Source organism: Equus caballus, chromosome 3 (genome assembly GCF_041296265.1).
Source record: "Equus caballus isolate H_3958 breed thoroughbred chromosome 3, TB-T2T, whole genome shotgun sequence".
NCBI classification, from domain to species: Eukaryota; Metazoa; Chordata; class Mammalia; order Perissodactyla; family Equidae; genus Equus; species Equus caballus.
The window spans coordinates 94356670-94860932 of NC_091686.1; the positions used below are offsets into that span (position 1 = coordinate 94356670).

General features: G+C 41.7%; 3 protein-coding genes and 2 long non-coding RNA genes across 22 annotated transcripts; 2 read left to right on the forward strand and 3 right to left on the reverse strand.

Annotated features, from left to right (window-relative positions):
• The first annotated feature begins 10446 nt into the window (after positions 1-10446).
• Positions 10447-20410, forward strand: TLR10 (toll like receptor 10). Of its 5 annotated transcripts, XM_005608830.4 has the most exons (4): positions 10447-10582; positions 15634-15713; positions 15857-15956; positions 17348-20410. In XM_005608830.4, exon 4 carries the CDS (start codon positions 17410-17412, stop codon positions 19843-19845), a length of 2436 nt encoding a protein of 811 aa, XP_005608887.2. In that variant the 5' UTR covers positions 10447-10582; positions 15634-15713; positions 15857-15956; positions 17348-17409; the 3' UTR covers positions 19846-20410. The 5 variants fall into 5 exon arrangements, with proteins under 5 accessions (XP_005608887.2, XP_014594184.2, XP_014594183.2 ...); XM_014738698.3 differs by lacking the exon at positions 15857-15956; XM_014738697.3 differs by lacking the exon at positions 15634-15713 and having other exon boundaries at positions 10466-10582.
• A 46889-nt stretch (positions 20411-67299) lies between these two features.
• On the reverse strand, positions 67300-102720 carry KLF3 (KLF transcription factor 3). 11 transcript variants are annotated; one of them, XM_070263997.1, is made up of 8 exons: positions 93131-93361; positions 90838-90893; positions 87787-87882; positions 81518-81744; positions 79431-79917; positions 78617-78767; positions 73431-73591; positions 67300-71280 (listed from the first exon to the last, which is right to left on the reverse strand). In XM_070263997.1, the coding sequence occupies exons 5-8, from the start codon at positions 79897-79899 to the stop codon at positions 71099-71101; spliced, it is 963 nt and encodes a 320-aa protein (XP_070120098.1). In that variant the 5' UTR covers positions 79900-79917; positions 81518-81744; positions 87787-87882; positions 90838-90893; positions 93131-93361; the 3' UTR covers positions 67300-71098. The 11 variants fall into 11 exon arrangements, with proteins under 11 accessions (XP_070120098.1, XP_070120097.1, XP_023494001.1 ...); XM_070263996.1 differs by having other exon boundaries at positions 93177-93324; XM_023638233.2 differs by lacking the exons at positions 90838-90893; positions 93131-93361 and adding an exon at positions 102581-102720.
• Positions 102662-356257, forward strand: LOC111772926 (uncharacterized). 3 transcript variants are annotated; one of them, XM_070263999.1, is made up of 12 exons: positions 102662-102902; positions 194905-195158; positions 304689-304957; positions 306853-307833; positions 308691-308770; positions 309107-309285; positions 310824-310903; positions 330264-330706; positions 349451-349589; positions 353409-353587; positions 355270-355375; positions 356195-356257. In XM_070263999.1, exons 1-3 carry the CDS (start codon positions 102662-102664, stop codon positions 304719-304721), a joined length of 528 nt encoding a protein of 175 aa, XP_070120100.1. In that variant the 3' UTR covers positions 304722-304957; positions 306853-307833; positions 308691-308770; positions 309107-309285; positions 310824-310903; positions 330264-330706; positions 349451-349589; positions 353409-353587; positions 355270-355375; positions 356195-356257. The 3 variants fall into 3 exon arrangements, with proteins under 3 accessions (XP_070120100.1, XP_070120099.1, XP_070120101.1); XM_070263998.1 differs by lacking the exons at positions 308691-308770; positions 353409-353587; positions 355270-355375; positions 356195-356257 and adding exons at positions 304264-304361; positions 351185-351756; XM_070264000.1 differs by lacking the exons at positions 308691-308770; positions 349451-349589; positions 353409-353587; positions 355270-355375; positions 356195-356257 and having other exon boundaries at positions 330264-330537.
• Positions 331785-395899, reverse strand: LOC111772927 (uncharacterized). 2 transcript variants are annotated; one of them, XR_002807082.2, is made up of 7 exons: positions 395768-395899; positions 392919-393032; positions 392028-392209; positions 384441-384568; positions 380712-380799; positions 379417-379558; positions 331785-331936 (listed from the first exon to the last, which is right to left on the reverse strand). It is a non-coding gene; the product is annotated as an uncharacterized lncRNA (long non-coding RNA). The 2 variants fall into 2 exon arrangements; XR_011437632.1 differs by lacking the exons at positions 331785-331936; positions 392919-393032; positions 395768-395899 and adding exons at positions 363817-363991; positions 393560-393804.
• An 82213-nt stretch (positions 395900-478112) lies between these two features.
• LOC138923664 (uncharacterized) lies at positions 478113-489990 on the reverse strand. The gene is made up of 3 exons (XR_011437633.1): positions 488522-489990; positions 480657-483627; positions 478113-480572 (listed from the first exon to the last, which is right to left on the reverse strand). It is a non-coding gene; the product is annotated as an uncharacterized lncRNA (long non-coding RNA).
• Between the last annotated feature and the right edge of the window lie 14273 nt (positions 489991-504263).

The window sequence follows — 504263 nt, forward strand, 5'->3', positions numbered from 1 at the left end:
GTTACATCTCAGGCCAAATGGAAATTCTGAATCTGGTTTTCTGTGACTGGAGATCTTGCTGAAATTCTAGTTGTCTGAACTGGCGTGCACAAGAACCTTTGCTCTTTTGATCAGAAGGAGGAATATAGTTGATGTGTACTGCCTCTATGAATAGCATCCCTGTCTCTGGGGAACTATTAAAATAGGGCATGAGCAGATTGGAGCAGTGCAAGGGATATGCTGTAGTAGATATTTGTTCCCCAGCTTTATTATAGCAGATATTTTTCATACTCATCAAACATTTTCTCTGTCTACCCTTTTACTCTGGCAGCCAGCTCTGGGCAGGTGTAGCCTAACAGCACCTTGTTATAACTGCACCATGTATCTCTCACTTTATGTCCCATAGCTTCACTAATGCCACTGCACAAGATGTTTGTAGACGCCTGTTCAACCATTCTGGGATATGCACAAAACTAGAAGAGGAGATCCTTGACCACTTAGGAGATGGGAGATATTAGATAAATATTCCTCTCTTTTATTCTTGGGTAAAAAAATGAAGCATAGTCTAGTGATGGATGTTAACTAGACTTATTGTGGTGATCATTTCACAGTATACACAAATATCGAATCACTATGTTGTACCTCTAAAACTAACATAATTTTATATGTCAGTTATATGTCAATTAAAAAGAAAAGTCTACAGACACAAAAAAGAGGCATAGTCTACACCATTTCTCAGAATCTCCAATGGGATTAAGCCTCGCTTACCCACAGGAGGAACCAGCTCAATAACGCACTCTTGGATTGACTTTCCCTTCTTCCTTGTTTCCTTCTTCTCAGTCCTCTCACTCTTGAGCCCTGAGATTATTTCTTCATACAAATGACCTGAACACAAAGTTCTTGTCTCAGTCTCCAGTTTTGGGAGGAGCAACCCTTTATACCCATTAGTTCATAAACTAGTGGTTTCTTGCCCTAAGGAATTTATAGTCAATCAGGGGACATTACATGTATCCAGCTAGCTAAAATAAAAATCAATGAAACAAAAATATACAATGGAAGTTCAGAGAACATTTAGATTGAGTGAAAAGAATCTTCACAGAAGTGATGTTTTTTCCATTGGGCTTTGAAGGAAGACTTTGACTTGGGATTTTGCAATTTGTGATGATGAATAATGAAAAGGCCATTCTAAATAGATGAAGAAAACAAGGACAGAAATACCCAGTCCTATTCTGGGACTGGTGTCCCAGTTTGATAGGACCCCATGAGTTTTATGAAAAACGACAGTGAAGTACAAGCATGGAAAGTTAGATTAAGATCATATTGTCAAGGGTCTTGAAAGTCCAGCTATGGAGTTAAAACTTAGGGATATAGGAAAGTTATCATTTAAATTTCTATGAAGCATAATAGTGGGAAGTAAATTCAAACCATGAATATTTACTAAGAGTGTATGAAAGCTCTTGTTCTGCAATAGAAGTTGCAACAGTTGTTAGAACTGGATTTTCCTGTTTTCTCTGTGATGATTAAACTTCCTGTAATGAACTTCAAGATTTCATAACAAGTTTCAGTTGCTCAGCACTGTTGTGTGTTAGCTTACTAGGGCTGATGTAACAAAGTACTGCAATCTGTGTGGCCTAAACAATGGAAGCTCTTGGCCCGCAGTCCAATATCAAGGTGTTGGTAGAGTTGGGTTCTATTGAGGGGTAGGAAGAAAGGATCTGTTCAAGGCCTCTCTCCTTGGCTTGTAGATGGCTATCTTCTCCCTGTGTCTCTTCAAATTGTCTTCCCTCTATGCCTATCTGTATCCATATTTCCCTTTTTTATAAGAACACCAATAGTATTGGATTAGGGGCCATCCTAATGACCTCATCTTAACTAACAACATCTACAATGACTCTATTTCCAAATAAGGTCACATTCTGAGGCATTGGGGTTTAGGACTTCAACAAATAAATCTTGGGGGGGGGTCACAATTCAATCTATTACATCTAGCAAGTCTAAAACAAAAATCCCTAAAGGGAGGCATAAAGTCAGTTAAAGTTTATCTAACAAACTCTAGGTTTCGAGAAGAGAAGTTAGATGAATCCTGTATATAAATATCTGCTCTCATAAGTGGTTTTAAGGAGGCTGCTAGGAGGCTGAAATTGCATTGGTGGAGTTTCCTGCCGAAGAATTCCCAGTGGGGAGATGAAGAATTCAGGTCAAAATATGGACAAATAAGAAGTGACGTAATGAAAATAAGAAAGATTTCATAGGTAAATGAGAAGAAATATTGTATAATGGGTAAATATACAAGCTCAGTTTGAAACGTCTGGGTTTCAACTCTAGTTCCATCACTTATTTGTGAATGACCTTGGACAATTTACTTCAACTTTCTAAGCCTAAATTTCATTATTTATAAAATGTACCCTTAGAGTAGCTAGCCAAGACCTTCAGATCTCCAGGTATGAATTAAAGACTAGTTGCAATATGTCCCCCAAAGTACAGAGTTCACGTGGCAAGCTTTCCAAGTGGTTCTGTAGAGGCCCATTCTCCTGAATTGAGGTATAAGGGGGCACACCCCATCCATCCTTCTTCAGGGTAAACGGAACTCATAACACACCAAAAGCTCTCTTCAAAGTCGTCTTCCAATCTTTAACTCCTCTCAGACTCTCCGACCCATTTTATTGGCTAGAAGTCAGCAAAGGCTTGCAAAGCCAGTTATCTGATATCATACCACACTCCAGGGGCCTCAGCCAAATTGATATTAAAATAGTTCCATTTTTATCAGCCTGTTATACTAACAAGACTGCAGTGGAATGGGCATTTTATATAGTGATATCAGGAGGGTAAAGTAATTTGGTAATCTATATGAAGAGCTTTAAAATATTCATGTTCTTTGGTCTAGTAATTCCACTTCTCAAAATCTATCCTAAGGAAATATGTTGAAATCTGGACAAATATTTCTTCACAAGTATGTTAACTGCAGGGTCGTTGTTAACAGAGAAAAATTTGGAACACTCCACACTTCCAACAATGGAGAAATGTGCTGTGCTCATTTAGTGACATATTTTACAACCATTAAAAGACAGTGTTTAGGGTTAAGATGGTAAATTTCATGTTATGTTTTTTACCACAATTTAAAATATAATGTATAGGAAGTCTTTTAACATAAGAGAATGCTTATGTTACAATATAAATGAAACACATAGGATACAAAATTATATGCACGGTATAGTTTCAATATGTCAAAAATATGCACAGAAAAAAGTCTGGATGAAAATAAACAAAAACATTTATCACTGCTTGCCTGCGGTTGGTGCTTGCTTTTGCTTTTATACTTTTCTGTGCTTGAAAAATTTGCAACCAATAAAAAAAAAGGAAATGGGGTTTAGGGGATCAAACTAGGTCACTGTCGGAACTGGAAGTAGCAGAGAATAAAGATTATAAAGCTGGGTTCTGCCCACAAGCATTCTGGAATTAAATCCTGGTTCAATTTCTCTGCAGCTCTATGCCCTTGGATGAATTCCTTAACCTCTTCCAGCCTCCTTTTTTTCGTCTGTAAAATGGGCATAGTAATGGTGCCTCTCTCATATGGTTGTTATAAGAAATCAGTGGTATAATGTGTGGATATCCAGGGTCTGGCTTTTCACTCCAGAGCTGGCAGTGCACAGTGGGCAGGAGGAGCATTCCAGAGACAGACCACCCCAGCCTGAATTCTGCCTCTTCCACCTCCTTCTAGTGACTCTGAGTGGTTCTGTAATTCCTCTCTGTTTTATTTACACTGGATATAAAATGAGAAGAATAATAACACCTATCTCATACTGTTGTTAGGAGCATTAAATGAGTTCATATATGCAATGCGCATAGAACAGTGTCTGGCCCCAAATGAAAGTTCAATAAATGTTAGCTATTAAGATGATGTCATTATGATTGTTATTATTATTATTTCCATTATCTTAAGCCACCAGACGTGGAACTGGAGCTGAGCTGCTGATCATGTTCAGCCTGGATTGTCCTGGGCTTCCTAAGATTAAGTAAAATGAGAAAAGAGACAGAATTTGACAACATAAAAACTGGAAACAAACAAGCAAATGAATAGTCAAAGCAATAAAAACAACTAAAAATGACAAATGGGGAAACAAGAAATTGGGAAGTAATCTGGTAGCAAATATCACAAAGTTCTCTTTTCCTTTTTTATATAAATAACTAATAGAGTAAATAGAAAAGCACTAGGATCCCAATCGATATATTGGCAATGAGCATGGACAGCTCAAAACAGGATCCAGTTAGAAAACAAACACATGAAAAGCTTCGACTTCACTAATGCAACCTGAGTGTCACCAGAGTTTCTAGGTTTGGGGTTATCGCTTCCTTTTATTTTCAAGTAAAACAATTCAAGTCTCCAACTCGCCTGGTTCTGGGAAAGCAGTCCCTTCTGAGGATTTCAGAGGCGTGCTGAATTTCCTAGCTGCTTCTCAGGGTCTCTCTTTCTGAACTATTTCTTCCTATGGCTCCCCAACACTTTGAACCAGCTAGTCACTGCCTTCCTTGGCTGTTCCAGACCTCTCCGATGGACTTCACCCTCATACTAGGACACAGTCACTTATTCACTGCAAGTTAACACCCACACAAGTAGATGACAACCCTTAATAAAAATCCGTTATCAAAGTTAATCAACAATGTCCCAGGCACCATGCCTTTGAGAGTCGGGGGACAGGAGTGCTGCATGTTGATGATCCAGTCACAAGCAGGCCTACGAGGATGTTTCGCTCTCTTCCAAGACAACTGGAAGATAGAGGTACTTCTTAGAACTTAAATATGACAGCTTCTTCCCCCAAAGAAATTGAAGCATTGGAAAATATCCTAAGGGAATTTCTAAAGAATTAGAACAAAAAGATTAATTGCCAAAGCAAGAGAAAAAATAAGAAATAGCCTAAGTTTGGGAAGTCCACATCCATCTTATAGGTGTTCCAGAAACAAAAAAGGAGGGGAAGACATTATCAAAGAAATAAAACAAAGTAATTCCACTGAAGTACACGAATCTCTTAACTGCCCAGAAAAATGAATGGTACAAGGCACCTTCTCTTGAAATTTTAGAATACCAAGGACAATGTTCCTAAAAGCTTCCAGAAAGAAAGAGAGAAAAGCAGATACAAGGAGCCAGAGATCAAAATGGCACGCACTTCTCAATACAATGCTAGAAATACAATTCTAGAAAATAATAGAGCAATATCTTCAATCAATCAAATATGAGACAGGACATTTAAACTCCCACTCCAAATTAACCATGAAAGCACTCTTTCTTAGGAAACTACTGGAGGACGTGTTCCACTGCAACAGGTGCAAACCAAGAAAGAAAATGCTATGCATTCCAGGAAACAGGCGAGCTATAATCCAGGAAAGAGGAGCAAGGACTTTCCAGGATGGCAGCAACTCAAAGGCAGAGGATGTCAACTCTGCAGCAGTCCTGCAGAGCGTTCATTCCATACTGGGACAGGATGACTGGTCATTAGGAGGAGGCGACAGTTTATTTGATAGACCAGACCATTTAAAAAATTTGACTTGACAGAGATTTGAGAATGTGGGGAAAATTGTCACAGATACATAGAAAACTAACAAAATGAAATGCAAGGCAAGTATTAACTAGAAGAAAACAGAAGTGTAATCATGGAGTGTAATCATAATATATAATGTAGTTTTTAGTGGTGCCCCAACATTTACAAAGGCCACAATAATGTAAACACTGAACAATGATTTAACCAAAATTAAGAGATAACTCTTTGAAAAAGTAAGTCATTGAATTAGAGAAATGATTTCATTCTTTAAAAATAGATATAAATGACACCAGATGTAGTGGTGTGCTGGTAAAGGTTTAACAATAGACTCTCCGAAAAAAAAAGTTCTATGACAAATAATGAACATTTTCTCCATTACTTTCATAAGTCTAGAAAATTGTCAAAACAGTAAAGTCTTGATTTATAGTGATTGCCAATTGCATGGTGTAAATATTCCCACCATCGTCAATTTCAAGGTACCAATGCCACCACGTCACTAAAGGTGGAGCTGGAAGGAGATCCACCAGTAGTGTACATTGTATAGTATTTCCACCATACAGATGCATTAGACATAAATAACCTCAAGCAGGTAATGGTAGTAACTATATAGTAAAATATTTAGGAAGTGATGAGGTTCGAGCATCTCTTATTTTGTTTTTAACATAATTTATTTAGTCAAAAGTATATATACTTTAATTTTTAATAATTAATAATAATTAACTACTAATAATTAATCAATAATTTAATTTTTAACAACTGGCTCACAAAATTCTTGAAATTAAAAGTTGACTCTCACGAGCTGGTATAAAGTGGCTCCGGCAGACCACTGGATGTATTGGAGGATATTTTAGTAGGCAGGATTCAATGTATAACTTTTTCATACTCTTTGAAGACAATGGCGTGTGGTTTGCATGCAAACAAGGAAATCCAGGGGATTTCCGCATGCTGATGTGTCTCACAGGATGTTTATTACATGATTGAGTTTCTCTATAACTGTGTCTAGGATAAATGTTAAAGTCATTAATAAAGTTGTAGTAATAACTGGCACCTGATGAGAAATTCAGATACTCCCCATTTCCTTCTCATTTCCTTTTTCCACTCCTTTGTTTAGCCCATAAATTTTATTTTCTCTCCTTTTTGCCTCCATTCCTTTCCCATCCCTCGCGTTCCATCTTGTTTTTCCCCATTTTGTCATTCCCATTGTTTCCCCCATCTTTTTGCTTTCTCCTTTTAACCTACCATCCTTTCTGCTTTCCAAAACCTTCCAGTTTCTCTCTTTTCCTCTTTAATCTTTCTTTAGTCTTTGTTTACCCTCCCTCTTCTCTTCCCCATTCCACCTCTAATATATCTATTTTTTCTTTCTTGTGTGGGTCCTGATAGATGTCTCAACAACAGGATTATTCACAAGAGTGATCAGGGTCAGTAGAGAGAGGGAGCAGAAGCTGGAATCAGGAGAGGTTGGGACATGAGAAATAGCAATATTTGGCACCACTAGGGAAAATTTTGTGGGTGAATTAAGAGTTCCAGTTCTTTGGCTAATTACAGGAGGGTCATTTATTGACTTGAGGCCCTAGCTCTATTTGTCCAATATGGTAGCCACTAGCCATGCGTGGCTATCGAGTCTTTGAAATGTGGCAAGTCTGAATTGAGATGTGCTTTCAGATTTCTAAGACAACATGTGAAAAAAGAATGTAAAGTATCTCGTTAGTAGTTTTTTTAATATTGCATGCATGTGAATATTTTGATATGTGGATTAAATAAAATATATTATTAAAATTAATTTCACCTGTTTCTTTTTGTTTTTTTAAACACGGTTACGAGATAATTTAAAGTTACTTATGTGGCTTCCATTATTTCTTTATTCTATTGGACAGTGCTGCTCCAGTCCTTGATGATAAAGTATTATCAAATTTCTGCAGTCTTTAATTAGGTTCCTACTATTTATCAGGACCATTTTAATTTATTTAGTTGAACTAAAAATTTCTCCCCTCCTTATACTCATCAAGTGTAGTAAATGCATGATAAACTATTTGAATTTCCTAACCACGTGAGAATTTTATTTGTTTTTCAGAAATATAATTCAGGAAAAATAACCTCTGTCACTATTTCCTCTTACTGATACTTATAATTAAGTTAGAGAAGCTTTTCTCAATTAACACTTGCTTCATACTAGACTATGAGCTAGCCCACAGCAGCTGTAGGGTGAAAGCAGCCCCAGCCCTTCCTTCTACCCAGTGGGCAGCCTTGGGTCATGTGACTTTCCTACCTGCCTGGATCAGGGCCACAGTCCCTATCAAAGCCAAGACATGACATAGGCCAGCAGACTATCAGGTGGTCCATGGGTCCTCTGCCCAATGCAGATGCTCCATTTTGGATGGTGAGATAGGATCCAATCAGATTTCTTATTTTGGGAGAAGTGCCCTCAGGATGAGCCTCTGCCCTGCCTATAAGCCATGCTACTGGGGCTGTAGGAAGAAATAGAAGCAAAGGAAGCAATAAAGAGAAGTTGGGAGTAGAAAGAGAAGCAGATTGAGAAAGAGGAAGAGTCAAAGAGACACCGAGTCATAACAGAGTAGAGAAGAGCCCTTACCCACTTTGAAGGATTTAACAAGATGGCCTGACCACCAGGGCTGCCTCTGGAAGTCCTGAGAAGGCTTCGTTCCAGGTCTCTGAGTCCTGGCTGTGTGCTACTGTGCTTCCTTACTTCCTGTAGTATCTTTATGTAGTTATTTTTCTGTAGTGTCTTTAAAATAAACCTCCATCCGTTTGAAGTAACCCAAAGCTCTCTGTTCATTGCAACCTGTATATGAAGGCAGAAATAGGGCAGGCAGAAGTCTGAAATCACCGGAGGGTATAAGGGGAGAAACGTATGCGCGTGTGAGCGCGTGACTGTGTGAGTGTGTGTGTATGTGAGAGAGAGAGAGAGAGGGAATGGCAGGTATCTTTGAATACCAGCATGAGAAAAGAGGAGAAAGAAATGGGGGGAGAAAAAGGGGAAAGATTTTTGAAGGGAATAAAAAATGTTACATCTCAAAGTTATCAGCACATACTGTTCTGAGCATATTATTCTTAGTGTTCATTGCAAATAAAGATTTAAAGATTTTAGAAATTCCAGGTGAAGGCAGAGGGAGTGGTACACAAACTCTTGGGCACCTAGAGTAGTAAAAATATTGTAGGCTTTGGAGCCAGACAGACTCAGTTTTGAACCTTGACTCCATCTCTTACTGGATGATGACCTTGGGCAAGTTTCTTGTTCTCTCTGAGTCAGTTTCCTCACCTCTCAAGTGGGAGTCACCTATATGTTCTATGTAGTTTGCGGTGTGGATTAGGCAGTATCTTGCACTTAGGAAGTAAATGCAAACAACAGTGATGGTGATGATGATGATGATGACACAAAGTACTACTTTCTAACTTGGCATGATTTACTAATTAAATTAAAAATAAGGAAAGAAAACTCCCTTCGCTGACGGTGTAAAGTATTTAAACACAGTGGGCTCTGGGAAAGGGAAGAATATGTATTTGGATACCAAAAACCCCAAGTGGTTATTTTTCCTTGAGAGGGCAATAGAGATCGTGAATGTGCTGATCAGAGTTATTTGAGAATTTCTGAGATGGAAGAGATTTTAGAGCTTGGTTCATCCAACAAGCTGGGAGTACCCTCTCCAACATTCCTGAAGGGTGTGCACCCAGCACCTGTTTTCGTGTATATGTAGACATGTTTCTATGTTTAAGGTGGGCAGTAGAACAGACTGTTTTTGTTTTTCTTTATACAGTATTCATTTTATGACTTTTCCCCTAAAATATATGTAGAAATACATGCATTACATTTTAACGAAAAAACACCAATATCATTGTAAAAAAAATTCTTGTTTTAAGAACACACTCCCTCCTCAATTTCACATTTATGTAAAACTATTATAATCATTCCTTTTAAATTGTCATTCCTCCTGTGGACAAATCCATGTGGAAATTTTCATCTTCACTAGTGATCTCCAGCAGTGTCACCTGAATCTTAAGTATGATAAAAACCTTGAAAAGTGTTGCTTTAAAAAAATTGGTCTGTACTCTGCAATCTGCATAAATAACACCATGCTTGTTTTCCCACTTCCTTTCAAGACAAGGCCTCTAGCTTGTGTGCTCTAGCTTCCTGTGCTTGTCCAGTCAGATTGCTCAAATTATGGGGCCACCATTCCTATTCCTTCTCGGCACCGCTTGGCCTCCCATCCAATTTGATGAGCAAGATAACTACCCGAAGCTTGAAGTAAGGCACCATCAAAGTGGTCTAAGATGCTGTGGTAAACAGCATGGCAGTTCTGCAAAAAATTAAACCTAGAATTGCTGTATGACCCAGCAATTCCAGTTCTGGGTTCTGGGTATACACCCGAAAGAATTGAGAGCAAGGACTTGGGCAGATATTTGTACATCCACATTCATAGCAGCATTATTTACAATAGCCAAAAGGTGAAAACACCCCAAATGTCCGTTGATGGATCAATAGATAAACAAAATGTGGTGTATATATATATACACAACGGAATATTATTCAGTCTTAAAATGTAAGGAAATTGATACATACTACAAAATGGAAGAATCTTGAAAATACCACGCTACATGAAATAATCCAGTTACCAAAGGACAATTACTGTATGATTCCACTTACATGAGGTACCTAGAGTACTCAAATTTATAGAGACAGAGTCGAACAGTGGTTACCACGAGCTGAGGGGAGGGGGGAATGAAATGAATGAGATGATGAAAAAGTTCTGGAGATGGAGAGTGGTGATGGTTGCACAGCAATGTGAATGTACTTAATGCCACTGAACGGTACACTTAAAAAATTGTTAAAGTGGAAAATTTTGTGTTTTGTGTATTTTACTGCAATTTTTTGAAAAGTCCTGTAAGACTACAATGAATCTATGCAACATGTAATGCCGGCAGCATGCAGTAGAGGGCAAAGGAGCTTAAGCTTCACAGAAACGCTTGATTCAAACTCTCCTGCAGCCAGTTCTGGCCGTGCCAACCAGTCATCCACACCTGCAGCTCTGCCGGAGCCGGTGCGATCTCGGCGGGTAAGAACTGTTATCTTTGTTTTTGTGACCTCGTGAAGAAGAAATAAGGGTTCCCTGGGTCTTTTCTAAAGAAGAGATGGAACTCATGTGGATGGGAGGAAAGCGGCCTTATTCAGTTTTAGAATTTATAATTTTGCCTATATTAATCTAAAGATTAATGATTAGTGAGTGGCCTTGAGGCTATTGATCCGAGGAGCGGTGTTGCAGGCGCTGGACGGTTTGCGTTTCCTTTCGCTGGTTATCGATTAAACCTGGTCAGTCCTTCTACCCAGGGTGGATGGTCCTAGGCATTGTGGTGAGTTTTCTCTAGCTTTTGTTTTCCAAAATGCATGTTAACAACATCTGATGGATGAGCTCTTTGGCTACTTAAAACAAACGTTGCTCCTTTACCAGTTTTTAAAGTTCTGCATTTGTGTGGTCTGTCTAAAAGTTGGGGCACATCTGATCTTAATTTTGTATAATGTAGTCCTTTCTCAGCTTCCTTTAAAAGTCAAAAGTGGCCAAAGATGGTCACGTGTCTGCTGTAGAGCAGAGAATGATTAGCATTTGATTTCTAGAAGAGCTTTCTCACAGACTGCATAAACTGAGCTATCAATTAGAATTGTGTCCACTTTCTGAGTTTTATTTCAATTCTCACGAACTTATAACTCTCTTAAGAATGCATGTAGGCAAAGCCTCTCATACTTTGTGACATCTATCAGAGTGTCCCACAGCAGCTGCTTACCACTTTGGAGAAAGGCACATGGGTGAGAAGGGAAGAGGAGGCCACCATGGCAGCTAGTCCTGCCAATGGAATCAACCTTGGAAATCACATCCTAAGCTACTTCATTCAGGGTTTGAAACACCTTCAATCTGGGTTCTGGAAAGGACCGGATAGGTCTGGGTTCAAATTCATACTCTATCACTTATTCACTGGGTCACGTTAGGCAAGTCACTTAACTCCTGGGCTTTAACCCCTCCATTTGTAAAATAGGGATAAAAATATCCACCATTTCACTGAGTTGTTGAGAGAATTGAACAAGATAATGTATGGAAAGCACGTAGCTCCATACTAAGCAGATAGGAAACACTCAAAAAAGGTCAGTCATTCTTACTCTTATGTTGCAAAGATCATTCAACATTCAATAGATTTTTAAGTCCTTTCTGTTTTTTTTCACCATTGGAAGAGTTGGATGATTAAGCATTCTTTGGCCAGTTACCAATAGTCATTCATGGTGTTTTTTGACTTGGATTTTTAAATCACAAGCTATTAAGGAAAGTCATTCTCTGCTTTTTGTCTGCTCTCAGCATAGTAGTAATAGTACTGGGAATGTGATAATAATATATAACATTTATTAAATGCATCTTCCATCAAAAGTTCAAGTCCTCCTTTTGAAAATGTTTTAATGAAATGTCACAATGCAGATACATTGCCTGAGAGATAATGTCTTTTTGCTTTATTATATTAAGAGAAGTTCAAGAAGAGTTAGGGCCTCTCCCGTCGTTAGCATAAGTTCCAGATGAGGTTGTGGTATTAGGCAGTGAGAAAAGGTGGGTAAATATAGAAGCTAGACATCTCAACTCAGTTGATTCCAGATAAAGCAAATGGGATAGATTCTGCTGCATTTTTCAGATCTAGGAGCTTAAAGTAAGTTTCTAAGAATTGAGGTACTCTGTGAGAAAATGTTAAGAACAACTTTGTCAGCTTAAGGACTATAACTGCCAGTGTCCTGCCAAGCCATATTGGAGCCTGAGACAAAAGGAAAAATCAGTGATACTCATCCTGTTTTTATGACAAATTTTGATATTTCATTCATCTTGGATTTTGCATTAATTTTAACTTTTAAAAATATTTCATTAAAACATTATTTATCTTGATTACTGAGTTTCTTGACACCCCTTATAATTTGTGCCTGAAATCACCCTAGTCTTGGCCCTGACAACTGCTACCATTTGTGATATGCTAGGCATAATGACAAGTGATTTATATACATTATCTCTTTTATTCCTCTGCACAAAACCCATTTTACAGATGAGAAAATGGAACCTTTCAGCAGTTAAATAAATGACCTAAGTTAATACAGCCAGTGAGTGGCTAAGATTAGACTTGAAACAGATTTATTAATCCCTACACTAAACTCATTCTCTAACCATCATGCACGGCACCATATCAGGAATTCACAAGATGAATTCATTTGTTCAAAACATATTTTTGAGAGCATGTTAGTTACCACCTTGTGCTAAGGAATAAAATTGAAATCATTCATTCATTCATATACATTAAAAAAGTATTTACTGAGCATGTGCTATGTGACAGGCACTATTTTATGTGCTGGGGATAAAAAACTGAACAAGATCATCAGCTCCCTTCTCTCATGGGCATGAGAAGTGGAGGAGATAGTCAATAAATAAATGAACAAAACATTAGGATAGTGGTAAGTGCTCTGTTTTGTAGAGAAATAAAATAAGGTGATATGAACTAGTAGCAAGCTGGCCACTTTAGATTAGGTGGTCAAGTCAGGTCTCTTAGAGGAGATAAACTTTTAAGTCAAGATCTAAATGACGGAAGATCCAGATGAGGAAGGATTGGGAGAGGAGCATTCCAAGCAGAGGAAAAAGCTAGTGCAATGTCCCTAAGGTCAGAGCAAGTGTGGTGTGGTCAAGGAAAAAGAAGGGCAGTATGAATGAAGTGTGGAGGGCCAGAAGAAGAGGAATGTGAAGTGAGATCCCAGAAGGAAGCAAGAGCAGCTTGTGGAGGTGTTGTCATCCAGTATGAGAAGTTTGGGTTTTATCGTAAGTGTAATAATACATTAGTTGGGACATAAGCTGGCTTATATAACAAGTGACCCCTAAATACAGTGGCTTAAAGAAGATAACGCTCAATGTAATGGCTCAATCCATGCCAGAGCTTGTAAGTAATGATATAAAACCTAAATTGAGTGGTATTGCATTTGCATTTGGGTGGCATTACAGTTTCCTGGACTGTGTATTAGGAAACTTTGAAGAATCAATATGACTCAGTGAGATATAATTTCATTGTGATTAATGTATTGTAACATATTTTGAAAATAGATTTACCTTGACTCATCATAGAGAGACAAGATAGCATAGTGGCTGGGAGCCCAGGCTGCGGACTCACCATGTATTAATTTTGTGACTGTGAGGCAGTTACTTGACCTCCTTAACCACAACTTTTCATATCTGTAAAGGGTGAATAATGATAGCACTTACCTTACAAAGTGGTTGTTGTAAGGATCACTCCATGTCAAGTTAGTATTACTTAGCCCAATGAATGGTAGTTGTTGTTACCCAAAAAGGCAGCAAGTGGCCACTGCCTTATTTGTGTGATAGAGTCAGTATGGAGGGGAGATGCCATCCGACATGCTGAGTTGATATAAACATGTAAATTCATCAAACAGAACAAATGACTCAGGTCATCTTAAATGTGGGTAATGGATTAGAATCATGGTACTGGTAACAAATTAATTTTGCTGGATTCCAGAAATCTGGAAAATTACCATGGACGTAAAGCTGCATCAAAGAGGCTCTCTTTTTGTTTGATTTGTTCTTATTTTGATATTGGATGCTGTATCCAATGTTATATAAAAAGGATGTGACCAAGAAAGTACTACCTGGGGTGGATTGGAGGGAATATCTTGGTGGAAAGTGAACGCCCTAGGCCAGGTCCAGGCTACTATCTCCTCAATCCCATCCCACAGAATGCCTTTCCTGACCCTCTTCCACTGAGTGTGAAATGGACAAGGAACACCAAAATCAGTTTTCTCTCCACAGTTGTGTCACAGATGGTTGAGCATTTCTGTGTCCATTTTCCTGTTTTCTATGAAACAGTTTTATAAAGTATTTTCATTTTTAAGTTATTTTGGGAAATAGCCACGTTTTCTAGAATTTCTTCATTTCAATAACAACAACAACAAAAACCCAAACTTGGTCAGATTCTACAGAAAGAAAAATCCAGATGAGAGTGAGGACTTATTCCAGGTGTCTTTTTGTCTTAGTTCTGCTAGTTTGTCCCCTCACCATGCCTGCATGGGTGCATGGGTGCACGTGTGCATGCGCACACACACACAGCTTCTCAGATCAACAGGAAGCATGAACAGTACCAAGAAGTCTCGCTATACCATGTTTTCCCTGCAGAGTATGCCTTTTGTTCCTCCTGCTTGTCTACGGGAGTGACCAGTCTGTGGGACATTGAGGTCAATGTGTATTGGACACATGCCGGTAGAAGCAGGAAAGCCCTCATCACTGCTGATCACCTTTCCTTGGTGTTTTCAGAGTGCCTGGTGTGGGAGGACATGAAGTTGCTGAGTTTATTAATTCAATATTAGAATCTAGCCACTTCTCGCCACCTCCCCCACTACCTTCTTTCTTGCATGAGTTGCCCTATAGTGTCCCAGGGAGTCTTCCTTGCCAGCCTTGCACTCTTCCAGTTATTTCCACCCAACAAGCAGAGGAGTCTTTAGATGTACGTCAGAATCTGCCAGTCCTTTATTCTAAATCCTCCACTGGTTTCTTATTTCAACCAGAGGAAATTCCTGAGTCCTCATAACATCTGATGTCTTCAGTCCACTTCCCCAACTTCTCTCGAGTCATTGCTTACATTTTCCGAGCATGCTCCCACATCAGGTCTTTGAACGTGTACCCGCTGTTCTCTCTCTGCAGAATACTCTTTCTCCAGACAAGATGACTTGCTCCCTCCCTCCCTTTAGATCTCTGCATGAAGGTCACTGTGTCAGAGAGGCCTTTGGGACCACCCTATGCAAAAGATCACTCCCCAGTTCCTCTGTCCCGCTTATCTTAGCTATTCTTCTTTCTAGCCCTCATCACCACCTAACATATAAATTTATTATTTTCTTTATTGTCTCTCTTTTCTTACGCTTTACTAGAATGTAAGCTGTGTAGGAACAGCTTAGGAACAGAAATTCCGTCTGTTCTACTCACCGCTATATCCCCTGTGCCTAGAAAAGTTCCTGGCAGAGTCGGTACTTAATAAATATCTTGAATAATGAATATTGTGATAATCTTAGTTCTCCAACCATCTCTTCTGTGTCTAGTCAAACAACTTGGAGCCTGGCTCTTCTCTCAAAGTCCTCAGAATTCTGCACCCATGAGTTTCCTCATCTGTAAAATGCAGGTAATAGTACTTCCCTCACAGAGTTTTGGGAGAAATAAATGAGATGATATATATGAAGGGGTAATATATATCTTGGCACCCAGAAAGCCTCCAAGGAAACTCCAGTGGAAACTGGTTTTGTCATTATTACTATTATTTGGCAGTGATCCAGATTGCTTTTGCCACCAACCTGAAGACCTATGGAGGCATAAGGACAGGAACCATCATGTTTGTTTCTATGTTTTGGACCTTCCACACGTATGGGTAAGTGTTGTTGAAAGTGAGATATTAGCTCAAGGGACTCTCTATGTCCACAAATACAAAAGTTGAGGAACAACTCCATGACATTAATTCAGAGGTCCACAGGGTCGGTGTTAAATTATTCCTTTCTTTGAGAACTTATGTCTACACAAAAGCCTGCACGCAGATGTTTATAGCAGCTTGACTCATAGTTGCCAAAACTTTGAAGTGACCAAGATATCCTTTAATAGGTGAATGGATAAATAAACCGTGGTACATCTAGACAATGGAATATTATTCAGTGCTAAAAAGAAATGAGCTGTCAAGCCATGAAAAGACATAGAGGAACTTTAAATGCATATTACTAAGTGAAAGAAGCCAATCTGAAAAAGCTACATTCTGTATGATTCCAACTATATGACATTCTGGAAAAGACAAAACCATGGAGACAATAAAAAGATCAGTGGTTGACAGCGGTTGTTGGGGATGAGGAGGAGGATGAGTAGGTGTAGCACAGAGGGTTTTTAGGGCAATGAAAATACTCTGTATGATACCGTAGTGATGGACACACATCATTGTACATTTGTCCAAACCCATAGAATGTACAACATCAAGAGTGAACTGTAATGTAAACAACGGCTTTGGGTGATTATGATGTGTCAATGTAGGTCCATCAATTGTAACAAATGTACCACTCAGGTGGAGGATGTTGATAACAGAATCTGTGAATGTGGGCAGATACAGCAGATATGGAAAATCTCTGTAACTTCCCTTAATTTTGCTGTGAACCTTAAACTGCTCTAAAAAAAAGAAAAAATAATAATTAATCTAAAAAATTCAGAAAGTTAAGCACACTCTGCTTTGGCAGCCTGGGTTTAGTTCCCAGGTGTAGAACCACACCACTTCTCTGTCAGTAGCCACACTGTGGTGGCAGCTCACATAGAAGAACTTGCAACTAAAATATACAACTATGTACTGAGTCTTTGGGGAGAAAAAGAAAAGAGGAAGATTGGAAACAGATGTTAGCTCAGTGCAAATCTTTGCCAGCAAAAGAAAAAAAAAATTACTTTCAAATTTCCTAAAGCTTTCAGGCTACCCAAAGGAGATGTGAAGGAGGGTGTTGAGTATGACCTGGCAGTGAAGTTCCTAAGTTGAACTGAGGCACTTCTGCCAACTATTATATTTCTCCCTTCTGGGAATCCTGACTTGCCTCAGAGAGGGGAATATGGCACAGTTACTGATTTGGAAATTTATTACCCAATCTCTGAGATCAAGTCAAAGACTCAGTACGTAGTTTGAGACCCTATTCCAAACTCTTGGTGAATAGAGTCAGATGTTGGAATTTTTAAAAAATAAAAACCCTACAGGATTTAACAAATCACATAACCACTTGACATTACATGCTGTCTTTCTAGGATTTTGAACTCCCCTTCATCATTCACATGAGGAAACCAGCAATAAAATCCTTGGAATTACAATGAGACACATCAGAAGCATTTATGTATTTTGTTGTATTGTTATGTCAGCATGTGGCTGGGCTTCAAAGCTGCCAGAAGAAAGAGAATTGACAACCAACTGCTCCAATATGTCTCTAAGAAAGGTTCCTGTGGACTTGACGCCAACCACCACCACCCTGGATTTATCCTACAACCTCCTTTCTCAACTCCAGAGTTCAGATTTTCATTCTGTCTCTGAACTGAAAGTTTTGATTCTATGCCATAACAGAATCCAAGAACTGGATATCAAGACCTTTGAATTCAACAAGGAGTTAAGATATTTAGATTTGTCTTACAACAGACTGAAGATTGTAACTTGGTATTCACTGGCAGGTCTCAGACATTTAGATCTTTCTTTCAATGACTTTGACACCATGCCTATCTCTGAGGAGACTGGCAACATGTCACACCTGGAAATCCTAGGTTTGAGTGGGGCAAAAATTCAAAAATCAGATTTCCAGAAAATTGCCCATTTACATCTAAATACTGTCTTCTTAGGATTGAGAACTCTTTCTCATTATGAAGAAGGTAGCTTGCCCATCTTAAACACAACAAAACTTCACATCGTTTTACCAATGAACACAAATTTTTGGGTTCTTTTGCGTGATGGAATCAAGACTTCAAAAATATTAGAAATGACAAATGTAGATGGCAAAAGCCAATTTGCAAGCTATGAAACTCAACAAAATCTTATTTTAGAGAATGCCAAGACATCTATTCTGTTACTTAATAAGGTTGATTTACTCTGGGATGACCTCCTCCTTATCTTCCAATTTGTTTGGCATACATCAGTGGAATACTTCCACATCCAAAATGTGACTTTTGGAGGTAAGGTTTATCTTGACCACAATTCATTTAACTACTCAAATACTGTAATGAGAGCTATAAAATTGGAGCATGTACATTACAGAGTTTTTTACATTCCACAAGAGAGAGTCTACTTGCTTTTTACCAAAATGGGTATAGAAAACCTGACAATATCAGATGCACAAATGCCACATATGGTGTTCCCGACTTGTCCTTCAAAATTCCAATATTTAAATTTTGCTAATAATATCTTAACAGATGACCTGTTTAAAAGATCTATCCACTTGCCTCATTTGAAAACTCTCATTTTGAAAGGCAATAAATTGGAGACACTTTCCTTAGTGAGTTGCTTTGCTAACAACACATCCTTGAAGCACTTAGATCTGAGCCAAAATCTGTTACAACATGAAAATGATGAAAATTGCTGGTGGCCAGAAACCTTGATCACTATGAACCTGTCATCCAATAAATTTGCTGATTCTGTTTTCAGGTGCTTGCCCCAAAGTATTCAAATACTTGACCTGAATAATAACAAAATTCAAACTGTCCCTAAAGAGATGATTCATCTGAAGTCTTTGCGAGAGCTAAATCTTGCATTTAATTTTCTAACTGATCTTCCTGGGTGCAGTCATTTCAGAAGACTCTCAATTCTGAACATTGAAATGAACTTAATTCTCAGCCCATCTCTGGATTTTTTTCAGAGCTGCCAGGAAGTTAAGACTCTAAATGCAGGAAGAAATCCATTTCGGTGTACTTGTGAATTAAGAGATTTCATTCAGCTTGAAAAATATTCAGAGGGCATGATGGTTGGATGGTCAGATTCATACATCTGTGAGTACCCTTTAAGTCTAAAGGGGACTCAGTTAAAGGATGTTCACCTTCCTGAACTATCTTGCAACACAGCTCTATTGATTGTCACCATTGTGGTTGTCATGCTCATTTTGGGGATGGCTGCAACTTTCTGCTGCCTCCACTTTGACTTGCCCTGGTATCTTAGGATGCTACATCAATGGACACAGACATGGCACAGGGTTAGGAAGGCAACCCAAGGACAACTCAAGAGAAATGTCCAATTCCATGTGTTTATTTCATATAGTGAACGTGATTCCGCCTGGGTGAAGCATGAATTGATCCCCAATCTAGAGAAAGAAGATGGTTCTGTGTTAATTTGCCTTCATGAGGGAAACTTTGACCCTGGCAACAGCATTACTGAAAATATCATAAACCACACTGAGAAAAGCTATAAAATCATCTTAGTTTTGTCTCCAGACTTTGTTCAGAGTGAGTGGTACCGTTATGAACTCGACTTTACCCATCACAGTCTCTGTCATGAAAATTCTAATTACATAATTCTTATTTTACTAGAACCCATTCCACTCTACTGCATTCCTACCAGGTATCCTAAGCTGAAAGCTCTCATGGAAAAGAAAGCATACTTGGAATGGCCCAAGGATAGGCGTAAATGTAGACTTTTTTGGGCAAATCTTCGAGCTGCTATTCATGTTAATTTAGTAGAAACCAGAGAGACGTCTGAACTACAGACATTCATAGAGCTGAATGAAGAGTCTCAAGGGTCTGCAATTTCTCTGATAAGAACAGACTGCCTGTAAAACCCTCCCCTCCTCTAGGGAAATTGAGGTCTACATACACTGTTACGATATAAATTAATACAATCTTTATGGTGGCAATTTAGCAATATCTATTAAAACAAAAAACAATTGTTCCTTTATGTCAGTTCCTTGAAGGATTTCTAAGAATGTATCCTATAGAAACACAAGTTTGCAAAGGTTTGTGTAAAAAGGTGTTCATCCCAGCATTGTTTATAATCATGAAAAATAAACAGCTCAAGTATCCACAAAATAAGGATTGATTCAATAAATTATAGTACCTTAATGCAATAGAATATTACACAGCCACTAAAAAGAATGAGGTAGTTATATATTTACTGGTATGAAGAGAATTATATTAATATATTGGTTTATACACTAAAATAAAAGTCTAAAGGAATCCATACCAGTACATTGGCATAGTAACAGTGGCTTGGGTCTGGGAGGTAAGATTATAGGGAGCATTTGGTTTCTATGTTGTACATTTCTATGATGTTGGACGTGCCTAGAATGAATCTGTATTTCTTTTGCAAGTAGATAAAACAATAAAGATAATTGTTAAAGCCTATGTATCCTACTCATTTTGCTTGATTCTTCCCCTCTAGTCTCACAGATCGTAGAAAGAGAACACTCTCTCCTGAATTTTGGAAAATTACATTTCAAAAACAAACATCATGTTACTTCCCTGATTAGAAAAATTTCTGTGGCTCACCCACATGACAAAGGAAGAAAATTTCATGCTTGTTTAAGATCTGACACCAATCTTCTGTGACCTCCTCTCATCCTATCATTGAGCCCTATCAAGTTATTGTCCATTTCCCGAACATTCAATCTTCTTTCATGCCCCCAGACCCTAGAATTTGGCATTGTGCCTGCCTGTAATATCTTTCCTGCCTTGGTTTGTTCAGGAAATCTTTCAGATCCTTCAAGGCATAATCCAAATGTCAATTCTTCTTTGAAACCTTCCTCACTTCTTCCCCTAAGCATGTTGCTCCTTGATTCTCCCTAACACTGTGGACATATCTCTATTACAAAATTGATTAAATATGTTTTTAAAGTTTCCCTTTCCCACTAGACTATGAACGCCTCAAAGGCTAGGATAGACTTCCCTCTGCCTTTGTATGAGTAGCAATTTGCTCAGTCCCTGGTTCAGAGAAGGTGTTCAATGAGTGGATGTTGTGTTTGCTAGAGGAACTTCGCTAGTAGGGACTCAACTGGCTTCAGGAAAGGTAATGGAATTTGGAGGCAAAATTCTGAGAAGCTGGAGAGGAAGAGCAGAAGTAGGTTAAAGTCAAGTGAGAAGAAAGAGAATCTAGAATTGAAGGATTCCTGAGTACACCTTGCATCATGTGAAAGTGCCAATATTTGATTGCTCTTGACCTACAAAAACATCTATTTCATCTCATTTAATCTAATAAAACTGATAACCTAAGCAGGGTATGATTGGGTTCAGCATCTATTTTATTTCCATATAGTTTTGTTCTTATGAATTCCTCATACTAGTGGTCATTTGAAAAATCGTACTCAAGATGGTCAATCTGAGAGTATACGGAGAGGGTTGGGTGTCTATTTAGAAGTGAGGTTGTGCTACCATTTGGTCGGTGACCAGTCTACTCGGAGGAGTTAGAGTTCAGCAACTTTGAGGCTGAGTGTCTCTCTTCCTCCTCCCTGGTGAGCCCACAGCCTGTTTTGGTAGAAGGGGGAAACCACAGTAGAGTGAGGGCAGAGAACGGTGAGAACACCTTTCCTCCCAGGCTCTCAGTAGCTGGGCTGCTGATCTTAGTGTGACTCATGGCTTCTGGAGGAGTCAGACAGAAACTGTACAAGGATTTTGGAAATCTTGAGGAAATCTTGAGTCTCTCAGTGCAAGACTCTTACTTCTAAAGATTACTAATTGGGAACTTACAAAGAAAGTAACATTAGCCCTAAAGTCACCAGGATTTAGTTACTCCATGGTAAAATTCTCAGTTTAGGAATACAGTTTTAAAAATAGATATAATTTATTACAACTTAGTAAATAACACATTAGGCCTAGCTCTCAGCAACTGTTGTTTCAGCAGCTGGACAACCTTTAAATCTAATCTATCAGACCACTGCATTGTTCCTGTCTCAGCAACTTCCATACCATCCAAAATTTCCTAATATGCTTGGTTTGACTGTTTCGGCTCCTGGTAAGAGAAAAGTAATTTTACATGAGTTTAACATTGGGGCTTGAGATACAAGTAGGACCTAGCCTAATGCAACCCTGATGATATACTTCTACCTAAGAAATTTCAGATTTCAGCAAATGACCCACTTTCCTGCATCGTGATGTTGATGGGAAAGAGAGCACACACACAGGCTGTGTGCTTTAAGAGATGCCAGTGTAAGAACTCTGCTTGTGTTTTGAAAACAACTCTAGGTGAACTTGCAAGTTTCTTTTTATTTCTCCGCCATTTGCCAACCTGGAGCTTCTTCCCTTTTTTTTTCCTAAGGAGACTGAGCTCTGTATCGATGTGGTTGGAGTCTGTCTGTGGACTCCTTAAGCGGCCTTCACAATCTCCATGCATCTCTGCAGATAAGTGGCAATGTTTTCTGGATGTCAACAGTCTGGTGTTGACAATGGTCCACATTTTCTAAACGTGGCAAAGAGGGCTGTACTGAAATGGGGTCATAATCCTCAAATTCAAGTAGTTTGGGAGGAGAAGTGACGAGGTTTAAATCTAACTCATGGCAAACGTTCCCTAAGGTCCAACTCTTTCATCTATTTTAGTGAACCGCTCAAGAAAAGCACAGACTAGGAATATCTAAACTGAATGAGAATTTAGAGTTTCTCAAGCATAACTCTCACTTTCAAACAGGGAAATTGAGGCTTTAGAATTTTAAATAACTCACCCAAGCTGGAGATCAAACATTAGTCTTTTAACTCCGAGATAATGTTCTTCCTTCCAATCCACAACAAGGTGGCTTTTATGTTTTGCATTTGATTTTATTATCTGGACCCTTTCATTTCTGTTCTCAAGATCAGAGCTCTGGATTAGGCCCTTTGCATATCCTGCCTATACTCCCATAATCATTTCAGATCTAGACCCTGTCTGTAGTCTCTCCCTACTGCCAAAGCATCCTGTATTTGCCCCCTGATTCACATCCCTGAAACAACATTCTTGTTCTATCCGTAACTCACTACGGAGGCTGCTCCTCAGATTAGCCACCTTTTGTCCCCAACGCAGAACGTGTTCTCTATGTAACGGATGAAGAATGATTGAGAGCATGGTTTCCCCTGGAGGTTTTGAGGACAACTTCATCACTGGTACCCTGCAGGGGATGCTTCCCACAATCCCTGAGCTCAGTTTTCACCTGATGTGTTGTGACACATGGTGTGCTCTTGGTATTGATCTCAGCCCTTTACAGGGCTCCTTGAACGATCACTTGAGGAAAGGGGTCTGATAGCGCGTTTTGAAGTCCCCGAAGGTGGCAAGCACAGTGAACAACCCCTGACTGTGGAGTAGGAGGTGGTCTACAGCTAGACATCTATTTTAACAGCCAGCTGTGATACATTGCTCCCCTTCACACACAAGGGGCCATGCAGATGCTGGCATATGTTGTGTTCCAGTTGTCCAAGGACAAAGATGCAGCCATGGGTGGGGTTATTCAGGGTGAGGGTTAGGGAGGTTGGGTGGGACCTCCTGGCCAGCACAACTCCAAATACCAACTACAAATCTCTCCCTTCACAATGAGAGGTACTTGTCTTTAGAATGTGTCTTGTTAGTGGTGTCCAAGCTGACTCAGTGATAAATACTAACGATGCATGCATATTCTAAAAATTACTTTGAAATATTTGAATGAAAATCCAGTGGAGTGGATTCTAAATCCATTCACATTTTTCCAAAACATGTCAATATTACCCTTTCCCTGCAAATCTTTGCTCCAATCACATTTCCAGTGAAGACTTCCTGAACGACCTCGTTGAAAATGGCAGCACTCATTATCCACCTTCCCTGCTTTTTATTTTTCCATAGCATTTGCCACCTTCTAAACTACCATCTCATTTTTCTATTTATGTAGCTTATTCTCTGTCTTCCCGTACTAGATTGCAAACTCCTTTAGAGCAGACATTTTGTCTGTTTTGCTCACAGATGTTGTCTCCACCTTGGCCTGGAACAGTGCCTGGCACATAGCTACTCTCCAAATTTTCCTGAAGGAAACATAGTTTGTGGACCTGCTATTGATTGGCCTCTTCTGTTCTTCTGATGCTGCCCATGTCAGTGTCAGTGCTTATTGTTGTAAATCAGAGGTATAGATTTTACTCATCAGGAAGCATTCTTTACCTTCAATAGTGTATTTTTGCTTACATTTTCTGGGACCTGCCATCACTGGGTTGTCTCCCCTCACACTCCACCTTTGGCTCTTCTCTTTACTTCTTCTTATTGGGATCTTCTTGATCTCAGGGGTTTGCCGTGGGCAGCCCTTGCACTATTTCAGAGTCTGCAGATTCTATAAATCACCACAAAAGGGGTTTATGGGTTTCCCCCACTGCTGCCCCTATTCTTGTTGCTGTATTAGCCTTTCAAGAGGAGAAGGGGAAGTTCTGGCCCAATAAGGCCTCTGCCACTTGCCTTTGCCTCAGTCTTCTTTCCCCTCCCCTATCCTCAGCTCTATGGATAGTCTTCCTTGAATTTTCTAAGTTCATCTTAGGGCCTGGTACTGCCAAGACTGGCAGTATTCTCTAAGTGGGATGTTCCTGGCCCAGACCCAGACCCACATGGACCCTGGTCTTCATTTGTCCTCTTTGAGATGCTTTCTGACCCTCCTCCTTGCACATACAGTCAAACCATATATCCCGAGGAGCTCTGGAACTCGCACCTATGGGGTCCTCTCAGAGACCAGCGGTTTGGCCCCCATTTGAGGTAGAGAGCCTGGCAAGCAGATCACTCCTGCTGGCTGAAGCAGTGTGGGGTCACCCAAGACTGGAGCACCAGCATGGTGCTGACACTGATTTAGGGCGACTCTCACAATGAACACAGGACAACTTCAGGGGTCTGGGCTACCAAGTTTTTACCACCAACCCTTGGGTTTGAGCTACCAGTGTGGGGAGAGCCTGTGTCCATCTGTGTTTTCAGTGTGGTGCCACCTCCTGTCTACAGCACCTGAGGATGGCAGGCATGGTGGCAGATGATCTTTACCCTGTGCTCCCCCTCATCCCCCAGCCTCTAGCACCCAGGATGAGAATCGCCATTGCTGGAGGCTCTGAGCCATGTGTTAGGTAGTCCTTCGAGAATGATTCTCAAGACTGAACACCAATGGGCTTTCAGTCAATGTCCTCTCTTGCCTCCCATTGATGTGGTGACATAATGCTCTCTCTGTCTTAAGCCACACTGAGGAGGGAAGGACATATCTTGTGGGAGTGGAAATGTGCCTCTCTCTTCATGCATGAACCCCTCACCTGCCCTCCCCACTGTGGTTGTGTGTGGAAGGGAAGAGTTCAGTCAACATCGAAACAGCTCCCATTCTAGGAATGCAGTGATTACCACCTCAAGAGTCCAAGAGATGACACGGCTAGAAGATGCCTAGTTCTATGTATACACCATAAAATTCTGAATGGTAAACTTAGAACCAGAAAACAATTATTGGGTCCCATCTTCCTGCATACTTTGGGGAAGACTTGCATCAATGAAACACAGTACTAACCTTTAAGAGAGTCACTGGATGGAAGTGTGGATGGATGACGAAGCATCATGAGCAGCAACATAACCAACATTACTGACATGCTGTTAGGGAGCTGAGGAGGCAAGAAGATCTATACTGTTTAATGTCAACAGGTGCTGAAGAGCCATCTCCTTACAATTAACTACAGCACTGCTAACATTTGCTGCTGGTGGATGATATAAAATTAACCAGGAACAGTGCATTGGGCAATAAAATGCCCGAAGAGATGGTCCCTGGATTTGAACAGCAAGAGATGGTGGTTGGACCCTACAAAGAATCTTCCATTCACCAACTGGACAGTAAACAAGACATAAGTAACTCTTCTCTACCCACCTCCATTAATAGGTCACTATACCTAACATGGGTGCATACATTGTGAAACATTTTAAAATCAGATTATTTATATAGACAGAAGCCCTGCACTGCAAGCAATCTTTTCTCTGCACACCCTGGAGGTATCTCTGAGAAAGACAGTATCCTGCTTTATGCGGCCAGGAGGTATATTGTTTATTTCTTGGCGGCACAACGACTTGTTTTCGTTTCAGAGTAAGTAAGTCACCGGCAGCAGAACAGTGTTTGCTTCGAGTGCTAATGGATGATGTGGTGAAATCCAGTGGTGAGACTTACGGGTCCAACAGAATGGAACAGGCAAACGCTAGAACCACATTAAGGTTTTTGGAAGTTCCTCTTATGGTTTTATAAAAAACTGAAAGGGGAAGAGGCATTTCTTATTTTATGTCATGATGTGTTAAAGCACCACATTATTAAGTTCTGTTCCCCCACTAGAGGAAGTTAGATCCTTTGTTGTGCTCTGGAACTTTCTAAACCTAAGGACCTGCAGTGTTTAACTTCCTGGCAGCAGTACGTTTGTGACCCTGGGAAAAAAATAGGCCAGAGAAAGATGCTGGAGGAAGCTATACCAGGTTATCTTTAATGGTCCATTGAGACTAATATCTTCTTTTGGTTCCTGGACTCACTAGCCCTGGGGAGATCCAGAGACTCATCAGCCCTCAACCTCCTCCTCGTTCTTTTATTTCTGGAAAAGAGTTGAATCAGTCTCCATGATGCTATCTATAATATTCTAGCCTTGTGTGTGACAATACAAATTGCTAACTCTTCTTGAGGTTTACGGGTGACGGCCTCTGTTCTAAGGATGTCATAAGTTATATTTGTTAATTCTTATAGACCTAAGAATTAAAACTTATCCTTATTCTCATTTAACAGATAAAGTATTGAAGGTACCACAAAGTTAAGGTTTCATGGCTAGTAAATGACAGAAATCCAAGACATTCTAATTAAAAAGCCTGCTTTCATATCTACTCTGCTTTCCTAACTTCCCAGAGCTTAGTCACTAACTCTTGGCTTCTTTCATATTTATAGTCACCCTGGAAATACTTGTTCCTGCTAGACCCTAGTGTTGGATGGAGGTATCTTGTTGCTTAACAGCAATTCTCATCATTTAGTGTGTAACCCAAATGCTACCAGTACTCACCTTTGTAGCCTGTGGCTACAAAGAAGGGACATCAAAATGAACCACCTCAAATTCTTATCCTTGTTCCCATCTGCTTAAGCAGGTCTCTGGCCCTCCTGCAAAGGTCCCTGTGAGTATTTCTATGAGTCCCAAGAAGCCTAGCTTGTGTTCACACACCACACCATCAGCTACACTCACTATCTGGTGCCATCATCATCTACTGTGCCCTAGCCAACTCAGGTGGCTAGACCTGGGGTCTCTCAAAGTCCTTGAAAGAGCCCTTCACTATGGACATTGCTGAATGAAGATTCCTTCTAGACAACGCTAATGTCCTTGCTAAGGATGCTTTCTCCTGATAATCCCAAAGCCATTTATTCTTGAGGTGAGGAGCTATGCAGAATTCCTTGTGGTGGTACCTTCAGGATCTCTCTCCTCAAAACTGGCTGTCAACGTCTCGGCATTCCAAAGCTGCCGTGTTGGGATCCAGAGGCTCAGAGAGTCCCTGGTGAAATCCCCTTGTTCAGCACTCACTCCCACACTTCACGGGAGCTCCAAACCAGTCCAGGGGGGCATGGAGCATGAAACAGCACCCCATCCTTCCCCTGTCTTTATTCCTCCCCACCTTTCCTTTTCAACCCCCAAAATACTCTTCCCTCCTCCTACCTATGCATATCGCTTGGTGCGTATACATGGAGAGTGAACCTCACCCAACTGCCAAATGTCTGTTCCCAGTTGGGGTTCAGCTAAGACTCTGCTACATATTCTATGCAAGTTGGACGAGGAGGTTTGCCCCATAAGGAGGCCCAGGAGAGGACGGAGAGGGAGAAATTAACTCCATTGTCAGAATCTTAGAAAAACCTTAAAGCAAACATCTTAGCTTTCACAGGCAGGAAGCTGGACTAATAGAAAAATAATAGAACTAATAGAAACAAACAATGATTTTGTTTTTAATTTCTAAATCCCTCTGTCTTAAAACTCAGCTTCAGGCCCAAGAATAAAAAAGACAAAATGATATAGGACCATCATTAAAAAGGAAAAACCAAACCAAGTAAAAAAAGAAAAAGAAAAAGACCAAGAGAAAAAGAAACAGCAGGAGCCGCCGTAAGGCAACTTCTCATTTTGCGGTGTGCATCTACGCTTACAGCAAGGGCCCCGGAGAAGCCGAACGCCCAGAGCTGGGGTTAAACGCAGTTTCACTTCGTCGGTTGGTCCCTCATTGGCCCTTCCGGCTTCGGAAAGCAGAAGTTCATGACATGAAAATAGATCCCATTGTGCATGCAAGAGCAACGCCATCAGCAAAGCATCTCTTCCTATTAGACCACTTCTTCAATTCTCAGGTTGCCTCTTTGCAACCCATTTATACGGACTTTATTAGAAACCCTGATTAGGCTTTTGCGGGAAGCTATGGAGTGTTTGCTGAAGCATTTGGCCACTTAGTGTTTTGTAAATTCTGCAATAAATTGCTTAATGAGCCCTCGTGTCAGGGAAAGAATGTACCGTGAGAACCATTCTGACCTCCGCAGCTCACCTTGACCGGGGGCACCTGCCACATCACATTCTTCAGACGGCGGAACTGCAAGCGACTCGTGTGTGGGATTGGAATGTTACAAGAAAGCTGCCCTGGTTTTCTTTTGTTGTTCCCCACTATTCTTCTTCCCCTTCACTACCTCCGAAAGGCGTAGAATGGGGACGCTTTTCGGATTTACTTAATTCTTACTCCTGCCCCAAATCAGACACAACTGAAAACACACTTGGAAACCATGGAAAATTACTGAAAGCTAGAGGACCTTGCTGCGTCACCTGAAAGCCTGTTAGAAATGGAGAATTTCAGGCTCCATCCCAGATCGACTGAATCAGAATCTGCATTTTCACTACATTCCCGGATGCTTCCTCTGCACAGCAAGGTTTGAGAAGCACTGGGAAAGAAAGCGTTAATAATGAGCTGCGGTCTCGCCCCCAGGGGCGGGGCCCTTGTGTGAAATTTGGGGTTACAGCGACACCTTGTGGTTGTGATAGTAGTTGCTGTTGAGCTTTCCGGCGGGCAAGCTACGTGTGACACAACAGCTGTTAGTGTATTTGTCAGTCCCTGGAGGAAACAGAGGCCCTGACAGTTGTCCTAGTGCCCACAGGTCTCCGAGTTCGGCCTTTCTCCTCCACGCTGCCAGTTGAGGAGATATGGGCCCTCTTCCAATGACGCCTTCTGCTTGAGCTTAGAACGGCTTATAGGCTTAGTCATTTTGTGCCTTAGAAACAGCAGGATTAACAGAGCTCAAGGAATTTCTTGCCTCTTCACAAGATTTTTCATAAAATTCATAAAGTCATTAAAATACAAGAGGCGCAAAAGACCCTTTTGGCAACCCTCTAGAGGAGTGGTCCCCACCTTTTAAGTATGAAGATCACCTTATGATAATGGTTGATATTTATTGAACATTTACTTTGTTTCAAGCACTGTTCTAAGCGCCTGGATGCCTTTAGTCACTTCAACCTCGAAACAGTTCAGTGAAGAAGGTACTACATTATCTCTGTTTTGTAGATCTCAGGCTGACAGTAATTTTGTTTGTAGTATTTGTTGGCTGAGAAAAATCTATACTAACAAGAAACCATGTAGTAGTAACTCTTGAAATGTAGTAACTCTTGAAAATGAATTTGCATTGAATTAAACCCAATAGCTTCTATACGATTTGTAGAAGCATGTATATATATCTTGGGAAGAGTAGTACAGGTGTCTGTGATGCGATATCTACCCATCCCTCAGGGTGTTTGAGGCATATATCGACTTGGGGCCTCTGGCCATAGCTCCAAGGATCTCCAAAGGGTTCATAGCCCACAGTCTGGGAGCCCCCATGGGGAAGCACACGCCAAATGCTTTAATGATGCTCTACCATACATTCCTGAACACGCCTGATTTCATCTGGTCTCTGATGACCAGAGGATCAGGCTGGCCTTGGCCTTGGACGGCAGACTTTGGTGGAGTAGCAAATGAGGAAACTGACTTCAGAGAAGTTGCCCATGATTGTACTTCTAGCTTGAAAACCTGTGCATAGAAACAAACAGAGCCCACAGCCTGTTTCCAACCCTCTGTTCTCCAACCTATACACCCCAGGAAGAATGATTTTCCTAAAACATGGTTCTGTTTGGGTTATTCCCCAACTCAAAATTACCTCCACCCAGCTGGTTATGTGAGGTAATGCTCGTTCTGATCACCTTGGTTTTCAAAGCAAAATCTTACACCAGCCAACCTGCTTGTTGCCACTCCCTTCCTGCCCTCTGTGCTCCATCTAGACCATTCCTCTTGTCCTCTGTGTTGCCATTGGAGAATGAGGGCCTCAGAGGAGACCCCTAGAGGCTAAGGTGACCCTCCCTGGGAAGTATTGCCGTGGTTAAGTCACTTAGAATGCAGGGTTAGGTCCTACTCAGACACAGAAAAACAACTGTGGCAAGTAACAGAGTTAGACAGGCTGCTCTCAAGACCAAGCATGAGTTGCTTTGAAAAGTATAGTTACCAAGTTGACCAGGTAAGTTCACATGCTGGTGGGTATTCTGTTTTACAAGCCCTCACGGGAAGAAATAGTCCTGAGTATGGGTAAGGCAGGGATCCAATTTTGAGTTTTTGCCAATGGCTGACCAATTACCTTAGCATTGTTTTTTGAATAATTTGTCCCATTCGAACTGATCTGTAAAGCCACTTCTGCCATATATCAAATTTCCATAAATGCAGGAGTGTCGTTCTGGACTCTATTGTTTCATTATTCTGTTCATCAACCTCTGTGCTGACACTGCACTTCTCCATTATTTGCTCTTTAATGTTCATTTAGAATCAGTTTGTCAAGTTCCATGTACACACACTAAAAGTACCGACCAATATTTTGTTTGGAATTTCTTTGAATTAAAGATTAATATGGGGAGAAAAAACGTCTTCAAGATAATGAATTTTCCTCTCATGAATATGAACTCTCCTCTTCTTTGGGTCATCTTTAATTATATTCCACAAAATTTTACAATTTTCTTTTTCGAGCATCCACATCATTTGTGAGATTTCTTCCTAGATAATCTTATTTTTATGCTATTATAAATAACATAAATGTGATCTTTAAAAAAATTATATCTTTTAACTATTTTTGGCAGTGTATAGAACATAATTAATTTTTGTATCTTGATCTCAAAGCCAGCAATCTGTATCATACTAGCTAACATTTATAGAATCCTCGCCATGTCCCGGGCACTGTTCTAAGTATTTTGTGTGTATGGAATTCATTCGATCTCACAATGACTCTGTGAAAGAGCTAGCATTATTATAACTGTTTATAGATGAGGGAACTGAAGTGCAGGGAGGTTATGTAAATTGTCCAACATGCAGGGCTATAACCACAACACCGTATTCGCCTCTTAACCTTGTTAAGCTCTTGCATTAATTCTAATAATTTGCATGTCAATTCTCTTAGGTTTTCCACGTAAACAACAAAAACAGTAAAGTAAGTACTTTAAAAGGCAACTAGCAAGCACTTGGTTATGCCCTATTAAAGCAGTGCACGGGGTGTGTGTGTGTTGGGAGGAGGAACTTTATGAAGAGCAGCATTCTCAAAGTGAACGGAATTCGCCAGACCCTTGGGACTGCTGGTATACTTCCCGAGGAGCAAGGAATTCCAGGCATTGCAGCACTAGCCAAGTCAGGACATCCTCCCAGAGGCCCGCAGGCTCCAGGGAGGCCTGAATAGGGAAAGAGGCCCAGGGCCAAGCCCAACAGAGGGTGTCAAATGACAGGCCTGCCCCTTACCACTCTCCACCTCCAGATTTGGGCTGAATCAAAGGGCCATTCAGACCCCTCCTTTTCACAGACGGAGGCCACTGGGTCCATCCCCCGAGGCTGAATCACAGCAATCCCACGGGCTTCTGCTCCAAACAGGCTTGCGTTGGAAACCACAATATGCTTGGCTCTGGTTTTACACACAGTGCTTTCCTGGTGCTGCAAAAAGAAGGAATTAGAAGAATGAAAGTGAGAGGTCTTGAGGGACAGGGAATTCTTTTTCCAGTCTAGTGAGTGAGGTTAATAAGTAGAAAAATAAAACTACTCTCCATGAAGGGTCTTTGGAAGGGTTACCAGGCCATGATAATTAAAAGCAAATTAAAAGGCTCTATCATTCATTCGGCCGCAGTCGCCTCTCACAGCCCTGAGGGAACTGAGTGTACAGCAGGGCATCCAGGAGCGGGAGAGAGGAGGAGGAGGGGGAGGGGGGAGCATGAAGGGCTGTGTTTTCTCAGACGTGGGGTGGTAATGTTAAGAAGTAGGATACCCGCCTGTGTTTCAATCTGTGGCATCCCAAAGGCTAATTCATGAATTAGGGAATTGACTGAATGATCATCTTCCAAAACCCTGCTGCAAATTGGACGTTTGTTCACGCATTTCGAAGGAATATTTTCTAGTGCTTGGCGAAGTGTGGAGAAAAACAAGCCACCCTCGGGTTTGGGTCACGTCGAGTGAGTCACTTGAATCTCTCTGGTCTCCGTTTCCTCTCTGTCAAATGAAGGTGCAACTAGATCAGTTCTTTCCAAACAGTGGCCTCCTGAGTCCTCGCTGAAGCGTGGAATAGGTAGAGGAAGGGAAATGGAGATATTTGAGCCATTTAGCCCATGTCTGTTTCTGTCATCTTTGACCTCAGACCATTTTCAACACAACGTGGTGGAGCACTTCATTCTCACGAGCCTGTTTCTGTGACGTGCTAACTCTGTCAGCAATTCCAGGTGACCCCAGAGGTCAGAGCCACTGCCTCTGTGCTGGTTTGGCCACGTTGTAGGGGGTGTGGAAGGTTCCTGCCAGCATCATGTCTTTCTCAAGGAGACTGAGGAAGATTTGTGGTGACACATATGGGTGGTGAGTACCCACAGGTTCTGTGCTGCTGGCTTCGGGAGGTAGCCCTGTGGCCTGTGTTGCAGTGGGATCCCGCAGATCTACATCTGTATTTTCACAAATGCAGGTGAGATTTTGCGTAAGATTCTGCGACAGTTTCCCTGTGAAACCTTTCTTGAGCTCCAAAGTTGGGTTATGATGCTTTTCCTATGTTTTCCAAAGCGCTCCGGTTATTCACTACCCTAGAACTTGAAATTGATAGCATTGTGGCCTGTCCACCCACTCTTCAAGTATCCTTTCTCTGGTCTTGAGGTCAGAAATCTTGGCTTTTCCTGAGGAATCCCCAGGACCTAGCGAAGTCCCTGCCGTACAAAGGTGATTGTATTTTTCAAAAATGCCAACAGCAGTATTTCCAGTTTCATGTGATCTTTCACAAACTGTCTGCTCCCCATCATGAGGCAGAATCTCTCTCCCCTCACCTGAGACCTGGGAGGCAGGCAGGGTGAACTCTGTGATGACCTGAATTAATAGAATGCTGCCCAGTGCGTGACTTCCAAGGCTAGATTATAAAAAGCAGTGAGTTTTCTGCCTGATACTCTCTCCCTTGGGACATTCATCCCTGAAACCAGCCACTAGGTTGTGAGGAAGCCTAAACTAAACCATGTGGAGACCAAATGACGTCCCCAGTCAACAGCCAGCTTCAACTGCCAGACAGATAAGCAAAGGAACCTTCAGATGCAAAGGAATCCTCCAGCCTTCAAGTCTTCTTGCTGAGACCTCAGACACTGTGGGGCAGAGACAAGACACCCCTGGTGTGCTGTGTCCAAATTCCTGACCCACAGAATCTGTGAGCAGAATAAACATTTCTACTGCATCACTAAATGTTGGAGTTTTTGTTATGAAGCCATAGTCATTGGAACAGTGGTCAACGACAAACACTAAACATATTAGTGAATGGTTGACTGTGAGTTCTATCAGACCCCTGGGCTCACCTAGAAGGTGGAAAAGAAGAGCTATTCTAGGAAATGAGTGGAACTGTATTTTGTTTCTCTAAAGTTTTAAGGCATAAATATCTATAAATATCTACTATATTATAGTAGAAAAGATTCATTTAAAAAATCAATGTCCTAGCAAGCCATGAAAAGAGATGAAGGAAACTCAAGTGCACATTTCTAAGTAAAAGAAGCCCTCAGAAAAAGCTATGGATTCTATGATTCCAACTATGTGACATTATGAAAACGGTGAACTATGGAGACAGTGAAAACTAGCAGTGGTTGCCAGGAGTTGGGGGGGAAGGGATGAATAGCAAGAGCACAGAGGACATGATAATGGTCGATACACATTATCATACATTTGTCCAAACCCATAGAATGCACAACACTAAGAGTGAACACTAATGTAAACTATGGGCTTTGGGTGATAACGATGTATCAGTGTTGGTTCATCAAATGTAACAAATGTTGATGGTGGGGGAGCCTGTGTTTGTGTGGGGACTGGGGTTTACATGGGAAATCTTTGCACTTTTGTTCAATTCTTTTTTCTTTCCACTCGATTTTGCTGTAAACCTAAAACTGCTCTAAAAAAATAAAGGCTGTTTTTTAAAAAAATAGTCATTTAAATATGGTTGTATTTGTCTAAGTGCCCAGGAGCTCTTCCTTTCCTCTCCCCAGCCTTCTCGCAAATAAACAAATTGTGCAATCATTGGTGGAATTTTTAGTGTTTGCATCACTGCTCTGGAGCCTGAGGGTAAAGTTGGACCATGTCCATCAGGGGTTCATTTACCTCGGGACTCCTTTCCTTCCTTCGTTCTTTGGTGGAGCGTGTTCTCTGGGAGCTGATGTGTTTCTAACATAATTTAAGGAGTCTTCTGTTTTCGCCTTGAGTGGCAGTGAAAAAACTTCAGCCTTAAAAGGCACAGAACTAAATGAATGCCTTAGGAGGAGATTAAAACAAGCACTCCAGGGCAGTTTGAATAATGAATTAAGCATTCATGATACTTCGTTTCTTTCTCTAGTATTTATAAATTAGCAACTGTTTTCCATAAAAATATCGGCGGGATCATCATCCTTAAAACTGACCAAAATAAAGGTGATGTTTAATTTTGTGTTTTAATTAAAACTAGATGTTATAATTGGGTTTTATTGTTACATCTATTTGTTTAATAGATTTCTCCTCAGAAAATAAAGCAAATGACCACATAGTTCCCAGAGTGATTATTTGGATGGAAGGTGATTGCACAGGGTTTTCCCAGCTTTAAAAACATTTGTAATGATGATTATTGATGTTTTTGGTTTAAGCTGTCTTTAATCTGATTTATGTGCATGTGTGTAGGTGCACACAGTTACTAAACATCTTGGAAGAAGAGTGGCCGTCAATCTATGCCACTGAGCTGCCCAGCTTCCATGAAGGGGGGAATTGATGGCAGTTTCTTTGGGCTGGGGATCTGCAGACAGGAAAATGTGTCGCCAGAAGCTGAGGCAGACAAGAGGAAAGTCTGAGAGCTGCTTTCTGTGAATTTTTCACATAGAAATGATTATAACAAGTAGATCCTTTTGCTAATTAAAAATAATTTATTATGAGTATGTGTTTATTAATTGTTTTTTTAACCTTATCAAAGTTTGACATGTACAAAGTTTAACAAGTCAGATGGTTTTCTAAGGCTTCTATTGAAAACCAGCAGTCCTTTTCCATCCCTGAGTTCATCTGCACAGGGGCGATTTGTTCTTTTTCTTAAAGCCGTTTCTTCTAGAGTTGTTCTATATTTCTAAATTATATGATTATACTGCTGTTTATAAGGTTGGTGTGTGAGCATCAAAAGGAATTAATTCAGAAAAAGCACTTGTAACAGTGCCTGGCACTGTTGTTATTATATTACCTTTTCAGTTTTAGTTATTATCTATTATCTTTCTGCTACATAAACATTATGTTTAGCTCTGTTACAATACTCTATTTACACATACCCCCCGCCACACACACACACACACATTTTTCCCCTTCCTACCATCTGGCCAATATTTTTCCATCATACATTTTTAAGATCAATGTTTAGTGTCTACATTATTAGGGCTTTGTAAATATCTATCGCTGAGCCACATAGAGTCTTAGGATTGTATTTTCTTTCTTGTTCAACTATTTGTTTTCACTGGAGTTTATAATTATTGTGGGTTTTTTTCTTGTTTATTTGTTTGCTTAGTTTTCTACATACCTCTACTTGAGTCATTCCCAAACCTTCCACCAGAAATGGAAATCTCCTCTCAATACGTTCTAATAGTGTAAATTTGCGGGTAAAGATATCCTTTCCGGAGCTCTCTCTCCTCCTGCTGCAGTGTGCACTGGCCGCTCTGTATGTCTGCTGCATAGCCGTCACCCTGGGATTTCCTTTTGTTATCAACCTCAACATTCCTTTCAGTTCTCCTCTGTGTTGGATCCTCTTTTTTTCTCTCCCACAGAATCCTCTTTCTTGCTTTACACTTTCATTTTAAATGAGCACGGCTTCTAGCAGCTGCCAGATCATGAATGTCTAAAAAATTATTTCACCTTCATACATGATCAATACTTGGGCTAGGTATAGAATTCCAAGTTGAAAATATTTTTCCCTTAGAAATTTGAAGGCATTGCTCTTCTAACTTCCAGTGCAGCCATGGGGACGTCTGATATTTTATCTTTAGAATGAGGCTTGTTAGTTCCTCTCTGGATGTGTTTAGAATCTTCTCTATCCTTGGAATTCCAAAATTTTTTGATGGTATGTCTTGGTGTGTGACTTTATATGCCCATTATGCAGGGGACTCAGTGAGGCCTCTCAATATGAAAACTCATATCCTTCAGTTCTCAAAAATTTTCTTGAATTATTTTTTGAGTAATTTTAATCCCTTCATTTTCTCTGTTCTCTTTCTGGAACTCCTATTTTATTTGAATCTCGTAATTTTGGTCTGGTCTACAAATTTTTAAATTTTCTCCTCTTATATTTTTCATCTCTGATGTTTCTTCTGCTTTCTGGAGTATTTCCCAAACTTTGTCTTCCAATCTTTCTATTGTATTTTGCGTGTCTGCTGTCATAGTTTTAATTTCCGAGAGCTCAGTTTTTGGTCTTTCCATGAGATTTTATATAGCCTCCTAATTTCTTTCTCTTTGTTTCTCCCTGAGCATATTAGATATAACTTTTTGAAGTTTTCTTCTGCTCCTCACATTATTTCTGTTTCTACCAAGCTCTTTAACAAAGCATTATTTGTTTTGATCTTAGTTTTCCTATCAGAAAGTTTTCTCAAATGTTTGGTCATTCTTAGCTCCCATCTCATATTTAAGAGTAAGTCTCTAAAGAACTGATTAGAAGCTGTGTGAGGGGTGTGAGTGTGTGTGTGCATGTACACACATGTGGTGTTGAGGGCTATAAGGAGTTGCCAATGGAAGGACTTTTCTGTAAGGTGATTTTCTGAGCTCTTTCACTGGGAGACTCCCATTTGTTAGTTTCTTTGGGTCTTTCCTCCTAGTCTAGTCAGTTTCCCCAGAGAGGAATCCTCCAGTCTCTTATTTGAGATATAAACCTGGCTGCCAGCATTCTGAGACTAGACTGGAAGAAAGGGAATAGGGGTCCACAGTTATAGATGTAGAACTCCACTTGACCCCCAGTCCTCTCTATGGTGCCCTGCCCTGATGTCACTGAATCTCAGAGTCTCTCTGGCCTACCTTCTTTAGAGAGTCAGGCTCTGAACTTAGCATATTGAGGGTAGAGGTCGGCAGACCTTGGGGAGAGGGTGTATCTGTGTGCTTCTCACACAGACTTGTAACCAGTCTTCTGCTCTCACCTTCTTTTTCACCCTGAAGGCACCAACTCCCGAGTCTCTCCGAGGTTTTGTGACCCAAATCACTGCCTCCAGGCTGCCCAAGGGCTAACATTGGTTTCAGCATCCTTCAGACAGCTAAGTCAGTAATCACTTGTCCATATGCTTTCCAGCTCCCAGAAATATTTATTTTCTTTTCCACTTTATGTTCCCTTTGTCATTGTGGATTTACATCTTTTTTTAACCATTCACTGTCATTTTGGTGGGACTGGTGGAGGTAGGGGCAAAACTGTAAACGATGTTTTCAACTTGCCACATTTAACAAGATTTTTGAGTGATAGAATTCAAACAATGTAATGGTAAAATCTATACTGAGCTGCATTAATTTAATTCCTATTGGACACAATCTTGACCTTTAAAATTTCCTAGGGGTGCTAAATTTGGTTGTTAGTATAGGATTTTATATTTCTATAGGTGTCCAATTTGTGTTAAATGTTTATATCAGAAAAGCTGAAAATCAATAAACTGTCTCAAGCAATTAGAAAAAGAACAGCAAATTATATCCCAAGAAAGCAGAAGGAAGGAAATTATGAAGATAAAATGAAAATCAACTAGAAAACAATGTACTATAGAGAAATTCAGCAAAGTCCCAAGCAAAACTCTGGTGAGACTCATCATGAACAAAATAGAGAAGAATTTTGCCGATATCAGAAATGGAAAAGGAGACCTCACCTTAGATGCTACATAGATCATAAGATGATATTCTAAACAATAATAAATTCAAAAATTTTAGATGAATTGGACAAATTCTTAGAAAAATAACATGCCAAAATGGACATGAGAAATCTGAAGAGTCCTATAAATATTTTTAAAAATTGAATCTGTAATTTGATTCTTCCCACAAAGAAAACTCTAGACTGAAATGGCTTCACCAGAGAATTTGACCAAACCTTTAAGTAAGAAACAAGACCAATTTTACACAAACTCTTCCAGAGAATAGAGAAGGATGGAGCCATTCCCAAGTTGTTTTAAGAGGCTAGCCTACTCTTGGTACCAAAATCTGACAAGGACATTATAAGAAAGGAAAATTATAGGCCAATCCCACATAAAGATGAAAATATCCAGAATAAAATATTAGTAAGCTGAATCCAGCCATGTATGAAAAGTATAAAACATCATGACCAAGTTATTTCATTAAAAGAGTTTATTCTGGAAATTCAAGGTTGATTTCCCTTTCAAAAATCAGTGTAATTCATCACCTCAGCAGAAGGAAGGCAGCATCTGTGTCAAGATGACTATTTGAGATGCTCTGTGGAAAGGAGTTTTGGGTAACTTGGTAGTTTTCTCTATAATGCACTAATGAAACCAGAAGTGAAGAAATTCTGTCTAAAATCTAGTCAAGGCCCAGTACATTGGGGTGGAGGTGGAGAACTGGGCAAGCTGGAAAGTACAGAGACCTGAACATGGAGGAAGCTGAGCACTGGGATGTAGGCCACAGCACCTGGGAAGTAAGGCCCTCAATAGGTAACAAATCTCCCCCACCCCTTCCAATAAACACAAAGGCTTCCTAAACAGAATATGTGTTCTGGTTTTCAAAATATGTCAGTATTCCCAAAGAAGTATTCAACATTTAATGATAAGTACCTGGTCCAACTTCCTTTTGAGAGCATCTCAACTGGGTTGAGCCTAGTTCCATCCGTTCCAGAGTTAAAGGTGATGGTCATCTCTGACACATTGACCCAAAGAGGTGAGTGTGGTAGGGGCTTGTAGGAGAGCACCAACTGCTGACCAGTCTTTTCTCCCCTCAACCATGCCAGTCGTTTCTGAGAGAGATCAACATCTTGGGATATGGTCCTATTTGAAGTCGGCTATACATTATTTCTCAGAATCTCAAGATTCCTCCCTTATTTTACCTACGAGTTTTTTTTTTTTAACCATCAGAGTTCTTACTCTAGCCTAGTGGTTAAGATTACTGCTTCTGGAGACAGACAGCTGTGGGTTCAACACCAGTGTTGAAACTAACCGGAGTCAATTTAGTCAGACACAACCCTCGGTCTCTTCTATAGTCACTGCAGAGATTTGAGGTTAAGTGAGGATTAGTAACTCCCTTCCTCACAGCCTTGCTACCAGGTTATAATTCTGCCACACAGATAGATATTTATTAAGCAAAAGTTTATTAGCAAGCAAGAATGGAACCATTTCTGGAACCTGTTCTCTAGGCTGAAGGAAGCCCCAGCTCTCTGTCCCTTTAGGTGCTTCATCCACCCCTTGCTTGATAAAGTCACTCAGAGCAGACTCTCTGAACGTCTGGACACAAGGTTGTCTTTCCTTCACAGCTGGTGTTGGATGGAGGCTGAGCCGGGGTCCTCCGCATCCGTGGCCGCACCTGGAACCAGAGAGGGCTTTAGCCTGGAGCTTTATCCTTGAGGGTGAAAGGCACAGGAGTCCAGGGGCCACGTATTTCATTTGTGCAATTGGGGGGAGTATCTCAAATATTTTAGGCAAGCCACCTATTTTAAATAAATTGCTCTAATCAGAGCCCATTTCTAAAATCCATCATGTTAGTTAACAAACCACTAGAGTCACAAATGGAGACGCATTTCCGGCGTTCGCTATGCTGACTGGTAACATATTCGATGTTGATCGAGATACAAATAACTGAAGCATGGGCGGTAGCTGCCTCTGGGGCCCAGGCTTCCTGACCAAATGTTCACTGACCACTCCCAGCCTGTGGATTCTTCACTAGGATGGACCACCTGAGTTGGTGCTTAACCAAAGTAACCATATATCACACTGTACATACAGAAGTACTTAAAAGTAGATTATAGACATTGAAACAATCATCTCTGCCACATCCTAACTAATGACCTGGACTAATTACTCAATATTTCATGCCTTAGTTTCCTCTTTTGTCTACACACATGGATTGTTGGGTCAACAAAATGAAATAATGTATCTAAAGTACTTAGAATTGTGCCTGACACACAAAAAAGAGCTAATAAATGGAAGCTACTATTGTAAACCGTATACTCTATGCCACTGTACATCTTCCATTTGCCTGTCAGAAAGCCGTGGCTCTCTGTCCATGCTGTGGAAAAAATGGAAAAATGGAACGGAGGTCCACTGGGGTATGCCAGATGCTATTGCATACCCGAGACCAGATGGCCACAGTAAAATGACAGGCCCTCAGCTTACAAACTGGGAAACTGATTTTCTTCAGGATATCCAGAGGCAACTCATGATAATCAAGCTCATTAGAGACTGATGTACAAATCAAACTTTCAATTTATAAATCATAGTGAGAAATACAGCTACCAAGTACATTGGATATTTGATTCCTGGGAGCAAGTGATGATATCTTTAGCATGGGTTTATTTTATGCAATAAATGCGTTCCTGAAGACTTTGCATTATTCAAAACTCCTGTAATTCAAAGCAAATTTTCCCACATTAATAAATTTAAAGTATGGTGGAATATGTTCCCAGAGCACATAAATCTATACCCATTGGCCTGGAACTTCCTTTTAATGGTGCTTTTCATTTCTTCAGCATGATCCCTGATATTTTGCAGAAATGAATCTGCTAAATTGCAAGCATATCATATCATAGTGGCTGTTAGGTCTTCTTCAGAGCCCTTTAATGACATCCAAAGTCTGGAATAAACACATGGCTTTTGGTTTTTCTGCATCACCACATTATGAAAACTCAGATGACGTGGTCACAGGAATTTTTAAAAGTATTTTAAAATATAGTAACTGCACAATTGTCACCAAAATCACTTGATGAAAATTCTGAGCCATGTGAAGAGCAGCATAGATGCTGTTGAGATGCTGACAAAAAGATGAGAGGATTTTGTTTTAGAACCAAAGTGGTACAGTTTGAAATTTACTTGTCTGAGCAGCTTCAAACTTGAGCAATTCTTGATTTCTTTTTTAATTTTGGGGATTTGCATGATTTCTCATTTAGAACACAAAATGAGACCTTGTGAATATTTTGTATGACGCAACTTCAAATACATGTAACTCAAATTCACTTAAACTGTAGTTGTAGTACTGAGCAATTATTGCTTTTTGGGCCATTTTCTTTTCAAGGAGGGTATAGTTGAAAGACCTTGGCTTTGAAGCCACCAGACAGATCTAGATCTAATTCAGTTTTTTGCCGCTTATTAGTTGTATGGGATTTAGTTTTCTTATCTATAAAACAGGAATTATAAATGCCTGTCGTATAAGGTGATTCTGAAGATGAATATTAATATTTACCATTTATTAGAGGGCTTACTATAGGCCAACCAACTTAGACATTTTATTGTATTAATCTTACAAAAATTCCACAAAATAGAAATTATTATTCAATTGAGAAAAAAGGCCCGTGGAGGTTAATCAACATGGCCAAGGTCAAATACCTCATAAGGAGCAGAACTGGATTCAAGCTCAGGTTGAACTGACTTCACATCGAGAGACACTTCTGTCTCTTTCCAGAGCTGAATGAGATGATGTCTTTAAAATGGCCCAAGAACAGTATCTGACACAAAGTAGGCGATTAATAAATGGTAATTATTGTTACCATCGTTATGGCAACCTCCTCCCTCAAGTCCAAAACACACACACACACACACACGCGCGCGCATGCACACACAATAGCAAAGATCTGTGTACTTCATTGCCTTAACCTTCTTCTTTATTCATTTGCTCAATCACTGTATATAAATATATAACATGAAAGGAGAAATGGAATTCCTCAAGGCCTTTCCGGAGAGCTTATGACAACAAAGAAAAATACCCATTGCTTTTCTTCCTGGGATAGATAACTCTGGTCAAGTCTCAGGTTATCTGCCAATAAACTAAGTGTGTGTATTAGTTTCCTAGGGCTGCTGTAACAAAGAGACACACACTAGGGGCTTGAACAATAGACATTTATTGTGTCCCCGTTCTGGAGGCCTACAAGTCTGAGATCAAGGTATCTGCACGGTTCCTTCTGCAGGCGGCGAGGGAGAAGCTGTTCCCTGCCTCGCTCCTAGCTTCTGGCCTTTGCTCTCAGTCTCCGGCGTTCCTTGGCCTGCAGAAGCATCACCCTGATCTCTGCTTTCTGCTTCATGTGGCGTCTTCCCTGTGTTTCTGTCTCTTCACATGGTCTTCCCTCTGTGCATGTCTGTCTCTGTGCCCAAATTTCTTCTTTTTAGAAGGACACCAGTCATATTGGATTAGAGCCCACCCTGATGACCTCATTTTAACTGGATTACATGTGTTAAAGACCCTGTTTCCAAATAAGGTCACATTCTGAGGAACCGGGGGTTAAGACTTCAACACATCTTTTTGGGGCGATACAATTCAACCAATAACAGTGTATAGAAGACTTTGTGTGTGTGTGTGTGTGTGTGTGTGTGTGTGTGTGTGTGTGTGTAAGAGAAAATGTGAGCAGGGGTAGCCTTGGACAAAAAAGTTCGGGGAGGTAAGATTTCTCGTTGGAGCCCACCTACCTGCTGAATGTCTCTTGGCTTCTGGCACGTTGGATGTGTTAAGTGTGACTCTTTTGATTGCAAGCTACAGAGACTCAACTTGAACTAGATTAAGTAAAGTGAGAAAGTATTGGGTTATATAATCAAAATACAGAAATGAGAGGGAAGGAACGGCCTTAAGGATCCAGGGACTCTTAAACTGTTAAATCTCTTTCTCTTGCTCAGGTCCTTTCTGCATGCTGCCTTCATTCTTCCAGCTGTCTCCATGAGGCTGCAGGCATGATGCTAGACCCCTCCACTCTTCATCCTTACAGCCTCGTAGCCAGAGAAGTAAGAGCCTTCTTAGGTGGTTAGGAAAGGATGCCAATAGGCTTTCCTTGGATCACATGACTTTCCTGAAACCAGCCCTTGATTCTAAGGGGAAGAGGAATTATGACTGGGCCCACCCGGGGCATGTGCCCATCTCTCGCCGGGGCCTGGGGTTACTGGGACTGGCAAGGTTGAAACTGGAGACGAGTAGCTCCCCAAAGAAGAGGGCAGAACAATCAAGACTCACCACAGAAAGGCTTTGGGTACATTTGCAGCTTGAGGTGCAGCAGAAAGTTTAGCTTCCTGTGAGCTTACCTGGGGGCTAATGTCCCCAGTGGAGGTCCGCCCTGTGCTTTCACTCTGTCCTGCAATCTCCTGTTCCTAGTTGTCAGATATGGGTTGTGGCAGAGACTGCCCAGATCCACCAGATTCATTTCCCTTTTTTCCTGGGCACGAGCTGCACCGCATTCTGCAGCCTCCCTCGCTGTTTCACTGTTGCTAAGTATTGATGCGGTAACTGAGTTCCAGTCAAAGGTATGTGATTGGAAGTGATATGTGCTGTTTCTCAGCCTAACCCATAAAACCTCCCATCCTCCATGCTCTTCCCCTTACTGCCAGCCTGATGCCAATGGGCATGGTGGCTTGAAGTCACATATTGAAATTGTGGAATGACAAGATGGAAGGAGCGTAGTGGATTCCTGCTCGGAGGCGAGCCATCTGCTCATCAGGAGCCCCACGTTAGACTTCACATGAGAGAGAAACGTAATTCTAGTGTTAGAGCCATTAAAAATTTCAGAGTTTGTTGTAGCAGCGAGTGTTCCCCAACCAGCAGAGAGACTTTCCTCACTGTTTCGGCATTGGCTTCATCATTCCTGTTTCCCCAACAGCTTCAGGGGAGATACTGGATCCAAGAGCTTGATTTGAATCCTGGCTCTGCTACTTCCCAGCAGTATGACTTCAGGCAGGTCACCCAACTTCTTTGAGGTGTAGTTTTCTGATCTGTAGAATAATCATGCCAACTTCACAGGGCTGACGTGAAATTTGAACTATAATGGGTATAGAAAAATACTCTAATCACAGATTCTAGATGTTGATAGAATTGTGGGGTTTTTTAACTGCCACAGGGTAGCTTCATCCAAAATGACTTCCCACCTAGCTCTGGCTGCCTTGGAGAGCATCTTGTCAGCTAGGAGATTCCCCGGTCTCAGAAAAAAGGCTTCCTGGCTCAGAATACTAAATTGTGTCCTTGGGCTGTGGTACACTGCTGTTGCCATGGATCCTTCTTTCTACCAGGAGGCAGCCTCCAGCAGACATTGAATCCGAGGTGCTCTCTGCCTCTTTGGAAGGCTTCAGGTGGGAATAATTCTCATTCCAGGCTCTTGGCCCTCTGCTTCTCTTATTCATTTAACTCCTCTTTCATTCGTTTGTCCATTCATGCATGTGTCCATCTGTCTGCTTATCCACTCATCCACACAACAAACATGTATTGCACGCTGACTCTGTGCTCGAGATGCAGAAGTGAAAGGAAAGGCACATCCTTGTTCCCACGAAGCTCCCGTTTGAAGGAGGAGTCAGAGAGGAGGATGTCAATGCTACAGCCAGTACAGGGTGCTGTGGAGGCTCGGAGAAGGCACTTGGTTCAGGAGCTGGGGCCGGGAAAGGCATTCCACAAGTAATGATGCCAGGCACAAGTTTTTCCAGGTGAAAGGATGGCAAAGCTCTTTCTACTACAGCTACCAGCTACCCCTGAAATCAGGCTACTGGGGTCTTCCACTTGCCAGCTGCATCATTTAGATGCACTAGATCACCACCGCCAACATCATCATCATTACCTCCCTTTCTAAGCCATGCCTGCCCAGCTTCCAAACTTCTTAAGGATACAGTGCCCTGTGGAGCCTGATAGCTATCAAAACCTCATTCGTGCCTAGCTGCTTCCCCACGACCACCAATGTGACAGTCAAAAGGGCATGAACATCCTTAAGGCATTCTGTGTGTATGTATGTATGTATGTATGTATAGTCAACAATATTCACTATATATGTATATATGAAAATGCTGTAAATGTAATATATAGATATACATGTTTGCATACACACACAACAATGCATGTACATATATGTGGATATACATACGTATAATCTCTAAGTTTCCAAGAAAACTAATTGTTTAATTGGGGTTCCTGTTGCTGCCTCAGACACCAAACTTTATTAAATTTCCCCAGAAACAAAAATAAAAGGCAGTCTACAGCTTATCTGGCTATCAAAGAGAAGGCCAACGACCCAACCAACTTTGAAAGTGCCTGACTGATACAAAAGTTGTTCTACCCTTTTCCTTTGAGAAAGCTTTATTATTGGAATTGTGTTCATGATTTCTCCCCTTCCTTTGGTGTCTAGAAGAATGTTTCCTGTGATACAGGCCAAGGTGTGAATGACTGACAGCTCACAGTAATTTGAATGTTTGCTGAGGGGTGGGACGGGGGCTGTATTTTATGTACATCATTATCTACACGCTACTCCCTCCCTGCCTGTTAATGACTCCCAAATTGATAGAAGTGTTTTTTCTTTTTTTTTAGGGAAGATTAGCCCTGAGCTAACTGCTGCCAATCCTCCTCTTTTTGCTGAGGAAGACTGGCCCTGAGCTAACATCCATGCCCATCTTCCTCTGCTTTATATGTGGGACGCCTGCCACAGCATGGCTTGACAAGCGGTGCATAGGTACATACACAGAATCCAAACCAGCGAACTCTAGGCTGTGGAAGCATAACATGTGAACTTAACCGCTGAGCCACCAGGCCAGCCCCTAAAATTGATAGAATTTTTTTTTTTAAGATTTTATTTTTTTCCTTTTTCTCCCCAAAGCCCCCTGGTACATAGTTGTATATTCTTCGTTGTGGGTCCTTCTAGTTGTGGCATGTGGGATGCTGCCTCAGCGTGGTTTGATGAGCGGTGCCATGTCCACGCCCAGGATTCGAACCAACGAAACACTGGGCGGCCTGCAGCGGAGCGCGCGTACTTAACCACTCGGCCACGGGGCCAGCCTCTAAAATTGATAGAATTTTTGATGGCCCTGAGAGAGACCTTTAGGGCTGAGAGAGAGGAGGGAAATTTTCTCTTAGATTTTATTAATAGTAAAGATGAGAATAATGATAATAGCATTAATAATAGCAGTAACCAACCATATATAATTATATAGTGTATAATTAACATTTATAATACTTGTTTACACATATTACCTCATATACGTCTCAGTGGTTGACATATTATTTCATTTGTATCTCAAAACTGCTCTGTGAGGTAAGTTCTAACATTATCATCCCAATTTCACAGATGAGAAAGGTGAGGCACAGAGATGTTTAGTGACCTGCCCAAAGTCACACAGCAGTGGGAGAGACAGGATTTGAACTCAGGCAGTCTCACCCTAGAGTCCACCCTCTTTACCGCTAAGTCAGGTTGCTTTTCGCTACTTTTATACAATCCAGTCGTGGAAGAGCCATCTGAGGGGAGCAGGAAATGCTCCAAGAACTCTCAGACCTGGCGGCTCTGAACTCAGGCCCCCAGTTTCTGGGTCCCCCTCTCCAGCAGGGGGCGCCCACAGTCCACATTTCCTTCATTCCCTTTTAACCACAGATGACTTGGCTCTTGAGAACCAGAACTCCTGACCCTTGTCACGAAAAGTCCTGAGCTTAAAACTGTGTCTATCATTCTTGAAGTATTTACAGTGTGTTAATCAAAGAAGCGCTCCAATAAATGAAGACAATTGAATGATCCAGCACATTTCTTGGAGGACCTGCAATGGGCATGGATCACCACAAGCCCAATAAACCTGCATAAGCCCCAGCTCAGAGCAGCACTTCCTGACTCCAGGGAAACCACAAAGACATTGGAGGCAGGGATTTTCTTCACCGCACTCAGGAGGCATGCTATTCAAACCAGCCCAGCTCTCGGGGTGGCCTCGAACCCGGGTCCTTCCACCTGGTTTGTAAGGCCAGGGGCCCATGCTGTACTTGCTACACTGCCCCTTTGGAACGTGGGCTGAGCTGTTTTCTCTCGAGTGACCTTTGTCACATCCTTTACAGGAAATTAGTTCACAGGAGGAACCCCAGAGGGCCAAACTTCAAATTGCACCACAAACAGAAATGCCAGGAGACCAGGGTTGGCAAAATGTGTCCCTTTCACAATGTTGGGAGGAGAGCGGCTCCGTGGGGGGTCTGTCCCGGTCCCAGACACTCCCTCCACCTTGTAACACTCTGCAATAATGATGGGTGAGGGGCCTAACCTTTAATGGGGGTCTCTCAGACTAGGAGCAGCAACAGAGTTGATTGCCTGGGAATACAAGTTTCTCCAACATCCTGTCCATTCCCCAGCTGCCCTGAGGAGTCCCAGGGGGCTTCGGGAGACCCTCATCCGCCCCTTCAAGTGATCTTTTTTCTGTATATACTTTGGTATAAGAAATCTGGTTGAAAATTAAATGAGAGGGGAAACAGAGAGAGAAATACCCCAATGCCAGCCTCCAGGGAGCGGCTATCAGAGATTACCCGGGTTCAGATTCTAGTTCTGCCTCTTCTGGGCTGAGCAGCCCTGGGCAGGTTGTTCACCCTCTCTGTACCATGGTTTTCTCATGTGTAAAATGAAGACAGTAAAATCCACCTCAGAGGGTCTTTGAGCACATGCAATAAATGAAAACACGTGAGGACTTCAGCACAGTGCTTGGCACGCAGGAAGCCCTCAGTAAATTTTAGCTGTTGTGTTTAAACCTACTCAAGCAGCCCAGCCCTCCGTGGAAAAGGAATCTTGTGCCCGCTCACTACTGCGATCTCTATTGGTGCCAGGACAGTTTTTTCTGCCCTGAGTGGCACTGGCAAACTTCCTGTCTTCCCCTGGAGAACATGACTTCCCCCTTCACTTCACCTCTTCCAGACGTAAGCTCCCTGCTTCAAGGTAGTTGACCAAATGCCGTATGGAAGTTTTCTCTCCCGGAATCAGCTCTCTGGGCATGTATCCTCGTGACTAACTGGCTGGGAGTTGAGGTCAGCTGAAGTTCAAAAGGGCCTCAATTCTGACTTGTACTGTTTATTGATTTGTGGCATTTATAAGCCAAAGCGCTCCACCTCCAGGGCCAAGACCACAGGCGCAACAATGCAGCCCTTCTCCGTGGCCCTGTTTGCCTTCCGGGAGCAGGCAGGGTGTGGCCAGAACTTCTGGGGTGGCAAGAGCACAAGGGTGTGGTGAGAACGCTGGGTGTGGCTGCCCAGGACAGGCCTTGGAGAGAACAGCCGAGAAACAAGCCAGGGTGGCCCAGGTCTGAATGCTGAGGCCAGCTGTGGTTCCTGCTCTGTTGTGCAGGAGCTGCGGGAACTCAGGTTCTGAGCTCCCCAAACACAACAACAACAACAACAACAACAACAACAACAGCAATAATAATAGCATACCTTTACCGAGTACTTACTTGCCACGCGTGGCACTCCATAGCTCTCCCTTAATTGTGAAGACCATGGGCTGCTCGTGAGTCCCCACATCGCCACTCACTAACTGCATGACCTTGGGGACTTTTCTTAACACCTCTATTTCTCAACATCCTCTAAGAAGTAGAGTGGTTAAAAGCTCTTTCCTCGAGGGCAGGGCTGGAGGTGCCCACTTGACCCCACAGCCAAGGCGGTGGCGCCTGGTGACCCCAGGAAGGAGAAGGTAGATTTACATCATGTGATGTCCACGTAGGGGGATTTATCTCGGCGACTTTAGGTTGCTGGTTCCACGCAAGTGTGAGTGTGTAGAGCTAAGAGTCCAGGAAAGAACTGCCAGAGAAGGAACTAAAAATAAGATTCTGTATGGAAGTACCCACCTTGATCCTGAAACAGAATAAACCGACTGGCGACAGCAGTAACTGAGCAGAGTCTTGAGCACAGAAAACCAAAGTATGACTCACTGAAGTTAATGTGAACAAAGCTGAGATCAACTACACAAAACACGTTATGGACCATGAGAAGCCTTTCCATCAAGGAAAAAAAGTGTGTGTAAGTTGTTAGAAAAAGAAAAAAAGCAGCACCTTGCTCTTTGGGTTGTACGAGGACTGAGGCTAAGTGAGAAAGCTCTAGAATGGCTTCTGTCTCAAGTAATGTGGGGAAAGTATTAGCAGTAGCTAATGTAGATTTCACACGCGTGATTTCACGCCATTCTCATAATCCTGTGAAATAGGGGACAGGCTCTGTGCGCACTCAAGGAAGCAGGCAAAGCTGGGATTTGAGCCCAGGATTATCTAAGTCTGAATCTCAAACTCTGGGTCCAAAGTCACTGTGCCTGACTGCCTTTCATTTACCAACTTCCCTCGAAGAAACACTGACAGAGAGCCTGACCATGAGCCATGGTGGTGTTGACCTTATTTAATTTGTTGGAAGTTCCAATTTAGCTCAATTCACAAGCATTTCTAGAGCTCTTCTGACTGGGCGCTGGGCTGGGTCCGGGATCCATCTCCACGAGGAGGACATTGGTGTTGCCCCCAAGGAGCTCACAGGCCCACAGGCCAATTTGGGAACAATGAAAAGCCCCTGTGTTGGGACTGAGCACCCTTACGTGTCTAGCGATTCTCTCTGCCTGCAACTCCATTTGTATAATTTCTTAAACTTCTTTACTTGTTTTTAGGGCCTTAACTAAAAACATCTACCCCATTTTTCTTGAAATTCCCATTTCTTGGTCAAGGTTTAAAGTAGATTGTTAAATAAAAAGAAAGAAATAAACTGGGAGAGACATTGATCATCCATTTATCAGTTATCAGTTTATCCTTGAAAGACTAGAAAGATTTGATAAGGGTTTGAGAAAAGGGAAGACCCTAGTAGGGTACACAGCCCTCTGAGCAAGGGCCTCCTCTGTGTAGTGGGCTTTGGAAAGTTGCTTCCAGATTCTGGCAAAGAGGTCAGAAAATGTCACTCACTGAGAAACTAGGGAGAAAGTAGTTGATGAGCTGGGCTATCTGCAGGTCTAACCCACCCCCAAGATGAGCTGCAGATCGCTGCCAGGGACACTCAAAACACTCAAAATCAAATCCATGCATTTATGAAACAGACATTTATGGAATACAGTTGGTCCTCTGTGTCCTTGGGTTCCACATCCTCAGATTCAATGAGCTGCGGATGGAAAGGCCTGTGATGGTTGCATCCGTATTGAACATGTACAGACTTTTTCCTTGTCATTATTCTCTAAACAATACAGTATAACAACTATTTACACAGCATTTACATTGTATTAGGTATTGTAAGAATTCTAGAGATGATTTAAAGTGTGTATATGGGAAGATGTGAGTAGGTTATGCGCAAATACTAGCCATTATATAAAAAGGACTTGAGCATCCTTGGATATGAGTACTTGCGGCGGTGGGGAGGGGGTCCTGGAGCCAATCCTCCTCGGATACTGAGGGAGGACTATACTCTGTAGGCACTATGTGAAACAGTGGGGATTTAAAGGTGAAACAAACCCCAGCCCTGGCCCTCAGGTGCCTCAGAGCACAATCTGGGACTAAACGTAAACACAGAAAGGTGTAACCTAGTCAACTGAATTAATCTGAGTGTTTAAAGCTCAATATGACAATAAAAGTGTGTGGCCAATATGGATCCTTGAAAGGAGGTATTTGAGGCCACTCCATTGGTGTGTATCCAGTGCCACGGGGCCCAGGTTCTGATCAGGAGACGTGTGAGCTGCCTAAGCCGGAGAAAGCTTTTTCAAACTCTCCATACCTGGGTGAGTTTGTCGCATTAGTATTTAAAGAGGTTTCCTCTGTGCCCAGGGCTGTTCTAAGCACTTGACATCTGATGGTCTATTTCATCCTCACAACGAATCTATGGAGTAGATGTACTGTCTCCTCGACAACTACGAAATTTGGGGCTTTGAGAAGTTAAGTAATTTATTCAAGGTGAATGTCTCATACAGCTAGTCAGGTAGCAGAGAGGGGCGACCTGGCACCAGGACCTCTGTTCTCACCCACAGCACCAGGGGTTCTTCTACAGGCACCAAAAGAGCCTCTCATGAGCGGTTTGGATTCCTTGGTCACTTGATCCTGGGGGGGGGGTAGGACTCAATTTAGGCATACTTCTCATTGCAATTAATTATGTGGCATCAGATTTATATGCAAGTTTCCTGTAAGTGTGGGCCGTGTTTTGGTTTCCCTGAGCCTCGTAGCCTCAGGGTGCTCAAAGAAAATAAAATTCCCTGCTGGGAACATCAAAGGACCAAACTCGAAAGCGAGTAAGTCAGAGTGCCATCAGAAAACAAGGGTCCAACATCACACAGTAGCAGAGCTAGGACTAGAACCCAGTTTCCTTGGTTTTAGTCACGGTTCTTCATACTAAAGAAAGGGAAAGGAGGACCTGAAATGCACAGGAATAAAGTTTGGAGAATGTCAAGTCACACTTACAAACATACTTTTAAAGTAACTCGAAATTGAGGGCTTAAATAGGTCCCACGTAGTTTTTTTCCTATCAGCGTCTTCACTCATGGAGCTTGGGCTCCCTCGGGTTGGGGACTTTGTGGAACCCCTAGTGGGGGTGGAAGCCCTGGCCCAGTGGGAATGAGGGAGATGGGGCCTAGAGGCGAGGCAGTGGGACTGAAGGTGGACAAGCCTGGTTTTGGAATCTTGAGGTAGGTGTTTGAGAGCAAGTGGATTTCAGGAACCTACAGAGCTTTGGAGAGATCATGAAATAGGTTGAGTTAAACATAAACTGGATGTCTGATAGGGTCTCATGGTAGAAGTTCTTAGATTTTTTCTGTTAGAGCCTCAGGACTTTCTGTGGTTAGGGAGAGAGGGGCCTGGGGCCCTAAGGGTGTTGGTTTGGGTGTGACCTGGGAGTTTAGAGGGTTGATAGTAAGGCTCCCAACCCCACCCACTTCCAATCCCTAGAGATATTAGAGCAAGATACAGAGGATTCAGTTCTAGACAGAAAGGAGCTTGAATTTGACCCTATTGACAAAGTCTAATGGGAAGAGGGCCTCCAGAGGGAAGAGGTGCTTCTGGAATCCAGGAAATCTGAAAGGGCCAGAAAGCATTCACTGTTTTCAATTCAATTTAATTCAATTCAACTCAACTCAAATCAACAAATTCAACTAAATATTTACTGTGTACCAGGCACTGTGCTGGAAGTTAGGAATACAACAGTAAACAAGATAGATAAACTCTTTTCCTGACTGCAAGAAATTTATAGTTTAAAGGTAAAGACAGATAAAAACTCAATTAAATCAACATTTAATTACAAATCGCAGTGCATGCTACCAGACAGTTGTAATGGAGGATAAAGTTAGGGTCCTTCGAGGAAGTGGCTGTTGCTCTGCAGCTTGCAGGATGAGGAGCCCCCAGGGGAAACGTGGCTGCCAATTAGCAGCTCAGCTCCCTGCAGTTCTCCCTTGTCCAGACTCAGGTCCCTTCTAATCCTTATTGCTTCATCCAGCTCTCTGACGCTTTTAAAAGATTTTTTTTTATGGTGTCTAGATTTTCCAGTTTTTCCTGGCAGAAGATTTGGTGAACTATAGACCACTCCTTCCTGTATGGAAGTGGAAGTCATGCGACGTTTACTTTCATGCATTTTTTTTCTTTCTTTTTTATCTACACAAGTCGTGCACAAATATCTTCATAAAAATCAATTTAAAACAATAGGATTAGACTATACATATATGTAAGAGACTTGAGCTCAAGAACTCTGATAGTTCTTTTTATCCCCTTTTCACGACACTCTGCCAACAGGTAAGGGTGAACTCCTCTTAAGCTCCTTGATGTCTCTCCTCTCTGTGAAGAGTGGCCTCCTGGACTCTCTTCCTCTCACGTTCTGCAGTGGCTAGGAGAGGAAGGAGATGGCTTAACCTACTTGGTGAATTGGGGAACAATACTGGGCGTGCTCAGCTCAGGTTTTCCTTTCTTCCTCCTGGGAGCGAGCTGCCTGCAAGAAACACAAATTCTCCTCTGCCCTAAGTATTCCCCCCCTCCTCCCCTCCCCCGATGTGGGAAGGCCACACCAGTCCTGTTTCCCTGACGGGGGGGGGGGGGGGGGGGGGGGGGGGGAGGAGAGTCTGCACGATCCTGGACTTTAAGTAGCAGCCCGTCTGGCCCTCATACTAAGCAAGCCCTCCAACTTAGCCTTTATCAGTAAAAAAGAGGATATTTTGAACCTTATCTGACATGTCTTTAGTGGAATCTAATTCTCATCCCAAATCTCAACTGCAAGAGAGTGTAGGAAATGTAATTTTTAGTTTTCCAGGCTCTTTAGTATGCAAAAGCATGTTAGAAAAAGGTAGCATGGGGGTGGGCCTGGTGGCGCATTGGTTAAGTTTGCACATTCCGCTTCAGTGGCCCGGGGTTTGCCGGTTCGGATCCCGGGTGCAGACATGGCACTGCGTGGCAAGCCATGCTGTGGCAGGCGTCCCACATACAAAGTGAAGGAAGATGGGCATGGATGTGAGCTCAGGGCCAGTCTTCCTCAGCAAAAAGAGGAGGATTGACAGCAGATGTTAGATCAGGGCTAATCTTCCTCAAAAAAAAAAAAAAAATCAAAAAACAGAAAAAGGTAGCATGGAACACAGAGGACCAGCATTCCACTGTATCTATCATGACCATTAGTAGTGTGTGCGATACCTTATCTTTCATCTACACCCCATGGGTGGTTAGTATGCGAAGTACCCCAATCAGAAGCCCACCGCTGAGGTATGCATTAACGTATCATCTACCTCTATTCACCACAGTCAATTGAATTTTACCAAGAGAACCTGACCACTGTTGTCTAGTCAAATTAGATCAGTTTGCAACAGATTAGAAATTAGATATGTAGATACTAAATTTTGATAAACACTATCAAAATACTTTCTAAAAGATCTTTATCAATCCTTCTATTAACAGTGGTGGATGGGGCAGACCCTGTGGTGTAGCAGTTAAGTTGGCACTGTGCTTGGCAGCCCTCAGTTTGCTGCTTTCGATCCTGGATGAGGACCTACACACTGCTCATCAAGCCATGCTGTGATGGCATCACACATAGAACTAGAATGACTTACAACTAGGACACACAGCTACGTACTGGGGCTCTGGGGAGAAGAAGACAAAGGAAGATTGGCAACAGATGTTAGCTCAGGGCCAGTCTTCCTCACCAAAATCACAGTGGTGAAGAATGTGTTTTCCTGTGACCTCCACAACTCTGGGGTCTCTTTCTTCTTTTCATTTCCCTGTCCTCCTTACTCATTTTGAAAGCACAAATGGTAATTTAGTGAAAAGAAAAACTATAATTTATTCAGTAAAGTACTACATTGAACTAAGCGCTCTACAAACACAATTTCATTTAATCTAACTGACAACCCTATCAGAGAGATATGAACTACCCCTGTTTTATAGACCAGGCAGCTGAAGTTCAGAGAGGTTAAGAAGCTTGCCAGAGGTTCAGAATGGTCAGGGACAAAGCAGGAACATGGACAAAGGCAATCTGTGCGCTTAGGGGCAGAGCTGTCAAAAAAAGAGGCAGATTTAATGGCAAGGGTTGGTATTGTTTTAAAAAATAATATTTGGTTGGATTTGATTGTTCGAATGGTGCCTCAAGGTCATAGTTATAAATATCGAGTCTCTTGTCCTCCAGCAGTGCAGAAATAAAGGCTTATTTTTGGGAAGGAAAATCATCCTTAGGATTTAAGGAGCTTCCTGAGAACTCTGGGTGGATCACATTGGTTCAGTCACTCACCTGAGCTGTCCATGTGAGAGATGAGTGGAAGGATATTTGCCTCACAGGGTGAAGACTTCCAGTTTCCAAGCAGCCAGTCCAAGATTCCAATTGCTAGACTCATCTCCTGAATTAATGCTTGCCCTTGTGGTGGTAACTTAGAGGAAGATAAGCGAAGATGCAAGGGCTACGTGCGTGTGTCTTATTTAAAAAGCGTCGGAATGGAAGTGCAAAGGGAGATGCAGGATTGTGTGTGTCTGTGGCTGAAGGGCAGTGATAGCAATTTGGAGAAGCGGGCCCCAGCCATCATTTCTTGCAACACCAGGAGACTTTAAAAGATGACGAGCAGTTCACAAGTTGCCAGGACCAGCCGTGGAGATAATGATTTCTTCATTTATTTAAGTTAAGATAATGAGGACTCAGTAGGTTCCCTCTGTTCTCTCCTCCCTCCCACCTCCACATCCACCTTACCCCATCCCACTTAGCTACAAGAGCACGACTTCCCTTTCCACTATTGAGTCAGAATCTCCCGAGCTGAGACCTTAGAGTCTGTATTCTCTAACGGGGTCTGCAGATGAGTTGGATTATCAACCAGGTTTGCAGCCCAGTAGCATCAGATGTAGATTTTCTGTGAAGCTAATGAAGCTGCTTCAAGGATCTCACTTGCCCGGGCCCTTCCAACTTCTGGGAGGGCACCAGTGTCGTGCTTCCTTGACGTTTGTTTTTGTGAAATTTGCAGAAGTATTATATTTTAATTGCAGTTGGTCAAGACTGCTGTCTCCTTCCTTTCTGACTTCCGCTTGGGTTAATGAAACTAGAGCAGCTTCGGACACTTTTGAGGTTCACCTCAAGGACTATTAACCGGGGGATTTCATTTTGTGTGGGCTTAGTAGGATATATTCATGTTTTCACATTACTTCCACGCTGAGTTATTGTCCGCTCATCCCAGAGTGGGAATAACATCCAGAAATACTTTTATCACCCACTGGGCTGGCTCGACCTGCGTGGAAATGTGAAGCTGCAGGGCCAGAGGTTGTACTGTGATAAAAGTGTGTCCTGTGGCATCTGCCTCAGATGCGCCAGTGGAAGAGACATGAGGCTTGGAATATATAAGGTCAGACACTAATCCACAGGAAATTCTTCCAGTCATCAGGCATGTCAAATCAGTAGCAGGGGACTCAGTTCTCACCAACAACTGGTCCACACAGAAGCTCTTTCCTGTTGAGAATCTACTCAATAATGCAACAAATGTAACTCTAAATGAAGCATATATGTCTTTCCTCTTTGATAGAATCACATGAAATATATTTTTTTCAGAATTTCTATATTTATAGGGCACAAACCTGTGGCAGTCCTAACAAAAGCGAATACATCTCGAGTCCTAAAAGTGAGTACAATGTGTGGTCACGTGTTTTATGCATCAAATCATCAATAATAAAAAACAAATTTTATTCAGTCATACTAGAGGAAAGACTGACTTGTCCTTCTATTCTCTCTATAAAAAAATTGTAGAATTTTTGTTATAGAAAGAAGCGATCAAAGACTATGCAGCCAAAAAATGTAGAAAACAAGTATTGTAGAGACGGTCAGGCAGTTCATTAAGAGGCATTATGGTACTTTTATAGATTCTGTAATGTTTGACATATCTGTCAGCTTTTAAATTTTATCTATTTTTTGGTATTTTCTTTCTCATTTGAATTAAATATTCACGATCATGGTTAATTTTGTGTTCATGTTTTTATATTCTTATTCTTTTCTATTCTCTACCCCCTACCAAATGAGTAAGCTTCAGGTCCCATAAAATGAATATCTACTCCCAACTAATTACATTGCATTTCTGAAATTCATTTCATGTATGGCTGCCAGCCCGTCCCTGCGGCCCACCCCTCTTTTCTCTTGCCTCCTCAATAAGTTTGTATTTCTCCTTGATGTTTTTGTTGTTCTCACTTAACGAGATAATCTCCTATTCAATCCCAGCCAAACTGTCTTCCCCTGTATTAAATTCTTGTAGAATCAGCAGCAGAGACTTTTGCAATACCTGGCAGGCAAAATACTTGTAGGCATATTAAATTTGGTCTAATTAAAAGCTCAAATGCAACCCATTGTTTCACTCCATTCTTCATTAGGGAAGAGAAGCCTTTAAAAGAAATCAGCCAGATGACTCTTCCCATTTCACATCTTCAGGTTTTTACTCAGCATTTTATTTTTAATAAAAAGAAAGTTCTGATTAGTATGGTTGAAAGCTTCTGGTTATTGAAAAAAGAATACAACAAACCTAGGTTGGGTTGCACATTCTTACGTGAGTTTTAGTAGTGGGGGGGAGGGCAGCTGACAACTCTACAGCTAGTATGTGAGTTACTAGACTAGACTAGACCTTTTACAAATATTTTCTAGTCTCATTTTTTTCCTGCATAGAATTGAGTTACTCATGTATAGACTAAGGATGACCTTATGCTCTGAGCTGAGATATAATTTTTTTCTTCTTTTTCATTTTTTTCCTTCTTCCTTGCTCTTTACTCTTTCTCTCCCTCCGTTGATACAGACTTTAAGTTGTGGCTTTAACTATGCCTGCATTCTTAGAAAACACCCAGTTTTGTTTTGTGTGTATATGTGTATCTAATTTACATGAATGTTGCGTGGTATTAATATTGCTTCCTACTTTTCTCAACACTGTTTTTGAGATCTGTCGATGTGGATTGACTTGTGCTCTTTGTGCAGTCTGTATGGATATTGGAAATACCTTCTCCCATTCTGTTCACTATTGCTAACTTCATCTGCTGAAGGAAATGAATTTCGGTGCAGTCAAATCCATCAAAATTTTTCCACATGGTTTATACGTTTTTGGCCTTGTTGAAAAAAATTTCTCCCTACCCAGCGCTCACAATGATGGTCTCCTACATTTTTTTCAGTTAGCTTTTAGTTTTTTTCTTCTATATCCCACACCTGACTTTGTATAGAATATAAGGCAGAGAAAGCCAGCTTTATTTTTCCCCAAAATAGTGATCTAGTTCTTCTCGCATCATTTTCTCAATAGCTTGTCTTTTTACCTGCTAATGTGGCGAGCTACCCTTTGTATGTGTCAAGAGCCCATATATGTATTTCTGACTTGTCTATTCAGTTCCATTGCTCTACCTGTCCCTTCCTACTCTAGGTATACAACTAAAACAAAATCCCAGATGTCTGGAAACTGAAGAAAACGCTACTAAGTTACTCTTGGGTTAAAAACTAAAACTCATATGAGCTTCCATCACGTGGAGGTGTGGGGGTGCAATACTGAACTCTAACGGGCACCAAAAGCAACCTTCATTACCAGATGGCTCAGGAGTCCTTCAGCAACATTAGGTTTGCATTTTCCTCTCTTCGAAGGAGACTTTCCATTTCCATTTTCTGGAAAATATAAGACAGAACCGTAAGCACAGACCACCCAATTCTTTGTGTTATACCTACTAGTACCCAGGAGCACTTCCATATTTTCTACATTTTTTAAAAGAAAGATACAATCAGCAGTAACTCTTCTTATACTTTTAAAAATTAAAATCCCTAAGTGGTGGAAAATAGAAAAAAAGTGACTTTGGAATTAGTGTGGGAAGAGAGAGAGAGAAAGAAAGGATTTAAGGTTTTAGGGACTATATTTATATTCCTATATGTTTCATTCTTCCTTAATTCATTCATACAATAATGACTCCTTGAGCTGCTCCCAAAAACCTTACTAGTGGACTCGAACTAATTCTCTCTGAAGCATTTTTGAGATCCTGCACTTTTTGCGTAAATAATTTAAAATCTCTGCCTTTTTCGACTCTTTCCATAAATAGTTTATTAATGAATAAAAAAGCAATATTCAGGAAAAAATAAAAATCAGAAGACAAATAACAAAATACTTCAGGCTGAGCAAGAGCCCCACCTTGGGACTCCCACCACCCTATATGGCATCTCTGTTTGAATCAGAAAGAGGCGTTTACTTGCTCTTGGTGATCCCAACCCTGAGGGCCTGTGAGGAGTGAGCTCAGGCCCCCTTGCACAAAGAAACGGCGGCGGCGGGCTTCCTTTCTTTCTGCAGAGGGGCCTCCTCTCAGCTCTCATCCTGGCCTGATGGTGCCCTGAGCAGAATGTGGCTGCTCTGCCTGTGCACCAAAACGTATGGGACCCAATCAAAGTAAAACTTAGAAAGAAATTCGTAACTTAAAACACACTGTAAAAAAACAAAACAACCAAGTGAGATTGAAAACAAATGCATTAGGCAATTACCTCAAGAGGTTAAAAAATAGCGACAATGCAAATCCAACAAGAAGGAAGGAAATAATAAAGATAAAGGAATTAACGGAATAAGAAAACTAACACAAAGCACTCGAGAAGATTAGTTAACAAAACATATTTGGCTGTTTGAAAAAATCGGAAGGATAGACTTCTGGTAAGATTGATCAAGAAAAGAAAAAAGAAGACAGAAATACACAAAATATATAATAAGGAGGAAAATAGCTATAGACATGGAGATTAAAAGAATTGTGAAATGCTATTATTGACTGTTTTCTAATAAATATAACTTAAATGAACCAGGTATACTTCTAGAAAAATATGAAAGGCAAAAACTGGTGGAAGAAGAAATAGAAAATTTAAATAAAATGATGATTATTTAAAAATCTGATTATTCAACAATTTTTAAATACAAAGACCTCCACTGTCTAGGATTTGGCCCAGGCAGTTTTTCAGAGGAATTTTACCAAACTTTTAAGAATCTTTATCTTTTGTAAGTTGTTCCAGAAAATTGAAAAAGAGGGAAAGTTGCCCAAATCAACGGAGAGACTGAATATACAAACAGATAATGACCAAAACATATATAAAAATAAAACTCTGACACACAACATGTAGTAATCAGACCAGGACAATAACTCATTATCTGCTGTAACCAGCCCGGGAAGCAAACTTCCTATCTGCGAGTGGGACTTGTAGGAGTAAGACTGTTTCTAGCAAACAGTCCAGGAAGCCAAATAATGACTCTTGTAACCATCAGCCCCAAATAGCCAGGACTTGATTATAACCGACAGCTTCCCTAATTTTTTTCCCCACTTCCAACTCAGCACCAACTAGTCCTAAGGTCCAACTTAGGACCAGCATATGTCCAACTTAGGGCCAAGCCAAAGGTTCAAACCTAACCAATCACACAGGATGCCCTGCTTCTAGTTAGCCTGCCTACAGCCTCCCCATATCAACAGCCTCCAATCAGGGCATACTTTCCTTTTTTTACACTATAAAGCTTTCCCACTCCTCTACCTGCCTTTGAGTATCTGGCAAAACACAAGGGATGGTGGCTGACTCCCTTACTATAGCAAGCTCTGAATAACAGCCTTTGCCTGTTGTCGTTTGGTTGGTTTTCTTCTATTTCCACATAGTTTGGGAAGCTAGTGAAAACTTGATGGGGCAATTGTAACCTCATTTCACTTATTGTCATAGATACAAAATCCTAAATAAAATATCAGCTAACCAGACTTTACATTATATTAAAATATACATATTTATATGTCCTATGCACAAGCAGGCTTTACATAAGAAAAGGATGGTCTGATGCAAAGATTTAAAAAACCTATCACTATAATCTACCATATTAATGATCTAAGTGAGAAAAACCACGAGTATCTAAATAGATGAAGAAGGAACATTTTTTAAGTTTTGACGTCTATTTACAGTAAAAATGCTCAGAAAACTAGAAGAAGAAAGGAACCTCTTTACCCAGATAAAGGCTAGTATAGCAAAACTCCTATAACAGAAATCATGCTTGTTGGAGAAATTTGGATACATTTCCATGAAGATTGTAATGAGACAATGATGTCACTAATGCTTAACATGATATTGCAGAATTTAGCCAACACCGTAAGACAGGAGAAAAGCATAAGAGATATGAAGGTTGAAGAAGAAAATTAAATAGTTATTATTTCAGGAATTATAATTATCCTCATTTAAAAAAACAAGCAACTCAACAGTATCATCAGGCTAAGTAATAGAACTAATAAGAACGTTCAGCCTATTTGTCAAATACAAGATCATCTTACAAAACCAATAGTGTTTCTCTATCACAGAAACTAAAAAATGTAACAGAAATAAAGAATGACAAGCAGGCCCACTCCAAACATTTGTGGCCCTTGGGGCAAGAATACGAATGAAGACCACAGCATATATTTAAATATTTACAATAAAAAATCAATACCATTTAAATTAAGCTATAAATGGGAGTACATTTAACAATAACTATCAGCAAGCTCACCATTTGCTTGTCTCACCACATCACCATCTGAAACCAGAGACAGAGGGTCCAATGTTTCTTTCTGCCACTATGTCAATTGGCACATGTCTAGGTCAAGGTCCCTGGAGATACACTCTGAGACAGATTTACATGCAGGTGGATTAATGGGGAACAACACCTGTCATACTGAATGAGCCTTGAATGAGCGTGAGGGAAACAGGATTGGGCAAATGCAGAAGCTGACAAGTTTCATTTAATTTTTGGAAAAATTCATGAAATATTGTTAAATGTTTTTGTAAAAATAAAACCATTTACGATTGTAGTATTTAATATCCATCTGGTTGCCAATGTAAAAATTCAGTTTCATGCTTCATGCATGTTATTTCTAAATCCTCCATTTTTTTCTTTGTCTTTTGTCTTCAGCAGTTTGATTATGATGTGTCTGGGTGGGGATTTTCGGGGGTTTATCATTTTTGGGATTCAATTAGCTAGTTGAATCTCTAGGGGGTTTTTTGGTCTTTCAACAAATCTGGGGAGTTTTCAGACATTTTTTCTTCAAATACTTCCTCAGCTCAGCGCTTTCTTCTCTCTTTTGGAACTCCAGTGAGGTGAACGTTAGATCTTTTGTTATCCTCTCGCAGGTCCTCAAGCATGTGTTCATTGTTTTCAATCTTTTTTCCCTATGTTATTCAGATTGAATAATTTGTATTGATCTGTCTGGAAGGTTAGTGACTCTTTCCTCTGTGATCTCTGTAACTGAGCTCATCCAGAGAGCATTGTTATTTTGGATATTGTATTTTTCACTTCTAAATTTCCATTTGATTCTTTTTGTTTATATATCTTCAATTTCTTTCCTGAGATTTTTCTAGTTTTCCATTGGTTTCAAGGGTTTTCATAATTGGTTTTAGGAGAATTTTTATGATAGTTCCTTCAAAATCTTTGTCAGATAACTCTGACACTTACGTCTTTGGGTGTTAATATCTGTTGATCTCTTTTCTCACATATGATGAGATTTTCCTGGTTCCTGCTATGCCAAGTAATTTTGGATTGTATCTTAGAAATTCTGTGTATTATGTTATGAGACTGTGGTTCCTCTTTAAATCTTCTATTTTAGCAGGCACTCAACCCATTTAGATTTAGAACACACATCCTGGCCCACTTTTGTGGGCTGTGGTTTGAATGTTAATTTAACTTTTGAACCTTTGCAGACCTATTCTGGTCTGCCCCACTCTGCAGTACTGAGAAGCCAGCTGAAACCTGGGTGGTATTCCACACTGTCGTTCAATTCTCAAAGCTTTTGCTCTGTTGATTCTGGTCAGTTTAATGCTTGGGCCACTCAGAGATGAGCCTGGGACTTCAGACCTAGATTTAAAAGGTCTCCTTCTGCTCCCTCCTCTCCATCATCTCCGGACTCTCTGGTTGGAAGGCGGAGAGGACGCCGCCTCTTTGCTGCTTAGTATTGGGTGGGCATTGTCAACAGGGCTCCACCCCACAGTCTCTCCTCCCTGGGCTTGGTGACAAGGAGGAGGAGAAGCATGGCCTCTGCATGTGTTTATTTAGTGCAGGATGGCCTACAGGACTCTTCCCCGTGGTCTCTGCTGCCACTGCAGCGGTGGAAAGGGAAAGGGGAGCTACTTCTTCACTGACCTTCACTTAGTGCGGAGTGGGATGGTGACTGGGCTCCATCCCACAGGCTCTGCAGCGTGCTGGGCAATGAAGGCTGTTGCATCTTTGATGGTATTTGCCTGGACTAGGACAGTTATGGTCAAAAAGTTTCCATCCTGTAGAGCCATCCTCTTCCTGGTCCTTTGTTGAGAGACAGCAGGTTTTTGTTGGATCTTTGTTTTTTTTGTTTTTTTAAAAAAGATAGAAGTGGTTCCAGGCTGTGGGCTGCTCTAGCTCCCAGACCACGATAAATGGCAGGAAAACAAACAAATAACTACCCCAAGGAACTTACTGCTGGGTTGTCCATCATGTCCTAAGTTCTCTAGCCAGCCTACCATCTTCTCTTCACCTTTTAGAGTCTACTGATAGAGGCTGTATATGTTTTACTCCAGAGTTTTCCATTACAATTAGCAGAAGGAACAGAGTGGAATGCACTTATTCACATCTTGGCTGGAACCAGAGACCCTTTTCTTAGGGCATTGGTTAATTCTATTATGTCTCTAAATGTACTTGTTTTAGAGTTTCTTTCTGACGATTCCACTGTGTAAACTTTCTGTGTTGTGCCATCTGCAGAGATGCTGACTCTTGCTTGTGGTGTGTGCTTTCTGACATGTTTACTTAGTTTGGCTTGTGAACTCAAATCAAAGCAGGGCTTTCTCTGTGTCATGAGTTAAGAGTGTGTTCTTCTGGAAGTGTTCCGTGTTTGCTCATGTCTGGGGATTAATGTAAAAGGTCTTGGTTTCAGCTACTGTAATCAAAATGGTGTGGTATTGGTGAAAAGATGGACACATAGATTAACGAAACACAAAGTCCAGAAATTGACCCATACATATATGGTTAGTTGATTCTTTTGACAAAGGTGAAAAGGCAATTTAATGGAGAAAGAATAGTCTTTTCAAAAATGGTGGTGGAACAATTGGACATATATATTTAAAAATGGACACTGACTCATGTATTATATACAACAATTAACCCCAAATAGGTCATAGACCTAAATGTAAAACCTAAAACTATAAAACCTCCAGAAGAAAAAAATAGGAGAAAATCTTTGTGATCTTGGGTTAGGCAAAGATTTCTTAGAGCACAAAAATTATGATTCATAAAAGGAAAAATTTAATAAATTAAACTTCATCAAAATTAAAAAGATCTGTTGTTCAAAAGATACCATTAAGAGAATGAAAAGACGAGCCATAGACTGGAGGAAAATATTAGCAAAACAGGACTTACATCTAGAATATACAGACTTCTCAAAATTCAACCACAAGAAGACAAACAACCCAATAAAAATGGTCAAAAGACTTGAACAAACACCCCACCAAAGAAGATATATAGATGACAAATAAGCACATGAAAAGATACTCGTCATAAGTCATGAGGGAAATACAAATTAAAAGCACAATGAGGGGCTGGCCCCGTGGCCGAGTGGTTAAGTTAGCGCGCTCCGCTGCAGGCGGCCCAGTGTTTCATCGGTTCGAATCCTGGGCGCGGACATGGCACTGCTCATCAGACCACGCTGAGGCAGCATCCCACATGCCACAACTAGAAGGACCCACAATGAAGAGTATACAACTATGTACTGGGGGGCTTTGGGGAGAAAAAGAAAAAAAATAAAATCTTAAAAAAAAAAAAGCACAATGAGATACTGCACCCGTATTAGGATGGATAAAACGGAACAAAATACTTGATGCTACCAAGTGCTGGTGAGGTTGTGGAGTACCCTGGAACTCTCATACATTGCTCCTGGAAATGCAAAATGGTACAGTGACTCTGGAAAACAGCTTGGCAGTTTGTTGTAGAACTAAACGTTCACTTACCACACAATCTAGCAATCCCACTCTTAAACATTTGCTGAAGAGAAAGAAAATTTATGCTCACACAAAAATCTGTATGTGAATATTTATAGGGGCTTTATTCATAGTTGCCTCAAATGGAAACAATCCAAATATCCTTCAACTGGTGAATGTATAAGCTTATTGTTATTGTGGTACATCCCTATTAATTAATTAAAATGAGAACAAACTACTGATACATGTCACAACACGGATGAATCTCAAATACGTAATGCCTAGAGATAGAAGCCAGACTCAAAAGGCTACATCCATTCTGAGGAAGGCAAAAGGTCAGGAAAATAAAATAAAACCTCGAGATGGGGGTTGACTAAAAGAGGCACTGCAAATGGCAGTGTAACTGACAGGGAAGCTGTTGAACTTTGCAGCAGCAGATGAGATCTGGAGCAGATTGGCAAGCTGTGAAGGTCCTCAAAGAACTCTGGTCCTCTCCCAGAGTTCTTTAGAAGCCAAGTCTTTAGGCTGATGGAGTTCCTGAATGTGATGGTTAATTTTATGTCAACTTGACTGGGCTACAGAGTGCCCAGATTAAACATTATTTCCGGGTATGTCTGTGAGGGTGTTTCTGGATGAGATTAGAATCTGAATCTGTGGACCCAGTAAAGCAGATTGCCTCCCCAATGTGGGTGGGCATCATTCAATCCATTGAGCACCTGAATAGAACAAAAAGGTAGAGGAAGGAGGAATTCGCCCCTTTTGCTTCTTGCTTGTCTGCTTGAGCTGGGACATTGGTCTTCTCCTGCCCTTGGATGAGTATTTACACCATCAGCTCCCCTGGTTCTCTGGCCTTTGGACTGAATTATGTCATTGTTTTTCCTGGGTTTCCAGCTTGCAAATGGCACATCATGGGACTACTCAGACTCCATAACTATGTGAGTCAATTCCTCATCATAAATCTCTTCTTATATATTTATATGTACTACAGGTTCTGTTTCTCTAGAGAACTCTAATACACCAAGTCTTGAGAGAAGGAAGAAACATTGAATGTGTTCAATGTGAAAGAGAGATGATCTGGGAACCTGAAGATCCAGCTTCTGTTTTTCATCCTTAACCCAGACCACTCAGGATGCTCAGAAGGAATGCAAAACCAGCAGCATAATGAGCAGAAACACTCAAAAGTAATAAACACATGTAGATTTGGTGAGAACCGCCAAAGTAATAAGTTTAAAAATTCTAATTTACAGCACGTATCGTTCTAATTTGGGGATCACTCTTTCTATATACACCACCATTACCAACCACCATGACTATAATCGGCTCAGATAATAGGAAATGGTAACAAGTTCAGTTTACATATCATAAAATGAATGTACCCTTGAAGGGCAATTCACTGTTGTTTTGTGCATACACACAGGCCACTCTGGTCTCGAATAGTTTAACTTATACATCTATATATATGTTTTTACTACCATCTCAACCCATCCTTCCCTAAACAGAGCCACTTCTTTCCTTTGAGGCACACTAGAATTGATGACTTTCCCCCAGCAAGGCTCCTAATCCTTTCAACTGGACAGCATTTAAAATATTGAGCAATGATTATGCATTTTGTGTGTGCATGTGCTGAACATCATTTTGTTCAACCATTCCTTAAAGAATTTAGTTTCTCATAAAATCTACATTTGTCACCATTCTGATCACTCACCCAGGCAGAATCCAGCTTTAACATAGCATCTCGTTACAAGGATGGGTCTCATTTTGCACTCAGCAAGTGTCATCTCACCCATATATGAAATAAAGTGGAAGGATTACAATCATCTGGACTAATCCAAGCCAATATTCCATTAGGATGTAACAGTTACATATAATATCTTTTGAGCTCGCAGTCAACTATCTCAGTATAAAAGCAGAGAAGTTTCCTAGAGAAAGCTGATGGAGAGTGCTTCCAAGGCTGAATTCAACCTTCTCCCCAACCTCCTTCCACTCTCCAACCTGTCAAGGCAAGTCATGTGATGGGCCAGCCAGACATTATTTCATGTTATGCTAAGGTTAGGTGCAGGCTCAAGGAAGCTGCTGAGACCTAACAAGCCAGTATCTTAGTGTCAATTACATTTACAGGGATGGAGAGGGTAGAGGGGTTATTGTGTTTTGCCTTAAACAAAAATTTTAAATTCCCATCAGAAACTACTTGTTCCTATGATGCTGAGGACAGTGTTCATGGACATGGTTTACTGAAGGTTTGTTTATCCAGATTTATATATGTCTTTTAACACAAGGCACTGAAAACTCTTTCTGGAAGCAGGTGGGGGTCATAAAATATTCCAAGAATGCACTGGGTGAGTAAATTTATTCTAGGTTGCCTACAAGTTTATGGTTTGTGCTTAGAAAACTTCCTATTACTGTTGTCGGGAAACCAGGGACATAGCTTTCAGGGCTAAGTTAATTGGTTTAGTGCCTAATAGTGATTTACTTTGAAATTTCTAAGTAGGGTCTCTTATATGTTACATGCTAAGTTTTGTTCCTAGTGATCACTGCATACATAGTAATCACATAATCACACTTAATATTCTGATGGTTTTATTAACAAGTATATAATACATATATTGCATACTGTATATAGTATATGAGGACTGTACAGTACAAATTTATGTTCACAGTTTGACATGACAAAATGTCATTACTGAATTCCCATTGGACTACAGAGTAGAAACAGAGAAGGTACATTAAACATTCACATCTTTAGTAAGAAAGATTACCAAAATGTTTCAGTATTTGCAAGTATACTAATGCATGCTAAAAACCTTTAACCCATTCAGTCTTATTAGCTTATAAAATATATTACACTTTATTAAAAATTTCTGCATAGTTTATACAAGTATTAAAGTACTGTAAATGTAATAATCCTGCTATACTTGCAGGTATAGTTTAAGAGATGCTAAGCAGAAAGATTATTTTGACTCTCTAACACTAAGTACATAACAGCAAAAAAAAAAAAAAAAAAAAAAACCCAAAAAACAACCAAACAAAAAGTGCTAGTATTTGTAAAACATTATATTGTTATAGCCCTCGTTTAATGCATGTAAAATGGCTTTGTAAATGTATTATTTCTTAAGTGAATTTGCAATCATTTAGAAATTGTTAACCTTGACGAAGAAGAGAATAAAGACAACTCTGAGCAACTTCATGTGTGACAGCAATTCCTTCAAGATGACTGTATATTTTCAAACCAAAGTATTTTAAAACCTTACATCTTTGAGATTGTCTTTAAAACAATCTAATTAAGAGTGATGTGCAGATATACAGTATCAGCAATATCTTTTAAATTCCACATTAGTGCAACAGATAGTGCAGATGGGTGTTTAATGAAATATACATGTACATATATAGTTTCCCTGTAAATCTGGTCCAAGGCTCTTGAAACGTCTGTGTACTTAGCATTTCTTTAGTTGAACACAGCTCTACTGCTAACACATTCTCCAAACCAAGCAATTTAGAATGTTAATGCCCACTGATGATGTAGGTTCACATTTTAGAACTCTAAAATACGATGGATTCAGATTTAATTTTTCTGACTTCTTCCTCAAGATGACACTTGGATGATAATCAAAGAAATTCTATAACAAACAGAATTTATACAAGACTAACTTGATGTTTACAGATCATTCTCATCAATTTAACATACTGCAATTAAAATCACCATTGATAGTAACATGGCACATCATTCAAACCACATGTTTAAGGGCATGTCACCTTGTATTTGAGGTCTTCCACAATAACAGCTAAGAATGACTAAGAGACTAAATTTCTGAACTATCATAGTAAAATACAAATATATATAAAAAAGGAAAATTTGGTAAGAGCCAATTGGTAAGTGAAGTATACAGACCAGCATGGGAACAGAGAATGGCCTCTCGGGGTTGCTTTTCTTTCAGAGTTAAAGTGGATTTTTGTTCATGAACTGTTAACATAATCTAAGCAAGCTGAATAGTAATGTAAGAGTCTTTGCAGGGTCGTCCTTGTTCTTTTGAACAAAATTTAAATATGCCGTAGCAAACATCAAATTTCATGAAACCCATGAAGCCTTCTATTAACTGGACTCAGACTCAAAGTGGATTATTCAAAGATTAATTCTACCCTTTCTCGCCCCTTTTCCCACCTTCTATATGGGTTGGAACACATAAACTGGTTATCGCCATCAAACCAAAAAGTTCCTTGCATTCCAACTTAATTAATTCTTCAGTGTGTTGCGGAAGAACCATTTCAAGAAATAAAAACTTTGGCATGAATGTGATTGACCATTTACAATATAGACAATATCTACTTTTCCAAGAGCCATTTTTATCCCTCAATTCGTGTCATAGTTGCAAAAAAAGAAAAAAAAAAGAAACCAATTAGAATGTTTTAATATTCTAAAGAAATTTTGCAGTGCTTAAAAAAGAAAAGAAAAGGAAAACCAAGTGCCAAGATAACAAATCACTTTGCATTTCTCAACTACATTTCCTTCCAGTAGGTTCAGAGGGCTGATGGCTGGGATCTCCTAGATGCACAGGCCCTACAAACTAACTTTTATTAACATGGCGCCATCAAAGTAAGCTCCCCACACAATTCGAAGGCCTCCAGAATCACTCATTCACTGATGTTTTAAGAACAATTAACAGTGTATTCCTCCCAGTGAAGGTTGTGTTGGATCCTGAGTTGTGGCTGGGATGGATCTTCAGGATTCCATTCTTCTCTCTTCTCCATCTTTTATCGAGGGATGAAGGCGCATTGGGTTATATGCACCCACATATGACCATCGTTGCCCACTGTCTTCCAATTTAGGATCAATGACATTTCTACGCACGAATTATTTTTATTGGCATTTAGACTATGGTGCTCAAAAGCCTGCTTTTGAAAAACTTCCCCCAAACAATGTTATTTATCTTCAATATAAACACGAGTCATTTTCAGTTTGTTCTTCTGACAGGATACTTGATAGTGACAGGAGATTGCCAGCTCCAAGAGTAAACTTCTGGGAATTTCTGAGCTACATATATGAATCCCTGAACTGTAGTTTTCTATATTTTTCTGAAATCTGTCCCCTAAATAAAGGTATGTGTGCTTCACAACTATTTATATTTACAAATAGTGTCGCTCAGGTCTTAAATCGAATGAATCTACTAAAGCATTAGCAGATGCTTATTTATGACATATATGTGTTGTGAACACAAATGACAGCCAATTTGGCACCTTACAGCTCACACAGAAGAGTTTCTGTATGAAAGGTATGATTAATTTGCTATGGGAATACAATTACCACTCAACATTTCCCTATTTGCAAAAAAAGTAGGTTGGGTAAAAGAAAGGCCATCCATATTCTTACCTAGAAGATTTTTTTACCATTACTAAGCAAATATTTTTGTGGCATCCCTACTATCAACGCTTGATGACTGACATTAAGGACATTGTAGGAATGGAGATAGGTGCGTGGATAACCCATCAGTATTTGGCTCTGCAGTCTGGTTCTACACAGCTGAATGTGCATACAGACTGAAGCTCTGGGAATGCACTGCACAACTAACCAAATGAGGAAACCTCACTGACAACCCCTGGCCCAGGAGAAATGGCCAGCTTCCTCCTTTGTCCCCTGCTCAATGTCCCTTTGCTCTGACTCCATGCTACGCAGGTATAGCTTCCATCCCTTGAACTGACAGACATCACCCACCTAAATGAGCAGCTCTGCCTCCTCTCCCAATGGTGGCAAAGACCTCCTTATTAGCTTCAGGCACAAAGGTGGAGAAAGGACTTAATTTAGATGAAGTGATAAATCCAAGCTGACAAGCAAGATTTACAAAGGACAATGGAAGAGCTGGCTGTTCTGGCCTGAAATCTTATTGCACTTCTAGCTAACCTTGAAAGGGTCCACCCTTCTTTCCGCTGTTGAGCACAAAATGCGATCAAGGGCACAGAGGTATGAATGTCTCCGGCAAGGACTAGCAGGCTGGATACTGTATTTCTAATACATTTACTTTGACATTCTTTTGAGGAATACATGGAGAAACCGACAATTGGTGCCATTAGTTTACATGTTCCCTTGTTCTCATTACATTAAACGTATCTGTAAGAAGGGTTTGCTTAGCATCCCCGGAAAAAAAAAAAAAGTGTTCACATTCTTTAGGTCTGACCCGTGGTAAGAGAGGGAGGATTAGAGAGTATCTACTACTGACCATACGGAAATTCTGAATGATATAAATCCAGAGATTCAGACCAGCTGAATCAAAATTAAAATGTACATGTAAAAAATGAGTTAGATAATGGAGGGAGGACAGAGAGAGAGGCGGGAGAGTGGAGAGCCACGTGGAGGCGGGAGACGGAGGCGTTCAAACTAGCATGTGGCGTTTCCTATGTAGGGCAAGGTGGTCAGAGCGGGAAAAGCTGCGGTCACAGTCTGGACACTGGAAAGGTTTAATTCCAGTATGTTTTCGGAAATGTCTTGTTAGTTCATCAGACCGAGCGAACTTCCATGTGCATCCTTCCCATGTACATTTGTAGGGCTTTTCTCCTGCAAAAAGGAAAAGAGCTTATTTTTTGTAAAAGCAAAAGGACATTAATTAATAAACACTGCAAAGTTAAGATTTTTGAGCTAAACTTCTTGACGAATATTATTTCCAAGATATATTCATCCATTTGTCCCTGAATATAAATGCCTTATGAAACACTACAAGACAAGTAAGAAAAAAATGAATGACTCCTCTTAACATTTAACTGGTTCTCTGCCAAAAAAGGGGAGGGTGGATTTTAAGAGTTCTTAAATAATAAAGGCAGTGAAATCCATTCTGAGGGGCTAAGTAATTTTGGTTTTGTCTCCAACAGCAAGGAGGAATAACTTAAGAAACACATGAGGTGATCTGTATTCGTATATCTCCAAGTCTTAAACCTACTTAAGAGCTTAGTTACATCCATTTAACGAGAAGTCCAAATTGAAAGTTTGTGGGATTTTCTTATTCTTTTCAATAGTTTTCTAAAAATCTGAAGTCTCCATCAACTGAACTGTCAGGGATTTCAACATCTTTTGTTTAGTCAATAACAACTATGCCTAAGTATATAGCTTTGATTCAGAAGTATTAAGAATATAGTCATTCCTCTCCACCCTGTCAGAAGCCAGGTTTCTCCGACTCCTTCCCATGGGATAATGGTAATTTGCAGGTGAGGAAGAGAAGACTTGTGGGAAAGTCATAGGGAAAGCAGTGTAAAAGCCCTTACAAATAAAAAGGCTGTTAATGGCAATCTTAGATGTTTAAATTAGTAATAATGGGCATCACAAATTAATTCCTATTTACTATCCCTTGTTCTCTAGAAATCTTACAGGATTGCAATTCCTTGGCATTTCATCGAGATATACAGAATTTGTATTATCTGCTTTGCTGCACAGACAATAAATGCTAAGAGGTATTTTTCCTACATCTGAATTATCCAAATATTCAATGTCTTTTTAATCTTAGGCTGGACTTTGGTAACTTCCACCTCTTGGATCCCATGAATTCCCCAGCGATGCTTTTATGCATCTGTTTGGCCTTGCTAACTGGGTGCTCCTCTAAACACAAGGCCATCGCCCTCAGCTCTCTCCGTGCTAACATTATGGCAAAGCCAAAGAAGACCTGTACGTAGGCTGACTTTCCCTCAGCTTCTCTCCCCAGGATTCACTGAAAAACTTCCCCTCCACTCCAGCAGACACTTTCCTTCCTTTTCGTCTCCAAATCCCAGATTCTTCTCTTTTTAAATATTCTAATAAGAATGACTCATAAGACAAAAAAAAAAAAAAAAAAAAAAAACCCCAAAAACTACATTCTGAGTTAAGGACAACGTACACAGAGGTAAATTGCTGTTATACTAGAATTTCCCATCGAAGATTTTGAGGTTAGGTCAGATGAGGCCTCCTGTAAACACTAGTCACCAATACTGATTCATCGCTAACACCAATTAATCAGGTTGCTTAAAACACTTTTATACATATTCCTTAAGATGTTTTGCTACAAAATGTTCAACAAGAGCCCACAGAACAATCTGATGTTTTCTTCACCTATACAACAATTTTCATAAGATCTGGCTGCACATTCTATATTCAATAGTGGGCAGAATGGAAAATACCCTAGAACAAAGATGGCAGGCAACTGCATAGAAATTCTCTCATTTTTAGAAGAGAGTAATTACCCAAATTTCTTCACTGTTCTTTCCTTCAATGACAGTCTCCCATTTGAATTCCATTTCTACAAACTGCTGCCTTTATTTGTTTGGCATAAAGAACTGGTTTTTCTGCTATTGTTAATTTGATAATGTACAACATTTATTAAATGAGAGTCCATATGAAGACCACATGGGCCTTGATGAAACAGGCCCACACTTAAGAGCGCTTTCTCCTCTGTTGCAGTGGAGGTTTCCTCTTTCTCTCTCCTTATTAAAGAGAGCACAGAGCTGCACATGATTGTGAGGGACCTTGTTAGAGAGAACCTTGAATCTATTCTAAATTATTACAAAAGTAAACCATTATCAAAAACTTCATTTTTCATGACAGAGACATCTGTAGACGACTATGGTCACTTTCAAGATGTCTGAAAAAATTTTATCATCATAACTGAAAGCTTGAACTTTTGTCTTAACTTTCCATTGTAACACTTAAGAAGAAAGACGGAGTGAGTCTTGCATTTCTGATACCTGTATGTGTTCTTCTGTGGGCTTTCAAGTGAGAGCTTTTAGTGTACACTTTGTTGCATCCGTCATAATCGCATCTGTGTATTCTCCGCTTCCTTTGGGTGTCTGGAGATTCCACAGGTAACGGTCTCTTCCCGGGCTGCACTATGACTGAAGGGTGATTCCTATGGAAGCCAACGTTAAATGCAAAATGTTGAGTGAAAGGCTCCTCCTTTCCTTCAGTCCACCAAAAGAATTAACAACACTGGGCAAGAACAAACAAACCAAAAAAACCCAACAAAAGAAATAAAAAGAAATTAGCTGATCAACCCAAGAAGCACTGCTATATTCATTCAACAAACATGGAGTGAGCACCTACCATGAGCCAGGCACTGTGCTTGGCACCGGGACACAAAGATGAATAAAAACAGGGTTCCTGCCCTCGAGGAGCTCACACTCTAGGGGGAGACAGACATGGAGATAAGTAATGACAGCAAGAAGGGTTAGGCGCTATGCTAGAGGGAGGCGCGAAGTGCTAGGAGAGGCTCTTTCCCTTAGTAAAGATTTGCCTATTGACAGAATTTTGTGGTACTAGGCAATGCTGAACACTGTACTACGTTTTCTACAGGCTGCCCTGATTTTCATTTATTGTTCTTCAGGGAAAAATGTGAAAGGTCAAATTCCTGAGTCTCAGGCAACCACAGTGCAGGATGGATCTCTACATTTCACCCTTCACATAATTGGCATTTAGGCTGAGTCTCTTAAAGATCACCAATTCACCTTTGATTTTCAAATGCTGGCTCTTCCAAAATATATATACTTCCAAAAAATATATACATATATGTTGGCACTGCTACCTTCACAAACTCAAACCTTTACTGTTACTATTACTGCTGTTAGAGGGAAAATTTCAGGGCAGAGCTGGCGGTCAGGTGAGGAAGGTCCTCACCCCTGACCTGGGCTCCAGAGTGCAGCGCCAGCTCCCTCATGGGGCGCCTGACACTCTCCCACCTTCCCCATTACTCTCAGCAGACGCCCATGCCCGCGTCTGCCCACCTTCCTAGGTGGATGTGAGATCACCTCACGGTAATCATCATTACTCTGAACTTTCTCATTTTCAGAAAGGAAGCTGGTGGAGAGAAAAGGCAGATGGGGAAGAGTTGGGGAAAGTCTGTCGTTTTTCTCAGGCTTCCTCTGCTGATTAATGTAAGTAATTAAAAAGTTCTAATCCGTTCATTCGCTTTCCTAATGACTAATTACTTGATACATTACAAGCTTATGTAGTTGGCCTCTAACTGTAACGAAAGACTTCTTTTTCTATTAAATTTGAATCTAAAGTTCTTAAAATGTTCCAAGCAACATGTGAATGTTTTGTACAAGTGTGTAGAGGGAGAAAAAAGATTGGTGAAAAGGGAAAAAAAGAATTTGATGAAGGTAGACACTCAAACTTGTGAGACAAAAAAGGCTAATAAAATTCAGGCATAAAAAAATCAAAAGGGAGTCCCTGAGATGAAACTTGTATTTTTAACTTAATAAAAATTTAAATACACATCCCTTATCAATAAATTTTTCAGGCATGCTAAGAAGTGACTAGGAAGAAAATAAAAGGTGCATTTATTTTAAGCGGCCTTACTTATTTCTCACTTTTATTATTGGTAAAGAAAGCTGTCAGTTTTGAGTATCACTTCACCTTCCTACCCTGGTGCTCAGAGGGGCGATACAGAAGAATAAAATAGCCAAGTTTAGATACATGGAAAAGTAAACACGAACTAGAACGGGGGAAGAAAAGAACAAGGATTTCAATTATATATATGTACAAACAAATAGAGAAAATACAGAACAGAGAGGTTTATAGACAGATATAGTTTTTATAAAGCTGAATTATTAAAATCCTTCAATAAAAAAATTTAGTTTATTTTTAACTTTCAACTTTGATGCCATCGATTGAAATGTTTCCTCTTCATTAAAAGACTTCTAGGAAATAAAATGTTGGGGGAAAAAACAGAATGGTTAAGTATATCCCACATCCCTCTGGGATAATGGGAGAGTATCCCAGATGACTTTAGAAGTCTCTCCCAATTATTCGATTTTATGGGCTGGGAATCTAAGTTTCTGTGCAGTAGTCACATTGCTTTTTCCAGTTCCTTATTTTGTACACGAAGGTATGCTAAAAGGCTGTGTGCACCAACTTGAAATCCCAGCTCTCTCACTGATAGTCCCTGTGACCCTGGGCAAAGTATTTATCTTCTCTGTGCCTCAGTTTCCTCTCTGTAAAATGGGGAGGATGATAATAATGTGATCTCAGGAAGCTGCTGCAATGTACACAAAGAATAGCATCTGTTCCAGATGTAAATCTGCTAAATGTTGGCTGTAAATATTTAGAGGTTCAGATACCCATTTGCAAACTTTGCCCATATAGTTGTTAAGTTTCATGATAAGTTTTTTGGGATGTCCCAACACCAGATCAGGACATCTCTATTTCAGCTGATGTCTACCTTGAAAGGTAGCATCATTCTAGCAGTGGTGAGCAGCCCCATCTCTAAAGAGCCAGACGTTAGTACAGGCTGAGGCTACCTATCTGCAAGGGTCTTTGGATCTCACCCTTTTTAGAGTCATCACTCCTTATTTTTAAAGTGGTTATTCGGGGTCATTACAACCAAGAAGTCAGAATGGCTATTAAATATCACAGACCTGGTCACTGTTTCCTGTAAAGCTGACCCCTCCTAAGTTTGCTACAATTCACATACACAACTAAAAGGGGGAAATCTGATCCTCAAGCTTTTTGTTCAAAATACATTTTCACATATATAAATATATAACAAAAGGAATTTGATATAGTTTGAGTGCTTTCAAAAATAATTCTAAAGCTGTAACTCTATGATCAAGCAAATGGATTTCAAAGCTGTATTTTCATGTCTGCCTCTGTAAAGGAAAGGTTTCCTAAGGCAAATATCACTGGGGCCGCCTCATCGCAACGGTACTAGGCGCTTGGTTTCAAATGACTCTTTCCTGACTAGCTGGTTTCCTCTGTGGGCTGCCACTGGGCACACTCCAAGACATTACTTAATCACATCTGTGAGATAGTTACTTGAAGAGTACATGTCCCAGTTGTGGCTAATCTGTTGAATTTTTTGAGAGGCAAAATGCATTCTTAGGTCAGTATTAAAATAAGCATATTACTCATTAATCATTAAAAGCCATCAAGCTTGAGATCATCAAAAAACCATTACTTAAAATAAGAAAGAAAAGAGAAAAAGTGTTTTCTTTTCAGCAGCACTCACAGCACTGGATATTGCCTTCAATTCTTCTTCTGTAATGTCTTACATTGTAATTCATAATAACCTAGATTTTGGAATAACCCCCTTTTAGTCAATGGATTCCTCCCTATCTGGACAGTTGGCTTTATAGCATCTTTTCCATCACCTGTGCAGGAACAATTACAAGTCATGTTGCCTGTTATTTTGCCAGAAACACCATAAAAAGAGGTAATTCAGCCTACAAGATGTGTCCATTTGGTTAGTCTTTCTGTTTTTCACTCCAGTGCACAAGCAGATGCAATTGGCTAGATATGGGCTAAAAATGGTAGAAAGAGCACTCATCTGGAAGCAGACCAGGCCCAGGCCCCTTCTGCTGTTAACAGTGTGATTACCGGTGAGTCATCTGATATCTTGGCTCATCAGTTCTCTGTTCTGATTCCCACACGCTTATTATGAGAGAAATAAATAACTTCTACGAAAGCACTTGGAAAAATTTCTATTTTGAGGGGAATGGGCACTATACAATTGTGAAGGGCAATAACGTACAGGTTCATCACATATTCTCTCCCTCTGATGTGGCTGGGTAAGAAGATTCATTCTCTTCTTTATCCATTAGGGAGAATATGACAAACACAACCCCCACCTCCAAAATTGACTATGATTTGGTGCAATGGGCAATTAATAAATGAGCTACTATGAAGGTACCTTCTTGGGTTGAATGTGGATACAACCAGAATATATTTGAAGTTCCAGAAAATAGCTGTTCTAAAACCAGAAAATTCACATTCTGTTGCAGAATTGATCGTGTAAGGGAGAGGGGTGGAGAGGATAACATAGAGAAGTGGGCAGAACATTTGTTCAAGTTAGAGAAAAGGTGACATGGAAGGAAGATGATGAAAGGGACCCTGAGGAGACAATAACTGTTGCCTTTGTACTAGGAAGCTGGCCACTAAATCCAATGTTGACACCATAACACATGACAGTTACAGCAAGAAAAATAATTACAACCAATAATGAAAATAAAGAGGAAACAGAGGCAGCAAGATCCAGGGAGTAGCCCAAGGTCACACATATGGTGGAGAGCAGAGCTGGGATCCAAGATGTTAGATCCAAACATCAGTTTCTTAACTGCTAGAAACACAGCCTCCAGTGTATTCACTGGTAGATGTTAAGGATGTCTATCATGGTAAATCCCATTAATGACATTACTTAACCTTTGTGTGGCACCATCACATTACAGCAAGTTAGACCTAAAACAAACCACCATTCAGGTGCTTGGATGCTGACCAATACAGCATAAATTTCCAACCAGATGGCAGTTCTAAAGCTGACTGAACATTCTAGGGGCAGGCACAATTAAAAACACCAGAGAATAAAGAATTCTTTCAATGCTGATCTTCTCTGAGCTACATGGTCAACTTTCTGTTGCCACCACTATCTATAGGACTTGTTTTGGAATGTCTTTCTTGGGCTTGTGGTTGGCCTGAAAATTCTATTTAAAGACATGCCCCATCATAGAAACAGTATAATTTATTAGAAGCGACAACTGGAAGGATGATGTGTTGTCCATACAAAAAGCATTCATGACCCAACCTTAAGTGGAATACCTAGAACACCAAATTCAATCCATGTTGGGATTAAGATTATGGGAAAACTATGTATACACGTAGTCTGGAAGGATAAAAAAAACAAGATGAAAATGATTTATGTGGTATGGCGGCAAATCATGGGTGACCAATTCACTAAAAACTTGACGTAATTGTCCTAGTGCTGCCCGTGTAACAGAGGACGTTGTTTTTGGAGCGATTCTCCCATCTTGCCCAGTGGCTGCCAGACACTACCAAGTGTTCCTGGCAATCCACACCACATCACGTGTTGGAAGCTTGTGCTCCCATTCCAGGTCCCAAGATGCACACTGCCATGCAAATGCCAGGTAGACCTAAATATACTTACTCTTGCAACAATGCTTGCGGGGGGGACACTGAGTTCATTAAAGGGGGTGACATTTCTTCAGGATAATAATCTGTCCTCTGTGGTTCGATCCCAGGTTCTATTTTAATTTTTTTCTGTAATATAGGCTTCTCATATGATTCAATTACAGGTACTAAAAAATAAAAATAGAAAAGTCACTCTGTGTACAATTTACCAATTTCAGCTTTTAAAAGCTTACTGCACAGCTTCTATCTACAAGACTGATGTATGACTATTTATTTGCCTTTGGCAAAATCAGGGAAAAGGAATCTGTGGGGGATTCTTGTTTCTTCTGACCATTATTTTGCCAGCAAGCAGCATACATAGGAAGCTGGACTTTTAAGACATCAGCCCCAGAATGATTCTTGCTTATGATTTTTAACCCCAGTCTTCTGCGTATGACCAGTCAATAAACAAGGTGGCTTTTAATAGCCATTAGTTATCACCATTGACCTAAAAGTATTTATGAAATGCCTTTTTGCACCTAGAACCATGTCAGCATTCAATAAAGCAAACTATAAAGTCAAGATTTTTACTACTCCAAAGTTGACGATTATATAGTGAAAGTAATCATTTCATGGCATTAAACAGACAGCCTGATTTTGGGGAGCTCTTCCAGTATCAACACTTAAAAAAAAAAAAGAAATGCCTTACGCAGACTCTACATCAAATGTTTCCTTTGAAGAGCTCCACAGCTCTTGGCTCTTTGCATCTTTGCCCTCTCACTCAGTCTGCGTGGGGAAGACCCAGTATGTACTAAGTGGGAGCAGCAGTGTGGATTAGTGGCAGAATTTACCTTGCATGCTACTATTTGAATTCTCCATCTCCTCTGACAAGGAAACCATGAGCGGCTGCTGGAGGTGACTGGTGTACATAAAGGGGACGGGCTGCACCACGACCGGCTGGATGACCGGTAGTATCCCTGGGCTCCGAATTCCGTGCCGGGAGAGGGCTGCGGCCATCACCGGCGGCATGGACAGCGGCATGCTGAAGGGCTGCACTCCCGGGGGAGGAGGCGAGTACTTTTTCATTGGCGGGCTGGAAGAGGGCATGCTCAACCCAGGCGAGGCTCTCCGGTGTGAAGACTGGAACTTCAGTGAGGAAGGAGAATTTCCAGCAGAGGGTGGTGAACTCCGCTTGTTCACGGTGAGGTCCACGGGCTCCATCTGCATCCCGTGCGACAGGCCTTCTGGGGTCTGAAAGAACTTATCAGGTAATGGTGTGGAGTAGATGACTCCGTACTTGTTGGGCTTCATGGACTCCATGTAATTAGACGGGTATGACTATCGGAAAGGACAAATAGAAATGTGTAAACAGCCAAGTAAGTGCATAAGCTTGAAACATGAATTAAGATGAAAACATACAACAAGGCACTTTCAATTACATGGGCTCTAATTAATTGTTTGGATTTAGATGTATGCTTGACCCTAAAAAAATGCTATGAGAGAGCTGATATTTATAATAAATGTAAAAACTAAGGTTAATGTGGTTACTGCATCACACGAAAAATCTCAAATTTAATTTTAAGATAATTCCTAGGTCAGATGTCAAGTTTGAGGTTGATATCTGGCAAAACTCTAAAACAGATTTTAAAACAGAAGGCTCATGGGCCTTTATTATTAGGAGTCAGTGTTGGGGTTCACCAAGAACCAGCCAAGTCAACTAACCTCGTTGCTTTTCTGATGGGGTTTCATAACTGGCAGGAAATGCTCTCTAGCTTTAATGTCTTTCATCTGAGCAGCAGGACATTGAACATTTGTCATGATATACTTGTGTATAATATGGAGACCGCAGCTGATGGCAGCACCTCTGAATGGGCTTTAGCTGCTGACCAATCCATGTCTAAGGTGACCAACAGTCCTGGTTTGCCCAGGACTGTCCTGGTTTTAGCACTAAAAGTTCTATATCCCAGGAAACGCCTCAGTCTCAGGCAATCCAGGATGGTCAGTCACCCTACACACCCATATACTGAAGGCCATCCAAACCAGGGTAATTATGTCCTTGGCCCCAACTTGTTCAATGGTCTTATTCATGGTTTGAATGAAGGTGTAGAAAATGACAATTTCCAAATCTGTGGATGACACAGAACAGTTAAGAAACAGCTAATATAATATGACTCAAATAAGGACAAGTGATGCTCCAAGTGACTTGCACACAAGCCGAGGCCCAGTGTTTTCTCCTCTACACCTTGCTACCGTCTCATCAAAAGAGGCTGGAGGACAACCCAGTAAGATAATGGAGGAGAGACAAAATGGTTTGTTTTCTCGCAAACCTAAGATCTGTTCCACAATTGACCAAATTTATCTTCAAATACCTTTCTCTCTTATAATATCAGGATAACCTAACTCTTATCTACCAGCTTTAAATATAAATCCACCATAACAACCGCACACTATGTACTGTCCTTGGCCATGGGGTTCACTAAAATTACTTTTATTCTTTAATTAAAATAGAAAAATCTTTGCTGTAGAATGCTTTTTAAAAAAGTAAACTCAACATAAGCCATTTTCTTTACTTGTAGGCATTTTAGGGAAACTGAAATTTTTAGTGATAACATATCAAGTGTGCCTGCAGAAAACTTGTTTGTATTTGAATGTTTTACAGTGGAAGTAATAAGCAACATAGTGTGCCTCTCTTCCAGCTCTAAAATCCTACCCGCTTATGATTCTGAGGCAATACTAGCTCATGATGCATCCAAGAAAACTCACCAACGGGGCCTTATAATTAAACAGCTTAAATGCACTGTTAATTTCTGAGCATCCCAAGCCCCTCCAGTGAGTTATAAATAATTGTGAGGGAGCAGTGCTTCTCACTGGAATTACTAGTGAGATCTCACCCTTTTCTCGCTGGATGACTCTACACCTGGCGATGCATCAGAATTACCTGGGCTGTTTTCAAAACTCAGATGGCCTGGTCTCTACTCTAAGCCTACTGATCATCAGAGTATCAGGAGGAGGGCACCAGGCAGTATTTATCTTTATCTGGTTCCGATGTCAGTTTCTCATTAAGATTGTGTGTTTCGTTCTTCTGTCCTTTCTTTCTTTATCCATATCATCGTAAGCTGCATAATCTCCTAGAACAGTGATCGCTGTAGTCTGGTGCACATCTCTCTGGGGGTACCGAAGATAGTAACAGATGGTACAGGATGAACATACAGTGCTTTAAAATAGTTATGTTTATTTAAATTCATATGAAAATAATGCGCTGTTTTACAGCAGTGATACAGAGTTCTCCTTTAAAAGAAATTTATTATGTTAAAAAAGCAATTCTATAAAAGAGGGTAAGAAAAATTACTAACTAAATATTAGAACTGCAGGTACTAAGAGGATATGGCAAAACTTGTTAGGGTGGTACCGAATACTCACCTTCTACGAGGTCATGAGGTTAAAATTAAAATTGGATTCAGTGAGATAACCTATGTAATGAGCTTAACACAGGAGTCCCTTCTCTTCCTTTCTTATACAGGAGATATACACTATATGGGCTTTGATCCTCCCAATCAGGGCTTTTCAAACTTTACTGTACACAGGAATTCACCTGGGGATCTTGTTAAAATGCAGATTCTGAATTACTGGGGAGTGGCCCAATGTGTGTAGACCACCCTTTGAATAGCATGGCTCTCAATGACAGAGAGAGAGAATAAAAATATGAATTTTTAGTATTAAAATTTGATAAATCATTTAAATACAATTTAAGGAGGGAAAAGAATTTCCACTAATAATACTGCTTAAAAACAAGGACACAAAGGATATAAATTCAGGAAATACAAAACATATAATATATAACATAAATAAAAATATTTCGTTGTGTTTAAAAACAGCTTTGAGTTATATACCAAGGATCAAACAAGGAAAAGACTATTCCCATCTTTCCTTAGAAGGAGCACACACAGGTACACCACAAAGTGAGAGGCCCCAAAACACTGTGATATTAATATTAAATATATTTCAATTTAAGTATTAAAATAGGTAGCATTAAAACAGGCACAAAGTTCACTAACAAAAAACTATTATAAATTATGTACAAGGAGGGTTTAAGGAAGTAATCAAATACAGGGGAAAAAAAGATTTCTCCTAATTCTAAAGTTTAACCTGCTTTATGTAATTCTCTAAAGGGCAAAAGTTCTACTACTAGGAAAAAAAAAAACTTCAGGAAATGGGAGGCAGCATTAATTGTTTCTACTCACCAAAATGTAGCTTTTCCCTTATTTTCTGTTCTATTCTTCAAAGACCTCCCTATGACCTAGATTTTAATGCCAAGTTATTGGCAGCTAAGTAGGAAGTTAAACGAGGACACACTTTTAGTGCTGTCATTGCTGGATTTTTCTATCTGTGGGGTGAGTTTAAGGAAAGTAGGAATTTAGAACTTGGGAGATTTGAAATTTAATAATATTCTCAGGTTTCTCAAGCCATAAAGAAAGAGAAAGCCACACATAAAGCCAAGTTTTCTAAACATCATGCACACTTTCCCTGAAAGTCTGCTCTCCAGGGAATGCCCCTTGTCCCCTATATGGATGTGCGGTTTCTGTAAGGCCACAGGGCTAAAACTAGTGAGACGGGTATGGACACACAACTGAGTACACAGTTAACTATTTCCAGTCTGACTGCCTCAAAAAAGGGTGAAGAAATGTGGTTCCTCAAACTGTCTCACTAGCAAATTTCATAGCAATGTTTACCAGAACCTTCTATAAGACAAGCTTGCTTTAATTATTTGGGTGGAGCACACCAGCTACTGCAATCAGCTTGCAACAATCTGGTTCTCCACAGTGTGGGGACTGATACAGGGCTGACTTGAGGTGTGTGACTTGGGTGGGTACACCCTGGTAATAGTTGCTTCCTCTCTGCTCCAGACCATTCCTATCTTCTAACAAAGCAACGCAAATAAGCATGGCCCCAAATCCAAATCAGAGGCATGCATTGATAAAGCAGAAAAAATGCCTGTGGCCACTGATGGACATCCAGTACCCCCTGTGCATCCTGCTTCCCTGAGGAGGCCCTGTGTGCTGGAACAGACGAGCCTGAAGACAAGAGTCCAGCAAGGGTCTCCCTACCACCCCATCCCCACCAGGGCTGGTCATGGGTTTACTTTTTAAAAACATCTGTTACTGGGGCTGGCCTGGTGGCACAGTGGTTAAGTTTGCGTGCTCCACTTCGGCGGCCTGGGGTTTGCGGGTTTGGATCCTGGGTGTGGACCTATGCATCACTCATCAAGCCATGCTGTGGCAGCATCCCACATACAAAATAGAGGAAGACTGGCACAGACGTTAGCTCAGGGACAGTCTTCCTCAAGCAAAAAGAGGAAGATTGGCAACATATGTTAACTCAAGGCATTAAAAAAAAAGATCTGCTATTAAGAGAAAAGTTCTTTCCTTCTGTTGTAACATGCATTCAGGTGTTCATACCTCCACACCATGTGTATTTATTTGCTGACTGCTTTCTCTCACTAGTATGGGAGACAAGAGCATGGCACAGGTGCTCAATAAATACTTGATGAATGAATAAAGTGAACTAACGCTCTCTGAGCAAGGTTTCACAACTGACAAGGCTAAGGATAATATCAATTCTTTTGATTCTTGAAAAAATGATTTTAATTGTTATGGGGCAAAAGGCACAGGGTTTGAATAATTTTCCAAAGCTGTCACTTTATACTAAAGTGAGAATTTCAATAGTTTCTTATTTTACTGGGAGTAGTTTGGCTGAGTTTTCCATTACAAGTCAGTTTAAGTAGATGGAATGACTGTACAAAACATGGATGAAGTCTCCATTTCACTATTCATTAATATGAAAAAAAAGTGAACATTCGTGACAGGGCAATGGCAAGTCAAAGGAATCTTCATAGCCTGGGTGGGGTTCCAAGTGCAGGAAGGCGTGGTGCATTTATAAACACACACTCTGGAAACAGCAAATGTCATGCCCCTCTACGCAAACAAAAGTAGAAAGCTCTCTTTCTACCAGGCTTGGAAAAGTCATGAAAAATTTCTCTTAGAACACAGTAGAGGAACTACTGACTTTTTAAGTACTTCTCAATCTGTAAGGAGGCTGTTAGAAGACAATTTTCATTTTAAAAAAGAAAGAAAAAAAAGGAATATATTTCCTTCAAAAGTAATTTTCCTATAGGAATAGAATATGTTTTAAAGATTTGTTTACTTTCTCACTTCCCAAATTAAATTCTTTAATGTTCAACCTTCTTTGGAAATGTATTGGTAAAAACAATTCCTGTGCATTTTATATACACATGCTGTCTCATATTTTACAAATTAAAAAAAAAGTGGAGGCCCAGGGAGCTGCTGGTGGTTCTGCCAACATCACACTGATACTGAGTAGCAGAGATCCACAGCACAGAGGGAGGCAGGGTCTACTACGCTCCCCATTCTCTAAAATTTTAGCAGGACAACCCAAAGCCTTACCATTTGCCTCAGAGCGCAAGGTTCAGCAGAGGATGGGACGAAGGCTTACATTTTGGTAAGAAAGAAACGACATTTCCCCACTTTCTCTAAACTACTACAGAAAACACCAAACAGGCAGATTTTTCTGTTGTGCTCTCCTTTTAAGAAAAGGGGGAGAGGGGCCAGTCCAGTGGCATAGCAGTTAAGTTCACATGCTCTGCTTCAGCGGCCTGGGGTTCGCAGGTTTGGATCCTGGACACGGACCTACGCACTGCTTATCAAGCCAAGCTGTGGAAGGCATCTCATGTATAAAATAGAGGAAGATGGGCACAGATTTTAGCTCAGGGCCACTCTTCCTCAGCCAAAAGAGGATTGGCAGTGGATGTTAGCTCAGGGCTAATCTTCCTTCAAAAAAATACAATAAAAATAAATAATAAAATTTAAAAAAAGAAAAAGGGGAGTGGCAGGGGAAGATAAGTCACTCTAAAATATTTTTATTCATATGTGGAATTAAAAAAAATCTTACAAATGTCCTATATTGCCTTAATGTTTAGAATATTGACCTGAAAAACCAAAAAGGTCAACCTTTAGGTCAAAGATAGAATTAAAAATGAATAAAGGAATAATAAATTAGGTTTAATATACTCCACCTGTGCAGGCAGGAAGGATGAAATCTGAAGATTTAAGAGTGGCAGCAAAAGCTTTTTATTTAGTTTTGTTAAGTAAAATAATCACAACACTCTACTCCCCAAATGTTTCAGTTAACAGAGGTTTCACTGAATTAAGAAAAAGAAACTTCGTGGTAAGGAATGACACTAACTTTTGGTGAAACGATTTAATTAAATTAGAGTCCTTTGAAGCAGAAAACTAGAGCATCAAGGAGAAAAAGACCATTAATTGCAAAAATACCTCTACGTATTTTAACTTTGCGTATTAATATAAGTTACAGCATTACAGGTATAACTGTTACTTCAAATTCATTTTATTTCCATTTTTTTCAGTTAAGTGCATTTCCTTGCACTTAATTATATCATATCAACTTAGCAATGTGGATCTTCATTTTAGCTTTAAATTAGGCTCTTGAGCCATATTTTCATGCTTGATTAAAGGCATTGGTAGTATACTGAAGAGTAAAATGCATCCTTGATGGTTTTGCATCATTTATAAAATTAATCGTATTCTTCAGTATGAAAGACCTTTTCAAATTAAGGATATAATTAATGGGGAAATTTTATCCCTTAATTTCTCTCCAACAGGATCATGCAATACTTGGGGGGAAGGGGTTGATAAAAACGATGATGGCACAGAATAACATTAGCAGTCAATTTAGTTTTTTGATTAATAAAGTTCTTACTGCTCAGTTATTACCATATTCAGACACTCAGTTATCCAGTTATCACCCTGGAATGTAAATGTTATTTCCTTAAAGCCACTCTGACTTTTCATTGAACACAGTGGTAAACACTTCACTGGCTTAGTAATATCCATGGCAACTCAGTTCCAAGGGCCTCAGAGTGACCTCTGTGTCTTGTATAAACATTTTTGGCAGGAACCTCCACAGCCAATGCATAAGGATGATCTAATTTTTGCAAGCGTGTCATTACCAACCTTCAGATACACAACCCAGGCCAAGCTTTCCCCCTTGTGAATATTTTCCAAGCTCATGGAAGAAAAGAGCAAGACAGAGTGGGAACGTTGCCTTGTTACTTCATATTCTCTAACCCAGATCCCCTCAAGTCTAAACCACTCCCTGCTTTCAAGTCAGACACCTTTCTGTCGTCACCCATGCCCCCACGGCGTTAGTGTTGAACCTATATAAACACCTGGAGTATTACTAGCCTCCTGGTGGCTGAAATGCATCTAGCAGGGCCTGACTTATGAGAGGGGTGTTAGCGCTAAGGTGTTGAAAAAGACAATGAACATAATTCCCTCTCAGCCTGAGACTCTTCCAAGCGAAATGAAATTCCATCCTCGCCGCCAAGTTCATTCTTTCGCTAGCTTCTCCTCAGTCAACTCTCAAACAGTCACGGCTCCATATGGTTGTTGTCATCGATTTTTAAGCAAATCATTTTATTCTTAATATATTTTTACACGCAAAAGGACTGTGGGGGGTTTTTTTTTTCAAGGTTTCATCTTTTTAATCAGCTCCGTGAACGACATCCTAAACATTATATGAGACCCAATCAAATAATGTTTTTCTTCCAGAATTAAAAAAAAAAGGACATTCACAAACATTTTTAAGAAACTCCTCTATATCAGATCTTAAGTAAAAAACATCTCTAAGTAATCATGTTCTTGATGCAGATTTCTTGTAGGTACATTTGGAAATTGCTTCCTAACCATGGTAAACATTGCATACAGGTTTTTAAAATGTCCCTAGATGCACGTTAATTTTTTAAAATCAACCTGGCCAAACTTTTTTTTCCAAAACCAATAATCCTGAGAGCCCAAATGAAAAAAACTGGTAACTGAGGAGTTTTTGTAAGCCTACTTCTGTCATGACCAGATTTGCCTGTGGCCCAAGTTTTGCGCTGATCATGTCTCGAGGAATGTGGGGCATAGGTCTTAAGGAAACACGGATTCCTTTTACTAAAGGATGCACAGTTGATAGGAGAGTATTTACGTCACTTACTACCAGGGTCTTTGAGAAGTTCGCCTATCAAATGCCTGTCAAGAAATGAGTAGCTTCAAGGAATAACACAAGACACAATAATCTTATTACCACTTGGAATAAATAAGAAGAGGTGTTTAATTTTGGAAAACTTACCACCGAGACAGGGTCCATGGCCTCTTGCTTGACAGGGACTGGGTCAAACATGAGCATTCTTTTAGTTAAGCTTTCTAGGGTGCTCTGATGTTTGGCCTAGAAGACAAAACAAGGTGTCCATCTAAATGTTGAGGTTACTTTAAATATAAACTGGTAAAAATAAAATATAATATTCCTCACTCCCCTTCTCTGTTCCTTTTTCTCCCTCGCCCCCGGAATGGCTGGAATTTGTTTCCCTTACCTATGAAAGATGCTATTTTATATAATTAAAACCAGACTCCATGGTCATAACCAGATGAGAGCCAACTGGCATTTCTAACTCAAATACATAAACCCTGACATTTCTGGAACAATATGTACAGCCCCTTCTGAGCTGCAAAGCTTGCTTAAGATTGCTGTGCAACTGAACAGAAGTTCACATTACATATGAATGTTAAATATCGTTTCTTTTTTCCTTATGTTGATTAGAGAAAAATCAGGGCAAAACAAGACAAGCAAAAAGAAAACCTAGAACCAACTATCATTAATAATATCTTTATTTTTATTCTTCTAGACTCTTTAACTGGATTAAAGTATGCACGCTGTTTCATACCCATAATTTCACTTGACAATTTATTGTGAAAATGTTTCTTTTTCAGTAAGTATGGTTCCAAACCATCAAACTCAGTGTGCCACTGCATGAACAGATCACTTTATTTAAATTATCCCTTTTTATTGGGCACTTAAGTTGCTTCTAAATTTTCACCATTATAGACAGCAATGAGCATCTTTATACTTATATCCTCCTGTATGCTCTTAATTAATTTTTAGTATTAATTTTACAATGGGGAATTCTTGAGTGAGAAGCACATTTTCCAAAATATCTGATGTATCATCCAGCAAAGATGCTCTATTATTTTCATCAATAAAATAGAACCTGTTTCCCAACATTTCTACCAGCAATGTATACTATCACCTAAAATAATAAAAACTTTGCCAATTTGTTAGTACCAAAAGGCAAACTATTTTTATTCTAAATTGATTTAATTATTGATGTTGATTCTTTTTCATCTTTATTTACCATTTACACTTCTTCTTTTGAGAAATACCTATATTCAGGTCTTGAGCTCTCCCCTCCACCTTATTGTTTCCTAAGCACTTTTTATATATGAAGACTACCAGCTTGTTTTCCCTCCAATTTCTCCTCATGAGGAATTAAGCCAATCTTTAGCCTATTGTAAAGAAAATGTCCATCTTGATCCTGTTTGGTCTTTCTCTTCTCTTCCTATATGTTATGCTCATATTATCCCTCCATTTCCTTATGTATTCTATACTAGTCCACTAATCCACCTCAAGTCAACTGCTTCCTCACAAGACAAAATATTCAGTCTGCTCAATATTCACCTGCCTTTTATAGGTTATGGGATCACTGCCCAGCTACTCCCCAGAATTTCAACAACCTGCTTCAGGCACCTGCTATCCAAATTTGGTTTAAATGTTCAGTGCTTTGGTTAAAGGTGAGGTCTTTATAGATCACTTTGGTTTGGGTGGGAAAGTGAAGAAGCTCCAGATTGAGTTCTACCTGAAAAAGCTGTAGAAGTCCCTAGTTCTAGATTAGTTCCTCTGTTTCAGTATTCAAACTCCCCACCTCCACTTCTACCTCCATGACAGCAATCCTGTAGTTTGTTGTGTCCATGCTTTTTGGGTTATACTAAGATATCTTCATACACAATTATGAAAGTAACACTGTGTAGTTCTTGTGCTTCATTGCTTTGTTGAAGAAAGCCTGTTCTTGGTCTCATGACAACACGTGAATATCATCATTAACTCAACATAAGTCCCTGACTTCAAAATTTTATTTTCCTACATCACAGGACGTATTATAATCTGAGAACACAACTTGATACCAGGCTGCTCAAATCAATGGTGCTACCACCCTCTTATGTATCCCAGCAAGAACAAACCCCAACAGCCAGTGAAAAATGGATGATTTCATAACGAAGGATGAAAACCCCTTTTGTGTCTTGGGATCTATTATTAACCAGTTCCCAGCCTAGCAGCTGTACAGATGGATATGGTTCTAAGAATTGCTGTCCAGTGTCCCATAGCAGACCGTAAACAAAAGATGTGAGATCGCCTGCTTGTGTCAATGAGGTCACATAATTCAGCAGCCCTGACCCATGGCTGACCACCCCTCCCCCAGGCCTTTTAAATTTAATTTACAGATTCATCCACTCCACAGGACAGTATTTTGATGCAAATCCTTTAAATAAAAGCACTCATATTCTCAGGTATATAAGGAAAGAGCCCTGGTCCTGAGACTCAAGCAGGAGCTGGGCATCCTGGTCCTGCCAAAGGGTAATTCTTTTTCACAAGCAGGAAGATCAAACGAGATTTAAAACAAAACTCCTTTGCCTTCTAAATTATTTATATCAATAAATATGGACACAATTTCTGTATGTACATACTGTACACACCACTAAATTTGCTGGGTCCAACTTCTGGAGCAGCGTCCGTTGCTAACATACCTAGACTTGGAGCTCAATCCTCTCCACTCTTAAAAAAAAACTCAGACTAAATTCAGTTCAAAAGTTAATAGTGCCTACATCCTGTGTGAGATCTTATACAGGGCCTTGCCACCTCACAGCCGCTCCGCCACAACAGCTTCCTAGCACCTCCACACCTCAGGCCGCCCTGCCCCCTTTACCACCAGTAAGAGCAGCACGGTGGGTTTAAGACCATGGGCTCGGAGTGCATTCTGGTTCAAATTCTAATGCTACCATTTAGCTCATAAAGCCACCAATGACTTTTTCTAATGCCCACAGCAACGACTACAGAATCCATTTAGAAATGAGTTACACATTCACCTGCTGTATCTTTTACCATTTTAAGACATGATTTAAAATACTTTTGTTCTTTGATTTTTATGTTTTATCTAAATTTAAGGACATTAGTGCTTTGTAAGACTTGTAAGAAAAAAAAGTCTAATACAAAGCATCTATTCTAACAAAAGCCAACTCCTTTTTATTAAAAAAGAATTGTAAAGGTATGTTTATTTGTTCAGAACTGTACCTCAAGAGTAACTCAATCGCTGATGAAGGGATATTTCTCTCATAGAAGTACTTCAGCTAAGAAATGAAGAAGAAACGATAGAATTAGAATACCTCGTTTTGAAACTCCTCACTAAATAATGCATCACTGGACAATATAGAAAAAAAGAGGCTGCAAAATTCAAACCACTCCAAACAGAATCCAACTCCCTATCCATTCACAGGTCCAGCACATTTGTTCCCAATTTGGGAGCTTCTAAAATGACTGGTCATACTTCTACTGAGAGTCACAGGACACAGAACGAAAGAAGGACTGCAGAGAAAACAATCCACCCTAAACTGTTCACGAGAGCTTCTCAGGAGGCGTGGGGGGGCAGCTTCAGACACATCTGAGAGCCAATTTTTAAATTTATAATTCTACAACTAAACCCTCTAGTTAAAACAAGAGAGGAAAGCTAAGCTAAAAAGGAACCAAATTTAGGAAGGGAATCAAACACATTAACACAAATGAGGCATTTGTTTATTTATCTGCAGAAAACTTCTATACTCCCTACCTACTCTGCCTATCTCTGAATAGACCACTTCGCCACTAGTTTTGACTTTGTCTTGGGGTTCTGGTCTAGCATCAGACAACAGTGATTACAATGTCTCCAAAGTACCCTCCATGTAACTGAGAAGTAACTTATAGAACAATCAGGTCCCGAAACACAGTGGCTTTTGCTACACAGGGCAGCTCAGTGCTCTGGGACTATTACCATCATTTTAAAAGAATGCTAAATAAACTGCAAATGCTGAAGAAAATCTATTACACAACACTGACGGCAATCTTAAGTAGTACCAGCAGGTGGCGCAATAAAACAGGTATTAGAGACTAGGACGCCGGCACTAAATAGAGTTTGCCAACGTCAGGGTCTTTAAACCTAGTGGGTTTTAACCAGGCTCTCAGGAATTCTGTTAACCATTTTTTGTGGGTATCACAGAGATGGGGAGGCCCCAAATGCGGTTCTGTGTTTCCTTACAACTATTTTCCAATCATAAACACATTTACATCTTAGTTGTATTTAACTAGCTTAGAAGAAATACATTCTAAACTAAGCAAACCCAGGATAACAAAACCGCATTTAAAAGAGAAAAAAGGGCAAAACTGGTTTTAAAGAAACTTCTAAGTTATCGAGGTGCTTAAAAGCAAAAATATAGGAACATCATCATTGCCAAAATAATTTCCTGTAACTGGAGTAAATGTCACCTTCCCCAACTATGCTACTTTGCTGAGAAGGGTCAACAGAACTGAATTTTCCTCCAGAAGAAAGAAACAGATTTCCCTTCACACTCTTTCCACTTAGACTTCTGCCTTTTCAGATGTTAAAATAAGGGTCACATTTTTGCCAAAATGGAAAACTGCATGATTACGTATTAAGAAGCTTTGGTGAATCATTTACATGAAGTTTCAGAAGGAATCCAGTTCCCTCTCGCAGTCCCAGTGGCCCAGGAAGCCTCCTCGACAACTGGTTTATGAGGCACAAATGAGCCACGGGGCTTAGGGACACACACAGCCGTTAATGTCAGAGGAGGTTATGATTTAACCAAACCCCTTTGAAAGTAGCTTGTCTTGAAGCCAGAGCATGTTTTATTACAGAAACCACCTTATAAATGACTGCCCCTTCCTTAGAAGCACGGGAGAGAGAGAGAGAGACAGAGAGAGAGAGAGAGAGAAAGAAAATGAATATGTGTCTGAAGCAAAGTTCTGGGTGAAATAGCAGGATTTGCCTTTGACATTCTCCCATCTCATCTCTTTTATGCCGTTTCCGTATCTTTCTTTCCTCAGACCCTCAAAGGGTCCCTGCATTATCCTTCCTAACCCAGCCTGACCCTAAAGCTCCAAATTGCCACAGCCTCCCTCAAAGCAAATCTTTGTTTCCTAGCTGACCTCAGCCAGGTGTAAGGAGAAAAACAGCATGATCAAACCAACACACCATCTGTAAGCGCCTTTTTTCAGCTCTACCAACAGTTTGGATATTAAAGGAGGAAGCATGTTACATGTTACCTTCCCCCACCCTTTACGCCCCAAAGGAACTTCGGGGAAAAAAGAAAAAAAAATCGTGTGTGTGTGTGCAACATCCCTGTAGCTAAACTTCCTTTCCAAAGAAACTTTTTTCTTTCTTCACCCCATACCTAAACTCCTCAAGAGCTCCTAGTGAGTGGAATATTTAATGGCAGTTGCTCTGGCCAGAAATACAAGGGGACGGGCAACAGATGTGAAGCAGGCATTTCCAAGCTGCAGGTTCCTTCTAGAGCAGCCAAATGCTGGCACCTACCTGGCAACGCGTCCCGTTCTCCTATCACTGGATGATTTTCACTCACCTCAGTCTTCTAGGGTTGGTTTGAAAGGAAAAAATTCCACGGAGTATTTCTAAATCTTTGCCCCTCATAAATTAGATTCGTTATTTTGCATCAAAATGTTTTGTAAATGGGAAAGAAGTTAATTATTTCGTTTCAGATCAAATATAATGATCCAGAGAGCAAACAATCCGCCCTCTCCTCTGTCTGCTAACAAGCCACCCAATTTTACTTTCCTGCCTCCACCCAGCTACTCCACCCTATGGAGAGTTGCCAAGGCGAGTCCAACTTGTCCAAACAGGACATGGCTTCAGATAAGATTCTGCCCACACCCTGTACTTCGGAAAGACCAAGTGAAGCAATTGATTTTGCATGTAAATAAGGACAGGTGCAAAGGTAAGAAGCAAGCAGAATCCCTACACAATTTCCAGATTGAGGCCCAGTAAAGAAGGGTTGGGGGTGGGGAAACCCAAACCCATATCCATACCCTTTAAGTAAACTCTCAAGTTCAATGCCATCTGATTAGTAGTGTCCCACACCTTTCTTAAAGGAATTTTAGCAAATGCTAATCATTTTCCCTACTAAGGTTACATACTTGTTTTCCTTCTTTATGCTGATAATTTTGTATTTTAGTTTTAAAGGGCAAGCAACCCAAGATTAACTGAAAAATACCTATAATGTGTAATCCTGCTATGTGCACGTCTTGCAAGGCCTGCCTAAGCCCTCACAATTCTCTTCTGTGAAGGGTTATATAATCAAACCCAGAAGGGCTGCGGGAGGCCATGCTGCCTCTCTGCTCGGTGTCCTATCACTCAGGACCCACCCAACTCCACCCTAAGAGTACTCCACCCATGGGGCCCCACCCTGGAGGGAGGGGGAGGCTGGGAGGGACCAACTGGCTCAGGTCAGCAGCCAGTTCCTGGTAATTCCAGCCTGAGCAGGGATGGTTGGAACCTTAAAAATAACCAGAGAGAATCGTCAGGGTGGTGGTCATTCCCTTGGCTCCTGAAGATTCTCCATGAAAAGTTTATCTCATAGAGCCCAGAACCTTTGGATATGAAGCCACGAGCTAATACTGCCCTCTCCCTTCAAAAGCAAACAAAAAGGAACAGAAAAGCATTTTGAACCACTGCTATGTAATACAATTGATTCAACACATCCCAAATCCAAATCCCCCTCCTCCTTGCTCCTGCCTTGAAAGGGCTGCCCACCACCCCTCATCTCCCATTTGCCTCATTTGCTGGTCACTCACCATGGAAACCTAGAGGTCATCTTTTAAACCTTCCTCATCAACTTTTCCTTCCATTTCTACTACTGCCCTTGGGGCCCAGCCCCTCGGTGGCTCAAGTCTGTGCTACTGGGGTTTTACCTCCACTGGTCTCCTCACCCCCTGTCCCTTAGCCCTTCCAATCCATGCCAACCACCTTGCCACCTACATTTCTCAGAGCCCTCTTCTCATTTAGTCTTTCCCAAGCTCACAAACCCTCCAATGGGATCCCCGGGTGTGCAGAGTGCAGTCAAGCACCCACACCCAGCACCCCCTTTCCCACCAGCTGCCCCCTGCTCCAACAAGTGCCCTTCATGCTGGCTGCCCTGTCCTGTCTCCTCCCCCCCCCCCCCCCCCCCGCCCATTTCTTTGTTCATTTTTGGCCCTGATGCTGGGCAACCAGCGTGGAATGCCCCGTCCCCTTCCGGCTTATCTAAATCCTCCTTATTCTTCAAAGACCAGCTCAAGGCCCTCCCCACTCTATGCAGCCAGCTGACTGCGCCTTGGCAGATCTGAGGCCACCTCTTTTTACCTAGATAGGCTGAACCTTTTAACGTTCCAAATGGCACATCTCAGGTGCCTTGCACTCCTTGGAGGGCTCCCTCCCTACTCCCCAAAGGAGATCAGGTGTGTTCACATTGGCAGTTTTCTTGTCAGGCATAAGGAGAGAATATAAGAGCACTCAGCCCACAGAAGGACTTCTACAGTCATCTCCCTTTGAATGCAGTTGAAATCTCCCTTAAATAAGTAATCGAGGTGACAAGGCCTAAAAAGCAAACCTATTAAACCAAATCTCCAAAAAAGTTAGTGCTCTTAACCTTAACCTTGCCTGTCATGGGTCCTCCAGAGACCTTATCAGAATCACCCTCAAAGAATTTGTTATCACCTACTCAGTCAGATCTAAACAAGTCTAATGTGAAGATCTCTACTCTCTGTTTTAAAACCTAAAACAAGAAAGAGGGAGAGAGTGAGCAAGTGAGAAAAGAGGCAACTGCATGAGAAGGGTACATGCGTGTGTAACAAACATTAGGTCTTTTTTTCCAGAGGATACTTCTGTTGACCAAGGCAAGCCAGGAGCTAAGTGATGTCACAGGTTTCCTGCTGATCATCACCACCTTCATCATTGGTAATCTCCAGGTGCTGTTCTTTACATGGACTGTGTCACTTAATGCCTATCAAGTGGTCCTACCTTCCCATTTTATTGATGAGAACACTGGAACAGAGAGGTAAAGTAATCTGCCCAACATCACACAGCTGCTAAGTTGTAGAGACAGAATTGGAACCCAAAGTAGTCTGACTTCAAGGCTGGAGGACTTGGCACCACACTCTACTGCCCCCTGGGCAAAGGACAATGTCACAGCACAAAAAGTAATAGAGGGATAGCGATTTCTGTGAACAGACCTGTCTATGGGGGATATGGAATGTGGGGACAGTGTATCTACAGTCGTGGCAATTTCGCCTCCTCCCAACTGGCCCCTGCTGCCTACTCTCTCCTAGCATGCATGCTTGGACACAAGATCAAAGGACACATTCTGAAGGCCCCCAATTAGGCTATTATTCTTCCTAGCCAATGCACCTGCAATTGGTCCATAAAACTGCTGAGAAAAATTGGCAGCTTTACCCAAGTAAATACGGAAATCCTCATAATAACTCTACAAAGGTGGAAGGGTCAGGCCCTCATCCTCATTTTAGAAATGAGGAAATGGAGGAACAGAGGTGAAATGACTCGCCCAAATCCACAGAGCTGGTTGGAGCTGCAGCCAAGAACAGAAGTGCATCCGCCTGCAGACCCAGGGCTTTCTGTTCTGCTTCAGCATCTGTGCTGTGGGACCGACTTTTAAGTCAAGTCATCTTATCCTGGGACCGCTCCCCTGCTACAGAGGGTGTGGGACGTGTGCAGTGCCACACTGGCCCATGGTAGGCAGTGCCATGGGGAGGTTCCAGTGGGCAATTAAGATTTCAAAAGGCCTTTTCAGGTTAGATCAACCCAGACCTACTCCATCCTGCAGCATAACCAGTAATGACTGCACATAATTTGAGATTAGCTCTAAGGAGTAGGTGCTCAATAAATACTTGTGAGATGAATAAATGAATGGATGGCAAACTGCACTGCTCACATGCCAAGATAACATGAAGAATGAGGGCTCCAGAAGGATTCTATAGCAGGTGTTGCACAAGGAAAATTTGCCCAGGGGCCAGGGAAGCTGGCCTGAAAAGGACCTTCTAAAACCTAAAACGCAGAGTAAATGCGAAAACTTTGGGAGGCTTGAGAGAGAATAACTCCTTTGTTTGGAGAACTAAGCAGAACAGGAACTTGAACTTATGAATGAAAGTAGCTTTGGGGTACAGAGCTGTGGAAGGTACCAGGGCGCAGAGTGCAAGAATAGATAAAGGAGTGGATTTCAGTGATTAGATTCAAAGAACAGTAGTTAGTAGAAAGAAGAGCATATAGGCCAAAGGAGAAAAAACCCACACTTGATCCACAGGTCGCTCTCCAGGGTAGAAGCTCTGACCTTAATGTCCACTTGATCTCTTACGTCTAGATTTGGCCAAACTCCACTGATGTGGGTTGACACTAGCTCCAGGCCATCCCTGGAGATCCCCAGGCCTTCCAGAAATTGGCAGCCCTCTACAGCACGTCCCAGGCTAAGCCGAGCTCTTCAGGGTCCTCCTGGGAGGGGGCTGCCTCAGGATGCACCCCTGTCCTGGCAATCAGGCCAAGAGCTAGATGCAGGGTTACATGGAATGCATGGAGGAAGGGCCACTTAACGTGGTATGTTCAGTCTCCAGCTCTCCTTAATAATTAGATGGGTGAAATGATAATGTATTCGGCCTGCCAACACAATGGCGTGAGTTTCAAAAAGCTCTGGGAATCTGTTTTGCCAGAGAGAGGACTTTACTATTAAACATATTGACCGAGGGATACAAAATATACTGACAATTTTCTTTCACATGTTCCATTGAACTACAGTGACCTTTCAGAAAAAGCACAGAGCCAGTTAAGAGGATATTTTTTTGCTTTGGGAAAAAACAGTCCTATTCCTCGTTCAGAAACTGTGTCTATAGCTTGTGTCTCTTTTATTACTACTTAATTTCAGAGATGGAGAGTTGAGGGGGGAAAAAGCAGGGCTACCTCCTTTAAACAATGCTCTCCCTTATCAGGGCAGACTGCTGTCTGGTTTCCCGTCTCGAGCTCTGGCACTACTGCTTCAGATGAGAACCAGGGTCTAAGGAAGGGAGAGATCAGCCCTGAAAGTGAGAATGCTAAAAACCATCAAAATCCTTCTCTTCCAAATTACTCCAAGATGAATTCTGCCTAGAATATGATATATTAGCAAACCAGATTATCAAGGGTTTTATGATTCTAGGATTTTTTTTTTAAAAAGCTAGAACTAATGACAAATAAGCACTGCAGAAAGAAATCCAATTTCCAGAATAATATAATTGCTACTATTTAAAGGATGAGGTTGCTTGTTTTTATTATTTTTTTCTTAAACACAACTAGGTGTGAAAACAGAGAGTTAGAAATGCCACTTAAGAAAGCTGTTCATTATAGCAAAAATGTTGATTTGGAAATACTAAGAAGGCCACTATTTAATGGGGGGATGGAGATAAAATGGAATTAAATTAGGAATAATGATTTGCATGGTCAAGAGATGAAACTATTATCCCCCCCCCCTTTTTTTTGTAATTATGGTAACTGTCAGATTGGTATAATTTTTTTTAAATTGTTTAGCTTAACATTTAAAAGCCTCAAAAAATTATTTTTCTGATAGACTATATTAGACTCTAATCATCTCTATGAACCACCTCCCTCTCTCCTGAAATGGGGAAGAATGATTTGGAATCAGCCAAATAAAGACTCTGTCTACCAAATCTAGTTAGATTGTTAACAACTTTGGAACTAAAACAGAAAAAGGTGCTTCAACTTGGGTTTACTTATGAATTTCAGTTTAAAGGCCTCTTGTCCTACAAATTGGGTTAATATTTCAAATTTGCTTCCCCCAAAGGAGAAAGGAAAAATCTTATTGAGACTTTCCAAAACTTCCATCTTTTTTCAAGGAAGGCTATCAGTAGCCTACTATTTGATTCTAGTAGCTTTCTTAGTATCATATTATACATTTTCCTTTATCCATAAAGAATGTGGTGGGACATCAAATTAAAACCAAAGTACTATTTTCATCAATTTTGGGGAGGATGGGGTCTAAATTGCTGCCTCAGCAACTCTGAATTAATTCCATTAGAGAACATGTAGGTAACCCCTTTAGATTTTAAAGAAAATCCAAAAATAAGTTAAAACTTGCCAAGTTTTCTTTTCCAACCATTTCTTTAAAACTTATTTTCTGAAGAACCAAGAGAAAAATAATTTGTTAAAGTAGGTTTTAAATAGTTAACCCAGAAATTTGTTAGCCCACAACTGATAGAATACACACAAAAGAAAAAAAAAAGGGGTTGTGAAAAAGTTATTGTAAAATAATCAAAACAAGAGCATTCCTCTCTTTTCAAAATATAAGATTACAATCTTCCAAACTATCAATAAATGAATTTATTTCCAGTTCTCCTTTTCTTTGCACTTTTTATTCTTAAAACAGTTTGGAAATCAGACCTAGAACACAGTAAAATCCTTGTCTTTAAAAAAATTATGCTAGTATTTAAATCTTTCTCTTTAAAAAAGAAATAGTCCTGGGATTTTTGGACTTTCTCTATACATCTTGAGCTTTGCTTCAACACTTTTTCTAAAGATTTCTTCCTTAAGACATAAGCAAGACTTTCAAGTCAGTCCAGGCTGCCAAGACTGCTTAAGTTCTCCATCCGATGACACTTATGCCCGGAGTGTCCAGTGTTAATGTGAAGAAGGGTGGGCCACATCTTTCAGATAATGCTCCATCTTCTAAACTGCAAAGTGGTAATCCCAATCCAAAACTGACAGCTTCAGGGCAAAAACGCCTATCTCAAAACAAACCTGCTACCCACTTCAAAACCAGAATGGAAAACAAACAAACAAACAAAAACCACCTCCTTTAGATGTCTAGCCAATCCGCACACAAAATTCATAAAATCACAATTTGGCAATGAAAAATTAAAAAAGGTAAAAGTATGTATTCACGCACATAAACACATTGGAGCAAAGTGTGTATGTAAAAAGGTTAACTGACTTCTCATTATGACATAACACAGGCATCTTAAGCAATCGCAAGTGTGCAGAGACATGATAACTCCCTGGGTGGGGACAGGGAGTTTAGCGGCAGGGACCACGGCCTGGTCTGGGCTACTGATCTACCAGAAAACAGCCTGAAACAGGAAAGAGCACACATATGCCACTTGGAATGTATGACGCAAACCCCAGCCTTGAAACAAAGAACAGGAAACAGCTCTGCTGGCTGTGCTGGAGAGAAAGCACAGAGAAACATTTAGCCGGCCCTCCCTGACCCTATATTCATGAGCAGCTGGAGTTTTTTAAGACAACAAGGCGGTGGGGGGTGGGGGCTGGTGGAGGTGTTTGTTCTATGGGTGCGAATAATAACACCAGCTTTATACAGGGGACCTGCCCTATTTACAAATAGGAGCTTCCACATACAGTAAACATCATAAGTGAACATGTGATTTTATCATATGCAAGCAGCAGAAACCTTCCTAATTAACACCAGCCTCCCTACTGATTTCTTTTGTCTCTTTCTTCCCCATCCCAATGGCTGGTCGCTAGCCATGATCAAATTCTGGGTTAGGGTAATGAGTATTGTTCAGCCTCAGAGCATCATGAGGAAAAGGATGATAGAGAACTGCTGTTAAGAATTCAGATTACAATTGGGTTATCCCACCTAACTGAAAACTGGACCAATTTTAAGGGTCCCTTAGCCACAGAACGAAATTCCAAGACACAGAGTGTGAGACATGTAGAGTCACCTCAAATTTTCAATTGTCTTTTTCACCTGGCTAGTTATAAACATATTTGCACACAGCTGCACATCGGTGTCACATGTACACACATCTACAGATATTCACCTTTTGAGAATGTGATTCTGTTCCTGACATTTTATTTAATCCAAAATTGTCATACAATCTGTAGGATAGAGTAACAATTTTTACAAGGCATCCTAAAATGTCTATTTTCTTTTAGGTATTTTTAAGGTAGTGAAAGCAATTCATAGTCCTTTTTTCCATTATTTCTTTCTATTTTGTCAGCCAGGACTGTTTAACTCAGGTTTCCATTATTAGAGATTTAAGAATCTGTGTAGACATAAATACAGGTAAAAAAAAAAAAAAAAAAAAGGCATCACTGTGCCCATAGCAACCAGAAGATTGGGTTTTAATTTAGAAACTTTGCAGTGAAAAAAACAATAGCTTTCTCTAAAGCTATGTTGCTATGCTTTATACCTGACAAGGGTTTGTGGTCAAAATAGCTACTTTTATTATTCTCACATTAGGATTTTAATACTTGGATTCCCCTTCACGCAAGCAGAATGTGTACCTTACAGTATCTCTTCATTGAATTTACCAGTAGTACATTAGGATTTTTTCTTCTAATAGTTCCGCAGCAAACCCCACTGAATGTAGAAATTGAGATATCAGTTTCTCTAGGGAATTAAAATTAATCAAACATCTCATTTCAGTTTTCTGTTAACAGCCTAATGTCAACTAACATTCTCTATGTTTCAAGCCAGAAGAAACTCATTCGTCCACTTTCTTTGAAAAATACAAGTCCCCAAGTTTTGGAGATGTTAATGCTATCAGATTTTTTTTTTCCCTAAAAGCAAGTCTTCCCTCGGGTTAGACAGATTATCATCCAGATGGATTTCCCTCATAAAAATGCTCTTCAAATTCATACATAAAGTACTCAGAAAAGGACAGCACAAAATTGCTCTGTGGAAAAACTTAGAATGAACAAGTGCTCTATTCTCCACTGGATTTTGCTTAATAATTACAGATACTAAATCTAAATGAAGATTCATTCCACTTCATACTCTTTCCCATGTACCAGACTCCTATGAGAATATAATCAATATATTTAAAGTGTCTTGGGTGATGTTAATGGAAAAATACATCCTGAGTTAGTAAAAAATTCAGTATAAAATGTTTATTTTAGTGAAATACAAGGAGGTGAGCGATTTCCAATTTCCGTTTAACCTGACATATAAAAATAAGTCCCATCCACATGTCTTCATCCAATGTTATTGTATGTTGCTGTACAATTTAAAGCAGAAAAGATTCTCCCTGTTATCTGCCACAGAAGTGGCCATGAGAATTCCAGGTATTATCTGCTATCTCCAAGAAAGCCACTCTGAAATGTTAAGTAGCTCCCAAGGGTCCGGGTCGAAAGATCAGTCCCTCGGTCCCCACCCGGCTCGGGTCCCTAACGCGGCAGGCAGTTGCTTAAGGCGCTCTCCGCCTCCAGCCACGCTGCAATCCTTGCTCCAGGCACTGCGGCAGGTTCTCTCCATGCCCCCGAAGATCTCTCCAAACCCGGTCAGCTCTTTTCTCCTGCCCCCGAAGATCCAGACACCCTGGCAGCTTCTGGGTTCCAGCACCGAGAATGGGATGCTGCCTCCAGTCCCAAGTGCCCTAAGTTTCTTCCCAGAGGGCCCGCGAGGCTGCTCCAACTTTGCTCCGGCGCCCGGTCCGAGGAGGAGGGCGGCGGGGGGCGCGGGCGGAGGGCGGGGAGGGGGAGGGCGCGGGGGTGGGGGACCAGGCGGGGGAGGAGCAGGAGCGCGCGGCCTCGGCGCTACCTTTCTCCAAACAACGTTGCCACACGCGGAGAACACTGAGATTTCTGGGGCTTTGGAGGGAATCGCGAGCGGGCGGGCGGGCGGGCGGCGGCCGGGGGACCACACAGGTGAGCCCCCACCCGCGCCCTCCCCGGTGCCGCGGGGGGCGCTGCGGGCCTCGCTCTCCTCACCCCCGGATCTCACAGTGTCTTTCCCCGATCCCACACTTTCGACCGCTGAACCCGGGGGCCCCCTCCCCCTCGCCTCCTTCTCCGCCCCCACCCCCGGCTACGAGGAGCTGTTGCACTTTCCCAAGCCCACAGGCGCCCCCACCCCCGCGCTGCACCCCCCACCTATTCCCTGCGCGCTCCCCGTGGAAAAAAATTAGACCGGACGAGCCGAAAAGGGGGGCAGCAGGAGTCGGGGCGAGAAGGAAAGGTGAGGGAGAGGGGACTTACTTTTCCAGGCGCGGTGCTGAGCGCTGCAGACGAGAAATAAAGGCCCGGATCCGGGCTGCCCTGAACCCCGCGAATGCAGTAATGTCAGCGCTCCAGTCCGGGCGGCGTGGGCGGCGGCGGCCGCCGGGGCCGGGGACCCGGGCTGGGGACTGGCGCGCGTGCGGCGGACGCGGCGCGGCTCGGCGGGCGCTCGCGCTGCGCTCCGGTCGGGCCCGGCTCCGCGCGGCTCCGCTCCTGGCTCCCCTCTGGCTCCTGGCACCAACTCCGGGCAGTCACATGACGCCGGCGCCGCTCGCTCTGCGAGCCTCCCGGGGCTGGCGGGGTAAGTAGAGGCTGGGACCCAGGGTGGGAGGGTCAGGGAGGGGAGAGGGAGCCACCGCGGCCGCCCGGGCTGGGCGGGTCCCCACCCACTTGGGTGGAGGCAGCCGCCGGAGGGGTCGGCCGAGTCACTCGCGCAAACACGCACCCCGCCCTGCGCCCTTCCCCCGCCACCCCCGCCTCCCGCGCCGCCTCCGCCCCGCCCCGCCCAGTCACCCGGGGACGGCCTGACAGACACTCATTATTCCCCGGAGCCGGGCGCCGCCCCGCCGGCCGAACCTGTCCCGCGAGGCGCGGCGCGGCCGTGGGGCTGGGCGTGCGCCGCCGGCCCCCGCCCGGAGCCCCCGCCCTGCGCGCCCGCCCTGCGCGCCCCCGCCCTGCGCCCTCCGCCCTGCGCCCGGAGCCCGCGCCCCGCCCGCCCGGCCCCGCCGCCGCGCCGCCGCCCGAGCCCGGGGGGAAGGAAGGGCGGCGCTGGCCGCTCCGGGCGTCACGGGGCTGCAGCCCGCTGCGCCGCTTCCAAAACACACAGCCGGGCCCGCGGGCGAGCCGAGGCGGGGGCCCGGGCTGGCCGTGACCGTCCGTCCACCGGCCCCGGCGGGCGGGGCGGCCCCGGGCGCGGCGGGAAGGGCTGGGCCCCGCGGCCCCTCCTGGCCCAGTGCTTCCAACTCTCTTAAAGCAAAAGCAGGAAAATGCATCGCTGGGGAGGGAGCGGGAGGGGACCCGGGCGGGTTCGAGAGAGAAAGAGCGGCAGAGAAGGGGAGGGCAGTTGAGGTGACAAACTCTAAAATGGTCCCGAGTTTCCAAGGTCATTCGACATCCTGTTAGCGCGCTCTTTTCTTTGTGCCCTGGGGCGCCGGGGCCCCCTCGTCGCCTGGCCCCGGGGAGGGGCGGCCCGGGTGGCGCCCCCCCACCCCCCGCCGCCTCCCGGGACTTTTCCTTGGAAGGCGGGGAGACCCCCTAAGCAAACTTCCCACGGGCTGGGCCTGCCACGAAGCGAAAAGGCGACCGGTAGCAGCGGCATTTGCTCAGCCGGGCCTGCCCGAAGACTTGGCAAACGTCGGTCCGGATCCTCCCGCCCGGAGGGAGAACCCGGGGCGAGCTCAGGGCTCAGCCCGGTGACCTTTCATTTCATGTCGCTTCCCTGGGACGGAGCGCGAGCTTGCTCCGTGGCCTTCACAGCGATGGGAGCGGGGCGGCGGAAACGCGCCTTCCATCCAAGCCAGGCCCCTTGGAGGACTTTGTATAGCTTGCTCCGTAGTTTAATGCTTTTTGAGTTTCTTTTTAAACAGTATTAATGTAATAAAGAATACAATAAAAAGAACAAAGAACAAATTGGTTCAATTGTTTCAGTCCCGTGTAATGTTTAAAAATGTCCCTCTTCGGTCTACGGCTTGTTATTGTTTCAAGATGTTTTAAAGGCTCTTTAAGTTCACCATTCTCGCTTTGATGCTTCAAGCAGGCATGGTACTACTTAAAACGTAAAGATACAGTGTATTCCGAGCCCCGTCATGTAGCTACACAGTATTATAAAATCAGTACCGGGTAACCTCAAGTAGTGAAATTGCATATTGTAAAAAATGCACATACATAAAAGAAGACCCAGCACTGACACTGGTTCATATGCTATCATGCTGTCCCATAAGATTAATCTTTAAAATGTAAAGGGATGAGGGTTTTTTAATGAATAAAAGACAAATGCTAGAAAGAAAGTTGGATTCATGTCAATTACTAATTGCAATTCATTGATCACTGACATTAAGTGTCTGATTGGATGCCTTAGATTTGTATTAGCTGAAAAAACATATTAGTGATGACTGATGTAATTGTTTTGCATTTCGGTGTCTGGCTCATAGTAGGGGCCCAAAAAATAGAGGCTTCCCTCAAGGGACCTGGAGTGGTGAATACCTAAGGCGCATAAACCCAGTTTTTTACATTGTTCATGTGGGTATGGACCCAAAAGAGAAGAGTGAAATAGGTCTATCTGAGAAAAGTGTGATCCAAGATAAGTAGGGAGTGGCTGTGATATGGAAGGTCGGGGAGGAGAGGAGTCATAAAAAAGGTTAATTAACGAACACATTGTGTTCAGTGCCTCGTGGGAGGCAGATCAAACAGAACTTGTACAAAAATGAATCCATCCAGCAAAGGACACCACCATCCTTCCAGGTGCCCGAACCAGACGGCCTGAAGTCATCTTGACTCCTCCCGCTCCTTGGATGGTCACAGCCCTGTCTTTCACTGACTCCTGGACCTCCTCAATCCCTACTCACTCCTTGGCCACTATCCTGGTCCAGCCTATTGCTAGTGTTGTGTTGGTTATCCTGTTTGTAGCATGGCTATGGTGTGGGAAAGGAATTGGAGCAAAGGAGTAAGATTGCCTTTTCTAAATGCAAACCTAAAAATATCAATCCCTTCAATTACTCCCCTCCAGATAAAGTCCAAGAGTTTACCACCCTGCTGACCTGGCCTCCACCTATCATTGTAGACTCATCTCTCCCTCCTCCCCTCCCACTCTTTTCTCCAGCAACACTGAGCTTCTTTCCTTTCCTTTCCTCCAACTTACTCTCCCCACTTCTGGCCCTTTGCACATGCTCATTTTTCTAGGTCAGCTAGCCTCCTTGCCTTCTCCCCCAACTCCTGACCTGCACTCTCATTTCCCTAAATGCTATTCATCTTTTAAATATTGATTTAAATGACATTTTCAACAAAATATATCTCTTCTTACCACCATCCCTCACCCCACCTTTGGACAGTGGAAGTGATCCTTCTTGGTGCTCTGATAGCACCCATGCTTCACCTCTTGTAACACTTTATTCTTTTTTATAATTGGCTATTTGACTCTCTCTCTGGCACTGAAATAGGAACTCGGTGAGGCCACCAACCGTGTCTTTTTAGCAAAATTGTATCCCATGACCCAGATGTTCATTGCATATCTGTAAAATGGATAAACATAAGCTAAGAATTGAGAAGAAGTCATTCAGAGCTGAAGAGATGAGAAGAGGCTTTGGGGTGGCAAGTGGTCATAAACTGTACTTTGAAATAGTAAAGAAGAGGGGAGAGGGAGTTCCCTTCACTGAGTGTTTTTAAGCAGTAGAGTGAGATGGTCGAGGTGGTGCCTAGGTCTTCTTTTTATCCCTAACACTAGTGCAGTGCCTGGCACATGCTTAAGTGTTCAATAAATCCTGGAGACGTGAAGTATCTCAAGCTTGGTCCTTGTGGTAGCTGTTTCACTCTTGTTCTTTGAGGACAGCAGCCCAGTCTGGTTTGGGTTTGGGGCAGCATATAGTCAGGGAAGGTTACCCCTCCCTGGCCCCAGAATCGTTGCTCCCAGCCAATCATTGCAGTCCCAGTCTCTTTTGCCAGTGACTGGTTGGAGGGTAGATATGTGACCTCATTCTGGCCAGTGGGCCATAAAGGGAAGTGTGCTGGGGCTTATGGAAAATATTTTTCTTCATACTGAAAAGAAACTCTTGCAAGGATAAACCCCCAGACCTGCTTTGGAAGGTGTGTGAGGATGTGATGCTTGAAGCTATGGCAGACATCTTGTACTCATGAGAGGAAAGCAAGGTTTTGGATGTCCATACAGACAGCTCTTTCCATCATTAACTTCCAGCTCAAATATTACCTCTTAAGAGATGACTTTGTTGGCCACACAATCTGAAATATCCCCCCCTTCTCCACTCACTGTCTAGTCATCCTTGTTCACTTTTTTGTTACCTATTTTCCCAGTTAGAACCTAGGCGTCCTGAGAGCAGGGACATTTTCTATTTCCCAAACTCCTAGAACAGTGTCTGGAAAATATAAAGTATTCCAAAAATATTTGTTGGTTAGTAGATGACAACTAAACAATAACACTGTGTTAATTCAGGGCCGAGTGGACGCAAGCCATTACGAGTCTCCGTTTTCTCTTTTGTGGCTTATATCACAATTAGTTCCGTTTCAGGCAATCTCTTTCTGATACACAAACACATGTTCTTGAGATTCCTTCTTCCTCCTCCACTCTCTTTCAGAGCGTTTCCATTCGTTCCCCAGGAAAGTTTCTCCTCCTTGTTTGATGGGCAAAGTTATGAGGGCAGAAAATGTCCTGTGCTTGTGAAATTATGAGCAACACAGATACAGCTACCTTAAAGGGAAACAAATCCATATTTTTTTTTCTTCCAGCTTTATCGTGATATTATTGACCTGTAACATATGTAAATTTAAGGCATACAACGTGATGATTAGATACACAAATATATTGCAAAATGGTTACCACAATAAGGTTAGTTAAAACTTACATCCTCTCAAATAATTACCATTTTGTGTGTGTGTGTGGTGATAACATTTAAGAGCTACTCTCATATCAATGTTTAAGTATATAATACAGTGTCGTTAATTGTATCTGCCGTGTTGTATGTAAGATTCTCCAGACCTTATTCCTATTATCGCTGGGAGTTTGTACCCTTTGACCAACATCTCTCCACTTCTGTCACCCCCTAGCCTCTGGCAACCATCATTCTACTCTATGTTTCTATGAGTTCAGCTTTTTTAGACTCCACATATGAGGAAGATCGTACTGTATTTGTCTTTGTCTCACTGACTTATTTCACTTAACTTAATGCCCTCAAGATCCATCTATGTGGTCGCAAAAGGCAGGATTTCCATCTTTTTAAATGGCTGAATAATATTCCATTGTGTGTGTGTGTGTGTGTGTGTATATATATATATTTGTGTGTGTGTATGTGTGTATATATACACACCACATTTTCTTTACCCATTCATCCATTGATGGACACTTATGTTGTTTCCATATCTTGGCTATTGTAAATAATGTTGCAATGAACTTGGGAGTGCAGCTATCTCTTTGAGATAGTGACTTCATTTTCTTTGGGTATGTATTCCCAGATGTGGGATTGCTGGATCACATGGTAGTTCTATTTTTAATTTTTTGAGGAACCTCCATACTGTGTTCCATAGTGGCTGCACCAATTTACATTCCCCTCAACAGTGCATGAGGGTTCCCTTTTCTCGTGTCCTTGCCAACACTTGTTGTTTCTTGTCTTTTTTATCATAGCAGTTCTGACAGGTGTGAGGTGAAATCTTGTTATGGTTGTGATTTGCATTTCCCTAAGGATTAGTGACATCGAGCATCTTTTCATGTACCTGTTAGCCATTTGGATGTCTTTGGAAAAATGTTTATTCAAGCCCTTTGCCCATTTTTTAGTTGGATTATTTGGGGGTTTTTTGCTATTGAGTTATACGTGTTCCTTATATAGTTTGGATTTTAGCTCCGTATCAGACAGACGGTTTGCAAATACTTTCTCCTATTCTCTAGGTTGCCTTTTTTTATTTTGCTAATTGTTTTCTTTTGCTGTGCAGAAGCTTTTTTAGTTTGGGGGTAGCCTCACTTGTTGACTTTTGCTTTTGTTGCTTTTGTGCTTTTGGTGTCAAATCCAAAAAGTCTTTGCCAAAACCAATGTCAAGGAGCTTTTCCCCTATGTTTTCTTCTAGTAGTTTTACCGTTTGGGGCCTTACATTTAAGTCTTTAATCCATTTTGAGTTAATTTTTATGAGTGGTGTATCATAGGGGTCCAGTTTCTTTCTTTTGCATGTGAATATCCAGTTTTCCTAATACAATTTTTCTTAAAGAGACAGTCTTTTCCTCATTGAGTATTCTTAGCTCCCTTGTCAAATATTAGTTGACCATATATGTGTGAGTTTATTTCTGGGCTTTCAATTCTTTTCCATTGGTCTATGTGTTTGTTTTTATGTCAGGGCCATACTGTTTTGATTGCCATAGCTTTGTAATATAGTTTGAAACCAGAAATTGTGATGCCTCTAACTTTGTTCTCTCTCAGAATTGCAAAACCATATGTCTTGAAGTAAAATTAGAAATGCTAGACTAATGATCATCCATCTTGAAAGCATAAAGGGTCCAGAGATTCTCTTTAGCATCTCTACAAGTTTTTGCCTATATTATCCATCCATCCATGCATCCATCCATCCAATTTAGGAAATATTGAGCTTGAGTCAGGTGATGAAGAGTTATAATAAAGATCAAACTGAATGTATGATCCTTGACCCCCCAACTAGGAGCTCTCAGCACTTCTAGTGCAGATGGATAATTGGAATTGTCCTGGATTATGTTTGGCAGGACAAAGCAGTTAAAAGACAGTGGTACAAAAGTAGCTGTAATGTTGGATCTTGGAATCTAAATTGGAAAGCTAAAACAGAAGAGACTCTAGAGAGATAGCTAAAGGGTCAGTGAACTAGCATTTCAAATAGGTCAAAGAGCAGACACATTGGGAATAACATAGTAAATGACCTGAAAGGTTAGGAGATGAGTAGTCAGAGAGTGGGGATATGTGAGTTTAATATTTAAGGGTGACACAGTCCCAGAGATAGCAAGGTTAAGGGTGTGCCTGTGGGAGTGGGAGACTAGAAGGGGGTGGAGAAGATCCCCAAAGATGAGAAGATGAAGAAAAAGAGTGACTAGGGTATTGAAAATGGTTCCATGTGGATCCTGAAATTACTTAGAATTGTGACCAAACTTAGGATCAAGAGTAAGACCCAGGTCCTCAGGCCATATCTTAATTTCATGAGAGAAAGTCTCCAAAAAACTGGTGAATGATAGAAACCAGGAGAGAATGGTTAGATATATGCTCCTTTTTCTATAGTTAAATCTGCTTTCCTTGAATCATGATTATTCAAGTTAAAAACAGTCACTCATATTTGGTTGTTTATTGTATGTCAATAATTTTTTCTACTTTTTATTGCAAATATACTATTTCTGCTTCACTGAGAGTTCAGATTGGCTGTTGGGGACTTGGAGGGGATCATAAATATCATTTATAACATTATTTCAAAGGGAAATGAATTGTAATCTCCTAATCAATGACCTACACATGTAAAGATGTCAAATGTCACTTATTTTTATGTTTGGGACTATCTGGATTTCTCCTCTGCTGGGAGGCAGGGTTAGTAGAGAATGGGAGACCCACAAAATATGATAAACTACCGCCCATTTTTCAGCTTGTTTTGGAATGAGGCTGACTATGCTTCCAGCTCTCTCCTCTCTGTTACAGGAAAGTTATCGGCGTTTCCATCTGGGATTTAAGTTAGTTCAGTAAGTCTTTGTTGAACATTTACCATAGGTCTGGGGTGGGCACAGGAATACAAGAAATATGTATAATATAATTCCTGCATTCAAGGAATTTGAGAGAAAATATATATTATAATTGCTTAAATAATGATGACACAATGCAGAATACAATGAGTAAAAATTTAGAAAAAAGGACCATAATATGGGAGTTAAAAGGATAAAAAGAGAAATTGATTCATTTGAAAACTACAAGTATTCTAGTGCGATTTGGTCCTTGTCTTCAAGGAGCTTACAGTCTGGTAAAAGAAACCACATCAGGCCAGGAAATCTCCCAAAGCCTTCCTGGAGCGGGTGATGTCAGTGCTAGAACTTCCCTGCCGGGATGGGGATGGGGCTACTCCACACCACATTTCGGGGTCTGGAAAGGGCACAGGGGCTAAGGGTCCAAGAGCAGGGGACATGAGCTTCTCAGGAGTGGTGTGGGGCAAGGTAGGAAAGGTCAGCTGTGGCCACGCGGTGGAGGAAGCAGAATGCTAAGGAGTTGCACCTTTTCTCAGCAGACACTGGGAAACCATGGAAGGTTTCTGAACGAGTGAGTTGCATGACAGCATATAAAATGACATTAAATATAACTCTTAATATAAGGTTCCAACAGTGCAGGGCAAGTGGCAGCAACTATGGTACATGTACCAAAGGGAGAGATACCTATATAGATGTAAATATATGTACATCATCTTTCTCGTGCTATGCACATGTGCGTGCACACACACACACACATACACAAGCACGCTTTTGCTTTCCCCTCCTCGGTAACTAAGTCAGCAAAGAGACAGTATGTGAATTATGCTCTAGGGAAGTCGCCTTTCCACCTTCCTTTTTCTGCTCATTCCAAGTGTGTTGCATGACTACGCCTGAAACCCTGAAGTTTGAAGCACTTCCTTCTGTGTAAACGTGCAATTGCACAGGTTTCCCTGGTCCTTGCCTGGGAAAAAGACTTCAGCCTTTCAGTCCTTAGCTTCCCTACCTGGCAGGCCAGTCCACACTCACAAATGCTTTAAAGTTTTGCTGATATGTCATAGAAAAAACTAGGCATATGGTCAGATCCCATGAGCAGTAGAGAGTCCTTCCTGACCCTTGTAATTCAAAAAGGTTAGCTAGCAGAAGACGATATTAAAATCATAACAGTGGTCATATCAAAGTGATACCAGTAAGGATGATATTTTTTTCTTTGCCTTTCAATGCTCTTCTTTTTTTTTTTCTTTAATGAACATATATTACTTTGTAATAAAGAAGTATGTTTTAAAAATAGCTAAGAAAGAAGGGTGCACATTGTATGTAATTAAATGTGAGACCTCAAGTGCAATTTTGCAAGGTGGCTCCTTTAAAAGTACCCTGGACCCAGAGCTGTGGTTCTTTGCTTATAAGTTTTGAAGCCGGTGGGTAGGAAGGGAGGGGCTCTAGGGGGTGAGGGCAGAGGGAGAGGGTGAACATTTTCTCTTATTGACTCATTGGCTTTTTCCCTGCTGCTTGATAGCAGGACCTGTGCAGGTTCTTGGAATTGGAACTCTTCCTCAAAATAATATCTATTTACTTGAAAAATCACTCCAAAGAGAAAAAGCAAAAAACAAAAACAAAAACAGAAAACGCAGCAAACTGGACTGAATAGAGCCGAAGTTCCTATTTCTCGAGATATAGAAATATACTTCCTGGAGCATAAGGTCCGCTCACCCTCTCCCCGTGGTCTTTCGCCAGGAGCTGTTGATTCAGTGGGAAACTGAAGTGTCAGCAGCTGGATATGAATAAGTGGGAGATTACCTTCAGCTTCCCAAAGCACCATAACACAGGAGGGCATGTCCTCTCAGCTAGTGGGGTTCCAGCTTCTCTCAAGTTTAATCTACGTTTGTTTGTCTGTTATTGTTCTTAAGGTTTTCTGGGTAACTATAAGCAACAGACCTTGTTAGTTCCTCTTGAGTTTGCCCACTACTCCCCACCCTTATTTCTCACCTCCCGGGCATCCTGTTTGTCTCCCTGACTCTGTCCCCCGCCCCATCCCCACCCTCACTCAGCTACCAGTCCTTTTAGCCATGTTTTTCTTCCCTCAGTTAGTTAATTTTAAATTTCTATCTTTATAAGTGTTCTCACTTGAAAGGAGGCATGCCATGTATTCAATATTTTGTTCATTAGTTTTTGCTTTCTTCTGTTGTGAATACCTTTAAAGTATGTCTCGTGTACTTTTCAATGTTTGTCTCCCCCCATCTTGTCTTGAAGACCTTGTATTTCCAGAGAATTTGAAAAAGCAGAGGGGATACAAGGAAATATGGAGAACTTGTACTGGACTTTTTTTGATGATCTTTGCCTATTTAAAGTTACTCTGTTATGATAGGAACAAAAAGATCTACAGTGTATACTATGTTTATGCTCACATCAGTGTAATATTTAGTTTATTAAATGTTAAAGAGCGTTTTAGCTCCTCAATAATTTTACACGACCTATTTAGACTTACATTTCAGTATTGTTCATTATTGTTGCAAATGGATCTACTAGCTGTTAAATATTATGGGAATGTAGCACCTCTTAAATTTTGCAGATTTATGAGAAATATTTAAAAAATTTTTAGAATACTGTCATAAAAGAAGTCATCAGTGCCACTAAATATATGATTCTGCATAGTAGTCACAGTGTCTTCACAGGAGAGGAAATTCATTTTCTAAAAAAAGGAGAGAGGCACTTTCAAAACTCATTGAATATAACTTTTGCTACACAGTAATTTATCTAATCAGTTTCCTTTTCTCTGCTGAAGATAAGGAAAATTCAAAAGAAAATTCAGAAGAAGGAGAAATTGATGATGATGGAGTCCTAAACTTGTTTCTCTTAATACTTCATGGATGTCTGAAAAGTGAAGATTTTCACACAGGTTTCTCTCCTTTTCCATATGTTTATTTATTTGGCAAATTTTTCAAGTACAATTCAGTTTCTTTTACTTAGTGCTCAGAAGATGAGAGCATCTTAAAGAAGTTCCCAAGATGCCAGAGGAGAGAGGAAAGGTCTTGATGAGGTGTGTTACCATGTCCCAGGAGAGATATGTTTGGTAGAATCTCAGTTTGCTTTCCCTCACCACGTATCTCTAGGTGTTCCCTGTCCTCTTGCATTTGAAAGTACCTTTCCAAAGTCCGGTCCTCAGGACTTTGTGGTTTTGGTTAAGTGGTAGTACTATCCAATGAGCAGTGCCATCTGGATGACAAAATTTGTCACATTTCTTAATGTATTTGCCTTTACTTTCTTCTGTACTTAAAGCGAAAGAACACTTAGGTCCTTAAAAAAAAAAAAAAAATCCCCGTTAATTTAATCTAGACCATTTGGTACAGATGACCTGACAAAGATGCATTGTCTCATTCAGACACAGTGACTGCTATGTCTGATGCCTCCCTAATAATACTGTTGATTATATTATTTCAGTTCCAGATAACGATCTTTCTATTCTGTAGTCTTTAGAAACTAGAGAAGGAAGGCAAAGTTTGTTTAGCTTATTTTAAAGAAAACCTTTCCTGTATCATTGTTTTTAAAAAAAATGGATATAATTCAAACTTTCTTTTTGAATCTAAAAAAGAAATCTTCCAAAAGCTTTTTAAAAATTGTTTTTATACTCTAGAATTACCTTCCATTGGTCCCCTGTGCAATTTGTATTTCTAGTTAGCTTGAACTCCAGTAGTTGTTTGTAAGCTAATTAGAGGAAGGGCTTTATCTTTTTATAGTTCCTGTTACAACTCTTTATAGTTAACAGATAGTTGTATATTATGCCAAATACTAATTTCCTTGACCATATAAATGACTTTTTTTCATTTGGATTTATTTATCTATAAAAGGATGTTTCGACTCTGATTTATATAGTGTTGACTTACATTTTTATATTTTCTGCCTTGTTGAATATCACTAGCTTTAGTAACTCTGAGTAATATTCCTGAGAAGATAAGCTTTAATCAAAATAGTGTTTGTTCTTAGAACCTAATTTCCCAAGGAAAATATTGTATTTAAAATATTATAATTAAAAGTTCCATTCAAAATGTCCTCTTAAATCACATAAAAATGGAGAGAAAGTTAGACTGGGGAATAAATAAGGAATATTTACTAAAATAGCCAAAGATGGTGACATCCACACTTATGTGTGAGGTTAGGACCCTCCTTCCCCAATTACCTTTATTTATCATTATTGCTTGGATCCAACTAAATGAAGAGAAACATAACTACAGGATTTTTAAAGGTCCTGAAGATAGGATCAAGTGGTCAGAAAGCAACTTGAGGAATGTCACACTCATTTTTCCTAAAGGCTTTGTGTTAAATCAAGAGAAAGGACTTTTCTTACACTGGCACATGTTTTGTATCCAGTGAATCAGAGAAATCACTAACTTAAAAAAAAAGAGTAATTAATTCTTTACAGTATTTCTTTTACCTGTGATTGCATAAACACACTCTAGCTGTTTGCTGAAGCCCACAGAGGCAGAGATCAAACATATTTAGTATCCTGCTGCTGATTTGGTTATCTGAGGTGCATGGCTCTTTGATGAGAAAAACAGCCAGAGATGGGCCCAGCCTGGTGGTGTAGTGGTTAAGTTCACACACCCTTCTTCAGCAGCCTGGGGTTCACTGGTTTGGATCCTGGGTGCCGACCTACACACTGCTCATCAAGCCATGCTGTGGTGGCGTCCCACATAGAAGAACTAGAATGATTATAACTAGGACATACAACTATGTACTGGGGCTTTGGGGAGAAAAAAAAAAAGAGGAAGATTGGCAACAGATGTTAGCTCGAGGCCAATTTTCCTCACCAAAAAAAAAAAAAAAAAAAGAAGAAGAAGAAGAAAAGAAAAGAAAGAAAGAGGGAAGGAAAGAAAAAAACAGCCAGAGAAGAGAATAATAAGACTTCTTGGAAATTAAACCCCCAGCATTAATCAAATTCAAACATTATTCAAAAATAGAGCATGATGTATGTTTATTAGACTGACGTTAATGATGATGCTATACCTTTCAGATGCCATAGCACCACTGCTAACTATGTGATTGTGATTCTTCTTTTCCCACTTCTAGTAGGACTTGTGCCCAGGTTTCCAGAGAGACTTAAATTTGCCAGTGCCTTCTCTGGCTCTTTGTACTGTCGGGCCCGGTGTTGAGTGTAAATGCTGACTATGCTGTTTTCTAATGATTTAATTAAAAGTCCTTTTTTTTTTGTTGGTGAGGAAGATTGGCCCTGAGCTAATATCTGTTGCCAATCTTCCTCTATTTTGTATGTGGGATGCTGCCACAGCATGGCTTGATGAGTGGTGCATAGGTCTGTGCCAGGGATCCGAACCTGCGAACCCTGGGCCACTGAAGCGGAGCGTACAAACTTAACCACTACACCACTGGGTCAGGCTTTAATTAAAAATCTATTTACAATATTTGCTGGACTTCTACTTAGAAGTAGACTTAAGTATTTTTAAAAGTCTCTGGCCTCAGAGACCTTTCCATCTAAAATGGAAGCCAGATAAATATCTTCACATTGAAGATACCTAATGGTATGAGGAAGTAAGTGATACACTTTTAAAACGTGGTCCAAAAAGAGAGTGGTGTCACTGTGGTTTCAGAAGGTCAGGAGAGGCTTCGTGTGAGAGGAGGAATATGAGCTGAGCCTGGAAGGATGGTGTATCAGGAAGTGATGCAGGGCCCACGTGGTTCCAGAAAGGGGTCCTGGGGGAACTTGGTTGGAAAGGCAAATGAGAGTTATATGGCATAGTGTTTAAATTTGGGCCAAGGAGTAGGGACATTAAACAATTGAGAACTTAATCTACAAAGTTGGATTTTCCAAGACCAGCTTGAATTACATGACATTTTGCCCTTTTCAATTCAGGTGATTTGTTAAGTGTGATTTAATATTTAAAGTTTTACAAGGCTATATAAATTCATTTACATAACTTTTTTTGTCCCTCAGATTATGTCTTGACTTGGTATTTGGAAAGTAGAATCATTTATTCAGTCATCAACTATTGCCTAAATATCTTGTGCTGAGTACAGGACTGGACATTTATGGAATAGTTCAACAGTTATTTCTTAGGGGCACTCAGGGTACATCATTGAACAAAAGGAAAAGTCTTGGCCCACATGGAGCGTTTATTCTACTGGCATATTGATTTGGTAGGACTGGCACAGACTAAGTGTCTTAAGCAGCAGAAGCTTATTTTCCCACAGATCTGGAGGCCAGAAGTCTGTGATGAAGGGGTCAGCAGAATTGGTTCCTTCTTAGGGTCCTGAGGGATGGATCTGTTCCAGACCTCTCCCCCTGACCATCTCTCCCTCTGTCTTCACAGTGTCTTCCCTATGTACTTGGCTGTGTCTAAATTTCCTCTTCTTAGAAGGACAACAGGTATATTGGATTAGGGCCCACCCTAATCCTCATTTTAAATTAATTACTTCAGTAAAGACTCTATTTCCAAATACAGTCACATTCTGAGGTTAGGACTTCAACACATGAATGGGGCGCAGAGATGGAACACAATTCAGCCCAGAACAAGTAGGCATTGGTGATAGAACAGGGAATAAAGCCTGGAACTTGAGTGGTCCTGGCTGCGGGGTGACAGGCAGTATACTGGGCACGCTCACCTGCATCATTGCATTTGATGCTATCATCAGCCTGGGAGGTAAGTATTGTTACCCCACTTTACAATGAGGAAACTGAGGCCAGACCACTTAGTCCACAGCGGGATTTGCTTTCGTGATACTGTGTTTGATGTTTTCATTAGGTTGAAACCTCAGAAATGGAAACTGAGTCATGGCTAAATGTGTGGGGCATATATTTATGGCTAATTCAGATTCAGGACTGACTAATTTCTGGATATTAATATAAAGAAAGAAAGGTTTTTGGGTTTTTTTTTTAGGTTCTAAGAATAACGCCAAAGATAGGAGTAATCTTTGATAATTAAGTATCTTTTTCTCTCTATAGTCCAATACATTATATAATAACATTATTATACATAATAGTACATTATAAATAACTATTGTTACTTATAATAAATATATAATTGTCTACTATATAAATCCTACATTTCGTATAGCAATAGTCATTTCTTTTTGATTGTGTAGATTCAAATATAGCACCATGTCATTTCTGACCTGTACCTCTTGGTTTATCTCCCCACTAGCAAGCCCGACGTGGCACTGCTCCTATGGAAGGAACCCTCCTTGTATTATGTTTTGCCTGTTGATTCAACTGTGCTGTTCCTCTGGTGTACAGATTCAGATTCAGCAAACATGTATGGAGGACCTACCATCATGTGGCAGGCCATTTCACATAAATCTGTACTTCTCATAAATATGGAAAACCAAAGGGTAATATGGTGCGCTTTTTATGAGCATCAATTTTATTTAATTATTTTATGGGGAAAAAAGTTAAGTAAATTACCAGTGAATAATTTAAAACATAATTTAAACATTGAAACAGTATAGGTATATATTATGGTAGAAAATGCAAAATTTGCATGAACTTTCAGGATGAGACCTATTTCAAAGAAGTGGCTTTTGTTTTGAGTGTGCCTGCAGTTCAACAGAGATGTGAACCACCACCCCCTCCCTTCCTGAGGGATTCTTGGGAGAAGAGCTTTGAGAAGTTCTGAACACTTTCTTCATTCAAGCTTCAGAACAACAGAGTGAGGTGTATTATCCTCATTTAAGAGATCAGAAAGCAGAAGCTTGGATAAATTATCTTGCCCTTGTTAACGCAACAAGTAAACAGCAGAGACAGGTGTTAAAGTCAAAGACTTTAAAGTTAAAGTTAAGGTTAAAGACTTCCTGACTCCACTGCCAGGGCATATTATACTGCACTACAGCCACTCCTTGCATGACTAGGCTTCAGTCCTCACGAGGCTGGATAGGCCTTGCAGCTCTGCATTTCCACATGTGCCCACCTCATTCATTCGTGGATTCATGCACTTATTTGTGCATTTAAGCAACAAGTATTTATGGGTAGCTTAATATGTGCCAGGCTTTATGCCAGGCCCTGAGGGCACACTTGGTTAGCAAGAAAGGCATAGTTCTTTCCCTCATGGAGTCTACAGTCTAGTGGGAGAACAGATATTAAACAAGTAATCACCAAAAAATATTTATTTACAAATGGTGATAGGTGTTATAAAAGGCAAAATATAGAGTGCTGTAAGGGGAAAAAACAGGTGAATTAATTTAGATTAATGGTCAGAAAAGACCTCTTTAAGGAAGTGATCTTTGATCTGAGATCTTAAGCATGAGGTAGCTAGAGGAAAACTTATTTGCACTTAAAATTAGTTACAAGTTGCCATCTTACAAAATCCATCACTACAATTCCCTCTATCTCCATGATTCCTTCTTTGTCTACAATAAGATTGCATTCTCGTCCTCAGCCATCATATTTATCCTTTTGTATTACAGTCGCACTTATTTTATTTGGCTTTGCTTTATTGCACTTCTTAGATATTGCAGGTTTTACAAATTGACAGCTTGTGGCTACCCTGAATTGAGCAAGTCTATTGGCGCCATTTTTCCAACAGCATTTGCTCGCTTCACCTCTCTGTGTCACATTTTGGTAATTCTCACAATATGTCAAACTTTTTCCTTATTACTGTGTTTGTTATGGTCATGTGTGATCAGTGATGTTTGATGTTCCTATTGTAATTGTTTTGATGTTACCATTTGTATTGTTTTATGGGCACAAAATGTGCCCATATAAGACGGCAAACCATTGATAAATGTGTGTGTTCTGACTGCTCCACCAACCAGCCATTCCCCATCTCTCTCCCTCTCTCTAGGCCTTCCTATGCCCTGAGACACAACAATATTGAAATTAGGCCAATTAATGACCCTACAGTTGCCTCTGAGTGTTCAAGTGAAAGGAAGGGTCACACATCTCTCACTTTAAATCAAAACCTAGAAGTGATTAAGCTTAGTGAGGAAAGCATGTTGAAAGCCCATAGAGGCTGGAAGCTAGGCCTCGGTGTCAAACAGTTACCCAAGTTGTGAATGCAAAGGAAAAGTGCTTAAAGGAAATGAAAAGTGCTACTCCAGTGAACACCTGAGTAATAAGAAAGTGAAACAGCCTTATTGCTGATATGGAGAAAGTTTTAGTGGTCTAGATAGAAGATCAAACCAACCACAACATTCCCTCAAGCTAAAGCCTAATCCACAGCAAGGCTCTAGCTCCCTTCAATTCTATCAAGACTGAGAGAGGTGAGGAAGCTGCAGAAGAAAAGTGTGAAGGTAGCAGAGGTTGGTTCATGAGGTTTAAGAGAAGAAGCCGTCTCCATAACATCAAAGTGCCAGGTGAAGCAGCAAGTGCTGGTGTAGAAACTGCTAATTACCCAGAAGATCTAGCTAAGATCATTAATAAAGGTGGTTACACTGAGTAAGTTTTTCAATGTATACATAGCAGCCTTCTATTGGAAGAAGATGCCATCCAGGACTTTCATAGCTAGAGAGGAGAAGTCAATACCTGGCTTCAAAGCTTCAAAAGACAGGCTGACTCTCTTATTAGGGGCTAATACAGCTGGTGACTTTAAGTTGAAGCCAATGCTCATTTACTATTCTGAAAATCCTAGAGTCCTTAAGAATTATGCTAAATCTACTCTTCCTGTGCTCTATAAATGGAACAACAAAGCCTGGATGACAGCACATCTGTTTACAACATGGTTTACTGAATATTTTAATGCCACTGTTGAGTGTTGCTGCTCAGAAAAAAAGATTTCTTTCAAAATTTCACTGCTCATTGACAATGCATTGGTCACCCAAGAGCACCAATGGAGATGTACAATGAGATTAATGTTGTTTTCATGCCTGCTAACACAACATCCGTTCTGCAGCCCATGGTTCAGTAATTTTGACTTTCAAGTCTTATTATTTAAGAAATACATTTCATAAGGTTATGGGTGCCATAGATGGTGATTCCTCTGATGGATTTGGGCAAAGTAAATTGAAAACCTTCTGGAAAGGATTCACCATTCTAGACGCCATTAAGAACAATTATGATTCATGGGAAGAGGTCAAAATTTCAACATTAACAGGAGTTTGGAAGAAGTTGATTCCAACCCTCATGGATGACTTTGAGGGGTTCAAGACTTCAGTGGAGGAAGTAACTGCAGATGTGGTTGACATACCAAGAGAACTAGAATTAGGAGTGGAGCCTGAAGATGTGACTGAATTGCTTCAATCTCATGAAATAACTTCAGCGGATGAGGAGTTGTTTCTTATGGATGAGCAAAGAAAGTGGTTTCTTGAGATGGAATCTACTCCTGGTGAAGAGGCTGTGAAGATTGTTGAAATGACAACAAAAGATTTAGAATGTTACATAAGCTTAGTTAATAAACAGCAACAGCATTTGAGAGGATTGACTCCAGTTTTGAAAGAAGTTCTATTGTGGGTAAAATCCTATCAAACAGCATCACATGCTACAGAGAAATCATTGGTCAATCGATGCAGCAAACTTCATTGTTGTCTTATTTTAAGACATCACCACAGCCACTCCAACCTTCAGCAACCGCCATCCTGATCAGTCAGTAGCCATCAACATCAAGGCAATACCATCCACCAGCAAAAAGATTATGACTTGCTGAAGGCTCAAATGATGGTTAACATTTTTTAGCAATAAAGTGCTTTTTAATTCAGGTATGTACATTGTTTTTTAGACATAATGCTGTTGCATGCTTAATAGACTACAGTAGAGTGTAAACATAACTTTTATATGCACTGGGAAACAAAAAATTTGTGTGACTTGCTTTATTGCTATATTTGCTTTGTCGTGGTGGTCTCAACCAAACCCATAATATCTCCAAGGTATGCTTGTATAGTCTTCTGACTGTCCATCCATCTGTCCATTCATCATCCATCCATCCAACCTTCACTGAGCATCTAATATGAGCCTGGGACTATTGTACTCTGAATCCTTTACTTTTCCATCTTCTCTCTCCTCTGCATTTTTCTCTTTTGAGAAAAGCTTTGAAGAAGCTTTACATCTAGTTCATTATCTGATTCTGAATCTCCTGTGTTTGACTCACATATTCAATCTTATGCCCTTCCCATCCCTTTCTGTCACTACCCTGCCCTTTGGCTAAACTATCACTTGTCATCCTATTTCAATAAATGGATTCTTTCCCCACGTTTTTTTGAAATTTTTCTAATCAGGTACAAGAAAATTAATGAGGTTTTTTTTGGTCAACTAATTGGAGTTTCATCCCTTAATAAAGAAATGCCACTTATATAAAACAAACCTTTTTTTCTACCTATCTATCTATCTATCTATCTACCTATCTACCTATCTATCTATCATCTATTACCTATCTATATTTTGGATCAGTTCTTTCTTTTCACTATAAACTCCTAGAGGTAGACAGTTCTATCTGTTTAACTTAATGTAGCATCTGGAACTGATGGTAATCATTTCCTAAACTTTTCCCATGTTTTTAAAAGAGGCACATCCTTTCTGGGCCTACTAACACGTTTGTTGTACCTCTGATATAAATGCACAGATGAATTCAGAAATGCACAGGCCAAGAATAACCTGCTTTCATATTCTCCTATAAAATCATCTCTGCCCTTTCTGTCATAACCCAGACATGGGAAATCCACATCAGCAATATCATCCATGTATCGTCAACTACTTATGCAAACCTTCCAGGAAAAGTTCTACGCTTACCTCTCTATCACTATACAAGTCAGTCAAGTCTGACAAATCTCCTTGGGAAAGTCTGAAGAGCCAGAGTGCACTATCTAGAAAATTCCACCTATCAAAAGATAAGCAGAGGGAATTTTCCCTTCGAGGCATGATAGAGTAACAAAGACCAGACTTAACTGCCTACAATAAATAATTAGAAAGCTGGAAAAAATATGAAAAAATGGCTTTCAGACATTGGACAACAGTCTGCATAAGATTGTGATCCTTGAGAGAAGAGAAACAAAGTGAGCTCAATAAGTGCCCTGGCTTTCTGCCTGGAAGCAATTTTTAGACTGTAGATGCTGGAAGTGGGGAGTCAAACAGATCCTGGCAGCCTTGCTGAGTTGATGAGATGGAGGTTGGAGTTTGGAGGGCTGCAGTCACTAGAGATAGTGGGGCAGAGTTTTGGGAAGGAGTGAGCTATGCAGAAGAAGAGCTCCAGAAATATGTATAGAAATCTCTTGTGTTTTGGCTAAGTACTAGAACATGTATATAGAGTGACACTCCACAAGACTGAGCAGAAAAGACTGGTGAGTTGTAAGCTGAATAAATCCTCTGGCATCCATAAAATGGAAAGATGTTTGGGACCTGACTAGCCAAAAGGGTGAGTCCTCATTCATCCTTGGGACATTCAGTGGAGACCCTAAAATAATCATACAATAGTGATAGGTCTAAACTATTCTGGGAGTGAAAGATACTCTAGACCAAATGTTGGAAACATTTTCTTAAATTTACAGATAGCAGATATTTTTGGCTTTGGGGTCATATGGTCTCCATCACAACTACTCAGTTCTGCCATTATAGTGTGAAGGTAGCCATATACAATACATAAATGAATGAGTGTGGCTGTGTTTCAATAAAACTTTATTAACAAAAACAATTGGCCGGCCCATGGGCTGTAGTTTGCTAACCTCTGCTCTAGACCAGCTCTGTCAAATAAAAACATAATGAAAGCCGTATATGTAATTTTAAATGTCTGGTAACCACAGTAAAAAACTAAAAAGAAATAGGTAAAATTAATTTTAATAATATATTTTACTTAACCCAATATATATAAAATATTATCAATTTGACACATAATCAATATAAAAATTATTAATGAGAAAGTTTGCATTCTTTTTCTCATACTAAGTCTTCAAAATCTGTCATGTATTTTATACCTATAGCACATCTTAATTAGCATTAGTTGTATTTCATTAGCCACGTGGAGCGAGTAACTGCTGTATTGGATGCCACAGATAAAACAGACTTTCTCATTATGTATAAGTATTTAAAAGAAAGCATAAAAAGAAACAGAAGAAAAATTAAATATATAAAAAAGAATCAAATGGGACTTCTAGAGATGAAAAATACAATATCTGAACTGAAGATTTCACTGGATAGGATTAACAGCAGATTAGGCACTGGAGAAGAAAAGATTAATGAACCTGCAAACAAAGCAATTGATTCAATCCTAGATGAACCACAGAGAGAAAAAAGACTGAAAAAAATAAAAGAAAAGAGGCTCAGTGATTTGTGGGATAATATCAAATGATCTGCCATAAATGGGGAAAAGAAGAGGGAACAGAAAAAATATTTGAAGAAATAATGTCTGAAACACTTTAAAATTCGATGAAAACTATATTTCATAAATTCAAGAAACTCAAACACTCATGAAAAAAAGAAACTAAGGCATGTAATAGTCAAACTGCTGAAAACCAGCACTGAGGATAAAACCTTAAAGGCAGTCAGAGAAAAGCACACGTTAAGTACAGAGGAACAGACATAATGATCACAGACTTCAGTTCAGAAACTTTGCTAGTCAGAAGACATGAAGTGACGTCTTTAGAATGCTGAAAGAAAAAAGTCAACCTAGAATTCTATACCCAGTAAATATATCTTTCAAAAGGTAAAATAAAAGGTGAAATAAAAACTGTATAAAACAAACAAAACTTGAGGGAATTTGTTGCGAGCAGATATATACTAAAGAAATGTTAAAGGAAATTATTCTGGTGAAATCAAAATGATACTGGATGGAAACCTGGAATACAGTTTGCCAGAAATGGTAAATATGTGAACAAATAAAAAAAGGTTTTGTTTCTCTTCATTTTCACATTTCTTTAAAAATTAATTGACTGTGTAAAATAGAAATAATAACTTTGTATTTTTGAAATTTATCAAATATGTAAAAGTGAAATATATGACAATAGCTTGAAGGACAGGATGGAGGAAATGGGAGTCTATAGTTGTAAGAGTTTTGTGTTATATAAGAGATGGTATAATATTATTTAATGTATACTATGAGTTAAAATGCATATTGTAAAATGTAGAGTAATCAATACAAAATAAAATTAAGAGGATATATATAGTGCCAACAGTGGAGATAAAATGGAATATTAAGAAGTACCAATTAATTCTAAAGAAGCAGGAAAAGAAGAAAAAAATAACAAGAAAAGATAAGGCGAATAGAAAACCAATAGTAAATGGTAGGTTTAAACTCAACCATATTGATATTTATATTAAATGTAAATGGTCTAAAAGACTCCAATTAAAAGTCAGAGATTGTCACACCAGATAAAAAAGTAAGATTCTATTATATGCTGTGTACAAGATAACCACTTTAAATATATAGACCAGAGAGGTTAAAACTAAAAGGATGGAAAAAGATATACTATGCTTACACTAATTACAAGAAAGCTGGAGTAGCTATATTTATATCAGACAAAGCAGAAAACATGAAAAGGAATATGACTAAGAATAAAGAGGGATCTTTCATAATGATGAAGGAATCAGTTCATCAGGAAGATATGACAATCCTAAATGTAATAGAGCTTCAAAATACATGAAGCAAAACTTGACAGAATGAGTCAGAGATCTGGGAATCACTTACATTCTCTGAAATTAATCAGTGTGTGGCATTGGGGAATATATTTAATCTATGAGTGGACGTTTATTCCCTTGTGAAATAAAAATAATCACATATATCATGGGCATTTTGTGAGGATAAGATAAAAGTATATGTGAAATTAAAAAAAAAAAACAGTCATATAGAACTGAAAGGAAATTTTAAAATCCACAGTTACAGTTGGAGTACTCAACACTCCACTTAGTAATCAATAAAGAAAGAAGCTGGAAAATCAGCAAGGATATTGAAGATTTGAACAACACCATCAATCAATGGGACCTAACTGGCATTCATAGAATATACTGCCTAAGAACAGCAGAATACACATTCTTTTCAAGTTCACCTGGAACATTAATCAAGACAGATCATTTGTTAGTCATAAAACAAGTCCTAACAAACTTAAAAGTATTGAAATCATAGTCTGTCCTTTGACCATAATGAAATTAAATTATAAATCAATAATAGCTATTTGGGGATCTCCACTTCTTTAGGAATTAACACATGGGTCAAAGAAGAAATTATGAGAGAATTTAGAAAATGTTTTGAACTGAAGGAAAATAAAAATACACATATAAAAATTTATGAGATGTAGTTAAAGCAGTGCTCTGGAGGAAATGTATAATTTTAAATGTTTCTATTAGAAAAGAAGAAAGATCTAAAATCAATAATCTACAATTCTACCTTATAAAGCAAGAAAAGAAGAAGTTAAACCTGAAGAAAATGAAAGGGAGAAAATAACAAAGATAAAAGCAGATATCAATGACTTATAAAACAATAATAGAGAAAATCAATGAAACCAAAAGCTGTTTGGAAAATTTCAACAAAATTATAAACCTCCAGCTAGCCTCGTTAAGAAAAAAAAGGAAGAAGACACAAATTATCATTACCAGGAATGAAAGCAGGACACACTGCAGATGCTGCAGACATCACATGGATAATAAATGAATATTATGAATAATTTTATGTCAATAAATTCAACAACTTAGATGAATGAGCAAATTGCTTGGGAAATACAACTTACCAAATATGACTGAAGAAGAAGTAGAAAACCTGAGTAGCCCTATTTATCTAGTAAAGAAATTAAATGTGTAAATTTAAAAGTTTCTCACAAAGAAAACTTTAGGCCCAGATAGCTTCACTTGTGAATTCTATCAAGTATTTAAGAAAGAAACATACCAATGTTTCACAAACTCTGTCAGGTAATAGGAGGATGAAATACTTCCCAACTCATTTCATGAGGCCAGCATCACCTTGATATGAAAATCTTGACAGTGACAAGAGAGAAAAATAGAAAAACAATATGGGACCAACATGCCTCATGAAAGTGGACGTAAAAATTCTTAGCAAAATACTAGCAAATTGAGTCCAGTGATCTCTTAAAGAAACAATATGTCGTGGCCAAGTAGGAGTTATTTCAGGAATATTAAAGAATCTAGAGGAAGACCAGTAAAGGTAGGGGTGTATATTGATGGGAAGTAAAAATAAAAGTAAAAAAGGAGCATCATTAGCTACAATAGTCTTAGTTTCCATTCTTGTAGCAGCTGATGTTACTGAGCACTTACCTCTTTCCAGGAAGCATGTTCAGAGCTGTTTGTGAATTCTCTTCCTTAGTCTTTATAAGAACCCTATGAGGTAGGTACTATCATTGTAGGCCTTCTATAAATAAGTAAACTAAAGCACAGAGAAACTTAAAATCCTGTCCATGGCCCCATAGCTATTAAGATTTAGACCTATATTGTCTGTCTCCAGATGCTGCACTCTACTAACGCAGCACTCTACAGAGAACTGCTCATTGTACTGTTGCCTAGCAAGGCTTATTTCATCAATCCTAAATATTTATCCACTTTTTCAGTCCATGATTAAGAACCGTCATCTGAGTCAAGTTGTTAAGTAGTTCCAAATACAAAATACTTCTAAAGTAAAAGTATGTTTATTAAATTATAAAACTCATAATACTAGAGTGGGAGATGTGCTCCGTTATCTCCTCTTAAATTTTTATGTGGCTACAAATATTGTGGTCTCCAAGAAGTGGAAAAAAATACTTTCCCTTACCTATGTGTAGAACAAAATGCATTTTCTTTTCCCCATATGTAGACCCACCATTCAATGCTGGCACTGTGACTTGATGGCATATGGGATTGGGTAAAGTCTTTAAGCCCTACGAGCTTCAGTTCTCCCATTTGTAAAATGGAATGGTTCTCCCACACAGGGTAAGGTGAGGATTAGGAAGGTATCCAGGCACACTTTGATATTCTTTTTCTTCCCTCTGCTTCTCCCTAGTTTTTTTCTCCTCTGTGCTGTTTCTTTAAAGTCTCAGAAGTATGAACCTCTCCAGAAAAATCTTTTTCAAACTTTTTTGACCATTGTCTACCGTAAGAAATATACTTTACTTCACAAACCAGTAGACACGTTATACACATATGTATGTATAATGAAAGTGATCACCTAAATCATTGTACAAACTGGGAAAGTTATTACTTTTGAAAGTAATAGCTGTGCTGGGCCAACAGGAATAAACAGGAGCTATTCTAGGGAAATTGGGCCACATGTCACAAAATCACTTAACCTTATTTATTTTGCTGTACTTTGTTATCATGCATTCTAGTTAATTTAAAAAATGCTTTTCTGGACCTATTATATTGATTTTCTAACCCGCTAATGAGTCCCTACCTGGATATTTTGATTCCCTTTAGAGAATAACTTACCTTACCATTCCAATATTCCTGGGATGCAGAAGTGCTGAAGGTTAGCATACACTGATGTGGAGAATTTCTGGAGAACTCAGGCAGTCAGGACAAGATGCCTTGTAATTGCCATAGCTACGCTCATTCTGGCTTTGTTTCTGTTCATTCATTCATTATCCATTCTTTCATTCACTCATGTGTCAAATACTTTGAGCACTTTCTGTATTACCAAGAGCTGGAAACAATCAGATGCTGGCTGCTGGGACATGGTCCTTGCCTTTGAGGAGTTCCTGTGTTCTAGTGGGGCTGATGCCTGTGAAGATAGATTCTTATGGGGCAGGGAGATGAGTGATATGGTACAGAGATGATCAAAAGGTTGTAGCAACGTGGACGATAGTATTTTTTGATCACCTGCTCTGTGACAGCCTTACTCTGAGCTTGGGGATTTCAGAGAAAAACAGAACAGATCCTATTTCTATCTTCATGGAGCTCTCCTGCCAGAATGGAAGCAGATGTTAATGAACTATGTACTGTAATTGCAAATTGTGGGTAACTGCTAAGGAAAAAAAACAGAGAGTGCCATGAAGGCATGAAACAGCAGCACATGACATGGCCTGGGAGATCAGGAAGTTATTTTTAAGCCGAGTAGAAGTTAACTCAGGGAAAGAGAGGAGTGGGAGTGCGAGCATTCAAGCAGAAGAAACAGAATTACAAAGGTCATAGAGTAGGGGAGAGAATGCTTGAGTGTTCCAGGTTAGGCACACCCTGAGCAGGGGAGGAGGGGCTGAGCATAATAGAAGAGGTAGGGGGAGCAGACCATGTAGCATCAGGTGGGCGCACAAGTTAAGGGGCTGGCTCTTTAGCCCAGAAGAACACGGGAGCCATGAGAGGGTTGTAGGCTGCGGATGATGAGATGAAAAGAGAGCGCTGGCTACAGTGTGGGCGGTGGATTACAGAGGATGCCTGAGAGAACATGGAGAGGTAAGGTAGGAGTGTGCTGCAGTGGTCAAAGCAAGATGTGCTGGTTGGAGTAGAGATGAGGCAACGTGGGCAGATGAGAGAAATCTTTAGGAGACAAAATTGAAGTTAAGAGCTTTTCTGTGATTTCAAATAAATAGGTTACAGCTTGGATGTATAAGGATTTTGAATGTTTCCATGAACCAAAATATAAGTAAAGAAGCATCTTGAGTTGTGTGTCAGCATTCTCTGTGATATGTTTACAGCTATTAGTAGGAGGTGAGCCCCATCCACAGTGATCTAGTAGCCCCTCTGTGGCTGGGGGCCTTCTGGGGAGGGGAATGGGGGAGTGCTATTGGGAAGGCCTGGTGTTGATGAGGGTAAGATAAGAGAAGGGGTGTGTGTGTGTGTGTGTACACACACGTGACCAGTCACCCCTGACCTCACCCCTTTCACATCCTTCCTTCTAGCTCTGCTTCTTTCCACATCTCCTCTCAGCTTACAAAGATTAAAATCAGTGGTTCTTAATGTTCCTTGGGCCTCATCCTGAGAGTAAGACACATCTAATACACACAGAAAATGTCATATCATATATCAGGGGCCCTGGGACCCAAGATTAAGAATATCTGACCTGTAGAGTTTGTAAAAAGGCAATTCAAAGAAAAAATTAATATACTTAGCCAACAAATATGTGAAAAGATGGTCAAACTCAGTAACAATCAATTGAGCCAACTATGAGATAACATCTTTCGGCTATCAGATTGGCAAAGATTCAAGAGCTTGCTAATACCAGCTTTGGCCATTGTAGGGGGAGATGAGAGCCCTTGTGATGAGCGTAAAATGGAACAACTTTTTGGAGAGCAACTTAGCAGCAGCTTTCAAAATTTTAAAAGCATAGATCCTTTAACCCAGTAATTCCAATCCTATGAAACTATCTTTTAGGAAAACAAACATAGGTGTGCAAATAGTTAAGGATGTTCAGTGCAGCAATGACTAGACAATTGGAAAATGCCTAAATGACCACTCACAGAGAAGTGGTTACATACATTTGGGACATGTCCATCCCATATAGTGGAATACTATGCAGTCCCAAAGAATGAGATCAATCTGTATTGACAATATATTAAATGAAAAAGGCAAGTTGCAGACCAATATATGTAACACAATACATTCTGTATTAGAGCACTCACAAAAACATCTGTGTTTTGTATAAATGCTTTTTATATATTCGTGTATGCTTAGAAGATATATATACATGGATTTACATGAAACTTATAAAAGTGATTAATCCTGGGGAGTAAGATTTGGTTGAGGGGATTGGGAGGTGCCCAAAATTTTTCTTTTGTGCATTTCTATGGTGTTTGAATTTGTTTTAACATTATCTTCATTCTTAAAAAATAAAGGTAACATAGGAATTCCCCACCTTGAGTTTCTTTTCAACTATACATCTCTATTTTAAATTTGAGATGGGGGGAAGAGGCAAGTGGCAAGATGTGCCTCAGTTTCCTTCCCTGATTAAAATACTTCAATAGGGCCTGCCCAGTTGTGTAGTGGTTAAGTTCACATGCTCCACTTTGGTGGCCCGGGGTTTGTGGGTTCAGATCCCTGGCCCAGACCTGCACACTACTCATCAAGCCATGCTGTGACAGCATCCCATATACAAAATAGAGGAAGATTGGCACAGATGTTGGCTCAGTGACAATCTTCCTCAAGCAAAAAGAGGAAGATTGGCAACAGATGTTAGCTCAGGGCCAATCTTCCTCAAAAATAAATAAATAAATAAATAAATAAATCCATGATGTCCCAATGTGTTGAGGATCAAGTCCAAACTCTTTAAGTTGGCACTGCTGGTTCTTCTTGATTTGGCAACTTGCCTGCCCCTCCAGTGTCTTCGGCAATCCTCCAACTCAAAGACTGCCCTAACTGGAACTCACTAGGACGTGGAGTTCCCGGGATTCTCCGTGGTTTCTGGTACATGTTAGCTTTACACAGGTTGCTCATTTACCTGTAACAACATCCTCAGTTGCCTAACACTCATCCCGTCCTTCAAGACTCAGTTTAAGCATCACCTTCTCCAGCATATCCAGCCCACTAGCCATCTGCATCCCAGTCTGGGTGGGGTGCTGCTCCTCTATGCTCCCATGTCCCTAGGCATACCTCCTGTATTATATCATTTGTTGTGTCCTACTGCCACTTTACTTTAGTGTCCTGTTTCCTCTAGGTGAGAACACCCTGAGGGCAGAGGCTGTGCTTTGTGTCTCCGTGTCCCCATTGCATAGCCCAGTGTCTAGCCACGGGAGGCCCTCACCAAGGGGCTGTTGGATGGTAAAATGCTCACATCCCCTTTCTGGGATCTACTCATTGGCAGCCTCAAAGAAGTATGAGAGACTGAATTTTTAAATTCTTCACAAATTACTTTTTTACGCAGAGCCTAAATTAAAATTTAGAATCACAAAATCACAGCAATTTAGAACTGGAAAGGACTTAAGAGTTATCTAGGGGCCGGCCCAGTGGCATAGTGGTCAAGTTTGTGCAGTCTGCTTTGGTGGCCTGGGGCTTGCTGGTTCAGATCCCAGGTACGGGACCTACACACCACTCACCAAGTCATGCCGTGACAGTGTCCCACATGCAAAATGGAGGAAGACTGACAACCTTCCTCACCAAAAATAAAAAAGAGAAAGAGTCCTCTAGAGGAGTCATTTTCAATCAAGAGTCCATGCACTAGTGCAAGTTTTCACATTCCAAGGCAAAATGAGAAAAATAGGAGCAATGGACCAGATTAAAAAAAAAAAAAATCAGGTTAAATGCATTTGGTGTAAATGATGCTTTCTTATTCAGAGGTTATGTCTCCCTGTCATTTTAAGGGAATTTATGAATTATTTGCTAGGAAATTTGTTTTTTTTTTTAGTTTAATTGGTCTATAAAATCAAAGAATCTGGAAACCTCAGCTCTTGTGTCTTTCTTTTCAGAACTAAGACCCACAGAGATTATGGCTTTGCCCATGCCGAAACAAAGAAATAAAGATTTCAGTCTGGTATCCTTCTGCTGTGGTGTGTAATGCAATTGTGTACATATAAAAATCTTATGTATATTTGGTGTGATTGGTTTTCTGCTCAGCATTTTAAATTCAGAAATGAAACAGTCAGTGAGCCTATTTGTTGTATTGCAATCAGAAACAGGCTTGCTCTCTGAGAAGTCTCTATAACTGTACCATATTGCTATTTGTCAGTGTTTGGTGAGGTTTTAAGACATGTCAGAGTCTTGAAATTATCTATGTGTAATATTATTCACTTTGATATGGAAATAAGACCTGTATCCTTTCAATTTTTCTTTGCTTCGTAAGTTTGCAGGTGTTGTAAGTGCTTAAAAAAAAGAATTTAAAATGACTTTGGACTTGGCTATTGCCTTAATTCTGATTTTAAACATCTGAATACTGCCAACTAAGAAGTTCCACTTCTTGGGGCCGGCCCCGTAGCCGAGTGGTTAAGTTCGTGCACTCTGCTGTAGGCAGCCCAGTGTTTCGCCGGTTCAAATCCTGGGCGTGGACATGGCACTGCTCATCGAGCCATGCTGAGGCAGCGACCCACATGCTACAACTAGAAGGACCCACAATTAGGAATATACAACTGTGTACCAGGGGGCTTTGGGGAGAAAAAAGGAAAAAAATAAAATCGTTAAAAAAGATAAAAGAAGTTCCACTTCTAAGAGTTTATTATAAGCAAACCATGAGAGGTGTGTACAGAGATGTATGCATAAGTGTGTTCATTAAAACATTTGTGTTAATAAGGATTAAAAAAACATAAATGCCCAATAGTAGAGAATTGGTTAAATACATTTCAATATAGTCATTCCATGAAAGGTGTTTTGGTTATTAAAAATGGCCATATTTTTATCTTCTTCTATAAACTTGTCTTTATTTTCTAATTTTTATCTACCACAAACATATTGTACTTATATAACTAAAAAGTTTTAAAATCTGCCTACCAGAGTGCTTTGTCCAAAATGATGTTCCGTACTTGTTTTTCTCATGCTTTTGTCTCATGCATTTGACATTATTGATTAATATAATTTGATAGTTGAAGTTCAGTATATGCAGACTCTAAGGCTTAATTTTTCAATTTTAGTTTTTACATCTTCCATTTTTACGTAGTCTAGCTTAACTTCAATGCCTGACATTGAGCTGCTCTAGGTCAGCACATGATCCAAAGGAAAGCCGTCATTTTCATTTTGAACTCTGTGCTCTCTGGCAAGTTCATATTTGAGGCCTGTAGATTCTCATTAAGTATCACTAGGGACAAGCACAACCATAAACTCAAAGATCTAGAAGACATTTCAGAATGTAATCAATCTAAGTATTCCTTTTTCATCTAGACTTGACTACATCATTGCTCAGAATAGGAACGTTGGCCATGGGATTTCTCAGGGTTGCGGCCTATTAGCCTGAAAACCAGAGGAACAGCATCCTTAGCATTTCTAGCCCCAAAGTAGTCTCTTTGAAAGAGGAAGACTAGAGGTGCCAGACTGCATCATAGCCATGCATGCCCGTGTGCGCACCTGTGTGTGCATGAGTGCGTGTGTATGCGTGCATCTGGGAGAGGAGAAGAGCGAGGGAGGGATGGTGAGTAGGGTTGTCTGAAGGGGTTCTGGTGTCTTTGGCACCCTTGGCAAAGGTTAATTTGCCCTTTTATAGCTCTTACAGCCTCCAATAGTTCTTCCTAGTAGTTGTTCTACTTTTAATTAGTTAATTAATTAGTTGTTCAGTGTCTGACTCTCTTTCTAGAAAGCAAGAGACATGAGGACAGGTACCATGTCTGCCACCCCCTCCCCCAGCTACCCAGTACTTAGCACACTGCTTTTTGCATGTATAGTGAGGATTTAATAAATATTGGTTGAAAAAATGCCTATATGGGTCTTAAAAACCCCTCTTTCTTTTTTTCTTTGTCTAACAGCTTCTATGCCTGCTGGAGCTTATCTTCCTCTTCTTCCTCCCCTTCTTCTTCCAGCTGCTTCTTAAAGCCCGGTCTAGAGCAGACGGGGACCATTTTGTCAGACTGAAGGAGGTGCTTAATGGTCACTTCTGCCTCAGGAGGGTAAGCCCACCTCCATCCAGAGGTGGGACCCAGGCCTCACACTGTGTTGTGGAGGCTAGGATTGGTTTTTGCTCCTGCCTTTCCTAACTGTTCCTATGCTGTAGATATTTTGTGACAAAAACCCAGCCTCTGGTTCAAGGGCTGCGGTAACACAGGCTGGAGCCTTTTCAGGAGGGCTGATTGGGATTATAGTGTGGCTGTGGGAACTCCAGCTCTCTTGTAAAGATGCATGCATCCATCTTCCATTTGTGCAACATGCTGTGCTTTGCCTCCAGAGAGCCTGGTGAAGGCAGAGATTTTTGTCTGTTTTGTTTACTGGTCTGTCTTCATTCCCAAGGGCAGTGCATGAATGCCCACTCTGTGGCACTCAGTAACTGTTGAATGAGTGAATGAATGATAAAATGAGCTCATAATGTTGAATGCCATCTTGTGTTCGATGTGCCGTTATGACTACAGTTTACCCAGATAAGAACTTGAAATGTGTGCTGTTTATGAAGAGAACACTTCTTCGCTCATCCTCTCCCCAAAATTATAGTTCCAGTACTCTGCCGCACAAGCTTTCTAAACTGGATGTCAGTTCTCCCATTTTCCTTTACAGGACATGCCAAACTATGAATATTGACAACCATGTGCCAGTCAGTATGTTGTTATAAATTTCCACATCTTCTGATCAGCCACAGACTACAAATATTATAAATCAGCTTTTTTTGGGGGGGTGGGGTGGGTAAATGCTGTACCTGCAAATCAGTATTTTCCACAAGAACACCAATTTTTGCTATGTGGTTCAAAAATTAGAGAACAAATGGTGGTAATATATGCTAAACTTAAAATTAGTATGCCTCCTTTTGTAAACAACAAGAACTTGGTCACTTCCCAGTCTGCCTTGTCTCTCAGGAAGCCCAGAGCTAAGATTTGTGCTGCCTATTCTCACCCTCAATTTTCTGAAACAGAGTTTTCATCTCTTTTCCCTTCATAACTTGTTCTTTTAACTTTTTTTTTTAACGGCATTATGCTTTGTTGAGAGTGGCCTCAGATTCTTTTTGGTAGATGGAAAATTATAATTAATAAGAAGAAAAATATTTCCCTGACCGTTCACAGGTGCTTTTCAAAGCCTGCCTTCCATGACGCTATCAATGCCTCCTTCTAATCGCTGGGTATTAACCCTCTTAATGAGCTGATTTCTCCAGTATCACAGACACTGGGAAATATGCATGTTATTCTAGAACATTAGAGTGCAGCAGAGAGAGCCCTAGGTTTGGAGTCAGCAGAGCTGGGTTCTTGTTACAACTCTACCTACTTAGTGGAGTGATCTTGGACAAGTCACTTAACCTCTCTGTGCCTCAGTTTCTCTTCTATACATTGGGTGTAAGATCATGTGCTATACCCACTTCATTGGATTCTTGTGATGTAAATGAGATAATACATGTCCAAGTGTTTCATAAACCTCACTAGTGTGTGCATTTCTGGGTCTCCCACAAGTCTGTATGTTCCTCAAGATCAGGGCCTACCTCTTGTTCATCTTTGTGTCCTCAGGGCCTGGTTTGTTGATCTGAACTGAAGATGCACTTTAAGAAAGAGCACCAAATGTGGGTGACACTAAGTTACCCATTCTTTTCTTTCAGAAAAGTTCCACTGGTGTCTGTTCATTAACAAACCTTCGTTGGTCACTTGGGCTTAATTGAGTACCAGGTCCCTCCATGGGGACAGCTGGCCAATGCAGCTGTAGCCATTTCAAGATGCCCTTGATAGTTGGCCACAGAGGCAGCCTCCATCCCTCCCTGTTGTCTCCTGAACACAAAGGCAGAGAGGAGCTGCCACTTATTATCACATTTATTATGCTTGCACTTAATGTAGCATTTACTACGCACCAGGCACTATTCTAAGCTCTTTAGTTATCTATCTATTATCTATCTCTCCATTACAAGTAAGGAACCTGAGGCACAGCTAGTGTGTGGTGGATCCAGAATTCAAAGCCTGGCCATCTGGCTTCCAAGTTCTTGCTTTAATCACTCAGTTATATCACGTCTTGGTGGAGAGGTGCGTACCTAACTGTAATACAAAGTTGTGCTAGAGCCTCTTGTCCAGGACACTGTACTCTGTCTAATTAGAGAAGGATTCAGTGATTTTTGTGGAGTTTAAAGATAAAAAGTGTCATTAGTCCAGGCATGTTAAATGCAGTGTGCAAAGGCTTTGTTGGAGATCTGAGAGCAGCACAAATGGAGGGCAGGCGAGACTGGCTTAGCTGAATGAAGGTGCAGACAGAAGACAATCAGGAGGTGAGGTGTGGCAGCTGAGACCCATGACTTGGAGCTTGCATCTGATACCCGAGGAAGGTAGACTGACCTGGGTGGGTTAGGGAGGGAGGTGATAAGGTCAAAGTCCTGTTTGACCAGCGTGATGTGGGATGAGTCGGCATTCTTACAGGAGGCCTGCAGAACTTCATTCATTGCTTTCACAATATAAGAAAGTGGATTTTGTAACACAGGTGTCCCTATAATACTGCCCTGACTGTTTACTTCTGCTTCAGTCCCTGAGCATATGAGCAAATACTTCAGGCACTATAACGAGCAGAAACTTGAGACAGAGCTTATCTTGTAATGCTGGGTTTTGCATCATATCCAGGGTGTGGTGTTACTTTAGAAGGCAAGTTCAATAATTACGTGTTTACAGATTGAGCAAACAGTTCATGTGCCCTGAGAAGGTCAGGATTTGTACTTTGAGAGCCCAATGAACTAACTTATTCAGCTGGACAGCAGGCTTAGTACCTGGATGTATCAAATGGTCATAATATGGTCAACATATTTATGTATGTGTGTATGTATGAATTGAATATATTGTGTATATACACACATACATACACACATACACATATATATATACACAGACATATGTATATACTTATACTGAATATTTATATAGCACCTTGTATTTAATCATACTTGTTTACAAAATAGCCCAGGGAAGCTTGGAGATCTTAAGTGAATCAATTAAAGCTAATTCAGGCAAGCCCAGGTCACTGACCCACCCAACTGTGTCCTCTCTTTGTTATATGTGATCTATTAAGTATAGTACTTTGTGTTTTTGATGTTCCCTAACAACATAACGAAGTGACAAAAATTAACGTTAAAAGCATTAGGGTCACCTAAACTGCCTTCTTTAGAAAATAAAAATGCTAATTAGTTACATTCTTTATTCTCTTGCTCCATTGTTATTTCTCTCTGCTGGAGAGAGATTGGAACCATGTTTACTTCTCTGTTCTTAACAGGGCTTGTCAACTATTGTCACATAGTAAGTGTTTATAAGCATCGAGAATAATGATCCACAGCCCACACTGCCGCCTAGTCTCTGTTTCCCTGGTTTATTGCCCTTAGATTATTTCTTCCTTTTCAGTTTTTGCATTTTCAAGGACAATGCAAGCCATAATAGTTATCTGATTCAGAGCTTTTTAAACACATTTGAAATATGGCAATCACTTGTTATTCTAGCTTGATAACAAACCTAAAGTCAAGCTTTCAAGCACTGACTTGTCCTTTCCCACCTCCTTCCAGCTCCTACAGATTTAAAGTGAAGGACTTTGAAATTACCTGCTTAATTGGGCTACATGTCACTGCTGTCTCTTTAGAAGTGGTTTTAGGATGCAGGTGTTGGTTTTTTGGATCTCTTCTGCTGTGATTTTTACATGTCTTGTTTTCATTGCTACACTAGTTTCGCAGACCAGACAACATCCGTGGCTTCCCAGGGGGGAGTGGAAAGAGGCACACCTTAGATTGTTCTATTCCCTTTGAGGTAGATGCCATCGGAGTTTGGCCCTCCTTTGCTTGGTTATTCAGGTATCCTGGACTTCAGTCTCTGCTCCTTTTGAAATGGTCATCATATGTCCCATAAAGACTTTTGGTGCACTTAGAGCAATGCCAGGAGAAGCATGAAATTACTTCCCAAAGGATGTGGTTCCTGCCCCCTCAGAACCAGAAAGGGGAAGGCCACATGTGGACCAGTAACCCATCCTAGCTGACTGTCCGTTTCCTCATTTGTAAAGTGTAAGCATCAGACAAGATTGCCTCTAACATCCTTTTCTGCTCAAATATTCTATGAGCCAGAGGAGACTAAGAACGCATATAAACTGAGAATTCTGTGAGTTTAAGAATCATTTGGAAAAACAGGATTCTGACACCAGCCAACAGGACTGAGATGGAGTTTGCTGTCAAATGGAATTAAATTTGAACTCAGTTCTGCCAGATGCTTGCTCTGTGACCTTTAGTAAATTACTTCTCTCTGAGCCCTAGATTTCTCCTCTTTAAAATTTATCTGTTTTAGGGGCCGGCCCAGTGTGCTCAGCAGTTAAGTTCACACATTCCGCTTTGGTGGCCTGGGGTTCGCAGGTTTAGATCCCAGGTGCGGACATGGCACTGCTTGGCAAGCCATGCTGTGGTAGGCGTCCCACATATAAAGTAGGGGAAGATGGGCATGGATGTTGGCTCAAGGCCAGTCTTCCTCAGCAAAAAGAGGAGGATTGGCAGCAGATGTTAGCTCAGGGCTAATCGTCCTCAAAAAAAAAGAATTATCTGTTTTACAGCAATTCAAAGAGACTCATGCACCCCTATGTTCATTGCGGCATTATTCACAATAGCCAAGATGTGGAAGCAACCCAAGTGCCCATCAACTGATGATTGGGTAAAAAGATATGGTATATATATATACAATGGACTGCTACTCAGCCGTAAAAAGGATAAAATCATCCCATTCACAACAAGATGGATGGACCTTGAGGGTATTATGTTAAGTTAAATAAGCCAGACAGAGAAAAACAAATTCTGTATGATTCCACTCATATGTGGAAGATAAACAAACACATGGACAAAGAGAAGAGATTAGTGGTTACCAGGGGAGAGGTTGGTGGGGGATGGGCACAAAGGGTGAAGGGGTGCACCTACAACACGACTGACGGACAATAATGTACCACTGAAATTTCACAAGGTTGTAAACTATCATAACCTCAATAAAAAAATTTATCTGCTTTAAATTACTGTCTATGTAGCAGGGTTGTTATAAGGATTTAATAAATGTACATAATACATTTTAAGTAATGCATACGTAGCTGACACATAGCAGTCACTCTGTAGATGGTAAAAGTTACTATGATGACAGTAATCTTATGAGTATATGGTTTTTGGAATAGCTAAGGGTTTGGAATAATAGATTCCATCTAAGGAAGATGGCACATGAAGAAGTTTTTGAAACTGAAGAAGAACTAAGAATGATTTTGAGGATAGAGTAGCTACTGAAAGAAATGATGCAAAGGATGTGATAAGAAATTGAGGTGAAGGGCACTGATGGACAAGACCATTTATTAACGTATTTCTAGCATTTGATGAGAAAAATCTCCTCATAATCAGTATAATGTCTTGTCTAGTGTTTTATCTTCCAGACACAGAATCATTCTTTGTATTCAAAGGTGATAGTATAATGATGACATATTGTTACTCTTGTTATCCATAATAGATATGGGTGAGTCTGAAAAGACCAACTCAAGATCAGCAGATCTTTCACCAATACCCAAATGTGAAGATTGGCTTTATTTTGCAGATACTATCAATGCTTATGGCCAGCCCTGGTGGTCTAGTAGTTAAGATTTGGCACTCTCACTGCATTGGTCAGGTTCATTTCCAGGTCAGGGAACCACACCTCCCATCTGTTGGTTGTCACACTGTGGCAGCTTCATGTTCCTGTGATGCTGAAAGCACAGGTATTTCAAAGACTAGCAGGGTCACCCATGGTGGACAGGTTTCAGTGGAGCTTCCAGAATAAGACACACTAAGGAAGAAGGATTTGGCCACCCACTTCTGAAAAAATTGGCCATGAAAACCCTATGAATAGCAGCAGAGCACTGTCTGATGTAGTGCCAGAAGATGAGAGGATGGTGCAAAAAGACCAGGCAGGGTTCTGCTCTGCTGTACTCACGGTCCCTAGGAGTAGGAATCAACTCCGACAGCAGTAACGACGAATCAATGCTTATAGTGCCTGTTGCTTTTACTTTTTCTGCAAACATCTGGATTCTTGGCAATCCCACCTTACTTTAGATCTTCTTAACCTGGGCTCCTCCAGTCTCAGGGGACTTTTGAAGTCCTTGAAATTCTTTGCATAATTGCATATATAAAAGCATATGTGCATTTGGGGAGGGGACCCTGGCCAGAGCAAAGGGATCAGACTCAAAAAAGCCAAAAACTGCTGCTGAAGGTGTCTTGGACTAGGAAAACTTAAAATGACTTCACAAGCTGAAAAATTGGCGTAACCCAGACACAGGGAGTTCCCCCCAGTACCTATGTGCTTCTGTGGCTTGGTGCTTCCGCTCTCTCCTTTCCTCTACAAACAAGGTTAAGTCTCCTTGGCAAGATTTTCACAAGTTCAGATCAGCTCTTTTGATGTAATCCAGGCTCTGGTTGAGTGGTCTGGAGTGTCTCTGGTGAGAGGACGTGGACACTTCACTTTCTTCGCTGTCCCTAGAAAGAAAGGGCTTTTTTTTTTTTTAGGAACCTAAAGTGTCAGAGAATAAAGTTTTCTGGGAAAGAAATGAAAACTGATTTTGACAACAGCAACCTAAATGTGTAAAGTAAAAGTGGCAGGATGAGATTTTTAAAAGAAAAGATGGAAAAGTGTTTATTTTCCAGCTTTCATTTGCAAAGAGAATCAGTCCTTTGTGCCTGGCTTTGCCTTCAGGCCTGCTGGGCTGCAGGGCCATCCCCCCAGGCAGCTCTTGGCTCCATTCACTCTCTTCCTCCTCTCCTGCTCTTCCTGCTCCCCCTCTCTGTCTTCCTCTTCTCCTTTTTCTCTCTCTGTCTCTCTGCCTCTCACACATGCTCATCTTTGAAAGGTGCAACCTTTGTTATAAAGCCAGTGCCAGGATTTGGACTATCTTAAGGAGATGCTGACTGCCATAAATCTAGATTGGGATAGCAAGCAAGTTTTAGTTAACCTGATTTGAAAATGCAAAACTTCTCTCTTTTTAAGAAAGGGGAGGAAATAAATAAACAGAATTTGTTGAGCCTCTGTGAGTCCAAAGCTGCTGTTAAGCTTTCTGAGGATCTCAAAAGCCCAAAGTTTGTTCATTTACTAAATTATTGTACAGTGCATATTAGATGCTGGACATAGGGATCGCTCTCTAGAAGTTTATCTTCTACTTTCAGAGACAGACCTCACATTCATGAAACAACTGAGAATAAGGTGCAGTCAGACTTCTGAGAAGGGAAAGATTCAGTGGGCTGGAAGATTACATCAGATCATCAACAGATAAATATTAAATGTCCTTCAATAGGGGAATAGTTAAATAAAAGAGGTGGTTCCAAATGATGGAGTACTATTCAGCAGCCAAAAGTAGTGAAATAAATCTATATGTAGCCACATGAATAAGTTTGAAAACATTGTTGAATGACTAAAGCAGTTTTTAAGATATGTATAGCATTATACCAAATATGTAAAAAAAGAAACCAGATAAAATAACATCATTTATTCTTAGTGTGTGTGTGTATATACTTCTTTTTCAAGATCTGAAAGGAAACACACTGAACTCACAATCATGTTTACCTTTGGGAGGGAAAGGAGATTGGGATAAGGATGCCTGCCAAAGAGATCCTTAGTTTTATCTGTTTTGTGCTGACTTTGCATTTGGTGATTTACTCTGGTGACTGGCAGTCTAGAGGCCCAGCCTCTGCAGAAAGCAGTTGATGGTTTTGTAAATATCTTGCCTTCTCCTAACATACCACATGACTTCCTGGTAGCCAGCGCCTCTCGGAGGTCCGGAGAGCTGGGTCTCTTCCATTTTTTGAGGCTTCCAGCACAGTAATAAATGAAGAAATGCCACAAGAATGTTATGACCAGCACAGTACATTTTAAATGTTTATATTTAACCATTAAAGTTGTGTGATGAGTCCTTTGTCTTCAATCTTGTCAGTATATCTCTGTGATACCATCAAAAGTCTACATTTTAAGTCGTGAGCCAACGGTTCTCCTGCTGTACTCCCCTAAGTGGCCCCAGGGAAACATAAGAAGACCCTGCATGAGACAGGCTGGTGGACTGATGATGGGAGAGCCTGTGAAGTGAGTTCTGTTGCCTTCAGTGCTATCTCAGGGTTTAAGCTCTCCCCTAGGCCTGGCTTTTGGATCTATAGCATCTCAGTTTCAGCACTATGCATTTGTCAAAGAACATCAAATGGGGAAAATTTTACCTTTCCAACCATCTTCCCCGACCCCCATTCAGGGCATTTAAGGTCAAACAGGCTTTCACTACACACCCTGTGCTAGCCTAGCCCAACTCTGCCTACCCCCATGCCCAAGGAGAGACTTGGGGCCAAATGTATTGCTGCAGTTTCATAGACCTGTAGAATGTCCAGGTATTTTATTTTTTAAGTAGGAAATGTTCATTCTAAGAAAAAGTTGCAAAGGGGCATAAAATATTAAAATGTGCATCTATTTCACTTTGTAGAAGGGAAATGGATTTCATTTTAAAGTCATTACTTTTGTGCTTGGTGAAATTCTTGCATAAATATCTGGAGAAGTTAATAGCTCAGGCCAATTATGAGCATACTTTTGAAATGTTTTGAAGGGGTGTGTTCCTCCAGTCTCCCTCTTTTTAATATTATGAACGATTTTATGTAGAATCTGAAGTGTTCTCATAATTCAAATTACTAGTCATTTGAAAGAATGCATCTAAACAAATACACTCCAAAGTGAACCAAATCCCTAATGTACATTTTATTGGATGAGAAGGCAAACAATATAATTATACTTGAATTTCTGGGAATCAGAAGTAGTCAAATAAAGTTTACACCAGAGCCCAGGGCAGGGTTTATAAGTTCGCAATACATGTGTTCATTTTTCCCAGCTTGGAAAGTTTGCTGAAATGAGCTGAGGGCTACTTCACCAGACTAACAAAAAGGAAAATGTCTATCAGTTTTTCTTTTGTTCTTTCCAGATCCTGTTCAAGAGTGCACTGAGCCAGCAGGTTCACCAGAAAGCTATTGAGCATTTGCTGGAGCACATTATGCAGGGTGAATTTCTTCTGGAACGTTGCCAAGGGTTTTTTATGCTTCTGTGGTAGGCATTTCTGGAACATTGTCGTTTAGCCAAGCAAAGAACATTTGCTTAAAGGATAGAAAATGTTTAAAAATTCTTGTTTGTTTAAAAGCAGATTAAATAGCAACATGATCTTAGGGTGGGGTGGCAAAAAACACTTATTTCTCAAAGTGATCTGATTAGGTTATTTAATTTTTTTTTTTACTTTCAACAGATTGATAGTTTTTCCTATTAATACTAACTTCTAGAAAGTATCTTCTGGTGCCTGCTTTTCTTTGATGTGATTAGTTGTTTTTTAAAACTGAGTTTTCACTTTAGAGAGTTCTGACATTTGTGTATGTAGGAGCTAAGAAAACTTAGAGGTGCAGAGAATATGCTAAAATAGAATTTCTTTTTTCACTTTCAATTCCAGAACTATGCTGTAAAAAATAAAAAGGAAAACATGAACATGTTTTTAAATTAGAGCAGATAATATTTTTAAAGTATTGCAAATTTGATTTTAAATTCCAATGTAAAAAATACACATAAAAATACAAAGCATAAATATCTCCCCAGAAATTATTCTGTAATGAATAGTAAACTCTGATCCAAAACCACCTCACTTCAATAATGTTTCAATTAGTACTAAAGTTCTCATCATACTCTCTGTGATACCTGATGATGTACAAGGGCTCTCTCTAAATGTGGCAAGGAAAAATCCCAAATATAAGAATTTGAATCTTGTCTCTGCTATTCACCAGCTGTGTGATCTTAAGTAAGTTACTTAGCTTCTCTGATCTTCAGTGTCCTCATCTGTAAAATAGGAATAATAGTACCTAGCACATGGGGCTGCTGTGAGTATCAGAAGTGTATGTAAGGAGTCTCAACAGTCCCTAGCATGTTGTAAAGGCTTAAAAAAAAATTTGTTCGTTTCTTGTCTTCTTCAATTCATTTCACCAGTACAAGTCAATCTGGAGATTAAAATAGGCAAACCGTGATCTAAGTTAGGATTCTGTTGTTTTAGTGTTAGGATATTTCTGGCTGCTTCATTTTATACTTGGATTTTGAATATCCAAATTTCTATAAACATTCTTTAAACAAAATTAATCTGTTTTTATTTTGATGAAGATAGGACTGATTCTGATATGTTTGGAGAACTAAACAATATGCAAAAGAACTTTGTTTCTAAAGAGCTGACACTATCATGAAAATGTACTTAGTGAACAGAAAATATGATGATACCTTCTCCAACTCAGTATTTAAATTAACTCATAAGGAAAAACGTGGCAATTCTTCTTTTATACCTAAAACCTGTGGAATTTGCTGCCTCCTGTATTCAGGTTTGGGCTGTGATCTTAAACTTGGCTCCCTTCAATTGACTTTTGTTGTCTTCTTGGCATGTTCCCACAGCAGAACCTCCCATCTGCATCCCGTACTGCAGTTCACAGTACTCAGCCCAGATAACTCTGTACTTCCGGGTCACTCAGGTACCCCTCACTGCAGGCTGCAGGCTCTCACGCCACAGTGTCTCCGCCAGTTTAGACACTGCAAACATGTGGGCGTTCCAGTTTCTGCTATTTTGTTTTGCTTCTTTAAAAACAGCTCTGCCCCCACCCCTGGCACGTCACCATTTCTCCAAGGCACTCATTGTGAGATGGGAAGGCTGGTGCCTGTCATTTGCATTCCAGATTGAAACCAACAGAATCTAGATTTTTTTCCCTTTCTTTTTCTTTTGTGCCATGACGAGCAAAAGAGGATATGAGATGTACTTATTCTTTTGTAAAATGCAGAAGTATCACTTCCAGGAGATGTTGCATTTTCCTCATTCATGTTGAGTTGTTTATGTAAACCATAGCCCCTATTTTTCAGAGATATGTAGAAAGTATGAATTTGGTAGAGATGTTGGGAAGAGGAGGTGGAGATGTGGAAAAACTACTTCTTTCTCATTTGCCGTGAGGCATTTAATTCCTGGAAAGAAAGATGGCAAATAAACCGTCCTGCTCCTTGGGGCCAAGAACTCGTGTTATGTGTGCGTGTTATGAGTCTGGCAGCTGCTAGGTGCAGGCTTATGTGGATATGGCTCTCTTAGCATTGGCGTTTGTGGTTCTGCTCCCTGCACAGCACGCTTTTCCAAGGCAAGGTGGCTTGCTGATGGACCAGGATCTTGGAGTAAAGAAGAATAGATTTGATAAATAAATTCATAGCAGTTAACAATTTAATTTCTTTAAAAAGAGAATGTCAGGATAGAGTGTGGCCAAATTAGCATCCTCCCTCAAATGGATTCTGGATTGAGGGGTGGAGTTGGAGACAGATGTGATATGATCTAAATGGGAGTTCTTACATATTTAAAAATACTTCTTGGGAGGGGCTGGCCCCGTGGCCGAGTGGTTAAGTTCGCGCACTCCGCTGCAGGCGGCCCAGTGTTTCGTTAGTTCGAATCCTGGGCGCGGACGTGACACTGCTCATCAAACCACGCTGAGGCAGCGTCCCACATGCCACAACTAGAAGGACCCACAACAAAGAATATACAACTATGTACCGGGGGGCTTTGGGGAGAAAAAGGAAAAAATAAAATCTTAAAAAAAAATAATAATAATTATAAAAAAAAAAAAATACTTCTTGGGAGGAGAGTACTACTGAGTATCCGTGGGTCAATATAATGCTTCTTAACATTATAAGTTTTCGTGAAGTTAAGCATTAAGGTTTGGAGAGTTTAGAGTTAAGGCATCAGCATTTCTTCCCACCTTCCCTCTCCTCACCGGCTTCTTCCTCGCTGCCCCTCTTCTCTCTCACAAAGGGCCCGAGACTTGTCTTCTTCAAGATGCTCAAGATGTCGTAAAGGACACCTCCAGGCAGACAAATGCGGATAGCCCAGAGTGGAAAGGGCTATAGAAAGGGTATGTCCCTGCCACAAAGGGCATTCAGAAGCATCAATCTGGAAAGTCTTCATGGAGGAGGTGTCTTGAGGATGACTAGACAAACAGGAAGTGAGGAGGGAGTGGTGGTGATAGGATCCTGTGAAACTAGTTCAGGCAAAGGGAAAAAGCATATAAACACTAGCAGTAATAAGAGTGCCTGGTACTTGTTGAGAGTTCATTGTGTGCAGCGACCTGCTAACTATTTTACATGGATTATCTCATGTAATTCTCACATAAAATGAGATTTTATCTCTATTTTAGAGACTTTATCTCTAAAGAGATAAAATAGATTTTATCTCTATTTTAGAGACTTTATCTCTAAAGAGATAAAATAGATTTTATCTCTATTTTAATCAAGAGAAAATTAAGGCAGAGTGAGGTTATGCTACCTGCCCGTAGTTGCACAGCTAGTGAGTAGGAGAGCCAGGATTGGAACCCCAGAGTCCAGGCTCTTAGTCTCATTGCAGAAAGGATCTGCTCTGTTTGTGAAATATGATCGGCTTGATGGAGTTAGAGCCCAGCTTGCTTCCTGAAGGCATGGTGGGAGATTGTTGGATTTTTATCTGAGGGACTGACATGTTTCTTAATGACAAGTCTGGTCAGAATTTACAACTGGAGGGTTTTTTTCAGGGGGGTGGTGAGGAGTTGGAGTGTGTAGGTGGAATTGCAGAGTTTTTTAAATTCTCTTGCTTATATTTGTATGGAAGAAAAATTTTTTCCTATAGTTTTCTTCTAGGCATGTGTGTGTGTGTGTGTGTGTGAAAGGTAGTTCATAGATGGCCTGGACAGTGGTGGGGTGGGGAGCATGTTTGGGGGCAGAGGAACAGTTAGGAGACCACTGCCATCTCAGGTAAGAGATATTGATGATGTTGATGATGATGAAGATGATACTTACTGTTTAACTGAGCACTTACTAGGTGCCATCGTATCCTTATTTAATTCTCATAGATAGTCATATACTCAGTGTACAAATGAAGAGACTGAGGTTAAATAACTTGACCAAGTTCACACTGCAGGCAAGAGGCAGAGCCGGGGTATGGATATACGTCTGTCTGATTTCAGACTCTTAACCCTTAAGCTCTGACGGCATGCTGTAGTAAGTGAGGTAGGCATACTTAGGGAGGTGTAGGGCTCGTGAGGTGTCAACCAAGTGCAGAAATATCTAGGAAAAAATTAATATATACATTTAGAAACTTGGAAGTTAAACGATGACTGAGTCCAAGGGAATGAATATGTAGAGGAAAATGTTGGGTGAGGATGGTGTCCTGGGGACCAGTCCGTGGAGGGAGACTGATGGAGAATGGAAGACCATTGGAAGCAGAGGTGGGGAATAAAGCCCCTGCTCCTCAGCTCCGTGACTTGTCCCCTGGGTAGCTGTGGACAAGTCCTTTACCTGGCATGTCAACCTCTGCATCTGTAGAAAGGAAGGAAATAACCCACCTTCCTAGATGACCTCACAAGATCTTTTGTGAACATCAGGGAGGTGCTAAACAGAAACATGCTTAGGAACTCTGGAATTCTTTATAATATAATGAAGGCAAGAAGGGAGCAGTGGAGCGGTCTGAACCCAGGAGTGGGCTGAAGATGTTGGGGGAACAGAGCTGTGAGCTCGTTAAGTGGAACAGGGGGAAGTTACTGAGATGCGCCTGTGGATTGGGTCCAGATGGAAACCCTTGAAGAAAGAACTCCCTAAGAAAGGTTCAAGAGTAGGACAAGAGAGGGAGGAACAGGAAGAGAGAAGTTCTGAGGAGTGTGAGGAGGTTGGTGCCACAGAAGAGCCTAGTCTGGGTCTGTAAGTCAGGGATTTCTGACCCTAACAGGTTCTTTGACCTTTAGCACATGGCCTCCACTTCCTGGGCCTCCATCTGGTTAGCCTAGATGGACCCAACAGCCCAAACTTGGAATGATAAGCACTGCTACATCTTACCCCGGGTCCAGGGCTGTGGGGAACATTGTGTTGAGAAGGGTGGTGAGGCCAAGAGAACAGGTGTCAGGGTGGCTGGGTAAAATGCGTGCACAGCTTGGGGGAGGGCGTCATCCACGTCTCACAGCTGTCTCCTCCAACCCTGGCCCAGAAAAACAGGAGGCTCTCAAACCAGGAAGCTGTGGAGGGTCCGAGGGAAAGCCTCTCTGGAATTCTGGGGACTAGGTAATCACTTGTGAGATGTCAGCCAAGAGGCCTTACCTCTGTGGGGCTGAGCTGGGTGGGCCCTTGGGAAACATCTCTGCTTTGTGAGGAGGCTGAAAGAGGGCGCCCTGGGAGTGGCCAGATTCTTCTGAAAGGTGACTCCTGGGGTCTGGGCCAAGAAACGGTTTCGGACAGGAAAGGGGATTCACAACAGGGCATGCTTGAGAAGAATTGTTTAAGACTTTAAGCCCTCGCCTAAGCAAGTAACATGAGACTGGACCTATAAGTTACTTTGGCTATATATAGTGTGTAACCTGAAAATGCCTCCCCAGCAGCATTTGTGTCTTCGACCTCACAGTGTGTGCCTTACATAGAGGATGGAGTGGGGGAAGGGATTCCACTGTGGACAGACAAAAGTGGGGAAGCACTGGCTTTGAAGACTGAATTTCCTCCGTTTTTATGCCTGGGGTGTAACCAGAGACCAGTGTCAACAAGGAATCTGGCTCAGGAACCCTTTTGTTTGCAGCTCTCCTTGGGGCGTGACTTGCTTTTTTCAGAGGTCAATGAATTGTAAATGGTGCAATTTCAGGTTCTGCTGAACCAGGGTTGGGGAGACTTCTGAGGGGGTTGGTGGGAGAGGGGTGGATGGTGTCACTCAGACATCTAGGACACTCTTGGTGTCTATCTGTAAAACCAGACCTGGCCACATGGAATTCTCCCAATCACAGAGAGCAGAAAATATATGTGGATTTGGGTATTAATGTCTGAATTTGCTATAGCAGTGGATCTGTGTCAAATCTCTCAAATAAGGTAATATACTAAGTTCAGAGGGAGTGAAAGCAATAAAACCAGTTATTTAGTATGCTTGATTACACTTTTCCGGTTATAGCTATTTGTTGTGGCTATGAAGGTATACACCCTGTGCTGTGGGGAAGGGTACCAAGCTGGGAGCTTCTAAAGGTCTTAATCATTTTTGATCTGCATTTCCCCTCCTAAACCCTAGGCTTAGCAAAGGACCTGATGTTTATTCATGTACTCAACACAAATTTAGTGAGCATTTATCTTATTCCAGCCACTGTTCAAAGGGCTAGGGAAATAGAAATCAAACAAGTTTTTGCCCTCTTGGAACTTACAATCTACTGGGTTGAGGCAGACGATACAATCAATATGTTGTATAATGTATCAATTGGCAAGAAATGCTATGAAGAAAAATAAAGAGGGGCACAGGAGTTAGAGAGGGGTGGTATCTCTAAGGAAGTGGAATGGCAGCAGAAGTGTGGGAGTGAGCCCCGAGGCTAACTGAAGGAAACCTGACCAAGACAGAGAGGACGTTCCAGAGAGGGTGCAGGAAAGTGGTGGGGGGGAGGTCAAAGGGGAGGCAGAGGCCATGTGGCGCTTTGTGGGTCACCACAAGGACTTGGAATTTTACTCTGGAAAAGATGGGAGCTTATGGAGGGTTTTCAGCAGAAGTGAGAAAGGATCATTCTGGCTGCTGTTTTTAAAATAAATTGAAGAGGACAAAGATGGAAGCATGGAAACAGGATACAATAATCTAAGCAAGCGATGATAGTGCCTTGGTCTAAAGATTTACCAGATTCTAAATATTTTGAAGGAATAGCTGGCAAGATTTTTTGATGAATAGAATGTGGGCTTAGAGAGAAATAAGCAAAGATGAGTCAAGATCTTGAGTCTGAGCAGCTGGAAGAATAGAGCTGTTGTTTACTAAGTTGGGGGAAGGCTGGTGGAGGAACAGGTTTGGAGATAGGGGATCCAGAATTTGGTTTTGGAATTGTTAAGTTTGAGATGTCTGATGGACAACTAGTAAGACGTCCAATAGACTGTTGGATACATGAGTCTGGAGTTCAGGGGAGAACATGGGGCTACAGGTATAAATTTGGAAGTGGGAAGCACATAAAAAATTAAAGCTATAGATGGGATGAGGACACCTAGGAAGAGAGTATAGGTGGAAAGGAGAAACAATCCAGGACTGAGCCTTGGGAACTCCAACATTAGTGATTAGGGATATGAGGAGGAACCAGTGAGACACAAAGAGAGAATGATGTCTGGAAACAAGGGGAGAAGCTATTTCAAGAAGGGAGTGTCCAATTGGGTCAGATGCTGCTGATAGATCAAGTACAAAGAGGACTAAAATTAGTCATTGGATATGGAACATGGAAGTCATTGGTGAGTTTCACAAAAGCAGTCTTAGTGGAATTGTGGGGATGAAAGCTCAACTGAAGTAGTTTCAAAGCATAATGGAAAAAGAATAAGTAGAGATGGTGAATATGTAGACAATTCTTTCAAGAAATTTTACTATAAAGGGAAAAAGAAAAAATTGAGGCAGTTGCTGGAGGGAGAAATATCAGTCTCTAACATGGCTCAATAGCATGCTAGGAGCTGCTTTTTAAACAGCAGGTCATTCTCTTCTGAAGAAGTCATCTCCAGAAGAATTCTGGGAGTCTCTCCTATGACTGTCCTATTGGGGCTTGCCAAACACTCTATACAGCATCCCTATCTGTCACAGATATCTCCAGCATCCTTGGGTCTGCCAGATCATAGGAGCCAAGGGGGGCAGCCTGAATCTGTCACAGAGCCCTCTCTTGCTCTGAGCCCCACTCAAAACTATGAGCTTCTTAAGTTACCCAATACATAGGTTGGAACAGTATTCCCTATTTCAGATTACGTTTCTCCAAAACCCAAAGGGGCTCACCAAACATTGGATTTCTTTCCTAGAAGTAGGAAGCCTAAGGTACAATAACTTGTTCTTTACCTTACAGGAGATGTCCTGAAATGCCTTAGATCACTGAACCCCTAAAAACTTCACTAGAGTGGGAGACATTGCAGGATCCTTTCTCAAGGGAACCCAGGCTTTGGGTCTGAGAACTGGCTCAGATATGGAAATTGTGGGCACATCAGCCTTCTCCTTGATAGCTCTTGATCTTTTTCCCTTGTTATGCAAGTCATGTAACACCCTTATTGACTGCTCATCTATCTCACTCCTAGGAACACCATGGTCTATTAGCCATCATCAAGACCTCTGTGTGTGTAGGCACTCTGGTTTCCCCTCTGGCTTGCTGCTTGTCATGGTTTATGTCCATCTTGACTCTGATGGTTAAGTGCTGATGTCTGGCCTTTGTTATTCTGGAATCCTATCATTCCCATTGATACTGGGAGTCCAGTTGTATGGCAGACTCATCTATTCTCACCCTGCTCTACAGTGGACAGTCATCACTAAGCCTCTCAAAGATCTTGTTGCCCCTTACTGATATCTTCCTTATTGCCTAGAGAAGGAAATGTCCTCTGAACCCTCCCAGGAGACATGAGTCTCACATGATAAATTTGTTCTAACATTCTTGTCTCCATGAGCATTCTGACCTCTTTCTCAATATTCTGCCATGGTACTCCAGCCTCTCCCTGTAATTCACGGTGAGGTGTCATCATGTCCAAGCCTCAAGGAGCTGTTCAGAAACACGCTAATACTAACTCTGAGGGGGCTCCCAAGTCAATAACCCCTCTCTCACCTTGATATTCTGCTCCCCTCCTCTCATTCCTGTTTATCATCCTTGCAATCACTCCCACGTGTGTCCCCCTAGTTCATGCTAATACATCTTAACCAAGTCCTGCAGCTCTTTCTGAGGATGTTTTCTTCTGGATCGGGCACTCTACTTCTCCACTTGGGCACCTTGAGACCTAACCCCAGGTATTGGTCCAGAAGTGGTGTTTGGAGGCAGGGGTAGATCTTGAGGAGGGCAACATAATTTTGTTACAGTCACTCAAGAATCTAGTTTTGAGCCAGCCATGATGGCCTAGCAGTTAAAGTCAGCGCTCTCACCACTTTGGTGGCCCAAGTTTGTTTCCCAGTCGTGAAACCATACCACCTGTCTGTCACTTGCCATACTGTGGCAGTGGCTCACATAGAAGAACTAGGAGGACTTACACTGGGGCTTTGGGGAGGAAAAAAATAAAAGAGGAAGATTAGCAACAGATGTTAGCTCAGGGTGAATCCTTCCCTGCAAGAAAAAGAAAAGAAAAAAAAAAAAGAATCTAGTTTCATCCAGATCTGGAGAAGAAAACAGGAGCAACATATTCAGGTTAATGTCAGTCAACTGATGGAATGTTTTAGATGAAGTAAGAGAAGTGAAAGAATGTATCCTTGGGCTCCAGGCTTCTCCCTGCAGGATTGAGAAGAAGGTGGTGGTGGCAACGTGTGGGTGAGGCTGGAGAGCGCTGTCGGAAGGAGGTTCAGTGCACTCCATTGGTGGGTTTTCACAGATGGCTGTGCAGTTCCAGAGCTCTGATTCCTGGAGGCAGAACTACACCATTGATTCAGACATCTGTCTGTTCATTAATTCAGCGTTTATTGAAAGCCTCTTATACTAGTCACTCTGTCAGGTCCTTGAGTTCAAAGATGAATAAAACCCTGTCTTTATTTTTCAGAAATTCAGAATGTAGTGGGAAGTGGAGAGAAATGCTACTGTTTATCACCTTACACATGCTAGAATAGAGGAATGTATAAGGTGCCATGGGAGTCCATAAGAAATAAGAAAAACAGTCTTGCCTGGTGGGTGTGCACACAAAAGAGTTATATATGGCCTTGTCTAGTTTCTTGTCCCGGCACACTTCCATTCCTCCTTTCTAGAGCCACATGGCGACAACCACTGGTCAGGGGTAACTTAAAGAATCCTGGCGTGGTAGCTCAGAGGACTGTGAGATCCATCCTCCTTTCTGTTCTCAGCATCTATACCTAGTTTTTAAATCTGTTTTTGTGACCCATCTCCTCTTGTGCCCCAACTCCATTGTCCTAAGTATCTTTTCTACTTTTATACCTGTTGTACCATCAAAGATCCCTTGAATCCTTCTGGCCTAAAGTGTAGACTTTCGGGCAAATCCTATTTCCTTTCCTCTGTATCAGCTTTGGGAGAAGGGAAAGGTGTCTTAACCTGTGCATAGTTGGCACCTTGATTGTCTAATTTCAGCCTTACATTGTTTCCATTTTACAAATGAAGCCCAGGGAAGTTAAGGGATTTGCCCAAATTCACACAGCTAGAAATAAAAAAGTAGTATTTTGAATTGAGATCCAATATTCAGAATACTGATCGATAACTTAAAGGCTCCCAGGTGACCAAGCACATCTAAAGGATGCAGCCGCAAAGCTTTTCTATTCAAAGTCTCCCAGAAGAAAAGTCACTAAGACTTTGTCACCTGGTTTATACAGAAGGCACATGTATATTCCTGCCTAGTAGATAACACTAAATAATTTTCCAAAGTGATTGCACCAATTTACATTTCCATCAACAGTGTATGTGCTAATTATCTTCCTTAATATTTGGTATTGTCAGTCATTTGAATTTTAGCCATTTTACTGAGTTTGTAGTAGAATCTCATTGAGGTATTAATTGCATTTACCTGATTATTAATCAAGTTGAGCACTTAATCTAATAAATTCAATATTTGCCGTAGATTGTTTTTAGAGATACTTTCTCTCAGATTAAGGAAGTTCAAGGCTATACAGTTTCTTTTTAGCACGACTTTAGCTGCATCAAAGAAATGTTAACTTGTGATATTTTCATAATTATTCGGCTCAAAATATTTTCTAACTTCCATTGTGATTTCTTCTTTGAAAACACAAGTTTGTTTAGAATGTATTTTAAAATTTCCAAATGTTGTGATTTTCTGAATATCATTTTGTTGTTGATTTCTAGCATAATTCCACTGTGATTAGGTAACATGCTCTGTATAATTGCAGTCCTTTAAAATTTGTTGAGGTTTGCTTTAAGACCCAGAATTTTGTAATTTTGGTGCACAAAATAAACGTGTATTCTACAGATTTTGGATACAGTGTTCTTACAGGCCCATTAAGTCAATTTTATAAAGGCATACTGCTATAAATGTGAACTGATTTTTGTCTGACTATTCCATTAGATCTTAAAGAAGTTAATAAAATTTGAGGCTATGCTGTTAGTTACAGACAAATTTAGAATAGTTATGTCTTCTTGATGAATTTAATTTTTATCACCATGAGGCCTCTATCTTTAACATTGCTTTTAGCCGTAATAGTTTGATATTGATGTTGTTATATCCGTGAGAATTCTTGTGTTTTAGACTTGTCTTTTGTAAATAGCACATGCAATTCCATGTAATTCAGTATGACAATCTTTGCCTTTTAAGCAGGGAATTGAAACATTTACATGTAATCTAATTTCCAGGATTTTTGGATTTAAATCTACCATCTTACTCAGCTTTTCAGTTTGTGCTTCTTGTTGTATATTACATTTTTTTTCCTTTCTTGCTTTCATTTGCATTGATTGAGGATTTTTAAAAAGTTATTCCAATCCTGTAAATTCTTGTAGTGGTTACACTAGATATTGCAATTTGTATACCTGACATAAAATAACAATATTAATTTGTTTTTTTCCTTCTTCTTCTTCCTGGACAATGCATGAACCCTAAAACACTATAACTGTGTTTATTTTGCTCCTGATTTAATTCTCTTGCAGTGTGTCATAAATCTCTCTATAATTCTCCACAAGACATTATTTTTATTGTTGTATATAGTCACTATTCATTGATATTTATCATTCCTTCCCTCATTTCTGGCCTTTTACCTAGAATCATTTCCTTTAGCCTGAAGGCTATATATATGTCAGTTCAGATCTGTTGGGGCTAAATTTTCCCAGTTTTGCTTTGTCTGAACAGTTCCTATATATTTCAGGAATAGAATTCAGAGTTGGTAGTTACTTTCTTTCAGCACCTTGAAGCTATTATTCCATTGTCTTTTGCTTCTAATTTTGCTGCTGTGAAATTAGCTGTCAGTCTAATATTGTGACTTTGATGGCAATCTGTCTTTTTCCTCTGGTTGCCTTTAAGATATTTTCTTTGTTTACAGTCTTTAGCAGTTTTACTATAAAGTGCATAGGTTTTTCTTATTTAACCAGCTTTAGGTTTCTTGAATCTGTCAACTGATGTACTTAATTAGTTTTGGAAAAGGCTCAGCTATTAACTCTCCAGGTTGTATTTCTGTTCCATTATCTCCATCCTCACCCTCTGGGACTTCAATTAAACATACATTAAGACTTTTCATGGATCTTTTCTGTCTGTACCATGATCTGAGAAAAGATAAGTACAAAAACTGAATGTAAGCATTTTGAAGACTTTATAGCAATTGGCAGAGTAATTTTATGTTTTATGAATATAATAAAAACTTGGGCTTATATTCGGTATTTCTTTTTTTTATTTCATTGTTCTACTAATTTGTTTAAAATGAATTTTATAAAAGTATCAGCTCGTAACATTTTGGATATTTAAAAAAAATTTATTTGGGAAGTGCTTTTCTGTTATCTCTTATACTCTCTTCTAATTTTTTCCTTTGCTTTTTCTCTCTGTGCTTCATTTTGGGTATTTCTTTCTATATCACAAATTCTCTCTTCAGTTGTATGAAATTAACTATTAAATCCATTCATATGTGGATTTAATATATGTCATATTGTGTCTTAATTGGTTATTAGTAATTTTTAATTCTAGCATTTTCTTTCTTTTTATTGAGTACGTAATAGTTTACATCTTTGTGAAATTTCGGTTGTACATTATTTCTTGTCTGTCACCACATAAGTTCTCCCCTTCACCCTCTAGTAACCACTGAACTGTTTTCTTTGTCCATGTGTTTATTTATATTCATATGGTGTGTCTTTCTCGTCTGGCTTAGGTCCATCCATGTTGTTGCAAATGGGATGATTTTATCTTTTTCTATGGCTGAGTAGTATTCTATTGTATATATTTATACTGCATCTTCTTTATCCAATCATTGGTTGATGAGCATTTGGATTGTTTCCATGGCTTGACTATTGTGAATAGTGCTGCAATGAACATACAGGTACATATGTTACTTTGGATTGCTTATTTCAGATTGTTTGGGTAGATACCCAGTAGTAGGATAGCTGGGTCACATGGTATTTCTATTTTTAGTTTTTTGAGGAATCTCCATACTGTTTTCCATAGTGCTGTACCAGTTTACATTTCCACCAGCAGCGTATAAGGATTCGCTTTTCTCCACATCCTCTCCAACATTTGTTGTTTTTTGTCTTGGTGATCATAGCCATTCTGACTGGTGTAAGGCGATATCTCATTGTAGTTTTGATTTGCATTTCCCTAATAATTAGTGATGTTGAGCATCTTTTCATGTTTCTGTTGGCCATCTGTATATCTTCTTTGGAAAAAGGTCTGTTCATATCCTCTGCCCATTTTTTCATCAGGTTGTTTTTGTTGTTGTTGAGTTGTATGAGTTCTTTATATACTTTGGAGATCAACTGCTTGTCTGATAAATAATTTGCAAATATTTTCTCCCAGTTGGTGGATTGTCTTTCCTTCTTTTTCATGGTTTCCTTTGCTTCGCAGAAGCTTTATAGTCTGATATAGTCCCATTTGTTAGCTTTTTATTTTGTTTCCCTTACTTGAGTAGACATGGTATTTGAAAAGATGTGGCTAAGACCGATGTCAAAGAGTGTACTGCCTATATTTTCTTCTAGGATTTTTATGGTTTCAGTTCTTACATTCAAATCTTTAATCCATTTAAAGTTAATTTTTGTGTATGGTGGAAGACAATGGTCTACTTTCATTCTTTTGCCTGTAGCTGTCCAGTTTTCCCAATAGAGACTTTCCTTTCTCCATTGTACGTTCTTGGCTCCTTTGTCAAAGATCCATAGATGTGTGGTTTTATTTCTGGGCTTTCAATTCTGATCCATTGATCTGTTTGTCTGTTTTTGTGCCAGTACCATGCTGTTTTGATTATTATAGCTTTGTAGTATGTTTTGAAGTCAGGGATTGTGATGCCTCCAGCTTTATTCTTTTTTCTCAGGATTGCTTGGCTATTCAGGGTCTTTTGTTGTTCCATATACATTTTTGGATTCTTTATTCTGTTTCTGTGAAGAATGTCATTGGGATTTTGATTGGGATTGCATTGAATCTGTAGATTGCTTTAGGTACTATGGACATTTTAACTATGTTTATTCTTCTGACCCATGAACATGGAATATCTTTCCATTTCTCTATGTCTTCTTCAATTTCTTTCAGTAATGTCTTATAGTTTTCAGTGTACAGGTCTTTCATCTCTCTGGTTAAGTTTATTCCTAGGTATTTTATTCTTTTTGTTGTGACTGTAAATGGGATTGTATTCTTGATTTCTTTTTCTCCTAGTTCATTGTTAGTGTATAGGAATGCAACTGATTTTTTAAAATTGATTTTGTACCCTGCAATTTTGCTGTAGTTGTTGATTATTTCTAATAGTTTTCTGGTGGATTCTTTAGGGTTTTCTATATATAGAATCATATCATCTGCAAATAGTGAAAGTTTCACTTCTTTCTTTCCAATTTGGGTTCCTTTTATTTCTTTTTCTTGCATAATTGCTCTGTCCAATACCTCCAGTACTGTGTTGAATAGGAGTGGTGAGAGTAGGCACGCTTGTCTTCTTCCTGTTCTCAGAGGGATGGCCTTCAGTTTTTCACCATTAAGTATGACGTTTGCTGTGGGTTTGTCAGATATGGCCTTTATTATGGTGAGGTACTTTCTTCCTTCAATACCCATTTTATTGAGTTTTTATCATAAATGGATGTTGGATCTTGTCAAATGCTTTCTCTGCATCTATGAGATGATCATGTGATTCTTATTCCTCATTTTGTTAATGTGTTGTATCACATTGATTGATTTGTGGATGTCGAACCATCCCTGTGTCCCTGGAATAAATCCCACTTGATCATGGTGTATGATCCTTTTAATGTATTGCTGTATTCGGTTTGCCAATATTTTGCTGAGGATTTTTGCATCTGTGTTCATCAGTGATATTGGCCTGTGGTTTTCCTTCTGGGTAATCTTGGCCTCATAGAATGTATTAGGAAGCATTCCATCTTCTTCAATATTTTGGAATAGTTTGAGAAGGATAGGTACTAAATCTTCTTTGAATGTTTGGTAGAATTCTCCAGAGAAGCCATCTGGTCCTGGACTTTTGTTTTTTGGGGGGTTTTTGATGACTGTTTCTATCTCTATACTTGTGATTGGTCTATTCAGATTCTCTATTTCTTCTTGATTCAGTTTTGGGAGGTTGTATGAGTCTAGGAATTCATTCAGTTCTTCTAGATTATAGAATTTGTGGGCATATTGTTTTTCATAGTATTCTCTTATAATCCTTTGTATTTCTGCAGTATCTGTTGTAATTTCTCCTCTTTCACTCTTTCATTTCTTTCTTTCTTTCTTTTTTTTTAAAGATTGGCGCCTGGGCTAACATCTGTTGCCAATCTTGTTTTTCTTCTTCTTCTTTTTCTCCTGTAAGCCCCCCAGTACATACTTGTATATTCTATAGTTGTTTGTGCCTCTGGTTGTGCTATGTGGGATGCCACCTCAACATGGTTTGATGAGTGGTGCCATGTCTGCGCCCAGGATCTGAACTGACAAAACCCTGGGCCGCAGAAGCAGAACACATGAACTTAAACACTTGGCCATGGGGCCAGCCCTTCATTTCTAATTTTATTTATTTGAGCCTGCTCTCTTTTTTCCTTGGTGAGTCTGGCTAAGACGTTGTCAATTTTGTTTATTTTCTCAAAGAAGCAGCTCTTAGTTTGCTTAATCCTTTCTATTGTTTCTTTTAGTCTCTATTTTTTTTATTTCTGCTCTGATTTTATTATTTCCCTCTTTCTGCTGACTTTGGGCTTTGTCTGTTTTTCTTCTTCTAGCTCTGTTAAGTGCATTTTAAGATTACTTATTTGACATTTTTCTTGCTTGTTGAGGTGGGCCTGTATTGCTATGAATTTTCCTCTTATGACTGCTTTTGCTGCATCCCATAAGAGTTGGTATGTTGTAGTTTCATTTTTGTTTGTCTCCAGGTATTTTTTAATTTCCCCTTTGATTTATTCAGTGATCCAAAGGTTGTTCAATAGCATGTTGTTTAGTCTCCACATATTTCTGACTTTCCCAGTTTTGTTCTTGCATTTGATTTCTAGCTTCATAGCATTGTGGTCAGAAAAGATGGTTGGGATGATTTCAATATTCTTAAATTTATTGAGGCTTGCCTTGTTACCCAACATATGGTCTATCTTTGAGAATGTTCTATGGGAACTTGAGAAGAACATATATTCTGCTGGTTTTGGATGGAATGCTCTCTATCTATCTATTAAGTCCATCTGGTCTAGTGTTTTATTGAAATCTACTATTTCCTTGTTGAATTTTTGTCTGGGTGATCTGTCCATTGAAGTAAGTGGGATGTTGAGGTCCCCTACTATTATTGTGTTACTGTTAATTTCTTCCTTTAAGTATGTTTATAATTGCTTTATGCACTTTGGTGCCCCTGTGTTAGGTGCATATATATTACTAAGTATTATGTCCTCTTGGTGGAATGTCCCTTTTATCATTATATACTGCCCCTCTTTATCTCTCATTGTCTTTTTTAACTTGAAGTCTGCTTTGTTTGATAAAAGTATGGCAATACCTGCTTTCTTTTGTTGGCCTTTAGCTTGGAGTATTGTCTTCCATCCCTTCACTCTAAGTCTGTGTTTGTCTTTGGAACTGAGGTGCATTTTCTGGACTCAGCATATTGTTGGGTCATGTTTTTTAATCCATCCAGCTGCTTTGTGTCTTTTTATTGGAGAATTCAATCCATTTACATTTAGAGTGATTATTGTTATATGAGGGCTTAATGCTTCGATTTTCTCTTGTTTTCTGGTTGTTCTATGTTTCCACTGTTTCTCTCCCTTTGTATTTCTGACCGCCATTTCATTTTGGTGGTTTTCTAAGGAGAATTTCTCAGTTTTCTCTCTTTTTGTGAACTATGGCTCTGCTCTGATTTTTCGTTTAGTGCAATTCTAGCATTTTCATTGGCTTCTTTTCAAAAAATAGTTTTCAGTTCTCTGCCAAAATTTTCAAGGTTGACTTTCATCTCTTTCAACAAATTATGGTTTTTTTTAAGTCAGTGTCTAAAAACTAATATCTGAGCCTCTGCACTCCATGGCTATGTTTTCTTGATTTTCATTCATGTGGTTTTGTCTCTTTGCTTTTCTACTTGTGTGTGTGTGTGTGTGTGTATTCAGATATTTTCAGTGTGAAGGAAAAAGGTTTGCACTCTTACCTACTCTTTGCAGTGTCTTCTATACCCTTGGTGCTCTCATAAGATGAAAACAGGTGAGGTAATAAATATTTGTTGTTTTAAACTGCTTAGTTTGGAGTCATTTGTTACTCAGCTGTAGGTAACCAGTACACTTGGGTTTGAATACCAGCATTGCCCTTTACTAACCTTGTGTCCTTGGATATAAGACTTTGCCTCTTGTAGCCTGTTTTCTATTTTTTCAAAATGGTAATAATATCTACTTACAGCGTTGTTGAAGCACAGTCTCTGATATATAGTAAGTTCTTAATAAATAACTATTTTTATTTTTATTACATTTACTATTAAGTAAAGTGAATGTTTAAGAAGAAAGAAAGCTATACAGCAGATATAAAAAGCAAGCACAAAATCTCACAAAGAATAGGCACCTTGGGCCATTAAGTGTAGGAGCATGTAGCTTTATCTGCTTTCCTTGATTCTAAGAACATTATGTGTCAGAGGCCACATAATGAGGATCATGAATTGTCTGAAAAAGGTTAGTCAGAATCTATGTACTGTTTTTATTTCCATTTTAAAAGATAGGAATCACACTGAAATATGTAATACACAGTTCCTTGTTTTCTTTAGCAATGTGTTTGTACTTAAGGAACTTTCGGCAATCTGGAAATTTTTTTTCTCTGGAGCAGTGGTTCTCAAACTACGATGCATGAGAATCACCTGTAGGGCTTACTAAACAGATTGATGGACCCTACCCCCAGAGTTTTTGATTCAGCAGGTCTGTGGTGGGGCCTAAGAAATGGCATTTTTAGCAAATTCCCAGGGTGATGCCAATGTTGTTGGTCTGGGGACCACATTTTGAGGACCCCTGCTTTAAAACATCTTCCTCTTTGATAAATGAAGCATTATAGTGCTAAAGAAACAGAAGTAGTAGTGTTTAGGCAAATATGGAGTAAAATAAAATCCAAATGCTTTACCATGATGTATAAGGCCCCTGTCTATCTCATCCACTTTGTTTCACACTATGCTTCTTATGTTCACATTGGCCTTCGTTCAAAGACACCAAGCCCATTTCTCTCCTACGGCAGCCATTGCTATTATTTCTGCATGGGGCTCTTCTCTCCCAGATTAGTCTCTCTCTGTGAACACTGAAGGCCCAACTCCAAATGTCGCCTTTCCAGAGAGACATTCTCTACCTCAAGAAGCCATTCTCTATCACACTTCCAACTCTCCTAATTTATTCTCTTCATGTCACTTATCATGATCTGAAATTGCCCATTTGTTTGCTTGTTGGAAAATTCCAGTAGAGCAGACACCTTTTCTCTTAAGTTCTTCACTTTCTCCAGCCTGGTACGGGGCCTGCTGTGTTGTAGGTGATCACTGGATATCTGTTGGTTGGAAATATTGGTGTTTAGCATGGGTCTCTTACTTTATAACCTAGTTCTGAGGGGAAATGAAGAACACTGAAAAGGAGTATGGCAATCTGGGGAATATGGTCCCTCCCCAAGCTGCCTTCGCACGTGTTATAGCTTCCAGGATTCTGCCTGGCTTGTCATGCCAAGGAAAGGGGTTTGTTCTTTTCCCTGCCCCCACAGTGTCTTCTACATCCTTGGTTGCCTTGTAAGAAGACAAGATGATGATTTGGGCAATACTTTTCACTCTTAGGGATTCCAGAGAGTTGCTAAGTGGGCCACTTTTTCATGCACCCGTTACACTTCTTACTTATATAAGTGATTCTCATCAGGCTAGCTTGCATCTGCCAAGTTGTCCCCAGCTACAGTGAGGGAAGAAGAGCTTTTTCCCTACCTCTGTTGGGTGCCAGGTGGGCTCTGTCTGTAGCTGTTTCCCCCAGATACCTCCAGCTGTTTGGGATCCCAGGTTAGGAATGGACCTGACCCATCCCCTTGGTGAGGACATGGAACACTAAGATGAACAAAGAAGTAAACCTCTTACTCAGATAGTTTAAAATTGTATTTATTTTCCTCCCAATGGTTTTCTCATTAAAAATTGAGTGCCTGTGCCAATGCTGGCTACAGGCAAGGCCTGGACATTCTCTCTACGGACAATTGCTGGTGGTCTGAGCTGACTCACCCCCACACCCTCACCTCCCCATGTCTCTTCCCCTGGCACCTGATTTTGGGAGGTTGGCATTCTTGCAGTAATCTCAGGCTGCTTCCATGTGCCCTGGGCAAAAACAACAGGGCTTTCTCTAGGGAATTCAGGAGTGAGCCTCATGATATAGCTACTGGCTTTTACCACTATTCCCATGAGATTTGGGGGAGGGTTTTTCCCAAATAAGGGGAATTCAGAGTCCTCTTGGTTGGCGATGCTCTGGATCTCCACAGCACTAGAGTTGGAAATGTTTACACAGATACATTTCCTATTTTATCTGTCCTTTAGATAGGCATGTAGAGCATTCCAGTTCCATTAATGTCTTTCACTTCTGCCCTTTATCTGTGTTAAAGCCAGTTAGAGACACTGGTACTTGATTAGTGACCTTGGCATTGCTTGTACACCTTGTTGTGCCAGGAATGAACTGAAGATGGACTTGACAAGAAGCAGAGGTTATGGGTGGGAGACTTTGGCAGCTCCCAGAGGAGCTGTCCTGAGTGTTTTGTTAGGCCAGTTCATCCTCCTCTATAGCTTTCCTGTGTTTGTGTGGAGTTCAGTTCAACAACAACTTGTTAAGCACCTACTTTATATCAGGCCCTCTTCACAAGAAGGAGCTGGGGATACCAAGACTAATACAACTCTCTCCTTGCCTTCAAAGAGCTTAAAATCTTATTGGGAGAGGGACCTGTGATGGTGACTTCAAGATGACTGTAAATTCTTTTTACTCCTTCCCTTGAATTTGAGCTTGTCCTGTCACTAGCTTTGACCAATAAAATGTGGTGGAAACAATGTTGTATAATTTTTGAGGTTGGGGCTTAAGAGATCTACAGTTTCAGCTTTTGCCACTCTTAGAACACTCTTAGAATGCTTCTTCTTGGAAGCCAGCCACCATGTAAGGAGTTTGTCTACCCTAAGACCACCATGCTGTGAGGAAGCCCAAGCTAGCCACATGGGGCTAAAGTATGAGAGGAGCACTGAGGCTCCACATGTGAGTGAGACCTCTATGGGCCTTCTATTTAGCCCAGCACCTAGCTGAATGCAGCTGAGTGAATGACCTCAGCTGATGCCGCATGGAGCAGAAGAACTACCCAACCAAGCCTTGCCTAAATTCTTGACCCATAGAATTGTGAGCAAATAAAATAGCTGTTGTTTTAACCCATTAGGTTTTGGTGTAGGTTGATACACAACTATAGGTAATTGAAACACACATGTGTTTTCTTAATGATGGAGGTATGCATAGGCTGTTATAGGAGCACAGAAGGTAACTGAGCCAGCCTGTGGTGATGAGAGGATGGTCATGGAATGCTTCCCAGAGGAGATTTTCTTGAGTAGAATCTTCTCTAAAGACATAGATTTGATCCAGGTTGGGGGAGGGTGATGTCTAGGTACAGGGGAACAGAGCAAAATAGCATGGAGGTGATTAACAGGGTGGTACATGTGCGAGGGAGCTTCAAGCAAGTGTAAGGCAGGGAGCAATGGATAAAGTTACAGAGGTGTTAATAATAATGATAGTACTGTTTATTGAACATTTACCATGTACCAGATAGCTATCTAAGGTTTTATGTGTATTAACTCATTTAATTCTCACAATAACCCTATATTATTTATTCCTTTTCTACATTAGGAAAAAATGAGACACAAAGAGATAAGTAACTTGCTCGAGGGCACAAAGCAGGCAAATGCAGAGTAGGAATTTGAACTCAGGCAAGATCTTGGAGAACTCTGTGAGTCTCTTTAAAGAGCTTGTTCTGTAGGTGATGTAAAGTGACCCAGAGGATTTAAGGAGGGAGTGACATGGTTACTTTGCAAGATTTTGTAGTCTTTCTAATTTTCCTGACTTTGGTTATTTGCTTTGCCTGTTGTCTATTTCTCTATAGTGACAAGTAGTGAACTCTTTATAACAAACAGGGCCTGTGTGCTTATCTTTGAAGGATACAAAGAGAGAGGGAGGTATGGGGGACATGTGCTACTCCACAGCTGGTGATGGGCAGGGAGGGGAGGAAAGAATGCCCAGGGAGACAATGGTTGTGGTGGCCATCAAGAGAGGAAAATGGGCCACATCCTTGACCCTGAGGAAGGATGAGAAGAGCAGCATATGGAGCCTGCCTGTTCTGAGAAGATCTTTTAGGCTGAGGCACAGACAGGCTCATGCTTTGCAGACAATCTGCCTTTCTCTCTTTCCTCGTCCCCATCGAATTTCAGGTGGTTAGCATCAAAATATTGAAAACAGCTGTTGGGTTCCAGCAGCAATTAGCAAAGAAGAGAGCATTTCACATAAATTTGGAGTGCTTATCTGGCCACGGCCATTGCTTCCTGAAGGGGTCCTTATGGCTAAGCTGTGGAATAGCTTCTCCTGCACACACCACACCCGCTTTCTCTCTGTTCCCAGCTCTGTCCACCAAGGGCCATAGAACAGATTCAGTGGAGTCTTAATTGGCGAGCAGACTTGTCACATCCTCACTTCAGCAGATTTTGTGCAAGAAGAGAAGAGACAGAGTAGGTAAGAAAAAAGAAATCTGGCTTAGATTCTAGTAGAAGCTAGGAGATCTGGCCCTCAGACTTAAGTTGGCTTACACTTGCTTTGTGTGACATGGACAAATGTCTGAAATTCTCTAGATCCCAAGGTCCTCATCTGTGATATGAGGGTGTTGGGTAAAGACTCATTTCACCACAAATAATAAAAATAACCATAGCTATTGTTTACTGAGCAGGTACTAAAAGCCTGATGCTGTGCTAAGCACTGTACAGCTTATCTATTTAATCCTTATAACAACCCAAACTCAGTGAAGCTCACTGAAGACTTTCCTGATCATCCTGTCTAAAGTGCCCTGTGTTAATTATCTATTGCTGTGTAGCAAATTACTTCAAATCTTATAGCTTAAAACAACAATAAAAATTTACAGTCTCGGGGCTGGCCCCGTGGCCGAGTGGTTAAGTTCGCGCGCTCCGCTGCAGGCGGCCCAGTGTTTCATCGGTTCGAATCCTGGGCGCGGACATGGCACTGCTCGTCAGACCACGCTGAGGCAGCGTCCCACATGCCACAACTAGAGGAACCCACAACAAAGAATACACAACTACGTACCGGGGGGCTTTGGGGAGAAAAAGGAAAAAAATAAAATCTTTAAAAAAAAAAAAAAAAAAAAAAAAAAAATTTACAGTCTCATTGTTTCTGTGGGTCAGGAATTCTAGAGCAGCTTGGCTGACTGGTTATGGCTTAGAGTCTTTTATGAGTTTGCTGGGGCTGCAGTCATCACTTTCAATATGGCAGGTCAGCATTGGCTATTGGCAAGGTTGATGCTGGCTATTGGCAAAAGGCTTCATTCGTCACCAGCCTGCCATAGGACACGAGACCATTTGAATGCCCTCACAACATGGCAGCTGGCTTCCCTCAGAGTGAGTGAGCTGTGAGAACAAGGTAGAATATCTTTTATGACCTATGCTTGGTCGCCACTATTCGTTACCATGGTCAGCTCTATTTGGTATGGCAAGGACCACACAAGGGCAGGAATACCAGGAGGCGGGGATCATCAGTGGCCATCTTTGAGGCTAGCTGTCACCCTCCCCCTAAATTTCTATCATATGACTGTGTCTTACTTTTAATAACACTTATCTGAAATTATCTTATTTGTGTGCCTGAGACCCATTTCCTCCCCAATAGAATGTAAGCTTCCTGAAAGCAGGGATTTCATCTCTTTTATCGCTGTATCCTCAGTCCCTAGAACAGTGCCGGGTGCATAATTGATGCCCAATATTGAGCATGAGATGGGTGCTGTTATTATGCCAGGTTCAGATGCAGAAACAAAGGCTCAAGGAAGTTAAACAATTTGTCTGAAGTCACATAGATAGTAAGTGTACATAAGTAAGTGTCTGTATAAATGGATTGTGTGTATGGTTGAGATTGCAATGAGAGAATGTGTGGAAATGGTAGCTGGATCATTAAAGGGGAGATAAGTTACTCTGAACAACTGTTATGACACAGACCCAGAGATAATACTTTGACCTAAGTCTTATTTGCTTCAAAATTCTTTGAAAAATTTGTCTCCAAGGGACATGCTTATTAAAATGACTAAGTAAGTTTTCCTTTAAAAATTCCACAAGCAATTTAAGTCATTATTTGACTAGCAAGTATATTGCCAAATTACACATGGCTTGCTAACTTGATTATGTTTGTGGGAATTATCCATTTTCTGGATTATCTGCCAGAAAAAGAAGAGTAGTGTCTGTTGGCCACCCACTTTCCATTCTCCTTCTCAGGCTCCTGAGGGAGGGGCCCTGGTATTCATCAAACATACAATGGGGCCCTCTTAGATCAATGCCTCAGCCACACCCTCTTTTGGCTGGGGAGATGGAAATTTGGGGAAGAGTGGAGAGAAATTATTATGAAAAGCCCTCATTTACCCTCCCTCCTCTGAAACATTCTAGGTGCTGAGTTTTGGGGCAAAGGACGTTGACTTGAGACCAGGGTGAGATCCAGGGGAAAGGCTACGGGAGTTGGCTGCTGAGGCTGGCTCTGAGCTAGGCTTGAAGCAAAGGTGGTGGTGGTCTCTGAGTTTCTTCAAGGCCCAGCCCAGTTCACCAGAGTAGGAAAGCAGAGAGAGACTCTGTGCAGGAGGCCTACTCAGGAAAAATGAAAGAGTCTGCATTTAGCTTGAACGTATCCTCAGGAACCTGTGGGTAGCTGTGGTTGGTGGGACCAAAAGCAGACCTGGCTAAAAGATTGAAATGAGCTTCCCCCTCAAATTAGTGAGTTGTCTTTACTAACAGTATCCAGACAGAGACTGAATAGCCATGTGTCAAGGAGAATGGCACTCTCCCTGTGCTTACCACTTAGGCTTACCACTTAGTTTATTCAAGGCAGATTCTAGGAGGGCCCCACCTTTCCTTTTCTATGAGTCCCTTTTGAGGAGCCACAGCATGGTGGTTAGAGCAAAGGCTTTAGAGTTTGCTTCAGTTTGTTCCCCAAGCTCTGGCACTTTCCATGTGACCTTAGGCAAGTTACTTAACTTCTCTGTGCCTCCATTTCCTCAAATGTAAAATGGGGATAATAATTGTTCTTACTTCATAGGGTAGTTGTAAAGATGAAATTGGAGTAATATAAGTAAAGTTCTTAGAACAGTACGTTGCATTCAAGAATTAATGTAACAAACTTATATGGAGCAGTATATATATTGCCACGTGCCAGGTCCATGAGAATGGTGAAGGATACCTGGTTCTGGCCCCCCGTGAAACTTATATTCTAGTGTGTGTAGAGGGTAGAAGACAGAATAATGCCCCCCAAAGATATCCATGTTCTAATCCATGAAACTAATGAACATGTTATGTTACATGGAAAGGGAAAGTGAAGCTTGCTGATGGAATTAAGGTTGCTAATAAACTGGCTTTAAAATACGGATATTATTCTGGATTATCCAGATTGGCCCAATGTAATCACAGGGGTCTTTAAAAGATGGAAGAAGGAGGCAGAACAGTGAGTGTCAGAGTGATGCCATGTGAGAACGACTTGACCTGCTGTTGCTGACTTTGAAGATGGAAGGGAGACAAATGCCGAGGAATGCAGGTGGCCTCTGCAAGATGGAAAAGGCAAGGAAACAAATTCTCCAAAAGGAGCACAGCCCTACTTATATCTTGATTTTAGCTCACTGAGACCCATTTCAGACTTCTGACCCCAGAACTCTTAAGATAATAAATTTGTGTTGTTCAAGTCACCAAGTTTGTCGTAATTGATTGCAAAAGCAATAGGAAACTAATACTAAGGCAGATAAGAAATAAGTCAACAAATGAGTATATAATGTGATTTCAGGTAATGATAAATGCTAGGAGGAAAATGCAGTTTAAAGGGCTGGGGAATGATGGAGGTAGGGGCTCTTTCAGATAGTCAGAGAAGGCATCAGTGGGAGATGACATTTGAGAAGAGGCTTGAATGAAATCAAAGGAGAAGCCATGGATCTGCATTCCAGGCAGAGGGAATAGAGCCTACAGAGGCTTTAAGGAGAGAAAGACCTTGAATAGTTGAAGAATGGTCAGTATGGCAAGGCAGAGTGGGCAAGTGGAAAAGCAGTAGGAGGTGAGATCAGACAAGGCAGAGGTTGATCTCTACAAGCCCTTGGAGTTTAGATTTTATGGTAAGAAGTTTGGATTTTATTTCCAGTGTGATGAGAAACCATGGGAGAGGATCCGTTGGAGAGGCATGATATGAGATGATTTACATTTTAGAAAGCTCACTCAGGCTCCTGTGTAGGCAACAAACTGGAAGGAGTTAAAGAGTGGAACTAAGAAGCCAAATTAGGAGGATACTATGAAAAAGATGAATTACACTTAGTTGGTGGTAATAGAGGTAGTGAGACAGAGTTGGATTCTAGACATATCTGGGTGGTTAGAGCTGACTGGACTTTGTGATGGTTTGGATATGGGGTTTGAGGGAAGGAAACAAATCAAAAATACCTCCTAGGTTTGGTCTGGAGCCACTGGGTGAATGGACATGACATTTACTTACATGAAGAAGACAGGAGTAGGATAGGTTTGGAAGGTGAAAATCCAGAATACTCACCTAATAAATGCTTAAAGATTATTATCAATATCTGATGCTTCTGACACACTGATCTATTGTTATTTCCCATCTCCAAATCTGTACTCATAATATTTCCTCCATCTGGGACTTCCTCCTCCCACTCTACTGTTGAGGGTTCAATTCATATCCATCCTTCAAGGACCATCTCCAAAGTCACCTCTTTTCTACTTCTACTATGGAGAGATGTCTCTTCCTTTTGACCCTACAGAGGACACTGTTTAAATCTCTTTCATAGTTTGCTTTTGGACCTCATTTATCTAAGTGCCTTATCTTCCCTACGAGATGGTAATCTCCTTGTAGGCAGGGATGTGTGTTCCTCTTCTCGAATTCTCTGCTGCATAATGGCTTGCACGTAGGAGGTACCTAGTAAATGATTCTGAATGGAATTGATTGTTATGGAGAGGACTGCATTGAGGGGGGAGTTGAACTAGGTATTCTCTAAGGCTAGTTTCATGATTGAGATTTCATGATTCATTTGATTGCAGGTTGGTTGTCCCCACCACTCAGAAGGTTTCTAAGTTGCCTAGTTCTGCACTTGATTAGGGAATGCATGGAGAATGCAATCTACCTTCAATGCCAGCCCAAGGAACATTTTAATTAGGAAGGAAATATTGGGTTTGTAAATGCACACAAAGATGGTTTTCTGATGCCAAGTATAAATGGTTTCAGATTGTGTGCAGTTTTATATTACCTATCCCTACTTTCTACTCCCTCCCCACTCTAGTTAATAGGGCCAACCTTACAAGAGGTCAAAAACAGGAAATGAGGGTAGGATGCCAGTATTGCCTTCAATTATTCCATTTCCACAACTGTGCAAGAGTCTCACATGTACTATATATTTAATGACTTAATTTTGGCAGCATATGTATGTATCCATTTCCAATGCCAGCATAGATATATTTTTAAAGATTGCTTAATGAAGCATGCAATTAAGGGAAGTTGTTGTTTTTAGCAATAATCTATATTTTTACTTTTATCTATGCATCAGCTTTTGCTACATGACAAATAATCCCACAACATAGTGGCTTAAAATAACAACCACTAATTTAATTTAATTTTTTTGGTGGGGGGGAATTAGCCCTAAGCTAACACCTGCTGCCAATCCTCCTCTTTTTTGCTGAAGAAGGCTGGCCCTGAGCTAACATCCATACCAATCTTCCTCTACTTTATATGTGGGACGCTTGCCACAGCATGGCTTGCCAAGCAGTGCATAGGTCTGCACCTGGAATCTGAATTGGTGAACCCCGGGCCACTGAAGTGGATCATGCGAACTTAACTGCTGCACCACCAGGCCAGCCCAACAACTGCTAATTTAATTCTTAATTCTGTATTTTGGCACTTTTGGCTGGGATACCTGGGAAGGTCTGGGCTTGGCTGGCTTGGCTGATCTTGGCTAAGTTCACTTATGTATCTGTGATCAACTAGTGGGTTGATTGGGGCTGGATGGTTTGATGGCTCAGTAGAGGTGGCCAGGAAAACTGAGTCACTCTCCATAGGGTCTCTCCTCCTCCAGAGGCTAGCCTGGGCTTCTTTATATGGTGGCAGCAAGATTCCACAAGTGAGAAAAGAATTGAGCAAAGCCTCTTGAGGCCCAGATTCTGAACTTTTCAAGGTTGCTTCTGCCGCATTCTATTGCCCAAAGCAAGTCAGAAGCCCCGCTTGGATTCAAGCGGTGGAGAAATTGCCTCTTGATGGAGGGAGAGTCAAAGCTGCATTGTATAGGCTGTAGATACAGGGAGGGGTGAAGAATTGTGGCCATTTTTGCAGTCTGTCACAATCAGTTCGGGTGCTTTTGGCTTAAGTAACAGAAAATTCAACTCTAAGTTGTTTAAACAATAAAGACATATTATCTCACAAACTAAGAAGTTTGGAGGAAAAGTGATTACAGGGTTATTTCAACTGCTTGGCAATGCCATCATGGTCATAGTTTTTCTTTTATTCAGCTTTCCACTCTGTTTTTCCCAGTGTGTTCAGTTTTGTCCACATTTTAACAAGATGTCTATGACAGTTTCAGCCTTTACGTATAGATGACAAAGTCCAGAGGAGAAAAATGGAAGTCTCTGTTCTGTATCTTCTTTTAGAAATGAGTAAAATCTACCCAGAAGCCCTTGCAGTCTTCCCAGTGGGTCCTGTTACATCATATGCCTGTGCCTGAGGATAAATGGATTGAAAATCTCTGCCTGTCAACTTTGTACTATTAGTTGTTGAGGTAGGAAGATGAGAATTAGAGGTGGTGAGCTATGCATACATTTCCCTCAAGAAATATAACAGCTTGGGAATGTTGAAAGTAGGGCAAGTTGTTCTACCCAGAAAGTAGCTTTGGGTTTATCCCTCTAGATAGTCCTAACATTTGCAGTGATTTCAACAACAACAACAACAACAATAATAATAGATGGTAAACATCTGTGCAAACATAAAACTAATTCAACTGGTAGGAGGTGATGTCTTTGGGTCAAGGAATTTCAAGTAAATTTGAACACATAACTTTTTAAAATCTCTGGTTACATGATTCTTATTTTTGACTACTTATATTTGCTTTTTGGACCATGTAATAGAAAGTGTATTTCTTTAAATCTTAGAGGCCACAAATGAAGTCTGAGTTTCACGGTCTTAAACAGTCAAATAAAGAGTAAAGGGATGAAAACACAGCCACCAGCTAGGAAACTTTAAAGCTTTTGTTTACAGAGTACATTTGTCCTTAATTTAATTAAGTCTCACAACTTCTATTAGTTCTCCTGTCTTTAAAATTTGACCTGGAGTGACATATATGGCAAATGCAAGTATCGTTTTTCTAGCAAGTCTCAAGTAAAATGTGCCTCTCCTTTAACTATTCTCCATAAATTAAATGTCTTGTAAAAAGGCCATCACCTTAGCAACTGTCAACTCAGTCAACTTTGTGAAGCCAAGGTAAAATGGCAATAAACCTTCAGAAAGGGCCTGGGTAATTTTTTGACCATTAAAGAAAGTGAAAATTTTTTAAAAAGTGACTTCTGACTGTGCTTTGAGAAAGATGAAACTATGTAAATTTAAAGTAAACACAGTTTGAATTAAAAAAGAAGAAGTTAGCCTGAAAAGGCAAGCTTGAAAATCTCATTGTTCTACTGTTTCCTTCCATTTATGATTTGTTTGAATATCTATTTTCTCTCCTTGTTAAATTGCTTACACTTCAAAAGCTTTTCCTCTTTCTGTAAGTATCACTGTTAAAGTGAAATCAGCCAGTGCATTTAGTGAATTCTACACTCTGGGTTTCTTTTATAGTATTTTGATCCTTTGGTAGGATTTTGTCATTAGCACGCTCGCTCGTGAGTTTGGGGGGTTAGGAGTTGTCAATTCTCTCGCCTACAACAACTTAAATATCTGTGACAGGACTTTCAAAGGCAAACCACAGTGATTTTAGAAAAGAATTAACAAGGTGGGTAATTGGTCAATGATCAAATGTTGGTAATAAAAAGTGTAAATCTAACATGGCTGGCTTAAAATATACCATTTTCGGGGTCACACATCACAGAGGTGATATAGTTCAGACATCAGGGTATGATGCTGGTTTGAAGTAAATTCTGGGTAAGTTTCACCTTAGAATATTGGATATTTTCTAAGAACAAAAAACTACAGTAAGAAACAATCGTTTCTTGCACCCACCATATATATGTGTAGAAGAAAGCCTGAAGGAGTTGCCCCCAAGCTGTGTTGACTGTGATTATCTTTGAGGTGGCTCTTGTTTGGGGCCAATTCCCCATTGTGCTTAGTTTTGGTAGAGTGCCTTGCTCTAGTTGTCTGTGGAAGCTGAAAGAGGAGCCCCTGCCTTGCTTACTGCCTAGCAACCCGGGTGTGGTCATATGAACTAGGCTTGAACATGGAAACTTCCACCTGGAACTTCAAAAGTTGGGTATATGACACAGGACCTGGAGTAAGGTGAGGCAAGTGAGGCATCTAGGGTGCTAGGGTGTAAAATTTAAGGAGACACTCATTCTCAGAGTCCATCTCAGAGTGCCAATCTGCATTGATATGACCCCGAGTGCACGAGTTCATGCCTCTTAAAATTTTTTGCCCTAGGCTCCTGACTTGCCTCCTCAAGTCCCAACCGTGGTGACACTTGGACAGTCAGCAAGCAGATCACTGTGGGGGTGGAGGTGATGACAGTGGAATGATGGTAGGGGTAGCGCTAGTGACAGCAGAAACAATGAAGATGGAGGCAGTGGCTGTGGTGCTGCTGACCCCAATGGTGGCATCTTGTACACTGGGATGGGCTTGGCTCTGCATCCTATGGCAAAGACTCCTGGTCCTCCTGCCTTTGGTTTTGTCAGCAACTGAATAATCCTTCCAATACATTCCTTTTCCACTTAAGTGAATCAGACTTGGTTTCTGTTGCTTGCAGCCAAGAACCCTGACAAATACAGTGGGATTGTGAGCAATTTATTTTTTTTCTCCTTTATCCTTTTCTCTGTTTTTATTTTTCACGTATTTATCCACCAGATTACTTTTCATGGGAGGCCAATTATTTTTATCAACTTGTTCTGTCATCAAGGAGACCAAACTGTCTAGGGTGAGGTCCAGATTGAGTTAATTCAGCAATTCAGTGACATTAACATCAAATGCCTAGATTCTTTCCACCTCTCCACTGTTCCATGGTTGATGTTGACTTTATCCTCAGGCTAGTGGCAGCCTGGCTGTAGCAATTCCAAGAATTATATGCAGAAATGACAATGTCTATAGGAAGAAGAGAAAGGATCTCTTCCTATGATGATTTCTTAAGAATGAGGAACAGTTTTCCAGGAGCCCCAGTGCCAATTTCACTCTCATTTTTTCTTTTTTGCTTTTTTTTTTAGATGAAGATGCCCGTTTTTTTTCAAAGATTTTATTTTTCCTTTTTTTCCCCAAAGCCCCCCAGTACATAGCTGTGTATTTTTAGTTGTGAGTCTTTCCAGTTGTGGCATGTGGGATGCCGCCTCAGCATGACCTAATGAGTGGTACCATGTCCGCACCCAGGATTTGAACCAGTGAAACCCTGGGCCAGCGAAGCTGAGCGCCCGAAATTAACCACTTGGACATGAGGCCGGCCCCTTCACTCTCGTTTTATTGGTCAAAATTGAGTCACACGCGTAAGCATGGCCTAACTCTTGACAAGGGCAATTCTCTCCTTAGACCCATCAGACCTGTTCCTAGAGCTGGCATTGGTTTTCCCTGAGGCACGTGACACTGTAGAGGAGAGGAGAATAACTGAATGAAACTGGAATTCTCTTAGGAAAGAAGAAAGGTGCAATGGGGCCTGGATAGTCAACCTGCAGTATCCATAATTTACTTTGACTGCTTGTTGAATGCTCTGCTCGCTTTAGGGTGTGTGGCTACAGTCTGAGTATTAATGAGATCATGTGTTTTCTTAAGCTACTGTTAATTCTATCTTCTGATACCAGTTTGAAAATGCTGACTAGAACATAGTAAAACAGGGCAGACACTGTGGAAAACAGTAAGGCAGTTCCTCAAAAAATTAAACAGAATTACCATACGACCCAGTGATTCCACTCCTAGGTATTCACAGGGTCACAGATATTTGCACACTCATGTTTATAGCAGCGTTGTTCACAACAGCCAAAAGGTTGAAGAAACCCAAGTGTCTGTTGACAGACAAATGGAGGAATAAAGCATGGTATATACATACATTGGGATTATTCAGTCTTGAAAAACAAGGAAACTCCGATACATGCTAAAACATTGATGAAACTTTAAGTGAAATAAGCCAGTCACAAAAGGACAAATCCTGTATGATTCCACTCATATGAGGTACTTAGAACAGTCAAATTCGTAGAGACATAAAGTAGAATGGTGGTTGCCAGGGGCTGGGGGGAGGGGAAAATGGAGAGTTATTGTTTAATGGGTACAGAGTTTCAATTTCACAAGGTGAGAAAAGTTCTGCACAACAAAGTGAATGTACTTAATGTCACTGAACTGTTTGCTTAAAAATGGCTAACATGGTAAATTTTGTGTCATGTATATTTTACCACAATTTAAAAAACCACAAATTTTTTAAAAAGCCCATTGTGAGGGTTAGTTTCACATGTCAACTTGGCTAGGTGAAGGCCAGGTTGACCAGTTGTTTGGTCAAACACCAGCCTAGATGTTGCTGTGAAGGTATTTTTTAGATCCAATTAACATTTAAATTGGTGGCCCTTGGTTCTGTTTCTCTGGAGACTAATGCACCTATATTTTTCATAAACATTATGTGTTAATTATAGACATTTTATAATTAAACAAACACTCTCCTCTCTCTGTGACTAGAGGATGCGGCAAACCTGAAGACCCAGCAGCCCTGGACCAAATGTCTGTAGAATGGGTGGAAGTTGCATAGGAATAGATGAGGAAGTGTGTGGTTGGGAAAACCCCACAGAGCTTTCCCCGTGGCCTGGAATTCCCTTCTCTTACATAGTCCCCTGCTATATTCTTTATGAAACCACTCAAAACAATAGCTGGTATGACAAGCATGCAAAAAATGTTAGCGGCTTCTATTATTATTTCAGGAGAAGATGCATCTTCCCCAATCATAATATTTCCTTTTATGGGGAAGAAGCTCCACTGGGGGGATAAGCTGGCCTCTGTCTCGTCTCTCTTCTCACAGATGGCTGAGATTAGAAGAAGAAACCCAGTGTATTAGTCTCTTAGAGCTGATGTAACAAATCACCACAAATCGAGTGGCTTAAAACAATAGAAATTTATTCTTTTGCAGTTCTGGAGCCCAGAACTCTAAAATCAAGATGTGGACAGGGTTGGTTCCTTTCGGAGGCTCTGAGAAAGAATGCCGCATGCCTCTCTCCTAGCTTCTGGTGGTTGCCATAATTCTCGGTGTTCCTTGGCTTATAGATGCATCACTCTAATCTCTGCCCCCACCTTCACATGGGCTTCTCCTCTCTGTCTTCCACCCTTCTCTTCTGAGGACACTTGCCATTTGATTTAGGGCTCACCTTAACCCAGGATGATCTCATCTCAAGATCCTTAACTTCATCACATCTGTAAAGAAATTTTTTCCAAATAAGTTCACAGTCACTGATTCTGAGTGAACGTACCTTTTGAGGGGCCACTGTTCAACCCACTACACCAAGCATGTGTATTTCTGCCTCTCTCTTCGTTCCTTCTTGGGGTGAACCTGACTGCTGAGAATATGTGCTCAGCTCTGATTCTCCTGTTGTAGGTTTTATAGGAGTCTTGCCCTCCATTAGAAAGCCTGCCACGGCCATGCAATCCTTGTGATAGCGTGGATAAATCTATCCAATTCTCAGTTCAGAATTGGAAACACACTGACCTGCAGCCATAAAGCCTTATTCTTCAGTATCAGCTTTATCAGGTAAAGGCAATAGTTTGGTCTCCTATCTGCCCTATTCTTCTATCTTATTTCTCAATTGGTTTAGAATTCAGAAATAGAAGAAAGATGTCCTGTTTCTGGCTCCATTGAAAATTCAATTAATATTACTTATGGCTCAGCTCAAATGTCAGCAACTTTCTAAATTTTTTCCCTCATGCACACAGGCAGAATTAGCCAGAACTTCTGGGCCTCCACAATCCTTCACATTATCTTCTGTTAGTACTTTTTCCCTTGGGATTACCATTATTCACAGGCTATCTCCCGTCTTATATCCTCTCAACCCCATCCCACCATGGTCTATGAATGAAGGATTAGGACAAGCAGGAACTATCCTTTGACAACCCAGACATCCTCCCAAGAATACTATAGCACAGGATGCATCATTAGCCATCATGCATCCTGTTATTCTGTCATGCTTTTAATTTCATTGTCATCTTTGTTTTCTCTGCTGTTATGGGTTGTGAATAAGAAAGGAAATCTCACTTTTTTTTTTTTTTTACTGAAAGTGGGATCCAAAGTATCTTGTATTTTTTGTCAAACCAGATATGGTCTTTGCCTACTAACAAAGGCTGGTCTTTTATACTGCTTTATATAAAAATTGAGAATTTTTTTACCTTTGAAAGGTTGAGAAATACAAAAAATGCGTAAGAAAGAACATAAAGCTCACACATTACTCTGCCATCCAGAGTCCTTGGCAACTTATCTTTGCAATTTGTTCTCTCTCTCATTTCCATAGATGAGTGCATAGTTAATTCACTAACAGTACTATATAACTTGTGTGTACTTAATTTTATTTAAGATTATATCAGTGAGTATTTTCCCTTGTCATGATACATCCTCCAAATCATGATTCTTTTGGAAGGCTGTATAATATTCTTTCTTAGAAATACAATTTATTCAATTATTTTCCTCTTGTGGGGTATTCAAGTTGTTTTTAATTTTTAGTTATTTAAAATAACTTTTTTAAAATATATTTTAAAAATATGTCACAATTCTGACATTACTTGTAGCAAAGTCAAACAGATGGTAGAACTTGATGGCAAACAATACAGTGGGACAGTGGAGAAAAGTCAGTGATGGCTTGAGTGCCAGCCTCAACCACATCCCACTTGTATTGCAAGCTGCTGCAGACCGTACTTCATGCATGGGTTGACATGATGTAAACTGGAGCCCTCCTTCCCTGGCTACAGCCGATTGAAGTGAGAATTCATGCCTGACCCAAAGGCAGCCATACATGGGATGTCCAGTAGCCAACGAAATGGGCTGATATAAGAGCTCTGCCAATGTGGTCACTGTATCTGAGATGATGACTGGCCAATCAAACAAAGCCTTTTTCATGTAATTTGAATTCCAGACCTATTGGGGACACTAAGCCAAAGGGTTGGGCAGAAATGGGCAGATGCCCTGAGAGAAGTAAGAAAGTGCTGTCCACATGGCAGTGGGAGCCACAACAAAGCAGGAGCAATGGAGTAGAAAAAAGAAATACAGGGAGTATTAGGCAGCACGAGCAGAGAAAACAGAGGCAGAATGTAGCTGAGTCACCATACTGGCAGAGCATTAGGAAGGGAGCAACAGATGCCTACTGCTGAAGCCATGTCAAGAAAAACAGGTGGCTGGAGGTATACTATATCTTGACTGACATCCCAGCTCCGCCAGGCAGCTGCTAAAACTGCTTCCTGCTCTTCCCCACTTCCTCATATATCCTTACAATGAACCACATTCATCCGAGCCACCACAGCATGTCTCTTTTCCTGGCAACCTGAAAACGCCTAATCAACACCATATAATCATTTCTCTATCACGGCACATATCAGGTGGCCTTATGATGATTTGTTTTTATGATTCTCCCTGACTAGTCTTCTTAAGGTCAAAGATTGTGTTCAATAAAAACATCCACAGCAACCAAGACAGTGCACTAACACACAGTAGGTGCTTACTAATTGTTCGATGAATGAATGACTGGTGAGGAGCGTGAGTGTACATCTGGCCAAAACAGCCATTGAAACACAAGGAGCTCAATTAGAGCATTTCTCGAAAGGAGATAGGTTTTTGGTTTTTTGTTTTATCTGCTGTTAATAAGGGGCATAAAACCTTTTAATCTCATGAATTTTTATTTAAAACAATGGCCAAGCAAAAATTCTCCGTTAATTTTGTTGTAAATAAAACACATCTATTTATATATATATTTATTCACCAAACGTTTATTGAGTCCTTTCCCATATCAGACATTACACTAAGCTCTTAGTATACTGCATTATACTAAGCTGTATGGGGAGAAAGAACATGATCAGATAGGATCCCAGCCTTTACGGAGTTTTCAGTCTAGGAAAGAAAGCATGCCATCCACATCAAGAAAAATAAATAACGTGGAATGGCTACAGTGGTCCAAAGTGCTGGGGAACTTCATTGCTGAAATGTGATTTTAGAAAAGACATGGAAAGTTGCATGGAAAAGTGCTAGCTCTAAGGAGATAGCAACATCGTCTGTCAGCAGTGGTTGGTAATACTCTCTACGTTGTCAATTTAACAGAACATGAGCGTTAAACTTCAGACTTTTCCAAGTTGTTTGGAATGTAATAGGCTGTGAGCTCCAGAATTTACTTTTTCCTGGTAACATTCATCCACTGTCTTAAGGCAAGGTGTTGTTATTACTATTTCAATTGAGACAAGAAATCCCTAATTATTTTTTCCAAAAGGAATCTTAGCAAAATAGTACTCTGATATAACAGAGTTGCCTCAGCTGGCTGATGTTTTTTCATAAGCTGAGTGAGTTCAGTTTGGCAACGTGGGGTTTCAATAGCACCATGCTGACACTTGCTGATAACGTGTCAGCAGTTAAGTTGAAATTTAAAATTGTGACTCAAATTGCAAAACGACATTTATTTCACTGGATTCAAACTTTGAACCACAATCACTGAGATATCCAAGTTTTTTTTAAAAAAATGATATTGTTGAATTTCTCATCATATACCACAGATATGTTTGAAAAGCCTCTTCCCAGTGAACCCGAATTAGCAGAAGATCCTCTTCACGGTTTATGTAATTAAACTTTGAAATAGAATTTCCTATTACTCAAAATTTCGGCCTACTTTCAAACTTTGGTACAAATTTAATTGAAGAATATCCTGAGTGTTCCAGTATGCTGTTTAAAAATTGGCTACTGGAGCTGGCCTGGTGGCGTAGCAGTTAAGTTTGCATGCTTCACTTCGGCAGCCTAGGGTCCGCAGGTTCGGATCCCGGGTATGGACCTATGAACTGCTTATGAAGCCATGCTGTGGCAAGCGTCGCATGTATAAAATAGAGGAAGATGGGCACGGATGTTAGCTCAGGGCCAGTCTTCCTCAACAAAAAGAGGAGGATTGGTGGTGGTTGTTAGCTCAGGGCTAATCTTCCTCACATACACACACACAAAGGTTACTATTTGTAACTGTTTACCTATATGAGCCAGGATTTTCTCAATACTGTGCAAATAAAATAAAATACAGAAGCAAACTGGATGTTGAGACTAATATAAGCCTGCAATTGTCATTCCTTATCCCAAATTTAAAATTTTTGCATTGTATTTGCAAAATAGAGTAGACTCTTGTTTTTACCTGCCCAGCCTCTTTCCTTCTTCTTCTGGTAACAGCACCTTAGTTTTCCTCTGAGACACCATCCGCCTCCACTCTCAGTCCATGGAGACTCTAGGTGGGCACCGGTCCCACCATGACCGTTCCGTATGTACCACTGTCCAGAGCATAATGACAGGTCCAGGCATGGGCCCACCGAGGCTTAGTTCTGGGACTGTGTTGAGCTCTGTTAGGAAGGAGATTGCAACTGGTAAAAATGGTTATAAGCCCGGAGCTGCTGGGGACCGTGGCAGGGAGGAAGCCCATCTTGAGAATGGAGCAGCCAAATAGCGGGACATGGAGCTGAAAAATGGACAGAAAGCTTTGATCATATTCTTTCAGCCCCTCAAACAACTGATCCTGAATCCCGAAACCACTTCCAGATTTACATGAGTCAATAAATCTTTTTCCTCCTCCACGTTTTTTTCCCACTGAGTCAGTTTGAATTGGGTTTTTGGTCATTTGTACTTGAAAAAGAATCTTGACTAATGTGCAGACGATTATAATTTTTCTCACTGGTTAATTTAAGAATAAGCAAATATGATAAAGCTGAGATTATAAAAGTAAGTTTGCACTAATAAATCATCACTTCTCTTTATTATATACTTTCAAGTTCCATGTAAGAATCACTTGACAGAAGTTCTCTTGAAGTATAAAAATTTAAAAATAAATTTAGAATATAAAAATATAAAATGCTTACAACCCTCTGGCCTACAAAATAAGGTCAAGTGCATGCAGGTCATTACAGACCATTTGTAGTCTGTCCTGACCTACCTTTCCAGCCTCAGGCTTTGCAATCCCTCTGTGCCAGAATTCTAGCACTCTCTCCAGCTGCCTCTGCCCTTCAACTCTTCTAAGTCTTGCTTAGCTTGTACCCTCTGCTCAGAATACCCCCCTTTTCTAGCTGTTGGCTTTTTCCCCTTATTCTTCATGGTGCAGCTAAATAGCACCTCCTAAGTAAAGCCTTCCAGTGTCTCCCCACGTAGAGTTAATTGCCCTTCCTTCTGCTTAGCCGTCATCACAGTCTCACCGGTATTATTGCTCAGGGTACAGAACTGCCTTCCTTCTAGTCTCAGTCACATGGGCAGGGCCTACTTCTTATTTGTCTCTGTATGCTTCCTGCTTAGACTGTCTGGCACTTAGCAGATGCTCAAGGCCTATTAGTCAAGTGACGTTACAATGCCGGGACTTGGGGTAGCTTTTGCTCTTGTTTACTGTCTTAGGTGCTACATGCCTTCCTCATCCAGGGTGGAAAGGGAGCTGTATACATTTAGTAGTTGTGCTGTCAGCATTCACAGTCACCAAGCACCATAAATGACCCATGTTCCACTCATTCAAAGAGTCCAGTCCAAGGGTGAACTTTTATTACCTCTATTTATTGACCCAAACATAAACTCCTTGGTTTTAATGGCGCCTTGAGCCAAATATAGAAATGCACAGATCAAAGAGCCTCCAAGGCCATTCAGTATTGTGGATAATATTGTTTTTCATCAGTGTGTATTTTGGCTTAGGGGTTTAGTACTTTTTTCCTTGGTAGTTTCTATTTATCACAAGAATGGGAGATGCTTACCCAAGGAGTTTGCAAGTATTTCAAAACATGTTCGGCCATCAGGAGGCTTGCTTCATATCCAGACATACTGGGTGTGTCACCTTCTTAGGGCATCACTCATGCCTCGTGTCACTTGCATCAAGCTGCTTAATTGACTTGCGTGCTTTGGGCCACCTGATCTGGTAGTGACTTCCCGTGTTGCTTTCCTGAATAACTAATGATGGATATTATACTTACAAGTACTAACTACTCCCAATTTAAATTGAACTTGTTGGACAACAATAAATGCTCTTAAACTGGCCTTCTCCTTCTTGGAGTTTCTTGGGGATCAAGCACCCCACCCCATGATCTCCCTGTTGAGGAAGAATATTACTGTGGACCCTTTACCCTGTATGACAGTCAAGCCATCCTCACACTTGGAAGAAAATGCTGGTTTAGCTAGGGCTCATTCTTTTAACTGGTGGGTAAAAGTTGTGATGACCCAGTTCATACTGAATGATTAGAAAACAGCATGTGGAAAGGAGTGACAATACAAATGCTTAGGGTGTTTGGGTTGGGCTAGGGCCAGTCCAGAGGTATCAAGACTAAACTCCTCTCTTAGGGACTGAATTCTGCTGGATTGTCAGTGGTGGTGGGGGTGAGTGGGGGTGGCTGGCAAGAAAAGTGACAAGGTCCTATTCCCTTGGGCATTCCTACTTTGTTGGACAATGCAGGCAAGTTATAGGCGAGAGAATGTGCTGACATGTTAAAAAGAGATGGCTGCTCTGATTTTCCAGTGGTCAATCCCATCTTAAACCATTTTATTTTCAAATTGTTCTTTTCTGTTGATTTGGTCATCTGTTCATAGCCCTCTCTGGGTTTACTCAATTGCCCCTTCCTAGCAGTTGGGGCCAGGGAAACCTTATAGGAGTCATAAAATCAAAGAGGGACAATGGTACTTGGAGTGGATGTGTTGCTTTTCGTGATTAAAACCTGAAAAATTCGGAAAAAAAATTTTCCTCCCATTCTCTTTAGATCTTTTTGTGATTGTGAAAGTGTAGAATTACACATATTTTAGAAGGTAGAATAAAATAATTAAGAGCATATGATCATAAGTGACTGGTCTATGATCTCTGGGACCCATTCGGGTGTTGTTAAGTAAACGGCAGGAGCATTGGAGTCTGCTGGACATGGGTTCAAATCCTATCACTGGCTTCTACTAATGTGCATAGAAGGATTACTCTGAGGTTCAGAGAGAGAATATGTATCACAGTACCCGATTCCTAATAGTATGTCTTGTTGTACGATAGGAATATCTTTAAAAGTAAAACTAATTGAGTATTTTTCTTGAGGCTTTGGTAAATACACATACCATGCGAGAGTAAACTGCTTACTATCCCCAGAGATTCTGCCATTTCTGCAAGAGAAGGCAGTGGTGGGCCGCCCTTTCTTTGCTTGCAGACTTCCTCTTACTGCATTTCGATCTTGAGGTTGGTGCATGTCTTCCTGTATCCTCAAAGGACTTATGGTTTAGTGGACACTGAGAGTAGCATCCACTTGTTCCCGCAGAGATTTGAAACAAGGGGCTTATTGGCCATCCCACTCAAAAGGCCCTGGACAGGGAGAAGGAGAAAGAGGAAGTCAAGAGATTTGGCAGTTGGAAGGAGATGAGTGCTCTCTGTATCTGCCTGGCAGAGTAAATGCTCCTAAATGCAGAAAACATAATACTGCCTTTGTTTGCTGGCAGGTTGCTAGTATCTTTGGTTTTTAAGTTTTTGCCTGCTTCATAGAAGCAGGCAGAAAGCAAGAGATGCTGGATTCCCTTGAGTCTAGCAATTTGTAGCGCCATGATATTAAAAAATTATTTTAATTTGTTGGAATGCAAATTCAAGTGGAAAATGTGGAATTGTTGCATAAATTTGTGATATTTTTAAGCCTAATAGTCAAAAGCATTATAACTTTGTGAGAAAACCACAAAATGTGAAACGTTTTAATGCTGTTAACCTAGCAGAGTCCTCTGAATCGTGTAATAGGCACTAAAAGTATTGTAGACATTTATCTCTCCCCCTCCACATTTCCAGTAAAAGTGGGGGATGGTGAAGAAAGGCTTTTTTTGGTTCCCCTTTTTAATTAATTAATTAATTTTTTTGAGGAAGATTAGCCCTGAGCTAACTGCTGCCAATTCTCCTCTTTTTGCTGAGGAAAACTGGCCCTAAGCTAACATCCACGCCCATCTTCGTTAACTTTATACGTGGGATGCCTACCACAGCATGGCATGCCAAGCGGTGCCACGTCTGCTCCTGGGATCTGAACTGGTGAACCCCAGGCCGCCGAAGCAGAACGTGCGCACTTGACCGCTGCACCACCCGGCCGGCCCCTTGGTTCCCTTTTATGCCTTAAAAATTTTCAGTGCTACCTTTGTATAATTCATTGTCGTATGGGGGTGAATGCATGCATTCTGCCTCAGTTCGAATGCCGGCTCCACCCCTTATTCACAAGTCCCTTGACCTCTCCGTGATGTGGTTTCTTGTAAAATGGGGTTACCTTGAGGATTAAGTGAGTGAATGTGTGAAATCCTTGGCAATAAAGCATTATATAAGTGTAATTCATTCTTCCTCTTTTTATATACGATCAGTTTATCCTCAACAAATTTTTGTGAGGAAGATAAAGCAGGAGTTACTAATGTCCTTCTGGGGAATATAGAGTTCAGAGTGATTTGATTCTGGGATCAAATATTTAGTAAGCTACAAAAATGGTATTCAAATTCAAGCATTCTGGCTTTCCACCATGTCTCCCCTAATTTCAGGAAATTTTATCCTTTTAATCTTCTCCTTAATGCTCAGGGAGTGAATTAAGTACAACTATTGATTGAATAGGCCTTCTTCAAATATGTATTTATTGATTGAATGGAATAACTAAGAAGTAGGTATTCCATAAAGTAACATTTGGTCAACTTTCCTTATATAATATCACAAACATTCAAGCATTTTATAGGAGTATTTTTTTCCACTTAGAGTAACCAAGTGTTTTATTGTTACTTTTGAGGTTAGATTGAATAAAGACAACTGATGCTTGAACCATTATTATGCCAAATTCAACAACTAAGTGTGAACAAGTCCACATGCACGATGACATAACTCAAAAGCCACATTACAAATGATGCAGTCATTGAACACAGAGCATTTGCACTATCCGAAAGTATGATTAATCTCACAAGAGATCTATTTCCATATCGTTTGTCCACCATGTGGCTATCATCACTTTTAATAAAAACTCTGAAGCCTGAATCACCCTGACAGGGCCTGAAAAACAGCAACTATGACAGGGAAGAAAATCTAGGGAGAAATCCCTTCATTTTGTTGATGTGTCTACTTGGAAGCTCCAGGAGCCGGAGAGGAGGAGGAGTTGATTGCGTCTGTGGTGGAAGAGAGAAGTCGGTGAAATCCACAATGACACAAAAGGGCCAAGACGAAGGGCAAGAGCTGCTTAGGGCAAAGAGCTTGTTAGGAATAGATCAGGTTTGTTGTATTTCTTTCAAGTCTTTAGAAAATTTAGAAAGTTGCTTTCACAGAATTTTTTTTTATTGAGAGGAACTTCAGAACTTATTTGCCACAACTTTTTCACTTTTTCTGGTCAAGTAGGCGGTTGAGACCCAGAAGGATCAGCAGTTCCTCCAATGTCACAAAGCAGGTTAAGCATAACCCAGTCGAGGCTAGGTCTTTTGGCTCTTTTTGTTTCCGCAGGAGCTCATTGCAGAATCCTGTGCCTGATACATTGTTGACACTCTGCAAATATTTGAGGAATGAAAGAAAGAATGAATGGCCCTGTCTCTCAAGCCGTTGTTTGTGGACCATTTTTGTCCCCCAAATTAAGAAAAGGTGAAAGAAATTGTGCTCTGCTTTGTAGTTGGGCACGGAGATTAAGACAGTAAAGTTTTTAGTTCTGGTACAAATGCAGAGACATCAGCAAAATGACCTCCCTTCTTTTTAATTTTTCCATTTGCCAAGGGGGAATCATCTAGCAGAGACGTGTCTGACAAGAGGGCAAGGTTCTGAAGTAGCCGCAAGAAGAAAAATCACGGGTAATCCAAACTGCCCTTGAAACTCTCTTAGGGAGGTGCCACAAGGGAGCCTGGCATACTGTTTCTCAGCCAGTTTTCCCTCCATCATTGGAGCACTGAGCTGTTTTCTTGTTTGAATACCAGTGAAACAGTTAACTCAGATTTGGGGATCATGTATATGAAAAATGTGTATTTGAAGCAAAAGACTGCACAGTGGGGGCTGGCCCTGTGGCGGAGTGGTTAAGTTCCCGTGCTCCGCTTCGGCGGCTCAGGGTTTCACTGGTTCGGATCCTGGGCACAGACATGGTACCACTCATCAGGCCACATTGAGGTGGCGTCCCACATGCCACAACTAGAAGGACCCATAACTAAAATATACAACTATGTCCTGGGGTGGATTTGGGGAGAAAAAGCAGGAGAAAAAAAAAAAAGATTGGCAACAGTTGTTAGCTCAGGTGCCAATCTGAAAACAAAGACTGCACGGTGAAAGACTGCCTGGTGAATGGTGTGTGGGCTCGGAGGCAAACCCAGGATGGGGCAGATTCATTGCTCCTGTCTCACGCTCACTCTGGAGCATTTGCTTTTTAAAACTAATATCCACCCCCTACTCCCTGTATATAGTTGAACTTACAAAAGTCAAATGAGTATAAGATTTGACTCCACTGTTCTACCTAGTCCACGGGGAGGACTGAACCAAGTACTAGTTAAGTCTTCTAGAATTCAGATCTATATTATGGGCATTTATTTTATTTGGTGGAGCTTTTTAGATAAAGATGAGTTGGCTAAACTCTAGAATTAGATGAATTCACTGGCAGTACTATGGATTGTGTTGCTGTGGGGGCTTAAAAAAGAGCACGTTTTGGGGGCTGGCCCCGTGGCCGAGTGGTTAAGCTCGCGCGCTCCGCTGCAGGCGGCCCAGTGTTTCGTTGGTTCGAATCCTGGGCGCGGACATGGCACTGCTCATCAGACCACGCTGAGGCAGCGTCCCACATACCACAACTAGAAGAACCCACAACGAAGAATACACAACTATGTACCAGGGGGCTTTGGGGAGAAAAAGGAAAAAATAAAATCTTAAAAAAAAAAAAAAAAAAGAGCAAATTTTGGTATGGGTATGCCCAGGAAAAGGAGAGTGAATAATATGACCACTGAGTTTAGAGATATCTGAATGCAAAAGGAGTCAGCCTCTGCTGCCCTTGCCCTCTCTCTCCTCCTCCCTTAAAAAACAAAACAAAAAATTCCTGGTTTACTCAAACTTCCTCTTGAAGACTTTGTTCGGGCATCAAAGCCTTCTGTGACCCCCAATTTCCTCCATAGACTGCTTGTTGCTCTTTCTGCCTCTCTCTCCCTTTTCCTTCCTTTCCCTCCTACCCATCTCTCCTCCCAAATCTCCGTTCCCACTCTGGTTTGTGTTGCCTACTCACAGTGGACACACACCGTGGTCTCATGGAGATGTTTGTAAGAATTTATTAAACTCATTACAAATTAATCAACTCCAGTACGCATTACAAAGGAGGCCTTTGGACACAGACACCTAGCTGACTTCCTAGAGCAATACCTGGGGAATTTTTTTTTTGGCTCCAAGCGGATGGTGTTTTAAATTGTTCTATATTTGCTGATCTTGGGGAGATTGTTCAGAACCATCCAGCATGCACAGGAAGCTTGGGCTCTTGGCCCAGTCAGCTCAGAGTCTAAATATTTGGAGGATGAATACTTGGAAGTGCATTTAAACATTTAAAGCATTTTATTTGTTTTTACAGTAAGTCTCATTGTTAGTGCAATATAATTCCGCAGCAAGACTCTATCTGCTGAAGGCCTGAACCTCCCGGACAAGTCCAGGCTGGGCTCCACCTCAGCTCTTGGCTGGTGGTGCATGGCTATTGGCTAATTCCACAGCCCTGCAGTGGGTTATTATTACAATCACTTACCTTCAACACCCATGTTCAAAATTCATGCTAAGAGTCTGACCCAACTCTGCACTGAAACCAGGAATGGAACTTAAACACACACACACACACACACACCCACCCCATTTTCCAAACCAAATGCTACAACGTTTCCTTTCTTTTGCCAGGGCTGGATCTTTATTATTATTGCCAACTTTCAATTCTACCCTGATGATCATCTGTGGTCAATTTTTCTCTCCAGCCCTCCAGGCAACATACCTTTGGGTTGGTATATGCTTGGAGAATACAAACTAATATGAATGCATTTGACTGTGTAAAACATGATTAGGGAAGCAAATTTGTTGTAAAAGCAGCCTATGTGTTTATAGAACTCAGAAGCAGTTACAAGCAGTTGGGGGATTTTCCATGTTTTTAAGACCCACAGATATACTCTAGGACATCAATTAGATGAACTGTTTACCTATCTCAATCAAATTATCAAGATAATTGCCAATATCTACTTTGCCATGCTATAGTCACCAACTCTTGTTGTCTCAATGGAATGGGAGTGAGCATCAGCTTCATTTCTGAAATTTGAAGTAGATTGGGGTGGAGGGGTAGGGTGATATGGGTGTGCACCTGGCCTGGTAATTGCCACAGTAAGGTGTCTTAGACAACATAATAACCCTCTCAATAGAATTGGGGATATGATGGCAACAGGAAAAATTATATTAAACTGGGCTCCATGCCCAGACTATCAGCCTCAAATAAACAAAATGAATGAGAAACATTTCAAGAGGGACTAATTGGTGAATCAGGGACACTGAACAGGCAGAGAAGTGCTTGCTTGAGGAGACAATGCTTTCACCTCCTTGAAAAAGCTTTGTCCAACCTAATTAACATGCCCAATCTAATTAAAAATCTAGCCATAATCCCACTGGTGGCCCCTCACTCCACCCCTTTCCATTGTCAAGATGCTCAATAGGGCCCCCACAGCTGAAAAATTACTGAACCAGAGTCTATTTGAGCACACACACATAATTCCCAACCTACTGAGTTGGAGCAAAGTGATTTGTACGGTGGATGGTGGTGTCTCACTCTGCAATGATGTATGACATGGATTAATGCAGAGCGGCCATCTGCTGTGGAGGAGGGCGGTAGACAGAATTTGTTCCACTGTGCAAGATGGCTTCCTAGCGCTGGCCAGCTGGCTTGGGGTAGATGAAGCTGGACAGGGCAAGTGAAGCCCTGGCAACCCTCTGGGGAAATAACTCAAGGGCCTCTCCATTATGTACCTGTATTTCTCCCTGTCTTCTTCATGCATATACATACATTATACAGCTGATAAGACACAATATAATTTGGAAAATGTAGAAGGGGGAAGAAGCACATGATCACCATAAGGGTTAAAAGTTGCTGGTCTTGAGCATGAGAGCTAACGTTGAGTTTCCTGGTAGCCTGGGCAAAAAGAGGAAACCTGACAAATCATATAGCTCATGTTATCTGTGAAAAGAAGCAAATTGGTTTTTAGAAGAAATAGTTTTTCTTAACAGTTGTCAAGTCTATTTTTTCACCTTTGACTTGATAGAGAGGAGAAGCTGAATTTCTCAGGGTATATATATAAAAATGTCAAACTGCTAGAGAGCTTGGCCTATTGACTGGGAAAGGACCAGAACATTGATCCCCCAGTGACCAACGAGAAATAGGTAGCACACAGCAGTTCTCTGGGGCTGAATGATTTCACCTGACCTCTTAATACATCCCTTAAACACTGTGTCAAAGAGATATCCACACTCCCATGTTCATTGCAGCATTATTGTTTTTTTAATGTTTTTTCAAATACAAAGAAGTTAACGCAGCAAATTAAAAGCACATCTTGAATGTCTTCATATTCAAAATGCAATGAAAAGAATGACTTTTCAATAATTCTCTGCATTGTTAGGTAACAATGTCACAAATGTAAACATTTGTTTCTACTGGGGAAGGAAGGCAATCAATAGAAATATCTTTCACTTTGTTCTTCACTGCATACCCACACATACCCACTTGCACACACTCATATTTACCAAACAAATGCCCCCCCAAATAAAAAGAAAACAATAGCAGACTAATCCCTCAAGCCACATCTATACTTTGTATTTAAGCAAACAAACAAAGATCCTGGGAGTAAGTGCAAAATGTAAAGTTAGTTGAAAGAAAAATGATGAACAAACAGCATATGCAAAATATTCCTATTATATAAATATTAAAATATAATGTTCTCTCTTTCTCTAGAACTTTGGAACCGTATTTTTGGCAGCATTATTTACAATAGCCAAGACATGGAAACAACCTAATATCCATCATCTATATATATATATATACCACAACTTCTTTATATACATACGTATATATGTATATATGTACACACATACACACACTGAAATATTATTTGGCCATGAGGAAAAAGAAAATCCTGCCATTTGTGACCACATGGGTGGACCTTGAGGACATTATGCTACGTAAAATAAGTCAGATAGAGAAAGACGAATACTGCATGATCTCACTTATATGTGGAACCTAAAAAAAAAAGAAAGGAAAGAAAAAAAACCCCAAACTGATGGAAAAGAGAGCAGATGTGTGGTTACCAGAGGTGGGTGGTGCAGGGTGAGGGAATTGGAGGAAGGTGGTCAAAAGGTACAAACTTCCAGATGTAAGATAAATAAGCACTGGGGATGTAATGTACAGCATCATGACTATAGTTATAAACGCTGGTGTATGGTACATGGGAAAGTTGTTAATGGAGTAAACCTAGGAGTTTTCATCACAAGGAGAAAACTCTTTTTTTCCCCTTTTCTTTGTTTTTTGTATCTATACGAGATGACGGATGTTAACTAAACTTATTGTGGTAATCATTTCACAGTATATATAAGTCAAATCATTATGCTGTACACCTTAAACTTACACAGTGCTATATGTCAATTATATCTCAGTAAAACTGGGAAAAAAAGAGAACTAATAGGACCATGATTTTTACCTTTTTCTCTTTGCATATCTGTATTCTTTAAAATTTCCACAATGAGCACGTATGATGTTGTCATGCAACTGTATTGGTTCTGGGTCTGTTTGACCTTCCATCCATTCCTCACCCTTCCTTCCCTGGCTCTGTTCAGGGGGCCTGATCCCTCCAGGTGGAAATTCTCAGGCTCCTGGTCAGCTGGCTTCCAACTAGGCTTGGTCCGTGGAGGCTCTGGTGGGAGTTTGGAGAGCAGGAGGAAGGGAGAAGTCAGGATATTTCTCCTTCTCCCTCTGTACTGAGGTGGTATCGCCGGCAGCTGCTGCCTCTCTTCCTTGCTCCAGCTCTCACCGGAAGCCTGCCATAGTTCCAGCTTCCTCTGGGTAATCCCAGGCTCTGGGCTTGGGTAGCATCACCTCCTCCCTTTGTCCTCCAGCCTAGGAGTGGCTGTGACTTCCTGCTGTGGCTCGTCTCTGGATTGCCTCACAATCCCTTATTTGGCTTGTAAGTTTTTTTCATCTCATTGAATTAAATTTCCTCTGTTTTAAATATTCAGAGTGGTTTCTATCTTCCTGGTTGGGCCCTGGCACCAAGAAACAAAAATGAATGGGGCAAAAGAATTTAGAGGAACATGAGTTGGAGAAGTGACCAAAGAAGCAGGAGGCTCCACAGATAATGGCAGCACATGCAAAGGAATGTCCAGTCTTGGTGTGCACAGCTGGAAAGGACTTCTGGTCACCTAAGGGCCTTTGTAGGCACCTTCACACCCAAGAATAGCAATTTTACTTGGAGATGTCAGCTCTAGTAGTGAAGGATAGCAATATGTATGATATAGAAAAAAAATAACCCCATAGGATTTAGAGTCCTAAATCATGAACTCAAGTCCTGGATTGTGGTGGATCTTGCGGTTGACTCTGCAACATCCACTCCACCCCTCCCACATGGCATAGCAGCCACGGGATTTGGAGGGAACTGATCCAACCCCTAGCTTTTGGGCTGTGGCCTTGATTGACATGGTCATTGGCTCATGCATGGGTATGTACCCCAGGCCTGAGCCAATCAGTACAACACATTCCCCAGGCCAATATGTGATAAGACTGAAGCCTAGGACCTGTGTTTGATGATGGGCGAAAGAAAAGTCGTTTCTCCATCTGGATAATGTGGTGGGTCCTGAAACTGTTTCAGCATTTTGCTACTAAGTGGAAAAAGAGCCTGAGAATAAAGCTAATACAATAAGAAGGGCAAATCCAAGACAATCAAAATTTTAAAAAGCTGAGTTTCTGATCAGACTGTGCCTAAAGCCCACTGTACCACTGGATTTTTTCTGTTACATGAGTTTATACATTTACTTTACTGTTTAGTACATTTTGATTTGGGTTTTCTGTTACTTACAACCAAGAGCATGCTAGCTGATACGTAGAAATGTTGTGTTATTGGCTGTGTGTCCTTGGGCCAGTCACTTAATCTTTCTGATCCTCAGTTTTCTCATCTATAAAATGGAATTATTAAGGCAATTTACCTTGAGGAATTTTTGTTAACCAAAATGAGGTAATAAATGAGAAAGTGCTTTGTAAATTGTAAGCAGTTATTTGAATCTTCTTGTTATCACACATAGAACTTATCTCAATTGCTAATATAGTTATATATCTCTCCTACATAAAAAGAATTTATTTTATCAAGCATACAGCTCTATCAGACCTACTTCATTGCTGTATTGTGAGTATTCACCAAGAGTAGTCAGCGATAACCATTATTTCACTCTGTACAGCTCTAAATAACTTACTTTTGGAGTCCCAGGTGACATATATAAGGTTGAAAGGGTTTACCGCAAAACTCTCAGGAAAGTGGAAACGAATTGGGTAACCCTTGTGTGACCACTCAGACCTCACTTGTAAATGCGTGGTTTTCATGGCCATCTGGAGCAGCCTGTGAAAGTGGGCGTGTGACATTCCTCTCACTGCGTGAAAGTTCAGGCACATCCAGAAAGGACCAGCTGGTCAGTTCTGCCCTTGTGTTTTCTCAGAGTTGCTGCCTCGAGGTGGTTTAGTAACCTGAGAGAGCGGTTCAGGCAGGAACCTTTAAAAGGATTGTAAAATTAAAAACCCCCAGGGAAACAGCACATAGTGTTTAGATTTTTGTAATAGCAAAATATTAAGGGCACTTAATTTATCAAGCCTAATTAGATAAGGTCTCTAACAATTAGGGCAATGAAAATAGGAGTACAAAAGAGGTATGCTTTATCTATGTTTTTCTTCTTATAATTGGCATATCTTAGGACAGGACATGGCCTTGCTAACATGGCAGGGAGGGCAGACCATGACTGGGACTGAGAACTCAACCCTCCCAGGGGGCTGGGGCAAGCCCAGGGGACAGGAGCTGCGAGTCCAGCCTTGCTCTTTCTCCCCAAGCACCGTTGATTCTGCCTCCCAATCAGACTTCCCATCTGCCTCTTCTCTGTCTGCCTTGCTGCTGAGCTGGGTCAGGCCCCATTACATTTCACCTGGGCTAGTCTCTCTGCCCCCAGTCTCAAGCCCCTCCCTTTGCCCCCAACCCACATCTACTCATCCTCTACCCTGCCATGGGAGTCACCTTTTAAAATTACACTATGCTTCCCCTGCCTCCCTCCCTTAAAACTTTTCCCTGGCTCCCTAAAGTTCATCCTATAAAGCCCAGACTCCTTAGCATGGCAGGACATTGTAGGATCTGAGTCCTCTTAACAGCCCGTCCAGCTTCTCTCCCACCACCCTTTCCCACACTCCCCAATTTTCTTCCAAATCAAATCAGAGACCTCAGACATAGCTGTTAAAGGCCAGTGGTTATCACAGTTTTATGGTCATAAAAATTACATGAGCTTCTTTAAAATACAGATTCCTGGGCCACATCCTCACAAGATTATGATCCAGAGGGCGGGTCTGGGAATCTGAAATTTCGTAAGAACTACAGTAAAGTTAGGTGCAGGTGGTCCTCGACTGTCTTTGGAGAAACTCTTTATGATAACACTTAACCCGTTGTAGTCCACTTCTTTCCCTTCCTACCTGCCTCCAGCTAGAACTCCTTGAGGGCAGCTTCTGGTCTTTTCACGTTTGTTTCTCCAGAGCCTAGCACAGTGCTCTGCACACACTGAGGGCTCAACGTGTGTTTGTTAAGTGAATAAATGAATCCCCACAGAGCCAGTATCTTGAGGATACGGCCGGGATAGGAGCAGTTGGAGACCAGGGCACTCAGCACAGGTGTCAGTGGGTCCAGAGAGCAATAGTTCAGGGCCAGGAAATGTTGAAGGTGCAAGGGGGCACTGGAGGAGTTGTCAATAAAATGCTGATCGGTGGGCACAAGGTTGAAGGAGGATCCTGTTCTGTGGCGGTGGAAGGGAGGGGCTTAACAAATGATGCATCAAGGCAGTGAATCCCTCACAAGGATGGAATGGTACTGTTAGCTTAAGAGGAGCCTGGAGAAACTGGGCTATACAAGCTGCATCACACTAGGAAAGGGTGGCTTGGTTCTGAGTCCCAGATGATTGCTCTGAAGAGCAGCACTTGCCGATTTTGTCTGCAAATTAGATTCACCTGGAGCAGTGTTTTTGCAACCACATAAACAAATGGAAGTCAGACTTCCAAGTTCCACCCCAGAGTTACTGAATGAGACTCTGGATACATGTGGTGGGGGTTTCAGAATCTTTATATCAGGGGTTCTTTTTTTTCTTTCGGTTAACATTGGTTTATAACATTATGTAAATTTCAGGTGTACATCATTATATTTCAATTTCTGTGTATACTGTACCATGTTCACCACCCAAAAACTAATTACCATCCATCATCATATACATGTGCCCTGTCATCCCTTTCACACTCCCCCTTCCTCCCTGTATACCAGGAGTTCTGAAATTTTATCATCATGTGTCCATGTATAAGATCCCCCCATCCCATTTATCCTGGTTGTTACCCAGTGGGCCATTTGTATTTAAAGAATCGCCTTTGTTTGTTGGCTCAGGGAGAATATTTTCTACTATTATTTTTTTGCTTATCTCTTTACCTCCATCTCTGCTGTCTCTTTGTTATTTCTATTCGATGGAAAGAGGAATTTCTGGGTCTAACTTTTATATCTCCAAACTTGTATTTTAGTCTTTCTGTTTCTTTTTCCTTTAATACAGTGTTGTGGAACAATTTCTCAGCATACTCTGCTAGCTGACTACTGCACTCTGATTCGTCTTTTCTGTTATTCAGCACATCTATTGAGATTTTTATTTTGATGATATTATTCATTTCTAAGATATCCAAATGCTTATCATCACAACAGCCTTTTCTTGCTCAGAGAATGTAATATCATCTCTTAATTCTCTAGAATATTCCACGGACAGTACTTCTTTCAAGGTTTTCTTCTGTTTGTTTTGTTTACTTTGTTTCTTCAGATACTAGTTTTTAGATTTGTTTAGTTTAGTTTTCCTTTCATGATTTTGGTTTCCCTTAAATATTTGGTGATTCTGGATTATGTATTCATCTTTGTATTTGATATTCTTTGTTTCTTCTAGATCAGGGCCAGCAAACTGTGGCCCATGGGCCAAATCTGACTACTGCTTGTTTTGAAAATAAAGTTTTCTTTTTAAAGATTTTATTTTTTCTTTTTCTCCCTAAAGCCCCCTGGTACATAGTTGTATATTTTTAGTTGTGGGTCCTTCTAGTTGTGGTATGTGGGATGCCTCCTCAGCGTGCTTGATGAGCAGTGCCATGTCTGCGCCCAGGATCCAAACCGGTGAAACCCTGGGCCCCTGAAGCAGAGCGTGCGAACTTAACCACCCCGCCCTGGGACTGGCCCCAAAAATAAAGTTTTATTGTAACACAGAGACGCTCATTCATTGACGTATCATCTACGGCTGCTTTTGTGCTGCAATGGTGGTGTTGAGCAGCCCACAAAGCCTAGAATATTGATTAACAGGACCCTGAGAGAAAGTTTGCCAACCTCCTGGATCTAACCATCACTTTACAGAAAATACAGCTCAGAGAGGAACATGGTAAGCAATGACTGGCCTGTTGATACATCAACCAAAGCAGAATATAAGTTATTCTATAAGACAAAAGACTCAGTTTCTTCACAAATGAATGGCATAAAAATGAAAAAGGAAAGAAAAGAAATTCACATGGATTAAAAGATATTTAATAGAAATGTCAGTCAAAATGTATGACTTTTGCTTCTATCTAATTTAAACAGGTCACCCATAGAGCACATTTTTGAAACAGTGGGGGAAAATCGAACATGAACCAATGTTTCTGATTTTTGCTGATCTGAAGCGAGTCACCCTACCACTCAGCGGCATCAAACAACAGCAGTGTTTTAATGTTTGCAGGTTCTGTGCGTCAGGAATTTGGACAGGGCACAATGAAGATGTCTTCTCTGCCCCATGACGTCTGGAGCCTCAGCTGGGAATGTCAACTGGACACCTACATGTGGTCCCTAGTGTGGCTGGATTCTGAGAGGGACCATCTTGAAAGGGAGCTTCTGGAGAGTAAGCCCTGCAAGAGGACCAGCTGGAAGTTGGGAGACCTTCCTGAGCTCACCTTCAGAACCAGGCAGCATCTCTCCTCTCCTCCTGTTGTTCCAGTGAGTGACTAAGGGCAGTCCAGAGTCAGGAGTGGGGCATTTAGACTTCACGCCCAGATGGGGGCGGGACCTTGCAGAAGATGGGAGATGTTGCTGCAGCCATTTTTGGAAACTACCATCTGCCACAACTGGCTAGTAGATGATAATAAATTATTGTCATTTGGGCGGGGGGGGAGGGTAATGTTTTCATGGATTATTTTTTTAAATCCTTTGTGTGTTAGAGAGTCACACTAAGTATTTATGAGTGAAATGATAGGATGTTTGGGATTTGCTTTAAAATACTCCAGAAAAGAATGAAAGGTATTGGTGGTGGTGACATAAATGAAACAAGAATGACAGAATGCTGATAGTTGTTGAAGCTGGGCAGTGCATACTAGTTGTTCGTAATATGCTCTTTAATTTGTATATGTTTGAAATGTTCCCATGTGAAAACAAAAAAGAAAAATCTGGTTTTGCCTGTTTATGGATGTTCTTTCTTTCTCCCTCCAGCAGTTGTGGGTGAGTCAGACCGCGGTGCTGAGTGAGGAGCATTGGTCGCTCATCCTCCAGGTTTAGGGGCTCCCTGTTCCTTCAGGGTGTTGCCAGCTCCCTGAGGCATTTCCTGCCTCTTCCACCGAAGTGCTTCACTCCCTGTTCTAGCCTGAGGCAGCCCTGCAGCCTACTTCTTGGCGCAGTTGGTGGAGGGGAGGGACCCACCAGCTTGGCGACCAGGATTGGTTATGGTAACCTCCCCGTGGCTGCCGCACAGCTCCCTCCCACTCACAGTGTCTGTTCCCTCCGTGTTTGGAGCACACCATGGGCCACTTCCGCGTGTGCACCCGTCTCCCCCGAACGATATTTTGGTGTAATTTGCTTTGTCAATTTAATCCTCTGTGCATTCTCTATTTCAAGGATTCCTTGAAAGTTGTGATGTGATGATAGCATGCTTTTTATACCTTTATTATGGATTTGACCTCACCTCCTCCCCCCCAGTCCTCCAAAATAACTGGCTTTCTGTCATTTTTAGAAATGTTGGTTGGAATGGAAAAATATTCATGAGCATTAAGTTGGCTCTTTTGAGTCAATACCCCTGAGCTTTTTCAATGCATTATACCCAAACGGTATATTTACAGTTTTGCATTTTGTGGGTTATTGAAAACCTAAATTAGAACTTAAATATTTTCTGTTTTATTAAAAACTACTTGCAGTAATAATTACTCATGATTACATGTCATACCTTTAATGTATCCTGTAATTTATAATTTCTGAACATTTACATTTAGACCATTTTCAAATTTTCGATATTAAGCATATTGACTGGGATAAATAACTTTATTTCAATATTTAGTCTCAATATTAATTTTATTTTCTTAGAATAGTTTCTAAATCATGGAATTACAGTGAAGGAACATGATCTTTAAAATGACTATTGATATATATTGCCAAATTTATTTTCAAAGAATTTCTGTCCATTTATGGTTTTCTTCCTGCTCCCCAGCAATGTGGGAGAGTATCCATTTCACTTATCATTAATTATTAGAATTGCTTTAATCTTTACTAACTTAATAAGTATTAACTATCTCATTCTCTCATGTTCTCCTATTATTTTTCTAAATAAACTTCAGAATAATTGTACTAAATAAAAAAAGAGAGAGAGAGAGAAGAAAGAAAAAAAAGGAAAACTAAAGAATTCCCATTAGGATTTTTATTGGTTTAAAAAAATCCTATGGCGCTTAAAAATTGCATGCATAATACATGAATACACAGTTACTTAAGAAATCAAACATATCAAAAATATACAGAGGGGTTAAAATTTAAACACTCCTTTCATCCCCTTTGCCTTCTCTCTTTCAGTTGCTCTCCCTCTCCAGAGATAAAATTTTTAGTGAGTATCAATCATATCAGGCTTTTAAAAAATCCTTTTGAGTATTATATTTATATGTATAGACATATATAATTTTGGTTGGGTTTGATTTTTTCTTCTTTTTTCTATTCTTGCTTTGGAAATACTATCTCTATTATTCTAATAGTTATTCTTAAAAATGTAGTATACTTCTTTACACATATTGTTCGCTCAGTGTTTAGAGTTAAACCATAGCTGCATCCTTTCTAAATAATAAGATGAAAGTCTTTGTAAGTTTTTACTTCCCTCTTCTCTCATTTCCTACCAAAATGAAATCATCTGGGGCTTTAATTCCAGATTTTCATTATTTTTTTACATTGTATATCATAGTTATTTAGACTTAATTACTCATCTTTCTACACAAGGTTTTTTTGTGCCCCACCACTTTTTTCTTCCTTATAACAAGTTTTACTTTTCCGAAACATGTTCTCAAGTAATTCTTTCAAGGGACTGAGGATGATAAATTTTCTGAATCCATTCATGTTTAAGAAAGTCTTTATTTTGTCCTCCCGTTTGAGTGCTGTCTGATGAGGTATATAATTTCAGATTAAAAAATTTTTTGTCTGAGAATTCTGAAGATTTGCTCTGTTATCTTCCATCATCCAGTTTTGTCGATAAGAAGGCTATTGCAACCGAATTCCCTATTGTTGTTGTTGTTGTTTAAAATAAGTGACTTTTCTCTCTCTGTAATCGTCTAGGCTTTTATTCTCAGGGTTCAATGCATGACTCTGAGAGTGAGTGCCTCCTTACATCTCCGCCCTTGGCCCAGCCCTGAAGCCAGGCACTGTATATTCTCTAGAAATAAAAGTAAATAAAGTAAAGATGCTCTCTGCCTGCATGGGGATTACATTTAAGGGTTGGGGCCGAGAGAGACAAGACTATAAACAAAGTAATTAATGTGAGAAGAAGGAAAGGAACATGTTGCTATAATAGAGAACAATGGATTGGGTGTGTAGCTCCTTAAGATGAGGTAACATATAATAACATATACAATTGTTTTTAAAAATTGTGATTGATGGGCCTTTTTAATTTGAAGACTGGTGACTATCGTCAGCTCTGGGAATTTTCGTCTTCTGCTTTAAAGATTTCCAGTTTCACTATGATATGCCTTTATTTATTCTGTTCAGGACTTAATTGGTAGTCCTTTTGTGACTGCAACTGAATATTTATTAGGACTTTCCGCTGTACACTCTGTGTCTTATCTTCTCTTTTCTATCTTCAACCTTTTGTTCCTCCATGCCACATTCTGGACATTTTCTTTGTATATATCTTTTGATTCTCTAATTCTTTGCTGCTTTGTCTAATCTGCTGTTAAATGTGTCCTGAGTTAAGAACCTGAGTTCTTAATTTTGGCCATTGTATTTTCAGTCCTATAATTTCTATCTGATCATTTTTCAAATCTGCAGTGTCAGTTTCATAATTTAAAGATCCTTGCCAAAATTTCAAAGCTTGTCTTTTGTCTCTTTGAACATAGTAAGCATAGTTGTATCACAGTCTGTGCTGTATCTATTAGAATCTGGAGTATCTCTGGGTCTATTTCTGTTGTCTGTTGTTTCTGCTGGTTCTTGCTTATGGTGTTTTGTCTTTTTCATGTGCCTAGTTATTCTTGATTGTTTCCTAAACATTTTCTTTTAAAAACTTGGAGAAGTAATTTGAGGCGTGAGATGATGTTATCTTTATCATGAGACAAGTTATGTTTGTTTCTACATCACATGAATGCATTAGCAATCTGGACTCACCTTAATCCAAATATGCATTGACTGAAATTTTTTAGCCCTCTGGATGATGTAAAACTAGGCTGTGGCCTGTGTGGGGGCTGATTTACTTCCAGTTACCTTTACACCCAGGGTGTAGTCTTTCAGGGTCCTGACTCAAATTAGGAGTGGAGGATATATTTTATCAGAGAACTGGGCTGACCCCGTTCTTTAATTTGTTTACTCTTCATCCCTGGGAGGCTGTCGGTAGCAAACTCACCCTCTTGGCCTTTTCTCCCAGATTGGCAAATGTGCCCTCCACAAAAGTGTGAGTGCCAGGCTCGCTTCTCTGAATTCATGTCTTCTCCCAGATCTTGGTCCTTAAAGTAGAAGTTTCTCTCTCTGGTAAACTGAAACAAGCATTTTTGCCAAAAAAAGAATAAAACCTATGAAACTTCTCTGTGAAATGAGAACTCCCTCCACTCCTTAAGCAAAGCTTCTCAAACCTGGCCGATTAACAGAGTCACTTAAGGAGCTTTTAAAATGGCCCAACCCTGGGAAATGTGTACCTTGGGAGGTGAAGACTTTCTCAGGATTTGTGACCATGAATGGTCTTAAGGTAATTTCCAGAACCCCAATGTCCATAGGTACTTTTTTCTAGGAAACCACCTGTACTTAGGTATCCCCACTCACAGAGCCTTTTTCCTATTAACAGCTATCTGGGCGGACACTGAAGCCAAATCTAACCCAATCAGAGTACACAGCTCTCCTGGCTTTAGTGGTTTCAGTCTGTCCACATAACTGAATCAGGGACCATCAGTGTCCTGCCTGGGATTTTTTTTTCCAAGGGCGATCAGATAAGATTTGTATCTTCCACTGTGGTTGCTGAGGTTGGGGGATGTGAGTCTGGCTTTGCTGGTGGCCATCTTGCCTTCTCTCTAGAAAGCCTGTCTAAGAGATGAAGAAAGGAAGAGAGAGAAACAGATCTCTGACAATATGATGAAGCTTCTGAATCTTGTATGGGACACCAGTTGCATCCCTGGACTTCATAGTTAAGTGAGCCAATACATCCTATATTTTCTGCTTTGGTTAGTTTAAATTGGGTTTGTATCACTGGCAAACAATGAATTCTCTGTCTCTCCATTCTAGAGAGACTGGTGGGACTAGGCTGGTTGCCAAGACAAGAACTCAAGCCCAGGGGAAGAAAGTAAATTCTTAGCTGTGATACATGGGACATTTGGTCTGGTAGGACCAGAAGCACAGTTTTGGACTGGGAGCCCAGAAAATGCAGTCAGCCCACAGACCAACCATCTCTGTCCTGCACTCATAGAAGACATCACTAATCGATCACAGAAGTCTTTCCTATGGAGTCAGGACAAGCCGTTGCAACCTTGCTCTTCTTAACATAGAGCTCCAGGCAACCACTATAGTTGATTTGAACTTGTGTGTATTTCCCATCCTCGATTTAATGCCTGAAGACTAAGATGCTTTTGTCTAGGAACTGGGGTTGAGCTTGAAGGTTAACACAATTTTATTTGGGATTTCTTCCTTGTGGATACGTTCAGAGTATTGCTTAGTCAGTTTATTATTATTAAAAATACTATGAATAATGGTAAATTATTGAGCTTTCTTTTTATATATTTTAAATATTCTACATGTAACTGTAAATTTTGTTCCTGAATCCATATCTTTCCACTGGTATCTTTGTTTCTCTTCGTTGTTCCAGAGTAATGATTTTTTCAGTTGGTTCTGAGTGTTGTCAAGTGCTGCTATTTTTGGAGTTGTCTCTCAGTCGTTTACACAGAAAATCCAGGAGATCTTGAAGCTGACACAATGGTGTATTACTTGGCAGTTACAGATTTTCCTCTTGCAGTGGTACAATGCTTCCTTTTGCTAACCACCTTAATTTTCCTGCCCTTATCAATCTGAAAATCAATTATAATAGTCTATTATGTGGATTTCCATCTAACCTTTTGTGTTTGAGTCCAACCATTTCCCCGTAACCAAGCAAGCAGCTGTCCTCCTCAAGTGATTCAAGCGCGATTGCTAAGAGAATTTGCAACAAAGAGTTCCACAGGCTTTAGCTATCAGTCAGGACAGACAAATATCACTTAAACCTCTGCCTATTTCTAACTCTTCTTAAAATCCATTAAATATTACGAAAGCAAAGTCAACTATGTTATTGTTGTAGAAATAGTAGCTGTTTTGTCTCAGGATTTTAACTGACCCATAGATTAAATTTAAGATGTCTTAGGACAAATATAAAAATCACCCAATGCTTTTTAAAATGATGGTATATCAGAAAGATCACCATGAAATGTCCAATGATAGGGTTGAAAGTGCCTTCACTTTAGCCAATGATAGTAGTTACTGTTACCCACCATCATCCACCTCAGTTCTAGTAGCTAACATTTATTTAGCATTTACTTGTGCCAGACATTGTACCAGTGCTTTACCTGCATTATTACATTTAATCCTAGCATAAGAAAGATATACTTTTATTCTTCCTGTTTTACAAATGAAGTACCTGAGATGTGGAGAGATTGGGTAACTCTCCCAGTATTATAACTATTAATTAATTAATGTACTGCCTGCATTCAGACCTAGATTTCTGTGAGTCTGGAACCTGTTTAGGTGAAAAATGACTATAAAGACCTGCCTATATATTCATTAGGATCAGATACAAGTAACAGAAGAAATAAAAAGATGGCAGTTTAGTTTATCCATTTCCCTTGTTTTTAAGGGATTTGGGGAGAGTCAGTCCAGAACTGGTATGGTATTCCATGTTGTTAGAGACTCACGCTTCAATTATCTCATTGCTCTTCCAATGTGTGTCTTCTATTCCTGAAGTCACCTAATAGCTCAGTATAGCTGCTGGAGCACCAGTCATCACATCTGCATCCTAGGAAGTAGGAATTCACACTCTAGTTCTATTTCATGCCTTTGGTTTGAAGTTAGTCACAAGGTCACACCTAGCTTCAAGGAAAGCTAGGAAATGTAGTCTTCCTTCCGGGCAGCTGTGTGCCCAGCTAAAACTCAGGAAGAGTGGAGAATAAATGTGGGGAGTGGTTCAAATAACACTGTGCTGCTGTCATATTTTCAGGTGCTTTTCCCATAATTTGGATGAATGTCAGATTTTTATATTTTTTCACCCAGTAATATTTGTATCAGTTTTAAAAAATCAACTCAGAAAAATGACGTTAAAATGTTCCTTATATTTTACATTCAGACATTTCACAAGACAAATTAGAGCCCCAAATCTAATATGACATAAAGCAAAAGCTTGACATTATCATTTGTCTACTACATAGTGGCCGGTCCTGCCCTTAACACAACATGAGAAGGGGAGTCTGCTACCAAGGAATATTCTCTCGGGCATGCTTCTATACTCTCTTGGCAATATTTTCCTGCTTAACCATCAACTAGAAGTCACAAGAGAACAAGTTTTCTAGCTGCTGACTCTCTCCTTTATACTGTGACAAAATCTGAGCTGGAAGGTGAGCTGTGAACTTTCATTCATTCGATAAAAAATTCCAGCTATTGTGCTGGGTGTTTCATTAGTAATACTAACAATAGTATAAGTCTATGTTCTTGTTTATTTGCCAAAGGTTTTACGTGCCTAGCATCTGCTTTGATCTTCATCACTGGAAATATAAATGCACATAATCACCAAGATCAAACTTTTTCTTTGTTCAAAAGAAGTATTTATTAAGCTCTCTATTCTGGGCACTGGTTAGCCATGCAGAGAGGAGACCCAATAAATAACACCTCTCACTACCTGAGTTCAGAGCCAATTCAGAGACAAAATAAAGGGGTAGGGTAGACAAAGATGAAATTGTCATCTTTATTACTGATAAAGGCCGTGTTAGGACGTGCCTTAGGTGTGCGGCAGTGGTGACCTTCCTAATAGCGGACCCTTAAGTTCGGCAGGCTTCACACCCAGTCTCAGGCGATGCTAATGACCACAGACAGCCAACGTGGGGCCCTCCCGATAAAACCTGTGGGACCAGGGCACCAGCTGATAGACTGACTGAGACAGACTTGCTCTACCGCCTGGAGGAAGGCCGAGGTTATACCAAGGAGTGCGCCTCCCCACGGAGTGAGCAATAACGTTCCCCCACAGCTGTTTCTGGCCCCCAGAGATCGACCTGGAAACACAGAGGAAGCTCCCCTTCATCACAGAGGAACTGTTTCCTGCCTGTCCAGCTTTTCCCTTCACCATCCTCCAGCTCCCCTGACGGACGCAGAGGCTTCCTAGGGGCTGAAGTCCCCTTTTCTACCTTCAGGTGCATCAGCTGTGTCTGTCGGTCGGCCGACCAATCCCCTTCTACTATCCTTCTCCCTGACCACCTTTCAATGAGAGGTGGCCATGACTTTTTGGTTTTGGATGCTGAGATGTAGGTAGAAGCTCCTGGGGAGGATGCTATCCCCAATCTAAAAGGCAGAGCCTTTCCAACGGAGGAAGTTTTTTTGGCCCTTCATTCTTCTTCCATCTTCCTGCCTGGAATGCGCAGATGGGGTCCAGAGGAGGAGCAGCCATCTTGCAATGAATAGGCAACTCATACAAGGATGAGAAATGGTCCCCTGCTGAGAACATGGAGCAGAGCTGGAAAACGCTTGGATCCCTGACGACATTGAGGAGTGCCTTTATGGGATGTGGACCAGTTATCTCAAAGATCCCTAAATGATGTGTGATCCTTGCTGTGCTATGGGCTGAATGTTTGTGTCCCCCCCAGATTTGTCTGTTGAGACCTAATCTCCAAGATGATGGTATCAGGTGGTGGGCCTTTGGGAGGTGAGTGGGTCATGAGGGCAGAGCGTTCATGCATGGGATCAGTGCCCATGGGAGGCTCTAGAAAGCTCCCTAGCCCCTTCTGCCGTATGAAGACATAGCAAGAAGACAACCTTCCACACACTGAGAAACTTGCTTTCTCCAGACTTTGAATCTTGGACTTCCCAACCTCCAGAACTGCGAGAAATAAACTTCTGTTGTTTATAAGCCACTCGGTGTATAGTATTTCGTTATAGTAGCCCAAATGGACTAAGACACTATGCATTAGAACCTCGCAACACTGAATTTTGGTTATCAGGAGCTATCCTTCATTTTTAAAATATTCTTTTGGAAACAAGTATTTGACTTGACACGTTCTGGCATCGAAGGCAAATTAATGCTTTTGGAGTTCAATATTCTTTAACTTTCTTGTTTGAAGCATGTATTAATATAGTTTAAAAGTTAAGTGGGCCTGAAGGATGAGTAGGCTGGAAGACTGAGAACAATTTGAAGAACTGACCTCTACATCTAGCACTTCATATTCCTAATGTTCAAGCTAGAAGGGAGCTCAGGGAGCTTCCAGCCCAGAGAGTCTCAGGTCGCTTTAACCATGGACCTTGGACTTCCCTGGCGGTGCTTCCAGGCTGCCTTGGGGGATGTAAGAAAGAAAGCTGAGCAGATGGGCTCGATCCCTGACCCTGGTTTAGCCAGAATGCCTCCACTTTTCTCTGGGCTCTCCACTGGGATTCCTTGTAAAATTAATTCAGGAGAAAAAGGCAGGGAAAGTTTATGTCATCAAATTAAGTTCAAAATTACTTGTGTAGTCAAAATTAAGTTTAAAAACCACTTATGTTTTCCAACATTCTTATTTTATAAATAAGGAAGCTGACACTCAGCAAAGTTCAAAAGACTTGATCAAGTGGCTGACTACAACTGAGTTTCCCAGTACCCTCCCTTCCTGTTCCTATATATTGTTATTCCTAAATTAATGCTCAATTTCCACAGATTATGCAAGAGGAAATTTTCTCCAAATGTTCATCTCTGTGAGATTGGATTTCTTTGGAACAGCTCCACATCCAGGAAGCTCACAATAGGAAAGCCACAGGACTATAAACCCCAGTCATAGAGAAAAAGGACTTAATAAAACTGAAAATTTCAGAGGTATATGGAATTCAGGTTTGGTTTGATCAGGGCTCTCATTCTGTAAGCCCTGTTCTTTTCCATGGGCTAACTCAGTCTGGTTCCCCACATGATAGTTGCCTGAGGGGACAAGCATGAGAATGCTGAAATCGTGAAATAATCCTGACCTTTGCTCTGACTGGCCCATCTACTGCAGCAAGCTGTCCTTGTTTCTAAGGACAACTGCCTTGTGTTCTTGGTGTCTGTCTAATGATCTCTTTATCATGCCTATGCTTATTCATGGTTTTATAAAAGTCTCTCTTTAACTGAATTATCTTACATGATCTAGTGATAAATTTCCTTATTTTCTCCATCCCTCTGGTAAGGCTTTACCAGGGGTGTTTTCTTCCTAGTGCCTCATGATTTAGAGTTCTATATTATGCCGGCTTCATTTTTGACATTGTCCAACCTGAAAATCTGGATGGAATTGCTTAAGATTTGTAGCATTTGCCATCAAAGTGATCTGGAGAGTGGTCTGCTCATCTTTTCTAGTTGATGCGGTTATATTCCCTCTGTAGCATTTCTTGAGTATGCTCTCTGTCAAGATGACCATGGAACGGGAGGCTCGGGCCTGGGGGTATAGGGCAAGCACCATAGTGGGTCGAGGCGGCTCAGGGAAACTAATGTCACCAGACCTCTCGGGCTTCAAACACTGCATTGGGAGACCCTCTACTGCAGAGGATTGGGACTGGGGCCAGGGGGTATGTCCCAGACTCTGAACTTTTGAAATATCCCTGTGCTTTCTATTTTGTCTGGATTAGCAGCAAATCCTTTAAATCAAAATGACCTGTGTCTTTGTTCCTAACAACAATAAAAAAGGATAAAGCTGGCTTGGGGGAAAGGAGCCCTAAAGCAGGAGTAGAGGGTGATGGGGAGTCAGGGAGAAAGGGATGAGGGGGCCCCCACCAGAGGCTTAAGAACGGAAGGCCTGGATTCTTGACAGAGTTCTTGCTCCCAAGGGCATATAATGGGAGGATAAGGGAGACAGCTGGGGGCCCTTTGGGGATTTTGAGGACTATCTCAGTCAAAATACTACCTGGTTGTAATTTCATTTGCAGAAGGTTAAACTAAACAAATAAATCAAAGGAAGAAAAATGCCGCATGAGCAACAATTTTTATAGCGATGTATATGTAACTGTACATAATGCTATATTTGCTGCAATAGCAGAAACAAAAAGCCTTTTGAAGGTTCGAGGACAGAGAAACCGTAAAATAAACCAAGATATCGATACAATAATATGCATCCATTGTAAGAAACGTGTATGATGACTCTTTAGAATTATGCTAGCCAGTACTGGAGTCACTAGCCACAAGTGGCTATTTAAATTTGCATTTGAATTACTTAAAACTAAACAAGATAAATTCAGTTCCTCAGTTGTTCAAGTGCTCAAGAGCCACATGTGGCTAGTGGCTACCGTCAAAATGCAGGTATTGAACGTTTTCATTATCGCAGCACTGCCCCAGAAAACTGGAAAAATGTTTACACGTGATCATTCAAATGAAACTCAAGCAGCTTGAGAAGCGTGTGTACCGATTACACGAGGTAAAAATCATGTACATGCATGGATAAAGATGAGTCAAGACAAGGAAGCATTCAAATTATTTCCACCTGGGAAATAAAGGCACCAGGTGGGTTTAAACATTACCTTTTAGAGTGGCCTGGAGTTCAAATGCTAATACGTGAAATTTTTGAAAACCTTCTTTGGGAAGCCAATTGTACCTGCTGCCCCTGGGCTAGACACAGAGAAGCCATGGAGGTGGCATCAAGGGATGGGAGAGTAAGGTTCTTATGCTGGCTTTGCAGCTATAATAGCTCTCTGATGTCATGGAAGTCACTGTGGCTCTCCCGGTTCTTCCGTCAGATGATCTCCAAGATCTCCTCCAGCTTAAAGAAATGATTCTCTTAGTCTTCCAGTGGAGGGCAGGTGTTCAAGGGGGCTGTTATGCTGGTTCCCGGGAGGCTGCAGGAATGGGGAGACAGAGGCAAGTGACCAGGTAATGGGGGAGTTCAGCAGAGTCTGGCGATCACTGGGGATCCCAGGGACCAATGAGGAGGGGTAGAAAGGATTCCTGAGGATGGAGAAGGTGGTCAGTGACAAGATGGGGGATTGTATTCCAGAGACTAAAGAGCTATAAGAAAAATGGCATCTGTGTTTATTACATGTTAGAGATGACTTTGTATAGGACCTAAGCGAAGCTGCAAACACAGCTGAGAAAATCCCAGTTCTGTCTGGTTTCTCAGAAACTCCGCCCCTGTTTTTCCGCTGGCTCTCTGGTTATAAGTGGTTCACCAAACATCCTCCCATTGGCTGGTGAATAGCACTCAGAGGTGGGCACTTCTTCCATGCGTTCGACTCCTTCTCTGATGTCAGATCATAAATCATACTTCTTGAAAATCACTTATTCTTGAACATTTCCTCTCTGAATTGATTTTACAGTTATAGCATTTTGTCTAAATCATTCACATTTCATTTTAAAGTTTGAAGATATGAAGCTTTTCATTCCATTTCCTCCTTATATTTTTTTAAAATAAACATCACACAGAGAAATGCTTCTACTAAATAATTGATATTATCATCCACCTTTATGATTCTGGAGGCATTATAACTAAACATTCCCATGCCTTTGGTATGTATCATATAAATTATGGTGTGCTTTCCTGTTTATACTTTTATTGTACATTTAAACAGAGCAAACTATGTGAATCTGTACTTATGAAACCCTCTAATAGTGCAAAAAAATGTGCATGGTTGCTGTGTATGTGTGTGCGTGATCTACACACTCATTGAGTAATGAGCCACTTACTATATGTCGTATCCTGTGGGAGATCAAAGTTGAAAGACACATAGTTCTGTCTGTGAAGAAGCTTGTAATCAAATGAACATATGCTTTGATAATTTCTGGACAGCCCCCGAATTAGAAAAATATTAGGTCCCAAAAGTATGTTGTAAAGCCAATGGCTCAGAACCTAAAAGGCATTTTTCCTTATAAAAATTATATGTTTAATAGTTTTCAGATTCAGTCTTCCCCAGGTGACTACATGCATAATATACCTGAGCATAAATATATTTAGTGTAATTTAATTCAATTTACCAATACATTTATGGCTTTCTAAGGAACTAGAATACAAAGATGAGTGAGATATATTTCTTGCTCTCAAGCAGCTCATAGTCTGGTAGAGAAGGCAAATTAGTCAACACATAACTGCCAACAATGGGTGGCTTCATGGAGAGCATGATTGCCAACTTACCAAGTACATGGGCACTGTTGCTAAGGGACAAACCCGGAGGCCTGGAACACATTTTCCACTGACGGAGCTCTGGTGGTAGAAGAGGAAGGATCTGCCTCTCTTACTCTTCCGATCTGCTGATCAGGCTATGGAGAAGCATCGGTTTCAAGGTAGTAAGACCGTGGCCCAGAGCAAAGGCGGAATGACTTGTCAGACCAGGACTTCCTGCCAATGCAACTCTGCAGGCTAACTTCCTGTTTTCCCTTGCTCTTCGTCAGGAACCAGGAAGGACAGCCTGCTTTTCTTCCACTGACAACACCATTGATTTCTTTCCTTTCCTGACCCATTGTGCAGCTAAGAGGAACCCATTAGGAGCTTCTGACTGCTGTTGGGATAAAATCCAACCACCCGTTAGGGCTGGTCCTCATCAATGTCTCCATCTTCTCCTCAGCCACACCCCGTGTTTTCTTTGCTACAGCCATGCGATACTCGTTGTTCCTCAAGCATGCCACGTTCTCCAGTCCTTTCCTCCAGTTTGTCGTATATACTCTTCCTTTGGCCTAAAGTCCTTTCCCTTCTACTCTTGGCCAGGCTGAAGCCCTGTTGTTCACCCATCCTCAGCTCACATGTCATTTCCCTAGGGAGTTCTTCATTGACCTGAGATGAGGGAGCTCCGAGATGACCTGGGACATCGCTTATCTTGGTCCTCATCAGACTTCATGTGATTATTCCCTTCACTCCTTTCTCCAGAGGGAGGGCACAGACCACACCTTTCAGGTTCACCATTGTATTCCAGGGCCTGGCCCAGAATTTGGTGGTTGCAGGGTGGGCTTCATGGGCATGCAACCTGTGCAGTTGCACAAGGCCTTACGATCAGAAAAGTGGGTTTAATGCTTTGCTTGCACCATCTTGAAAATTTTTAATAATTTTTGACAAGGGGCCCTACATTTTCATTTTGCAGTGGGCCTCACAAATTATGAAGCTGATCCTATAGGGATGAATAAATGAATTAGTGAATATGTGTTATCCTTAAAATATATTGAACAAAGGAAATTAAGCCTTCTGAAACCCTAATTCTGAACAAGAAAAAATATATCTATTTGCTATTTTTATATATTCTTTGTTCATGTGAGGAAAGAGAAGCAGTACCTGAAATGCACCGTCTGTTCTGTGACATGTATTTTCATTTAAAGTTACTTTTTATTCAACCACAACATTTATGAATTAAAAAAAAATCAAGTCCGGAATGATTTACTTTGTCTTGTACCTGATTCATTATAATTGGAAAGATGGGTATAACTTCTTAAAAAGGAAAGAAAAAGGAGGAGGAAAAATTCTGCAAAGAGTAAATGCCACCTAGACTTCTACCTTTTGAGGGCTCATGAACGTCAGCAGAGATGTCTGTTTGGGTTGTAAAAGCAATATTAGAAAAGGATGAATCTCAAAGGAAAAAAGATGCAGGGTGTGGATATTCCATTCAAAAACTCAAGACCACCATTCAAGAGAGACTATGTCTGGGCTTCAAGCTTTTAAAGCCTGCAAAGGACCTCCTGGTAAGCTTTGTGAGGGTAACAGGAGAGCTCTAGTTCTTTTATTAAGGGCCTCTCGGAACCAGCAGGACCCAGTGGCTGTCTTTACTATCTTTGATCAACTGTGGAGAATGTAGATTCCAACAGAGTGGGGCCTGGAGTTTCTCTACCATTTTGAGAAGCTGATTTCTTCTCACTCCCATGGGTCCAGAGGACCACCTCCAGGTCCAGCTATGCAGATCACTTGCTGTGTGACCTTGGTGATTTCCTGTCTCCAGATCTCAGCTTCCTTGTGTAAAGTTGGAGATAGATGAAGGCTTCACGTCACCTCCACCTGGGTTCCAGTACCCTGAGTCTCCGTCCCCAGGAGTCTGGAACTCACATCCTGATCTCATCCTCTGGGTTCATCCTCACCAGATCCCCATTTGCCACTTCCTGAACCCTCCTTTCTTGCACATGCTGTTGTCTTGTCCCCATGTCCTAATGAATACTCTCCCCTTGCTCTCCACACTTCCTTGATTTGCCTGCCTCATGCCTACTCCTCCTTCAAGGAGGTAAGTGCCACCCTGCCCAACGCTGTCTCGAGTTTCACCCTCCACTCCGCATTCAGCACAGTCCTGCCCGGGGACTCTGTGCATTCTCCCAGCCCTCTGCTTTCTTCAGTTCTAGCTCTTGTCACGCTGCATCATCATCGTCTACTTCCTTGTTTGTTTCCCTCAGGAGTCCCAGAATTCTTTGGGGGCCTGGACTTTGCCTCTTCAATATCTAGCACAGTCACTGGGACATAGTAGGTGTTCAATTAATGTTTGTGGAATAAATGAACAAATGAAGGAATGAATGAATACCTCATTATCATCCAATAGAAAGCAGTATTTCGCTTAACTGGGCCTCCTGGAAACACAGTGCCTTAATGAGAGAGAGTCAAGTGATAGCAGTTTGGACTGGTGGGAAAAAGGGGTCCCTGTGCCACTCAGCTGACCCTTCTGCTTGGCCTAGGCCCAGTTGGCTCAGCCTATAGTGTAAGTGTGGAGAGTAGCAACAGGAGGCATCAGGAAGCTCCTTGGGTTTTATTGACCTCGCCCACATTTGCCAGACATCCTTACCGTGTCTTAATGGGACTGGAAGTAGGAAATAGGAGAGGGACACAGTTCTCCCCACACATTGTAGATCCTGCCAGGTTTGCACAATTCCTCCTTCAGAGATACCCAAGAGTGTATGTCAGAGACACCATCCCTAGGCTTAGCTATGGGAGTGATGTAGCTGATAGAAGTCGTGTATTCAACATTCATGTAGCAGGTACTATGCTGGTGCTGGCGCAGATTCATAGAAAACCACACATGATATGTGGCTTCAAGAAGCTAAGAGTCTATTGCCGGAGCCAAGCAGTGAACAGAACGTTATAGTGGATTGACAATTAGGTAATCTTTTTTAACCTATTCAGGATGTGAACAGCTAAATAAGCCCAAATCTCTGCTTTTATGGAAATGGAAATGTCAAGCTGATATTAGAAATTTTTTAATTAATCAAGTCCTTTTATTTACATGATCTTTAGCCCTCACAGAAACCTTATGAATTAAGTATAATTGTCCTCTTTTTAGATAAGAAAACTGAGGCTTAGAGAATTTAGGTAATTTGCTAGAAGTCACCTAATTTTCAGGAGTATCTTGGCATCAGCACCATTCAGACCGTTCTCCTAACTCTACTCCTGGATATTCCATCGTCCAGAAGCCCTGGTACTCAGGAAGCAGAGTCTAGGGCTCACTAAGGTCCCGAAGTGCCTTTGAAATGATCAAGAAGATGATCAGACTCAACATATTTAAGTTGTGTGTTTTTCATTCTTTGAAAATTAGACATCCATGGAGGGCATGTGAAATAGTAGGAGCAGTTCTGGGCATGAGGAAGGGAAACTACAGCCTGGGGTGGAGGGGTTGGTTGGGAGGGAGGTGAGACAAGATCTGGGGCTCCTCTGGGTATAGGGAGTGACTTGGGGTGCTACTCTGGCAGCAGAAGCTGGGCTGGGGAAGGAGGCCAAGTGGCCCAAGGCGTAGTCATCAAAGGACAGTGCATACTCAGGCTAAGTCTAGACCAGCGTTGGCACCAATTGGCATCAGCTGAGGTAATCCAACACTTGGGAGTCAGACAGGATACTAGACCATGGCCTAGAGCATTGCAGTCGATGTGACCAAGGCCAACACCGAATCTGAACACAGGCCTGCCTGACTCTCCTCCCCCCAGATAGGTGGACAGTAGTACTCCAAGGGGCTCCATGGCACCCAGGGTGCACAACATCCAACTCTGTTTGACGTTACGACTGAATTATTAAGTCTCACCCTCCACGGTGTATCTGAGGCTACTAACCTTTTGCCCTAGCTAGAAACTGAGGCATGTCTGGGCCTGCCAGTGGATGGAGCCAATAGGAGATCTCGTCCAGGCTAGGCAGAAGCCAGGGAAAGGAGGAAGGGCCTGGTAGTAAATGTGATACCTTGCAATTAAGTGGAAGAGTAAAGAACTCAGAATACCGCATTCCTCAACCATTCTGAAATGAGTTTACTGTAATTCCAGATAAAAACAAAACTGTCAGAGCTGATACTTAGAGCCTCGAGGCAAGGCTGGTCTATTTTTTTCTACAGTTTCAATATAATTCAGCACTTTCACTTTGCAAAGCTAGACCTGACCTTTATGTGGTCTGCAGAATGCTGACTCAACATCAGGGTAACCAATGGTGCAATCATGACATGAAACAAGACTGGTGGTTGTCAGGGTTTTTAAATCTCCTTACTCGGGCTATCCCACGATCTCTGAAAACTCCAACTTTATCAGACATTAGAGCCCTTGTGAAACAGAGGCCTGGATATGCATACATTCATCTGAAACCTTTTTTAAAAGGATTTTTTCCTAGTTTGTAAGAGAGAGAGTGCTGACGTAGCTTAGGTCTTTCCTTCTTTCTGACAGTACTACAAATGGCCACTGAAGGGCTGACATAAAAGGAAAGGGGAAGGAAGAGGGGAGAAAAGAGGAAGGGCCATGGGGGACGAGGAAGTGCCCGCCAGGAAGGCCCACTTTTACTTCCTTAGGAATATTTCGTCCACTTCCAAAACCCTAACTCGCAGTGTTCCTGGAAAAGAGAAAGGCTTGGGCTCTCGCACATGTCTGTTTGTATGATTCTTATCTGCCTTGATTTTATGGTTCCTCTGGAATCAAACTGTGAATTTAATTATTCCCCATGTGAAAAACATAGACAAAAGTTCCACTCTCTCCTCCAAAACACAATGCACCACCCGCCTCCTTACCCCCACCACACTTCAAAGCACCAAATTGACGTCGTTGACATAGTTATCGTAAATCAAATCTGCTGTGCACACCAGTAAATAGTGCCGGTAAGCCAGGTGTAACCGAATCAGATTGTTCAGCCTTGACTTCCAATGGTGAGAACAAGTATGTGCTGACAGATGGGAAAAGTGACGAGGCATGGGTGTCCCGCACCTACCCTTTCAGAAGACATGGAACATTGCTGGAGTGTGGGACAAGGACAACCTGGAATCCCTGATGATCCAGTGCTCTTGAGGGACAGACTAAGGAGAAGCCAGATGGGGTCACGTTTTAGAATTTCATGTGGCCCCCGGGTGTTCCTGGTGAGTTCTCTGCAAGAATAAATGTGCACTCTGGTACAGATAAAAGGGAAGATCCGGGAAATGACCTGTGATCTGGCCGATGGGACCCAAGCCCTGGCTGAAGCCTCAAGCAACAGCCCCTGAGCCAAGTCTTCTAAGTTGTTCCTGACGCTCATACCGCACCTTCTGTCCTTGTTCTAGAAACACGAATCTTGTCTTCGTCCTTATTTCATCCCTTGTGTCTTCATCCTTATTTCATCCCTTGTGTCACGTTATATCCCACCTACAGACCGCTGATAGCCTTCCTTAATGTTGCCCACAGCTGCTGCATTGATTTCTTCTAGTTTTGCCTCCTCCCTGTTCCTCCTTTCTGTGCTGTCCTCCCTTCCTCCCTCACACTTCCCATACCCAGCCTTGGACCTCCCTCCAGCTGAGTCTCTTTAGGGGCAAGTACAGGTCTATCACTGCCAGATCCCCTCAATCATTACCCCTTCCCAAAAGGTTCATTCCATTTTCTCCGTGAGGAAACTCTTCAACTCCTTAAACGGCATTTTCCATAGCATGCTTCATGATACGATCTGTGAAAATAGAGCTCTAAAGTCGAATCATGTGCTTTCCCTCTCTTTCAGATTCTTAATTTGTATTAACTTATCACAGACATGTTGTTAGTAGAGAAACCAATTTTGCTCTGTAAATCTGACTGTAGAGTTGTTTTTGCCATTGTTGCTGGTGTCGGGCCTGGGTTCCACAGGGCCCACTTTGGGAAACATTGCCCTTACCGCCGAGAGGTGGTACAGTACAGTCAGTCTCTGAGTGCCTTCATGTGGAACCACGCTGCCTCTTCCTAGACATGTGACCTCGGGTGAGCCACTTAATCTCATCTTCATCTGTAAAATCAGGCTGATCATAATATATTGCTTTATCAGGACAAAATGAGATCATTGGAGCAAGATGCTTAGAATAGCAGCTGGGATATTTTGCCTACTCAGTAAATGACATTTGTTATTATTTTTTTATGCTTTTTTGGGCTACCTCTAGTTCTGTAGTCTACAATATTTTCAAGATACTCTTTCTTGGCAATAACTAACACCCAGGACTACCACCCTGTGCAAACATTTTAGATAATTTCCTGATAATTTATGATCTTACACTGTAAGGGGCTTTACCATAAAGCCCCTTTGCCATATTTTTGCTCACTTCTGCAATCTTAGGTTTTCCTGCACCGTATTTAGTCACTTAAATAGTGCTTCAATTAAAACAAAATCTCCATGTTGGACAAAATATCAGCTTGTATCTCTCCCACAAAACATTGAAAATGATTCAGAACAAGACAGTCTCTAGAGGTTCAAATAGTGCCCTTTCTTTTGGGAGAAAGAATGACTTCTTTTTTGTGCCTATGCCAAAGTCTGAGATAAAAATTAAATTAAATTATTCCTTATTTATTTCCTTTTTCCTATGTTATCTTCAACTGTCTGATGACTCTGTCCACTCTGAGTGCAGCATCTTTTCTCCACCTGGAGGTTCTTGCTCAAAGGAGTGAAAAAACACCTTTAGAAAAACAAACAAACAAACAAATAACCAAGAAGCCCCCCAAACTCCCAAAACAAATTTAAAAATCTGCTTTATTCTCAGTTACAAATTAACACTCAATATATTCTTTTACAGATAAGGCTGAAGTTCTCATTGACTATCAACTCGATCTCAGGACACTTATCAATTTGCGGGTACACACATTTGTGCACGCACACATGCGTGCACACACATGCTGTCTTGTTTGCTTTTACATAAATTGAATACCATTTTATTTTTCAGTCTATGGCCTTTGATTAAAAAACATCTTTCAGGGGCTGGCCCCGTGGCCGAGTGGTTAAGTTCGCGCGCTCCACTGTAGGCGGCCCAGTGTTTCGTTAGTTCGAATCCCGGGCGTGGACATGGCACTGCTCATCAGACCACGCTGAGGCAGCGTCCCACATGCCACAACTAGAAGAACCCACAACGAAGAATACACAACTATGTACCGGGGGGGCTTTGGGGAGAAAAAGGAAAAAATAAAATCTTTAAAAAAAAAAAAAATCTTTCATATTAATTTAATTGATTCACGTGTTATCCCTTATCACTTACAGCTATAACTTCATGCAGTAAAAACATACTCCAAGTACGAATAGTTAATACCATTAATATCTGTGGCAACTTTTTCTTATTAGATTGCTTAGGTCAGTGGTTCTCAAACTTTTCTGCATAAAAGACTCACTTGGGAAGATTTGAAAAATCTCAATGCTCAGGCTCCACCCGGGGCCAATGAAATCAGAATCTCTGGGAGGTGGGCCCAGGCATCAGTAGTTTCAAAAGATGACCATGTAATTCCAATGTGCAGCCAAGTCTGAGAACCAGAGGTTTAGGGGGTGTCTGGATCCTGTCTCCTGAATCCTGATTCCGAAAGACTTCTCATTCAAGTCCGTGTTTAGGTTCTGAATTTGTCACTCATCCAGGCTCCCAGGAACACAATTGGTCTGCCCGGGCAGATCAGGAGAACCTGCTCTTCACTCATGGCCTCCACCAAAAAGAAAAGCTGAGAAATAGCTTTATATTGTCATTTCATCTCTGAAAATTGGGAAATATTATAAGAGGTTCCTTTTGAGCTATCAATAAAACTTTATAAAATAATTGAGGATACCTATGGAGGTTTTTTCCCCTTTTAAAATTTACATGTCAGAAGAGATTTATTTTCCAGAACTCTGGGATAAGTCCAGCATTTAGATGGTCCTTTGGTGACAATACCAAGGATCACAAATAGCACTAATGTATGGAATCACAGATGCCAAGATTGTATAGGAAATAAACAGGTAATGATTATTAAGGGATTGTGGAAAGCAGAATAGTGAGGAGCAAAAGTAAGGACTTAAATTTAGACAAACCCATGTTCAAATATTGGCACCATCACTTCATCTGTGACATTGGTCAAATTACTCTATCTTTTTGAGGTTGTTATCTCATCCGTAAAATAAGCATAATAATGTCTACCCTATATATTTGTTTTGATGATTGTTAAAAATTTTGTCAAAATACCTAACGGTTATTGGCACATAGAGGCATTCAACAGATGCTATCTGTTATTTCCATTTCAAAGACTGAAAATAGTCCATTATTTAGTTGATAGGTGGCCTAAACAGAATTTGAACATTGATTGCCTACTACCCCGACATTTACATTCCACAATTTTAAGAGAGGTGAAATGATCCACAGGGACAGGAAATAGATTCCTTTAAGGGGGAATTTTAACAGCAGAAGTGGCTAGGCAGACTTGAAATATTTAAGTATTACCAGTCCTCACTTTGCCTCGTTCTAATATGCACAAATTTCAGTTTCCCACAGTTCAGTTAAATAGCACCAGAGCTCAACAACACAGTTTAAATTTCAGTTACATGATATATTAACTGTGAGCAATTGTATAAATACAATAAATTGCAAGCTTTGCTGCTAGCTCTTCAGTCCACAAATCCCTACGTAAACAAGATGTGCAATATGATCATGAATAATCACATCACTTCTTTCAAAGTCTGTTGGTGATTGGTCACTGGGCATCTGTTATTAAATTCGTACACAGACAGCAAGGCCTGTAGTTGTGTTGCTTCCTTGTTTCTCAGTGATAAACCCATATGAGATTTTACAAAAATGGATGATCAGAAGAAAGGATTGGCCTACAAAAATGAAAGTGAAGCAAGGAAACCAAAAGGAATAATGTTGGAAGTGAATTTGAGTTGAATATAAGTAGAAAAAATAGTTGAATGTGAGAGGTTCTGGATATGCAGCCAGAGAAACTTAGTGAAGTTGCACTTACTGACATAAACGTGGAAAGTTGTTGTAATGAAAACGATGAATGAAGATGTCCGAGAGGAAGTGATACAGGCAAAAAACTTCACGCTAAAGGAATTCTTGGATATTTCTTTACAACATTGAAAGTGCAAAGGAGGAAATGTTGGAAGCTGATCCAAACTTAGAAACAGGTAAGACAATTTGCTAAGGTGTGGGAAAAATTGCCTGCTCCATATTGTAAGTTATACGATGAGAAGACAAGCACTGTTCACACTCCTTGATCAGTTTTTGACAAAGAACTAAAACACTGATTCTTAATATTTCTAATGTTTCAAGTTACCATCTACTAAACAAATAATAGTTTTACTATTTTTTCCCTATCCATTTATAGTTTTTGATAAGAGTTTTTAATATTTTGACAAAACATTTTAAATATCACAAAACCAACGTAATTTTCCCATTGATTGTTAACATTGCTTAGTGCAGTTTCCGTTTGCACGGTCATTTTTCTGGTCCCATGCTGCCATGCAAAGCCTGCACTTCCAAGATGTATGAAAGAGCACTTGTAGTTGAGTAAGTGAGATTAAATGTGATCAACAGGAATCTTGGCTCCTCCCTCCGCTACTTCTGGGGAAAGCAAATAAGAACACCTGTGCCCCTCCAAAAGCCACATGTGAGAGGAAGCCTATTTGGAAAAAACTCTAAAGGGAAAATTACTTAGATTCTTTCTGAGGCTTAATTCTTTCCTAAGAATTTCTTTAAAATCTGTGCTGTGAACTATCACATCTGCTTCTGCAGAACCATTAGCTTCTAGAGTTGCAGGCAGGATTTGGTGAGAGTACACACAAAGAGCACTTGCCTGGTGCCTGATATGTAGTATGTGTTCAATAAATTATCACTATTATTATCACGAATCTTGTTTGACTCTAGGGTGACCAACTGTTCCAGTTTACCCAGGACTGAGGAGTTTCCTGGGATGCAGGATTTTCAGTACTAACACTGGGACACCCCCAGGCAAACCAAGATGGTCGGTCACCCTATTTGACTCTCTAGCTCAGGATGAGACAAAATACTGAAGCTATTGCAAGCCATTATCTTGGGATTTAGGAAGTAAATAGAAGAGAGAAAATTCCCCGTGCATAGTTTCTAGATTAGAACTTTAGGGATAGAAAAGATGTTGTGGCCCATGCTTCAACACTGCACAGCATGGTCTACAATCTGTGCCTTGTAGACTCTGTTATTAAAGATTATAAGGGAAGAAAATAAATGACATATTCAATTGATAAATATCATGCGCCAATCATTCTGCCGGAGGCTGAGGGAAACAGTAAATAAATAAGACTCATTTCCTGCCCTATAGAAGCTTACTTTCTAGAAGGGGAGACCAGAAGTTATATATACCATGAATTACCAAGAAACCACTCTTTACAGAGAGCTGAAACTGTGCCAGATGATTTAGACAGGTGATCTCATTTAGTCCTCATGATAACCCCAACAATGTATTATTATTCCATTTTACAAACAACGAAACTGAGGTTCAGAGAGGTTGAGTTCTGCAAAGTCACAAAGCTATTGGGTGTTATAACTGATCTCAGGACCCAGGTCTGTAGTGGCTGAGAGCTTGGGCTCCGGAGTTGGCAAATCTGTTTGAATCCTGATTTCTACTGGTTTGCTATGTTACAAATGCCTGTGAGCTGCTGTTTCCTCCGCTGCAAAATAGGACTAATAATACTATCTATCCACTTTTGAGAGTTGTGAAGATTAAATGAGAAATCCACTTAGCTTGATGCGTAGTAAATGCTCAACAAGTATTTATCATCATTACCATCACAACAAAGCCTGTGTATTTCCCCCACAGCAGGTGGCCTCTTCCATTTCTAAGCAAATCCTTAGGAGAAGGAGGAATCAATGAAATGCTTCAAGAGCTCAGAGGTGAGGAAGACGGTTTCAATCTGTGATGATCAATTAAGACCTCTTGCAATATTGGAACTTGATCATGAATGGACAGACATTCAACAGGTGGAGATTGGGGCAAGGAGAATATTCCAGGCAGAGGGAAGGATTTTGGCTGAGGGAAAGAAGCAGGAAAGCACGATGAGGTTAGGGAATAGCAACTGCTGATGGTTAGAGTGTAGGTTTCTTGTAAGGAGACAAGTGGAGTGAAATCCTCGCAACTCAGGTGGTGTTTCCAGGAAGCAGGACCTTTCCTTTACAAGCTGTTCTCATTCTCTTCTCAATTCTGGGCTCTCCAATGTGCTCAGATCAAGAATTGATCCACCTGTGCTTGTTCCTTCCAGGGGCTGCTCCCCCTGACCCCGCAAATTGCTGTCTTCATCCCTCTTATGCAGTGTGCGGGAAACAGGGTTTGTGTTCTAACTCTTCCAGGGTTAACTGGTAGACAGGCTGGGATTGGGGTTAGGGCAGAGGCTGAAAGAGTGTCACAACAGATTAGACTGTCTGGAGAAAGACGGGGAAGACAGCACTTGTTTGCAAAGATGGACACGTTTCAGGTTTTCTGGCTTTTTCTAAAGGATTAACAAATCAAAACAAAACAAAACAAAACAGCCCGTGGCATGTATTGGAGGCGTGTATTTCTCAGAAGGTCTGTTTCTGAAAGGATGGTCCTGAGTGGTGGTAGAAGATTTAGAAGGATGAGCTTTCATTTCTAGAAAGAGGGGATTACACAGGGGAAATCTCTGGAAAGGATAGAAGAAAAGCAACAAATGCAGTGTTATGACCTGGAGAATAATAAATGCCTTTTCCAGTAACATAGGCCGAAAGAAGTTGCTCTGCTTGGAGGGTGTTATGGGCTGAATTGGGTCCCCTCAAAATTCGTATGTTAAAAGTGTGACAATATTTGGAGATAGGGTCTTTAAAGAGGGGATTAAAGTTAAATGAAGTCATGTGGGTGGCCCCTGATTCAATCTGTTGTCCTGATAAGAAGAGATTAGGATACAGACACACACAGAGGAAAGCCCGTGTACAGACGAAGGGAGAAGACAGCCAACTACAAGCCAAGGAGAGAAGAAACCAGCCCTGAAGACACCTTGATCTCACACTTCTACCCTCCAGAATCTTAAGGAAATAAATTTCTGTTGTTTAAGCCACGCAGTCTGGGGCACGTTTCGGCAGCCCTAGCAAACTAACACAGAGGCCAGCGAATATTGTCAGCGCGGCTTCCGATAGCATTCCGTATATTTCATTTGTCGATTATTTTTCATTTGTATGTAATGAAAAAAGAGACCACACACTTCACGGATTTATCTATTTTTTAGGATTCTGTCAATGACAAAAATGAAGAAAATGAACTTCCTCCCCCAAGATGGATCCCAGTGACCCGTGTAAGCTGTGTGTGGCTCCTCCGGGGGCAGCCCTGGAGCAGGGCTCAGTGTTCCATCCTCTCCTGCAGCATAAGCCAATCATCTAGGTTTAACTGAGGATTGTAAAGGGAGATGGCGGAGTGGGGCTCGATCATACATCGAACAGTAAACAATCTAATCAGTAACCTTTCAGATTTCTGTCCCTTTGAGGCCTCCTCACCTGGCTCTTCCTGTCAGCCCCTTCTTCAAGTAGCTTCCTGATTGCCACTTTCTTGACTCTGTTGAGCTTTGTCAATCGTAGGGCTGCCAACCCACAGCTCCCAGATGCTCAGCCTCCACTGGCTTGCCAAAGCCTTGACCCAACGAAAGTAAGTCTTTCCTAGGAGCTTAATCTGCTGCTAAGGAAACTATGGTCATTTTCTCTGTGTTTGCATCTTCTAGTGGGCAAATTTTGCCGCCTTTGCCTAATCTACCAGACTTTTCTCTGTAAGAAGTGTGGGAAGAGAAAATAAGACACAGCTTTGGCTTGATGTAGAGGGGTTCCTGCCTGGCCAGGCTGGGGTGGGGAGGTACTCAGACAGGAAGGACACTGACCCTTCCTGAATCTGAACAACTGGGCTGAGTAAGGGAGCAGGATCCCAAGAGGAGTCCACCTGGGAGGAGAGGCAAGCTTGGCAGTGAATCTGAGGAGGCAAGAGCAATCTAAAGACCCTGAGGAGGGAATGAGCTGGCATACCAAAGGGCAGGGGGAAGGCCAGGGAGTAAGGCGCTGCAGGGAGGGAAGGGACATGTCAGAAGTAGGTGGGGACAGTCCTCGGGGGGGCCTCACTCCAAGTGTCAGAATCTCAGCAGATTGAGGCGTACCTCATCACCCCAGTCCCTAAACCCACATAGGTGCCTCTGAACCATAGTGTTCAGTCTTGTGCCCCAAAAGTAGCCTTTCCATCACCTGTCACTTCCTCCTCCCAAATTAACTTCACTGTCAGGGGGAATCTGGGAGCCTCCCTGTTCTCTGATGAAATCTCACTTTTTTTTGCTATTTGCTATTAACACTTCCTTAGGCCTGACTTTCAAAATTGTGTTTACAGAGCCTAGGAGCTGCAAAGTCTTTCGAGTCTGACACGGAGGTGTCTTTAGCCTTTCTCTTGATATGTGGCCAGAAACTTGCCATATAGATCCCAGCAGCTCCCCACACCACTGGATGCCTGTTTGAGGGCCAGCAGGCATTCTACCGCAGAGAGATTTTGTGGCTTTGAGGCCTCATATAATTCCTAATACTAGAACCTCACAAACTTTTTGGTAATTTGTTGCTTTTCCACCTCTGGGGTTGGCCGGGTCTATGGCATTTCTGCTCCGTGGTCAATTCACAACTCAAGGTCTCCTCTGCAGTCCTTGGCCTCGTATTCTCCCCAGGCATCTATAGCTTTGGGCAGTGCTTGCTGGAAAGTCAGCCCCACTAAAGGACTCCAGGCTCCAGGTAACCCTGCAGCAGCAGGCGAGGCTGGGGCTAAGGAGTGGAATTCATCTCTGCAGTAGATCTCCTTTCACCTTCCAGGACAGAATCCAATTTCTCAAGGTCTTAGGTGTCTCCATCAAGGCTAGCTTAAACACCATCTGCAGCCTGGATTTTGTAAGGGAGTTTCTTGGAGAAAGTGCACCTAACATCATGCACACTGGCACTTCTCATACACTGACACTTGTGGATGACCTTCAAAAGTCATGTCAAAGCCAGGGTCATTTCACAGCTCCCCTCTGCCAGTGTGGTACGTTTGAAGACCTTTATGATGGTGCCAGTCCAGCCTCCTCTCTCTCTGGCCATCAGGTTGAGGGTGCCCACCTAGCTCTCTTCTCAGAGGACAGTTCAATCTGAGCTGAAGCTGACTCCACTGCCTTAAAGATCATGGGTGGGACTCAGAACCATAGCCCAAGTATGGTTGACCTCTGACAGGAAGCCCTGGTTTCACCCCAAGCCAACCACAAATTTTGTCAATATGTTCTCATCCCTCCAAAATGAAATGTAGAATAATTTATTAAGCTTGGAGTAATGTAGACTTACTGAGAATTTGATGAGGAGAAGGAGAAAAGGACTTACATTGTACACCATGTAGCAAACAACAAAACTCTTGTTGACCACTTAGTTTTCCACACCTCCAGCCAATTAATTGCCTCGTCGGCCATCAGCTGCTTGGTCTTCCACCCCCAACTTCCCAAACTCCTCTCTGAACCTTTTTTTCACATGTATATTCTGCACTTGTTTGATGTAGTTCCACAATGTCGATGAGATCAAATTGGTGGGTAGTGCTGTTCATATCTTCTATAGTCTTGGTAGAGTCATTTTCAAGTTATCTTTTGCTCCCTCTACCCACACTGTTTGTTTCTTCTGAGTTCCTTTTCCATTTGTTTGTTTGTTTGGTTTTTGGTCTCTGTCTTTTGTGTTAGTTTTCCTCAAGTGTCTGATGATCCTTGATTGTCCATTAATAGGTAAGAGCAAGACGCTAAAAAGCTGATCAAAGCTCTGAGTTTCTGCACAGAATTTGTTGATTTGTGGGCTATACCAAAAGGTGACTAGGTGGGAGGGGGACTCATAAATGCCTGTAGTTCTAAGTGTTTATTATTGAAAGTTCTATTTCTCTGGAGTAGAAATATCTGGGGTCAAAAGTGGGCAGGCGTATGGGTCTCACTGTTCAGTGTGTACTTAACCCCCTTGACTTCAATAGGCAACGCCCTCCTCGCCCTCCTCTGTCCTCCACGGAATCTTCCAGCTTGATTTCTCTGGAGAATAAGCCCAGTGGGGGAAGGGAACTGCTTCACTCTTCTGGGTGAAGGTAGGAATCTGAGTATTTAACTACTTTTCATTAAGGTTTTGAACCAGTCCTGGTATTTCCAGCTCTGCCCAACACTGCATGATTGTGAACTGAGGCTTCTAGTTCCTGAGTCTTTCCAGGGTGCTATGATGTGAATGGGCTTTCTTTTTGGGCACCATCCCCTGACCCCAAGACAATTAGCTTTCAGCTTTCTTCATCTTTTTTTTATTAGATGTCTAGAAAAAAATATTCATCAGTGGATGATTGAGAGAGGGGAGAAAAATAGGCTTTGTAAGGTTTGCAAAGGAATTGGTGTTTTAACTGGGTCCTGGAGAATCAGTTGGATTTCGACTGTTGTAAGATTGGCTGGAGTATTAGAATGTAAGGAAGAAAATTCTAGATCAAAGAAACCACATTAGCAAATGAGTAAAAAAGTGATTTAGGTTAAATGGTTTCTTTTTATCATTATTATTTTATTGAGGTCACATTGGTTTATAACATTGTGTAAATTTCAGGTGTACATTATTAGATTTCAGTTTCTGTGTAGACTGCATTGTATTCACCACCAAAAGTCTAGTTTCCATCCATCACCAGACATCTGTGCCTTTTTACCCCTTTCACCCTCCCCCTGTCCCCTTCCTCCCTGGCAACCTCCTGTCTGTTCCCTGTATCTATGTGTTTATCTTCCACATGTGAGTGAAATCCTATGGTGTTGAATGGTTTCTTTACTCTAAGGTAGTCACCAACTTTACAGTCTGCTTTCCATCTGCAAAAATTTGGACATCTCTGACCCACTGTTGTCTTGTTTCCTATACTTTGGTTTTTTTCTATTTTTGATCTTTTTAAAGATCTTTTTATCTTGACTGTCAATTGAAGGGGGCTTGGAGATGGAGCAGTAGTAAATGCATTTGTGTAATCTAGTGTTTCTCAACTTCAGCACTGTTGACATTTGGGTTCAGACGATTCCTTGTTGGAGGGAAGGAGCTGCCCTCTGCATTGTAGGATGTTTAGCAGCATCCCCTGCCTCTGCCTACTAGATGCCAGTAGCTCCCACCCTCAGTTGTGACAACCAAAAATGTCTCCAGACGTTGCCAAACGTCCTTTGTAAGGGACTGGGGAGGGAGAGCTTGTTGAGTTGAGAACCACTGGTTTAATACATCATCTTTTATTGGATGTCTAGAAAAATAGACTCATCAGTGGCTGATGGGGAGAAGGAAGAAAAAGGGGCTTTGGAAGGCTTACAAAGGATTGGCATTTTGACTAGGCTTGAAGAATCAGTTGAATTTTGACTGGTGGAAGATTGGCTAGAGTGTTAGAAAGTAAGGAAGGAAATTCTAGGTCAAAGAAACCACATGAATAAATGGGAGCAGTGATTTAGGTTCACTGGTTTTCTATAATCTTAGTGCAGGTACCCGTGGTGAGGGAAAGGCTACAAAGATAGGAGGTAAATTATGAAGGCCTTGATGGTGAAAATATGGAGCCCGGAACATATCCTGCATTGACGTGATCACATCTGTGATTTTTAACAATAACTCTAACTTTAGAAAGTGAGACGAGTTCTGGAAGATTAGTTAGGTGTCTACTGCAATAGTCAGGGATGATGAGGCCTGTGGGGCCATGGGAATTGGAGATAGAATCTTCAGGTGTCTTCATTTCCATGATAATTAAAGGAACCGAAGGGAAGCCAGAGGATGACCAGTGGTTAATGAAATCTTCAACACATATATTTAAATACTAAAAGAAAAACTGTCTTCATTTAAGGAAAGTACCTCACCAGTGGGAATTTCAGAGGGTAGATGCCCTTACAACCACACCCATGAAACAACAGCCTGCTATATTGATGTATTGTCCACCCAGGGTCCAATTATAGTAATTGCCTATAACATGTGGCATTGATGCTTGAGGTTAAAAAGGGAACTAATACTTCCTAATGAAGACCGTTTGAATTTGCATTTGCAGTCAAGGTGGTCTACAGAAGAGCTGAAAGGCTTTCAGAGGGAACATCGCTGCTGTCACCCTTCACACCTCAGTTCCTAATCTTAGTAAGAGAAACTGGAACTACCCTTTTATCTCAGGTCTGCTTGGAAGATCAACCCAGTTTGGCTTTTTGACAGCTATAGTTTCTTCTTTTTTTTTTGAGGTAATTGTAGAAACTATCTCTGAATCATTTTGTTTTACAAGTAACAAATTCTTTACAAGCAGAGAGTGAGAAAGAGAAAGATAGAAATTGTTTAGAGATCTTGGAATTTGGAGGGTTAAAAAGGAAATATTTATCGATGTGGACTTCCTAGAGGCCAAATTGCAAATGAATGACTGAGACAACAGTTGTCCCTCCAGGGGGCAGGTGAGGTTGTCCCACCACAACACTCCAACTTTCCCCTTCCCCACTTTCAAGTTCTTCTCATTACCCCATCCTCCTCATTAGTGAAATGATGGGGAAGTTTTGTGTAAAGTAAATACTTCCTGATTTGAGTAAAATGAGAAAAAAAGTACAGAAAGGAGATATGGTTTTGAGAGCAAAGGGAAATTGACTAAGTGTGAAATCTTTGTTAACTGTATGAACTTGGGAGTCTCCATGTTGAAGTTTCTTAGAAACACAGGTGCCCAGATCCTCATACCTAGCAACGGAGTGAGGAGTCAGGCCTGATGTAAGTGTCTCCATGAGACACCTTTATCTTAGATTTGATGTTCAGACCTGGCTTCCCACTGGAAGCTGTCACACAATTGACTGCTATGGGGTTAGTTAGAAAGTTGTTCTGGCAATAGAGAAAATGCCAATGAAGTTGGAAGATTCTAGAGGCATAAATAATGTTAGCAGTGACTTGCTGCTTAAGAGGATAAACTATTAGCTAGTGGAGGATGTGTGTTCCTTTAATTTCATATTACCTCCTTTGAATTAAAAGGGATGAGACCAATACATTTTAACAAGCGATTCTCAGTCCACACCTGTGCTCCTTCCATACAAAGTACCCAAGGCAATTGTAAGAAAAACAGGTAATTTTCTACAACTTCCTAGTCCTAGTCTGCAAAGTTCATCTTTTCTTTCAACTCACAGAAGTTTTTATTTTGGTGCCCTATGACATATTAGCGGTACAATGCCCTGCTGGTTGCAGGTGGGTGGAAACATGTACATCCGAAAATTACCCAGTGCAAATTTATGGTCAGCATGATAAAGGATTATGTCTATTGACGTGTCTGTTTGCAGTAAAAGTTTGCTTGTCGAAAAGGGTGCCATTTTCTGAAAGCTATTAATAAAAGAGGAAACCTTACACAAATTGGACCTGGGAAGAATAGAACAAATGTAGGTAAACTTTGTCACAAATGCTATTTTAATGATCTTCCAGTTGTTCAGAAGGAGGACAGTTATTGGTTAAATAAATAAACTGTAGGATGAAAACCCAAATATCTACAGACTCAGTCTATTATTTGCTAATCGTTGCTAGACTTTTGCTGGGTCAAGGGCCATGCCTTTGATAGACACATTGAGAGGACTATTGTTGCTAGATGGTCAATTTCTCCTTTTGTTCTTTTAAAATTCTCTAAATGCTAATTACCTGCTAAAATCAGTAAAGCTCTTGAACTATTTTCTTGTTCTTATGATATAGCAGGGTGCCTGTTGGGGTAGATCTGGACCTCTTGCAACCTGGAAAACTGCCATTTGGAAGACTGAAAGCACTGTATACCTGCTGATGGAGCCTGCTCTCTCTCTTTGGTGCCGATTGGTTTGGAGAGAGGGTACTTTGTGGGTTATTTGACAGGCCCAGATACCAATGCTAATGATAGCTACCATTTATGTAGTACTCTCTACGTGCCAGGCACCCTTCTAAATGCCTTACATACATTAATTTATTTAATCCTCAAATGGCCCTTTGAAGTGATATCCCCATATTACAAATGAGGAGACTGGGGCACAGGGATATTAAATACAATGACTGCCAGTATATGGTAGAACCAGAGTTCAAAGCCAGGCTGTCTGATGCCAAAATCTATGTTCTTAATACCACGCTTCCTCTTGAGATAATGACGTCAGGGCAGAATCTGGAACTCCCTCGGTTTAAGCAAGATGATGATTCAGACCACTTTGGGAGCATTAGAGACTAGAGGGGTTGAGGGATTCTGAGTTACATATGTTTTTATTGTCTGAAATCTGAAATATGCTACCTATTTTTAAGCTGTGATCACAGGGGTGATGATGATCAATGTAGGAAAAGGATACAATTCATCATTTAATTCATCCAATTAGTCAACAATATTTATTCTCTTGTCCTCTCTGCATCAGATAGCCACACAGAACCAGAAGACACGGTGGCATTCCTCTGAAGGCACAAGCATCTCTGACCTTCCGGTCTGGAGACTGTGGCTTCCTGGGGCCTTCTCAGGGAGTACGGGCAGCTCTAGGACGGCCTTCTTTCTCTCTCTCTGCTGGAACTTGTGTTCTAGGGAGCGTTCTCAGGAGTTCCAGGCATGGCCACCAGCACAGTGAGTGGTGGTCCCTGGTAGAAGTGGGAGGGGCAGAGGGAACACACAAAGCTGAGGGGACCCTTCCCATGGGAGTGACTCCGGAAGCACTTACGATAAAACCTCCACTTCCTCGGTACAGGTCTCAGTTCCCTACCTACAGCTCTGATGGGTTTAGGGGGCTCATCTTTGTCTGGCAACAGTACCTGACGTGATGAAGGGCTGTTTCCTCTTTATTTATTCCACATAGGGTAAATTTTCATATGTTTTACTACAGAAATATTAATGTGTTTGATTATGTGGGCTCCACCAAATCCCACCAAGTGTGAAAATATATGATGTGCACCTAGATTACTGTGCTGGATGCCTTTTGTTTGCCCAGATCTGCTCTCCATCCTTCTTCATCTTGCTCTGGACCTGGGAGGCCGGCCGTGTGGATACTTCAGTAGGCACCTCTTGCCCTCCAGCTTCAGGTTGGGATTAGCCAATGGGAGGCATCCGTTGAGATCAGAGGATGGGGAGAAAGAGAGATGGGTGTATTTATTCCCCTGGCTGCCTTGCTTCTGGGCCATGAGATGGCAGTGGCTCATTTCTTCTATGAAAAGCCACAGCTCTTGTCTGACAGCCTCTCCTAGGGCTATAGTTACAGCCCTGTCTGGGTTTCTTTAACCACTACCTTCCCCTATCCTTTCGGGCCTATGAATTACTAATGTGCTGGGATATTTAAAATATAAGATACAATTATAGGACATAAGGCATCATCTCAAAACTATCTAGGTCGTTGAGAATGGTGGAATAAGAAGAATTATGGCTTGGAATGTGGAGATGGTACTTTATTGTGTTTGGAAGAAAAAGGGAAGGAAGGAAGGGAGAGCCAATTAAGTTCAGAGAATGATCATTTGTCGAGCAGCTATTGTGAGCTAGGTTCATTCACATGTTTCATCTTGCTTAATTCAACCAACAGCCCTGTGAGATCTGTTGCTCTTCTTATTAGAGATTAGGAGCTTTATGTTTAGCAGCTAGTAACCACTGCTAGTCAACCACAGCTAGTAACTCTTGACTGCATGCCTCAAGAAGAGATAAAAATTGGTGCTTCTGTTCTCGGTGCCTCCTAGGACAGGACGCCCCTCCCTGACACTGCTGGGCTAAGAGAAAAGGATACAGGAAAAGGGAGGCCAGGATGTCACAGACAATGATGGGTTCCAGATATCAGATCCTTTCCTATTTTCACAGAGGGTGAGCCAGCAGGAGGGGACCTGGGGCACCAAGACTAAGGGAGAAATCACCTCTGGGAGGGATGAAAAGGTATAGAAAGTGGGTAAGCACTGAGAGCTAACCTCAAGTACACCTATGGCAAGTTTTCTGTAGGCTCACCTGCTTACTTTCAACTGTATTAGAAAAATAAGAGGCAAGGTCTTCAGATCCTTTTGTTTAATAAAAACCATGAACATGAACAGCTCAGGGAGACCCTTGGACCTATTGACCCATAGGAATGCCATGAAACTTTATTTTATAGACGCTTCACACTGAGAGGGTCCTTTAATTGAGACGTCATTATCCTTTAGAGTCACGTGTCAAAGGGCGGTCTTCTGTTTTGAAGAAGGGATTACAAATACTTCTTCCATTAAGAATTCATACTGTTCTTCTGATGATAGTACCTAGAACTAGAACTGTGTGGTAGATAAGAGTGTGGCTTTAGACTCAGGCAGAACTGGATTCAAATTCCAGCTCAGCTACGAAATAAGTCAGGGTATATAAAAGAAATCCAAAACAACAGAGATTTCAATAGGAGATAAGGCTATTTTTTTCCCTCACTTAATAGTCTGAGATAGGTGGTCCAGGAATGGTATAGCTTCTCTATACAATGAGGCTGTCAGGAGCCCGGCTCCTTCAATCTTGTTGTTCCACCATTCATAGGATGATGACTTTGACTATATAAGGTGCAAGATGTCTCACTAGTTCATCGATATTTCAGCAGAGCGTGGTGGGAGAGGAGAAAGCTGTGGGAGTCGGCGATGGAGGAGCTCCTTCACCTTAAAGGAAGGTCCAGGAAGTTACCCATACTGTACCTTTCCCATTGGCCAGATCTTAGTGTATGTCTGTACCTAGCTGCAAGGGAGGCTGGGAAATGGAGTCTTTATTCTAAAAATTTATGTGTCCAGAAAATCAGAGGTGCTGTCACTATGGGACCAGCTGTGTGACTTTGGGCTAATTAATTAACTTCTGTGTCTCAGTTTCTGCATCTGTGAAATGGGAATAATAAAAGTCTACCTCACAGAGTGGATGTGATGATTAAAGAAGAATGTGCTTAAACACTCAATAAAGATAGCCATGATTATTATTAAGCCATTATTATTCTTGAGACCGGGAGCAGTTACGGCACCACTCACTTAGCTTGCCAGGATCCTGACCTTGCCACTCCTTTTCAGTGTAAGCTCATGGTTGAATCCTTTAAAGACGATTCTGGTTAGGACTTAGTGACCAAAAAATTAGCTACTGACAGCAAAAAGCTAAAGGTACATTCTACATTATTCTTAAGAGAAAAGGAGTTGGCAGTGGCTGTCATTGCCTTCCCCGTTCACTGGCTCATGGAGGACCATGGATTGGAGGTGGGAGAAGGAGATGAGGAGCAGAGGTTGGCTGCATCTTCTGTGCCCAGTCGTGTCTAAGGCTTACCTTTCAGCTCCAAAGCCCAGCAATTCAGTTTCAAGCTGAAGTATGCCACCTCACCACACATTGCTTTTGCTTCCGTTCTCTACAGCCTGGCCCCTGTCCAGCCCACCAAAGAGCCAGCTGCATTTAGCTGGAAGTTAGCAATGAATTATTATTAGAAAATGACTTTTACAATTGCCCAGTTTGCCTTTTGCTGGCTTTGTTTCATGAGGCTGGGTAATAAGGCGTGTGTTAACTCAGATGGCAGGGAGAAGCTTCTTTCTTCCAGAAGAAGTATGGCTCAGAACCTCATTAGAGAAATGGGTTTGCTCTATGATGTAGCTAATCCGTTTTAAAAGACGCTGTAAAATATGTGGAGTTAAGAGAAGTTACCTGAGCCTGTCTGAGGGGTAATTAGTGCTGTGGCTTGTAAAATACCAGCTCTTCCATACATGTGGCTTGAAAGCACTCTTTTGTTTTCAGGCAGCTACAGCTTTGCTGAACATCCTCAATTTGAAGTCAGCAATCATTTGTTGCAGCCTACTGTGTGCCAATCTCTTCGATAGCCCTGGGTCTGCCACCTTCCCGGGGTGGCATTATCAGCTGCTTTGGTAGATGAGCAATCTGACCACAGGGCACAGTTCAACCTCAGAGTTCTGCGGTGATTCTTAGCACATTTCAGGATGTTGTTTCCTGGCCCCACTCCTCCTCATGGAAAGAATTATCTCCTTAACTTCATCACTACATCTGGCAGCAAAGACTGAGAGCCCAGGACAGTTGAAAACATGCATATATTTTAAATTGACAGGGGTTCGAAGTTGCTCTTCTTGGCTGTAAATCATCAAAGAATTCCTCAGCTGCAAGGGTTTCACTGCTAACACACAGAGATGCTAATGGAAGACGTAAGTCAATAGCTTTTCTTGTTTCCTTCCCTCCTTTCCCCTTTCTACTTCCCTCCCTTTCTTTCTTCCCTCCCTCCTTCCTTCCTTCTTCCCTTCCTCCCTCCTTTCCTACTTTTCTTCCTTTCTTTCTTCTCTCTATCCCTCCCTCCTTCTTTCCTTCCTTTCTTCCATTTCCTCACTTTTCCTTTGCTTTCCTTCTTTCTTTGCGTCTTTGTCAATCTCTGTGATTGCGATAAACAGCCTAAAGATTTTGGGGTTTTAGTGAACTAAGGTTTACGTATCATAGCTAATCACTAGTTTGTCCTCACTATAGTAAACTTACTTGATGCTCTCTGCACAGTTAAGGGAACCAAAGTGAATTCAACTCCGCACTCTGGTTATCCACAGTGAGGACCTATCCCTTGATATGCATCACTTACAGCAAAAACTTTGGTTTTTCAAGTTGATTCAGTGTCCCTCATTTCCATCTGGGTAATAGAAATCATAATGTAAAACAAAGGCAACTCCAGTTTCTGCATAGAATAAGGGCCATGTGTGGAACTGAAACCATGTTTTTGCAACGTATTTTCCAACAACAGTTTGGGGAATCTCCATTTGTGATAGCAAGGAAAGCCAGCACAAGGCAGCAAAGATTCCCCCCCCCCCCCCTCACTGGAAATCTTTTAGTGTTTTTGTCTTGATTCTTTGCCACGTAAATCTAAGGAAACAACTTGGCTTAAATATAATAGTTACGCATTACAATAACCTGTTGCTAGGTGTCGTTTCAAAACAGTTTTTATTTCCAATATACGTCCTTTGATAATGAAATAACATGACCCTTCTAGTAATTAGTAATGCTTTTCAACAATCACTCTCGCAGAAGGAATTGGCATAACTCTGCAAGTATAGTTATGTTTTGTATTAGTATTTGTACGTAGATACAGGAAAGATTCTATAGACATGCAGAAATATTATACTTAACAACGTAGAAACCAATAAAACCCCAGTTGGAAAGCTTCTCATTCTCCTGTTAGATTCAAAAGTAAAAGCCTGGAAAGGGGTAATCTGTAGATTTAATCCTTTGCTTATTAAAGAAAAATGTCTTATTTCTTCAAAAAAATACAAAACAGAATGTAAAGATTCTGAGTAACTTGAAAGAATGGCAAGACAGTTCTTCTAAACTCACAGAAATTGGCTTCAACCATTTTCTTTTTTATTCTAGAAAAAAAGACCATTTTCTATGATGTAGGAAAATGACCCATAAGGTATTATTCAAAGAATGGAGAGAAACATTTCATTTTAGTTGATTTCAATGTCAAAAAGTTTGCAGGAATTGTTCATAATTTAAATTTAAGTGAGAGAAAGCAAAACACAAAATATCATGAGCCCAATTTTGTAAAAACTGGAAAAATGCATATTAAAAAGATTGAAAGAATACACACTAAACTGTTAGCGTTTGTTTTCTCTGGATACTGAGATTATTTATTGGTGATGTTAACCTTTTCCTTTGTTCTTTTGCACCACTTCCCATTTTTATAGTGATTAGGTTATATGCATTTAAGAGAAAAATATGAATTTAAGAAAACAAAAATTAAAATAATGCACGTCTTCTCTGCTAATAGAAATAAAACAGAAAAAATAGAAAAAATATTGCTTTGGGAAAGTGGAACTTTGGGGTACTTTTTTTTCTTTCTTTATTCCAGAGGTTGGCAAACTTCTCTGTGAAGGGCCAAATAGTAAATATTTTATGCTTTGTAAGCCATATAGTCTCTGTTGCACCAAGTGTACCCTGCCATTATAGTGCAAAAGCAGACATGGACAATACATAAATGAATGGGCATAGTTGAGTTTCAATAAACGTTTATTTATTGACACTGAAATTTTAATTTCACATAATTCCATATATTATGAAATATTATTCTTCTTTGTATTTTTCCATACCATTAAAAAATGTAAAAACCATTCACAACTTGTGGATTCTATAAAAACACATGGCAGGCCAGATTTGGCCTTCAGGCCATCCTTTCCCAACCATTGCTCTATTCTATCAGTCCATTTTCTTCAAAAAAGTGTAAAATAGAGATGCATTAATTTTTTCCCAGTTGTCTTACTTTAAGAATTCTAATAACATCAAGAAACTTAAAAATGAATGCACATCCCCACGTCACTCATATTACAAATGTTTATTCCTGTGAGTAGGAACCAAGTTGGGTTCTGCTGCTTCAGCCCAAATCCTAGGTCTGCGTGGTCAAGGTCTATGGTAGGTCAGAGTTCAGGTCACGGCTAGTGTGACTTCACTGTGCTGATGAAATGGATGGGGGTCTTTCCCAACAAACCTGGCCATGTCAGGGCCATCAGAAACCATTCCACTCAAGGTATCTGGTAACGGTTTCAGTGACATTTCCTGAGCCTTCATCAGGACCTCAGCATGGAGGAAACAATAATTCTCCCGTGGTCACAAGACTGAACTGAGGGCACTTTCCCTACTAGGATGAGTCAGAAGTAACCCCACACTGGTACCTCGCTGCTTCAAAGAGGATGTTGTTTATAGGAGAGGGGGTATATGAAGCCAGAGGCCAGCGCGGTTCAACGTCAGTAATTTTGTGGTCCTTCTAAGTGACTGTTTTGTAAGCTGTGGTGATTTGGGGCAGGAGGGAGTAGACTCAGACCCTAGTTGTCTTTTTCAAGTATTAGCAGACTGTTTTGTTGGAGGCTTGCTTATTCCCAGAGTCTTTTGTTATTGTTGCTTTTCTTGTTTCTAAAAAAATAAGAGAGTTTTTTTTCTTTAACTGCTTTGTTACCTGCTTCAATAGAGAACAGACTCCTCTTGCAAGATCGTGGTAACGGAGGACAGAGAGACAGTTGGTATCTGGGGGATGAGCACAATTGTGGGAGACTGTAAATGCCAGAAACCCAACAGAGAGGATGGATCAAGGGAGGCAGAGTATGCACTTCCAATCATCCATCAATAAATCTATCACAAAGCACTCGCTAAATACCTGTTGTGCTCTGGATCTCTACAGCTGTACAGAATATGTGCATTCTGTTCGCTATTCATACTTAACAATCAGACAGGCATAACATGCTTCGAGAGGTGCTGAGGGGTCACTGGAAAAGTGCAGGGAACATTTTTTTTTAAATACAACTTTGCAACTTATAAAATCTCAAAATTTTGCTTATCAGAAGGGGGCTTTGTTCAGGTGACATTACAGAACTAATGAATATCCTTTATTTGAGTAAGGAAGTGTTTTTTTAATAGTCCATGTTAAAAAAAAAAAAGCATATGTATAGGTTTCCTATTTTATTTGGTAAAGAAAAGTCCCACTGTAGAGAGATACACCTTACAAGGATTTGAACAAAGGAACCAATGAGCCTCCTGGATTTGCTGTGGGAGGAGTACCCAACTTTGGAACCCCTGTGGTCCTGGAAGTGATCTGTTTTGGAGCATCTCTGCAGATGATCTCTTGACAGTCATCAGAATGGTCTGCATGTCCTAGAAGGATATCAAGACACCACCCTGAGGTCTGGGCTGGGGTGTGACACCAATGGCCTGGAGAACTGGAGACATCATAAACATCCTCCCTCTTTGACAGATCTGTTCTTTTATCCCCTATGAAAACAGCAAGAGCCATAGGTAATCTCTTCAGGGGAAGAAATGGATTTAGGTGATCTGGCCCCTCCAGGATCTGGGCAGGGGTGGGGTAGGTGGGCACTAGGATGCTAAGGATACTTCAGATTTTGCCCTCGTGCAGGCTGACAGAAGACAGCACTTCTCACTCCCTATCAGGGATGTAAGACATTTCAGCTTTGAACTACATATTTTTTCTTGAGGTCAAAACATTTTATAAGCTCATATCTCTGGAACCACAAATGGGAATATTTGACTTGTTTTGCAGAAATTAATTTTACCACCTTTTCAGGGACAGTTTATTTTCTTTTAGAGTAGGCTACCCCTGTATTATTATTCCCGTTTTAACGAATCTCCTGCTTTCTGGGATTTTTTTTGGTTCAATGAAACTAAACTGGAATAAGTAGTCAAAACAAAAGAAAGGGTGTGTGTGTGTGTATGCATGAATGAATGAGAGTTGCTGGTATATAACAGGTAAAATATGGGATTTATGAATTAAGGAGGCACAAGATAAAATCCTAACTAACTCCAGCATTTATTAACTAAGTGATTTGGAGCAAATTAGACGATCTCAGTTCTTTCATCTGTAAAATGAATATAATCTTCACTGTTTAGCTAACACACCAATACAGAGGGGAGGCGCTCAATAAATGACAACTTTCATTATTATAATGAAAACTCAGAAAAAATTTTACATAATTCCTGATCCTCTTCCATCTTTTTAGAAGTTTGATTTTGATTATTTTACCCATTGACTAGTAAATCTTCACACCTGTTGTTAACTTCGGTTTCAGGACTCCAGATTTCAAAATGCGTCCAGCTCTAATGTCATGGAGATTGGAACAGGGAACCAGACCCAAGGATCATGGATGTGAGGGTTGGCCAATCCATTTTGCACATTGCACATTCACGGTTCTCAAATTGGCCATCCTTAATGTCTAATAGTGCTACTGCTCAGGATAACTTAGAGTTATTGAAGTTATTTGCCAAATTACATGCGTAAGAAAGAGTATACATTGTCTCAACTTGACTTCCAGGCAGAATGGGGCCCAGGAAGTGAGTTCTGGACAAGCGTTCTGGAAATCTAGGCTGAAAAGGTGGTGAGCAGGGTGAGAAATGCTAGAGGAAATCTGGAAGTCAGTGTTGAGATAAGACCAGAACTGAAAGAGGAGCGGACAGTCCACCTGAAGTGTTACCCTACAGAGGCTGAACAGAGCTTTGGATGCATGAAAACAGGATTCATGGGAACCCTGAGGACAAAGTTCAGAGGTTTGGGATGGAGATAGGAGAGAGGCCCGAAGAAACTCCTGGAAATATGAGAAAGTTGCTGTAGGACACCGCTGTAGGGAGAAGGGGGCGCAGAGCAAGGTGAGGGAAGTATTGAAAGTGACAAACTGAGTCAAACACACACAAAGAACAGCCTTTACACCACATACTGTTGGGGATTAAAGAGCTCCTAAAAAATATTTGTTTTTCAATAGTTGAATTTTACTACTTAACACCCTAAAATGATGGTTCTCAACTTTGGCAGCACACCAGAATCATCTGAGGAGCTTTAAAGAAATGCCAATTCCTGGTCCCAAACCCACAACAACTGAATGGAATTCGATGCGTGGGTCCCAGATGTGGATGTTTTGGAAAAAGCTTCTCCACTGATTGTCCTGCGCATCCAAGTTTGAGAACCATTGCCCCAGAACATTTTGAATGTAACTTATCTTAATAAACTGATTACCACTTTACACTGAACAGCCAGACTTATAATCTATGCTTTTATTTGCTATTTAAATGTTTTCTTTCTCTGCTGTTGCTGTCAGCCATCCTCTCTCTGGAGCGATTGGTCCTCCCTCCTGCTCTCCTATAATTTTAATTTGAATCTTCTAATGATGTTTAGAATATCTGGGGAAGCTGCTAACCAAACTTGTTAGAATTGTGGTTCACTCATTCTACCCATTTGACTAGTGGCTTTTTGGTCCTCTGAACTTCCAGTTTCTAGGTCTCCATGTATTAAAATGTCTGTAGTTGTTAGGTCACGGGGATTGAGAACTGGGATCCCAGAACCATGAATCATGGAGAAGAGGGTAGGCTGGTCCGTTTGGTGCCATGCAGCCTCACAGTTCTTAAATTGGAGACTTGCAGCAAGAGCCTCAGGGAGTCTACTAGGTATGGAAAGGCAGAACGGAAACAACCTAGAACATGCAGACCTGTGTTTTAATCCTGTCCTTTTCATTAGCTATGTGATCTGGGGACATTTATTTTACTTCCCTGGACCTCTGTTTATTTAACTGTAAAGGGAGACGGACTAGATGGTTTAAAAGACTATGGGTTATGTTAAACAGAAAATCGTATAGAATAACATAACAATTATGCATGTACCTACCACCCCCTGTAATAACTCCTATTACTTTGCCCTATTGGCTTCTTTATATATTGTTAATAGCTTTGAGTCCCCTTCTGAACCTCTCACTAATATCATTCTCCTCTCTTCATCCTCAGAAATAATCATTATCCCATTATTGGGGTTTATCATCCCCATGTATATTTTTTAAACTATAACTATACCTGTCCACAAACAATGTATCATAGCATCTTGCTTGTTTTCACACTTGAAATGAATGGTATGACTAGCCTTATAATTTTTCAGTTTGCTTTTTGAAAATTTAATATCATGTTTTGAGGTTAATCCATGCTGCTGTATGAGGATCTGGTGTGTTCTGTATAATGTCCTATTAAATGAATATACCATTAGATTTAGCCATCCTTCTGATATGGGTCTTAAGTTGTCCAGAATAGAGAAACTTTAGGGTATTCTCCAGTTTGAACCTTCTAGGATTTAACTTAAAAATATGATTTTTCTGAAGAAGTTTTGTAGCAACACTTTGGCTTTTCCCATTGTTCTCAGGTGTCCACTTTTCAAATAGTACCTTGTGGGCATGTATGAGAGCACCAGAAGCCTGATCCTGGACCAATGGGGTCATCCGTACATGTAGTGAGCATCAGAGAAGCCATATCACACTGTGGCTAAAAGCACAGACTTTGGAACCAGCCAGACTTTGTTTTGCATCATAACTTTGCCATCTGTGAGCTGAATGATCTTGGGAAAATTGTGTAACCTCTCTAATCTGAATTTCCTCATCTTAAAAATGGGGAAAACAATTTCTACCACATAAGGTTGTCATGAGGATTAAAAAAGATAGTGGATGTAAAGTACTGGGCAGCATGCCTACCATCTAGCAAGTACTAGACAAAGTGTGTACATGTGTGTGTATGAAAGAGAGAGCGAGAGCTCTGCCAGGACCAGTGTTCATGTTTACTGTACTCTCCAAGGTATTTCCAGCTCAACATGATGCCTAGCGCATAGTTTATACTTAGTAAATATTTGCTAAAAAAAGAATAAATTTCTTACAAAATTAAACATACTCCCACTATATGATTCTACTTGGTATTTACACAAGAGTTGAAAAAAACTACACAAAAACCTGCACAAGGATGTTTATACCAGCTTTATTCATAATTGTCAGAACTTGGAAATAACCAAGAAGTTTCTCAGCAGGTCAATGGTTAAGTAAACTGTGGTACATCCAGAAAATGGAATGTTATTCAGCACTAAAAAGAAATGAGCTAGCAAGCCATAAAAAGACATGGAGGAACACTAAATGCGTATTAGGTAGTGAAAGAAGCCAATCTGAAAAGGCTACATTCTGTATGATTTCAACTATATGACACTCTAGGAAAGGTAAAATAATGGAGAAGTAAAAAGATCAGTGGTTGCCAGGGGTGGGAGGGGAGGGATGGACAGGCAGAGCACAGAGGATTTTCAGGGCAGTGGAAATACTCTCTATGATACTCTAATGATGAACACAAGTCATTATACAGTTACCCAAATCCATAGGGTGTACAACACCAAGAGCGAACCTAATGTAAACTATGGACTTTTGGTGATTATGACGTGTCAGTGTAGGTCCAGCGATTGCAACAAATGCACCCCTCTGGTGCAGGCTGTTGATAATGGGAGAGGCTGTGCATGTGCGGAGGCAGCAGGGATATGGGAAATCTCCTCCCCTCAATTTTGCTGTGAACCTTAAACTGCTCTAAAATATAGTCTAATTTAATAAAAGAATAAGCAAGTATGTAAGTCTAGAAGTGAGACTACTGGAAAATGTTTTTACCAATGGAATCGAAGGAAGCAAAGTCTATGAAATGACACAGAGGAGTTTTTGAGCAGTTCCTATTAATAAAGGGTGACTCAGAGAACTTGAGAGAAATTTTCCTGAAGATCAAATATTCTGTCATACAAATCAGTCACTTCTTTCAATCCCCCAAAACAACCTTCCTGAACCTTTAGGCAAATAATAGCCCTAGAAGCAGCCGACAGCTCAGATATTACCTACAATTTCCTTTTTGTCACTGTCGCAGCTCTTGGCCCTAATTACCCATCCTGTCTGTTGGGAGTTTGTTCTCTAGACGGCCTGACTTCTTAAGTGAACGTCCACGTTTACACTAGAGCAGCAGGCACTTCCTGGCTGGCTCCTTCCAGACAAGGAGCCTCTGTTCGTCTTGGGACTGAAGAGGAAACAGCCTCCGAGGGTCCCAGCTGGTGAGCGACGAGCCCCAGCACTGGGACAGCAACTTCACATACATATTTTTGAGCAGTGGATGGGGGCAAACCATAAACCAGATTATGATATTGCCAGCCCTTTAAAAAGCAGCACTTAGCAATAGTGTTTACGGGGCTTGCATTTAAGAAAACAAAAATGCCTATCTACCAGGAATTCCTTTTAAGTAACAGAGAGTTTGTAAAGATGCCATTTCCAAATAAAGATCTTTTGACAGAAGCTCGTGCTAAGTAATGGTGGCGTATTGTTATGGTTCTGTTTTACTTTGGAGGTTGTGTTTACATCCTGTCTCAAGTCTTTAAAAATACTGTATATACATTTGGGATTGTACAAGTTTACTTGGCTCCTACTTAAAAAAAAAAGAAAAAGATGATGAAGAAAACTAGTGTTTCTACTTGACATAGAGGTTAGTAAATTGAGTGTGGAGGGTTTGTGGTCTTTGGTTTGCTCAGCTTAAATTGACTCAAATCCCTGTTTTGAATCATCTTTGGTCTGCCTTGGGGGTCAAATTGGGGCCTTTTGTGAGGGGCCATCCTGAGTGCTGAGAGGGCCAGGGAGGTGGAGGAATGACAAGTATTATAGAATTATAAGTTGCTATTGTCTCACACACAAGCTCACACAACCAAACTATTTTCATCTGTTGAGGGGAAGCTGGATAGAGAGAGAACAAGCTCTGGGGACAGAGATGAAGGAAGGGGTGGGGCAGGCAACAGGGCCATTTAGGCCTGACTGTCCCTCAATACTCCCAGCCCCCATCCCACTAACCCATCGCCTTTTTGCTGACCTGGAGAGGGAGTATAAGTGACATACTTTGCCCATACAGAGCACTAACTGGCAGTGGCCTTCTTGAGCTGAGGCCATTTTCCAAGCAGCTCACTAATCAGAAGTGACTGAGGCTCTGGAGAGAATACAGTGCAGCCTCGGTTCCACCCTCCATGCTAATGAAGAAGGCAGTGAGGTGGATAATTAAGGGCAGTGATGTGAATAATTCCACACTGATAATCCAAAGGTAATGAAATGCATTATGAGTTTTGGGGACAGCAGATTTCCTTTACCAGCCAAGGCTGTTTTATGATAAAATGAGCTTGCTTTTTCCTAAGCACAGACCAGTTGACTCTGGGAGGAGCCAGCCTGGGACAGCAGAGATTGTAGGAGGAGCCCCTCTGGGATTAAGAATTCACACAGCCCTTAAAACAACCTTTAGGAAGCTTGTATATCCACGTGGGGAGACACTTGTGATATGATTTTAAGTGAAAAAATAAAGAAGTATGCAAACTGCAAATTTTGGCCAACCACAGTGATGTGTAAGACAAACAAAACTAATACCAAACAAACTTTGTATACGTAGAAGAAGGACTGGCAGGAAATACACCAGAATGTTAACAGTAGTTACGTGAGTACTGCGACTGTAGATAATTTCTTTTATTCTTCTCTCTACTGTTATTTCCTAAATGTTCTTACACTAACTTGGATTATTTTCATAATGAAAAAAGTGAACACACTCAAAAGAGAATTTGGCTTGGGAGGATTCTTGCCTAGAATAGTCAGTGGAGAACTGACTGTGATGCTAAATTTTGACTGATGCGGAAGGGTACGGAGTCCAGGCAGGCTCGATTTTACTGCAGAAGTTGGAGGTCCCAGCAGCCCTCTTCCAGATAGGAATATTTCCTCTGTTGAATTCAGACTGTATGTGAATCTCCCTGGCTTTCCTGAGAGCTTGAGAGATGCATTCAGAGGCAGTAGATTCCGGCTACGTATTCTCCTTAAGGTATAACTAATTTCTACCATATTTAGTAGCTTCCTGGAACCTCCTCCGAGTTATGTTTCTTTCTCAAGTCTTCTAGTTTTCTAATTGGATATGAAAATAATGTTATCAAATTCAATGGACTCCTTATTTCACTAAGTCATGGGGCTGGCCAACCTGTGGGGTTTATAGTAGGTATCTGGGAGATGACCAATTACTTCCCACTCTTACTAATGAGACAAATGTGGGGACTTGGTAGTGAATTCTTTATTTCATAAAGATTTTTAACTCATGAAGGTGCACTGCCACCTAAAAATAAAATCTATACTTCCTTCTACAAATGTTTGGGTTTTAAAACATGAAATCCTTAAGAACCCTTTGAATACTCATTCTCACCATGTTCCTTTTGGTACTCGACCTGCCAGATGTTCGTGCTGCTGTTGGCCATGACCTTGTTTAGGGTTGGGTGGGTTTAATTGTGCATTGCTGGACAGTTAAGATCCCCCTGTTTTGTTCAGTTGAGTTGATTGCAGTACTCATTGCAATCTGATGATATCATCCAGATTTTCAAATCTCGTCCTAATAGTTTAACATACATATTTGTACTAATGTATAATTATTTCACAGTTCTATATAGAATAACCTAAAACATGAGGACAATGATATCTCAAAAATTATTAAGAGAATTAAATGAAATGTGTATGAGGTGACTAGTGCAGTGTTCAGCAGATTAGTTCTGTATTGGACCTATCCAGCAAGCACATGACTTAGGATGCTCACTTGGAGGAAACCGAGGATGCCAACAGTACCACAGCTACCCTGAGCACTTCCTTACAAAGTGCTGTGAAGGACCTTGGGCAGTTAAGTTCCTTGTGAAGTATGGAGAATATAATGCAAGATTTTTCTTTTTTGCTTTTGTTTTTGAGGGATGATAGTCCAAAAACTTCTTCATCAAGCAGAAGTATAAAATTTTCAGTACATGGAATACAACAAAGTCGGAAACTGTCATAAAAGGACAGTTTCGAACTAGAAACTTAAAAAGGCTTTGCTGTTTCTTCTTCTTCTTCTTTTTTTTTTGAGAAAGATTAGCCCTGAGCTAACATCTGCTGCCAATCCTCCTCTTTTTGCTGACTGGCCCTGAGCTAACATCCATGCCCATCTTCCTCTACTTTATATGTGGGACACCTACCACAGCGTGGCTTGCCAAGCGGTGCCGTGTCTGCACCCTGGATCCAAACCGGTGAACCCCGGGTGGCTGAAGTGGAACATGCATACTTAACCGCTGCACCATCAGGCCGGCCCCTACTGTTTCTTCTTTTGAAATGTGTGACCAGATACGGTATGTGGTGGGAATTCTGCCTTCAGTGTCCCACTACGTGTCCCCAGGACAGATCAAGGAGAACGATAGAGCAAGTTTCCAGTTTTTCCAAAAATGCTTTTTTATACTTCTTTTGTAATGTATTAATGTATTCTTAGCTAAGTGTATTAACTGGTATTTGCTTTTAAACAATTCTTTTTCTTTTTTTATTTGTTTTTTTGAGTACTGAAGCTTTTATTCTGATGTCCCCCAAAGTGACTGTGGAAGAAAAAAGTTTCTACATTTGAAATGTTTATATAAATTACATGAATTGCAATTTTCATAAAATTCAAAATGAAACGTTCTGCAGAGGACCAAGATATGCCTAAGCAACATATCATATTCGCACAAGGCCACTAATGTCACGGATATTAGTAACAAAAGGAAACCCGTCTATGGCAGACTGGGCGAAGATTTCTGTTCCGTATTCTATAAGCCCAAGATTGTTAACTGCTTACTATTCAAAAGCTCTAATGACATACAGAGTTTTGTGTAGGAATTCTTGTGCTTCTGATTGGCACATCGTCCACTTTTTAATATGTGGAATTAATACAGACATTCGCGAGAGGTTGTGCAAAACTATTGTACTTACAAAAATGCACGAAAATGAATTCAGCAGTCACTGCACATGCACACTTGATTCACGTCTTCAGCAACAAAAGACATTCTAACATTGCAGAACTGAGTAAGAATATTAGCTTCAACAGCAGCTGATAAGCACTAGAATCACATAAGTTATACCAGAACGGGCAAATATTGCCAAGTAAAATTCTATTGTTAAAGCTGAAACAGGTAACAGTGCAGCCTTGTCTGACTTCAAGGCCTGTCCCCTTGGCTACTGCTGAAGGGACTGGAGGAGAGCCCCAGACCCAAGGACCATCGTCCTATACTGTGGTTAATAGCTTATAAAGTTATACCTGTCTCTGCCTATCTGGACTAATAGAGGCTTCCTTTCTCAATTCTCTCACCCTGCGAGCTGGAACTCATCACTTGGAGGGTCAGTTAGCAGGAACAGTAGAGACTGAGTCAGAGAGTGGCTGAGTCCCTAAAGGGGCTATAGCTTTTGTCTTCCCAGCTTCTTTTCTTCTACCCTCTTTCTTCTGGAGATAGACCCCAACTTTCTGGCTATAGTTACCCAAGCCTTTCACTCACCCTAGAGATGGACTTTCTCCAAGAAGAGAGATTGTGGCCACAGGCACTTTACGGAGGGTGTCACAGGCAGAATGTTTGTGTGTCCTCTCCCCCAAATTTATGTGTTGAAGCCCTAACCCCAAGGTGATGGTATTAGGAGGTGTGGTCTTTGGGAAGTGATTAAGTCACGAGGGTGGAGTCCTTGTGATTGGGATTAGTGCTCTGATAAAAAGACCCCAGAGAGCTGCCTCACCCCTTCCTCACGTGAGAACACAATGAGAAGGCATCATCTGTGAACCAGGAAGGGGGCCCTCACCAGAAACGGATCTGCTGGTGTCTTGATCTTGGACTTTCCAGCCTCCAGAGCCATGTGTGACTGACTGCCTGAATGATATCAAAGATAGAAACCCTAAAGGCAAAGATTGATATTTGACTGAATAAAAAAAGAAAAATTTGTGTAAGTTAAAAAAATTAATTATAAGGCAAATGATAAACTTAAAAAGTTACTTGCAATAGATATTTTTGGTGCTGTCAACTGTAGCTGAGTATTAATGCTATGTGCCACTTTTTGTCTTTCTGCAGTTGGGTACGTTGTTCAGACAGGTAGATGTAGACAGTTTTCTCCATGAGGTGACAGAGTGTCGACCAGCCTGTGGGTGTTATATTCTCTTCCATCTGAACAACCAATCCCCCAGATCAACCTGGTTCTAAGACTCGGGGGGAAGTTTAGTATTTGGTTTGTTTTATATGATTTGCTCTCCTTGGAGTACAAAAACAAAACTTCACTGCCCGGTGGGGACTGCTGACTTCATTGCCTGTGTATCCCTGGCTCCGAATCATATAAGATTGGAGGGGTTATTATACCTTCTTGCAAAAATGAATCATTCTATACAAGCATGTAGTTTAAACGAGCTCAGCTCAGAGAAGTCTCCCAAATTCCCTGCTTTGGTTGGTGCTTTCTTCCAACCTACGAGAATTAACTAGAACACCTGGGTTTTAAACAGGCAACTTCATTCCCAGCTATGACTTCCTTGGTGACCCAGGAAAGCCCATAACTTATAGATCTACCTCATAGAATCAAATCTCCTTGTTCATACCAAATAACACAAGCCTCTTGTTTTACTTTGGAATGTGCTAGACCCTGTAACTTCATCCACAACCTCACAGAACTTGGACGGCTTTGGAAAAAAAGCTATGAGCTGGACAACAGAAATACAGTTTTAAGGAAAGATGACAGTAGACTATATACACACAGAGAAAAATTCTCACTACTGGGGACTGTCTCTTGGGGTATTCTTGAAAAGAGGATTTCTAAATGACATAAAACAAGAAAACTGGAGGGAAAGCGGGGGAAATGATCACTTCTTCTTGATAGATAAGGTAGGGCTAATTCATGCCCGAGCCCTCCTGATGATCACCTTTGGTTGTGGGGCCCTTGGTTAGTGCCAACATCCAGGACGATCCCCGGGAAGGGGAAAGGAGAGTAAATCGCAAAGGTGAGAAAACTTCATCATTCTGGTCACCTTGTTGCATAATAGACCACAAGAAAAGTTAGTGGCATAACACAACAACTCGTTATTATCTTTCATGATGCCGTGGTTGACATGGCTGGAAGAGCTAGGGGCTATGGGACACCACTGTCCAAGGCCCCCTCCACATGGCAGCTTGGGCTTCCTTACAGCATGGTGATCTCAGGGTAGCCTGATTATTTCTTTTTAATTTTTTTTTGGAATTTTTTTTAAATTGAGATATAATTGACATGTAACATTGTGTTAGTTTCAGATGAACAACATAATGATTTTACATTTGTATATATTGCAAAATGATCACCACATTGAGTCTAGTTAACACCCATCACCACACATAGTTACAAAAGTTTTTTTCTTGTGATGAGGTCTTTTAAGATCTACTCTCTTAGCAACTTTCAAATATACCATACAGTATTAACTATAGTCACTATGCTGTGAATTACATCCCCAGGCTATTGACATTTTTTTTACAGGTTTTTTGGGGTTTTTTTTTTTAGTTTTTGGTGAGGAAGATTGGCCCTGAGCTAACATCTGTTGCCAATCTTCCTCTTTTTGCTTGAGGAAGATTATCCCTGAGCTAACATCTGTGCTAATCTTCTTCTATTTTGTATGTGGGACACTGCCACAGCATGGCTTGATGAGCAGTGTATAGGTCCACACCCAGGATTTGAACCCACAAACCCTGAGCCACAGAAATGGAGCACACAAACCTAACCACTATATCACCAGGCCAGTCCCTTATTTATTTTATAACTAAAAGTTTGTACGTTTTGACTACCTTCACACATTTTTCCCACCTGTCCACCCCTCCCTCTGGGAACCACCAATCTGTTCCCTGTATCTATGAATTTGGTTTTGCTTTTTGTTTGTAGATTCCATACATAAGTGAGATCAATATTTGTCTTTCTCTAGCCTGATTTTTTTTGTGTGGTGGCCAGCTTCTGCCAGAGCAGGTGTTCCAAGAGGCCAAGGTGGTGGTTGCCAGTCTTGTTAAACCCTGGCATAGTATCACTTCTGCCATTCTGGGTTGGTCACTCACTAGTCACAGACCAATCCAGACTTAAGGGGAGGGGAAATTAATCACACGTCAATGGGAAGAATGTCAAAGAATTTGTTGCCATCTTTAATCAATCACCATCATCAAGGTGACTTTGAAGGGCAAAAGAAGAACCAAATTAAAGCCCAAAGGAGCTAAGTGGAAGGAAGCCTTTTCCCTTCCACTGGCTCAGCTTTAGAGTGTGTAATTGTTGCTTTATAATTGGAGAGGGAGATGAGAGATACTTGGAGATGTTTCAGAGAGAAGAGGACCCTACGAAGATGATTTAAATGTCGGGAAGTGAGATCTGTACAAAGGGATTAAAAATAGGATTGATTTGGCCTGAAGCAGGGAAGGCTGAGGAGTAGCTGAATAATTGTCTTCAAATACTTGAGGGTTCTTGTGAAAGAAGACCATCGAAGCTGAGCATAAAGGGACTGGGCTGGGAACACCGGAGAAGTTCCCACCAAGAAATGCATCTCTGAGACCTGAAAGAAATTCCCTTTTCTGAAGCTGTTTGGAAGAGAAAACATTTTATAAACCTATAAAGGACTTAGGATTAGTTTTACTGAAGATAAAAATAGTAGACCAGATCATCACTCTTTGGTAGGAGAATTATTTTTTCAAATAAAACCTTTTATATAAAACAGACAGAAAGCGATGTTGTTTGTGTTGAAGTGAGGGCATGGCCAAAGCCACACTTGGTCCCCTCCCATCTCTTATCTCCCCAAGAGGCCCCAAAGGTCACTGCATGAGGTCACAAGGACCTTGCTAAAAATAGTTGGAAAATAACTAAAACTGATAGAGTTTCCTAACTGTTCTGTAAAAGATGTGGGTGCTTGGAGACTTTTTTCAAATGGAAGTTAGGCCTTGAGGGTTTTGTGAAATTGTTGAATTCTTTCCATGATTCAAATTTGTGAGATTATGTTCTTTCTGAACTCAGGTTCTGTTCTTTTGTGTATCGTCAAATGCCACTCACACTCACTCATTAGTAGCACATTTGTTACGAAGTGTACCAAAGTATAAGGAAAACAGTGGTTGAAATTTTTCATCTTTTGGTAAATTCATTTCATTTACTTGAATGATCTTCTAGTAAATGAAATCAACAGTTTTACTTCATTAATGATCAATGAAATTAAGGGTTTACTTTATTAATTCTTAAATAAAATCTTTGCATAAAAGAAAAAATCTTATGACCACCAAGGCTATCAACTCAATGTTATTATCCTAAAAGTTTCACTAATAATCCATTTACTTTGGAATTCTCCCTATACAAAAGGATAAAATGTATTCTAGCACCATTTTAATACACACATGTTATTATAACTTTTAATACTTGAGGAAGTTTATATAAAAATTTTAAATATAAAGGACTTCATTGTTGACACAACTTCAAGTTTCAAGATGGTGGATTGAGCACCTGCTGCGTGTCTCCCTCACATACCAAGGCCATGTAATTGGTAGAAAATATATTTTAAAATATACACAACTGTATTGAAAATCAAGTACCATCAGGTTGGATTTTTTAAATCCAGCTATGTTTTTTTAAAAGAAATGTCTTAAAGCAAAATGACACAGAAAAGTTGAAAATACAGGGATGGAAAAAACTTACTAAGCAAATGCTAACAAAAAGAGGCTATAGCAATAGTGATATCAGATAAAAAAGAATTCAAGGATGAAAGAGGGTATTTCATATTGACAAAACTAACGGTTCACTAAAAATACATGGCATCATGAGCTTTTATGTGCCTGATGGAGCTTTGACAAGCAGACGGGTTTGAGAACCATAGCATTGTCTATGGTTACAAAACATAAATTAAAACAAAATTGAAAAGAACCTAAAAGCTCGTCAACTGGTGATTGGCTAAATAAGCTGTGGAATATTAGCAGCTTGAAATATATTATAACAGTTACAAAGATTGAGGTCAATCTATATATTACTATAGCTAGCTCGCTAAAATGTATTGTTGACTGAGAAAGCAACTTTGCAGAAAGATGTGTACAATATAAAACCACTATATTAGCACACACATACAACAGTGCTATGTATTCTCTTTGGATACAGAAGTCTTTGTATAAATAAATAAGAAAAAAATCAGGAAAGAACACACACAAAAGACAATTAGCACAAGGTAATTGTGGTTACCTCTGGGGAGGGGGAAAGAGATGGACCAGGTTGGGGGATGCTTAACCAGAAAGGACTTTAAACTTTACCCAAAATGCTTCCCTTTTTTTGGTGAGGAAGATTGGCCCTGAGCTAACACCTATGCCAATCTTCCTCTATTTTGTATGTGGGACACCGCACAGCTTGGCTTGATGAGCAATGTATATGTCCGCCCCCAGGATCTGAACCCATGAACCCCAGGCAGCCAAAGAGGAGCATGTGAACTCAATCACTATGCTACCGGGCTGGCCCCTGATATGCGTCCATTTTTAATAAGGAAAATTAATTTTTTATTATTCATGTTATTAAGTTTTTTAAAAAGATTCCACAATTTCAGAAAGTTCTGAAAGCCCTGTCCTAGTTGATGTGTCATGTTGGATGCAAATACCAGAAAACCTAATCTGAAGAATACAGCTTGAACAGTAAGGGAGTTTCTTATCCCGTATAACAGGATGGTCAGCAGAGGAGAGGGTCGATTGATTACAGAGTTCACCCGTGTCGTTGAGGACCCAGGTTCTTTCTATTTCTTTGCTTCAACAAATTTTGAAGAAATTTACTTCAAATTCTCTTTGCATCCTTGGAGCTCATTTAATCCTCAGACTCATGGTAAGATGGTGCCAGCAGTTTCAAGCAAACAACATCCAGAATGTAATAATAAGGAACAGGGCTTACTTGTACAGGGCTTTCTGTGTGCCAGACTTTTACACACATTAATTAATTTTTTATTCTCATAAGTCCTTTTGCAGATAAGAAAACTGAGGCACTGAAAGTCTCGGTCATTTGTTGAATGTTACGTAATTAGTAAGTGGTAGACTCAGATCCAGTCAGTCTGGCACAAGAATATGTGCAGTTGATCTCTGGGTTCTCCTCTATATCTATTTTCCTTATGATTTTTTTCCTTTCTTGTCTTTTCTTGTAGTTCTCTCTAAGGAGTAAAGAAACTTTCCCCAGGAGCTTCCCAGCAGACAACTCTTCACATCTCATTGGCACCTGCCCATTCCTGAACCAACTAGATTACTCTTAGCCCAAACAGACCACCCCTGGAGTTGAAAGTAGGGTCAGCTTCCCCCAGGGATATTGCTGTGTGGGAAAGTGTAGACACATGAACCAAATCTGGGTTCTCTTTGGAAGGAAAAGAAGGTGGGGTGGGGTTGATGCTGAGAAGATAACCAACAATCTCCAGTAAAGGTAATTTCTATTAGACTTTTGCAGTTCAATGACTCGTTCAGTTGATGCCTGTTATGTTAGGCACAGGAGTGAAAATTTCCAAGAAGCATATATAGTTCGACTCTAGAGAGGAGTCTGGGCTAGAGATTCAGATCTGGGCTGGAGATAGAGATCTGAGCATTGCCAACACATAGATTATCATTGTTTTAAGTCACGGAGATGGAGAAAATTCCCACAGGAGAGAGTATAGAGGTTTCAGAGGAGGTGGTCTACAATAAGAGTTAGTGTTTCCATCTTCCATGTTACTGGATAACAAATTTTCTTATGATTTTTAAAAAACCAGTATACTTAAGTGTTGTTAGTTAAATAACCACACATTCATTTATTCATTCATTCACTTCATTTGTTTATTAGTTTACTTTATTTGAAACATCATGAAGAATCTTGTTCTTCACCAGTCCAAGTGTTGAAGGGTTCAATAATCAAACCTTTGCAAGAACCACCTAGAATTATCCCTGGCTAAATAAAAGGGGTGAAGTAATCTTGTACCAGTGATGGTAATGGAGTTGTGCCCTGGCACGTGGAGCTTACCGACTTTGCTTGGGATGCATCCTGTACTCATAATCTGAAGAGATGACTCCTCAGTGTGTGTTAGTCAGGCTAACCTAAGAAGCCCCATAGCTTAGTGGCTTAATCCAATAAAGGTTTATTTCTTGTTTGCATTGCAGTCCAACTTGGGTTGGCAGGGATCAGTTCCTTTCATCTAATAGCTCCACAATGCTCTTGAACCCTGAAGTTCCCTACTGGATTCTCAGCATTTGCCTAGTGAAAAAGAGAAGAGAAAAAAAGCCTGGAAGATTGCATGAGAGGCCTTATGGACCAAGCCTTGGGGTGGTGAGCATCACTTCTGACACACATTCCATCGGCCAGAACTCAGACACATGGTCACAGCTAACTGCAATGAAGTCTGGGAAATGTAGTCTAGCTAAGTGTGTCCAGGAAGGAGAAGGAAATCCATTTGGTGGACATCTGGCTAGTCTCTGACATGCAATGGATTGAGTGAAACATTTCTATCATGTTAAAATTTCGGGGCCAGCCTTGTGGCCAAGTGGTTGAGTTTGTGCACTCGGCTTCCGTGGCCCAGGGTTTGGGCAATTCAGATCCTCGGCGCAGACATAGCACCACTCATCAAGCCATGCTGAGGCGTTGTCACACATAGCACAACCAGAAGGACCTACAACTAGAATGTACAGCTATGTATGGGGGGCGGGGGTTTGGGGAGAAGAAGAAAAAGAAGATTGGCAACAGTTGTTAGCTCAGGTGCCAATCTTTAAAAAAAAAAAAATTTAATGTTTTTGTTTGGTATGTTTACTGTTTCTCTCTAATATCTTGTTCCCGTTTATAAGAGACTTTTTTTATGCTACATTCTTCCTCACTGAATACAGCTTGGGCATTATTAGTATTTCATGTTTCTAATTATTCAGAATCCTCCCAATTTTGCTCGTGTTATTGCCAGTTATTCCATTGTTTCTTCAAAGTTCTCTGCCTTCCATTTCACAGACTTGGATTTCGGTCAGAATCCATTTGATCTCTCCTCCAATGCTTCAGCAGAATTTTTTTCTGTGTTTTTTAGAGTTCTTATACATAGATCAGCTATTTTTATGCATCTTAAAGCTTTTAAAGTTTGCAATACATGGACAAACATTCAAAAATACACTAAATTATTTGATTAATTAAGTAAAACCTCAGAAATGCGTACAACTCTTAGAAGTACTTTAATGTGCTACATTAAGTTCAAATCCTGCAACTTGTATTTGACTTTCTGAGTTGTAGAAATTATAAGCTTAATTTTAAAAGATCAAGTAAATAAATACTCAGAAACACAATAGTTCCTAACAAACAATCATGATGTACCCATCAACTGTCATTATTTTATTTATTTATCTTTTTGAGGAAGATTGGCCCTGAGCTAGCATCCATACCCATCTTCCTCTACTTTATATGTGAGATGCCTACCACAGCATGGCTTGCCAAGAGGTGCCATGTCCGCACCTGGGATCTGAACCAGCAAACCCCTGGCCACTGAAGCAGAACATGTGGACTTAACAGCTGTGCCATCGGGCCGGCCCCTCAACTGTCATTATTAACATTTAAAAATTAACCAGCAAAGGGGCCAGCCCAGTGGCACAGCAGTTTAAGTTCACATGATCTGCTTCGGCAGCCTAGGGTTCGCTGGTTTGGCTCCCGGGTGTGGACATACATACTGCTGTCAAGCCATGCTGTGGCAAGTGTCCCACATATAAAGTAGAGGAAGATGGGCACAGATGTTAGCAGGGTCTTTCTTCCTCAGCAAAAAGAGGAGGATCGGTGTGGATGTTAGCTCATGGCTAATTTTCCTCAAAAAGAAAAAGAAAAAAATATTCACCAGCATTATTATCATGTGATCCAGGCCTGATTAGATAAAAACCTTGAACTGAACCTTGGGGGAAAATCCTTGAGCATTTCAGATATATTGATTTTTTTTTCCCATTGTTGTCATTACCATCAAGATCAACAAGGTGCTTAGAGACACATTAAGCCACAGCTGTTGCAATTAATTGTACCCTTATGGCCTCAAGAGACAAGCCCCAGCAGTGGTGGACAGCATAGTCCTAGGGAGTGGCAGGTCCTAACAAGGACACCTTGGCAGAGCGCTCTATTGGTTCCTCCCTGAAGACAATCAGAAGCTTGATTAGGTGGGGCTGGGCCAAGCCTGCCTTGGCGCAGGGGCTGGGGCTGGGCTGGGCCTGGGTGGTGCCTCCTCTTAAGTGCAAGGCTTTCATTGGCTTGGCTGCACCCCATTTTACAAGAGCTGGTCTTAGGGTCATCAATTAGCATCTGACAGGGTGGGCCTACTGGCCCACTCTCAGCGACAGCAGTGAGTGGGGGCTGCAACTCTTCCATGGCAGACCAAGTGCTATAATGTTTGATTTTGCTGAAAATTGTGACCCGAGTCTGCCCGAAATTTGCTCAACGTTTTACTACTCACATCATGTCACACAAGTGCTGTGTAATATTTTAGGATCCTTAAAACTTTGTTTAAATGACCTCTTTGTGGCTTGTTCTGAAGCCAGAATTAGACTCGTAAGGGTTGTATGAAAAGAATTCTAGGCAGAATTAAATCTAATTCAACTATTTGATTATCTGCTGGATCTAAGAACATCTTCCTTGTATTGTTCTGGCCTCAGTGGGATAATTAGTTAGCAACTGCACTAGGTGTTTGTGGAAAAACAAGGTTTGGGGTGATCCCATGCCAAACGAATGCCCAAAATGAAAAAGAAGAGTTCATCATTTTATAACCTGTCTCCTGGTAAATGTAAACTTTGTTTTAATGTAGCCAAGGACCTGGGGCAAAGTAGGAAATCAGGGGAATCTAGTGGAGATGTTAGCAAGCAGTTCAACAACGTGTGCCAAGCCCGGGGATGCGGAGGGCAGGAGGGGGATACCCTTACGGCTTGGAGGTTGGTCTTAATACACTTTTTTTGTGCCATTTCTTTCTGGATCGAGTCTATCTGCTCTGACTCTTGATTACACGACGCAGGCATTCAGCTCCCATTAAACAGGTCCCTGCTAGAAATGAGCAAAAATAGAAATCACTCTAAGTTGAAAAAGAAGAGAGGAGTGGGAAAATTTGGATTCGTCTCGTGGAACTTCAGCCACACCCAAAGTTCTCTAGGCCAACTTAGAAAGCATCTTTAAGCAAAATGCTGAGAATATGGACATAAGTCAGGAACATCCACAGGATCACACATCTGGCTTTAAAGGTACACAATGTGCATGATCTGGCATGGTAGAACAATGTGCAGAGAAGGAGGAGATGCACCAAAAGTTGAGTGATTGAGTGGGATATGGAGTAGCTAGGGTTGGGTTGCTCAGGGAAATTCTGAGTTATTTCTTTTGGGGGCGGTGGAGTGGGGATGGGGGGGGCCATGAATCAGGATTTGGCTAGGCAGGCTCTGAGCCACTTATCTTCTGTAGACAGTGCCCTCGGTGCCCGGGGACAGGGGAGCTACAGCACAAAATTTCCAAGTGTCAGCATCAGGGTGTAAACTGGTTGTTTTTCCTTTAACATCAGTTAAACGTTCACCTGGATGTTTTAATTTGGGTACCTTTGAAATGTCTACTGTTTTAGCATCATCAGGGTACTATTTAGCAGTTTAGGGACTATAAGAAACTGGCTATATTTGTGTCTAAAAAGCTTTACAGTGCCCTTTAAAACATTCTCACCAAATCACTGAAGATTGTATCAGCACTAAGTATGTCACCTAGGTGAATATCCTGAGAGTGTCACCATGAGTAATGTGACTAACGAGCATAATGTGAGGCCACCTGGCACCTCAGGAGCTTCATCAGCCTGACTCCTCAGCTAACTTCCTGTGAGGGACTGGCATAAACATCCTTCGAGATGGCCTTGGTCTCACCTAAGAATTTTCACAGGCAAAGGAGATGAGACAGATCGCCCTTCAGACCCTAAGTCTTACTATGAGGGAGGGTTGAAGGATTTTTAAATTTTATTTTGCAGAGATTTATTTTTGGTAATTGACTGAGGTAAATTAGTCCCTGGAGAGACCTCGGGAGTTGACCTCAGTCTTTCCAGCCAGCCTATCCCTCCCTCCTGCAACAGGAGGGGGAGGAGGTGCTTGGTGGCAGTAGGGGGAGAAGTTCACAGAAACTGCCACCATTTTCTCTAACCTCTGGGCTCACTCTGACCTCCCAGCCATCCTGGTCTGGGAGAAGGCGAATTCCTATCTCTTGTAAAATCTGTCAAAAGAGACTTTACTGAACAAATGAAGATAAAAACTCCAACCTCTCCCCAACTCTCCAAACAGAAAGGAAATGTAAACTATTAAGATGGTCACATTTACAGAGGCCAGATCCTCTGTGCTAACACGATGACGTAGGGACAGAGCTCTCCCTCACATGGCCTCTTTTATAGAGACTTTCCTTGTAGCTCCACCCACCCCTATTCCTTTCTTCCACAGAATTCTGCTCATTTTGAATGTAAGGTCAAAAGCTTAGGCTCCTATTACTACAGATTCACAATAACAGCAACAACAAAACATTTAAACCATCAGTAACAATATGCGGTAATAAGAGGAAGACCATTCCTCACAGATCCTTCTCTGTGACAGAGCAGTCAAAGTCGCCAGCATTTGCCTTTTTGCATAATCTGATGCAATTTTCTGCTCTTGTCATACTCACTATTCAAAGCCCTTTTGGTGAAAGTATAACCTTACATATTTAAAGTTGACATCCACCAAGGACTCACTACCTGCAAGGCGCTCTGCTGGGCACACTATACTCATTTCCTCACTTGATTTTCACAGTACCCTTCTGGGGCCTGTAAGAAGCACATGTAATTGGCTTTGCCATCTTATAGGTGAGTGAACAGAGGCATAGAGTGCTTGGGGAACTTGACCAGAGGATCCATGGCTGATCCATTGTAGAGGGAGTTTGTGAACCAGATCTGTGTGGCTCCAGGTCTATCTGAGTTCACACTTCGTTGCTACAAAATGGCTCCAAAGTCTAACAAGGCGGTTTTGCCCGTTGGGTGTCATCGAGGTTAACATTGAGAACTTGGCAAGGAGAGGAAGCTGATAAACAGCATGACTTGCAACTGTGATTTTTATTTCTTCATTCTTTTCCCACCTCCAATTCATGTCTTAATGAGACCAGCTACATAATTTGCAGGGCCCAATGCAAAATGAAAATGTGGGTCTCCTTGTTAAAAAATCATTAAAAATTTCAAAATGGTGACCATGAAGCTGGCTCTACATCTAGGCCAGACTTAAGTTAGTTAGTCTGTTCTTCCAGCATTCTGTCTCTAGAACTCTCTAAACCCCAACTGGGAGGTCCTCTAGAAGAGTGGCTCCAGGAAGTGGGCATCTAAATGGGCATCTAGATGTCACTGAGGTCTCATTGGTTTATTTCCTTGTGGCCCAGGTCAACGAGGCATGGTCACATTGCCGTAATCACACTAGCAGCAAAATGATGCTGCACATTTTAAACTTACAGTTAGTGTAGTTTTTGTTTGTTTTAAGTAAATAGTTGACAATATCTAGGTCAATGGATTCTGTAGATAAAATGGCCCAACCTAATGTCTCCCCAAATAGCTAAAAAAGCAAACCAACTATCCATTCATTTTATTTAGTTTATGCAAAAGAGCTTTGTGTGCAGGAAGAAGGAACACTTTCGAGGCACATCCAGCTCTGAGCCCTCCTTCAGGGTCCAGAGAGTTGTTTATAGCATGAAGAGGCATTTTCACATGCGAAGCCCTAGGCAAGAACCAGGTTCACCCAAGGAAAGACCTCTTTTGCCAATACAGAACCTGGGAAGGGTGTGGGCCCCACCAAGTAGGCTGTGCCTCAGGGCAGCCTCTAGGCCCAGTAAGCTGCTGGGCCAGAATCTCCCCGTGCTGGGCAAACTGGTCAGGGGAGGTTGCAGGGAACCTGAAGAGACATGCATGAAGGCAGGCACCATACATTGTCAGGGTGGAGACCCCTAAGGGACTCAGGAGACCAGGGCAAGACCTGGGTGGGGCCAAACCTGCAGTTAAAGATCTGTGGGCCTGCAGCTAGTAATAATATGTAACACAGATGAAGCAGTTAGCATGTGCCAAGCACAGTTCTCTAAGCGCTTGACAGGCACTAACTAGTTCAGTGGTTCTCAAACTTGAGCATGTATCAGAATCATGGCTGTTAAAACAGATTGCTGAGCTCCCCTTAGAGTTTCTGATTCAGTAGCGCTCCCTCTCGCTCTTCTTTCTAAAGCCTATCCATCATCCCTCCCTCCCCAGGACATCTCCCCTGCCATTGCTAACTTGGAGTTTTCTCCTCTGAACTCTGCTACCTCTGGGTATGTGGGTTAAGGACACATACCAGGTGTGGGTTTGAATCCTGGATCTATCACTTAGCAGCTCTGTGACTGTGAACAAGCTATTTTATCACTCTGTGTCTCCATTTTACTCATATGTAAAATGGGAATTATAATACAGTACTTAATTCATAAAATTGTTGTAAGGATTAAGTATCTATCTATCCATCTCTCTCTATATATCTATATAGATAGATATATACACACAGTTATATAATTATACATATAGTGAGGATTTAATGAGTATATATAGATATATTTTTTAAAGTATAAGAAATGTTATATAGGTATATATATATACGTATATGTATAATATATATGTATGTATGTAATTTTTAGAACAGAGTAAGAAATTATATTTTACTTATTTAGTTGTGATAAATTATTCCCTTTTTCTTGGTGAAATATAACTGTAATTTAAAATATAAATTGAAGTATCTTTATTATTAGATCCCCTGGCAATTGGATTTGAGGACACCCATTGGGAACCCAGGATAACAGGTGATCCAAAAGAAGTAGGGAAGTAGGTGGAGCTGCAAGAAGGCCTTGGCCTTCATTGGGTTGCAAGCATGTCAGTCATTGCGGATGTCAATCATCTCTGCTTTGCAAATGGGCTACTCATTAGAGGCTTCTCGCAGGAAAGATGAAGTGAAGGGTGCAGATCCTGGAGAGGAGACTGAGAATGAAGCAATGAAAAAGTCCTTCAGCAGACAGAGGGGTTGTGTATGGCAAACTGGATCTGCAATATAGACAGCAACCCAAACAAGCCTAAGTGGCCATTTGAATGACCAAACCAAGAGACCACCTTAGAATAATATGGGAAGAAGCTACCTCACTCTGAAGAGCAGAAACTAGATTAGTTACCATTTCTGGCCAGGAAATGAGCTTCTGGAAAATCCAATAGGCCAGAAGAAAACAAGTCAGGGCACAAGGTCATTGCTTAGGCCTGGTTAAGAGTCACAGAGTCCACAGGGGAGATGGGGTCACGGAGGCTATTACTTCGTCACTGAGGTCTTGAATGAAGCCCAAGAGGGAAGATACTTTGGGGCCAAGATAGGGCAGTATCTTTCACATCCCAAGGATCAAACATCATGCCAGGAAGGGTGATCGCAAATGGGACCAGTTACATAATTTTCAGGGCCCGGGGCAAAATGGAAATGCAAAGCGCCTTGTTCAAAGAGCAGGAGAAAAACTGTGTTGAAGCTGGCAACTCCTTCCGAGGTCTCTCTATCTCAGCTTGCCATGGCTTTTTTAGTTTAGTATTTAACATCGTGCTGGAGCACAGAGGCACTTGCAGTTGCAGGCATAGTTGCCCCCCTGGACTCGCACACGTGACATACACGCATGGCCCACCTGCTACCGGGTGGTTCTCCCATCCTGCAGCCACCAGACCAATAATGCTGACCCTGGCCAGGGGCAGGCAGGTCAAGGCCAGCATCTCCCTTCCTACAGGCTGCCACTCCAATCTTCAGGGGGCAGACAGCCCCCCCACCCCGCCCCCACCACCACAGGTATTGCAACTTCCACACAAGACACGCTAGGTATGCGGATCAGGGCTGGGCAAGAGACTCACGGGCTCAGCATCTGCACTGTGGTGCTACCAGCCTAGGGCAGGGATGGCTGCCTCTATGCTTAGCCCCAGGATGCTGTAGGGTGCACGAGCCTGACCCCCCACCCTCCCTGCGTGTATACCCAGACCCCTGACCAGGCGGAGGACAACAGTGGTCGCTGGGTGGGGGCTGCAATGGGGAAGCCAGATGGAGCCTGGGGAGCCTGGGGAGGGGCAAGCAGGTGGCTGAGAACCTGTCCCTGGGAGCAGCCTGGCAAAGGGAGGCTGGGCCCCTGTGAGAAGAGGTTCAAGCCCCATGCCGTGTGCATTCTCCACTGTCCCTTTGGGCTTCACTGACAAAATACAAATTTGAAGATCAAATAACTAAGAATTTCATGACAGTGTCTGCAGAACATTAAACCCCAAGCTAGAGGCCCTTTTGAGCAACTGCAATGGTCAAAAACCCATGAAACTGGCCCTGATTGGAAAAGAGAGAACTGATCACAGTTCAGGGCCGGAGAAGACAGTGCAGGCGTGAGTAGGAGGGCCAGGAAGCAGGTTCCAGCTCTGTCCAGATTAGGAAGACTTGTCCACTTAAATCTACTTTGGAAAAAAACTCTGAATATTTTATTTTATTCAGCATCTCACCCAGATGGGCAGGGTAAAGGACTGAAACTTGGGAGTTTACCTTATAAATTGTGCTATCAATCTCAGTTCAGGTAAGTATGGTTCAGCAAAATATGCTTGGTAAGTTCATCCGATTTTAGTCTTCTGGGAAACTATTTTTGAGTTTCCTTTCTTGGTTTCATAAGTAAAAATGTCTTCAGTGTGGGGCCAGCCTGGTAGCATAGTGGTTAATTTCATGCACTCCACTTTGGTGGCCCAGGGTTTGCAGGGCAGATCTCCAGTGCGGACCTAGCACCACTTGTCAAGCCACGCTGTGGAGTCATCCCACATAAAGTAGAGGAAGATTGGCACAAATGTTAGCCCAGTGACAATCTTTCTCAAGCAAAAAGAGGAAGATTGGCAACAGATGTTAGCTTAGGGCCAATCTTCCTCACCAAAAAAAAAGTCTTCAGAGGATCACCGATCTTGATTTGGCCAAACAAAGAGGACAAGGAATTTTTCCATTCTGAGTTGGGCAGACAGGACCCCAGTGCCTCTCTGGAGACCAAGTGCAGGGGAAGGCTGGGGCTGTCTCAGCCCTAGTGCAGGGAGATCAGCATGGCTGGACAGTTGGTGGGGGAACCGCAGGGGCTGTGGACATGTTTAGCTGTGAGTGCCACTCCTTCTGGCCTGGACCACTTGCTCCCACTGGCACATCATTATACACAAGGGACCATAATCATGGACTGAGAATGATTTTCAATCTTCCCAAGCAGACTACCCACGGGTGCGCATTTTCCTTCCCAGAAGTTACTTTGAAGGCTATGCACACACTCTGATGATCCTGCAGGCCAGTGTGGTAGAGGAGAAAGAGTCTGGACTTTTAAAGTAGTAGACCTGGAATAGAATTGTGGCTTTGCTGTGTTTACAATTTCCCCCTTGCTCCCTTTCTCCTTCCCCCTCTTTCCATTGTCCTTCCTTCCATCCTTGCACTCCTTTTCACTCCTTCTTTTCCCCTTCTCTTTTCCCTCCCCTCATTCTATCAATTCATTCACGAAATAGTTATTGAATTCCAACTTTATGCTGGTCTGTGCTAGGTGCTGGGGATACAGTGGTAAACAAGGCAGACACACAGTCCCTTCTCTGGTGGAGTGTACAGTGGGGAAGGCATTGAACAATTATTATAAGGGGGACGTGTGTAACAACAGGCAACCAACCAGATGCTGTGGAAGGAAGGATGTAGACGAGGATTGAACCAGGGTGAGGGATCATGGACAAGGTCCTCATTTCCTCATTGTCTCTTACTCTAAATTGTGAGAATTAGAGATAATGTGTGTGAAGTGTCTAGTACCATGCTTAGTTCATGATGGCACTGTGATTACTCAAACCAGCTTTGGGATTCTTCTTGGGGAACTGTCACCAGGGTCAGTTTCAAGCTCCATTGATGGTCATTTCTTTATTATCCTGCCTTCCCTTTGCTTATGCTAATCATCTTTTCACCCTGGTGGACCTGGCTGCCTCTCTGAGACTGGGATTCCCTGGGGGGCAGGGGCACCAGTTACTCTCTTTGAACCTCCAGAACACCTACAACAATGTCAAGCACATAGTAACTGCTCAATCAATGTTGCTGGATTAAAACGAATTGGATAATGAAAATTGAGAAGAATCCCAGAGGAAGGGCACCAAGCAATCCAGAGAAAGGGAAAGTCTTAGAGGAAGAAATTGGAACCTATCCCGCTGTTCTGATATTATCTTTATGACCTCTTGGGAGAATAAAAACCAACACACATCACACTCGTTGTCTCATCTTTTCCTCTGATATCAGGCAGACAGGATTAATAAAAGAAAGAATATTTAGTTGGAGTTTTACTCCAAGGGATCCTTCTTAATTAAGTGGTGAGGCTTAATTAAAAACCTAATTAATCATAATAAGCTGTTGCTGTTGTGCTTGGCGATAAGGTATAGGCTTTCTGAGAACATGAAGCTACAGGAGCTCTGAGCTGCATGGATGAGAAATATCCCCCAACCCACCAAACAGATGGTGAACCTCTGAGCCGGGAACCCTCCTGGTGGGCTGGTTGGGGATTACCCGTTACAGGCTAATACACAGAGATGGACTTACCATGGAGCTAATGAAGATTAGGTTTTGGGCCCTTCACTTGCATAGGCCCTACCAAGGTCATGATAGGGGACCTCAGTGTGTGTTTGGCCTTTTTTATTTTTTTGGTAAAATTTGCAATGGTAAGATATTTTTGTACTCTCTTCCTTAAAGGGGGTTTCTTTAAGCTTCAAGTCAACAAAAGTTGGAATTTCCCTACTAACATGTCTCCGAGAAAAGGACTAGGGTGTAAGATGGAGCCCAGGTGGAAGGGCATTAATAATGAGGATGATGTTGATGATGATAATGTAGGTATGACTGTACAGAAAGAAAAGCTGGACACAGCCCAGAGAACTTGTTGGAAAATTGTTTTGGATCAAAAATGAATAGAAAAGGCCTGGCGAAAGTATTTAAAAGTCAATTTATCAAGATCAGAAGGCACATAGTAACCCTAGGGCCAGGGTCTTACCCCAGGGTTCATGGAGGGGCTTCAGGGCCTCCATGGGCACCCTGAAATTGTATGCAAATTGTCGGTATATATACATTTTTTTTCTTGGAAGAGAAATTCCACTCACAAAGATGGGAAACTCTGAAATAGATATAATCAAGAATGGATTCTGTAAAATTATATTATTCTAGGGAGTAGAACATAAAATGGTAGGGGAAATTACAATTTATAAGCAAGCATAGTATGTGGGATAATCTTGGTTCTGTCTTCACTGTCTCTTGTTTGAGTCCATGTCATGAACAGGCGCAGTAAGACAGGCTGGAGGCAACCTCCAGCTTGGAGGAGAGTGTGGGTGGAGAGGGGAAGCCATGGTAGAACCAACCTGGGGGGCAGAAGAAAGGAAGCTTAGTGCAGCCTCTCAGACTGCCTGCATCTGAGGGTCAACAAGGCTCACAACTCGTCAGAGAAGAGGCGGAGAAGGGCAAGGGCACAAAGAGAATGATGATGCCTGGGGATCTTTTATTATGGTACAAGTTGAATGAGGGTTTCAGGATTTGGAATCCTGGCCAAATCTCCTTCATATGATGACTTTTCATCATACATAAAGGCCAGAGCCAGAGATTGAAAGAAAGGACGGGGAGAAAGATTTAAAAAAAAAGGATTCTTGAAAACAAGATAGTACCTACTGCCTAGATCTTCATCTTAACTAGAGGTTAAAAATAGTAGGTCTGAGGCCCAAAGAAGAAGGAACTCTGCTAGGCTCCTCCTTATCAGCCCTGTCAGGAACAGTAGGATGGATCCCAGACGCAGAGGTGAAGTTAGGACCAGTTCAGAAACTATGGCAAGGCTGAAATCACAAGATAAAGGACAGGCTGAGAAATGGGCTGGGAAGAGCACGCCTTAGACTCCAGGGAAGGAGCCAGAGAGTTCATTGTTCATGGGGCCAGGGAGTGGCATTAGATCAGAACCAGATCTGTAGCCAGAAACCAGGTGCCTACCTGCAGTTTCCACCTACACACCTACTTGAGCCAGGTGCAGCCGCTTCCCTGCCTGCACCTGCAAGACCTAGGCTGGCTGGGCCCTGGGTCTGGTCCCACCCTAGTTGGAAGGATGTGAAGAGCTTCCTGCCTAGGGCAAACATTTGGCTCCTAATCAAGTTCTCCTTCCTATTTTCCCTTGTCTGTGCCTAGCCAGCATGGCCAGCTCTTTGACCCCTTGCTGCTCAGACTCCCATCCCTTTAGAATTCCCTCAAGCCAAGCCCAGCCCTAATGTTTTGTCATGGCTTTTCCAGTCCCAGCCTCTTGCACTCTTCCTGCAATCCTTCAGTGCCATCCTGGCATCTAAGTCAGGAAATAAGGCCAAACCCAGATGCTTTCCCTCAGGATGAGGGGTGGGGATCCCTGAGGGAAGAGAGAGTAGGGTAAAGGCTGTGACTCTGGTCATGTTAAAAAGAGAAATCGCCTCTTCCTTTGTTCCCCAGTAATGTCACTACCAAGTTAATTAAAAATCCAAGAAGGCAAAAAGGTGGAGGAGCCTATGAGGAGTGCACATTTTATCACCCTTGGTCCCTGAGCAAAGAATAAGGGACAGTCAGAAAGTCTCTATAATGTTCTGAGAGCACCTATCACAAAAGCGTTATCACTTACATAAGCAGAGTCTATATTCTTTCTCCAGTATGGGGAGCATGTGCTAAATCCGGGCAAGGGTTAACCATTTCAGCAGATTATATCCAGCTTGGGTTTAACTTTTAAGCAAGATGCTAGAGGGCATGTCTTAACTGTCACGCTGCATTGTGACTTTAGAGTCTGGCTGTGGAAGCTCTGACTCCCTTCTTTACAATCTCCACAGGTGTGCAGAGGACTTCAAAGCTAGTTCTAGAAGGAGGTTATTGAGGATTACCTCTGAGGAAAAAAGAAAGAAAGAAAGAAATCCCATAGAACAGATGCTGAGAGAAGTGAACTAAACCCTCCTTGAGCGAGTACCTTTAGATTAATTTTAAAATTCCAAAATCTTCTTGTGCCCTTGCTCAAGAAGGGGGACTTCCGCACTCCAGAGAATAATTTCAGATTGGATAACCTCTCTTCTTTTCTGAAAGTTTACCCAGAGAAATTTCGGTATTACCTTAGGCTGTTGAACAGGACCTGTAGCAGCTCCGTCTTCCAGCCCAGCACACAATACGTTCTCAGACATTGTTTCTTGCTATTGTACTGTCAACTATAACTTTATACTGGAGAAAGTAAAATGTGGGCATTTTAGCATTTGCTTCTCTTCTAAAGAAGCAGTTAAATTAATGAGCATGGTGCCCCTTTTTTTATGAGATGGTGACGCTGCTTCATTGACTAATGTTCAATAGGGGATATACTTGGAGTTGCATTTTTCAACAATGATGTTGAGGCTTGATCGCAGTTACCATAAGTGAAAAATTCCTCCTTCTGAATGTCAATATTTGAGTCCTATTAAAAGCTGAGGGGGGTTTATACATTTCACCTAAAGCTTATTTTACTTCTTGGTATTTTCAACGATTTGTGGCCAATGAATCATGAAAATGAAATCTTAAAACCCCAAGAAACCACCAGAAACCAAACGAGGCTTTTAGCATATCTCACAGTGATTATCCCCATCCCCACTCCAAAATGAAAATGTTTGTTTTCCCCAATTTGTTGACATCTTGGGAATTTCCAGATTAAATTGCCCCATTCTACTGAGGGTAGGATAACTGAAATCGAGTTTGGAAAGTCCTTTTAATTCAGCCAGTCTCACTCTTTATCAGAGAACAGGAAAGATAGTAATTTTTCTCATTTCATAGAGGTTTCTCACTCTTTTTTTTTCTAGGAAAGATGATTTCTACTAAGTTTTTTTCTTAATTTAAAACTTCTAACAACTTTCTGGTTAAGATATCTACCAATTTTAGTCATTCATTTTCCAGGTAACAATGAAAACAAGTCAATTTGTTTAGCCATTTGTCATGTTACCTTCTAGATCGCCACATAGCTGAGCGACAGATCCCCTGTTGCCTATTTCCTCCCATTTCCTCTTACTTATTCTTGCTAGCTATTTCTAATTTCTTTTAATTTGGGGGACTTTTAGTTTTCGTTTCTCATAGTACAGACTTTTAGTTTTCCTTCCGTGTCCCTTCTCCCCTTGCTCCTAGTAATAGGACCCACTTTTGGTTTTAGCAAAGCACAGTGTTCCACCCTCTTCCTCTCACACCCAAAGTAGAATTTGCATTTCCCAGTCTTCCCTGGGCTGGTTGTGACCACGTGACTAAGTTCTCACTAATGGAATGGAGCAGAAGTGATGAGCACAATTTGTGTTCACTTCCGTATCAGAACATTGCTCACCCTCCACTTCAACTCCTTCTCTTTAGGCTGGAACTTGGATGTGGCATGAGTGAGCCAGCTGTAACCACAGAGGCATGGGCAACATCCTAGGGCAAGGAAAAGCTTTAACGTAAAAGGAATCTCAGTGCCTGGACAAACCACCAATCTACCCCGGACCACCTGCCTATCTCTAGGCTGTTACATGAGAGAAAAATAGATTTCTCTCTTATTTGAACAATTGTATTTTGAAATCTTTTTATTACAACAGTGTAACTGATACCCTGGCCCTGACTATACATTTCTTAAACAAAAGAGAGGATGCTACCACTGTACTCCATGCTAGTCAGATCTTACTTGGCATGTAGTATCCCTATCTGTGAATCACATTTTAAGAGACTTAAAGACACAGCGGAGGTTTTCAGATGAGAGCACTAAGAATGGTAAGGAATTCAAACCTGAAGAAACTGGAAGACAGATCTCAAAGCAGGAGTGCTGTTTTCAAATGTCTGAAGAGCTGGCATGTGGAAGAATGATTCACCTCGTTCTGTGTAGTTTTCATGGATAGAAGTAGGACTCAGGGTGGAAACAGATTTTGCTCAAGATGAAGAACATTCCTGGTTGTCAGATCTGCATAGAAATAGAAAGGGCAACTCTAGAAGCATCGAGTTCCCTGCCCATGGAGACATCTTAACAGAGCCTGGATAACCATTTGGCTGGATTCATAATGACTATGCGTCATGCATGTACATGACACAAATTGTCTCAAATTCTTAGAACAACACTAAAAATTGTATATTTTTTATCTCCATTTGATAGACAAGGACTCTAAGTCTGAGACAAGTTAAAACTTGCCAAGGGTCTCAAAGCTGGTTAGTAGCAGAGTCCATGTTCTTTTTACTGACCACCATCAAAGTTGATTTACAAATGGCTTATAAATTGCTTCCAAATCTGAAATTCCATGAGTCCCAAATCTTTACTTAAATTCGGAGGCATCAGAGCCAGACACATCTCCTGAAGGTTGATGTGCCTGATCTCTTAAGTTTGAACCCAGTAGCAAAGTTACTTTGAGACTTCCTTTATGTGTCAGAGATTGCCAGCTTATCACACATCCATTGTCTCTTCTTTTTTGGCACACAATGAGAATATAATTTCCAATTTCCCTTGCAGTGGAATGTGAACAAAAATGATGTGGGCCTCTCTCACATCTGGCCCATAGAAACCTCTCATATTCTTTCTTTTGCTGCTGCTGGATACTGACACATGAAGTGACCTTGAAAGTTGAGCGATGAAGATGATAGAATTTCTCTTTCAGCCTTGTCCCTGAACAACGTGTTGAATAGAGCCCCCTGGAAACTCAAAATTGCTTTGGACTGTGTAAGTGAGGAAGGCATAAAACTGTGTTAGAACCATTTTATAGTTTAGAGTCTATTGATAACAGCAATTAGCCTACCCTCTCCAATACTGGTCCTCAGCCTCTAAATATCGTAGTTGTCTAACTCCATCATAGGACTTTGTGCAGGATCACCATGTTTATCGACAACTCTACTGGGCTGAACTTTTTGAAACTGCAGATGTTTGACTCTTTTTGACTAAAAAAGCAGAACTTTAATACTGTTCAACCTAAAATAATAGAAGATAATCTGATTCCTTTCGCCTCTCACCCTTTTGACCCCCGCGCAACTCTGCCCAATTGATAAAGAGTGATCAGCTTCTTTATACAACATCAGAGATGTTTCCAATACAGACTCTCTTTCATAAAGATTTGCCAAAAGTCTGTTGAATAGCAGCCTATGGTACAGTCCACTGATTTATGCTGTTGGATTCTTCATTATTTTTCTTTCTTTCTTCTTCTTCTTTTTTTTTTTTTTTTACTTTGAACATCAGGAAATTTCTCATGGAAGAAAATCTAGATTTCCAGACTATTTTACAAATCGGAAGATGTAGCAGTACATATCACAATCAGCAGGCGCTCAGGAGATCTTCTTTAGACAGGTCATAGCTTCTCTAGGTCTCCACAGACCCAACACTCCCCTTTCGTCCCTAACACTGACCTGCATATCACATGCCACACATCTTTGGGATGCGGGTTTTTTTTTTAAACCCAGCCCTTCAGATCATTTGTGCTTGCACTCCCTGTTAACACAGAAGTCAAGTCAAGGATTAACAAAGAACTGCTATCCTGAGAATGGCTTTCAAAGGAGTTTGAATGCCTTTGGAAGACAGTGAACACTTCATGGGCCATGGCAGGAAGAGTCAGAAAAAGTCTTCCCATTATGCTTGGGTACTGGTTCTCCTTGTGGGGGCGTATACGTAGGATATCAGAATGTATTCTCTTCACTCTCCAGTTTCCTTTCTGTAACACAAAATGTGGGACATAAAATGAAGCTTTGTGAAAGAGAAGAATAAAATCGTGTTGTTCTGTTTTTAATTGAAAGCCCCAATAGCTGTACTGATTGGTTTTACTCTACCAGAGAGTTAAGCAATTTCCTTTGTCACCTCCAAATCTCCAACTGTGCCGAGCTGCAGTTGTCACCGTCAGCCTCTTGACTGTTGTGTAGGCTCAGGTAACGTGCTCATCAGCTGGGAACCAGCAGAGCAGAGAGGCTGGGAGCTGGAGAAGCGGGACAGAGGGCCTTCACCTTGACCGGGGGTGGGCCTCTACTCAGGGCGGGGCCAGGGCTCTGACAGTCACGGGATGGTGCTTCAGCGTGTGTGGTGCTTCTTTTCAAACCTCCGGAGTATGCCAAGGATTAGGTTTTCTGTAGATGTGTACATGATTTTCATTTACAAAGCTTTCCTTTCCCAAGAGTCCAAAAATCAATGAGTACAAAGTGGATCACTGACCTCCCAGAGAATTTTCTACACTCGTGGTATGAACTGGGGGAGGGAGGTGGGTGAAGTAGGGCAGTCAAGGTGAATACTTGAAGCTGGTTTTCCCCAACTTGCGGTATGGGCACCACTGAAACAGGCATGATGATTTGAGGTGGTAGACAAGTGTACATCTTAAAATGTTAATAATGTGACATGTACTTTAACATACATTAGAATGAAAACAATACAACAATATCTCAAACTGTGATTACATTAATATAAATGCTCAGGGTACATAAAGGAAAATTTAGACTTTTTAAAGGGAAATATTAGGTTAAATAAGAATATAGGGACTTCCACTTCCAATCAAGATAGAATAACCAGGACCAGATTTGTCCTCTTGCCTGAAATAGCTGGAAATAAAGATATACAAATGAAACAACAGTACTTAAGATATTGGACATCAGGCAATGATGAGTGGGGATCCCTGATTGACAGGAGACAAATGAGGCGAGCGTTATGACTACCTGAGCTCTTATTACTCGGAGAAAGTTTCCAGGTCATGGTACAGGGATGGAGAACCCAGCAAAGCTGAGTCGTAGTTTCCCTGGGTCACAGAAACAGAGCTGGGCGTCCTTGGAAGTCAGGATATCTGTAAGAAAAAACAAACAAACAACCCTTTGATCTCTATCTCATACCAGATACAAAAACTAAATCAAAATGGATCATAGGCCTAAATGTAAAACTCAAAGCTATAAAACTTCTAGAAAAAACAAAGGGGAAAATCTTTGTGACCTTAGCTTAGACAGAGATCCCTCAGATACAGCACCAAAAGCATAATCCATAAAAGAAAAAAAATGATAAATTGAGCTTTATCAAAATTAAGATCTTCTGCTTTTAGAAAAATGAAAAAACAAGTCAAAACTTGGGGAAAACATTTGAAAATCTCATTTATCTGATAAAGGATTTGTGGCCAGAATACATAAAGCAGTCTCAAAAGCTTAATAAGAAAACCAACAACCCAATTAAAATTGGTCAAAGCATTTGAATAGACATTTCACCAAAAAAGATAGATGAATGGTAAATAAACTCCTGAAAATATGCTCAAAATCATTAGTCATTAAGGAAATGCTAATTGGAACTCAGACCTATTAGAATGGCTAAAATTAAAAGGACCAACCATACAAAGTGTTGGCAAGTATATGGAGCAACAGGAACTCTCATTCACTGCTAGTGGGAATGAATTATGGTACAATCAATTTGGAAAACAGTTTGGCAGTTTCTTAAAAAGTTAAATATACACTGACTCTATGATTCAGCCATTTCATTGCTGCATATACAAGAGAAATGAAAGCATATGTCCATACAAAGACTGGTACAAAGACATCCACAGTAGCTGTATGTGTAATAGCCAAATGTTGAAAAGAACTCAAATGTCCATCAGTAGGTCAATGGATAAACAAATTGTGATATACCCATGCAGTAGCAAACTTCTCGGTCATGAAAAGAAATGCATTAATGATACACACAACATGGATGAATTTCAAAACAATTATACCGAGTTAATGGAGCCAGACAAAAGGTACATACTGGACGATCCCACTTATACAAAATTCTAGGAAGTACAAACCAATCTGTAGTGATAGAAAGCAGATCAGTGGTTGTCTATGGACAGAGGTCAGAGAGGGGTGGAAGGGAATGATTACAATGTCATACAAAGAAAATTTGAGGGTGATTAATATGTTCAGCATCTCAATTGTGGTGATGGTTTCATAGGTTTATATACATGTCGAAACTCATCAAAATGTAAACATTAAACATGTGCAGTTAATTGTATGTCAATTGTACCCCAATGAAGCTGTTAAGAAAATATGACTATAGCTGGTTATGGCAAAAAAATTAAAGGTTGAATGACAAAATTTTGGAAACACAGCATGAACTTATCCTATTTGTTCTCTTTTACCCATCCTTCCTCTCTTAGTCTCTTGTCCTTGTCCCTCTTTCTCTTCCTTCTCCCCAGGTTAGAGCAGGTGATAATAGTTTGGGACAACCATGTATAAGACGTCCCTGACCTCAGTAGAAGAAAGGGCTTTCTGACAATTTTTGCCCTCTAAAAATGCAATGGAATAAGGTGTTTCATAAAATAGGAAGCTCTCCATCTCAGGGATCCCTCAGCATAGACTAAATGAACGGTTGACAGGGATATCGTAGCATCAGATGGGACGTTGTGCCAAATCAGTGGCTTTCAAGCTTTTCTTTTCTTTTTCTTTTTTTAATACCGTTAAACACTTTCTACAAATGAATGAAATCTTAGGTGGAAGATAAATATTTAGGGAAGACAAATGAGGCAGTTCTTTGAAAAAAGTTGAGAGCCCAGAGTCCTGCCTTCTTGGCCCTATCTTTTACATACTATTGTGGTCCTTCCACACCTTCTTAGGAAGATGACTCTTGTTTGCTCCAACTCTGAAATTCTATAACAGTTTGGTTGCAATGGGAGTAATTGAGGGCCATAAATGAGAAGGTTTAGCCCAAACCACCCCAGTTAGAGCAGGGAGTTGAGGTGAAGGTCTGACCACATCTTAGTCACCTGAGACAAAGTGGACCCATTTGCAATAGAAGAGGCAGTTATGTTCTTTTCAAACAGATTCTGTAATTACAACATTGATAATCTTTTTCCCAGAGGGAGTGTAATACAGCTACTCTTTATCCAGATGTCCCAGCCCTTTTTCCTCTTCACTTTCTGAAAAAGAAAGGATTTCAAATAATGGCTTGGTTAAAAACAGTTTGGTTGGTTGTTTCTCTGTAGATCATCCATTTTCTTCTCCCTTTGACCCTGAACATGCCAATTGTGTTTGACCACACTTGAGTCGATAAGATAAAGGATGCTCTTTCTTCGTTAATAAGACTGATAAAAGTAATCATGGTGAGCATTTACTGATCACTGCATGATGGTCAATTTTTATGTGTCACCTTGGCTAGGTACCCAGATATTTGGTCAAACATTATTCTGGATGTTTCTGTGTGTGTGTTTTTGGATGAGATTTACATTTAAATTGGTGGACTTTGAGGGAAGCAGAGTGCTTTCCATAATGTGGGTGGACCACATCCAATCAGTTGAGAGCCTGAATAGAATAAAAGGCAGACCTCCTCCCAACAAGAGGGATTCTCCAGCAGATGGTCTTTGGTCTTCATTTGCAACATCAGCTCTATATTGAACTGCCTTTGGACTCAAACTGTAACTCTTTCCTGAGTCTCTAGCCTGTCGGTCTCCCCTATCAGATTTTGAGCTTGCCAAGCCTCCACAAGTGCGTAAGCCAATTCTTTAAAATAAATGTATTTATATATGCATCCTACTGATTCTGTTTCTCTGGAGAACTCTGACTAACACATACTGCGATAAGTATTTTAAACGTATTAATTCATCTAATTTTCCCAACAATCTTATGAAGTTTGAACACAATACCTAAGAGGTGTTACTGTTTCATAGTTACGGGAATGAGGCTTAGTGAGAGAAAGTGATTTGCCCAAGATCATCCAGCCTATAGGTGGCGGAGCTGTGACAATAGCCCCAAGCTCACTGACTAAACCTCTTTGCTTTACCACCCTAGCTAGCCCTTGACATTTTCTGGCCTTAGTGATACTGAACAGGCCTCACCACCAGCCAGTCTGGAATCTGACTTTGACCCTGACCCTTTCTTCCTCCCGAGTGGCTTCTGGGAGGCTGCTTCACATACGCCTGGGAGCCTGACACTCCTGACCCTCTCTGGTAAATTCAGGCGTGAGTCTTCACTGGCTAAGCCTCAACTTCCTCCTCTCCAAAAGGAGAGAAAATCACTTGGCCAGCTTGTGCTGAGGATTAAATGCAAGTACATAGAGCGTCCATCTCACTGCCTGCACACAGTAGGTCCTCAAAAGCAAAGGTCCTCCCCTTCCCATCATGAGCTCATATGGATGGAAATGACACCGGTTCACTACAGCTGGATCTTGGACACTCTCAACTGCTTATAGAGTGAGTCCTTCTGTAGGGCACCTGCATTAGTTGGCTGGGCTGCCATAGCAGATTGCCATGACTGGGTGGCTTAAACAACGGAAATTTATTTCTCACAGTTCTGAAGGCTGGAAGTCCAAGATCAAGGTGTCTGCAGGTTTGGTTTCTCCTGAGACCTCTGTCCTTGGCCTGCATATGGACTTCGTCTTGCTGTGTCCTCACCATGTTCCTGCTTCTGAGTACATGCCCCTGGTATCTCTTTGGGGGTTCAAATTTCATCTGCTTATAACAACAACGGTCAGATTGGATTAGGGTCCACCCTAATGGCCTCACTTTACCTTAGTCACCTCTTTAAAAGGCCCTCTCTCTAAATGCAGTCACATTCTGTGATACTGGGGCTGAGGGCTTCAACATAAGAAATTTGGGGGGACACAGTTCAGCCCATAATACTATCTTATCTTCTAGGGGCAAAGGACCTATTGCGCAGGACCACCCTTCATATCCTTCCCTATTGAGATTTCTGCACAGGGTCTTTTCTGCCTGGCTGTCCTTTCAAACTTTCTGCCAGTTTGTCACTATTTCTTCAGGAGTATTCTAAGAGATTAACTAATCTGATCAGAAATTAAAGGCACATAGTTCACTCAAGTTCTATGAACTTGCTTTTCTCCAGTGGTTATGGAAAGCCAACCAGAACAAGTGTCAAGCATGTAGAAGCTGTTTTATTTTCTTAGTCTGTAAACTGCACCCCTTACTCCCCACCACTATCAAACACACACACACTCATCTACCCACACACACACGCTGCCTATTAGAAAAATCCGCTGAGAGCAAGGAGGCATTTTGAAATATTCTTCAAACAACAATTTATATGTATATACATATGTACTTGAATATGAATATATATATGATGTCACAACAGCCACTGCTCTTGACTCCCGTGACTTTTGCCTCCTTTAAATCGACTCCTATTTGTTTCAGTTACTCTCTAAGAGGACAACTCCTGTTCACACCATGGATCCTATTAATTCTGTCCCTATGCTTGTTGTGTCTTAGGTTTTTTTTACCCCCTAACATCATAAGAACACAAGAGAGGGGCTCTGGTTGAGTTGGTCACCATCCAATATGGAACACCTCTATTGGTAAGAGTTTTTAGACCAGAATATCTTCATAGGCCACCAGTCTTCCTGATGTCTAACCTACTTCTGGTTGCCCTTGGCTGAGGCACTAATACTGGGTCCGATCTGGGATGCTTAGGAAAGTAGGGTCTCATGGTACAAACACAGTGACTTACTTACAAGGAAACCAAGTGACCAATGTCCTAGGAAGAGGGTGTAGGAAGGCAAGTACCAGACTCTGTGGAGCCTTCTGGGTTCTCAGAGGGCCATTGTGAAGCCTCACATTGTGTCAGCAGAGTAGCCACCGTATTGGCAGATCTCACTTCATTTTGCTGGTAGCTTGCTCCAAAATATTCATGATCCATTTCAGAGAACAAATGGACTTTCCAACGCCAAGAATCAAATTTTACAAAACTGGATAAATCATAGACCTCTGTTTTTATGTCACTTGAAATCATTTAATTAAGACATAAAAACAAATTACTCAAGAGTAAAGTGTGTGCAAAGAGGATAATTTGATATTCTGGAGGAAAAAGAAAACCTATGGGGAAAAGCAATCCAGAGTCTGAGAAGTTGTCCCCACCTTCCTTTTTTTCTTTTTGTCTTTTAAACAACATTTTAGAGTGTGGACTTCTACAGCTGAACTGAAATAGAGAGTACAGGGAGCAAGCAATCAATGGGAGTCACATCTCAATGAAGGCTTTTCTAAAATGGTCCAAGAACCCATAAGGGACTCATTCTGTATTGGATTTCTGAAAATCTGCAGAAAGGACCCAAGCTTGGAACCCAGTGATTGATGCCTGCCATCAGCAGCACGTCTGTTCCTTTCCTCCCTCGAAGGCTGAGACAAATTTTCCCTCATTCAACAAGCTCTCAATCATATTCATGAAGTCAAGACTTCAAATGCGGCATAATTATAACTTTAATAGCTGTTCCAGGTAGAACTGATTCGCGTGATGTGGGATCTTGGCAGCAGTTTAATTACTTTAGGGTAATGATGCGAATCTCAGCGAGGGGCCAGTTTTGGCATTGCTGGCTATTATGTGCAATAATTAATATGATTAAGTGTGCTGCTTTACAAACTCTCTTAGTCCCCTCTCTGTACTAATATTTCGGGCTTGTCTTTGAAACTGCTGTTTGGGCAAAGTTTCCTTCCCTTTGTTTTCCTCTGGAGGGCAGGATATATTCCTGAAAACACAAGTATCTTTATTGATAAAAAATATTTTCTGGAAACTTTTTGCAGAGATAAAGCCCAAGGAGGAGCTTATTTGCTTTTTTTGTGATCTTTCTCTTGTCTCCTTCCTTCCTAGCTTGTTTATTTCTTGTCTTTTTGCTTCTCTCACTTGTGTAATTTTAAGGCTCTCCAAAAGGAATTCAAGTTTCTGAGCAATGATGCAAAGATTTTAGCCAATAATGATAGCAACTTATGTTTAGGTTGGTTGCTGGTTGTGTGCCAGGAATCACTATAAGTCTTTTACTTGCCTTATTTCATCTCATCAAAATAACTGATTTCCATATTATAGATAAAAACACAGAAGTCTATGCAGCTTAGGTATCTGGTCCACAATTGTGTAGCTAGTACGTGATGGCACAGGGATTGAAATCTAGATGGTCTGTGACCCCATAGTGGGAGCTTTTCCATACTGAGTTCTATTGAAATCTGGTAGCTGTGAAAGTAACTTCTCTCTCTCAAAATTAAGTCATTCCTGCAACTGATATCTTGCAACATACCTATGTTGAGGGTTTATTTGTGCCAGGACCATGTTGGAGGCTCAGGGACCAAGACACAGCCCCTACCCTCAAGTAGTCACGTCCTTCTGGAGGTGATTATGGTAGTGTGAGTTAACTGCTACGGTGGGAAAGCAGAGAAAATGTCTTTTAAAATAATGTTAGTGTGATCAGTCAGAGAGATTTGATGTGTGCCTGAAAAATCCCAGTTAATTCCAGCCACTGGATTACTTCTTGCAGAAGTATGAAGAAAAGTCAAGGAGTATTACATAGATGATAGCCTGTATCATCAAACATTAACAATCACTGGCTATATACTGTGGCCAAATGAAAAACTTGTGGGTCCTAGAATTGCATAGACCTGGCTTAAGTTTTTGCTCGGTCCCTTATTAGCTGTATGACCTTAAGTAATTTATTCAAATTCTCTGAACTTCTGTTTTCTCACCTATAAGAATACGTGATAACAGATCTTACCATCTCTGGTTTTTCAGACTTGGGGGTCAGCAAAATTTTTCTTCAAGAGACAGATAGCAAATATTTTAGTTTTTTCTGGCATGCAGTCTCTGTCACGGCTACTCAACTCTGCCATTGTGGTACAAAAGCAGCCACAGACAATATATAAATGAACTCTGTTCCAGTAACACTTTATTTATAAAAACATGGGCTGGGGGCCAGCCCCAGTGGCCTAGTGGTTAAGTTTGGCATGCTCCACTTCAGTGGCCTGGGTTCGGTCCCTCGGCATGAATGTACACCACTCATCTGTCAGTGACCATGCTGTGGTGGTGCTCACATACAAAAAGAGGAAGATTGGCAGTGGATGTTTGATCAGAGTGAGTCAGCAAATAAATAAATAAATAAATAATAAGTAAAAACATGGGCTGGATTTGGCCCATGCACTATAGCTTGCCAACACCTGGTCTAGAGCATTAAATGAGAAGTTGAAGGGGAAAAAAAAATCCAACATATAAGGATTTCTGATATACTGTAGGTGCTCAATAATTGTTCCTTTCTCTTCCTTCTTACAATTTATTCCATTAGGCTGATGGGTCCAAAGATGCATGCTGTCACTCTCTCTCTCTCTTGAGGTGCTCACGGTCTAGTTGCAGTGACAACACATAGAAAATATAGACAGCAATACAATTTTGCAAGTGCTAGTTGTGAGAGGAATAGAGTAAACCATAAAGTTATAGGAAGTGAGTGAAGGGAACAGCTTCCATAGGAGAAAAGTCGAAGGTTAAGTTAGGAAAGAAGAAAGGACTTCCAGGTAGGGCATCCAAAGGAGAGGGGATGATCTAAGTATTTTCAGAGGAAGCTGAGTGGAACCGTTTGTCTAAAGAGAGAGGGTGCATATGAGAAGAGTGAGTGGGGGCCCTGTTTAGGTGGGGAGATAGTGGGGCTGAATATCAGATTCAGGTGTTTACATCTTATTGCATACATGTCAATGAATGTGCTATTAAGGGTCTTTGGAGAGAACATAGGAAGCACTCAACAGATATTTGTTGAAGGAATGAATTCATCTGAAGTGATTTACATGATGGCTGGGCAGAAAATGCTAGTTGAATGATCAAGGGATAAGGATTCAGATCAGAGTGATGGCAGTTAGAATCGACCAGAAAGGACATATTGAAACAACACTAAGAAGGAAGAATGGACATGACCTGATGACTGAACTGCAAGCAAGAGAGAGGGCTAGTTAAAGGTGATGCTGAAGTTCAATTCTGGTCGCCGGGAGAACAGTGCTGCCCGTGACAGAATAAAGGATGACAGGGAGGCTGCTTTTTGTAGGAAACATCATGAAGTAGCCTGAAATACTTGAATTTAGGGTCCCTGAAGAGCATCCAAGTGGAAAAGTGTAGTGCAATAAGATGGGCTCAAGAAAGAGAGAGCATCTGGCAGCATAGATTTAAACATCAGCCTCATAAAGTGATGGACCATGAGAACGGATGAAGTCTTGACTCTGGATGAGATCTGAACATCAAAATAAAGACCTGGTGTGGAGACAGAGTCAGAAACAGGGGTTCTCCTTGGAAACCCAAAAGCGTCTCTCTAGTTCATCATGATTATTGTTAAATAAATAGCAAGCAATAGGATATATTGGAGTATAGGAGGAAGCCATTTAGTGTAAAACTAATTCCGCCTGACTTTGTTTTTCCAAAAGGGCCTGATGTGGCCATTGAGCGTGCATTGTATATCTGCTTTAAGTATTTACTGTGTCTTAAAGACAAGAACAATGCCCTTTAAGATAAAGAAAGAGGTAACTCCCCCGACATCATCATTTCCTTAAGGATAAGCATCTCTCCCTAGGCTAGGGATGGACGGCTCACCTGCTGTGACCACCCGGCTGGAGACCATACACTTGCTGCATGCTGTGTTCATCAGTTACTGTGTGATTGCTGTGCCGGCTAGGCAAGCCCATGTCTGTTGTAAAAGGGACAGTCCAATCGTATGTGGTACATGCTCTTTGATGGTGTATAGCGACTCTGTACACCCCATTTCTTCGGAGTGCTCCATTCCATTGTGAAAGGACTCTCCCAGGCTATATGGTCCTCAGATCTGGCTCATAATAAACTCACCCCAATTTTGATTTAGAGATTGGTTATGGATTATTTGTGTCAACACTATTATGGCAATAGAAGCTCTGACAGATTGGCTAGGTCTCACAGCATTTTTTTTTTTTTTAATCTAAAAACAAAGATCAGGAAAAGAATTAGGTAAATCCTGGGATTCTGATATACAGAAGCTTCTCCCATACAATCCTAAAGAAAAGACACTGAGCATGAACTCCTGAACCATTTAAGTTCTAATACGTAAGTCTAGGATAGAGTAATCCCATTGAGTTCGGTTAATAGAAGACATGGAACTGTCACCCATAATCATGATAAAACAACTCTAAGACATGCTCAACACTTTTCCAAATGTGGTTAGTTCAACCTCTACTTAGCAAAGCTACTTTCAGATATAGATCCTAATTTGTTGCTCTGTTAAATAAATACAATTTTATGCCAAATCTTAAATAACTCTCAGCAGATCTCTAGTTGATCTATTTCTTTGTCTTGCAACTTTTCTTGTTACTGCTGTGAGGAAGGAACTTCCCCTTGACTAGGAAGAGAAGTGGTCCATGGACCAAGAGTAAGAGAAATGGATTCTTCTATAATAGAGGTGTCATTATATTTTCTGAAAGTAAAATCAAACAATGTTACCCAGAGGCATTGGAGTTGGGCCTTGTTAGACACCAATTCTCTATTAAATTGGTGAGTTGTGGAGAAAGGTGTTATCACCTGAAACAGTTTTGAAGAGTTTGTTCATTTTCCACTGTCCATTTACCTATTTCTTGAAGCTGGTGAAATACATTGTACTTATGTCACTGTGGGGTCAAACAGAACACTCTTTATCAGGAATATATAACAGTGAAGGAATCATCGGATTTTTAAATCTAGCTCCAGAGCTTGCCAAGCTTAAACTTCTAATTTTTTTAAAGAGAAAACTCAGGCCCAGAGAGGCTGAATGACTAAAAATGGCTCAGCAAGTAAGCCGCAGAGCCAGGTCTTGAACCCAGGAGTCCTGGTCCCCGGTCCATTACTTCAGGTGCATCTTTGTCAGAGATTCACTTTGGCCATGAGTGGATTCTTTTTCCTTTGTGGGAATTTGAAAAAGAGCATTTAAGCCACAACCACACTAAAGATGGAAGATTCATGTTGAAAAGGCATCCACCATGCTCATCTCTTAACAACACTCTCTAAGGGTTGGGGCAGCGTCAAAGAGCCCTGTTAGAGACCTGATCACTTCAAGGAGAAAGCAGAAATCTTAAAAGGACCAGGCATAATCCCTTTGAGAACACCAAGGAGACCAGAGAGCCAGCCCTGAAACCTTGATATTTAAAGCAGTTGTCCGCAGACATAATGCCCTTAGTTTGATCAAAGGGCCGGGCCACACAATCCCTGGGAACAGGAAGGCCGACAAGGGGGAAGGGCCCTTTGTCCTCGAGGCCTAGAGGCCTGGAATCCGGATGCCTTGGTGGGCGGGGCTGCTGGCCAGGCAGGGCGAGGCTGAGGCCCCGCCTGTCCCCTGCATTCCTCCCCTGCCCTCCGCTGGTCCCCACACCAAGAAATCGTCCAGAGCCTTGCCCTCTCCCCACCCTCAGTTTCCTATCAGTTTTCTTCAGCACATAAATAGTAGAAATTTCCCCTGCCTCATAGGCTTTACTGGAACTTCTGGTGTTTAATTCTGTAATCAGAAAAGGTAAGCACCCGAATTTAACTCTTTGAGTCTTTCTCCCAGCATGTGGTTTCCTAAACAAATATTCCATGTATCGCTCAGGTCACATTCTTGACCTTGTTGTTTCAGGTGCCTGATAATTCTGGGCTAATGACAGCCCCGTGAGCATACTCGTCACCGCTCCCCCATCTCATCGGCTCCCCCTGGCCTCCTGTCCCCGACAGATTTCCCAGAGCCCATTTTTGTCCTGGCCTCTTCCCCATTAATTGCTTTTCCCTTGCAGCCTTTCTTTATCAAAGTGCTTTCTCTGAAGGCTTGCACTTCACATTCCCGCCCTGGGTGCCCTTGGCCCATTCATTATTTAATTTTTCTTTCAGTCCTCTGCCTGTCAGGCAATGTCTGCACTCTGATTGTTTTCATTTTTGAAAGTCTCCAAACACAGATTGCAGCCTTGCAGACAAAGTTTTAAAAAATTATAATGATCTCCAGCGCACACACACACAAATGAATTAGAAAAATGTGCTTTGGACCCACCCACATTCTTAGAAGCACAGAATTTCAGGGATGAAAGGGCTTTATGCACTGCTCTCTGGCCTGACAGCGACACTACTGCTAATGACCCCTCTCCTGCCTTGCAAGTTGTTGAGAAGGTACTTATTTTCCTCCAGTCAGTCAAACAAACATATAGAAAGTACCTTCTAGAGGCTTTTCAACATCGTACTAAGCTGGTTGAAGGCTTAGCACTGTCTCCCTGAGGGAGCTGCATTGTCCTAGAATGAGGCAACTCTATCTAATGGTAACTAACATAGGTCTATTGCAGTAAAGCATTTAGAATAGTTAAGAAAGAGGAGAACAGACTAGGCCTCTGGGAATGAGTAACAATTGGATTCAAGAAAGTTCTTCCTCTGACCTTTTCTTTCCTTCTTTTTTTCCCTAAACTTCAGTTATGTTTAACATTGTTAAGGGCCAAGCTGTGTCCCTCCAAAATACATATGGTGAAGTACTAACCACCAGTATCTCAGAATGTGACTGTATTTGGAGATAGGTCTTTTAAGAGGAAATTAAGTTAAAATGAAATCATTAGTGCGGACCCCACTCCACTAAGACTGGTGTCCTCATAAGAAGAGGAGATCTGGGCACAGACATGCACAGAGGGAAAGACACGGAGAGAAGATGGCCATCTGTAAGCCAAGCAGGCAGGCCTCAGATGAAACCAACCAACCCTGCTGATACCTTGAGCTCAGACTTCTAGTCTCCAGAACTGTGAGAAAACAAATTTCTGTTGTTTAAGCCACTTAGTCTGCGGTACTATGTTATGGCAGCCCTAGCAAACTAATACAAAATTGATATTTCAAGATGGCGTTAGCTCTAGACGGACAATGAACTTAACCAGAGAGCAATTTCTGGGTAGGCAGTGGCTTTTCTGTCCCAACGGAGTTCTCAGGCACTTAATTCTTCTTTGCTGACGAGCAGTAGATATTCAGCATGTGTTTATTGGGCACATACTTCATGCCAGGCACTGTGTTAGGCCAATGAACAGAGACTCTGAAGCCAATGGCTATGTCTAGATTCCAGATGAGATTGGTGACTCCAACTGCCAATGGATGCGTGTTGATGAGGAGTCCTCAAGACAATCTCCTCCCAAGGACCTAATGCCTAACCTGTAATAAGACTTTCCTTGTTTACTAGACGGATTCCTAAAATATTAAATGGAACCAAATGAATTGCCTTTTTATGTAGGTAAAAAAAAGTTGAACTAAATGCAACGTGGTATCCCGGATTGCATTGCAAGAGAAAAAGGACATTAGCGAAAAAATTGATGAAATCCAAATGAAGTAGTTCAGTTAATATTGATGTACCAATGTTAATTTCTTAGTTTGTCAAATATACCTTGGTCATATAACATGTTAACATTAAGGGAAACAATGAAAATATACAGAAATTCTTTATACAATCTTTGCATCTTTTCTATATATCTAAGATTATTCCAAAATAAAAAGTTTACTTAAAAAAGAGGTTTGAATATTGGCAATTTTACATGGTTTAAACTAATAGATAAAGCCCAGAGGACTTGGATATAGAGCAGACTGAATCAACCTTTTAATTATACGGTAATAGGATTTATGTCTGAAATTTAAGTGTTTTAGCTATAGATTTTTTTTTTACAGATTGGCACCTGAGCTAGCATCTGTTGCCAGTCTTCTTTTTTTTCCTTCTTCTTCTTCTCCCCAAAGCCCCCCAGTACATGGTTGTATATTCTAGTTGTAAGTCCTTCTGGCTCTGCTATGTAGGACGCCACCGCAGAATGGCTTGATGAGCGGTACTAAGTCCACTCCTAAGGTCCAAACCAGTGAAACCCTGAGCCTCCAAAACAGAGCGTGCAAACTTAACCACTTGGCCACAGGGCCAGCCCCAGCTATAGATGTTTTAAAGTGATTGATTGACTATTTGTACTTTGGCAGCCCACACCTTGGATGCCTGGTCAGTATAGGTAAAAGTAAGAACCAGCTAAGCTGACCTTCAAAAAGAGAGGGCCCAATTGCCATTACCAATGGACAGCCTTAAGTCAAGACTTACAGATAGAGCTTCTCTCCCTCCTCTGATTGGACAAGGGTAAACGCAATTTCTTAAGGACTCTGTGCTGCTGGAATGACTGACTCCCTCTGCCCTTCTCCACAGTCAATGGGCATCCAAAGTGGCCTCATTCCAGGATAATTGATCACTTTCAACTCCCTTCTTTGGCTGAGAAGCCTTCCTTTCTTCCCCACCAGGTCATGGGAAGACAGAAATGTTGTGCAATATCAGTTTGGGGGGAGTCTGGATTCTCATTTAGAGGAAAGAGAACCTGCTTCCAGTTCTACCCCTGGAAGTAGAAAATTAATCCTTAATCAGACCAATACCACATGAGAGATTTGTTTGGTTTGGCTGACAAGCATTTAAGATTTTTAAGGATTATTTGCTACACTTTTAAATCAGGAAGCTTCACAAAAACAGCTGGATAGTTGGGTTCTCTTGAACAATCACAAGTTCTAGCAAGAGAGACCTATGTTCCTATATGGAAAAGATTGGTTGGAGCCAAGCAGCTGCTGTGCTTTTTCAAGGGGCCCATGTGCTCTCCGTTTCCTATACATTCCACACAGCCCTCTTCATTCATTTATGTCACTTGCCTCACAACTTTAACCATTTGAGTTTGTAACCCTGGTCTAGATCAATGTTTTTCAAGCTACAGATCATGACCCCGTTGTGAGTCATGAAATCGGTGTAGCGGATAACCAGTGCTAAAAGAAGGAAAAAGAGAAGGAGGAGAGGAAGGGAAAGGAGAGGAAGAGGAGGAAATAGAAGCTATCAGAATATACCACCTGTAGTAAGGGTTAGGGTTATTTTGTGAAACCTTGGTTTCAGTTGTGTTTGTGTGTGCTTGCACTAAGTTACAATGTGAAATACACATGCTCTTGTGAGTTGCAATAAACACGTTTGAAGGGCAAGACTAATGAAAATTTCAATCATCCAAGATTTTGTTAAATATTTAGGTTGCCATATTTGCTTACTGTTTTTGTTTTGTTTTCCCTTAAATCACCTGGAGGGTGGTGGGAGGGGTATTTTTTATATAAACATAACCACAGAATTCATACAAACATGATACTGTGGAACCCTATGAATGTCTGTAGAAGATTTATAATAAAGAATGAAAGCATCTAATTGAAATGAAAGAAGAGATAAATCTTGTTGTTTCTAAGACCTATGATCCAGCAGATTGCAGAGTTGTTTGGTTTTAAGTTAGATGATATTGAATAACAATTGGATTTATTTACATAGGTTATTTAAGGCAACTAATACTCTAGACTAGATCAGCACTGTCCAATAGAACTTTCTGTGACGATGGAAAAATTCTATATCTACCTTGTTCAACATGGTAATCACTAACCACATGCGGTTTTGTTGGTATTTGAAATGTAGCCAGTGTGACCAAGGACCTGGATTTTTAATTTTAATTTTAATTAATTTAAACTTAAGTAACCACATATGGCTAGTGGCTGCCATGTTGGATGGCATAGCTTTAGACTCTAGAACTAATATCTTGAAAGAAGGATGGCTCTGTTTCTTTTTTGTTTTCTGCACTAGTAGCACCCATTGGCCTGATAGAATCATCTTGTTCAGGCACTACAGGCCAAAGAGTGAGGAGGGCTAACGTTCAGTCTGCTAGGCACAGTTTCCTTTTTTTGGTCCAGATTATTGCTAGAGACAAATGATCCAACTTCTAAACGCGGATCCTCTAAGTTCTTATCCTTAGTGATTTTTGGTTTTTTGAATTAAAAATTACTTGAGGCAGATTATGTGATTTTGAGCTAAATGATTAAAAACTATAATAATTATTCTTTAATAACTACAATAGTAATAATAAAAGTAATTTTAAAAAATAGTAATAAGAATAGCAGCCACTTATTAAGTGCTTACTGTGTACCTGGCACTGTGATAAGCACTTTGTATACCTTATCCCACTTATTCACATTAATCCTATGAGACAGGAGGTATTGACCTATATGAGGAAACTGATGCTTGTGAAGGTTAAGTAACTTACAAGTCCACTCAGGTAGTGTGAGTGAATGAGCCAGAATGTGAATCCAGTTCTGTCTGTCTACAAACCCCTTCCTGTAACCACTATGGTGTCCTAGAGGATCCTAACCAGTTGCCTTTTCCATCAGCACATTATTTCCTTGATAAAAACTTAGCCAGGATGAATTATCAACGACAGTGCTAGGACTAGGGCCTATCTCCTGTGACTCTGAGGTGTGTGCCCTCCACTGTAACCCCCTTATCATAGATGCTGCCGTGGCCACATTGCAGAAATGCACCTGTGTGCTTCATTGGGACCTAAGCATTTTTTACTGTGGGCCCCCTCCCTCCATACTATTAAAAATTATATCTTGTTCTGTTGATATAAAAACAAATGTATTAATATTCTATAGTAAACCATTTTCTTCCATGTAAAAATTTTTTTTTTCTTTTTGGTTTTAAAAGAAATTCACACATTTTCATGAGACCTATGATGGCCAGAATAATGGCCCCACCAAGATGTCCACATCCTAATCCCCAGAACCTGTGAATATGTCACTTTGTATGACCAAAGAAGCTTTGCAGATATAATTAAGTTAAGAATCTTGAGATGGGAAGATTATCCTGGACTATTCAAGTGGGCCCAGTAGAATCCCAAGGGTCCCCAAAGGAGAGTCAGAGAAGGAGATTTGATGACAGAAGCAGAATATCAGAGGGATGCAGCATGAGCAAGACTCAACTGGCTTTGAAAATAGAGGGGGGCCACAAGCTAAGGAATGCAGGCAGCACAGTGCCCAGCACCATCAGTGTGTAACGAAGGAAAGACAGAAATCATGAGAATTCGTTTCACACTTCCAAGGAATTGCAGGATTAAAAGTGGCCATGAAAGAGACTTCAAGCTCACCTTTTGAGTGGCTCCTTCTCCTCCTAAATAGTCACACATTGATGTCTAGGAGGCTATTTTTCCCCCAGAATGCCCAGTGCCAATGAGATTGTTGGCTGGATTGTTTCGATGTTTATGATTCTGATGCTCTGCAGAATGGAAGAGCGTGAGCAGCATCTGGGGAATGTGCTTGAATAAGAAGAGAACTAGAGACCGAGAGGAGAGGGGAACTGAAAAAGGACAAGTGCACAAACACCTGAAGATGACAGGAAAGAGGAAAATGAAAAAAGAGAGAGCTCAACAATGCAAAGAGATTTTCACAGATGCTAGGAGGAAAGGAAGGAAGGAGGGACAGACGAAGGAAGGAAGAAAATAAGATGGAGGAAGAAAGGGAGGGAGGAAGGAAGGAGGAAGCAGGGAGGGAGGGAGAGGAAGGAAGGAAGGAGGAAAGAAGGAAAAAGCAGGAAAGAGAGAGGGAGAGAGAGGAAAGAAGAAGGAGGGAAGGAAGGAAGGAAAGAAGGAGCGAAGAAGAAAGGAAGGAAGGAATCTGAGATTTGAAGGGTCTCCGGAGGAAAGGTAGGGGAAGAAGAGAGACAAAAAGCCAAACCAGTAGAGGGCCTAAAAGTAAACTTCCCTTCTTTCCATAACTGAGGCTGAGTGCAGAGCTGAACTTTACAGGCCAGAGGCCATCTGCAGCCATCAATCCAAGCCCCACACTGCTGCCACGGTCAGTGGGAGTCGCACACGTGGGACAATGGCAGAATGCAGCCTGAGAAACGAAGGGGCTCCCATATGGTCAGAGGCTGCATTTTCTCTGCTCTCTTTACACAAAGCAGCTATTGACATCAAAGTGGCTCCCTCTGAACCGTGATGTTCACAGCCTAAGCCCAGAGGCCTCTGGTTCAGTCTCAGGCCATTTTTGCAATTGTTTGAACCAGTTACCTTTAGGAGAGGAGGGCCTGTGCCCAAATTTGTACATAATTTCTGTAGTTTCTAGAGGGTGGATTATCGTTTAGTTTAATGTATAGCCAATTGGTTCCGGGTGACTTTTCATCTTTTAATGTCACTTCATAAAGAATGTAAAAAAGAAAAAAGGGAGATATTTCTTTAAAATATATATATAAAAACATATGTATATTGAATATGGAAACATTTTGTGGGTATATGTGCACACAGACACATATGTATACATATTTATACCCACATCATGCCTCCAAATTCATTTTCTAGGAAACCAAGAACAGAGCATGGCAGGGTGCTTTTCAATCATCCAGATTCCCTCTTTCCTTTCTTTTTTTTCTTTTAAGAGCACATCTCACAATGAGATGCATTTCTTAGCTCTCTAGATGGTTGACTGGAAATACACTTAGATGGGCCCCTCTTGTGGTTTTTAATTTTATCCCTTGCTGTTGACTTTTGCACATATAATGATTCATTTCTGTAAGCTTTACTCAGAGAATTTTTTTTTTAAACAAATTTTTCCTATGTGGCTTTTAATTGTCTTCCCCAAATTGTGTTTGGCATGTTGATACTCCCCGGGGTTTGGGCTTTTAGCTTCCTCAGTTCTTTCTTCCTGGGCTGACACTGGGTGGTCTTTCAGCCTTGTCTGGCCTTTAGGTGTCACGAACAGCTCTGTTTTATGTTTTTCACACAGTGCACTTTTCCTTCTTGGCTTCAGGACTGAGATAGCACTCCGTGTTTCTTTCCTCTTCTTTTTTTAAATGGCTGGTATTTTTCACAGAGGATGGCATTTAAGCCTTGTCACCTTGGGTATCAAGTCTGTGCGTAGATGAACAAACAGAACAGCAAGTTACAAGACTTCTTCAATCTTATTTTGTCAATTTATTTCTATTTCTTCTGCCTTGAAGTTTGAGGACAGAAGAGTGGATATGCTTTAATCTTCTCTTAGACAATTTATTTAATAAGGACTTATATTGTGCTTACCATATACGAGGCATTTGTGCTCCATGCTTTCCAGATGTTAACTAAGTCAATCCCCAGGACAACCTTATGAACTTGGTGCTAAGATTCTTTGTATTTTGTAGTTGAGGAAATGGTGGCCTGGAGAGGTAAGTCACTTGCGTAAAGTCACATGCCTTGTAAACAAGAGGGTCGGGATTCAAGTCCAAACTCTCAGGTCCTATACCCAAGCTGCTAACCAGTACATCAGAAAAAAAATGGGGCATGGATTTCTCACTTTAGGACTTCTCTGATGAGTCATTCGGGATTCTCAGGACTGACACGAATTTTGTCTCTGTTGACATTAGACTCAAGTGCTTTTTTTCAAAGTACTTTGTAAAAAGTATTATAACTCATAGCAAATGCAGTGTCCTATAATCCTGCTCAGGTATTTTATTTGCATCTTTCCCTTTTATGGGAAAAATCAGAGTCCATCAATCTCAGAATTCTGATGGTGTTTGTTTCCACCATGTGGCTCCCATCCTCTCCCTCTGGTAACTTCTCATGAGTTTTTCACCAACATGTAAGGCCTGATTTATGTTTTGAGAGCCACACCCTTTCCAACAAAACACACAGATGCCATACATAAATGAAAAGTGACCTTTATCCGTGAAAAGAATTTTGATGAATTGCAGGAAGTAATATACTGTGCAGGGAAAATAGTCTTTTGATCTTTTTTTTAAATTTTTTTTTATGTAAATCACTTCCCATGAAGAACAGTGTGAGCCTAATGTGGTTCTTTAAGTGGAGACTAGAAAGAGCCCCAGAGTATTAGAGAATAATTCCACTTATGCTGGTCTCTAATTTACTCCTGCTAATAAGGTGTGTGTACTGGGGACGCAGGAGGAGATCGAGTGCTCTTAGAGGGAATGACTAAAAGCATTTAGATTAGTCAATGAATATTTCTTAGTTATAGAACATGAGCTGGACCCTATAGCAATGCTTTCCAATTGTGGAATGGGACACACTAGGGGACTCTGAGATCATTGTTGAAAGAAAAATTAAAAGGTAGAGGAAAATAGAAAACATCAGAATGCATGACACAGAGTAAGACAGTGTTTTGTGCAACTTTCCTAAATGTTGGTGTGTATAGAATGTGTATACTAAGTTGCAATGTAAAATGTATCTCTTACTATCTATTCCATTCAAAAAAGTTTGAAAAACACTGCTCCATAGAATAAAACCAACCACAGGCATTTTCTCTACCTTTTGAGGACTTGAACTACAAGCCCAAAATGACAATTCTTAAGGTTCTAAAAATATTAAGGGAATTTTATACAAGTGCTTCACAGAGTCCTAAGAGGGATAAATTGTAATAGGAGTAAGTGATTCTACTTTTCTTGTTAATGAGAGTGCCCTTCTGAGGTAAAGTCAAAGAAGAATTCCTAAGAGAGAGGTCAGAATCTAAGGAGTTCTGAAGTAGCGGTTGTTCCAGTCTCACAGGCTGGGAGAAGACCCAAGCTGTAAATGGCTAACGAAGGTAGATGGTGAAAGTGTTCTTCTGGTAGGGATGAAGGAACAGATACACAGGAGACAACAGGGTACGGACAATGGATCCATAGCAGATGTTGGCCAAAACTGAACCACATGTGTGTTTATTTTGATTGGTCTGGTATTTTAAAAATTAAGAAGCTCCCATAAACATTGGGAATTCCATTTCTCTAGAAAAATCGGAAGACCTGGCACTCTGCATCTGCACTCATGCATGGCAACAATCTTTTGGAGCCAACGAGCAGGGGCTCCCTCCTGTGCTGTCCCATGAGATAGCCTCTAGCACACTGGCTCTTTAAATTAAAATTAAATTAAAAGTTCAGTTCCTTGGTTACACATTTCAAGTGTTCAATAGCTATATGAAGCTAGAGTCTACCATATTGGACAGCACAGGTACAGACCATTTTCATCATCACAGAAAGTTGTATTGAACAGCATTGCTTTTGGACCTTGTGTCCCCACTAGTCACTGCTTTCTCACTCTGGGCCAGCCCACTCCTTTTTGTTACCTGTCTCACTCCTCAGGCATTTTCATTTGCAACTGCCATAACACAACACTTATGTTAGGTTGGCCGAAAAGCTCTGTGACTAAATCTTGGGGATTGAAACCTATCTCAATTGACCACAGACTCACTGAAGTATCTTGAACTTAGTGTGTAAGTGTATATTTGTGTTTTCTTGGCAAAGTAAGGAGTGGCATGAGAATTACAGAGACCGTAAACGTGCAAATGTGTCTTATAAAGTTACTAGACTAATAGAAAAAGAGCGGGTTTCAGGTAGTCTTCTTCGCCATAGGGAAAAACTAGAGAAAAATAAACCTTATTTCCTATTGTCTACAACTAAGGATACCCAATAGGTGGATGGGACAGAACCAAAAGGACCAAATCTGATGAGAGTAACTGACAGTAAAGTGATGAATAACTTTCCAGATAAAAGTTAATGTCCTGTTAGGATATGTGCGGATAGGGGAACTTCTGGCTCTGCCTGTATATCACAGAATACAAGGGAGAGCGGGCAATGATTGGGTTTATTTGGTCAATGTAGGAAACCAGTTGAGGCAAATCAGATCTGAGAGAATCACTGGGCTTGTATATTCTGACACTTCTAAGCTGATCAGATAAGCATAAATATCCATATCATTTGTGCAGGCACAGTCATTAAATATTCATCTTTGAGCTCAGTTAAACATCACACATGTGCACACACACACCCCACTTTAATTTCCAAGAGTATAGTGCAGTTCCCAGGAACCTAAGAGTTATTACATGTTAACAGATTTGGGATCCATATTGTATCTTAGCAAATTTTAAGTGTTATTTCTTCTGTCTTGGTTAACTTGCCTTGCCTTGAACTCTTTGGCCCTAAAATGTGTGGAAAATATGAGAGGATCCTGAAAGATTTCTTTTGGCAGCGAGAAAATTTTGTTTTTCAACCTGCATTTGTTCATTGTCATCACTACCTACATCTTTCCAGGTTCGCATATGAAAATAATTATTCCTCACTTCAGGAAGTCCATCTTTAAAAAGTCAGCTTCAAAGGATCCAGCATCCTTAGCAGGATCAGCCCAGCCTAGGAGACAGCTGGGCAGGGACCCTGGCCTGGGAGTAATATATACTTTTCTGCCTTGTTACTCTTGGAACTTGTGCTGGAGTCCTGGGAATAGGGGCTGTGTCCCACCCAACAGGAGAATATAAACGTCTGTCCCTAAAAGTCGAGAATCGGCTCATAAATGGAGGAGCAAAATCTCTGGGGACAGCTCTATCAGTGTCTCCTGTAGTCAGACCAAATGTTCCAAGCCCTGTGCCCTTTACAGGGGCAGCAGAAAGAGCCCAGCACAGCTGCCTTCTTGCCCCCCATGTGTGACCTTAGGCAAGCCTTTTAGCATCTATGAGTTTCTGTTTACTCAGGTGTATGGAGGATCAGTATCCTATTCAACTGGATCAGTCTTCCTTTGGATAAATATAAAAACCCCTTGTCCTTTATAGGATCTATATCAAGGTCACTGCAAAATCAATCCTTATCCTAAAGCATCAATAGAATTAGGATCAATGTTATGCTTTGGTGAATGAAACAAAACATTCACATCTGCACACATGGTAGGAGTCAAATCCACTGCAGAGCCCAACATCAGCACTTCTCAAATTGTAGCCGGCTGAAGAATCATCTGAGGGGCTCATTTAAAATGCAGATTCCTGGGTCCCTCTGCAGGAAATCCTACAGCAGCTTAGGGGCAGTGCTGGGAGTCCACATTAACAATCACACCAGGTAATTCAGTGTCCAGAGGGGATATTTTGAGAAATCCTGGCCTTGGCTCTGAGTTTCCAGATGTGCAGTAACCACATCTGTCTTGTTCAGCATAGCACCCTGGTGCACCCCGTGCACAGTAGGGCACCCAATGTTTGTCATATGCCTTGTTTCTTCAATCTCTCAGTATACTTTCTTGTAACATCCAAGAAGAACATGTCTTTAAAAATTAAGAAGTTCCCATAAACATTGGGAATTCCATTTCTCTAGAAAAATCGGAAGACCTGGCACTCTGCATCTGCACTCATGCATGGCAACAATCTTTTGGAGCCAACGAGCAGGGGCTCCCTCCTGTGCTGTCCCATGATTTCTTTTGATAGCAAATATTTTTATCTGATTTGCTCCCTGTTGGTTGGTCAGCAGTGAAGATGCACCTCGCACTGTGTAGTGGCTCAATAAATATTTATTTAAAGAATAGATGGATCTTCATTACACGATGATTAGAATTGCCTTTCCTTTTCCAAATATGAAATTATGTGTTCTGAAATGTCTGCTTCCGAGGGATTGTGAATGTGGTCTCCAGCCTTACCTCAAACCCGGTGAGAATAAAGGACTGCATTTTTTTCTCTAAACTGTCTCCACATCAAAGGTGAGGTGGCTACGGGATTTAAGAGCAGCATCTCAATGAGGCTCCTGAAGTGAAGGCTCAGCCTTCTTACTTTGAAGGAGCATAGATGGAAACAAGGCATCAACCCCCACCCCTCCTCTTTACTCCCGTCCATTGCCACTACCACAGCAATGGTCTTCCCCAAATCACACAGCTGTACTTGTCGTCACAGACCGTGAAATTTGTTAACAATGAAAATCAAAAACTCTCTGAGAGAGGACACCTCAGCATAATTTGTGGCCCCTCTGCTGCCACTCTTCTATGGTCACAAACCACATTCTCTTGTCAATACCTACTGACCTGTCTGCCCACCGCCAACCCCAGGGAAGCAATTATGGCTTCCTCGTTGGTGTTCCTAACACGAAGCTCAGTGCCTAGGGAAGGATGGGGAAAGGTCAAGGTGGGGGCAACAGGCAGGCTGAAGGGCAGGAAGAAGTGGTTTGGCCATTTGCCCCCTGGTCAACCCCTCTTCTTCCTTCAGGCTCAAAGGACACTTCCTCAGAAAGGTCTTCTTTGTCCCTGAACCAAATTTGCCAGCTCCTATCATTGTCCCTGAACACCCCATTCTTTTCCACCAGAGCACGTAACAATTGGTGATTATAGGTTCATTGGGTTCTCTTCTCCTTTATCATCTGTCTCTCTACCTAGATTGTAAACTTCATGGGAGCAAACCGATGTCTTTCTGTACGCTCCATCCAGAATCTCAAAAAATGCTTGTAGGGTGCTCAATACATATTTACTGAATGAATGAATGGAAAAGCACACCTAGTGATTCCCTTAGGCTATCCTCGTAGATCCCTGCTCCAGGCAGGAACTCTCATTTGCTCTGGTCACCCTTTCCTTCAGCTCCTACCCCAGTTCTCACAGCAGTGAGGGAACAACCATCCCAGGTCTGAGAGACAGCTCTGATTGGTTATTCCCTGAGGATACCTGCCAACTGATACAAATAAAGCGTTTACTGATTGACACAGGGTCTTAAAAAATGGCACTGTAACCCTACATAGAGGGAGATGGTTTTATCTTGATAATTCACTTTTTAATCACAAACTGTAGTCACAGCCCTTATTTTTGAGCATTTATTCTGTGACAAGTACATAATGATATCAACTCTGTATAAAGCATATATGCCGAGCATTTTAAATGTATTACTTCATTTCAGCCTTTTAAAACCTAGGACAGGTATTCTTATTATCTTCACAATATTGCTAAAACTGTCTGTGGATAAATCGAGTCTTTTGACCAAGGTCCCAAAAGTAGTAAGTGGTCAAGCAGGATCGCCTCTCTGTCTGACCTCAAAGTCCAAGATCCACTCCCTGCAATCCACTCCTAAATCTGCTCTGAGGGGGAGGAAGAGGTACACACATCCCCAGTTGGAAATGATGAGCAGTGGAGGTGACGGAGGAACAGAGTAAGGAAATGAACATAGGGCAGGCTGCTACTTTGTGTAAGGCACATGTGACCTTCATGGGCAGGAATTATAATCTCATTTTTATAAGGTAAGAAAGAAAGCCTCAGGCACGTTGAGTGGCTTACCCCACTGGGCCAGGGAGATAGGAGAATTTCAAAGGAGCAGATCCAGGCCTGCCTAGGCTCCACTTTCTGGTTTGGGTCTACCAAATGAGAATTCCCTGTGCCTTATTCAGGTCTCAGACTCTTTAGGGCCGATGCTGGGCCTAAATCTTCCTGCCCCTGCGTCCCTGCCTTGACAGGAGCACCCTGCCACCCTGTGGGGTGCTTAGCAACTCTGCTTAGCAAAGTGACCGTAAAATATTAAAATTATGCCTCTGTCTTTATTCTAAATTGTTTGTTGTGTCTCAAGGAAAGTCACTGTTATTCAAACATGTCCCAGAATATACAGTCTCAGTAACACTTTTGTTTATCAGAAACCATGGAGGTGACACATCTGCTGTTAGTTATGGGGACAAATGATATTTGCTTTGCAGCTACACTTTAAAAATTAAAGTATAGAAATTTTATGTATCTTTTCTCCCTCTCTCTTCCTTCCCTCCCTCCTTTCTTCCCTCCCTCCCTTTCTCACTCCCCTTCTTCCTTCCTTCCTTTTTTTCTTAAAGGTAACATTAAAAGTCAGATATAGTTTGCAGAATATTTTAACTTTGAACCATCTTGATCTATTGAAAGTAGTCATTATGAAATCGATTCAGCCACGTGTTGACAGAGCTTTTGACAAGAGCTCTTGGTGAACATAATTCTAGATGCATTTATTTCCTACCAGGTGACTTGGCCTAGTGTTGAAGGTAAAGTTCTGACTATGTCTCAGAACTGTTCCAGAGTTCTGTTAGTCGGTTGGGCTGCTATGACAGAATATCACAAACTGGGTTACTGATAAACAACAAACATTTACTTCTCACAGTTCTGAAGGCTGGCAAGTCCAAGATCAAGGAGCTGGCTGACTCGGTGTCCATTTCCTGATTCACAGATGGCCATCTTCTGGCTGGGTCTTCACGCAGCAGAAGGGGTATGGGAGCTCTCTGGGGGCCTCTTTTATAAGGGCACTAATCCCATTCACGAGGGCTCCACCCTCATGAACTAATCTTCTGCCAAAGGCCCCACCTCCAAATACCATCACAACAAGGATTCGGTTTCAACATATGAACTTGGGGACAACCAAACTTTCAGTCTATCACAAGTTCCTTCTGAATAATTTAACTTTTCTATATTTCTTCAGAAAGTCCACTTCTCAGATTGAGTGTCTTATCCTTCTGCTGAAATATTCTTTTGTGAATTCAGAGGGAACTCAAACTGTGCAGGATAAACAGCAGGAAAGGCAGCCCACCCAGCTCTCCTCGTCTCACGCTACCCCTGCACACCTCAGCCCCAGCCCTGTACCCAAGCCTGGTTTCTTCACTGCTGCTTCACCGAAAGGACAGGGAATCAGTCAGTGAATTTTCTATCCAATAAGCTAAATCTAGGAGCAGGGGACCACCTGAGCTCCAACTAGCAACTAGCAAGGGAGATAAAAAGCAAAATAAACATTAATAATGTCTATTTTACAAAATATTCACACCCCAGTTCATACAAATACTAATCAAAGCGTGCACAAAATCATAGCACATCATGTTTGAGGAAAGGATGTGAGTTATAATAGATCCCATTTCCACAATTCTAACATGCTGTAATTTCCATCTGATGAAATGCAGCCATGAAATTAAAAGTGCCATTTCATGTGTGAAAGTTCTAAACCTGTACTAAAAGTCAGGGAAGATATTTTTTAGAGTTTTGAAAAGACGGTAGAAACATGGTGGAAATGTGAAACATTCTGTTGAAATTTACTAACAACTTAGGAGATGTAGTGAGGAAAGCACACAAAATTTTATATGATCACTGAGAGGAAAAAAGTCTTTAAAGATGTTAGGCATCCCCAGCCCCTAGAACAGTGCCTGCCACATAGTAGGGCCTCAGTACACATTTATTGAATGAATTTTTTGAGCACAAGTTGGGGGAGAAGGCAGGAGGGAAAGGGCAGAGCCGCCTAAGAACCAGATTTCATGAGAACCAAGAAGGAAGGTCGTTCAGGGAGCTGAAGAGGATGTGATAGATAGACCTCAAGGGAAGGTGGCTGTAGTAGTTTCCTAGGGCTGGAATTACAAAGTGCCACAAACTGGGTGACTTAAAAAACCAGAAATGTACTGCCTCATAGTTATGGAGGTTAGAAGTCGAATATCGAGGTGCTCCCTCTGAAACCTAAGCGGAATCGTTCCTTGCCTCTTTCCAGCTTCTGGTGGTTGCTGGCAGTCTCTGGCATTCCTTGGTTTGCAGCTGCATCACTCCAGTCTCTGCCTTTGTCATCCCATGGCATTCTCCCTGTGTGTCTGTGTCTTCATGTGGCCGTCTTCTTATAAGGGCACCAGTCATATAGGATTAGGAGCCCATCCTGCTCCAGTACAACCTTACCTTAACTAATTGCATCTGCAATGACCCTATTGCCAAATAAGGTCACATTTTGGGGTATGGGGGGGTTAGGACTTCAACATATCTTTATTGGGATTACACCATTCAATCCATAACAATAGGGTTGAAAATATACAGTAGGTATTTAAAAATAAAATTAAGACATTTATTAGGATGGCTGTTACCAAAAACCAGAAAATAGCAAATGTTGGAAAGAAGGTGGAGAAATTGGAACCCTTCTGCACTCTTGGTGAGAATGTAAAATAGTGTAGCCACTAAGGAAAATAGTATGAGGTTTCCTCAAAAAATTAAATATAGAATTACTACGTGATGCAACAATTCCATTTCTGGGTATATATGCAAAGAATCAAAAACAGGGGCTCTAACAAATATTTGTTCATACATATTCATAGCAGCATTATTCACAATAGGCAAAAGGTGAAGCAACCCAAATGTGTATCGATGGATGAGTGGATAAACAAAATGTGGTATATACATACAGCCTTAAAAGGAAGAAAATTCTGACACATGCTACAACATGGATGGACTTAAAGACATCATGCTAAGTAAAATAAATCAGTCACAAAATCACAAATACCCACCTATATGAGGTATCTAGGATAGTCAAATTCACAGACAGAACATAGAACAGTGGTTGCCAGCGGCCAAAGGAGGTTTAATGAGGAGTTATTATTTAATAGGACAGGGTTTCAGTCAGGGAAAATGGAAAAGTTCTGGAGAAGAATGGTGGTGATAGTCGCACAACATGTGAATGTATTTATGCCACTGAAGTGTACGCTTAAAAATGGTAAACTTTATGTTACATGTTTTTTACCACAATAAAAAATCCAAGTGAGGATTCAGTAAAGGGATCATTCAGAGCAAATAACAGAGGATTCGGAGAAACCCATGAAAGTGCTCTTAAGAGGTAAAGAAAAATGCAGCTAAGTGGGAGAGCAAAATATACTACATTAGTTTGGAACTTAAGAGTTTTCAGAGATCTTTCCAACACGTTGATTCATTATATTTCCACAGGAGGTTATTATTACCAGATAAGAAAATAGTCTTTATAAAGTATGCATTTCACACTATGTTATGCACATACATAGGCCCTAACCTCTCTGATTGGAAGTTGAACTACATAACTTTTAAGGTCCCTTCTGATTCTCAGAGATTCTTTCATTTTAAGCAACTTATCCAAGTCAATAGATAGTGGGCAAAAACTGGGTCAGTTGTGGTTAATGGAAAGAGCCCAGGACTTTCATCAGAGTCCTGCTTTGGGTCCAGATGGCAGCTTCTCTGCCTTTAATAACCTTTGGTTTCTCATCTGTAAGAGTGGGTTAATAATTCTTAACTTTTTGGTGATTGTGGGAATGCAATGATATATTATACATGAAAGCAACATTTACCAGTTCAGGGAGCTATTTATTAGACCTTATTTGAGACTAGTCATAATTAACCTTAAAAAGTCTGGATATCTAGTAATATGCAGCAAGACGTGACTCTAACCTTACTGAGTGGTTGTCAGGATAAAACATGTATAAGGTATATGGGAGTATAGACAAGCCTAGCTCTCCACCCACAACCCAAATCTCACAGGATATTTAGACATTCTCAGTTTTCTGGTTTTATCCTTTTTGGATGCCATGGGTCTATAATTGCTCTTCACACTATGTGGCCCAATAATACATTTTTGTTTTGTAACTATAGTGTGAAGAATTTGTTTTACTGAACTATTTGAGAGTGACCTGTCAACATAATGTCCATTCGGGTTTGGTACTTGAGTGTGATTTTCCTCTACACAAAGACATGCTCCTACATAATCAAAGCACAACCATAAAAATCAGAAAATTGACATTGACACTTCACTGCCCTCTAATCCTCAGACCCACTCTGGTTTCACCAATTATCTCAATAATGTCCTTTCTAGCAAAAGTATCCAATCTATGATCACGTTACACTGAATTGTCATGTCTCTTTAGTCATCAATTTAAAACAATTCCTTAGTCTTTCCTCAGCTTTCATGACCTTAATACTTTTAAACAATGATTCATTGGCCAAACCCAGCCCGGTCACCCATTTTTGGAAACAATATTTAATTGGAACTCAGTCACGTACATTCAATCACAGATTGTCAACGGCTACTTTTGTGCTACAAAAGCAGAGTTGAGTAGTTGTGACAGAGATTATATGGCCTGAAAAACCTAAAATATTTCTTTACAGAAAATCTTTATTGACCTCTGTGCTAGGCAGTACTAGAGGCAAGAAAAAGAAATGAAAACAGTAAATATTGGAAAGGAAGAAGACTGGTTTTAATGTATTTTTTTGTTTACATAGAAAGTCCTAAGGAATCTATAAAGTAACTACAAGAACTAATAAGTGAATTTAGCAAAGTCACAGGATTAAGGCCAGTATAAAAAAAATCAATTTGTTTCTATATATTAGCAGCAAACAAGTAGAAAATGATATTTTAAAAATAGCATCAGAAAATGTGAAAAACTTAGAAATAAATTAATGAAAGATGTGCTTTCCCTCTGTATTGAAAATGAAAAAACATTGCTGAGAGAAATTAAAGAAGATCTAAATAAATAGAGATACCATGTTTACATACTGGATGACTCAAAATTGATAAGACGGCCGTTCTTCCCAAATTGATTATAGACTCAATGCCATCCCACTAAAAATTACAGCAGGATATTTTCTTAGAAATCAACAAGCTGATTCTAAAATTTATATGAAAATGCAAAGGATAGATTAGCCAAAACTATCTTGAAAAAGAAAAGCCAAATTAGATGACTTACACCACACGATTTCAAGATTGTAACCAGCCTACAAGATGGTCCCCAAGGATCTCCACTTCCTGATATTGGTCTCTTGTCTAGTCCTTTCTCACATTGTATCAGTGTTGGTCTGTGTGGCTAAGAGTGACAGAAGTGGTGGTATGTTGTTTTCTAGATTAAGTTATAAAACACACTGTGACACCCATCTCTCTCTCTCTCTCATTTTCTTTCTTTGGTCACTTGTTCTAAGGAAAGTCAACCTCTCTGTCATGAACAGTTCTATGGTGAGGCCCACACGGTGAGGAACTGAAGTCCCTGGCCAACAGCCAGCAGGGAACTGAGATCGCTCTCAACAGCTACGTTAGTGAGCCTGGAAGAAGATCCTCCAGCCCCAGTCCAGCCTTCAGATGAATGCAACTCTGGCAAATAACTTCACCGCAACCTCATGGGCGACCCTAAGACAAAACCACTTAGCTTAGTTTCTCTCAGATTCCTGACTCTCAGAAACGATGTGAAATAATAAGTGTTTGTCATTTTATGCTGCTAAATTTTAGGGTAATTTGCTATGCAGCAATGATAGTGAATACAAAGACTTACTTTTAACATACAGTAATGCAGACAGTGTGGTATTGATAGAAGAATTGACAAATAGATCAATGGAATACAATGGAATCCAGAAATAGATCCACACATATAGTCAACTGATTTTTGACAAAGGCACCAGTATTATTCAAAGAGGATAGGCTTTCCAAAAAATGATGCTGGAAGACACCTTTTCATATCAATCATCAAAAGTAATTTAAGACAGAACATGGAGAACATCTTGGGGTAAGAAAGATTTCTTAGATGGGACACTAAAGGCACTGTGATGATTAATTTTACTTGTCTACTTGACTGGGCCACAGAGTGCCCAGACCTTTGATCAAACATTATTCTGGGTTTGTCTGTGAAGATGTTTTAGGATGAGATTAACATTTGAATGCGTAGATCAGTAAAGTAGATTGCCCTCTCTAATGTGGTGAGCCTCCTCCAACCAAATGTAAGACCTGAATAGAACAGAAAGTTTGAGCAAGAGGGGACTTTTTCTGCCTGAGTACTTGAACTAGAATATTGGTCTTCTGCCCTTGGACTGGAACTGTACCTTCAGCTCCCCTGTGTTTCCAGTTTGCTGACTGCAGATCTTGGGACTTCTCAGCATCCACAATTAGTGAGCCAATTCCTTATAATAAATAAATATCTATATATCCATATCGCTATATCTATCCATCTATACCACCTATTGGTTCTGTTTCTTTGGAGAAAACAAAATCATACAGGCACTAATCATAAAATAAAACTGACATATTGAACCTCATCAAAACTAAAAAGTCTCTTCATCAAAAATACCATTAAGAAAATGAAAAAGCAAGCCACGGACTGGAAAAAACTATTTTTAGTACATTTATTTAACAAAAGACTTGTATCTAAACTATATAGTGAATTCCAACAACATATAGTTAAAAAGATAAAAAAATGGATTAAAAACCAGGCAAAAGACTTGAATGACACTTCATGAGAAGGTATATGAATTGTCAGAAGTATATAAAAAGTGCTCAATATCGGGGCCAGCCCAGTAGCATAGTGGTTAAGTTTATGCCCTCTGCTTTGGCCTCCCGGGGTTCACAGGTTTGGATCCTAGGCATGGACCTAGCACCACTCATCAGGCAATGCTGTGGCAGCATCCCACATAAAATAGAGGAAGATTGACACAAATGTTAGCTCAGCAACAATCTTCCTCACAAAAACAAAACAAAAAGTGCCCAATATCATTGCTCATCAGGAATATGCAAATTAAAACCACCGTAAGATATCATTTTATGCTAATTAGGATGGTTAAAAAACGTAATTTCAGGGCCAGCCCTGTGGCCAAGTGGTTAAGTTCGCACGCTACCCTTTGGCTGCTCAGGGTTTTGACAGTTTGGATCTGGGGTGAGGACATGGCACCACTCCTCAGGCCACGTTGAGGCGGCATTCCACATGCGACAACTAGAAGGACCCACAACTAAAACATACAAGTATGTACTGGAGGGATTTGGGGAGAAAAACGCAAAAAAAAAGAAGATTGGCAACAGTTGTTAGCTCAGGTACCAATCTTTAAAAAAAAAACCGTAATATCAAGTGTTGGTTAGGACGTGAAACAACTGGAAGCTTCATACTTTATTGTTGGGAGTATAAAATATTACAACCACTTTGACAAAAGTTATGGCAATTTCTTATAAAATGAAATATTCACCTCACTGTGATCCATAAATTCTATTTCTAGGTATTTACCCAAGAGAGATTAAAAAACCTATGTCCACAGCAGAGGAACTGAATGGACATTTTTCCAAAGAAGACATACAAAGGGCCAAGAGGTACATGAAAAGATGCTCAACATCACTAATCGTTAGGGAAATGCAAATCAAAACCACAATGAGATATCACCTCACACTTGTTAGAATGGCTATTACCAAAAAGATAAGAGACTACAAGTATTGGTGAGGATGTGGTGGAAAGGGAACCCTTGTGTACTGTTGGTGGGTGTGTACTGTTGGTGGTTATGTACATTGGTGCAGCCACTATGGAAAACAGTACGGAGGTTCCTTGAAAAATTAAAAATAGAACTGCCATATGATCCAGCAACCCCACTTCTGGGTATATATCCAAAGAAATTGAAATCAAGATCTTGAAGAGATGTCTACACTCGCATGTTTGTTGCAGCATTATTCGCAGTAGTCAAGATATGGAAACAACCTAAATGTCAATGGATGAATGGATAAAGAAGCTGTGGTATGTGTGTGTGTGTGTATATATATACATACAATGGAATATTAACAATGGAATATTATTTGGCCATGAGAAAGAACAAAGTCCTGTTATTTACGACAACGTGGATGGATCTGGATGACATTATGCTAAAAGAAATGTCAGACAGAGAAAGACAAATACTGTATGTCCCCCCTTTATGTGGAATTTTAAAAAACCAAACTTATAGAAATGAAGAGTAGAACGATGGTTACCAGGGCCCAGGGGGTGGAGGAAATAGGGAGACGTCAGTCAAAGTATACAAACTTCCAGTTAGAAGATGAATAAGTTCCAGGGATCTAATGCACATCATAGGGATTACAGCTAATAATAGTGTTTTATGTACTTGAAAGTTGCTAAGAGAGTAGATCTTAAATTTTCTCACCACAAAAAGAAATGGTAATTACGTGTAGTGATGAAGGTGTCAACTAACCCTACTGTGGTAATCATTTCAAAATATATACAGGTATCAAATCATCACATTGTACACCTTAAACTTACACAATATTATAAGTCAATTATATCTCAGTAAGCTGGGGAAAACCCCCCACATATCTCCACAAAAGACTTGTACAAAAACATTTATAATGACTTCATCATAATGGCCAAAGCCTGGTAACAAGCCAAATGTCCCTCAACAACTGAATGGCTAAATGAATTACAGTATATTCATACAAAGGAATACTACTCAGCAATAAAAAGAAACACATTACTGATACAACAAAGTGGATGAATCTCAAAGACATTATGTTGCATCAAGGTAGCTAGATGAAAAGAGTACACACAGTATAATTCCATTTATATGAAGATCTACAGGTAAAGCTAAGCTACAATGATAGAAATCAGAAGAGCAATTGCTTCTAGATGAGGGGTAATTGATGGAAGAGGACTGGAGAAAACTTTCTGGGGGATAAAAAGTGTTCTATATATTAATAAGGGTGCATATATTTGTCAAGACTCATTCAACTGTACACTTAGAATCTGAGCATTTTATTGCATATAAAAAATGAATTTGAATGCTTTAGACAGGTCATGCACTTTCTAGGTCCTGGCTATTTATAGTGTTGCGAATATGTTAGTTGGTTTACACTGGCCCCAAGAAAGACCTAGAAATCAGGCAGAGGGGTGTGGAAGAGATTCTTTAGCAGGGAAGGAGAGAGTGGAGAAGAGAGTCACTCAAACGGAAAAGAAATACAAATGAAGGAAGAAGTTGAATATTCACTTGGCATTGAGTCTTATACTGCCTTCGACTATTTCCCCTTTTCCACATGTCTTCTCTTTAAGATGAGATTTCAAACTCTTCAAAGGTGGTGATGTGTCTTGTAAGCCCTTGCATCTCCCAAAGCTATCTTATGCAGACAGAGTTCGGTAAACGTCGTAGAAAGAGAGCTGTGATTTAGAATATTTTCCGGTGGATTTTATGTGTCTTTCTTGGAATGGCAGATGCAAATTATGTGAGAACCAAGACTGTTCTATATTTCCTAGGGTCTAACACAGTGTCAGGCACATGGAATCATATATATTCATTGATAAACTGAAGTGTACACTAGAGAGAAAAATAAATGATCTCCTCTCAAAGCCCTATGGTTTCTCCCTTTTCCCCAACCCCACAACCAATCTTCCAGCAGTGGAAATCTTTAAATCTGCTTTTTGCTGTTTTACAGCCGTTTGCATTTAAATTGGGCGTGTCGCTATCACATTTTATTAGCTATTCCTCATACCAGCCCTGTGAGGTTAGCGCTGTTATCTGCATTTTACAGGCGAGGGCACTGAGAGGTGAAGCAACTTGCCCGGTTGGATCACACAATGAGCAGCTGGCAGAAGTGGGATTTGCGTGTGCAGGTTCCGCCTCTCCAGCCTGCCACAGAGTTGTGTAGCTTTGAACGTGATAATGAAATGTGGATTTTTCTATACTAGACTTGGAAAATCAGTTTAAAGGCGTTAATTCCAGAAGAAAGATTTAGGATTGTAATTCTTTGGCTCGATTATTTTTCCTGAGTAGATTTTTTAGCTACTTCACTGGGCTGCCTAGACCCAGGGTCTTTGAAATGACACACTCAATCCAGAGATTCAGGACCATTATTTTTTGCTCAAAAACTCCACCTCTCAGAAGTCCCTCTCCCTTCAGCAACCTCCCAGTAGAGCCCACCCATATAGCATAACCTTTAAACAATATCTTAATTGGAGTACAATAATTTTATAAAGTCAGAAGAGGATTTAGGGCTTATCTAATTAAGAAAAATTGAATGTGGTTCATGAACTTCCCTAAATGTAAAACGCATGTAAAATTTGGGTATGAATAGATATGTTTGTTTTTTTTTTCTGAGAAAGTCAAGCTTTCAGAAAGTTCTCCTTAAAATGTGTATGTCTCTAACAGATTGGGAAATTGAAGCTCAGCAAGTTTAAGGAACTTGCCTTAAGTGTCACACAGGCAGACAACAACAGTCCTTGATCCAGAGTCTCAGTCCTCCATTGAGGCGGCAGGACTCTGTTACCTTGGTTGCTGGAACATGCAGTTCACTTGAAGAACGGCACCCACAGGCTCTTGAACTCATAGACTTTGTTCTAAAGAATTGGTTTTCCCAAAATGGTAGCCTTCGTCAAGATAAAACCACTAGTCTGGCCTTTCCTTCATCTGAATAAATTGGCTTTCCTGAAGGACCCTGGGCTGAGGGAGCTCATGCTTCTCTGTCCTTTTTTTAGCAGCAGAAGGCGAGGTCAGCACTTCCCAGAATTCCCAGTTCTGATAACTCAGCCCAACGCGATTAACAATAACATTATTGCATCACCCACTAACTCCCTACGTGGCGCTGGATGATTCAATTAGGACAAGTGGTTTTCAACGTTGGCTGCACTTTAGATTCACCCGGGGTAACTTTTAAAACTCCCCAAGCCCTGGCCAGGGCTCACCCTGAACCAATTAAACCCAAATGTGTGGAGGAAGAACTCAATCAAGAGTATGTTTTTAAAGGTCCTGAAGTGATTCCAATGTGCAACCCAACTTGAAAACCACTAACAGAAGCAAGAGAAAAAAATTCATATTGATGAGGCACCTATCGTGTACCGGATATTTTACGTATGCTAGCTCATTTACTCCTCCCTGACTCGGAGGGGCTGTATAAATTTTCTAAAAATCATACCGCTGGAAAGTGGCAAAGTCCAACTTTAAACCTGGGTCGTTGTAATTCCCGAGGCAAGCTTTCATCACAGGAACAGATGGTTTCCTGAAAGCTCTCTGTAAAACATAGTTTTCATGACGATTAAATGAGGTGTCATCCATTAAGCACCTGGCACACAGTAGGTGGGCCTGAATGATCTCTATGTCTCCATTTCTCAGCCTATTTATCTAGAATGTTCCTCCTGGCCCATGCTATGACAGGACACCAAGACTTTAGGTCAGGGAGCTTCATGCTAACCCCATGGCTATGCAGTTATAACGTCTTCTTTAGACACCAACTGTGTTATATCATAATTTCGTTGTATGGGGTGTTAGGTTTTAGGGAACTTAAGTTGATGGAATACATAACTGAAATATGTCCTTCCTATTACATGTATTTTATAGATGCTCTTAGCTTTATATATTTTGATGTTCTATAGGCATTACTTCTCTCTCTTGTCGTTATGGGATGGGTTGATTCTCAATTTAACTGATGGGAAAGTTGGCATTGGTGGCATTGCCCTGCCATGCAGTTGAAATCTGAAGTAACCAGATCATCCGTCCATCCATCACTGTCTTCAAAGCACTAGAGCAGGCGGCTGTGCCCTAGTAATTCTGACAGTTTCCCCTGTCTTCTAGTCTATCTGTGAGGCTCATGAATCATTTAAAAAATTTTCTTCTGAATTGGTGGCATTCAGTTAAATGGGGCATGGATGGGAGCAGCGACTTCAAGACAAGATGCCTCCTCAGGATGAGACCAGTGTTGGCGTCTGCCAAGGAGGGGAGGCAGTGGCCTTGTCCATAATGCCTCTGTATACTGATAGGTACTGAAGGGTTTGACTGAAGCACTAACAGTAGTAATACTTAATGATTATAGCAGCCACTTATGCCAAGCATTGTCTAAGTGCTTTGTGATAAGTGACATAGCCAGGAGTCAAACCCAGGCAGTATTCAAATCCAGAGTCTGGTTTCTTACACCAGTACTATACTTTTGGAAGCACTGGTGGGCTGGATGGACTCTCGCTGAGGGAACGGGAGTCTGTGTCAACCTCAGAGGAGGAGGGAATGAGACATGTGGCTGGCCGTGTCCATGCCCTTATCCTTCCTCTGTCCCCTATTCCTCCAAATCAGTGTTCACCAACCTCCTTCTGAGAGAGAAGGATGCGCAGGAGTCAGAGATACCCATAGGTAAAGGGAAGAGAGAGGAGGGAGCGAACATCTCTCTCTTCTTCTCACTTTATTCTCTTATTTATCAAGCCCTGCTTTGAGGGCTGCCTATGTGTCTGACATGGCTTTCAGTTCTCTGTACACGTTAACTCAGGGAAATCAGGTCACTTGCCAAGATCCACTGCTCTAAGGAGTGGGACTAGGTGTGAACCCAAACCTTATCAAACTGATGACATACAGTGCCAGGCTTCTCACTTTGGGTACTTTCTACTCACTTAAAGGGATTTTTAACAGAGATTTTTGGTAGAGCATAATAATTCAAGTAAAACAAAATTAATTTCTCATTGGGGAATGGAAAGTCGGGGGCATTAAAACTGGAGGGCTTCTTCCTGAGAAGCCTCACTGTGCATGTATGTGTTTCCATCAGTGCTGGTCTGGGTCCTTGTCTGAATATTGCACTAATTCATTTGGTCTTTGTCTTCCTGGCAGTACCACCAGATGCTGTTGCAAAGAAGCTCTGATAGATCAATATTTTCACATCATCAAGCCTTATTTCACATTTCCATAAGAAGCCAAGGCAATTTCAGGTCAGGAGGGGTTGGATGGGGTGGGGGCTCTGCTCAAACACAGACTGACAGCAGCACTGTCTTTCTCAAAACAGGGATTCTGAGGTTATCCCGTTCATTGACACCAAGCTGGCCAAAGAGGAGACAGCGTGGAGGAATGCATGCGAAAGGCTCTTATGGCTAGGCCTGGAAGTTATGCTCATTGAATCTGCTCATATTCCATTAGCTGGAACTCAGTCACATGCCTACACCTTAGAGCAAGGGGTATGGGAACTGTGCCCAGCTGTGTACCCAGGAAGAAATTAGTTTTATTCCTTTCCTTTTCTTTCTTTTGTTTTGTTTTTGCAGTTTGTTAAAGCTGTGTTATGCCCAGTGGTTTGAGGACTGAGTTGCTAATGGAAAAAAGAACAAGAGGAAGAATCTTCTGGAATGATCCATATGCAGTGCTAATTCTAAGCATGAAAAAATAATAACTCATTTTTATTGAGTGGTCTCCACATACCAAACTGTGCCACGCACTTTACCTACACGGTTGCATTTAATCCTACAGAGGCCTTGCACATGGGTTTTAAAGTGTTTCAACAGTTGCAGGATGACACAGTTCTGCTTTTCTAAAGGTAATAAGGAGCAAATGTGCCCCTGTAGGCCCATTCTCCACCCTTTTTTTCTTTTTCTGTGTCCCAGAGGTTGATTTCCATGGATGACTCATCCAGGCTTTCTTGTCCTCTGGCTTCTGGTTGGATGTGGCCAATGGGAGTCACCAGCAGGAGATCAGAGCTGGGCGTATTATTGTTTCCTGGCTGCTCTGTGTTGGCAGTGGCTGTGCTCTATCGATGGCCATAGCTCCTGTCAGGCAGCCACTCTCCCATGGCTACAGGCAATACCAGGTTCCAATAAGAGGTCCTTCTTTCTGCCCCTTCAGGCCTGGGATGACAATGACCCTACCATCAATAGTCCCTTGGTGCTACATCAGCCCTTGACTGGTTCCTTAACCCTCCCACAGTCCTATAAATAGTTCCTTCCATGGACTCTCGTCAGTTATCCCTTGGAGAGGGCTGTCTCCTTCCTACTGGTTCCTGGTTGATTCAACTAGGACTTGAGAACTTATACAGTGCCCCACATCCCTTTTTAAAAACGTTTATTTTTTATAGTATCTTCCTTGGAGTCAGGCAGACCTAGTTATCAAGCCCACTTGATCACTTACCAGTCGTGTGATCTTGAGCAAGTCACTTAACATCTCTGAGTTGTAGTTTCCTCATCCACAAAACAAAAGATGATGAATTTGTGAGGATTGAAAGAAATAACATATGTAAATTACCTAGCCCAGTGTTTGGCAGATGATAGGAAATTAAATAGAATTAGAAATGGCAAAAGACATCATGGAAACATGCCAAACTCAATAATTAAATTATTAGGTTAATTTAAATTAATCTATATGTTGCTTATTGAACTGACAGACATTTTTTAAAAGATGACAATTTCCAATGTTGACAATGATGTGGGGGAAAAGCATGCATTACAAGTGAAAGTATAAAATTTGGTAAAACCTTTCTCAAGGGCATATTATCCACAGCATATAAAACCTAAAAAATGTGCATCCTCTTTGATCCAGGAATTCACATCAATTATAGGAATTTATCCTAAGGAAATAATCAGACAAAAATGCAATCACAAATATATTCACACTGTCATTGTTTACAAATTATTTTATAAAATTGTTTAAAAATCAGAAATAATAGATGTTCAACAATAAGGAATTGGTTAAATAAACTTTGGAACATCCATACTATGACAAGGAGATGAATATGATTTATATAGAAAGATGGCCATAGCACATTGGTAAGAAGAAAATCAGTTACAAAATAGTGTTCATAGAGCATTATTCCATATTCTTGTAAAACTATAAAAAGAGGAAAATTAAAGACATATATATTTTTGAAATATTAATTTGGGTTATTTCTGGGTGGTAGGATTATGGGTAATATTTCCCCCCACCTTCCTATTTTTTCTCTATTTTCTAACTTTCCTACAATGAACACTATGTAGGTAGAACTTTTCTATAATGAACATAGTATAAAACACTGTGTAGGTAGGATTGTCCTTGGCTGTATGTAAGAAAAATCCAAAGTACGGTGGTTCAGCAACTCAACAAGGCCAGGACCAATGTCTGAAATTTTCATGGCTTTTCCTTCACCGTCTCAGCATGGCCACTCCCTCCAGTCATCACATACACATTCAGAGAAGAAGAGGGGACCAGAAAGACTAGTACCTGTCTCACGAAAAACGAGCGCTTTCCCAAGAACTCCATGACAGACGTAGGCCTGATTGGCCAGATTGTGTCACATGACCATCCCTAGCTGGAAAAAGGAAGGGAGATGGGGGTTGAGAAATGGGGTTGAGTCAGCCCCTTCACAATGTCTACCACAAACACATATTGCTTTTGTAATTAAAAAAAAAAAAAGTTATTGAAATTTTAAAACAAGCTATTTCTTTTTTTCTTGATTCCTTTAAGGCTTCCCTCCTTCTGCCACTTTCCTATCCACTCCGGCTGCAACAGCCAGCAAATTCAGTCACCCAGCCAAGTGGGTGAGGAAGAATGAAGAAACCTGAGCCAAGGCTGCGCCCTCCGAGGCAGTGGGAGTGGTGAGAAGGGCAGAGTGCCAAAGGCCTGGGAAACCGGCTTGTTGCTTCTTCAGCCAACCTCATCTAGGGCTCTCTGGTGTGAGGTTGTGGCTGTGAATATCTTATCAACAGAGACTCTCTCAACTTCAATACTTCTGGCTCTGCTGTTATTTTCTAGAGCGTGCAGAACTGGCCCTGGTATTTCACCTGGCTTGCTTTGGTCTCAGCAGCGCTTCCTAAATAAAGAATATGCGCATGATATATACTGAGGGGATGGATTAGATTGTTTGGGTTCAAATTCTGGCTGTGCCACTTACCTGTAATGTGACCTTGGACCAGTTCCTTAAGCTCTCAATATTTCTGCTTCCTCAACTGTAAAATGGAAATAATAACAGTATACATTGCATGGGATTGTTGAGAAATATTAGATGAGTCAGTATTTGTCAAGTGCCTATCACATGGTAGGTGCTATATAAGTATTTGTTTAAAAAGTAAATAAGGATGAGAAAGGCAGAAACAGTCATAGCTGTCTGGGCCCTATTTGTTTGAAGTCACATCTTTCTTGACATAAACCTGAGACATCTAAAGCTACAAAGAAAGATTGAATTTTTTTGTTGTTCCCTGCTGGCTGCCCCACGTGATCTCAGTGATGGGAAATAAGGAGAACTCACAGGAATTTAAGAGCCATGAAACACCTACTGGGTGGCCGGGACTCCCTATGGACGTATACAGCAAGCAGCTCATTTAAATCTTATGAGGTAGGGACTGTCACTGCCCTCATTTACAGAGGAGGAGATTGAGGCTCAGAGGAGTGATGTAACTTGACCACAGTCACACGCGGACGAGTGGTGGAGGTGGGATTCAACCACAGGTATGTGAAACTCCAAAGCCCGCGTATTCCATATTAAGAATGATGTTTACACAGGGAAGCTTCCCTGAACTTGATCCTAAGAGGTGAACCTTTACATCAATCCCTAGTTTAAAGATACTTAAGGAGTTTTTATTTAAAAGGCCGTATAACAAATCCTTCTGTAAGATGCTGTATTCCTCTATATTTAATTTGGCAAGTTTGAATGTTCACAAATTGTGTCTTCTTACAATGTAGTGCAAATCTGTTGTTCAAAAACTAAATTCCAGCCCAGAAACTTAGCTAAAATTCTTTTTTTTTTTGGTGGGGGGAGGGATGTTTCAGGGGATTTGCCTTTTTTTTTTTTTTTTTTTTTTGAAGTGTGGAATACAGGATCTGAAGATCTCTCTGTGCGTCCTTTGAAAATAGCTAAAGCTCAGTAGCCCTCACTAGAAATAAATGACTGTTATTGTTGCCAATGATGGGCATATTGTCTTAAAGCTCAAAGCCTGGCTTAGGCCAGCTGAAATCATCAATAATTAATGTCACGAATACCTCGCAGGCACGAATTCCTCCATGAGTAGCAGCAGAATTTCTTTCTGCTCTTTGATTTGTTGATGCCACCTTTGCAAATGTCAGTTCCAAAGAGTTACTACCAGACATTGCTTAAAAGTTTTATTCATGGCTATGAACAAGTTCAAGCAAAATGGAAATGTTCGAGACTTCCCTGTTCTTTCCCTTTAAGAAAAAAAAGCACGAAGCCCCACCCAACCCCACCCTTAGCGTCTAAAGTTCTAGAGTCAGTGGTGCAAGAGATAGAGCCAAGATAAAAAGACTTGAAAACAAAATGAGCTCTTTTTTTTTTTAACTTTTGTTCCCAGCTCTTATACCTCGCTACCCTAGGTTGCAGAGTCCTGGATCTGACCCAGTACCACCAGAACTCCCCTGGGCCGGGTCCCAGGTCAGTGCCCCCCACCGCCCATGGGAGGGGGATTAACCTTTTCAGAAGAAGACCTGTGCTAGCCTCTAACGGCCCCACCTTCTGACGTGGGTGCTAATCCTCTCCCCTTTTATGCTTTTGGCTTCATCATAGTTCTCATTCTTCTGCAAGGGGGTTAGAGGGTGCAACTAGCCAAGAAGCAGCCAGCTGCAAGGAAGCTCTGAAGTGCATATCTTGTGGGTAGGGCTGGCCATAGGCAGGAGAGACCGCGAGAGAGATTAGGTGAAACATTAGCCACGGCCTTTTGGATTCAGTCCAGTGTCTTTCAATTATTTCTTTATGTGCTTTTGGTCCTAGGCTTATTTGGCATGGGACAGGCATCCATTAGAAGATTTCACAATGATTTGCCATGTGACAGCTCTAAACAGATGTGAACTCATCACCAAAGGAAATTTATGTTTTGCCATCTTTTCCCCCACCTCTCCCTGGGGAGCTGCAGGGAAAAGCACTCCAAGCGAATTAATCAAAATGACTAGGTAATGCTCTAAAAATAATAAACGTTGTTATAGTCTGGATCTCTTTCAAGTTTGAGCTCATTTTATGGACTTGAAGATCCATACGTCAAATCACGTGTATATATTTTTTATTAGAGTGAAATGGGCTATTGCATAGGGAGAGATAAGTCATTAAGACATATAAATGCAATTACTCTCATAAACTAGACTGCATTTTAACTAAGTTAATTAAGCAGCTTGACCAAGGAGGGGGCAAGGGGTAGGTGCCTTCATGATTCCTTAACTTGCCTCCATAAGCCAGCTATGCAAATTAGGACAGGCTACAGGCTTCAGGCTTTGAAATCAAGGCTGGACAGAAATCAAGGTGCAGTGGGTAGAGTTATAACAAAAAGGGAAAATACTCGTTGTGTCTCCTTGGGCTCACCTCACCTGCTAACCAAAGATGTGCTGTTGCTAGACAAAGGCAGAAGCACTGGAAAATTTCAAAAACTGATTCAAAAAAGTTACTGGATAATAATGAAAAAACAAGTAAGCAACTATTATTATCATAATGTTTTCAAAATACCTTTCCAGAGATCAGTTCCAAAAGAACGTTTTAATATGAAAAGAAACTTGTAGCTAGGTCCTGGGTTCTCAAGGCCTTCTTCCAGTGAATGGAATGAGAAACCTCAGGGTGAGGTAGAGGAAGGGAAATCCATATTGAAAAAGGAAATCAAGGATGATCAGAGTAGATTCTTTTCTTATCTTTACTGATGCACTTCTCTGAATTTCAGTTGGCCTCTTTCCCTCATATATGCCCCAAATATCCAACAGCAAGGTGTTCTTTAAAGATCTGGATCCAAACCATCCACAGCCCTCAATGATAATTTATCTATGTCAGGCGGTGCTACTAGGCCAGCATGACTGTGAGAAAAGGACCAACACTGCCCAGCTTTAGCATGTATGCCCTTTGTCTCCAAATCTGAGCCTTGCTGTTATTAGGCTTAATCACAAGGATATTTCCAACCTAAGAAACCTCACCCAGCCTCAGCCTGCTTCTTAGATAATTCCTGCATCTTCATTCTCTAAAAAGGGTTGATTGCAGTGTTCCTAATCTCAAACTTCTTTAGCCAGCCCCCATTAATCATGGCTGGCAGGAGAGACTAGAGGGTCATGGGTAATTGAATTCTAGCCAACCTTCAAACCTAATTTAAGTCAACCTTTTGACCTCTTTCCTGACCAAGTATGCTGCTAGAGCTAGTAAATAAATATTGTTTTTAAATTAGAAAAAGCCTTTTTTGAATGCCTACTATGCGTTAGCTTTGTAAGAGATGCATCCATTATCCCACTTCATTCATTCATTCTGTCAACACTTCAATTGGAACCCAGACACAAGGAATTAACAGATAGTGGAAATGAGTGTAAAGGTCATCTTGGGGTCAGTCCAGTGGGAGAAATGTGTGCTCTGCAGACACTCTGACTTCCTATCTTTGAAAGAAGATAGATGTTTAGCACTGACAGAAAGCTTGAAGCCCCTTGCACATAGGAAAATGGAATAATAAACATTTCCCTTCTCTCAGAGAGAAGCCATCTATGATCTTCAGAGTCTAAAGACTTCCGTTCAAGTCCTCCCGCCACCGTATTTGACATGGAATGTCAGGTATACTGTTTAACCTCTCTAGGGCTCAGGGTCCTTCTCTGTGATAAGAAGCAGACTGTGTGCATGGGGGTTCGAGGGGAGGTGGTAACAACACTAACCCAGTGGTGCTCTTGTGAGGATTTCGGGATTAAGTGGTATAACGTGGAAGGAAGTGCCTTGTAAACTATAAGGCTCCTAACACATGGGAGATTATTGCTAATTACTCTCACACTTTCTGTCACAACTGCCAACCAGCCATGAGACCAGTAAGAGACAGGGTTGTGATCAAAGGTGTAGAAGGACAGTATATGCTCTTATTTTAAATAACGAACACTTAGGTGAAAGTTCTCATGAAACTTGCTTCATTTTCTTTGGTAAATCTCTGGGTCACCATCAGGTCTGCCAAGTGTATCCATGATGTGGATTTTGTTGCCAGAATGCTTATCTGTCATTTCACAGTCTCCAGAGACCACCCCACCTTCCCCTACCTATTTCTCACCCTGGAACAATTAGAAACAAGCTGACCAGTGACTAGTAGTGTTCAATGATCGCCCACCTTGGAATCCGTAACAAAGCTTGCGCTGAATTGCTACAGATGAGATTCTTGGCAGCAAGACCTTTTTAGGAATGATGAGTCAAAGATGTGCCGAGGTTTGTTCAGGAAAAAAATTCATGTGCATGAATAATTTACTTTCTCTTTTTAAATCCAAAATGATATGAGGTCCCTAAGATTGCACAAGCAGCCAGGGGACCCTGAGCAGCCCGGAGAGGCTGGGTTTGAGTGGCGATGTTAATGGAATTATCCATTGATGCTGGATAACTGTCTGCTGTCGAGAGATAATTACCCAGGCAAAGATGAGGTGTATTGAAGATAAACACTGTAGCAGGGACCTCAGTGTTTATTTTCCATGCTGGAGCGCAATCTCCTCCGCTGTTTAACTTCATCAGCATCACTGCTAACCCAGGGCCACACAATTTCACTTAAAAGAAATTAAATAACCCGAACATACATGCAACTGTAAAGACAGTTGCAGGAGATGGAAGTTGGGCTGTTTTGCTGCTACAGTCAGTGGCAAATGAGTGTTCTCTTCTACCCCATTTTTCTCCCTTGTGTGATACAAATGAGAGCAACATTTGTTGAATGCTCACTGTGGGCCATGCCCTGTGTTAAGCATTTTCTATACAATGTTCTAGTCAATCTTCATTCACAACCATTCTGTGAGTTAAGTACAACTAGAGGAAACTGGGTGTCAGAGAAGTTAAGTAACTGGTCCAAGGTCACACAACTGGTGAGTGATGGAGGGAGGGTTTTGACCCCAGCAGACCAGCTCCGGTTGTTCACAGAAAATCACTGGAACATGCCTGTTTCCCCATCTTGAGTCTGGTCTTCCCGACTTTATGGATAAGTCCAGGCGGTTTTATTATCTGTACAGCTGCCCCTGCTATCTTTACTGGAAAGGCTGCCAAATCTCCCATCCGGTCCTTGGTCCAGTTCTGCATTTCTGTTCTGTTGAGAAAGTATTTGCATTCAACCCCGTGCGGCCAAGCCTGAGCTTTGTAACTCACCCCCGAAGGCCTTCACGTTGGCCAAGTTCCCTGCCTTCTTCAGCCAATCTGTCAGCAATCACTTCCTCCTCCTCTAGGTTCTTTCCCCCAAAACTTATTATTATGAAAATAAGATACAGAAAACCTAAAAGAATACCTCAGTACACATCTGTCTAGCCTCCACCAAATTCAACAATTGTTAACATTTTGCCATACCTGATTTTCTAATCAATTTTGCTTTCTAACCAATTTCTAATCTGTTTCGCTTCCTGAACCATTAGAAAGTTAGTTTCAGAAATCATGGCACTTCAGCCCTAAATACTTCATTCTCCTAAGAATGTGGAGAATTTCCTACAAGACCACATTACCGTGATCAGATCTGAGAAAATTAACTGATTCCTTAATATTATCTATTATCTAGTCCAAGGGTAAATTTCTCAACCATTCTCCATCTGTTTTTTATAGTTGTTTTTTCTTTTAATCAAGTTTCCTGCATTGTATTGGGAGTAATGTCTCTTTAGTCACTTGTATTCTAGCATATCTCCCCTCTCCTCTTTTTTTTTTCCCTCCACATTTAATTTTTGAAGAATCCCTCTAATTTTAGGACAGTTGAGCTATTTCCTATTCCTAAGGGTCTGCAATGGTCTCTAGCCTCAACTTTCAGCCAGTTATAGTAAGATGGCAGCTCTAGAATTTCTGTATGGGAGGGCTTGAGAGGGGGTACAATCTGGTTATAAGGAGTGGGAGGTGAGAGGATTTTTGTGTAACAAAAACACTTTTAAAAAAATTAATTAAATTGTTGATTTACTTGACCTGGCCGCTGCCCTTACATAGAGGTAGTCCATACTATTGGAGAGATGATAAATGATAATGGTGAAGGATACAGACTCTGAGCAAACTGCCTAGATTCAAACCTCAGCTTTGCTACTTATAAGCTGTGTGACCTTGAACAAGTTACTTAACATCTCTGTTACTCAGTTTTATCATTTGTAAAATGGTGATGATAAAAATAGTAGAATCTAATTGGTAGAGTTGTGCTGAAATGAACTGATAAGCACAAAACATTAAGAATCCTGCCTGAAACAGAATATTATCCATAAATGGTAGCCATTATCATTATTGATATTCTTCTCCTACCTTCCATCAACTTCTTTCTCTAGTCATCTCCTGGAACTGGAGCATCCAGCATTTCTGGCTGATTGATAGTTTTGCCCATTGCCTCTTATTTTATGTTCAGTTTACTCTGATTGATCTGGGGAGTTTCTAGTTTGCCCTCAACCTTATCCTCTTTCCTCTCTCTCTAATCCCCTGTTGTGGTTGGTTTTTTCCAATCAAATTCTTTTAAAAATATCAATTTGGTTGTCTTTTTCTATTATCTCATATGTCTGGAGTAACTTCCTCCCTTTTTGCGCTGAGACATAGCTTCATCCTTTGATTTAAGATGCAGTTTCATCTATTGTTTCTAGTCCAGGAACTCTTTCCTGCTTAAGTGAACGCTGCAGCTTCTTGGTTCCCATTCCTTCCATCAGTCAGACAGCCAGTCATTCAATGCACTTTTGGACCCCCATGAGGAACTGGGCACTGGCTGGATGCTGGCGATACAGCACGGAACTAAACACAGACCTGGCTGTGGACAAATAGTCAGTCAATTATTCTGAGTGCATTTGAACTGAAGTTAGGGATGGGTTGAACCAAGTATTTCTGGAACCCCCCTGCACCCCGACCACGTATGAGAATTCCAGGAGAATGACAGAAAGAATGTTAATGCGTCCCTTTCTCCAAAGGTGCTTTCTCCATTATCCTGAAATTCCTACCATGAGAGTATCACTAGGGTAACTAGAGTTGCTTCCTGTTTTCCTACAAGTTTCTTAAGATTTCTAGAATCACTTAAAGCTTTAGCTATCACTGCCTATTTCCATGAAAGTGCATGCATTTTATTAGAATAACTGTCACAGCACAACTGCCTCATCTGAAGAATGGGGGTAACAACAGTGCCTACCTTATAGGGTTCGTATAAACATTAAATGAGTTAATAGTAAAATGCTTAGAATGGATTAACATGGATTTATATGTTTGATAAATACATAAAAATAAAGTTTGTTGAAAGATTGTTGTGGAGTCAAAAGAGAATAAGATTCAGGGCAGGTGAGCTTTGAGGGGGGCTGCAGAAGGAAAGATAGAAACACTGAGACCTGACTGAAACAGCAAATGAAGCAGGAAGCACTTGAAGAAATTATGGAGTGGTCAGAGGGAAATTCAAAGATTAACACTCACTACTGTATAAACTTAAAAGAAAAATTGTAGCCTCATATACTTCCTTTGTTCTGAGTTCTGAACTTTAATTAACCAACTCCAAAGCAAACATGTCGTCATTTGGTGTGTATCAGAAAAGAAACTTGCTGGGAGAGACAGTTTCCATGCGTCTCTTGAGTTTTGTACATCTTGTGATCAGGGCTCTGACCACCTTTGTTTGGAAGTATCTTTTCAAGGATGTGTGTACAGTGAACATCCTTGGAAGATAGAGATACTGTCTCTCTCCAGAGCAAAGGGCAGAATGCTTACTGCCATTATGAAATATTCAGGTTCCCTAAGCTCAGGTTCCTCTCCTGTAATGAAATTCCCTGTGTACACAGGGTCACCCGGCTCTCTTCTCATCACCGTGTGGGAATTGGGGGTGAGGAGGCTGACACAAATGCTGATACTCCGGCTGCTGCTGTTGCTATGAGTATTAAACTGTCCTTTGTCTCTGACCTGGAAGTCTCATGTCTTCTACCAGCATCTATGAAATTGTGGCAGGCTAATTTCGCTTACAAGTCAGATAAAAGTCTCAGACTCTTCATAGTTCTTGACATGACTGTTACAATCTGGGTTCCTCCTACTCCCACAGTTCCTTGCTGGGGCAAGAAGTCCTAGGTGGTTCTTTGAGAGTGGGTGGCCAAATTCTATACCACATGATCCTGCTGATTGGACAGAAGAAACATGTGGACTAAAAACAGACAATTTATAGGCTAGCTAGTGGTCCATGAGGTAGTCTAACTTGCAAGCTTTGTCCATTGGTGGCAATAGTAACTCACTGAACCAATCAGGTCCTCTGCCTCAGGAATTTGAACCCAGGATACAGAGAGTCTGTCAGTTACAGTGGTAGTGGAAGCCATGGTGGAATGACCCACAAACGCAGAAACAAACAGTAACTGAGGCTGGTTGATGGCAGAACACAAGAATAGCAAGAGAGTTCTGTCAGTCAGGGGACATTGACAAAAACAGTTTGTAAAGCTTCTCTATAATTCCCAAACTGTGGTATATAGTTTCCATGAGCCCTGACCTCAAGGTTGCTCTGTGTCTCAGGCTGTTTGGCTGTTCTAACAAAATATCATAAACTGGGTGGGGGTGGCTTGTAAGCAACAGAAATTTATTTCTAACAGTTCTGGAGGTTGGCAAGTCTGGGATTGAGATAGCAGCAGATTCGCTGTCTGGTGAGAGCCAGCTTCCTTATTGATGACCATCTTCTCATTGTAACCTTACATGGCAGAAAGGGCAGGCTAGCTCTCTCTATAAGGGCACTAATTTCGCTCATGAGGGCCCTGCCATCATGATTTAATCCCCTCCGAAAGGCCCTGCCTCCTAATACCACCACTGTGGGGGGCAGGATTTCAACATACGCATTTTGGAGGAACGCTACTTTCAGACCATAGCCTTCTGCCTCTTGCCTTTCTCTTGTTGAAGGCTGATTGCTCAACATTTCCATTTTCTTTGAGGCCTGGCAAAGAGGCCGAGAGAAGAGTTTCTCTTATGTCTTTATCACTCAAGATCTCACTATCATACAATGGAGTTATTACGGCCTCTCCCCAACCCTTCTTTCTGTTCCTCACCAAGGCCAGGTTATGACCTAGAAAGGGCAACTCTCTCCTCTTCTCTCTTCCCAGTCTCCTCCCCCTCTCCTTACCCCAGTTCCTCCATAGCTTCAACTCCATGTCTCATTTCAACAAGAACAACAGACTGTACATTTGACCTCCTGCCAAATGTGCCCGTTCATGACCATAGGCTCGTAGAAAGGAAGGCACGAGGGCGTCTTGCCTCAATGGCTTCCTCCTCCCTTTCTGACCTAACAAAGCGTTCCTGTTCTGTGACTCCCTGATGGGCATGGGCTTATAATGTCCCTGTTTGTCATCCTTGTTCTTTCTTCTTTTTTGCCCTAATCCTTCTCTGCGTTGTCTGGACCTCTCTAAGCCTCCCCAAGCCTCCTTCATTAACGGGGAGTTCATCCCAGCACCTGCTTCAGCAACTGGCACATGGTAGGTGCTCAATAACTATAAATTCCCAGACTCTTTTACTCCACCTTTTTTCCTGTATCTTCCCAACCCTTCTCTCTCACGCTCTCTGCGTCTCCTTTCACTCTTAAAGTACATCTAGGAAGAATCTAGGCGAAGAAAATAAAAGCGAAAACTAAAGTGCATTTAAAACAGCATAATTTTATTTTCTAAACAAACAATAAAACACATAATGTGTGCTTTTTTGTAAATGGTTTTACAGATGACGATGGTAATCTAATAAGTGTTTGTAAGACAAATAATTGTTTTTTCACAGCCTTCTACTCCTTGAGCATTTAAACTTCCTACAAAGCATTCTCTACCACCAACAACCAGCACGGAATTAGTTTTGGGTGTTTAAGGTTGGATTTGTTGTATAGCATTTTGGGGACTGATATTGACAGGTCAAGGTGGTGAAATATTTCTTTTTCAGGTAGTGTTGTTGTTGAAGTATGAGTCAGTTGGGTGAACGTGGGCAGAGACTGACTGACAGCTGGATATGCATGCCTGTGGCAAACTCTCTGGGGGACAGAAGGTGAAGGATACAGACCTAGTGTACAGAGACCGCCTTCTTAATTCCAGACAGCAAGATCCACTGGGTCTCTGGACCATCAGCAAGACCCAATCCACCGAGATCAGGAATTAGAAACAGGCAACATCATTCTAAAAAAAAAAAAATGTAAACCAAAAAGGAGCCAGCCCAGTGGAATAGTAGTTGGTTTTGAATGCTCCACTTCAGCAGCCCAGTGTTCACGGGTTCAGATCCTGGACATGGACCTACATACCACTCATCAAGCCATGCTGTGGTGGCATCCCACACACAAAATGGAGGTAGATTGACATCGGTGTTAGGTGAGCCACAATCTTCCTCACCAAAAAAAAAAAAAAAAGTAAACCAAAAAGCTACACTATGAATTTTTTAAATGGTACAAATTATGTGTGACCATTGTAGAAACATTAGAAAATATAGCCAGGGAATTAACACATAGAAATTATCCATGATTTCACTACCCAGAAATAATCACTCTTAACATTTTGATATATATCTAGTTTTATTTTCAATGTGTACATATATTTTACATATTCACCTACAAATGGGGACATCTTACAATTCTCTTGTATATTCTTTTTAATTTCTGCTTACACTGTCCTGTGACCAAAGATTATACATCCAAAGCAAAAGTTTAAATGGGTGCATGGTATTCCATTGTATGGATGGTCTCTAAGCTAATTAACCTACTATCTATTTAATCTTCTAAGTTGTTTTCAATTTTTTCACTATTATAAATAATGTTGTAGTGAACATCCTTGCACATACTTCTTTGACATTTGTCTGACTATATTCTTGAGATAACTTTCTAAAAAGGGAATTTCTAGGTCAAATGGCATGCCTATATTTAGAGCTTAGATACATATTGCAACCATACCCTCCAGAAAGTTTCAATCAATTTATAGTTCTACCAGCAATCATGTTGGATTTTTCTGAGCAAAGTTTTCAGGCCAAGCTCAATTCTAAGGAATTTGAGAATCACTTGCTGCTAAATATCACAAGGTGGTTTGATATGTGCAAAATGGAAAATACTCTTGTTCATACAAGGCTCTTCTTTAATGCTGTGACTGAGGTCATTTCTAGCATAAAAAAAAGAGTATCCTTGTATACATAAGCATAATTACATTGATCATGAAAGCAACCAAAACCCAACAGTTTTCAAACTGTTTAATAGATAAACCCAGTACAAGAATACCTGGTCAGAAAAATAAGTCATCAACTGTAAGTGTATTCGTTTTTATTGCTGCATAACAAATTACCACATATAGAGTGACTTAGAACAACACACACTTGCTATCTCACAGTTTATGTAGGTCAGGAGTCTGCGCACATTTTATTTGAGTCTTCTTAAAGGCTGCAATCAAGATGTTGGCCAGGGCCAGGTTCTCATCTGGAGACTCAACTGGGGAAAGGCATGCTTCCAAGCTCATTTTGCTTCCTGGCATTATTCATTTTCTAGTAGCTGTGGGACTCGTAGAAGCTGGTTCTTTAAAGCCAGCAAGGAGAGCCAGACTCTAGAGTGCATCTGCTAGCAAGACAGAGTCTTATAGAATGTACTATAATCATGGGAGTTATATCCCATCCACTTTGCCATATAACATAACATAATTCAGAGAGTGGCATCTTCTCGCTTTGTCATATCCTATTGGTTAGAAGCAAGTCACAAGTCCTAACTACACTCTAGAGGAGGGGATTATACAAGGGCGTGAACACGGGGAGGCAGGGATCACGAGGGCCACCTTAAAGTCTATTCACCGTAGTAAACAACTCTGAAATCTCCCTCCTTAAAGTGCTGTCTACTTGAGTAATCAAGGAAGCTGAAGACTTGGGAAAATGTAAAATATGAAACTCACTGACCTAAAAGTATTCGTTTTGCGTCTCTCATTTCAGCTGGAGGTGGCTAACACAGCACTGTATAAACAAGCCTTGGCTCCAGATAAATGTGGCATCTTCAAAGGTGTACCCTGGAGCATGTGTTTTATGTTTTCCTGGGAATTCAGTTCTACATCCTATGACTAAGTAATTTTCTCCCAATTTTGTCTTGTGGAATGAGGTGGCTTATTCCCAAACCCATGTCACGATGACCACAGTTGAGACATTTTCCATGTGAAATTGTGCTAGCTATTCTGTGTCTGTAATTACTATGTCTCCCCCAAGACCCAGCCATGAGTCTCCACAGCCTTTTAAAATATTTTAAAAATACAAAGGGAGGCAGGCAGTTAAAAATATTCTTTAAAGAAGTAATATAAATTATATTATTAAAAATGAGCACTAGAGGCATTCCCTATTGATATCCGCATTTTTATCTTCCTTTTTAAACCTCTAGGGAGAGTTTATGTTCTATATTTCATACCTTCCCTTTAGTCCAGTTAATCATTGCCTTAATTGCAACGTAACTGTAATATAGCATTTTCTTAGGAAAACATTGTGCACTTAATGTGCCTTCTCATCACTGTTCATAATTAACATCATTTGAGATTGCATCAAAACCTTGGAGGGAAGGAAAGGGAAGAAGAGTTCTTAAAGCACTTAACCCTTAGTCCTCTCTCTTCCTCTGACTGGTCCCCTTCCCAGACCTGCATTTAGGGAAAAAAACCAGTGATGGTCCATGGGTGAATACAATAAATGATTGGGAAGGATCGTCAGCTTCAGTCACACAATGAATACTGCAGAGATTTCAAAGGCTTGAGTTCTATGTAACTGCTCTATTAATCAAATTATTCCTTCAAAGGGAACAAAAGTTAAATTTTGCGTGTGTACAGTGAAGATGGAGATGGTGGGATAAAAATGGTTAATGCCTGGTGCTCAGAGCTTATTCTCTTCCCCTCGCCTGCTTAGCTTCTTGCCTTGCCCCGTTCCCTAAGGAAGGGAAAAGCTTTACAGTCAGATTCCCCAAAGAAAAGCCAACAGGGAAGTAGAAGTACATTCCCCAGGGGGCCGGGGCTAGAGGGAGAGTGGATCTGTCCAGGGACTGTGTTTTGGGAATTGAGCTCTTTGTTGACAAGGGAGATGAAAGAGGAACTAAGAAGGGAAACAGAATGTGCTTGGATAAAAGGGTGTTTTGGAGCCAGGAACAGGGTTGAGCGGAAGCTAGAGAATAGGGCAGGGCAGGGGATTTTAGTGACACTTGCTCTAGACCTTATGCTCAGACTCTCTTAAATGTTAAGGGAATTGATAATGAAGACTAGCGTTCCTGTTTAGAATGTTGTACCATTACAACCCCCCATAAGCATGTATTAGTTTCCTAGAGCTGCGGTAACAAAGTACCACAAACCACATAGCTTAAAACAACAGAATTGTATTCTCTTGCAGTTCTAGAGGCTGGAAGTTCAAGCCATGTGTCCGCCATGCTCCCTCAGGAACATGTAAGGGAATCCTTCTTTGCCTCCTCCTTCTGGCAGTTGCAGAAATCCTTGGCGGTTCCTTGGCTTGCAAAAGCATCATTATATTCTTTGCCTCTGTCATCACATGTGTTGTGTGTGTGTGTATGGGGTGGTGTTCTCTGTGTCATGTCCTCTTACTACAAGGACATCAGTCATATTGGTTTAGGGACCACTAGCCCAGAATGACCTCATCTTAACTAATTACATCTGCAAAGACTCTATTTCCAAATAAGAGCACATTCTGAGGTTCCAGGTGAATGTGAATTTTGGGGGGACACTATTCAACTCAGTACAAAATAGAACATAGAACATAGAGAAATACACACATAGACACAACTAAAACTACAAGCCAATCAGATTTAATCTTTATTCTCTAATGAATTAGACTTGGAAACAAAGCCAGTGGAATTCTGCTTGGGGACGGAATTGATCTGAAACCTTCAACTTCTCTATTACTTTCTTAGCCAACAGACCTCATTTCAAGCAATATGCTATACCTTTCTGTTGACCCCGTTCTCCAAACCACCCCTTTCCTGTACATCATACATACGCGCGCACACCACTGCGAGCAGGAGAAAGGAGGTCTTGATGGCTGTCTTCACCTGCCACCTCCAGCTCCTGCAGACAAAGCGCTTTGCTTCCCTTGTTTTGGAGAAGCAGGACATTGGCCCCATCGGTGTCCAGCATCACACAGAGCTAGAGTTTCTGAAATGCACGTATCTCAGAGTTGGCCAGAAACAGCACTAGGAGGACTAAAAGACCAGGGGCCACTGGGCTATCTTGTTTTGAGGGCACAGGAAAGTGGAAAGGGTACCATGACACTGGGATACTGCTCCAGTAGATGACTCTCTACTCCTCTAGCTGGTGAGGTCTTACAAGAACCTCACCCACCAAGTGCCAGAAGACGTCCTGGGCCGTATTTTGCCCAAGCAAGGGGTCTGCATGATTCAGGATGGGTAGAGTCCAGTCTCAGGCTTACTCGCACTAGACTCAGTAGGCGAAGAGATCACGGCTTCTTAACTTTCTATAGCTGACCCAATTTTCCTCAAGTGTCTCCTGACCCCCACCCCACTGACTAATGAGGGGTGTGGGTAGAACTGAATTTTAGTCCAATCTGAGAGACTCAGGCTATTCCAGTAAACAGTCTCTTTTGAGTGAGTCATCTTTTCCAATTTACATCACTCTCCCTGTTCCTCTCCAATATGGTATCTGGGCATGTGGAAATCTCAAAGGCTTTGGCCCACCGTGGGAGGCGGAGGCCCCCCGAGTTGTGCCGCTCCATAGCTATGAGCTAGCTGATGTCTGTGGGGGTGGTTGGTCTGCTGTTAGCCCAGGCTTTTCAGAAGAGTTTCACTGCTGAAGTGTGCAGCTGGGGCACTTGTGGTCTGCTTTCTCCTGGCTTGGACAGGGCTCAAGGTCCTCCCTGCTGACTCAGCCCCACCACAGCCCTCACTGGCACTCTAGCTGGGACTCCCTCTCAGGCCTCAGCTTGGTGGAGGGACCTACCCCACATCCCAGCAAGGCCATATGCCCCCTAGGGCCAGGGCAGGTACTGGAGGACCCTCAAGAAGACAAAGCCTTATGATTCTGGTTGTCCCGTTCTGAGAAACTCCGCCTATCTTTAATTATTCTCAACTACATCCTTTGCCCAGGACCAGGACAGGAGCCTGAGAATGACGTGAAGGAGATAATGCATTGCCACGTGGCCCTGGCTAGCTCATCTCTCTGAACCATGAGGCAGGGCAGAGACTGGTGATGGAGTAAAAGCTAAATGCAAAAAAGGAAAACAATAAGAATCTTGAGAGAAAGCCATTGTGCCCCCAACCTACTTCCAATATTACTGTGTGAAAATGTAGTCCATAATATTTGGGGTGGGGTGGGGGCAAAGTGTGGCAGTGAAAAGACAAGTCAGAGATGAAGCATTAAGCTCTAGACCAGTGCTATCCAACAGAACTCTGCAATGACAGACATATTCTTTACCTGTCCTCTCCACCACGGTAGCCATTAGCCGCATGTGGCTACTGAGCACTTAAAATGTGGCTAGCGCTACTAAGGATCTGAATTTGCAATTTAATTTTATTTTAATTAATTTAAAGCTAAATTTAAATAACCACATGTGGCTAGTGGCTACCACGGTAAACAGTCCAACTCTACACCTTAACCTTTATGTATTCGAACCACTTGGCATTCTGGTGAAGCTCATGGACTCTTTCTCTTACTAATATATAAAATACATAGGATTACAATGGAAACCAATTAATTTGATATTTACATTATTTAATTTTTAACTAAAATCTTTAAATTTTTAAAAATTTTAGTGATCTAGCATTCTATATACTTTTTTGTTAATGCATTAAGTATCAGTCTAGGAGTGAGCCTAATCACCATAACTGTGCAGTAGTGAGGAACATAAATACTATTTTGAGATATCTGATACAATGTGATGTGATGTGGAAATATCTAGGATTTGTATTGGTGATAAAGTCACATGTACTGTTAATACTACTGTGCTTTGGGTTCAGTTAGAAGTTAATGAAAATAAACGTGTAAATTTTTTCTCGAAATTACAAACCCCTGAATTCTCTTCACAGACCTGTTGGGGATACATGGACCCAGACTAAAAATCCTGCTCTAGACGTATGTAAACAAGGCAGGTTGACGAGTAGGGTTAATGCATTCAAGAACTATTTATGGAATGCCTATTACAGGCCAGGTACTGTTCTAGATACTGGGGTTGCAGGTGTGAATAAGACAGACAAAGCCGGAGTTTTCCACAAGTTTCTATTTCAGTGGAAGAGAAAGACGATGAATCAATGATCAGATAATTTTGGCTGGTAGTAAGTGTTATGAAGAAAATATAACAGTGATCTGGTAGAAAGTGATTCGGAGGGAGAGTGGCTATTTTAGATTGAGTAATCAGTGAGGTGTCTTGAGAAAGTGACATTTGACTTGAGGCTTGAATGAAAGGATCCAGCCATGCAAAACCTTGAGACACACCATCTGAGTTTGGGAACAGCAAACATAAAGGCCCTAGAGTTCAAAGCAGTTGGTGTGATTGGGCAGCATAATCAACAAGAGAGAACACCATAGAACTGAGGTCAGAGAGAGGGAGAGGGCCGAAGTCAGTGCTGGAATTTGTGAGTTGTCATCATAGATGGCAGGAGATTTAGATTTTATTCTAAATCCACTTAAAGTAAAAGGTGGATGACATGACCCTTGGGGTGAAGAATGGATTAAATGAGGAAGTGAGCAAGGAGTGCATGCAGGAGGCTCTTGCAGTTTAACTGCGAGATGCTGGCGCTAGTGACCACGGAGGCCGTAGCGCAGATGGGGAAAAGTGAATGAATTTAGGACGCATTTCCAGTGGAGGTGCTAAGCTGTAATTAGGGAGTGTGGAATAAAGAAAGCAGTCCCCATGACTCGGGGCAGTGTGATTTACCAAGATGGGAGAGTTGTGGGGGAGGTAGATTTGGGGAAGAATCAAGACATATTTTAGTTTTATTAATGCCTTTTAGGTATTGAAGTAGAGATGGTTGAATGTGTGAATCTGAAGCTCAATGGTGAAGTCAAGACTAGTGCTGTAAGTGTTGGATTCACCATCATAGAGATGGTATTTAAGCCATGGGATTGAGTGAGATCAACCAAGAACAGTGTTCACAGGAAAAAGAAAGGGCTGGCTCTGAGTCCTAGGGAAATTGAGTATTTAGGATTAGTTTTTCCATCATTTATTGTGCACCCTTTTTTGGTCTGTGCTTTCAGGTTGATATGTGCTTCCGAAAGGACTAAAGTGTCTCTAATCAAAAATACCTCCTCTGCTGATCTGGTAAATGGACTGGGGGTTAAGATGATGACCTCACAATGGCTTCTGATAAAATACAATTGTCCTATTTGCAATGACCCATTACCATACATTCCCATAAGTAACATCACAATGATGCTTCTACGGGGTATTTGCCATTCTCTTTTGGTGGGTCCAGCATGTTTGAAGCTCCTTCCTGCATTGGGAGAATACCCCACTTTATGCGTCTCCCCTTCCTCTGTAGATTTCCCAGGGTATAGGCAGGTGATTGGGTCTCTAGCAAGGAGATATGCTCACCCCAGACATTGAGCAGGAAGCCAGAGAGGTGAGGTGGCAGATACTGAACCCAATCCATTCTGGAGAAGGTAGTTGCAGCCACATTCACTCCAGAGTCAGGAGTGGTAGAGGTCGTAGTAGTTGTGTCCAGTGTCCTAGCAGTGTCAGTGATACAAACCGTAGTGCCTTTGCACGTGGTGGAAGACAAGCATTTCCACTGGAGCTGTCTGTGGAGTCATCTGGAGCTTTCTTTCTTAGAACACATTCTCTATGTCTTGCTGGCCTTTCTGGAGATTCTATGAGCTATTATCCTTTAATAAATTCCTTGTCTGTTAAGCCAGTGTCGATGTTTGGATTTCCCAAGAAACAGTCAGACAGAGATTTATGTGCAACAAAGTTTTAGGGGGCATGGCCTCAGGATCAACATCGTGAAGGGTGAGGGACACAGAGGAAGAACTTGAACTGTGATGTGGTTACAGTAGTATCCTCATCTGATCCCATGGGGTGCTCTAGAGCTGGGGGAGCCCTTCAGAGTTGCCCTGAAGAGAGCTGGAATTTTTTTACCCCTACTCCCCAGTCACTGGGCACAGGCTGCCCTGGGGTGGGGCATGTCCTCAGGCAAGATGACTCTCAGATTGAGAGCCATTCCTGGCCAGGGATGCAGTGGAAATCTGCCAGCCACCAGTACTCCCAGTCTCCACAACGAACTTTACAGTGTGCAAATCCACATTCCCCTGGAATCTAATAATAATCCACCTATTTTCTTCACAATTAGAATGAGAAACTGAGAGTCAGTCACAGCAAATAAACTGATAGAAAGTGGTGGAGGTGAAACTCAAGGCCTAATCTTATGATTCCAACTCCTGTTTCTTTGCCTGCTCTCTACCAAACATTGCAGGGAACACACAAACCTCAGGAACAGACAATCTATCCAAGAACTAGAGAAGGGGCGGGGCAGTTTTAGATTTTGAGGCACATCTGTTTTGGAGCTTTCCTCGAGCTCAGGTTTAGCTAGATTTGGGACCATGGAGTCCACTTGGAACCACCATTTGTGAAGGAGTCTTACCTTCTACTCCCGTGGGGGGAAAAAAAAGGCCACTTAACAGCAACCAAAGCCCCATGTTGGATATTATTTGTTGACATGAGCATCTATTCCTACCTTTGCTTATGTTCCCTCCCAGCGTCTGGAAGGCAGCCCGGGTTCTGGGTGAGATTTAAGTTCTGCCAGTGAAATGCACTTCCATGATATTTGGAAGGCAGAAGAGGGATGCAGACTGTTTTCCCACCACTGGGAGAGACGACTAGCAAGCACTGACAAGAGGGGTAGCAGCAGCTGGACTCCATTCACTGCCTGGTCACCAGAGACAGGAACAGAGGAGGCAGGAACAGAGGAGGCAGGAGCAGCAGCAGCATTTTCCTGACCTCCAGCTTGTAGCTATGGTGGTTGGTCTTGAAACCAAAAAGTTAGGAGCTGTCCCCTAGTTTCTACTCCTCCATCCCTTCCAAAATTTTGTAAACACTTAATTTCCAGTATTAAGCCAATTTCTTTCTGCTTGAAATACTTACAGTGGTTTTCTTTTTCCTGTGCTGAACCTGATACAGCACCCCAAGCATGCAGCCAGAGTCACTGACTCTGCTTTCCACACCCACACACATGACACAATCAGAGAAAAAATGCTTTTTGTGTTGTTTTGTTTTGTTTTTACCAGGAGAGCAACACAGAATGAAAAATCCCTAAGTGTGAGATGATCCTGCAGGAAACCAGCGGCAATGGGCTGACTGGAGATTGCTTCTTGGACAAGATGGGCTTGGAGCCTTGTCTTGCTATCCAGATTGTAATATTCAACCTTTCCAACCATGATGCTTGTGGCCAGCTTAGACCTATCCCCCACCTTTTCGATCTAACATCTATGGAGAGGGAAGGCATGAAATCCCACCAGGCGGTCAGGACACTTCCTAGCCCACTGTGTTGACAAGATGCTTCTCTAATAAAGCAGATATGCAGGAGCCCATGGCCGTTGGCAACTGGGCAAGTGTCAGCTAAAGTTGGAGGCGCCAAAAGCACGGTGAACAAAAGAAGAGCGCTTTATGGTCCCCAGGAATCCCTCCCCCAAGGAACGGAGAAGAGCAGTAGACTTTCGGAAATTAAGAGTCATTGGCTTTGTAGCAAACAAAAGCAAAAAGGCTCTTTTCAAACATAGGTGTCATTTTTAGAAGAGGACAGAGCCAAAGCTGCCAAGAGTCTGTAAGCCCCGCAAATTCAAGCATGAAATGGATATTCAAGGATAGCTTGCCCACAAATGCAGAGCCGGGGACACAGAAGATGCTATGAAATTATCGGCTGCATGATACACAATGTAAGAAGGGATTAAAGTAATGTGCAGGCACCTTTCATTTTTAACAAGAATCATTAAAATATCCAGTTTCTACTTCATAAGGCTGTTTCCATGTTCCAGGCAACAGCTGGTCCCACTTTATTGCTGTGGGTACAGTGAGTTCTAGTAAATCCCGTGTAATAGATGTATTCATATGCTCTGTTCTTTTAACAATCTTCTTAATTAGGGTGCTGTCCTTCTAAGCAAAGCATTTATATAGTTATTTTATTGCATTTGAATACAGTGTTAGCTTCAATGGACTGAATATAATTTTATGGGTTTTTTAAAACATTGTTTTACAATGAAGGGAATTTATTTTATCATCAGTATGGAGTTATTCCCATGGATATTTAAAAGCCATTGGTACAGAGGTTTATGAATCTCTGTTGAGAAAGAAAGATCCTAAAGAGGTAGTAGACAGTTGTAGTTTGGCCACTTATTAGCTTAACTTTTTTGAACCTTAATGGTCTTATCTATTAAATAGGTCAATATCTTCCTTGCCTACCTCATAGAGTAATTGCAAACACCAAATAAAATGTTATACTTGAAAGGGCTTTATAAAGCATCAAGACTTAGGTGCATTTCAAGGGCCGTTACCCTCCCCATGGAAGCTCCTGACCTCACACCCTGTGTGGAGATAGTGCTGGTGCTTCAGTTGTAGAGGCATTAAGGTAGCCTTAGACTTTCAGGATGCATGGGTGAGGAACTGCAGAGAGAGCTCTGATTGTTTAGAAAAGATGATGGAAGATAACCAGAGCTGAGAGCCTCAGGCATTTTGGGACTGAGGGACAGCAGCGGACAGATGTGGGGTTGATTAGGTGCTAGCTATGGGTACCCACTGATACCTAAGTCTGTGTCTCCTCTCCATTATACCAAGTTATTTTCCAGGCCTCCACACATCCAGCCTCACCCAAAAACCCATTCTTACCTACATGAGCGTTCCAACAAACAATTCTTCATTTAAACAAAGGAATGTTCTGGAAAATTCTTTCTGTACCCTACAGCACTAAGGTTCCATTTATTGGGCTCAGATGTCCTAATCCTCCTTTACATGTTGACAAAGTGGAACTTGGCTGACTTCAGATTTCAGCTACCCATGCACATACAATTAGATATATCCTCAGCAAGGTAATTTTCAAATTTGAAAGACAAGGATTTGTGAAGCAGGCCCTAATGTCTTTTGAATAATACTACATCACCAGTACTCCAATATCAATCTACATCATTTTCTTTATCATTATGCATCATAGAAGCAATGGAATATTAGTTACCTTTCAAATCACAGGGTGAAATCCATTGTGTTGTCCGCAAAACATTCAATAAGAAAATTCAACTATTTTAAGCCCAGCTATTTTATCTACTTCTTTTAAATCTACCAAAGTTTCAGTGTATTCTCAAGTATATAAGGTTGGAGGCAGAAGTAGTCGAGTAGAAAGATCTGTGTTCGGAGTCAGAAAACATAGGTTTCAACCTATTTCTAAGAATTAGTAGCTGAAGAAATTTGAGCAGGTTACTCTATCTCTCTGGGCCTCAGTTTGCCAAGCTCTTAAAATGAACATGACGACATCGACTTTACAAGGCAAGGATCAAATGAGATACTGTGGATGAAAGAGCTTTGAAAAAATTGAAGTTAGAACCTTTCTTTATTATGTGTTGTAGTCATGGACAAATGTCCTTATTTATTGGTATCTCATTGATATTGGAAAATTTAAAATGTATTCTTACCTCAAATACTTATTTACAAACTCCTTAGCTGAAGATCCAGGTTAGAAGCTATCCTTTCCTCCTTGGCTCCCCTGCCCTCTTCTCTAGTTGTAATATTCATTTATTTTTTTCTTCTGCTTTTTCTCCCCAAATCTCCGGCAGTACATATTTGTATATTCTAGTTGTGGGTCCTTCTAGTTGTGGCATGTGGGATGCTGCCTCAGTGTGGCCTGACGAGCAGTGCCATGTCTGCGCCCAGGATCCGAACCAGCGAAACCCTGGGCCACCAAAGAGGAGCACACAAACTTAACCACTTGGCCAGGGAGCCAGCCCCCCTAGTTGTGATATTTAATTTAATTGTGGTCATGCCCTTCTTGGCTGACCTCTCAATTAAAGATCAAAGCACAGGGTCTCACTGCCAATTTTAAATCCATCTAACTGCTATCCAGATATTGAGGCTTTGTATATCCCAACGTGATCCTGAGAATCTAAGTCAGAGGAAGAGTAAAGGGAATGTGGGGCAGTCTTGGAGCTCTGCGTGAATGAAGAAGAAGGTACAAGGGCTACAGCAAAGTGTAAAGACCGAGTGATTTTCCAAATCACAGTCTTCCTGAGTCCCAGGGTCCATTTGCCTATACAAGTCTAAAACTGAATACCAAACTCTTTCTTTTAATCTGATGGAGGGTGAAAGAAATGTTAATCTATTGATAAGTCTAGGAGGTAAGTAGAAAACAATGTGAAAGCATAGTTTCTATCAAATGAGACCTACTGTAGGCTAAGTATCTGTTGGGGTTTGTGGGGAGCCAATAATTAGCACCATTTTTTCTTGCCCATGCTCTGAACCAATTGAGAATTAAAACGAGAGGTCAAGGTAGGCAGAGAACCAAAACATCAACTTTATTATTGATAATGTTAAGAACGAGGCTAATAACTGTAAGTTAGTGGGCTTCCTAATACTTTCTAATATTTAAGAGCATGCTTTATATCTACAAGCAAATGAGCCTCCTCTCCTGTGGACTTACTCCATGTCTGAGAGCAATAGTGACTTATGCTCTCTGCAAGTGGGCTCCCTCCCAGGAGAAAGAGAAGGAGGAGCTCAGGAATGCAAGCCCAGAACCTCCTTTCTAACTTGCCCTGAGGAGGAATAAGAGATGAAGAGCAGAGAAAACCCCAGAATGTTATGCTAGTGGAAGTCCTTCCACACAGGCTGAAACATCAACTCTGGGAAAAGAAGCATTCCTCTATAATAGATCGACCTTCTTTCAGCCTGAAAGTAAATTCCTGTAAGAGGAGTTAACTCTGAAATCCAGAATATCACACAACTGTGCTTCTTAAAGATGATGACTTGGATGAAACATCCATATTTTAAGAATACTTATATACTGCAAAATATTTGGCTGCCACATGTTTCTTCTCCTTTCTTACAGTGCTTTCTTCTCTAGGCTATCTATCCTGCTAATTATAAAATCATCCATTACCTCGAGTCTAATAAGACAACAGTTGAAGAGCAATTGAAAACACAGAGATTGAGCAATGGCTGGTTTCCAGAACACAAAATCGACGCTACGAAACACTTTGCAAGATGGCATATTTCTTTTCTCCCTCAGCCTGGATTACTTCTTAGTGTTCCTAATTCTGCTGGCAAGAGTCCTGTTGAATTCAGGAAAACCATATGAAACCCATCCTGGGCGTTGCCAAAATAAATTGTTAATCATATCAGATGTAGCACCAAAGAGTGTTCCATCATAGTCAATTTTCTGTTTTGTAACTGTCCCCTTGGCTTCATTCAGGATCTGCCAAGAGGAAAGGAAGCCCATATTGTACATGCCACATCTCATTATCCACTGGAGGAGAGAGGACGGTGGGGAATGCTCATGGGGTCAAGGTGAGTGTACTCCTAACAGTAATAAGAGATGTTTATTACAGCCCAATTTCAAATATCCCTCTGGGGATATAAAGAGTTTGGGATCCACTACTATATGCATTACAGCTTGAGAGTATGAGAATCTCTTGAAGGTTCAATTTTCACAGAGTGGGGATGACCAGCAGGATTTCTGCCTGAGTGTTTCAAAAACGGCTTCTTTAAATACAAAGGTTGTATTAAATGACTGCAATTGTTTCCACTATCTGGTTCTATTAAATGGAACCAGCTCACCTGGCACTTAGTTATCTGGACTATTGCGTATTTCTCCATTATAGGAGAAAGAAAGAAGCAAATGACAACCAGGGTAGAAAGATCCAGATATTTTTTTTCTAATGGATCAAAAGCAGAATAGATCAGCAAAAACCAAAATCTGTCCTAGGGTAGCTCACATAGACACATCTCACCTAATCTCAATAGGCTTTTGGAAAACAAATTGAATCCCTTTGAATTGAATCTGCACCCCCACCACATACAGAGTATTCTACAGGTGTTAAAATGAGCACGCTGGGGGCTATGCGGGTCCTGACCATTAATTATGGTGTAGGACTTCTCTATTTACCAAGACAAGAAATGGACTGATAAGAAGGGGATTTTGTCCAGGCCTCAGATACACAGATAAATAAATTCTTCATCCTTCTTTGGGCTTCCATTTAACCAAATAGAACAGTTCAACTGCTTTGCAAAATAAAACACAAAGATTGCTGTGCTGTCATTCTTAAAAGCATGCCAGTTCTGGTGGCTCCCATCATACCTACTTCTAGATATACATTTTGATTTCTGTCTTAATAAGGCAAGTTCTATTCACCAAGCTTCATTTCCCATGACTCATTTAAACAGGGATTTATGCATGCTGATTTGTTCCAGTTTAGGCATCTCACTGCTCTTCTGAATTTGGACATGCACCTTACCTGAGCAGGGATCATGAGTGTAAGTCTAAAGTAGAATTGTCATGTTAGAAAATTTCTGACACTCTACGAAGTCAATTTAAGCTTACTGGCATACCCAGGGATTGGAGATATGACACCTGGAGGTGGTTAGCTGTTGTGTGAGGAGGAATTTATTTAGCAAACCCCAAAGGAAAATGCATCCCAGCAAAGGAGTGTGGATGGATACCACTTGGCTGTACTTTCACTGTGAAATTTCCGAATCTGAACTTTCAATCCACCAGCTCGGGTTCCAGCAATGGAGTTCCTGTGTGTGGAGGAGAGGAGGGAGAGAATAGACGGTGGACATTTTTCTGTGGAGAAGTTAAAAACAATAATAAAGCCGACAAAGAGATGGGCTACTTTGTATTATTACCATGTCCTGGACACTTCTCAACAATGTCAGAGATAAAATACATTTTCTCAAAAAGATCTTCCATTGGTTTAAGTTCTATACAAGTATTGCCATTACTGTTGAGTTTATAATATACAGGTAAGTCTCAAATTAGCACATTTTGCTGCTTATCCTTTAATGAACACTGTATTCTGCAGGGAAGTTAAATTGCAGAGCTCCCAGTGGTCAGCTGCCCTGACACACCAGATACAGCTACATGCACTATTTTGAAAGTCAGTCCATGGTTCAAAGAGTTGCAGATCCCTTTGGATGCAGTTCTGTCTCCACTCCCTGTGGCACAAAGTTCACTAAAAGAAAAATTTCACTGTTTGTGTCTCTCTCTAGCCATTATGCTTATTCATTTAATTTCATGATTTTCCCTGAAAATAATTTGCATTTGGGGAGGATGAGTCTTAAAAGATGACCCGTTCTGGGTATCAAATACACTAGGTATACCACTGGGTTCCAGGCAAAAATACACAGTGTTTCTATTCTGAAAAAGTACAAAAAGTGATCAAGGGGAAATAATGGTTTATTTGTGGATGAATATATGAATGGACAAATTCTGCTCCATTATAGCTTTTGAAGTAGCTTTTAAGAAAGATCTACAAAAAGGAGCAAAATGAAAACAAAACACAACAACTACAGGCAATTCAAGTTAGAATGAGGAGGCAGACTGGGGTAAAGAAGAGGAGCACATACGCATACTGTGAGTCTTCTGTGATTGCAAAGACTAAGCCTGTACTTTGGTTCTGAGCTTCCTGGTGGTCAGAGTGAATATGCAAGGGAAACCATATGCAATGACTGAAGTAATATAAGGTGACAGAGGCAAAGGAGCATTGACTGCAAGTACTCAACAAGCGTGTCCCTGGAGGTCCTACGATCCATAATCTGTGATCAAAGCTATGGATAATTAAGGCTAATTAATGAATAATTACAATAAAATGCAAAAATGTTGCTAGTGGTTCATACAGAATGGCCTGCTATCTGCAGGAGTTTGCTAACTTGATCGCAGAGTGAGAAGAAACCGAGAAGGGCTTGCAGACAAAGGGTATGGGCTATTCAAAAGTGCCGAGGAATCAAAGAAGACGCGAGTTTGAGAAGTACGAGCACTTCAGTGTGACTGGAATGGAGCACATAATTCAGGGTGCAGCAAGACTTGAGGCTGGGAGGCAGCATCCAGCTTTTGAAGGACAGCAGCCTAGCCAAACTATGGCCCTCGGGGCAATCTGGCTCCCTGTCTGTTTTTGTAAATAAAGTGTTATTGGAACATAGTCATGCCCACTCTTTTACATATTGCCAATGGCTGCTTTCTCATTCATTACTATGGCAAGGTTGAGTAGTGGACAGAGACCACATGGCCAGCCTAAAATCTTTACCATCTGGTCCTTTACAGAAAAAGTTTGGCAACATCTGATCTAGAACATACTAAGGCGTTTGAAGTTTATCCTATAGGTTAAAGGGAAACAGTGAAGGATTTTTAAAAGTTAGGAGAACTAGCAGGGTGCTCTTGGCAAGTCTACTTCACAAATACTAGTCTCAGTTCCTTAAAGGTAAAAATGATTTGACGTGCCCCCAAACCCATACACCTCAGGGAAGACAATGTCCTAGCAGAGTGCACGCAGGAGTTTCAAAGAAGAGTTGATTGTGTACCAATCTGCTTTAGATAATGAACTATTTAGTCACTGACTTCCCAAGCAGGGCAGATTTTTTTTTTTTTTTTAAGATTATGATAGATTACAACCTTGTGAGATTTCAGTTGTACATTATTGTTAGTAATGTTGTGGGTACACCACTTCACCCCTTGTGCCCTCCCCCCACCTCCCCTTGTCCCTGGTAACCACCGATCAGTTCTCCATGTCTATATGTTAACTTCTACCTATAAGTGGGGTCATATAGAGTTCATCTTTCTCTGTCTGGCTTATTTCACTTAACATAATACCCTCAAGGTCCATCCATGTTGATGCGAATGGAGCAATTTGGTCCTTTTTTATGGCTGAGTAGTATTCCATTGTGTATATATACCATATCTTCTTTATCCAGTCATCAGTTTCTGGGCATGTAGGTTGGTTCCACATCTTGGCTATTGTAAATAATGCTGCAATGAACATAGGGGTGCATGGGATTCTTGGGATTGCTGATTTCAGGTTCTTAGGCTAGATACCCAGTAGTGGGATAGCTGGGTCATAGGGTATTTCTATTTTTAACTTTTTGAGAAATCTCCATACTGTTTTCCATAGTGGCTGCACTAGTTTGCATTCCCACCAACAGTGTATGAGGGTTCCTTTTTCTCTCCAACATTTGTCACTTTTGGTTTTGGATATTTTTGCCAATCTAACGGGTGTAAGGTGATATCTTAGTGTAGTTTTGATTTGCATTTCCCTGATGATTAGCGATGATGAACATCTTTTCATGTGTCTCTTGGCCATACTTATGTCTTCTTTGGAGAAATGTCTGTTCATGTCCTCTGCCCATTTTTTGATCGCTTTGTTTGTTTTTTTGTTGTTAAGCTGTGTGAGTTCTTTGTATATTATGGATATTAATCCCTTGTCGGATAAGTAGCTTGTAAATATTTTTTCCCAATTAGTGGGCTGTTTTTTTGTTTCAATCCTGTTTTCCCTTGCTTTGAAGAAACTCTTTAGTCTGATGAAGTCCCATTTGTTTATTCTTTCTATTGTTTCCCTCATCTGAGGAGTTACAGTGTCCGAAAAGATTCTTTTGAAACTTATGTCAAAGAGTGTACTGCCTATATTCTCTTCTAGAAGACTTATTGTTTCAGGCCTAATCTTTAAGTCTTTGATCCATTTTGAGTTTATTTTTGTGAATGGTGAAAAAGAATGATCGATTTTCATTCTTTTACATGTGGCTGTCCAGTTTTCCCAACACCATTTGTTGAAGAGACTTTCCAAGCAGAGCAGATTTTCAAAGCTTCAAATCTTCCAAGATTTGAATCGGGAGCAAGTTATCCACCAGCCTTCAGTTGAGACAGGCTCCAGGCAACCACATAAGTAGCTGAGATACTTTATTTGCTTAAGAGAATCATTTTGTGTGGCATCCGCATGTTCACGAGGCATATAGCATAGCGGTTAGAAGCACAGCAGTGGGGTCCGCTTCTCAGTCAAAGCCACCTATCAGCCATGTACCTTCAGAGGCAAGGCTCAGTTTCCTCATCTGTCAAATGCGGATAATAATAGCAGCAACCCTATAAAAAGGTTGTTGTGAAGATTAATGAGTTACACAGTTTCTATCACACAGTAAGTGCTCAATAAATATTCGTCATTCCTATTATAGGAAGCAGTTAGCTGGAGTTGAATCCTGGCTTTAGACATGACATTACATTATATGACATTACTTTACATTATATCTCACCACGTGACTTGCACATTTGAAAGTAAAATGAGAGATTCTCTTCTGTTCCGGCTACTTGACAGCTATAGAAACAAGGAAGTGGCTACAAACCACCAGAGAATGGGGTAGAAAACTGATATTTGAAAATAAAAGATAAATCTTTTTTTGATCGAAGACCCAGCTCCCAGTATTTGTCAGTTATATTAGTTCCCTAGGTCTTTAATAAACATTACCACAAACTGGGTGGCTTAAATCAATAGAAGTTTATTCTTTCACAGTTCAGGAGGCTGGAAGTCTGAAATCAAGGTGTTGGTTGGGCCCTACTCCCTCTAGGGGAGGAGGGGCTTGGGGGGAATCCTTCCTTGCCTGTTCCAGTTTCTGGTGGCTCCCAGCAATCCTTGGCATTCCTTGGCTTGTAGCTGCATCACTCCAATTTCCTCCTCTGTGGTCACATGACCTTATTCCCTGTGTGTATCTCTGTGTCTTCACACGACCTTCTTATAAGAATATCAGTTGGGAGCGGCCCCCTGGCCCAATGGTTAAGTTCTTGTGCTCCCCTTGGCGGCCCAGGGTTTCACTGGCCCAGGGTTTCACTGCTTGGGATCCTGGGTGCAGACACGGCACCACTCATCAAGCCGAGCTGAGGTCACATCCCACATAGCAGAATCAGAGGCACTCACAGCAAGAAGAGACAACTGTGTCCTGGGGGGACTTTGGGGAGAAGAAGAAGAAGAAAAAAAAGAAGATTGGCAACAGATAGGTCAGGCGCCAATCTTTAAAAAAAAAAGAAGAATACTAGTCGTTGGATTTAGGACATTCCCTAATCCAGTATGACCTCATCTTATGAATTATACATGGAAAGATCCTGCTTCTGGATAAGGTCACATTCTGAGGTTCTGGGTGGACGTGAATTTTGGGGGCCACTATCTAACCCAGTACAGTTATTTATGGTCACATTTTCCCAACCATAGCTTCAGGTCATCACTATCTTTTATATACTAGTCTTCTGATGTTGGCACCCTCTTGCTCTTGACTACACCTTGAAGCATAGCCACCTCTACAAGAGAAAGCTTCAGAAGCCCAGTTCTTCATTGCTTCACCTCTTCCTTGGCAAAGCAGAACACGAGTGGATAATTCTTTGCCTTGGGGCTATGCTTTGTCACTGGAACAATTTCCATTGGAAAATGTAATATTTTCTCCTAGAAAATACATTTCAAGTTGCAAACAATCAATTTAGAAACTATCTTAGGAATGCTGTCAGCTCGATGTTGAGAAATGCCTGCATCGTTAATAAGACATCAAGCGGGGTTTTGGACTGTCATCAGAGCCACAGCGGGAATCCAACTCTGCCATAATCCCTCCAGACATTGCTGGCTGTTTTATTTTGAAGAAATGAGTATCATTATTGGATGCAAAAATTTTATTTTGGGCAGACATATAAAATCAGTCCGTTTATTAGACAAGATTATAACTTACATGCCAAGAATTTAAATATTAGATTTTTTAGTGTGGGTTCTTCTAAAATCAGAGCCTGTGGCAAGGTCTTTGGTCTAGGTAGTTTATTTAGGGGGTGATCCTGAGAAGTAGGAGTGAGGGAGCAAGGAGAGTGAGAGAGACAGACAGAAGGAAAACCCAAAATGAGATGCACACTCGAGGTCACTGCTGTGTGCAATGGAAGCTTAGTCCTCTAGGACTTTGCAGAATTGTAGAGAACACCTCCCCCAAATCCTCCCATTGAAAGACTGGAAGCTGGGGCATCCCCCTACCTCCTTCTCACCATCAGATGAGGACTGCCTCTGGGCCATTATCTCCTTCACACTTCTGACGTGTACCTACCTGGGAGCAGGCGCTGGGGCAGAACGTGCTTAAGACAGGTGCTGGCCGTATGTGATGAGAGTCTTCTCACCCACAGCTATAGCTTCAATCAGAGGTGGGGCCAAGGGAAGGTGACACAGGCACCAGAAGCATCTGCTATATTAGAATTCCTTCTTTCCATCAAGGACATGATCTTCATTGTGGTCATCACGTAAAAGCTAACTACCCTATGAATTAGGAATGGCACATTGCATATTCCTTTTACAAATAAAATGTAATTAAGATATTGTAACTTGAACATAATTTTGTAACATTGTATCAGCTAGGAGCAAGCAAGACTCTCATAGAAGTTTCTTAGCAAACTTGCCATCACATCTCAATAGCCAGAGTGTACCCATGTCCCTTCCCAGGAAAGGAGTCACCACATAAATCAGTCAGAATATTCCATCATTGATCTCCGAAGCGGAGATAAAGAAGATGACAAAGCAGGAAAGGAGCTTCTTTGAAAGATATTGGCTGTAACTCACTAATCAGTCTTAGCACCATCAAAAGGAGGATCAGGCAATGTGTATTTTATGACGTGATGTAGTACAAGTGCCTAGCATCTCCTATGAAGTATTCCTGCAAAACCTGAAATTGAACCTGAATGTTATCAAGTCTTCAGATCCAACTATCAGTTTAAAGGGAATACTGGGAGTAGAGGAACTAGCTAAACAATACCATCAGGGGAAAACCAGCTAAATCCAGGATAAGGACATTCTGTGGGATGAATGATCCAGTTTTCCCAACAAATCTGTGGCATGAAAAAAACATGGAGGGAGGGAGACTGCTGGAACAAAAGAGATTTAAGAGACATGACAATCAAAGGCAATAATGTGAGCTATTTTAGATCCTGATTCAAACAAGCCAACCATGAAATAACATTGCGACAAGGGAAATTCACATATGAACTGGATATTAAATGATATTAAGGACATTAGATGCTATTAATTCTTGCGGGTAACAATGGCATGGTGAGGTATTTATGAGAGAAATGACATGATGCCTGGTATTTTCTTTAAAATGCTCTAGGGAAAAAAAGTGGTGGAAGGGGATATGTAAAACAAGATTGATAAAATTGTTGATAATTTTTGAAGATGGGGATGTGTGCACCGGAGTTCATTTTACAATACCCTCCACTTCTGTCTACCTTTTTAAATTTCTATAATACATCATAAAAAATTAAACAAATACTGGTAGCTCACGGTATTTTTGAGGAGGGCCTAAGAACTAGACTCAAAGGTAAGCTCCCAACATCCAATTCTCCAAACTACACCCCAGAACCGGCCTGCCAGGAGACAGCCCCAGTGGCTCCACCCCACTGAGCACCAGAGCAAACTACTGCCCCCACTTGTGCCTCCTCTGCACCAGGAACTTGTCTTTGAAACCACAGAGAAACTGGTGTTTCTGACACTACTGCCACTGAAAGCCAAGACATCTCAATTAGGCCACTGAGCAGCAAAAGATGGAAACTCCACACACAGCCTGTCTCCTCACACTGCTCACTTCTGAGTTGAAGTCTTACAGGTGCATCTGATGGGTGGAGTCTATATTGTGTCCTAGCTGCAAGGGAGTCTGAATTTCAGTTCTGGCTTATACATTAGCAAGACAGAATTTATAATACAGTCATGTGCTGCCTTACGACATGTCAGTCAACAGCAGACTGCATATGCAACAGTGGTCCCATAATATTAGTACCACAGAGTCTAGGTGTGTAGCACGCTATACCATCTAGGTTTGTGTAAGTACATTCTATGATGTTCGCACGACAAAATCCTCTAACGATGCATTTCTCAGAATGTACCCCTGTCATTAGGTGGTGAATGACTGCAGCAGCATGTAGCATGTCCCAATTTTCCCCAAATATAGAAAGGTTATCCAAAAGACGATAGGCAGCCATGTCTGGAACAGATATCCACTATTTACTATGCCACAGTCACCATAGGTCAATTAAGATTTGCCCCTTGGGCCAGAGACTGACCCAGCCATCCCTGAAATATATGGATACCCCATTCCTGACTAATATAGAGTTCTGATGGCAAGGAAGAAAAGAGCAAAGGCAAGGAAGGCCATGCAGGGGATGGCTATGGGAAGGTACCCCACAGTGAGTGCCACAGATGTCAATGCATCAGCATGATACATATGAAAGTGACCCACTTTGGAAATCAGATTTCTATGCTACTGTATCGCTTTGTGTTATTTACTTGACTTCTCTGTCCTCAGGTCAAATAGCAGAGCTGGTTTAGATCAGTGGTCTTCCTCCCTCTCTCCCTTCTTCCCTTCCTTCCTTCTTTCCTTCCTTCCTTCCTGCCTTCCTACCTTCCTTCCTTCCTCCCCTCCACCTCTGAGGAAACTTAGGGAGCTCCACAGACTTTTCAAAAATTGCTGGACTAAGTGATATTTTACTGTTTTTTTCCCCAGTTTTATTCAGTGACTCCCCCTTGGACCACTTTATATTCCATACTTTGTTTTATATAAGTAGAGTAAAGTTTTCTATGAGAAGAGTAAAATAGACTAGGGGTCATAGCATAACTTGATCCAATAGTAAATTGGACATGGCTCAATTTACTCTGTCCCCACATTGTTTCCTGTGATGAATCATTTGTCTAGATCTCAGTTTTTCAGTCAGATGTTTGGGTCCCCAAGTTGTCAGGGTGTAGATCACATACATGCTCTGTTCAAGCTCTCAAATTAGAAACTGCTTAGGGAAGAGACTCTATCTTATTCCTCTTCATGTCTGTCAGTCTCCCAAAATGCCCTGCACAGAAACGATGCCTAGGAAATGTTGGCAGGTTATTTGATGATATACAAATGCAATTTTAATGTTCTGGGCAGTTTATATCCTCATAAATTGTCACTAGTACACTGGAGACTGAGCAGGGAGTGGGTTCTTTGGGGCTACAGGAGCACAGGGAGGGTCCTCACTTGAGGCCACTGACACGTGGAAGCCTTTTCAACACTCCTGAGGTGGGAAGTAAAGCTGCATCTCTTACCATCTCCCCCACCTCCCACCCTATCCCTTGGAACACTGGTTTTTAAACTCTTCCACCTATTTTCCCAGGTCATTTTCTTTTTGCTCCACCCACCTTCCATGAGAGGCCCAGGATAAGTCCTAGTTGGAATCAATGCAAAATTACATGGACAAAATTCAAAGAGAGGTTCTTCATCACTAGTGTTGATATGGCTAGCATTTTTCTTACAAGAATCAACCTGTCAGAAGAATTATGATGCCATGATGTCTCTTTGATGATCTTGCCCATCATAAAGAAGGGAGCAAAGGTTAAAAAAAACTACCTAACGTTCTGCAACAGGTGGTCCTTTCAAACACAATTCATTTCACACAGTATTCATCTGTTCTTGTAGTTGCCACAGACAAAGTAGCTTGTTAGTCCATCGTGTCTCTCCTCAGCCTTTCAAATCACATTGTGTTTCAGCAGGAAAATGTGTTTCAGTAGGAAAAGAGCTGAACCTTACTCTCTCCTATAAATTGTGTAATTGGAAAGCAATAAATTTAAAGATCTAAAAGGAAAAGAATAAAGACAGCGTCAAACAATGACTTTCTCTAATTAGTAACCATTTATGTCTCCCATTTGGTAAAGTGCTTTGCAAATGTAGTCACCTTTTAGTTTAAAGCATATTCATTTTGTGAGTAGAATACGATTTCATTTGTGAGAATGAGAATTAAGTGTGGCTTTTAATCAGCCTGGAGCTGTTTAGTACTAGGAGCTATTTAGCACTCCAGGAGCTCTAAAAATTATAGCTGTACCATGAAGAGTTTATTTGCTACAGTAGTTCAAAAATCTGATACCACTATAGAAACTAACTTTTTACTTGTTTCTGATCAGTAGAAAATTAAACTTGGAGAGCAAAAACGTATACACATACACACACGCATATACATATATATAGTATTAAAACTGTCACAATGTTTAAAGTTAAAGTTCTCAAAGTTAGCACTATTTTTGAAAGTCGTGTCTTTGATTGTGACTTGATTTTTCATGATTTATTGTTTTAAGTAACAAGCTGCTCTAATTAGAATCAGCCATTCAGTTACTGAGTTCCAACTATGAAAAATCTCTAGCGATATTGCTAACACTAATAATTTCACATTAATGGCACTAAATGTTTAGTGTGTGTCCTACCAGGGACAAATGCCATTTTCTGAAAAGGTGATTTTCCTCTAACTTCCAACTAGCTTGAAGAAATCTTTGAAGTTCGTTGAAGTTTGTTTTTAAGAGGTGTGTGCTATGCTGGAGTTGGGAAGACGGCAGTCTGTATGCTGGAGCAATCATATATGGAAAGGATTTTGCAAGCTTTGATTAGATTCTCACTACTAGTGTGGTCCAACTGGAAGGAAAGGGAATAGTAGCTTTTTCCCCCCCACTATTTTATTATAAAAATTTTCAAATATGCCAAGAAAATTGAAAAGAGTTTTATAGTAAATACCTGTATATCCACTTCTAGAGTCTACATTAGTATTTTGCTATATTTGCTTTATCACAGAACTATCCTTCTATTCATTCCTCTATGTATCCATGAATCAAGTCTATTTTTTTAATGAAAATCAAACTGCATTCCAAATGTTAGTATACCGTCTTCTAAATATTTCACCATGCATATAATTAGCTAGAGTTCTATTTTTATTTACAGTTCTTTGTAGGTTTTTCGGTAAAATTTATGTACATTAAAATACATAAATATTAAGTATTTCATTTGATAAGTTTTGCCAAGTGCTTGTACTCATGTATCTGAATAGTTGTCAAAATATAGAACATTACCATCACTCCAGAAATTTCCCTCTTATCCTTTTCAAGCCAATCCTTGCCCCGACTCTCCCACCCCTAGGTAATCACTATTTGGATTTTTTTTTTCACCTCAGAATAGTTTCACCTGTTCTAGAACTTCATATAAATATAATCATCTAGTACATGCTTTTCTGTATCAGGCTTCTTTCACTCAGCATGTTTTTGAGATCGTCCATATTGTTGCCTATTTAGTAGTTTGTTTCCTTTTTCATTATATTGTAGTATTTCTTTGTATGAATATATTAACTTCATTTATCTATTCTCCCGTTAATGAACGTTTATATTGTTTCCATTTGGGGGCTATTATGAATAAAGCTGCTTGTGCAAGTTTTTGTTGTTATTGTTGACGTATGCTTTCATTTCTGTTTGTCTGCTGGAGCCTCCAGAAAGGAATGTAGACTTGATTTTCAACACTTTAATTTTAGCCCATGAGACCTACAGAACTGTCAGCTAATAAATCTGTGTTGTTTTAGCCCTAAGTTTGAGGTGATCTGTTATAGCAACCACAGAAAACAAATACAGATTTTGGTCCTGGGAAGTGGGGGTGCTGCAGTAACAAATACCTGAAAAAGTGGAGGTGGCTTTGGAATTGGGCAATGGATGGAGGCTGCAAGAACTTTTGAGGTGCATGATAGAAAAGCCTAGATTACTTTGAATAGGTTGTTGGTAGAAATATGGGTGGTAAAGTCTCTGCCAGTGGGGGCTCAGAGGAAGTAAGGACTATGATAGAGAAAACATGGATTGCCTTGGGAATACCTAAATTATTGTCAACAGATTGTCAGATTGACATTGTCAGCAGAAACATGGCCTTTAAAGGCGCTGCTGGTGAGGGCTCTAGAGGAGTATGTTATTGGAAGCTGGAAGAAAGGAGATTTTTGTTACATATGGCAGAAATTCTGTTACATGGAAAGCAGAACTTATAAATGGTGAAATTGTGTTTTATCTGAGGAGCTTTCCAAGCAGAGCATTGAAGGTGTAACTGGTTTCTTCTTGATGCCATTAGTAAAATGTGAGAGGAAGGGGAAAAAATTGAAGGAAAAATTCTTAATAAAAAAAATTAGAAGGAACCAGGACTTGGCAATTGGGAAATTCTCAGCCTATCCAAATTGCAAAACATGCTAAAAATAAGAGATTCGTCATCAAGAAAGCAGGCTCTAGAGATAAAATGGAGGATGTGGCAAGACAACTTTTGCTGGTACCCCAGACGAAACAAGGTCAGAGTACTCAATCATACAAAAGGCTTTTTGACAAGACTAGGTACGTGACTCATAAATCTCCTCAGTCATCTCAGCAGAAATGAAAAACAGGGATGGGTTATCTAGAAAAGAACTGTGGAGAAGGTTCTTGTTTAATGGACTTAATCCCTGTGACATGCACAAGAGACCCACTAAGTTTTTGAGAAAGTTATATGAGCAGACACATTGCCAGCTTGGACTGAAAGGGACAGAGAAAATGCGAAATGAAAGAAAGCAGTTGGGTCCTGAAAATTCTACATGCAGGTTAACAAACATGTGCTACCTTTCACACAAAGAGAAAAGACACTCAGAGTGTGAGGGCTGAGACCCAAAGGCAGAGGCAAGAGTCACAGAAGGTAATTCCAAGACCTTGAAATGTAACAGAGTTTGTCCGTCCAGTGGATTTCTAAATTTCTTGGAACTAGTGACTCCTTTTTTCCTTCTATTTTGTCCCATTTTGAATGGGAGTACCTGTAACTGTGATGCTATGTATTGTGTTTTGGGAACCACCATTGTATTTTGGGAGCAGGTAACTTGTTTTCTAGCTTCACTGGTACACAGATGGAGAGAAATTTTGCCCTGGGATGGGTTATACCCAGAGCCTCACCCTTGCATAATCTAGATGACTTAGATGATAAAATCTGAGACTTTAGAGCTGAAGAAATTTAGATGAGATTTTGGACTTTGAGTTGATACTGCATAGATTGAAACTTTTGGGAAACTTGGGATGGTGCAAATGTATTTTGCAAATCAGATGTATAGGAAGCTTTGGGGCCCTGAGGGTGGGCTGTAGTAGGCAGAATAATGCCACCCCCAAAGATATCTATACCCTAATTCCTAGACTCTGTGAATATGTTACCTTATATAGCAAAAAGGGACTTTGCAGGTGTGATTAAGGACATTGAGATAGGGAGATTATTCTGGACTATCCAAGCATGTCCAACATAATCACAAAGTTCCTTAAAACTGGATGAGGGAGACAGAAGAAGAGAGTCAAAGAAGAAGATGTGACAGTGGAAGCAGAGATCAGAGTTATTTGATGTGAGAAGGACTCACTGCACCTATACTAGCTTGAAGAAGGAATGGGGCCACAAGACAAAGAACGCAGAAACCTTTTAGAAAAAGCTGGGAAAGGCAAGAAAATATATTCTCCCTTGGAGCCTCCAGAAAGAAATGTAGCCCTACTGACACAGATTTAGTGAGACCTATGTCAGACTTCTCACCTCCAATACTGTAAGATAATAAATTTATGTTGTTTTAAGCCACTAAGTTTGAGGTAATTTGTTATGGTAGTCATAGAAAATTAGCACACTTGGGTAAATATCTATGAATGGAATTGTTGGCTTCTGGAGTAAGAATATGTCTACCTTTATAAGAAAATATCAGCCTTTTCCAAACTGATTGTAGAATCTTACACTCCCACCAACAATGCATAGCAGTGTTACATATCCCTGCCAATATCCAGTGGTGTCACTTCTTTTAATTTTAGCCATTCTGGTGGTTTGCAATCGTATCTCATTGTGTTTTAATTTAAATTTCCCTGATGACAAATTATATTGAGCATTTTTTCATGTACTTAATGGCCACTTATCTTCCTTTGCTAAAGGTCTGGCCAAAGCTTTTGCTCATTTTTAATTGGATTGTTTGTCTTATTTTTGACTTAAAAAGAGTTCTTCATGTATTTTGGATAGAAGCCCTTTGTCAGATATATGTGTTCCAGTATTTTCTTGGAATCTGTGCAATTTCTATTCATTTTTAAATGATGTCTTTGATGAGCAAAAGTTTAAAATTTTTCCCACATGGATACTCACTTTTTCTAACATAATTTATTGGAAATATTTTTCTTTTCTCTTTGGGTTGTTTTGGCATTGTTTAAAAAATTTAATGACCATGTAAGTGTTGGCCCATTTCTGAGATCTCTATTCTTTTCCATTAATTTATTTGTTCCAGTTATCACTCTGTTTGATTACTATAGCTTTAAAGATTATCTTAAAGTCAGGTAATTAAACTCTCTAACTTTGCTCTTCTTTTTCAAAATAGCTATGAATATTCTAGGTCTTACAGTTCCATGTGAATTTTAGGAATAGCTTGTCAATTTTTGCAAAACTCCAGGTGGGCTTATGATTGGGATTGAATTGTATCTACAGATCGATTTTGGGAAAAGTGATAGCTTAACAATATTGAATTTTCCAATCCATGAACATGGCATATCTTTCTGTTTATTTAGATATACTTTAATAAATCTCAGCAGTGTTTTTTCAGTGCAGATCTTGCATGTCTTTTGCTAAATTTAGTCTTAAGAATACATATATTTTGAAACTATTGGAAATGGAATTTTAAATTTTTTATTTTCAATTGTGTATTTTTCAATATTTATAAAACCACATTGGCTTTTATGTATTGGTACAAACCCCTGTAATTTCACTAAATTCACCTGTCAGTTCCAGTAGATGTTTTGTAGATTCTGAGGAGTTCATTGTGAACATTCAAATTGCCTGTAAATACAACTAGTTTTAGTGCTTCCTTTTTGATCCTTATGCATCTTATTTCTTTTCATTGTCTTATTGCACTGGCTTCAACTCCCAGTACTATTTGATTCAAAATTCTAAGACCAAAAATTCTTGCCTTGTTGCTGTACTACATTTTTAATACTTCAACATCAGATGTCAAACTATATATAGGTTCTTTTGTAGGTGCCCTTTATCTGATTGAAGAAGTTCTCTTCTATTCCTAATTTTCTGAGAGTTTCTACCATGAATCAGTGTGACTTTTGTCAGATGGTTTTCGGCATCTATTGATTTTTTTCTCGTTTATTCTGTTAATACAGTGAATTACACTGATTTTAAAAGATTAAACTAATCTTGCATTCTTAGGACAAACTCAACTTAATCTGTGATATTAAATTTATGAATCAACTTGACTGGGCTAAAGGATGCCCAGAGAGCTGGTAAAACATTCTTTCTCTGTGTGTCTGTGAGGGTATTTCTGGAAGAGATTAGCATTTGAACTGGTGAACTGAGTCAAGCATTTGGCCTTCCCCGATGTGGGTGGGTATCATCCAATCCATTGAGCCCCTGAACAGAACAAAAGGGCAGACATCAGCAGTCCTGGTTCTCAAGCTTTCGCACTCAGATCTGGACTTAGGCAATCAGCCTCCCCAATTCTCAGGGCTTTGGACTCAGACTGAATTACACCACCGGCTTTCCTGGTTTTACAGTTTGCAGAAGGCAGACTGTGGGATTTAGCTTTCATAATCACGTGAGCCAATTTCTCTACTAAATCTCCTCTTACATGTATCTTTATATATATATATCCTATTGGTTCTGTTCCTCTGGAGAACCCTGACTTATACATAGTCATAATGTTTTATTCTTTTTTATATATTGCTGAATTAATTTTGTCAACCTTCTGTTAAGAATGTTCACGAAGGATATTGGTCAGTAATTTTGTTTTATTTCAATATTTTTATCAGGTTTTGGTATCAGGATATGCTCGTCTCATAAAACAAGTTTTTGGAAAGAGTTTATCTAAGATTGATGTTATTTATTCATTAAATATTTGATTGAATTTGCCAGCAAAATTACCCAGCCTTGGAGTTTTCTTTGTGTAAAGATTTTAGACAAAAATTCAGTTTCTCTAATAGACATAGGGCTACTCAAATTTTCTATTTTATCTTGTGTCAGTTTGGGAAAATTGTGTCTCTTAAGAAATATTGTCAAGTTTCTTACAAAATTTCTAAAATATTCCTTTTATTCATTTCATATCTGCAGGCTCACTACTGGTATCCTCTCTTTAAAAGTTCCTGATATTCATAATTTATGTTCTCTCTCTTTTAGCCTTGATCAGTTTATCAATGGTTGTACCAATAACAGGAGGCTGAAAAAACAGAGACGATCCATCATTCAAAGAGCTTTGGCTTACTTGTAGTCTAAGAACTCCCATGGATTGCTTCCCAAAACATTTCTTCTAGAGGGTTATGTAATAAAACATTTATTGTGTGTAAAATCATACAACTATTTCACAGCACTTTTCCTTTTATTAATATATAGATAATAATCCGTGAGCACATGAGCTATGTGGTAAAAAACAATTGAGTTTGGTCAAAACCTATTATTGTAACATCAGGGTTAGGCAGTGTATCCTAGTGGTTAAGAGCTAAGCCCCTGGAAATTAGACAGACTTGTGTTCATATCCTGGATCTAGTGTCTGCTAGCTGGGGACTTGAAACAATTTACCTTATTTTTCTAAGTGTCTATTGTTGTTAGGATTAAATAAGATAGGACATGTAAAGTATTAAGTACAATTATTGACTCAGTGTGTTCAAAAACATTTTCACTATTATTTCTTTCACTCTTACCATTGTTACCAGCCTGGTCAGATTTAATTTTAGATAACAGAGTTTGGCTTATCTATGTATTTTTTTCTCCTTTTGCATTGTCTCAAGAGTTTTAACTTCCTGTCCTAAACTTTGTAAAATGCTGCTCAGCATTATTTTACCAGTATTGTGGTTGTAAATTATCTCCAGAAAAAGTTTTGACATCAAATGGAGTGTTGTCCTTGATTGATTAATCAAAGTGTTTTCTGTACCGTTTTTATTTGCATAGTTCTTTGGGGATGAAAAGGTCTTGCCAAGACTTTTTCCATGTGTTCTTGAAAATTATCTAACTAAGTCCAAAAAAGACATTAAAATATAACCCCTAGCAAACAGGAAACTAACTTTTTCATTCGGGAACTTAGTCAAAAGCCAACTTTTTGTGGTTTATGTGAAGGTTCCTCCCACAAAGTTCAGAAATTCATCTTACATTTTTCAGTCACTTATTTTCCTCTTTTTCCAGACTACCTGCAAAGATATGACTCTTTATTTCAGCTTACAGAAAGTGATTTCAGAGACACCTGCACCGATTTTTTTTAATGCTTTTTTCTTCTTTTTACAAAACGAAGGTTTTTGCTTTTTTTTTTCCTTCTGAGGTGAAGACAATCCCATAGAAATACCAGACAGCCACGCTGGCTTCAGGCAACTATAAATAATTTCCCCATCCACAACCAAATACAAGTACGTAGCACACTGTTTATACAGCCTATTAATCATTATTTAGTCAAGAGAAACATCAAGCAATGGACAAGCCTGGACAGAAGATGTGTCTTTTTTGGAGGGACTCTCTTGGCTTATTATGCAACTGCCTATATTTTATAGCCATCATGTTTTAGGATAAGACTGTTGAGCTATCCTTTGAATTCACGGCATTTTTTTTTATTTTAAAAAAGTGAAACAGCTGGGCAATTTTATTTGGTGGAAAAAGAGAACTTGATGAACATATACGTCTACTTGCTTTTCTCATTACAAGCTCTTTCCTGTCTTTAAAAATATGTATTTGTATGTTTTCATGTGACTTTAACCTGGGTGTGTGCATTGTTTTGTGTTCTGTTCTTCACTTGCTCCTACTTTCTACACACATTTCCATGTAATGACACAGGTCATACATTTGCCACCATTGACTAAGGAGTGTTCTATCAGGTTAGGATAATCTAATGGGCTTAGCTATTCCTCTATTGTTGAGAATTTGGATTGTTTCTAATTTGCTAGCTACTCTAATAAACATTGGGCAAATAAGGATTTCCCATCTGAATTCTCTTCCCTCCTTTGGGAATTATTTCCTTTGTATATGAAGAACTGTTCTGTGTATCATATTAAAGCTTTCTTTTGGGGGGATCATCAGAAGGAAATTTTATTCTGACTTAATTCTTTGTGATCAAATTTAACTTCAAATATTCGAGCAACCGTTACTTTTCGTAACCACGTTCTTAACTTTTTTTTTCAACCTATGGGGCATTTCAGAATCATAGAGTCAAAACAAGAGCTTTGGAAATAACTTATTCAACTAATACTTATCGTACACTTATACACTAGGTGTTATGCTAACCCAAGCCTCTTCTCCTTTTATAAATGAGGAAAGTAAGACTTGTCACCAAAACCCTGCAACTGAAAAGTAGTACTTTGGTCTTGTATTTGAATGTGACTTTTTGCATTTCAAAAATTTTACTTTTAATTATTACCTATAATTATCCTGTCACATTGTCTCAATGATCCCATAAGATAAAAGAGAATATATTTGCTATCTTTTGTTTTATTTTGTTTTGTTTTACAGATGAGGTACAAAAATCTTACAGAACTGATCCAAAGTCACGTACTTCACTCTTGGTCAAACCAGGATACAAACGCATTTTCGTGACTTCTTTTCCGCAGTTCTGTTCTGAAGACTAGGCAAATCTTCCAAAATCAGAAAGGTAAGCCAATTCCTATATGCAGGGATGTAATCTGTAAGGTACTTTTTTTTTTTTTGAGGAAGATTAGCCCTGAACTAACTACTGCCAGTCCTCCTCTTTTTGCTGAGGAAGACTGGCCCTGAGCTGACATCCGTGCCCATCTTCCTCTACTTTATACATGGGACGCCTACCACAGCATGGCTTGCCAAGCGGTGCCATGTCCACACCCGGGAGCCAAACCAGCGAACCCCGGGCCGCCGAGAAGCGGAACGTGCGAATTTAACCACTGCACCACTGGGCCAGCCCCTGTAAGCTACTTTTTATAACTGGATTACAAACCCTCAGTCTTCCCAGCAAAGGATCCTATCATTTTCAAATATCTGATCATTAAAAACATTATTTCCTGATAGATAAGTGGACAAAGGATATAATTTGAAAATTCATTTCAAATAGTATTTATTGGGTGCCCTCTATACATCAGGCGCTCTTCTCAACACTAAGGATTTAGCAAGAAGCAAAACAGACACAGCCCCCGCCCCTGTGGCCAGTTCCACCATATGAATGATCAAATGTATACATAGAGAAAAACAGCAATCACATACTTTTCATTATTAGTTCTTTAAAACAAAAAGAGAAAATGCTCGATGCCTGCATGTTTGTATGAAACTGATACTTGATACTTTCATATGCTATAAGAGGAACTGTGATGTTAGAATCCCCTTCTGGGAAAGGAATTTTGCAATATATAGAGAGCCTAAACTTTTTTATTAAAAAATCTCACTTCTGGAAATCTTTTCTAACAGAAAAAACTTTATGCACAAAGATATACATCTCAGAATTTTCTACAACAGTTTAAAAATAAGGTAAGGATGACAATGGAAAGAATGAAGAAAAGTCTGAGGCATCCATATAATAGACTCAAACATAGGCTTTCAAATATAATACTTATAAATAGTTTGTGTGGGAAAAAAGACTATATAAATGGTATATTCAGTATGATCTAGGAGGAGAAATAATAAGATTATGGATGGCTTATTTTTCTCCTTCTGTTACATTTTTTTTATACTTTCTAGATTTCTACAGCAAGATTTTATTACTTTGATAATCAGAAGATAACTTTACCACCACCCCCCCAATAATGTGTTATTTACAGATATATTTGTCTTTGTGGATACACAGCACTGAAAATATCAATGTGGAGGAAAAAGTACCAGAGGCTGTGTGAGAAATGTGTTTTATTTTTCTCAATTGTCACCTTGTCTCATACTAAAGTCTGAATAGTTCCTTCCCTTTCTTTTATCTTATTCATGCTGGACTTACACATTACAGGGCTCCCAAAAGAGCATTTAAAAATTAATATTGATGAAAATTTTATCCTCTTGCCTCACAGACTAGATTAAAGGCAACATCTGTTATATATGTAGTTGAGGGTTCAAATTTAAATATCTTCGGGCAACTAGAATTCTTCTTTTATTCAGTAACTTTACTGTGTCCATTACCCCACCTCCTCGCACCACCATACCCAGGGAGCATGGAAATGAATTCCAGCAAAGGGCTCAAGAAACCCTGTTAGAAACACAGGAAGAAATTTCCTAATTCAGCCTTGTCTTCCACAGGTTTTCCAAGAACTGTTTATGGGTTTATCTGGACAGAACGCTCTGTGCTTGCAATGGCAAGGTCAAGTCAAGTGTTAAACTCGGCCAGGTCACAAGAGTGCTGGGAGGGCAGTGAGGAGAGGAGGGCCTGTGAAGCTGACCAGCTGTTCTCAGGGCCTTGAGAGACTTCCGATGACCTGACCCTCCTCTCTTTCAGTGGCTTCTGCTTGTCCTGATGCCAGATGCCCTGTGGCTATTAGGATCACTGATTCAAACAGAATGAAAGAGTGGGACAAATCTTGGCTACCCATAGAACCACCATCAAATATCAATCAGTTCCTGATCCATGCTGAATCCTTAAAGAAAAGTCCTGAGTAACCCACTTTATGTTTAACATTGCTATTGAGTTGGAAATATTACTAGGAAAGCCTAGTTCTGAAGGATTTAGATTATATATGTCTATTTCTTTTATTATTCATACATGTTTATATGTGTGCACTATTTAACGATTATATTTAGAACAAAATATTCTACTATACTATACTATATCATGTTGTGTTATGTTATAGTAAATAAAATCTTTAAGATGGAACTAATCCAGAATGCTTAAATATTTTCCAAAAGAAAACATTTAATTTAACTCAACTCAGGACCCTGTATCCAATGTACAAAAGCTCTGTGCCTTGCATCAACTAAGTTCTACTCAACTGTTTGTATTCAATTGAGAAACGTGCTGGAAAGTGGAGCAGGGAGCCTTGGGGCAGTGTGCAAAAACTCTGGACTCTACCAGCTGTAGAGTTTAAGACAGACGGTTAGTCTCCACCTCTGAGTCTGTAAAATGAGGGCATTGAATCAGGGGACCTCAGAGTCACCTTCCAGCTCTCTGACACAGAGATGATGTGCTGGGCTCTCAGGAATTCATGCATCATCCAAGGTGGTTATTAAAGAAGGAACTTCAGGGCCCAGATTCTCAACTCCAGCTCCATTCCAGATCTCTAAGCCTGTGCTGTGATTACGGAAGTGCGTGTCCATGACTTCAGGCAAACACACATGTTCCAAGGGCTAAGAATAGCAAGACACGAGGGAGGGACAGGAACCAGAGAGAAAAAGATGGTTCTGGTGTTGTAGGCAGGGCCACACATCATGGAGTAGAAACACACCACTGAGAGAAGCTATCCTTAGCATGACTACTCCTTCCTCGTGGCCACACTGGAAGAGCCTCACCAGCTCTCCCTAGGGCAGGGCAGACCCTAACTCTGTCATTCCTTAGCAAGGACCACTATAATCTGCTCTCACTGAGAGTAACCAATCCCTCTTATCCTCCACAATTCTGAGGCTTGGTCAGGCTAAGAACAGCCTCCAGGGTTCAGAACTGGCCCTCGAAACTCCAGCAGCAAAATACATATAGTCTTATAACAGCTTATCACAGTAGGGTTGTTTCTTTGTTTAACCAGCCCTTGCTGGGTATCTTTGATTGCCAGGAAGGTGTTGGGGATGGAGGCATGAAGAGGACATGGCTCCTGCCCCCAAGGTTATCCATGCCTAGTAGCAAGATCCTTATACGTAACCATTAACTGGCTTCTCGATCTTAAAGCATTTACAATACGTAGGGTCATCAGAGACATGATCATACAGTACCTACGATGATGTCTTCTTATATCCGTATCTTTCCTCCTGGGCCAGTTATTATCTTTCAATTTGAAGCCCGCCCTTCTCTACTCTGTTTTGTGATGCTATAGTTGGGACCCTGCAAACTATTTTTCTGCTCAGCCAGCTGGCTCCACGTAAGGCTCTGCTGACAGGAGGGTGAAGAGGCTGTGAGGCCAAGGGAGGAAGAACAGACTGCTCTTCCTGTGTGCTTCCTAGTCCTGGGAATGTCACCCCAGCAATGCTTCCTCACTCCAGTAGTGGCAGTTCCTTCCCATAACAGTAGCTGAATCCAGTTTGCAGTTTGCCAAACACTTAGAACCCACTTTTTGGCATCAACCTCCAAGACACTACCACCTTGCTTCTCAGAGTCTGGGCCCCAGACTCCTTTGACCTCAGAGACACCAGCACCAGCAAGCATATCCAGTCTTCAGAGGGCCAAGTTTCAGTTCCACGGGGCCTGTCCTCTCAATTTCTAAATTCTATTAATTGCAACCTCTTGCATTTGTTTCCTCAGCCCTGGCATTGTAGCTGCTTCCTGCTGTTGCTCCCTCCATGATACCTTAAGAGTTCTCGTTTTGCCCTTTCGGTTACCTAGTGAACAGCTTCAAATAAGGGCCGTGGTTTCTGTCTCCTGATAAGACCCTGACTGAGCAGCCTCCCCTGTAAACCGAGAGGCAGGATGGAATCGTGGGAAACGGCCTGAGTTTCGGGGTGCCCCGGACCTGGATTTGAAGTCCAGCTCTTGTAATCTGCCAGCTCTTGGACCTGGAACAGGTACCCAGTTTCTTCCAGCCTCGGTTTGCTGCTAATAAAGATGGAGCTTCCAGCCGTTGTGAGGGTAGCTGAAGTGCTTGGCACAAGAGTCCTGCTCAGTGATTAGTAGCCATTAGGATTACCATACTGTTAGCTTTTAAGGCCAAGGCCCAGGTCTTGTATATCTTATCATTCCCAGCAGGGAACAATATAAATCTATTTATATGATCTATGCTTAAAAATCATCTGTTAAATGGAAAAAAAAAGTGCTTAAGACAATTGTGGCTCAGTGGAATAATTAACTTCTACTGACCTAACATGAAATCCTTTGTGGTGGTCAGATTTTGTTTTAAAGTTATGGTTTAAAACATCTTTTTAAGCTGTTATTTTAAAATGAGGAGCAATGAGTTTACCTGGATGATTGGATAAGGAAAGCCTTGTCATTCGCTCTTCTCCCAGCCTCGCAAAACTTCTTAGAGACTGCGTGGTAGGATGTGGGAACGTACCCTATCTTCCAGAAAGAAGCCCAATTTGGCAGGGGAGTGACACATTGGTGGCTCTTTCCGGCTATACGGCAGACACTAGTTTTGTTTTTTGTTTCCTGACACACTTCATAATGAGAAAAGATTCCAACTACTCATATAATCAGCGACATCTCTTCTGAGTGTTGAATTCAGGATTCTAGTGTAAACCCTGGAAATGAACAAGGTCCCTCGTGTCCTGGGCCTTCACAAGTGAATGTGGATAAAAGTCATTCCAGCAGGGAGGGCAGAACAAAGCATCTATTCTTTTATCACAGCAGACAGATAGACACCCAATCTGGGTAACGGCTGTGTACACAGGAGGAGGAGGAAGTCAGCAGTACTTTATTGTTTCACATTTAGGGTTATATGGGGCTGGGCCTCATAAAGTTATTTGAGTCTGTGTGTGGAAGGTGTACTGTCCAGGCCAAGACTTTCTCAGTCCAAAAGGCCTGAACAAGGATGTGGAAGAGCTGGGTTCATTCCAGAATATTTCCTCCCCAGAAAAGCCTAAAACTTCTACAGAGAGACAAACAGCTGCACAAAATCCCATGTCCTTCATTTCTCAAGCAAACCATGAATCTTACAGCTAACCAGGAGGCAGGTTGGAGAGAACCGGAGGCCTCTATCTGCTTGAGATGGCTTTCCTGCCTTGAAGAGGCTGTTTATTTCTTTGTGGAAGGGCGGTGACTCCTAGACACAGGAAAAGAGCCTGGCAGTTTGCAGGTGGAGCCAGAGAACGAATCATTCTGTTTTCAGAAGACTTTTCTTGTCTCCATACCTACTTGTTTTGGGGCCCTGGTGCCATGTCCTCCAGGGAGCATTTTCGGAACACGCTCTCTTCTCCCAGACCAGGTGAAGAGCTCCTGCTGGGCATCACAATGAACACAGAACCCCATTCTAGACTGTGTGCAGGTGTTGTCTGCTTCCTCTAGACACACACAAACACTGTACGAAACAGAGGAAGAAAGAGAGAGAGAGAGGGAGGGAGGGAGGGAAAGGAGAGGGCAAAGAGTGGGCAGACGGGAGGGAGAAGGGAAGGAAGACAGAGAGAGTGAGAGACAAAGGGAAAATCATTCACAAACAAAAGTGCTATCCGGCTGTGCGAGAGGCAGCCCTTTGCAGAAATCATCACACCCACATGGACTAAGAGGCTCTTTTCTCTGGTTAATCATTCCCCAGGTTGGAGATGGCATGCCCCAACCATCTGCAGAAGCACCTGGCGAAGGAGGAGGTAACCTGAGAGGGGAGAAAGCTGGCCTGTGTCTTGAACAGGCATTAGGCTGAGGTGTGTCAGTCACCTTTGCTATGCTAATTAGGTGCAAGCCAGAGGTTTCTCCTTGGCCTGCACACAGAGCTGGTGGTGGTTCACTAGGACCCCAGGTTTATAAGCAGGTAGAGGCAGCAGCATTCAGCAAGAGCACGGAGTGACAGTGAGGGGAGGCCCAGACGCCAGCCTAGATCAAAGCCAAATAACTCATCAAGCTCCAGGGAACATGTAGCTGATGAATATGCCTCAGGCAGGTTCAAGGACAACTGGTTGGAGGCCAGGTAAGGCACAGAGGCCTGTGCGCCCTCCAAATGGAGCCTGCACGTCCTCTGGGCTGTCCCCGCCGGGTCAGTCCTTGGCTGGGCGTCAGTTATGTCAGGACACTCCATCTGTGCTTCCCCGCCCAGCCATTTCGTTACCTTGTGGTTTCTTTCTCTCCTTGGTTTCCTAGCCACACTTATTTTGAAAAATGTTAACTCTTTCTCAGCTGAATTAAGGTATGTAGGGTATGCCTACATCCAAGCGAGGAAAAATAAAGAGAAAAAAACATTTGTAGTTAGACAAGATGAATGTACAATCTAGTTTCTCCATGCTGCGTCATGGGGTCATACAGGCTGGGCATCAGCTGAGCACCCTTCTGTCCCAACTCCTTTCTTAATAGCTGTGTGACCTTAGACAAGTTAATGTCTCTGAGCCTCAATTTCTTTAATATAAAATGAGGATATTAATCATGCTCAACTCACAGGATAATATGATAATAAGGATCAAATAAGTTAGTAGGCTTGTGGCAAAGAATGCTGCAAGTCCACCTAAATATCTATTCCCTTTCTTTTCTAGTAATGGATTTTTACCTGGACACATGGCAGCCTGAAATAAAGACTACGCATTTGAGTATCCCCGCAGCTAGTTGTTTCATTTGACTAAATCGTGGCCGAGGAGTTACACAAGGAAACATCATGGTCAACTTCTAGGGAAGGTCCTTAAATTGAAAAAGAATTGCCTTCTTGCCCTTTTCTTTTTCTTGCTGGTTAGAACGTGGAAGGGATGGCTAGAGCTCAAGCAGCCCTTTTGGTCCAGGAGGCAGCACACTTAAGATGGTAGAAGAGTAAGAAGAAAGAAGCCTAGGGACAAGAAACACTGCCTTTGCCAGGCAGAGGCTACAGGCCACATGAACAGGATGGAGCACTCAGCCTCCTGACCTCACTTTATTCTCCCTGCTGGGCCTCTCTTGCAAGCAGCAATATGATTTGGAGAAGTGGATAAAGGCCAAAAAGAGCCTCCCAAAACGCACAGACTTTGGAGGTAAGTCAACCTGGGTTTGCCTCTTGGCTTCTTCATCTACTAGCTGTGTGACTTTGGGCTAGTTATGATCCTTTCTGAGCCCCAATCTCCTCATGTTAAAATGGAACATGGGATAATACTGACCCCTCAATATTGTTGTATGATTTAAACAAGAAAATGTCATTCAAGTTCTGAACACAGTGCCTGACAGACTATGAGTATTTGGTAAATGTTTAGAAATGAAGCTTGAACTTTATCTTTCACCGTTTCCAACCCTAGACCCAGGCTTCCTCCAGACCCATCCACTGACTGTCCCCAACACCAACTCTCTCTTCCCAGTGCTGTGCCTTTTGCTCCCTAGGTCTCCACCTAGTCTTCTTCTCTGACCCTCCCCATCTCCCACAGGTTTTCAGAGCAGCTTTAGGCCCTGCTTGAATTCCAGCCCTGGGAGAGCTCTCTCTCTATCTTCTGAGCGGTGCCAGCATTTGATGTCCGACCACTTATTAACATTTACTGCCGTGTATTGGTATTTAATTTGAAGCGCATGTCTCATCTTGCCAGCCATACCGTACGCTCTGCAATGCGTGGATCATGGCTTTTCCACCTTTTATCCCCTCAGCCCTTAACTGAATGCTGTGTTCTGGCCTCAGTGAATACTTGCTGAACAAGGAAAACAAATCCAATTAACCAGAACCCTCTAATTTATTTTTCAGAATCCTGTTTGGATCTATGTGTCCATGGACCTATTGCTTTTCTGTGTTCCTCAAAGTACAAAGCACACTGGGGTTGGTGCCCTCCTGGAATGTCACCAGGGGCTCAGTGAACTTTGCACAGCATCCCACTTAGCTCCACCAGCAAGATTGCTTTGCCAACCTTGGTCAGTCTTTGGGCATAAAAGGAAAAGGTGAGAGAGGATTTCACTTAGGAGAAATCCATTATTCCAACCAAGAAAAACAATCAAAAAATGTTCTGTGGGTGGTAAGTTGATACTACTACTTGGAATTTGGGAGCACATTTAACTTGTCGATGGAAAAAGGAATATTGTCATGTAACCCAACACTATTACTTTGAATATGAGAACGCGTTTAATTTGTCTTTTTAAACAGATAGGTTAGACTCGTTTTACGTGCCTGTGCTTAATTTGCACGCTGCCCCTACTGCCTCGAAGAAATGACCAGAACAGCAATAGTGCTGATCTGGGAGGCTCTAGAATGGTGTCCTCTCCCAGGAGAGGCTGCACGGCCTTCCTCCAAGCAAGCTGGCAAGGCCCACAGGACTGTGAGTTCATCCTAGCTGCACAGTGGGTCAGAAGCATTACAAAAGGAATTCTAGTGCCACCACTGTCACTTTTCAGTAGGTAATTTAAGACTTACTTGGGGATGCTTTTTAAAAACATAAATTCCCTGATTTCTAACCTTAGGCTCCAACCCCAGTATTCAGGAGGTCTATGGGAGAACTCAGGAATCTGCATTTTGACCAAAACTTCAAATAATTTTGATACAGAAGGTGTTACACAGACTATACTTTGAAGAAGACAGCTTTCAGGGAAAGAAGTGTCATTCTTACAGGAATCACTACTGCCTGCCTCTGACAATCTTTCTACTTCAGACGTGGCAGTAACAAAGTAATAACGAGTTAATAATCTGAGTTAAAATGTAGACAGAGCAATAATTTGAGTCTAATGTTGGAGGAGAGATCCTCTGATCCTGGAGAAGTGGGTGGCGAGCTCTGCTAAGAGAGCTTGCACTAAAGGGTGGGTCAAAATGCTTTTTTGGAGGGTAGGGGCAGGTCCTGGAAGTGCTGCCAAACTGTGGAAGAGAAGAACATTGGCCACCAGCTGTTCTGGGAGAGTGACTCATCAGCCTATGTGGCAGTAACCACGGCTGGTGGAATGACTCCCTCAGCCGTGGGGGGCGTGATGGGGGAGGTGATGGCTGTGGTTGGAGAGAGCGGTGCATTCCAGAGGGGAGCCAGACCTCCTGCATGGATGCCTATCCATGCTGTCAGTCACCTTGGCAGTGATGAAGGAGGGAGAGGGAGGGGCAAATGAACGGTCTCAGCAAGACCACAGAGGCACCATTTAGTCATTGGTATTAAAAGCCCTGTGTTCACCATCCCTGGACTCACCCTTGCCTCCTGCTCTTCCTCACCCCTAAATCCAATTAACAAATCTGGTCGACCCTACACTTTAATGTGTTCTAGGTCTCCCCTTTACCATGACCTTTGTTTCACCACTATCACACATGATGCATTTTTCCCTTTCTACATGTGCCCACCACCATGACCAGAACTCGAGCCCCTGTCATCTTTCACTTAGGCTCCAGGCTCCTAACCTGTTGTCCTGCGTCCTGTCTCCCTACCTCCAATCCATCCTTTACACAGCCACCAATGTGTTCTCTCTAAAAATGAAGATCTAAGCATCTCATTCCCTTACTTAACATCCACAGCTGACCACTTAAACTTCAGTGAGCACTAGAATCGCCTGGAAGGCTTGTTAAAACACATTCCTGAGCCCTATCTGGAATGTTCTTCACTCTTCCACATTTCCCTCCCTTAACCACTGAATTCCTGACACTACAGGTCTCCATGAAGCCTTCTCCATCTCCTCTGCCTCATCTTCACTTCACCTCCACCATCACCATCATCGTTATCATCACCAACCAATACACACTGAGTATTTATTATGATGCATTCCACTGGATCTTCACAAATAAAAACCCATGACATGGGTACCATTATTCTTCCCATATAATATAAATGTTGAAACTGGGACTCAGATCAGTTCAGAAACTTGCCCCAGTCACACAGCTAGGAAATGGTAGAGCCAGGATTCAATTCTAGCAGCCTGACTCCAGTGCCTGGGCTCCTGACAAGTACCACCTCATCCATGTGGAATTCCCCCCTCCAGGCTCTCTTACATATTTAAACATGCCTGCAATAGAATGGGAGGTCTCTCTTACCAGACTGTGAGTTATTCATGGACAGGGCTTCACCTTTGCTTCCTCTGCCTAGCACGTGAAGAGCACTCAATGACGGGTGATCGAATAAATTAATTACTTGAGCTAGAGTGTTTGCATATGTAAAGTAAATTTTCTGATGGAGTCTTGGGCCATGAGAAATAAGAAGCATTACAGATTATTTAAATTCCTTATCATATAACAACTCAACATATAGTTATGCACCATATACCATTATATTGGGGATGCATAGGTATCCCTGTGATAATAAATGTAAGTGATACACAGGTATCACTGTATTAGGGGAAACCTTGAGAAGAATGGGGATCCAAAGAACATGGTTGCCATGTACTCCTAGTGGTCACCATTTTGTCCATTCCCATCTTGGTTACCCTGATTATGTCTTTTTAACCTATTCACGATGATGAGAGTTTTTACCCTTAAAACAGCATGAAGGTACCACTACACTGTCATTTTGCAGAAAACTTTAATATCTTTTCTACTGGTCTAGAAAAACAGAAAGTCAACATTTTAAACCAAAAGGAAAAAGAAATTACAGGAGCAGGTACATTCGAGTACAAATTTCCTGTGTGTTTGGAACCAAGACCAAGTCAGTGTTTTCTGTAAATAACCACCATTAAAAAGAGAAGATCAATTATCTTCTATAGACAAATCCAAAGTGTAGGCAAACATCAACTTTTGCTGCTTCTCTCTTTCACTGGGAGGGAAATTGTTGCCAGCCAGCCCTCAGGGTATACCCCCTGCTGCAACTTTCTTTCCCAGGTTAAGAAACTACAATCTTGGTCCAGAAAGGAAAATGAGAGAACTCTACATCCCAGAGTAAAAGTGACCAGTCAGCACTCAGAGTTATTCCAGAACTAGTGCACACCTCAGAAGCTTCTCCCCAGTTTTACTCTGGGCTTAAGATCATGGAATGTCAGAAGTGTTTGTTTCTTTTCCATCTGACTTCAAGGTCCTTGTCAAAACGCAGCATGAGTTAACAGGCTCTGTCAAGCAAGTGCCCCGTAAAGGCACTTGAGAGCCCAGCCAGCTCCCTGCACCGTTCTGAAAGGCTGAGATACAGGGAAAAACCAGATGGACAGCTCTCCCCTCCTGCAGTGTACATTCTAATTCTCATGCTGCTGACCGTGCAAATTCCTGCCCTCTCAGGCAGGTTTTGGGTGCAGGTGGCGCCATCCTTGGAGCCAGGAAGGCCCACTGTCTGGGCCTCTGTGTCTTTTCTGCCGACACAGAGGCAAAGCTTCAAGGGCCTTCTCTGACCTGCAGGGGCCCAGAGCCTGGGGTCCTTCCTCAGAGGCCATGTGGACGCTTTTGCTCCCTTTAAAGCAGTGGGCATCAGCAACCGCTTTCTACAACTCCCTTAGGCTGGTTTTTCCACCCTACAAGTCAGTAAGTACACATCTTTGCAGAGAAGCCCGGAGATCTAAGCACCTAAGCAGCAAAAAAATACTTTTCCAACAGGGCCTGCTAAGGACACGTGGTCGCAGACATTTCCTGCCTGAGTCTGAGCAGCTTTCCTGGTCTTGCACACACGCTCCCCCTACTGCCTGACACAGACAATGCACCCCTGGGTCCGGCAACGGGGACCGCCCCAGCCTGGCGCAGGGATGGCCGTGTTGAAAGGCTGCAGAAGAGTTGCCAAAAACCGAAATAGTGGGTCCTTAAGAATTCTTCCATTGCTCCAGTGAAGGGCCTAAGCTGAATCTTTCTTTACACTTCAGGAATAAGCTCTGTAATAAAGACTGAATAAATAAATCCTCCCTAAAATAGAGTTCTGCCAAATAAATTAAATTTAGAGTTCCTCTACGAGTTAAATAAATGAAAAGAATTTTAGATTCTGGGGACTCAGATCCAGGCTTGCTCCTTTATCTGATGTGTGACCTTGGACATGTCAACCTTTTTAAGCCTCAGTTTCTTCATCTGTAATGTTGGCATATTGGTATTGCTTATCTCCTAGTGTTGTTGTGGAAAGAAAACGAAAGGATGAATGTCTGAGAAGAGTGTTTTGTAACATGCAAATTTAATGTGAGTTGCTACTATTTCTTTGCCTTCCAACCCAACACACACACACAGGCATACACACACACACACACACACACACCCCTTTTCCATACATCTCAGTGGAAATGGTAGTCGAGGCAACCTGAACCCCGAAAAGGAAGCTGGGCAAGGAAAGCTCAGGCGCAAACAGGAAGTAACAGAAATGCCATCAGAAAAATTATCTCAGGCCAAAGAACCAAAACAGTCTTAGGTTAAGTTTTTAAAGATCAAGTTAGATTTAGTTAATGATTTGGGGTGTTGCCAGCCTGGCTTGACCCCCTGAATTAGAGGGTTTTCAGAAATGACTAGGTAATTCCTCTGACCTAGATTTGACCTCCCAAATGGGAATTCTCCCTCGGCATTTTAGGACCTCTACAGCGGGTAGGTTCCTGCTTTTATAAATGTAAGTCTCTCCTCCTTTTCCCCTGTGGCAACAGGAGGGGCCCAGGCCAGGCCGGCCGGGTGGAGCTGGGGCCCCGCCTTGCTGTGCCCTGGGGAGCCGCCCTGCAGCTCCTCTCAGATTACCGCCTCCCTTCCTGGCTTCACAAACTCGCCACATGGTAGGTTGGCTTCTTGAGAGAATGTAAGAAAAGCACTCCAGTGCCGGCCGCACAAAGAACTTTTACAGGTCTGGGGATTATGTCCAACTTTCCATCCAAATTTTTGTTAAGAGGAGACAAAATCCTAGATATTTTTCTAGGGGGAGAAAAAAACTAAAGGGAAACATATCAACATGTCAGGACACGTTGTGTGGTTTATTTTCTTGTTTTTCCTGTCTCACTCTTGAAACCTCTTTCAAAAATCCTGCCACCTTTCTTAACTCCTCCTTAATTTTGTGTGTATTTTAAAGTAAGGAAGGGAGAGGATTAGAAGCCTAAGAATTTGAAGTCATCACCAAGCATTCCTAAAACTTACTTGTTTGCAGAACCAGAGTTCTTTTTCTGGCATCCAGAAGAAGAGATTTAATTTCTACCTCCCTTGCTTTCACCTTTTTTGTTAAACGACTCCTCTAACCCTTAGCAAAATGCTTTGTGCAAGTGAGAGTAGGAAAGTGAGGAGACCCATGCCCAGCCTTTGAGTGGCTCCAGTCTGTGGACAGTGCTATGGAGACAAATGGAAATAGTCTCAAGATGGTACCCTGTCTCAAGTTAGCTTTTGTATATTTTGCAATGGCCTCCACCTGGACAATGGCCTCCAACTGTACATGTTCAGTTGAAAACTGGACTGTTAGGAATGATGGCAATGGTGCTTTCAAAGTGTTTGCACATTTGAGCCTCATGAGGACCCTGGGAGCACAGTGAAGAGGTAGAATTAAGCTGGTGTTACAGGTGAAGAGATGAGGAGCAGAGAGGTAAAGTGATTCATCCAAGCCACTCAGCTGGTTCCCTATGAAGCCCAAACTAAGAGGTCATGGTCTTCCAAATCCTACTCCAGCATTTAATGCCCACTGAGGCCTTACAGCCAACACGTTCTACAGGCTCTCATTTCTGCCGAACAAATAAACTACTACCATTTTTAAACATAGGGTAACATATGCATTTAAAATAAGATAACTTTTTACAAATTACACAGGGTGTGTTTCCTAAGCAAAAATGAGACTCTGAGGCCTCATTCAACAGATAGTATGTTTTTTATATTAAAAATTTATTTTAAAGGGTAATTCATTTACGTGTTTCAAAAGTCAGAATTCTAAAGCACGGTACACCTAAGAAGTCTTCCTGCCATATCCCATTTCTCCACTTCCTTCTCGCCTTTGTTGATAATTTTTTTTTCATCCTACCTATGTTTGTGAAAATACAAATGTGTATTCTTGTTTATTTGTAGTCCTACAAAAAAGAGAACATGTATAGTGCATTTTGAATTGGTTTTCTGGAAGAGTGGTGGACTTTGCTAAACCATCCCCCTCTTGCCTGGGAACCAAGGGGTCACAGGCATTGATTTGCAAGCAGCCCAAATGTGACGAGAATCCAAAAGAGTTAAAGCAATAGAAGCTTCAACCGGATAGGTTTGCCCCATAAAGCTGGGTCCCTCACTAAACCAGAACCAGACGTGGCTGCTGCAAGTCAAGCCTGGGATTCTATGCCAATCACTGGCTGGGGCAGCTAGCTGTTTCTCATGGCGAAACCTGTGTAGATGCCCAAGTAAAACCCACACGATACGTTAGGACAAATGTTTTCAACATGTAATTGTCTGTTACTGTTGCTCAGAGGACGGTTAGTGATGATTCCCAGGAAGTGTCAGAACGTCTGACAGACAGAGGGGCCATCTTAGTGCAACCTCCAAGTAGGATTCTTCTACCAAAGGAGCTTTCACATCTTTCCCATTGTCACTGTGCCTGGAAAAAACAGAAGATTGAGGGACATCAAACCCAGGCCGCTCCAAGGAGAGGAAGACCAGGGGCTCTCTGTGAGCAGGAACACCAGGCTGAGAGCTGAGAGATGGAAGGTCCAGTGAAGGCCAGTCCAGCTGGGCCACAGCTGCTCTGGGCTCAGGAAAGGACCTGGGTCAGACCAACAAACACAGAGACTGCTTCCTCAGCCCCACTGGTTATGGGTTTAAAACGGTTCCTCATGAGAAGGAGCTGAAGACGGATCCGGGACCCTCCGGATTCTCCACACTGTTGACGAGGCAGGTCCTGAGGAGGCAGCTGGGGGATGCGTCACAGGGTCACCTGTTGCTCCTTGTATTAGTTTACTAGGGCTGCCATAACAAGGTACCACAGATGGGTGGCTTAAACAGCAGAAATCTATTATCTCATGGTGACGGAGGATAAAACTCTGGGATCGAGGTGTCAGCAGGGCTGGCTCCTTCTGAGAGCACAGGGGAAGCATCCGTTCCAGGCCGCTCTCCTTGGCTTGTGGAGGGTCGTCTTCTCCCTCTGTCTCTTCACATTGTCTCTCCTCTATGTGTGTCTGTCTAGGTCCAAATTTCCTCTTTGTGTAAGGACACCAGTCACACTGGATCAGGGCCCAGCCACCCTAACAATCTCGTTTAACTTGATTACCTTTGTAAAGACCCTATCTGCAAATAAGATCCCATTGTGAGGTGTGGGGGGTTAGGACTCTAACATCTTTTTTGTTTAGATGTTTAAAGAATTTATTTAAATTAAAACTTGCTGCTTATTGTCAGCATTAATAGTAATGTACTATTAGTACTTTTTACTCTTTTAAATACAAATGCCAAAAGCCAAGATTTTCCAGGGTGTTTTTTTTTTGCAAAGCACCACTTACTGTTTATTAATAAAGGTTTCTGGGGCCGGCCCTGTGGCCGAATGGTTAAAATTCTGCATGCTCTGCTTTGGCTGCCCAGATTTGCAGATTTGGACCCCAGGAGCAGACCAACTCTATTTGTCAGCCATACTGTGGAGGCATCCCACATACAAAAGAGAGGAAGATTGGCACAAATGTTAGCTCAGGGCTAATCTTCATCAAGCAAAAAATTAAAAAAGAGGAAGATTGGCAACAGATATTAGCTTAGGGCTGAACTTCCTCAAAAAAATGATTTCTGATGTTGAATATGAGAAATTTGAAAAGCATATTCTGCATTTTTTACTCTTATGATATTTACTTGGGATCATAAAATTTTAGAAAAGACTTTTTTCTCCATTTTTTTTTATTATGGCAAAATACACATAATATAAAATTTACCGTCTTAACCATTTTTAAGAGGATGGTTCACTGATGTTAAATACATTTATATTGTTGTGCAACCATCACCAACTTCCAGCTCCATAACTCTTTTCGTTTTATAAAACAGAAACTCCATACCCATTAAACAATAACCCTCCATTCCCCTCCCCAATCCCAACCCCTGGCACTTACCATTTTACTTTCTGTCTCTATGATTTTGACTACTCTAAGTATCTCACATAAGTAGAATCAGACAGTAATTGTCTTTTTGTGACTGACTTAGTTCACTTAGCACAATGTCCTCAAGATTTATCCATGTTGTAGCATACTGCAGAATTTCCTTCCTTTTTAAAACTAAATAATATTCCACTGTATGTGTATAGCACATTTTGCTTATTTGTTCCACCATTGATGAACACTGAGGTTGCTTCCACATTTTAGCTATTAGGAATAATACTGCTGTGATCACTGGTATACAAATATCTCTTTGATACCCTGCTTTCAATTCTTTTGAGTATACACCCAGAAGTGGAATTGCTGGATCATACAGTAATTCTATTTTTAATTTTTTGAGGAACCACCATATTGTTTTCACAATGGGTGTACCATTTTAATTCCCACCAACAGTGCGTAACAGTTCCAATTTCTCCACATCCTAACACTTATTTTCTGACTTTTGGTAGTAGCTGTCTTGATGGGTGTGACATGGTACCTCATTGAGTTTTGATTTGCATTTCCCCGATGATTAATGATGAGTACCTTTTCATGTGCTTATTGTCCAATTGTATATCTTCTTTGGCAAAATGTCTACTCAAGTCCTTTGCCCATTTTTAAATTGGGTTGTTTGGTTTTTCATTGTTGAGTTTTAGGAGTTCTCTACATATTCTCGATATTAATCCCTTATCAAGTTCCAATATATCCTTTTTGAAGGGACACAACCAACCCATAACATCCCTTTCAGATCCACAATTGTCCTCCCCATTTCCAGAAGTGCTGGCCTCACATCCCCATTCTACCATTGAGAACAAAGCCAGACTGGGTCTGTGGAAGTGTATTACATGGACATGTTATGGAAACTGGGAGGGAGTTTGAGATCCCCTGGTTTATAATCCATTGCTTATGTACTATTTGTATACTAAATATAACATGGTTCTCATTATGGAAAATGGCCCTGTCATTTTCAACAAATGCTTTTTTTTGTCTTTATAAAGTCCAAGGCAGAAAAAAAAAAATCCCTCCCACTATTGTGCTATAAACCAAGCTCCCTCACCTCTCCCTCATACACACACCTGACCATTGGACTTGAGATCCTGATGCCCAGATTGTACAAAATCACATGCTCTTTTTACTCAGAAATAAGATTTTTCTTTACCTACACTTTGGAAAATATACCAAGCTACAAGGTATATCACTCTCTCTAGCTGGGCTTTTGGTGTTGTGGTTGTTAGTCATTTTACTTTTGTTTCTGTTAAATCTGGCCTGACATCTTTGCTGAGACACTGTGACAAACACTTTGGACCCAAGACTTGGCATGACCGGGTGTGGCTTGGCCCATCTCTTGTCAGGCAGGTGCAAACAACCAAGCTCAGTTCAAACATGCTCCAGGGATTCAGCACCTGGAAATCCCCACAAAGCTAATTCCATTCCAGACCTTTCTCAACACCCAGAGGAGGGAGCACAAGGGCTGATTGTCCTTACAAGTTTTCCTGCCTGCAATTCTATAGTCTGGGGGATTGTAGGGGTATGGGGTGAGTAGGAATGTATATTTATTAGTGTTGGGTCTCAAGTCAAGAAGTAGATCTGATGCCTTAGAGGAGCCCAGTGACCAAATGTCATGCCCTGTAATTCTGAACGATGGTCTTTAGAACTGAGTGACTTCTGGCCCAGGGGTAACTACCTCAAACCCCTCTACCAGCCTCAGACCAAGGACCTATTTTCCACAGGCCTATTGCCTTTGTGATTCTGGTGTTATGTTGTTTCCCGTCACTCTTGTTTTCCACATTTCTTGGGCTCCATCCAATGCTGAGTAATGATTCAGAGCCAGAAGCTTTGAGGAGTTAAGCTGCCACTCCAAAGAGGGGAGTAACTAACAGCTCCAGGCACCAAATGGTGGACCCCCTTACATGACCCATAAGCTCATGGCCTCAAGGGGCCTGTAGGAGGAGTTGGGTGTAGCCAAGCCAGGGTGATGTGTTTTCTTTGGCAGGGCTGGTGAGAAGCAAAGATGTTCCAAGCTGAACCTCCATCACTGGTCTTCCTAGGGGAGGTCTCTTACTTCACACACTAAGTGTGACAGCCCGTAGGCTACTGCTCTTCTTCCTTTCTCCTCCCCTGTCCCATCCCACTCAAGGTTCATCTTTGGAACTATTTTAGTCCAAAATCTCCTTAGGGTGAAGGAAAGATCTGAAATTGGGAAGGGTGTAACACAGTCTTTTCCCTTGCATGACCCTGGTATATGACACATCCACTGGACACCATGCTGGTTGGAACTTATGGGTGGACCCCAGGGTTGGTGTGGGAATTCCGCGTGTCTGAAAGAATGCCTGAAGTGAGGTGCTGGGCACATGAGCAAGCAACCAAAGTGCACTGTGCAAAATGATGATAATGATGAAGACAGCAACAACAGCCAACATGTGCTAAGTGCCATTGTGTGCTAGGTGGTGTTCAATTTAGTCCTCACAACAATCCTATGAGGTAGCTTACTATTACTATTCCCATTTTGCCAGTGAGGAAACTGTGTCACAGAGAAGTCCATGATTACACAGTTAATAAGAAGTCACACAGTTAATACAAAGCAGAGACAGCCAGGACTTAACCCTGGCAGTCCAGCTCTGCAGTTGACACTCTCAGTCATCACTCTGGATTAACAAAAACATGAGTATTACTGTCCTCATTTTACAAGTTAGGAGACTGAGGTGCAGCAAAGTCAAGTGCCTTGACCCATCCCACACAGCCAGGGAGACGCAGAGCCGAGACAGGCCCCTCCCATTCTGACTCTTACCCACGCCCCCCCATCGTGGGGTGGGGAGGTTAAGGAAGAGCCATGGAGTCAGGATGTAACTGCATCCTACCCGCCCTTCTCCACCCCAAGTTTCTACCTTCCTCCTGAAGCTTCAAGCTCTCATTTCAAGGGACAGGAAGCTACCAGAAAAAGAGCCAGATAGTGAGGGAGCAGGTGCAGAAATGAGAAACCTGCACCTGCAACCAGGAATCAGTCCAACACGCCTCACGGAACTGACACCTGGCCACCCAGGTAAGGCGTCCAGAGGCCCCGAAGCAAAGGAAGGTGAGCAAAAGAGGAAGTCAGACTTTCCAGAAAGGTGAACACAGAGTAGCAGAAAAAAACAAAAGGGGGTTAAGATGTGGAAAAAACAGGTTGGAATCAGATACCCCTTCAGTTATAAAGAACTATAGAGAGGAAGTAGTCCAAACCTCTTATTTCATGAATAATGAGAGCAAACGCTGATTGGGCTCTTCTCATGTGCCAGGCACTGTGCTAAGGACTTTCCTCGTGCTGACAACAATCTTATGAGGCAGGTGCCATTTTGGTCTTCACGGGGAAACTGAGTCAAAGGTTAATTGGCCCAGTAAGCGGTAGACCCAGGCACTCTCCTTTGCTCCAAAGCTTAGCTTTTTTTGTACTGTATAACCTTTTGTGATGGACCATTCCAAACAGACAAAATTAGAGAGAATACTGTAATGAACCCCTGTAAATCCACTGACCAGTTGCAATAATCATCAACACAAGACAGATCCTATTTCACCATCTATCCCTCATCCATTCTTCTACTACTAGAATAGTTTGAAGTAAACCACATACATATTACTTCTGTATTATATCATCCTCTTATTATCCGAACATACCTTTCTTAACACAGCCATAATACCAGTGCTACATCTAAAGAAAATAACAATAATCTAATATCATCATATATCCAAACACTGTTCAGATAGCTCACATTGTCCCATAAGTGTATTTTTACAGTTGGTTTATTTGAATTAGAATCAAAAATGACCCACACATTACATTTGATCGATGTCTCTTAAATCTCTAACATATAAGGTCCCCTCCCCACTACCATTCATTTGTTGAAGAAATGAGGTTATTTGTTCATAAATATTGCTGCCCAAAGTTACTACAAGTGTAGTACAATTACAAGTGTAACTTCTCACTTTTTGGGTTTTGCTGATTATAGTCCTGTGGTGTCATTTAACGTGTTCCTGCATTTTGTGTATTTCTTGTAAACTGCTTAAGCCTACTTTTTTCCAGAAGATGAAAGCTCTAGCTCAAGCCCCCAGAGCTAGTGAAAGACAGAACCAGGACTGGAATTCAGTCTTCTGACTCCAGCCCCCTGCCCCTCCGCTCCATCACAGGACTTGAATCTAGAATTTTCTCCCTGGAATGGAAGGATTGCTTGGCTGTCACATGACCTTCCTCCTCTTCTACCTCCTTCTGTGAGAGAAGCCAAGAGAGGATCAGTGGGAAAGTTTAAACCTTTCTTTGGTATATGGCAATATTTTAATTTTAAACAGATGGTGGGAGGGAGGGGTCTCCCCAAGCCTGGGTGGGGCTAGGCACCTTCAGCTTTTGCCAAAGGACTGGAAGCATTTAAGCCAGAACTCTGGCATAGAACATCATTCTTATTCCCTGTCTCTCCTTTCAGATATTGAGAACCAATTTACCTGAGTGAGTGCTGACAGGCACATTTCATCCCTTTGACTTATCCATTTTAATCAGAGAGAAAGAGCTGTGTGCACACTAGAGATGCTAGATGCCTAAGGAGATGCACAGCATCCCACTTGGGGAAATAGGCAGGGAACAGCTAATGAAAGTGGCAACCATTCTGTGTGTTTTGGAAGTGAGTGTTTTTTTTCCCATTCCTGCTACACTGAGTGTGCAAATGCCAGAGCCAAAACTGTATAACACAGATAAACAGAACTATTCTCATCACAGGAGGAAGAAACCCACCCCATACCAAAACTGTACCAGGGTAGGGGGGAGCGGGGAAGAACAGTGGCTCAAATGCACAGTAACAGTGCTAGATCACATTTATTGGACATTTAAAACACACGTGGCACTTTATATGCAGTATCTCATTTCGTCCTCATGACAACCCTGCAAGGTAGAAAATAGGTGCTTTAAGAACCCGAATCTGCAGATGAGGAGGAACATGAGATCACACAGACACTATGAGTAAAGGTGGAATTCAAATCCACATTTTTCTCACTTAGTGTCTGTGGCTTAACCCTGTAGCCTTACACAAGGTCAGCTAAATTAAGATAGCTATTTGGGAAGGCGTAGCAATTTAGAAGGGAGCTTCAGGAGGGTTTAGGAGTGGCTCAGGTAATACACACTGGGGTTCCCAGCCTTTGGGGAACAGTCGACTTCCATTTTAACACAAGTCTCCAAAGTCCATTCAGTGAATTTCACAGAGGGAGAGATGAGAAGTTTCCACAGGAGTTGACCATCGAGAAGCAGCAGTTAAACGCTGTCCTGTTCTCTCTCTGTCAAGTCGTGGCTCCTAACTGGGAAGGAGTACCAGGGTCACATCTGGCACACATAAAATCTAGTCTGAATTCGAAAGTGACACCTCCTGTGGGTGGATAAATTGCAAAAGTGTACCCCTTTGGAAGGCCCCTTCTATAAGAGTGGTGTCTGCAGTAGGGCTCACGTCTTGGCCAGTGTTGGGTCTGATCTCAGTCCTGAAGCCCTGAAGCCAAGCACAGAGGAGGCAGCAGAACCCTGGAAGAGTCAAGCTTGTTTCCCCACCCAGGACGCTTTATACCTGTCAAGCCAAGTCACTGCTGCTGAGCTGTTACCATCTTTTGGTGGTTGTTTCACGTGCCTGTGGTCTCTTGTTGGCTCAGAAGAGGGCAGAACCCAATTACTAGATTACTCAAAATGCTGGTTTTCTTCTTTTCTTTTTTTTCCACCACATTCAAGGCTGTGGTAGTCAAATTTCCCCCAGTCTCACTGGTTTGACTCAGAAGGCCAGGCTGATGTTACTGTACGTGGGCAGCTCACAGATTGTGACCATATTATTCTCTTTCTTTTCAATAGAGCTGATCAACTTAAATGGCTTATTTTTGTCACTGGATTTTGTAAAAGCACATGAAAAATAATTGGCGTTCTATAAACATTTTTAAAACCATGCTAAAAACTTGAGGTAAATACGAATCAGTACAAATTATTAGGAAATAAATTTGGTCATAATTTAGATATAGTCACTCCACTTTTGGAAATTTATAGTAGAGAAATGCTAAACACAAAAGAAAAACAAAAATTCTCTTCACAAAGATATTCACTGCTGTAGTCTTTCTAATAGGGAAAAAATGGAAATCAGCTGTTCTTTATGAGAGAGCGTATGAGTTGGTAAATTAGGGTACGTACCCCAATATAGTTTTTAGAACTTGTGTTTGTTACATGATATGAAGGGCCTATGTTGCTATGTTATGGGAAAAATATCAGGAAACAAATAAACATAAAATATGGTCACAACTATGTCAGACATGCTTAGAAAAATTCAGAAAGATGATATACTAAAAGCAGTCTTACAAGACAATGATAATAACTAACATTTATTGAGTTTTTACAACATGCTAGGGACTGTTCTAAGTGATTTACGTATATTAACTCAGTTTATCCTTAAAGTAACATCTTCGGGTAAGTACAATTATTATGATTCCCATTTTACACATGAAGGAATTTTGAGGCAGAGCAAAGTTAAGTAACCTGCCCAAGTTGTGTAATAAATAAGGTAAAAACTGGATGATGAATCTGAGAAACCTTAACAACCATGCTTCCTAGCTGTTGACCAGCTAAATGAAAAAACAGAAAAGGGATAATATGGAGAGAGAGCATTAAAAACGTTACATACAACAGAGTAAGCCTGGAACATCTTGTCACAGTAGAAAACAAGGAAGCTATCAAAGAGTAGAGGATGATGTCAAAAGGACTCAAGAGCTAAATGGAAGAGGGTCCCCTCGGCTAAAGAAAAGTGTCTGAGATCAATAACTGCAGTGGATTAAGACACATCAACACTAGGGAAAAAAAGCCATTGGTCACCTTTAAAGAAGCTAGGGAATAACTCATTATTTTGAAAACTGGTAAACAGAGGGAAACAATCAAGCACTTATCCTTATACTGTACAGAACTTAGGGTAACTAAATTGTTGATGAGGGCAAATTTTTTTCATGGAAATATTCCAGATAATAAATGAGTCAGGAATAATAGAATAGCATTATTTTTAACCTCCGATAAAATAATGGATTAGGCAATGGATGTCAACATTACAGAAAAAGACAGAGCTAGATGGTATATGCTTACTGATAGAATTATCACACCACCATCTATGAAGCATTCAAGCCAAACAAACCAAACCTGGATCAGACTGCACCTCTAGAGGTGACCTGCAATTTACAAGAAATTCGGCAGACAGAGAAATGTTGTAAATTACATCATGGGGAATGAAATTAGCAAAATCCAGACCGTGGGAAACTTTATAGGACAATGAACCTTGTTTCTTCAACACGTAAATTGCAAGGAGAAAAGGGGAGAGGGGGCTCATAGATTAAAAGACTCTAATTCCAATGATCTTATTTGGACCCTATTTGGAGGAAAAAATCCCTCAAAACATTTTTGAGACAATCAGAGAAATTCAAATACTGTCTAGATTATTGTTCATTTTTTAGGTGTGATGATGGTATTGTACTTATACTTTTAAAAAGAAATGCTTGACTTTTAGAGACACATTCTGAAATATTTATGGACAAAAATATATTATTTCTAGGATTCAATTTAATATACTCCAAGAGCAAGGGGGAAATGAATGGGGGAATAGATGCAATAAAGACTGGTCATGAATTGATCATTGTTGAAGCTACTGATGGGTATATGGGGGCTCACCAGACTCTTCTTCCTACTTTTACACAGGCTTTAATATTTCCGTAATAAATTTTAATAGTACAAACGTATCTTAATTTGTTCTTACTTAAAATATTTCCATCTTTTGCTGTAGACTTGAGGGCTAGCATAAGGCAACAGCTGACGACATAGACTGAGGACCAGGCTGCCTGCCTTTGAATGCCAGCTCTCTTGCTTACCAGCTGGATAATCTAGAGTAGGAAGTTCATGTCGCTGTATCTCATTTGCCTCATCTGTAAAATGAGGAAAGTAATACCACCTATTTACTACTGCATTGAGTTATTATGACAAAACGAGTAAAATTTCTCTAGTATGTAGAACAGTTCGCGGAACATATTAAGCTATATGGATTTACTGTTTTTACTGGGTTTCTTTTTTTAATCTTTGGGTATAAGTCTCCTCGTAAGAGTGTCCCCCACTCATTTTGCATATTATACCTACGATTCTGACTCTGATCTGACTGATCACCAACTCCAATTCTAACACCAATGAATGATTCTGGTACCAATTCCAACGTGTGGGTTTTTTCACCCCTACCTCCAATTAATTAATTCTCCAATGCCAGCTGGGTATCCTACACTTCAACTCAATTCTGTCACTGTCTACCTGGAGATTGCATCAGATCCCACAGGAAAAGGGCTCAGTCACACAAGAATGCCCTCCCTCCAACTTCAGACACCAGTCACCAGCCCAGGTTGTCACCAGTGCTTCTGATCTTCCAGCTATAGATTGGAAGTTCCAACAATTCCCTCTTTAGGTTTGATTAATTTACTAGAGTCGCTTATAGAGTTCAGAGAAATATTTCACTTACTGGACCACCGGTTTACTGTAAAATGATGTAACTCAGGAACAGCCAGATAGAAGAGATGCAAAATATGGGGAAAGAGTATGGAGCTTCCATGTCCTCCCCAAGCTGCCCCTTTAACCAAATCTCCGCATTGTTCACCAACCCAGAAACTCTCCAATCCCCCTCCTTTTGGGTTTTTGTGAAGGTTTCATTACATCGGCATGATTGATTAAATCCTTGGCCATTGGTGATTGAACTCAATCTCTAGACCTTCTCCTCTCCCAGGAGGTCTGGGGGTAGGACTGAAAGTTCCAACTCTCTAATCACAAGGTTGGTTCTCCCAACCAGCCCTCATCCTTAGGTGACCTAGGGGCTTTCCAAAAGTCACCTCATTAGCATAACTAATGGCACCTTTATCGCTCTCACCACTTAGGAAATTCCAAGTGTTTCAGGAGCTCTGTGCCAGAAACTGGAGCGAAAACCAAATATATATTTCTTACTATAAATCACAATGTCACAATATCCAACTACTCAGTCTCTTACCCTTTAATGGATCAGCTACAATTTTTCAGTTTCTTTAAAGCGAAGTGAGAACTGAAAGACACTTTCGAAGTAATGGGAGAGAGAATCCTGCTAAATTTTAATGATTTACTTTCAGTCTTTTATAGTTGCTTCTTTACACCTCATCTAACCGTATGTGTGTGGCTTACCTTTATCAAATCTTTTCAAAGCCACTTGGTTTTCTTAAGAATGTTTTTTCTGCATTATGTTTTCATCCATTTACATAATTCCTAATTACATTACAAATTTTCAATTGCAACCTTTTTAAACATGGCTGGGAACAAACAAACTGACTCTTGGTAAACAGACGACACAACTGGTGGAAAAAGTGCCCAGATGCACTCTGAGAATGCCAACAGCATTAAGCTTGCTGAAGACATCAGACATGAGCTTTACCGTGAGAGTGGAGGCTGCATAAATTAATCTGGTGGCTTCCTTAAGTAGAGATCAGTTAGAGGAACCTATTGTATACAAGTCAATGGTGGTTGTGTTTGGGTAGCATAGTCTTCCTTCTATTCAAATTTGTTTTAATGATGAACACATATTATAACTCCTGTGTATCAAAGAAAAACATCAATATTTTGTACCTTTAAAACTACTTTTTTTAAGTGAATCCATTCACAGAGGATTAGAATCAAACACAAAGAAAATGTGCAATGAATATTGTTATTTCTTACACCCACGTATGCAAGCAATGAGTTGCTGGATCCTACTAGGGTCTGAACCTCAGTGGTCACCTGTTGCAAGGACAGTGTATATATTGAGTGCTGCTATCACACAGCGTGGTTTCCTAAATGCCGCAGCAGTCAAGCTTCATACTAAGAAGGTTCACACACTCTAATATTCACATTCTAGTTTCATTTTGACTATAAAGTTACACAGAAACCAAATGATCAAATCTGCATTTCTTTCTAAATCAATATGCAAATAGTGAGTCAGGGATTCCCCTTATCGTTGGCATTCCTTAGCCAAAAGGATTTTGGAAAATCTCAAGCTCTGCAGATGTGAACCGCCTTAACATCAATCCAACCCAGCAGACCTGGCACTTCCTGTGCTTTACGAGATTTCACAGATCTCACTGCAAGTTCGCCCCTCTGTGACATACCATTGTTACTTGCTTTCTGATCAACTGCTGGTTCCCACAGTCCTCCTTGAACAGGAGAGAGGAAGTGAGAGGGGTGTGTAGTTACTGCTGCATTCATTTTCATCACTCGACAGATGGGGAAGCCAAAGCTACAAGTCAGATCTGTTTTTATCACACTGGGACATTCCACATCTCTTCTCTGACTCGGAGATTTGATGGTAGGGGCACTTCATGGAGAGCATTGCAAGAAAGCTATTTGAACTAAGCTCATCTCATTGATGTGACAACTTCAGGAGAGTTTAAAAGTATGAGTGCAAAGACATAGCTAGCATCTACCTTCTGATCCTGTCCCTCAGCACTTCACCAGATGCTTCTAGGAGTCTAAGCCTGCAGCCCTGTCGGAAGAGTCCTACCGCTTACGAACTATGCAGACCAAACTGAAAGAATCTTGTCCGCAGATTCCTTAAATATAATGATGTCACCCACAGATGATACATTCACATTCACATTTAATCAGGGGAACGTGTTTCCTAGTTATGTCTAAGTTCCAAATGATAGCAGGGTCAAACAGAAAATAAAATACACAGCAGTTCCCTCTGAAGAAAACTCCTCAATCTAACATTTCTCGCAACTTGCTCCGCCTCATTCTGTTATTCTTTTGATTGAAAGCAGATCACCCTTTCATAAAGTGAAAACTTACTGCTGTTATTCAAAATAACCCCAAACCACAAATATTTACCTACCATTGGATTCATTCGTTCACTTAACAATTGTTTAAGGATCACCAGTAACTTATACAAGATGCATGAGAGCCAGGCTTAGAAGAGAAAGATGACCATGCGGGTGCCATTTCTGAAGTCAAGGAAAAATGGTATCTGATTATGCAATCAGGTACTTTTGAAATTAAATTATTGTTATTCTCATAGGACTCTACACATATAATCATAGTGAGCATGTGTTTATGTACGTGTGTGTGTGTGTGTGTGATTTCTGCAATAGAGAAATCTAATTAAAGACAGTGTAAAGTTATAAGAGAGCACGGAGTATTGCTATGGTTTCTTTGGAATCTAAGGGCAAGAAAGAATCCTACAGAACACCCAAAATGTAAGTTGCTTTAAGCCAAATCCTGGAAAAAGTGGTACCTTTATCACAAATCTGTTCCTCAAATGCTATCTAAACTAACCCGAGCTATTTGGTTTCTCAATCCATCATTTGTCTTAGTCCAAAAAATAAAAATCTAATAAAATATACATTAAAAGATGAGAATGAGATAAATGTTACTTGTGGTAGATTGTGTTCAAAGACGGCTGCAACAACTTCTCTTCGCATGGAATCTTTGCGTGGTGACTTCACTGCTCTTCCAATTAAGAAGCAATAATTACCTCCCCTTCCTTTAGTCTGGGCCAGTCTTACGAATCGCTTAGACAAATAGAATGTGATGGAAATGGTGCTGTGTGAGTTCCAGGCCAAAGCCTCAAAAACTCTTTGTAGTTTTCTTCGAACTTGCCCGAGACTGCCATGTAAGAAAACCAGAACAGACTATTGAAATATGGGAAGCCACATGAAGAAGCGCTGCCAGGCATGTGAGTGAGGCTAGCTTGGACCTTCCAGTCCAACTGCTGAATACAGATAACATGGGTAAACCCAGGTGAAACCAACAGAAGAAAAGCCCAGAATCATTAATAAATTATTGTTGTTTCAAGTCACTACACTTCTTGTTGTTTTTACATAACACAAAATTTACCACTTTAACCATTTTAAAATGTACAATTCAGTGGTATTTAGTATATTCATAATGTTATGCAACCATCACTACTATCTAGTTTGAGAATATTTTCATCATCCCAAAAGGAAACCTCATAACCGTTAAGCAGTCACTCTCCATTCCCCGCTCCCTCCAGCCCCTGAAAACAACTAAACTGTTTTCTCTCTATGGATTTTCCTATTCAGATATTTCACATAAATGAAATCATACAGTTTATGGCTTTTTATGTCTGGCTTCTCTCATTTAGCATGATGTTTTCAAGGCTCATTCGTCTATGTTATAGCATATATCAGTAGTTCATTATTTTTTATTGCCAAATAATATTTCATTGTATGGATATACTACATTTTGTTTATCCCTTCATTAGTTAATGAACATTTGGATTATTTCCACCTTTTGGCTATTGTGAATAGTGCTGCTATGAATATTTGTGCACAAATTTTTGTTTGAACAATTGTTTTTCAACTGTTTTCAATTATTCTGAGTACATAAACCTAGGACTGGATTCGCAGGGTCATATGGTAGTTCCATGTTTAATTTATGGAGGAATCACCAATGGGCTTCCACAAGAACTGCACCATTTTACATTTTCACTGGTAATGCATGAGGGTTCCCATTTCTCCACATCTCTCCATATCCTAGGCAACACTTGTTATTTTCTCTCTCTCTCTTTTCTAATAGCCATCCAAGTGGCTGTGAAGCAGTATCTTATCATGGTTTTCATTTTCTTTTCTCTGATGGCTAATTATGTGCATCTTTTCATTTGCTTGTCGGTCATTTGTATATCTTTGGAGGAATGTCTGTGTCTGTTCAAAAGCTTTGCCTGTTTTAGAAATTGGGTTGTTTTTCTTTTTGTTGTTGAGTTGTCAGAGTCCTTTATAAAGTCAGAATGCTAGGTCCTTATTAGATACATGATTTGCAAATATTTCCTTCCATTTTGTGGGTTGTCTTTTCACTTTCCTGACAGTGTCTTTGATGCATGAAATTTTTTAATTTTGATGAAGTCCAATTTATCAATTTTTTTGTTTTCTTGCTTGTGCTTTGGTGTTATATCTAAGAAACTATTGCCAAATCCAAGGTCATGAAGATTTACTTCTTTGTTTTCTTCTAAGACTTATGGTTTTAGCTCTTTACTTAGGTCTTTGATATAATTTGCATTAATTTTTGTATACATTGTGAGGTAAGGGCCCAACTTCAGTCTTTGCATGTGGATCTCTAGTTGTCCTAACACCATTTGTTAAAGAGACTATTCTTTCCCCATTGAATGGTCTTAGAATCCTTCTCAAAAATCAACTTACTAAATCACTAAGTTTTGAGGCCATTGTCACACAGCAATAATTCACTGATATACTTCTTGACCTGCTGAATTCATATTCTGTACTCATAATTATACTGTACATCATCTTTCCTTGAAACTTGACAAATAAAATATGTTAAGAATGATGGAAAATGAAATAGCCTTTCCTTGACAACACACACATGACAACACCTGATAGTCCATGAATGGACAGTCAGCCTGCATCACATTTAAGGTTAATATTCTAGGAACGGCTGGTGATGTGTTGAGATCTAAGTTTCCAAAGATATGGCTGAACTTACAGGTTTTATGTGTACTAGTTATTTGCTGTATACAAACTTACCCCAAAACTTAGCAGCTTAAGACAACAATAAATATTTATCACATACAGTTTCTGTGGGTAAGGAATTCAAGCATAGGGCTACTAGAATATCTTTGTGTTATGTCAGCTGGATTCTCCCAGGTGAGTGATCCAAGAGACCAAGGCAAAATTTGCAATGTGTTTTATAACCTGGCCACTAGAATCATATAGCATCCTTTCAAAACATCCCTATTACACAGATCAGGCACTGTTCATTGTGGAAGGGGACTGACTGATTACACAAGGGCATGAATTCCAGGAGGAGAGGATCACTGAGAGCCATCTTAGAGACTGGCTACTACAGTCCATCTTCTGAATTATTCATGCCCTCTCACACGCAAAATAAACTCACCCGCTTTCAAGGTCTCCCAAACTCTCATCTCATCACAGCATGAGCTCAGAGTCCAGACTCTCACCATCTAAACCAGATCCATGTGCAGATGAGGCTCTTCAAGTCCAATTCCTTGAGTAACAGTTTCTCTTGAGTTGAAGACCTGTAAAATAAAGAAATAAGTTATCTGCCTCAACAAACCCAATATACAATAATAGCATAGGCATGGGAAAGTCACATAGGGGAAGAGAGGCACACTGGAGTCACTGATCCATAGAAATTCTGAAATTCAGCAGGTTATTTGTCGGTAATCCCTTGATTGGGAGTCAAATCCTGGTAACGATTTTCTATGGCTACTGACTTCACCCTCTGGGCTCATGGTTTTGCCTTCTAAGATATCCTTCCTTTTCCATGGAAGGTTTGCAGCTCAGTAGCTTTCTCAGACTTCTTTCTGCCTATAAAGCATGAGGTCCAAAGGCCTCTTCATTTTGTATTGTTTTTGTCTCTTTCAGTCCACCCTGGAGATGGTTTTGCCAATACTCTTCTCTTAAAACTTTGTGGATCACCTATAAGTATTACTGATGTTCACTACATTAGTCAAAAGCCACACCCACAAAACTCTTGAAATAAGGCCTTCTGTATCCTGAACTTCTGCTGAGACTGCTCAGGGAAATCACCCTTAAGCTTGCTAGAAGCTGTGTTCTTTGAATCAGCAGATCTCTAAGGCACTGTCTTGGATCTTTCTGAGGTCTTACCAAGGATTTTACAGTCACAGCCCTGGCTTCATTGTATATCATGCTTCCCTGAGAGGCCTTTGAATTTGATCTTTGCCATAATGATAAGTCAGGTAAGATGAGGACTGAGAATTGCCCACTCTTCTTAACCTCAAAATTTGAGCTTAAATAGGCAATTTTTTAAATGGCATGGTGGCCTTTACATTAGCATGTATATGAATATATTTATACTTAATTTAAATTGTATGAGTGGTTAAAAATAAATATAACTCCGTATATACACATACCCAGACATATATTTATAAATATTTCTTCAGCCTATTCAGTGAAACTTAATTGTACGCTTCTTATTATAAACTAAAGTGGTCTTTCTCAACTGTAAATTCCAGCCCAGCCCATCACCACCCAACCATAAGCAAACTACAATTTACAGCATTCTTTGAGAGAATAAAACAATCAACTAGAGTGCACCATCAGGAAATGAATCAGCAGAGTACCATCTGCAGGAAATCAAGCTAAGGATGCGGCCAGAAAAGTTAAGGGCTTCTTTTTGCTGGCTATTTAGGGTATTAAGTCACCAACCTTATATATGCTTTGGAAGGTAATGCCTGTATCAGTAGACACAACAGCATGGTGATTTTCACGCATCAAGCCCATAATGAGTTAATGCCTGGAATACATGTTATAGGACAAATATTAACCAGGTTTAATGAGTCATGTGACTTAAGTGACCTACAAAGTATGACTATTAATTCATGAGGCTGGATTTTTAAAAAACACTCAGAATTGAAATAGTCTCAGGAGTTTTGTCCTTCAAGAGAAAAATCCTATACTAATTCCAGTAGTGCAAATATTTAACAACTAGCAGGGGCTGGCCCCGTGGCTGAGTGGTTAAGTTCCTGAGCTCCACTTTGGTGGCCCAGGGTTTTGCTGGTTCGGATCCTGGGGGTGAACATGGCACCACTCATCAGGCCATGCTGAGGCGGTGTCTCACATAGCACAACCAGAAGGACCTACAACTAGAAAATACAACTATGTAGTGGGGGGCTTTGGGGAGAAGAAGAAAAAAAAAAGAAGATTGGCAACAGATGTTAGCTCAGGTGCCAATCTTTAAAAAATGCTAGAATAGCAAAAGTACCGACGAATCAAAAGAAACGGTCAACTAATAAAAAGGGCTGCCCAACCAACGAAAACAGCAGGACATTGTAAGCAACCTGTTCATCCATTTTGGGGCAACCTGGATGTGATTGCCATAATCACTGCAGAGAATGTTTTTGAAACACTCCATCTGGTGCCTTACATGCGTTTATAACTCAAGCCAGAGTATCAGTCACAATATGTGTTATAGTTAGGCATAGCTTTTGATTCTAAACTGTAATTCCTCACTTGATCATAAACCCAGTTCTCCAGAACTGGCCCCAGATGACCTGGGCTTTTTCCAGATCCATTCAAAGAATGTTCACAGGCAATGCAATGGAGAGATTGCACTGGTAGACAGATCTGATGGGGGTCCGCTCTTTCCCCGGTTCCCTCCATCTTCCCTGCCAGAGGCAAGGTGAGAGGAGAAGAATCTCAGGAGTCAGGTTGGGTGAGGAGAGGCATCAGTCAAGCTGCTCTGCAAGTGGATCACCAAAACGGAGAAATAAAGCCCGTAATTTGGAGAGATGAGGACATGCATCTCTCCGAGGGAGCTAGTGAGAAAATGTGTAGATCAGAGTTCCTCAAGTGTGGTCCTAGGATGCTTGCAAGAGAACTCATACAGCATTTCTTAAAAATGCAGATTCCTGGGCCCTACCTCAGACCTAATGAATCAGAATCTCTGGGAAGGAGGCCTCCAGGTGATCTTTATTCAGGCTGAAGTTTGAGAACCACTGAGTCCAGATAGTAAAACTTGAAAGAGGAATGAGCTAAGGAGAGAAGTATTGGGAGAGTCAGGTGGGGCTGGACACCTGGCACCACATCACAGCATCACTGTAGGGGACTGAAACATTTCCTCAAGTATTTGTTGTTGTTGTTAGTACTATTGAGTTGATTCCGACTCCCAGGGATCCTGTGTACAGCATATTTGGACCCCGCCCAGTTTTGTTCACCATCTTCCCGCCTTCCAGGGCTGTATCAGACAATGCTCCACTGTTATTGATAGGTTTTCATGGCCAATTTTTTCAGAAGTGGATGGCCAGGTCCTTCTTCCTAGGCTGTCTTAGTCTGGAAGCTCTGCTAAAACCTGTCCGCCATGGGTGACCCTGCTGGTATTTAAAATACCAGTGGCATAGCTTTCAGCATCATAGCAACACACAGCTGCCACAGTATGACAATCAACAGATGGGTAGTGTGGTGCCCTGGCAGGGAAATGAACCCCGGGCCACGGTGGTGAGAGCGCCAAATCTTAACCACTTGACCACCAGGACTGGCTTTCCCAAAGAACAGGAAGCATCTTTCCTTTTGGTTCTCATATGCTGCATAGGCTCTCTATAGTTTCATTATAAATTTGACATAATGTAGCGATGCTTTCCAAGCAGCTTCTGTAAGCAGAAGGCAGAATGAAAAGACAAACTTTTACAGCAACTTTTCAAGGGAGAATAAAAGTGTATTTAACAACACCCTTACTTTAATCCTACTTTAATTTTTTTTTTACCCACAATACAAAGTTAAAAGATGGTTGTGCATGGGAATAGGTCTGAAGGCATATTACAGAGCTGCTCCAATAGATCACCATGGCTAACATACAGAATGAAAATATAAACTTTTCTTTCCTAAGATTTTATCAAGAGTAGCATTCAGGTAGTCTATAGCTACTAGGAGTTGGTTGGCAATGTTCTGGGTTCCATATAATAACCCTACAGATGGGCAACACGGAATGCCCTGTGCTACAGACTAAATGTTTGTGACTTCCTAAAATTCAAATGTTAAATCCTAACTTCCAACATGATGTTATTTAGAGGTGGGGACTTTTGGAAGTGATTAGCTCATAAGGGTGGAACCCTTATAAATAGGATTAGTGCCCTTATAAAAGAGATCTCAGAGAGCTCCTTTGCCCCCTCCAAAATGTGAGGAAACAATGAGAATACAGCCATCCATGAATCAGGATGTGGGCCCTCCAGACAGTGAGTCTGCCAGTGCCTTGATCTTGGACTTCCCAGCCTCCAAAACTGTGAGAAATAAGGGTTTGTTGTTTATAAGCCACCAGTCTATGATATTCTGTCATGGCAGCCCAAATGGACTAAGACATTCTGCCTTTAAGAAAACTACAACCTGACACTGTGTCAACTTAAATCACTGATGAAAGTGATGTTCTGTAAAGAAAGAGTGTAGAACAGTGAACAAGACCTCTATGAGGTTTTCAGAAGCCTGGGCCACTCCTATTTTTGGAGATTTCAGAACATTAAAAAAAGTAAAGAAACGATGGTGGAGCAGTGGGCAAAATGGGTCAAGGGTGGCAAAAAGTGCAAACTTCCAGTTATAAAATGAGTAAGTCATGGGGACCTAATGTACAGTGTGGTGACTATAGTTAATAATACTGTTTGGCATATTTTGAAAGTTGCTAAGAAAGTAGATTTGGTAATTCCTCATCATTAGGAAAGTAATTTTTGTAACCATGTATGGAGATGGATGTTAACCAGATTTATGGTGGTGATCATTTCACAAGATATACAGATACCAAATCATTACGTGGTACACCTGAAACCAATATAACGTTATATGTCAATTATACCTCAATAAAAATAAAAATAAATAAATAAATTACATTTACAATGAAAAAGAGAAACAAAATATATAAAATGCCAAAACAAGGTTACAAAAACTGTGGGATATTTTAAATATACACATGTAACAAATTAACTTTTAACAGCAAAAAAATAAGTAAATGACACAATGTAATTGTTCACACAAAATTTATTTTAAAAGTATTAATTTATAATGCATCAAAATAGTGTGGTTTAGTTATAGAGTAACAGAACATGGGTTTAAAGTTATATGAAGGACAATTCTAAATCTGTCAGTGTGTTGCTTTGACTATACAGTCATGCACCCCGTCAGGACGTTTCAGTCAATAACAGACAGCATGTAAGACAGTGGTCCCATAAGATTGGTACCACATAGCCTAGGTGTGCAGTAGGCTTTATCATCTAGGTTTGTGTAAGTACACTCTATGATGTTTGCAGAATGACTAAATCACCTAACGAAGCATTTCTCGGAAATTATTCCGCTGTTAAGCAACACCAGACTATATATGTTATAACCTCAATTGAGGGTAAAGAAAAAAACACTAGAGTAGATGCCCCTTATGAATGGGAGGTCCAAGACAAATACCGTAACGCTTGGTTTTCAACAGGGCCTGGTGGTGATGAGATCTCTGGGCTAAATTGATTTCTTGGGACACCAACTAGAAAGGTGACCTTGGGCAGTTCATTTATGCTCTGTTACATGTGTTTCTCAGTCTGCAAAATAAGGGAAGATGATTACTGAGGTTTCTTCCAGCTCTGTGCATCTATTATATTTTCATCTATTCTTGTCTGTTTACTATGCATTTCTACAGTACCTGTCATCTTGTACCAGAAGAGTAAGTTGCTAGAATTTCCTTGGTGCCAGTCAACTGTGTAAAAACTAGCTCATTCCTTTTATTACTCTTCAATTCAGTCTTTTTCTCTGGGTTCTTTTCTTTGCTAGTGGGCCAGCTCTTTAACAAACATTTCACGAGCTGTCCCAATAATTAACAACTAATTAACAAGAAGGCCTTGCTGCTAGGGGTTGGTGCTTTTAAAAAGAAATGAGCAGGAAAGTTGCCTTGCTTTCCGTATTCACAAGATCTCGCCATTGTCATTGTAATATGCTGGAGATGGTGGTTCCTTAATAGTGTGCACAATCTCATTAAAGATCTCTGCTGGAACAATCAATTCACTGTCAGAGGTCTATATCAATCTTCAAGAACTGTCACTGAGTTCCAGGATGCTTGTGAAAAATTGACAACCGGAAGTGTGCTTCAGTTTGGGCTATTTATTTCCCTGAGAAACACATTATAATCAGATGTAATTTCAGTGATTCCCTCTGTTGCTCCTGCAGCCTGAAAATACTGACAAGGAGTTTCCCAACAAAAGTTTTAGCAGGATGCCCTTTCCAGATACGCCAGATTGGCATGCAAAGGGCCTGCCAGTTACTCTGTCCCCTTCTGAGATGTCACTGAATATCCATCACGGCCCCCTCTTTGAAATTCCCTGAGTTCTAAGCTTATATCACGTGGTCATGCTCCCCTGGACACAGCTGATAGGACTAGGGATGAGCACCTGACCCAAAGGAGCTCATCTCTCCTGTGATCAATGAGACAGCCTGGCACGGGAACTCTGCCTGATGGAAGTACTGAATATGCACTCTGCTGGAAAGTGGTTTGGATGAGAGAGAGAATATGATGTAGATGCTAGTGGTAGAAGCGATGGAAGCAGAGAAGGGAGCATGGAGTAACCACAGTGGTGAACCACTAAACTGGGTAGCAACAAACAAGTGACAAGAGAACTGGTCACTGTGTTCTGAACAAGAAGCCAGTGCTCCATTGAGGCGCCCTGTACAGATGGAAGGGAGCAATTCAAGTCCTCATCTTGACGATGGTAATCTAAGCATGCTGCTGCTGTGCGTAACCACCACTGAGAGAACCAGGGCCAGGACTCCACTGACAAGAAAAACGCTGCCCTCCTACAGTTATTCAGATGAAGAACTGTGAGTTTCAACTTTATTCTCTGAAATAACGATACTAAAAATATGCTCATATGTTGATCAATACTTTGGATTTGCCTTATTCTATTGATTCTGTGGTACTTTTTCAATAGAGAGAAAAACAAGTTGAAGATTGTGTTATTTCAGCGGAACTAGTTGAGTAGTGAAAAAGAAGCATAATGACCCAAATTAAAGCAGAGGCTTAGCATCTGGAAATGGGGACCAGTGACAGCATTACTTTTCATGTTTACAGGTAGCCAAAGAGCAGATATGGAATGTCGTCAATTTCCATAGTAGATTCTTGTAAAGCATCCATGTTTGTAAGGTTTGAAATCCTGTACAAGGAGATGTAGAGGTGGATGTTGTCTGTGGCACTATTTGTAAGAGTAAGGAGTTATAAAACCATCTAAGAGTACATCATGAAAGTGGTTGAATAACTCATGGTTCATCCATACGATGGATTTCCACACATCAATTTTTAAAAGTGAAGTTGATCTATATGGAATGATTTACAAATCGTATCGTTAAGTAAAAGAAGATTATACCATAAAGTCACTTTCACTAAAAGTAAAAGCAAAACTTATACTTTTGTACCCTCACATATATATGTACATAAACACACAGAAAATGATCTGGAAAGATAGACCATAAACTGTTAATGACAGATGTATCTAGAGAGGGCAGTGGGATGGTAAGGGTATAAGGCAAGATGGAGTTTTTGTTTTTACTACATATTTTGTATTGTTGAATATTTATAACAAAAATGTATTCTTGTATTTCTTATTTAATACAACAGTTTTTTATGTTTTTTTTAAATTTCCTTAATATGCTGATCTCTCTCCCACTTCTACCATAGGCATCTATTTGTCTCAAGAGGGTTTAGAATTATCATAGCATGAATTCAAAAGAAAGAATATGTGGCTTTTGACATTCAAAAGAAATGTAATGGCCAAGACAATAATCTTTAAAGCCAGCCTGAATTCCTTTAACTCCCAATACACATCAGATTCAAGCCTGGAAGACTCTAATCGGTAGTTCCTTCCCCAGTGCAGAGAAAATACCCCCTGCACTGAGGAACTAAGATGGGGAGATAAAGGGAGATGGTGGTAGAGAAAGTAAGTCAGAGCCAACAGCTCAGATGGGGGTGGGATCATGTAGAAACATCTAGACCAACTTCAGGAAGTCAAAGGATATGTAAGACAGAGTGGTTGACAACTTCTCCAGGCTTGATGCAAGGAGGTTGTAGGCTTTTAGCTTGAGGACACATTTCACATGACCCAGGGACAATGATTCAGAGGTGATGGAAGGCAGTCCATCCTCATGAGTCCAAGATCATGCTTCCAGTTCCTCCCACCAGAGGTTCTAAGCCTTCTATCAGATTGGGCTGATTCATTCATTTATTTTATGAATCTCCATCTCAACCTTTTAAAGTGAGCCAATCTGCTTATAACTCTTCTCTTTTCAAGCATCTGGGTTTTTTTCCTTCCACTTCCATTGTTCTTGAAGAGGCCCTTTATCTCTAATGGAAACTGTTTTTCATCCAAGTAGTAGTATGAGTCCCAAATAGCATGGAAATTAAATTCCATCATAACGAACTAAAAAAATTGTCCAAGTTCACTTGGGATTTTGAATTGAATGTATTTCTTTTTCTTTTTAACTGGGCTATTGGATAGCTTCTGAAGGAAAAAAAATACACACAGAGATTTCTGGTAAACTTGTTACCATAGAAATTAATCTGTAATGAAATTAGTGAATATGATAGTGTTGAAGTTTAAAATACTTCTTTCAGAGAAGTAGATCTTCTGTAAGGAAGTGAAAAGATAAGAGCATAATTAAATATGTCAAATATTCAGAAATAAATCAGACAGAATCATTATTTTATACCTGGCAACATGAAGTCGTAAAGACTCTCTGGACCTAGAATCATGAGATGTGTTCAATCTTTTTCCATCCATTGCTTAGAAGCGTGCATTTGGGCTAGTCATTTGATCTCCCTGAGTTTCAATTTCCTCATCAGAAAAAGGAGATAACATGTAATCCACCATCCCACAGAGTCATTACGACTGAGAATGAAATGAGACAATGCATATGTAGGAACATTGTAAAAAGATGATACGATGATGATGATGACTGTCATCATCATCTGAGACATTGACTTAAGATAGCGCAAGGAGGATGTGGGAGGTGGAGGGGTGGAGTCAGGTCTTGATGCCTTTGTAGCAATTTCCCCATTTTTTTCCTTCAAAATCTTGACTATTCTGTAACACTTAAGCTGTCTCTAAACAATTTTTGGACACTGGTAAGATGATGACAATATAGTTAATGAATAAATTACTTGGCTAAGTGGAGCTAGGTCACCATCTTCTACTCATTTTTCACCAAATTGACTCATCACCTTGTTTTCACAGACCAACTAAAAAGAGAAAGGAGAAAGAAATGAACTTTTAATGAGTGCTTGCTGGATGCCAGGCATTTTATGTACATGATTTCACTTAATATTCACAGTGAGATGGGCATTATTTCCATTTTACAGATGACGAAACCAAGCCTTAGAGAAGCTTGGTCACGATCACAGAGGTAGTGAGTAGGGACGCCACCATTCAAACCTAGAGCTGACCATAATGCCTGTGCATTTCTCCTACACAACGTTGTCTGCCCAAATGCCCAGCAGCTGACATACGGGCAAACCTTAATTTTCCACAGCAACAGAAAACTGGGACAACAGGGATGATTGCAATCTCAAATGCACATTGGTCAGTAGTTCCACCCTCTTCTTTCAACCTTAGTTAATGACAAGTAACAAATTTGGCTGATTGATTCTCTTTTTCTATCCTCTGCTGTTCAAAATCTCCCTTGAATTTTGGTGAAAGGAACAAACAAGAAATGAAATGGACTGATAAAGAAAGCAGGAGGAAGCCAAGGACTTTCCTCCAATTGGACCGCAGTCCCCAAGTAATCAAGGGTTGATTATGTAATTGTGATAAAAAGCCAATTAGGGAAGAATTTGTAAATATCCAAAACCCTCCATGACTAAAACTTAGGCTAGTTGTTTCCTATCTGGGGTCCCAAGATACCTGGATTTCTACAAAGGAATAAGGCAAGGGGCAGCCACAAATTATTTTCAATATTTTAAGAAGTCTAGCATAATTTATGTATCTTAAGTAAAAGTAAACAGGCCAATACAAATATCCAGATATCTTTGCTTTAGGCTAGAGTTCAAGATAAGCTCATATATAGAACTACCGTTACCTTCAACTTAACAATAAAAACAGCAAATATTTACCAAGCACTTTCTCTGTCTAGGCACCTTGTACTCATCTCATTTGATGCTCAAAACAACCCAATAAGGGAGATAACGTTATTCCCCTTCTCATAGATGAGGAAACTGAGGCACAGAGAGGTTAAATGCCTTGCTTAGATTGACACAGCTAATAAGTGTTAAGAGCTGAGGTTGACTGGTTATAATTACTTATCTCCTGGAGATTAGAAGCAAAGTTTAGCAGATATATATGTCTTTGGATAATAAAGCAAAGGAGGGAAGGGGGACATTTATTTTTACTTAGTCAAGGCAGGAGAATGAAAAGCAGTTCTTGGCAAAAAGTTTGCGAAGAGCTGAGTTATGCCATTCTGGAAATGAGAGTCACTCTCTGGGGCCTGTAGAACCCGAAGTGGCTTGGGCACCTAAAAAGTTGGCCCCATCCGTATTGGAAGAGATCAGCAAAGGTGATGCTAGACAACTGAACCTTGAAATGAATATGATGTCCAGAAAGGACACACACACACGCACACACAGCTAAATTGGTTTCACTGTAAAGATGGAAGTAGGATTGGATTGCCTCAGTGCTATAATTATTCAAACTTCTTCTTAAGTGCCTGCAGAAGGACTGCACAGGTATCATAATTTTTCAGTGCAGCTCCCAGATCCTATTTAACAAGAAGCCGTACAGTCAACAGGAGTGCAGTCTCGGAAGCCAGACTACCTAGGTTCAAATCCAGTCTCGTTACTATCTGTCTGACCCCAAGCAAGTTATTTAACCTTTTGTGCCTCAGTTTCCTCATCTGTACAACTGGGATAACAATCATGATACCTATCTCACAAGGTTGTTGTAGGGATGAAAAGAGTCGGTATGTCAAGCACTTTGAACAATGCCTGGCACACAGGAAGCACTGGATAGGTGCTAGCTCTTATTATTGTTGAATGAAATCTATGGAATCAGTCAAGAAATCTGTGTCCGGCTTTTGAATACAGTGAAATGATAAAAAATTTATCAGGATAGTGGTTACTGCTAGAGGGACGGAAGATTTTATTGCTAGAAAGGGCACCTGGGAAGTTTCCGCAGCGGATATATTTTGTTTCTTGACCTGGGTGGTAATTACACAAATATTCATTTTACAAAAATTTTGTTAAGTTTTTCTTGGGTTTTGAGCACTTCACTACCTGTGTGGGGTTTTTTTAATGTCACACTAGAAAAAGACAAAAAGGAAGGAGGAGGACGAGTGGAAGGGAGAGAGCGGAAGAAGAGGAGGAGAAGGAAGAAGAGAAAGGAGAACGAGGAGCTCCATGCAGCGTGACTTCCCTGTTACGCAACACTTTTGCAGCAAGTGGCCATTTCACAGGAAATCTACGCCAAGCTCTGTGTTTAATTCCAGTTTTTCAGGTGAGAAAACACTGGCATGGAGAGTTGGTAAGTAGCATCTTGTTCAAAGTAAATGAATAACTGAGTTGAAATGCGATTCCTGAGGAACTTAATCCTAATCACTGGTTTGCTGACAGGTCTACAGGGATTGGGGGAAGCCTAGGGCAGGGATTAGGAGCTAGCTGGATGTCATGAGCCCAGCTCTAAAACCAGACAGCAAATGTGTGTGGTCCATGAATCACTGCAGCCCTTCCAGAAGAGGTGATGTCTACAGGAGATCTAGAAACACAACCCCTGAGAGGAGGTTCTAAGGAGTCTGCCGAGCATCAAAGAGGAGTCATGTGTCTGCAGATATCTGAGCAGCCAACTTGTAGGAAAGGAGAACTAACGTCTCAGCAGGGCTGGAAAATTATCTTGACGACCTGCCCTTTGGCAGAATTGGCAGGGGTGAGGCTTCTGGGGTTGGTGGCACTTCCCACACCATCATTGTGGAGAGCAGGGTGGGCAATTCAGGTAGGTGGAAGCAACACTTTATGGCTGCTTATCATCCCCAGCTCCAGAAAAGAAACTTCTGGAAAATTCCCACTGCCCACTCACATCCTGAAAGGGACCCTGCAGAAGTGCTAGGTCTGGATGAATATGAGCTGCATTTTAGAGCTAGAGACACCTAAGGAATCATAAGACCCATCGACTCCTTTCACGAGGAGGAAGATCAGAGGCTAGTGAGGCAAAGGCACTTACTCAGGATTACTTAATTCACTAGAGGCACAGCCAGAAGCAGAGCACAAATTTCCGCCTCTGGGGAGAACTCCTGACAAAGGCAGTGATTACTCATAATAAAACAGATTTACTCAAAAACTTGAAAGAAGAGTGTTAAAAATACTGGTAAGGGCTACATTAGGCCATAAGCCTCAGAAATAAAACTCATCGGCCCTAAAATAAAAACTTCAAATGCACAAGCATTGCAGGTCTAAGAAAGACCTGAGGATTCATTCTCCTACCTCCACCCCCTAACCCCGACTTTAGACGCCCACCATGTGTCAGGCCGTGATGGAGTTCTGGAGATAAGCAGTGAGCAAGACAGAGGAAGCCCTGCCCTTGATGAGCTCACAAATCAGCGAAAGGAGGGAGAGAGGGTGAGGAGGAGCGAGAGAGAAGAGGGAGAGAGGGGAAACTATAATCATAGAAAAATGAAGGGCTTTGAAGAGAAAGCACAGGCTTCTAGGGGAGCAAGCAACAGGTGGATCACACTAGAGGATGAGGACATTTGCTCTTGGCTTCCTTTCCCATCTCCAGATGAACTTCTCAAGCACAGAACATTCTTTAACAGCCAAGTTTGTCACAACAGTGAATACCACACCCTAGAAGCCAGAAACCAACTGAATCCTCAGAGTGCATATTACAGCACCTAGGAGCCGAGGATAGACTCCTTGAGCCTTTAGGGAAAACTTAGACAATCTTCCAGAGATGTGCCCACATCTCCCAAACAACGCTAAACCCATAGCTCACCTTCAAAGGGACCGCAGTTTCTAATATTTAGCAAAATGTTACTTACTGGGAACACGTCACTCTCCTTTTAACACAAATGCGAAGACAGCCATTGGAAGGTAAGCTTCATGAGGAGGGGGTTTTCACTGTCTTTTTCACCACTCCGTCCTCAGCCCCAGGCACACAGGAGGTGCTCAGGCTCTACTTTGCAGAATGAATCAGCATGCTATCATGAAGAATTCCCCTGTTCTGATCAGACAAAGTTAGAAAACCTAAAGTCAGGAATGAAAGTACTCGCTAATGTGTCAGGGAGCCGAAAGGACCCAGGGGCAGTAAATGAAAATCGGGCAATGCAGACTGATTTATCGAATAGCCACTTGGAAACTCCCCAAGCTCTTTCATTATTTGCCACGCAAGCCAGGTCGTGAGCTTTGGCAAGGCAAGTCAGTCTGCCAGAAGCCGTATTGTCTGGGACTTCCCATGCCTGTGGAAAGGAACCGTGAGTAGGACCTGGAAATTCGCAAGCTCTGGGGTAAAGACACCTGAATAAAGGATGATGGGCCCAGGGAGGAAGCAGCCCTACTGTGTTGCAGGCACTGGCCAGCACTGAGGATGCAGGAGTGCACATACCATCCCAGCCTTTGTGGAACTTACAGTCCATGGGGAAGACAAATATTCCAGGAAGAATCGCATGATGACAGTTGTGATCAGTGACGCAGGGGAAAAGCACAGGCTATGGGGGTGGGTGTCTCATGGGGTCCTAACTTTGTGTGTTGGTGGAGGAAGATTAGGGGAAGCTTGCACGGGAAAGCGATACTTAAGCTGGAACTAAAGGATAGTAGGAATTAGTAGTTTCTAATTAGCCAGAAGTCAGATGCACAGGGACACTCAGATCATAGTAAGGAGGAATGGGTAGCCACGGAAGGGTTCAAGGGGAGGGGGTAGGGGTAGAGCTCACCTATCAGATTTGTCCTTCAAAACGATCATCCTGCGTATACCCAGTCTGGCACTAAAGATTAGAGATGCTAAGGTGACTACGATACCACGTCAGCTCTCAGGAGCTCAGAAACCACTATGGAATACAGATGAAAACACAGTACAGTGTGATGCGTGAACTATCTCAATCATTCTCATACCTTAGCGTGCATCAGAGCCCTCTGTGGGCTTATCAAAATCTAGACCTCTGGGCCCCACCCCCAGAGTTCTGATTTCATACTTTGGGAGTGAGGCCTGAGAATGTGCATTTATAACAAGTTTCCGGGTGATACTGATGCTTCCAGTCTGGGGACCACACTTTGACAGCCCCAGAATGAATCGAATCACATGCATGGAGTTCATTCTGAGTGGTGGGGGAGGAAAGCATTTTGGAAGAATCAAAGCCTGAGCAGAGTTTTGAGGGATGAATAGGAGTTCATTAGACAGACAAGGCAAAAGAAAGGCTACCCTAGGTATGGGAAAAAGCATGAACAAAGAAGCCAGAAGTAGCTTGGTGGGTCCGCAGGTGAGAAAGATGAGCTGGCAAATCCCAAGCAAGCGCGGCAAACGGGATAACAGAGGAGGAGCTGCTGCTCTCCCCAAGGGAACTACCACCAACTATACCCTCTCTGCTCAGCAGGCGTCCATCGCACGAAGGACCAAGCATTTCCGGAACCCCAGGCCCCAGCAGAGAGAGGGGCTGGCTGTGGAACGCCTGGGTCTCTCCTGCTCCACGTCACACGTGCGGCAAGCTGCAGCTGCACACCATTTTTCTTTTCCTCCCAGAACAAATTACAGGTCTTTTTTTTTTTTCTCAAGTGGCTTAGCTGAGGCCCATAGAGCAGGTTTCTGTACTGAATGAGGCTCTTGACTCTGCCAGCCTGGGAGAAATTAGGTCGGTTTAATCACCGGTGATGTCATAAAAGCCGCTTTCTTAATGGGAGTGCTGATTGGAGGGGCGGGGGTAGAGACGGGCGCTGAGGTCACCTCTGAGCAGAACTGCACAGGCTGCTGAGGACCGCTCTGGAGAAAGGCAGATCCACGGGCAGTGGCTGCCCAAAGCCTTTGAAGTTTCATTTACAGTGTTTTACAACCATATGTGGGGAGTAAATTGTCCCTGCAGGCTGCTGCACTTTGCCCTCCCCTCCAAGGGGCGGTGGAAGTCACACTAATAGTATCTGTCACAAAATAAGGGCACAGGATCAGAGAGCAAGGAGGAGACAGAGTTGGCCTGTCCGTGACCTTGTAGTGGGGAGCTTTGTGGCCCTCTGCTAAGTTTCTCAGGGCTCTCTGCTGTCTTGGCGTGTGTCCCTCGGCAGCTCAGCCACCCTCTCAGGGTCCTGCCTCCTCAGTGTCTGAAGTCTTAGCAAGACGAGGAGGAAGGCATTTTATGTTTCCAGCAGTGGCACTGAGTTCATGCAAAATCAGACTTGAGGTGGAGCAGATTTGTTGAGGAGGTATTTGCTTCTGTGGTTTCAAGCAGTCGTTTCCAAACGCGTGGACGTCCACCCTTTGTCGAAAAGCACCCAGGTGAGGCTGATGAGCCACGGGATTTTGAAAGCCTTTGCTTGGAGGTTTAAATGGAGAAGAAACCTTGATGAGATGGTGGTCTCAGGAGTGAGTGCCCACAGCTTGCTGCTCGAGGACCCCCACCAATCAATAGCATCACCTGGTGGGAGCGTATTAGAAATGCAAAATACCAGGACTTCTGAAGCAGAATCCGCATTTTATTAAGCTTCCCAGGTGATGTGTGTGCTGGTCTATACTCCACATCATTCAGACAGCCTCTACGCCGTTGGCTTAGCTGCTGGAGAAGGCCCAGCAGTTGGCCTGAGTGCAGTGGGTCTTCGAACGAGCTTGCTGATGCACAGCTTAGAGGCCTGGCTGCTGGGAACGAGGCTGCTCTGGGCATCAGCCTTTGCAGCTTAAAGTTGGATATTTGCATAGATCAAAACAAATTAACCAATCCCCCAGAAGAGGATTCTTTCCAACAAGGGTCCTGACCCTCTGGCAGTGCTTCAGTCACTTTGAACAAGTGTTTATTTTTCAAAACGGGGGAAATGTCCAAAACAGGGAGCATCGTAGGATAAAGCGGGTGTGGTCCAGGCTTCTCAAACTTTGTCGTGCCCATGAGTTAAGTGCAGATTCTGATTCAGTAGTTTTAGGATGGGGCTTTAGATGCTGCTTCTCTGAAAAGTTGCTGGTAATACTGCTGCCATGGTCCACAGACCCTGCTTTGAGTGGCAAGGCTCTAGTGGGCTTGCAGGCACAGAACTGGATTTGAATCCTAGGTTAGCTATGTGACCTTGAGGGTGCTTAACCTCTCTGAGCTTAAGTTTCCTCACACCAAAAGCGATGCGCTACTTAGCTAGTAGGGGTGTTAGGAAGGTCATTGTATTAGTCTCCTGTTGTGGCTATAACAAATTACCACAAACATAGTGGCTTAAAACCACACCTATTTATTATCTTACAGTTCTGGAGGTCAGAAGTCCAAAATGGTCTCACTGGGCTAAAATCAAGGTGTCAGCAGGACCGTGTTCCTTCTGGAGACCGTAGAGAAGAATTTGTTTTCTTGTCTCTTTCAACTTCTATAGGCTGCCTGCATTCCTTGGCTCGTGGCCCCTTCCTCCATCTTCAAAGCCAGCCATGTAACATTTCCACATCTCCTTTTCTGCCTCTGCTTCCATTGTCACATCTCCTTCTCTGACGCTGGGTCTCCTGCCTCCCTCTTATAACCACCCTTATGGTTACATTGAGCCCACCTGGATAATCCAAGATAATCTCCCTATCTCAAGATCCTTAACTTAATCATATCATTCAAAGTCCCTTTACCTCATAAGGTAACGTAGTCACATGTTCCAGGGATGAAGATGTGGACATCTTTGCAGGGGCATTTTTCTGCCTACCACAATCATATAAAACAATGGAAATGGAGGCAACCAGCCACATGCCTGGCACATGAGTGCTTCATAAGTGTCAACCTGCATGCTTTCTTGCCCAATGCAGAGGTTCTAGAACTTTGGCAGTATCACAATCCCCCTGTACTACTGTAACAGAGTTTCTGACTCAGTAGGGTTAGGGTGGAGCCTGTGAGTTTGCATTTCTAACAAGTTACCAGGTGATACTGATGCTGCTCCTTCCAGGATAGTAGTTTGTGAACTACTGGCCTAGTGGGAAGGGGATGGGCTTCGAAATCAGGCCAACCAGGGTTTGAAACCTGCTCCAGCATTTGAGAAATTACTTAACACTCTGGGACTTCGTTTTCTCATTTGCAAAGGGTTCTTGTAAGGTTTAAATGATGCGGAATTACCATAGTGGTGTGTATGGGGAAGTTTAATAAACGACTGAGCTATATGTTATGGATTCTTTCTGCTCATTGCAGTCCTCAGACCTTCCTGTTACTGTGTGGCGTAGGCCTGCAGCAGACAGAGAGAACTCCTGCTGTGGGTTGGATTTTGAAGTCTTAACCCCCAGTACCTCAGAATGTGCCTTTCTTTGGAAATAGGGTCACTGCATATGTCACTAATTAAAGTAAGGTCGTTAGGATGGGCCCTAATCCAATATAACATGTCCATATAAAAAAAGGAAATTTGGACACAGGGTCACGTACATTGAGAAGACACAGGGAGAATACCATCTACAAGCCAAGGAACTACAAGAAGCTGGAAGGCCCGGAACGGATCCCCCCCCTAGTGCCCTAGGGGCGCTCGGGCACGGCCCTGCCAACACCTTGATTTCAGACTTCTAGCCTCCAGAACTGCGAGACAATAAATTTCTGCTATTGAAGTCGTTCAGTTTGCGGTATTTTGTCACAGAAGCCTAGGAAATTGATACAGCCCCCAACAAAGTCATTTCTTTGTTTCTTCATTACACTGTTCTGCTGCAGCCAGGCCCTGAAGGCCTGTAGGGCCCGGTACTGGGTATCATCAGCTCTGAGGCCAGGCCCTCTCCTGCACGCAAGATGCTCACTGGCTTGAGGGATCCCAGCTCGGAGAGAAGAGGGTGTCCCACAGAGCTGGACAGTGGGGAATGGGGTTGTATTTCTAGAAGGATGTGTATGGCCCAGGGGCTGGCAACTGTAAAGGGCCAGGTAGTAAATATTTTAGGCTTTGCCAGCCATAGACAGGCAGTGGTCTCTGTCACAAAAGCATCCATAGATATACATAAACAAATGAATGTGCCTGTGTTCCAATAAAACTTTATTTACAAAAACAGGCAGTAATACCATAGGCAGGATTCAAGAAAGAAATAGTTGATAAGCTGGACTTCATTAAATTAAAGACTTCTGCTCTGTAAAAGACAACGTCAAGAGAATAAACAGGCCAGAGACTGGCAGAAAGTATTTGCAAAAGACACATCTGATAAATATACAAAGAACACTTGAAACTCAACAATAAGAAAACAAACAACCTGATTTTAAAATGGGCAAAAGATCTAAACAGACACTTCACCAAAGGAGCTATACAGATGGCAAGTAAGCATATGAAAAGATCCCCCACATCACATGTCATCAGGGGAATGCAAATTAAAACAATGAGATATCATTACACATCTATGAGAATGGCCAAAATCCAAAACACTGCCAAAACCAAATAATGGCAAGGATGTGGAAAAACAATACTCTCATTCATTGCTGGTGGGAATACAAAATGATACAGCCACATTGGAAGAAAGTTTGGCAATTTTCTTATAAAACTAAACATACTCTTACCATATGACCCAGCAATCACACTCTTTGGTATTTACCCAAATGAATTAAAAATTTATGTCCACCCAAAAACCTGCGTGAGAATGTTTACAGTGACTTTATTCATAATTGACAAAACTTGGAAGCAACCAGGATATCTTTCAGTAAGTAAATGGATCAACTGTAATACATCCAGACAATGGAATATTATTCAATGCTAAAAAGAAATGAGTGATCCAGCCATGCAAAGACATGGAGGAAACTTAAATGCATACGACTAAGTGAAAGAAGCCAATCTGAAAAGGCTACATACTGTGAATTCCAACTATATGACACTCTGGAAAAGGCAAACTATGGAGATAGTAAAAAGACTAGTGGCTGCCAGGGGATAAGGGGAGAGAGGGGTGATTAGGCAGAGCATAGAGGAGTTTTAGGGCAGTGAAACTATTCTCTGTGATACTACAATGGTGGCTACTATCACTGTACATTTGTCAAAAGCCATAGAATGCACACCCCCAAGAGTGAACCTTAATGTAAACTATGGAATTTGGGTGATAATGATGTATCAATACACGCTCATTGATTCTAATGAATGTCCCCTCTGGTGCAGGATGTAGATAGTGGGGAAGGTTGTACATGTGTGGGGGCAGGAGTATATGGGAGATCTCTGTACCTTCTGCTCAGTTTTGCTGTGAACCTAAAACTGCTCTAAAAAATTAAGTTTACTAATTAAAAAACAAAACAAAACCAGGCCACAGGCTGGATTTGGCCTGCGGGCTATAATTTGCCAAACTTGCTTAATCATATCCATTGACCCCCACTGTTGGGACCCACATTTTCACTTTCAAACTTCATTTGACACTGTGTAGCCACCGTGCACCCTGTGCAAACGGCTGTCAATGTTGGTTCAGACTTGATTCCAGAAGAAACTCATTACTAGACAGTGGCCAGACACAGGGATGTTGCATGGGATCCAGCAGCTCCTTCCTACCTACAAGCAAGGATTCCTGGTCTTAAGGGCAAATAATAAAAGTGGGCCTTCAGTTTGCAGAGAAAAATCAGGGTCCTTGGCTACCAATAGGCAGCTCTTTAAGCATCTCAGCCCTTACACAGATCCCTCGGTGGCCATCACTGAGTGAGCCAGTAATGGGTTAAAAGCCAAGGCCCACACTGAAGTTTTAGCCCCAATGCACCTTTATAATAACAACCTGGGTCTGGATTAGCATTCGAGAAAATAACCCCTCAGGAAAATGTTCTCTAATAAAAGGATCTTATTTCCACTTCACCTTCTACCTTTTTTTTTAAAGTAAAACCTGAAACAAGCTCAGAAGGCTGTCAAGCTGTGAGTGAGTGATGAGTCAGACATCTAACCAAATAAGTTTGCTCTCCTTGTGCTACATGACACCTGCATCAGTGCTCAGTGGTGAAGGTGGGGCTTGTAAATAGGCAGCCACCCTGATGCATGGGGCCCTGTGCAGGCACGGGCAGAGTTCATCCAAATCAAGGAGGTAGCATAGCTGCCCACGGCTTTGGCACTGGCATGGGCACTGTGTTCTTTAAAGCTTTGACTTGAAGTGTGTAACTACTTACACCTGTAAAATGTTCAATGCCATAAGCCAGATGCTTAGACAAAGAGATGCCCTGGCCCCCATGCCTTGAAAGGCCTGAGGTATTTGTGGGCTAATGGAGAATTTACTCTACCTTCCCCACTCCTCCTGTCATCTAGGAACAGTCCTCAAATATTAAAGCTGGCTGTAAAGGAGAGAGGTTAGTTTACTATATTATATCAAACTATATTACATTGAATCCTCACCATGACTCTGCAAGATGGATATTATTGTCTCCATTTTACAGATGATGAAACTGAGGTTCAGAGAGATGATGATTGTCCAATGACCCAAAGCTAGTAAGTAGTAGAGACAGGGCTAGAACCCATCTCTCCTGTCTTCTGGGCACTGCTTCCTCCACTGCACCAGCTGGGGAGTGCCTCCACTCTGATCTGGAGCAGCCCAAGAGAATCCAGAAGTTTCCAGGGAAGTTGGAGGGGGCATGGATTTGGGAGTTTACCCTAGAGTAGCCCCAGGGTAATTGTGGGGATCCAAATCAAATTTGAGTGTTGATACCAGCCTCCCAAAAATCTTCTCTGCTGAATTGGGCCCTAAGCAAAATGGAATTCTCACACCCACGTGGAATAACCAGGTTGAATTTGTTGAGATATAGACTGCATAGATACATCTTACAGGCACCACAGTCAATGAGCCTTCTAATACTTATTTCCTATAATTTTACTTATGATTACTTCTAGAGATTTATGCCCAGATAGATATGGAGGACAGCCTATTTACACTGAATGAACCACAGTCATATGGGAGAAAATAAAATAAAAGAATGAGGTCCTCCAGTTCCCACTAGGAGCTTTTAAAGGTCCATCTCCTTTGAGCCAAAGTTGTAGATTGTTTGCAAAAATGGTCCCAATTCTCTGCCCTTTCCTGTATCCATACCCTATGCAATGTGACTTTACAGCTGCTTCCACCGAGGGTGGAGTCCGTTTCCCCGCTCCTTGAATCTGGGCTGGCCTTGTGACTTGCTATCGCCAATAGGATGTACCAGAAGTGATGGTGTGTTGATTTCAAGTCTCACACACTCTCCTTGCTCTCTTTGAACCCTGTCCCGCCATCATGCGACAAGCTGGGGCCAGCCTTCCAGAGGATGAGACCACAGGAAGCTCAGATATGCTATCCTAGCTGATGCCATTTTAGACAATCTGGCCCCCACCCTATCTAGCAGGTAACAACAGATGCATGATTCAGGCCAGTCTAGATAATAAGAACCACCTAGATGAAGCCAAGCCAAATTGCTGACCCCGGAATTGTGAGCTAAACAAATGATGGTTGTTTTAAGTCACTAAGTTTTAGGCTAGTTTGTTTTGTAATAGTTATATGATATACTCAGTAACCTTTTTGATAGGAATCTACCTTAGTAACATAATCAGAAATTCCAACAAAATATGTATACATGGAAATCTCATCTCAGTGTTAACTTATGATAGCAAAACAATTTTTGTGAAAGCTTAAATAACTGGTAAAAGGAGATGGGTAAAATAAATCTTGATATATCCATACAGTACAATTTTATAGTGCAGCTATTTACCGCACAGATTACATAGCCTATGATTCAGCCACGCTGCAGAGTGCTCTGTAGGTACAAAAAGAAATCAGAATGTCTCAATACTCTGCAGTGATCTCCAGGACATTGGGTTAAAAAAGAAAGTACGCCTATCTGGGCTGGGAGGAGAGAGGATAAGTGGGCTCGGGATGTTTAGGGCAATGAAACTATTCTGTATGGTACTATAATGGTGGAATGTGTCATTATACATTTGTCAAAACCCATAGGATGTATATCACCAAGAGTGAATCCTAATGTAAACTATGGACTGTAGATGATAATGATGTGTCAGTGTAGGTTCATCAATTGAAACAAACATACCACCCTGGGGAGCCAGCCCGGTGGCGCAGCAGTTAAGTTCGCACGTTCCACTTCTCAGCGGCCTGGGGTTCGCTGGCTCAAATCCCGGGTGCGGACATGGCACCGCTTGGCACGCCATGCTGTGGTAGGCATCCCACATACAAAAAAAAGTAGGGGAAGATGGGCACAGATGTTAGCTCAGGGCCAGGCTTCCTCAGCAAAAAAGAGGAGGCCTGGCAGTAGTTAGCTCAGGGCTAATCTTCCTCAAAAAGAAAAGAAAACAAAACAAAACATACCACTCTGGCATAAAATATTGATAGTGGAGGAGGCCATGCATGTATGGGAGTAGGTGTATTTTCCACTTGGTTTTGCAGTGAACCTAAAACAGCTCTAAAAAATAAAGTCTATTCTTTTTAAACAAGTATCCATAGCTTATCTAGAAAAGAGGAGGACAGCAAATATATATATTTGCTCATATTTTAAAATGCATGAGAAGAACAAAATAATTTTTATTTGGTTATATATAGGAGGAGGGAAGGGATAGGGGAGAGTGTACAGAAACAGAAGGTGGACTCCTCTAAACCGTGGTTTGTAGATTTGACTTAGAGACCATGTAAATACTTCATGTAATTATGAAATTAAAATGTATTAAATCCCTAAAGATAAAAATCAAAATGAAATAGAGGAACCTTATGGTGCATGGAATTTGTGGCACAACCACACAGGAGGCAGCTCAAATGGCTTTAAAATATAGTGAGGTGACTTGACACCCAAGCAGGATATAAACCAAGACCAAAAACAAAAAAAGAGCTGCAAAAAATCTTAAATTGTTTTCAGTAATCATATTGCTGATGGTAGTGCTGGTATAGTTATTTTGAGACTGTTGTGTGTCTATCATGGGGTAGAGCTTCTGGATAAGCAGGTTGGTGTTGTTAAGGAGCAGGAAGGAGGGGCTGGCCCTGTGGCCGAGTGGTTAAGTTCGGGTGCTCCGCTTCGGTGGCCCAGGGTTTTGCCGGTTCGGATCCTGGGCGCAGACATGGCACGGCTTGTCAGGCCATGCTGAGGCGGCATCCCACATGCCACAACTAGAAAGACCTACAACTAGAATATGCAACCATGTACTGGGGGGATTTGGGGAGAAAAAGCAGGGAAAATAAAAAGAAGATTGGCAACAGTTGAGAGCTCAGGTGCCAATCTTTAAAAAAACACAAAAAGAAGCAGAAAAGAATGAGATACAAATATAAGGTCAAAGAGGTTCAGTTAAAAACCCATAGTCCAGGAATCGAATTGCAAGTATTAGCATACTTGCAAACGCCAACAAGGTCTTAACCAAATAGGAGAAACAAATACAGTAGTCCCTCCCTGATCCACAGTTTCACTTTCCGCAGTTTCAGTTACCAGCGGTCAACCATGGTCCAAAAATACTAAATGGAAAATTCCAGAAATAAACAATTCGTAAGTTTTAAATTGTGCACCATTCTGAGTAGCGTGAGGAAATCTCGCGCCGTCCTGCTCCGTCCCACCCCGGACATGGATCATTTCTTTGTCCAGCGTACCCGCTCTGTATACGCCGGATTCAGATCTCTGTGTCCGCTCTGTAACATACCCACCTGTTAGTCGCTTAGCTGCCATCTCAGTTATTAGACTGACTGTCTGGCATCTCAGTGCCAGTGTTCAAGCAATCCTTATTTTTCTTAATAAGGCCCCAAAGCCAACTTTATTACTAGTCACTGTTGTTAATCTGTTACTGTGCCTGATTTATAAATTAAACTTTATCATAGGTTTATGTGTAGGAAAAAACATAGTATACAGGCACACTTTGTTTTGTTGCACTTTGCTTTATTGTGCTTCACAGATATTGCGTTTTTCATGAGACCCTCCACCAGCAAGAAGATTATGGCTCGCTGAAGGCTCAGATGATGGTTGTCATTTTTTAGCAATAAGTATTTTTTAATTAAGGCATATACATTGTTTTTTTAGACATAATGCTATTGCATACTTAGACTACAGTATAGTATAAACATAACTTTTATATGCACTGGAAAACCACAAAATTCCTTCATTGCGATATTTGCTTTATAGTGGTGGTCTGAAACTGAACCCACAATGTCTCTGAGGTATTCCTGTGTATAGGATTCCATACTGTTCTCAGCTTCTGGCATCCACGGGGGGTCTTGGAACAATCCCCCTCAGATAAGCAGGGGGCTACAGTAGTGGGAAAAGTAGGCATTGTAACAGGGCAGAGGATAGGTGAGTAGCAGATGAGCAGTGTGGAATCCTGGGGTCACATCCAGCACACAGAGTCAGTGCTTCCTGGGGAGCCCCAGGATTCGGGCTGCTGACAGGTGTGATATTCATGCAAGAGTGGGCCTACTCCTGCCACATGTTTGGGAGCCCTGCCCAGGTCAGCTGAGGCTGAGTAGTTTAAAAGAAAAAACAAAACAAAACTGCTTCCCCTAACTGCAGGTATCGCAACCTAAAGGGCTCACGAAGTCAGGAGTGAAGCGGGAACCGGGACTCTTGCAGTCACCCAGTGGCTGACAGGAATACAAAGAGAACCTGAGTGCTTGAGCCTTGGAAAGTAGGGGCCTGGGAGCTAGAAATCCCTCCGGGACAATCAAACCACTGTGATGGGAGACCTGGAACAGATGTAGCAAAAATCCAAACATCAAAGTGTTTGGCCATCTGGGGAGTCAATAAAATTGTTCAACTCCATCCCTCTTGTGGCAGTAGCACCATGCCTCCAAATCCTCTGGCGATTCTTGGGGTTGGGAGAGGAGTCTTCTTTTTTCCCCATCACTTCCATCTCTGAGCTCGGTTCCCCTGACTCAGTCCAGTGAACAGGCTGCCTAGCTATTGTTCATGGGCTGCCTGTGCCGAGGCACACGGCTTCTCTCTCTTGAATTCCTCCAAAAACACTGCCCACACGAGGCTCAAAATTGACGCTCAGAAAAGAATTTTGGTACCAAAACTCTAAACGTCTTCAGGTAGAACAATGGACCCTCCTATTCTTTTAAGTCCTTCTGTCTCGTTACCAGTAAATCCCCTGCCATGTTTCTTTGTCCCTCAATCTTGCTTTAGATTTTCTTATTCTCCGTTCCCCATCACCATCCTTTGGTGTCCTCTCACCCCTAAATTCAATTCTCCTCATTTTTTAATGCAGATGAATTCATCTCTACCTTTCCCCTCCACTGCGTGACTGAGGGTCATTACTGTGCCCTGCCAAGCCCTGGGCAGTCCATTCCAGGTGCTACCCTCATAGCAGCAACAAAGAACGAGAAATAGGCTTTGAAATGTGCCCTTTCTTCTCTGTCTCCCTCTAGTCTCTGTGAGAGAAAGGGGGCACTACAGAGATAGATTCTCTGTCTGAATTTATGCAGAATCCCTTAGGTGCTTTGGGTTTTAAATAGCAATTCTCCTCCTCACATTATATAGACAACAGGGTAGGAAAAGCATCAATTTAGGGACCAAAATACCCAGTGTCCAGTGCCAGCATCGCCAAGTGACCTTGAATAAGTCACTTCACTTCCCTTCCCTGAAACTTGGTTTGCCTACTGGTAAAGAGCCACAATTATGTCTCCCAGAGCTGTTGTGATGCTTAAATAAGAAAACGTGGGAATCTTTAAGTGTGATAAGAGACTATAGACGAATAGAGGATTGTTAGTCTCGTTAGCAAGGAAACTACTATTTATGTAGTTGGCGATCAACCAACAAGATAAGTTGTTGGTTGGTTGGTTGGTTGGTTGGTTTTCCCACGCTGTGCTCAGGGAGCTGAGTGACAAGGAAAACTGAAATGAGTTGCCTAAATGGCCAGTTCAGCCCACGCTGGTTTGAGAGTCAGGCTGTCCTTCTGCCAAGTGCAGACAGGCCACCCACATGCAGAGGGTAATGGGGCAACTGTGGGTGGTCTTGAGAGTCAATTGGCAGTTTCCATAGTTTTAGAAAAAAAGGAAGAGAGTGACAGAGTCACCAGCTAGACCCATGGGGGCTTGCTGATGTCAAGAGACTTGGGCAGGCCTTCTTTACCTGAGGCCTCTCACTCACGTCAAAGCCAAACACAGACAAGCAAAATACAAGATGATGTTCCCTTTTGGTTTGGGGTCACTCTTCATTGACTGCTAAAAACTATGTTATTACCTGTAACTTAGCAACACCAACTTCCAATCGTTTCTGATTTTTTTATTATTGGTTCCATCTTTTTGTTTGTTTTTGCTTTTAATCAATAGGTCTTAAACTAAAGCAAGTTCTTAATGATACAAGAGTTATGAGATGCTTCTTAAAATAAAGGATCACGGTCATGGCCAACTAAGTTTGGGAAATGGATGATTTCCATTAAAGAACCACAGTGTGTATTTACCTTTTAGAGCTCCTAAGAAGTCCTGAAGTGAAGAGATCTGTTTAACTTCATTTAACCCAGTGTTTCCAAACTTATGCTCTCATTCAACCCTCTCTGTTATTCCTAAAGAACACTTGTTAACATCCAATAGAGATAATTTCCAAACAAGATTTGAGGAATGCTGCTTCACTGGACATTTCCATGTGCCTGCAAGTCTATTCTCAACCTTCTTCTCACTGCCCTGTGCTAAGAGGGGCTGACTTGTCTGAATTGCATCAGGAGTCTCTTGCCTTCTGACTTCCAGTTGGGTCAAACCAATGGGAGGAGATAAGAGGGTAGGTAGAGCATGAGGTAAAGGTATTGATTTCCTCAGCTCATTTCTTTCAAGGTTGCTGCCTGCTGCTGCTTGAAGCTCACAGTGGCCCTCTGTGTAGTTACTCCCTCCAGATTCCAGTAGCCAATCCTTCCTCTTGTCCATTCAGGCCAGAGTGGTACCCACTCCCCAACATTGCTAATCCCAGGTTCCTGCTCCATCCCTGGTCAGTTTCCCTTAACTCTGCCCACACCCTGGTAAATTGTCCCTTTAAAACACTCATCTTAATTACTCCATTTGCCTATTCTCCCTTTTTCCTGCTACAGCCCTGACTAATGAACTACTTTAAATCCATGAGGGGCTAATAAAAAAGTCTTACATGGTGACATACAGGAAATATTTAAAAATCTAATAAACAGCCAATTGCAGTTAGAATCCTGTAAGATATGCAAAGCAGAGCATAGACTGCCAGGGTAATAGATCCCCGAAATAGCTCAGCCTGATGTCACTGGGCCATTAGTTCCTGTCCTGACTCATCATGCTTTACAATCTCATAGCCTTGAAAGGGCTTTGACAAGGCCAGGTCCATGAGTGGCCAGCCATATCCTCAGCTGTCAACAAAGACTTCCAGGTCCTTTTAGGATATTCAGGTTTCTAAGTTGGAACACCAGTGAGGAAACTTAATTTTTTAAAAAACTGTTTTGATGCGACACTAATGAAAAGCATCTGCAGTGGATTCTCCTTTATAAATGGGGCATCCTCTCATCTCCTTCCTCACCAGGATCTTTGGAGACTAACGAACAAGCAAATTCAATAGATAGGTCTTGTCCTCAGTTGGTTATCAAACATGTACCAATGTCTACTGAGTGCCAGCTGTATGTGCTAGAGCCAGGGCACCTGGTGAGAGAAGGCATCGAAATCAATGAAAATATTGACCCCTTCTCTTGAGGAATTTACAGTATTGTTAAAAGAAAATTTATACTCTCAACATTTGAACCCAATCATATAAAGCTTAAAATGGTATTACAAACAGTATAGATATCTAATGTAGGCAAAAAGAAAAATCTTTATATTTTGTTCAATATTGATTCTAGGTGTCATGTGTCTGTCTGATTGCATATCTGTCTATGTACATGCAAAAACAATGGACAGGTTTAGAAGCAGCATGGAATAAAGAAAAGAGTATGAGTTTTAGAGTTAATTATTTGTTAACTTGCATGACCACAGGTAAACAATTTACTCTTTCTAAAGTTTCCCCATCTGAAAAATAAACAAAATAAATGAAGTATATCAAATATGTAGGTAGACAGACACAGCTGTCATGAAGATTTGATGAAATAAGACAAACGAAGGAGCCTAGATGGAGCTGGCCCTTTGGAGGCCCTCATGACATGTCAGTTCCCCTCTCTTCCTTCAGAAAAAATTGACTTTGAAATCTATTTCCAACCTGCTTATGAAGGCTTTGTGGAGAAGGTGAGACTTTAACAGATTTTGACTAATAAGGGAGGGGACCAACAGAAATCATGACCCCTTCAGGTCCTGCCAGAAAGGAAAACTAGGGAACATAAAAAAAATCTAAGTGTCCACAGGAAGTTTATGCCATCCATTCTGTTGCCTCTAGAGAAAATTAAACTTAAACCAATCCAGAGAACACTCTCTTTCCTAAAGTAGTTTCTAGAAAAGTAGTCCCATAACCTACCCAGGTAATATCATCTAGAGTCACTCAAATTTCATATTTTAACTCTTACATCAAGCACTTCTGTCTACTTCTCAGATTTCTCACTTGCAATTTCAGCTCCGCTGCCCCACCCCAATCCTATGTCCCCTGAGACTGTGTCAATTTACTCACACTTGGTGCCATGGCGTTCTCCATTTCCTTTTACACCATCATTTGTACTCCGTTTTTCCTAGTCCTCAAGAAAGTGTTACACAGGTACCAGACTAACATGGGAAGGAGATATTGGAAATAAATTCAGTGTAGGTCCTGAGATGCCTTAATCCCAAGAAAACTTGAAAAATCAGCTGGAGAAGAACTGACCGCTTTGTTTAGAAGAGGTGGAAAGATTCCCAAGCCAATTCACACATCGCCCAAGACCATTTGTGTGTGTGTGTGCATGTGCTTGGGCATGTGTGCGTGTGTGCGTGTGTGTGTGTGTCTACAGGACATTTGCAAACTGCTTGCTTCCTCAAGGACTGTACCCCCTGCAACAGCCCAGGAATTAGCCAACTGGCGAGGTGAGCTCTGATGACCACAAATACTGTCATACCCAGAGCGTCAAACATCATCTAAAAAGAGGCAACAATCCATTCCCAAACCACAATACCGTCTACTTAGCAGAAAGAGACAGGACCACTCTGTAAATTGGTGAGAGATGGAGGAAGAGCTGGCAGAGAAGGGCTTCCTTGTTCATTTCCCCAGGCGGTGCCCTGCAGATCATGGTAATTAGGGGACAGGGTGGGGCCCTCTGAACTGAAAATGATAGGAAAGGTGCTGCTCTAATGACTGGATTTTACTGGGATGATACTTGAGGTGTGGTTATTACCATCTGTTGAAGTTCATTAACTAGACCTCATAGAAGGCAGTCTAGGTCTCTAAAGGGAAATGGGGACACAGTATTACAGCCTGCCCTGAAGCCTTTAAGTGGATGCCATTCAAAGGCCAGGTCCAAATGGTCTTCTTAAATACAGAGATATACTTGGTGTTTTTGCAATGAAACTGTTTTTGGAAAGAAGATATCCCTGAATGCATGGCCCTTTTTGCTGTATCTAGTGAGTATTGAGCACCAGGGCACAAACATACGTGATCCTGGCCCTCACTGAGTTTACTGTAATTGCTCATTGAATGGCCTATCTGCCCTGCTTAGCTATAAAATGTGACAATTTCTATGACTAGGAAAGTGTAGGGTGCTCTGAAATCACATGGCAAGGACAACTAATGGAAGTAGGAAGCTTCCCTGAGGAGATGTCATCTCTGCCAAGACCCAAGGTGGGGCAGTACATCCACCCCAAAAGGCCAGGATGACAACCCCACCTCCAACACTGTTCACCAGATGGGTGCTTCTCAAACTTTAATGAGTGTCCAAATCACCAGAGGATCTTATTTAAATGTAGGTTCTGATTCAGTAGCTCTAGGGGGCCCTGAGAGTCTGCATTTCTAAAATGCTCCCAGGTAATGCGCTGGTCCAAGGACTACTCTCTGAGTAGCAAGGTGCCAGATGACTTTCTGAAGTACTCAGCTTCTTTATGCCTTGGTTTTCTAGTCTGTAAAGTGGGTTTCCAAAGGTTGGAGAAACATGAATATGGATTCATTTGCAGCAATTTTTTTGACCCGATCACACTACTAACCAAATATTTGCTGATTGAATAATATAGTGTGTGTGAGTGTGTGTATGCGGGCACACAAGAATCCCTGGAGACTTGCCAAATTGCTTTTCCTTCTATCTTGTCAGTGTTTTCTTCACCTAGTTAAAGCTTTTTTAAAAATACTTTTTCTACTTAAGCTTTTGTACTATTATTAGCCAGATGACAGCTCCTAAAATATATTAGATGAAGGAATTGAATTATTTAAAATATTAAAGTTCTTCAGCTCAAAATTCAAAAGCTGTTGGTATCTTGTAATTTGGGAGGTTAACTGAATTACTGATACATGTAATAATCCATGAGCGAAGGCAGGGCCCATGTAAGCTGATTTCATGACTAAGTGACAAGCACTTGCTATCATACAGCCTTCTTGCTATAATTAGCTTTCAGGTTAAACAGCATATCATTCATCTCAAAATTGCAAAATTTATACTTGCAATCAAACAGATGTTAAATTCAGGGGCTTCATGACTAACTATGAAATTCACCAGTTGTGCCTTGACATCTTGGTTTCCACAGCATTTCACCAAGAGCCTGAGTCAGGGTGTGAAGGGGATTTTCAAGAAAGCACCCACGCCTCAGGCAAATCAAAATGCGGGCTGGGTTCATCTCAGATACGAAAGTGGTAACAAAACACAAGCTAAATTCAGGCCAAGCAGATTTAGTCATTTTTTGAAGGGAAATTATGTATTCCACTGATTGGCTCACCAGAACTATTCTCTTTGAGAATACCTTGTTAATATCATTCTTTTCTTACCTTTAGGACATTTGGGATCTTTTTGAAAACTCCCAGTTCCTAAGTGCTATCTGATTGCTCCTTCCATCTAATTCATAGTCAGAAGTATTTCTTAATAATTGCGTTGTGTGAGAGTACACTTCAGGGAGAAGATGCCATCCCTCCTTATTTATTAAGCTTCTCCTCTGTGCTGGGTGCCCTGATGAGCCCTGAGCCACCTGTGATGAGTACAATGGATGTGTGTTCTGCCTTCTGGGACTTTTTAGTTCTGGTTGGGGGAGGCAGAAACAATGCAAGTAAACAAACAAATAAGTACATAACTTCAACAATATGCTCTGAAGGAAATGAACAGGGCTCAGTGCTACAGAACCACAGGGCAGGGGAGAGGGGTCTGGTTTATTAGGATGGACAGGAAGGGTCTTGCTCAGGAAGTAACATTTAAGCCTAAACTGAAGTATGAGAAGAAGCCACTCTGCAAATGTCAGGGAAAGTATTCTCAGCTGAGGGAACGGCATGTGTAAAGGCCTAGTGTGTTCAAGAAACTGAAATGGGTTAGTGTGTGCTTCTTACTATCCAAAACTAGCTTCCTGAGAAGATTAATGTTCCTCTGTAGGAAAACAGTCAAAATATAGTATGTAGAGATAGTATATAGACTTACGTGATGTGATGGTTCAGTATAAACTCTGAAGACATGCTAATTCCTGGCTCTGCCATTCACTAGCTGTGTGTCCTTGAGCAAATCATTAAATCTCCCCATGCCTCAGTTTCCTCATCTGTAAAACAGAGAATAGTAATGGTCCCCACCTCATAGGGTTGTTGTGAGAACAAAATGATGAACAAGTTAATAATTGTTGTCACAAAGTAAGTACTTTGTGTTAGCTCTTATTACAGACAATTACTAGGGTATCAGAGAAGTGGGATAGGAGCTCTGACAGTGAGAAGACCAAGTGCCACAAGGTCACAGAAGCAGGAAAAAGAAGTTCCATTGGGGGACATCAGCAGAAAAAGTCATGATGGAGATAGTCTTTGATGGGGATTTTGAAGGATGGAGAGAATTTCACCCTCTGGAGATGGTGAAAGCAAAATCAGCCACCTGGGGAGCTTTTTCAGCTCCTCTTTCCCCTCCTCTCTCACATCCAATTGATCATCAAATTCTTTCTCTGATTAGCCACACCGCCTTTGTTCAAGCTTTTCATGTGTCTTGTCTGGAGTGTTGCAATGACAATTGCCTCGTCACCAGCCTCCTTTCAGACTCGCGCACACCTCTAGGATGGAAATTGCCCATTTATGTGCTTGTCTTCCCCTGGAGACTGGGCCTGTTCCCTGGCTTTTAATCAATGCTTGTTGAACTGAACTGCTATCTGCTATTGTTCCGCTCTGTACTCATCAGAGTCCAATCAGGGAAACAGAAGCTATTCTAGGTGTTTCCAAAAGGAGGAATTGGTTTGCAAGTGATAGAATAGCTGACAGGCCAACAGGAGGTCTTAGGCAATCCGAAGATTAGCATCTGCAGGAAGCAGCTACCACCCTAGGGCGGGGAGGAGGAGGTACTGCCAGAGCCTGGAGGCCAGGGCTGTAACACAGCTGAAGCTGCCTGACAGGAACTGGCATGGAGGGAAGGGCTCTCCAACAGAAGACATGGGGAAATACAACCTCTAAAGGAGATGCTGCCTAAGGCAGTAGGAGTGAAAACACCCTGGCTTCTCCCCTATTCCCTCCCCACCGGGTTTCTGACAGTGCCCTCCAAAGGCTCCATCTACGTGGGAGCCAATTGGCAAGGGAGCCTGGGAAATGTAGTTCCCTATGACACTGTGCAGAGCTAGAAGGGAGTAAATGGGCAGCCTATGGCACCTCCTCTGAATCTGCCCCCACGCTGTTGCCTCCACAGATCTTTCTAGAATGCAGATCTGACCTTGTCATTTCCCCAGTTCCCACAGATGTAGTCAGAACAGCTCCTTGATGTCTCTTGTACAAGATAAAGACAAAACTCTGTAGGCCTTAAAAAATAACAATGGGAATATATCTGAGAGGCTGTTCAGAGAGGACCTCTCTGAGAACAGCACCCACAGCACCCCAGGTAAGACCCGAGGCCCAGAAAGGGAAGGGATGACCTCGCTCGTGTCTCCAGGGGAGTGGCACTGAGTATGCTCCAGCACCTGAAGCTGATCCTGTCAGAATGTTCTCCAGTGTTATCACAACAAAAAGTAGTACATATTCATATGCACATTCAAATCACGATTGATGCTTTCCTAGGTGCTTTCAGAAGCACTGTCTAATTTCATCCTCACAACAACAGGTAGGAGGGACATTATTACCCCTGATTAATAGCAATTAGTGAGTACATGGGGTCACAGGAAGGTGAATTGATATGATTGAAGCTCAGACCCACCAGCGGCAGGGTCTCCCTAGAACCTGGGGCCTCTTACTCCTGATCAGAGGTTGTTTCCACAAGATCCACGGGCCCAAGTCTGGGTTATCAAACCTCTAAAAGTCCTTGAAATCAGGATGGAGCCTCTTCAAGGGATTTCAGTGCACAAAACATTGATCAGAAAGCACGCGTTAGCCTAAGTTTCTATGCTACAACGAATGTGAGGCTCATTTTCTTCCCACTGGACTTCAGATCCCTTAGCTTGGTAACTAAAATTATCTATGAGAAAAATGAATTATTAACTAATAAATTAAGTTTATTTGGTGGGGACAAAAAATAAGCTCCAACACATGGGAAATGCGGGCAGGAAGAGAGAGGAGGGGGCTGCGAACAGGGATGCGATTCTGTCGTATGGCCCCTTCCTCAACATTCAGCCCTTCATAAAGCCCTCTTACGCTTTGTTTCTTGGCTAGAATTTTTCTTTTAAGAAGGGGCAAGATGAATTTAGAAGGTAGGTTGTGAAGAGGGGATAAAACAAAGAGAGCTTAACAATAAACTTATAGAAATTGGTGCGAACTCTTAGCAGGGCCATTTGACACCACGTATATCAATATTCCTAAAAACGTGCCTTTCCTTTGAACCAGCAATGTCATTCCTAGGAATCTATCCTAAAGAACCAAAATCATGGTCGTCCACAGATACGCATGTAAGAATGTTTATTGCAGCCCTACTTATGAAAGTGGCAAATTATAAATAACCTAAATGTCTAATAATAGAGAAATTGCTAAATAATCTGTGGTATGTTCATAGAATGGAAAATCATGTGGCCATGGGAAATGATGGCATGAGAGAAAATGGTCATGTAAAGATGTTAAGAAATCAAAGTGAGCTGCAAAACTTTATATAAAAAAATGAACGTGCATCAAGCTACACTGACCATCTATGGGTGCTATAATTATAAATGACTAACTTCTTTCTTGCTGGTTGTGTCTTCTAAACTTTGTACACTGAATTGGATTGATTAGGTTTTTTTCCCAAATTTTAAATGCATATATTATTGTCATGGTAAAGCTAGATAATTCTTTTCAATCAGGTTTATTAAGGGTGTAGTCTATATATACACAAAAAAGCACATTTTAGTACCTAGTTCTATAAGTTTGACAAACTTATATGACACACTCAAGATACAGATTCCTTGACATCCTAAAAAAGTTCCTTGCATCTCTGTAATCAATTCCCTCTCCACTCTCAATCATTGATCTGTTTTCTCTCACATAAACGGAATCATATAGTGTGTAAACTTTTGAGTCTGGCTTTTTGATTTAGCATCAAACTTTTTAAATCAATTCATACTCTTGCATGAATCAGCAGTTCACAGTATGGATATACCACAATTTGTACATCCATTCATGAGTTGAGAGGCATTTGGGCTGTTTTTAGTTTTGGGCTATTATAAATAAAGCTGCTATAGATATTCTCATACAGGGTTTGGTGTGGATGTGTTTTCATTTCATTTCATTATATATTTCATAAAAACTTAAAAGTGGGATTGCTGCGTCATATGGTAAGTGTGTGTTTAACTTTATAAGAAACAGCCAAACCATTTCCCAAAGTGGCTGCACCATCCCAGGCCTTGTTAGCACTTGGTATTGCCAGGTTTTTTGCTTGTTTGTTTTTTATTTTTTAAAAGCCATTCTGAGAGGTATGTCATAGTATCTTATGGTTTTAATTTGCATTTCTTTAATGACCAACGCTTTGGGGCATCTTTTCCTGTGCTTATTTGCATCTGTATCTCTTCTTTGGTGAAAGTCTATTCAAATCTTTCACTCATTTTTGGAGGGATTGCTGTTTTCTTATTACTGAGTTACAAGAGTTCTTTATTTGTTCTAGATACAAACCCCTTATCAATATATAAGAAAATGTTTTCTCCCAGTCTATGGCTCATCTCTTTATAGTATTTTTCAAAGAACAGAAGTTCTTAATTTTGATGGAGTCCAACTTATTAATTTTTTATGAATTGTGCTTTTATGTCATATCTAAGAAATCTTTGCCTAACCCAAGGTCACAAAGATTTTCTCTTGTTTTCTTCTAGAGTTTTATAGCTTTAGGTTTTGCATTTAAGTGTTTAATCAGATATGTGTTTGCAAATATTTTCTCCCAGTTTGAGCCCTGGTTTTCCATGTTTATCATATCTTCCGAAAAGAAGAAGCTTTTAATTTGGATGAAGTGAAATTAACCAATTTTTTAATGGCTTGTGTGAATGTTCTTACTTTTATATTTAAAAAAAAAAACAACATTTTTTTCTCTCTTTCCCTCCCTCTCTCCCTTTTTTCCTTCTTCCCTCCTTCCATTCTCCCTTCCTTCCTCCCTCCCTTCCTCCCTCCTTCTCTCAATCTCTCTCTTCCTCCTCTCTTCTTCCTCCGCCCTTCCTCCCTCCCACTTCACCTCCTCTTCCCCCTCTGCTCTCTCCTCCCTCTCCTCTCCCTCCCTCATTCCTTCCTTCTCTAACAAAGAAAGACCTAAGAGGTGAGCAGAGGGCGGTGTAAGATAATAGTCTGTGAAAGCCCAGGTCCTCTCGAGGGCTTCTGCACACTGTGGTTGTCAGGATACGAGTCAGAAGCCTAAGGGAGGTAGATGAGCAAACCTGGTGGATAAAATCACAGAAAGATACAAAGCAGGCTTGTGCTTAAGCAGATTATTAAACCCACACACTTCACAGCCACTCTCAAAAGGGAGATGGGTACATATTTTTTCTCTTGTGTCTCAAAATGTAAATAAAATGGGGATTGCTCTGTGGAAATAAATGAATACAAATAAACTCATTATTACCTGGTTTCAAAGAGCATATTTCATCACTTTCAATCCAACAGTTCAACTGTGGAAGTTAGTGGAAACATCAGTTGCTGTAGCCCATTTTCCAGTAAGGAAGTGTTTGCAGAGGTATCTTATTTCGTGGATCAAACAAGGTTGGAGCCACTTCCCAAGTGGCTCACGAGAATCCCAGGTCTTAAGCTGACCTCCATTTTACATAGTGTTTTGTATGAGTTAAGGGCCAATAAAAAAAAAATTTTTTTAAACACAAAAAGTATGATGTGTCTGAACAAAAATACTTGAAATCAGTAATGAATTGGATGAGAAAAAAAATCAAAATGAAAAAAAATCCCTCATTCCCATGCTATTATTCAAAGAGCAAACCCTGAGGTCAAAAGTAAATTTCCATACACACGTTTCAGGAATCACAGTGTCCCCCTCTCCCCACATTTGCCTCAGACTTGAGATTGGCAAAAACAGTAGGGCTTTGAAAGGAAATTAACTTTCAAATTCTCTTTCCATTCCCCAGGTGTGAACAGAAACTACCTCAGGACCCTTGGGCAAACAAAGAAATCTAGACACTCAAGTATAAGGAGATACATGGTTTTGTGAGCATTGGTGTCAAGGCTTTGAGCAAACATCTACTTTTATTGGGCTACAGCTCTTTTTTTGATACCGACAAATAAAGAGCGGATTATAGAGGAAGGGAAGGATCAGTGACATCCAGAATCTTCACCAAATCAATGAAGGGAAACGCAGTTTGCTCCCTGTTTCTCTAGGAAACTTTTGGATTCTTAGGAAGTGATGGCAACATATGACAATTCACATTCCTTCTGAATGTCCAGAACAAAGAAACCTTTAGACAGGACATGAGCCAAATAAAGAGGGATGGGGAGGGATCCAAGGCTTTATGATGACTCCTCTTTATGGACCCTTTAGCGACAAGACTTTAAGTATTTTTGTAGGAGGACAAAGGCTCAGGCCAGGCCTTCCTCAGAGCTCTGTTGTCCTCACAGCTGCCATTTTGCTCTTGGCATTTATGGCCTTGGGTTATAGTTAGTTGTCCTCCTTCATGGACATGTCTTTTCTCTCCAGGCTAAATCTTAAACTCCCTGAGGGCAGGAACCCACAGTACAGCATGGCAAAGTCTTTTATACAACAAAAATGCAATAAGTATTGACTGATTGACATTTACTGATATAAACACCAACGGCATATACAGCTTTTAGAAGATTTAGAAAAGTACTGAAATATTCTTAGACAACACTAGAATAATAATACAAAATGGATTCTTTCCATGATGGATTTTTTTTAACTTAAAATTTTAAAATTATCGTGCATTTTGCAACGTTATCACATACGTAAATTTCAGTTTCCTTTGCAACCCTATAAGTCTAAGCAAAAACCAATCTGAACTTCTACATTGCCATCTGTCCTTAAAACCATTAGAAAAAAGGCATTATTAGACCTGATGTGTCTATATATGGAAAGTGATTAGAATGGTGCCTGACATACAGATCTGTGTGTGAGTGTTAGCAATTATTACTGAAGGCACCTGTGGCTGACTGGCTTATCATTCACAGCTCTTCACTCTCTCCCTGTAATGGAATTATATGTCCACACTGCCATGTGACTTTGCTATGCCTCCTAGAGTAGTGGTGAGGACAAAGTAAAAGTGTGCGTGTGTGTGTGCATGTATGTGTTTACATATACAGGTATTACCATGTTTGGAACATAGTGAGTGTTCATTAAGAATTTATTGGATGGAGCCAGCCTTGATGGCTTAGTGGTTAAAGTTCAGCACGCTCCACTTTGGTGGCCTGGGTTAGGTTCCTGGGAGTAGACCACACCACTTATCTGTCAGTAGCCAAGCAGTGGTGGCAGCTCACATAGAAGAACTAGAAAGACTTCCGACTATGATATACAACCACACACTGGGGCTTTGGGGAGGACAAAGAAAAAAGAGGACGATTGGCAACAGATGTTTGTTCAGGGAGAATCTTTCCCAGCAAACGAAAATAATAATTTATTGGATGAATAAATGCCAAAACTTGAGGAAAAAAAGACCCTCCCTCTATGTCTTATATATCTCAATACTGTGACCATGTCCTTTTCTTTGAAGGATATGTATTAGTCAGCTATTGCTGTGAACATAGTGCACAGCAAACACTGTATATAACAAATACTTATATAAAAAGTATGTATAGAGAAAGATCTGTATAGATATATAGTCTCCCTGCCTAACTTTGGGCTTTATGACGTGCTTTGGCCAATGAAATGTGAGCAGATGTGGTACAAGCAGAGGCTTTAAATGTACTTTCATGGCTCAGTTTGGCCTCTTACATTTCTAAATCTGCCATGAGCAAGATATGCCTCTGGTAGCTGATGATCTCACAACAAAAGACTCAGGGAGCAGACTTGAACCCAAATTAAAATAGAGCCACCCAATCAACCCAGACCCGTGACTCAAAGACCTCTGTATTGTGAGCCACTAAGGTTTTTAGAGCTGTTTGTTATAAACTATTATCACAGCAATAGCTGACTAATACATATCCATCAAAGAAAAAGATCTGGTCACAGTACTGAGATACATATATATGACATAAAGGGAACCTCTTTTTATTCTCAAATTTAGGCATTTATTCATCCGACAAATTTTTAATGAGCAAACAGCAAATTCTGATTCTGCTCCAGATATGGTAATAGAGATTTAAAATTAATTAATTAAGAGAAAATGGGCCCAAATGGGAGCAAACGATTGTTTTAGCTTGTTCTTCCTCTCATAGTGACTGGGAGTCCAAATCCTTCTCCCCCATCTCACTCTGCAAACACCTCAACCCCAGACCCACCACATACATAGCCCGCTCAAAGCCCTAAGGGCTGCCTGTCACTTTCCCTAGGCTGGGGGATTTCCATCTGAAGGTGGAAACTCCACAGTCTCTGCATCTTCCTGAGTGTCTGCAGCTGACCATGATGGAAGCCTAGTTTGGGGACTGCAGGACACTTGAGTGCTGCATGCCCAAGTACTGCTCACTGTCCTGCCTGCCTGGCAGGTCTCGGCATCCACACCGCCATCTCTCACTCTAGGTATCCCAGGGCCGTAGCCTCACCATTACTGAACCATCTCACCAGTTTAGCTCTTAAGCTAAAGTCTCTCTCAACATTCAGCCTGTTTTTTTTTTTAGCTCCTGTCCCTCAGGGGGTTTGGGTTGCCCAGGCAATGCTGAGAAGGCCACATCATGGAAACAGAAACAGAGAGAAAGATTTTGAAGGGTTGCTGTTGTTTCCCCCGACACCTGGGTCTTAATGCCTTCTGGTTGCAAAAGCTTTGTGAAGCACAGACTTCAGAGCAAGGAATATTAGCAGGAATAAAAAGAGAGAGACGCTACAGAATGATAAAGAGGATCAATTTCCCAGGGAGACATAACAATCCTAAATGTGTATGCATCTAACAACAGAGCTTCAAAATACATAGAGAAAATATTAACAGAACAGAAAGGAGAAATAGACAAATCTTCAATTATAGTTTGAGATTTCAACACTCTTCTCCTGGTGATCAATAGACTAAGCAGACAGAAAATCAATAAGGCTAGAGAAGACCTGAATGACACTATCAGCCAATTTCACCTAACTGACATTTGTAGAAGACTCCAAAATGTCAGAATACACATTCTTTTTAAGTACACATGGAACAGTCACCAAGGTCAACAATGTATTGGCCATAAAACAACTTCAATAATTTTTTTACATGAAATCATGCAAAGGATTTTTAAGAGCACAATGGAATTAAATTAAAGTCAACATCAGAAATGTATCAGGTAAATCCCCAAATATTTGGAAATCAAATTTCATACTTCTAAATAACTCATAGATCAGAGAGGCTTTCACAAGGGGCATTAGAAAATATTTTGAGTTGAAGAAAAACAAAAATAAAGCTTATAAAAATTTGTAAGATGCAAGTAAAGCAGAGAGTAGAGGGAAATTTATAAGATTAGATGCTTATATTAGAAATAAAAGAAAGAATGTAAATCAATTATCTAAGTTTTCACCTTAAGAAACTATAAAAAGAAGAGCAAATTAAACCCAAGAGAAGCAGAAGGAAAGAAATGATAAAAATAAGATCAGAAGTCAACGAAATTGAAAACAGAAAAACCGGAGAAAAATCAATGAAACCAAAAGCTGGTTCTTCACAAAGATCAATGAAATTAATAAACATGTAGCCAGACTGATCAACAAAAAGAGACGCAAATTACCAATATCAGGAATAAGAGAGGTGAGATCACTACAGATCCTACAGACATTAAAAGGAAAATAAGAGAATATTATGAACAGCTCTAGGCCAATAAATTTGATAGCTTAGATAAAATGAACCAATTCCTGAAAAGCACAAACTACTAAAACTTACCAAATATAACCTCAATAGCCCTATTTCTATTAATGAAACTGAATTTTTAGTTAAAAAACCTTCTCACAGAGGAAACCCCAAGTCCATATGGCTTCACTGGAATTCTACCAAACATTTAAGGAACAAAAATGCCAATTCTACGTGGACTCTTGCAGAAAATTCAAGAGGAGGAAATGTTTCCACACTTGTGCTACAAGGCCAGCTGCCTCTGACACCAAAACCAGACAAAGATATTTTCAGAAAAGAAAACCATAGACCAATATCCTTCATGAAGATAGATACAAAAATTCTAAACAAACTTTTAGTAAATCAAATCCAACAATATAAAAACATCATAATTAGGGGAGTTTAGCCCAAGAAGGCAAGATTGGCTTAACATTTGAAATTCATATTAACAAAAGAAAAAAGAAAAACCATATGAGCGTCTCAGTAGACTCAAGAAGAGCATTTTATTAACTCTGACATCTATTCCTGACAAAAACTCTCAGAAACTAGAAACCTCCTCAACTTGGTAAAGAGCAGCTATGAAAATCCTACAAACACCATACATAATGATGAAATATTGAATGTTTTCTCCCTAAGATTAGGAACAAGACAAAGATGTCCACTCTCACTACTTCTATTCAACATTCTACAAAGGTTCTAGCCAGTGAAATTAGGAAAGAAAAAGAAATAAAGGCATCCAGTTTGGAAAGGAAAAAGTAAAACTGTCTTTATTCATGAATGACATGATCATCTATGTAGAAAATCTGAGGGACTCTATTAAAGACTATTAGAAGTAATGGGTGAGTTTAGCAAGATTGCAGGATATAAGATCAACATACAGAAAGTAATTATATTTCTACACACTAGCAATGAAAACTGCACAATTAAAATAAAAAAACGTTTACAGTAGCACCAAAATGCGAAACACTTAGGAATAAATCTAAGAAAAGTTGTAAAAGATTTATACACTGAACATTACAAATATTGGTGAAAAAAATTAAAGAGCACACCTAAATAAGTAGCACAACACTGTGTTCATAGGCTAAAAGACTCAATTTTTTTAAGATGTCAGTTCTGCTCAAATTGATCCATAGATTCAAAACGATACCAATCAAAATGCTAGCAGACCTTTTTGTAGAAATTGACGAGCTGATTCTAAAATTCATATTGAAGTGCAAAGAACATGGAAGAGCCAAAGCAACTTTTAAAAAGAAGGACAAAGTTGGAAGGCTAACATTACTTGCTTTCATGACTTATTAAAAAGCCACAGTAATTGAGACTGTGTGGTATTGGCATAAAAGTAGTTAAATAATCAGTAAAAGACATAGTTCTAGAATGTCCAGAAATAGATACACACATGTACAGGGATGACCGACTTTGACAAATGTGCAAAAGTAATTCAGATGAGAAAGGATAGTGTTTTCAACAAATGCAAATTTTCCTAATGCAAGAAAAGAAACTTCAATCCATACCTTGCACGGATATACAAAAATTAACTCAAGGGGCCAGCCCAGTGGTGCAGCAGTTAAGTTTACACGTTCCACTTCGGCAGCCCAGGGTTTGCCAGTTCGGATCCTGGGTGTGGACCTACACACTGCTTGTCAAGCCATGCTGTGGCAGGTGTCCCACATATAAAGTAGAGGAAGATGGGCATGGGTGTTGGCTCAGGGCCAATCTTCCTCAGCAAAAAGAGGAGGATTGGCAGCAGATGTTAGCTCAGGGCTAATCTTCCTCAAAACAATAATAATAATTAACTCAAAATTCATCATAGACCTAAATATAAAACCTAAAACTATGAAAAATAGAAAAAAAATCTTTGTGACCCTAGAATTGTTAGGCAAAGATCACTCAGGTCCAAAATCAAAATCCATAAAAGAAAAAAATTGATAAATTGGACTTCATCAAAATTTAAAATTTCTGCTCTTCAAAAGACACCCCTAAAAGAATGAAAAGACAAATCAAAGACTGGGACAAAAATATTTGCAAAGTGTATATCTGACAAAGGATTTATATCCAGAATATATAAAAATTCTCAAAACTCAATAATAAGAAAACAAAAGCTCAATTTTAAAAAGTGGACAAATGATTTGAACTGACACGCTTTACCAAAAAGACATACAAATGGCAAATAAGCACATGAAGAGATACACAACATCATTAGTAATGAGGGAAATGAAAATTAAAACCACAGTGAGATACCACTTAGCTCTTCAAATGGAAAAAATAAAATAACTGTCAATATCAAGTGGTGGTGAGGAAGGACACAGAGCAAGTAAAACTCTCATTTGTTACTGGCAGGAATGCAAAATGGCGCAGCATTTTGGAAAACAGTTGGAATTTCATTCTTAGGTGTTTATCCTAGAGGGAAAAAAAGCATGCGTATGTAAATATCCATAGCTATTTTTGTGTCTGTTGCCAATCTTCTTTTTTCTTCTTCTTCTTCTTCTTCTCCTCGAAGCCCCCTAGTACATAGTCGTATATGCTAGTTGTGAGGGCCTCTGGTTGTGCTATGTGGGACACAGCCTCAGCAAGGCTTGATGAGCGGTGCCATGTCCTCGCCCAGGATCCACACTGGCAAACCCTGGGCTGCCAAAGCAGAGCATGCTAACTTAACCACTCGGCCACGGGGCCGGCCCCAACCATAGCTTTACTTTTAATTGTCAAAAACTTGAAATTGTCCAAATGGCCATTACCTGGTATATGGTTAAACAAACTGTGATACATCCATACAATGGAAAGCTATTCACCAACAAAAAGACACCAACTCCTGATATATGTGACAACATGGATAAATCCCAAATGCATTCTGCTAAGTGATTAAAGCTAGATTTAAAAGGCTACACACTGTATTTTTTATTTATATGATGCCATAGACTGAATGTTTGTGTCCTCCAAATTCATATGTTAAATCTGAACCCCCAATGCGATGGTATCTGGAGGCGGAGCTTTTGGGAGGTGATTAGCACACGAGAGTGGAATCCTCATGAATGGGATTAGTGCCCTTATCAAAGAGACCCTACAGAGCTCCCTTGCCCTCTCCATCAGCTGAGGACACAGCAAGACCATGACCTTCTACGAACCAAGAAGTAGGCTCTCACCAGACACTGAATCTGCCAACACCTTGATCTTGGACTTCTCAGTCCCTTGAACTGTGAGAAATACATTTCTGTTCTTTTTAGCTACCCAGTTTGTGGTCTATTTGTTATAACAGCCCTGAGTGGACTAAGACATACGATGATCTGAAAAAGGTAAACCATATAGGAACAAAAAACAGATCAGTGGTTGCCAGGGTGGGGTGAGGTGAGGAGGATTGACTACAAAGGGGCATGAAGGAATCTTTGTGGTGGTTACCTCCCTGTATGCTATTGTTAATACTAACAAAACTGTAAAAAAATAAAAAAGCAGGCACGCAGGGTTAGAATTCAAACCCTGCTTCCCACACTCCAAGTATCCGAATGGGTTCCTTGACAGCTGCCCATGGGAAGTCTATCAGCGGGACTGTACTCAGATTTGTACTCCCTTTGTGCCCTACAGTGTGGTAGAGCAAAAAGAGCATGCATTGGCACCCCCATGTCAGCTCTGTCGCTAGACAGCTGTGTGGCCATGGGCAACTCACTTCCTCTTTTAGTCCTGTGTTCTCATCTGTAAAATACCTCACTTGGACTATAAACGTCAAGCTTGGTCCAGCTTTAAATTTCTGTGATTTTCCCCAAGGCTCTTTCCTTGGGTTAGAGATGGTTGCCTTAGCAGTTCAACTCCAATCTCTCTAGCTTTAGAGCTTTAGGTGTTTTTCCAGACATCAGCTCATTGGCCCTCACAAAATCCTGTGAGGTAGCTAGTTATCCGTATTTTGTTGTTTAAGAAACTGAGACCCGGAAAGATTCATTAGCTTACCCAATCACAAAGTTTTCACAAAAGGCAGAGCCAGGACCCTCATCTCCTTTTGAGTTGCCTTGTCTCAACTGTACATGGGGCCAACCGTTAGGCTCCAAGTCTTTCCAGGTGTCTCTCTGTACTCCATTAGGTTTAGGGATCCTGTGAAAATCGTTTATGTAGTCCAGCAATTTTCAGGTCAGATAAGCAAAAAATGGACCAAACAGAAAATGACATTTATATACTGTGATAAAGCTTGGTCTTCAGAGGTCAACTTAGATCCAGGAATCCAAAGCAGGACCCACTGCCACTGGCCCCAGGGCTTTGTTAATGGGAAATTCTGCAGTAATGCTAATGCTCCACAATATCGAGTCCCTCTTGTGTGCCAGGCACTGTTCCAAGTGTTCTCGCGTCTTAGCCCATTTACTCTTCCCAATAGCCAATGGGATTACCATAGCTAACCCCATTTTATACACGGGGAACTGAGCTCAGAGAGGTTTAAACCCATGCTCCATGACTCATGCTGTTCCTACTATTCATCAGCTAAGTGTTCATGTTTTTAAGATCACAGAATGATCTACTCAACTGAAAAAAAGAAACAAAGGAAGGGAAGGAGTGGAAAAGAAAAGGGGGAGGAAGAAAGTGCAGGAAGGCCAGCAGTGAGATACAAGTTAAAAAAAAGGAAGGCTAAAATGAGCATCAGCTCATCCACCAAGGCAGATGGTGGTTGCTTGAAAGACTCATGAAAGAGGCCCAGGAAATAGAACAAAGGAGAAAGAGGCAAAGGGCTGTGGAGGCCCCAGCGCCCCATCCCCATGTCACACACACACACTGCCCAAGACCGCTAGACTCCTGACCTCACTGGCTGCACCCTCACATCAGAGGGCCCCGGCTTGTTTCATTTGTGTGTTTATTTAGTTTAAGGTCTGCTTTAAAGCGATCTCCAAGAGAGGCAGAGGGGGAGGAGTGGGAGGAAACAACTCTTTAACAGAGAACTTAGTGATGAGAAAGGAGCCAAGATTAACAGCTCGGAAGGATCCAGCAGTCTGGGAAGCCAGCCGAGCCCTGGAGGTGGCCTCCTGTACGTCACCAACACCACCACCACTGCTTTTGAGCCTTCCCTCCCTCCCTCCTTCCCATCCTCTCTCTCTGTGGTGGGTGGTAGTCACCCCTAACGCCCAGGTTTTTCCTATCACAGTTGACTTTGTGTTGAGTGAGAAAGTCTTTTTAAGATGGTATCTACTGCTACCTCAGAGCACAAGTCATAATAAAGAAGTGTGTGATGGTAAAGAGCACAGCATCTCCACCTCTTCTCCATCTCCCAGGGTGCTTAGCTGGTGTTAGGCGCCTAGAGATGCACCCTGGGTGTAGAGAAAAAAGCAAATGATCAGAAACCTGGGTTCCAGCCCCAGCTCTGTCACTGTCTAGCCATGTGATCTCATGCCACTCAGCCTCTAGGGGACTCAGATTTTTTACCTCTATGAGAGTGACATCTGTCCTGCCCACCTGGAAGTAAGGCTGAGGGGAAGAAGTGAGATAAAGCATACGAAAGTGCTTTCCACAAACATGAGGGAAGGAAAAGTACCCGAGAAAGCTTTTGCTGATTGACTGCCTCCCTGAGGGATTGATCATGCCTAGGGGGACAAGGCCTCCCTGCTTTGTTTTTAAACTCTTTTCCCCAGAAGCTAAGGGATGATGGATACAGTCTTCAGGAGCAAAGACATTATTACAAACATCAAACTGGTTGAACACTGTATTCCTGCCAAGGAGCTTCCTCTTGCTCCCTCCTCTAATGGAATTCCTGCCCCATTTAATGTGATGTGTCTGTGATGGAGTCTTAATTAAAGACTTACAAGAAAGATAAAAAGTCATTGTGTCTCACCTTAGGAAGCACTCACATTACTTAGGGTTTTCAGTGAGAGGCCCCAGGGAACGTCTGTCTTCTGAGACTTGGCAAACCCACCAGCCTTGCTGCACTTCTCTACACTTGGTCACCAAGATGCAGACATTCTGAGGCTGGAAGGGCCCCTGTCAGCAACCCTGTTGGGCACAGTGAGCCAATCCCAGGCTTCAGAAGGAGCTAGGAGAGGATAATCAAGACCTATCAAACTTCTAGCCCTTGTGGAAAGAGCAGGCATGTCTCCTCTGGGGAAGGTAAATCAAGACTGCCTTAACATAGGGGGGTGGGAAAAGCAAGGAGGGGGAGGAGAGGAAGAGGAGGCCTCGTGGCCACGTTTGACTTGTGTCCTAAAAGGATGATGTGGCTGCTGTACAGAGAATAGAACTAGGAGTTGGGCTGGGGCTGAGGTGGAATGCGGGTAGAGAGACAGTGGAGAGATGATAATGGTGTGACCAAAGCCAGCAGTGAAGAAGTGAGCAGTGGTTGGGTTTCGTGTACATCTCAAAGATATCTCAGTGCCCTGGGGCACTCTCTGGCAGTTTCAATGTGCCAGACACTCTGCTAAGTGCTGTACCTTTAAGATCACAAACGAGGCAGGTACACCCACTTTTACCATTTATTCAACATTGTACTGGAGATCTTAGCCAGTGTAATAAGGCAAAAAGAAAAAGAGAGGGAGAGAGGGGAAGGGAGGGAGGAAGGGAGAAAGGGAGGCGGGGTTGGAGGGAGGGACAGAGGGAGAGAGAGGGGAAGAAAATGCATTAAGAATGAAAGGAAGAAGTAAATTTGTCTTTATTTTCAGGCAACATGATCCTGTGTGGAAAAAATACTAAGGAATCTATTTTTTTTAATTGCTAGAACTAATAAATGAGTTTAATGAGGTCACAGGGTAGAAGGTCAATATAAAAATGATATTTCTATATACTAGCAAAAAACAATTGGCAATTGAAGTAAAACAATCAATTTAGAATACCATCAAAATATATTATATAGGGATAATTTTAACAAAATATGTGCAAGACTGGGACAATGAAAACTATATACATACAGTGAGAAAAATCCAAGAGAAACTAAACAAATGTAGACATATATTATGTTCATGAATTGGAAGACTCGATAGTGCTAAGTTGTCAATTCCCTCCAAATTGATCTATTGATTTAACAATATGCCAATCAGTATCCCAGCAGCCATTTTCAGTAAGAATTAACAAGCTAATTCTAAAATTTATGTGGACACACAAAAGATCTAGAATAGCCAAGACAGTTTTTAAAAAGATCAAAGTTAGGGACTTACACTACAAGGTTTTCAGACTTACTATAAAGCTATAGTAATCAAAACAGCCTGGCAGTGACAAAAGAATAGGTATTTAGGTCAACACAACAGAATAGGGGATCCATAAATAGACCCACATAGATATGGTGAATTGATTTTCAAAAAGTGATTTCCTATGGTGAAAGGAATAATGCTTTAAACCCATAATGCTGGAAGAGCTGAATAGTCATATGGAAAAATATGAAACTTGACCTATAATCACACCAGGCTGATTGTTAGTAGACGCTAAAAGTATAAGTATAAAACTTCTAGAAGAAAACATGGAAGAAAATCTTTGCAATCCTAGTGTAGGCAAAGATTTCTTAGATAGGACACAAAAGCATGAATCATAGAAGAAAAAATTAATATATATTGGACCTCAACAAAATTAAAAACTTTTGCTCCTTGAAATACTCCATTAATGAAAAGGCAAGCCAGAGATAGGGAGAAAACATTTGCAATACATATTTCTGACAAAGGACCTGACTTGAATATATAAAGAACTCTCAAACTAAATAGCAATAAAATAAACGACCCAATAAAACAACAGGCAAAAAATTCTGACACTTTACCAAAGAAGATACACAAAAAATGCCACGCCTTTTTCAATCCTGACAATGAATATATTGTCCTCCAGGACCACACACACACACACACACACACACACACATACACACACACAGATACACACAGACTCCTTTCCTTGACTGCTAAAAGTTCACTTGTCCTTTAAGACCCAGTTTAAATGTCTCTCTTCTGAAGTCAAACTTTACCCTGGAGGCGCTTTCTCTGCTTTGTGTGATGTATTACTTTCTAAGAGCTTTTATCATACAACTTGCTTCTCTCTGTGTTGACTGTCTGTTTCTGCGTCTGTTTCCTCCACTTGAATGTGGACCCCTTAAAGGAGAAGATTATGTCTTCTTCATTTTATCCCTACCACCTGGCACAAAGCCTGGCATAGAGCAGGTGCTCAGTAAACGTTTATAAATGGAGGGGAAAAACCTTTCTTCCTTATTTCCTGGAACACAAATTACATCCTGGTCCTGTCATTTCTCTTCAAGTAGGCTCTCTGGGGGAACAGGGAATCCTAGATCTGTGAAATCATAGCATTTTAGAGCTCAGAGGATCTCAGATGGTTACACTGTGTCCTGCAAAACTGAAGAGGTGCCTCACCCCCAGGGAGTTGCCAAGTCCTGCCACCTGTAACCTCATTTTAAGGGACGCAGATTACTCCATTGTTGGGGTTTATTTATAAATTATTTTTTAAATCTCCTTCTATTAGGAATTCAGATGTTTGCCAAGTTTTGACTTTCATATCTGATACTAGAGTGGGTCTCCAGCAGGTTTGACTAATGATTTCTATGACTCTTTCCACTTCTAACAATCTATTATTAGATAAACCCAGCTCCATCCACCTACTGCAATTGACTGGCAGAAAACACATCACTCTCAGGCAATTACAAAATGAAGAAATTCAAGTAGTACCAGGTTCCAGGCTGGACTCAGCCGAGCTCCTTTAGTGCCATCTGTGTGCCTCCAGCTTTCCGCCTCTCACACCATATTGAAAGGATCTGTTCCTGGGCCCAACTTCCTCACTGGGCCATAAACTGCACACGGATAGGGCCACATCCTTTCATCTGGGTGCCCAGTACCTACACCATGGATGGCACCTGTTAAATAATAGCAACAGCTTTTCCATGTATTAAATGGAAATTAGTCACTCGCACTTGTCATATTATCTCTTTGAATCCTTCCAACAACCCAACCCAATAATGGGATACTCATTACTATGCCCATTTTTTGAATGAGGAACTTGAAACTGAGAAAGGTTAAGTAATTCCTCCAAATCAACCCAACTCCATCCCCCTTCTGCAATTGACTTTGGTATCATTTTTCTTCAAAGCCAAGTAATAGTGCACAAACCAAATGACATTTCTCCTTGAGGTTCAGTAATCCATGACCTTCTTTTGGTTTTCAGACACATTGGTCAACATCACCATAAAGTACATGATAACCTCCTTTGTGCTCCCAGGGAGCTCCCTCAATCCTTGGTCCCTCCTCTAAGCACCTCTACACATCCCTCTCTACCCCACCTTACTGATTCGGGTGTAACACCAGAGAGCTAACAGGCTGTAGGAGAGGCAAGAAAGTCTTCTCTGTGGGTTTAAAAAGATTAAATAAATTAAATAAAATAAATAATCCCCACTTTAAAGGGAAAATACATCATGTGAAATCCTCCCAAATTCTGGAAACTTAAGTTGAGAGGTTTGGATTTTAAAAAGTAGAGTTTATTATTCTAGTGAAATTTATTTGTTTACGAAAAATGTTATGAAAGAAGACGTCGAAAATTTGTTGGGATGAGTTACCAAATGGATTTTCACTGCTGCAAATGAGATACAGAAAGGACAGAAGGTGGAGAAATTTTTTAAATGATGCATATTCTTAATGCATTCTTAGGAGGAAAGACCATATTTCACTAGATGAGCAAAAAATAATTTGCTTTTAGACCATAAAGTAATGTATGTCTATTGTAGAAATTGAAGTAGTTTGGTTGAGAAAAAAGAAAAGTGAAATTATTCTTAATACCATCTTTTTTAGAGTTAATCATTTCACAGAGATCTTTCTGGTCTTCTTCTTTCTGTGTGTGTGTGTGTGTGTGTCTGTGTGTGTCTGTGTGTGTCTGTGTGTGTCTGTGTGATTAGCCCATATGACTCTTCCTGGACTTACCCTGTGCCAGTTCCTGGTTAACTAATTGATTTCGGTTACTGAATTCGTGGTTGCCAAGCTGCAAATACGTATACGCCGTGAATGAATCACCCAACACAGATTTTTCCTTCTACCAAAAGTCCCTTCAGGTGGGCATTTCCTGAAGCCGGTTTCGTTCTAACGTAGGCCTGGCTGCTCACATCTTGGCCTTCCTGTTTTCTTTCTCCTAGTGGATGTGTGCTCTTTGAATCATGCTGCCCCCAAATCCCTAAATCTCATCTGGCCTCATCCTCATCCTGTCTTTTAAGTTCAGGGGCATTTTCCACTGGTAAGTCTCTCGTTAGTTTCTCTCCGTCAGAGTTTGTAACACCTTGCAATTTGGTCACCTTGACCAATTTCATCAAGGTGTTTATATCTTATGAATCATTAATAAAGATTAAGTGGGCAACACCTAAGCTGACCTCCCTGGCCCCACCCAGTGCTCCACCCTATGTCAGTTCCATCCCTGAATTTCATGACACTACTGTGCTATCTAATTTCACGCCATGGGACCACACGTTGAAGAAGTCCAGAAGAAGCTGGACTCGATGGTCAGACCACACAGTGCCATAAGCAGTGACCACACCTAGAACTTGAAGACTCCACGTCACATTTTTTTTCCCCCTAGCCTCTTAGATGACCCCCTGTGCTGGAAATCTTCCACGTACCTTTCCATCCCCCCTCTCCACCCTCTCCAGCTTGCTCAGTGTCTCAGGAGGCTGACCTGTAAAGGGTTGTCTCAGTAGACTCCAGAGCCCTCTGGCATCCAGTTGGGTTCAGCCAATAGGGAGCACTGTAGGAAATGGGAGGGAGGGAGCAGCATGAGGTCAGGAGATCCATTCACTCAGCTCCTTCCCGTAGTGTTGTTGCCAAGTCCTGCCACCAAAGTCATTGCCTTGCCAGGGAGCCCTCTTCGCACAGATCTCTCTCCAGGGTCCCCCATCCTCACCCTCTCCTTGCCCTTTCAGTCTTAGGGGTAGTAACAGCCCTGGTGTACCACCCTCAGGCTTCCAACCCACTCCTTATGGTTTCCCTACACCTTGCCCATCCTTATAAATAATCTCTTTATTAAACTCTTTTCACTTTACCCAATATGAGAGCGCCATCTGTTCTTTACTGGGACCCTGACCCATATAACATGGGCAGCCCTAGGATAATGCTTCTGTGGGGCTAGGCTGGGCATGGCAATGACACCAAATCTCTTCTGGAGTTGAGCCTCTCATCCTTCTCACAGATCCATAAATGTTTAGCTCTTTTAGAACTCTCACATTTTTTGATACAAAAGAACTTTGAAATTCTCTTAACAAGAGCTGTGTCAGATGTTCCCAGCATTTCCCACTTATTCATTTAACAGATATTTATTGAGCACCTCTTATGCGCCAGACACTGAGCTAGACACCAAGCACACATCTGTGAGCAAAGCAGACATGCTCAGTCTGTGAGAATAAACTGGAGCTGTAAACCCAGTGACCCTAAGTGTTCTGCAGAGGAACTGCCTCCCACAAAGAGAGATGCCTTTTCCAACTGGTTGAAGGCCAGCGCTTCCTCCTTCTGAGGGTTTATATTTAACATTTCATGATATCCTAAAAGAACTTCAGTCTTGAAGTACAAGAAGACAGGAGGGTAATAAAGGCTAACAAAAGGACAATTTTGGAAGGGAGGAGAACCTCAGTTTTCTTGTAATCAGAGGTTTACCTTGAGCACCCACAAGGCTGATCAATCTTGGCACGGCTGCACCGGTGTTGTCACCTTCCTGCCGTCTGCCCTGCCTCTGCTCTTCCCATGCCTGTCACGTCCTCACACCTGACGCACCCAGCCTGTTAGGCAAGGTGTGCACATCCCAGGATGCTTGCAGCCATCACCCCAGGCCCATTTTCTTCTTCCTGACATGGTCTCAATTGCAGCCCACTTCTTCTAGAGACTGAACCTTGGACTCTGCTGCCTTCACCACCACCACAACCCCTAGACCTGGGAAATTAGTGTTTCTTTTTGACCTTCCAGGTCCTTGACTCCTGTTTATTTCTGGTGAGTCTGATCTAGCTCATCCTTTTGACTTTACCGTAAGGAGTAGCCCCTTTCTTGGTTCTGGTCCCTTGAAGCCTAACTCCCAACACGAGCTCTGGACTCTCCGCCTCCTCCCCACCTACTCCCAAAGCCCAGGAGTTCTTTTTCCAGTCTACTTCTTATTAATTTCTCTTCTTCAGACACCTCAAAAAGAATCCAGTCCTCCTCCTTTTCTTTCTTCTCTGCTCTCTCTTGTGCCTTCCCTCCTTCCCTCCTCTGCATTTTTGCTTCTCTTCAGAAGAAGAGCTTGCTTTGAAAAATAGACATTTTCCTAGGATTTGTATGTAATTAAAGTTTATAACATTTGAAATCCAGTCAACGTGTTTAAAATAATGATGGTGATGAGATGATAATAATAACAGTCATACTGATAGCTTCCAATTACTAAGTTTTCCATATACTAGACATCATACTGAGAACTTTATATGCATCAGCCAATTTAATCCTTACAGGAGCCCTTAAGTAAATACTAACATTCCTCCACTTTACAGTCAAAGAAACTGAGGCTGAGGGAAGTGCATGACTTGCCCAAGGTCACACAGCAAGTGGTAGAGCTGGGACTCCAACACAGGCCTGCTCAACTCCAAATTCCAACCTTCTTACTTTCACCACTGCACTAGCTAAATGAATCTTGTGCTAATTTCTCTTGAAAGGAAAAGAATTCTGCAACAGAAATATCCCCTCCCCAGGTCCCCACTTGGTAAATTTGAACATTTATATAATGAGCTTCCCTCCACCAGGCACACCCATCCTCCTTATTGGGTGGGGGAGGGCTCGCCAGGTGAAACCTCCTATTTACTCTGCATCCCTGGCTGGTCCTGGCTGGGTGTGGCAGTGGGTGGGGACCCGCCTAAACCACCTCTTTACATCTGCTCACCCACAGGGCCTCCCAAGGATGACTCGCTGCAGGTTTTTCCCTTCCATCGGCCCCACCACAGAGGACAGCAGCAAACACTCAACTTTGACTAGGATTAGGGCTTCCAATGACATACAACCTCTATATGGTCTGTGTTTCTAACAGGAGTGACTTTCTCCATGAAAACCAAATGAAAATAGAGACAGGCCATGCACCTGGTCAAACTGAGCTATGACAGTTCCATCATTCATCCAACAAACGTGAACCCAACGTCAATAATATGCCAGGCCAAGAGTAAGGTGCTGGGCTCTCTCTTCTAGAAACTTGTGCTTCCATCAGTAGAAGGAAGAAAAGATTCCAAGTGGTAGACTAGATTATAATTTGGCAAATATTCACTGTCCCCTGTCATTCCCCTGTTCCCTGCCCCATCGATTTGGGATTTGGCTGTGTAAAATATTTTGGCACATGGAATGCAGGTAGAAGTGATAACGTGCAAGTTTCAGGTGAAGCCTTGAAGAGGCATTTCAAATGTCTGCCAGCTGTCTTGAACAGCTGCCTTCCAACATGGGAACACAGCTGGCCAGTGGAAGGTGTTCCTTCACCCTGGGTCCAAAATAAGAAGATATATGGGCACAGCCCTGAACCACAACACCAACTCACAGTCACTGACAAATCCACAAATAAAAAACATGTATTTGCTATTGAAGGCCATTGAGACTGGAGGTGGTGTGTTACACAGCATGATCACCACAAACACTGGCTAACCCAGTCCCATACACGGCTATATTCCAAACCTGACCTGAGGTGCTTTTCTTGCTCTTTGAATTGATATCTACATCACTCTGCAGGGGATGAGCCTCGCTGATCCATCCAAGGCATTAGCAGGACTGCTAGTCACGTGGGGGAAGCTGTCTGAACAAAACTTACTGATCTACATGTCCTATAAAGTACCTGCAGAAACCCAGATACCCAACACCTCCCCTCATACAGAGAACATTGTTAATCACTGCTACCCACAGACGCCTTATTTTCTATTGTGCATTATCAATTTCCAAAGTTAACAGTAGCCACATCAAGGGCAAGCAGTGTTTGAAGACTCTGAAGGCTCCAAATGAGTTTAATGTTTATAACCCAAGCCAAGGCAAGCCAGGAAGACTTATTAAAACTGGGACTGTAACTTTAGGGGCCTCTTCAGTCACCATCTGGTGCACTGTAGGTGTTTAATCACGTTCTTTTAATTTCCTTTAGTTCGACAAATATTTATCAAGCACATCCTGTGTGTAAGGCACTGGAATACAAAGAGGAGAAAGCATGGTTCCTACCATCAATTCACTAGCCTGCCATCTCTTGAAAAGGATAAAATGAGTACTTACACAACTATAACTAAAGAACACACATAAAGAATTTTGAGAGAAGTGCCAAAAATTTGCTAGGATTGGATTCAGAAAAGAGAAGGATTGCTCCAATCAAAGGGAGCAAGGAAAGAGAACACTTCAAACAGAAGGAACAAAAGCACAGAGGCTGGATGGAATAGAATCTGAAATATGGAGAGAGATAGTGGAGAGGTTAGTAAAAGCCAGCTTGTGGACAGCTTCGAAAGCCAGGCTGGTGAGTTTATCGTCAAACCAAAAACACTTCATTAAATCCATCACATCCATTTCGACCGCACCCTTCACTGGGTCCAGAGTTTGATTTTTTCTGAAAACTTCAAGTCACTAACAGCTTGAACCTCCACAAAAACAACTAAAGGTAATAGATGCCAATGAAAAGCGAGTAGGACGGCTAGATGGTTTCCGTGACCACAAGCGAGAAGAAGCACTGTAAGCAGGCTGTGTATGTGGGGAAAGGGGAGAAAGAGCTCAGCAACGGGGGCAAGTGCAGGTATCTAAACACTCTAGACGACCCTCACTGCTGACTTGGACTATGGGGTCTCACCTCTCCAGGAAGCAGCACCTCTGTAGGCAGCACGTGGTAGGGCTAGGGCCCTGCACACCACACCCTCCCCCACCCCCATACTTCTTCCCAAGGCGGCACCCTGCCTCTGGCCTCACCTGCCCCACCTAGTTACACCCATGACTCCAAGTGGCAGGAAACACCTCACTCTCAGGTAATTACAAAACAAAACGAAGAAATTCAGGTAGTACCACGTTCCAGGCTGGACTCAACTGAGCTCCTCTAGCGCCATCTGTGTGCCTCCAGCTTTCTGCCTCTCACACCATATTGAAAGGATCTGTTCCTGGGCCCAACTTCCTCACTGGGCCATAAACTGCACACGGATAGGGCCACATCCTTTCATCTGGGTGCCCAGTACCTACACCATGGATGGCACATGTTAAATAATGGCAACAGCTTTTCCATGTATTAAACGGAAATTAGTCACTCACATTTGTCATATTATCTCATTGAATCCTTCCAACAACCCAACCCAATAATAGGATAGTCATTATTATCTCCATTTTACAAATGAGGAACTTGAAACTGACAAAGGTTAGGTAATTCCTCCAAGATCACACAGCTAGGAAGTGGAGGAGCTAAGATCCATCTGAGTGTAAGGCCCTAATAGAAGTGGGTTTACACGCATCAAATGGAACTGAGAGCTAGGTTTCCGGAATCGTAAGACTTAGTGTCCTTACTAGATCAACCTTTTTGGAAAAAGGTTCCTTCGAGGGTTGATGCTTAGGGAATCCACCCAGGCTGGTGTTTGGCAGAGACATACAGGGCCTTTGTTCCTTGTCTTATAACTCTATTTGAAACTGAATTTGAATCTTGAGGGCTGGTTTCTAGGGAATTTATGGCAGTTGCTCTGTAACACAGCAGGGTTACACACACCAGGCCAGATGAGAGCTTCCCAAGAAAGTCAAGAGCAGGGGACTGCACAGGTGACAGGGCCTTGCAGACCAGCAGACAGGCTGCACACACCTGTTGGATGCCCAGCTGTTGCCTCAGCCACGTGCACGAGTTCAGGGGACAGCACTGTTGGGAGAAGGTGGGGATTTGAGTTAAGAATATTGGCCTACTAAAGCTAACATGGGTATTTAGAAGGTCATTTGTTTCAGGGAAGTCTTTTTTAATCCACTGGGGAATAAATCCACAATTCTTCCAGATTTTTCCAAGAAGCAAAAGTGGGCCTCTACCACCGTTGGATGAGAACCAACATCTGTTTTTTCAGAACCGCGTTCCACAGTCCAGTGTCCAGACACATCACGAGGCGTGTCTGCAACAGTTGAGTTTCCTGGCACGCTGACCCCAGGTCAAGAGCCACAGATAAAGAGTGTGACTCTAGGCTCTTACCTTGGGCTTGGGTTAGAGCAAGGAGGGATCCGCCCTGTTGACATGGCTCTTGACCATCTGGTTCATCAGGATGAAATTATTTTTGTTTGCAGCCACACCCGCTGCTCCACCTCAAGAAATAGCAGGTAGCAGCATCAAACATGGTTTGAACCACGCCAAAAGGCACGCGCTCAGAGTGCAGGTCTACAGCCAGACCCAAGAGAGCAAGGCTTCTGTAGAAATCCGGGCAGTCACAGGGAAACATGGACAGAAGGGAGGAGCAATCTGGCCCCACAGCATTTCCTTCTCTCCCTACATGAAGACCAGTTTGGGAACTAGTGAATGATTTACACTTAGACTATTTATAAAAAGGAGCACATAAACTTTCTGGGTCACTCATCCACACTAAATTAAGAAAACCCAGTCGAAAATGCAAGATTCCAAAAGGCTTAAAACATATATCAGGCAGTCAGCTAATAACCGCAACTTTTTTGAAGAAGAAGAAGACGAGGTTTAGCCCTGAGTTAACATCTGCCACCATCCTCTTCTTTTTGCTGAGGAAGATTGGCCCTGAGCTAACATCTGTGCCCATCTTCCTCTATTTCGTATGTGGGTCACAGCCACAACATGGCTTGATGAGGGGTATGTAGGTCCACACCCGGGATCCAAACCGGGGAACCCCAGGGCCGACAAAGCAGAGCACGTGAACTTAACCACTACGCCATTGGGCCAGCCTCTAACTGTGACTTTTTTTAAACTTTGCCTAAATTCAGACTTTAACTAAAGATATTAGCCACATTAAATTAAAGGCTGGCGTTTTCTCAGATAAACCCAAAGATCATTAACATCAGACTAGTAGTTCAGAGTAAGTACTCAGGTAATCAGATGGGACGAGCCAAATGCCTATTGTATCAGAATGCTAGATGCTTGCTCTCTTCTCTTCCTCCTTCACCCCGTAAAGCAATGGAAAGTTGCAAGTCAGGTCACTTATTTGCAAATGATCTTGTTTTAAGAATGCAGGATGAATGTTAAAATGATTAATTTAGCAAACACATTGGAAAGAACTTTGTGTCTGTGAGTTTTGCTGAGTTAAACTGTTTTCAATTAACATCGTATTTCAACGACACTAATTTGGAGAAAGGCTTGGAATATTTATCTTTCTTTTCCCAGCAGGAATTGCTTCTTGTGCTTATTTCGTTAACAATTATGAGTCCAAAATCAATTGACTAATATGAAATGTCAAGGGGGAAAATTGGGATCAGCAGGGTGATCCTGCTCTTTGGGATGTGTTCCCAATCTTAGAATAACCAATCACAAAAGACGTAATTCTGGGGCTATCCTAGGCTTTACCTGTAAGTCATTCAAATCATATCAGAAGTGAGGATAGATCACTCAACACGAGAATTTATATTCAGCTTGTGTGCTCTGATACGGCCATGCTACTGCCTATAGTTGTGCAGTGCACAGCCTGCACTACCATACGATGCAGGTCTGGATATGGCCTCACCAATTGTTTATATCTGGTATCTTTCTGATTGGCTGGTACCCTTGCTGATTGTTCAACTTTATGAATATCACTCTGTCAAGGCCTGAGATTCTGCTGGTTACAGAGGCTCACTCATTGAAGTCTAATTCTTACTATTTTTCCCTTTACCACTTGGGCCTTGCTTATAGTATCCCCTGCCAATTACATGGGGATCTGTACCATCAGTGTTCCATCTGCATACAGTTGCTTAATCCCCCTGTTTTTGCCATGGTGCCCATCTACCTGGTATCTCCAAACCAGAGACCTTCTGTTTTGTCAGAGAATAAACTTCCAAACACCCTTCAGGTATGTGCGACCCTCAGGGGTGTGGATTGGAGAAAGGTGATCTAGAGATTCAATAATTTCTCAAATAGGTTTCACCCTCCTTCCTATATTAGCTCCCCTTTCATGCACAGTTCCAGAAATATCTATGCCTTTTGTGTAGGTTAGTTAGAAACTTTCCTCGCTGACAGTTTGAGCAATGGCTTTTTCCAATATGCCAAGTCAATTATTACATGTCCATCTATTGTCCAACTTCCAAAATTGTGTCGCTATTGACTCCCCTCCTGTTTTCCCTGTCCTTGTGAGTTTATTCTTCAAAAGAAGGAAACTCTTTGCTGTAATTTTAGTTGGGTTTGGGTAGAAAGCAAACTTAGATAAATATGTTGAATCTACCATCTGAACACGAAGCCAGAATACATTTAGTTTTAAGGTCTATGAAATGGACCTTTAATGGTTCTCTGAAATAATCTTGAAGGGTTTTAAAAATTACTATGATGATGATTATTGTTGTTGTAGTTTTAAAGAACAAGAGAATCTAAGAAACCTGGAATACAAATCAGAGATTCTAAACCATTGGCAAAAACTCTTTGGAATTTATGAGAATATTGGACCTTGTTTGTGGTGTCCAGATGGACTGTCAGTGTCCTGACTTGAGAGTATGGGTCATATTATGATTGTAGCCAGCAGTGAGGATGTTTGTATGTCTGACCAAACTCAATTATGGAATAGTTATTCATTCTGACTTGGTTAGAAATTGAGAAAGGTCATTAGCATGTTCCACACACAGATATGTCAATGGCATGAGTTATTGACGTACTACAAGAAAATATCAGCCAGCCCTAGTGGTCTAGTGGTTAAGATTCATAGCTCTCACCACCACGGACTGGGTTTGTTTCCTGGTCAGGGAACCACATCACTCATCTGTTGGTTGTTATACTGTGGTGGCTGCATGTTGCTGTGATGCTGAAAGCTATGCCACTGGTATTTCAAATACCAGCAGGGTCACCCACAGGGGACAGGTTTCAGCAGAGCTGAAACCTAAGTCTAAGATAGACCAGGAAGAAGGACCTGGCCACCCACTTCTGAAAAACTGGCCATGAAAACCCTATGAATAGCAGCCGAGCATTGCCTGATACAGCAGCAGAGGGTGAGAGGATGGTGGAAAAAGACTGGGCTGGGTTCCACTCTGCCACACACAGGGTCGCTAGGAGGTGGCACTAACAACAAACAAAAAAATACTAACTCGATTAGCCACTGACGTTATCTCATTCTCTTGAGAAAATAAAACGAAACAGCTGACCCATCTGTTGTAGGAAAGAGAGGAGAAGGACTTAACTCGCAGCTGGGCTTGCCCTACTCTGTGCTCGTTGGCCTTTTTACTCACTTCTTAGACTCCAACAGCTGCCAGGGACAACATGTTACAATACCCATCCAGAGTGCCCCTCTCTAGACCTCGTGGAGATCCTTCAGCCAGGATTTAGTGAGTTCCTCCTATGGGCTAGACCCAGTTCTGTGTAAAGCAAACAAGAGAAATCTCTGGTTTCACAGAGCTTTTATTCAAAAGAGTGGTAAAATAACACACTGGACAAATGTAGATGCAGTAAACATGCAGGACGAAGAAGAAAGGCAAGAAGAGTGGGGACAGAGAGTGATGAGAGATGTCTGCTGTTTTGGATAGAGTGTACAGGGACGTCCTCTCTGATGAGGCAACTTTGACGAGCTGGAGAAAGGTCATTCTAAGTACAGTCGTGCATGGCAGAACAACGTTTCAGCCAACAGAGGACCGCACGTACAACAGCAGTCCCAGAATATTAGCACCATAGACCCTGGTGAGCAGTAGGCTGGACCGTCTAGGTTTAAGCACACTCTGTGGTGTTCGCACAACAAAATCGCCTAATGATGCATTTCTCAGAACGTTTCCCGGTGACTGTAGAAAGTATAAAGTGGGGCCTGAGGCGGGAGCACAGCCAGTATGTTTAAGAAACAGCAAGGAGGTCCAAGTGGAGGCGAAAATAATAGGAGATGAAATCAAGAAGGTAGGTGCGTGGATCTCATAAGGTTTTGAAGGTACTAGAAAGAGCTTCTGATTTTATTCTGAGAGATTTAGGAAACCACTGGAAGGTTCTGAGCAACGAATGACATGATTTGACCATCATTCTGGCTGCTGAGAAGAGATCATGGAGGCAGAGCAAGGAGAGAAGAGGGAATTCCAGGAAGATGCTATCGCAGTAAGCCAAGCAAAAGATGGTGGCAGCTCGAAGATTGATAGGAGCAGTAGAGGTGGTGGGAGGTGACTAGCTGAATTAACAATATGTTCTGAAGGTACAGCTGATGCGCTCGATGTGGAGTTTGAGAGAAAGAGAGGCATCAAGGTGAAAGCAAGACAGCTGGCCTGAACAATGGGGACTGGAGCTGACATCTGTTGAAATAGGACAACTAGGAGAGAGGCAGGTTTGCATGGGGCGAGGTCAAGAGCTTGGTTTTGGTCATAGTAAGTTTAAGATGCCTACCAGACATCCATGGAAAGATGTGAAATAGGCTATTGGATGTAAGAATCTGGGATTCTGATGAAAGATGCACAATGGACCTATAAGGTGCCCCCTTTGCCCCCTGCCCCCAGCTACAGTGGAGCTAGAGGAGGAACGTAGCGTTTAGGAAGCAGCAGGGACTTAACCCACAATAGGGTCTAGAAGCTTCTTGCAAGATAGGTTTTCAGAAGAAATTGTGGACAAATGGAAATTTCAGAGTCAGGATCAACAAAATTAGAAAATCTGGCTTAGAGGACCCAGAGTGAAAAGAGCAAGAAGAACAAAAGGACGCTAGCCCTGGAGAACAGACCTTGGAGATTCAGAGCCCCCGGGAGCAGAGGACCCTCCCCGGCCCAGCTTCCCAGGACCTTGCTATTTGCAAATCTCACTTCCTCCTACCTGGGTAAGAACATTGCTCCTCTGATCTCTGCAGCCATAGGGTGACGCTCTGTGGCAGGCAGATACCTGAGATGTCGTCTAAGATTTATGTCTTTTTCCTGTATATTCATCCAACTACATTGTCTTTTTCCTTTTTTCTCTTAGAATTTTTGGATCATCCTTTCGTTTACACTATAAATATTTGTTGAATATATACCTTCAGGTACGTGGTCACCTTGCCAGAAAGCCTGTGTTGGGCACTGCAGAAACACAAAAACATGTAAACTTCAGAGATTTGTATAAATAACAGTAGTAGAAAAATACGGTTTAAGAGAATCTTCAAACAAAGTGCAGTAGGATTCATAGCAGAGGAAAGATTCCTGGCTGGGATGGTCAGGGCAGACTGCTCAGAGGGGCCACGTGAGCCGGGCTGTAGGAAACGAGTGGATTTCCCTTTGGAGAAGATGGACGGAGAGGACAGCCATCTAAGTGAGCGAACCCCACATATTAGAGACTTTATTCTAACATTCCCCAGCCTTTCAAATTCACCCTTTCTTGACTGCGGGTAGGAGAATAAGAGAAATATCGTTTAGGCTACAAACGTGCAACTAGTAGATAAGTCAGTCCTGTAGAACTAACACACAATATAACGAATATGGCGAACAGCACTGTATTATCATCATCAATCTGGCTAAGAGACCAGCTCTTAATCATTCCCACCACAGAAAAGAAATGGTCATTGTGGGATGTGATCCAGGCAGTAACTATTGCTACAATGGCAATCATGTTACAACACAGAAATGTATCAAATCAACATGTTGTACACCTTAAATTTACACAATGTTGTATGTCAATATGTTTCAATAAAAATAAATAAGTAAATAAATAAAGTCATGCCTTCTTTCAATAAACACGAAAAAGCCACATCCTCATTTAATGTCATTGAAATCTCAAAATAAATTAAATATCAACGCTTCAAACAAATCGAAGTGATCAAATAAAACAAAGTCCTTAAACTAAACGTACCCCTCCATTCCCTCCCTCTCTCTCTCTTTCCTCTCCCCACATCTACCCACCCAGTTTTTATTAAGGGAACAAATTATATAAAGGTGATTCTTTTCTTCCAAAGCCATAGGACTATGAACTAAACATCCCCATACCTCCTCTCCACCTCCCCATGGCATTACAAGCAGTTACACACACACACACTCACACACACACACACACACACACAATTTCAGGCAATGCCGTGAAGCAATTGGGGGTGGGGGAGCCAGACTCAACATTGTTTCTGCAGGAAGAAGAGTTCCAGAGAAACTGATAATCAGAATTTTCATTTTCTTGCTCAATTTTAGGCTGACTTTACCTAAAACTAATAACTTAGCAAAAATACCTCTGCAGACAGCCTCTTCCCCTCATCAAGTATGGAAAGAGTTTGAACAGAAAAAATATATATAATGTTTGCTGTAAGAAAAACAGACATTTTTAAGGAAAGATGCCTGGTTTCATTAGCGGTGCAAAACGGTCTGTGAAGGATCCACATTTGGTTAGCGACAGGCCGGCAGGTCGCACCATCAAAGGGACTTTTATAGGACACACTGAAAGGCCTCAGTCACAGAGCAAACAGGGCTAACAGAACTTCGTCCTCAAACCAGAGGATAAGAAGGCAGTCTCCCCAGCCTCGCTCTCCTGGGAAAGGCCTTCTGATTAGAGTTCTCTCACCACGAAGGGAGACAAGGGGCATTAGAACTCCACCACCCAAATAAATACGGGGCTCCTGTATGTGTCTAATGGTTAACACGAGCTGCAGATGCCACGGGTCACATGGGTTAATTCAGAAAGAAAACACGTGCAATCGTGCCATTAATCATTGACTTGAGATCTTACCTCCCACGATAGGCTCGATTCTTAGACTTTCTTCCAAAGAACAGTAATAAAGGAGAGTGGTACCACGTTGAGCTCCCAGCAGCCTTTTAATCAGAAAAAATTGCTGGGGCCATAGATTTAACATCAGCAGTTAAGTTTCATGGGCTAAATAAATGCACTAGCCTGGTAAATGTCCCTAAAACCCTATATTCAGTAATGCCATAAATTGGAATTGCATTGCACAAAGGCAGCTGATTCGGTTACAAAGAAAGTTCTCAAAAGATCACGCTGAACTTGGCAGGCCAAGGCAGGGCACGCTGGCAACTCCACAGGTTTGGATTTTGGTTGCTTGAATCTGCCCTCGGGTTCCATTCTTGGGGGGGCGGGGGGTGGTTTGGCAGCAGGAAGGCCCCTCTGTGATTGATTTATTAGCTACTGTACCTTATTTACGATTTTATAGGGTATTGTACCAGGGAAGAAAAGACAGTTCCATGGAAGTAATTCCAGTCTCGCGTGGTTTGACATTTTCCACTAACCTTATAAACCTCTCCCCCGACCCCATTATTTTTTGAAGCTTGTGTGAGGAAACCTAGGCAGAGTTGGTTTGGAGGATGTAACTGAGTGAGACACAGTTTTTCAGGATTTGTTTCAAAAGCTCGAATCACCTTTGTCGTCCAGGTCTCAACACACATGGGAAGGACAGCCTTTAAAAAGAAGAAAGAAAGAAAGAAAGGATGGCACTGGGGGCCGACTCCAGGGTGTGGTACCACCTGTTGCACTGGAGAGATGCTGAGTTAATACTTGAGTCTCAAGCACAGGGTCTGGTCATTTCTTCAAGGACCTGAGGGCACTTTCCAATCATGGCATCAAAAACATTGTTGGTTCCCTCTCTCTAACAGAGTAAAATCTAAGATTCTCCACTCTGAGTCTTATTTAGCTTCCTAGTCTTATCTTCCACTACGTCTTCCTCCCCCAATTTCTTCAACACTACCCACATATCCACAGTCACCTACAGCCCCCTGCACCTCTCTGTTCCCCACCTTCCTGCCCACTGGCAAGCACTCGCCTAACGCACACACACATGCGTGCTCATGAACACACACAGACACACACACACACACACACACACTTCATTTCGAGCATTCACTGAAAACCTCCAATGTGCCTGGTACTGAGTTAAAATCCTCCCAACAAACCTACGAGGTAGGTATTTTTCCCCCGGTTTTATTGAGATATAATTGACATATAACACTGTATTAGTTTAAAGAGTACAACATAATGACTTGATATATGTATATATTGTGAAACGATTATCACAGTAAGTTTAGTTAACATCCATCACCTCACATGGTTACAAATATTTTTTTCTTGTGATGAGAACTTTTAAGATCTATTGTCTTAGCTACTTTCAAATATACAATACAGTATTGTTAACTATAGTCACCATGCTGTACATTATATCCCCGAGTCTTACTTATCTTATAATTGGAAATTGTACCTTTTGGGTAGGTACTTTTTATTTTTTTTATTGAGGTAACATTGGTTTATAACATTATATAAAGTTCAGGTGTGCACCATTATATTTCCATTTCTGGGTTGACTACGTGATGCCCACCACCCAAAACTAATTATCCTCCATCACTGTACACACGTGCCCTTTTCATCCTTCCCCTCTGGTAACCACCAATCTAATCTCTATATCTATGGTTGTTGTTGTTATTGTTTTTATCTTCCACTTATGAGTGAAATCATACAGTATTTGGCTTTTTCTGTGTGACTTATTTTGCTTAGCATAATACCCTTAAGGTCCATCCATGTTGTCACATAGGTGCATTACCATCTTCCTGGAAATTCTTTCTGTTGGGCTGCTAGTTTAGTTTCCTCCCCAGTTTCTTCCTTTTTTCATGGTTTTCAGTCTCTTTTTACAGGAATATAGTCTTAAGTAATTTTCTCAGAAAAGATACATAGGAGGTACATTTTCTGTGTCCTTGTCCGGAAATGACTGCATTTTGCCTTCGCCCTTGAATGGTAGTTAAGCTGGGCATAAAATTTTAAACTGAAAATCATTCCATTGTATATATCCATACATTACAGGTGAAGAAACAGAGTCTCAGAGAGATGAAGTGACTTGCCTAAAGTCACACAGCTGGTAAAGATTGTAGACATGGGGCTAGAACCCAAGTTTCCTGACTCCTAACCAAAACCACTACCCTCTGTTCCCTCCTCCCAACTCCCACAAATCTGCCTGTTCAAAGATAATGTTTTATTTTATTTTATTTAATTAATCCATCACACTAGGATGGCTTTCCCATTGAGAATTCACCTCTCCTTCTCCTACATTCCCTTTGTATTTTGATTTAACCTCTAGTAGGACACTGAACAAAATCAAATTTATGTCAAAGTTAATATGTATCTGCCTCCCTAAGGATACCAAGCACAGAAAAGGCCAATGCATTTATGAGTCCCCAGCATTACCTGTCATCATGCTTTACACACAGTAAATCCTTAAAAATATTTGTTGATTCTACTTGAAGAATTTCTGAACCTCTTCAACAACGTGAGCCTGCCAATAGAGAATGGAAGAACCTCAGTCGACGCTGTTTTGTTTTAGATTTTTCTCCTTAGTCTTGAGCAAGAGCCAGCACAGCTAATGATCGGCACCTTGACCAACTCTGCCTAATCCGGGATAAACCTGAGTTCTGGGAGCACTTTCAGGCACCCAGCAAGCCCTGTGTGGAGATGGATGGCAAACTCCAAGAAGTCTCCGTTTCTTCACTTTGTCTCTCCTCCCCATCTCTTTCTTTTTGTTTGGTTTGTTTTTGTAATCCAGAACATCAGCAAATGTGTTTCATTAGGTCAATTATTCTGTTGATAACTGAGGCCTGGCGGAGGGACAATTCCCCACCCAACAAACTTTATTCAATGAAACTCACTGTAATGGCAGAGAAACAACCTTCAAAGTGACACACTGGGGACAAAGCAAACAAATATGATAAATATATATATATACATCAATAAATATATCTCACAAAGGCTAGGAAGCAAACGGGAGGAAGACAGGCAGAGAACTTGTCCAAAGGCTGTGTAGCATAAAGCTAGTTGCACAGTTTTTGGAGCTAGACTGAGTTCGAATCAAAGCTCCACCACTTTTAACCATGTCGCCTTGGATGAGGTATTTAATTTCTCTATGCCTCAGCTCCCTCCTCTAAAAGGTAGAGAAAAAACTAGCCCCAACCTCATAGATTTTTGTAAGGGTGAAATATGCTATTTCATGCCAAGCGCTTAGAACAGACACGTCTAAGCACATTGTAAGCTTTCAATGATGCTGTTATGATTATGGCCAAAATTCTGCAAGAGTTGTGTCTATGAATCTGGGGAAACCACAGGTCTTTGAGTTAGAAGACCTGATTTAAATTTCAGCTCTGCCACTGAACAGGCTGCGTGATCTTGGGCCAGTTCTATCACCTCTCTGAGCTTGCTTTTTTAAGATTGGCACCTGAGCTAACATCTATTGCCAATCTTCTTTTTTTCTCCTTTTTCTTCTCCCCAAAGCACCCCCAGTACATGGTTGTATATTCTGGTTGCAAGTGTCTCTGGTTGTGCTATGTGGGACACCACTTCAGCATGGCCTGAGGAGTGGCGCCATGTCCACGATCAGGACCTGACTGGCGAAACTGTGGACTGCCCAAGCGGAGAGCGTGAATTTAACCACTCGGCCGCGGGGCCCCTCTCTCTCAGCTTTCATTTTCTCGTCTGCACTTGGCCTTGGCTCTCTCAAGTCCCACTCTGCTCCTGGGGAAGGAAAAGCCCCTTCCTTGTCAGTCTCTCTCCTCTCCTTCAACTCTCCCCTGGGCTCCAGGTCATCCTGTAGTAACACCAGTTGTCCTCCCTGGAGATGGTGCAGGTCCCAGGTGTAAGATCATCGCTCTTTGGTCAATTCTCACTGGATGGGTCCATTCCCCTGAAGCAGATTCACAAGCCACTGTCAGAACTGAGTCTACCCCACCATAAAGCATAGCTCCTCACCTCATTACCGAGTACCCAGGTTGGGGATCTTAGTGTAAGGGTCTCTCACCCAGTGGCTCTGGAGCTCTTTGCCTAAAAACCTGGCCACCGAACAGCAGTCTCTCCCACAGCCAGAAGCAGGATTCCTAGCCTGCAGAGTCTCAAACCTCACAATTGTTCCCAGGGTGCCCACGAAGTTCACGTTTCTGGTTTGAGGAGCTCCTTCCAGAACTTGGGAAATCATGAACTTTTTCAAGTTCAAGTTGCCAGCCCCAAATATCTCCCCAAATTGTCTCAAACGACTCCTCTCTTAGGGAACAACCTACGTTCTTTCGGAATCCTAACATTGCACTATTATACACAAATATATCTATTTATTTATTTTTAAAGATTTTATTTTTCCTTTTTCTCCCAAAGCCCCCTGGTACATAGTTGTGTATTTTTAGTTGTGGGTCCTTCTAGTTGTGGTATGTGGGATGTCGCCTCAGCGTGGCTTGATGAGCAGTGCCATGTCCGCACCCAGGATTTGAACCGGCGAACCCTGGGCTGCCGAAGCAGAGCGCACGAACTTAATCACTCAGCCACGGGGCCAGCCCCTACACAAATATATTTAATATATGAACACTAAAACTAATTATCAAAAAAGTGTGGCCAAGAGGGGATAAGAGATTGTCTCTGCCATCAACACTTTCCAAATAACTTGGACCTTAGAGTCTGTACATACCAGTGCTTTAAAAAAAAAAATACCTTGAGAAAGAACGATTTTCAGTCTAAGCTTTTAGAATCATCATTCACTTGTGAAGGCAAAATGTAGTCATTTTCAGACAAGGACTCAATAAATTTACCTCCTACGTATCTTTTCTGAGAAAACTAGTTAATACTGTACTCCAGTAAAATGAGAGTGAAAACCATGAAAAAGGAAGAAATTGGAGAGGAAACTAAACTTGCAGTCCAACAGAAAGAAGTTCCAGGAAGACGATAATGCAGCAGGCCTAAGAATTGCCCAGTTAGGCACAGAGAAGCTAGCTTGCTCAAGGTCACACTCTGTTGAGGGCAGAGCCAGGGTGCAACCCAGGTGGGCTGAGCTCTGGTGCCCATGCTCTCATCCACTCTCTAAATTTTGGCATGAAAGTTTTAATATCATAAAATTATCAATTCTGTAAAAATCAATATACATAAAAATTTAATGCAGTTTTGAATTGAATCTCAAAACAATTTTTCTTGAAATTGTTTAAAAGAGTTTTAGCATATATATGAAAGAAGGCATATGGCAAGAAGACCAAGAAATATGAAAAAGAGGAACTGGAAAGGGGGACTTGCCTTATCAGATAATAGCACATATTATAGATTCATTATATTTAAGTCAATCAAATATTGGCATAGACATAGACAAATAGATGAGGGCAACAAATAAGAACATGGAAACAGACCCCAACCTCTATGAGAGTTTAATATGACAGGGCCAGCCCAGTGGCCTAGTGGTTAAGTTCAGTGTGCTCCACTTCAGTGGCCCAGGATTGGTTCCCAGGTACAGACATACACCACTCTGTTAGCAGCCATGCTGTGCTGGTGGCCCACAAATAGAGGAAGATTGGCACAGATGTTAGCTCAGGGATAATCTTCCTCAGAAAAAAAAAAAGAAAGAAAGATATTCTGGGCAAGCCCCGGGAGCCTAGTCATCAAGTTCAGTGTGCTCCGCTTCAGCGGCCCAGGTTCAGTTCCCAGGCATGGACTTACACCACTCTGATAGCAGCTATGCTGTGCTGGTGGCCCACACACTAAAAAAAAAAAAAAGTAGAGGAAGATTGGCATAGATGTTAGCTCAGGGCAAATCTTCCTCAGCAAAAATAATAATAATAATAATAACAATAATAATGTGACAAATCTGGTAGTTGCATTCTGTGTGAGCAGGATAGATTATTTAATACATGATACTGACAAAACTGATTATCTCCTTGTAAAAAAGATTATTATACTTCCATCTTAAATCATACGCAGAACAAAATTCCAGATTGAATAGACTTAAATATAAAAAGCAAAATGATAAAAATCTTACAGGATTATTTAGGAGATCACACATAATCCTGAGGTTGACAAATACCTTTCAAACTGAGATTGGAAACCCTTAAGAAGCTTGAAAATAAAAAATGAACATATTTAACTATGTAAACATTTTTATACGTTTGTGGACCAAAAGAGCCATAAATAAAATGAGTAGAAAAATAACAGATTCAAGATAAAATTTATAACACCCATGACAGACCGAAGATTAACATCTATCATATAAAAAGAGTATTTACAAATTGGTAAAAAAAAAATGCAGAAAAATACACAAAAGATAGTAAATAGACAAGTCAGAGAATAGCTAATCCAAATAGCAAAATTATTTAAATTAGTTATGGTCAGAGAAATGCAAATTTATGCAACAAGATAATCTCTTTACTCCCATTAAATGCCAAAAGGTCTTTAAATTGAAAGCATCAAGTGACTACAGGATGGAGTATGGGATGCAGTGAAGAAGGGGTACTCTCATACACTGCTGATAGAAACATAAATCAGCACAGCCTTTTTGGAAACAATCTGACAATGTCGACTAAAATTTAACAAATATCACATACCCTTCTACCCTTCAATTCCACCTCCTGGGAATCTATCCCGTAAACCTGAAACCACCAGGACAAAGGACATGTTTACAAGGATATTTCTTGTAGCCTTGTTTGTAGTGACAAACCTGGAAAAAATGCCCATCAGTACGGGAATGGTCCACTAAATTGTGTACATCCACACAAAAGGAGATTTTTATCACCATTAAAAGAATGAATTAGAGCTGTATCAGTTGGCTTAGAGCGACTTCCAAGAGGCATTATTGAATGAAAAGCACACACATGTATGATATGAACCCATTCTTATAGAATAAATAATGGCAGATCATTTGTATGATTACACGTGCATGGAGAAAAATCTAGACAAATACATCCTGGGTTGTAACATGTGTCACTTGGCGAAGGCTGAAGTCTATGGGTGATGAACAAGGAGAGAGAAGGAGGAGCTCAGGAGAGGAGACTCAAACACAAAATGACAAGGAAAAAAAGACTATAGGATGTGTTCACATTTATGAAAAATTATACATGTATATGTATACAAAGAAACTAATTTTTTATTATTTAAAAGTTAAATTGGAAAAAAAACCAACAAAAAGGCCAGCCTTTGAGTTTTTTTGTCTCATCATCAGGGAGAAGTCTGCCCTGTAAGCCTGGTCTCCTGGTCCAGGCTGGGTCCCTGGAGGGTGGAGCAGCTCCCAGAACTTCTCAGAGCTCCACAGACTTGCAGTGAGGGAGGGTTTGTCTCACACCCCCCGCTCCTCATATTCCTTCCCTCTCCCAGATCCCACTCCCAGCCCTTCCAGAGTAAAGGAGCAGAGACAGTGTGAACAAAATCATATCTGTCAGGGAGGTAACGAAGGACCATCGATGTCAGCAATGAAAAGGGTTATTTGTGGTTTCGAGGCACGTTCCAAAGCATATGAAGCCGCCTTACCACCTTAGAAGATACACAAGACCCAAGGATCAGATGCAGACGATGGAATTTGAAGCCAGAAACCTGGGAGCAAGAGCCATAGGCGACAAGGGAAGAAAAGAAGGAGAGAGTGAACTGGAAAGACTCTATTTCTTGCAGCAGCACAGAGCAGAGCAGCCCTCTGGCTGCAAACAGCTGGCAGGCTTAATAAAACATTTACAAATGTGTCCGTGTGAATGTATCGCTGGGGCTGGTAAGAAAGGAAGGGCTCCTGAGAGGCCAGAAATAAAGGAAAAGCAAGAATTTGGATGGGTAATCTGCTTTGCTCCTGGGGCCTTAAGCCAAACCCTGGTGTCACTGAACTTTCGTTTTGACAGTGAGAATACAAAAGCTGGGTCTCATCTAAGAAAAGTACGGAGAGTCCCCTTGTAGATCTGCGACTCAAAGACCAACACTGTCAGTATGAGAGTGAACTAGAAATTAACCTCCCCACAGAAGAGGAATAATGTGAAGAGCAGGGATCAATAAATTTAAATGTAAACATACAGCAGAGAGGATCAATGACCGTTGATTCTCCAAAAAGTCTAATAAAGTTGACAAGCCTCTGGCAATACTGATCAAAAAAGAAAAAGAGCCATCTTTTTTTTTTTTTTTTTTTTTGAGGAAGATTAGCCCTGAGCTAACGTCTGCTGCCAATCCTCCTCTTTTTGCTGAGGAAGACTGGCCCTGGGCTAACATTCATGGCCCTCTTCCTCTACTTTATATGTTGGACTCATATCACAGCATGGCTTGCCAAGCGGTTCCCTGTCCGCACCCAGGATCTGAACCGGCAAACCCCAGGCCGCCGAAGTGGAAAGTGAGCACTTAACCACAGTGCCACCAGGCAGGCCCAAGAGCAATCATTTTTAAAAAATCATATTATGAACGAAAAAGTCAACTATAGTCGCAGATATTTAAAAGACAGGATATTATAAATAGACTTATGCCAAAAAAATTGTAAACAAGAGAAAATTCTTAGAAAACATAAGGTACTAAAACGTTATCAAAAAGAGAAAAAGACCTGATGATTTTATGAAAATTTAGAAAAATCGAATTTGTAGTTAAAAATCTTCCCACAAAGTAAACATATCATTCCAGTCTTAGATAAATTCTTCCCCAGGACAGAAAAATAGAAAACTCCATTTTATGAGTCTGGCATAAGCCATACAAGCAACCCAGGACAGTTTGGAAAAGGAAAACTACAAGACAGTTTTACTCATGACTATTGACACAAAATCCTAAACGAAGCATTTGCAAACTGAATCCACCAATAAATAATAAAAAAGATAGTACAATAGGATGAATTGACTATATGAACAGAGGACAAGAAAAAGAACTCACAATCAACTTAATAGATGCAGAAAAGCATTCAATAATACTCAGCCTCTACAAATGATAAGATTTCCTTCAAGACTGGGGACATGACAACCTTCACTCTCTCTGTCTCGATTCAGCGTCACCCCAGAGATCCCGGCAATGAAAGAGCTAGAAAAGAGAAAGAATTTCCTGAGGATCCATCCAAGGCTGACTTTGTGTAAAAACAGGTGACCGTAGGGAAAAATGTTTTAAAAAATCCTTTGCACACTATGTAAATTCAAGTCCTGCTAATTGTCACCCATTTGCATACTGTATGGCATTTTTGGAGGGACATGTAGAGAAGGCCCGCATGCCCTGACAATATTACAGGTAAACTAAGGAGTAACGTTGTGGGAGGCAAAAGGCTACTAGAAATTGGTGACATTTCATACCACATCCATCCTTTGTGAATCACAACGCACAGTAGGACCAGTCAGCTCTGAGAGTGCAGGAACCGCATAGCTCTTATTCCTCACTACGCTCCCGGCAGCCACTGCCTGCCTTGCATGCAGTTTCAAGCTCAGTAAAGACCTGTTGAACTAACTAGTCGAGGTGAAGCCTCCTCTCCTGGCTATGCACACGTATTACGTCTGCAGCTAATTTCTGCAAACAGTTGCTAGAAATAAAGAAAGCAAGAAAGAAACACCCTTGAGCCAAATAAAACCCTTTCTCAAGCAACATATCTGGTCTTGTGGATATTTGGTCTGAGATATTTCCAGCATCCCCCTGGAGTTTAAGCATTTCTGTCCAAGATCACATGATTCCATCATGGGAACAAAAAGTTGGGAGAAAAGATCGCTTTGGCCATAAAACAATTATAAGCCTTTCATGACATGTGAGACAATGCAAATCAAATTGCTGTTCAGGTTTCAAAGCAGTATACCCATTCCACTGCCATATTTTTATAACAGTATTTGTTCCATCTCAATGTCAACTTCAAAAATAAAACTTCCCCCACCCCTTCCAAGTTGGTTTCTATCTTTCACCTAAAAAAATACTTGCATTTTCTAAAGTTTCTCAATTTTGACAGTCCCCAGACTCTGGACTAAGCAAGGCTTTCTGTAATAATGATGTTCCCAACTCAGGGGGATTTTGGCACTTCTGACAGCTTCAATTCTGGGACAGCTGGGATTTCCTTCCTCTTCCTCTTCTGCATTTTGCTTCCTTGATCTTTGTGTTGCAGGAAATTTCTTTCCCTGAGCTTTAAGTCACAGTCTCTCACTGTTCAAGAAAAAAAAATCTGACCCTTCCCACCACCACCACCGCCTTCATGATCCCTTTCTGGTTTCTGTTTCCCAGAGTCCTTGTAGCATTCCAAGGATAACAGTGGAGACCACACTAGATAGGATCAGGAGACTGTGAACAGTCTTTCTTCTGGGAGTGGGGAAAAAAGATGGGACTGGGTACGAAGGGTCCTGGGTTAAAGTCCTAGCTCTGATATTAACCAATTTATCTCAGCTTAAGCAAGACATGTCCTCTCTGTGGGCCTCAGTTTCCTCATAGGTAAAGGAAACGTTGATCTACAGCAAGGGTTCCAGAGCCAGGCAGCAAATGTAAATGAGGGAAGCCAACTGAGTGCAAGGAAAGTCCTAGGTGTCCAGAAGGCAATAGGGAGTGGTGGAGACTGCGGAGATCTGATGGGCACAGGCACCTCCTGAAGTGAAGCACTTCCACTCAACCACAACAACTCAACTCAACTACCCTGGAAATGCGAGCTCTGTGTTTCCAGTCTTCTGATTTTTTAAGTGAGCCTTGAAATATGGATTTTTGTTTGCACTCTCTTAATTGTTGGCTGAAAATTTTGTAAACCATCATGGGTCTCTCTTCAGTAAACCCCTGGAGTCTCTTTTATATCTAGTATTGTATGATCCTAAGAATATGTCTGGTAGTTCTACTGCCCTGAACTTTCCGAGACCCTTCCACAATCTTAGCTTCAGTTTTCCTGAGTGTTTTTGGAGCTTTGTATTGGGGTATCTCCACCTCTGAGGCTTTGCTGCAGATCTGGGAAGTGACTACCTCATCCTGAGGGGAGAAACACTTTGGAGCTGGGATTCCCTCACAGAGACTTCAACCGCAACACCAACTCCTCCCAAGGCTCCAGCCTACAGGCTCACCTACAGATTTTGGACTTTCCAGCCTCTATAATCACATGAGCCCATCTCTTATAATCTCTAGATATAGATATAGATGTAGATATAGATGTAGATGTAGATGATACAGATATAGACACACTAAACACACACAGACACAAACACAAACACACACACATCCTAATAGTTCTGTTTCTCTGGAGAACCCTGACTGATATAATACCTCATTGGGTTCTTGTAAGGATTACATGAGATAAGGTTTATAAAAGGCCAATCACACAGTGCCTAGTGTGTACAAATCTCTCAATAAATGATAAAAAGGGGCAAATGATTCTAGCAGACTCCATTTCTTCCCTCCTGCTCTCCAGTCCCCTAGAGCCCAGTGCCCCGGACGCTGGCACCATTTCACTGCAGAGCTGCTACCTCACAGGCTGTAGGTGGATGCAGGATGCAGTCTGGGCTGGAGGAGGAGGGAACGACACGCCACCTTTTCCACAGCGTTCTGGGAGCAAAGTCAACTATTTCAGAGCCATGGGTTCAGGTGTCACTGGTTTCAGGACTATGATGGCCACCTTGAGTCCCTTTTAAAACTGGGAAAGCCTCAGGTCAGCCTACTCAAAGGTCACGAGGAGTTAGATCAACCTAGACAAACAGGACACTAAACAAGAGGTCTAAATCCTAAAGCCCCTCCAGATAGTCAGATTCCCTCACCAGGCTACCGTCGGGCCAAAAGTAAACTTGTCACAGTATGTGCTAAATCGACAGACCAGAAGAGGAAGCAGAGAAATAGAAATACATTTTCTGAAAGGCGAGCCCTTATATATTCTAACTGGCCCTCTCGGCATCCATTCTTATTTTCTTAGCATCCAGAAACCTGGTGCTGTTGGGGATTCAGCCAAACCAAACACAGCCTCCTTGCACCCAACAGTTATGCTCTCTCCGCCATAGGCCCTGTTTGAGTGGAAGAATCTTTGAAAACTTTCTGCCCTTCTCCTGGCAAGCTGCTTACTAGGAGTGGCAGCTAGAGGTTTCTGCCCCGATTGTTTTTTGCTTGGACAACCTGTGCTTTTACAAACAGACCCTGACAGCTCTGAAGTCGTTTCTGTCCTGGATCTCCATCCTGGGCCACTGGACTGTTTTCATTTCCTGGGCTTCTTGACTTCCTTGTCATAATATTGTCTTACATTCACGGCACCGCTAGTCAGCAGGCAGGGTGGGATACCACCATTTGGCATCAGTTGAAATTGTTTCATCCGACTTCTAATCGCAGCTCCTCTAAGGCACCCTGCAGGAGCGATTTAGCAAGTTAAGAGTGAAAGTCACAGGAACGCGAGGCCTGACTTGAGACGTGGTATGTATTTTCTGACTGGGCTGCCCCATATTGAAATTGGTTTGTGAGGAATCCTGTGTGCCAAGCAAGGAATCAGGAAGTGGGATGTGTGCCACACAGTACGGTGTGTATGGAACCCTGGACCTCCCTTTTACCTGAGTCTCTTAAGCCAGGTAAGTTACAAAATCCCAGGAGCACGTGGCCACAGGCCCGAGCCCACCCAGACTCCGTCCCCCTCCCCTGGAGAAGCTGCCCACGCTGCTTCTTCTAACAGTGACCTGGAAACCCTTCTCTCGATCGTTGTCAGAGACACGCAGCCTCACCGTTCCTCTCAATATACAGCACCAAACACTGATGAAACCGACAGTCCATATTTTATCTAAGACTTCCCTGATTATAAGATGTCAGAGATGTTACAATAGGGGGAAATGGCTAATGGTGATTATAAAACATCAGTCATTAAAAGATACATTCTTATTTCAGAAATGTTAAAATACGGGGGAGATGTGTCTAAAACGGATAAAATACAATATTATGGACCTGATAGTATTTTATCAGCTAGATTATTCGTTTGGGGCAAAAGGCGTATATATTCTTTCATCTTATCTTATTAACAATGTTGACAACTACAAAGGTCGTATAATATATTCCATTTTCATTGTATTTTACACTTTATAACATACGTGAAAAAGATAATACTCGGATTTCCTCCTCCATCCATTCAAGAAAAATCCTGAAGTTGCCAATCCAATTTCCCTCCTCTAATCAGAATTCTTTTACTGCACAGGAAGCCAGTTTAATCTACCTAACCAAAGACTGAGAGAGAAAGGAGGATATGGAGAAGAAGAGAGATATAGCAGCACAGGAAGTGCAAGTGAAGGATTTGGCGGGGGCAGGGCGACTTGAGGAGCTGACGGTGTGAAGGTACACATGTGAGGAAAGGGGATTTCTGTGTGTTGGTGCTTAGATCTACATTACTGCCTGCAGGAGACATAAGGAAGGACGAGAACTCCTTTTTAATTACTTTTGGCTATTGAACTGTGCCTCTTAAGTAGGTTACCATTTTGAGACTGAACCATGTGGGTCCAGGTTTTCCAGGGTTCCCTGAATATTGATGCTCTGATGTGGGCAAGGTAGACGTCATTATCTCTCATTATTGAGGAGGAAACTTCATCTCAGAGACATTAAATGATTTTATCCAAAAGCTTTCATGGGTAGTAAGTACCAGGGAAGGGAATCGAATCCAAGTTTTTCTGACTCCAAATTCAGTGGTCTTCCCCTGTGTTCCTGCAGTGAAGTACTTAAAGCATAATTTTTAAAGTGCTAATATTAATCAACCCTTCGCTGATTAAATACATAATTCTTCCTATATTCAAAATAGTCAGAGGGACAATGTCAGTTCCGAGATGTAATAAAACATCCTACTTGGATGAAGATATTACAACTAAGTTAGATAAGTGTTCATATGTTTGAACCAAATGATCAACTGACTTTGTAAATTTTTCCTAAAACTTAATATATCTGCATGTTGCCAATCATGAGACTATTAAAAGCACTACTAAAAAGAGTTGTGTTGAAAGTGGCTAGGAGAGTGGATCTTGAAAGTTCTCATCACAAGAAAAAAATAGTTTTGTAACCATATATGTATGGTGACAGGCATTAACTGGATTTATTGTGGTGATCATTTTGCAATATATACAAATATCAAAATATCTATGTTGTACAGCTGAAACTAATAGAATGTTACGTCATCTATACCTTAATAGAAAAAGAGTCGTGCCCATCAATTCCACACCTAAGTATTCATCCAAGAGAAATGAAAACATGTGTCCTCACAAAGACTTGTATGCAAATGTTCATAGCAACATTATCCACAATAGCCAAAAAGTGGAAACAATTCAAATGTCCATCAGCTGGTGGTGGATGACAAAATGTTGTATGCCCACACAATGGAATACTGCTCAGCAACAAGAAGGAACAAAGCACTGATACATGCTATAAGGGAGAGGAACCTCAGATACATTGTGGAAGTGAAAGAAGGCAGACATAAAAGACTACATGATATATGGTTCCATTTTATGAAATATCCAGAAAAGGTAAATCCATAGAGACAGAAAGTAGATTAGTGGTTGCCTGGGCTGGCGTTGGGAAAAATGGGCAGAGAGATCTTACCGGGGTGGTGGAAATGTTCTTAAACTGGATTATGGTGACGGTTGCATAGCTCTGTTCATTTACTCAAAATCACTGAATTTGTACACTTGAAATAGATGAACTTTATAGTACGTAAATTATACCTCAATGAAGCTGTTAAAAGAAGAAAAAGGAGGAGAGAGAAGGAGAAGGAAAATGAAGTGTGCTGTCATGGCGAGACTCAAAGAGATTAATTAGAAAGTGGAGAGAAGTGGGTGAAACTGGCTTACACCTAGGGAAGGGATTGTTAACTGCAGAAATAGTTGTTTTTATTTTTGTTTTTTTAAAGATTGGCACCTGAGCGAACAACTGTTGCCAATCTTTTTTTTTTCTGCTCTTTTTTTCTCCCCAAATCTCCCCAGTACACAGTTGTATACTTTAGTTGTGAGTCCTTCTAGTTGTGGCATGTGGGATGCTGCCTCAGCGTGGTCTGACGAGCGGTGCTAGATCCGCACCCAGGATGCCAACTGGCAAAACCCTGGGCCACTGCCGCCGAGCGCACGAACTTAACCACTCGGCCACGGGGCCAGCCCCTGCAGAAATAGTTTTGAAGGACAAATAGCGAAAAGCGAAAAATGTGAAGAATGCTATGACTGTGCGATTGATGATAATAAATAAAAGGAAAAATAATTATCAGAAAAGGAAAATTTTTTTTTCTTTTAAATCTTTCTTTTCTTTTTTAAAGATTTTATTTTTTTCCTTTTTCTCCCCAAAGCCTCCCGGTACATAGTTGTATATTCTTGGTTGTGGTTGTATATTCTTGGTTGTGGGTCCTTCTAGGTGTGGCGTGTGGGACGCTGCCTCAGCGTGGTTTGATGAGCAGTGCCATGTCCACACCCAGGATTCGAACCAATGAAACAATGCAGCGGAGCGCGCGAACTTAACCACTCGGCCACGGGGCCAGCCCCAGAAAGGGAAAGTTTTGAGTGCTAGGCTAGAGGACCAACAGCAGGTTTTAATACCCATTACTGTAAATTCAGGGGATTGGAAGTTTGTATGTAGTCCACTGTCGGAACCTAACCTGTAGGTAAGATGAGGATGGTTAGGTTCTGACCATCACATTTTGCTGGCCTCACTACAGCATTTTGGGTAAAATCTCTACCATAGGAAGCACTTAGTAAATTATTATGTACAATTGCACAAAATAATCAACGTTACAATCTATTGTTCCAAAAGAGTTCAGTTCTTGCCCTAGGTAAGTGTTTGATATCTGGATAAATACTTACTTTATTTTTGCTTTTCTGATGTATAAAATTGTGTGTCTTGTTTAAAGTAGGGTTTTATGGTGCCAAATGAGCAAACTTCTATTGACAAAAACTTCAAAAATCAAAAGAAACACCTGGTCCCGGTAAGGATTAAAACAAACAGAAGAGAACATTAAATTCTAGGCAAACAGTAGCTTCCTTGTATCGTCCAGAAAACAGAGCGACTCAGAAAAGACCAAAGGAAACACTGAGAAAGATTCACAAAGGTACTCGCTCCCCACAATTTCTGCACCTTCCTCCACTCTGCCTTTCTTCCTGTCCCCTCTACCAAACCTGCCAAGAAGGAAAGGAAAGGAGATGAGTCACTCAAGCCATCTGCCTGCCTGACTGGGTGACTCTAAGAAGGGTAAATCCAAACCTTCAGCAATATTAGAAGGTCCCCATAAAGAGTAGCAGACCAAACATGGTTGACCATATCTGGGCATTCTCCAGAAGAATCAAAATCTACCCAAGTCTTCTGGATTACTAAAGCCAGGGCTTAGATCCAGAAAGGGTGAGAGTGGATGACAGTACTCAGACAATGACGGTCATAATCATAATCAGCAGCTCAAGGCTTCCCACCTCTGAAGCTGTGCTGCAACGTATCAGGGTCTTCTATGAGCCAGGCACAAGTGTTTTATAAGCATCGCCTCATGTAATCCTCACCACTCCCCTCTAAGATTCACACCATTAGTCTCCCCTTTTGCAGAAGAAGAAACTGAGGCTTGGAGAGGTTTAGTTTACTTTCCCAAAGGCTCACCACTAATTAGCAAGCCTCCTAAGCTCATATCTTTCCCACCGTGCCACAGGTACCCCTGAATCAGACCAGGAGTTGGAGTTCACATTGCTGTTCTTCTGCTCCAGGAAGATGAGCTTACCAATTGCCTGGAGGAGGCCAGGCTGGGAAGGAGAATGTCACCTCTCTCAAAGAACAAGGCAAAGGCTGCTGTCACAGATCTGGGGACCAGGAGGGTGATGCTGAGAGACATTCCCATGGCATTTGGTACATCAGGTCTCTCTCCCAACCTGTGTTTACATATTTTTAAAAATGTTTCTATTAATTTTCTCTTGTGTGTTTTGACCCATTTTAAAGAGTATAGAATTTGGAATTGGAAAAACCTGGATTTAAACCTGGAAGCTCTGCACTATAACGGTGAATGATCTTGGAGAATTTTACTTAAGCCCTGAGCCTCATCTAAAATGAGGATAACTGATCACACCTACCACACAGAGTTGTTTAGAGATTTAAATAAGATCATCCTTTAGAGACGGGCGTTGTAAGGTGCTATGTGTTAACTATTATCTTAAAACTCTTGACCTTCTCATTTTTTGTATTAGCTACTCCCCTGTTGTTTATGCCACCCACCAAGTTTATAAATCAGCCCCTATATCTTCCTTCATCCAAGCTGTGCAAAGAGGGACAGGGGAGGGGAGTGGGGGGGCAGGGAGTGGGGAGACCCACACAGGATCTGGCTGAAGACAGAGTTCTATTGTTCAACACCAGCAGCCTCCCTCAGCCAAGAAGTAATCTATTTGTCCTAAACCAGCTTGTGTTTCCCAATCTTCTTGTAAAATAGATCATGAAAGGATCTGTCAAACCCCTTGAAACCCAGGACACGACCCTTATGACCCTCCTCAGATCTGCCAGTCCAGTTTTTTAACAAAGGAAATGTGTTTTCTAGATTCGCTAGAGCACGTTCACCCTTGCCGAACTTGTGCTACCTCCCATGGAGAACCTTTAGAAATGCCCACAAGCCACTCGTTCTAAATTTGTTCTAGAATGTTCTGGGGGAGGTATCCCTCCTCAGTGTGACAGGATTTAGGAGAATCCTGATGGTATGCCAGGTGGCAGGGAGAGCAGGGGCTCAGGATCCAGGCTTTTTTTTTTTTTTTACACAAGGTAGAGAGGGTGAGCAGCAGGAACCCACACGGCCAGTCTTGCAAGGAGCCCTCAAGCCATCCCTGAGGGGACCCAAATCAATAATCTGGGGGATAGGGAAGTTGAGAATTAAGGTAGTCAGGCATTAAAGAGCGGCACAGATCACAAGAGTATAAAACCAAGACCGGGAGCACAAGAGGTGGCTAAACATTACCTATTCAAGCTGAAGGGTTAGCAGGAGGATGTTCAGATGAACCCCACAGGTTTCCTACTGGTGTCTGGTACAATTTATTAGCCCAGCCGCAGGAATGGTGGCCTTTTCCCCAGAAGTCTTTTTTACAAGGCATCCATCCTTGACACAAAAAGAAACTCAAACTTATATACAGTTTCAGGCACTCACTTTCTCCCACTTCTTGACAATTCATCCGTTTGTGTGTGTCTAGTCTTCTGGCCCTTTCCCTATCACTCACAGTTTTTCAAAAACTACTGGCAGATCCTCTTCCATCACAGCTGCCAGTTCTTCCAATACAGTTGAGGCAGGGCAAAGAACATGGCTTTGGTTGCCAACAGACCTGGGTGTATGTCCCTGCTAGGCCATTTACTTAGTGAGACATTAAGCAACTACCCAATCTGAGCCTAAATGTTGTCGTTGAAAAATAAGGAAAACAACAATCCTACCAAATAGGGTTGTTGTGAGGTTTCAATGAGAAATGTGTGTAAACCATGTGGCACACTGCCTGCACACCATACATGTCCCACATGTTCCTACGGTCTCGTCATTATTCCCCACTGTGCCCTCCTCTGGGATCAATATTCTTTGTCATGTGACTTTGCAGTTCTCCTCACTAGAGACAGCATGGACCTCCCATCCCATTGTGTTGGGCTTGGCTGGCATGTGACTTGCTCCAGCCAGTGGAACATGGGCAGAAGGAACAATGTGTCCCTTATAAGCCTAACTTTACGCATTATGTATTTCCACTCATCCCATTTGTGCTTCTGCCATTGCCAAGGGAAGGACATGCCCTGGGAGGCCCGCTGGTACCAGCATAATGAAAGACTCATGGAGCAGACCCGGACCCAACCCACAGCTTGGAGCCACGCCCAGCAGCGCTCATCCTAGACCAGCCAAACCCCAGCCAGCCCACAAACACGTGAACAAGAAATAAGTGCTTATTGTCACCCACCAGTTTCAGAATGGTTTTGTTCAGTAGCATTATTGGGGCAATAATTTACACTCACCTTGTCCAGAGCTTGGAGATTTAAGCTTATTTAAAGCTGTTAAAGGGCTCATTTCTCTTTTACTCCAGCCTTGATGTAATAGAAAGAGCATGAGTTTTGGAACTAGAGAGACTTAACTCATATCTAGCCTCCACATCTTACTGGCTGAGTAGCTTAGGGAAAGTCACTTAACTTCTCTGAGCTTTGGTGCTTCATCTGTAAAATGGGAGTGAGACTACCAGCCCCTATTGGCGTGAGAGCAAACAGAAGCGAATAGAGTTTGCGTGCCTCCCAGGAAGAGAGAGCTTGAGGCGTTTAGCTCTCTCTCAGACTTCGGTTCATTCATTCCCATTCACGTGGTACCTGTCGTGTGCCAGACACCATCCTAGGCCCTGGGAATCTGGTGGCCAATAAGGCAAATGAAGTCCACCACTCTCATGGAGCTTACATTCCAGAAAAGGTCAAAGTAGATAATGAAAAATAGAATAATAAATAAACTAGATAATTCCAAACAATGATAAAGGCTATGAAATAAATACAAAAGGGGGACGTGATAGAGAGTGACAGAGTGGGGGCCAGTGGTCAGGGTGAGCCTCGGTGAAGCACTGACACCTCCTGCTTTTCAAACAGCAGAAATGTTCCTCTCCAGTCCTTCTTGCTCTGCTCTTACCGAGAGAAGCTCTTTCTGGCTTCAACACTTTAACAAGTTACATTTTTTTCTTTTCTTAACCACCTGCCACTCTTGGCATAGATCCAAGCAACTCGTCTAAATTCCTGCTTGATCTGGTCTTCCTCCTTCCTCCTTCTGTGCGTGTCTGGATTCTGTAAGTTACCTTGGGCAGCCACACCACCTCCTTTTCTTCATCACTGGGACCATTTTTAGTTTCATACATCATTCTATTTTTGAAGGCTCTCACCTTGTCATGCCATCTTCCCTTAAAGAACCTTGTATCAATTTCACCTCCGGACATTTTGAAATCTGCTTTGTGTCCTATGATATTTGACTATCCCCGTCTGGGGTCTTAAGAACTTCAAGTTAAATGAAGCTCACCTGAATTGTCCTGGCCCATATCAACCTCAGCCTTCTTTGTGGCCAGAGGAGAGCTCCCACATGCAGCTTCCCTCACTCCTGAGAGATGAAGTCGTTGGGAACACATGCCAATAACTTACTAGATGCTTTCTCTGCCTTTAGCAGCAGTTATCTAGACTAGACTGGTGATTCGCAAAATATATTAGCCATTTAAACAAACTGGCTGGCTTGTCAAAAATACTGATTCTGATTCAGGAGATCCAGTGCCGTAGGTTCGCAAGGGCCCAGGATTCTGCATTTCAAACAAGCTTCCAGGGCTGCTGGTGAGGCTGATCAGCAAAGCATATTTGAACAGATGGGTTGCTGCATACCTTGAGGCTGGATTTGTAACTGGTGTGAAGAGAACATCGTCTCTCTACCTCTAGGTACCTCTACCTAGAAGGTCATCTGTGGCACAAGCCCGCAGCAGAATTTCTTCCCCTTTATATTCTGCCTCAATTTCAGGGCCTCACTCCCCAATTTCCTCCTTTCTGCATATTGTTCTCTACAATCATGTTGATTTTCCCAATTTCACCTGGACATTTTGTTCCAGCATATTAATCCAGGGCACAGAATACCAAATCTTGTTTTTGAACCCCAAGATGACAGCTGACAAGGAAAGGGGTATACCCTACTAGGACAGAGAAAAACAGGACAGAAGATCTGCCACCATGGTTTAGAGAACATAAGATGACATCTGAAACTTAATGGAGAAAAAATGTACAGAGAAAATCCTAAAACTACATTCAAGGGAAAGTCATTTATTTAAGCAACCAGAAGAATAACAGTGAGAAAATACCCAGTAATTTTTAAGGATTAAAAAAAGAGGGGGAAGAAAGATTATGAAAAATACTCATTCAATTATTCATTCATCCATTCAGTTCAACTAACACTTGAGCATCTATCCTGTGCCGGGCTCGTCTAGATGCTGGATATATGTGTTGAAAACAACAGAATTCATCCCTTTCCAGTGGAGCTGACATCCTGCACAGAAAGACGCTAGATAAGGCAGCAGACAAATAGATCCCTAAATGCAATGATTGGCTCTGAAGGAAACAAGGTGTAGTGACAAAGAATGAAGGGGCAGGGACCCACTGTACATAGAGTGGTGAGAGGCCCCTCTGGGCAGATGATGTTCAAGCTGAGTCCAAAGAGGAGAAGTAGCAAGACCTGTGAAAATCCAGAAAGGTAGTGGGGGGAAGAAAGACCACTTCAAGGAGAAGGAACAGTATCTGTAACGGCCCTGAGGTGGGAAGGAATCTAGTGGGTTTGAGAAACTGAAGTGAGTCTGTGTGGCTGGAGCCTAGTGTAGTGGGTGGCAGGAGAGGAAGTTGGAAGGGTGGCTTATTATCTGGGACATTTACCCCAATGGACCAACCATGGCTATTACACAAAAGCAGCTTGAGATCTTAATGCAAGAGGATAAATCTATAATCTGGCGGGATGGAAATTGTTTAAACAAAATTCCAGAATGCCTACTTGTTCCGGGGTTGGTATATGGAAATAAACCACAGATTAAACAAAAGAAAAGGATCTGATGGAACGGAATGGGGAAGACCATCAATCACTGTTCAGAAAGCTGTTTATTTGCTTGGATAGATATGAACCCAAGAAAGGAATTTGGTAGAGAGTGCCTGGGTGGGGAGTGGCCAGCATCAGTGCCATCCTGCAATGGGCTGGCCGGGGATCATGGAAGCAAGAGGGAGATAAACATACTGCACGTGCATGTGTGTGTATGTGTGAGAGAGAGAGAGAGAGGCAGGGGCAGTGAAGGGGAGACCAAAGGCAGTACAAAATAAAACAAAAGCCCCAAAGAAAAAGCAGGTGGACTGGAGAAAGGAAAATAGCAACATTCTCACACCCACTCCATGACCAACCATGAGATCCTTGGTAATACAGGCGAATGAGGGCACAGGTGCAAGGACAGCTATCACAGGAAGGTAGCAAAATGCATGTGCGGGGAAATCATGTAGCTCTCTGGGCAGAAAGCATCCCCAGGACGTCACCCAGCAAACTCAGCAGCTGCTAAATCATCCGTTAGGTTTAAGGCAATCAAATCCAGTGTGGCCTGGACAAGATTGTACATTTTAAGTCCCCTCAAAGCCCGAAGTCAGTACAGAGCTCTCTGAACTCCGCAGGGTCAGACGGTCCACCTAGGGCAGCTCCTGGCACTACCTTGCCAGGGGGCCAGTTCCCTCCTCTTTGGAGCTTCCCCAGGAGAGAAGAGAGAAGACACAGCTCAGTCCTCCCTTTGCAGGGCTTCTTAGAGACTCTTGGAGGGGCTGAAGAAAGCTGGAGACTTGGTCACATGTGGCCTTAACTCCTCCATGCACGTCCCCTGCCTCGGCATGCAGCACACTGAGTTGACCAACCATTTATGGACTCGATAAGACATTGAGTCAGGCCCTTTAAGAAGGAGTCTTAGTATACCATCTGACAAGTTTTAATTATAATTATTTTTCAACAATATGAACCAAAATCTCAAAAACCAAGCCCTTGAGAACCTCACTCATCCAAACTTTTTCGTTTTTGCCACATCTTTCTAGGACTTGTTCACATGCAAAAGTGGCCTCACTTGTTGCAACCATCACACAGGCACCCTTTCGTCCCTTCTTAATTGTCATTGTGGCACACATTGGTACACAGATGCAGCTCCTCCCAGGTTTCCACGGTCTCCACAATTACCGTTTTGAAGGGTTCCCCACATTTTTCAAGAAAAAATAGTTCTCTTCTCCTTTATAGGTTTTGAGGCTAAGTTTTGGAGTCAGACAGGCCTGGAGTCAAACCTTCACTTTGCCATTTACTATCTGGGCAGCTTTGGTTGAACTGGCCTCTCGAAGTGTCAGACCTCTTGTCTATTAAAAAAGGACAGGGACCCTTATCTCCTAGAGTGGCTGTGAGAATTAAATTGCGATCTTGAACATAAACTAAACATGGAGACTGGTTCATAGTAAGGGTTTGGTAAACGGGAGCTGTTTTGTAAATAGCATCATTTTCATTATTCTCTTTTGGAAATTTCAAATGGGTCACAGTGATGAGGATTATTTGGGGCTGGTTACTTTTGAAAACTGCAGACAGGGAAGGTGGCTCTGAGGAGTGGAATTTGCTTGCCCTTTGATAGAGACATTTGCATTTGTGAAGGAAGTCTCCATCTGTGGGGGGTGTCTCCCTCTCTGCACCAGGAGGAAGAGGGGATGACCTTATCTCTAGAAACTCTTAATGGGGAAGGCAAGGACTTAAGTCTTGTTTATTGTGCTTGTCTGGTAACCTCCTGTATCTGACTCCCCCCACCACCAACATCCTCCTTTGTCTTTAGCTGAAGATAATATTTAGGGTGGTGGCTTCTGCCATTTACTTAATCTGGTTTGATTCTTATCTAAAGTTATAGGACCACCCAATAACCAGCCCCCACCGGCACTGATACCATTTTAACAACTCTTTTTACATATTCTTTCCTTTGTCTTGTAAAGAGAACTCACATACCTATGCCTTAAATTTAGCCCTACCCTCAACCCATGTTTGCAGCAGCTCTGACTGCCCATGGGTCCTGTCCCCATGCTATTCCACACTATTCTCTAAATAAAAGAGCACTACTGCCAGACTTGAGAGTCCAAGAAATCTTTCTTTTGACTCTTTCGGCTTGCCGACCCCACATCAACAGCACAGCACAGAGGCACTCTGAGGAGTGTAAGTTTCTAATAAGTTCTCAGCAACAGAGAAGACCAGCTATTCCCTTCATCCGGGAGAAGAGCCAGAGGGCTTGGGGGCGGGGAGATGTTTCTCCGAATCAGGAGAAACAGTGCCCAGGTCCTCACTTCTGCTCCCTACCCCATTTCTCTGCACCTCATTTCCCTCCCAAACAGGGATTTACCTGCTCTAATCCCATTGCTTTCCTTCGGTCCATATATCACCACCTTTTGTAAAACCACTTAACACTCTGGGGACACCAAAGCATTAACAGTCCCCTGAAGCAAAAACCTTTACCAGAGCTTGCCTGGCCAGCCTAAAAGAGCCGATGCAGCTCCGCAGAGCAGGTCCTTCACAGACAGAAAGCACCACCGTCTCCCCCTCCCCCACCGTGTTCCCTGCTTACTGATATTCTCTTCCTAAAGGCCACTGATGCAGATCCACCCTTAAGCCAAATTTAAGGATGAATGTTCTTCATAAAGTACCCAAAGGTATTTGATGCCTAACTTAAACAGAGCAAGCTGGATATGTGTATAAACTAGTCAATATGACAGCTAGTATTTCTGTAGGGAGGAAAAAGTGAGTCAGTAGAATACTCTTCAGCAAATCAATTATTAAGCACTCATTCATCTGACCACTTTTCATTGAACATCTATTATGTGTTAGATGCTGAGGAGGATACAAACACTAATCAGGCATAGAAGCCACTTCCAGATGCTGACAGCCTAGTAGGAGAGCCAACATAAGTATCAGATCTAGCTAGCTAGCTAGCTAGATAGACAGATAGATGTATATATATACACCACACAAGGAATAGGCGATAATGCCAGAGGAAATGTTCAGAGAAACTATTGTGGGAGTTCAAATGAGGGCTCCGTCGACCCTAGCTACAGCCTGCCCTGATCATCCTATTTAATATCACAACCTGCCCCAACCCCCACACTCCCAATCTCCCTTTCCTGCTTCCAGTGGCACTTATCACCTTGTAGAATACTATATAATCCATTTATCGATCCTAGTTGTCATTTGTCTGTCACTCCCACTAGAAGGTAGTCTCTCTCCGCAAGGGCCCAGAGTTTTTGTCTGCTTTGATGTATCCCAAGTACCTGAAATAGACCTTGGCACATAGTAGGGACTCAGCAAACTTCCCTAAATGCAAGGCAGGCAGGACAGGTGTGAGAGATAGCCATCCCTCCATCCATTCACTTAGTAAGCATCTACTGAGCATCTTCTCCATGCCAAGCATTACTGGAGGCCCTGGAGATGTAAAGAAAAGAAACTTTCCATTCCCTCCAGGGCCTGGCAAGCTTGACAGAGGACGAGAGCTTCCTGCTTAGATAAACAGTGTGAGCAGAGGTTGCAGAGGCAGAAGCACGGGGCCACGTTCTAGAGAAGGGCAAAGCCGGGTGTGATGGGACCTCCTGGGAAAAAGGCTGGAGAAGCACTGTGGGCACCAAAGGCGGAAAGCACAGAACCCCTGGCCGAGTGGTCTCTGCTTGCAGCTGAACCCTCACAGCCCTCAAGGAGATAAGCTTCATTTTGAAATAACTCCCTTAGATACAGACGTAAGACTCCATCAAAGCCGATAATTCAGACTTAATCCGAGAGGTAGAAAGTCAGACAGTAGGAACGCACAGGAGCTCTCTTCCTTACATCCCATACATTTTTTATGCTTCACATTTTGCCTCTTTTCAAGTCACAGAGGAATGGGCTCACACGCAGACACATAGAGAACGCACTCCAACCGTTTCCCACTTTGCATAGATTATTCCAGCCAAGAGAGGAGAGGGCTGTACCACACCTGCCTTGCTCTTTGATTGTCGGGTCACTTTGAGAGGAAGAAGGATTGCTTGTCCAAGCAGCACGTTCCTGGAGAGACCAGGCATGGGAGGCAGCTCCAGGACACCCATACAACTCCCTCTGGCTCGGGCCTGAGCATACCCAGCAGTCAAGACCACTTGTTGGACCCTCTGAGGGCAGATCTCAGAGCCAGGCACTGGGAAAGTCACAAAAGTACTAGAAGAGAGAGTCTGTAAGAGCTCACATCTGACCCCAAGGAGGGAGAGAGGAGATGCTGTAAAAATAAATGCTTATAGGCATAATTAGATTGGACGGCTGTTCTGAGCTCTGGAAAAAATGGCATATAAAAATAATTCTGTTATAAACTGCTGCTTTCCTATATATAGCAAATACAAATAATCATCCGCTTCCCCAGCTCATCTGTTTTGTGAGTTCCTGTTTTTAAATGCTGGTTTTTCTTAAAAGCTCACCTCACAAGCAGAAGTTCTAGTGGCCGCCACAGAGGAATGTGCAGCCATCAAGGTGACCTGGAGGTCTCTGCAGGGGGGGGGTGAGGTGGGGGAGGGGCTATTGCGGAAACTGGGTGATTCATCCTGGGAAATCAGGCCACTTGGGCAAAATCAGAAGGACACATTCCAGGAGCCCCAGCCCTGTGGCTGAGTGGTTAAGTTCTGACAAATAAAAATGGCAAACAATAGGATATATTGGAGAATATGAGGAAGCCATTTGGTATAAACCTAATTCGGCCTGACCTTGTCTTTCCAAAAGGGCCTGACCAAGGCCTTTGAGCATGCATTGTATATCTGCTTTAGATATTCCCTATGGCAAGAACAAAGGCCCTTGAAATAAAGGTGCAAATTCCCTCCCCCTCCCAACACTGGCATTTCTTTAAGGGTTAAGCATCTTTCCTTAGGCTAGAAACTGCTGCACTCACCTGTGACCACCCAGCTCAAGACAATAGACTTGCCTCCTGCTACACCCTCCCAGATAGCAGACCCACTACCTGCTGTCTCCATCAAGCGCTGTGCTGACAGGGCAATCTTGTGACTATTGTGGGAGGGACATTTCAATCATATGTGAAACAGCCTGTTTGGGGGTATATAACCACTCTGTATACCTCACTTCTTTGGTGCCCTTTCTTCCTTTGGGAAGAAAGGCTCTGGGCCATGGTCCTCAGATTTCAGCTCAGAATAAACTCACCCAAATTTTCATTTATAGATTGGTTATGGATTATTTTCGTCAACAGTTCGCACCCAGCTTCGGCTACTGAGGGTTCACTGGTTTGGATCCTGGGCGCAGACCTACACACTACTTATCAAGCCATGCTGTGGCAGAGTCCCACATAGAGGAAGTAAAGTGAATTACAACTAGGCTATACAACTATGCGCTGGGGCTTTGGGGAGAAAAAGAAAAAAAAGAGGAAGATTGGCAACAGATGTTAGTTCAGGGCCAAGCTTTAAAAAAAGCAGCACAGATTCCAGTTTGCTGCTGCTGCTGTTCTCTGGCAGGCTGGAGGGTTCTGCAGCAGAGAGGACCCCAAAGCACTCTCTGAACCTCCCTGCTCCCCACCCTTTGCACCTGCCCTGGAGTTCCTTAACAACCTCACTATAAAATGCCTGGGATCGGTGAGGGGGGAGAAGTCAGCTACAGTACGTGGATATAAAGGCATATACAAATCTCCGGGTACTTATATGGTTCCAGGTCTGATGTGCTGTTGAAGGTGTCTTTCCCTGTGAGTACAAGTGTGAATGAAAAATCCCAGTCTCTCTTCCTCTAAGCAGCTCAGTGAAGAAAATGAGCATTCCAGACATCGGCACTGAAAAAGTTAGACCCCTACCAGGAGGAGCTGGAGACACTCTGAGCAGCTCACTGCTGGGCATGCACGGAGGGAGGGGTCAGGCCCACGGGAGGGATCACTCTCCAACTTGCTAAGACACTTCCAAGCTGAGTCTTGTCAGGAAATGCTACCTGGTGTTAAGCCTTGTAATTCTACCCAAGAAGCCTCATTTCCCATTTCTTTTTAATTGTTTCCTCCCTCTGTCCATGGGAGCAATTTAAGTCACTCTGCTGCCCCACTAACAGCCTGTAGGATGACAACACACCAGAAAAGAGGAGGCCTTCCAGAAATAGGAAACCACTGTGAAAAATACTTGCTTAGAGTTTCACTAAGCCTTGGGAAGCAGAAACACTCCCTGATAATTTAATTGTTGGGAATGTAAGGGGATCTGAAATAGCAGTGGAATATATTTTTGGTGGTCTTCTGGCAGCTCCAGACAGGCAGTGTGGATCCTGTCATTCCCTTAGCAAGTATGCACTGAATCCTGTACTGAACCCATGTTAGGCATTGACAATAGGTAATAGCTGATATTTAATGGACACTTACAGGCTGGGTACTGGGCTAGTACTTACTTGGGATATGTTATCTGATTTAATCCTCCCCAGCATCTATGACCGTCTTGCCATTACGACTCCCAATTTATGATCAAGATAATGGAGGTGCTGAGAGGTTAAGTAAAATTTTCCCAAGATCACAGAGCTGAATCATGGAAATGCCAGGAGTGAACCCAGACCAGGCTCCAGCCTTAACTGCTACACTCCACAGCCCCCAAGAGAGATGTGCAGGGAAGATTGTGCAACCTGCCCCGTAAGTCTGTTCCAGGCTTTGCCTTCAGAAAGTCCCTTATTGGGATCTTGAATCTCTCCTACTTCCGTTACAGTCCATTTTCTCTTGCTCAGCTTCAAGGGGAACTGGAGAATCGGGTGTGGCAGCTTCTGAGAAGTGTCAGGGGAAGGGGCAGGGACTGTCATAGAGCAGACATTGAAGGGAGAGATGCATTCATTACACCTGAACAGAAACGCATCCAGCAGAGGCCACTTGCAGCCCTTGGGAGCCCTGTCTACATCCTGGTTGAAGCCCCGACTCCTCCCCACCCTCAGAGGGCAAAGGTTCATTTGCCTGCCGAGAAGTCCGAGTTCTGCCTCTGATGCAATACCGCTGGCATTTTGTCAAGCTGGCAGCCCTCGTGGAAAAGGGCAGACAGTGCTTTTGTATCCATTCTGAGAAGAGACGTTTAAATAAATAGTGTTTTCCATGCCTTAGAACCCCCACAAACCTGGGGGCTCAGTTCTATTCATCACTGGTTAACACCACGACATTAAGCAGCCCTCTGGCTCAAGAGAACATGCCCCAAACTGGAAACTCGAGGATGCCCCAAGGGCTTGTTCAAACACAAATTGGTTTGTTTTGTAGCACCGTCCATTGGTTCTGCGGGTCTGGGAGGAGGCCTAGAATGTGCATTTAGAACAAGGTCCTATGGGATGCTGATAGAGCTGGGCCTGGACCACAGAGCCTCCCGAGATTGTTTGTAGAATTCTTGGGGCTCTGTTAGCACCAGCAACACCATTCCTATAAATCACAGCTCAAAACACCACTCCAGCACAATGTGATATTTAAAATCCCATAAGCACAAATATGTGTGTGAGGTAAGAGGCAGAGTGAAGAAATTAGGACAGGTCCAGCCCAGGCTGAATGGCAATTTAAGAATAAACCTCTTAAGGATGGAGGGGGTGGGGGATTGAAGAAAGAGGCAGCAGAAAGGACTTTTGGAGAAAGCCTTGTTTATAGTCAAGCTTTCTGTCTCATTCCTAAGAGTACCAAAATTGGTCTGGGCAAAGCCAGCACTGCCCTGCCCAGCCCTGCCCAGCCCTGCCCAGACCTGCCCAAGGTGTTCTCTCCTCCCTCAGGAGAGCATATTTACCATCCAGCCACAGTACACTGGCTGCATTTGCATTCTCTTCCCTGGGGAAGACAGGGACGTCTGCTCGCCTTGCCCTACCAGCTTGCTAACACACCCTCAAGGTCCCGTTCAACCCTAGGATTTCAACATAAATAACTGAAAGGGAGGGATCCTGACCCTCATCTGCAGTCACCTACATTTCTAGAAAACCTGGAGATCAGATCTGGAGCTAGAAAAGAGATTAGGGACCTGACGCAGTCCACCCCCCACCGAGGGACTCAACCTTCTGTTGCCTTATCCAAACAACGTCACCCCTGTTCTTCCCTCTGAAGGGAAAGCCGTTTCTCCTTGGCCTCTTGGTGAACTCCTAGTCTTTCTTCAAACCTCATCTCTGGCATTTCGTCTCAGGGAGGCAATCCCTCAGGACCCCAGGGAGAGATCATCATTACCCCCATTACGCTTCTGCTGTACCGCATGCCTGCTTCCATATGGTTTACGAATATGAGTGACAGGACCCAAAGTATTAATCTCTAAGTATCCCCAGCCTGTCTTCTCCCTCCTCATCAATTAGAAGGGCTCTTCCCGCTTGGTTTCCACCACTCTCTGGGGATAGAGGCCTCCCTTGGTAGACTTCTTCCTTTCTCTTCTATGATATAGAACCAGAGGCTGGGGAGAGAAAACTGAGAGACAGAAAGAACGAAGGATGTTTAGAAGATAGGAAAGGAATGTGGACTAGGGCCAGACAGATATTTTCTCTAGAATAGAAAAGGAAAAATTGCAAAGGTTGGGGCAATTTTCTGGAGGGTTTTGAGGAAAGAGTGTCAGGGCAGGCTCCTGATGTGAGGAAGTGGGTAGAAGAGGGAAGGAGATGGTCATAAGGGTAGCTCTGGACTGTCTACATGGATTCTATGTACACAGTTTGAAAATACAAGTAAAGGACTTAAGTTACTCTGAAATATCTTTTGGTCACGGCACCCTCTTCTTTGATGTGGCTCCACGACTGGACCACATGGGTTATGCTTTCGCTGGGTTACATCCTTGCATTTCTCCAATGTTTCACTTTGCTCTTCCCAGCAGCTGGCACAGAGCCTGGCACATGAGAGATGCTCCGAAAGGTGGGCTTTTTTCCTCCCTTCTTTTCTCTGTCAACCCTGAGCAGCCCATCAGGCTGAAATGATGGCAGAATGGAGCAGGGGCTGACAGGACAACTCGGGGGAGGAAGGCAAATAAAACATCCCATGAAGTCTCCTGGGACTGTGTACCAGCCGCACAGTGCTGATCTTGGCTGGGAGCCCACCATTTACCAGCCCCCTCCGGGCCTCCGGGGTATGGCTAATTAAAGACATGGTTACTCATTTCATTCCCAAGTCGCTATTTAAGGAAGTAGAATCATGCTGTTCCTATAAGGCCTCTGACCCTACACCAGAGGCAAACAATGCTAGGGCTTGTCCAAGCGGCTGTAAGTACAGAGTCATTCAAAGAGCCTGGGAGGGGCCAGGAGAGGGAGGTGACTGCAGGCCCCACAGCTGGGCCAGCTGCTGGATGGCCCGTCCTTCAATGCCCTCTTTTCTCACTCCCCGCAAAGGGCCAGGATCTAGTGACAACCCCTCCCTGAGCCCCCTGCCAGGGCAACTCCTGTGTTTTGTGGGCACACTCAGAGTCACATAGCTGACTCAGAGAAAAACATGCACAACCTCCTTTTGGATTTCAAGCAGCAGCGACTTGGAGCATTTGGGATTTTTCAGTTATTTTTTAAGAAGTAAAGAAAATATCACTTTTAATCAACAAACTCTTACTGAGATCTGCTCTGCAGCAGGCCTGGTGAATAAAAAAATTAAAAAGTGAATAAAAAATAAATTCCTGCCCTCAAAGAGTATCCAGTCTTGTAGATGAAACCAATGCATGAACAAGTAAATTGCACTAACGCAGACTAAGTGTAAAGGTAGAGTTATGTACTATGCACAGTACAGAGAAGGTAGTGATAACCTCCATTTGGTTGGGGAAGAAAAGTGGTGTGTCAGAGGGTTAGAGATCTGAGGTGGGTTTTGAGGCGCAAGTAGGAGTTCATCAGCTAACCTAATAAGGGAAGGAGATGCCTAGAAGGGATAAAACATATTCAAAGTCATTTAGATCATGAGGAAATAGGTTGAACCCACTAGTTTCAGTAGGTCTCAAACTTTTCTAACAAAGAACTCACAACAGCAAATTAGAGAGAAGGTAGGGCTGGTCTGAAGCATTCAGTCAAGCATGAAATTTCCTAAGGTATGTATTTCCATTTTCTAAAAGTATGATTATGGTTTATAACAGTCTCATGTGTTTTGATGTTAAAATGTTTTTAATTTCTAGTCAGTAAGAATATTTGACTTTCCAAATATACATTGTCAAATAAAATTCACCCTCCATGGAGGAAGAAGCTCCATGTTGACGTCTTGGCTTCAGAGAAAGGCAGTTGGTACCCAGCTTGAGAACTAGAAAGTCTTTCAAAGACGATTGCAGACTAGAGCTGCCTCTCCGAATGTATGAGGGGCTCTGCACATTCGTATTTAGGCCTGTTGACCACAGTCACAGTATTTTCCAAACACTCTTCTTGAAGTTTAAAGTTTGTCCTCATTCCCATTAGCCCTCACTGTCTGCCATGTTGGTGGATTTGAAGAAGATACCACCAGTGGGGCCACTGAGAGGCAGTCAGGCAGTGCTAGAGTGGACAACGCGGAATCTCTCCCACAAAACCAGCATTAGAAGGAATTCCAAGCTGAGTATGCAACTGAGGGCCAATCAGATGCAGGTACCACTGGAGGCTTACAAAAGCCACTTCAGGCAAAAGGTAATGATTCCCCGATCTCCATGCCAGGTTACGCTCCAGACCGATGAAGTCAGAAACTCTGGGAATGGCATCCAGGCATAAGAATTTATTAAACCTCTCAGGTGATTCCAATGTGTGGCCAAGTTTGCAAATCAGTGGGCTGGATCCCCACTGTTCTCAACCTTGGCTGCACATTAGAATCCCCTGGGGAGGTTTTTACACGTAAGGTGTATACGTATAAACATATTCATGGTGGGGGAGCCCGGCTCTCAGCCCAGTAGGTCAGCATCCAGGGCTAAGGCCTGTGCCTCTGTATGCCTTTAGACCTGAGAAGGGATCCAGTCTACCCTGACCCTGCACTTTGGGGCAACTTCCTGGAACTTTTCCAAGCCCCATGTGGGTGCTTGGACCCACAGGAGCTGTCAGGGTCATCCCTTGGGGTGCCCTCAGAGCTCTGTTACTCCTGCCTTTGAGGTCACCAGGACACCTGTGGCAGGTGTGGTTCCAGGAGGGCAACCTAGGTCACTCCTGTGCCTGGAGCAGTTTCTTGCACCCAAGATCAGGCCACCAGTGGTGCTACCACTGATTTGGGGGTACTACTCACATCGAACACATGGGCGTGCTTGGGGCTCTGGGCTACCCACCATCCACTGCGACCTGGCTGGAGTTGCACACAGGCTCTGCGTGGTTCTTGCCCCTCTGCATTCGGACAATCCAGGTCCAAGGAACTGAGGGCGATGGGCAGTGACCGTGGCCCTGTGCACCCCCACAGCAAACAACCGGGATGGCCACCACCCCCACCACAGGCTCCGCAGTCTTCCCAGGTGGCTCTCCAGGCTTTTCTTCCTCAGTGCCAACGGCCCCTGCTGGTCAATGTCGTCTCTTGTCTCCCACTGATATAATGACTTCGTGATGTCCCTGTCATCTTAGGCTGTGCCTGAGGAGGGTCCCCACTTTTTGCAGGGATAGGACTGCTCTTCTCAATCTCCTCACAGGCCACTACACCCCACGCTGGTGGCCATGTGCGGCAGGCAGGGGTGACATCCCTGTTGAAAGAGATCACATTCTAGGAAGGCAATGATTACCACCTGAAGAGTTCCTAACACCGGGGAAGATAATTCTACATTCTAGACAGTTCTACATTGCTAGACAATTTCAAACAGTAAATTTAAGGTCACCAAAAAAGAATTATTCTTCACAATTTCTTGCATACTGGGGAACACTTGCACTTCATGGGCAAGGGAAGCACAGTCCAAACGCTTGAGAGGGTCATAGGGAGCCAATCCTCACTGGAGCATAAAGAAGAGGCAATTTACCAGTAACAAGGTAACAGCCCTTAAATTAATGGTATTACAGGGAAAGGCAGAAGCTCTACTCTGTTTCAACACAAATGGCTCTGAGGAGCCCTGGCATTGTAATAATGTTGCTCCCTTCCTTCAGTGGGAGATGTGGAATTCACCAGGAATGGTGCGTTGGACCAGAAAGAACAAGGAGAGAGGGTGTGGGGTGGACCCTACAGAGAATCTTCGTTTGTATTAACTGGACAATAAAGACATAAGTAGCTCTTCTGTGCCAATTATTCTAATGTTTATTCAATAAATCACTATATCTCATATGGGCCCACGAATTTTATAATATGTTTTGTACTCAACTTGTTTTTACAGGCAGGAACCCCACCAAACAATATTTGCCCAGGCTCCACACACGCTAGGGCAATCCTGTTGGGCATCCCATTTGGTTGTTTTCTGTCCCAAAGCTCCCCAGGATTCCAGTTTTGTACCCAGGGCCGAGAGTCCCTGCACCAGAAGCAAGCAGGCGGATGTCTACACCTCTGGTTTCAGCCCCCAGTGGAGAAGTGCCTCAGGTGGAGTTGGATTATGTACCCCCAGAATTTGTTGAAGTTCCAGACTCCATTACTTCAGAGTGTGGCCTTATTTGGAAATAGGGTCATTGCAGATGTAATTAGTTAGGTTAAAATGTGGTCATCCTGGAGTAGGGTGTGTCCCTACCCCATTTGACTGGTGCCCTTATAAAAAGGGGAGATTTGACACCATCACACACACACAAGGAGAGCGCCACGTGAACATGAAGGCAGAGATCAGGGTGATGCGTCTACAAGCCAAGGAACGCCAAAGATTGAGAGCAAACCACCAGAAGCGAGGGGAGAGGTCTGGACCAGATTCTTCCCTCACCACCCACTGAAGGAACCAACCCTGCCGACACCTTGATCTTAAACTTCTAGCCTCCAAAACTGTGAGACAATAAATTTCTGTTGTTTATGGGACCCAGTTTGTGGCACTTTGTTATGGCAGCCTAGGAAATGAATGTAGGGAGATTGCTCAAAGGAACCAAATGGAAGTTCAACACACAAAGGTTCAAAATGGACTAAAAACCAAAACAGAATCTCTCCAGGTAGTGAAAGAGTTGGAAAGCATCGGAAACTCAGAAGACTGGGGTTTCTTAAATGCACTTAACGCTGCCGCAGGGAGCATCGTAAATCTCCTCAGTGAACGTGCCCAATCTGCTGATAGCGAGTGAGAAAATAGCGGGCTTGCTTTGTGTAAGGTCCTACACTCCCTTCACTCCTTTGCTCATTTCAACCTGTCTGGCCAAGGAGAGATAATTGCATTAAATCACCTGGCAACTTAAATGCTCTCATTTTTAGCATCAAAGGAGACTTTCTCTTTAACCAATTAAAAACCTAAGGTCTCCTTGGCAAGTAGGAAAGCCTTAGAACTAGAATTTGGCCAGGTGTTGGATTTGACAGCAGAGCTTCTGGGTCCCAAAGGAAGCTTCTGGCGGGGCTTAATCAGGCCCCCCGGCAAAGGAACCCACAGGTGCCCCAGGACAATAGTGGCCTGCACATCTCCCACGAGATACTAAGCTCCTGGAGAGAGAGCACTCACCATGGGCCCTATTTTCACGACTCTTCCATTGAATTCTCTACCTAACCCCTTCTTGGGCACAGAGATTGTCCTTCCTCACCCGATTCCTGTACAGGGGCGAGGATTAAAGAGAGAGCTCACAGACTCTTCGAGATGCAGTGAGAGGGCAGGAAATAAGCATCTTAACAAGGCATTTGTGGCAGTTTTCGGGGTCATGCAAGTCAGATAAAAAGATGAGAAATGGACATTTAATTAGGGTCAGTGAAAGGAGAAAGGGTGTGGCACCTAGAAATGAATTTTTCTTTTTGAAGCTGTAAACAGAACCTCAGAGTCCTTTGGCTCATTTGCCCTGTGGAAGCAGTTTTCTAACTGAAGAGCTTGCGATTCACCCATCTTCCTGTAGAAGACATAAGCAGATCTAGGGAGCTTTAGATAAGGCCCTTTAAAAATAAATGCAAAAGAAGGAAATTAATATCTTCCATCCTGGCAGCTCTTCTTGGGTCCCCTCCTACTCTGGGAGTTTTCAGTGCGTAGATTTGGAGGAAAAAAATATTCAAACATGAAACTGATTGTTCAATCCCACGTCAGTTTCATTTTCCAGCTTTCTGGCAGATCGCCTGCTGAGCCAACTGCGTGTCCTCCAGTTCTCTAGAAATGCACTTGTTCAAAAGGTCGCAAACACCTGCTACCATTCTAAGTTGAGCCCGAGTTCCTCTACCGGCTGCAGGGATCCTGCTGCTGAGAGGAAGTCTGGCCTCATGGAAAGAGCTTCTATGCTCAAGTCCCAGATTTGAATCTCAGGTCCTTCTCTTGTGCAGGTTATTTGACTCTGTAGGTTGGTTTCCTCCTCCAAGAACAGAGATGAAATGAGTGATGGAGGTGGGTTCACAATCTCCTTGTGAGAATGCAATGGAAGAATAATAATAAATAAAGCTCCTGCTACACAGTATCAGGAGAGTAATAAATAAGGCTCCTGATATACTCCTGAGAACAAACAAAGCTCCTCATGCACTGTAGTAGGAGCCCAAGAAAAGGGGCTCCACTCCGCCCTGTCTGACCTGCAGCTCAGCTGAGGTTATGATCCTTCCTCCCAGTCCATAAGAAAAAGGAGAGGGGAGGGACCAGTGTTCTCTATGCCCCCTGCCTGATCCCGTTGGAGGCGGCTCAGCATAGGCTCCTGTGCTGTGCCTTCCGAGGAGGAGCTAGTGCTGATAGAGGATAAGGAGAGCAGAAGGCTGGCCCTTTTTCATTTCAAGGAATCAGATAAAGGAGAATCTATGTGCTGGACTTTAATTGCAATCAGTAAACATTTGTGGAGCACAGACCGTACGTCCATCCTGTGCTTGGTTACTGAGATTGAAGAAATGAGTAAGACTTGGCCCCTCCTCCAAGCCTCTCCACATCTTGATGCGCAGCTATCTAAGAACGCAGAACATCTTTCAATCCATCTAGTTTCCCAAGAAATTGTGGTGATTCCATGTTTTATTATACTACATTGGCTTATTTTTATTTTAATAAAAAATTTATATGCAAAAGAAAAGCATATTTTTTCCTCTCTCTTAATCCATAAACCTCATTGACATTTAAGATTAACTTAATTTCTAATAATATAAACAGGAAGTGACTTTTTCTTAAAGTTACTAAATAAATAAAGCCAACCATATTTTCATTGAAATAAAATTTGACAAAACAGTTTTTAAGTTCTGGAGAAGAACTCATTCTCTAAATGAGTAATTAAAACCTGCTTAATCTAATAAAGTAGATTCTCTATGGACCTCCTATAATAGACAAAATTTTGTTAATCTGAGTTGAGCGATAATATGAATTTAGAGGAAATAAACTGCATTTTGGGGGAAAAAACAAACACGTTATATGTAAGAACTCTCATTTATCCACACTGGCTCCCCAGTGGACCCCAAGAACTGTATTTACAAAAAAGCCTGCACAGCATTTGATAGGTAACTGTCTTCTCCAGCTGGGAAGTGGAAAACCAAACTCCCTCCAGTGATGGCTAGGGATGTTTTCCTTTGGGAAGACAGAGTTTGTTTTTCTGCTCCTTCTTTCGCCCAGGTCAAACTGATCTTGTTGATCGGACACTTCCTCTCTTGTCCAACAATTTCCCACTGAAAAGTGAGACCATTCTGGTCAACTAGCTTTTCCCGTGCCAGCAAAGGGAGCTCCGTGCAGACTGGAGGATGGCATTGTCTGATCATCCTCCCAAGGGAGAGGATACAGTGCAAAATTCTTCCTCCAGGGCCTCCCAGAAGTGTGGCTGACACAAGAGTGGATCATAATCTGGGTTATGGCACCTTTGAGCATAAACATGCTACTTAGAATGTCACATATATGTGTTATATATGTATGTATCTGCAAAGATACAACCGTGTATATATCTCTGTATTGTCAAGAAAGAAGCCTTGATGAGGCCAACAAAGGTTTCCTTAGACCCTAGAGCTCTCTAAAGAACTTGCTTTAATTAATAGATCAGAATAGTTTGTATTCAACATATCAAATAAGTAGATGATTGATAGATAAATAGATAGATTGATTTAGAAGTCAGATAGACCTGTTTATACCAATTACTGGCTGAAGGAGCCTTGATAAGGTATTAAGTTTTCCTAAACCTAAATTTACTTGTCTGTAAAATGGGTTCAATTACCTCTCCAGATGGTTTCAAGGCATAAATGAAACAGTGTCTGTAAAGTGCTTATTAAAGTGACTTACATAATACAAGCCTCAATACAGAGAAAACATTACCAGCATCATTCTTGTTGAGGAACAGTTAATTTGGGGGCATCTTTGTGAGGTGGGGATTTCAGAACGGTAAGGAGACAGACTGCATTAATGGAAAGCCTCCCACACACATCCGTGTAAATGGATACTTCCCGCAACAATGCACAGCTTAAGGGGGGCCAGTCACCTGGTGGTCAAATGTTTCCCAAGTCGCTGAGGGTGAGACAGTGCTGCTGGGGAACCCAGCTTGAGTTCCTGGTTCAAGAATCACACCTGTGAAATTCGATCCAGGTGGGAAATTCTTCGAGTTGACTCTGCTGAAGCCATGGTTCATTATCAAGTTATTTCTCTGGGTCACTCTGAGGTCATCTCCTTAATTAACGTATCAGCCAAGAGATGCCACAAAATCCAAGCTGCTCAGCCTTTGCCTCCAAGTCCATCACAGCCCCTCTCCTTCACTGAAAACTTTTTTGGTGCCAGGCACCAGGCAAAGAGCCTCTGTACATCACTTTATTTAATCTTCTAACAACCCTCTCGGGGAGCGGCTACAACAATCACCATTTAAAGATGAAGAATCTAGGGGCCTGCCCGGTGGCGCAGTGGTTAGTGCGCACGTTCCACATCAGCGGGCTGGGGCTCGCCAGTTCGGATCCTGGGTGCGGACGTGGCACCACTTGGCACGCCATGCTGTGGCAGGCATCCCACATATAAAGTAGAGGAAGATGGGCATAGACATTAGCTCAGGGCCAGTCTTCCTCAGCAAAAAGAGGAGGATTGGCAGCAGTTAGCTCAGGACTAATCTTTCCAAAAAAAAAACAAAAAAAGATGAAGACTCTCAGGCTTGCAAGCTCCAGTCATTTGCCCAGGATCACAGCTAGCAAACGGTGGAGCCGAAATTGCAGGAAACCGTGGAGATCTTTCCATCAGGCTATGCTCCCCAGAAAACCATTAATCCCACTTTTCTCTCCTCTGTCACGTGTTTATATTGCATCTGAGAACAAAAGGAGGTTTAAAATCCTCATTTTTCTCACCTGCTAAAGAGCAACACAGCCTGTTGTTACTAATCAAGCCTTACCTTGCTCCAGGCTCTCCAGACTATTCCGCCTATCCTCATATGGCATCTCTGATCACCCCAATCCGTGCTAGGGATTCCTTCCAGCCTTTCAAAAAACAACTGGTAACAATTTAGCAATTAGTTTAAATCTCTTTAGTTGGGCTAAGATGCCCCTTTTCAGGGGCACCTGGTTGGAGCAAGAGTGCCACCTGGTGGAACATTTGGGTCACTGCCAACACTTGTTCCTTGGTCAAAGGTGGCAAAGCCGGCTTTGAACAGAAATGGACAAGGAGCAGTGTTCACGCCGCCTGGGACCGTGCCCAGAAATAACTCAGCAGCGTCCAGGCACGAACTTACTGAAACTCAAAGTCTTGCTGAAACACAAGTTTGGGACGTTAAGGGTATGCGTGTCTTGGCTTCAAAGCCTGGGGCTGGAATTAGGGTAATTCGGAGGGTGAGGCAAGGCCAGGCAAGTGCAGGATTGCATCCTGTCTTCATTTAAAATTTTGAAATTTTATTCATCATGGATTTTTGCATTAATTTTTACTTTTTAAGATTGCATTAAAATACTATTTATCTTGATTAGTGAGTTTTTTGGCATCTCTCCCTTACATTTGACACCCACTGCAAATGCCTCGCTTGCCTCACTCTGGTGTCCGCCCTGCTGAAGCTCTCTGGAAAAGGATTCAGTTTCCTTTCAAAGCTCTGTCTATAAGGGAGCTCCACACAGCTCCTGTCGTTCTGCCTTCACTCTTCCCATCTGAGAACGGTCTTGGTGTCCCACAGTCCCTCCTGCCCCACTCGATTCACCAACTCAAGTGAAAAGGAAGTACATACGCCGGCGGACACACTTCAGTCTAACTAGTGAACAGTCTGACAGAAAACGTTTGCCATCACTGATCTCACCGCAGATTACTGCTCTTCAGCAGGCAGCTGACTTGCCAAGCTAAAAAGCTGCTTCTCCTTTTGCCAGGTCCAAGACCACTCGGCCACAACAAGCCTGGGCGAGGACGCTTGTCAACACCACGTGCCCTCACCTAACCTTGGTCAGGGCAAGCTGAAGGCCTGCCTGGGGATGTTCCTGTCTCAAGAATGTCCGAGCTGAATGCCCACATCAGGCCCGGTCACCGTAAAGCACTGTGTCTACACTGGGTCATTCCAGTTCTCTGACCCACAGCCTGAAGCTAGGTGGGGAGTTCTTTACCTGGAGTGTAGAAGTGACTTTGGAAGGGGGGATGGTTCTGGAAACTTCTCAAATTTTATGCAAAACTACATGCATTTTTCTGGGGAGATGGTTTATCACTTTCCTTCCACTCCCCAAAGATCCCTGACCGGTAAAGGGTAAGAATCACAACGGTTTTCATGAAGGCCCTCAGGGTTTATCACGGGTCTATGCAAGGAATAGCAACAAGCAACATCTTCCTATGCCTGGCCTGGTAAAACAAATATCAATGGCCTTATCAGTGGTATATAAACAGTGTGGGGCGATCCTGATAAAAGGCCCAAGCATTTTTCAGAGTTCAGAGGAAGGAAAAAATCCTCTCTTGATAAAGTGGAATCTCCGCTGGATGTTGAGAACTGGAGAGTCCACGTTGCCTTCCCTGCCTTTTGTTCCCCACTTAAAATCTCTTTCAGCCTTGCTATTTTCAAGCAAAGTTCTTTTGCAAGCTCCAGACTTTCCTCTAGAATATCCTTCTGCCCTTTTGGCATCCTCCACTCATCCTTCAAGATCAGTTTTCTCAACATTTCCGGGCAGGGCTATGTACCTCACATAGTCCTGTTATCACATAGATGACTTTTCTAGAATTATTTGCATATTTATCTACAAGACTGTGATCCCATCAAGGCAGGAACCCAATTGTATTAGTTTCCATATCCCCAGCACCTAGCACAGAGTATAAAAAAAAAAAAAGGTTAGATGGATGAATAAAGAAACAGATCCATGAATAAATGAACAATCCCCCTGACCACCTTCATTTCCTAGATGGGGAAAGTGGCCCTCTGATAGACACCAGCATGCCAATGAGACTGAGCCAGGCAGGGCGTCCCCAGGAGCCACACCCAGGCCAGCTGCAGGCCACTCGGCAGCTGTGTGGGTCTGAGATCCTGCCGCACCCTCCAGCCTCTTGGCAGTTCTTGCTCCAGCATGCCACCATGTCTCACTTTCTCTTCTATTTTGCTCCTTGGTTCAGAGCACACAGTAGGGAGACACGAACCAGGGGAATTCAGAGGTAAGAAATGGTGACTGGCAGATGCCAGCTGTCCCCCTGGCAGGGTCTGGGAAACCTGAATCTTCTCTGTGACTCTGTCCTTACCACAGTGAGGACCAAAATGAGAAACTCTGACTCTTTCAAACTTACTTCACCAGCAGGATCCTGAGAGCTGAATTTCAGGCCCAGAAATGCATTGTCCATGAACCTAAACAGCGAATTTTACTTTGCTTCCTCCCACCGGAATTAGATTCACGAGAAGTCTGATAAAATCTCCAAACGGCTGCTCCAAGCTCTGCTTGTCCCAGACCCATGGCAGAAACTGGAAAGAGCTGGGAGGAGGGAAGCCTCGCCAGCTGGTTCTGGTCCTGCCCTGAAGTGGGGGAAAACGCCTCTGAGGGGACCCGTAGGCCCAAACACAGCTGTGGTCATTACTGAATCATTAGACTTGCCACAAACGAGAGAAAAGTTTCAAACAGCGAAGAGGACTTCTCCGTGGTCTGCTGAATGGGGTTTCTCTTTGTGTTTTGGTTCCTTCTGGTGGCGTGGCCTGGCCTGCAGGGTTTCCTCAAAGCCGCAGGAGCCCCTCAGCCCCTCATGTTGCCTCTCAGGAGCTCTCCTCAGTGGGGCAAAGGACATCTTTTTTTTTTTTTTTTTTTTTTTAAGGTAGGTAAGTCTGGAAAAGACTCAGAGTTTTGAGTCATTGTTTTGTGCACAGTGATTTGACCTTCTCTGATCCACTTCTCAGAATTACAGGTCCCTTTTCTGAAGAACACAAAAGCCTACAGAGGAAAACAGGAATATTCCAAATTTATAACTGGAAAAAGGGAAACCCCGTCACGCAAATGTTCGCCCGGTTCAGTCGCCCCACCTCTTCCAGATGTTGGTAGAAATGGCCCACTTACCTCTCATCCCACAGTTTTCTGTCCTAAGTCTTATCCGTCACTCTATACCCTAGATCTTTCTGTTCCCTTTCGTACCTACTAAGTGTGTAATAAATATTAATTGACAGACTAAAGGCAAATTAAAGCTAAGAGCATTTTATTTATTTATTTATTTTTTGTGAGGAAGATTGGCCCTGAGCTAACATCTGTTGCCACCTTCCTCTTTTTGCTTGAGGAAGATTGTCACTGAGCTAATATCTGTGCCAATCCTCCTCTATTTTATGTGGGACACTGCCACAGTGTGGCTGAACGAGTGGTGCTAGGTCCACGCCCAGTGTCCAAACCTGCAAACCCTGGGCTGCCAAAGCAGAGCATGTGAACTTAACCACTACGCCACTGGGCCGGCCCCGAGCCAAGAACATTTTTATAAAAACAGAAACCATTTAGAAAGTATAACTACAGGCCAGGCGCTTTATATCAAGTTTAATCCTCACTGCAACTCTGTAAGGGAGGTGTTTTTACTCTATTTTACAGATGAGTAAACCAGCGCTTGGAAGGGTTCTGGGAACACAAACTACTTAGTGGTGTAGCTAGAATTCCAGGGCTGTCTTACCTGCAAAGCTGTGCATTCTGGAGTTCCCAGCGTTTCAGCGAATGACCCAGGGAAGTTTCCACTTCCTGAGCATAGTAACAGGGACCTGAGGGATCAGGACACCATGTAAAATACGTCCATGCTCAGAGCAGGGAGAGCCCCACTAGCATGCTGGAGTTATTAGAGCTTTTCCTGGCAGAGCTGCACGTGGTGCCCAGGTGAAGCCCTCATTCCTAAAATCCTGCCATTGCCTCTTAACCGAGCCCAGCTCTTCTCATTCCCGTCCACCTTGGGTGGGTATCAGGCTAAAACTTCCTTTGTCTCCTCCTTCTGACTAGCTGTGAGCTGGGAGTGTGGCACAGTACGGTGGTTCTGAGGATGTGTGTGACTGCTGACGCTCACTATAGTCATGCCGGTAGCTGATATCCCTGATTCTCTTCCAGCACTTTTTTTTTTTAACGATTGGCACCTGAGCTAACAACTGTTGCCAATCCTCTTTTTTTTTCTTTCCTGCTTTTTCTCCCTAAATCCCCCTAGTACATAGTTGTATGTTTTAGTTGTATGTTTTAGTTGTGGGTACTTCTAGTTGTGGCATGTGGGACACCACCTTCGCGGGGCATGACTGAGCGGTGCCATGTCCGCGCCCAGGATCCAAACCAGTGAAATCCCGGGCTGCCAAAGCGGGGCGCGTGAACATAACCATTCAGCCATGGGGCCGGCCCCTCTTCCAGCACTCTTTACCGTAGAAGACAGACTGGACCTCAAAATCCTTCTCAACACAACATTGCAGGGAGCCACTCCCAATCAATCATCATTGCTCTGAGAGTAAGCCTATTTGTGTGGCATAGCAAGTGATCAATAGAATTTCATTTCCAGTTCCTTCCATCTTTCCTGCCTGCCTTCCCCAGTGTTTCTGGGATGGATAGCGGGATAGATGGGTGGAGGAATAGATGGATGGATGGGCAGATGAAGGGAAATTGAGTTCTCAGCTGACAGAGGAGCCCTGGTTGATACCACTCCTAATTGTGCTGATTTCTCTCAATGCCGATGCTTCCTTAACAAAACTTGCTCTTGGAATGAGGCATATTTTGTGGCATTTGTTACAGGAACTAGTGAGATTGTGGGGTCATTCCGAGGCCGTGGAGGATCCTTAGCGTCAGCATTTTTTTTTCACTCAGTCTCATTTCCTCCCCCTCGAACATATGTCTGAGCTTAAAAACATCCATTCACCCCATACTTCCTTCTTCTTTTTAAAGCTCAAGCTGACAAGAGAAATTTCTTCTCCCACTCATCTTTTTTTTCTATACAGGGGAAACTACTTACAGCTCCACTGTGGGGTGTGTAGGAATGGCCAATGATTGAAAACTCTTCTGTGTCTTGGAGCCATCAGCATCCTTAACCTGTGCTATTAGCTGCCTAAAGGTTCAGCAGCATCCCATGATTGAGCTGTGGACAGGAAAGTGTGTTTTTCCAAGGCCCTTTCAGAAGCCCTGGCTTTTGGTTTTGAACTAATCCAATTATGGTGATATCAGGATATTCTTTCCCTTAGCAAATACCGCTCAGTGTTTGAGAGGAAGGAAATGTTAAGAAATTTTTGTTCAAGAGAGTTTAAAGAGGAATAAAATAAAGCAACATTTTTGAGATTTGAGTACAAGTAAATCAAAAGCATATGGATTGTGTGCTGTTAAAACATGCTTTTGTTTCCCCAGGAAGGAAAAAATTCTTGGGAAAAATATATTTTAAAAAATGGCATAGACTGGAAAATAGCTAGAGATTTTTAAGAAACCCAAAATGTAGCAAGGATGGTCCAGTTCTAGTTATTAACATCCCAGAACCAGCGGGGGAGTAAAATTAGGTGGTAAAATGATTATATAATTATTTGTTATTCCAAGCGGGAAGTGACACATTTCTTACATATTTCTAAAAACAAAAAATGCTATACTGAGGTCTAGGAGATGAGGTTTTCTTTCGTCGTCTTCATTTTGATATTAGTTATGATAACAATTTCTTTTACTGAACTCACAGACTGTGAAAGGTCAAGGTGCAGAGGTGAAGGCAGGGGCCCTGGAGTCAGACTGCTGGCTGGACTCACGGCTCTGCCCCCATTAGCCATGGGATCCTGGGGGAGTTCATTCACCTCTCTGTGCCCTAGTTTACTCATCTGGAAAGTGAGAAGAAGAATAATAATAGTTGATACACTTGCCACCTGGAGTAAATGCTGCTGCACAGGAAGCTCTCAGTAAATGTTAGCTGGTATTATTTGCCATCCTTCCTGGAATGCTCTGGCACTAGATAACTCCATGACTCAGTCACTTGCTTCAAAACTGACAAAGAGGGGCCCGCTTGTGGCCGGGGTGGGGGGTTAAGTTCGCGCGCTCCGCATCGGCGGCCCGGGGTTTTCCAGTTCTGATGCTGTGCGCAGACCTACACACCGCTCATCAAGCCATGGGGCGACCCCCAGAGAAGAACTGGAATGACTTACAACTAGGATATGCAACTATGTGCTGGGGCTTTAAAAAAAAAAAACTGACAAAGAAAAAAATGGAATGAAATGAAAGTGCAGCCATTACAACCAACATTAAAGACTTAAAAAAGGATTAAAAGAAAATATTAGGAACAACTGTACACTAACAAAATAGATGACCTAGATGAAACAGAAAATTCTTAGGAACACACAAATTAACTAAACTGACTCAAGAAGAAATAGAAAATGGAAAACTCAAGAAGAAATAGAAATAGAAAACAGCAGACCTATAACAAGTAAAGAGGTTGAATCAGTGATCAAAACCTCCCAATGAAAACAAGTCCAGGACAAGAGGTCTTCACGGGTGAATTGTACTAAACATTTAAAGAAAAGTTAATACTAATCCTTCTCAAACTCTTCCGAAAAATAGCAGGGAAGACTTCCTCACTCAGTATTACTCTGATCCAAAGTTTGTCACTCATCTCTTTCAGGACTCTGCCTTCCTGACTCTCCCATATCAATATAGTGTCACCTCCCCCTGGCCTCACTTAGTCCCTCACACCGATTTACTTTTCTTCATAGAACTCATTACCATCTGATATATTATATATTTATTTGCTTACTTATTTATTGACTCTCTTCTCCCACTAGAATGTAAGCTCCATCAGAGCAGAGGATTTTTTTCCACCGTTGAATCCTCAATGCCTAGAATAGTGCCTAACAAATAATAGGCGCTCACAAGAATTTACTGAATGAATAAAGAAATTGTCTAATCATTCTTGCACTGAGAACAGAGTGAAAACTAGAGAGGACCTGGGTATTGCCGAACTCCCAGATATAGCTGACTAGAAGAAAAGGAGCCTTCAAAACCAGACAACCAAGAAAGCGTCGAGTCAGGGAAACAAAGGGAAATGAGATTTCTGAAAAGCAGGGACTGGTCAGCAGTGTCAATTAATGCTGAGAAATCAAGAACAATGAGAACAAAGAGTCCATTGGATTGAGCTGCATGAAGGTCATTGGCCACCTGAGTGAGAGTCATCTGGGGGCATCATAAGGCTGGAAGCCAAAAGCCAGGCAGCTTTGAGGGGTGAGCAAGGGGAGGCAGTACCTTCGGACAACATTTTAAAGATGTTTTCCTATAAAGAAGAAAGTACAGAGATAGGAAAGCTGCTGGAAAGGGTGGGGGACATGTGAGGATCTTGTCTCACTTATCCCACTTATGTAAGTGGGAAAAACATGCTGCTGTCTAAAAGCCTAAGGAAGGAACTCAGCTGAGAAAAGAAGTTGAATGCACACAAGAGGACAAGGTTCCGGGGAGGAGAGAGATGGGGCCAGACCCTAGGACTGGCTTTAGCACGGAGGAGCAACCTTCCCTACCCCCTCCGATGGCAGACCAACAAAGACTACAGGAAAAGAAGGGCCAAGAGGCCACATGACGCCCTCACCAGCCCCAACGAGGACCCAGGTCTACTGACAGCCAGTCCACTGCTCTTTGTACTATGTAGTTTTGTTCTCTTGCTCAAATTAGAATGTTCAAGAGGCAATGAGGAGGTGAGATGGATAAAAACCTAAGCTGATGAGTAGAAACTGCCTACCACAATAGACTGTCATGTCAGACTGTTACGGAAGGCACTTTTTCCCACTCAGATGCTCCCTTCCCTGCGGTGTGAGCCCTATTTGTATAGGTCTCCTTGCAGCCCCCACTTACCCCTCCCCAGGACATTGGAGGGACTGACCTGATTGGTGAGTCTGTGAGGAGAAGCTGAGCATGCGCAGCCTGGCCCCTTTCTGTCGCTCTTCCTTTTAGGAAATAGAGAAAACATGCTCTAGGTGGCTCTCGAACCCGTGGGAAGCATACCAGTAAAGCTTCGCTCCACGCCTGCCCTGTGTGGAGGCCAGCAATGGTCCGACCCTGCCTGTGGCCAGATGGTCCTTCAATACCTGTGCTCAGTACTAGGAAGTCCATCTGCCTACAGATATATTCCACTTTCTCCGGTGTCAGCTTTATCAGTAGGAAGGATGCTCTTTTAGCCTCCGTCCGCCTTTCTCTTTTCTCTTTTTTTTTTTCCAGTGGGTTCAGAAAAAGATGAGGAAGAAGAGAACTAATTACTTCAGCAGGAATTACACTATTAAAATTGGCAGATGAAACTTGATTCTCAAAATCATTCTTTTCAAGATATGAAGACCAAAAAAAACCCATAAAACACAATATGAATATTTTCTGATATAATTTCAATAATGAAAGTGCATTCTTTTCAGAGAAGAAGAACCTCACAGCGTATAAGAGAGGCTGATTCCTTTCCTGGATGTGTAAACCCAAAGGATCTGCTTTCTTAATTCAGTTGGCCAAAAGTACAAAATCACAGTTGATAGTTTCTTCAGCTCTTTCCAAGATTCCACTGTTTTCTGTCTGGAAACAGCCATTGCCACATCCACAGTTTCAAACTTGAGAAAATGATCCAGAATCATCACAACATGTGCAGAGGCTGCACAGCAATAACCATTCTACGAGGGCAGGCGAGAAACCTGCCAATGCACATTCTTCGTTGATGAGAAAAATGCAACAACGACTGTAAAATTAGGTGTTGGCACCATATTTAGCCATGGATTCAGTCTTCAACTCACTTCTCGCCAACTTTTTCAGTGCCAAATAGTTGATCCTAATAATTATTTCAGAAATAGTCACTATCACCTTCTCCAATTACTTCAGCCTCCATATTTCAAATTGAAAAGTATTAGCCTTGACTGTACAGCTTCTCTCTACTGCTCCTAAGTTGCTGTTTGGAAATTCACCAAATAATCTTTAGGCCTATCAGGGAAGACAAAGATTATCAGCGAAATCCCTCTTGTAATTTTTCTTGCAAGCTATTTTAAGAAACAACGAGGCTGCGGGTTATTCACAGACTTTATGGCGCATCAGAATCCGTGGGAGATTAGATGTCTAGGGTGGGAATGTGGGCAAGGGCTAAGAGAGCTGGTGAATATGAGGCTGAAGGAGACACTGCAAAACTCAGAGCAGAGGCGTGTGGTCCACACGCTACCCGAGCCCTGCGGGGAATGGCCTCCAACCATCTTGCATCCTTGTAGCCGTTGTTCAGATTCAAAGTTGCCAGAGACAGGATCTGGCCCCTGTGGTTTCTAAGAGGCAGTCACTTCCCTCCACCATAACTCCTCCTCCAAAAAACAGCCTGTGGTGGGAAGCTCCCTAAAAGGAAGATGGAGTGCTATTAGAATGCGGGATTGGTTGCTGGCAGCAAAGCTGGGCAAATGCCCCCCATACCTGGGCCCCATGGGGGAGTCCGGCGAGCATCAGTTCAGTAGCTTAATTCATCCATGATGATTCATTGCATGGTGATCCTGAGAGCTCTCATTCATTCTGAGTTCATTCACTACATGGTGATTGAGCCCTTCCGGGTAGAGATACATCAGTAAACAAAGCGGACACAGTCCCTGCCTTCATGGAGCTCACAGCCCCCTTAAACCATCCACCTCGACTTATAAGCCACTGAGTTCATCCTTGTTGTCATGAGCCCACACTGGCTGTTAAATGGGCCTACCCAAACCTCAGCCCTGGTCTGATAGAAAGTCTGGGTGGGAAGGATACCACTGGCACAGAGTCAGAATTCTAAGGACAGACATCTCTGCGTTCAGCTCCTCTGCAGATTAAACAGTGAGCTTGGTGTGGACACAAGGAAATGCAGAATGTGATAATGTCACAGAGGATTGATCACCAGCTGGTGACCCTGAGGGGTCAGCAGACAACAGAATAGCTTGCTGGAAACTTTGTACTGAGTGATTTTGGCACATAGTTCAAATAAATAAACATTCCCATTTCGGCAGATTCGTTTGTAGGAAATAATAATTTTACATTCAAAGAATGAACTGAGCTACCTAGAATGTGTAGTGTGTGTGCATGTGTCTAGGTGTGTTAACTAGCAAGTATGAGGATGAGTCATGTTTTTTTTCTTGTTTTATAAAAAAGTGACATCTGGGCATCCCTGGTGGTCAATGTCACGGAAAAATTACAAGCCTTGGGGGCTTCTTGATCTAACTCTCTAAATTATTTATCAGTGTGGACTCTGAGCAAATTACTAACTTCTCTGAGGTTAGCTCTCTGTGGTCTGACGAGATTCTCCTCATCTATAATGTTAGAATAACGATATCTACATTCATCACGCACTTACCACGTGCCAGACACTGTGCTGAAAATTTTAAGTATATTATGTAACTTAATTTGTCCCAAAATGCATTGAAGTTTTATTTATACTGATTTTGCACATGAAGACTCAGACACAGAGCAGTTAAGTAACTTGCCCAAGGTCACGAAGCTGGCAAGTGTCCTAAAGGCAGGATTTTAACCCAGCTGCATCTGACGCCAAAGCCCATGCTCTCCAAAGCCTCATTCTGCTACCTTCTCATGGGGTGTTTCTGGCAGGACAGGTGCAGCTGCAGGTACCAAAACCCTCAAAATTCTCCCTCACAATCATCAGGGACAGCAGCTCCTGCTTGTTGCTTTATCTTTTTCAACAAGCGGATTCCACCTTATGGTATAAGATGGCTTTTGTGTCCAGCTATCATGTCCACATTCCAGTCAGCATAGAAAGGAAGAGTCAAAAGGGCATGTTACCTTCTGTTAAGGACGCTTCCTGAAAATTGCATACAGTACTTCTGCTTACATCCCATTGATCACATGGGCAAAGAGAGCCTCAAGGGAAGCTGGGCTATGTGATCTTATTGCAGGAAGTCATGTGCCTAGCTAAAACATGTGGGATTGTATCATTAAGGAAGAAGGGAAGGCTGGATTCTGGCACACAGGGTTATTGAAACTGGGAGGGATAATGTATACGAAACTCTTAGTTCACTGCTGGGCACACAGTAGGTACCTGGAACATAACACTGGTACTCATATTATTGACCCATATCTGGCATCCACTGGAACAAAGGCAGAAAATCATGCATTCAAATCAGGCAAGGCAAGATCACAGTAAAAGGGTAGGAGACGGAAAGATTTTTAAATCGCCATGATCTTATGTTTTGGCAACTCCTTTTTCACTCACAAAAAAGCACCACCTTTGCTCATCTGCAGCATTCCCAGGACGACATGGAGGGTGATAATGGGGAGATGCTTCAGCAGCCATCCCTAGCAGAATCAGTGCACACGACATGACCCCCTGGCTGATAGTATCACAGGTGACGGTCAGTAAGTAATTTCTACTGCAGCAGTTAATGGAAATGCAGTTTTCATTACAGTAAGAAAATTGAAATCTCAGCCCGCCTCTGTGGGTTCCATCTGGCCCATCCCTCATTTCTCATAAGATTGTGTGTTGTTTCCATTCCCCTCATGATTAAGCTTTATCATGAAGGGTAGGGGGAGTGGGGTAATTGAAATCCCAGGGAAATCTCCATATCACACTGCCATTTAACAATCTTCTTCAACCATCCTGATACCAGGGCTCCAAGCAATTAGGGAAGGATCACTTTTTAATTCAAGGTGGAGATATTACCTAGTAGTTTCAGATGGCTGGCCTGAGGTGAAGTGACAAACATGCAGCCAGTACGGAAAGAGGAGAAAAGAGGAAAGAGTGTGGCACCAAGGGACCTATGTCATTGAAAAGTTCTCAAATGTATGAACAGCTTCCCTTGGGTGGGACGTGTTTGGGGCATTGACACTCTGAATGGCTCTCAGCACAAAGTAAGTTTTCAACTCCATTTGGCTCTTGCTCTTTGAACTGCAAATGATCTATGGCAAATTTTCTGCCTTGTTGAGGAAAGTTAACTGAACACGATGAAGACTTGCTCCCTCAAATGCCCCTTTCCTCTGAATTCTGGGTCATTGCCCCTCAGCTCCTGACCTGTCACAGGCCCCTCATGTCCTCTCCTGTCACTGCTGGCTCCTTCCTTGCAGCTCTTATTTTTGCCTACAGAGTAGGCAAGGAGCTAACAGATTTGCGGCAGACAGAACATCTGTTCAACCACACAAGTCAAGGTATTCAATTTCATAACTTTGTTGAGAAAGCAAAAGCACTAGACATCCTCCATTCGGCAGAGGCCAGTCCTACTTACAGCTGAAGGTTGTATCTCTTCCCTGTTTTTTCCTGACATTGCCCATCATAGGACCAAATGGCTCCTAGCTACAGTTTTCTTGGCCAAGAACTGATACTGTATCAACCATGTGTAAGTCATTTCCAGAAGAAGGACTATAGTAAAATCACAAAGGAGGGAAAGTTGGATTTTAGCAGACAGCCAGAATCAAAGGTTTCCCATAACCTCCTGCACCCTGGCATGTTCCAGCCATGACCAATTCCACGTCGGGGTGATGGGGAGATCCCCTGAGCCGTCCTGGAGAGCTGAATGCCTTTTCTGTTTGACTGCTCAAGATGCGCACAGGAAGGGAATTGCCATATCCCTCATTTGTTCATTCACGCGTCCTCGAAATCTTACCTTCTTGCCTAAACTCTCTCTTTGGGGGACACCTCTTTTGCCATGATTGACAGAAGTTCATGCACACTGGAGCTAAATTCATCTGTTAGTTTCTTGGAGGACATCCTACCCCAACTTGCAGGCAAACTGGGATTCCAGGCTGGGGATCATTTCACTGGTCACTCAGTTGGGTTCAAGTTCCCTCTTCAAGCCTGGAAACTCCTGTGTCCCCATTCTTACCCTTGAATCCTGTTTCATTTGCACTGGCATATCCAGGAAACATTTGAGCCTGCAGATAGCAGGACTGACTAGGAAAACAGCAGAGTCTGGCTTATCCTCACCTTCTCCTTTTGCATCTCTGAATCCAGTGAAACCACATGATGCCCCTCCAACACCCCAGATATGAAGCTGATCCCTCTCCTTGGCCTCTTGCAAAAAACAAAGCCAGTAGTGCCAGAAAACAGACAGCAGGCCAAGGAAGGGAAGAATCACAGGTCACAGATTTGGCGTTATGAGGAACCTTAGAGACTATCCATGCTCTTCACTTTACCGAGGGGAGTGCCATGGTCAAGGTCACACACAAACCCGTGGCAGAGTCAGGCTGAGAGACAGAACCTCTGGCTCCCAGTTTAGGGCTCTCTCCAATGTGCCCAGTGTGCCTGATGAAATGCTGGCTGATTTATACCAAATGACATTCCCCAAATGCTAAAGTCCCCATCATCATGTGAAGACACCAAAGAGACATCAATGTGAAACAAGTGACGAGAGAAAGGGGCGGGAGCTTCTTTTTGTTTATGGCCATCTGGTGATTCTATTGGCCTCTTCGCAATGGGGGAGAGTTGGATGGATCTGAAGGATCCCTGGGAAGGGAGCAGAAGAAACGAGGCAAGAGGGTCAGAAGAACAGAGCATGGTGGCTGGGAAAGTAAGCTATGGAACCGGCCTGCATGGGTCTCAATCCCAGCTCTCCCACTTACTAGCTGTGTTGCTTACACTTTCTGTGCCTCAGTTTATTTACCTATAAAATGGAGATAATCATACTATCTACTCAAAAGGTGAGGAGTGAATGAGTCATTTCCTGGAAAGCACTTAAGACAGGACCTGACACACAGTTAGCCATTGGTATTATCACCAGGGAAGGGAAGCCTGAGGAAGAGCCAGGAGAAAGCCACAGGACATCTCTCAGGCCTGACCGTAAGTAAATCCCCCTCTATTTCTAGTAGTGTTGCTAGGAGGTGGTATAGTGCAACGAAAAGGGCCTGAATTTAAAAACTGTATTAGTTAGTATAAGGTTCAGCTGCTGTAACAAAGAGGTCTCCAAATGCCATGACTTACAGAGCAAAGATCATTCTTCTGTCACATAACAATCCTGATATGAACCGAGCAGGTCAGCAAAGCCACTCTGTTTCTTTACAGTCATTCGGAACCCTGGTTCTTTCCAGGGTCTGTCAGACTGAGTCATCGCCCCATTCAGATTTTAGCCAGCAGGTGGAGGGAAGAGGATGGAGGAGGCATACCTGGGATCTTAAGGCTCAGGCCGAGAAGTAGCACCATGATTTCTGCTCACATTGATTTGCAAGAATTTCATCACATGGTCACACCTGACTGCAGGGGAGGCTGGGGATGGAGTCTAGCTGGGCAGCCATGAGCCCAGACAGGAGGGGAGAGCAGACCCATGTTCAAATCCAGTCCTTTCATTGACTAATTTTATTTGGGGGAAAGTTATGGAACCTCATTCCATCTCTTTTTGCTCATTTGGTCTCTATTGTCAGTCATTCTTTCATCCCACAATCCTGAGCACCTGCCATGGGCCAGTCATGTTCCAGGTCCTGGAGATACAGCTTTGAACAAGACAGACCACGTCCCTTCCCCTCTGAGGCAGGTTCCCTGTAAGGCTAATGAGGAGCCTTCCAAGGACCTTTTCTTTTCATTCTAAATCAACATTCAGGGGCCGGCCAGTGGGGTAGTGGTTAAGTTGGTGCGTCCCACTTCGGCAGCACGGTGGGTTCACAGGTTTGGATCCCAGGCGCGGACCCAGCACCACCCGTCAAGCCATGCTGAGGCAACATCCCACATAAAGTAAAGGAAGATTGGCACAGATGTTAGCTCAGGGCCAATCTTCCTCACAAAAATAAAATAAATCAACATTCATTTTCCTGCTTAATTTTATATTCTTATTTTTTTAATTGTTTTTCTAAAAAAGGACCTCAGATTGATATGCTCTTCAGGTCCCACAAAACTTGGATCTGCCCCTACTGCTCTCATGGAGCTAACAACCTAGGTGAGAGAAAGAAGGTAAACAAGTAAACAAATGAATATATACCACATCAGATGGCGGTAAGTGTTAGGATGTAAAAAACACAGGCAGGCGAGGGGGAGAGCACGGCTTCACTTAGAGCAATGCGAGACGCTCTCTGAAGGGGCGTCACGTGAGCAGCGATGGAACAAAAGGAGTTGTTTCTACTTTTTACTGCTATAAAGAGTACTGTGATTCATCCTCTTATACGCAAATCTGTGTGCATGCTTCTGATTATTTTTTAGAATTTATTTCTGGTAGTGGAGTTAATGAGTCAGAGGGACAAATGTTTTTCAGGTTCTTGAAACCACGTGCCGAAACCTCTCCTTTTACCGAGACTTCTCATCAGGACGATAAAAGAAGCAATGATAGACACCTAGATTTTAAGGCATTTTAAGTATCATGTTTTCAAAGCTTAAAGATACTCTAGACTGTTAAGGGTCACTTACATCTGGATGGTCTGGGCTTCTCCCTGCCCCTCGTCCTAACTAGCCTTTTCCACCTCCCACCCCAAACACCTACATGCAAGTCCTTATCCTAGAATTATTTCTGAAGTCACAGCATTTTAGGGCGAGAAGGAACCTTGGTGTCAATGAATCCATTCCAGAGATATTACTGACTCGCCCGAAGCCTCAGAGTGAGTTCATGGTCAAGCTAAGATAAAGCCCCAATCTCTCGATTCTTGTCTCGGAAATCAAAATCAATCACAAAATGGAAGCCGGCTGGGTGGCATAGTGGTTAAGTTCTCGTGCTCCATTTCAGCGGCCTGGGGTTCGCAGGTTCTGATCCCCGACACAGACCTAGCACCACTCATCAAGCCATGCTGTGGTGGCATCCCACATAATATAGAGGAAGATTTGCACAGGTGTTAGCTCAGGGCCAATCTTCCTCACAAAAAAAGAAGGAAAAAAATCAATCACAAAATGAAATATGTCTGCAGTGTTTTGTGATAACAGAACTTAATACAGAAGTTTTAAAATGAACACCCATGGAAATGGCCTACCAGATCTACCTGCTTTGTCAGGGTTGTGAGCATTAGCTGAGATAATAAATGTAGAGTACACCAAACACTGCTGGAACATTGGAAACATTTAAATGTTAGTGATGGATATTACTTTGGTGGCAGAGCAAGGGGAGTGTCCCAAGACAGATGTGGGCCCCGTGGGAAAGGGAGCAGGTGTGGGGTAGCGTGGGGTGGTCTTGGGGCCTGTGGGCATGGACAGAAGCCCTCAGCATAAAGGGGCTGGCCATTATACCTCTGGAATCCTAGGAGCTGGGGAAGGAATCAGATGAGACCACACAGAGGGAGAGAGACCTTCAGCCTGGGTCAAGGGAACCACAGGAGACAGGGGCCCAGCTGGAGGCCTCTGCAGAGCCCATGACAGGGCCAGCTTTAATCATCTGCCAGGCCACCCCATGGAGGCCAGCTGCTGGCCCAAAGGGCTCAGGCCACCCAGCCACGTGAGAACTATCTTATTCCTGTACCTCTCCCCTTTCTGGGCTTCATTCCAGGCATGGAGGGAAACACAGCTAGCAAGGGGAGGAGGTGAGCAGCCGGAGAGGAGAGGAAAAGGACCATGCCCCGTTTCCCAGGGCACGCTTCCAGGTTGAGGCATGGCTGAGCCAAGGGAGGAGAGGAGATTTAAGGCTAAGTCAGTTTCAGTTTTAACTATTACCTGGGACTTGCAATGCTAAGATCTGCATTGAGGCTACTCTTTACAACTCAAAGGATTTGTTTATTGCCTGAATGTGACAGTAAATTCATTGGCTTGCCCAAATCAGCACTGGGGGTAGAGGAATTCTGCTGCTATCAAACAAAATTTAAAGAGACAAGGTGGAACCCCAAAAAACTCAGATCTGCCCCTACTGCTCTCATGGGGTTGATAGATGATAGATAGATGACAGATAGATAGATGATAAAGAGAGAGATAGAGTTGCAATTTGTTCACAATCTCTGTTCATGCTTTTTCAATGTGCCAGTTACACATGATTTTAATTTGATAGTTATTCTGGCTGTGTCAGACACGTGCAGTGTTACTTTCTAAATAACCACCTGTGGCTAACAGAACCCACGTTTTGTGTGTCTGTGTGAGAGGAAGATTTGCCCTGAGCCAATGTCCATTGCCAACCCTCCTCTTTTTTTGCCTGAGGAAGATAAGCCCTGAACTAACATCTGTGCCAGTCTTCCTCTACTTTACATGTGGGATGCCTCTATAGCATGGCTGATGAGTGGAGTAGGTCCATGCCCAGGATCTGAACCTGTGAACCTGGGCCACGAGAGCAAAGTGCGTGGAACTTTAACCACTCGGCCAGGGAGCCGGCCCCGACAGGACCCACTTTTATTCCACTCTTGTGCATTCACTCATGAATTAAAAGTAATTTGCTGGATTCTTTTAAACTTCACCTTTCTGATTGCATGCATGATAGTTTTATTTTCTATAATCCTTTTATTCACTTGAGCCCCAGTAATATACATTATATAGGCCAATATTACACTGAGCTCAACATAAGCTCAAAGTTACAATAATTGATTCCTAATGTCTCTGAGCCATGGGGCCAGAGTCCCACACAGTATTTTCACGTTCCTCTGGGCCTTCCCCATCCCCCTCCATTGACAGCCTATGCAGATTACATTGAATCAATTTATTCATTCATTCATTCATCATTTATTGTATTGGGTACCCTCTATATGCCAATCACTCTGTGGTGTGCTGGAGACACAAACTTGATAGCTGAATGACACACAGTCCCTGCCCTCAAGGCACCTAGTATTTAGTATTCCATGATTCGATGCATGTTAAATTACAGTGATAACAGGTGATAAGGAAGACGGCATTATATACAAGGTACAGTGGGGCCACAGGACAGAGTCATGAACTCTATTTGGTAATGGGTCAGATCAGTTTCACAAGAGAGAAGACCGTGGAGCTAGAAGGATAAGCAGGACTTTCCTGAGCAGGTGAAGTGGAGCAGGGGAGACGGAGGGAACAACTCATACAAAAGCTCTGCATGAGTCAGGATGGCCTAAGTTATGCCATAACAACAAATGACCCTGAAGCCTTAGTAGCTTAACACAGCTGACGTTTATTTCTTACTCAAATCATATGTCCAATGCAAGTCACCCGGTTAGGGGGGTGAGGAGCAGGAGCAGAGGCCAGGGATCTTCTCTACACGGTCACTTGGGAATCCAGGTTAGTGGAATCCATACATCCTTAAAGCTTGGCTTTCAAGTTGGCATTGCAGGAAACAAAAAGCCAGAAGGTAACACATTGGCTCTTAAATGCTTTGGCTCAGAGGTGACACATATAATTTCCATTCACAGCCAAATGGCTAGAACTAATCACATGCCTGCCCTGTTATGAAATGTGCAGAAACACACACCTATTCCATGAGTAGTAAATGTCTCTGCCACAAGCCCAAAGGCATGAAAGAGTTTTCTGGGCTTAGGAAACTGAACAGTTCAAAATGACTGGAGAAGAGAGTGCAGAGAGGAAGCATCCAAAATTGAGAAGGGAAATATGATAGGGACAAGATGATGAAATGTGGTGGGCCATGCATAGGAGTTTGGATCACCTCATGTGCAAAGCAGAGCTTTTGAAGAGTTTTAAACATGGTATCATGGCCATATTTGTGTTTTAAATAGGTCTCTCATGCAGTAACATGGAAGATGAATTGGAAGGGATTAAAACAGGAGATGGAAAGACCAGTCTGATTCTTACCATTGTCCAGGTTAAAGATGATGAAGGAACTAAAATAGAGTCATTGGGGATGAATACAGGGAATGTTAAAGAGATAGTCAATAGAACTTCATGACTAATTAGATACGGAAGAGGGAGAATAGGATGACTTCCTATTCTTCTGCTTTAGATGGGCCTTGGTGCCACCTATTAAGATAAGGAATATAGGAGGATGAGTAGGTTTAGGGAAAAGAGAGAGGGCAATTTGGAACCTGGGTCATCTGTTGGGCTTGTTATGGGTTGAATTTTGTCCTCTCCAAAGATATGTTCAAGTCATAACCCCCAATACCTCAGAATGTGACCTTATTTGGAAATAGGGTATTTGAAGAAATAATTAGTTAAGATGAGGTCATCTGGAGTAAGGTTGGCCCTTAATCCAATATGACTAGTGTCCTTATAAGAAGATGGCTATGTGACAATGGAGGCAGAGATTGGAGTGAAGCATCTACAAGACAAGAAACACCAAGAATTGTCAGAAAACATCAGAAGCTAGAAGCAGCAAGGAAGGATTTTCCCCTACGTTTTAGAGGGAGCATGGCCCTGCCAACATCTTGATTTCAGACTTCTAGCCTCCAGAACTGTGTGAAAATAAATTCTGTTGTTTTAAGCCAATTTGTGGTACTTGGTTATAGTATCCCTAAGAAACAGATACAGGGATCCAGATGGAGCTGTCCCATTGAAAGGTATGGATGAGGTCAGGCCAGTCTTCTTTCTAAAGCCCAAGGAGGGGTTACTAAGGAACAGAGCATGCTGGAGGAGATTTATTCTGCCCAGGGTGGGGAGGAGGAGAGATATTGAACAGGGAAACTTCACGATGAGGACAAGATTGAAAAGGGCTTTGGAGCGTTAGAAGAAATCTTTTTCTCTCCTAGCTGATGATAGACTTCTGGGAGCTAATCTACACTTCTATTCAAGTATTAGACAAACCTTTATTGAGCACTTTTGTGTTAGGCTCTGTGCTGGGCACTAAGAATATAATGGTGAGCAAAACAGGCACCCTCCCTAGTCTCCTGCAATGTCTAATCCACCGAGGAGACAGACACGGATCGAATAATCACCCAGAAAAATATATTAGCACTCACTCCGATAAGTGACATGAAAGGAAATTAACAAGTGTTAAGAGAACATAGTGCAAGGAAGTTGTTCAAGTCTGAAGGCTGTAAAAGGCTTTTTGAGGAAGTGATGTTTGAGACGAGATCTGAAGACAGGGAGTGAGTTTTAGGTGAAGAGGGAACAGGAGGAGACAGTCCAGGCAGGGGCTCTGAAGCCGGGAGGGGAGATTTGAGGATCTGAAAGACAGCCCTGATGTCACTGTGGTACATAAGGGAGGGGCTGAGGCCGGGAGCAGGGAGCAGCCATGGCTCACTGGGCCTTGCAGGGTTTAGTCTTCATCCCACGAGGAAGGGAAAGGCAGTCAATGAATTTCAGCAGCAGTGCGAAGAGACAAGATTCAATTTATGGAGTTTTGGGTTTTTTTTTTTTTAGATCACCTTGATGAGAATGGTTGGAGAAAGGGCATAATGGAAATAAATGGAACCCTTAGGAAACTATTGTACTGGTCCAGCCCAGAGAGGATGATGGCTTGAACAAAGTGGTAGCAGTGGAAATGGGGGATTCAAGAAGTATTTCTCTAGGCACTCAATGAAGGAAAAAATGAACTAATGAATGAAATCAATGGTCCGTCTCTGTAGCTATTCCACTTTCTCCTCTGTCTCCAGGTTTTAAAACACTGTCTCTCTCAAAATTGACATTGATGCCTCAGTACAAAAGATCTTGACATCTGATAACGAAGGCTCAATCTATAAACAAGAGGAAATTAAACGATATTCTGGCAAGATGGTGAGACTCTTTCCATTTGGACAGAAGGAGGCCCATAGAAGAGAGAATAAGAGGTTTGACCCCTGAAGACTTTCATAGGCCAGGGAGTTCCCAAGGCAAGGACCTATCTGAAGAAAGGGGTCCCCCCAGCCCCTGCCAGCCAGTGCGCTTCTCCCATCTGATATTCTCTAAGGAGTGTGACTCATAGGCACTGTGTCCAGAAGGAACAAACGTACGGTTGAGCTCTCCCACGGCACTCTGCAAGACAGTGTTACCGCCTAGGAAGGGCTTAAGCTTCTGCACTTCAGGTTTTCCTCCTCTGTTGCACTTAAACTCTAGACATGGGGATGAGAATGGAGTCCAGACTGTGGCCTTCACATTGCACAAGAGGGTGTGCCTCTTCCCAGGGGTGTGGCACACACCTGAAGTTCTGAGCACCAGATTTCCAGCTCCTGATGGAAGCAAAGCTGTGGTCCTGGATGCTGAGAGTCTTGGCCCACTTGTGCAACTTGGGATGTGTTGAGTTCAAATTGTTCACTCAGGTGGGTACCTAATCAGCTCTAAAAAGCTGCACTAGGTGGGCCTCGTGTTCATCTTCCCTCTCCATCATGCCAGGGAAGGATGGAGTTGAGGGCAGTGAAAGGCAGCCAGCTGTCTTTAAATACCGAAAGTGTCTCACAGCCGATAGAATCTGAAGAATACTGGAGAATTGCTTCAAATCTTACCTTCTTCCTATTGTTCAAAAGATGCTGGAATGGACTCTGTGGATTTAATTTAAATTCAATAATATGTTTTCATCCTAATTAACCACGCAACAAGAGCTACTGAGGAAATGACACAAACAGATGACTCAATATTTGCTTAATAATGACATCACATTCACATTTATGCCCAAATTCCAATGACTCTGAGCTACCCTTGCCAGAGGGCAGGACCTGAGCTCCTCTTTAAAATCTTCCTGTTATTTCTGGCCAATCCCAAAGGAGTGTCAGTGTCTTGGCCACCAGAGCTACGGAGCGTTCTCCATTGGCTTTCTCTACAGTAAGTCGTCACTGTTGGAGTCCACCAAACAGACCCTTAAAGAAGCCTCTTTGTCACCACGGCTGACAGTGCCTTGCCTGTCCTCCTGACTCAGTGCCATAGCTTGCCATTTGGGTGCTGAGGCAGGACTGCCTGTGCCCAGAGTCTCACAAAGTCTTTCATAAAAATAGTGTCTTCAGCCTGTGGTCCTTACCCCTCCCTTGGGAGAAAACTCAAACCTGGTTCCAAGGCGGGTGGAGGAGAAAGGCCATAATATTCCTTTCTTGTCATCCCTTTTCTCTCTGCAGGGCCCCCTGCACACCTCAGTTCCATCTCTCAGCCTTCAGTCCCACCAGCCCCAGGCAGATCCACAGAAGCACGTGGAGAAGGGTTAGTTACTCCTTACTCCTTTTGCCAACTGCATCACAGCCTCAGCCCCTGCCGCCCAGACACACATGCGTGCACGCACACACACAAGCACACGCACGCATGCACATGCAAATTAATTTATGCATAGAAAAGGAGCCGAAAGGTCACACATCAAGGAGTTTTAATAATGGCAAGAACCCTGGAGGATGAGTGTTGGGGTGTTTCTTATTTTTGTCTGCTGGCATACCCACTTGCCTTACTTTTTTGTTGTTATTTTATCTTGTAATGCTTTTTTATTATGTATTAAATACATTTTACATTTTATTATGTAATGCTTTCGTTTTTAAAAATCACTTTAGATATTAACATTTGGCTGATAACCGGAAGCCCTCCAATTTATTTTGGTCTTCCTAGAAGTTGCATTGAACCCTTGGGGAACTGTTGAGTGTCAGCTGGCTTTATGTCTCAATCTAGTACAGCAGCTCGTGAGAGCGGCCTCTGTGAGCCCTCACTGTGGGCCAGGCTCTACACCAAGCACTTCCCATGCACTGGACCATGCCACCCTCCCCAGAACTCTGGGGCGGCCCTGTAATCCCCATGGGAACTGGGGACCGGCGCCTTAGAGCAGTATAATCTACAAGGCAGCACAGGATGCCAGATGCATGGCCCAGAGACCCAAATTCTACAGAAGCCAAGAGGCCCAGACCCTTCCCCAGGGTTTTTGTTTAGGGCACTAGTTCTGGGGGCTTCCTCAGGTACTCGCCAGCTGGACCCTCCTCTCTCAGGGAAACATCTTTTCTCTTACCCCAAACTCATGCATCCTGGGAGAAACAGAGAAGGGCTGGGCCCCTCTGTGGGACCTCACCCACCCACACCCGCAGGCTCTTTGCAGAAAGTCAGCAAAGCTCAGCCAGCCCATGTTCAGAGCGGCTGTGGTCCTGCCACGTCGGCCTCACCCAGCCTCCTGTAAGAGCTTAAGTCAACAGGAACAGAAAATCAGATGGGCCATCTTGGGATGGGGAGAGGAAAAACCCCAGCAGCTGCTGTCTAATTGGCATTCTATACAGCTAGAGGCTTCCAAGCACAGAAATGAATTAAATAAGCTTTTTTTCCCCTTTAGGGTGGAGTACAGGCTCCAGGTCTCCACCCAAGTCACACCCTAGCTAGGGCTATTTATAATATCGAAATGCCAGATGGAACCAGCCAGGGTGAAACAGAAAACAGAGGCTGGACAAAAGGTAGCGGCCCCACAAGCCCAGTTTTCCCCCGGAGCAGACGCAAACCCTGAGGGAGCACCCAGGGACTGACCACAGGGGCAGGGCCTAGAGGAGCAGGCAGGCGCCTGGCTGACCCCCTCGCCCAAGGCGCTTCCCCAGCGCTTCGGAGAGCAAGCTGTTGGATGCTTCCCCTACATTCCACAGCCTGAGGCACAAGGATGGGTTCTGGGCAGGGACTTGGCTGTACCTGTTGGTTTAGGAGCAGGCAGCGGAGGCCAGGAAAGCTTGCCCGGGCCAGCAGCCAGCTGTGGAGCGTGCCAGGCAAGGCAGCTGGGGTGGGGCCCCAGGTCTAAGCAGAGGCCGGAACGAGGTGGAGTGTGGTGGTTCAGAGTGCAGAAGCAGGGACGTGGGGCAAATCCTGATTTCCTCTCTTACCTGGTGTGACTTTCTGCCTGTTATTAACGTCTGGGGGACTGGGCTTCCTTATTTGTGAAACACTGGCGGTAATTAAACCAACTGAATGGGATTTTTGAGAACCCTAAACAGACAATAAGTGCTTAGGATCGTTCTGCAGCACCGAAATGGCAGCTGTTACTATTGGA

What these genes read in the sequence shown, in the direction of transcription:
- TLR10 (XM_005608830.4), top strand. Translation starts at nt 17,410, where the DNA reads ATGAGACACATCAGAAGCATTTATGTATTTTGTTGTATTGTTATGTCA.
- KLF3 (XM_023638230.2), bottom strand. Translation starts at nt 87,843, where the DNA reads ATGCTCATGTTTGACCCAGTCCCTGTCAAGCAAGAGGCCATGGACCCT. An exon ending in TTCAAATAGTAGCATGCAAG is followed by an intron (nt 78,768 to 79,430) that starts GTAAATTCTGCC and finishes TTTATTTTTTAG; the next exon opens with TACCTGTAATTGAATCATAT. An exon ending in CCACAGAAGAACACATACAG is followed by an intron (nt 71,281 to 73,430) that starts GTATCAGAAATG and finishes TCCTTTTTGCAG; the next exon opens with GAGAAAAGCCCTACAAATGT.
- LOC111772926 (XM_070263998.1), top strand. Translation starts at nt 102,662, where the DNA reads ATGTCAGCGCTCCAGTCCGGGCGGCGTGGGCGGCGGCGGCCGCCGGGG. An exon ending in CCTCTCCTCCTGTTGTTCCA is followed by an intron (nt 195,159 to 304,263) that starts GTGAGTGACTAA and finishes TCTTCCTGGCAG; the next exon opens with TACCACCAGATGCTGTTGCA. An exon ending in AGAAGCCAAGGCAATTTCAG is followed by an intron (nt 304,362 to 304,688) that starts GTCAGGAGGGGT and finishes TTGTTTTTGCAG; the next exon opens with TTTGTTAAAGCTGTGTTATG.